The following is a 451,601-nucleotide window of genomic DNA, read 5'->3' as shown; positions in this document are numbered from 1 at the left end:
GGCTGACTCCAACTTTTGTCCTTCCCCAGAGTTCTGTAAGTCCCCACTATGTGGGGGCTTAATAGTTGAGAAAAATGGGCTCCCCGGGCAGGCCGCCGGGGAGAGGACGTGGCCTGGGCTTAACCCTCCTTGGTTCCAGCCGAGGGTCCGGGTGCTGGGGACAGGGGGTCCACCGGGGGCACGGGGAGGCTCTCCCAGGCCTGGCTAGGGTTCGGAAGCTGGGACCGGGCCTGGGGCTCGTGCTCCGTCCGGCAGGCCCCGGGGTGTGGGAGCCCTCCGTCCTGCAAGCCAGCCGAGGATCCGGGTGCTGGGGAAGGGTGTCCACAGGGGCCCGGGGAGGCTCCCCCCCCAGCCTGGCTAGGGTTCGGAAGCTGGGCCCGGACCCGGGCCTTGTGCTCCGTCACAGTGTCGCATGGTGCGGGAGCCCCCCGTCCTGCAAGCCAGCCGAGGGTCCGGGCGCTGGGGAAGGGTGTCCACCGTGGCCCGGTGAGGCTCTCCCCAGCCTGGCTAGGGTTCGGAAGCTGGGCCCGGACCCGGGGCTTGTGCTCCGTCCCAGTGTCCCAGGGTGCGGGAGCCCCCGTCATGTAAGCCAGCCGAGGGTCCGTGCGCTGGGGAAGGGTGTCCACCGTGGCCCGGGGAGGCTCTCCCTGGCCTGGCTAGGGTTCGGAAGCTGGGCCCAGACCCAGGGCTTGTGCTCCGTCCCAGTGTCCCAGGGTGCGGGAGCCCTCTGTCCTGTAAGCCAGCCGAGGGTCCAGGCGCTGGGGAATGGTGTCCACCGGGGCCCAGGGAGGCTCTCCCCAGCCTGGCTAGGGTTCGGAGGCTGGGCCCGGACCCGGGGCTTGTGCTCCGTCACAGTGTCCCATGGTGCGGGAGCCCCCCGTCCTGCAAGCCAGCCGAGGGTCCAGGCGCTGGGGAAGGGTGTCCACCGGGGCCCGGGGAGGCTCTCCCCGGCCTGGCTAGGGTTCTGAAGCTGGGACCGGGCCCGGGGCTCGTGCTCCGTCCGGCAGGCCCCGGGGTGCGGGAGCCCCCCGTCCTGCAAGCCAGCCGAGGGTCCGGGCGCTGGAGACAGGGGTCCACCGGGGCCCGGGGAGGCTCTCCCCGGCCTGGCTGCTTTCAGAAGCAGGGACCGGGCCGGTGAGCAGGGGTGGCTGGCTTTATCTGCTACGCTGGCAGAGCGGAATTTTCTGCCCACCCCTACTGGGAACACACCTGTCTTGCCCTGGTTTTCCTGAAGACCCGAGTAGAGGCCAAATTCTTCAAGAAGCTGCAACACCTGAGGGATCAATCAATCAATCAATCAATCAATCAGTTAATTTGTAAAGTGCACTACTTACCCGCAAGGATTTCAAGGCGCTGAGGGAGGGGGGGGGTGCTGCTGCTACTGGTCGAAAAGCCAGGTCTTGAGTCGTCTCCTGAAGGTCAGCAGGTCTTCGGTTTGTCGTAGGTTGAGGGGGAGGGTGTTCCAGGTCTTGGCGGCGCGGTGGGAGAAGGACCTGCCTCCGGATGTGGTTCTACGGATGCGCGGGACCGTGGCCAGGGCGTGGTTGGCGGAGCTGAGTTTCCTGCTGGGTACGTAGAAGGTTGAGTCGACTGTTGAGATAGGCTGAGCCGGTTTTGTGGAGTGCATTGTGTGCGTGGATCAGGAGCTTGAAGGAGATTCTTCTGTCAACGGGGAGCCAGTGCAGGTTCCTCATGTGGGGGGTGATGTGGTTGCGGCGCGGGATGTCGAGGATCAGGCGTGCAGAGGCGTTCTGGATTCTTTGCAGTCTGTTGATGAGCTTTTCCATAGTCGAGTCTGCTGCTGACTAGTTCCTGGGTGACTGTTTTCCTCGTGTCTGTCGGGATCCATCTGTAGATCTTGCGGAGCATGCGGAGGGTGTTGAAGCAGGTAGAGGAGACTGCGTTGACTTGTTTGGTCATGGTGAGTTTTGAGTCGAGGATGACTTCCAGGTTGCGTGCGTGGTTGGTAGGAGTGTCCCCAGTGATGCAGGCCACCGGGAGTCATCCAATGCTGAGGGGTTGGGCCCGAGGATGAGGATCTCCGTCTTGTCTGTGTTCAGCTTAAGTTGGCTTTCCTCCATCCAGTCGGCGACAGCCTTCATTCCCTGGTGGAGGTTGGATTTGGCGGTGAGGGGTCCTTGGTGAGGGAGAGGATCAGCTGTGTGTCGTCGGCGTAGGAGATTATGTTGAGGTCGTGCTGTCGGGCGATGCGTGCGAGTGGTGCCATGTAGATGTTGAACAGCGTCAGGCTGAGGGAGGATCCCTGCGGGACGCCGCAGATGATCTTGGAGGCTTCGGACTGGAACTGGGGAGGTGGATTCTCTGAGTTCTGCCAGAGAGGAAGGAGGTGGCCCAGTCCAGAGCCTTGTCTCAGATCCCTGCGTCATGGAGGCGTGTGCGTAGTGTGCAGTGGCAGACGGTGTCGCAGGCGGCAGAGAGGTCCAGGAAGATGAGGGCCGCCGTCTCGCCGTTGTCTAGCAGGATCCTGATGTCGTCTGTGGCGGCGATGAGGGCGGTCTCGGTGCTGTGGTTGCTGTGGAATCCTGATGGGAAGGGGTCCAGGATGCTGTTGTCTTCGAGGTGACGGGTGAGCTGGATGCTAACTATCTTCTCGATGACCTTTGCTGGGAACGGATGCAGGGAGATGGGCCGGAAGTTATTGAGGTCGCTCGGATCCGCCATGGGTTTCTTCAGTAGGGCGTTGATCTCGGCATGCTTCCAGCTCTCAGGGAAGGTAACGGTCTCGAAGGAGAGGTTGATGACATTGCGCAGGTGGGGTGCGATGAAGCTGCCGGCTTTGTTGAAGATGTGGTGTGGAAGAGGGTCAGACGGGGAGCCGGAGTGGATTGTGCTCATGGTCTTGATTGTGTCCTCGATGCTCACGTTGGCCCAGGTTGTCAGGGAGTCGTGGTCGATGGGGTGTGGTGGGTCCGGCATGTCGAGGCCTGTAGGGGTCATCCGGGGGTTGAAGCTGTCATGGATGTCGGTGATTTTGCGGTGAAAGCAGGTGGCGAGGGAGTCGCACAGGGCTTGCGATGACGGAATGTCGTTGGCGCTGGAGCTGGGGTTGGAGAGTTCCTTCACGATGTTGAAGAGCTCCTTGCTGTTGTGTGCGTTGTTGTTGAGGAGGTCCTTGAAGGAGGTCCTTTTAGTGGTCCTGATGAGGTGGTGGTGGTTGCGAATGGCGTCTTTGTGGGCAGCACGGCTGTCCGTTGTCTTCTTGCTGTGCCATTTGTTCTCCAATTTCCAGCAGGTGCGCTTTGATGCTAGGAGTTCCGGGGTGAACCAGCTGTCTCTCTTGCTGGTGTCTCTGTTGGTTGGCTTTTTCAGAGGGGCTAAGGTGTTGATGCAGTCGTCCATCCAGCGTCTGAGGATGCGTGCACCATCATTGGGGTTGGTGGGGTTGGTCGGTGGGTTGAGTGCGAGGTTTGTCTGTAGTTGTTCTTCAGTGACTTTGCCCCAGCAGCAGCGGGGGATCTGTAGGGTGTGGTGGTGTGTGAGGGGTTTTCGGAAGGTGAAGTGGATGCAGTGGTGGTCTGTCCAGGTGAGTTCGGAGGCATGGCTGAAGGCGACGTGGGGGCTTGAGGAGAAGATGGCATCGAGCGTGTGAACGGCGATGTGGGTCGGTGTCGTGACGAGCTGTTTTAGTCCGAGGTTGGCGAGGTTGTCGATCAGGGTGGAGGAGTTGCTGTCGTTGTTGCTCTCCAGATGATAGTTCAGGTCTCCGAGGAGGATGTAGTCAGTGGAGGTCAGCGCGTGCATGCTGATGAAGTCGGCGATGGAGTCGCAGAATTGTGGTCGGGGTCCGGGCGGTCTGTAGACGAGGGTGCCTCTTAGGGTGGTCTTGGGGTCCGTGTGGATCTGGAAGTGCATGTGTTCGGCGGTGCTGAGAGTGTCGTTGGTGTTTGTTGAGACCCTGATGGTGTTCTTGTGGATGATGGCGATTCCTCCTCCGGCTCCGATGGTGCGGTCTCTGCGGGTGATTTTGTATCCGTCGGGGATGGGTATGGCGATGTCTGGAGAGGAGGCTTCGTTCATCCAGGTCTCGGTCAGGAAGGCGACGTCCGGAGATGCGGTGTCGAGTAGGTCCCAGAGCTCGACGGCATGTTTGCGTGCGGAGCGGGTGCTGATCAGGATGCATCTGAGCTGGTTGGGTTCCGTCGTGGCAGGTGTCTCGGCGCCTTCGAGGTAGGAGAAGCTGCAGTTCTGGCAGGCGAAGGGACCGTGGGTGCGTTTCGGGGCGGCCTTGCAATAGGTGTGGGTCCTTCCTGAGTTGAGAGTGACGAGGGTGCTGGCGTCGTAACGGAGGCGGTCTTCATGGCTGGTGCGGGGGCCAGGGCATCTGGCACTGTGCGCGGTCCAGGCGCGGCGTGCCAGTGGTGCACCCGCTGCGCGCGGCCGTGCAGCGGCCGCCATATATGGGGAGGTGGGGTGGGAGGAGCAGCTGGGAGGCGGGTGGCAGAGGCAGCGAATGGGCTCAGAGGGGGCGGGGCCGCGGGGGATGCAGCGGCGGGGACAGGAGCAGGGAAGTGAAGCGGTCGCAAGGTAGGAAAACAAGGCAAAAAGGGGTACAGAAGCAGAAAAGGGGGCACAGCAGCAGCCATACAGATGGGCAGGGGGCACAGAGCAGAAAGGTCGCAGCAGGGGCGGAAGGCAGACGAGGGACAGAGGGAGAAAACCGGGCAGTGGGGGCACAGAAGTAAAAGAGGTCACAGCGGCGAGCGGGGGGCAGGGGGGTACAGAAGAGGAACGGGTGTACAGAAGGAGGGCAGAGGAGTACAGAAGAGAGACGGGCAGACAGAATACAGGCACAACAGAGAGCAGATACAAACCTAAGGCCACCACTGGCCACCAGGGATGAGGCGCAGGTGGTAGCCTGCAGGTGCTAGAGGGCCTCGACTTCAGCGGCGGCAGCAGGCGGCAGCAGGAACGCAGGTGGAGCTGCAGCGGGGGGGGGAAGCAAGCTACCAGGCAAGGTCAAGGCAAGGTCAAGGGTCGCAAGGAATGTTTTGTTTGCCTTATCTAAGATAAATAAGGAGGTCGCCAGCATATAGGGAGATGACATGAAATGTACGGTCCACTTCTGTGCCCCAATCCACACCCTGTATGGAACATTTCCACCAGGGGTTCAATGGTTATGGTGAACAAAAGGGGCACCAGGGGGCATCCATGCCTGGTACCCCTGAACACCTCATAAGCCTTAGACATAATTTGTCCCGTGCTTACCCTCACCATCGGGCAGATGTAGACTAATCATACACATCACGTCCATCTAGGGCCAATTCCCATTCGCAGTATGGTGGCATCCAAGAAGTATCATGATGATTGCAAGAGGGTTGGGGGACAGTGGCAGGTGTAGAGGATAGAGTAGAGTCTATGAATATTAAGGGAGGTATCACAGGTTGGTGTGAACTTGTTTTGATCAAAGTGAATCAGTGCGTGCATGTGGGGTAATAACTGAAAGGCCAGTACTTTGCTGAGTATTTTAAAGTCTGAATTAAGCATGGAGGGGTGTAGAAAGTCAGAGACCGTTGCTTCTTGGGAAGTGGATTTAGGCCAGGGAACCACCAACGATCCCAGTCTTGTTCGCCTCTGTATACATTGCTGCTAGCCTCAGTGCCAGTTCTCCTTCAAAATCTGCCAAGAATTCCAGAGGAGTCCATCAGCACCTGGTTTCTTTCCCGACACCATGGATTTAATGGCATCACTGATTTCCAGTTCCATAACCGGGGCACCCAACGGCCCCTGTCCCTTATTGTGGAGGCACCGAAGAGGAAACAGGCGGTCTGAAAAAGGGCCAAATGTCACCAGGGGATCCACCACCAGTGGGTGATAAAGGGAGACATAATAATCCCTGAACCTACCATTGATATTTTTCCGGGAAGAGAGGGGAGTCCTACCCAAAGTCATCAGGTGGGTGAAAAGGGCCTTCTTGCTCTCGAGGCAGACAAACTAGAACAGGAGTCTCCCGACTTCCCATCCTCCTCATGGGCTCAATTCATGCAGATCTTAGAATCATGGCATCTGAGGTGTACCAAGGATACATTGTATAATTCTTTCTGTCTCTAACAGTCATGGGAGAACCTCCAGTATAGAATTGTGTTCATTATTGCAAGCATGGAGGTCATCCTCTAGTTTCAGAAAGTCCTGTTCCAGGTCCTGACAGATACCCACTGACTGTCCCAAGCAGTGCCCCTTCACCACCACCTTAAAGGCCTCCCACTCCAAGCACAGACTTTATGCCACTCCAAGGTTTGAGGCAAAGTATCTGGTCACCTTGTCTGATAATGCATCCCTGAAGAGAGTATCCTCAAGGGCTGCCGAGTGCAGCTTCCATATGGGTATAAGTATGCGTTCATCAGTCGGTTGTAGGTCAGGAGGAGAGGACTCTGGGCTTACAGGGTATGGTCCAAGTACTCTGTGTGCATTATGCAGCCACTGAAGAACTTAGAGCAAACAAAGCAGTCAATCCTAGTATGTAACCAGTACAGCCCGAGTAAAAGGAGCAGTCCCTTTCTGTTGGGTATTTGGTGCACCAGGTGTCCTCCATGTCCCAGTGCGTTACCCATTTGGTCAAGTTGCCATCCACCCTATGGGCTACCCCTCCCAGCATTAATTGAACAGAGCAGTCTAGGGTTGTGCCAAGTGCGCAGTTGAAGTCACTCCCCAATAAGGAGTGGCCCCTCTCTAGGCAGCCCAGTCATGTCAATAGGACATGAAATAAGGGGTCTTAATCCTAGTTGGGTGCATACATGGTACCTCAGACCAATGTTTTTTTACAGATCTGCCCCTCCAGCAAGATTTAGAGGTCTCCCTTCTCCGTGTCAATTGTTATGGCTTCATAGCGGACTCCTGCCCTCACCCAAAGCAATGCCACCTTGCAAAGGCCGAATAGGTAGTGGCATGAATTTGGCCCTGTCACTGTCACTGGAGGTGATTGGCCTTCATAAGCGTATGGTGAGTCTCTTGAAGAAGAGCAATATGAACCCCCCCATTGTTTAGGATATATTAGGATTTTTGGTGCTTTGTTGCTGATCCAAACCCATATACATTGCAGGTCATCAGTTTGTAAGTACTATGTGAGGTGGTCATGATGGGGTCTGTGTGTCTGCCAAGTGTAAGACATTCCCTTGGCCCTCAGCCCCCCACTCATCACTTTCACTCCCAAGACAGCATTGAACAGCAATGAACAACAAAATTCCTGACTCCCCGACCCCTGAGCAGCCCAGCAATGGCTGGTCACCCAATCTTTGAAAAAGTGATAAACACACAGCACCACCATTCCCGAATCTCTGGAATGGCGATATGGGGGAAGGCAAGAACGAATCAGCTTTGCTGTTTCTGGTGGCTGTGCCAGCATAGGTACTGCAATCGTTGTCCACATTGGGAGGCAGGTATGCTAAGTAGAGAGGGGAAGCTTAAACAATGTCCTCTCTCCTCCTGGGAGTCACCTTAGACATTTTGTCATCTTCAAGGTACAGTGAATCTGAGCTGGAAGCACCCACTTGGGGTTCCGATTGGCATCTACGTGGGAGGCCCCGGTATCAGTGTCTGATTGAATCTGGGTGGATTTTTTCAGCACTCCCCATCGTGGCCCGCCCCAGTGACCTACGCTGATTCCGCTGGCATTAGCGCGCCTTGCCTGTGTTGGTCCACGGCCTGTCAGTTCCAGCTCGGTAAGCTTCCAGCCACGATCAGGCCTCATCGTTCAGAAGTGGGAGTTGTCAACTAACAGGATCTTCAGCTTGGCTGGAAAGAAAAGTGAGTACTGGATCAATTTGTCCCAGAGCATTCCTTACACCTCTAAGAAAGAGGTCAGCTTGGCCTGCACAGCAACTGTAAAGTCTGGGAACAGTCGGACCTTGCTATTTCCTACTCGGAATGGGCCTGCTTCCCTTGCGCGTTACAACAGTAAGTCCCTATCTCTGTAGTGTTATAGTCTGGCGACAATGGATCTGGGTGGGAGTCCCTGAGCTGGTGGTCGAGCGTGGACCCGGTATGGCCTCTCCAGGCCAAAGAAGGGTGTGAGCTGTGATAGGATCACCACAGAACGTAGCCAAGGTTCCAGGTAGGCCACCATGTCTGGCCTATCAGTCACCTACAGGAGACCCACTATGTGCACGTTGTCATGCCGATTGCATCTTTCAGCATCTTCTGCGCGACATTCTAATCAGTGTGCCTTGTCTGTTAAATGGGTAAGCTGGGTCTTCATGGCTTAGTTTGAAGGCTAACAAGTCGGTCAGGGAGATTTTAAGTGTCACTGACCCTGTCTCCCAATTTCTGGTGGTCAGAAAGCCTTAACAGAATGACCTGCAGCCCACCCAGAAGGAGAAGTGGATAAGGTGGATGGGTCAGAGTATGATGAGGCAGGATTGGAGCAAGACCAAGATGGAGGTTTTGTCTTGAAGCCTGCTGATGTGGGGGGTAGCATAATCCCAGGACTGGAAGTCCTCAGCAGAACAGGCAGCAATGTGTCATCAAGAAACCTGTTCCCAGAGGAGCTGGCAGACAGGAGGAAGGAAAGGCAACTAAAATAGGATCTTTCCACATTAGGCAAAGAGCAGGCCCTTGCTAAATTGGAGAAGGAGCAGGCTCTTGAAGAGAAAATGTTGGCCATGGAAGAAAGGAAAATGGCCCATGAGCTCAGCATGAGAGAGCTGGACATCCGAGGCCTGGGAGAGAGGTCCAGCAACAGCAATGGTGGGAGCATACCTACAGTGCCCCCTGGTGAGCCTAGAGTCAGGATCACAAAGGATTTGGTGCCTAGTTATGTGGTAAGGGATGATATGGACAAATGGCTTGCAGCTTTTGAAGTGGCTCTAAGAGTGCCCGAGGTCACAGAGGAGTTCTGGGGTAATAGTTTGTGGAAGTATTTGCAAACAGTGGGGAGGGACACTCTCCTTACACTAAACGTAGAGGACCAGACATGCTACACTGCAATAAATGCCATCAAAGTTTGGACTGACCCCTGAGAGGTATGGGCTCGGATTCAGGGGCAGCCACAAAATCTCATGCTCAGATTCAGAGGCAGCCACAAAATCTCATCACAAACATGGGTGGATTTCTTGGAATATGCTGGTAAGGCACTGAAGGGCTGGATGACGAGCAGCAAGGTTGATGATTCTACAGGGCTGCACAGCTTAATTTCAAAGGAGCACATGCTTGATATTTGTTAGTTGATAGCAATTTAACTGTCAACAGGAAACTTGCTTGGGAGGCAGACATCTGGATCAGCACTGGAGTGTGCAGGAAGGTATCTGGGGAACTCACAAAGGGGTGATCAGGGTTCCTTCCAGAAGAAGGAGGGGGAGCTAAAAAGACAGAGTTCTCTAAAGGCCCTCAAAACATTCCCAATCTGGCGACCAGATGGAGAACTACTCTGACAAAAGTCAGCATACCAAAATTCCCAACTGCTATGAGTGCGTTAAGTATGGACACTACAAAGGGGATCCCAAGTGTCCAAAAAGAGCACCACCTCACACTGGAGGAAAGAATCCAGGGGTGGCTATGTAGTGCTGAAGGAAGAGCTTGTTCCAATTAACCTCTTGCGTGCAGCGCAAATTCCCCCGCAGTGCGGGCGAATTAATGAGTGAGCGGGGTTCAGATGGCCCCCGGCCATCCTCCGCACACGCCCACCGTGACGTCGGATGGCCAGGGGCCGTCCGAAGCACGCAAGGGGTTATTGGGAGGGAGTTTGCAGGGGTTACTCTATTGCCCTGGGTGACAGTGAGATGGTTCCTCAGATCCATGTACTCTCAAATGCTGCTAAGTATAGGTAATGGGTCACCATCAGTTGGCAATGTGTTGATGCTCTGATGGATATAGGTGCCAGTATGTATGGTAAAAAAAATCAGCTGGTGTCCCCAGAGCAGGTAATTCCAAATGCATTCCACCAAGTTGTGGTGGCTGACAACAGAGAGGGTCTCTTTCCCATGGCCCTTGTTACCTTTTAGTGGGTATGGGGAGTTTACAGGTCTCCTGAAAGTTGCTCTGAGCCCTGCCATGCTTGTGGACTGTTTGTTGGGTAATGACATTGAGCCCACTATTTGGAAAGAAGAAGAGCTCAAGGCTCATGTTGAAATGTTTGTTTAACCTCATTGGATCTGAGCAATGTGAAGGTTCGTGGCTGCGCAGGATGGAGACAGAAAGGGCTGGAGCCTGGAACAATGGCCCAGCCAGCTGCTAAAAAGAGAAAAGGCATAGGGCATGGTAAACTAGCCCTCAAGTATCTTTCCAGTGAGGGCGGTGGGGCACCTGATGTAGCCACTTGGAGCCCACTGATGAGTGCACTGCTTATCTTGGTGACTTACCTACACTTGCTGGTTGTCATGTAGAAGGAGGACTCAACAAGGAGGAGTTCCGTAGGGCAAAGTGGGAGTGTCCAACCCTTAAGGGCAGGAGGAAACAGGCTGAAGCCTAAGCAGCAGGTGATGCGTCTGGGAGTTATCACATCTACTGGGAGGCAACCTCCTTCACAGTGACCCTACGGCTTCTGTACATGGGACAACAAGAGCCCTGGTGGCCCCCCAATGCTATAGGGCCTCCCTACTAGAACTGGCTCACGAGAGTCCCCTGGCAGGAAACCTGGGCCAAGGCAAGACCTTTGCTGGGCTTTTCCGACACGTCTTTTGGCCCAAGATCAGGAATACTCAGATGCATTTTGCAGGACCTGTGTAACTTACCTGGCTAGTGGGAAGACAGGGCAAAGGCTTAAAGCCCCCCTTAACCCACTATCAGCCATTGGCACAAACGTTGAGAGGGTGGGCATTGACATTGTAAGGCCTATGGATCCCTAGACTGCTTCAGGCAGCAGCTTCATCCTGGTTCTGGTGGATCATACCACACAGTACCCAGAGGCAATCCCTCTGAGGACCATGACTGCACCTGCATTAGCAAAGGACCTGCAGGTGAGTTTTACCTGAGTGGGTTTCCCCAAGGAAGTTGTGTCTGATAGGGGCAGAAACTTCATGTCTGCATTCATGCAGTCAATGTGGCATCCACAAACCAATGGGCTAGATGAGAGATTCAACTCATCTCTGAATGTTATTCTTATTAGAGGCCTACCGGAAGCCCTGAGGAATGATTGGGACATCTTCCTTCCATGCTTGTTGTTGGACTTGGCCCTTTTTTCAGGGTCATCCCTAAACTTTTGGCCTTTCTCCTAGCCTTTTCTCTGACATTGTGTTGTGGTTTTAGGACTCTGGGCACTTTAGCACTGCTGTCCAGTGTAAAGTGTGTGTGCTCTCTGTGTTACATATGGTAAGATTGGTCTACAATTGTTTGGCCTATTTAATTTACCTGTCAGTCCCTTGTAAAGTGGTATCTCATATACCCAGGGCTGGTAAATTAAATGCTACTGGTGGGCTTGCAGCGCTGATTGTGCCACCCACCAAAGTAGCCTTGCAAACCTGTCTCAGGCCTCTGCCATTGCAGGGCCTGTGCGCGCAGAGTTACTGCCGTTGTGACGTGGCACCTAAAGTGTGTACCATGTCTTTGACACACCTTTTTTTGCATGTAAGTCACTCCTACGATCAGCCCTAGCTAGCCCTATGGGCAGGGTGCATTATAGGTAAAAGATAGGACATGTACCTTAAGTGTGTGACATGTCCTGGTAGTGACAAACAACCATTTTGGTTTCTCACGACTATGGGCTCCCGTCCCATAGGAATGCATTGGGGATTCCCTGATAAGTGTTTCAGTGGTAATTACTGACATGAGCGTGGTCAAGTTTAGTATATTTAGAATGGTAATAATAAAGGCAGTGCAATGGTGTGCGCAGATTTATTATAACTATTTTAGAAATGCCACTTTTAGAAGTTGGAATTTCTGTGTGGTTTTTGTCTGCCTGCCTGATGTGATTGCATGTCTGGCTTTTGAGTGGCAGGGGATGGTGAGGTGTGTAGGAAGGTGGATATCTGACTATGGTTACCCCCAACTTTTTGCCTAGTGCCTAGCTGGTTTTTCGACTTAGTTGGCCTGAGATCCTGTCATTCAGGGTCTCAGGCTGTCTGCTCTCTCTTTAAAATGGACTCCATGTACCCTAGGTACATACCCAATTGGTAAGGATCACCTTATTGGACCCTGTACAGTGTACCCTAGGTACCCAGGGCTTAGGTGTACCCTAGGCCTCCCAGGGGCTGCAGCATGTATTATGCCACCCCTGGTCTGGCCTTCCAATCAGACACAACTGGCTGATCACTCAGCTGGGGAAAGGTCGTGTAATCACCCCTTGCTTAGATATAGTATACCTATATCTACCCTTAAAATAGACACATGTGTACCTGTGAGCCACTCCTATGGCAGGCCTTAACAATCCTAGAGGCAGAGTGCTTGGTAACATGTGAGATGGTGCTCTAGCATGAGCTGAGCCTGTCTGCAGCTTTCGGAACCATGTCCTTATAGCTGTTCTATGATATAGCCTACCATATACTCTTAAAGTACCTTATAATTTTAAACGGTTGTGGTAACTATGGTTTGGCTTTATAAAAACATGTCGTGTAAGGTGTCTAACACTTTGGAATAATACCCCCATATCATTTCTGGTGATGAGGATATTATTCCTCCCTTCTAGAGGGAGAGACATGTTAAAATCCTACTTTGCTGTTTAACTCTGACCAAAGCCTCAGCATCACAAAATGGATGCTGCTGCCACAGACACGAGTCTGACCTCCTGCAGCTGGGAGTCCTCCCAGCCAGGGAGGCCTGGACAATAGGTTTCCTGCTTGGGGAGGTGCTAGCACCTCCCCAGACAGACTTTAGTGTATTGGGGCAGGGAGGGCTGAAAGGAATGAGACATGCCTGGGGCACACAAGGTGCTCCATGCATAGTCCAGTTCAAACCGGCGCTGGGGCACTCCAGCCCCAGCTCTGGCGCGAAACTGGACAAAGGAAAGAGGGTGTAACCACTCCCCTTCCTGGTCCCACCCATAGGAGGGACCTTGCAGGTAGCCCAGCCCACTAGCCCAGTATATCAGTAGGTAGCTGAGCCCTACAAATTAGATTAACCTGAATCTGCAACTTGAACAGAAACTCTGGACCTTCGACATTCGACCTCAGGAAGAAGACTGAAGAAATCTCCCTTGTGGCAAAGGAGTGACCACCCTGGGCAACCAGGCACCATCCAGCGACTGCTGCTTGCTTTGCGACTGATCCTACAAGGGACGACTGCAGAGACTGACCAGTGCTGAGACTTCCAGACACCTCTGACCCCGATCCACATATGCAGCGAAGCTGACACCCGTGGAGGCGACGAGGGACGTGGGACCGGTGACTTGGGAAAAGTGGCTAGTAACTGACTAGTGCGACTTCTGATGCTTCCTCGAGGCTGTGCTTGGGGAATTGAGAAGCCCCCATCCCGAGCACCATCTGCAAAGAAGATCAGCTCCCCACACTTCACATGTTCTGCGTGGGGCCCTTCTGCACCTGAGTTGCTCGACGTGTTGTCCGGTTGCTGGCCCGTTGGCTAGTGACCTCTGCGACGACAAACCTTTGATTTCATCTTGCTGGTCCGGCTCCTCCAGACTGGCACTCGCTCCTCTGTGAAAGAGAAGCACCCCAGACCTTCCTGGTCTGCACCAGAAGCAAGTCCTCCATTCTGCGTGGGTTCCGCTTGCCAAGGCTTGTTGGGTCCTAACTCGACATCGACGACGCCGACAGCAAGAGCCTTCGTGGGACAGCTCGCCTCCTGGTCCTGGTCGTCCTCGACATCTCCTGGTACCCGTGGCTGCTGCGACAAGCTTCACCTCTTCACTTGCATCTGCACGACATCGCCTGGTTCCTTCCTGGTTCCTTCCCGGCTCCTGGCTGGTGACCTAGACTCTGTCCCTTCTGCTTGCAGGTATCCTTCCTTCTTGATTCCATCCTTGGGATCCACCGGACACTCTTCACTGACTGCCTGTCAGCAACTTTCCTTCAGGCATCCATAGGAGTCCACGACGAAACCCGACGCAAGTTCACACCTATGCACCCGCAGCCCGTGGGCTAGGTAACTTGAGTACTCCGGTGCTCACAAGGGTATTGACTATCCTAGGGTCTAGTTTCCAAGTCTCGACTTCCTAGCTATTCCAAAAGTGTCCTAAAACTGTTAAATTCTAATAACTACTGTTTCTATCGACTTTTACTCATTACGCGTGAGTGGTTCCACTCTGCACCTGAATCCCTTGGGCCTCCCACTTCCTAACCTTTGGTAGTATAGTGTAGCCCCAGTGATTCCCTAGGCCTAGGCCTATCCTGTGTTCGTGACAGTGGTTCTTATACCACTTACTTAGTATATGGTTTGCGTGGCCCCTAGGGCCTAACTGTATTACTAACCTGTGTGACTTAATGTATGCTTAAATAAGACTGTGTTGTACTTACCTCGAATCTCATAAAGAGTGCTGAGAGTTTGACTTGAATAAATACATTCTATTTTTATATATATCTGTTGTGGTGTCCTTTCATTTGGTATTCAAGGGATTACATATGGTATAACAGCTGGCTTCACATGCCATACAGAGTTTAGCCTAAGACTGCTCTTGTCCATGCTACCACTAGGATAGCTGGTCGATAAGGCTGATTTTACAACCAATCACCATAAGGGTTGTTTGGACTGATACAAGGTGTACACTAGAATTAGTGACATCATATATCAGGCCAACTTCTCACATTGGTGAGCAGCGGTTGGGATCTGAGCTTGCTGTTGTTAATACCATTGTAATCTTGAGATACTAAATTCAAAGATCACACAGATATTGTTAGGTACATATAACATAGATTATAAATACTTAAGTCCTACTGGACTTAGTTGTTGTAGGTTGAAGGGCCTAGCACACCCTGACTACAACTACTAGATAGGTTTAGTAGATACAACTAGTGTAGGTAGGTGCACACACCACACCCTCGCTAGATCATGTCTCTGAGAGGAGATCAAGTTGATTCTCTCTCAGGAGGGGTAGATCCTAGAAAGATCCCCTCTAGATATGATACCCTAACTTTTCAGGAGATGAGACAATTGTGTACCTCCAGAAAGTTAAAACAGGGTTCAAACCCTACCCTCATTCAACTAGTGGAGATCCTAGAGGAGTATGATGCTCACAGGGCCTCCCAGGTTAGTACCCTAGGTACAGGTGAGGGTCTACCCACTACAAATGAGTCAGATGGGACTTCAGAAGATGAGGTAGACAGCCAGGTCAAAGTTGGGAGACTTAGCCAGGCTAACTTAAGCCTACATGGGAGTCTAACTGGGGTCCCCCCATTCATACCCTCAAGTAGACTTAACCAGAGAAGCAGGAGAGGAAGATCCCCTTCAAGGGAATCTATCCACTCCCATGTCTCTAATAGCTCCAATGCCTCTTCTCACAGGGGAATGACTTCCCCAGAGAGAAAAGAGCATCAGGCCAGAATGAGGGAAGTCAATCTGAGGATTGAAAGGGAAGAACTTGCCCTTGCCAAAGAGAGACTTGCTCTGGCCAGAGAGCAAAAGCTAAGTGGGCTAAGACCCACTGGTGGCAGCAACATTCCTAAAGATAGGGATAGGTCTTATGACCATAGAAACCTAAGCAAGATAGTCCCCCATATCAGAATGGGGATGACATCCACAAGTGGATGACTGCTTTGGAAAGGGCCTGCAAAGTACAGCAGGTACCCCAGAGTCAGTGGGCAGCTATCTTGTGGCTCTCCTTTTCTGACAAAGGTAGAGACAAGCTCCTCACAGTTAGTGATGAGGATGCTGACAATTACAAAGTCCTGAAGAGTGCTCTGATAGATGGGTTTGGCTTAACCACTGAGCAATATAGGTTGTTGTTCAGAGACACCCAGAAGACACAGACACAGGACTGGTCTGATTTTGTGGATTGTGCCACTAAGGCTTTGGAAGGTTGGTTAACTGGCAGCAAGGTGCAGGACTATACAGGATTGTACAACTTGATTATGAGGGAGCAGATCCTTAGTAATTGTCAAAACCAGCTTCTCCATCAACACCTGGTAGACTCAGATTTGACCTCTCCCCAAGCATTGGGAAAGAGGGCAGATAAATGGGTCAGGACCAGGATTAGGCCTAAAAATGAGGGTGGTGACCAAAAGAAAGATACCACCAAGCCTCAAGAGAAGGGTGGGGATAAAACAAAAGAGAAATCTTCCTCAGGGCCCCAAAACTCCACACACGGTGGTGGGTCCCAAGCTCCCTCCTCTACCACAGTTAAAAAGCCTTACTGCCATGAATGTAAAGTTCCTGGGCATTGGAAAACTGAAAGCAGTTGCCCAAAGGCTAAAAACAAAATTGTTCCTCCAATTACTCCTGTAACACCACCTATTACTGTCAGCAGTAATCCCCCAGGTGGTGGGAGTGCCCCCAAATATTTGGTTGGGTTTTCTTGGGGAACACAGGTGGACCCTGGCTTAGCCAAGTCCCCTGCAGCAGCTACTCTTGTCTGTGATGGTGGCATGGGGTTTGCCAACTTCAATGCCTGTCCCAACACTTTGGGTAGGTACAGACAGGAACCCTACATCAATGGTAGAAAAGCTGAGGCCTACAGAGACACTGGAGCTAGCATCACTATGGTGACTCACAGACTAGTTCCCTCTGAGCAGCTTTTGCCTGGTTTCTCATACCAGGTAACTAACATTGATGGCAAACAGAACAGTCATCCCATGGCAGAGGTATGTCTCAGCTGGGGAGGTGTCACTGGCCCTAAGAGGGTGGCAGTGTCCCCAACCTTGCCTGTAGACTGCTTACTGGGGAATGACTTGGAACTCTCAGCTTGGTCTGGAGTTGAACAAGACACCCATTCTAAAATGGTAGGCCTTTCACAAAAGGGTAGTGGGGTTGTGCCAGCCACAACCCCTGTCCAAGTAGATTTCCTCCCCGAAAAGGTTGGAAGGGCAGTGGTAGCCACAGCCCAGGCAAAGACAGACTTCCCTGTAGAGATTGGCAGAGTTGTGACAGTCACAGCTCAAACCCAAACTGAGTGCCTCCCTGGAAAGGTTGGCAAGGCTGTAATGGTCTCAGCCCATACTCAGACTGACATAGGTGCAGTGAAGCCTGAAACTATGGATCACTCCACACAAACAGAGAGTAGTGGAGAGGAAGAAAAGTCTCCCTCTCTCCAGACATTAGGAAAAGGTCAGCCTCCTCAGGGATCTGACCTCACCCCTTGTGAAGGAACTGCCCCAGAGGTAGCCAGGCCTGGCCTGACAGAGCCTCTGAGGTCAGTGGACCCTTCCAAGTTGGGACCCAGTCTGGTGCAGGTAGCCTGCCTCTCTCTACCCTGCCTCAGTCAGCCCAGGGCTGCAGAGGTCAGGGAGGCCAGTGGACCCCAAGAGGGCCCCTGTCCACAAGAACCTCCCCATCAAAAGAATGAGGATTGCCTGGCTAGTAGCCCTAGCCAGGTGATGGTTAAAAACATTCCTGAGGGATCTCCTTTACAGGTAGTTAGGGACCTCCCCCAGAGGGATTCTGTTGGGCACAGGCAACCATGGGACCTTAGGGCCCCAAACCTGACCTGTCCCTCCAGTAAGCCCACCAAAGGGACCCAGCCTCCAGCTTTAGATAGCCAGCTAAGGCTGCTCGTGTGTAAGGGTAGTGTCAGACTGTATTTTTAACATTTCCTGTTTTTTATTGTCTTTAAAGCTAATTTGCGCCGCTTTTCCCTGTTTTTATTTACCCTCTCTCTTGCACTATAAATTGGTCCCCTCACCGCTGCTTAGCGGGTTATCCCCAGCGCGTTAGGCGCCCGGAATTGTGCTCTTTTAACAGGCGCCATCTTGGATAGGGAAGGCTGCTAGTTTTCTAGGCGTCCCAGCGCTCCTGTTTGCAGGTGGTTCCTGAGCACAGGCAATTACATAGGGAGCCTTTATAAAGGGCCCTCTAGGTTGGTCAAGCATCCTAAGGCTGCTCGTGTGTAAGGGTAGTGTCAGACTGTATTTTTAACATTTCCTGTTTTTTATTGTCTTTAAAGCTAATTTGCGCCGCTTTTCCCTGTTTTTATTTACCCTCTCTCTTGCACTATAAATTGGTCCCCTCACCGCTGCTTAGCGGGTTATCCCCAGCGCGTTAGGCGCCCGTAATTGTGCTCTTTTAACAGGCGCCATCTTGGATAGGGAAGGCTGCTAGTTTTCTAGGCGTCCCAGCGCTCCTGTTTGCAGGTGGTTCCTGAGCACAGGCAATTACATAGGGAGCCTTTATAAAGGGCCCTCTAGGTTGGTCAAGCATCCTAAGGCTGCTCGTGTGTAAGGGTAGTGTCAGACTGTATTTTTAACATTTCCTGTTTTTTATTGTCTTTAAAGCTAATTTGCGCCGCTTTTCCCTGTTTTTATTTACCCTCTCTCTTGCACTATAAATTGGTCCCCTCACCGCTGCTTAGCGGGTTATCCCCAGCGCGTTAGGCGCCCGGAATTGTGCTCTTTTAACAGGCGCCATCTTGGATAGGGAAGGCTGCTAGTTTTCTAGGCGTCCCAGCGCTCCTGTTTGCAGGTGGTTCCTGAGCACAGGCAATTACATAGGGAGCCTTTATAAAGGGCCCTCTAGGTTGGTCAAGCATCCTAAGGCTGCTCGTGTGTAAGGGTAGTGTCAGACTGTATTTTTAACATTTCCTGTTTTTTATTGTCTTTAAAGCTAATTTGCGCCGCTTTTCCCTGTTTTTATTTACCCTCTCTCTTGCACTATAAATTGGTCCCCTCACCGCTGCTTAGCGGGTTATCCCCAGCGCGTTAGGCGCCCGGAATTGTGCTCTTTTAACAGGCGCCATCTTGGATAGGGAAGGCTGCTAGTTTTCTAGGCGTCCCAGCGCTCCTGTTTGCAGGTGGTTCCTGAGCACAGCCCTATATATTCCCGCCATGCTGACGCGCAGCGTGATCGCGCAGCGTGTTCGCCGTAATCCCGCCGGAGTCACGCCAGAGTCCAGCCCGTCTGCGCCCGTCCGCGCTGAGGACGGGCTGGATGGCGGAGGAGTAGATGACTGCGTGCGGGGGAAATCTAGGTTAGTATATACGTGGCAAGATCTTGCATTATTAAAACCGTCCACACTCCCTTGCCATCATAGGTATGCTCCTGAGGGATTCTTGATATCCCCAACCTGTCCCTGTTTTGGTCCCCCTTTTCTGCGAGTATCCCCATTAGCTGAGGCCCAGAGGCCCAAATTCGACTCTAGGGCTAGGACTCATACGGGTTTCCTTTTGAATGCGAGGTCCTTGGTTAAAAATAATCTAGCTTTTAAGGATTTCATGTTGTCCAGAGTCCCGGACTGGGTTTTCATAACTGAGACCTGGGCAAAGGATTCCTCAGGTCCTGATCTCGTGGAGGCGGTTCCAGATGGCTATATTTTAGTCAGAATGGACAGAACGGGCCGGATGGGGGGAGGGATTGGCATCCTGCACAGGGACCATCTGACCTGTCACATCATTCCCCTAGATGATCATCAGGAGTCCTTTCAGGCTCTCCAATTTTCCATTAATGGGGATTATGGAGTGCCGTTTAAGGGCCTCCTGATCTACAGACCCCCAGGGAGCAAAGTAGACTTCTGTAGTCAAATGCTGGAGGTCCTAGAACCACACTTCGGTTGTGATCATCTCACCGTTCTGGGGGATGTAAATTTTCATCTAGAGAAGGTGGAGTTGCCCGAAACCCAGTCTCTTTTGGATACCTTCTCGGGGTGCGGTTTGACACAGTTAGTCAGAGGCCCCACACATTTGGCCGGCCATACGCTGGATGGGGTTTTCTCCAACGACATGCGGTTGGTCACTGAACTGCCTATCCCCCTTTCATGGTCAGACCATTATGCAATTCCTCTGGTCCTTACAACCTCTCTGTCCAGTAATAGGGGTAATATGCCTTCCAAGTTTGAACGAAGACGTAACTTAAAAAAGTTATCCAATAATCTACTCGTTCCCAAGATTGCAGGGCTTCTGATCGCCCCGGGGGAGGAGGTTACATCGGCGGTCGAAAGGCTGGAGAACGGGGTTACTTTAGCCCTGGACGAACTTGCACCGGCCATCTTGTGCTATTCGGCCAGAAGAACTCCATCTGCCCCTTGGTTCTCGGAACCACTCAGATTACTTAGGCAGGGATTACGGCGACAGGAGCGTCGTTGGCGGTCCAGTGGGTATGTGTGTGAGAGGGACAGACATAAAACTATGTTGAGGCTATATAAGAAGGAGGTAATAAAAACCAAACAAGAATATTTTACCTCTCTTACTGCCTCACTTTCCTCACCTAAAGATCTTTTTAAAATCGTGGACACGCTTACCTCACTAAAGATGCCAGACCCGGTGGTGAGCTCACAACAGCTGTGCAATGATATTGCACAATTCTTCAACACCAAGATTGTGGATATTTATTCAGCTCTGGAGCTACAAAGGGTGACTCTATCTATCCCCTTAGACTGTGTTCCGCCATCTTTATCTGAGGTGGTGCCCTCTGGAAGTTTGTCCAGTTTTCCCTCTCTTTCCCTACTGGATCTCGATGGCCTCTTGACCAAGGTTAGGTCGGGTTCCCCATTAGACCCCTGCCCCCTTAAACTCCTCAAACAGTGTAAAGACTGTCTTCTTCCACCATTACTGGGTGTGATGAATGGGGCAATTAAGGAAGGGACCTTCCCCCTTCAGTGGAAGAAAGCGGTGGTCAAGCCTCTTTTAAAAAAACCCTCTCTTGACCCGGGTGTGCTTAAGAACTTCCGCCCTATCTCGTTGCTTCCAGCTCCTGCCAAGATGCTGGAAATCCATCTAAATAAGCATCTTGTTGATTTTCTGGAAGACCATGATAAGCTGGACCACTCGCAGCACGGCTTCAGGAGAGAACACAGTACCGAGTCTGCCCTTACTATCGTGCTCGACACCATTCGCACTAGGGTTGATAAGGGACTGACTACTCTCCTCATCCTCTTGGATCTCTCGGCTGCTTTTGATACCCTGTCTCCCTCAGTATTAACATCAAGGCTGAGGGAGATCGGGGTCAAGGGCACAGCACTTAGTCTGCTGACATCCTTTCTTAATCAGAGGGAACAGAGGGTAAAGCTGGGGGATTTTCTGTCTCCATCCCTTCCTGTGCTTTGTGGGGTCCCTCAGGGGTCGGCTTTAAGTCCGACCCTTTTTAACATCTATTTTACCCCACTGGCCAGGCTTATTAGATCTTTTGGGATGGAGGTTATCTCCTATGCTGACGACACACAGATTCTGCTGTCTTTTACCCAACCCACTATCCTGGCTGCCTCCAATTTTAAAAACTGTTTGAAGGCAGTCGCTCAATGGATGGTGGGTAATTCATTGAAATTCAATGGGGATAAGACAGAGTTTCTGGTGTTCGGGGGAAAGGAGGATTTCTGGTCAGCTGATTGGTGGCCGCCCTCTATGGGGGTGTGCCCTACACCGTCGACCCTGGCCAAAAATCTGGGCGTTTTGATCGATCCCCTTTTGAGGATGGATCAACAGGTAAGCAGGACCATCTCCACCTGCTGGGGACTGATAAACATCTTACGGAGGATCAGGCACTATCTGTCTTTCCAGGCCAGGAAACAAACTGTCCTGGCATTGATTGGGTCCAGACTTGATTATTGCAATGCTCTTTATTTGGGCATCAATAAGGGCTTGGTGTCCCGTCTACAGATGGTGCAGAATGCTGCCGCTAGACTGGTTCTGGACCTGCCTAAACGGGCCAAGACTCATCAGGCAAGAAGGACCTTGCATTGGCTCCCTATTGAGTCCAGGATATCCTTTAAGTCCCTGACTTTGCTTTATAGAGCCTTGGCAACCAATCGGTCCGGGGGTATGAAGGATTTGCTGGTCCCCTACATTCCCCCCAGAACTCTCCGGTCTTCAAATAAACTTCTGCTTTCAGTGCCCAGGATACGTAAGGCTAGGTGGGGAGGTAGAGCTTTTTCAACTCTTGCTCCCAGGCAGTGGAATTCCCTGCCTTTGGAGATAAGATCTCTTCCATCGGCTCTGGCTTTTAGGAAGGCCCTTAAGACCTGGCTTTTTGCCAAGGCCTACGCTTAGATACGATCTGCCTCTTTTTCGAACTGTTTTGTTTAGGCGCCTTGATGCCTTCGGGCTAAGTAGCGCGATTACAAGTTTCCATTCATTCATTCATTCATTCAGAGGCTGACCCTGAGAGCACAGTGCAACTCAGTTAAAGAAAGAAAGGCATCCATGGTGGAGGATGATTGGAGGAAGCTGAGGCCTCACTTTGAGGACACTCACTTCAGTACTCCATTACAACACCAACCTTTTACTTTGCAAAGACACACCAAAGGTAGAGATTCCCTATGGTGGAGACCCTATGATACCTTTAGGATGAGGGATTGCTTAGTGGACAATGAGACAGGGGGTCACCAAGCCAGTGCTGGTTCTTCCTTATATGGCCACTTAGGCAATTTAGGCTTACCTGGTCAAGGACAACCTTATCTCCTTTTGTTTGGGGGGGTTGTGTAGGAAGGTGGATATCTGACTATGGTTACCCCCAACTTTTTGCCTAGTGTCTAGCTGGTTTTTCGACTTAGGTGGCCTGAGATTCTGCCATTCAGGGTCTCAGGCTGTCTGCTCTCTCTTTAAAATGGACTCCATGTACCCTAGGTACATACCCAATTGGTAAGGATCACCTTATTGGACCATGTACAGTGTACCCTAGGTACCCAGGGCATAGGTGTACCCTAGGCCTCCCAGGGGCTGCAGCATGTATTAGGCCACCCCTGGTCTGGCCTTCCAATCAGACACAACTGGCTGATCACTCAGCTGGGGCAAGGTCGTGTAATCACCCCTTGCTTAGATATAGTATACCTATATCTACCCTTAAAATAGACACATGTGTACCTGTGAGCCACTCCTATGGCAGGCCTTAACAATCCTGGAGGCAGAGTGCTTGGTAACATGTGAGATGGTGCTCTAGCATGAGCTGAGCCTGTCTGCAGCTTTCGGAACCATGTCCTTATAGCTGTTCTATGATATAGCCTACCATATACTCTTAAAGTACCTTATAATCTTAAACGGTTGTGGTAACTATGGTTTGGCTTTATCAAAACATGTCGTGTAAGGTGTCTAACACTTTGGAATAATACCCCCATACCATTTCTGGTGATGAGGATATTATTCCTCCCTTCTAGAGGGAGAGACATGTTAAAATCCTACTTTGCTGTTTAACTCTGACCAAAGCCTCAGCATCACAAAATGGATGCTGCTGCCACAGACACGAGTCTGACCTCCTGCAGCTGGGAGCCCTCCCAGCCAGGGAGGCCTGGACAATAGGTTTCCTACTTGGGGAGGTGCTAGCACCTCCCCAGACAGACTTTAGTGTATTGGGGCAGGGAGGGCTGAATGGAATGAGACATGCCTGGGGCACACAAGGTGCTCCATGCATAGTCCAGTTCAAACCGGCGCTGGGGCACTCCAGCCCCAGCTCTGGCGCGAAACTGGACAAAGGAAAGGGGGTGTAACCACTCCCCTTCCTGGTCCCACCCATAGGAGGGACCTTGCAGGTAGCCCAGCCCACTAGCCCAGTATATCAGTAGGTAGCTGAGCCCTACAAATTAGATTAACCTGAATCTGCAACTTGAACAGAAACTCTGGACCTTCGACATTCGACCTCAGGAAGAAGACTGAAGAAATCTCCCTTGTGGCCAAGGAGTGACCGCCCTGGGCAACCAGGCACCATCCAGTGACCGCTGCTTGCTTTGTGACTGATCCTACGAGGGACGACTGCAGAGACTGACCAGCGCCGAGACTTCCAGACACCTCTGACCCCGATCCATATCTGCAGCGAAGCTGAGACCCGTGGAGGTGACGAGGGACAAGGGACCGGCGACTTGGGAAAAGTGGCTAGTAACTGACTAGCGCGACTTCTGAGGCTTCCTCGAGGCTGTGCTTGGGGAATTGAGAAGCCCCCATCCCGAGCACCATCTGCAAAGAAGATCAGCTCCCCACACTTCACATGTTCTGCGTGGGGCCCTTCTACACCTGAGTTGCTCGACGTGTTGTCCGGTTGCTGGCCCGTTGGCCAGTGACCTCTGCGACGACGAACCTCTGATTTCATCTTGCTGGTCCGGCTCCTCCAGACTGGCACTCGCTCCTCTGTGAAAGAGAAGAACCCCAGACCTTCCTGGTCTGCACCAGAAGCAAGTCCTCCATTCTGCGTGGGTTCCGCTTGCCAAGGCTTGTTGGGTCCTAACTCGACATCGACGCCGCCGACAGCAAGAGCCTTCGTGGGACAGCTCGCCTCCTGGTCCTGGTCGTCCTCGACGTCTCCTGGTACCCGTGGCTGCTGCGACAAGCTTCACCTCTTCACCTGCATCTGCACGGCATCGCCTGGTTCCTTCCTGGTTCCTTCCCGGCTCCTGGCTGGTGACCTAGACTCTGTCCCTTCTGCTTGCAGGTATCCTTCCTTCTTGATTCCATCCTTGGGATCCACCGGACACTCTTCACTGACTGCCTGTCAGCAACTTTCCTTCAGGCATCCATAGGAGTCCACGACGAAACCCGACGCAAGTTCACACCTATGCACCCGCAGCCCGTGGGCTAGGTAACTTGACTACTCCGGTGCTCACAAGGGTATTGACTATCCTAGGGTCTAGTTTCCAAGTCTCGACTTCCTAGCTATTCCAGAAGTGTCCTAAAACTGTTAAATTCTAATAACTACTATTTCTATCGACTTTTACGCATTACGCGTGAGTGTTTCCACTCTGCACCTGAATCCTGTGGGCCTCCCACTTCCTAACCTTTGGTAGTATAGTGTAGCCCCAGCGATTCCCTAGGCCTAGGCCTATCCTGTGTTCATGACAGTGGTTCTTATACCACTTACTTAGTATATCGTTTGCGTGGCCCCTAGGGCCTAACTGTATTACTTACCTGTGTGACTTAATGTATGCTTAAATAAGACTGTGTTGTACTTACCTCGAATCTCATAAAGAGTGCTGAGGGTTTGACTAGAATAAATACATTCTATTTTTATATATATCTGTTGTGGTGTCCTTTCATTTGGTATTCAAGGGATTACATATGGTATAACAGCTGGCTTCACATGCCATACAGAGTTTAGCCTAAGACTGCTCTTGTCCATGCTACCACTAGGATAGCTGGTCTATAAGGTTGACTTTACAATCAATCACCATAAGGGTTGTTTGGACTGATACAAGGTGTACACTAGAATTAGTGACATCATATATCAGGCCAACTTCTCACAAGGTGTGTGTGGCTCCAGGAGGGGCAGGGTGAGTCAGCACTAGGCTGAATGGGACATCTGCATTGGGAGTAGTGGGAGGAGTAGTCCCCTGACCCTGAATAGGATTGTGCTCCCCTAGTGAATGCTGGCTCTGCCCCCCTGTGGTGTGTCTGATTAAGAGCCCCCATCTGACAAAGGGGAAGAGGAGCCTGGTAAACAAAGTCGTCCAATTCCCCCCTGAACCAGTTTTTGCTGGTTCCCCCAAGCCCTGTGCCATGGCAGACAAAGCCAAGCTGACATAAAAATATAGGGGCTGTGACCCCATTAATTTTGTGTTGTTCCTGAACTTGCTGGGTCTTGCTGCTGCTGGGGGCCTGGAAGGAACCGCCACGAGGGCTTGCCGCCCTGCTGGAGGGCCCTGTGTGCTGGCATCCCTGGGCCCAGCTATGCCCCCTTGGACCCTGAAGGACTCTTGCGCCATGGGAGCGCTTTACTTTTACTCCCAGGGAGAAGAGAAGCATTTTTAAGTTAACTTTGCAGCGCTATGCTGTGTGATGATCTAGTGGGAATCCCAGCGTAAGGATTCCCCCAAGCTTCTGGGAGAAGGCGGGAGCCCACCCCGCATTTGTGTGGATTCAAGGCGGGTGCCCACCCCGCTTATGTGCTGGTCTGGAGAGCGGATGCCCAACCCGCTGGAATGCCTATATTAACCGCGGACGCGTTTCTGCACCTCTAACAAGCGGGTGCCCACCCCGCATTGCAGCCGAAGATGAGAAGCCGACGAGTGACGAGTCCGGAGAAACCAGAAGTCAGGTACCTCTGCCTGATGGTGGGCGGGGCCGCGAGATGTGAGCCGAAGCCCGCCGGAAGGGAGGAGTAGTGCTGCAACTGGTTAGCGGGGCTCCTGTGGTGAAGAGAGAGCCCCGCGTGTTGCTGAGCTGACCGAGGGAATCCAGAGGAGACAAGCCCAGGTGAGAGGGGCTCAGTGTTGCACCCTTTTGGTGCATTTCGAGGCACATTGTCGGTGCCTGAGTGGTCCCGCAGCGTAGAGGGCCGTTCCAACGTTGGGGGCAATTTTATTGAGAGAGCCCCAGAGCGGGCCCCAGAGCGCCGCTGCCCATTTCCTTTAAGGCTGCACTACACCAGCGCAGGCAGCTGCAACATTTTGCCAAATTTGTTTAAAGCGTCCCAGTGGGGGACCCAGGGCATGTTAGTGCCAGGGCTGATTTATTTTCCTCAGTTGTGCTGCCGTAGCGGGCAACTGCAACGTGGGGCACATTTGTTTTCGTTAGTCCCAGTGGGGCTTGAGAGGCACAGTGGTGCCTGTGTTTTCACTGCTGATCCTAGCTGCCCTGTGAGAGTGCAGGCAGCTGCAAAGTTGGGGGGCACATTGTTGGCAGGGCCCGAGTGGGGGTCCAGCGGGCACAGAGGTGCCAGTGCCCCTTTTCAATTTGTGCCGATAATGATCTTCACAGCTGCACTGCAATTAGCGGCAGCTGCAACATTTAGGCCAGCGCAGTTGCGCACTTTGGATTCTGATGCAGTGGCAGCCAGCCCTGACATTTGGGACATAGGGCATTTGAGCCCTCTGAGAAGGCCAGTTGGCCAGGGGGACAGTGTTAAGTTGATAGGGTGCCAGGCCCTAATGTGAGTTATGTGGTGCCTAGGATAAATGTCATTTATGCACCCTGATTTATGTCTCTGATGTTTATGTTTAGGAGGTTATTCCCTAATCTGAGGTTTATGCTTATGAGGCTATTGCCTAATGTGATTTCTGCTTGTGAGGTTATTGCATAATGTATTTATGCTTATGAGGTTATTGCATAATGTGTTTATGCTTATGAGGTTGGCGCAGAATGTGTTTTACGCCTGATGTGATACTGATTGCATAATATGATTTATGGTGCAGGATATAATGCTGAGTACAGTGTTTTGACAGTAATTACTGGTTGTGTTTTAAATTTACTATTTGTGCTTTGTGATGGTTCTGACAGGGGCCCAATTGGCCCTGTCATGTGTATATAATCCCCTGTAACTATTACCTAGTGCCAGTTGGCACAGTGTATATTGTGTGATTACTATTCTAATGTGTTTTGGATAATACAAAGGCTATTTTGATATATAACCTTGTGTGGAGTTCCTATGGTGGTGTGCATAGTGTGTTGCTGCTGTGCTTTACACATTGCCTCTGGGATAAGCCTGACAGCTCATGCCAAGCTACCAAGGGGGTGAGCAGGGGTTATCTTCAGCGTGAAACTCCCTTGCCCTGACTAGAGTGGTGGTTTCTGCCTGGCTTTGGCGCAAGACTTAGCCAACCAGAAATCTAATTTCTAACACTTGTTTGCTTACAGGGTGTTACCACAGAAGGGAGCGGGATTCTGCCCCTTTGAGCTTCTGTATGGCCACCCTGTTACAGGACCTCTGAGTTTGGTAAAAGAAGGGTGGGAGAAAGCTCCCAGGAAAGTTCCCCAAGATGTTTCGAGCTACATGCTGGCTTTCAGGAGCCTAATGGGGTTAAGTTATGGAAGCTAGTTTCTGACAACTTAAACTCCAGTCAGGCTGTGATGAAAGAGTGTAATTATCAACATTATTCCACTGTGGAGTTGCAGCCTGGGCAGAAAGTGTGTGTTATGTAACATGTGAAACCCAGGGCTCTCCAGGACCATTAGGCTGGGCCGTTTGAGGTAACTGAGAAGAAGGGTAAAGATGCCTACCTGGTGGACATTAAGAACCCCAGGCAACCCTACCAGGTGATTCATATCAGTTACCTCAAACCCCACTTTGAGAGGTCAGAGATCACCATGCTGTTGGTGACAGGTGGAGAAGAGCAAGAGGAGAGTGAAGCTCTACATGATCTCTTAGACTCCAAGGATACATGTGGGTCTGTGAAAGAATAATCCTTTCCCCCATTCAAACTCATGAACAGCAGAGGGACTGTGAGCAAGTACTGGGACAATATTCCTCTCTTTTCTCCCTTATTCCTGGGACTACCTACTTGTGTATCCATGATGTGGAGCCACGGGACAACCTCGCTGTTAAGAATAAGCCTTACATGTTATCGAATAAAGTGATGGCCAGCATCAAGATTGAAGTCTCTAAGATGTTGACAATGGGGGTGATAAAACCCTCCAGTAGCCCCTGGTCCAGTCCTGTGGTCTGGTACCAAAAGCTGGCCAAGCGGGCACCACACACACCTAAACTGAGGTTCTGTGTGAATTATGGAGGGCTGACTTCCTTGACGAAGGCTGATGTGCATCCCATCCTCAGGGCGGATGATCTGATTGACCGGTTAGGGGCTACCCAGTACTTAAGTACCTTTGATGTTACAACAGGGTACTGACAGATCACTCTAACAGAAGGTGTCAAGGAGATATCAGCCTTCTATTCTCCAGAGGTCCACTACGAATTTAGAGTGAAATCCTTTGGACTCAAAAATGCCCCTGTCACCTTCCAGAGGACGGCAAATCAAGTCCTTGCTTGTATGGAGGCCTTCTCAGCTGCTTATCTGCTTGAAATAGCTGTCTTCAGTAGCAGTTGGAAGGACCACCTTTCTCACTTCCACAAAGTGCTTCGGACTTTGCAACAGGTAGGCCTGACTATCAAGGCAAGTAAGTGCCAGATAGGAGGGGTCTGTGGTGTACTTGGGACACTTGTTGGGCAGGGGTAAGGTGCAACCCCTCCAGGCCAAAATAGAGACTATCATGGCCTGGATTCCCCCAAAACTGAGACTTGGGCTTCACTGGGTGCTACAGGAGGTTTGTCAAGGGATATAACACGATTTTTGCCCCCTTGATAGAACTGACTTCTAAGAAGCAGCCCAGAAATACGATTTGGACAAAGACATGCCAAACTGCATTTGACTGCCTGAAGCGTGCTATGTGCACAACCTCTGTGCTCAAGGCCCCTGAATTCTCCAAGAATGCCTCCGAGCATTGTACAGGTGCACTGTTATCACAGCTAAATGAAGAGGCCCTGGACCAACCTGCAGGCTTCACCTCCTGGAGTTTACTCCTAAAAAACACTTAAAAAGTAGTAGTGAAATCATGTTTCATATCTTTGGAAAGGTAATGATAAATCCTCTTTAGTGGTAAGTTGGATTTGACGTAAATATTTTAGAAATGCCACTTTTAGAAAGTGTATAACAGGGAAGTATGCCAGGACCTGTATTGTTTTGGCGTCTTTGAATTAGCGCTAGACCAAACAATTTCCATTCATTAGATCTGGTACTTTATTTATACCTTTTTTTTAACGTTTAAAAAAAATCTTTGTTATGTATTCAAAACAGAAAGAGACTTTAAAGTCTATATACAGAAAATACTTGTGTACATATGATTAACAACACATTAAACAACAAAATTGTGTTTTGAATCCACAATGTGAATAAACATTAATGTGAAAAATTATTGGAAAAAGTCATAAACAAAACATCCTAATATCTTAGAAGTCTTATGTTGTCTTTAGCCTCTAAGTCAAAATCCTATTTCATATAGACATTATTTCATGAACATTCTACAAAAAATGAATTCATAATCCCTCCATGTTCATTTCACAAATCATAGTGATCTGACAGGGCTTGTGAGGGGGTTCATATAGGTGTTGAAGAGGGTGGGGCTGTGGAAAGATCCTTGAGGGGAGCCACAGATGATCTTCTTAGGCTCCGAGGAGAACGGTGGGTGCTGGATTCTCTGAGTTCTTCCGGTGAGGTATGAGACGGTCCATTTGAGGGCAACTCCGATGTGGTGGCGTCTGTTGAGTAGGATGTGTTGGGACATGGTGTCAAAGGTGGCAGATAGGTCCAGGAGAATGAGGACTGTTGTTTCATCATGTTCCAGGAGGGCCCTAATGTTGCTGGTGTGATTTGTCTCGATGCTGTGGTTGGTTCCAAAATCAGGTTGAAATTGGCCCAGGAGGTTTTTGTGTTCCAGGTGTATGGTGAGTTGCTGGTTGATCGCTTTCTCATGGACCTCTGTTGGAAAGGTGGGTGGTGAGATGGACCAGTAGCTCTTTGCTTCTGCTGGTTCAGCGGATGGTTTCTCCAGGAGGGGCCTCACTTCTGTGTGTTTCCAGTCATCAGGAAATGAGGCCGAGGTGATGGAGGTGTTCAGGGCTTTCCTGGGTTTGTCATCAATTGTCTTGTTTCTGAGGTAATAAGGCTAAGGGTCCGTGGGTCCTCCTGAGTGTATTGAGTTCATGGTGGAGATAGTAGCTTGAGGGGGGAGAAGATCCCAGTGGATGAGGTGGTGTTTGAGGTTTTTGTTTGTGGATGTGAGCAGTGTGATACTGTCGGCAGCAGGGGGTTTGGCTTCAAAGTTTTCGTAGATGCCTGAGGTATTGTCATGGAAGAAGTCTGCCAGGGTGTCACACAGGTCTTGTAAGGGTGTAATGTCATTCTCGATGGCTACAGGATTGGAGAGTTCCTTTACGATAGTGGAGACATCCTTGCTGTGGTTTCGGCTAGCTTCAATGCAGTCTGCAAGGGTGTTCTTCTTTGTTTCTTTCAGGAGGCAGTGATATACATCTGGGCTGGGTGACAGCTACACTTTGCATATTCCCTCTAGGGAGCCACAAACACAGCAGGGGTAGGTCTGACAGAGGACTCATCTGCATTCATATGCATTCTGATAGCATTCCTGGGCATGAAGGAGGAGTGGGAGCTGACACTTATATCTGAATAGGCTGTGTCCTGTCCCCACATAAAGGGCTGATTACCCCAACAGACAGCCTGGAAGACAGATGAGGCTTGTACACTTCAAAGAGCATTAGGGTATAACAACTGGGGTTCTGACCCTACCAAAACAATAAACTGCTGGAGCTATGAAGAACTCTGTCTGGAATAATGACTGCTGTGCTACAAGGATTGGCACTCTGCTTGACTGACTGTTCGAAGGAACTGTTTCATTGCTGTGCTGAGCTGTCCCTGCTGCCTGCCGATCTCTTTCCTGCTGAGGACAGGGACCGGACCCATTTCACTTGTACCCAGAATGACTACAAGGGCTTGCTGTCTTGCCTCCTGGTTTCTGAACGAAGGGTTATAAAAGACTTCTTGCAAATCTGCTGGTGCTGCTGGACTCTGCCATCTATGACTCCTACCCTTGACTGAGGTGACCCCTCCCATCCTGGGACTCAGAAGTGGGTTCTTGCAGCTCTTTAGACATAGACATTGATGCAGTCGTGGCTTAGCACCGATAGGAGCCGACACATCGCCTTCAATGGCCAAGCAGCGGCTGCTCGACAACAGCAGTTCTGCAGCCGACACAGCTTCACACAGATGGATAGAGCAGCTCAGCATCGACGCAGTGGACAACAAACAAGGGGTATGGGGTAATTATAAATGCACCTATCTCAATATCAAAGATGAATATTTTTGCAGCATCTATGGGTGCAAGGAATCAGAGGCTCAATACCCTTAAACCTCCTAGGAAATAAATCATATAAATATACAACCAAAACCGTGAGTTAAGACATTAGTGTAATTTGCAGACATAAGCAACGTAAACAGAGGCACATGACTTCAGCAGCTTCTTTTATCTTGGTTTTTTTATTGAAAATTCTTCTTTAAAAACGACCGTAGCCAACGCGTTTTGACCCAGAAGGTCAGAAGGCTACTGTCGTTTTTAAAGAAGAATTTTCAATAAAGAAAATAAGACCAAAGAAGTCATGTGCCTCTGTTAACGTTGCTTATGTCTGCAAATTACACTAATGTCTTAACTCATTGGAGCGTTGAATCACTGTTTTGGTTCAACATCGACGCAGTACCTGCATCGCAAAGGGTTCGACACCGAAGCTTCCATCAATGGCATGGATCAGTGGTGACATTCACCTCTATCCACAGATTGATGACGATACAGCGCCTCTTCGACTCCTTCCCTCGAGTCCTCGACGTCAACGATTTGCTCCATCCAACATACTTTGTCACCACGACCTGTCTGTGTCCTGCAGTTGTCCTGTAGTTGTCCTACCATTGATTGCGGTTGGCCTGAGCTTTAGGTTTACCCCAGTCTAACACAACCTCAAGTAACTTTTAGCGCTATTGACTTCTATGCTCTATTTTTGGTTTATTCTTTGAAAATTCAACCTCCGATTCCACTTATTGGATTTTTGTTGGTTTTGGTCTTAATTTTCTCATAAATATATTCTCTATTTATCTAAACCTTTTTGGAGTCTTTTTATGGTGTTTTCACTGAGGTACTGAGTGTGTTGCCCAAATACTTTACACAGTGCCTCACAAGTTAAGCCTGCCTGCTTTGTGCCAAGTCGTCAAAGGGTGAGCACAGATTAATTTAAAGGGTGTATCTAGCTTACCTTGACTAGGATTGCAGTCCCTACTTGGACAGGATGCATACCTGTGCCAACTATAGACTCAAGTTCTAATAGTGCCTATTTTGTAAAAGAGAAGTGTTACAACCTCTGGCAGACAGTTATGCTGTAAAGTTATCATAAATATGTTCATGTGATAGTAAAAACAGCAAACGATACTTGTACCAGTAATGTTAATGTTGCTGTCTACATAATAAGTATTAATGAAGATATACTTTCTCCACTTTTCAAAGGTGGACCTATGTAAATATTCTCAACGCAAACACTGAAGCAAGTATTGCCATTACTACTTTTTGTGTAGAACAAATAACAGACTTTACAGGTAAGGCAAACGGTCCGCCATCCCAACAGTGTGGCAGACAGCCTCGTTACCACCTAGCCCATCTACCCAATCTAGAGATCCCTTCTGGCTCTGAGCGGATTATTTTGGCAAAAGATCTGGTGGGGTGCTATAGTCAGAACTGTAAAACGGCATGGGCCACCATGTCACTGCAATTAGTTCGTTATTATTTTTGTTTTTGAGAGACAAACTCCCAAAATGGCGTTTGTTTATGGGAAACAAATACTAATGGCTATGGCAAGTAGGGAATTGTCTTCCTGAATGCTGGTAATCATGGTTGTGTATTTGCTTACAATATTGCATTTTGAGCTACTTCCTATGTGGAGTCATGGTGGGCACTAGGCATGGGCAGTGTGGGCAGTTGCCCAGGGCCCCGCGCCTGTTAACATGCAAGAGGGCCTCTCAGCAGTGCCTTTTAAGAGACTCTGTTATGATGGTGATGCAGTGCTGAGAGGCCTTTGTTCGAAAGGGCCTCAGTAATCTAATTCCTGCATCTGCATGAGATCAGTGATTAGATGGATATTTGAAGTGCCCTTAGGTGTGAAGTGAGTCCTGCATGTATGAGAAGCAGGGTTCACATTAAGACAGAAAAACATTGCATCACAATGAAAATTGCTGTACTTAGGGTTGCCAGGTTTGCAAGAGAAAATACCAGTCATTTGATGTTTTTTTTTTAAGTCTGCTAAGGTCCAGATGTTATACTAAGCAAGACATTAAAAAATAGTATTCATTCATGTATAACATGACTTTTCTGTCTTTCTTCACTATAACTATTAGTCAGGTATCGTTAATACATCCCTAGAAAACATTTAAAAGTAAAGTTTGTATTTATACCGGCTGTTTGACGTATGTACAGGTAAGGGTTATAAATACCGGCTTTAGTAAATTTTGCTTCTTTTTTCCGGCCATGACTACCGGTGGTGCCGGTGGAAAACCAGCCAGGTGGCAACCCTATTCACCTAGGGTGAAGGAAGAGGGTAAATGAAGCACAGAGAATGGAGGTGCAGTGCATATAAAGGGGGTATCACAAAGGAAATAACTAAGATAAGAGGTGCGGGAGTGATGACAGAGCAAAAGTACAGCAGAGAGGTGACAGGTGAATGTAATGGGAGCAGAAGAGCAACAAAGAGCAACAAAGAGCAACAGGCTTTAGGAAACAGAAAGGGGAAGAGGAGCAGTGTATGTGCTTGCAGAATCAGTCAGAGAAGGGTAGAGTCTGTGGGCAGCTGCCCAGGGACCTGCGCTCAGGTTGAAAACATGGTGCTCTGCTTCTGTGTGAAAAGCCTCACTATTATTCAGTCCATCTGCTCCTCCAGTACCCGTCCCCCCATCCAACACATCACAAATTATTTTTTCAAGGGAGATATCTTGACCTCCCTCGTCCAAAGATGTGGTGGCATTCCTGGGGGTTTTAGGGCGGGGAAAAACAGTGGGTTTGGAAGTGGGCAGCAGTAAAGCAAACAATTGTGTTGACTCACAACATCAGGAGAAGGGCAGCACCTCCCTTAAAAACCTGACCTGAAGCCTTGCATGCCTTTTCTGTTTTGTGTTGCCAGGCAATAAAATGGTCCCTTTGTTCCAACCACCAGCCAGATATTATTACGTAAGGAGAGTTGGGTTGGGGGAGGAGAGAGGAGCCAGAAAAGACTGGCATGGCAGGGTTTCACAAAGCTCATTCTCTTTGCCTTGAAGCACTGCATTAGGCTGCAAGGTCCAGATATGGGAACCCTGACCCGGGGCCTTGCCGCCATTATCCAGTACTCCATGGCCCAAGTACGGACACCCCCACTCCTTGGTCCCACTGCTGCGAAGCCCACAAGATGAAAGTCCCTCACCTGGGCCTAGAAGCACATGGAGTAGTTTAATGGAAGTGGGGAACCAGGCATAGGTCCTGGCATCGGATGTAAATCCTGGGGTTCTGGGCAAATCATTAAACCTCCCCATGCCTAAAAAACTCTGACCTTTTGTAATGGGGCTGGTACTTTTGTGAAGCCATCCTAAGACCTTGGGCTGCATTTGTGCACATCCTGGCACTATGCATGACTCGTGAACTTCCTGCTGAGTGGATGTGTGTCAGGGTGAGTGGATGTAAGAGTGAAAGGGATGATGGATGGAGTGAAAGGGTGGATGAAAGGATGAGTGAAAGGATCGATGAATGTGCGATAGGATAAATGGATGAGTGAAAGGATGGACATGAGAAAGAATGGATAGATGAGTGAAAGTGAGGGTGGAGGAATGGAAGAACAGATGGATAGTAGAATGAGAGTGTCAATGGATGATGATAATGATACAAGATTTTTATAGCGCACAGCTACTCAAAAGAGTGTCCCAGCACAGAAATCAAGGCTACATGCACAACACCAATCATCCTGTTAAGCTTGTTGAAAGAGCCATGTTTCTAATTTTTTCTTACAGATAGAAAGTTCAGTTGTGATGCTAGCTCCCGAGAGAGTTTAATCCAGGCGACTGGCATGAGGTAAGAAAAGGACCTGCTGCCAGTTCTGGCCAGACACATTTTAGGAACCCAAGTCAATTGCTTGGAGGAGGAATGTAGGTTTCTAGAAGGGACACAATCACAAATACTCTCTATCAAATAACCGGCTCCAGAAGCATGCAGGGCTTTATGAACAAGGACCAAGGATTTAAAAGTGATCCTTTTTTTAATTGGAAGCCAATGAAGTGCCTTCAACTGCGAAGACATATGTGTTCTCGGGGGAATGTTGAGATTAATTTGGCCTGCCGAATTTTGCACCAAATGAAGTCTGCCAAGAAGATACTCTGGGAGACCCAAGTATAATGCATTTCTATATTCCAATCTGGAAGTTATCAATGCTTGGATCATCATTCTCTTAGCTTCCTCAGACAGTAACACAGCCCAAATCACTGCATTGAACTACTCTGCACAAAGGCGGCATTTCCCTGGGTGTTCCCACGCAACATCCATGGTTTTGATGCATTTCCAGATTTACAAGAACAGGTAAAACTGGGACTGTGCCAAAAAGATACACCTCCCAGGAGAGGTGTATTGAGGAGAAATATCTTTATTATCTTTATTTTTCCTTCTTTGTCTTCTTTCATTGACATTTTGCAGCACACATAGAAAGAGCAAAAATCCTCTCATAATTGTTTTCATGCAGGAAGGTCACTTGCTGTGATGTCACTTCTTGTGAAGACACATGCAAATTAGAGGGGCCTCACATCTTCCCCTTCGCCCGGGCCCCCAAAATCCTTGGACCATCCCTGCTGGAGGTAATTACATGAAAGTACAGAGTCTGTTCCACGACTTAAATTTCAAGTTAGAATAGTGTTAGGTTAACTCCTGCTAAAAGTATGTTCACCAACCAAACTTTACTTTGACATTTTTTACATTTTTAGGATCACAAAGGTATCCTCAAGGCAAGGGACAGAGCAGTCCACCCTTATTAAACCACCAGAAACTTCTAACAGTATGCTTTCCCCTTTCAGCTTCAGCACTGTTCTTTCTCCCAATAAGCTGTTCCTCACAAAGAGGCCCACAGTGCTTTCCAATTAATCCCAGCTCACTCCTCCAGTTAGATCGCCCTATTGTGGCCTCGCGCCTCGTGTGTACTGCTTAGTCGGCCATTTTAGAGAATATTTTGCCTCACCCTGGTCCAGCAGGTAGAGAGATTTCTCGTGTAGGGGCTGGAAAATTCGTATCGAATTGAGAACAAAGTACATAATGTTGATTTACAATGCTATTGTGAAACACGGTTTGGCTCTTAACCTATCACAATAAAATTTTATCTCACAAAAAAGTTATGCAGGTGTGAGCACGGCACAAGACTTTCTACTGCTTTTCTTGGGCTACCTTTGGTCAGCCCTCTCCTGCATTAGTTAATATGTGTACTATTCACTCATTTGTAAGTCACCTTTGGCCATCGATAGTGTATCAGGTAATCTGCATGGTAACAAGTAGGGGTGGGGAGCCAAAAAAGTAACACGGAGAGCCGGAGCCGAGCGAAGGGTCTGTCTTTGCTCTAACAGCCCAGCACAAACCGAGCCCTTAAAAATGTCCACATGAATAATGCAACATACCTCACCTAAAATATGATAAAGTCTCTTCAAAATTCCAAAAAGTGTATTTCTTTAGTGAGCTCACAACGTGCCAATCGCTAACTCTACACTGCAGCCAGGATCTCCATGCAGTTCACCACTACCTCCCATTCCGTAATAAGAAAAAAAGGCAGACCCCCAGGTGTCTGTTCTTCCACAATATTACTATGTAGGGCCAGATTTAACCAGGTTTTCTGTTACTCTTGTGCCATGTAAGGGGGCGCAAGGGCAGCGCAAAACCTAGGTCAGATATATCAAGTCATGCAAAATCACCTTGCATGTCTCTTCATGGCTTGATACATTTTAGAGTAGTGCAAGACAATGAAATATTGCTGCTTGCTTTACTCTGCCCCAGAGAGGCATTCCACGGGAGGAGCGTGGGTGCTTCAATGCACCCACCAATGGATTTTGGTGCATTCCCAGATTTGAAAACTCACTCAACAGAGAAGTGCTAAAGTCAACAAGACTACTTGTTCAACAGAAAAAAGGCAAAGGAGTTGAGCTGTACAACGCCTTCAACAATACAGAGAAGGTAGAAGAAGATAGTGCAGAGAGGAAAAGATAATAATTGTCTTAATACTGCCCTCACACACTTTGCAGTGTCATGCTTCATCATAGGGCCGCATCTGACGTTCAGGTGCAGGCCAACACACTGGACGGAGCTCAGATTTTTCATATGTATGAAGATTAGTGGTGAGGGTACAGAAAATGTGGAGGAACAAACAATAGGCCACAAAACAGACAAAAAATATATGTGTAAACGAAAAAATATTCCCTTAAGAAGGGACCAAAGAGTGCAGACACACACAGTTAAAACTATCTAAGAGGAAACCATCATCTCTCTTTATTCATGTAACCCCTTGGTAGGAATAAAACTCAAAGGTTGGGATATTCAGGGGAGGTAAAGACCCCTATATCCCTGCTGCAGATACCAACATGTTTCTGCCAATGTTTTACGCCCAAAAGGGTCGCTCTGGCATTCGTCAGGGTGTTGCTCCCTCGTTATCTGGTCTTCACCCCTATTTGGAGTTTTTACCTTACTTCTTCAGGCCGGACAGTGCCACAATATCGTCTACTTTGGTAAGTTTCCGAGAGGGAACAATTTTCTGTAAAGAAAAGTCGAACATACAATTATCGTTTTGCTAACTCATCCCTAATTCCTCTCATAGTGCCTTTTTACTACATCCTCTAAATCACCGCACCAGTTAACATATCGTGTCTTCAAAAGCAGAGAGGCCAGCCTCTATATTGTAATTTTATTACCCTCACCCAGTGCTCACACATAAGACAGCACCACACATCTGTGAACTAAATTACATGACTCTCTTATGCTCCATATGAGACTGAACAAGCCAGAATTCAGAGCCCCAGTCACCTGCCCACTATTCGACTCCAATAGCTACCAGACACTCTCACCCAAATGTGTCTGCGAACTTACAAGGGTTTACTAGCAATTCTCTAAACCCGGGACCTTGGCGGAACCGTGGTCTTGTAGTCACACTCTGAAATTCACAAATAGGGAAGGAAGAACACATAAGTGTATATTAATTGGATTATATTAATTGAACCTGAAAAGAGACCCTTGGCTCAGCCATTCTCATTATATCAGAGAGGGATCAATAAGCTTCGCCAATGCTCCTTCCACGTCTCTGCCCACAAGCATTGTGGACATAACTACATTCATGTAGTATCACATACAACAAGGTCTTCCTCTCAACTGTCAATCTTCACCTGATCGATATCTAGGTAAAATGTACTCTCAATTGCTTAAGTCAGAGGGTATTGAATATCAGTCTGCCAGTTGGTGTTTAACTATGAGGTAAAATATTCACTCTTAGACCTTAGACAACATGCAGACTCCCCTCAGTGATGCATTTACTACTCCAAAGAACCACACATAACCAGTTCCTCACGCCGGTCCACCGTCGTTAGCATAGGGACGCCATTGCCTTGCTTTTTAAAGGAACAGGGATGTCGATTGGCGGTCGGATATAAGACACGCCCCTCATTTTTGACGCGCCTTCTTCATCACGCCATGGAATCTCAAGGCTCACCCAACAACATTGAGAGAGGACACACTTGTCACCTTTGATCACAGGCGGCAGCCATTTTAGAGATACAAATAACATCTATTAATTCCACCAAAACGTATGCACAAGTGAAAGGCTATCATAGTTTGCGCAAAACATAGGTTGTATTGCACATCCTCATGGCGTCTATCTTAACCTCAGTTTTCTAGTTGATCTGGTCCAGTCGGTGATGTCCACAAGAACGACCCCAACATCCAAGATTAATTATTTTATGTTCAAGTAAAAAGGTTTTCCTTTTTGTAATCCTACTGGTTGTACCTTCAAAAATGCCATAAAAAATGTCTTAGTTGGTATCGGTCATATACCTTTTCTATTTATTTATATTAGGCGCTCAACCCATATCGTCACCATTCAGAGTTTCTCTTTCTATATTACAATTGACAGTGCCTTCCAACACGCCTTGCAAATGTCTCTGATGATATCAGGCACATACTTTTTCTTGTTCATTTTCATTTGGTGCTCAACCCATATAGTTGGAGCCAGGGTATACAATCATTCGGACCCTGAGTGCTGCTTTTTAACCTTTCCACCCAGCGTTGTTCCCGAACCAAAAGAAAACTGAAAATATCCTCAGTATTAGGTGGAATAAAAGGTTTGTCTAATACTGTCCACCTCAGGTCTTTTTCACTATGTACACCTTAATGTACTCATATGTTCAAGAATGCGGGTTTTAACTCGATGGGTAGTCATCCCAATATACAACATGTTACACGGACACCTTATAAGATAGATGACATTCTCTGTATTGCATGTCTTGCGTTTCCTCTGCTCCCAGAGGTGACTAGTCCCAATATCCACATTTTTCCCATTTAATGAAAGAGAACATGCCCTACAATAACCACACGCATAGTGTCCTATCACAGGAGGTAGAAAATGCTCATGATTCTTTTCATTATGGTGGTTGATCATAATCCTGGGATGTGTGTTAACAATCATGTAATTGATACTCGCACTTTTTTTGAACAAGAAAAGAGGGATAGGTTTATCTAACCCATTGGAATTGAGAATTTGCCAATTCTTTTGTATTATCTTTTTAAGATGTTTCGATGCCGTGTTGAATGTAGTAACACAGATGCTGCTCTCAATTGTTTCTTTCTCATTTGTTTCCAATAAGGCCTCCCTATTACAGTTTCTTGCTCTTTTCTGGGCCTTTTTGATAACATGTTCTAGGTAGTCTCTGTTACTCAGTTTGTCACTCAGATTTTCCGCCTTTTTTTTGTAGTCCATAATTGAGGAACAGTTCCTACGAAGTCGTAGGAACTGTCCATAGGGAAGATTTTCCCTAAGAGAACGGGGATGGAAACTCTGAAAGGATAAAAGATTATTCCTATCAGTTGGTATATAATAGACGCTACTAACTAACACTCCGTTCTCTGCTCTTATTTTCAGATCCAGAAAAGGAAGTGAAACATTTGTCATCATGCTCATAAAAAACAAAAAAGGATTTTCTGGTTAAGCCAGCCAAGAAAGGTCTCTGCCGAGCTTCTGATTCCTCTCCAGATGATGAAAACAGCGCCAAACCCTAATCTGGTCGTGATAAGGGTTGGCAGGTGAGAACACAGTTTCCTCTTCAAATTTAGAGACATATAGGCAGGCCAGACTAGGGGCACAAGAACTCCTCATGGAAGTTCCATGGGTTTGAAGATAGAACTGATCTTTAAATATGAAGAAGTTCTTGGTCAGCGCTACCTCCAAGAGGCTAAGAATAAAAGCACAAGGTGTCTAGGGATCCCATTCTTCAGCAAAGAGCGTGTTTTCAATCACCCTCAAGCTTTCTTGTTGGGGAATATTTGTATAGAGTGACTCTATGCCGAGCCCGATCATCAGGTCACTGTTGGGATCAAAATCCAAATCTTTGATAAGGTTTAAAACCTCACGGGTATCTTTAAGATATGCTGGCATCTTCTGAACATGGGGGCGCAAGAAGACGTCACAAAATTTGGACAAGGGTTCTAGGGTAGAATTGGTCCCAGAAACTATAGGGCGCTCTGGTGGTGGTAGAGTTGGTTTATGCACTTTCAGCAAAGTGTAAAAATAGGGGACAGTGGGATGTTGTTTGCAAAGGAAGGATGCCTCCTTCTGACTGATCCAGTCATTTCCGACTGCCTCTTCAACATAGGTACCAATCAAAACTCTCAGTTCTTCTGTAGGATCGCCGATCAGGATTGTATAATTCCTTTCGTCATTTAATAGATGAAGGCATTCGATGCTATAGATGTTCTTGTTCTGAATCACGATTGCCCCGCCTTTGTCGGTGGGTTTTATAATTAATGTTGGATCATCCCTCAGTTCATTCAGGGCCTGCCTTTCAATTTTAGATAAGTTGAAAAACGGCTTTACTGGTAGACCTGGGAATGCGTCAAAATGCTACGCCTTCCTAGGGGAGGTGTATTGAGGAGAAATATATTTATTTCTTCCTCCTTTTTTCCTCTACATTCTACATAGAAAGAGGTAAATATCTCTGAGGATTGTGTTTGTGCAGGAAGGTGTCCATTTCTGCATAAAAACAACCCTGCCTGCAATGCAGGCTCCCTTGTACCATGGCACAAGGGTGCCTGCATTGATGCTAGGCAGCTCATTATGTGCCAGTGCAAGAAAGGACAGAAATGTGCCCTATGATGTTAAATACGGCACATTCCTGCCCTTTCCCTTTTATGCATCACATTATTTGGGGACTAATCACAAAAAAACTCAGCTGGATTCCATGAAGTTCCACCAATGGACGGAAATTTGAATGTCACTCAGCTTGTGCTGTGATTTAGCAACGGGATCTCATTCCGCACTGAAAAAACTGTGCTAATGTCACCTTGTGGTACGCCAGCAGGCGCTGCTAGCTAAGTTGATTTTCCTGCTGCTCAAGTAGGTTTTCTACTCAAGTGGCTGCCTTCTTACCATAAGCAGGGTATGCCCAGAGGTGGGTCCCTTGCTCACTTTGCCACTGGATTCAAGATAGCCTGGCTGATGAGGGTTATTAACCCGAAACCGGTCCCAGGATGCTTGTTTCCGGTCCAGGGAAGACATGGCTTGGCAGTTCGGGCTGGACTGTTCCAATGAGGCACAGGGTCAGACTGATTTGCATATGGCCATGTCTGAACTGGGATGGTGGAGTGAGCTAAAGAATGATGATGGATTAAACCCAGATCAGTTGATTGGGGATGAGTGTTTGATTTGCTCAAACGCTCCGTCCATCATCCCCTTTAGTATCGCTTTTTACCATAAACGGCAGCAACAGCCTGCGACCTACCATGTTTGAAAAATTTCAACGAATGTCCTCCTAGCGACTAGAAATCACACTAGGGGATACCAAGTCTTGTTCGCCATCCTACATTTCTGGAGCTATGCATAGGAAAAAAACTGCCTCACAGTGACCGGAGGAATTTTGATGGAACTCCATGTTAGAAGAGTAACAAGGAGTCGCAAAATCTCTGCCAATTCTGGAAGGTGGAGTGGAATATTCCCCACACCCCTACCGGGGGCTTTTATTTGCTCTCTTGAATTTAGAAAAAAAGGTATATGGAGGTAGGGTAGGGATAACTGACCCTGACCCCCGGGACTTGTGTCTGGGTCCCAGAGGGGACCAGTGGGGTCAAAATATTTTGTTTGTGCTGCAGTACTTGCAAGGGACCCTTCTTGACCATCCCATCTAGTATTGTTGTATTTCTCCCTCTGGCGACTTCCAGATTTTCCTGCTGCTCAAGTAGGTTTTCTACTCGAGTGGCTGCCTTCTTACCATAAATCGGGTATGCCCAGACGTGGGTCCTTTGCTCACTTTGCCACTGGATTCAAGATAGCCTTGCTGATGAGGGTTATGAACCCGAAACCGGTCCCAGGATGCTTGTTTTCGGTCCAGGGAAGACATGGCTTGGCAGTTCGGGCTGGACTGTTCCAATGAGGTACAGGGTCAGACTGATTTGCATATGGCCATGTCTGAACTGGGGTGGTGGAGTGAGCTAAAGAATGATGATGGATTAAACCCAGATCAGTTAACTGGGGGTGAGTGTTTGATTTGTTCAAACGCTCCGTCCATCATCCCCTGTGGTATCGCTTCTTACCATAAACGGCAGCAACAGCCCGCGACCTACCATGTTTGAAAAATTTCAACGAATGTCCTCCTAGCGACTAGAAATCACACTAGGGGATACCAAGTCTTGTTCACCATCCTACATTTCTAGAGCTATGCATAGGAAAAAAACTGCCTCACAGCGACCAGAGGAATTTTGATGGAACTCCATGTTAGAAGAGTAAAAAGGAGTCACAAAATCTCTGCCAATTCTGAAAGGTGGAGTGGAATATTCCCCACACCCCTACCGGGGGCCTTTCCTTGCTTTCTTGAGTTTAGAAAAAAAGGTATATGGAGGCAGGGTAGGGATAACTGACCCTGACCCCCAGGACTTGTGTCTGGGTCCCAGAGGGGGCCAGTGGGATCAAAATATTTTGTTTGTGCTGCAGTACTTGCAAGGTACCCTTCTTGACCATCCCATGTAGTATTGCTGTATTTCGCCCTCTGGCGACTTCCGGGTTTTCCTCGTTGGCTCCCCCTTAGAGCTGGTGATGCGGGTGTTGAGGGAAAGGAAGATGGCAGTGTGATGCCGCGAATGCGCTGACGCTCTCCCCGCTCTCTCCACCCCTCCGTTAGCGCCTCAGTGTTTCCCCTATCTGTGAACTCCTGCTGACAATATGCGACACTTCGTCAATGGCTAAAAAAAGCGGAGAAAATAGAGAAGACCGAGCTGGCCGCGATTTAACTACTTGGCGTGGCATCTAATGACAGGAGGCCTTCATCAAGGACCGCTCCAACATTGCTTAGTTTTTGCCCGTTTGTTTCTTACGTTGAAACTGCACGTGCCGTTTGAACTACGGGAACTACGGGAACCACTTTGGACACAAGCTGCAGGATGCCACACGCTTTCAGCCCCGCTGGCTCCGCTGGTGTTGGTCTGTCTTGCGGATGCTTTGCGGCTGATTCCCTGGCTCCTCTCATTGTTTTCCTTTGACTGTGGATTACTGGAGTATTGAAAGTCGCAGGATCCTCTCTCCGTGGTTTCCTCCTTCCCTACTACTGGCTGCCTGTTCTTTGCCTCGCCACCTAATTTTCTGATTTTCAAGGCAGCTTTGTGGATCTTCTGTTTATCGGAGCGACCTGACCTCGGTGGAAGTAGTAAGTGTGAGGCACTGTACAAATAAGGACTGCTTTGTTTTTTAATTAACTTTTTTCTTTTTTGATATCTGCCCACTGTTGAGACCTCGGGGGGCGCATTCAAGCAATAGGATTTTTTTTATATATTTCACTTTCGTTCTCTCTGCACGGCTGGGATTTAGTCGGGTCTCTTCCGCAATCTTCTAGTGTTTGACATTTCGTTTTTTTCTATACCACAAGATCAGCGGATGTGTCGCATTTCGACTCTTAACCAAAGGGTTCCCCAAAGCCACCGCGCTCGGTGGTTCTCTTCATCAGGTCTGCTCCAGTTCTCTCATATCTCTTAAACCACCTTAATTGCTTCTACAGTTCATCCTGCTTCCGCTTTCTTCTCAGGGAAAGCATCTGTGCAGGAAATGGTCCCACCACGTAATGTTAAAACAAGGCGCAATGAAATTCCTGCACAGGCTGAAACAATGAAGCACTTCGAGCGGGGGAGGAGAGACAAGGAGAAGGCTACTGGGACAAGCGTGCATATCGGGGCAAGCAATATCGCCCCCTCTGCAATCGGAGAGCCACAAACCATTGTAAACATTCTGCAAACAGCCACTGGAAGTAATGGCAGGCCTAAAGCAGAAGCTCAGTCCGGGCCTGGGCCTGGGTCACAAATAGGGAAGTCTATTTTGAATTTATTGCAGTCCGGTCAAGCTAATGAAATCCTTCGCTCATGTGGCTCTGAAAATTCCATCCCTGGTCTCGTAATGGCCGAGGTGCTAAACACTGCAGTGCAGGGAAGTAGGAGTCACGTCAGCCCCGTCTTTGACAGCAATAATAGCAATAACACCTTGAGCAGCAGTGTCTCCCCTGCAAATATCCTGCTCACTGATGCTACGCCCACCATAAGATCCCTTCCAACTGATCAGACTGATGGAATAAACAGCATAAATATAGGGAGAGTGGGCGGGTTAGAGAAAGATAAACGTACTAATCAGGCTGATACGGCTGGGCACGATATTGCTATAGAAACTGCTACAACTGCTACAGCTGTCAGTCATGGGAGTCATGGGAGCCTCATCAATCTGGAGTCGGAGGCTCTTACTCTACACACAGAGACTCATAGAGAATCTAACAGTTATATCTCGGACCAAAATTCAAATGCTCAGACTTTGATAGAGTCGGCGCCAGATTTAGAACAAAGTGACTTGGTCCAGGACTCGGCATCCACTACAAAGAACGGAGGCAATACCCCTAATGGGGTGAAGGCCCCGAAAAAAATTAATTCCAGTACGCCTAAAAAACTTAAAGGAGGCAAAGGTCGCGGATGAGGGGTGAAACAGCAGGTAGCTGAGACAATGGGGCGATTAAAGGATGTAACTATTAACGCTTCTAAAGCTGGGACTAGAGTCAGCCCTCTCCGCAAGTGGGTGTCGTCTAAGGGCGAGGTCAAAACTATCATCTCCAGGCTTTCAAACGTCAACCAATCTGTGGCCTCTCTGGCCGAAGCATCTGATGGAGATTGGGCAGACCTCTGGGGCAATGGAAGGAGCCAGAGTCAACTTTCATCGGTCCCTTTGGAGAAGCCAGACCCTTTACCCAGTAACACCTCACTGATATCTTCAACTTCTTCAGTCTTCTCCCCTGTCCTCCATCCTCCACTGTCACCTTCAAATCAGTCAGAATCAGGTGTTAAGAACTTTAACGGTACGGGAGTAGATGCTCCTCTCTCAAGCATTCTGTCATCATTGAATAATCAGAGAGCAAAAGCCCAGGAATATTATCAGCAGGCCAAAATCAATAGCTCTGAAATAAAGCAAGCATTGGCGGAGGTCACAGCCAAGGTCGCCCAACTCTCTTCTGAAGTCACTGATCTACAACAACGTGTGGTGGAGGTGGAAGAAGCCAATACATCTACAGTTAATCTTGTTAAAACGCAGAGCGTTCAATTGTCAGGAATACAGTCCAGGATTGAAGATCTGGAAAATCGTCATAGGCGACAGAATCTGCGAATTTTTGGAATTCCAGAGGGTAGTGAAGGTAGCGATCCGCGTGCTTTCATCGTCAGTCTCTTTCAGAAGGCCTTCCCTGATCTCGCAGACTGGGATATGGATACCCATGTCCAAAGAGTACATCGATTACCATTGTCAATCTCAGCTTCCCCGGGTAATCAATCTAAAGCCAATTTCGCTCTACCAATTTTGGTGTTCCTCGGTAATCTTCTCTTGTGCCAAGCAATATATTTTAAGGCCCATCCTGCTGCCCCAGTCAAGGTAGACACAATGACTATTTTTGTGCGATCTGATCTATGCAAGACGACTATGGACAAACGATGGAGGCTTCGTCAACTTATTGACCCTTTTAAGTCTGTCTCAACGCAGGTATTTTTGCAAGAGCCTGCACGCCTAAAAGTGGTTAAAGAGGGCAGACAATATTTTTTCTTCAATGAGCAAGAAGCCAAGCAAGCTCTGAGCAACTGGCAATCGGCTAGCAACTAGTATTTAAAGTCTTAAGCTTGTTGCAGTAACTTTAAGAGAGGATGTCCTTGTGAAAAGAGGCTTTTTCATTACAACGGATATTATAATAGCTTCTCCCAAGAGACTAAGAGACTTCCTCTCTCTCTCACTCTACCTTTTTTTCTCTGTTTTCCTTCTTTCTTATTGGCAAGCACAGATTGTGGTTTTTTTTTATTAATGGTACGGTTTACTTACAGGTTGGGGCAGGGGGGATCACTGGGTTTGGGGGGGGATTGGGACCGGGGGCGAGGGCGTCACCGCAATGCTGTCTTCATATGACAGCAGGGAAAGGGGTGATTCCTTCTTCTAGTAACTGGGAAGGGGGGCGGGAGGAAGGTCAGGCAGGGTCGGGTGCCTGGGGAAGGGGAGGGGGGTAAAAGCCACAGCTTTGAAAAGCTAAACACTGTTATTTACGCAGAGCAACAGATAGAGAAGCTTGTTATATTGAGCATTTATATTATGATTCGGATCTCGATAGTTTACAATGCCTGAACTTAAGTGTATGTGTTGGAATGTAGCAAGGTTGAATTTACCGGGGAAACGGCGTTTAGTAACGGAAGAGCTAAGTACTTTTAAACCTCATATAATAGGATTGGCAGAGACACATATTGCCTATAAAGATAAAGCACTTTTCAAACATTTGGGATACGATCTTATGGTGTGCACATCACAGTCAATATATATACGAGGGGTGGCTTTGTTAAAATCTAGATTTTGTCAGGCTATCGTCATTCGCTCACTTGCAGATAATAGGGGGAGGTGGGCAATCTCACAAATTTTGATCCATGGGCATACGCTAACAATATGTATGGTTTATGGCCCTAATACAGACTGCCCAGACGTCATATACCAAGTGAGCTCTGAGCTGCTGGAATGGCCTGGTGATAAGATAGTGATGGGCGATTTTAATTGTATAATGGATAGGAAGATTGATACCACTAATGTTTCTGCTCGTGCTAGAATGTGTAAGACTAGAAATACTATACATCAGCTTATATAGCTGCATCAGCTAGCAGATTTGTGGAGGAGGCTATTCCCCAATATCCCAGGCTATACTTTTTTTTCAGTTGCCTATAAGCACTACTGTAGAATTTATATGCTTTTTGCCAAATATTCTATCTTGGAAAACGCATTGGTGGTAGTTTGCCCTAAAATTATTTCCGACCACAATCCTGTTATGCTAACAGCACAGTTACAGTTGAATACGCAAACACCAATCCGGGATTTTACTTTCCCTAGACACCTTTTTAGTAATCAGGAATACATTGAAGCAGTACGCAAAGCACTTGGCGAGTATATCGACTCTAACATAGATTCGGCATCAATAGCAATTGTATGGGACTGCTTAAAGGCTTATGCTAGAGGAGTTACACTCCAGTTCATTATAAGGCAAAATAGCTCGGGCTTTAACAGTGGGACCCGGAGCAAAAACGGTGCATAGATTTGGAGCACCAGCATGCTGCGGCTATTATCACAAAGAGTGAGACTGAGCATTCATTGTATCAAAAGGTCGTAGAATCACGGGCCAAGCTCAAAAGAAGGTTAAAAGACAAAGTTGCTAATAACTATCATAAGCTTCGGATTAAACAATATGAGTATGGTGAAAGAGTCGGCCGGCTACTAGCCAATCAAATTGCAGACCGAAATGCTAAAACTCATGTAAAAACGATAAAAGGGGTGGACGGCCTAATAAACACTAGGTCTGCTCACATTGTCGAACAATTCGGATTATTTTATGCTAACTTATACAGTGGCTCAGGAAGCTCGAGAGAACAGATCATCTCGGAATACGCACAGGAAAGTCAGATGCTAACTCTGTGTCCGATGGCTTCCGAGCCATTGGATGCAGACATTGATACACTTGAAATTGAGGAAGCTATTAAGGCCTTACTGTTAGGGTTTACAGTACTCCTCAGGATCCGGGCGATGCAATACAGGTCCACCTCCTGATATCCCCGAACTCCAACCAAAGGTTATGGAGCCCAAAGGTGATCAGGCGAGGGAAAGAAGGGAGAAACGGGAAGGGACAGCTGGGACAAGGATCTGAAAGACAAAATAAGAATCATTCAACCACACTTCTCATCGCAAAGTCTACACTCTTGTAGGTCTCACTAGAAAATAGAATTACCATTTGCTCCTGTGTTATTCATCCATTCCACTAGTCCTATAGATTCCGCTCTCTGGTTAAACAAATGAAGACCAACTTACACAGGCACTCCCTGTGTTGCCAAGAAGAACTATCCCCTTGATGTTAGTAAGAAACAAATATAGGAGGAGCGACAGTCTTCCCTCAGACCGTAACTCCACTCTGTGATTAACCAGCCTCAAACGTAACCAAAACAACAAAGGATGGCTTCCACGGTGAGTACACCGCCGCCTAAGACCTAAAACGTCGTAGCGCTCCTTCACTCCTGTGAGTATCAACACGCTAAGGTACTAGAAAGAGTTTTCCACTTTAGGCAGTCTGTCTATGTCTTTTTCATCACAATTCCCAGGCCTGATGCTCATCCGAGCCTATACCCCTCCTAGAGTGCCTCACCTAGCATGGGAATCAAAATAGGCACCTTTGTTCGTGCCGGGTTCGGGTCACTGCCGTGCTTGATATGCGTTCTCCACCAAGCACTGGGTTCGAAGAGGCACCGTTGGGTGTGCCGGGTGCGGGTCACCGCTCCTCCGAGCAGTACATTTTTCGTGCTTCACCGAGCATGGGATCAAAAATAGGCACCTTGGTTAGTGCCGGTTCCGGGTCACCGCTCCTCCGAGCAGTGGGTGTTTCGTGCTCCGCTGTGCACGGGGTCAAAGATACGGCACCTATGAGGATGCCGGGTTCGGGTCACAGCTCCTCCGAGCCGTGTGAGGCTTTGTGCTCCGCCGACCACGGAAGGGAAATCCTCACCTTCTTCGTCTGGTGCTTTTTCTCTGAGTTGTCGCTCACAACTGCAAACCACCTTGCACGGCGTCTGGACACTCCGATCTTCCGCCTCCGTTCAAATGAAAGGAATAACGCACGCCTCCTGCCGTTTCGCGATGTCGTTAAGTAGACGCCTACTTCCTGGTTCCATGGCTGCTGGGAACTGTAGTTCTAAGCACTGGGTAGGCGCTTCGGGCCCCGATTCCTTACAGTAGACCCTCTCCCCAAGCGCCTCCTAGCGTCCGTTTTCCCTGGATGCTGTCTATAGAACCGACTCACCGCCGCAGGCGCGTGCACAGCCGCGGAGGGTTCCCAGGAATCGTCCTCTGCGGTGTACCCCTTCCAGGAGACCAGGAACCATAACTTGCCCCTGCGATATTGGGCGTCCAGGATTCTTTTCACCTCGTATTCCAATCCCCCCTCACAGTACACCGGTGGAGGGGCTCTGCTTCTGGCCACTCCCGCGGGTTTTAGCAAACTGCAATGGAAAACCGGGTGGATTCTGAGAGTGCCAGTTAACTTGAGTTTATACGCCACTGGATTAACCTGCCGCACCACCTCATATGGACCGATGTATTTGGGATGGAAGATACTGCGTAACTTGAACCGTATGTTTTTGGTGGATAACCAGACTCTATCCCCTATGGCATATGTAGGACCATCGATTCTTTTTTTGTCTTCCCATGTACGTCTGTTTGGCCGCCCTTAGGAAACGTCGTGTTCTCTTGTGAAGAGCTTGCAGAGTCTGTAAGCGAGCCAAGACAGACGGCTGATTGCCCACCTCCACCGGGATTGAGACCGGGAGTGTTTTTGCGTTGTACCCGAAATTGCCCATAAACGGGGACACCCCTATTGAACTATGCAGTGTGTCGTTTTATGATAGTTCCGCCATCCATAACATGGAAACCCAAGACACCTGAGACTTAGACACGTAACACCACAGATATTGTTTTAAAGACTGGTTGAGGCGTTCGGTCTGTCCATCGGGCTGAGGGTGAAAGCTGGTAGACGTCGCTGACTCAATCCGTAATGCCTTACACCAAGTCCTCCAGAAGCTAGCTATAAACTGGGGGCCCCTATCAGAAACTATTACTGCAGGTAAGCCATGGAGTCTCACCACATGGGTCAGCAACAGTTGCGCGGTCTGTCCAGCCGTAGGTAGGTTTCTACAAGGGATAAAATGGCCCATCTTGGTCAGGCTGTCCACTACGACAAGGATCGCCGAGCACCCCTGATCATCAGGCAGTTCTGTGATGAAATCCAGGCTTATGTTCTGCCACGGTTGTTGAGGAGTGGGAATAGGGAGCAGCTTCCCCTTTTGTTTGCAGCGTTCTCCTTTTGCTCTGGCGCACACCTCACATTGAGTTACCCAGAAACGGATGTCTCTGGCCATGGATTTCCACCCAAAATACCTGGTCACTGCCTCCAATGTTTTTCGGATCCCCGGATGACCTGCCAAAGGAGAGACATGACACCATTGAAACGCCTTTTTCTGCAGTAGCTTTGTAGGAAGGAACAGCCGGTTTCCATGAAAAGGAAGTCCTCTTTGATGGTACGTACCCGATCATCGCCAGACCACCTTTTCCAATCCTCTATGGAACGGCTGACCCGCACCTCGTCCAAAAACCTGTCGGCCCTTAACGCACTGACCACCTTGGCGGGATCGATGATAGCTACCGGAGCTGGTGATAGGGTGCCTTCCCCCATTGACTGTCTGGATAAGGCATCTGCCTTCCGATTGTCGGTGCCTGGCCTGAACGTGATACAAAAATCAAACTCTGCAAAAACAAGTGTCCATCTCATTTGTCTTTTTGTTAGATCAGTGGTTCCCAAACTCTTGACTCCTGAGGACCCCCACTGAATCACTACTGGAGTCCGGGGACCCCCAAGCAATTTTTACAATTTAAATTTCAAAAAATTAAAACAATAATTCGCAAAAAATACACAAACAAGTACACACCAAACAAATACTTGCATTACTAAAGCGTTTATTATTTTATCTTGAAAAATATGCAAAAATTAAAAAATTTTAATGGGAAGGATGGTGCTGCATCTCGGTTTTATTTCGGAAAGTTTAATCCTTAGGTCAGATTCTACATTTTGCAAGTGATTTCTGTTCTTATTTTTAAGGTACATAAGATTTGAGAAAGCCTTCTCACATAAATATGTGGTGGGGAAAGGAAGTAAAACCTTAAGTGCCTTGTTTGATAATTCAGGATAATCTGTTCGTACTTGCAGCCAAAAGTTTGTCAGACTCAGAGACTTTTCCTTGAATTGAAGTTTAAGTGCACTATCTGTAGAGATTTCCATCAAACCGTTTTCTTCAGATGCTGTCAGCCCCATTAAATTGTCAATATCTACATTAAAAGGATCTTTAATCCAGTTTTTGCTTTCATCCGGAAGTGGAAAGTACTGACGGAAACTACACCGCATATCTTGGAGATGCTGGATAAAAATTTCTAAGACTTTGTTCGATAATTCATCATCAACAGATTCCAAGAATGTCTTCAGGTTCTGAAAAGAATCATAATGTCTTTGTGTTAAGCGACGAGCCCATAAGTCTAACTTTTTTATCATTGCCTCAATCTTGTCTTCAACATTAAAAATTGTGATACCTACTCTTTAAATGTGTGAAGATGTCTGCCATATATACCAGCATAGCTAACCAAGTATGGTCATGTAAGCGCTCACCAAGTGGAAATGGAGATTCCAGTTCAGTGACAAACTCTGATTTCATCTCTTAATTCAAAAAGGCGAGACAAAACTCTACCACGAGACAGCCATCGGACTTCTGTATGCAGCAAAAGCTGATGAGGATCACTATCCATGGACTGACAAAGCTGTTCAAAAAGCCTTGAATTTAGTGACCTAGCTTTGATAAAATTTACAATTTTGACGGACTCATTCAAGACCTTTTTTAATTCCTCTGGTATCTTCTTAGTGGCTAATGCTTCTCGATGAATGCAACAATGATGCCATACAACTGAAGGGTTAATTTCCCTTATTCGTGCTACAAGTCCAGTTAGTCTCCCAGACATGGCACGTGCCCCATCTGTGCTGATTCCTATGCATTTGGACCACTGAATTCCATTTGATGTCAGAAAGTCATTAAAACTGCTGAAGACCTCTTCAGCAGTGGTATGTATCAAATAGCGGCAGAACAGTAAATCCTCACAAATGTTCCCCTCAAAATCGTATCTAACGTAACACAGGAGATGAGATTTATTTGCTATGTCCGTACTTTCATCTACTTGTAGGCTATAATGCAGACTTTTACAAATTCTTTCGATCAACTGTTCCTTCATGTTGTCTGAAATGTTGTCAATTCGCTTTTTCACAGTGTTGTTAGATAATGGCACCAAATTTAAATCTTTTGCTGCTTTTTCTCCAATCATTGCTGTCACCATGGCTTTAGCAGCAGGTACTATTAGTTCTTCAGCAATTGTATGCGGTTTTCCAGCTTTTGCTATGAGCATGGACACTTCATATGAAGCTTTCAGAGCATTTTCTTTAACGGAGCCCGTTGCAGTTTTCTTAATTATTTTTCTACTTTTTAGGAGCTCTTGCTCTTTATTCTTGAAGAATTCTATGGATTTCGTCGCATGCTGTTTATGCTTGGTTTCCAAGTGTCTTTGTAATTTTGAAGGTTTCAGGGCCTCATTTGACAAAATTTCATAGCATAGCACGCATTGTGGTTGCTGTTCATATTCTGAACCTGAACATGTGAAACCCAATGATAAATATTCACCATCGTACTTGCGAAACTTCCTTTTCTTTTCACTTAACTCCCTTTGTTTTGAGCATGATGGCCCATCATTGATGTCTTCAGTGGATTTTCGCTTAAGGTTAAGCCAGCGATCCATCGTCGTTATGTTTTTTAGGATACCCACAGCTGACCAGTCTATATTGAATCACATTCGGTTATGTAGAATAATTTTCTAGCAAAGCTATTTGGTAAAGCACATATTTAGACCTTCACTACTTTACCTACTACAGGCTGCCCTCTCCAGATGTTTCCAGACTACATATGCTTTGACGTTGAGAGATTAAGCAGCACCTGTAAGAAGATTTTAACACTCTATGAGCACTGCTTTCAAGGAAAAGACAGAGGACACTAGCAAATCATATGCATGGATATGGCAATTTTATGTATTGTGGTTTCAAGATAATTCAATTTGCTCAGTTTAATTAAACATAGGTCATTCACTGTGAAAGCAGTCCATTTTGATTGCACAGAGAGGTTCGCACAATAGTATGGGAAAACATGACCAGGGTTGGAGTTAAGCGAGAACACTTCAGAAAGTCATTTTGTCTGCTACACACTGGCCGTAAATGTGTTGAGGTTGTGATTAAATTCAAACCAGGATGTCACAGTTTCCTATGTGGCTTGCTGGCAGCCATGGCACATGGCATGAGCAGCTGATGTGACACCGAGAATAGTAATTAAATCATACAAATACATGCCAACATTTTAGAAGAGGAAAGTAGCTTATTTAAAAAATATATATACTTGGGAGAAAGCATTTCCTCCTTTTACATCCATTGAAGAAGAGGAAATGTCATGCGTGAGACAGTCTGAATCAGGTCTATTGGACTGTATGACTGCAGTGGTGCATTTAGCAGTACAAGGCTTCTGCTCTCAGCCATACCAAACACAAGGAGATGATGGACGGAGTGCTGAAACTTTTTGGACACTCCCATACCCCTCCCCCCACCCCCCCAGTCACAGATCTGGGTTGAATCCATCATCGTTCTTTAGCTCACTTCGTCACCCCAGTTTGGACCCATTTGCATATGACTGGGTCCAAACTGGAATGGCATGGTGAGCTAAAATACGATGGATTTAGGCCTAGATCTCTGTACTGGGGTGAATGTATGACATTGTTCTGCATTCTGTCCATCGATTGTTGTTTTGCGCTGTTCTCTTTCACTTCCATGAGGCTGATAACATATATAAAAAGGAAACACTTTTGAAATGTGTGCATACGCTTTTAACATATGCGTATTTCATCAAGGCAGGGCTGTGTCTCCTGCGGGGGAAAGTACTCAGTGTATGATGTGACATTGTGATGACAATCACGCTGCACCTGCTTCGGGTAAATACAGTTTTCAGAATGAGGATTATCAACATCATTACACGCATTGATTGCATAATGTGCCATGAAGAAACCATTTTAAAATAAACCATTTTAAAATCAATGCAATAATTTGAAGTGGACTACACTTGCAGCCACACTTTTCATGAAACCAACCCTGACGGCGGGAATAAACCATAATGTCACTGCTACTAGCACACAAGCTGATCACTCGTCACACACGAGAAGAATTATAGAAAGGCTGCTGCTAAATCATAGCTGCCAAGGTTTCAGATTGCGGTGTGTGATATTGTCATAAATACAGTGTAATTATGAGTGACATTTCAGTGACTGTGAGTGACACTTGCTCACAAGCAAAATAAAGCAATGAAGATAAGGGAAACATAAATACCAGAAAATACACCAATTTGAGCAACAAGACAGGCTAAGTTAACTGCTTCAAAGCATAAGAAACAATTCATTTATCAGACCACATTAATTGCCAAGTTTTTTCTGTCGCGTTTTACTTTTCCAGCCACAATAGCGTTTTAACCAAATGCATATTACATTTTCGTGCTAGCAGTTAGTCATTTCACTTGTAACACTAAAACACTGAGCTGCCGTGCGCCTGCAGATTTACTGTGTTTCAAATATTCAGATCATGATAATATCACTCTTTAACATTCTACAAAAGGAGTGCATGAATATGCCAACATTAAAGTAAACTGACTTTGAGAGCAGCAGCACAATAGCAGTCTGTACACATTGCACAGATACTGACTGAGGAGCAAGCAGACAAGTCATAAAGCGCAAATAGGTACAAGTTACAAGGCATACGCAAATGGTCACCAAACCCAGACTGAGTGATCATAAGCTAGAAACAGAACCCTCTCAAACAGATCTAATGAGAGAGGGCAGAATCCGCCAGCAGCTTGACCTGCAGGAACGTCTGAGAGGCCTTTTTTCCAAATCTGTCCTGAATAAAACCTTATTTGTTACTATCCTCAATCTGAGACGAAATTTAAATCAAGCAAGAAAAATGGCGCATGATAAATAGCATCTGTTTTGAGTTTTTGGAGACTAACATGCAGACTGTGGTACTTTGGTACTATAAATAGCACACTTTTCCCCTGTAAGTTTACGGCAGGTTTGACCGTCCTAAATTTTAAGAAGGGTGCAATATTTAACATACCTGGTAATTACATACGCAGTGAATACCACCCAATCACTGCGCAAACAGGGCTTACACAGAGGTGGGACAATTCCAACCAAATTGTAATGTATTTAATAAGTACCAGAGGCGCAACTAGAGCCAAATTTCGTGGGGGGCAGGGGGCTAAGAATTTTTTTTGCGGGGGGGCTGAATCTTAAGCAAAAGGCAGAGTGGAGCTGCAGGGTCTATTATAAGGGGTGAAACAACAGTAAGGCCTCATTAACGTGCAAATAGTCTTTTAAAGACCTGTGAAGTGCTCAGGTGATAAGGTAACCAAACCACGCTAGCGCCTAGGCATTCTGCACTTCAATTCCTTAGAACCTGTGCCTTATTTGAATTTTTAAAAGTACCCCGTTTTGCTGTATTTCATTTATTTTTCTTCGTTGGATTATTCCCTGTTTTTAATTCCGCATACTTGCACTATAAAATTTATTAGACACACCGCGGCTTCAGCGGATCCCCAGCGCGGTGAAACGGACACCCAGCGCCATCTTGGGGGTAGGAAGAGACGGATAGCGGGCGCCATATTGGCTAGCGGTCTAGCAGTCAGGCTGACACGCTAGATGTGTATTTAAGGCGGCGAAGCAGGCAGGTGAGCCATGATAAGGTAACCAAACCACGCTAGCGCCTAGGCATTCTGCGCTTCAATTCCTTAGAACTTGTGCCTTATTTGAATTTTTAAAAGTACCCCGTTTTGCTGTATTTCATTTATTTTTCATTGTTGGATTATTCCCTGTTTTTAATTCCACATACTTGCACTATAAAATTTATTAGACAAACCGCGGCTTCAGCGGGTCCCCAGCGCGGTGAAATGGACACCCAGCGCCATCTTGGGGATAGGAAGGGACGGATAGCGGGCACCATTTTGGCTAGCGGTCTAGCAGTCAGGCTGACACGCTAGATGTGTATTTAAAGCGGCGAAGCAGGCAGGTGAGCCTTGATAAGGTAACCAAACCACGCTAGCGCCTAGGCATTCTGCGCTTCAATTCCTTAGAAACTGTGCCTTTTTGGAATTTTTAAAAGTACCCCGTTTTGCTGTATTTAATTTATTTTTCTTCGTTGGATTATTCCCTGTTTTTAATTCCGCATACTTGCACTATAAAATTTATTAGACACACCGCGGCCAAACGGATGGCGCGGTGAAACAGACACCCAGCGCCATCTTGGGGGTAGGAAGGGACGGATAGCGGGCGCCATTTTGGCTAGCGGTCTAGCAGTCAGGCTGACATGCTAGACCTATATTTAAGGCAATTATGCAAGCACGCAGCGTGTGCACGCAGCGGGAGCGCCGACATAGCGCCGGAGTCGCGCCAGAGTCCAGCCCGTCTGCGCCCGTCCACGCTAAGGACGGGCTGGAGGACGGGCAAGGCGAGAAGGTAACTGGGCTTAGAGATGCCAGACATGTACGTTTAATGTACACATACCATGACTTAGTTGCCCTTAAACCCCTTCGTTTACAATGTCATTATTCTTGCCCTCCGGAGGCTTTTCTGGACTCTTTGGGCTGTGGCTGTTACTCTCGAAAATGCACGCTGCTGTCAGACTGTGCTTCTTATTTTAGTCCTCCCATTAAGTCGAGCGCCATCTCTAACATTATGACTGAGAGCGGTTTCCTTATTAATGCCAGATCGCTGGTTAAAAATAATATTGCCTCTGGCCCGGATTTAGTGGATGCCATTCCTGACGGCTATGCGCTAGTCAGAATGGATCGTGTTGGACGTAGAGGAGGAGGGCTGGGGATTCTTTACCAAACATCCCATTCTTGTCGTATTACTACCCTATCCGACCCCTTAGATTCCCTCCAGGCCCTACACTTTGTAATAACCTCCTCCCTCGCTGCTCCTTTTGTGGGCATTCTGATTTATATACCGCCAGGACCTAGAACTGAGTTCAGCCAGACCTTGCTTAATATTTTAGAACCTTATTTTGGCTGTGCCCAGCTGACGGTCCTGGGTGATCTAAATTTTCATCTTGATAACCTAGACTCCAGGGAAACTCTTTCCCTCTTGGATTCACTGTCTGCATGTGGCCTTCAGCAATTGGTTAAAAACCCTACTCATCAGGCAGGTCACATCCTGGATGGGGTATTTTCAAATGACTCTAGGTTATCAACAGACCTGCCTATTCCGTTGGTTTGGTCTGATCATCTAGCTGTCCCTCTGGAGCTTCAGGCCTCCCCTGCAAATACTAGGCCGAGTGCTCCTAGCAGAAAAGAACTTAAGCAAAACTATAAGATGATCTCCAATGATTGGCTCCCCTAATTTCTAACAGCAATATTGCCATAGTGAGGGATATTAGCACGGCGACTCTTGAACTGACTTCCTCCATTGCCAGGGCTGTTGATCTGTTGGCCCCCGTCTCCCTGTGCTACTCCGCCAGGAAAAGACCTTCGGCCCCCTGGTTTTCAGACTCTCTGAGACTCTTAAGACAGGGTTGTAGGAAGCAGGAGAGGCTGTGGAGGGTGAGCTGGGACAATCAAGAGAGGGAAAAGCACAAACTTCTTTTGAAAAGGTATAAAGCCGAGGTCATTAGAGAAAAGCAGGAGTACTTTTCCAAGTTAACCATCGCCCTTTCCTCCCCCAAAGATCTCTTCAGAATTGTTGACTCTCTGTGTACCTTGCAAATGCCCGACCCTATTGTCAGCTCTCAAGACTTCTGTGATAGGATCGCCCAGTTTTTCCATTCTAAAATAGCCGACATCTATTCTGCCCTTGAACTGCAAAGGGCTACTATGCCTCCCCTTCCCACTTCTGTCACATCCCCTCCAGGAAATGGAAATTTGACCTCTTCGGCGAGCTTGTCTAGCTTTCCCCCGCTTTCCTTACATCAACTGGATTTGCTGTTGAGTAAGACCAGGTTGGGGTCCCCTTTGGACCCATGTCCCCTTAAAGTTCTTAAGGATTGTAGGGAATCTTCATTGCCCCCGTTTTTGGATATCATGAACAGGGCGATGCAGGGGGGCATTTTCCCTACCCCGTGGAAGAGTGCTGTGGTTAAGCCTCTTTTTAAAAAGCCAACTTTGGACCCTGAAACTCTTAAGAACTTTTGACCTATTTTACTGCTCCCGTGGAAGAGTGCTGTGGTTAAGCCTCTTTTAAAAAAGCCAACTTTGGACCCTGAAACTCTTAAGAACTTTTGACCTATTTCACTGCTCCCGGCACCAGCAAAGATGCTGGAGACTCATCTAAATGACTACCTGGCGGCTTTCCTGGATACTTCGGGTCTCCTGGACCAGTCCCAGCACAGTTTTCGGAGGTTTCACAGTACGGAGTCGGCCCTCACGGTCGTGCTAAACAACATCCGCATTGAGGTTGACCAGGGCCATACTACTTTTCTGGTCCTGTTAGATCTGACAGCCGCCTTCGACACCCTATCTCCCTCGATCCTAACATCTCGCCTCAGGGAGATAGGGGTGGAAGGGTCGGCCTTGAGCCTTCTGGCCTCCTTTCTTGATCAGAGGGAACAGAGGGTCAAATTGCGCGAGTATCTATCTCCATCCCTGCCTGTACAATGTGGGGTCCCACAGGGGTCGGCTCTTAGTCCGACCCTCTTCAATATCTATGTGGCCCCACTTGCCAGGTTAATAAGATCTTATGGGATGGAGGTGGTTTCTTACGCTGATGACACCCAGATTATGGTGTTCCTCTCACACTTGGGCAATGCCTTTGCTCTTAGCTTTAGGAATTGCATGGAGGCAGTCTCTCAGTGGATGATCTATAACTCACTGAAGCTGAATGGGGAAAAAACCGAGGTTCTTGTCTTTGGTGGAAAGAGGGACATTTGGTCCTCTGAGTGGTGGCCTCCTGCCCTGGGAGTGTGTCCCATTCCTACGGACTCGGCTCGTAATCTGGGAGTCCTGATTGACCCCTCTCTCTCTATGGCTCAGCAGGTAAACAGGACGGTTGCCACCTGTTGGGGCATTATTAAAATCCTTAGGAAAATAAAACACTACCTAGCTCCACAGGCTCGCAAACAAATTGTGGTGGCACTGGTTGCCTCACGGCTTGACTACTGCAATGCCCTCTATTCTGGTATAGATAAAGGTCTTGTGCAACGTTTGCAAACTGCCCAGAATGCGGCAGCTAAATTTGTGCTGGATGCTCCGAGGCTTTTCTCGGCTACAGCTGCTAGGAAGAGTTTGCATTGGCTTTGGAGCTGGGGGGATTAGGGACCTGCTGGCACCATATGCCCCTTGTAGAAATCTCCGCTCCTCGAGAAAGAGCCTGTTATCAGTGCCCCGGTTCAGGTGAGTCAAATGGGGAGGAAGGGCTTTCTCCTCTTTAGCTCCTAAACTGTGGAACACCCTTCCTACTGAAATTAAAACTCAACAATCTGTCCCTCTTTTCAGGAAGGCATTAAAGACATGGGTTTTTGTCAAGGCATATCCGTGATTTTGGTTCTGGGTCTATTTGATTTTATTTGCTAGGCACCTTGATGCCTTTGGGCTTAGTTTGCGTGTTATAAATTCTCTTTCATTCATTCATTCATTCAGGTGCGGTCGCAACCCGGGCTGACACACACACAACATAGGCAGAGAGGAGCTGATTTGGGGGGTGGCTGAATCTAGTTTAAGCAAAAGGCAGAGTGGAGCTGCAGGGGCTCTTAGAAGGGGTGAAACAACAGTAAGGCCTCATTAACGTGCAAATGGTCTTTTAAAGACCTGTGAAGTGCTCGGGTGCGGTCTCATCCCGGGCTGAGGGCTGACACACACGACATAGGCAGAGTGGGGCTGATTTCGGGGGGGGGCGGTGGCTGAATCTAATTTAAGCAAACGGTAGAGTGGAGCTGCACAGGGCCGGCTTTAGTGCTGGTGGTGCCCTGAGCGACAATGTTTGTTGACGCCCCCCCCAATGACCACCTCCACCACGGATTCTCTCACTAGCACCTTTAACAGTGACCAAGTCTCCATAACCACACACTCTCAGATGCATTGAATTAATACCAGTGTAGGCCCGGGTGTCCGAGCACTTTGCATCACACACACATTACACAGAGACAATCAATCATACGTGTGTAAATCAGTGTATAGGAAATATTACATAAGCCAAAGGACTGAAAGTGTGGGAGTCACATGTCATCCATACTGGTAGGCAGTATAGTTTAAGAGTGCTTGGTGTGGAGAAGCACAAACTCAGAGTCGAAAAAGAAACAGCATAGTTGGGAGTTTTCTTTAATAATACGAATCGATTTCTAGCCAAATTAACCCTTTTTGCAACATTAATCAATGTTCTAATATTGTATGCTTTGCAGTGTGTATGCAGTGCAGGATGAAAGTTAATAGCTCACTATTCTATATTAGGAATTTAAGCTATACATTTCAAGTAACAAAAGGATGTCTCTTTTGAAAGCAGTAATATTTGATCTGTTTATCATACCCACTCTGTAATCTACTTGGCACACGTTCTTTGCAGCAGGCATATTAACCCTCTGCACTAACTTCACAGAAGTCAAAACCTCAACTATTCAAAATGCTGATCTCTCTCCAGGAAGATAATTAATCACAGGAGTTATCTTGACATTTATGTGAGGCCTGGTAATTGCGGGCGGAAAGAAACGGTGCAGCAGGTGCTTCAAAAGCATAATAAACTTTCAAACACGGACCCAGGAAGCCAGCGGCCGGTGCGGTGGCACCGGTCGCACCGCCCTAAAGCCGGCCCTGGAGCTGCGGGGCTCTTAGAAGGGGTGGAACAACAGTAAGGTCTCATTAACGTGCAAATGGGCTTTTAAATACCTGTGAAGTGCTCGGTGAAGTCTCATCCCGGGCTGAGGGCCGACACACACAACGTGAGTCCAATGGGTGTTACGCGATTGGTACACCCGGCCTAAATACACACGGCGTCCTAATTCCCCTGGCCTTGCCCAACAGCTGTAAATGTAACATTTTTGAAAAATAATTAAGAAATAAACACTCACGTGCTCTAGTAGTGGTCCGTGGTGCCGGAATGCTGGTATTTAGCGAGCCGAAAGCGGAGACAGGGCATTGGGCGGCAAAATGCTCCTGGGTTGGCTGCGTACACGAGGGAAGACGCCATGCGAGCGTGCGCGAGCGTGCATGGCTATAAAATAATAAGCCAATCACCCTTCAGCTTCCCCGGCCTAAGCTGAAATGGTGATTGGGCTGATTTTTTTTGGTCCCGCCGCCCCTGCGCTGTCATTCACAGTGCTTGTATGCTTAATATTTAAAAATAGTTGACTCGAAGGCACTCCAGTCTGCGGACCCCCTGGGAATGTGTCACGGACCCCTGGGGGTCAGCGGACCACAGTTTGGGAAACGCTGTGTTAGATGACGAGCGGTCTTCATGAATTGAAGATTTCGATGATCTGAGTATACTGTTACAGGGTGTTGGGCCCACCACAGGTAGTGGCACCATTCCTGGAATGCCTTTTTTATCGATAGGAGTTCTTTTTCGGCTATTGTATAATTCAGTTCCGCTTTATCCAGTTTCTTGGATAGATAAGCTACTGGGTGTAGCCGACCCGTGTCTTTGTCTCTCTGAGACAAAACGGCCCCTATGGCGTCATTGGACGCGTCTGCCTCGACAATAAAAGGGAAGTCCATCTGCGGGTGCCGGAGTACCGGAGCCATTGTAAACGCCTTCTTCAGATGCTCAAAAGCTGTAGTGGCCTCCGTCGTCCACAGGAAAGGCACTCCCTTACGAAGCAGCCGAGTAATGGGGACTGCTATCTGAGAGAAGTCCTGTATGAATCGGCTGTAATAGTTAGCGATCCCCAGAAAACACTGGACTTCCCGAACCGAATGCGGAGTAGGCCACTCTTGTTCCGCTTTTACCTTCCGTTCAGACATACTTAAACCCTCAGGACTCAGAAACACTCCCAGGAACTCAACTGTTGTCACCCCAAACTCGCACTTGCTTAGTTTGCAAAACAATTTGTTGGCACGTAATTTTTCTAGTCCCAGGATAACGTGGCGTGAGTGGTCCTCAACTGCCGCTGAGTATATAAGAATGTCATCAATGTAGACGACCTCAAAGATGTCCATATACTCCCTCAATACCTCATTTAAAAAAAACTGGAATGCCGCCGGGGCATTACACAGCCCAAACGGCATTACCAGATACTCATACAGTCCAAAACGGGTCTTAAACGCCGTTTTCCATTCATCCCCCTGTCTGATACGTACCAAATGATAGGCCCCATGTAGATCTAGCCTAGTATAGATAACCGCCTCCCGCACTTGATCCAACAGGACACTGATTAGTGGCAACGGATACCTGTTCCTGACCGTGTTTTTGTTTAACATCCTGTAATCGCAGCTTTGGCTATAAAAAACAGCGGCGCCGCCGCCAGGGAGCGGGATGGTCTAATGAACCCTATTGCCAAGTAGTGATCTAGGTATTCTCTCAGATGGCTTGTTTCAGGTTCTGATAACGCTTAGACCCTACAGGTGGGGATGACCGCCCCCTCCACCAGGTCTATCCGACAATCATATGTCCTATGTGGGGGGAGTCGTTCCGCCTGCGTCTTGTTAAAGACATCGGCATACCTGGTGTACTCTACAGGCAGTTCCACGTCCTTTTCCGCGGCGGTCGCGATACAAAAAGGATATGTCAGTGCGATTGCCTGCGACTGATGTTCCCTCAGACACCGTTCTTCACACCCTAGGGAAAGGAACCGAACGGTTCGTTCCTTCTAATCCACCGTTGGATTGTGGCAACAGAACCACGGCATCTCCAGTATGACTTCATATTGCGGGGCCTCTATGACGTTTAGTTCAATCTCCTCTAGATGTTGTCTAGTTCCGTCTCTTATTGACATCTTCAGGTTCTCGGTTTGGAGGGTGATCCTACCGGATTTCAAGGGTTTGCCGTCCACTGCCAGGACCTCCTCTGGGGACCTCCGAGGCACCACCCCTATGGATAACAAGCTCACCAACCCACTATCAATGAAGTTGCCTGTGGCGTCAGAGTCTAGCATCACTAGCACCTGGTGAACCTGTGTCCCTACTTCTAATCCTGCTTGTAGCACTATGTGTGCTTCCGTGTCCGTAGACCTGTTAGTAGCTAAAGACGGTATTTTCCACTCAGTGTCAGCGGTAGTCAAAGGTGAGGTAAGCTCTTGGATTCCTGCTTCTTTACCTACGGTTGACACTGCTGCCTTTTTTCCTCTATAAGAAAATACCTGGGATTTGGGCTTGGAGGGACATTCGCGTACAAAATGCCCTCGTTTCCCACAATACATGCATAACCCAGGGTGCGACGGCTTTCCCTTTCTGTATGAGACAAAGGCGCTCGGACAGCCCCTACCTCCATGGGTTCACTAGCGGTGGCCGCCGGGACAGGCTCCTTCCGAGAATACCTAGAAGTAAACCCACTACCTTTGTACCTGTCTCCCCCTCTTTCTGCCATGCGACTGTCCAGTCGCAAGACCAGATTCATCAAGGCAGCGCATGTGCTTGGCTGGGGGTCGATCTGTGCCACCACATCCTTTAACTCATCACATAAACCCTGATAGAATAGGGACATCCTTTTTTCTTCCGGCCACGATGTCTCCGCCACCAACCGGTTAAACGAGGTGAGGTAGGTAACCAGATCGTTCCTCCCTTGTCTCAGGGCTAGTAGCTCTCTGTCTGTGCTAAACGTGGTTGTTCTTCTATCAAACACCCCTTCGAAAGTGGCCCTGAACGCGTCCCAATCCGACAGGATGACGTCGTTGTTCCTGACCAACGGGACGGCCCAACACGCTGTGTCTCCCACCAGATACGAAATCGTGAACGCCACCCTGGAGTGGTTGGTAGGGAAGGAAGAGGGCTTGCAAGAAAAATGCAGCATAACCTGTGTAAGAAATATTTGTATTTTCTGTGGATTCCCCGCATACCTCTCTGGGCTAGCCAAGGGAATGGGAGGAGGCCCAGTTACGTGAATCTGTTGACCACTCGATACCGAGGCATCAAAGGGGTTCCTGGTCAGCCGATCCACCCTATCCCTCAACGCTGCCGTCTCTACTCGCGATGCCACTAGTTCCTGTTGTACCAAGGCCAATGCCTGTACCACATTCTATAAGGAGGCCATGCCGTACACCCCCGGACCGGGAGGAGCAACCTATCGTGGGTGCGTTATTCTGTTAGGGTTTACAGTACTCCTCAGGATCTGGGCGATGCAATACAGGTCCACCTCCTGATATCCCCGGACTCCAACCAAAGGTTACGGAGCCCAAAGGTGATCAGGCGAGGGAAAGAAGGGAGAAACGGGAAGGGACAGCTGGGACAAGGATCTGAAAGACAAAATAAGAATCATTCAACCACACTTCTCATCGCAAAGTCTACACTCTTGTAGGTCTCACTAGAAAATAGAATTACAATTTGCTCCTGTGTTATTCATCCATTCCACTTGTCCCATAGATTCCGCTCCCTGGTTAAACAAATGAAAACCAACGTACACAGGCACTCCCTGTGTTGCCAAGAAGAACTATCCCCTTGATGTTAGTAAGAAACAAATATAGGAGGAGCGACAGTCTTCCCTCAGACCGTAACTCCACTCCGTGATTAACCAGCCTCAAACGTAACCAAAACAACAAAGGATGGCTTCCACAGTGAGTACACCGCCGCCTAAGACGTAAAATGGCGTAGCGCTCCTTCACTCCTGTGAGTATCAACACGCTAAGGTACTAGAAAGAGTATTCCACTTTAGGCAGTCTGTCTATGTCTTTTCCAGCACAACTCCCAGGATCTCGAGCGTCTCCGTAAGCCCAGGCCTGATGCTCATCCGAGCCTATACCCCTCCTAGAGTGCTTCACCTGACATGGGAATCAAAATAGGCACCTTTGTTCGTGCCGGGTTCGGGTCACTGCCGTGCTTGATATGCGTGCTCCGCCAAGCACTGGGTTCGAAGAGGCACCGTTGGGTGTGCCGGGTTCGGGTCACTGCTCCTCCGAGGAGTGCATTTTTCGTGCTTCACCGAGCACGGGATCAAAAATAGGCACCTTGGTTAGTGCCGGTTTCGGGTCACCGCTCCTCCAAGCAGTGGGTGTTTCGTGCTCCGCTGCGCACGGGGTCAAAGATACGGCACCTATGAGGGTGCCGGGTTTGGGTCACAGCTCCTCCGAGCCGTGCGAGGTTTCGTGTTTCGCCGAGCACGGAAGGGAAATCCTCACCTTCTTCGTCTGGTGCTTTTTCTCTGAGTTGTCGCTCACAACTGCAAACCGCCTTTCACGGCATTTGGACACTCTGATCTACCGCCTCCGTTCAAATGAAAGGAATAACGCACGCCTCCTGCCGTGCGCGTCGTCGTTAAGTAGACGCCTAACTCCTGGTTCCATGGCTGCTGGGAACTGTAGTTCTAAGCGCTGGGTAGGCACTTCGGGCCCCGATTCCTTACACTTACCGGCAGGCAAGGCCATCGGCGAAGATAAGATTCCACTAGAGTTTTTCAAAACCTTTAAAGATATATTGGTCCCCGTCTTTCTTAAGGTATGTAACTCTATTCTTCAAGGAGGAGAGATTCCTCTCTCGTGGAACACATCTAACATCGTTGTTTTCCTAAAAAAGGGGAAGCCTATTGACGATATGAGTTCATATCGACCAATAGCGCTGATCAATGCTGACGCTAAGCTCTTTTCTAAAATTCTTGCTGCTCGCCTAGCCCCAGTAATCCATTTAATAGTCTCAGAGCATCATCACGGCTTCATCCCCGGAAGAGACACCTCTGCCCATATTAACACTGAAATAGCTGCCTTCGATGTCTCGGGTCAGCTAGGCCAGCAGATGGGCATGCTGATGTTAGACGCCGAGAAGGCCTTCGACCGGGTGACATGGGAAACACTATGGGTATTTATGTCTTGTATGGGCTTTGGTCAAAGGTTCATCTCGGCGATACAGAAAATATATAACCACCCAACAGCTACAATTAAACTTAACGGGCTTTCTTCTTTATCTGTTCCGGTTCAGAGGGGGACCTGGCAGGGCTGTCCTCTATCCCCCTTATTATCTGCTATCTACATCGAGCCTTTTATTCAACACTTACTGATTAATGGCAATATCGATCCAGTTGTCTTGAACGGGATAAGTCTAAAATTAACTGCTTACGCGGACGATATCACGATTTTTTCAGCCGACCCTGTTAAAGCTATGGCTGCAATCATCTATGAAGCACAACAGTTCGGCTCCTTCTCCGGCTACAGGTTAAATCTGCATAAAACACAAACGACCCTAAACTTTCAATTAGCCCCCCGACAATAAATCTTGGAGTTACAAAGACAGCTATCTATTTGGGGGTATGTCTTAGAACTAACTTAAGACAAAATCCTAAACTTACTACCATTTTGGTATTCACAGAAGGCACTTACTCATTTCGGTATTCACAGAAGTTAGGAGTCCGAACTTTAGGACTCCTAAATGCCTTCTGTGAATACCGAAAGTCTTAAAATTAGGATTTTTCTCAGTTTAGTAGTAGTATAGTTAGGACTCCTAACTTTAGGACTCCTAAATGCCTTCTGTGAATACCGAAAGTCTTAAAATTAGGATTTTTCTCAATTTAGTAGTTCTAAGTCTAAATTTAGGACTACTAAATTGAGAAAAATCCTAATTTTAAGACTTTCGGTATTCACAGAAGGCATTTAGGAGTCCTAAAGTTAGGAGTCCTAACTATACTACTATTAAACTGAGAAAAATCCTAATTTTAAGACTTTCGGTATTCACAGAAGGCAGTTAGGAGTCCTAAAGTTAGGAGTCCTAAACTTAGGACTACTAAATTGAAAAAAATCCTAATTTTAAGACTTTCGGTATTCACAGAAGGCATTTAGGAGTCCTAAAGTTAGGAGTCCTAACTATACTACTATTAAACTGAGAAAAATCCTAATTTTAAGACTTTCGGTATTCACAGAAGGCATTTAGGAGTCCTAAAGTTAGGAGTCCTAAACTTAGGACTACTAAATTGAGAAAAATCCTAATTTTAAGACTTTCAGTATTCACAGAAGGCATTTAGGAGTCCTAAAGTTAGGAGTCCTAACTATACTACTACTAAACTAATAAAAATCCTAATTTTAAGACTTTCGGTATTCACAGAAGGCATTTAGGAGTCCTAAAGTTAGGACTCCTAACTTCTGTGAATACCGAAATGAGTAAGTGCCTTCTGTGAATACCAAAATGAGTAAGTGCCTTCTGTGAATACCAAAATGGTAGTAAGTTTAGGATTTTGTCTTAAGTTAGTTCTGTGAATCGGGCCCCCTGATTTTAAGTTATGTTTTGTATAAGCTTTATTCGAGACAATTCTCATAAAAGCACATAAAATCAACACAGTTATACAATAATACATTATTACGGATTAAAAATTCATTAAACATAGAGTACAGCTCATACAACATTTGCATATAAAAACCATATTTACAAATAGTATTACATTAATCATTGTTGAGAGGAATACCTTGTTACCTGCTTCCCCCCAGGGACCGTCTTCTAATTGCCCATGCCCAACCCAGGTATTTAGCTACCCCTATGACTATCGAATCCTGAGTTGTAGTACGTAGGATTCTTAGAGCCACTGTGCTGTCTCGTGTCCCCAAGTTTTTGCATACCGGCGAGAGCCATTTTCTCCTCGGATTCACATAAGCGTGGCATACGAAAAGAAAATGGCCTATGCTCTCCTCGGCATTTTCGCATGCTGGACATAAGTTTTTGGTGGGTCTGTGCCAGCCAGATGTCAGTTTCTTGAGGGGGATAGATCCTGATCTTAGCTGAAATACAAGTTTCCTATCCATTGGTACCGTGATGTTGTCCCAGTAATTTTCCAGGGCAGGAAAAATTTTTATCTCCAGGAAGCGACCAGTCATAGAGTCGGCCCTGGTGTCATTCAGCATCTTACCGCCAACCCAATCCCAGTATTGTTCTTTAAGGGCTTCTTTGCTAGGGAAGATCTCTCCCTCAGGGTTATTCCAAAGATTTGAAAACCCTAAGTTTACTAACATGGACTTCAGATGTTTTAGCCATTTTATCTTATGGAAGGTATCTTCCTTGATAATCCATTGAAAACCCTCCGCATATTGTCTTATTTCTGGAGTCGTCCAGAGACGTCTCCAGTAAAGGACTGGGCGCAATCGGGCTCTATCTACAATGGTGCGTCTACCTAACTCCAAAAACAGTGGGGTTAAGGGGGTACTCTGTGGGAGTCTTGTAATCCCTCGCATAAACTTGTTCTCTGAAGTCTGAAGAGCCGCTAAACCATCCCAGGCCCATAGCTCCGCGCCATATAATGTGGCACCCAAAACCTTCGCGTCATACACTATTAATGCGGGTTTTATGGGTTTTGTTTTGGATTTGCGGTGTTCCCCCCTTAAAGCACCAGAAAGCTGCTGGTGCTTTAAGACCACTTTATCTACATGATGCGTCCAGCCAATGCCCTCTGCGATCTGTACACCCAGGTACGTAAATTCTTTGACAATGTCTAACCTACTGCTGTTTAAGGTTACCTTGGGGTAGTTCCTGCGTCCGGGGGAAAAAGCCATTAGTTTTGTTTTTCCCACATTTACCTCTAGCCCATGCTCAGTGCAAAAAGCATCAAAAATGTTTAATGCACGTTGCAGCCCCATGGGGGTCTTAGACAAGATAAGAGTGTCGTCAGCGAACATCAGGATCGGAACCCTGATGTCCGCTAACGATGGGGCATCAACACTAGCCTTCAGCATCCTCTCAACGATTCCGTTAATAAATAACGAGAAAAGTAAAGGGGCCATGGAACAGCCCTGTCGAACACCCCTTTCCACTGGGAAATCCTCTGTTGTCTCTCCACTTCCACCCCACTGGACTCTAGCGAAGTTGGATTCGTGCAGTCGCATAATTATTGTTAGCAGATCAGCAGGGATCCCCAACTTTTGCAAAACCAACCATAACTTAAACCGGGGGACTAGGTCGAACGCCGTCCGCAGGTCGACGAACGCGACGTACAGGCAGCCCCTTCCCAGTACAACGGTCTTCCACCTTAATATGGTAAAGCGGAAGACCTGATCGATGGTACTGGTTGCTCGCCTGAATCCCGCTTGGTATGGAGAAAGGGCGTTGTTGTCTTCAACCCAGTCCATAAGCTGGTTTGTTACCATTCTCCCGACTACTTTCTGTATGGTGGCTATTAAGCTTATGGGCCTATAGTTTGCAGGCAGTGAACGATCTCCCTTCTTGTGGATGGGGATAATGGTTGCGCCTTTCCAGAGGTCTGGGACCACTTCCCCCTTGGCTAGGGCATTCGCTACAAGGAGGGTATATCTCGCCCATCTGGTCATATCGTGTTTAAAAATATCGGGTGGAATGCCATCTGGACCTGGCGCCCTCCCACATTTCGCGGAACCAATGGCAATTTCCACTTCTCTAAGGGAGAACAAATCGTCGGTTGCATAAACCGGTGTTATACTATCAGCTGCCACAGGATGGTTAACTTCCGCGTACTGAGGTCTGAAGTAATCAACCCAAGCTTCCTCTGCTACATTGTTGTCTGGCTTCGCAGGACCGGCTCCACTACCCCACTTGATGATTTTCCAGAATGCCCTGGAGTCTTTACTATCAGAGGCCTCTTTTAGTTCGGCCCAGTGGCCTTCATCCCAATTCTTTTTTGCACGATAGATGGCCATCTTGTACAGTTCCCTATTCTTTGTCACAGTGGCGCGGTCCCTATTCCTTATGGCTTGTCCCAGGGCTAATCGTGCTGATCTACAATGACTATCAAACCACCTTCCCACTTCTTTAGATTTCTTCCCTTTCCTTTTTTTAATGAAGAAGCATGGTCTCAGGAGGGAGAATAACTTATTGTGGATTTCGGTGATTCCACTATCCCCTGGAACCACTGGGACCGCTGTTTCCATCGCGGAAATTGCACAATCAACAGCATTATTGATGTAAGTCATAGTGGCCTCGTTTGCCAGTACCTTGGGCCATTTTAACCTGCGTTCATCATTACTCATGACAGGGGTTTCATCGTATATCACTAGAGGGTTACCCGCACCAGTATTCCACCACCTATGAGTCACACAGAGGGGGTTGTGGTCACTTTCAACCCGGGGCCTAACTGTCATGTCAACAACCCCTTTCCACAGTTGGAGACTGCACAAAATGTAATCGATTCGGCTCCTGTTGATGCCATTGTCAAAAGTGTAGCTGCCCTCCTTGTCCCCAGGTGTCCTCCCGTTCAGTGCTCTTAAACCATGTTCCATACAAATTCCATTCAGTGATAAGATCTCTTTTGTCCATCTCCTTACAGGTTTTAGGCATAGAGGTGGTACTCCCCAGAGATTGTCCTCTTCGCTCTCCAAGAGGTCATTTGTACAGTCCAGAGGTTCAAAAGTCCTGTTGAGGTCCCCTACAATTATCGTTACACTTTCCTGGGTCTTGGTCTCAATGGCAGTAGACAACAGCTCAATGGTGGGTAAATTGGTTACGTTGCTACCTCTCACGTAGACATTGTACAAATCTATTAGTTGACCCTTTGCTACGGAGATTCTTAATAATTGCAAATCACAATTTCCCAGGTCCAACATTTTGATGTTGACCTGCAGGTCCTGTCTAACCCAAACAGTTAAGCCTCCCTTGGGCCGCCCTCTTCCCCCTTTTGACGCTGGTATATAATAGTTCAAATAACCAAGACAGAAAAGGGGATCACAAGCCCAGGTTTCTTGGAAGCAACAGATGTCATACCCACTTATAAAATCCACCCAGGATTGGGAATCCAATTTACTTGCCAGCCCAGCGACATTCCAAGATAAAAGCGTACCAATGCTAGCATCTAGCCCATCTCGGGTGTTTGTCAATGGAAATACTTGGGCTAACATAGGGCTTTCAGTAGAATTAGTCTGCCTTTCTTGGTCATCTGTCGGATCCACTGTCGTATTGGCTGGGTATGTTATCTTGGCATTTGTATTTAGGGTTCCCAGTCTAAAACCACCTTCTTCGACCAAACCCCCCGTCTTGATGTAATTGACCAATGAGTTTGTAACAGTTGTATTACCATGAACATCATATTGCCCTTCTGGCTCGTTAGTGTTCCCTCCTAAACTGTCAGTACTGGTTTGTCAATATCCCCATCCCGGCTCCTGCCATCCTACATGAGGGTTGTAATATGTGTAAGTGGTATGATTATGACCTACAGGAGGAGGTGGTAAGGGATTGACTAGCCATGATACAGTAGGGGGAATAAGGGGTTCATTGAGTAAACTAGTCGTTACACTAGTCGGTCGGGGGTAAAAAAAGGTAAGGTCTACAATTCCGATACCTCCCTTATTTGTTCCCCATCCCTGCCTTGTTATCCATCCCGCCACCCTTGGGTCTTGGAAATTGACCACTATGCAATCCCCACCCAAGGTTTTCGATGTATATCCCATCCAATCTATTCTCCTTACCCCTATGATTAGCCCGTCGATGTCACCAGGCAGAGGACGGTTTTCCTTTAGCCAGTGCATGATCTTATTTTTGAGCATCTGGAAAGTTTCTCTCTGTCCTGGGGGTAATGGTGGGACGTTTATAAGAACTGCTACATAGGGAAAGGAGTCTGGGGTGAGATTAATTGGTGGTTTTCTGTAGGGTTGTTTTGCCACGGGCGGTGGGATAGATTTGGGAACTTGGGGGACATATTGGGGGACAGGCTTCAGCGCCTGTTGTTTGTTATTTATTTGGGACGGTACTGAAGTTTTACCTACCAACAAACCTGTGTTAGCCCTATTCCCTCCCACCGGAATATTCTGAGCTTTCTGCGTGCTATTAGTTACGTTTGCGTTTGTTGGTACTATTCCCGCTTGGTGACGCACTGTAGCCTCAGCACTCGTTGCGAATGGTGGATTTTGTGTCGGGGGGATTGTGGGCTGTGTAGGGTGTATTATGGTCGACTGAGGTAAATCAGGGCCAACGTTTGCTCTCTCTGTTCTGTCTGAGGATTTTGTAATGGCTTTAACTGTAGGTTTGCTCAGTTTGGGAGGTAAAGGAGAGCTATTTCAGGGATTTCTTCCCTTATCCTGAATAACAGGGTTGTTTAGGGCCTGAGAGTTTGTGCTTACTTCCACCCTATTCGCTTTAATCAGTGATTTTGTGGAATAAAAATTGTCTAAGGTAGTCTGTTCAAAATGGTTTAGCCTATCTACAAGCTTTGCAATTCTATCCTCAATGGGGGTGAGTAGTGATCTAAACAATTTTTCCAGTTCAGGGAAAACAATTACAAGTGATTGCTCCTTATCTTTACATGGTACAGTGGAGTCGGTACAAGGATTGTCATCTCCGTCCTGGCTGTTCAAGGAGACAAGATTAGTAGGTGTAACACTTTCTGTGCTTTGAGTTTCGTTAGTAGCTACCTCTCCTGTGTTCACCAGTTTATGTAACTTCCTGGGTTTTTGAGGGGGTTTGACCACCCTTTTACATTTTCTTACAGATGCTGGTCGTTTCCGTTTGGACCCGATTTTGGGTTGGGCCAATGTAACCTGGGCGCCAGAATCAGTGAGCGGTGCTGGTAGGATTTTGCCGCCACGAGGATTATTTAGTTCTATCACAACATCCTTGTTTGGTTTTTGGGCCTGGACCTCAAAATGGTCGTTTACAACTGGCAGGTTCACTGATGACAGAGGAGTTACCAGGGTGGGGTAAGCTAGATTTGAAAACTTATCCGTTGAATTCTTAAGTATTTCGATTGACAGCCTACGCTCTGCGCGCTTCTCTGCCAAGGTCAACTCTTTGTCTATTACCAGTGAACGATTAAAGAAAAATTTATTTAAGGGGCCAATTGCCAGTGGACCAGACTCTACAGGAGGAGTTATTTGATGGCTATTTACAGAGTTTGTTGATGTAGACGTTGCCATGTTAAACACTAAACAAATCCAACAATTTCTAGGCCACTTACTGGAGGTGATACTATATGTCACTGGTAAGGGGGGTGGCCCAGCCCGGCCTCCTTCGGCCCCGGACGGCCACAGACGGTCCCGCCCTTGTCCCGGGCTTCTCCCGCGTGCTCTCCCGCGCTGCGGGAGTACTTGTGGCTTAATAAGGAGTATGAACACAATAGGTGGAAGGGGTAGGAGGGGTCGGGGAGAGCAGCCCAGGTGTAGCTGATCAGGGCAGGCGGGTGCTCCTGGGAAATGCAGTCCCAAGGAGCTCACGCACTCGCTCGCAGCCCCGTGCAAGTACTTCCCTCGGTGTCCCCTTCAAGGCACTGCGGTCAACACTCCTCACGCAGCGGGACCCGCGGAGCGGGTTCCGCAAGAAGTAGGCTGGCAGCAGGCGATTCCAAACAGACAGAAACAAAAGCAGCAAGGCGTCCCACTCGCCGTCTCAGCGAGAGCAGATGATAAGGGCTCGGTGGAAGGGTAGGAGGGGTCAGGGAGAGCGGCCCAGGTGTAGCTGATCAGGGCAGGCGGGTGCTCCTGGGAAATGCAGTCCCAAGGAGCTCACGCACTCGCTCGCAGCCCCGTGCAAGTACTTCCCTCGGTGTCCCCTTCAAGGCGCTGCGGTCAACACTCCTCACGCAGCGGGACCCGCGGAGCGGGTTCCGCAAGAAGTAGGCTGGCAGCAGGCGATTCCAAACAGACAGAAACAAAAGCAGCAAGGCGTCCCACTCGCCGTCTCAGCGAGAGCAGATGATAAGGGCTCGGTGGAAGGGTAGGAGGGGTCGGGGAGAGCGGCCCAGGTGTAGCTGATCAGGGCAGGCGAGTGCTCCTGGGAAATGCAGTCCCAAGGAGCTCACGCACTCGCTCGCAGCCCCGTGCAAGTACTTCCCTCGGTGTCCCCTTCAAGGCGCTGCGGTCAACACTCCTCACGCAGCGGGACCCGCGGAGCGGGTTCCGCAAGAAGTAGGCTGGCAGCAGGCGATTCCAAACAGACAGAAACAAAAGCAGCAAGGCGTCCCACTCGCCGTCTCAGCGAGAGCAGATGATAAGGGCTCGGTGGAAGGGTAGGAGGGGTCGGGGAGAGCGGCCCAGGTGTAGCTGATCAGGGCAGGCGGGTGCTCCTGGGAAATGCAGTCCCAAGGAGCTCACGCACTCGCTCGCAGCCCCGTGCAAGTACTTCCCTCGGTGTCCCCTTCAAGGCGCTGCGGTCAACACTCCTCACGCAGCGGGACCCGCGGAGCGGGTTCCGCAAGAAGTAGGCTGGCAGCAGGCGATTCCAAACAGACAGAAACAAAAGCAGCAAGGCGTCCCACTCGCCGTCTCAGCGAGAGCAGATGATAAGGGCTCGGTGGAAGGGTAGGAGGGGTCGGGGAGAGCGGCCCAGGTGTAGCTGATCAGGGCAGGCGGGTGCTCCTGGGAAATGCAGTCCCACGGAGCTCACGCACTCGCTCGCAGCCCCGTGCAAGTACTTCCCTCGGTGTCCCCTTCAAGGCGCTGCGGTCAACACTCCTCACGCAGCGGGACCCGCGGAGCGGGTTCCGCAAGAAGTAGGCTGGCAGCAGGCGATTCCAAACAGACAGAAACAAAAGCAGCAAGGCGTCCCACTCGCCGTCTCAGCGAGAGCAGATGATAAGGGCTCGGTGGAAGGGTAGGAGGGGTCGGGGAGAGCGGCCCAGGTGTAGCTGATCAGGGCAGGCGGGTGCTCCTGGGAAATGCAGTCCCAAGGAGCTCACGCACTCGCTCGCAGCCCCGTGCAAGTACTTCCCTCGGTGTCCCCTTCAAGGCGCTGCGGTCAACACTCCTCACGCAGCGGGACCCGCGGAGCGGGTTCCGCAAGAAGTAGGCTGGCAGCAGGCGATTCCAAACAGACAGAAACAAAAGCAGCAAGGCGTCCCTTTTGGGCTGCGTTTATGGGACGGATACAGAGCGTACTTAGAGTAATTGATACAAATCCCAATTGGTTTTTATATCAGCTGGCGTGTGGGCCTAATACAGTGTTTTTACTGTATCAAACATCCGAACCTAACTATTTCAAACGAGTCCGCTTTAAAGTTGTTAGAGACATTACTAAAATATGGCGTGAAATTTGCAAATCCTACGCAATATCCGACTTGCACCAATATACGTTGCTATGGGGGAACCCTCTGTTTCCTAATATATTTCACGATCATATCGGGAAAGAATGGCAAATCAAGTGTATAACGCGGTTGGGCCAGCTGTATGATGACCAGGGTTTTCAAACTTTCTCATCACTAAAAGAAGAATTTGATCTTACATATACCCACTTTTTCAAATATTTGCAAGTTAGGGACTATTTTACTCGCGGTCGGGGGCTATTAGAGTTGTCCAGCTCATGTAAGATCTTGTCTATACTTGTCCGTACTAAGGGACGAGGATCTATTGGTAACATTTATCAAAAACTCATTGGGGCAGTCGGTGATGATGGTTTACAGATTGCTGCTAAACTTAGCCAGGTTTTCAGCTCTGATATCTCTAGGGAGGAAATACAAGAGTCTCTTCAAACTATCGATTTGGCTATAACATCCGTCAATCTAAAACTTCAACAGCATAGAATTATTTTTATGCTATATTACACTCCGGAGAGAATTTCCAAATGGGCTAATAACTCAATTGCTGCTAAGACCAACTGCCCTAAATGTCAGGAATATGCTGCCGATTTAAACCATATGTTCTTTACCTACCCTCGGTTGAAGGATTTCTGGTCTAATATCACTTTGGTTCTGTCAACTTGGGTCGGCTATGATAGTCCACTCTCGGGGAAAGAGCTACTACTGAGATTATTTATGGAATCTGGGTCTCTCACAAAATCCTTAGCTTCTATCATCGCCTCTTGTGCCCGTATGTGTATAGCTCGTCTCCGGATACATGCCACACCTCCCAGTATTAACGAATTTTGGTCTATGATGAGGGAGGTCTTTGAAATGAAAACTGCATTGGCAAAAGCTAGAGGCCCCCGTTCCTTGCTAAAACTGTATAGCGTTTGGTCTTGTCTTCATTGAGACTAATGATCATATGTATCTCCTCTTTCCTTTTTTTTCTTTTTCTTTTTTCTTCTTCTCTTCCTTCTCTCTTTCAACCTGCTTTTTATTTTTTTCTTGTCTTTTTTTCTTCCTCTCTATAAATGCTGCTCTATACCCTGCACTAGTATATTGATGTATTGGTACTTGAAGATGTTGTTCTCATGCTCATTTTTCTTTTTGTCTTTGTGGCAATAAATTAAAAACAAGCATTTGCAATGCAATAGGTCTCGCATTTACGTGAGTTTAAGCTATTGGCATTGCAAATGACAATGCCTTTTATTTATGTTTTTAAAACCAAAACATTAATAAAATGCATTGTCATTTACAATGCCAATACTAGCTCAAACTCGCGTAAATGCGAGAGCTATTGCATTGCAAATGCTTGTTATCCTCGTACATAATAATTTGCTGTATGCAAAATAGTCACCAGATGGCGGTGCACACTGATTTTTGCATTTAAGCACATGTGACCAGTCAAGTACAATTGGAAAGGTTGTTTTATTTATACACCGCTTCACTTCATACTCTTCAGGAGAACGTTTGTGGAGGGATAGCATCAGGGCTTTATGTGGCCCGGATCCTCCCGGTCCTCAGCACCGGCACTTCTTAGAAGTAGGTGCTGAGATGGGTCCATATCGGGCTCTCTACGTTTGCCCCGGAGGGTAAAAAAAAAATCTTTACTCTGCAGCAGTAGCACTGCTCTAAGCCTTTGATGTCACTTCAGAGAGACTGGTTTTAGTTCTTTCAGTCTCATCAATTTAGAACTGAAGAATTTGTAATATTATCTACAACAAAGCCATAGTTGTTGCTTACTTATCTTATGCAACTAACAACCACTGACAAAGCCAATAGTCCTGGCTTGTTGAAGGTATAATGTTACTTGTATCATATATCTGGATGCAATTAAAGAACCTGCAAAATAGAAGTCGGGCGGCACACTATGATATGCACAGATTTTCAGTTTGTGTTTTTAAGCCACTCCCTTAGCTACATCAGCAACGTCCCTTTGAGAGGCCCTCCAGGTTTTTCACCCCCCTTAAAGCCCTGGATAGCATCCTACATCTTGGGGAGATTGCTTGAGTGGAACGTTCGCAGATTCCGTATGGCCCCAGGGCTACGCCAGCTACGACGTTTCCGTGTTCAAATGTGTGACATTTCCATGTCTCATGAGGACACTTTATCAAAAATGTACCAAATAAATTCTTCATTAGACCTTTGCAGTTGGATGTCACAATGTTCTTTCTGAGCCCAAACGACAGTGTCTGTTGCATCACAATACTTGGAGTCTTGCAAATATAATAGAAAAGCTAAAGTAAGTATAAATACGAGAACACACAGAAACGGCGCATTGCATCCTGGAACTTGTAGTTTCATTTTCTTGGAGCTCTGGGTTTAAATGTTCCTGTATGCACAAAGGGACGCTGGCTAAAACGCTGTGCCCAGGGATGGCTGAAGATGTCAAACAGGCAAGCTGTGATAAGCAATGCCACTCCCTTGGCATGTTAGAGGGAACAGCTGAGCTCCTCGCTGTGCCACGGCCACCCCTGGTCTCAGGTGTTGGCCGTGTGCCAGCTCAGCTCTGATGGCGCCCGGTTGGAGGTGATGAAGAGGCCCTCAGCAGTTCTCTGCCCCTTAGCGAGGAGCACAAGAGCAGCATTGGGAGCCGTGTTCGGGAGTCCTAAAACACTAAAGAGATGTTTCTCACATGTTTTCGATGGAAACACACCATGTCCCCTGCACGTTTTGATTTTTTCAGAGCTGAGCTGACGGGTTCAGACAGCCACAAGACATTACTGAGAGCACGGATTGGACATAATGTATCCCATCACCATGAGAACCGGAAGATAACAATTTATTGAAATTTTGAAATTACTTTATTGTTGATTTAGGGACATCTAATGCAATATCTGATGCTTTAGCCATAGCAAACAGATTTAAAACAACCCATTTCTAAAACAAAACAAAAATAAAACAGAAGCGCCTATGCAGACTCGGTTTGTAATAAGAAATAGAATCCGTCTTTCCCTGCTGCAAAGGCAAACTAATTATCAACAAAACATTATTCAAAACAGACTCCACACTTCCTCCGTCTCTGCGATGAGGCGGGGAGAGAAGGGAGGGGGGAAGTACAATCCGAGGAGCCTCAAGCAAGCTGACTAGAAGGTAGAGGGGTGTGCGAAAAGAGCGGGGAGAGAAGGGAGGGTGTAATACAAACAAAGGAGCCAAAGCTATAGAGAAGAGAGAAGGGAGGGGGGAGTGGGAGCCGAGGAGCCATTAGATGCCAGCTGTGCAGGAGCCTCAAGGAAGCCGAATAGAAGGGGAGGGGGGTGTGCGAAAAGAGTGGGGAGAGAAGGGAGGGTGTATTACAAACAAAGGAGCCAAAGCTATAGAGAAGGGAGGGGGGAGTGGGAGCCGAGGAGCCATTAGATGCCAGCTGTGCACGTGCATGTGATCGTGCACTCAAGCTTTAAGCCAGCCAAAAGACTGTGGGTAGCACTTTGAAATTCCCTCTTACAAAATATCTCGCAGCAGAGCAGCGCAAGCGCTAGCTCAGACGAGACCTAAAAAAGGGAGTATTGCTGTATTTCAATGGGAATCATAACACTGGACCAGGCAAGCTTCACAGGCTGAAGTTCGCATGGGTTGCAGTGTCATAGAGGAGATGCTTTTTTGCAGTGCTGCTGGAGTAACATGGAAAATGATTAAACAAATAAAAAGAGTGGCAAAGAAATGGATTTGGGGTCTAATGGCCGTGGTGGTGGGGGTTCGCCACCCACACAGGCAGGGTCTGGATGTAACCAATATAACAAGGGGAACCCCTGCAGAATAGATGTAGGTAGAGACTCAGGGGAAAATAGAATTAAAGAGAGAAAAAGGTACTCTACCTATATGTTTCAAAATGTACAGTGTATCATCTCATTGGTATATTGACACTTAAACTAAACCTACAAGCAAAAATTTCAAACACTTTCAGCACATAGCCAAAGAAGGATTCATTAATGTTTTATTTTTCACTTTAGTCAATTTCAGAGAAATAAATTCAATACATTGGCTTATTTATAGTTTGTAAAAATAACATCAAATAACAATACACAAACATAAATAAGCCCCAGTCACAATCAACCGCACACAAACTCACAAAATTATACCGGTATCATATCACACCATAAAAACAAACGTCATACATCTACACATAAAGATCTAAATGACCAACTAGAGGTCCAAACAGCCACAGTAATCAATATATGGATGAAAGCATATGAACATTCAATACTGTGCTAAATAGTACATGTTCGAATTTAAGGAATTAGGGCTTGGGTGGACCTCATGGAAGCGCCGTCTCGCGTTTCGGTGAACGCACCGAAATGTGGGTGCCACCTTCCTCAGGGCAAACAAGGAAAGAATTTAGGTTTTTTGCTGGGACCTAGCAAAAATGAGATAACAAATCAACATTCAATCCAAATGTAAATCAATAACATCATTTGTCTTAATGAAAACATGACGTGCAAAGGTCATTAGTCTTAAGTGTCGAAAACACGAATTTGAAGCAATGTATCAAAATAGAATTTTTTTTTAAAAAACGTAAACACTAGGGAGTCCTATACCGCCAGCATAATTAATCCAAACTAATAAAAATGTAAAGACTCAGAGGAAAATTTAGATTAGGAAGTATATACATAAGAGATACCAGATTTCTTACACCAAATAGGCACACAAGGGGGGGATGAAAAAGGGTGGAGTGTGGGGGGGGAAAGGGAGGGGGGGCAGGAAAAAGGAGAATACAGATCACCTCATGGGAACTCTGAAGCAGCGGAGTTCGCAAACGATAGAAACGCTCCCGCTCACCTGTGAAAGCTATAGACGTAGCAAGTAAGTCAAAATGAAGACACAGGCGGGATCGCTCTGGCCTCGAAAAAACGGGGGTCTGGATGTAGCCTAGGCCCTGTGACCAATCTTCTGGTAAGCACAGTCAAAGGTGGGGGTTGGCCACCCACTGGAGGGTTGGCAGAGGGCCTGCCAGTAAGCATGGTCACATGGGCAACCCCTCAACACTCATGGCCAAAGGGTATGCATGGCAGTGGTGTCCTCCAATCAGGGGTTTGGCACAGGGCCTAACCACAGCTAAGGCTCTGTGGCCAATCGCACGTCACGGTAGGGTGTTTGGCTGTCAGCAGTGGTTTGGGGCAGGGCCTGCCCGTGTGGACATCCTGCACATTGCACAGCCCAGAGCTGTGTTCTCCAGACTAGCTTCATGAATATGATCCAAAAACCGCATAATTTTACTGGAAAAATCAATGGTTAAAATGAGGTTGTTGCTTAGGTATGGTAATAATGCCTTACTTTAAGTAAAAAAAAAAATTGAACATCACTAGTGATAGCATACACTGCTTATGACAGCAGATATTACATCACTCGTGACATGTTTGATTGACATCTCTGATGACATCCCTGACAACTCAATAGTCATTTACACTATAGAAATACTGAGTGTGTATCTGTGGATCAATAGCATGGAGATGACAAAAGCTTTGAAGGCAATAGTAATTGTGCACATTGAATGTTTTAGGGTGCACTATGTAGAAATCACTAGTTTGGGGTGGAAGTAGTGCTCCAAGATAAACAATGCAAAGGCCGAGTGCACCTCATGTGGGTTGTAGAGTTATGAAAGTAGGTTGTGGTCTAAAGCCAAAGCCTGTTCCAAAAAACAGTAAGGCCAAAACCTTTGCTAACAATACTTTATCAATTAGTGGATATTTAGGAATGTGCCCATATTAAATAGCTGTGACTCAATGCTAAAGACAGTAGTGACTCTGTAGTTATAGTTAGGATTCCAAGAGATAGGATTCCCTCAGATTATTGATTGGTAATAGCTTTGCCACAGTTTCATGAATCTCCACTTATTTGACAGACCTATTAATTTTTTCGCATTGGCTGACTGAGCAAAGTTTTCTGGTGATTACTTAAGGGGGTGTGAAGAAACAACGAGGGTCCTAAAACATGTTTTCCACAATATATTTTCCATAGATTTTTTTAGACAGAAGTAGCAACAAAATGGCTGAACAGATTCACATGAAATTCAGCAAGAATATAGATTTTGGGATGGAAGGGTCATATTTGTTATTTGATGTGAATTGGTTTAGTAGTTTTTAAGTAATAAGGGACAAAACATATTGATATATTGCACAATATTATTGACTACAGACAGCCTTTACAGAATAAAAAGGCAACCATATTGTTTAGCACCACACTTTGGGGCCTATTGCAATGTCAGTTGTAAGGCCTCCGACCTCAGGCCTTATGACCGACATCGTCAGTTTCAATTACGACCAGCTGATTTTGGTTCAACCGGTCGGAATTGAAACCGGCCAGTCATTCTGGCCAGCTTCCAACATGCTCAAGGAACCCACCGGCCAGTCATACCCGTTCTGTAATCCAAATGGATGTCGATTTACGCCGTCCATATTACGATGCACAGTTTCCATGCTGGTGTTTCCGATGAAGAAGCCTTGTCAGAAAGCCTGTTTGGAGGCCCCTAGCAGGGCCCCCTGTCATTTGTGTCCCCCTGTTAATCCCTACACCCCGTGGCAGGAACCTTGAGGAGCCTTCCATGGGGTGCAGGGATTAACACCACCTCACATTACCTTATGTGAGCATGTACTACGGCCGGTTTACTGCCGCAACACATGCTCCTGTAGGGAAATGTCGGAATGTGATCGCACCATGCACAGTCTCATCATAATGAGGCAGTCGGGACCCGTGGGCGGTCAATCCTGTTTTTGAGACGGTGTCCGCCCGACATCGTATTAGGCCCCTTAGCGTTTGTTCTGGGATTCCACCAGAAATACTGTTTTTCGAAATGTATACAAATAAATGAGGCACTTTACAAAGTGTGCAGAGTTACAGAATGTTTCTATTGTTTTATTGGTTCTTACAAAAGTTTACAGTTTAACACAGTAATTCCTCTAAACTATCTAGCAAGTACTGTGGCACCTACTGAAATAAAAATAAAAAAGTACATATGACAAAAGACACTCCATGACACACCACTCCAGGCCATTGTATGACATGTCACTACATTCTACAACACCCCACTTCACTCAATGACATGTCACTCAACTCTACAACACCTCACTCCACACTCTTTCACTTGCACGCCACACCACTCTACAACATGTTACTACAGTCTACGACCCACCACTCTACGAAGCACCACTCCACTCTACGGCACACCACTCCAGGACACGCTGCTCCTCTCCATGGCACTCCATGCCACTCCTTTAAATGACACTCCATACCACATCACTCCACTCCACTCTGGTCACTTCACTCACACTATGACCAGCCACTGCACTATACAAAATGTCACCCTACTCCCCTCCACTCTTTGACATGCAACTCCACTCTACTCCACTCCACTCCACTGTATGTTACTCCATTTTAAAACACTCTACAATACACCAATCTATGACATACCACTCCACTGTACTCTGCAACACACCACTTCACCCTACAACACTCCACCCTACAACATTCTACTCCACTCTATGACTTTAAGACAGTCTATGACATACCACGCTTCTGTATGACATGCAACTCTACTGTATGACACTTTACTCCACTCTACTCTATGCCATGCCATACTACTCAATTCCGCACCACTTCATCCTACAACACTCTACTTCACTAAATGCCACTCTACTCCACAAATCTCTGCTCCAGTCTGTGCCGCTCTACAGCACTCCGCTCCACTCTACAGAACTCCCTCTATGCCACTCCATGCCAGTGTACTCCACTTTACTCTATAACACTCTACTGCACTATATTCCACTAAATCACTCTAAGAACTCAGCTCTACACCACTCAACTCTAACACACTATACCACATGACTCTGTATGGCATACCACTCGACTCCACTTCATGACATGCCACGCCATTCTACACCGCTCTACTCTACAACAATCCAATCCACACTATGCTCCTCCACTCTACTCTACGGCACTGTACAACATGCCACTCTATAACACAGCACGCCATAAAAAAACGCAATGCAACTCCATTCTGTGACATATGACTTTACTCTACAACATGCCACTCCACTCTATAACACTCCCATCTGCTCTTTGACAATCCACACCACTCAACTCTATGAAATGCCACTCCACTGTACTCCATGACATGCCACTCTACTCTCAGCCACTAAACCCTACTCTATGAAACTCCACTGCATGACACTCCACTCTAGGCCCCTCCACTCTAACACACTCCACTCTATGACACGCCACTCAACTCTACTCAACGACATGCCACTGCACTTTGTGCCACTCCACTCTACAACATTCTACTCCATTTTCTGACACTCTCTGACATGCCAGTCCACTCCCCTCTATGACAAGCACTTCACTCTATGAGACTTCACTCTACTCCATGCTTCACTACTCCGCTCTACTCTACTCCAAGCCACTTTAGTGCATTTCACATAACTTCACTCTAGGACACACCACTCCACTGTCCAATGTATGACACTTTACTCAACTATAGTTTACGCCACTCCATTATACTCCACTCCACTGCAGTCCACTGTACAAAACTTTACTGCAGTCTAAGTAAGCCTGGGCGGAGTTCGCAGAGTTTTTTTCCGCGGAACTCCACAAAGTGGCAGAAAAACTCAGCCGCGCTCCGTGGAGTTCAGCCAGCATTGGGGTCTATTAAGTTGCATTGCTCACACTGATTGTTAACGCCAGGAGTTTTCCCATGCTCTAAAATCAACGCGAACGGCACTACACATCACACCAAAAGGTGCTGATGTTTTCTGCTAGCAGCTTCCTCAACGCGAGTGGCAGACTTCTCAACGTGAGCGGTCGTGACCTTCCGCCACTGCCTGCGATAAGAAATATCGCTAAGAGGAGGTCTAGCGCGTCATTTTTTCTCGCAAGCAGTCGCTTACTTACTGTTGAGAACAACTCCACCCTGCGTCACTTCGCTGAGTTTTTTTAACTCTGCACTTCACACGGAGTGCAAAGTGGGCAATACTCCGTAAATTCGCCAGTGGAGCAGAATTCTGCACCCACCCTTAAGTCTAAGCCACTCTACGACACTCCATTCTATTTCACTCCACTCTACAACACTGTACTCCACTCTATGACATTCTACTCCACTCTATGCCACTTCATGACACGTTACTCCATTCTATGCCTCTCTACACAACTCCCTATGAACCACTCCAACCACTTTACTCCACTCTACTCTACTACTCTACTCTATGCCATTAGACTCTTCACCACTTCACTCTAAGACACTGTACAAAACACCACTCTATGGCATGCCACTCCACTGTTGTCCAAGACACACCACTTCTCTCTACACCTCTCTATGCCCCTCCACTCTATGCCTTTCTACTCCATTCTATGACAGTGTATGAGATGTCACTCTATGACATGCCACTGCACTCCGCTGTACAACATGCAGCTCCACTCTACTCCACTACACACCACTCCACTCTCTGCCACTCACCTATACAACACTCTACGCCACTCTTTGCCCCTCCACTCTATGCCTCTCTCCTCCATCCTACGACAGTGTACAACACGTCACTCTGTGACATGCCACTGGACTCTGATATACAACATGCCACTCCACTCTATGCCACTGCAATGTACAAAACCGTACTTCACTTTATGCACCTGTACTCCATGGCACACTTCCCAACTCTATGACACTATGTGACAAGCCCCTCCACTCTACGACACACCACTCCACTCTATGACATGCCATTCTACTCTGCAACACTCCATTCCACTCTATCACATGCCACACCCCTGCACACCACTCCACTCTACGCCCTCCACTCTAAAACACTGTACCACATGTCATCTGTAACACACCACTTCACTCTATGATGTTCCACTTCACTCTATGTCACTCTAACATGTTAATCCACTCTACTCTATACCACCCTATTCCACTTTACTACACGCCCCTCCACTCCACTTTTTGACATGCCACTGCACTCCACTGCACTCCACTTCAACTCTACAACACTCTACAGTACTCTCTATGCCACTCCATGCTTCTTTACTCCACTCTACTCTGTGACACAGGACTCCCCTCTCCTCTACTCCTTTACCCCACCATATGCCATTGCACTCCACTTTACGCCACACCACTCCACTCTACACCACAAAATTCTATGACACAATACTATGACATAACACTCAATGATGCTCCACTCTACATCACTCTACTCCACTCTGTAACACTGTACAACATGCCATTCACAACACACCACTCCCCTTTATGACAGGCCACTCCACTCTACTATATGCCACTCCACTCTATGACACTCCATGCCACTCCACTCTGACATGCAACTCCACTCTATACCCATCCCCTCTAACACACTCTATGATACGCCTCTCTATGACACACCACTCCACTCAAATTTAGGACATACCACTCCACTCTAAGCTATTTTACTCTAAGACATGCCAGTCTACTGTATGACATGAAACCATAACTCTACGAAATGCCATTTAAATCTATGACATGCCACTCTATTGTACACCACTTCACTCTATGCCCCTCCATTGTAAGACACTGTACAGCACGCCACTTTATGACATGCCATTCCATTCCACTCTACTCTAACACACGCTTTTACACTCTGCCACTTCACTCTACAACATTCTACTCTACTTTCTAACACTCTATGACCTGCCACTCACACTTCATTCTGTTACACCACTTCACTCAATGACACCTAACTCCACTTTACTCTGTGCTCCTCCACTCCACTCTACTCCACTCCATACCACTCTATTGTATGACACATCACTCCCCATTATGAAACACCACCCCACTGTATGACACTTTACACCACTCTACTCTACACTGCTCCATTTTGCTCTATTCGACTCCACTGTACAACACTCCACTCTATGCTGCTCCACTCTACAACCCTCTACAACACTCTACATCACTCCAAACAACTTTAATCTACACCACTCCACCATACAACACTCTACTCTATGCCCCTCCAATCTATGCCTTTCTACTCCACTATACTACACTGTGCGACATGTCCTTGCTTCTTAATCCACCTGAAAACTATTGACTTTTTGCATGATTCCTAAGAAAATGGGACTCATTGCTAGCTTATCATTTGCTTTTCCTATTCTCGCCTTGCTCAGTTAGACCAAAACCTGGAGCGGCGTCTAGTGGATGCATACACGCAGTGCCTAATTTGTATAAAGATATGCAGCGACGTTTTTCGGAGAGATCACCGCAGAAGAAGGCAGCAGTTTCTGTATACCATTACTGTCTCGACTGCTCGTCCTACTTCTGTTTCGTCATGTCTCTTTCTTCTACCACCCTATTCTTCCTATTTCGCTATTTCACTTCACCAAGATCTTTTTAGTCAATACACTCTCTCTTTGTTATTGTTGTCCAAGCTTTCTTTTCCTACCTCTTTCTCTCTTTTCAGCCTTTCTCTATTTTTTCTGGGTCAAAGTCTACTGACAAAAAATAAGTCCTGGTCCCTAAAATGAGTGTCTAGGTCCTGCACCCATGGCACACCACCTAAGGCACCAACAAGAATCAAACACAGTTTCAATTAGCCTTAGAATCTTTCTTACACATGCATCAACCATCTAGGTGGTAATTGTGGAACGGCCTTTACGGAGATGTTGATCTGAGCAGGCTAAGTGGAGAAAGGGCACCCCATTTTTTAAGCAGATTACACTAAAGAAAAAACAAACCATTTTTTGCCTAAGTCAGACTTTATTTTCAGTTTAAACCAATTTTTCACATTTTACCCGCATTTTTCCAACAAGGCCACATTATCTATATTTCTTGGATACATCAATCAAATTCAGGGGTGTAGATTGCGAATCAAACATCCAATTAAAACAATGTACTTTAATAATACGGACAGTGGTCTCCTTAGTTTTCATTAATGTCCCAGATAAATTTGATTGGCACATCTTTCATCTTTTCTTGAAATATTTTGTCAAACTTTTCATTTTGAGCCACAGTCATGACGTTTTTCCAGTCTCCAATGGTGCCTGTTGAGACAAGGAGAAGAGAGTGGTATTTTCAGGGCTTGTGAGAACCTGATAAGAGACATTGATGACTGCTCTGGAACAAGTAACATATCTTGAAGGTTACCACTGTGTCGCATTGTCATTCACTGCATTACAATCAACTGTGACCTTTACATACACCTTTTGATCCGTGGAACAATATGACGCAAAACATTGAGTTCATTGATTGATGAGTGATAAATCCAAAGTAACATTGTAGATGAGCCACTAGTGGTAGTAGTGATAAACTTTATTCAGTAGCCAAGTACCATCAGAATATACAAACACAAAACGTTGCAAGAAATACATCAAGGTGCATTTTAAAATATCTTTCAGCACAGTTCCTTTTCCTTTTTTTAAATGGACACTATTCAGAGTTCCTTCCCTTTTATTATTGCTAGCATGTAAACCAAAAGCTGTGAACAGGCAAGGCTATGTACAATTCAAGCAAACACTTAAAACATGTAAAATGTATCTTTCTACTTAATATATGAAATTGACATGATTAAAATCAGACAATGATTAAAAGAAGAATTGACCTAAGCACTAGTAATCAAATTCATAAGAATACTATGTTTGTGCCAGACTGCCTGTAGGAATTTTCTCACAGCAATGACAATAACAGGAGTAGTGTCACTTTTTAAAATGTTAAAAGCCACTAAATATTTAATCACCTTCAGGTTATCACATTAGGGGATAATCCATTTCCGGTGTGGGCCAAGATAGCTAGGACAGAAAAATAATATATGTACCTCATCCTCGTCTTCCAAGCCACACGCTTGGCAAATACTGGGGCTTGGGACCTTATACCATTTGTTGGTTAGAAATCTCATAGGTAAAGTACCAAATAGAAAGCGGATATAAAGGCTTTTAGCTAAGGAGTGGATACAAAATCTAAAAATTCTTCAAAAAGAGAAAACAGTTTAATGGCTAAATATCTGTTTGTCAATGTACCTACTTGCTGGTTATTAGAATAACTATCTTGGATGTAAACCCAGTAGCTTGATTTCATGATGTTAAGATCAATTTTGCTCATTTTTTCCGTGTTAGTCCATAATCTTGTTAGTCCACGTTTATTTAACCAATTGAAAACGTGTTTGACCCAGGATACCAACTTGGCACTTCTAGTAGAGAGCACATCAGCGAGACTATCTCTAAAGTCCCTTAGCTCAGGGGTGACCCATAGTCGAATCCAGTAGACAAGTGGTCTAAGAGCAGCTAGATCTGCAATTCTTTTAAGTCCTAAATCAAAGAACAGGGCAGTTAGCGGTGTGCTGTAGGGACAGAGACCAACCATCTTACAAATCTATTTTCTGCAGCAGTAAGTAAGGAGACATTAGCAAATCACCATATCTTAGCTCCGTATAGAGCAGTCCCTTGTGCCTTGCCGGGGTAAACTACTAAGGCCGAAAAGACAGTACAAGAGCTTGTTTGTCTATACAGCCTGCTGATAGCATTTGCTCTATACTCGAGTAGTAATGTGCTTATCCTAAGCTGGTCTTTCCACTTCACCTGCTTTTTTTCACATCATCCAGTTGTAGACCCTTTCATCAATTGTTTTTAAGTGCTTCCACATGGAACGTGTCCCATGTGAATCCTTCCGTGCAGTGCCCCTGGAGAATGGCTTGCCACAAATATCACACTGCATATATTTAGCTATAACCCTCTTTTCCATTAAAGGTATTTTTAAAATGCTTCCAGACATCACTTTGTTTTCTTGAAGGCGGGGTATCTTCCTCCCCATCATCAACAGGTTCTGGATGGTCATCATGGACAGAAGATAAAGCTTCAGCCCTTCTATGGAAGCAGAGCACCACTGCCTCTCAAACTTTACAGAGTTCAGTAGAGAACTAACCATTTTTGGGTGTGGTTTTACATGTACATGGGTGGTGCCCTAGTGTATCCAATCAAAAGGCAAGGTTTGGTTGTGTCATCAAGGGAATTCCTGAATAAGGTCTTTGGATTCACGGATTAGAGAAACTTGTAAAATGAGTAACTATCTTGGAAAACGGATAAAGGGGGCCATATATATACTTGTAAATATGGTCACACTGTTGTCATTTATGAAAATGGAGGGAGGTACTTTTGTGAAATAATCTTTAACATTTTCAATGGCTCCGTGGATCTGACTTCGCGGATCATTCTGATCATGTGATTGGAATTTAAAACCATAGAGTAGCTTTAGTCCTGTCTTTATTTACAGACCTACGGAGATACAGCGGAACCCCCTCAAACAAATCACAAAATATCTCTAACTTGTATAATTACATTTACAAACACATTACATATTATACATTAAGTATGTATGTCATGTTTACCTTTTCCTACATATATAAAGTATATTTATATAAAGAAGGATCTCTGCAGTCCAAAAAAATACTAAATTAAAAATCAAGATAAACTGTAATAGACTTAGTACTAACAAAACTCCCTAGAAATTAACTCAAAAAAGTAAACATTGCTGGGACATATTACTTCAGAAATAGAATTTGAAAAACCTTTAATATTTGCTGAAAAAAAATGTTACAGGGGCATCATAGTCAGGAAATAGAATTTAAAAAACCTTTGAAATTCACTGAAAAATCAAAAGTTACTGGGACATTATAGTAAGAAAATAGAATTAAAATAACCATAGAAACTTACTGAAAAAAACAAAGGGTACCGGAATGTTATAGTTAGGCTCAGATTTCACATGTACAAAACCATAGATATTCAGCAGATATAGTTACCTGAACTAACTATAACTTACTCCCCAATGCACTGCTTTTGACCTCACATAATACATCACTCATGACTAAGTCAGTGACATCACTGATGATATCACTGATTTCTCTATGGAGACAGTCTAGGCACCACAGTTCTATTGCATGATTCCCTTTCCTTCAAAAGAAAGAGTATTAAAGTTAAAATCTCATATTATAAGGATAGAAAACAATGTAAGGAGCAGGACGAAGAGAAGAACACTTACTACTAAATTTTCAAATCAATCTATGCAGCAATATACTGTCTAGAAAAACTTTGAGGAAGTGTTCAAGCTGCACATCATCCGTTTCAGGAAACCATACATGCAACGACGTATCAGAGAATGGTAAGAGAGACATAAGGTGGTGCATCACCATCAGCAGTTGGACCATCTGTGGGAGTCTTTCCACTTGACCAGGGGCCAGATGTATGACCTGCAAAATAGCTTCTATTATGTGATTAGTTTTAACTTCTAATGCAACGACCTAACCTCTGGCCCCCTACCCGCTTTTAGGTTGCCCCACCCTGTCCTGATGAAGATCCGCAAGGCCGAGGAATTAATCGCCCTCATGGCTACAAGTCAGATCGAAACGTCGACGCCCAGTTAATTCAGCCTGGACCCTGAGTTCTACCCCCACGTGCCACCCTAGAAAGGACTTCTAGTTGAAATTGATATTACAACATCCCTGTGAGTGATTTGTCGCCAGGCTACCTAAGGACGGTGATTTATAACCAGTCCACCTTTTGCTTTGACATATTAAACTTCTCTATGCATTTCTTTTGAAATACATTTCCTTATCACTTCACTCTTGAGCACCCTTCTCTTCTGCACGTTCCCTTCGGAGCAACCCTTCTTAATTGATATCGTATTGAATATTGTCTGATTTTCACCAATTGATCTAAATAAATATATATGGTGATCCAGATTATCGTCTGTTGCACTCTTTTATGTTGTAAATATAATTTATGTTGCAAATATATTTGCACTAAGTCATAATTATTGATTGATTTAAAACGAAGGTCTAGGACCACTGGCTTTTGTATCGAATCTTACCCAGGTCCTTGACTACTATTGGGTTACCCCATTTCTGTAATGGCCTGCAAAATAGCGCCTCGCAAATTGTGACTCATTTGCGAGGCGCTATTTGGCATGTACAACAGTGTGTTTAACACTGTTTGCGATTCCCAATGGGGTTGCAAATTGCGAGGCTCATGAATAATAATGAGTCTCTCGCAATTTGCGAGCCCACTGGGAATGACAGGCCCTCCCAGAGATGGTGGCCTGCTGGGCTCAGCAGACCACCATGTTTGGGACTACTTTTAAATAAAGCATTTCTTTTTTTTTAGATGCAGCCCATTTTCCTTAAAGGAAAACGGGATGTATTTTTTTTAAAAAATTAAATGTTTTCGTTTCATTTTTTAAGGGCAGATAGTGGGCCTTGGGACCACTGCCTGCCCTTAAAAGATATTTGTAGAGACAGTCACAAATTGCGTCCGCATTGCCACCCTCTTGAAGAAAGTAGTAATTTGTGGGTGTTCTGCAACTGCAATTGCGGTCGCAAAACATTCATACATGGGGCTGCGGTCGCTATTAGGAAGTGAACGCCCCTTCCTGATAGCAACTCGCAATTCCTAAACAGCGAGTCGCAAATAAACTGTGACTCGCTATTTAGGAATTGTACATTGCCCTTTCACATTTTGCATGCACAAACGGGTCGCAAACCCGTTTGCGCATGCAAAATTAGGGTCGTACATCTGGCCCATAATTCTTACCATTCACGCTATTTCACCAAAACTGCAAGACATGGTGACTCAGCGTGCAAAACTTTATATGCCAGTGGATCTAAATATATCTGCCGTTTCCCACTTTAGTAATGCTGTCAAGAAGCATAATTCTTTTTTTTTTTACCTCATCCTTCCTCCTTTCATTACTCTTTAAACACAAGGAGATATCTGAAAAGCAAGTATAGAATACATTTAACTTCAGATTACATACTATAAGATTACATGCTATAAGCAAGTGAATAGCTACATTAGTGGTTATATCAGTGTGTAACAGGCTGTGCAAATGTCTAAGTATAGTGTCTAAATGGTTATGTAAGCGGTTGTATCGATTGATGACTGACTATGATAGTGAGTGTTTGGGTGTGTATCTCTGTGTGTAAGTGGCCCATTAGTTGTGGATATACAAGTGCTGTGTGGGTGTGTGAATGTATGTGTAAGTGCCTCCGTTGCTGTCTGACTGGGTGTGTTAGTGGCTGTATGGTTTTGTAAACAGGCATGTGAGCGACTGTGTGAGTGGGAGACTCAGTGTATAACTAGATGTATGAGTGTGCAAGTGTGTACATAACTGACTGTATGAGTGCTATGTACATTAATGGCTGTATAGCTGTGTGAGTGGGTGCGACAGTGCCTTATGAGTGTGTGAATGACAATGTAATTGTGTGTATAGAAGAGTAAATGGTTATGTGACTAGTTTTATGGGTGTGTGACTGCGTGTGTCAGTCACTCTCTGTCTATATCAGTGGTGGGTACATAAGTACATATGTGCTTTCTTAGGAGTGTAAATAGGTGTGTATGTGTATGCCTGACTGTGTGAGTGGGTACAAATTACATACTAATAAACTACATACTATAAGCAAGCAGCCAAAACTAATAATCATTCATGCTGGCGTAATAAAATACCTATGTTTTTATTATGGCAATTGATTTGACTACTTTGCTGGACAATTTATTGTTAGTCAAAATTCTCATCTAAGCTCCCTTCTATTTTGCCTTTTACTATAGCATCTAGAAGCTACAGTTTCTTTCATCTAATCTACACCTCCACTTTTTTCAGATATACATTTTTAAACTACGACCTAATTAACATACCTGTAAAATCTCTTTGTTGTTGTCCAACTTTCACTGTAATATCTATTAACATCTGTTTCCACTGCAAATCTCAAATAAGAACTATGGCAATCTTCCTACACTATAGGGGCCCGATTAAAATGTGGTTTGGAAGGCCTCCTCATGGCATTTGCTCCATCCGAATCAGATTGGGAACGTGTCTTTCCGACCGAGGGGCCGATTCCAATCTTGTTTGGAATGGCTCAGAATAAGATTTGGAATTGCTTAAACAGGCCCGAAGCCCTTGTTCCTGACTGATTTGTTCCCAGTTCTGAACGACCAGGTAGGATGCCTGGAAGGCCCTAGAGCTGACCAAATTGGTTCTGAAAGGCATACGGAGAGATAGAGCCCTCCGGAACTGAATTACACAGCTCAATGGAGTAGGTTTTCCAAGCGAGCAAGTACGATGAACGATTTGGACAGCCTTTATAATTTGGTTTGCCCGGATCAAAAGGGCTGCTTGAATCAGTCTTTGGGGGCCTGTAGCAGGCCCCTTTCACCTAGGGCCATTGGAATCATGCGCGTGGGGGTACCCATGGGGCACCCCTTTCCAACCATGCACAGTGTGGCAGGCACCAAGGGGTGCCTGCCACAGGGTTCACGACTATCCCCAACCACCCCTTGTGTCATTGGGAACCTGTGTACGCGTTCAGTACTCCCCAGATAGCATTAGCGCCTTCCTGGAGTCAAGATCAATATTGATGAGTTTGGATTTCTTAGTAAAGAAGGCAGCCAGTTCATCGCATGAAGGTGGGCTGACTCCAGAGGCCGAGTGGTTTGGTGTTTCCACCGATTGTTTTTCACCAACTCAAAAAGTTTCTTGGGGCGATTAGCAGCTTGATTAAGTTGGGACCTGAAGTTAGGAGCCTGTGCATTTGGTCATAACATAGCTACCATTGAAGTCAATGGGAGTCTAACCAAATCGCATTTGGAAGCATCCAGATGCTTCATACTCGGTCGGTCAGACTCTCCCGATACCAGTTGGTCAGAAACCATTCCCAAGCTGATTCGGTGGGAATGCTTTCCTAACCGCATCGTAATCGGGCCCTAATTAGAAAAGGAGCTAAAATGGCTACCCAGTGGAAGCTGGTGAAGCTTCAAAGTGGTGGGCTGGAGGGCAGGGGTAGGGGTCCGCAGAGTCGTGGGCACAAACACATTACACAAATCAACACAACTGCACATAAACTCATGAAAGCACACTAACCACAGCCTCTCTAACCTCGGAGCACTGTTTCTCCAGCTCCTTGCTGTCTGCTCTGCTTAGCCCTGTCCATGCTACCATCATATGCCCCTTCTATTTAGTACTCGTCCACCTCATACTGCTCCTTGCAGTGCACAGCACCCCAGGCAATAACCCAAAGCCTGTAACAAAAGAAGGTACGTTGTTCCTAAACAGGGTCATAGAACAGATGGGGAACAGAGTGCTATGTACAAGGCCCACTATAAATACAGGTAATCCTGCTGATTTAATAATGCAGGAAAATTGTTTCATTTGGAACTAGGGCCCTCACACACCCAGCCAGCAGGTGTCATGCTTCATCATTGGGCCTGCTCCTCGTCGGGTCGGCGCTGCAATACCCGACGGGCACCTAATGAGGGGCTCTTTGGCGGAGATCTTTTGTTCCATGCCGTATGGTGTCGTGGGGGTGAGGGACCTATAACGTGTAGATGTGATGTGTTAGTGAGTGCAAAGGTTAAAACAGGTCAGGAAGTCCAGTGCGAACCAGTTTTTTGTATTAGGCTCCCTGCCTGATTAAAAATAGAGAGTGTGTGGCAGCTATGTGACCATAGTGGATCAAAAAATATATTAGCGCCCTACTCTTACTATCAAGGTCAACATGTTTCATGCCTAATTGTCAGGGGGATCAGTGGCAATTCTTCAGGACCATAGTGAATACTATCTACACATTGTGATCAGGTGGCATCACCTACCTATCACATGAAGAGACCTCGGGAAAAAACATTTACCCACAGGTATAGAGGACAATCTAGAAAAAAGGAAAAATCATACTCAAACTCTAGTAGGTTAATACTGTATAAACATAGTGGAAGTAAAAGGCTCTCTCAACACCATAAGTTGTAAACCTATGACCCATAGTGTGCGCAAATGTGCATAATAACATCACTCAACAGTAATAATGTCATCAACACGAAACTATAATCGTGACTTACTTAAGTAGAAAGGTTTAAGTGAGCACATAGTCAAATATGCTAAAAACAGGACTCACAAAAACACAGAATGGCGATGGGGAAGGTAAAAGGACTCACCTAGTCATTAAAGGGTTATGTCTCAACAGTTGCCGGCTGATCAAGGACACACATGGTGGAGTGTCCTAGAGAACAGAATAATGGCAGGAAGATCAGATGATCGAATTTATGCTACATCACCCAATTGCTCAGAACATACCAATGGTAGGTAACAGGGAGGGTAGTGGTCTAGTTTGGCACTTATCGCAACATATTGCGTTAAATGAGGAGCGATTTGCGTGAGCATCGTAACACTGGAAGACATATCTAGCCCCGAGGGCCCGCCAAGGAAAACCCAAAAGATTGTGAGTGAACCTAGCGGCCGGGGGAAAAAGGGGGGGTCCCCGCGTCCATAACCAGCTCAACATGTAAATAATGCCGTGGGGGCTAACGTGCCAACTATACAAGAAAAACCGACTCGTAGCCCAACCTGTTACCTCCAGTGTCGCTGACAGTGGGGGCAGGAACCACTTGTGCTCTCCTAAGTCTCACCTTGTTTGCAGTGGTGTCCGTGTAGTAAACCTACCCAAACATCGCCGAAAACGGTCAGTGGTTTCACCTACGAGGGGAAGTTAAATATCTCCCCGGTTCCTGTTTGAGGCGGGACTAGAAGACGATAGGTTACCAGTGGGTGAGTAATCGTCTATCTGATTTAAGGGACGCCTACCCAGGGGATTCTATGTCGGCCATCTTTGAACGGGCAAAAGGCCAAAGCATACTTTATGTATGGCTTAATTTGAAACCGCTCAAGTGGGAGACATTGATTGAATGTATACAAAATGCTGAACAAGGCTCATAAAAGAGAACAATGGGGGAAATAATAACGGTGTCTGTTGATAGTATGTAATAAGGGCTTATCCGTTGATCAGGTCCATGATCTAGTCGCAGTGTTGACCAATATATTTCGAAGCAATCCAGGTTTTATCAAAAACGGTATAAAGGCCCTGTAAGTGGGTGTACGGAATAACAGGCACTTGTTCCAAGTTGACAAAATTTAGATCAGTGTACAAGTACTACGGCAGTGAAGTACTACCGTCCCATAAGTCTGTCGATGTAAGTGTAAACATGGCAGAATATCATAAACCAGCATACCCAATATATAAAGGCTTAAACACACAAATCCATGGTGTTATCACAATAACCAACCACACTAGTTCGCTGATTTTTCTGCTATGTGTTGTGGTGTCCCAATTGTTAGGTTGAAAAAACAATTATTATTAAAAGTATGTATACATTTTATACATACAACTAAAATGGGCCAGTAGAAGCAATTTGGCCTCTCTGGTAACCTACTATTGTCCCACGGGGGTAACCCGTACATGTAATATATCAAAAAAAGGGGGGGGGGAGAGTTCACAGGGCTTGATAGGTCCAACGTACGTGCCCCAAATGGTCTGTAACAAAAGAAGGTACGTTGTTCCTAAACAGGGTCATAGAACAGATGTGGAACAGAGTGCTATGTACAAGGCCCACTATAAATACAGGTAATCCTGCTGATTTAATAATGCAGGAAAATTGTTTCCTTTGGAACTAGGGCCCTCACACACCCAGCCAGCAGGTGTCATGCTTCATCATTGGGCCTGCTCCTCGTCGGGTCGGCGCTGCAATACCCGACGGGCACCCAATGAGGGGCTCTTTGGCGGAGATCTTTTGTTCCATGCCGTATGGTGTCGTGGGGGTGAGGGACCTATAACGTGTAGATGTGATGTGTTAGTGAGTGCAAAGGTTAAAACAGGTCAGGAAGTCCAGTGCGAACCAGTTTTTTGTATTGGGCTCCCTGCCTGATTAAAAATAGAGAGTGTGTGGCAGCTATGTGACCATAGTGGATCAAAAAATATATTAGCGCCCTACTCTTACTATCAAGGTCAACATGTTTCATGCCTAATTGTCAGGGGGATCAGTGGCAATTCTTCAGGACCATAGTGAATACTATCTACACATTGTGATCAGGTGGCATCACCTACCTATCACATGAAGAGACCTCGGGAAAAAACATTTACCCACAGGTATAGAGGACAATCTAGAAAAAAGGAAAAATCATACTCAAACTCTAGTAGGTTAATACTGTATAAACATAGTGGAAGTAAAAGGCTCTCTCAACACCATAAGTTGTAAACCTATGACCCATAGTGTGCGCAAATGTGCATAATAACATCACTCAACAGTAATAATGTCATCAACACGAAACTATAATCGTGACTTACTTAAGTAGAAAGATTTAAGTGAGCACATAGTCAAATATGCTAAAAACAGGACTCACAAAAACACAGAATGGCGATGGGGAAGGTAAAAGGACTCACCTAGTCATTAAAGGGTTATGTCTCAACAGTTGCCGGCTGATCAAGGACACACATGGTGGAGTGTCCTAGAGAACAGAATAATGGCAGGAAGATCAGATGATCGAATTTATGCTACATCACCCAATTGCTCAGAACATACCAATGGTAGGTAACAGGGAGGGTAGTGGTCTAGTTTGGCACTTATCGCAACATATTGCGTTAAATGAGGAGCGATTTGCGTGAGCATCGTAACACTGGAAGACATATCTTGCCCCGAGGGCCCGCCAAGGAAAACCCAAAAGATTGTGAGTGAACCTAGCGGCCGGGGGAAAAAAAAAGGGGGGTCCCCGCGTCCATAACCAGCTCAACATGTAAATAATGCCGTGGGGGCTAACGTGCCAACTATACAAGAAAAACCGACTCGTAGCCCAACCTGTTACCTCCAGTGTCGCTGACAGTGGGGACAGGAACCACTTGTGCTCTCCTAAGTCTCACCTTGTTTGCAGTGGTGTCCGTGTAGTAAACCTACCCATACATCGCCGAAAACGGTCAGTGGTTTCACCTACGAGGGGAAGTTAAATATCTCCCCGGTTCCTGTTTGAGGCGGGACTAGAAGACGATAGGTTACCAGTGGGTGAGTAATCGTCTATCTGATTTAAGGGACGCCTACCCAGGGGATTCTATGTCGGCCATCTTTGAACGGGCAAAAGGCCACAGCATACTTTATGTATGGCTTAATTTGAAACCGCTCAAGTGGGAGACATTGATCGAATGTATACAAAATGCTGAACAAGGCTCATAAAAGAGAACAATGGGGGAAATAATAACGGTGTCTGTTGATAGTATGTAATAAGGGCTTATCCGTTGATCAGGTCCATGATCTAGTCGCAGTGTTGACCAATATATTTCGAAGCAATCCAGGTTTTATCAAAAACGGTATAAAGGCCCTGTAAGTGGGTGTACGGAATAACAGGCACTTGTTCCAAGTTGACAAAATTTAGATCAGTGTACAAGTACTACGGCAGTGAAGTACTACCGTCCCATAAGTCTGTCGATGTAAGTGTAAACATGGCAGAATATCATAAACCAGCATACCCAATATATAAAGGCTTAAACACACAAATCCATGGTGTTATCCCAATAACCAACCACACTAGTTCGCTGATTTTTCTGCTATGTGTTGTGGTGTCCCAATTGTTAGGTTGAAAAAACAATTATTATTAAAAGTATGTATACATTTTATACATACAACTAAAATGGGCCAGTAGAAGCAATTTGGCCTCTCTGGTAACCTACTATTGTCCCACGGGGGTAACCCGTACATGTAATATATCAAAAAAAGTGGGGGGGAGAGTTCACAGGGCTTGATAGGTCCAACGAACGTGCCCCAAATGGTCTGTAACAAAAGAAGGTACGTTGTTCCTAAACAGGGTCATAGAACAGATGGGGAACAGAGTGCTATGTACAAGGCCCACTATAAATACAGGTAATCCTGCTGATTTAATAATGCAGGAAAATTGTTTCCTTTGGAACTAGAGCCCTCACACACCCAGCCAGCAGGTGTCATGCTTCATCATTGGGCCTGCTCCTCGTCGGGTCGGCGCTGCAATACCCGACGGGCACCCAATGAGGGGCTCTTTGGCGGAGATCTTTTGTTCCATGCCGTATGGTGTCGTGGGGGTGAGGGACCTATAACGTGTAGATGTGATGTGTTAGTGAGTGCAAAGGTTAAAACAGGTCAGGAAGTCCAGTGCGAACCAGTTTTTTGTATTGGGCTCCCTGCCTGATTAAAAATAGAGAGTGTGTGGCAGCTATGTGACCATAGTGGATCAAAAAATATATTAGCGCCCTACTCTTACTATCAAGGTCAACATGTTTCATGCCTAATTGTCAGGGGGATCAGTGGCAATTCTTCAGGACCATAGTGAATATTATCTACACATTGTGATCAGGTGGCATCACCTACCTATCACATGAAGAGACCTCGACAAAAAAACATTTACCCACAGGTATAGAGGACAATCTAGAACAAGCATTTGCAATGCAATAGGTCTCGCATTACTGAAAGTTTGAGCTACTGGCGTTGCATAATTATTTGCAACGCCAATAGCTCAAAATGTTAGTAATGAAAGACCTATTGCATTGCAAATGCTTGTTTTTGGGGGGGGGTACATTAGATTTTGCTGACAGCACATCCCCGTTTTCAGGTGCAAGCTAAAAAGGAGCTCAGCCGTGCCCCTGGTTGCCATCTCATGTGACACTAGCTAATGTTGAGCCACTGCACTTCAACTCAGGCCGCTATATGTGCACTGTATTTACACAGAAGGGTATTTAATGGCCCCCGCGCAACCCCAGGTAAAATTAAGAGTGGAAGGAATGCTTGAATGAACTAGCAGGCCACGTTTTATGGATTGAGCAAGTTGGGCAGCAGTGATTAAAAGTCTAATTTAACAACAAGAAAGCTCCTGCGATGGATGTTTATTTTATTTGTAACTGATGATCAGGTCCCTGCAGTGCAGCCTCGGAGCAGGTCAGATTTCCCAGGGGATCTGCGGCATCTCTGCAACCAAACACGAATCCTGCAGGGAGAAAGATTTATTGGAATCCCTGGTCTGCAAAGCAGCCACTTCCATAAAGCACCGGGAGCTGAGTGAATTCTCCTGAACCCCATTTTGAGACCCTCGTGAAAGGCGTTTGATTGTTGAAGTCCTCGGGCTCAGCTGGCGGCATCGGGGCCCTTCACGAGGGCTGCGCCGGCGATGGCCACTCTGCACTGTCGCCTGCACCAGCAGACCGCCGTTTTAGCGGCAGTCTTCTGCCACTAAAGCGGCGATAATTTTATCGCCTGTCTTGATAATATGCCCCTAACTTATTCATTCTCGTCTCAAATTTGGGAGGATTTTGCTCTGTGCAGGTTCATTGCCGATTTGCAGTGCAATAGGTCTCCCATTTACGCGAGTTTAAGCTATTGATATTGTAAATTACAATGCCTTTTATTTATGTTTTAAACACGAAAACCAAAATAAAAGGCATTGTTATTTGCAATGTCAATAGCTCAAACTCGCATAAATACGAGACCTATTGCATTGCAAATGCTTGTTTTTTTTTTGCTTTGTCTCCGAGAAAGGTGATCAATCTTTTCCTTGAACGTTGATGCTGCTAATCAGAAGACAGCCTTCTCTGGTAGGAAATTATAAAAACTTTTTGAGCTTATTTTGTCTAAAACGGATGATCGGGTTGTATTTTGCAAAATTAAAAAAATTGTGTGAGTTTTTAGTCCATGGAATGGCAGTACTTCAAAATGTTTGCAATCTAAAAGGAGTAAACAACAACTCCCTGAATGGGCACACACAAAAGAGATAAGCTACGTGAATGTGTGGGTGTCAAGACACTTCCCACAAATAGCTTTAGAGGTTGTATACTTGTAGCTGGTAACACAGCTGACTGTGCTAAAAACATAGCTCATTTGGTTACTGCATGTATTGCAGAGATCTATGTGTAACCTGCAAGTTACATGCTAGAAGTGGAATGCCAGTGAACGTGATAAACGCAAGCAATACTCGGATTACAATAAACAAACACAGAATGTCTTTTTTGGCCGCAGCGGGATTGCAGCATTGAAAACTTAGGTTGTTCTATAACCAAAATGACTCACGTTGCCGCACAAGGCACGCTCTTACCAAAAGTTGACGGAACCCTTTGCGTTGCGTATCGCTGCATTTGGGTGTTAAACTGGCGCTAAAGATGCAGTACGTGCTCAGACAGGGTTAACATGCAAGAAATCAGCAACACAGCGAAGCGATGCTACCACAATCCGCCTGTTGACCAAATCGTTTAGTCAACTCTGCTGCACAATATGTTCCTCCTGTGCCGCATAATTCCAGTGGTCCGGTCAGTAGGTAAACGTGACGTTCTATACGACTTTGAACCATGCAGGAAGTGGAAAAACCCACTTCATGTAAGCACCCCTAGTGCACTATTCCTGCTTCAGAAAGTTCATTTACCCCATTTCTGAGGTGAATGACCAGGGAACATGCGGCCGGGTTTGGGGCATAATCGCTTTGGGGTCTCTGAGGTTGAAATCGTAAGCAAGGAAACAGCGTTTTCTTTAGGGGAAAAGCTATTCTAGAACGAGAATTTTTTTTTACATGTTTGCAATAGTGTCTCAATTGGTTTCCTCTATTCGCTGGTTCAAATTCAAATTGTGTTATGTAACATGGACTACAACAAAATTGTTTCCCCTCCCCAGAAGCACACTGCCCCCCTTTCCCATCACTACAAACTCTCACGCTACGCTTGCCCCTCCTCGTCTTCAGAGCCCTGTTACCCAGTTTTTATGGGGACCACCGATTCACACGTGTCGCCCCAGGCTGGAGAGCTACAATAATTTCCCGTCTACGTTTTGGAGCCCAGCCTTCCTCCCTGGTTGATACCGTGCAGGTCCGGCCCATAAATCCCACATGTGCGTCCATAACCCTACATACCAACTCATTAGTTTTAACGAGGATAAAGCGGCCAGTCTGCATGCAGCCGGTCGGACCATTGTGTGTTAGACAGCAAGGCAACTCAGTGGGTTAAAAACGGTCTTAAGGACGCAGGTGCAGAGTCTGCAGGGCTGGCAAGCCTTCCATCCTTCCAAGGTCAAGCAGACGTGTTTGATAAGAACAGTATATAATTCCGAAGCACAGCGGTGGCAAACAGGCACAGAGGCCACTGCAATGAGCACGTCATTGCTGTGTTTTAAGTGCTTTGCTCTGCATAGACAACCTCTTCCATTTAAATTTCAAAGGTCGATAGGGTCGGGGCAGAGCAGTCACGGTGCGTGGGGAGGTTGATAAGGCCAGAGTAGAGCGCATTACAGGCCAATGGTACCAAACAAAATAAACAACATTTTATCAAATTAAAAAGTAAAATAGAATGGAAGCCATGGAGACGCATATAGTTTCAAGTAGGAAATCTTCAAACACAAATGAGAGAATAAACCAGCCAAAACCACGCCATGATTGCGTTTCTGTATGTTTGGGGTGAGTGACAGGCGCTTTGTGAGTTGGTGCAAGTGATCTTTACTGGGGGAGAGTAAAGGGGGCTTTGAGTGGATTTTTGAGGGCTTGAAAGACGCCAGAGTACCTACAACGGAGCCTCAAACCCGCCCCTATGCAAACATTAATGCGCGGCCCTAGCTAACAAGCTGTACGGAGTCTGCAGCAGAACTCAAACACAAAGGGAAGCTGGGGGGGGCTCCAAGAAGAAGGCCTGTTACTGTACCGAAATACTATGGGCCCTGCACTCATGCAGTACACACAGGGCCCTACCGAACAGTTGACGCCCTCGCCTACCTTGACATCTGTAACAGACAAGCACCTCCAATTACGGCATTGTTGCTGTGCGCAGAATACAAGCGCTACAAGGCCTTACCATGGACAGAATAAGCGCTATATAAATCGCTGCAACATAAGAAACATGTACAGTATTTTACTCAATGGCCTGTGCGCAAATGGAGTGATCACTGCAAACCTGGACGGGATAAAGACCTGTGGGTTCTGCGGGCCCACCTGAGGCTTTTATCACTGACTACTTATCCACGCCCAAGCTGTACTTAAATCTCTCTTATCCACTAGAGCAATTTTTAATCAAAATTAATATTATTAACACTAAATATAAACATCGGAGTTTATAATCCAAGGCAAGGGTCCTATGGCCGCCGCACAGATGAAAGGCGGAGTTGGCCTCAGACACGTGAAACACAGATCACCGCGGCGGGGGTACAGCCTCCTTATGCACCTTCCCGTGTTTCCACCTTACAGTCTGCCATCACCAAAAAGAAGCCAGGCAGAAGGCTCTAATTTGTAAGCGTGAGCTAATGCCTGCTAGGCGAAACGAGTTTTTCATTGCGCATATTAGAATTTGAGTTGCGAGTAGGCGCTTTGATGGATTTATACTGTGGCTCAGGCTAAAGGTTAGGGCGGTTCATCGCAGCCGATACAGGCAGCCTCCCCCAAAGCAATCCGCCCCACAGCCAAACACAGGGCTGAAGCATTGGAGATCATAGCGTCAATCCTGCTTGTTCCCGTCTGCCTTATGCACGAAGGGGGTTACCCTAAGAGACGGCCTTCTGCCTTCAGAAGGGCTCCGGTTTGAAGCACCAGAGGAAGGAATTAAACACCAAAGCCGCATAAATCTCTTCCAGTTGAGAGATGTTTGATGGCTTCTTTGTTTTAGGCAGTGTTCATGTTCGGCAGCGCTGGGATCAGTCACCTCCCTGTCAGGCTCTCTCCTGACTGAACCTGTCAGCTGTTAACCTAGATACAGAAATTTGGATATAAAAAAAAAGGCAAAAAATCGTAAATAAATAAAAGGCTAACACTGTACCTCTGATTGCCCATCTTTGGAACCTTCTTCGGACATTCTTGTTGTTTTTTCGACCTAATTTGACATGGTTTTATTAGCGTTTGCTTCAATGCGTTTGCTTCAATAACAAAGCGAGGACGGAGAGGAGGGAGGCCACGCCCCCAACAACGACCGGCGCTTACATTTGTCGGCGGGGTCTGGCACGTCTGTCGGGGAGGGGTTAAAAACAGATGTCACACTGCAGCAATTAAGTGCGAGTGAAGCGGAGGAAAACTGTAGTTAGGCGCCGCTGCTTCGGGACTTCACGGAAGTTACCATAGGATCAACAGCCAACAGAAATCAAGAAAACAACAGCAATGCCAGACTTGAACCAATCACAAGGGGCAGGAGAAATTACACGGAGTTGAAGCCAATATAGAGATTACTTTAAGTCTCGCTGAGACAGTGCATGCAGTGCATGCACTGCTAACGCGAGACCTAAAAAAGGAAAAATCACACTCAAACTCTAGTAGGTTAATACTGTATAAACATAGTGGAAGTAAAAGGCTCTCTCAACACCATAAGTTGTAAACCTATGACCCATAGTGTGCACAAATGTGCATAATAACATCACTCAACAGTAATAATGTCATCAACACGAAACTATAATCGTGACTTACTTAAGTAGAAAGGTTTAAGTGAGCACATAGTCAAATATGCTAAAAACAGGACTCACAAAAACACAGAATGGCGATGGGGAAGGTAAAAGGACTCACCTAGTCATTAAAGGGTTATGTCTCAACAGTTGCCGGCTGATCAAGGACACACATGGTGGAGTGTCCTAGAGAACAGAATAATGGCAGGAAGATCAGATGATCGAATTTATGCTACATCACCCAATTGCTCAGAACATACCAATGGTAGGTAACAGGGAGGGTAGTGGTCTAGTTTGGCACTTATCGCAACATATTGCGTTAAATGAGGAGCGATTTGCGTGAGCATCGTAACACTGGAAGACATATCTAGCCCCGAGGGCCCGCCAAGGAAAACCCAAAAGATTGTGAGTGAACCTAGCGGCCGGGGGAAAAAGGGGGGGTCCCCGCGTCCATAACCAGCTCAACATGTAAATAATGCCGTGGGGGCTAACGTGCCAACTATACAAGAAAAACCGACTCGTAGCCCAACCTGTTACCTCCAGTGTCGCTGACAGTGGGGGCAGGAACCACTTGTGCTCTCCTAAGTCTCACCTTGTTTGCAGTGGTGTCCGTGTAGTAAACCTACCCATACATCGCCGAAAACGGTCAGTGGTTTCACCTACGAGGGGAAGTTAAATATCTCCCCGGTTCCTGTTTGAGGCGGGACTAGAAGACGATAGGTTACCAGTGGGTGAGTAATCGTCTATCTGATTTAAGGGACGCCTACCCAGGGGATTCTATGTCGGCCATCTTTGAACGGGCAAAAGGCCAAAGCATACTTTATGTATGGCTTAATTTGAAACCGCTCAAGTGGGAGACATTGATTGAATGTATACAAAATGCTGAACAAGGCTCATAAAAGAGAACAATGGGGGAAATAATAACGGTGTCTGTTGATAGTATGTAATAAGGGCTTATCCGTTGATCAGGTCCATGATCTAGTCGCAGTGTTGACCAATATATTTCGAAGCAATCCAGGTTTTATCAAAAACGGTATAAAGGCCCTGTAAGTGGGTGTACGGAATAAAAGGCACTTGTTCCAAGTTGACAAAATTTAGATCAGTGTACAAGTACTACGGCAGTGAAGTACTACCGTCCCATAAGTCTGTCGATGTAAGTGTAAACATGGCAGAATATCATAAACCAGCATACCCAATATATAAAGGCTTAAACACACAAATCCATGGTGTTATCCCAATAACCAACCACACTAGTTCGCTGATTTTTCTGCTATGTGTTGTGGTGTCCCAATTGTTAGGTTGAAAAAACAATTATTATTAAAAGTATGTATACATTTTATACATACAACTAAAATGGGCCAGTAGAAGCAATTTGGCCTCTCTGGTAACCTACTATTGTCCCACGGGGGTAACCCGTACATGTAATATATCAAAAAAAGGGGGGGGGGAGAGTTCACAGGGCTTGATAGGTCCAACGTACGTGCCCCAAATGGTCTGTAACAAAAGAAGGTACGTTGTTCCTAAACAGGGTCATAGAACAGATGGGGAACAGAGTGCTATGTACAAGGCCCACTATAAATACAGGTAATCCTGCTGATTTAATAATGCAGGAAAATTGTTTCCTTTGGAACTAGGGCCCTCACACACCCAGCCAGCAGGTGTCATGCTTCATCATTGGGCCTGCTCCTCGTTGGGTCGGCGCTGCAATACCCGACGGGCACCCAATGAGGGGCTCTTTGGCGGAGATCTTTTGTTCCATGCCGTATGGTGTCGTGGGGGTGAGGGACCTATAACGTGTAGATGTGATGTGTTAGTGAGTGCAAAGGTTAAAACAGGTCAGGAAGTCCAGTGCGAACCAGTTTTTTGTATTGGGCTCCCTGCCTGATTAAAAATAGAGAGTGTGTGGCAGCTATGTGACCATAGTGGATCAAAAAATATATTAGCGCCCTCCTCTTACTATCAAGGTCAACATGTTTCATGCCTAATTGTCAGGGGGATCAGTGGCAATTCTTCAGGACCATAGTGAATACTATCTACACATTGTGATCAGGTGGCATCACCTACCTATCACATGAAGAGACCTCGGGAAAAAACATTTACCCACAGGTATAGAGGACAATCTAGAAAAAAGGAAAAATCATACTCAAACTCTAGTAGGTTAATACTGTATAAACATAGTGGAAGTAAAAGGCTCTCTCAACACCATAAGTTGTAAACCTATGACCCATAGTGTGCGCAAATGTGCATAATAACATCACTCAACAGTAATAATGTCATCAACACGAAACTATAATCGTGACTTACTTAAGTAGAAAGGTTTAAGTGAGCACATAGTCAAATATGCTAAAAACAGGACTCACAAAAACACAGAATGGCGATGGGGAAGGTAAAAGGACTCACCTAGTCATTAAAGGGTTATGTCTCAACAGTTGCCGGCTGATCAAGGACACACATGGTGGAGTGTCCTAGAGAACAGAATAATGGCAGGAAGATCAGATGATCGAATTTATGCTACATCACCCAATTGCTCAGAACATACCAATGGTAGGTAACAGGGAGGGTAGTAGTCTAGTTTGGCACTTATCGCAACATATTGCGTTAAATGAGGAGCGATTTGCGTGAGCATCGTAACACTGGAAGACATATCTAGCCCCGAGGGCCCGCCAAGGAAAACCCAAAAGATTGTGAGTGAACCTAGCGGCCGGGGGAAAAAGGGGGGGTCCCCGCGTCCATAACCAGCTCAACATGTAAATAATGCCGTGGGGGCTAACGTGCCAACTATACAAGAAAAACCGACTCGTAGCCCAACCTGTTACCTCCAGTGTCGCTGACAGTGGGGGCAGGAACCACTTGTGCTCTCCTAAGTCTCACCTTGTTTGCAGTGGTGTCCGTGTAGTAAACCTACCCATACATCGCCGAAAACGGTCAGTGGTTTCACCTACGAGGGGAAGTTAAATATCTCCCCGGTTCCTGTTTGAGGCGGGACTAGAAGACGATAGGTTACCAGTGGGTGAGTAATCGTCTATCTGATTTAAGGGACGCCTACCCAGGGGATTCTATGTCGGCCATCTTTGAACGGGCAAAAGGCCACAGCATACTTTATGTATGGCTTAATTTGAAACCGCTCAAGTGGGAGACATTGATTGAATGTATACAAAATGCTGAACAAGGCTCATAAAAGAGAACAATGGGGGAAATAATAACGGTGTCTGTTGATAGTATGTAATAAGGGCTTATCCGTTGATCAGGTCCATGATCTAGTCGCAGTGTTGACCAATATATTTCGAAGCAATCCAGGTTTTATCAAAAACGGTATAAAGGCCCTGTAAGTGGGTGTACGGAATAACAGGCACTTGTTCCAAGTTGACAAAATTTAGATCAGTGTACAAGTACTACGGCAGTGAAGTACTACCGTCCCATAAGTCTGTCGATGTAAGTGTAAACATGGCAGAATATCATAAACCAGCATACCCAATATATAAAGGCTTAAACACACAAATCCATGGTGTTATCCCAATAACCAACCACACTAGTTCGCTGATTTTTCTGCTATGTGTTGTGGTGTCCCAATTGTTAGGTTGAAAAAACAATTATTATTAAAAGTATGTATACATTTTATACATACAACTAAAATGGGCCAGTAGAAGCAATTTGGCCTCTCTGGTAACCTACTATTGTCCCACGGGGGTAACCCGTACATGTAATATATCAAAAAAAGGGGGGGGGGAGAGTTCAAAGGGCTTGATAGGTCCAACGTACGTGCCCCAAATGGTCTGTAACAAAAGAAGGTACGTTGTTCCTAAACAGGGTCATAGAACAGATGGGGAACAGAGTGCTATGTACAAGGCCCACTATAAATACAGGTAATCCTGCTGATTTAATAATGCAGGAAAATTGTTTCCTTTGGAACTAGGGCCCTCACACACCCAGCCAGCAGGTGTCATGCTTCATCATTGGGCCTGCTCCTCGTTGGGTCGGCGCTGCAATACCCGACGGGCACCCAATGAGGGGCTCTTTGGCGGAGATCTTTTGTTCCATGCCGTATGGTGTCGTGGGGGTGAGGGACCTATAACGTGTAGATGTGATGTGTTAGTGAGTGCAAAGGTTAAAACAGGTCAGGAAGTCCAGTGCGAACCAGTTTTTTGTATTGGGCTCCCTGCCTGATTAAAAATAGAGAGTGTGTGGCAGCTATGTGACCATAGTGGATCAAAAAATATATTAGCGCCCTCCTCTTACTATCAAGGTCAACATGTTTCATGCCTAATTGTCAGGGGGATCAGTGGCAATTCTTCAGGACCATAGTGAATACTATCTACACATTGTGATCAGGTGGCATCACCTACCTATCACATGAAGAGACCTCGGGAAAAAACATTTACCCACAGGTATAGAGGACAATCTAGAAAAAAGGAAAAATCATACTCAAACTCTAGTAGGTTAATACTGTATAAACATAGTGGAAGTAAAAGGCTCTCTCAACACCATAAGTTGTAAACCTATGACCCATAGTGTGCGCAAATGTGCATAATAACATCACTCAACAGTAATAATGTCATCAACACGAAACTATAATCGTGACTTACTTAAGTAGAAAGGTTTAAGTGAGCACATAGTCAAATATGCTAAAAACAGGACTCACAAAAACACAGAATGGCGATGGGGAAGGTAAAAGGACTCACCTAGTCATTAAAGGGTTATGTCTCAACAGTTGCCGGCTGATCAAGGACACACATGGTGGAGTGTCCTAGAGAACAGAATAATGGCAGGAAGATCAGATGATCGAATTTATGCTACATCACCCAATTGCTCAGAACATACCAATGGTAGGTAACAGGGAGGGTAGTAGTCTAGTTTGGCACTTATCGCAACATATTGCGTTAAATGAGGAGCGATTTGCGTGAGCATCGTAACACTGGAAGACATATCTAGCCCCGAGGGCCCGCCAAGGAAAACCCAAAAGATTGTGAGTGAACCTAGCGGCCGGGGGAAAAAGGGGGGGTCCCCGCGTCCATAACCAGCTCAACATGTAAATAATGCCGTGGGGGCTAACGTGCCAACTATACAAGAAAAACCGACTCGTAGCCCAACCTGTTACCTCCAGTGTCGCTGACAGTGGGGGCAGGAACCACTTGTGCTCTCCTAAGTCTCACCTTGTTTGCAGTGGTGTCCGTGTAGTAAACCTACCCATACATCGCCGAAAACGGTCAGTGGTTTCACCTACGAGGGGAAGTTAAATATCTCCCCGGTTCCTGTTTGAGGCGGGACTAGAAGACGATAGGTTACCAGTGGGTGAGTAATCGTCTATCTGATTTAAGGGACGCCTACCCAGGGGATTCTATGTCGGCCATCTTTGAACGGGCAAAAGGCCACAGCATACTTTATGTATGGCTTAATTTGAAACCGCTCAAGTGGGAGACATTGATTGAATGTATACAAAATGCTGAACAAGGCTCATAAAAGAGAACAATGGGGGAAATAATAACGGTGTCTGTTGATAGTATGTAATAAGGGCTTATCCGTTGATCAGGTCCATGATCTAGTCGCAGTGTTGACCAATATATTTCGAAGCAATCCAGGTTTTATCAAAAACGGTATAAAGGCCCTGTAAGTGGGTGTACGGAATAACAGGCACTTGTTCCAAGTTGACAAAATTTAGATCAGTGTACAAGTACTACGGCAGTGAAGTACTACCGTCCCATAAGTCTGTCGATGTAAGTGTAAACATGGCAGAATATCATAAACCAGCATACCCAATATATAAAGGCTTAAACACACAAATCCATGGTGTTATCCCAATAACCAACCACACTAGTTCGCTGATTTTTCTGCTATGTGTTGTGGTGTCCCAATTGTTAGGTTGAAAAAACAATTATTATTAAAAGTATGTATACATTTTATACATACAACTAAAATGGGCCAGTAGAAGCAATTTGGCCTCTCTGGTAACCTACTATTGTCCCACGGGGGTAACCCGTACATGTAATATATCAAAAAAAGGGGGGGGGGAGAGTTCAAAGGGCTTGATAGGTCCAACGTACGTGCCCCAAATGGTCTGTAACAAAAGAAGGTACGTTGTTCCTAAACAGGGTCATAGAACAGATGGGGAACAGAGTGCTATGTACAAGGCCCACTATAAATACAGGTAATCCTGCTGATTTAATAATGCAGGAAAATTGTTTCCTTTGGAACTAGGGCCCTCACACACCCAGCCAGCAGGTGTCATGCTTCATCATTGGGCCTGCTCCTCGTCGGGTCGGCGCTGCAATACCCGACGGGCACCCAATGAGGGGCTCTTTGGCGGAGATCTTTTGTTCCATGCCGTATGGTGTCGTGGGGGTGAGGGACCTATAACGTGTAGATGTGATGTGTTAGTGAGTGCAAAGGTTAAAACAGGTCAGGAAGTCCAGTGCGAACCAGTTTTTTGTATTGGGCTCCCTGCCTGATTAAAAATAGAGAGTGTGTGGCAGCTATGTGACCATAGTGGATCAAAAAATATATTAGCGCCCTACTCTTACTATCAAGGTCAACATGTTTCATGCCTAATTGTCAGGGGGATCAGTGGCAATTCTTCAGGACCATAGTGAATACTATCTACACATTGTGATCAGGTGGCATCACCTACCTATCACATGAAGAGACCTCGGGAAAAAACATTTACCCACAGGTATAGAGGACAATCTAGAAAAAAGGAAAAATCATACTCAAACTCTAGTAGGTTAATACTGTATAAACATAGTGGAAGTAAAAGGCTCTCTCAACACCATAAGTTGTAAACCTATGACCCATAGTGTGCGCAAATGTGCATAATAACATCACTCAACAGTAATAATGTCATCAACACGAAACTATAATCGTGACTTACTTAAGTAGAAAGGTTTAAGTGAGCACATAGTCAAATATGCTAAAAACAGGACTCACAAAAACACAGAATGGCGATGGGGAAGGTAAAAGGACTCACCTAGTCATTAAAGGGTTATGTCTCAACAGTTGCCGGCTGATCAAGGACACACATGGTGGAGTGTCCTAGAGAACAGAATAATGGCAGGAAGATCAGATGATCAAATTTATGCTACATCACCCAATTGCTCAGAACATACCAATGGTAGGTAACAGGGAGGGTAGTGGTCTAGTTTGGCACTTATCCCAACATACCCTCCCTGTTACCTACCATTGGTATGTTCTTAGCAATTGGGTGATGTAGCATAAATTCGATCATCTGATCTTCCTGCCATTATTCTGTTCTCTAGGACACTCCACCATGTGTGTCCTTGATCAGCCGGCAACTGTTGAGACATAACCCTTTAATGACTAGGTGAGTCCTTTTACCTTCCCCATCGCCATTCTGTGTTTTTGTGAGTCCTGTTTTTAGCATATTTGACTATGTGCTCACTTAAACCTTTCTACTTAAGTAAGTCACGATTATAGTTTCGTGTTGATGACATTATTACTGTTGAGTGATGTTATTATGCACATTTGCGCACACTATGGGTCATAGGTTTACAACTTATGGTGTTGAGAGAGCCTTTTACTTCCACTATGTTTATACAGTATTAACCTACTAGAGTTTGAGTATGATTTTTCCTTTTTTCTAGATTGTCCTCTATACCTGTGGGTAAATGTTTTTTCCCGAGGTCTCTTCATGTGATAGGTAGGTGATGCCACCTGATCACAATGTGTAGATAGTATTCACTATGGTCCTGAAGAATTGCCACTGATCCCCCTGACAATTAGGCATGAAACATGTTGACCTTGATAGTAAGAGTAGGGCGCTAATATATTTTTTGATCCACTATGGTCACATAGCTGCCACACACTCTCTATTTTTAATCAGGCAGGGAGCCCAATACAAAAAACTGGTTCGCACTGGTCTTCCTGACCTGTTTTAACCTTTGCACTCACTAACACATCACATCTACACGTTATAGGTCCCTCACCCCCACGACACCATACGGCATGGAACAAAAGATCTCCGCCAAAGAGCCCCTCATTGGGTGCCCGTCGGGTATTGCAGCGCCGACCCGACGAGGAGCAGGCCCAATGATGAAGCATGACACCTGCTGGCTGGGTGTGTGAGGGCCCTAGTTCCAAAGGAAACAATTTTCCTGCATTATTAAATCAGCAGGATTACCTGTATTTATAGTGGGCCTTGTACATAGCACTCTGTTCCCCATCTGTTCTATGACCCTGTTTAGGAACAACGTACCTTCTTTTGTTACAGACCATTTGGGGCACGTACGTTGGACCTATCAAGCCCTGTGAACTCTCCCCCCCCTTTTTTTGATATATTACATGTACGGGTTACCCCCGTGGGACAATAGTAGGTTACCAGAGAGGCCAAATTGCTTCTACTGGCCCATTTTAGTTGTATGTATAAAATGTATACATACTTTTAATAATAATTGTTTTTTCAACCTAACAATTGGGACACCACAACACATAGCAGAAAAATCAGCGAACTAGTGTGGTTGGTTATTGGGATAACACCATGGATTTGTGTGTTTAAGCCTTTATATATTGGGTATGCTGGTTTATGATATTCTGCCATGTTTACACTTACATCGACAGACTTATGGGACGGTAGTACTTCACTGCCGTAGTACTTGTACACTGATCTAAATTTTGTCAACTTGGAACAAGTGCCTGTTATTCCGTACACCCACTTACAGGGCCTTTATACCGTTTTTGATAAAACCTGGATTGCTTCGAAATATATTGGTCAACACTGCGACTAGATCATGGACCTGATCAACGGATAAGCCCTTAATACATACTATCAACAGACACCGTTATTATTTCCCCCATTGTTCTCTTTTATGAGCCTTGTTCAGCATTTTGTATACATTCAATCAATGTCTCCCACTTGAGCGGTTTCAAATTAAGCCATACATAAAGTATGCTTTGGCCTTTTGCCCGTTCAAAGATGGCCGACATAGAATCCCCTGGGTAGGCGTCCCTTAAATCAGATAGACGATTACTCACCCACTGGTAACCTATCGTCTTCTAGTCCCGCCTCAAACAGGAACCGGGGAGATATTTAACTTCCCCTCGTAGGTGAAACCACTGACCGTTTTCGGCGATGTATGGGTAGGTTTACTACACGGACACCACTGCAAACAAGGTGAGACTTAGGAGAGCACAAGTGGTTCCTGCCCCCACTGTCAGCGACACTGGAGGTAACAGGTTGGGCTACGAGTCGGTTTTTCTTGTATAGTTGGCACGTTAGCCCCCACGGCATTATTTACATGTTGAGCTGGTTATGGACGCGGGGACCCCCCCTTTTTCCCCCGGCTGCTAGGTTCACTCACAATCTTTTGGGTTTTCCTTGGCGGGCCCTCGGGGCTAGATATGTCTTACAGTGTTACGATGCTCACGCAAATCGCTCCTCATTTAACGCAATATGTTGGGATAAGTGCCAAACTAGACCACTATCCTCCCTGTTACCTACCATTGGTATGTTCTGAGCAATTGGGTGATGTAGCATAAATTTGATCATCTGATCTTCCTGCCATAATTCTGTTCTCTAGGACACTCCACCATGTGTGTCCTTGATCAGCCGGCAACTGTTGAGACATAACCCTTCAATGACTAGGTGAGTCCTTTTACCTTCCCCATCGCCATTCTGTGTTTTTGTGAGTCCTGTTTTTAGCATATTTGACTATGTGCTCACTTAAACCTTTCTACTTAAGTAAGTCACGATTATAGTTTCGTGTTGATGACATTATTACTGTTGAGTGATGTTATTATGCACATTTGCGCACACTATGGGTCATAGGTTTACAACTTATGGTGTTGAGAGAGCCTTTTACTTCCACTATGTTTATACAGTATTAACCTACTAGAGTTTGAGTATGATTTTTCCTTTTTTCTAGATTGTCCTCTATACCTGTGGGTAAATGTTTTTTCCCGAGGTCTCTTCATGTGATAGGTAGGTGATGCCACCTGATCACAATGTGTAGATAGTATTCACTATGGTCCTGAAGAATTGCCACTGATCCCCCTGACAATTAGGCATGAAACATGTTGACCTTGATAGTAAGAGTAGGGCGCTAATATATTTTTTGATCCACTATGGTCACATAGCTGCCACACACTCTCTATTTTTAATCAGGCAGGGAGCCCAATACAAAAAACTGGTTCGCACTGGACTTCCTGACCTGTTTTAACCTTTGCACTCACTAACACATCACATCTACACGTTATAGGTCCCTCACCCCCACGACACCATACGGCATGGAACAAAAGATCTCCGCCAAAGAGCCCCTCATTGGGTGCCCGTCGGGTATTGCAGCGCCGACCCGACGAGGAGCAGGCCCAATGATGAAGCATGACACCTGCTGGCTGGGTGTGTGAGGGCCCTAGTTCCAAAGGAAACAATTTTCCTGCATTATTAAATCAGCAGGATTACCTGTATTTATAGTGGGCCTTGTACATAGCACTCTGTTCCCCATCTGTTCTATGACCCTGTTTAGGAACAACGTACCTTCTTTTGTTACAGACCATTTGGGGCACGTACGTTGGACCTATCAAGCCCTGTGAACTCTCCCCCCCCTTTTTTTGATATAATAACCCAAAGCCCTCATCCTTCTTGCTTCTCTCAATCATGCTCTCCTAATGGGCCTGGAAGGCAGCAGCAGGGTTTGGTGGGGCTGAGGTGCACTGCCACCTGTATTCAAACTATGCCTGTGAAGTGTATGGGCCGGCAGTTGGGAACTTCTCACTGCTGGGAACAGACTTGAGGAGGTCGATTTGAAGGTCACCAGGAAAAGATTGAATGAAGCACAGGAAGCAGACACCTTCAATCGAGTCTGTGCAGTGTGTCCGTCAAAAATCGAGATGATCCACCTGCAGCATCTACCCCACCCTTTGACAGCTTGTCACAGGGTTGGGCCAATTAGTGTGCATCACTGACCCCACCTCACCCAGTGACGAGCTGTCAATGTGTGAGGTGACAGTGGTCTCCACTCCCTGATTGATGTGAAGCCCCGGCCCTACAGGGATTGAGCCTGAAGTACCTGAGGCTAACTTTACCACTACATCATCAGGGGTTGGAGATTAGACATGAGGCTATGTCTTTACTGAGCGGATGACCTCACTGGTCTCAGGGTTTTCAGATAATCAGCCCAGCAAATAGAAATCTTAACAGGCAGATTTTGGGCTTGCGGAAGTCTGCAGTGTACACTGCAAGTACGATTGATGCGGACAGCAACCCACACAGGCCAGCCAGTGTGATTGAGTGAGTGTGAGTGTATTTTTTTGTAAAAGAAAGAGCACTCTCTAGCTGCTGCGTGTCTTCTACTAATGTGAATTTATTCTTACCACTGCCCCTGGAAAAATAAAGGGGAGCAGCCACTGAGCCCATGCCTAGAAGCTGCCCCTGTAGCTACCCTTCATCATTTGCTTCTATTCATAACCCTGTACATAGAAAATCACAGACTTCCTTACATTTTTTATTTTTGGTCTACCACCCCTAAATGTTCTCTTTTTTTTTTAACTCTTTCCATATTTTTTGTAAAGAAACCCAATTAGGTAGGTTTTTCAGGGATCCGGGATCCACCACGGTGCTCAGTGCGGCCCCCATGTAACTTCGCAGAGGATCCGTGGATCTACATGGAAGTCCTGAAAAGCATTCAATAATATGCTGTTAATGATTTTTATTTAGGTTGCGTTTTGTTAAATATTGTCAATTACAAGACATACACTCCCAACTGAGCAATTATATACAGTACTCTGCTTTTCAGTTTCTCACTGCAGTCTTTTTTCTTTCCTTCCTCTACACTTATTTAGCTCTATTTCCATAGGAACCATGCTTCCATTAGTCTCTACCTAACAGTAGGAGAAAAGTTCACAAGACTTTTACTGAATAGCATACTAGCTTCACATTAAGTGTGGCAGGTGTGTTTGACTGTTAGCAATTCTAATCATATCACAAACAACATAACTTTTTTTCCAAACCCAATCTAGAGATAGTTACCTATTTAGTTATACTCACTACCTAACTTTAGTCCCTGCACAACTCCACCATCCAATCAAATGTTTTATTTTATATTTTACTCGCTGTGCTCCATTTTAACTGCCTTTCATCTCAAAAACTGCCTCATTCTGCTGCGGCCTTTTCCCGTTTACTGCTTCTGCTTGTCTTAAAAATGGTCAGAGTCTGGATTGTGGGCTATAGTTTTGTTTTTTGTGTCAGAGAGAGTGATAGAAAGAGTGGCATTGACAGAGACCTAAGTTTACCTAATGTAGACATCACTTGGGTCTGCCAGAGAGCGTTAAAGTGGCATCAATTGCTGCCTTTGGTAGAAAGCATTGGAGATGGTCAACATCCAGACCGTAAGATTGTGCAGTGTGGTGGCAATGACCTAGACATAATTGTTGGGGTAGGATTAGAAGTCCTAATGAAGGATTCCTTTGGTAAATAAATGTTACTTTTCCCACATACTGCCTTGGTGTTGTCCAACATTTGCCAATGAGAAATGGCAGTGGTCACCCCAATTGTGTATGCAGTTAGAGAAATCCAGGAAACATGTCAATAAAACTGTTTCTGCATTTCTCCAAGACCATAACATGGGCTCTATATACCATAACAACTAACAATTTGACATAAATGGAATACACCCAAAAAACTGAGTCCGTTTCACAGGCAACTGGATGATCCTCAACAGCTTAAATGGTTGTGTGGCTGTGTGAGATAGTGTGTGGGTGTTTCAGTGGCTTTGTGGGTCTATGAGTGTGTGTCTGTATAGTTTTGTGTATCTGAGTTGATGTGTAAGTCTGTGAATGGGTGTGTGAGTGGCAACATGTGTGAGTGAGTGTGTGGTAATAGTGTGGGTGTCTGAGTTATTGTGTGGGTGAGTGAGAAAGTATATAAGCAGCTGTGTGGGTCTGTGAGTGACTGTGTATGGTTCTGTATGTCTGTGAATATGTGAGTGAGTGAGTGATTGTATAGGTGTGTGAGTGGGTGTGTGAGAGTTTGTGTGGGTATGTAAGTGGGTACATATATGAATGGGTGTGTAAGTGAGTGTGTGAGTGGGTGTGTAAACTTGTATGGATTTGTGTGAATATCTATGTGAATAGGTGTATCTGTGTGAATGGGGCTGAGTGGCTGTGTAAGTAGTTTTGTGGGTCTGTGAGTGTATATGCTAGTGGCTCGATCGGTATTTAATTGGATGTGTGAGTTGCAGTCGGTCTGTATGTGGTATGTCAGTGCCTGAACGGATGTGTGAGTAGATGTATGAGTAGCTGTGTGGGTCTGTAAGTGGGTGTGGGAGTGATTTTGAGGGACTATCAGTGGGTGTTTGAGTGATTGTGAATGGGTCTGATGACTAGTTAAGTGGTGCAATAAAAAGGGGGTCCCAAAACACAGTTTTCTATAGACATTTCAGACAGACATAGCTAAAAAAGGGCTGAACAGATTTACATGAAAGTTGGCAGGAATATAGGATATGGTATGCTATCATTCCTTCATGGCATACCGTTCTACATGCCAATGATGAAATACAATATTATTGGTTAATGAAGACCTTTGCGAAATAGGAAGGCAGCTATATTGTTTGGACCACACTTTGTCTTTGTTCTGAGTTTACATGTGAAATACAACTTATTACTCTTTTTGTAATGTATGTAAGAAATTAGGTAGTTTAACAAAGACTGTAGAGTTAGAGAAATGCTTTTTTATTGATTTTGCATATTTTTTATTAAGTTTGTGATGTAACAGGGTACTTTTGTGAAATTATCTAAAAAGTACTACAGTAGCTATTGAAATCTAAAAAATAATAATCTATGGAAAAATTCAATTTGAGATAATATAGACTGGCTCTTAAAAGAGCCTTAGTTTTGTATTATTTTTAAATAATCATATTTACAACTGTTCGGCAAGTCACATTTCAGGTCTGAAATAAAAACATTATTTTCATAGGGTCAACAATATTCAAAGAGGGTATGGCATACTTGCTCTATACCATGTTAAAAATATTACCGAACAGCAAATTACCGATTTTGATCAGATAAGAATGATTGTAGACAGTAGCTGTGTAACAGAATATAATTGTTTGAGAAACAGATATGCTCCTCATCTTGGTCAATATCCAATTTTGTTAAAATCTAAAATGACTTTCAAAAGAACACTAGAAAAAAACTACAATTACAAAGAAGAATTGGAAGTACCTAAAACAAACTGAAAACCAGACACACTGAAATGAGTGAACAGTAAAACACACAAGATGATGGACGCAATATTGCACATTGGCAAAACATTCAGCCCCAGTCACAGATCTGGGTTTAATCCATCGTTATTTTGCTCACCACGCCACCCCAGTTCAGACATCGCCATATGCAAATCAGTCTTGACCCTGTGCCTCATCGGAACAGTCCAGCCCGAACTGCCAAGCCATGTCTTCCCTGGACCGGCGTGGTGAGCAAAATAACGATGGATTAAACCCAGATCTGTGACTGGGGGTGAATGTTTTGCCAATGTGCAACATTCCGTCCATCATCTTGTGTGTGTTACACTGAAATGAGTCACAACAGAACATCAGTTTCAAAGTCAGAGTGGTATAAGTAACTACAGCCATTTATGGCCAGAAGTACGATGTGATTGTGCATGTGCAAACAGGTTTGCGACATGCTTGCGCATGCAAAATCACTGTGGACAATGTACAAACACTATTTTGCGAGTCACAAAAAATTGAGACTCGCAAAATAGTTTTTAGCGACTCGCAATTAGGAAGGGGCATTCCAAGGGCGTCCCTGTCTAATTGTGTCTCGCAGCCTTATGTGTGAATGTTTTGCGACCGCAATTACGGTGGCAAAACACTCGCAATTTACCGCCCTCTTAAAGAGGTTGGTAATGCAGTCTCAAATTGGAAGGGGTCCCCAGGGGCCCCTTCTCCTTTGCAAATGCAGGGGAAAATGTTTTTTAGGGGCAGGCAGTGATCCCAGGGAACACTACCTGCCCTTAAAAAATGAAATGAAAACATTTCATTTAAAAAAAAAAATGCATCTAATTTTCCGTTAAGGAAAACAGGCTACATTTAAAAAAAATACTGCTTTTTTTAATGGGGTCGTAAATTGCGAGTGCATCATTAATATTTATGAGTCTCGCATTTTGCGACCCCATTGGGAATCGCAATAAGTGCCTCTGACGCTGTTGTTCATTGTAAATTGCGAATCGCAATTTGCGATTTGCAATCGAGCGCAAATTGCGAGTCGCAATTTACACTGGTCATACATCTGGTCCATAATTGCTAATCTTCTTTTTTATCTACCTTCTATCAAAATGAATATCCACCAGCATGTAGATCAATGTTTCTGCAAAGCGTTGATAGGAATGCAGCTTTTTATGCAGTCTTCCAAAAAGAAGTATACTATGTAGAAAGTTCAGATGATCCTAATTGGCTGACAGGGTTTAAATTAATAATCCTACATGCTCTCTTTTGTGGCATTGTGGGCGAGCAGTTTAGGGTTATCAGAGGGTAGTGTTAAAGAATTTGTTAAACACACACACAGTCAATAAATGAGACACACACTCAAGAAGAAACTTGAGACCAATTTAGAAAAATAACGTTTATTTCTATATATATATTTTAAAGCCAAGAACTTCAATCTTCGGTAAGAACTTTTCTGAAAATAGTGATTTGACCAGAAATAGAAAATGCACTGTATCTGCAGAGTAACACAGTAATGTAATCCTATGGAGAAAAACATATACTGCATACAGGCTATTGTCAATGACTTACAGGACTGTTCTTGTGAACCTAAGGTAAGTAGGGGTATAAGTCGTAGACATACCCAACAGGTCACCTCAGTGGACTCTGGGGCGTCCGTCTGCAAAGGTGCTTTCGGGTGTTTGGAACACTGTTGAAGTCAATGAGTAAAAAATCTTGTAAAAAGAAACTGCAGGTGGGGCCTGGTAGAGCAGTCCCATCGAATCAAAAGGGAGGCTAGGTTCTTTAGGGTCTCTTGAGCTGGGATGCACAAAGATTGAACTGGGCTCAGGCTGTGGGCATTGCATGAAGTGGTCTTTGGTTTGGCGGGGTCACAGAGGTCAGAGGCCCTCAGTTTCAGAGGATTTGCAGAAAGAGGCTGCACGCAGGGCCTGTAGGACCAGTCCAGTGGAACTCACAGGCAAGCTCAGATCTTGGGGTCTCTGGGTGCTAGAGACACTGTTGGTCATGCTGGACTCAGGCAGTAGGGCTCGGGTTCAGTTGTCTTTTGTTTGACAGGTCATAACGGTCAGAGGTACTTGATTCAGGTGACGACCTGAAGATGGGGACGCAAATGGACAGCTGGGCCACTCTCAGGGCTGGCATATGTGGTGCTGATGTCCCCCATCAACTGGTCAGTCACTGCAGGGTCGGTGCACGTTTTGGACCACCAACAAGTCTTGGATGCTGCAAGGGGTCTGGTAACCCAGGTATTGGAGAGTCTGGCTCCCTATTACCCATTAGGGCAAGGGTGCTGACCTCTGGAAGCATGGAACAACTCCTCCTGGGTAGCTGCTGCTTAGACGAGTCTGGTGGTCAGCAGCTCGGTGAACCAGAGCTTGCTTTCGGTACCTGCATGATCCCAAGGGAGATACTGGCTTGGTTTATGAATTCCTTTCAGCTCTCTCAGGGTCTTAGAGGCTGCACAGCTTCAAGTCATTGTCTTGCAATTATTGGGACAGCATGCAGGCAGGCAGGCAGGGTTTGGCGCCAAGTCTGGTTCTAGTTCACAGTTCTTGCTTTTCCAGCTCTTTTTGGTCCTTCTTCTTTTGGAGTCAGTTAAATCTGAGTTCCTGGTGTCAGGGGGCAACCTAAATGCTGAATTTAGGGGTGTTAAGTGGAGTGAAGGTTAGTAGCCAGCGTTCCTAATTCCACCAAAATCAAGATGGTGGTATTCTTCTTTTATGGTGCACATCAGGCGGCCCACCTTAGGGGTGTGACTGATCTAGGTGTGCACCACACCTTCCTGTATATCTAATTTCCCATCTGTTCTTGTGCCAAATGGGCCCCAGGTCAGAGGGTGGCATCAACCAGGTCTGGGGGATGCTGGGGTCACATTTCGAAGAGGGCAGGGACTTTGAGATCCCTGGCCCGGATATGCTAAATCACTAGCTGTCCTGCTGGAGTAGGTGTGAACCCCTTCCTCCACTGCTGGCATAGTTTCTGGCCTGAGAAAGCGTGGTCTCAAACCTGTCTGTGGTGGCAGACCAGACTACCCTGGCACACTAAAGGCTGGTAGTTTTCTCTGGGTGCATGTCTTAATAAATCCTCTACCAGCATCAGTATGGATTTATTAAAACAAGGTGTTTGATACCAAATACCACAGGTTTTAGTTAAGTCTTCTAGTAGCTGGAAAACCATAATGACCAGTGCCCAGTACATATACTTAAGATGGCTTCCCTGTTCACTTGTAGTATCTAGCAATTGAACTAGGCAGAACAGGGGCATATCTGTTCATGCAGACATGTCCACATATGTAAGATAATGTACCCTGCCTCAGGGCTGTAAGGCCTGCTGTAGGGGTGGCTTACATATATTTCATGCAGTGTCCGCGCACATGGTACGAAGGGTGTGTGCCATGTCATGTTTTCACTTTTGTCTGCACCACTTCACACAGCTTTCATTGGCAGTCTGAATGAGTTTGATTGTGAATCCCTTAGGGTGGAGCAATACATGCTGCAACCCTTGGCTAACCCCTTTAGTACCAATGCCCTAGGTACCAGGGCTACCATTTAAAATTGGCTTGCAGGGGTGCTAAAGCTCTTGCCAATTGTAGAACAATTGCACAGTTACTTTGTTTTTAGGGACAAAACACTGGCACTGGGGACCTGGTTAGCAGAAACCCAGTGCACTTCAGTCAAAATTGCATCAGATACCAGGCATAAAGTGGGGTAGACAATGTCAAAAAAGGGCACTTTCCTACAATGCTGATAAATTCTCATGAACTGATTTGCTCAGACAGCCACATATGCCGGTCTACAAGTGCCTTAAGAGATGTGGCATATATGTGTAGAAGTGGTATACAAAGATGTTCAAGAATTCTGCATGGTTCTTCTAGGAATAGGAGCTATCAAAACTCACCTGAGTTGTGACCTGTTCAGTATAAGCTATTCTTAGGAACACAAATCCTTAAATTGGCTACATTCAACCACCACTGTTACAAACTGAAAGATTTGTATATCTACCAATACCTGATTGCAAATGTATTCCATTTACAATTTAATATCTAAGCACTACAAAACAACTTATGTCCAAACTGTAAATCAGAACTTGTCTCCACACTTAGTTTAACAATGGGAACCAAATATTTAATTTTTATGATTCAAAGATGTACTGTCAATAACAGAAAAATAAAGACTAATATATCTAACTTTACTGCTTCATAAACTTCTATTTCGGGATGTAGTTATACCACTAATGCTATAATTTTCCACCATTGAGAGACTGCTGCATTGTGAGACCACACAAGTTTATTTAAAGAACAACACACGTTTGACAGAATGTAATGATAATATTCTTACTTTTAAGCACAGGCTGAATAACATTTACAAGACAGTTAACTTCTTATTTTACATCAAAGTTAAAATTTATGAGGCTACAATTTTTATAACACAAAACTGGTACTTATGAGTTTTACTTAGATAATTCAGGTGCTATGTCATTATGTGGCTTGACATGGGTGATGACATTTGCAAACAATGCCTTCACATATATCAAATTACTTAGTTAGATATATTAACAGTTGGACATATAGAACATTAAAGTGTTTTTTCACAGTCCAATTGATTTGTTTTCCCTCAATGTTTCATAATAACCGCTACCATATGATCATCCGGAACTGTGAAAATTCTAAATAAAGACATATTAGTGTGACAAAACTGGTAGGTTAATCTGAAAACATATAAAAATGAAAATAATTATTGATTGACTTGTGTTATGTTTAAGAAATATTATCAAATTATCACTATAATAGCCTATTATTATCTTACCATCTTGTATGAAGGCACCATACGACAGATGTTTAACTTACCATACACTTATCATGTATATCTATATTAATTACAATTTAGAATTTGTAATACCTGAAATTATATGCTTCATATTTGTACAAACACTTTATCATTTGAGATATTTGATTAGTTCTGTTTCTTTTTCTTTTTGTTTTTTAAGATTCTTTCTGGAAGTCATTTTTTTTTTTGGGGTCAATATGACCAACCAACAAAAAAGACCTAATAGTAAATAGGAGGACAGCAAAGGAAAGAAACCTAAGACTGTTGGGGGAAGACATTAGTAAGCTATGACAAGCTCATGATGGATGGCCATATCGCACTCTCCGGCAACAATGACAGTATAGCAGAGGAGACAAAATGTTGCAGTAGTGCCATATTGCTCTATAATTTATATATTATGCCTCAATCGATGTACTGGCACTGTGGTACCAGAAACAGGTTCTGAGGAAGGGACATGTGCACTAGGTGGTGGTGGAGGTCCTAATGGAGCAGAATTAATCAAAAATCAGATCTTTTTTTTTAGAGCGCACGACTACTCAATAGCGTGTCCTGGCACTAACAGACAAGTGAGACAAGAGGATCTACAGGGGAGAGTTACAAAAAACTTAATTAAAAAGCCAAGTCTTCAACTGATGTCTAAAAGACTCAGGGGTCCTAATGGCTATGAGAGACAAAGGCAAAGTAGTCCAGCCTCTGGTAGCCATAGAAGAAAAAGAAGAATCACCTCTTCTTTGTTCTGGGCACTACTGCCATCAAAGCCTCCATAGAGCACAGTGTACTTGTAGGCTGGCAGTGTGGTAGCTTCTTGGACAAATAGTTAATTCCCTGTCCATAAGAAGCTTTGTGGGCTAAGGTCAGTCCCTTAAATTTCACTCTTGGCTTGACCGGCAAGCAATGCAAATATTTAAGACATCTACCATGTTTGCTGTGTTCGATGGTTGGGCTGCTTGATCCAGCGCCAGGGGAGAGGAGACGACTTCACCACCATCCTCCCCAGCTCCGCGGTTACTGCCGCTGCACCTGGAGGCACATAAATTACCAGTGCGGCTCCTGCAGGCGCGAAACATGCCATGTTTCCTGTGTTTTGTGGTTGGTCTACTCGATCCAGCACCAGTGGTAGAGGTGAAGACTTCACTAACCAGCCTTCCCAGCTCGGCTGTTACTGCCGCTGCGCCTGGAGGCACAAAAATCACCAGCCCGGCTCCCGTGGGCAGTAAACCTGCCATGTTTGCTGTGTTTTGTGGTTGGTCTGCTTGATACAGCACCAGGGGGAGAGGAGAAGACTTCACTACCCAGCCTTCCCAGCTCCGCTGTTACTGCCGCTGCGCCTGGAAGCTCATAAATTAGCAGCATGCCTCTCGTGGTGTGGGACGCGTACTGGCCACACCTGGGGAATTGGTCCGTCCGGCGCCAGTCAGCGACAGGAAGAAGCAGGGCAGGGCCACCCCCCCTAAGCTTGCTAGAAAGGACTCTGCATTTTCTGTAACCTGCACGTTTTCAGTCAACACCAGAGGTCTGTACTTATGTGTTTATTCCTTTGTTTGGAAACTGGTTCCAGTTATTGACTCTATAGAGCTTACTGACTTTGGATTTTGAAGCACCTATTTGGGGACTGGTTATGGGGAATTACCCTGACCCTTGATTTTATCCCTAAGTTGCAGCACCCATTGTATTTGTAAGGCCTAGGTATACATTTGTACAGTATCTGAATATTGAAAGTTTTTGAGATGGTAAAAAGGAAACAACTGGAGGGGGCTGCTAAATCACCGAATATATCACCTCCCTCCTCCTCTATATTGAATTACATTTCAGGCGCTATGGGGGCACTAGAAAAATAAATAATGAGTGTGGAGGAGTCTTTAACCTCTTCAGTGCCCATGACGAGATAGTCTCGTCATGGAGCACGGTTGCGCTGTGCCCATGACGAGACTATCTCGTCATGAACCCCGCCCGCTAATGTAAAGCCCGGCACTGCACTATTAGTAACTCTGGTTTGACTTCAAATGAAACAGGTTTAAGTCCCATTACCATTCAGGAAAACTTATCAGACAGAAGGCAGTCGGAAGGCAAGGAGCTGGATGGGAGTGTCCCTAAATCCTCTCTTTCTACTCAACCAGTCACTCAACCAAAGAGAAAACGTCCCAAAATACCCCCGCTACCGTGAAACAGATTCCCTCGGCACCTCAGGGAAGGGGAGGGCGGTGTCCTAAGAAAACTTCTCTACAGAAAACTCCTCCCCAGAATCAAACCCTAAATAAAGAGCCAAATAAAGAACTGGACAACCATTTTTCAGCTTCTTCTGCTTTCCAAGCGTCTCTAAAGGCTGTGGTACAGTCTCTCACAGACATGGTTCAGCTTGCTTTTAGAACTCTTTCAGAGCAATTAAAAGGTATTGATAGGAGTGTCTCAACTTATTTGGATACATTAGCGAATGGCCATGTCACATCTGCATGTTGTTCTCAAGTTAAGGAAAATAAATCTTCCACCCAATTATTGTCATTGCTCAGCAATTCCCAAACCATCCAACATGATCACCAACACGATCACCTCCAGCCATCCTTAGCCACAGATGGGGAAGGGGCTATAGCAGCTCATCCTCCGAGTATTATTCAACCAGGTCGTAGACCTAATTTTTTCTCCTTGCTGCAACAATCGCCACCTGTTCTTACGAATCCACCCTCCTCAACCCATAATGTTTTTCTAACTTAACTTTACCTAATTATGCTACTACTGACACATCATGTTTTTTCCCATTTCAAAATTGGAACATCTGGAGCTTCTGCCAGCTGCTACACCTTATGTGGTAATTCTAGCCGATGTACCCCCCATTTCCATCTCTGCTCACGAATCATGTGAATTAGTGAGGAATAAATCTCTAAATTGGTTGAATGCGAGGGTAGGGCTGGGGGGGCCCTTTTCACAGATCTGAAAATGATCACGAGAACTAAATGTGTGGGCTTGGGAAGCAAAACATTGGAGGGAGATTGTGTGGTGCTTTCTTTCACATCTCCCAATTTAGTCAAACTTATACTAGAGCGAGCTAGCTTCCCATCCTTTACTACAAAGCAGATCGCAGTTCTACCTCTTGGCTTTTTTTACCAGCCCCTTCCTTAACTTTCCATCAACCGGTACATCCTTATCGGGTGCAACTGCTGGTACCGCCATTTCCAACTGAAACTTATAATAGATGTGACTGCCTCTCCACATTAAGTGGTGTGGATTGACTGAAGGCTTTTACCAATCCAAATGAGGGTGCACAGTGTGGATTTCCCATTTCCTCGGAGTGTGAGTTGAATGCATGTTTAGCTACAGTGGAGGAATGTTTGCTCCCAAGCCTTGCATGGATGAGGCATCTATAGTTATGCTGTCACCCCTTGCTCGGGTCACTATTCCTGCCATAGTTAATAGAGTATTATCTTGGAATGTTGCTGGTCTGCATCAAAAATGCTTAATGAGTGAGTAGATTGACTTTGTGTCCAAGTTCCACATTCTTTGCTTGCAGGAAATCTGATCTGTGGACCCAATCCATCGCAATGGTTTTAAAACATATAATTTCCCAGCAATTCCATCTGTTTGTGGGAGACCCAAAGGGGGCCTGTGTATTTACATGTCAAACATGTTGGATCCCTTGAATATCTCAGTGGCCGCAATCAGGGTGTTTAACATATCATCACTCTTCGGGTTACTCAGCATTCTACTTTGGCCGTTGTAAACTTCTACAATAATGCTTGAGCATGGGATATTGTTACTGTTCTTCATCAATTAGACTCTGATTTAGAGTCAGCTTCCCCCATCGAATGTAGGGATCCAATTATTTTATGGGGCAGTGACTTCAACATAAGCCTACAGCCATCCATCAAGATTTATGGGATGGCTGCCTCTGATAATAGTGATATTACACATTTCTCCCGCTCAGCTATGGAGATCATCTAAATGATCTACTTTTTAAGTATAACCTGTGTTTCCGCAATGAATTTACCAGTACTCCAGTTGAATTTAGGAGTATTTATAATGGCAGGGGAGAGAATAGTGTCATTGATTTTTTATTGTTTCCCCAGAGTTATGCAGAGATGGTTTTAGAATGTTTTATCCATGATAATGTATTCGGTGATCACTTTCAACAAAGCGTTGCTCTGAACATTAATATCCTCACACAAAGGGGGGATAACAGTAGAGTTTCGGCTGTAGAGAACATAAATATCTCCCGCCGGAATGGGTACGCCTTGAGATGGTCTTTGGTGAATCCAGTCACCTTTTCAGAAAAACTAATTGCCAAACAGAGGGAGGCTTTTGATACATGCTTAGATGAGACCAAAGAGGCCCACGATTTCATAATGGCCTTTAATTTGATGTAAAAAAAAGCATTAGAGAAGGGCTTACTGCCGCTCGGATTAGAGTGGGGTCAGGGCACAGCGGTTGGTTTGATTCTGCCTGCACAAAAGCTCTTAGTAGCTTGAAATCAGCACTAGCTAAACAACCAAGGAATATTCAGGAGGTTTGAGAGTGTAGAAGCATTTCCAACTTTGCTATTAAACAATGGAAACAAAGTATAAAGGAAGGGCCTTGGAATCAATTACTTGAGACTAGCTTGACAAATGATAATATTACTTTTTGACGTATTGTAAATTCCCCTTTTTCTATTACTCCTGATAATCCCCGAATAGAGATTGCCATCACTGAGGCGGATTCGCTAATCCATTTTACTAATTTGTATACATTTCAGGAAGCCACTGTTTCCCCCCTTCCCGTTAAGGCTACACAATATAAATGAATAGCCTGTTCTGTAGTCCCCAGACCTGGCCTAAACATAAAGAATTAAAATACAGACTAAGAACAAACATAAGTAACAACCTGAGTCCCTGTCATGATTAATACCATATCTACAGCTGCTTCCTACAGTTAATCAAAGCCAATAAACCTGAGACAATACAGTTCATATATACAAATCCAGGAGCAATTGCAAATACATAAAAGCTAGTCGACATTGTACGAAACCTAGTTGTAATAACAAGGGTTTAATAAAGTATTTTCTCAGGCCAAAATAGTATTTACAGAAAAAAACATTATGCATGGTGCTCTGTGGAAATGTCGTCACATGGGCATTTCACAAGATAAGACGACCAGTTAATAATAGTGAAATAGCTGATTAGATGATGGAAAATACAAACATAGCCCCTTGAAAAACACAAGACAATTGGATGGTATTCCAAAACTTTACTGTGAGACCTAGCCCCCCAAGGACCCATTCTCTGTTTAAAGCCTCAAATTATATTGCCTCGTGACAAAAGCTGATCCCCAGATAACGGTCCCAAGTCACCTCCCAAGGAAGCCCAGGTGCTACAAATCCTGCACCTACCTCCATGCCAAAGTCCCCAACTGGAATTTTTTTTAATTTGGTATGGCTGAATTACAGCCCAGACACGTCGTCAAATTTGGACAGTGCAGCCAGTATTACAAGGGACTGAGTATGTCTGTCATTTGGCTCAGTTAGACCTGTAAGAAACACTGCCATTGTAACATACACATGTTTGCCTTCTCTTTCACAAAATAACTTTTAACACATGATTGCCTACGTAACAGTGCAAGGTTAGTTTCTACTAAACTATATTACTAACAAAACCACTTCACATGAACACTATCAAGACACCTTGAACATTTTGTACAAGGCCCTGACACACGTTATACAAATGTTGTTTGTTAATTCATCCATAAGGTTACTTTCCTATCAGTGAAACAGTAAACAATGTTTACTCAGTTGGGGAATCAAGACGGAGGCATGGATGCCATTGCTATAAATACACGTGCTCTTCTGAACTCGGGAAGAAGCACTTGGATGTCACATGCGAGGTCGTCTCTATTTTGACGTTTCAGCTTAGCTGTTTCCTGTTGATCCCTCTGTAAGGAGGGATGTCCAACCAGTGACCAAGATGGGGACCATAGATACCTTGCCTTCAGGTACAGGGAAGTTAGATGATCCTGTAACTGATTCTAGGCAGAGCACACACACACATTTTTCGACTCGGTTAGGGAACGCATAGGAGGAGTACACTATACTCAGTACTTACATGCCAGCATATGTATACTGCTTTAGCAAGATCGTGTAATTGTTCATTCTCTTCACCGTCCTTATACTTCTAATCACTTTTATCTGCTTCTGTCTATCAATCATTGCAGCTCAAATATTGTATACAAGAATCATGATGTTTCAATAAATATAGAAAGCACCCACTTGTCTCTTTCTTGTATATCTTGTGAGACTGTAGGGGTGGGCGGAATTTGCAAAATTGCCTTTCCCAAAATTTCGCGAAACGGCAAAAAATCTCAGCGAACAGGCGAAATTTCGTGTGCTCGCGGAGATTTTGGGCTGATTAGTGCTTCCTGTTGAGGTTTCATTTTCGTGACAGGAGCATCGTGCCAGAATGAATCCTTCCCTGCATGTTTATCCAAGAAGACGCCACCGTTTTATCCAATACCTTTACTCGAGTCATCTGGAGTACTTTCTACTGGCTAATCATCAGTAAGTGCTACCTTGTTGGGTAAATGCATAGTCCGTTTCCTACACTACAGCTGCGTAAAGGGACAGAAGAGGTGTCTTCAATGACCATGTGTGCCTGTAACTTTGAAACCGCGCCAGTGGGCGCCGGGGTCCCTTGAGTGAGCTGTCCATCTTAGTGGGGAAAGGGCGGGAAGACGTTGCACACCGCTAGTGTGTGTGGGGCCAAACGGGCGGGGCTTCTAGGCCAGTTCACATGCCACTTGTTTATAAAGGATCAGAGCAGGGTCTCTGAGGCAGACAAGGAGAAGGAACCGCCCTGTCACAGGAAGTACACGAGGATTGCGCTCGAGATAATCAAGGATGCAAAGACCACCGGCAAGGATTACAGCTAACATTTCAGGGTGGAAATGGGGAGAACTGACATCTGCTTAACCACGCTCACGAATTCTACACGAGGATTGCGCTTGAGAAAAAGAAGGATGCAAAACCCCACCGGCAAGGATTACAGCTAACATTTCAGGGTGGAAATGGGGAGAACTGACATCTGCTTAACCACGCTCACGAATTCTACACGAGGATTGCGCTCGAGAAAATGAAGGATGCAAACACCACCGGCAAGGATTACAGCTAACATTTCAGGGTGGAAATGGGGAGAACTGACATCTGCTTAACCACGCTCACAAATTCTACACGAGGATTGCGCTCGAGAAAATAAAGGATGCAAACACCACCGTCTAGGATCACAGCTAACATTTCAGAGTGGAAAAGGGGAGAACTGACATCTGCTTAGCCACCACCACGCTCACAAATTTTTTGGCAGATTAATGCATTCCAGAATTTGAGCTTCAACTCGGGCACCTGCTTTATTTATATCTTTATTAAGTGCTTCCTGTTGAGGTCTAGTGACAGGATCATCGTGCCAGAATGAATCCTGCCCTGTATATTTCCGTTCCACCGCGGATCGCGGAAGTTTTGACATTTTCACGTTCCACGTGGAACGCGAAAATGTCGAAACTTCGCAATTTCCGCGAGCGAAACGGAAATTGTCGCCCACCCTTGTGTGAGAGCACACAAGTGACTGAGTGGAAAGGTTCTAGATCTGTTACCAAGATTCCAGGGAGGGATCTGGGTTGTGATGTTCTGATGTTGCCCAAGCCATTCACCATCAATTTAGGTTAGGGGTCTTATGGTGGCACTGTGAGCTAGCTGGTCTCTTGGACAACATATCCTGAGGGGGTCCATGCAATCAGTCTGCCACAAATCCCATCATTTATGTTGCCCAACAAATGCACAGTTCCTACAGTTCCTACTGGAAAAGTGGAAACTGTGTGACATGTCAGCTGCCGTAGATATACTGAGGCATCATCAGCGTATACCCAGACCAATTGTGTGGTCTCCCTAATCATTACACCCCACCCCCTCAGTAGAGATTGTAACTGATGCACCAGGGAATCCATCGCCAGTGAAAAAATATGGGTGACAAAGGGAAGCCCTGTCTGATCCACCTATACAAAGATAAGTGCAGTGACACTGTCCCATCCACTCGCACCCGCACCAGTGGGGTGCTGTATAACAGCTGCACCCATTTTATGTACCTTTCCCCTATGGTCACTCAGCCAGATAAGTCCCGACAGTGAGTCAAAAGCTTGCTCAATATCGAGCAGCACCAGAACATAGTAGTCGTCTTCCAATAGAGGAGCATGCATGATAAGTGGCAGCATCCGCAAGTTACAGATAATGTTCCTACAGGGACTGAAGCCACACTGGTCACCATGCACCAACTGTGGCAAGTGATCCAGCAATCTAGACACCAAGATCTTACCGAGGACTTTAACATTCACATTAGCATTGATAGGAAGCTACCTCTTTAATGTCCTTAACGACTTTTGATAGCATAACAATGAGTGCCTTCCTCATGGATTAAGGCAGCATACCCTGCCCGTAAGTCTCATTGTAGACTTCTAACAGGCGTTCCACAAGGGCACCAGCTCCACGTTGGTACAAGCTGGCTGGCAGGCCACACCCACACAGGTCCTTAGCTGCCTTTAGTGCTCAAATTGGTACCACCATCTCCTCCTTGGATAATAGATGTGTCCAGCCTATCACAATCCGTATCCGGAAGGTAGACCATTGGCAATACGGTAAGGTAGCACTCTCCTGTGTTTAGCTGGGGGGCATCCAGCTTGGCATATAGCTTTTGGAGATGAGAAGCAAAGGCATCTGTTATATCCTGGTGAGTGAATACCTACTGCCCCAGCCCAATCCGAACTCCTACCATAGTAGGCAATATACCTCGCTGCGGAAAAGCATGGAAAGCATCCTGCCAGCCTCATCCCTTTCACATATAGGCACTGTTTATAGCTAGTATGAACTAACTTGTCAAAGAGATCCCACGTTTCCATCAAATCAGGTCTTCACTCCTTCCAATCTGAAAGCTGCAGTGGTTTCATAATCATATTCTACTCCAGGACCCCAAGTTTCTTTTCCAGATCATTTAGTGACCTAGAGAGCTGCTGCTTTACACCATAGGACACTTTCTTACACCTCCCCAAAGCACTAACATCATAGTGTCTCATTCTGTATCTATGGTGTTCGTACCACCCCAGTTCTCTTGAAAATAATGATCCAGTACCTCAGACCTCGGAAACGCATGCATAAAAACTGGGTCTGCCATTGCCTTGATCCTCATCCTCCGGAGAGGCACCCTAGTGGTTGTTCTACTCCTTTGGTATGAAATTAACAAGCGGGAGTGACTGGACTAGTAGCGTGACAGATAGGACATTTCTGCCACTGAATGAACCAAGGTGCCAGACAGTAGGCAGTAATCCAATGAGCCATGAGTGCCCATTGTGGGAATGTAGCAGGAATAAACTTTACTCTGATGGAAAGGAACACTCCACACTTCCTGCAACTCCAGACCATCAATGGTCTCCCTCAATGCGCTTGTCATTCAAGGTTTTGTATCAACCCTTGGGAGGAGGCCGTCCAAATTACCATCCAGCACAGAGTTCAGACCACCAGCCGGCACTACCATAGGGCCAATAAGCTCAGCACCCGCGCTCACAACAGGCATGAAGAAGCCAGCATCATCCACATTTGGAGCATAAGCATTCACCAAGCAGATCTCTCTAGCATCCAGCGCCCTTGAGCTATCACATACCGTCCCTCAGAATCAAGTATCACACTTTTGGCCACAAAGGGGATGCCAGGCACCACCAAAATAAGTGCCTATCTCGCATGGCTGTAGTGGGAAATAGTAAATATCTGACCCCGCCTTCTCCTCTTTTGCAGCTGTGGAGTACAATCCCCCCAAGCGTGAGTTTCCTGCAGAAACACCACAAAAATACCGTAATGCCGCAGATAGGAGTACACTCTGTGTTGTTTTGTGGTTTGCTCCCAATCCACGCACATTCCACTTGTAACGCAACTGGTGCTCATATCAAGCACTCTGACACCTTCAGGTCTAGTTCGCGCTATATAACCCCCCCCCCCAACGCACATTCCACTTGTAACGCAACTGGTGCTCATATCAAGCACTCTGACACCTTCAGGTCTAGTTCGCGCTATATAACCCCCCCCCCCCAAAAAAAAATATCCAGGTTATTAGCTGCCAGGCAGTGACCAAAACAGTATGGGAAACTGTGCGCTCACACAAAACACACTTGCACTCCACTCAAGCACTGTACCAATCACCCTGACCAATCATCGTAGAGCAAGCTCAATCCCACAACAGGTTCAACACCCCAAAACAAGAACTCCACCCACAGGCAGTGAGTCCAGACAGGGGGTCACAGCAGTAAGCAAAGAAAAAACTTTACAAACCACTAATCGGCACTCTACCCCTACCCCCACCAACCACAACAACATCGATACAGAAAGTTTGGGGTCTGTCCCTGGAATGTCTACTCTAATATACATCAAAGATCTGCAACGTAACAATATCTTTTAAGACACTGCAAAGAAGCAGAAACAAGAAGCAACACATCAAATCGATACACCATATATGCTAGCCCAGATCAGTACTGTCGTTCAGATACTCATGTACAATCCTATTGGTCCGGAACATTTGATCCATGTCCGGCACACAATTGGTGCCCTCCAATGTTCCATATGGGCAAGCCAGTATCCTTCCAGTTTGGCGGACACCAATGTGGGACTCCGAGTCTGTAGAATGTCTGCGGGTTTGTGTCGACCGTCAGATGGTACCACTACCATCTGGGTTGCGGTTCACAGATGGCTTCCACTTCACTTCACACAGTGTATCCAGCCAGTCATTGGCCACATTTGGGGTGAGAAAGATGAAGACACTGCCCTCAGATTGCACTCTCAAATTCGCAGAAAACATAAGGCTATAGTGGAATTCATGTTCCCTTAGGTGTTTTTTTTGTGGGTGTGAAGCCCCTGCGGAGTTCCTGCCCCTTAAGAATATAGTCTGGGTAGATCATAATTTTCCTACCTTCAAATTGTGGTGCCTCATGAGCTCAGAAATGTTGTCAGAGGGCATCACTGTCTCTAAAATTGAATATTCAGGCTATGATGGCACGTGGTGGTGCTCCAAGTCTGGGCACAGATGCCAATGCACGGTGGCCATGCTTTATAGTGAAGAACTTAGAAAGTGTTTGCGGTTTCAGCATAGCTGTGAATCATTTTTCCATTAAAAGCTGCACCAACCTTCCCTCGGCTTGTTTGGGGAAGCTCACGAAATGAAGGTTGTTCCTCATGGAACATCCTTCCCCATTTTTAAGTCTGTCCTCCATATGTGTGGAGAGTGAGCTGAGCATGGCTACAGTGTTTTTGATAGCCACCACCTCCTGCTGTAGCTTGGCAACATGCCCTTCAGCTTCAGATACCCTTTCTGAAATATTACAAAACTCTGTTTGGAGCAGGCCCACCTCCATGGCCACTGTATCTTTTTGACAAGCATGACCTCATGTGAGCCTTTCATTTATACTAGAAGGTAAGCCACAGTGGGGGCCCGCGGCTTCACGGAGGGAACCTGCTTGACTTGTTCTCCCACAGTGCCCTCTGGTGGCAACAGGGGGGCATAGTTATCTATTTTGTTGGTCTGTACTGCCTTGGCTGGTTTGTCTTTCATCATGGTGAGCCCGCAACACTGGTACACCAAAAGAGCCTCACGCAGGTCCAGTAACTCACCACTAATGGGGCGCCCCAACCCAAGTCCGTCTGAGTGCTATCTGGGGCCTCTGGGTACCTTACTTTTCAGGTCAGGCAAACAGCCTCAGACAGCATGCCGGCACTAGAGTTATCTCAGTACACCAGGGAGGCCCAGTTGTCAATGAAAAGTGACAGTACTTTAAAACACCTTTCAATCAGGATCAACTACAAACTCACCAAGTGATGTGCGTCCCCATCCAAGGCTCATCCAAATATAGGGTTCCCCCAGGGTCTCAGGCCTCAGCCAGCAGCAAGCAACAAAAGCCACTTTGCCCCAAAGAAGTTAGCAGAGCAACAGTTTCAGCATGGGCACCAACCCCAGCAATTGACAGAGGCTGTTTCAGGATCTGGTTTCCAGGAACGTTTTGGGGCATATTCTCAAGGACTTATCGCTGAGTTATCAGCACTTTAGAGCAGCAAAAGTGGCAAAAAAATGAATGCCCCTTTCTCAAGCTGGTGCAAACTGCCCATATCGCCAGTTTTCCAGCGATAGCTTCCGCAAAAAACATCGCCACGGATGAGAGTGACAACTAACGCTAATGATATGCGGTGCAAAAACACATGAAAACACCACTTCGCAATATTCTCAACGACCAGCAAGGTCTGCGATGCGATCCAAAAACAGGTGATAAGGAGCGTTAGCAGCAGGGATTTAACACCTGCCTTTTACTGGTGTTAAGCACGACGACTACCTGCAGTATGAAAGGGAGCTCAGCCCAGAGCCACATTTGAAGACCAACACATGGCATTGAGACACTGATCATGCAGCTCGGAGACTCAAGAGGTTCACAACACCACCACCCCCATGCCCCCCCCAGATCCCCCGAACTACCACCAAGGCAGCGCAGTACAGGACAGCGGACGTTCTGAAAACGGCATGGCCCCTCGCCCACATAATAGAAGAATGTGGGGAGAGGTGGGAACCATGTATGTGTGAAGGAGGCAAGTCACCCATGAATAAAAATACACACAATGCCAAGTGTGGCGGTGATGTGCTGGACAGACCTCAGTATGCAGAGCACAGACCTTTCCATTTGGACATATACTGCTGGTGTTTGTAGTGTAGTGGACAGTGGACGCAACCATGTTACATCAGGCAGTGGGGAAGACCTCAGTCATGTAGCTGTGTCCCCCCCCCTGTAAGCCTAAGCAGAGTGGGCTGGGCTGGCGTACGCCAGTCCAACGTCGGAGTGTGAATAAATAGGCCGGGACTCTGGGCGTGATTCACTTCCAGAATGGCCAACGCGCCTACCAGGGTGACGCCCCTCACCCTGCCATGAGGCCGCCGCCGTGACCACCGGCCTCCTCAGCCAATCTCTGGCATCCGTGACACAGGCCCCCAGCGAACCCAGCGGCACAGCACCGCGGAGTTTTGTCTGTGCTGACTACTACCTTCCACCTATACTGCGGTCAGCAGGGCTCACAATTCAGATCGAGTTGCGATTGCAGATGACGCCGTCCAGTAGGCAACAGTCATTGCTACCAGTGCGACCCTCCCGGACCATGTATCATTGCATGCTGTGTACCCCCTGAGCACTTCAGTTGCCACTAACTCTGTGCATCACAAGCCAACGCCACATGGCCATATTGAGGCAGAATTCAGTATCCAAAAGACATTGCTCCCAGAGCGGCCCACCCGGCTGACACATCATAGCTGCCTGGGCACCCCCTGAGCGCTTCAGGTGCCACTAACTCTGTGCACCACAAGCATACGCCACGTGGCTGTGGGCCCCTTCTGACCTCTGCCTCTGGCCTACACTGCGGTCAGCAGGGCTCACATACATCAATCCATTCCTGACCTTCACAGACGATGCATCATCGAAGGCTGCGCACCCACTGAGCGCCACAGGTGCCACTGACTCAGTGCATCGCAACTCATGGACCCTTTATGATTGAGTTCCGTGCTGTGGACTGCGGATGCAACAATGTCACCTCAGGCAGTGTGGGAGACCTGGGACGATAATGCTGAAGATGAGGCAGGTGTAACACACCCCACTGCAGCTGCAGCAGGAATATCCCGAAGGGTCACAGTCATTCACAATTTCTTCACATGAGCATGCTCAGCTCTGGTGCCCCCATCTCAGTGCACCACAAGTCATGGCCCCTTCTAATTGAATATTGGGTGACATCTGTACTTGCTCCGGCTACCTCCATGATGCTTCGCAGTTGTTTGTGTTATGTTGGTGTTTTCTGTTTCCGCTTTAATATTACTGTTCAAGTTGTTGCCAGCACCAACCGCTCCCTAAGGGCTGGCTCACACTCACTCCACACCCATCCAGCACAGGCATCACTGGAAAATGCCCCTCAAGCATAATATTAAACTGATATCAGGGGGAAGTAAAACAATGAACAAATATGCCTTGGGTTCTCCTCCATCCAAAACATGCTCTATGGCACAACGGTCCCCCTATCACTCCCCGACGTCGTGCGGGCTCCCTTCCTCGCGTGGCGCGCGGCACTGCGGCACACTAGATGGTCGGGGACGTCCACGCAACTCACTCCGCTTTGGCACGGGACATGGCTGCGGGAGGTGGTGGGATTGGCGGGCTTTCGGCAGTGGGATCTTCTTGGTATCTCCTGTCTGGGCGATTTATGGCGTGGGAGCCGCATGTGTTCCTTCCAGGAGCTTCAGACCCGCTTCTCGCTGCGGCCCTCCCAATTCTACCGCTACCTTCAACTGCGCCACGCGGTCCGGGCTCACGTCCCTCTAGACTCCAGACTGCCTTCCCATAGCCCACCTGAGGCTCAGGTGATGCTGGGGTATCTGGGAAAGGGGGGTATATCCCGCATTTACAAATCCCTGATTAACAATACCCCGGTGGACTGGAGCGGGCTCAAACAGCGATGGGAGGCCTGGGTGGGACCCCTGGATGAGGCGGACTGGAGGGACGCCCTTATGGGCCCCCGGTCGCTTACCACCTCCGCTAGGCTGCGGCTCATCCAAATCTACTACCTCCACACCGCCTATCTGACTCCGGACCGCCTGCATCGGGCGGGCCTCCGTGTGGACGCCTCCTGCACCCGTTGTGGAGTGGCTCCGGCAGATTTTTTCCACATGGTGTGGTCTTGTTCCCGTCTAGACAATTACTGGGCAGCGATCGAAACTGAGCTAGCGGAGGTCTTGGGTTGGGAGGTTCCCCATGAGCCTAGAATGGCCCTGCTGGGCATCATGGACGGGATGGACGGGTCCCGTAACGAAAAATACTTCCTCACCACTGCCCTTATGGTGGCTAAGAGAGATATAGCGGCAGTATGGTCACAACCGGACCCGCCCAGAGTGGCTACCTGGAGTAGAGGGGTGGACTGGTGTGCGGCCCAGGAGCGGTCGTTGTGTGCTGCACGGGGCTGCCCCAAAAAATTCCGCAAGATATGGGGGAAATGGCTGGGGGGCATGATTTGAAAGGTGGGGACGCAGGGGGTGGGGACGGAGGATGGGGGAGGGTGGGAGGGTCTTTGCAATGGTTTATTGATGCTTATCCGAATGCAGTTACTGATGCCTTGTTCAATGCACTGCTGTATATCATTCTTGATACTGTTCTTTATGCCGCAAAACACAATAAAAATTTGTTTATCAAAAAAAAAAAAACAATGAACAAATACAAAGAAGGCATAGCCCTCTCCTATCAATCTCCCTTTGAAAAAAGGGTGGCTGCACCAAATGGCCAATAGCCACATGGTCAAACAACAACAGCAAGCAAGGAGACACAGCCACATCAAAGAACACATGCAGGCATATGGCAAAGGTACACTGTTTGGCTTCACAAAATGGCCATCGGCCACATGGTCAGCCAACAATCCAAAGCAAGAAGACATGCCTATAACAAAGAACACATGAAGGCGTATGACAAAAACACACTGACTGGCTACACAAAAAGGCCACCGACCACATGGTCAGACAAAAACAGCAAGCAAGGAGGGATGGCCACAACAAAGAACACATTCAGGCCTCTGCCAAAAGCACACAGACTCGCTACACCAAATGACCCCCTGCCACAAGGTCAAACAACAACAGCAAGCAAGGAGGCATGGCCACAACAAAGGACACATTCAGGACTATGGCAAAAGCACACTGGCTGACTACACAAAATGGTCACTGGCCCCATGGTCAAACAACAAAGAACACATGCAGACCTATGGACACTGACTAAACAAAATGGCCAGAGGGCATGGAGTACAAAGAAAAATGGTGGTCAAAGGCAAACACACAGACACACTGGCCAGACAAATGAGGCATGGTCACACTAAAAAAAACACTACCATTAATTCAGCAATGCCAAAAATGAAAAGTAATTGAGCTATAACATTTTTAGAACAATACACATCCTCCCAAGGCATCAAATACTACCTCAACAAAATACACTTTTTCCCAAAATAAACCTGAAATACAAAAAAATCCTCATGTTTAATATAATTTGATGTTCAACCGTTGTTTCATGTACCCATAACTAGTATTGGAGCTACTGCCTTAAAGGACCTTGGGCAGACTAGGTCACACAATACAATAAATGAACAGTGCACATTTAACCAACATGGAGAAAATATACTTTACCATACAACCTTTTTCCCTCACAAAATATAAAAATTAAATGTAACAAAATAACTAGGACTCTGCTGAAACTGCAGGCCACCCACTACATAAAAATCAAATAAAAGTACAAATAAATATTGGTGCATGCACTCTATCAAACAAACAACACCCTTATACAAAGGTTTGTCAAATTACTTGTGATATTACAAAAAGAAAAGTCCTGAAATCCAATGGTCTATGTGCAGCAGACAAAGAAAGGGATCCTTCCAGCCCCAAATCCAAATGAATAGTGTCCTAGAGCTGGGCAAAGCTCTGGGAGCAGCCTGCTGGGCAGTAACAGGAAGTTGGAGTCTCTGGGGCACTTCCTACTTGTTGAAAAAAAATTAAAGTAAGAAAAGGCTTCTTGCATTAACAAATAACTTGAACTATCTGTTGGAGTAGAAAATTAACTCGAAAATATCTTTTCGAGTAGATTTAGCAGCTTCTCTACGAGAGACTCTGCTGAAGGTGCAGCTGTGGGCACTCATGTTTGCCAACATCATGGAAAGATGCCGTCGCAGCTGGAAGCAGAGCTAGCAGGTGCCAAAATCTTTCACGTGTTTGCCAGCAGCCGGCAATTCTCATAATAATCACCAGCATGTGCCAAACCAAGTCTTGTGCACACCAACAAAAAAACAGAATCTGCTCAGCGCAGTATGGTACAATTAAGCAGGAACTCTGTTTTACATGTGGAGCGTGAAGTTCCCAAATTCCATAAACTCCACGAGTGGAGTAAATTGCTCTACCCAGGCCTACAAATTAGTGAAAGTATGGTATATTTAAACTTCTTCTGGAACTGTCTCAGGCACAGAATCGACGAATTTCAGTGTTAATGACCATTTTATCTCAATATTCTATTCATGAAAAGTAAACAAAACCTAAACATTTTAATTCCATACAGTTCCCATTGTAAGCTGCAGCTTGAGACAACACCATCTACGTCCCTCCATTTTACATATAGAGTGTGATTTTTCCAGCCAAAATATGCTTAATAGGCAAGACAATGATCAAGATTCAGCTGCAATAGCAATATTGAAGGAAATAGCAACAAACACGCAAGATACAACTTTGAAATGGACATTGATGCCTAATAGGCAGAAATATCAGCATACAAGTTCAAGGCCCAAGGTAAACATTTGCAAAGGTAAAGAGGTGTAGTAATGGGTACTTTAAATATTAGCCCAGTGCTACTCATTGTGATTGAATTAGATTGATTACTTTCAAAATGTTACCATCCTGATGGACTTAGATACATAACTAAATCAGAGTGGCCAATTTCATTTCTGAATTTAAAATGTGTGTTGGGGTTTCTGCATATCGAATGAGAGTTGCCAGGCAAGAGAGACTGCTTCTGTAACAGTCATCTCAGAGCGCAAATGAAGAGGGTGGGCAAGTGGCCTGAAACACCAGGACTGGTGAATCACAGATTTCTGTTACAGAAGCCTCTGTGATGCAGATAGCATTCCTGGCATCAGCTGCCTAAAAGTAGGATTGTCCTAAGCTATTCACTGTATGTGTGTACTGCACTAAATATTTAGCATTTCTTATCTTAAACAAGCAAAGCTGAGTGCTACTTGGCATGTTTAAGGGAGACTTACCTAATAAACATAAGAAGATTTTCCTACATGTTGAAGCACTTTCCTTTACCATGTGCAACTGCAGGGTTTTAATCAGCAGAACCAATGTTCAACCTCATGCCATGTTTTTCAGTCACTGATGTGTGTGTTGTAAATCTACACCACAGTCCATATGTGACATTCAATATTTATACTACTATTGTACTTTCTGTGTCAGCTTATGTCACCTTAATAAAAGTTAAATTAGCCAATTGTGTGTAACGAATTTACTCTGTGCTTTTTGCTTTTATTGGCAGAGCACACATACTGTGAAATTGATTGACAGTCTCAGAGTGGAAAGAGTCAATTTTTCAGTAAGACAAGTAACCAAATAAAAAGGGAAAAGACCTGTAGAGACTTTGCTACACAAACAAAGTATGCATTAGAGGCTTTTTTTAAAAAACTTTATCAATATTTCAGAAAGCTACACATCCATCTTGCCACCTGCCTGTGACCTCCTGTTCCTCCCTGATCCATTGACACCACTGTTGCACAGGTTTTCCCACCCAAGTTTTCCTGCCCAGGTTTTCCTGCCTGGGTTTCCTGACTGGGTTTTCCCACCCTGTTTTACCCGCCTGGTTTTTCCCAATCAGGTTTTCCCACTCACAGTTCTTCATGCCATCAGAAGCCCTGCCCACCCAGTACCTACATAATGAGGCCACATCGGGTGGGCATGAGCAGCGGGCATGTCGTTGGGGTGCTGAAAGCGCACTAAAGTCAGGCCCATCTGTGCTCATCCACACCTAGACTGTGCACAGCTACATGACTCCTAGCCCTAGCTACCCTCCAGATACATCATCGCCAAGCTCTACACCCTCGACCATGGATGCCACAACAAACACTGCCACCACACCAACCCCCGCTGCATGGTAGGTCCTTTCACCTGCACCCACTGCAATTTCACCTGCCACAGCACACACAGCAGCTTACTGACCAGCCCCACCCCAGGCACATAACAGACACCACCTGAACAAAACCACCAGCTCACATGTGCTCTTTTCAACACACACTCACTATACAAACACATTAATGAGATTTTGGACCTTATCTCCACCCTCACGCTCAACGTCCTCCTCACTGAGACCTAGCTTAACCACACTTTCACACCTGACATCGCCAGCAAAATACCTGAAGGATGCAAGATCACCCACTGCGACTTCAACAACAAGCCTGGTGGAGGGTTCACCATAATACACAAGGAATCCATCCAATGCACCACCACAAATGACAACATCACCCGAGCCATGGAACACCTCATCTTTCGACTCCAAACAGACAGTAAAACCACCATTTGGAGCACCCTCCCTTCCTGTCCTCCAGGACCACGTCCAGCCTTCTGCAACTTCATCACTGACTTCATCACCTCAGTCGTCATTGACTCCAACAACATTTTCCTTGGCAACCTCAACTTCCATCTTGACGACCATAATGACATCAGCACTACCAACCTCCTTGACAGCATGAAGAACATCAGACACACCCAACTCATCTGCGACCCCGAGCGCATCGCAGGCCACAGGTTTGTCCCCATATTCACCTCCAGCGACCACATTAGGTATAGCCACACCACAGAACTCACCTGGACTGGCCACTCATTGTCCACTTCATCAGCACACCAGCTCATTGACCTCTGCCTCAGTGTGTCCAACACCTCCCACCACAGCTGGAGCAAATTCTCAAAGGACCACTCCATCTACTCTGACAACCTAGACCAGAATGTCAGAAACTTCAGCAACTGGATCACCAACTGCACCAACAGTGTAGCTCCCATAGGCAACAAAACCCACAGAAAGTCTACCAAGCAGACTAGCTTCTACACTGAAAATCTCAGAACCACTAAATGACACTGTAAACAACTGGAAAGGAGATGGCTCACCAGCAAGGACACGATCAACATTACCGCTTTACAAACAGCCCTCACTCAACTTCTTCCACAGACAGTTGAGAGAATCAAATAAAATGGCCTTAGCCTCACGCATCAGATCAAGCTCCAACAACTCTTCAGCATCATCAAAGAATTCTAAAACTGCTTAGCTGCAACAAACAACATTACTCCCTTCCAGGAACTCTGCAACAACTTTGTAAACTTCTTCTAGAGCAAAATCGCCAACATTTACAAATACTTCAAAACCCAGGCCAAGGCCACCGACTTCTTCAAGCAACACAACAACCCTGCTACCACCACAGACATCCAACTAACTGAATGGAGCGAGCTCGCCCCACAGGACAACACCTCCATCATGAACTTGATCCACTCAATGGCCCAAACCAACCTATGCCCTAACTACATCTTCAACCTAGAGACAGCCAAAATCAGCCATGTACTCACCACGTTGTTCGACACCTTAATTGCCAAGGCCACGTTGAGTGTGGACTGGAAACACACAGAAGTCAACACCCTACTAAAGAAACCATTGACAGACCCCAGCAAACTATCAACTGATCTCCTTGCTCCTGGGCAAAGTATTAGAGTAACCATCAACCAACAACTCTTCTCACATCAGGAACCTCCTACTTGACTCCCTCCACTTTGGATCCCGCAGCAACAACAGCACCAAGACAGCTCTCGTCACGGCTACCAACAACATCTGAGCCCGACTCGCCCATGGGGAGACTGCAGCTCTGATGCTCCTAGACCTCTCTGCAGCTTTCAATATGGTCTCCTACCACACACTCATCACAAGATTGCACAGCAAAGGCATCCACAGAGCCGCTTTCAGATGGATCACCTTCTCATCAGGAGAACAAAAAAAGTCCCACTTTGCCTTTCACCTCCGAACCCAAGGAAATATTCTGTTGAGTACCCCAAGGATCCTTGCACGGCCCCACCCACTTCAACAGTAAAGAGTCAGAATATCGAGTTGGAAATGCCTACTTGCACTAATATTGAGGGCTAAATATCGAGATACATAAATATCGACTGCAAGAATGTAGTGGTCAAGAATATCGAGTTTAAGGTAAGAAATATTGTTTTCTAAATATCGCCGTCATTAATATCGTTTGTAAAAACATAGTTGTAAAAAATATCATTTTTTTAGTTAGTGTTATGTATGTTAGTATGTATTTTAAATGCATGTGCTCTATTTTTTTGTCTAAGAATTGCATTTTGTTTTTTAATATATGTTTTTTAATATATGTGTTAAACCTTTGGAAGTTATTAATTTTATTTTAGTTAATTTTTGCGTTTTAGTTCTGTAGCGGGTTGTGGGTTTATAGGGAAATAGGGTGTGAAGTAATTTAGGGGCTCATTACGAAGGCGAGGTGGACATCAGTCCGCCTGACATCGCTGCAGTACTGGGACCGGCCACCACTAAGGCGGCAGTCCCGCTGAGTGCATTAGGATGTGCCCGCCACTATGGCGGGCGCATCCAGGGCTCTGATCATTGCGGACGGTGCTGCTGGCTGCAGCACCGTTTGCAATGCCAAAATGCCACGATGTGCATTTCCATGCGGTGCCTGCCACCTTGTGCATGGAAATGTAGGGGGGTGCCATGGGTTCCCCCCAGTGCACATACACCCTGCCCCCAAATGGAGGGGGCCCACAAGGGGCTCCCAAACCCAATCCCCGCCAGCCTGTCCATGGTGCCATGGAAAGGCTTCTTCCAGGACACATCCTAATACTGTGCCTGCTAGGCACCGCCACAATATTAGTGGCCCTTTTCTATCCACCAGGCAATTGGTGCGATTGTCTCTGACGGAAAAGCGGAGGACGGACTTTGTGTCCACCGTGATACCCACCGCCATCTGAATTTTGCAGTGGGTAAAATGCTCAGTGATGGTGGAAGGACCACCACCGCCTGTTTGGCGGTGGCGGTTCTTCTGCCATCGTAACAACCCACTTAATTATAATTAATGTATTAATATTTTGTATTAATTAATATTTATTTATTTAATATTTTATATTGCTAAATGTGGGAATTAATTGAGTATTAATTATTTATGAATTGGTTGTTAACTATTAATAATTAATTGGTAAGCATATCAATTGTGTCATTTCTTTTAGGAGTGGGTTGTTGGTTGATAGGGTGTAGGGTGGGAAGTAATTTGATTATAATTAATTAATTAATTTATTAATGATTAATATTTATTTATGTAATATTTTATATTGTTAATTGTGGGAATTAATTTATTATTAACTATTTATTAATTGGTTGTTAATTATTATTAATTAATTGGTAATTATGTTAATTGACTTTTGTTTTAGGAGCGGGTTGTGGCTGATAGGGGAGTAGGGTGCGAAGTAATTTAATTTTAATACATGTATTAATATTTCTAATATTTAATTATTTTTATTTTATAGTTTTACATGTGTGAATTATTTCATTAATTATTATTTATATTTTGCTTGCTAATTGTTATTCATTAATTAATTGATAATTAATTATGTTAATTGTGTCATGTTTTACGAAATTGGTGGTGGCATTTACAGGGGAATATGGTGGGAGGTAATGTATTTATAATTAATTAATTATTTGATAATTAATGCTAATTAATTAATTAAAATTTAAATGTGCCAATTGTGTAATAATTGTGATGTGTGAGTTGTGGGGTTTATAGTGGTAAATGGTGGAAAGTAATTTTTTAATTAATTAATGTTTTGTTGTTAATTGATATTAATTTATTAATTTAAAATTAGGTATGGAAATTGTGTAAATATTTTAGGTGTGTGTTTTGGTGCTTGTTGGGGTAGAAGGTGGAAAGTAGTTTAGTTTAAAATAATTAATCATTACTTGAAAATAAAATATTCATTTATTAATTAATAAATATTTTGGGTAATTTTTCATTTTTTATTTTATTTGGGGATTAAGGTTCTATAGCTGTAACGTTTGGTTAGTGCATTCATTTTTACCTTTTTAAATGTGTTTTTTTAATTATTAATATTTGTTTAATTGATAATTAATTGTGTTAATTATGGAGGTACGATTTTTTGTTTAATTTAGATGTGTGTTGTAAATTGTGTGGTGTTATAGGGTAGGAAAATAAATATTACATTTAAGTAATTTGTATTTTTTGATTAAAATTAATTCCTATTACAAAATATTTATTTGTTTGTGAATTTTTTGTTAAATTAAAAAAATTAATTTTACCCCTCCGCTATCCAACACTTTCCCTACTGTTGCATTCGCAGGAGTGGGAATAGTTATTTATACCCTTACGCTATCCAACACTTTCCCTATTGTTGCACTTGCTGGAGTGGGAATAGTAATTTTTACTCCTCTGCTATCCAACACTTTCCCTACTGTTGCACTCATTGGAGTGGGAATAGTAAATTAATACCCTCCGCTATCCAACACTCTCCCTATGGTTGCACTCATTGGGGTGGGAATAGTGATTTTATCCCCTCCGCTATCCAACACTTTCCCTACTGTTGCACTCATTGAAGTGGGAATAGTAAATTATTCCCCTCCTCTATCCAACACTTTCTCTACTGTTGCACTCCTTGGAGTGGGAATAGTAATTTTTATCACTCCGCTATCCAACACTTTTCCTACTGTTGCACTTGCTGGGGTGAGAAAAGTAAATTATTTCCTTCCGCTATCCAACACTTTCCCTACTGTTGCACTCGCTAGATTGGGAATAGTAATTTTTTACCATATGCTCTCCAACATTTTCCCTACTGTTGCACTAATTGAAGTGGGAAGAGTAAATTATTCTCCTCCGCTATTCAACACTTTCCCTACTGTTGCATTCACTGGAGTGGGAAGAGTAAATCATTCCCCACCGCTATCCAACACTTTCCCTACTGTTGCACTCCCTGTAGTGGGAATAGTAATATTTTACCCTCCGCTATCCAACACTTTCACTACTGTTGCACTAAATGTAGTGTCAAATTTAGGTTTAAAAAATATTACATATATTAATATTTTAATTCATATTATATTTTTATCTTTTTTATTTTTATGTTACAGGTGTATGTATATATATATTCACTTAAAAAACCATAGGTTTCACACATGTTATAGTTAGCTGGACATTTCCCTCATAAAAAACCAATGAAATTCCCCGTTATAGTTAGTGCAGGCAACTATAACTCACGCGACTGCAATCCTCTGCTGATGACGTCAGATATTACATCACTGTATTTAGACACCTATTTACCCATGTATTCTTCCATTAATCTTTAGCTATACATATATTACAAATATTTATTTTTCAGAAATACACATATGTAATCAGTGATGTAAAATGTGTGACCTCCCCATCTCTTTCAGGGTTCTGTTAGTTCCTGAAGACCTGGCTATTCGAATAATCAACTGGATCTTGCCAACACTTGGATACCCTCACGGGTGACCAATAGTGCTCTACAAATCCATTGTAGCTAAGAAGACTTATGTTTGATTCAACTTCTCGCCGGGGTCATCCCAAAAATAACTTGCCTTTCTTCTCCTGTTTTCTGAACTCATTTTTATTGGCTCTAGCACTCTATGAACTTTACTGCTAACCAGTGATAAAGTGATTGTGCTCACCCCCTCGAACATGGGAAAATTGGCTTACACCCAAGTGCCACATTTAATTTACTTTTAAGTACTAAGTAAAGTGATGCTATATATACCGAGGGTCTGTCAATTACATTTTACTAGTGGCCCTGTACCACTTGTTGTGCCATCCACTAAAGTAGAACTTTATTATGTCTCAGGCCTGCCATTGCAGCCTGTAGTGCAGTTTTAAAATGGGAGTTCAACATAGCAAAATAAAGCTATTGCCAGACCTAAACCGTCCTTTTAATGCATATAAGCCTCCCTACGCTAGTCTCTAAAAGCCCAGAGGGTAGGGTGTATTGTGCTTGGATGTTTGGACATCTGTTTTAAAGTTTTACATGGCCTGGTAATGAAAAAGTTCTAAAGTTGTTTTTCATTACTGTAAGGCCTATCTTTCCCATAGGATACATTTGGGTTACCTTATTACATTTAATAAGGGCTAATCTTTGATTGTGAACAGGAGGAATGTCATGTTTGGACAAAAAGAACATTGTAATTTTAAATCCTCTTTAATGGCAAAGTCATAATTCAAACTTCTCTTTAATATCAAGGTCAAATTTTAAGCCACCATTCAGAAAATACCACTTTAGAAAGTTAGCATTTTTTTAACTTTGTTTGCCATTTGGTGACTACTGCCAGTGTCCTTGGCCACATCACTGTGAAAGGCTTATGTATTGGACTTTGCGTGTTCATTCCAGACAGTGTGTTAATGGGTATTAGATGTTGGCAGGATAGGCCATATTGCCAGGATAGATGGGGGCTGAGCTTTTCCCTTCCATACATACACATCAAAGGGCTGCCTTCAGCATACACACAAAGGAATCAGTCACTAGCCTTTTGTCATCCTAGACTTCCTGGAGCCTTAGCAGGGAAAGAAGGAACTTTCCAGAACTAGATGTGGGGGTAGCCTAGAAACGTCTCCCACTTTAAAGGCTAGGAACAGATATAACTATTGGACTCTCAGAGCAACTCTCCAGTACCCTCTTGAACCTGTGGAAGCCTTAAGAAAAACTGCCAAGATCCCCAGAGGACTGCTCGGTTGCTTGAGGCCTACCTTACTGAGGGATCCAAGGACTACCAGAGTGACTCCAAGGGCTAGTGTCCATAAGAAGCTCCACAGAACTTGAACACTGCACCTGGCCTCTGTTATATTGAGTTCTGACTCTCCAAATGGTGCCAACCAAGTCCTGGACCCTTGGAAGTGGTGTTGAAGGTGCTGCTACTGCCTAACCCTAAAAGTCGTGACTTAGAACCTTTTACTCCAAAATTGGCCTGAGAACCTATAGAAGATCAGGACCTACCTACCTGCTGATCCTCCCAAGGTTCATTACTGGTTGCCATGACTCCTAGTTAGTTCCCACTATGCTCTCATCCACAGCCGCAAATCCTGTTCAGCAGGACCTATCAGCAAAGGTATCCAGCCTCTTGGATCCCTCCTCAGCTACAGCTTGCAGCTTTGTCCCACTGAAGAATTTGACTTCCAAAAAATTGACAAAGTCCAAAGGTAGAAATCTTCATCCGACTCCTTTCAGAGGTTCTCTGATGATGACACCTTCTCAAACACAGCTGGCTGCCTTGCCCCAATGAGCTTTACCTTCTCTGAACTTTATTTCAGAATGTCTTTCAAGTCCGAAGGTGAGCCAAGACGAGACCCATTCCACCTTGTGCATCTAACCTGCGTTCTATTGCATTCAGCCTTAAGTTTTGACTTTGCCCCAGTCTCTTGATACCAGATACCCATGGTTAGAGCTTTGATCTTTTGGGTGCTACATTCCACTAAAACACATTAAAATTCCTAGCTGTGTTTCTACTAATTGGATGTAATTCGTTTTGGTGTCATTTTATTTATGAACATTTATCCAATGTTTCTAATGGTTTGAGATTCTTTTTAATTGGTTTGAGATTTTTCTTTTGTTGTGCTTTATCACTGTGTATGTGCTGCACAAATACTGTAAATTAAGCCTGACTGCTTTTGTGCCGAACTACAAGAGGGTTAAGCACAGGTGAATGTAGCGACTTTCGTGTTCACCCTGACAAGGATTGTGATTGCTGCTTGAGAAGGGTTTCACTCCCCTCAAACAATAATCTAATTTCTTACAATCTCCAATTAAGAAATATAAATCACTTGCTGATGGAATTTACCACAGTAAATGATTTATCTCATGTTTGTATTGCATTCTGTTTTATAAGTGGACACATATTTATATGTTGTGTCATTTTTTGAAACAGGCAAACTGTAGGTAAAATTCATATTTTTTGCATATATCCCCAAAATAGGACGGGCAGTGTTGGAAATAATATTGAATGTATGTTTATATTTGAACCTTAATAGAGCCACCACAGCTAGAGAGCATCAGAGCACTATAGAAGCTCATAAGGAAAAAATAAGATTAGAATAGGGATTCAGTTCTCTTCACGTCTTGTTATCAGATATGTTCAGGCAATTCTTCTACCAAACTAGAATTACCACCAATTGCAAAATCCTTTGGGCTCATTTATGGCATTTTGTTTTAGGGTAGCACAGCAGGACACCTTGCTGAGCTGCCCTACGCCAAACTGAAAGGGCATGACTGCACCGTATTTAAGCAATTACAAAAACCGACTCTTTTTAGCATTACCTTTGCGAAGAAAATTTTTTTTCTCCATCGTTTTTGCAGTCTGCGGAACAATATTCTCATAATTTGCCAGAGGATCATTTTTCATGTTCTTAAAAGTCGCTCGTTCCACAATGGCATCCACTGTTTGGTCATCCAGGTCCTTTCCAACGAATCTGCATATCTTCAGAACGGCCCCTCTCAGATCCTATAATTAACACAATCTCGTTACTGTGGCTCGAGGGGTTTTAATCCGGTGAAAAAGAATTAACTGTACTTATGGAGTATTGCCCACCAGAAGCCCTCAAAGATTAAATACTTCCGTGTTGATGTCAGGTTATCTGACATCAAGCTATTTCACCAAAACAGAGAGAAGAAATTGTATTAATTTGACAGATCTTCGACTCATATGACAAGCAGGGAAACTGAAACCAGTCATATGCAGAAACGTAATAATACTTTTGAAACATGGTACATGTGTCTATTTGGCCAAACTACACGCTGCGACAGATGAACAAAATGGCAACATTCACTAGATATCACTGACTGATCAATTCTTCTTATCAGTTCTGAAATGGAATTTTCTGGTGTCTGCATTTTTTTTGCAGCTGTAGCTTTTGAATGTAGTGCCCCCCTCGTTCTTTGCATCAGAGAGACAATTTGCTCAGAATTTTTTCAACTTACTTTACAAAATTTGGGCATATCAGCAAGGGTCGGCGATAATTATGGCTAAGCGTATTTAGCACTAGGATAATTATCGCCGGTTGTCGCTGCTTTCTATCGTGGAGATAGCGTGCTATCAGCAACGTTTATCTCCAAAGCGATAGAAATGCAGGCGTTAGCTGGAAAATAGTGTGATTATCGCTGGAAATCCAGCGATAATCGCACTGTGACCGGCGATACCTTGCTGATAGGGCAGGGTGGTCTTAGCCATGTAATCCACCTCCCATTGGATTACATGGCTAAGTCAGAACTAAAGCAGGCGTAAGGAAAGTAGCGATAACCATGGTTAGCGCTACTTTTTTTATCCCTATGCTTGTTAGCGATTCCCTTGATAATTGGAGAAATGTCGGTTAGTGACATTTCTCCAGTTCTTTCGGGAAGGAACGCCCACTTTGCATCTCATTAGAGATGCAAAGCTGCGCGTTCAGTAAACAGGTGCTAAGGCATGGATTCACGTGTCAGCGTGTCCATGCTGATAGGGCGATAAAATTATCGCCGCTTTTCGTCTGAAAATGGACGCTAAAGCGGCGATAATTTTATCGCCTCGCCTTGCTGATATGCCCCTAAGTGTGTGTGTTGGGATGGTCTGACCCTGGCTGGTGGAGTGTTTTTTTTTGTTCGTATACAGTGAAGTCCGAGCGCGCAAGTACGATCCGTCCCGTCCGTCCGAATGCACAACCGTATGGAAAAAACACCGTATGGAGCAAACTTCCATAGCAACCATGGAGACGTCCAAACATGTGCCCGCAGACGCGCCAAACACCCCACCAGCCTACCCCCCCCAAGTACGCCCCGCACCCCCACCCCACCCCGTAGGTACTGAGCATACCCCCACCCCACCCCGTAGGTACGGAGCGTACCACCACCCCCGTAGGTACGGAGCGTACCCCCACCCCCGTAGGTACGGAGCGTACCCCCACCCCGTAGGTACGGAGCGTACCCCCACCCCACCCCGTAGGTGCGGAGCGTACCACCACCCCGTAGGTACGGTGCGGGGGGTCCACACCGTACCTACGGGGGTGGTGGTATGCTCCGTACCTACGGGGGTGGGGGTACGCTCCGTACCTACGGGGGTGGGGGTACGGGGCAGACATGGGGGGGGTGCTTGGGTACGGCACGGATATGGGGGGGGCTGGGGGTACGGTGCGGACGTGTAGGGATGGGGGTACGGTGAGTACTGGGCCCCCTTTTCGCTGTGCATCGTGGCGTACTTAGCTTTTCCGGCACTTTTTGGGTCCTGTAAAAATATTGCCATGCGAAGTGCTGTGGGTACGAATCGTACTTGCTGGTCCGTAAAACGCTGCCTGACTCCGTGCGAATGTCGCGTACGCGGTGTCCCGGATCGGAATTGTGGGTATATTTTAGCCGGTCGGTGTTTTTTACGATTCGTATGGAAATGGTGTTTCTGTACGAATCGTACTTGCGGGTTTGTAAGGTGTTTTTCCCGGGTACGAGTCGGACGGAGAAAATTCTCCGTCCGACGGTTCGTGCCCGGATTTTACCGGATCGGAATCGACACCCAGGTGTCTGAGTGTATTTCCATAATGATACCCAAAAGATGATGTGGGACACCCAGTTGACGGAGCTTTCTCCACAGCATTTGCCAGTCCAAATGATCAAACGTTGTGGAGAAATCAATAAATGCCATATAGATTGGCATGCCCGTAAGAAGACGTATTTCTCTACGATAGTCTGGAGGACCACAATGTTTTCAAGAGTAATATGCTTCTTTCTGAATCTGGCTTGTTCTGGAGGTATAATATTCTGGTCAAGGGCCCATTGTTGCAAATGACAGAGGCTGCTCTCAGCAAATAATTTGCCTGAGGCATCCAGCAGAGTAATCTGTCTGAAGCTGGATGGGGAGGTTTTGGGACCCTTCTTGTACAGCTGGACTACCACATACCCCTTCCAGAAAGGGGAATGTTCCCAGTTCTAAAGCAATGATTAAACAGCCGGGCAAGAAGGGCTCCCCAGGCAACAGCCTCCTTTTTAACTAACGCAATGGGAATTCTGTCAGATCCCTGTGCGCCAGATGTTCTAGAATTTTTTATAAACCCCACTAAATCCTCCCCAGAAGGAGAACCATATTCTGACAAAAGAGGACTCATCAACTTCAATCGTCACAGGAACGACTAATCTATTGTTCATATATATCAGGGAGATATAATCCCCCTAGTCCTTCTCTGCGATAGGGATAGGCAGTGTCTTCTGTCTTGAGTTGCAGTAGTACGCTATCAGGCGCCAGTACTTCCTGGAATCTATGGCCCTTGCAACTTCTCTCAAGCTGATCCACTTAGAATCACAATCCCTTCTTCTTTCACTAAGTTTGCGGTGACTTCTTACTCGTTTCAGGTGATTCATTTCCAGCTGTGACCCATGGGAAACTGCAAATGCTGTTTTTGAATTAATCGATTTATTTCTTTATTTAAAATTTTCCAAGAAAATGTTCCAACAGTGCTTGAGCTTCAATTACAAATCTCTCCCATTTGGTCCTCAAAACACTGAATGGTTTTGTCGAGAATACACCCTGACTCTCCTGCATAAACTCTTTTAATTGTCAAACGGACTGCTGCCATATTTATTGATGCCCAAACAAAACGATAATTTGCTTTATTAAAAGCAGGCCTTACCCAGGCCAAAGTCCCCCAGATAAAATGCTGGTAAATTAAAAGCTGCTGTCATGCTCACTATGCTATGGTCACTCATTGCCGACAGGAGAAGAAGGAAATTTTCACAAACCCGGAATATTTGGTAAAAGACATCCACATAGTCTAAAACACTCTTGGTAGAGGGGTAATGAAACATAAAGAGAGCTGCTTCACCTGAAGGCACTCTCCCATTTAAAATAATCAAATCCATACTTCTAAGGGTCTCAAGGAGGGAGAACTCTAGTTTATCCGGTCTTATATTTTCCAGTAATAACATCTCAGTGCTTCATTTGGAAAAGAATAAGTGCTGTTTCCCAAAGTTTTGTTTAGAAGCCTGCAACCTGAGTTTTCGAAAGTTGGGGTGTCGAATTCCAAGGCTGAATAGTCTTAATTATTCCTGTGCCATCTTCTTCAACTACCAGACACTCCCTGCCCCTTTATCTCACTGTTACTTGGTCCTGCTTTTTCCATTGTTACTTTTTTTCCCTTCTTTTTGTTCCTTCTTCTTTAGTCTTTGTCTGTTTTCCTTCAATTGATCTGGGTCAATGTCTGGTGAGGGAAAATAAGTATGGGTCCCCAAACAGGAGGGGAAAAGTTGGCCCGACCGGCAACCACCAGTTCAAAATAAGTAATGAAAATTTTACCAATAAACGAATCTTTTTTTCTGAGAATCAGGATTTGAAAATCAACTTTAAATACATCTAAGTTAAGCATTTGTTTGCAAAAGTGATTAACTCTGGGGATATTTGTGGTTATGTTGCTTCTCTTTTCTATCTAAGTGCTTTAATTACTGCTTTTGTAAAGCAGTAAATTGGGCAGTCAGTTTCTTGACACAGTTCTTGTGAGTCACATTTCTTGTGAGTAGCAAACGATGGAGACGAAGCAATTTTACATTTACATCATTGCGTTTTTTTATAAATGATATATTATGCAAACTTTGCCCACAATTGTAGAAGTTCCAATAAAAAAACGCACACCCAAGAAAACATTTAGTGGCCGATTACGATGTCGTCAGGAAAGCATTCCCACCGAATCGGGTTAGGAATTCTTTCCAAACGATTCATATTTGGAGAGTCCTTATGACGAATTACGATGTGTCCAGATGCTTACACACTCAGTTAGGTCAGACTCCCATTGACTTTAATGGGAGCCCGTGTCTGGATGAGAACACAGGCTCCCATTGAAAAAATGGGAGGTTGGGGAAATCCTTGCACCCTGTGGCGGGCACCCCATGGTGCCTGCCACACTGTGCATGGTTGGGAAGAGGTGTCCCTTGGGTACCCCACAGTCCCCATCCGGAGGCCAACGGGTGACGGGGGGCCTGCTATGGGCCTCCAAAGTCCAATTCCCACAGCTGTTTAGTCTCAGCCAGACCGATTCGGAACGGCTGTCTGAATCGGTCATCGTACTCGCTCGTTCTGAAAACATCTCCATTGGGCTGTATGAATCGGTTACGAATGTCTCAGGCTGCCTGAATCCCATTCAGAACCAAATCGGACAGCCCGGATGGCTTCCCTACATCGAAAGGTGACCGATCCGGTCGCGAACATAGGTCCCGAAATTGATTTGTAGAATCCGGATCACGTTCGAACCTTTCCTGACGACATCGTAATCAGCCCCTTAATAGTAATGAAATACAGCCTAAGGTGTATGCTTACAAAACATTTGTATTTGTTTCTGTGGAAATTACACAGGTGTCATTGAATTATAGACTCAGAAGACTTACCTAGCTTTCGACCATCACATACTCTCTTATGCCAGGTTCCCTGCGTTTCAAGGACGCACCGTCCACGAACCGCGTCCTCGTCAATCAAAACTGGATCCACCCCTTCCCCATAAGGGTCTGCCTGATTAACTGCAGAGCCCTCCCTAGACACTCTGATGATATCTGTCTCTCCTTGAAGGCACACTTGTGGGATTTAATGTTCCTCACCCAACCTGGCTCAGAGAAAGCTCCAACCCTGACCTCACTCTAGCCGTTCCGACTGTATATCAGATAATTGGGGTTAATAAGTCTAGTAACAAAACTGGGGGTGTGTTTGTGATTCTTAGAGAGGGCTGGGAAATCTCACACAATTAGATTGAAAACACAGGGCCCCTAGAAGCTATGTTCTTCTGCGTAAAGATCGCAGCAGGCCTCTCGATAGCTGGCATCTTAGTTTATAGACCCCCAAACTCCCCAGCTTGCCACCAGACAGAACTATACGATATAGCAGCTGACCCCTTGACCATGCACACCAGGTTTACGATTTTAGGTGATATTTACGTCCATATGGACAACAACAATTGCACAAAAGCTAGTCAAATGGCTGCAACGTTGGCTGAACTCAACCTGACACAGCTGGTCAATGGCTCTACAAATGCTGCTGGCCATACTCCAGACCTCATTTTTTCTAATGATCCTAACTTGAGAGTAGTGCCCCTCTTACCCCCCACTTGGTCAGACCACTTTTTAATACCTTTCAGAGTGGAGTTGAACTTCCTCATTTGCAGACCACATCAAGTCCTAGAGAAAAGGAGAATGTGGCGCAATGTCACCAGAAATAGTATGACACCTGCACTCTCAACAGCACCACTCCAATTGTCTGGTAACCCTGACGAAGACTCAGAAAACTTTAACAGCTGGATGTCTAAGGCCTTAGACATTGTTTCCCCCCTCAGATCAGTCACTTCCACTAGGAAGAGACCATCAGCCCCATGGTTCTCCCTGAACTCTGTGTTGGGAAAAGTCGCTGTAATAAATTGAAGCACTTCTGGAGACAATCCTATGACCCCGCTGCCAAGCTGGCTTAAAGAAAAGCCTTAAAAAATGTTCACAAATGTAAGTGCAACACTGTGAGGGACTACTTCTCCAATAAGATCAGATTAGCTGGAAATTCAGCGGAAACACTATTTAAAATTGTCCAAGATTTTACTAAACCTGTTGCCATTGCCAGCACAGTACTCCCCACCACCTCCCTTTGTACAGGACTGTCTGACTTTTTCCAAGATAAAATTCAAGCTGTCTATACCACCTTCACTTCCACCCAGACTACCTCAGAGCCAACTGTCTCGCTTGACAATAAAGATGTGCTGACCAAATTCCGCCCGCCTCTTGTGCTTCCTTGCAAAAACTATTAACTTGCAAATCTGGGTCGGCGGGAGATCCCTGCCCGTCCCAGTTTTTTTAACTCTTGGCACCATGTATTAACGCCCCACTAAATCAGATCTGGAATACCTTCTTGAGCTCAGGAATTTTCCCAGCAGTGTGGAAACAGGCTTACCTCACGCCGAGCCTCAAAAAAGCAGATGCCGACCCCGCAGAATACAAAAACTTCAGACCCATCTCCCTGCTTCCGGCACCGGTGAAAATTCTTGAACAAATAGTCCAAGAGCAACTTTCCGATCATTTAGAATCGAGGAATCAATTCCATAACTCCCAATCCGGCTTCAGACCTGGCTGTTGCATGGAGACCACCCTCCTTGAAGTATCCGAGAGTGCCTGCGAGACTATTGATCAGGACAAAGCAGCTATGCTTGTGCTACTCAAGCTGTCCATAGCCTTCGACACGGTTACCCACTCCCTTCCCCTGGAAAGATTAAGTTGCCTAGGCATTCAGGGCACGGCCTTGTCCTGGATCCAGTCCTTTCTGGAAAACCGGTCACAAGTCTTTCTCCACCCTTTCATCTCTTCCGAGAAACCCCTGCAGTGAGGGATCCTCATTGAGTCCTCTGCTCTTTAACGCCTACCTCTCACCACTGGCGGCGCTTGTGGAATCCTGTGGGGTGAGGGTGATCTCCTAAGTGAATAACACCCAACTGATGTTCTCTTTTAAAGATCAGTCAGAAGCAGCCTTTGCCAACTTCAGAAGGTGTCTGAGTAACATCTCAGCCTGGGTGACACTGAACTGTCTCAAGCTGAACTCAGATAAAACTGAGGTAATTTTCTTCAACCAGAAGTCCCCTCACCCCTATGCGCTCAAGTGGCCACAGGAGCTGAATCCTCCCCCTGAGCCTGTGGACACGGTGAGTAACCTGGGGTTCAGATTTGACAATGAACTCTCCTGTAAATCCCACATTAGGCAAGTCTCTTCCTCATGCTTTGGAAAGTTACGTACTATGCGGAAATTCCTCCACTTCTTGCCTTTGGAGTGTTGAAGAACAGTAGTCCATGCACTAATTACATCAAACTTGGACTACGCTAACAGTCTCTATCTGGGTCTCCCCTCTTATCTGACTCGGAGACTGCAAATAATCCAGAACGCCGCTCCCAGATTGATTTGCAAGATACCCTTCTGCCACTCTGTCACTCCCCACCTGAGAAACCTTCCTTGGCTACCATTGATTCGGTGCATAGAATTCAAGGCACTAACTTTGGCATTCAGAGCCACCAGGGGAGTGGGCCTGGCATACCTGAGATATAGACTCCAGCATTACCATTACGACCGGGCCCTGAGATCCAACCTACTGTGTCTTCTCGTCATTCCCCTCTTTCCTAAGGCGAGGACAGGTGGCAGAGCCTTCGCGGTTGGTTCTGCCAAACTCTGGAATGCCCGTCCACCGTCCATCCGCATATCGGAGACTAAATTGACTTTCCGTTGCGCCCTTAAAACCTAGTTCTTCACCAACACCTAGTTCCCGACGCACCTGTTATTCAGTCGACACCTAATCAAACGTGAAAGTAGCTCTAGCTTGAGGAGGTCAGTGATGGCCTTACAGATTTGATGAAGTGGCTTTGGCAGTACCTGGCGGTAGCCCCTTTAGTTGTTTTAAAAATGAGACCCCACTGTTGGTAAAGAGGGATATGTGTGTGTGTGTGTAGCCCCAACCTATATATCACTAATGCAGGCAACACCACTCACCTGCACATCATAGTAGCAAGTGGCTCGTGGTAGTAATGTTTTTTCTTATGTGCAAATTTGGGTAAAAACGTATTTGTTTGGATTGGTTATTTTAATGACACATATGGACATAACTGATGAATTAATAAAGGTGCACTTGAAATTATTTAATAAGGTGGGTTAGAAGTGTGATTAATAATGCAATATACGTCTAACCCATTTTCATGCAAAACTCAGATTTAATAGAATGGATGACATTTTTGTTGTTCTGCTCATCTCACTTGTGCTCATTACCCTTCCTAAACAGAGACCCGCTGCGAGTCTTCTATCCTTGCAGTTTTTGTGGATCAAGGGCGTAAATGCTGATTGTCTTAGAAAGCATGAATTGTGCCATTGTGTACCCGATGTTTCATTTTGAAGGATTTCTGCTAGAAGTTCTAATGAGGGTCTGCAACAGACCGTAATTCTATGAGCTTTTGTTTGCAAAAGGTTTCATATTAAATTGTACATGTCCAGAATGCAGTTGCTAAGGAAGCAAGCTGACGATTTTCTTTTACTTTGAGAAATGGGATAGTGCTAAGTGTTTTAATTATGGGGTTGCTTTTCATTTGCCAGTGTAATCTAACCATGATCATGTCATGCTGAATATGCAGTTTTGCTAATTATTTATACATATAAAGTGCATAAAAACCTCTAGTTTTAAAAGTTCGAGGGTCACTTCTCATTTTTCTCCTGAGACTCTGTTCGATTATTTTGAGACTTTTTCCTTCTCCCTTAGAATGCTGTCAGTACAGTGATGAGTTTAACACTTTGAATCTGGAAAGATTTAACTGCTTGAATAGGAACTTAGCTATGATTTTATGATTCTGTGTTCTGTACCTGAGCCTTCATGGCAAACCTGTCAATTTTTCTGTATTGTTCAAGTTAACAATTCTGTAATAAAACTTTTAAACCCATTTTTGATCCAGTACTCAGTCATTTAGTGGTCGCCATTCCTATTTTAATTTTTCTCTGCTGATTGGGGAGTTTAATGTTTGAGAGGGTGGTGTTTCCTGCCCTTAGATCAAGAAGAATCATGGAGGTAATCTATCCTAAGTAAAACTCGGTGTGTAAACCTATTGGGGTTCAGTAAATTATTGGGGTTTGGCTCCCACAGTGGCACCTGCATGCTGAATCCATAAGCTCTTTCTCTTCAGAATGTATTTTTTCCCAGCCAATATCAAATGTTCTAAGCCGGGCACCATCTTCAGGGGAGATCTACCCAGCACTAACTTAGTTTTAAATTGTTACGTGGCTTAAAGACCATTAATTGTGTCTTTGAGGTATTCACTGGAAGCTCTTTCTGCACAACTCTTCAAATTTATGTAACTCATTTCAATTCTGGTACGTGTCTTAGACAACAACAAGGTTTCATGTGCAAATAACAAAGTCACAATTTTGGTAACTCTATCCAAGGTGCATCATTCATATGATGGCTGAGAAATTCTACCACCTGGCTGATGTACAGGGAAAACCATAGCGACGTTAGTGAACAAACATGTTGGATGCTTTTATTAGCTGGGACAGATTTTGTTTTCTTCCCATTGAGCCCCATTTTTACAGGGGCAATGCTTTCTTCATGTAGGCTTATTGATATACACAGTGGATCCATTGAAATACCAATTTTAGCTAAGCCGCTTGAAGTACTTAACAAAAATCCCAAGGGCCACACTTACCGATGGCCCGCAATAGCCTTTCCAAATAACAGTCGGTTGGCAACGGAGAAGGTTCAAACGTTTTATTGGCCAAAACAAAACTCTACATAGAGGAGCCTCGTCGATCCTTACCCATCAGGTGCGCCGAGGAAGACTGCTGGCTCCTTGACAAAACCACACTTATATACATACCAGATTCAGCATACAAAGCCATACAAGTGGAAAAATACCAGTTAGTCCATGGGCTCCTGGATGAGCTCATACAGTGTTAAGTTTCAGCCTTATACAAAGGGTTGCTATCTATACAGAGGAGGTCGGCAGGGTGACTCCCTTTTCGACCCAGTGCCTGAAGGAATTTGCTTGATACTCCCTACAGCAGATGTGACCTTGGGCCTCGGCTGTAAATACAACTAACCTGTCTCGGGGCTGGTACAAACTAAATCATGAAGATGGTAGGCAAAGGAAACCATGTGATCTAAAACGTGGTCTATCACAGACCAAGATGGCTACAGTATGGTTTTCGGCCCTTTTTGTCGCGCAGTGAGAAACGAAAGAAATGGACTTCTTCTAGAACATATCAATAGGCGTTTATGCGATTGGAATACTGTCATAGATACATTGTGCTAAATTTACATGATGTGAATAAACAGAACAAATGATTTTTATCCTTCACGCTCTATAACATAAAAACTGACCTAATATTCACAAATATCACATACATGGACATGGACTACAGGCTACTAGTCTTGAAAGAATGACTGTGCATTGTTAGGCTGATAGGATAATAGTTTGCAGGGTAATTTTGCAGCCTTTTTTCAGACCTTAGCATTGTATGTGCATTGAGCCAACATTGAGGGATTGGCATTCCTTATAATATTGCATTGCCCAAAAGCAAAATGTGCCCGACCTGTAGAATAGGTCCAGTTTTATACAAAAAAACTGATATTTTATGAGATCCATGCACCTTCCATTTTTGGTGTACATCACAATAAAAAGCTCATTCTGACTAAATAAGCCAGTGTACTAAACTTAAATTAATGTCACACTTGTGGGATATGCATCTGCTACTGTAATACTACTGTATAGTGAAGAAAAATAGTCATACGAAAGGTCCTTATTTAAATACACCTTGATAAATAAATAGTTGCCACAACTGGCTACTTAGTACCATTAATTTCTTGTGTCATTAATCCCAGGTGTCTCCAGGAGTTAGGTCCACTAGATATTTTCCAAGTCACTCTTTTTTGTCTTTCGACAGGGTTTTGTAAATATTTCTACTGGACTGCACTTTCTCATTCTTCTTCTTTTTTTATGGTGCCAGGCAGAACTTTTTCAATGTCATGCCTTCCCTGTGACACTGGCGCTGTGGGTTCCTATACGTTGTGTGTGTTCTTGTGCCAAATTCAGTCATTACAATTGGAATTCTACCATATATAGCTTGATGGGTCTGTACCTTCTGGCAAGGTTCTTTCGATCCAATACACAAGCATTCTGAAATAAATCTAATTAGGATGTTAATGATGGGAAGCGTATTCCCCATTCATCTGATGGGCCATTTCAATCTTGTAAAAGCATTTGCTATAACCATGCATGATTTGACACACCTTTATATTGCACTTCAATTGTGGGCCATATCTATTCTTTCTCTTTAATGCCAGGCAGTCTTGTCCCTTTTTCCAGTGGCTTGACACTTAACTTCCCATCAGGAAGCCATCCATCTGCTTTTAATTGCATGACTCTCTCCATTGCCTATCCCACAATAGATGGTCTTCTCCTGATATCCTGCCATCCTTCCCTAGCCTACCACTCAACATTTCCAGGAAGGTATTGATAGTTCTGGTCATTCTAAACTACTAGTATGGCTGTACGGAGATTCTACAGTGGAGCACGCCCCACACTCATTCATGAATTGTGCTCTCTTATAGGCCACCCTACAACACTATTGCCAATTGTCCAATGTCTAGTGCTTCATCATACTCTAATGTGTAGCTTTCCTACTCTTCAAACAGTAATCTTCCTTTCATACACTGCTATTACATTGCTCTTTTTTGCTATTGTGATGACTAGCATGTTGTTGTGGGATGTAGTCTATCACCCTCTTAACTTTTCTCCTCGGGGCTCACCATTATTTTATACAACCTCAATACAATTGTGCACTTCTCTTTCTTTCCTTCATGTTTATTCCCATGGTTCCATAGCTCCTCCTTGACCTTCTTCTTACAGAACTCTAAATTAGCTTATTCAGTCCACGGTTACGGTTGTTGAATACGGCTGCCTTTTACATAATCTTGGCAAATGACTCTTGTTTTGTGTATGTCAGTGACTTTTTCTCCTTGTCTTCTCTTACATCTTCTTTTTGCCTGTTGCCTGTTTCTGTTTTGCGGATGTTTCTTGTCCTGTGGCTATATCCTCTGGATCGATGCCATGCACATGCGTCATAGTGTTCTTGGACTGGATACCCATGCTTGATGTGCTCTGGAAAGAATGCCAATTACGTGTTGCCGATTGCCATTTGCTATCTCAATTTGATGCTGGATTGTGTGACATGATGCGCTAATGTGACAATATTTTTGCATTTTCTTTTTTGCTGCTGAGAGTATAGTATTAAAGGGATCTGTTAATTATATCAACATCTTTGACTTCAATATGTGTAATTTTCCTCATCTGTAAAGCATGTAAATTATCTACTTTTAATGAAAACAGCCTTTATATCATTTTAATCCACTTTCTTTTTTCCAAGCTTATAGTGATAAGTAATAAACTTATTTTACTCTTTGTTATATCTTAATTATCTGATATTTTAACTGTATTGCATTTCAAATTGTTGATACATTGTAAACCTCTCTCAGCTTGAACAATGCTACTACGCTGTGAGAAGACTTAGGCTTACATCTGTGGAGACATTTCCCAAGGGTATTGTGGTGTTGAGATAGAGGGCCTCATTAACTATATTTTGAGGCATGGCAGAGCAGCAAGCCTTCCTCTAATGCTGCTGTGCGTCAAAATAAAAGGTCAGGAATGTGCCATATGTGCAAGGTACGGTGTATTTCTGTCCTTCTCCCTGCCTCAAAAAAAGCAGACGTGCAGCAACACAGACACCCTTGCACCATGGGGCAAGGGTGCCTGCATTGCAGTGATTATTGTTTATGTGTAGGAAGGAACAACTTCTTGCACAAAAGCAAAAATTAAAGGCACTTTGCTCCTTAAATGTGTGCTGCAGAATGTAGCACACATAGAGCAAAAACCAAGGAGAAATAAAAGTATTTCTCCTTGTTGCACCACTCCTACGCCTCCCCGGTAGGATTCTGATGCCTTCCCAGGTTTACGACACTTTGTAAATCTTGGAATGTGCCAGGTACCATGGATGTTGCGTGGGAACACCCACTGCAATACCCATAGAATGCCCCTTTCATTAGAGTAATGCGTGAAATTGAGCCATATTTATGCAGGGTGACTTTAAGTGACCTTCTAAATATGGGCAGACACACTGCGCCACCGGAGCGTCTAAAAAAGTGACGCACTGTTGGCGCAATGGGCTTGTACATGAGGCCCAGAGTGCACACATATCCTCTTCCCAGTCTCACAAGACTTCCAGCTGTGCAGATTCCTTCTCCTTTGTTTTATTGTGTAACGTGTTGTGTACTGTAACATCTGTAAGGCATAGGCTGAATTTGGCATTTGTGGTACTACTGGCTTACACCTAGAATTCAGATAATGAGACTGGGCTACCCACCAAATTCTTGGGATTCAAGAGTAATCCACAAGTACTTGAAGAGTAAACAATTTGTGTTCACAACCAAATTAATATCCTTTAGGGCCACACTATTAACCAAATCACACTAAATAGCATCACTCTGGACAATGAACTTTAACACAAATCACTTTTTGACACAACTGTATATTTTCAAGAATACATTTTTAAGAGATTCAGATAACTAACCTTCACCATATCTTCATATTGGAGAAAAAGTATATTATAGTCATCCTTGTGAGTATGCCAGCCTTTGACATGGTCAAACCAAGAGCCGCCGACCACTGTTGAAAAAAAAATGTGGTATTGGAAAAACAAAACAAAGTATTAGCACTGCATAGCATCAGACACACAATCAACAGAGGAGGTTTAGAAAGTAAACAGAGAATATATGTCTCTATTATCTAGTTATATCGAATTCCTGATCACGTATATATTACTTTTTCTTTTGAAAATATGCCTTATATTTCCCCACCTCATTATAAGAGAGCTTGACATTAGATACAATTTCTCTGCCATTTCTTCTATTTAAAACTAAAAATGCTGCCTCAGCTCAGCATGCCCAAATCACAGAAATAAAAAAATGAAGCTGAATAATGACCTGGCCAAACTTTATAGAAAATAGAGGGTTAGCATGAATATTAAAATGTCACTATTTTGATGCCTTTACATTATTTCATGTCCAACTTCTTGGCAGGGTGGACAGCATCCACCATGTGAAAATAATGGTTGGATGCCATTTACCTGCATGCACCCTCGACTTGTGCCATGTAAGCGTCTATTGTTGCAGTATAATGTCCTAAAGTTTCCAACAACTGAATTGGTATGTCAGGTTTATTCGACTTGGAATCCGAGAGATTTAGCTCTGTTTTCCAATGAAAAAAATTGTCTGGAAGCTTTTCCAAGCTTTATGAAGAGTACCTGGTTGCACTAGAACGAGTGGTAAAACATTTTGTCATAGCATTTTCTTTTTGATTGCTTTACTGCTTTCCGAGGTTAAAGAAAAAATTGGTGAGCCGATTATGCTTGTCACCCCTTGCCCTTTAACAAATCAAGGAGCCTACAGGCATTACCGCGCGTTTAGATTTTTTCTCAATTGCTCCGCCTTTGTGGTGCTCATGCTTTATTGTTTAGAGTGCCTAGTTGTAGTCCTGGGGCCACATTACTGTTGTGCCCCAAGGGCGCAACAGGCATTTGCATCTATTTTGGGTGCCCCCTGGACACTTTGGTTTTAAAGAAAAAGCCATAGATGCTTGTGCAGCCCCTTCTGTAATACAGCTAGCGCTGGCGCACATGCAGAACCAGCACTATTGGGAGAGGGCAGTCTCTCATTTGCATGGGGATGTGGTCCCATGCAAATGAGCGAATCAATTTGCCTCTGTGCTCGTTTTGTATTCCCCCTTAGGAGGTGCACTGGAACTGCATCACACAAATTTGGTGCACTGTCAGTCTGCCCCCTGAGGAAAGCCCTCTCAAGGGCTGAAAGAGGGTCCCAAGGACTCCTCGACATTTCCCTGCAGGCGGGTGCAGTCACTCATTGCACCCACATGCATGGGGATCTCTAATCCCTTTTGAAAGTGCAGGCGGGTGTCCACTGCACAGGGAAACACAGAGCAGCTTTTAAACTGCTGTTCCATATTTCTGTTGAATGTACTGCCCTGGGGGCAGCGCGAGTTGGGAGCTGCCCTGACGGCAGCGCATTCTTCCTAATAGGACTCACTTTCCCTGTTTGCACCCGGCACACCTGCTTTAAGGTGCACTGTGGCACAAACCGTAAAATTGAGCCCTCTCTGTAATAAGTTAAAGTAGTCACCACTTTTCAGCTGCTTATTGCCTCCATAAGGCCCTTGTCTAACTTAAGCTAAATTCTTTGCCACCGTATCTAGGGGCCGATTAGGATGGCGGGCGGACTCACGTCCGCCTGCCACCCTAGCGCTGCTCGGACTGGCCGCCAGTCCTCTATTCCCAGCATTGTGGCGGGCGGTGCTCACAGCACTGCCTGCCACAATGCTGTGGCTGCACTGTGTGCATTTGCATGCACAACATGGCAGGCACCGCGTGGTGCCAGCCACGTCGTCCTTGCAAATGCAGGGACCACCCCAACATCCAGGGGGCCCGCAACAGGCCCCCAATTCAGGAATCTGCATGCCTTTCCGTGGCATTGCCGCCACGGAAAGGCTGCTTCCCGCTGGCATCCTAATTTGGCTGGTGGTGTCTAGCAGACACCGCCACCATATGCAACCCTTTTCCGCCCGGTCAACCTGTCGACTGGGCGGAAAAGCGGCGGACGGTCTTTCCGTCCGCCGCGGTCCCCCCGCCGTCATAATATGGCGGAGGGGAAATGGGAGGCGAGCAGGGTATGATGTAGGGCTGATCACCACCGCCATGCGGGTGGTGGCGATCCACCCTACATCATGATAGACCCCTTAGTGTCTCTTTGTAACTCCTTGTCACCTTCACTTGTGCTGTTTCTGTTTTCTTTAATGTTATATCGTTCTTGCTTTTATGTTGTTTCTGTGATTGTGTTCTTATGATGTTAAGCTCCGAAGCACCTCATGCATACAACTTAGCTGCTGGGCAGTGGTGGCTGGTGACATTTGAAAGTGGTGGGTGTAAAAGTTAGTCATGACTTTTATGTAGCGAGGGAAGCAAGCTAGCTTAATGGGCCAACTTGGGTTTGGGGGGTTCTCCGGCATACAGCGGAACAGAGGTAAGTAAATAAATAAATAGATACAGCGCTCGCAATGTACATTCTTTTATTTATTTATTTATTTACTTAACTTCGTTCCGCCGTATGCCGGAGTTTACTATACCCACCCTGCCCCTCCCCCGTCCGCCTCACCGCACTGCAGCACTCCTTTGGCGAGCCGCCACTGATCAGTGCCAGAGCTCTCAATAAAAGCCAATCAGAAACACACATGGTGAGCTAGCTGACATTGTTGAGGAATGCAAAATTAGGTAAAACATGAAATAAAAGAGAAACTAAATTGCGGGTATGAACTACCTTAACATTTTTAACATTCATTGCTCGCAATTCAATCGATATTTTTGGCATTAATATTAAGGCCATGAAGATAGGGCCAGTTTTAATGCCATGCAGCATGTAACTATTTTATTTACTATAAGCACATATTTCTCCCTTTGCGCTTGACTCGGATATTTGGATTAACAGCAAGGGAATGAAAACCCGGCTAGTTTTTTGGATCAATTTTGTGTGGGAACAAATACATCAGCTTCACTTATATAGGGACCAGCGACTTACAACCAGAGTCTGGGGAGTCACAGTGGGGGATGCTACCATGACTAGGGGTCTCCGCACAATATACATAACACAAGATTGGTATTATAATACTTACTATTACAGAGTATAAGGCACCAAATCACATGTGCTTGCATCCAGTCCTACCATGTGATGAATGGGAAAGGTTGTGGGATCTATGCCTGTGAATGCTCGATGTCTGGCCTCACACCAGGGTGAAGACTAAGACGCCCAAAACCGTGATGTTGACAGCGTCTTTGGCTACAGTGGGTACCACCATAGACTACAATGGCGAAGAAGGGCTTTAGAAAGGTAAGCCCTTCGTTGTGCACCACATTGCAGAAAGTTGATTTACTGCCTGACTTCTGTGTCCTGCTTGAAAGCGAGGTGGGGCAGGCAGCCTAGTACATACAGCCCAGAATTAAATACATTGATTTGTTTAGAGATATGATTGTGTAGGAATTTCAGAGGAGTGCAGCCCCAGAGTTCTAATGGAGAAACCTTCCCTGCTGTTGGGTGCAAGCTGGTCTTTGCTGCTTTACCCCTTTGCCTATTTTCCCTTGTTCATGCCTCATTGATGTTTTGATTTCCCGAGTGAGGTGTGATACTCTGCTTTGTACCACGGCATGGGATTGCCAGCCATCTACCCCAATCTTAGGTGTGCTCTCGCATTGGCAAGCAACCCAGCTTGCTGCTTACCCAAACGCTTACAGCCTTCTCCATCCCCAGGACTCACCAGTAACTACCTCTGCTGAACAGGTCCTCAACAGACACTAGGATTCAGCGGTGACCTAGCAACATGGTAGATGAGGGGTAAAAGCTGTTGTCAGGACAGATACCAAGCAGGCCTCAGATGCAGCAGGATCACCCCAACTGCCTCTGCGGTGTTCTGCGGATTTGTAGCCATTGCTCTGCTCCTCTGGCACCAAATTGCTTGGTGAGGCGTGGACCATCGCTGATGGCACATAAGAGTATTGTGCATCGTGCATTGTGCATCAAGTACTGGGTAGGAAACAGTAAAATCATTTGTGAATTCAGCCTAATGTACTGTATGTATCTGTTATTAAACATCACCAGAATCTGTGAATTGCTGGTCCTAGCGGAACCTTGAAGATTGTTTCAGTGAGGTGTCCAAAGACTTGAAGCAGGACTCGGCTTCTTCTTGTTCTCCCCAAGGTTCCACTCTTCTTGTGACCACAGCCCATACACAGACGCCCCTCGTCCTGTTCCCAACATCAATGCTGTATTGCCGAATAGAGGAACAAACAATCAAGCTGCTAGAAATATGATAAAGCAGAATAGCACACTGATGAATAAGTCACTGAACGCAGCCTCAACAAAGTATCTCTACTCAAGAAGGATGGATGAGGTAAGAGTTTGTGCAGGAAGATGATTCCAGGATGAGTGACAGGGATTGCTGTGATCCAGTTTGATTTTATGAATGTATGCCTAAATGCATGCAGTTTCTGAAGCTTCCAGAGAAAGTTGGTCCTCACATTGCCTATAGAGAAACAAATGACTGTGGAAATGCCTTTGTGAGTTTGGCCACGCCAAGCCATAGCATGGGTGATTGACAAGAAGAAAGATCTCCATTTGAAGGGACACTGAAGAGGAGCATAGCCCCCTCGAAGACCCATTAGGTCACAATGCCTAGATGGTGTTTCATTGGACCTGGTCCAAGGCACCAGTGGTTCAAGTCCTCTGGGCCATCCTAAGTTTGTTCAAGGTACAGAAAATGAGTATGAGTTGGCTGAACCAGGGCCAACTGATTCCTGTGTAGGCAAAACCTGGATGATGAGCTACCAGTAAGCATTGCAGGGCTATCATGTTGGGTGCCCGCATACATTTCTCATTCTTACTTTCCATTGACCAAAATATGCAAAATGAGTTTTTCCATATAAAGTCCATGTAAAAATATGATTTTAGAACTTTCATAAATGGTTAAGGCTTCAGATATTCACTTGTCTGGTATGATTAAGAGTGGACTATGGCAATGGTATATATCATCGCAATAATACCTATATCACTGAAATATTGCAGTGCCTGAAAAGTGTCAGAAAGAGTAATCACAAGAATTCAACAGAAATACACATTATCACGTTCAGCTTGCATGACTTGTTAATGAGAAACATACTAATCTTAACTCCTTGTCCAGACTCCATCTAAGAGGCCGACTATGATCTTCTTAGGAAACTCTTCTGACCAAATGAGTTTCAGAATAATTTCCGAACGAATTGAATTCTGCGAGTCCAACCGACCGATGATGATGCTTCCCAACAGTCTGTGTTCCGAACGACAACACAGGCTCCCATTGACAAAAGGGGTTGTTAGGGAAAACCTTGCACCATGTGGTGGTCACCTCATCGTGCCTGCCACAATGTGCATGCATGGGAAGAGGGGACCAATGGGTACCCTCACGGGCCCGATTCGGAAGGCCTCGGGTGAAGGGGTGCCTGCTATGGGCCCCCAAAGTCAGATTCTGACAGGCGATCCGTCTCAGAACAACCGATTAGGAAAAGCTGTCCGAATCTGACATCCTAATCGCTTGCTGGAAACGCGCAGACTACTACGATTTGGCTCCGACCGACTCGGTTACTCCCAATACCTTTCAGAGCCGAGTCGGACAGTCCAAACGCTTTCCAGCCATCGTAATCGCTCTTTGGGAAAAGTGTTCGAGTCGGTCAGAAAGACGGGTTTCGAATCGGATTTGAATGAATCGAATGTCGTTCGGAGCCTTTCTGGACGGCATCAAAATCAACCCCAAAGTGTCCATAACATGAGGACTCACTTTGTTTTTAAAAAAATCTAAATTTACACACCCAACCTCATAGTCTAATCTGGCGTCACAAGACAGCATAAGATATCTATTGTAGGTAAATAAGGGGCTGGCATTTTTCCTACCTGACTGCACTCCTCTGGAAATATCTTTCCCAGGAACTGCAAGCCATTGGCAATTTCTTGCACTTTGTAAAAAAGTTGATCTTTATTTTCTAATATCAATAACAATAGAGCAGACTATACATGTATGTCTTCTTTGGTAACCACTAGCTCAGCAAGCTTGTGGCAACAGATCATTTTGGTGAGTCTTGCACTGTACATGCACTAACAGCATCCAAAAGACATCACCGAACAAAAGAGAGTAGGGCAAGGCATTCCTGGGTAGCAACATGAAGCAAGCATTCCCTATATCCAAGTGAAACACGTTGGCCCTGATTACAAGTTGTGCGGTTAAATCTATCATGTACGTAAATCTCTTTACGCACTGGTCAGAATTACGAGTTTGGTTTTATTTATTGCATCTAATAGTTATTGGATGTATTAAATAACCCATCATTATTTCATTTTGGTAGGTCAAAACTGTTGAAATTGAACAGAGGAAATGAGTATGGTATTTACTGTATCATGCAGATTTTTGCGTTAAACACCAAAATCTGCATATTATTTCCCAATAACTTGTGATAGGTGCTATTTATGCACCCGATAAATAGATTAACCCCACTGTATCATTGTTTACCAGGTGCGATAAATAGCACCTTTACTTGTAATCAGGCCAATACAATACAGTGGACTAGATGATGGATTATCCTTGTTAATTATTTTTCAGAAGACCCGAGCAAAGTCACTGGAAGTCATAATAACTTCAGCCACAACACAACTGATGACTGGCCGTCCCTTTCTATCAAAACCCCCAACTTCAAAAAACAATTCTGGTCATCAATGATTTCCTTTTGTCTTCAGTCCTTGTTGGTTTATTTTTATTGATCTATTTTATTTGCTACATCTGCGTGTGGTCCATATTTAGGTGATTGTATTTCCTTCTTTATTTGTACTTGTTTTCCAGCAATAGCGAAGCAAGTTGACACTGATTCACAGGTCTGGCACCACTACACCAGGTTGTACAATATTTAGGCATGGAAACACCTCTGGCATTGATCCAGAAGCCAGATTTGTGGTGGTGGAATGACTATTGGACAGGGAGATCCTGGCAATGCTGGGGATTATGCCCAATATATAAATCAGATCATGATACTGTTCACACTGTTGCTGGCTGTACTTCATGATAAGCAGGCCCCCCGTTTCTGCACGGAGTGATTTCACTGATCCATACCGTTCTAGCCTGCCCCTGCCCAATACTGCAGGAGATAAATTAACATAACATTTTCAGAAATTAGTAGAATGTAGGTGACTCAATGAGATGTGGAGACTTAAGCAACCCCAGTCCAGGGAACATGCATTCTATTCTCCAATGCACCAAAGATATTTTAGAATTCACTTGATACTATGCAATGAAGAAATGTAGCTGAAAGTAACTGTAGCAGCATATTTGGAGCGCACTCTATTCAACCACAAGCTGCTTAAAATTGGCATATCCTGGGTAAGGGTTAGAACTTGTGTGCAAACATGGAATTTGTGGACCGAGGTATTACTTGACACCCCATTCAAGGAAAAGGGTAGCATAGTGTAGGAAATTTCCCTTTTCTGCAAAGTCACCCCCTATTTTTGGCCTTTTACAGGACCTTGTATTGTTTCTGGTGTTAGAACTTTGCTCACTTTAACTCTGCTAACCGTTGGTGAAGTGCATGTGCTATCAATTTCAAAATGAAGAAATTTGTATACTCCTAATTGGTATATTTAACTTTCATATAAGTCCCTAATATATGGTACAAAATGCACCCAAGGACTGTAAGCAAAATGTCACTAGTGAACTGCAGCACCTATTGCACCATCCATTACAGTGAAAGTATAAGACACAGCTTCAGGCCTACCATTGTAACCAGACTGTGGCAGTTTAAACACTACAGTTGGCATGCCAAAAAAAACTTTTTGACAGGTCAACAACTTTCCCTTTAAATATCAATAAGTCACCTTTACGTAGGCCTTGTAGTCTCCAAGGCAGGGTGCATAGTATTTAAAAGTAGGACACTTAAAAATGTAATGCTAACATGTCCTTTTAATGACTTGACCCCAAATGCTATTTTTCAGTGTGGTAGGCCTAACTGTCCTATATAGAAAACCAGAGTAAATATTAAAAATCATAATACTGTGCATCAGGATTGGGACTAGTTAGAAAATTAATTAAACAAATATTTTTCATAGTTAGTAAAAATCCAATTCAATAGTCAAGTTGCATTTCTAATAAATGATATAGAAAAGTAACTTTTAGAAACATACCTTTTTCTTGCCTGAAGTTCCTGGTGGCCAATTTGCTTTTTATCTCAAATGTTTCCCAGCTAGGGATTAGCATTTGAAAAAGGTGTGATGATGCCACTACCTAATTTCTACTTTTCTGGCATTCAAGTTGCAGCATTTTACTTTCATGTGCTGGCACTCTTCACATGCTATACCTTCTTAATATTATTGATGGCTTTCACTAAAAATTGAATAAAATAAGACAGCTCACTTGCATTGCGTGAGTCCAGAATAGTGCAAAAGAAACAATTATTGGTCGGAATGCTGAACAATGCCAGAATAGTGACACATGTGTACTCCATAGAATCCACTAAATGTGTTTAGACCGTAATTTGTCTTTAAATGCAGGAGTAGCCAGTCAACCACCATTGTCCCCCCTATTTGCATTACTATCTCAAAGTATTCAATCATTTCTATTATGCAGCCTTTAACCTACATAGGTGACTACCAGGTCCATGGATAAGAGCAATAAATTGCCTTGTTGGTAGGAAAATGCTTTTATTGCATTGTACTGCTAAATTAGACATTGAAGCGTGTATAAGGTGGAGTTCTAAAATGTGGGTGCCTACTATATTAGGGAGTGAATCAGGAAGCCAGGATTTCTCTTAAGCAATCTCAACTGCTTCCAGGCTTCAAAAGATTCATCTAAAGGGTGTTGCCTGGGCCTTAGACTATTTGCAACCATTCCTTGCATCAGCTTTGGTGTGTTTGATGTAACACCTTAAGTGGCCAAGGGTATGACCAGATTTAGGCCTCTTGGTCATTGTGCCACATAATCCAGGTTTTTCCCCTCTGACGGGGTCTGCTAGGTTTGAAAACCCCGTTACAGTTCCCATTAGATGCAGGGTTAGTACTGACTTGCATACAGTGAGCTTCTCTCTTGACTGAGTTAATAACAACGGATTTAAATATTACCAAGATCAACTACCAGTGTTTTAGACTTTTTGCAAGCATTTGGCTAATTACCTATATTTGTCTCATCCTTTAATGCAAGCACTACCCTGCCTGCGTTGCTTTGTGGGAGCACTGCTTTGTGGCAGACTTTTAACAAACTTATTTTTATTATAAACCTGGGTGTTTATGACTGCAGGTGTTCTACCATACACCCTCTGCTAGGAAATCTGCAGTCAATGATGTGAATGTCCACTGTAGATAAGGAAGACTGCCCATATGATAACAATTGTTTTTGAGAGGAAATGCATACTTTTCATCCCCAACAAAGTGCAGGACATATATTCGCCCAATCTGTGTTACACTAGAAAGGAAATGGGGTTACATGTTGTGTAGATCTTTTTCTGGCCTTGGAAATGAATGCCCTTTGCCTATATTTGCCTACATTTTTATATTTTGTTGCACATTCACCACAACACACTATCAGATAATATTTTCCTATAATCTTGTTTTTATTATAAGGCATTTTCTTTTAGCAATAATTTTAGACCAGTAGCAATCAATTTTAAAGGTTGGAAAATGTTGACTAGAAACAGCATTGGTGAGTTTATATTTTTGGTTCATGGGAAAGGGTAAAATGTGCTATAGCTGCTGGGTGCATATAAAATGTATAACTTGTACAAGTGTGTTACCTTGTAAGCCGTCGAAAGGTATGACTACATAGTCTACATATTGAATCTGAAACATATGTAGGCTTATTATGGTCAGAAGAGTGACCACCAATGACATCAGCACAGATTTGTTATCAGCAACAATACTACACTTTTGCACCTTTGTCCTCTTTCCTCACTGGTATATGTGAAGATGGGATATATTAGAAGATGTCAGAAAAGATGTTCACGATATCTTTATAGGTATGCAGTACAGAAGGTCTTGGCAGCGATCAGGGTAGTGCATGTGATCAGTAGAAAATAATAATACACAAGGCAGCAGCATCTTAGAAGCAAAAATATCATTGTTGACAATCTACATGGTGACAGTTTACGAAGGGAGAAAATGCTGGGTATCAGTTGTTTCACCATGCTGTACATTGCCATGTAAGTACATTGATGCAGAATTATTAGAATAAAACATGAATATTGTCTTAATCAAACCTCAGGAGCTCTTATATTTTTCTAGGGCTGCCCATTGTTGAATGCCACCATGAGGTCTGAAAATGCTACACATAGCTGTTCTACCCTTAATTCATGGAGAAGAAATAATAATGCAAAATAAATGAAAACCATGCTCAACCACTCCTGACATTCAGTTATTTCATTTTTGGACAAAAACACTTGGAACCTGGAAGCCAAAATTAGTTCAAAGATTTTCTCAATCCCACCTAAAAGGAAGCTGGGTGGTAAGTCTCCTTTCCATTGAGCAAATGCCAATTCTCTCCCTGAATCCCTTACCAAATGCAAAACAGAATCCATAGTCAATCAAACAGGCATATATCCTCAACAGTACAAACAAATCTTGAGTAGGAAACTATCAAGTTCTAGTTGTAATATCTCCCCATTCAGGATCACATGCCATAAAACACATGGAAGGCCCTTAATTATGCTGGACTAAAGCAAGCATGTTCCATTTGCAAAAAGTAGGATGTTAGTGTGGTCTGTATACTTTTTGACACTAATTTTCTAAGTTTGGTGTGAGTTTGGTGCCATCTTGTGCCAGAGTCTGTGGAACTGGAGGGCTATCGCAGGAACTGTCTTCGACTTCCAGTTGATTACAAATAGCATTTTTACAGCACACAACATCTGCTTCAACAGTTCCCTTTGGCCTATAAACAGGTAATTCTGTTGAGGTGGTATAATCCTCAATAGCAAAAGGCCTAGTGATCAGATGCCCCACTGATAATGTGGGTATGCGCACATGTCTTTAAGATTAGTAGGAAAAAACCCACATACGTATCACGTCTCTCACACCTGCCCACGATTGATGCATTGGGGCATACTTACAAGAAAATGGAGAAGCATGGCGTTAAGCAAACATTGCTAATTTCACGCACCGCCATTCTGAAAACACAGGGACGCGCCGTATCCACAGAATGCAGAGCACCCCAGCTTTTCCCCTAGCACTGGCGCTAAATCTAGCTACCTAACGCCAATACAGGCAACCTTGCACCAAAGTGCAAGGGTGTTTGCATGGGGAGAATGATTGTTTATGATTGTTTATGTGCAGGAAGGCATCCCAGAATGGCGAATTGTAACTTCTATGTGTGCTGCATTGAGCATAGCTGTTGCAAATCGTCATTTTTAAAATGATTGTTTTAATCATTCATGGCAATTTGATGTTTCTATGTGTGCTGCATAATTCAGCTCACATAGAAACAGAAAAAACTATGAGAAATTCTTAATTTCTTCACCTTTCGCCATGTTAAGAACAGGTTATCCCTGGTCTTAATTTTGGCACTGCCTCCTATTTATGCCACCCTTGAAAATAGGGGGCAGCATCAAAATCAATTGGTGTTGCGGCGGAATGCCCACTGCAACACCCCTTGCATGCCCCTTTCATGCTAAGGGGCCCATAACGATGTCGGGTGGAAAGCTTCTGCCCAACAGTCAGAATCTTCCAGACTGTGTCGGAGCCCTTCTGACCGACTCGGTCGGTTTACAGTCCAATCACACAATTATGATGTTCGCGGTCGGAACGTGAACCAGCAGGTCATACCGACTCGGTTCCAACCGACTCGCGGAGTATTCTTGTTGGTTGGAACAGCACCGTAACCCCCTACAGACGGCGTTTCTGCCGTCTGGATTATGATGTTGCTTTCCAACAGCCTTTCCGCACCTGCCTTTCCGACATGGAAAGGCTGTCGGAACGCGGCCTACGGTTGATGGCTGAGGGTATACCTAAGAAACCCACCTGTAAAACCCTGCACTGTGTGGCAGGCACCATGGGGTGCCTGCGACAGGGTGCAGGGTTTTACACAAACACATCCCAATTCCCCATAGGAGCTTGTGTTATGATCGGTTCTCGGACGTAACATGAGCTCCAATAGGAAACAATGGGAATCCGACCGAACAGTGTTCGGTCGCATTGTAATCTGGTGGTTGGAACCACTGGACGCAAGTCGGTCGGTCCCGAATCCGAGACAGTGTCGGTCGGAGGCTTTCCGACCAACATCCTAATGAGCCCTTCAGTGTAGCATGAAAAGGGGCATTATGTACAAGGCGGTGTTAAGTCATGTTAAGTGGCTTAATGCCACCTTGTAAATAAGGCAACTGGTTTATCGCCACAGAAACATCATAAAAAGTGACGTTCCTGTGGCGATAGTTTTATAAGCGGCTTCCCGGTAAGGTAAGCTTCTAAATGTCTGTGGGATAGAGTCCCACTGTTTGGCCTATCCTTTCTCAACTAGCTAGTCAGCCAGTTCTGCCCACTTACCTTTTCTGGTAGACCCATGTATGTACTTGCTGACTACCCTGGAGAGTTCTAGATATATATTAGATATTAGACCCATAGAACCCTTATACTTCCCAATAAATGCTCAGACTGGGTTTTTTGCATTGAGTTTGCTTCTCCTTTAGGTGGGTGGAGTCCCCAAAGCTGCAATTGTAAGTACTGCAGCTTGTTGTGCTTTTAATCTCTAAAGACTGCCCTGCTGTGCTCAAAGTACTTGGGTCACCACTCTTGAGAAAAATCAGACAACAACCTGATTTCCTTCATCCTCCGATTTCTGAAGGTGTTGCTTATCAATGCTGGTAAGAACTCAGGATTATTGTGTACGACAGTATAAGGCAATGAGAAGGATGTAAAATGTCCCCTAACCGCTAAACTATCCCACACCTCCACCACCTTCTTCTCTGGAGTTGACAATTAAGCCTTACATAATATTAGACTCTAGCCAGCACATGCCAGGTCCCCGTGCGGTCTACCTACCACTGCCCTCTACACTAACAGCTACTTATTATCTGTCTCCTGAAAACATGCCACCTGATAGTACTGTCTTTAACCTGGCTGGGAAAACCTAGCCGCTTAATTCCCTAGGGGCCATTAGTATTCATTAGTTCATGTTCGCTTAACCACCTGTCCACACAATTTGATTAACTGTGCAGTGTTGCAAAGATTTGCACATTTTGCGAACTTCACAGTGCGTGCAAAGCTTTAAAAGGGACAATTGGTGGAAATAGCAACACAATTGCACTTTGTGTAAGAAAGTATTACAAAAATCAATTGTTTGCCTGATAATATTCCCAGAAGAATGTCTGGCAGGAACCTTCACCCACGTGCAAAGTTGTAGGATTTGACAAAATTCACAAATTTAACAAAGTGCCAAAGTGTATTACCCACTACCCAATAAATAGTAGAGAAACACCACTAATTATGTTATGTTATGTTAGCAAGGGCTTATAAAGCGCACAGCTACTCCGCAGAGTATCCCGGCGCTGAGACAAAAGAGATACAGAGGCCAAAAGGGAGAAAGGGGGGACATCAAACCCAGGGTGCGGGGTCATTATCCCGCTTGTTGGAACGACCAGGTTTTTAGTTGTTTCCTGAAAACCAGTATATTTGTGGCCTGCCTAAGTGGGAGTGGGAGCTTGTTCCAGAAACTAGCCACTAACACCTGAAATGAACGACCGCCGCAGCGCGCTTAACATCTAGGAATAATCATTAGGTGTTGGTGTGCCGACCTAAGGGATCTACCAGGTACATAGTATGAGTCTCTTCTATGGATGTAACACGCCCCTGTGCCATGCAGAGCTTTGAAAGCCAGGACCAGAGCTTTGAAGAGTATTCTGCATCGGACAGGCAGCCAGTGCAGATTCTTCAGATGATGGGTAATCCGGTCTCTAGGGCCGAGACTCAGTACAAGATTTTAGGTCGAAGCAACGAAACCCTAATTCCAACATGGGCATCTCTGCCTGTCACACCACGTGAAGATAAACAACATTATGTCCCTATGGTACAACTGAATAGTTAACAATCAAATAAGGAGCAAAAGACGGAAAGTAGCCAGGTTGCCCTCCACTCACGTACTTCACAAAATAACAAAACCTTGTTACAGAGAACACATTGTGATATTAGAAAAAGTTCTACCATACGGGTATTATCTATTACTTCTAGGTAAGGCTCTGCTTACTTATCTAGTCATGCCCATCTATAAGTGTTCCTCATTGTTAAAAAATCATAAACCACCCATAATCGGTCACACACCCATCAACCAATGATGTCAATGAAAAATTGTGAAATTAGTCAGATAGTGTCTCACATAAGCATCCTCCATGGAGCTATTGGTTGGTACTCACCAGTTTGCTCGTTCTGTCATCATCATCACCTTCTTGACAAAAACAAAAGTGTGACCTAACTCCTAGACTAATGTCAATAGGTGAAAAGTAAAGTGTGAACAATGGTGTTAATAATCAACCGTCTAAGCCCGTAATGTGAAAAGATATGATAGAATTTTTTCTAATATCGCAATGTGTTCTCTATAACCAGGTTTTGTTATTGTGTGAAGTACAACAGAACAGTTGGCAATATGTTTTGAATACATACATATGTGGCTTAGTGTGTGTAGAAAGGTGGGTTATTAGTAGGTGCAGGTAGGTACCTACAGCTCGTAATAATACCACAATCAATAATAAGGTCCAGTCCAGTCTGAAAAAATGTATTGTTCCTCAACCCCAGTAGCTTTTTTTTCAATTTAAAATGTCTTTTTATTAATTTAAGTAACATAGAGGGTACAGTTGTAGTAGCAATGCATTATGATTAATCATGTTCATATTCAGAGACATTAACCCCTGGTAGCTTGGCAACAAGCAGTCAATCTTAATTTAGGAGACAGGTATGTGTAAAACATTTAATGTCACCAAAACAGTAAATAAGTAAAATACACAAAACAATAAAATTCCAGTACCAATTTATAAGAATAGGGAACATGTTTATCCTTATAATGTCACCAAAATGACCAAAATCCAATGTAGGGAACAGGCGGTATTAATTTTAAAAATTTAAAAAAGGAAAATGTTGCTTTTTCTAGTGCCAAAAAAAACCCAAAAGGGCTATCCACGGCTATCTGGTTGTGCTCGACCGGGACAAAGTCAAAGTTTCAGGTCAAACGTGATGGAGCATGGGTCGGATATGATGAGCAGATGGGCCCTGTCAAGTTTTTACCTTCTGACTTTTTTGGATTTTTTTTCTCTCAATGTCGAGTGATAGGTCCTTCAGATCTGAATTTCGAATCAACGACAACAGCCTGCTGCAGTGTGATACCTCAGTGAGCCCTGGACATCTTTCTCTTTGTCGTCAATGGCGAGGAGCTCTGGATCTCTCAATGACACATACCTCTGCGGTCAGGCCGAGACACGTTTTGATGTTGCCAGCTGGACTCGTCATCGATGCCGATTTACCTCTGGAGCTTTTTCGCAAAACTTGGTAAAAAGACCCCAAACTTTCAGAAGTTATTCTCTGAGGGTTCCTTGCTGCAAGAAAGGGTTCCACAACACCAGCCAAGTGTTCAGTAGCGCTGGTTTGCCTCTTAGGGTCTGGGACTCTTACTTAGACAATTGACTTTATCAGTCCTGGAAAATCCAGATGAAGCTGGCAAGCTGAAGTTGTCCTTATAGTGGATGTTGCAGGTGGCTTCTTCCAGCACTTTTCTAACTGACTGCTCAGGGAGTCCACTCCTTATCATCAAAGGCAGGCAAATTCCTTCTTGTGTGGAGCTTTTAGAGTGCATTAGGTGCAGTCCTTCTGAGTGCAGTCCTTCGCTGTGCATTCTAAGGGTCCGGCAGTACAGTCCTTCTTCTCCAGATGTTTCAGGCAGGGATCGTAGGGGCTCCTGCAGATCTCCTATATTTATTTATAGTTCTGGGCTGGCAAGAGGCGAAGCACCCCAGTCAATGGGGTTCACTTTGTCACCCTCTGCCATGACAAATTCCTGAGAAGTGTGGCATATTTTTGTCCCGGAATGCACATTTTCCCCAAAAAACAAAATGAAGAAATTCTCTCCTTGAAGTCAAGGTCTGGCTAACTCAACCCACATTTCTCTACACTTCCCTTCTAGTCCCTCTCCTGATCTAATTAGGGGGGATGGTCTGGCTCCTGTGACATATGTTCTTCTTCCTTTGAAGACCAGTTTATCTCTCCCAACCCCTTTCTGAACCTGACTTCTCCAGGAAGCAAATCTCCTCCCAACAAATAGCTTTATTGTTTCATGGCAGGCCTTTTCATACCAATTGAGGGAGCAGCTTGACTCAGTCTGTCAAAGGCCAATCAAAAGAGGCTGCTACATGGTTGTTTCTGGTAACTTCAGGATAGTAAGTTCTAAAACTACTTTCCTACAGCAGTTATAAAAGATCTAACCTTGGCAAGCTGTTGGATTTATTGTAATACATATTTTGATACTTTGAATCATGTTGCTAGTTTACTCCAATCAAATGTTAGACTTCAGTAAAGTTTAATAAAGCCTTTTCATGGTCGCCTATGGAGCTAGAAGCACTACACTCGGGAAAAACATCTTGAGCTGTTTTTGACTACCAGGGCATATAAAACATATTTTATAATGTCCCTGCTTTTTATAACAATACACCCTAATCATCGGGGCACCTAGGGTAGAACTTATGGGTGCCTTATATGTAATAGAAAGCAGGCCAGGGTGTAGTTTGCAGAGTTTTGCTATCTGGAACGCAAAGAGACAAAAAACCTCTGTGGAGTTCTGCATGTGGCAGAGTGCAGTGCGAACTGCCGTTCGCGCTGGTCTTCCTGCCGCTCGGGTACAAATTCTACGCGAGTGGTAGCTTGTACTCCCGAACTTACCGTTCACGAGCGGGTAAAAAAACGCTGCGGCACTACGTGAAGCAGAGTGCAGAAAACTCCGCAAACTCCACGAATTTTTTAGTTCGTAGTTTTAGACTTTGGAAGAACTTTTTATTTCAAAGTAAAATTCGGACACAGTTTTGTTTTAAACCAGCCTGCAAGACACAGATGGCTTTAAAATGACACCAGAAACCACAGTGCATAACGGCCACTGGGGGCCACTAAACCTGCATGCCCTACCATAGGGTGTTACAAGAAAGTTGTCTTAGCCAAATATAATTACACTAATTACCTATTAGCTTTAAGGACAGAGCACTGACCATGGGTCTAGTTAGTGGAACCCAGGGCACCTTTAGTCCTTCAGCACAGCAGGTCTTCTTCCCGGTAGAGTTTTTACAGGTCCAGAACTGTACTGAATTGTTGGTTTCAGAGGTCCAATACTTATACCCAGTTGGGCCTTTGAAGTGGGGAAGACTTCACAGAAAGCTTTGAAGTGCACAGAGGTCCTCCCTTCCTGCCCTGGCCCAGACTCACTACAAGGTGGTATGCAGCCCTTTGGGTGTGGACAGGACACAGCCAATTCAGGTGTAAGTGGGAGGCTGTGTTCAGCTCCTGCCTCTCATCCTCCCAGGACGACCTAACAAGTCAAACCTAAATTCCCTTCATGTGTGGCTGCCTAGAGGGAATGCACAAAGTGAACTGTCACTCAGCCCAGCCAGTGATCAGAGAACGGTAGCAGACACCAAAGAGTTAAGAACAGGAAAATTTCCATCTTTCTATCAGTGGCATTTTCAGAAGGGTAACCACAAATCTACTTTCACAGTTAAAGAGAATTTGTGATTCCATTTCCAGTGATAATAGACATGACTTTTCTACTTTCTCTCAATTAGGAATTACAGCTAATTTAGTGTTAACCTATGAGGGGGTGGCATCTCAGAAGTGGAAAATGAGTTTGTCGTAAAAGTACATGCCCTTCCCTTTAGTGACAAAGCACCCTGCCCTTAGGACTACCTAGGGCCTGCCTTAGGGGTGACTTTTGTGTAATGAAAGAGGAGTTTGAGGCTTGGCAAGAGCTTTTTAAATGGCAAGTCGAAGTGGCAGTGTAAACTGCACACACAGGCAGTGGCAAGCAGGAGGCATGTTTAAAGTGCTACTTGTGTGGGTGTCACAATCTGTGCTGCAGACCCACTAGTAACATTTAATTTACAGGCCCTGGGCACATGTAGTGCACTGTACTAGGGAATTACATGTGAATTACATGTGCAAATTGTGGATACATCAATACCCCCATGTTTTAGGGGAGAAGCACATACACTTTAGCACTGATTGGCAGTGGTATAGTGCTACCAGTCCAAAGGCCAACAAAAAGAATCAGCAAAAAGAGGAGGAAAGCAGACGAAATGTCTGGGGTATTACCACCCTAAAAATACTAGGTCTAACATGTGTGTCCCCAGCTGAAAGTGGGGAGAGCTACCTAATTTCCTCGGAGTTCTCATCACTATGGCGGAAGAACCTGGAAAGACCATTAGCATTGGCGTGGTAAACCCCAGGTCTATGTCACACAGTAAGCCCATATCCTGTAGGGAGTTGGACCACCTCAACAATTTCGGATTCTCACACTCATTTGCATTAGCCACCTGAGGGTTTGTGGTCTGTCTGAACCAGAAGAGAGTCCCAAACAGGTATGGGCTCAACTTCCTCAAAGCACAGACCACAGCAAGGGCTTCCTTTTCAATATACACCTTTTTTCCCTGGGAAGTACCCTCCTGGAAATAAAGGCTACTGGTTGGTCTAGGACTTCCTCATTTAGCTGTCATAAAGTGCCCCTATGCCATGTTCTCAGGCATCTGTTTGAACAATGAATTCATTGAAGAAGTCAGGGGCCTTGATCTCGTGCTGTACACATGGCCAGCTTCAGGGAGTCAAATGATTTTTGGCATGCCACGGTCCAAATCACATTTCTGGGCTGCTTCTTTGAAGTCAGCTCTGTCAAGGGGGAAACAATGGTGCCATATCCCTTGACAAACCTCCTATAGTACCCAGTGAGGCCTAAGAAGGCTTTTACCTCAGTCTGGGTTAGGGGGTTTTACAGGCCATGACAGTCTCTATCGTTTGCCTGGAGGAGCTGCACCTTATCCCTTCCACCAGCCTTCACAAGTGCACCACAGACCCCTGCCTTATCTGTCACTTGCTGTCCTTGACAGTCAGGCCTGCTTGTTGCAAAGCCTGAAGCACCTCCTGAAGGTGAAAGAGGTGGTCCTTCTACCTGCTACTGAAGCCAGCTATGTCATTCAGATAAGCAGCACTGAAGGCCTTCATCCCAAATAAGACAGGCTTCACCAACATTTGGAAGGTGGAAGGGACATTATTCATCCTAGGCCAAGAAAGGTGGGGGACAAAACTTGCAAATGGCTTGTCTTGGCCTAGATGTCCTGCCAAGGGTATTTTGTGAGCCAACTCCAGTGTGAAGGCACTGTAGTACTGGGGCAAAACAAGGCCCTTGTTGCCCCATGCACAGCTGCCTTAGGCTCACTGTAAAGGAGGGTGCCTTCCAAGTAAATGTTGTAATTTACAATTTGGCATGTTTTTGCTCGTGCTCTAATTTAGCAATCTCCAGTTTTAAATTTCTCTCCTCCCTCCTGTCCTTCGGCTCTTCTGAGGACAGGTGCATGGATGATACATTGCTCCCTGCCCTGGGGAGAGCCACTGCTCTTGGCAGGATGTTGCCCCCCTTCTCCACAGATAGTCCCAGATTACGCTCGGAATCTAGGATCAGCTCCTTACCCTCACTTTCTTACCCATCCTCTTCTGAGGTCACAACCCCTGCATTGCAATCTTTTGCCCATGCTGTAGTGCATTTTGCAGCTCCACATTCCTGGTGAAGCCTTTAGTAGACAGGCCAACAAAAATAATCAGCAAAAAGAGGAGAAAAGCAGGCAAAAAGTCTGGGATAAGACCCTCCTAAGGATGCCTGGGATAACACTGATAAACTCTGGAGAAGATGGAATATTATTTTTCCATGACTGTTGTTTGCTTACAGGGAGGTTGCTCAGAATGGATAGGATTCTGTCCTTTTGAACTGCTTTTTGGACACCCTGTCTTTTAAGTTTGGTCAGAGAAGGTTGGGAGAGACCTCTCAAGTAACCCAAACAGGACATCATAGTTTATGTACTAGGCCTTTGCTCCAGAATGGCAGAGTACATGAAAAAGGTAAAAAAAACTTGGAGGCCAGCAAGCATCTTGTGAAGCACTGGTATAACCAAATGACTTGGTTTGGGTGTTGGAGCCTGTAGCACCCAGAGTACTCCAAGATAAATGGACTGGACCTTACCCTATCTTGGAAAGGAAGTGAGAAGTCACACACTTGGTAGACCTAGGTACTACAAGCCACCCCCACTGGCTGATCCATGTGAATAGGCTCAAGTTACATTATGACAGAGCTGACATAAGTATGCTCATGGTAACAGATGGTGGAGAATAGGAAGAAAGTGAACCTCTCCCAGACCTGATGTCAACCAATGTTAAAGATGGTTAAGTGGAGGGAGTAGTTGTCTCTACCACTCTGAGTAGATCAGCAACAGAGAGACAGTTTGCTGACTTGTTTTCCTTGACCCCAGGCCTGACAACATGGTCCACACATGATGTGGACACAAGTGACAGTTTACCTGTCAAAAGTAAAATTTACTAACTGTCAGGGCTTGTATTAATTCAGAGGTTGCAAAAATGCAAGAGTTAGGGGTAATTGAGCCCTCTAGTAGCCCTTGGGACAGCCCAGTAGTTCTGGTGCCCAGACCCAATCCAAAAGGAGGAACACCTGAGTTAAGATTCTGTGTGGACTACAGAAGCCTAAATACAGTCACAAAGACTGATGCTTAGCCCATCCCCAGAGCTGATGACCTAGTTGATAGGTTGGGGCTGCCAAATAACAGAGCACTTCTACCCTAACATCAGGTTATTGGCAGATATCCCTCACACCTGGAGCAAAGGAGAGGTCTGCCTTTTCAACCCCAGGAGGCCCCTTTCAGTTTGAAGTGATAGCCTTTGGATTGAAAAATGCACCTCCATCTTGCTGAATAAAGTACTTTCAGGCCTGGAAAACTTTAGTGCAGCGTACCTAGATGATATAGCTGTCTTTAATTTCACCTGGGAGAACCACCTGGTCCACCTCAAGAAAAGCTTCAAGCCCTTCAACCGACTTGGCTGGCTATCAAGGTAAGCAAGTGTCATGTAGCACAACCTCTTTAACCCACAATTCAGATAATTCTGGCCTGGGAAGCATCAAAGACTCAGACCCAAGTCAGAGCCTTTTAAGGCCTGACTTGGTACTATAGGAGATTTGTAAAAGGTTATGGTACCATAGTGGCACCTTTAACAGTGCTAACCTACAAGAAACAGCCAAGGTAAATCATATGGACTGACATGTCAAAAGGCCTTTGACACATATAAAGGAGCCTATGTGTTCAGCAACTGTCCTCCAAACACCTGCCTTTAGTATAGAGTTTGTTGTCCAAACGGATGCTTCACAACATGTGATTGAGGCAGTGCTGTCACAGCTGAATGACCAGGGTCAAGATTAACCAGGAGAGGAGTTGAATTTTCTCCAAGGAGGGGAGAGGAGTTGGCCTAACGGCTAGGGTGCTCGACCTCGGGCCTGGGGAACTGGGTTCGAGTCTCGGTAATGACACTGAACATCCTGTGATTCTGGGCAAATCACTTAATATCCCCGTGCCTAACAAAAAATGAATGTGTGTCCTCATGTAACGTAACTGGTGCTATGTAAAGCGCTCTAATACCCGATTGGATTCAGGTCAAGTTTGCGCTATATAAAACTCTGCAAAAAAAAACAGGTCCCTATGATAGCAGTAGACTCCTTCCCAGAGAGCAGCGTTGGAAAGCCATTGAGAGGGAAGCCTTTGCTTCTGTATGGTCCGCGAAGAAGTTCAGACTCTACTTGTTTGTAAGCCTGGGCAAAGCACTACGCTACGCTCGCGTAGTTTGCGAAGGTCGCGCTACTTCGCACTACGCGAACTGCACATAGCACAGTGCGAACACGCGTAGCGTAGTGTTGCGTAGTGCTGCGGTAATTTTTTGCTTGCTCGTGGTCCTCAACGTCAAGTTTGCGACCGCTAACAAGCAAAATGACATCCCGGCGAGACTTTTTCCTTGTTCGCGATCAGCAACATCAAGTTGCCGATCGCGAGCATGGAAAATAAACCTCCCGGCGAGATTCCCAACGTGAGGAGGTCAGGTTTCTCATTGCGAGTGGTCGCGTATGCTCGTGACCGCTCGCGATGAGAAACTACCAGTTCGCGTTGAGAAAGCTGCCGCTCGAGTAAAAATCTACTCGAGCAGCAGAAAACTACAGCTCGCACTGTGCAAGATGCCATTTTCAATGATTGTACAGTGCCGGTGGCTTGTCCGCACTGTGCAATCATTGAAAACGACATCTGGCACAGTGCGAACAAGGTACTACGCAGTTCGCGAAGTGCTACGCGTAGCTCGCGTAGTACGGACTGCACTTTGCGTAGCTTCGCGAAGTGCTACTTCGTGAACTACACCCAGGGTTACTTGTTTGGGACTCACTTGACAGTTCAAACTTATCACAGATCTCTCAGATGGTTGTTGCAGATGAAAGGAGAGAACCTAACATTGTTGAGGTGGTCCTATTTCCCTACATTGTAAGGACTTATAGTGCAAAACAGACCTGGGACTGGTGATGCCAATGCAGATGGCCTTTCCAGGTTTTTCCACTTAGATGATGAGAATCACAAGGATAACGGTTAAGTTGCTCATCACCTTTCATCTGGCGGGAGGTCTTGTAAGGAAATGCCTCTTTTTGCATGTTCACCCCCACATTTTTGGACTGATGCTGCTGGTGTTTTGACTGATTACACTGAGGCTTGCTAACCTGACCTCAGTGCCAGTGTTATAAACCAATATCAAGGTTATGTCAAATTGTATACACCCAATTGGCAAGTACTGACTTACTTATAAGTCCCTAGTATATGGTACCCCAGGTACCTAGGGCATGTAATGCAGAGTGGTCACCCAGGGATGCAGCACTGTTTGTGCCACCCTGCATGCGACTGAGACAAAATGGACTCAAGCCTGCCACTGCAGACTGGCAGGGTAATGTTTCACAATGCTGGTTCGACTTTGCCAATACATCTAATGGCAGTTCCACCACTTTCCTTAAGCATATATGTTAGACTTCCCTAAGGAAAGCCTATGGAGCCCTATGGCAGAGAGTTGTACACGCTTAAGTAAGACACAATGTTGTATATCTCTTAGCAGTAACACTTCTAAATTGTCATTTTGCTGTGGAAAGGATAGAAGCCCCATTGGCCAACGGAAGGTTAAATGGTTGGCAACCCAACTCTTCCAACTCCTGAATGGGACCACCTAACAGGGTCAAGTAAGGTAGCAAATTGATTGGGACATTAAATCCGACCTGATGCCCAGGTCAGATTTAAAGTCACTATTAAAGTTAAGTAACTTTTAGAAAGTTGCTTCCTTGCACTCCAGCTAGTACAGTGGCCTCACAAACGCCATGAAATTTAGAAAGATTTTTGACTACCTGGGGATACATGTGAATGACTCCCAGGACCGGGAACAAAGGCTGTTGCTACAGACCGAGGTGAAACCTCCTCTCCCAGGAGGTCCATTCAGAATGTTAGCCCACAAGGCAGGCTTCATAGGTGAAGCCGCCTTTGAAGAGCCACTGGTAACAATATTCCTGAGAACATGCCTTTTGTTCCTTCAGACAATTAGGAGACACAGACAAGGTAGGGAAACCTGTTCCCAAACCAGTTTTCCCGTGGGCATGTAGCCCTCTGTCAGCCACACCGCTAGGGTGGGCTACACTGCTCCTCACGACCAAGGAAGATTTTTGCTATCTTGGAAGGAGCAAGATGTGGTACTCTGGGATAGCTAGGTGTCACACATCACAGGAACTTTGTCACTTGAGAGGAGGGGACCCAGTAGCCTATTGGCTAGTGACCGCGTAGTTCCCTCTGGGCTCATTTCTGGGATAAATATGGCACCCCTGGCACCCTGCCCTTTAGTTCATGTTGGAGATGAAGTGAGGACTAAGAAGGACTGCCCTGCTGCTATTGAACTGTGCAAAAAGAGGCTGTATCATCGAGAGGTATGCACCTGCTGTACTTTTGGGCTAGTGAGATTGGACCTGTGCCTGCGGCTCCTCACCCCGGGAAAAGTTGATTTACCAGTTTCACCAAGACCAGTGACTCCAAGGATCAGTTGGCTGATCTCCTGGTGCCTGCTCCATGACCACAAGAGCCAAAAGAGCCATACCAACAGAGTGATAGCCCCGCAGTAATTTTGCCACTGCCAGTCACTGGGCACGAGTAAGGCAAAATCTGAGATAGCCAAAAGCAGCACCCGAGACTGGGGGACCCAGCAGTGCTGTCCAAAGTCTGACTCATCATACTCAAGCCCCCATGAAAGAGTGTGCATCCAACTGCGGAGCAGTTTGACCAGTATTGCAGCATTGGCTGTCCAACTACTGCAACGTAGAGGACTTCAAGTTACCCCCGATCTCTGTGGCCAAAGTTGCCCCACATCACCCATCGTCCGAGGAACCACTACAGAGACAACCCCATCACCACACCACAACCGGAGCATCCTTTTGAGCATCTTTGCCTGAATCCCGCAGGATCAAGACTACTCCATTGACTTCTATGGTGGTTGTTGTTTTGCCCTGGTGGCCAGGTAACTGTCCAAAGTATACTTTCTGGCCCCCTAGGCCTTTACCCTGTTGGATTTGGTCGCCAACATTTGGCTTGAGTACGCACACTAACTCTATCAAACTTTTCAAAAGTTTTCAAACTTTACTTTTGCCAATGCTTGCTTGTGGTTGTCTTTAAAAAGTGATAAAAAAACTTCTAAAATCTGTATCCCTGGAACCTTCTGGTGGATTTTAATAGTTACGGTCTCTAACAATTCATAAAAATATGGTCTACTTTTATAAATTGTTGTGTCTTCTTAATGGTGTATGATTTTCTTATTCTGTTGTTTGGTGCTTGTAAATGTTTTACACTAAGCTCCTTTGCCATGCCTTATTGCCTGCAGCCACAGCTACCCAGGGTTGAGCTAACATTAAGTAAATAATACTGATTGGACCCAGGATGTTATCTGTTAGTGTCCTCTACGATAACACCCCCACAGCCATATCATATAGGAGAACCAGATCCTTACACAGGCAAAACATTTGGGGAAGACCACCCTAAGACTGTCAGGTCTAACAAAACAGCTGTTGTTTTATAATCACATGCAGAACAGTACCTTTTCCTGAGCAATACTTCTCAAAGTGCTCTTCCAGCATAACAGTAGGTTCTTCGCTAGACTCTCGCATCATATTTCCAAAGTAATAAAAAGAAACCATATTGTCTTTGGGGTTTCTGGTTACATAAATAATCTGTGTGAAAAAAACACAAATTGAACACACATGTCAAAGAAGAATTAAATTGCAGTGTTATGCAGTAGAACAAACAGTGGTATCAGGTGCCATGCAAAAAAACAAGTTACTTTTGATATGTTGAAACATTCAGAAATTATCTCCAGCATTGAAAGAAGGGCCATAAAAAGCATATATTTTACAATGACATAAATTATTATTAACACCCTATTCAAAGAACTAAGATATTGACTCTTACCCCTGAACCCTGAAGGCAATGCAAGTAATGCAATGCTAGTAAGCCTTAACCAATCAATACAGGCTCCACCAAACATAGGCACTGTGACTGCAGGACACAGGGAAGAGTGCTCTCCCCAAAATATTTCAGAACAGTACAGTCCGCTAAATGAATACCCAGTTTTGGAATGGCTAACCACAATATTAGTATGGGAAAGGCTTGTGGCCGACTGATACCGTTGCCTGAAGTGATCACTTTTGCTGCCCTACAGTTATCTTTTGGAATGATGAGTGAGTGCTTTGGAGGTGGTAAATGCTATTGGTGGAGCAAAGCATTGGATATTACAATCAAGCTGCACCATTGGAGACCAACACAATTTTTATTGTCTGGCACTTGCTAGAGCGACTTCCAGTTGTTCTCACGTCTGAGCCAATATTTCATGGTCCCCTTCTCTGATCTGCTTGATGCCGGCATCTGTTGCGATTAGGTTCGCAAGGCTGAGTTTCCAGGAAGCATTCCCAATATGGTGAAGGCAGGGCGAGTTGTCTATTATGGAGTTGAAACCAGGTATCAATCAGCAGCCAAAAGCGGCATCTCATTTTGGAAAACCACTTAAAAAAGAAGGCTGCATCATTGGTGCTCGTCCTAATGCCTAGAAGTCATATTTTAACCTGACAGATCATGAAAGAGAATTTCAGATCTAGTCTTGGGGACTATTACATACAGAGAACATACCCAACAAGTACTGATAGAAAAAGTGCTGTAAATATGGATGACACAGGAATCCATAAGGGCTCATTGCAGTAATGTGTCAGGATAGTGCTGGAGTAAGCAGTAGGGTGATGGTGGTGGTGTTTTCTGGTATTTATCTCTTTCTATGCACTTCATTGCATGGATTTACTCACAAGAAAGAGTCACTCTAAGTGGCACACATCTGGCAGTTGAATGTCACTCATAAGTACACTTGAACCATGAAACATCAGACATAAGCAATCTGAAACCTTGGCCGATATGGCATTATGGAACATGAGGCTCATTTGCAGGTAGTGTGACCTCTCACGTCCTGTTTGGTGCAGTCAGGTTGTTGCAGGGATTCTGCTTATACACAGAACTATGCGTAGAACCCCAGGACCTCAGTGAGTTGTGGTGTACCAGAAACTCACCTCAGAACCCAGAACCCTGTATCCGGCTAGCATAAGTGTCCCATTCGTTATCCGAGATTTAGCTCGGCGGTCCCAATGAAAAGACAACCCAGAACACGCGACTCAGTACATACTCAGGAATGGTGGGAATCGGAAATACCTGTTCGTATATTATTCTCACATCAGTCCACAACAAGAATCAACAGAGACACGGTGAAAATAAAAAGAGTTTATTTTTATAGACCACGTGTCCTAATATGCAGTACTTTGGCTAATACAAGCAGACAAATGATTAAAATCAAAACCATCAACATAGTTACAATTCCATAGAATATAAAAGGGGTGATCATGTTATAATGACAGTGGATACTACCACTTTCCCTTTACTAAGAAGCTAATATTATTATTAGTCTAACAGAAGGTCTCTTAGGCTTGAATAGGGGACCCCATACCTCAAAGATCAGCTTAGTGAAATCACATCACAGGAGCATCAGGAGTCTTCTCGCAGGAAGGCTCGTCTTCGGTCTGAATAATAAACATGATGTCTGTGATATTAAAAGCACCAACTTTCAGGTATGTGCAGCTGCTCGTGTGTTATGACTAAATAGTGGGTCGATCAACCTAGAGTGGAAAACATGCATTGTCTAACAACTCAGACTGTTTGTCACATCGTGTGCAGACCAAGGTCGCTTCGCAGAGCTCGGGATGGTAACAACAGATTGCTCTCGTGTGAGGCAAAACTCGAGTCAGCAGTTCGTTTAAGCAATAACATGTGAACGCAGTGTCGTGTGCAAAAGCAGCAAGATGGCTTTCTAACTTCTGACGTGGTTATGCTAACTTAACAATGTATGTACGTATTAAGGGAGTCCTTACGACATGCCCCCTTGATCGAAGCACTACTTAGTATGCAAGAAAAGAGAGAACGCAGAGTTCAAGCACGACAGAGCAGAACAAGGCGTATCCAATTTAAAAAGGAACTGGTCAGTTCAGGCAAAGTTCGAACAGGAAAAAAAAAACAAAAAGCGATAGAAAAAACAAAAAACCTCAAACGTGCCTTGGGAGGTGAAAAATGAAAAAACGCCTCACCGGGCAGAAGTGCAGACGCACAGGGACAGTTCAAGACACGTGAGGAAAACACAGTGGACGAAAGTTCACTCAATCCATGAAGGTATATGCAGCATATGTGGCCACAGCTTCCAGCAGAAAATCATTGGCACGGCCACTGAAGGTTTCAGCCATCCAGTTAAGTAAAGAAAAGGAACATACGTGTTCTTCTATCAGCGGAGCCTCTAGCACCATCGGAGGGCAACCAGCGTGTACTTCCAAGTAACTCATATTCAAGAAGTCATATGCCGCTCTCACGATGTCCCAATTACCCAGGATACCATGCGCCGCACCGCAGGCCATAATCCGAACACCAGAACAGGCAGACTCGTGAGACACTAAGGGCCTCATCAGTCGATCAAAATCCGGGTCCGGAGACACCATGTTGGTTAAGCACAAATCCATAGGCCATTCAAAGGGACAATGTAGGCAGTGGAAGACAGGTTGCACGCAGGTGAAGTAGGAATACCGGAAGGATAATCCATATGCCAGGTTCAAAGTCGCCAACGGCAGGACACCATAGTAATCAAGCATCCTGTCACGAAGAAGCTGCAGACGGGACAGGCTGTCGTGTGGCACAGAAAGAGCAGCCATTCCGCAAGATGAAAAGTAAAAGTAGCACACCTGCCACTAGAGCCAGAATTAACGGGACACCTCCAAAGACGCTGGAGAAAATAGAATGAAAAAATGCCGGAATCACACCAAAAATAGTTTGGAAAGAGGTCACGAGGCCCGAGCCCACAAGTTTAAAAAAATGAGCCAGGCCAGTCGTGGACGAGGCATTGAAAATTGTTTGGATCAAAGCACCAAAATGCAGGGGGAGGTCAGTATTCAACAGCGCCTGTACCTCGGTGCGCGTATTTGCTACGTGAAGGACAAATGTTTCCCGGGAGGAAGTCAATGGCACCTCCTTTTGGGACAATAGCGCTCTTATTCTGCTCATTTTGTCGAACTCTGCTTTCAAGGTTGGAATTGAAGGCCAGATAGAAGCATCCAGCCTCCCATGCGGGGGTGGAAACAGGACGTTATTGCAGCAGACAACCCTCTGTGTTACAGTTACTATATACGGGATCCCTACTAACATCCCGCAGCAAGCTTCATTATTCAAAATTAAATAACTACCGTTTGCAAGCAGCGTGAAAGATGGCGTAATCACTGGTACCGGGATACCTTTGAGGACGCAGGCCAAGTTCGGAGCGTGTACATTACAAGCACCGTGTAATTGAATGTGCCTACACACAACAGAATGATCAGGTGACGTTGTACATTGTTCACCCTTCAGATAAACCTCAGTACCGTCCCTTGTACACCTATACGTAAAGGGGAGGGACCAGACTTCATGTATGAAAGCGGTACCCAGCTGTTCATATCTACCCAGAGCATAGTGTTTCATACAAGAGGTAAACTTAAAAAGCGCAAACGGTAGACTTATCAATCCGTGTAAGAGCCACACAGCGGAATCGACTTCCGCAACAGAAAAAGGTAACGGCTCCAATTTCTCAATATGGAGCAGGGAATATGTAGCATCCTTCATGGACATGAACTGCTGTTTGTCAGTAAGGTTAAAGGGAAGAAATAACGATGTTGTATTCATATAGTCCCAAGGGACCTTCCCTGCCTTCAATGTTTGTAATGTCCATGCAAACTGCATAACAGAACGCAACTGGTTTTGACCATGATACAACACAGACATATCATCATGCACAATATCAACAATTGAAGAAACAATATTATCTAATGTATAAATGCGAGAAGAAAGAGTGTTAATGCTGTTATCAATTACTGCTAATACTTTTTCCATATTAGCCTGATCAATAGCTCTCAATCTTGAAGCTGCCTCAATTTGCGACAGTTTCCATACTTCGTTGTAAATAGCATACGCCCATCTCTTGGATCTGCCACCCACAGGACCTTTAACAAAATCATTCAAATCTATTTTGTCATGTAACTTTGATAAATGAACTTTGACAGATGCCAAGGTGGAATGTCGCAGCCAGGACTGACATAATTTCCCCACAGAGTATGTAGTTACTGTATGTGACGACTCAAACCGGGGGTCCACTCGATCTTGAGTATACCCCGGTTTCAGTCCTAGAAAACGACGTTGACAGGTATCAGAACTGCTTTGCCAAATTAACCATCCCTCACTATTAAATTTCGAAATATTGAAAGACGAATTGGAAACCAATAACTGCAAAGCAGGAAGGGACAGATCTGTGTGATTATTCCAATTTGGGTAAGCACCCAGATCCGGCATAGAAGGCGAATTTAGTTTTTTAGAAGTGGCCAATCCGAAACAGGTGGTTTGGAAGATGGTTGCATTTAAAAACAACATATGATTTGGTACTAGACAGGCACGGTGTAAAGCTTCAGTTCCCTGAACCTGCCACGGTTTGGAACCCCAAACCGACTTAAGATCAATAGTAGCCTTCCATAGATCATAACCTTTGATTGACAACTCATCCATAAAGGACTTAGAATATAGCAATTTGGTGTGTGTCAGTCTAACCTTGGAGGCAGACTCAGGCTTAACTTTAAAATAAAAGGATGCCGGGGCTGAAACACTGAAATCAGTAAAATAAGTAAACTTATCAACTAATGTGTGTGAACTGCCAAACGAGGGGGTGGGACAATGTTCCCACTGGGTAAAATTTACAAAATTTCTAAACGAATTTGATTTATGCAAGAAGTGATTGCCATAATGTTGAAAACAATACTGTTCCGCATAATTAGCCGCATTTTCATACAAATCCTCTGCAGCAAAGGCGGCATAATATTTCAAATCTGAAAACAGTGCTTCAATGGCGTGTACATCCCAATCATCAGAACGTATGTTCTGTTTAACTACATCACCCATAGAAACACGAAATACATTAGGCACATTAATGACCTCTGTAGGCCCATGAATTTGAAATTTAACCGCATCCCATGCGATTCCATCCATGACGGGCCAGGCAGTAATATTCACAAAAGTCTGGTCCCTTTTCATGATGTGGGATGAGGAGTGGGGAGCCAAAGTTCCATTGATAAGTCTAATTGTCGATCTCTCGTGGAGATAATGGCCATCCACCAAACGGAAGAAAACTACAACAAATCCAATGGACATAAACAAAAAAATACCAAAAAGCATCAACCAGATGTATGTCCAAGGAGCTATCAAAAAATGTTTCTTAAACCAGCTCACAAAAACAGCAATGTTTGATGGGGGAGTTGAGGGCAAAGAGTTAGTGTCAAAGGAAAAACGGGACTGGCCAAGTGCTGTAGATTGTAAAACAGGCGAAGGTCCACGTGTAGGATAAGCATACTCAGTCTCATCGGACAAACCACCAGCCGGTGGTATCAGCAAGGGATCAGTAACTGAATGCATCTCGATTGCAACATCAGACAAGGTGGTAGAAGCAGGAACCATCATTGAATTTCTTTGCATTGTCTGGCATGAAACTGCCGGAGTCATACTAAGAAGTATTGGCCACTCGCTGAAGTTTGACATTGTCAATAGAGATGTACCTGTTTTCTTTGCGACCAGGAAGTGGAGGTAAAATGACTGTTCTTGTACCCTGCACTCCAAGCACTGGAACTGGTGCACGATAAGAGGGGCCGAACTCCTTCTTGTTCTCCACCTTCTCACGGACCAGATCACCAACTCGGGGTAGCCAGCCGACTACCGGAATCTGAACCTCAGCTTCAGACGTGGAGGGCAAATGTTCTTTCGAAAGAGAGTCTCTGGCTTCTTGTAGAGTCTGCAAAACAGCACAGTGATCATCTACGTCAAAGGGTGCGGTCGCCGCCGCAATGTCTAGACCATCAAGGTCTGGAACAAACATTCTGATTCCGAAGAGCATCATGTACGGGGTCCGCCCACCCATCTAGGGAGATTATTTAGTGCACGTTGGACGTTATACAAATGGGCTAGCCAGTTCCGGCCTGTGCCTAAAACACGTGCTGTCAATGATTGCTTTAAGTCACGGTTCATTCGCTCCACCACACTATTACCCTCAGGTCGGTAGGGAGACGAAAATTTGACAAGGACCCCTAAATTTTTCATAGCCTCCTTGTAAGCCTTAGAGGCGAACGCAGGGCCCTGATCAGAATGGAAGGTACCACACGCAAAAGTTCCCACAAAGACATGCAAATCCCTGATGACAGTCCGCGAGTCAGCACTCCTTTGTGGCCACACCCATAGAAAACGTGTGCACGAATCCACTGCAACCAAGATGTACTTGTACGCAGTATCAGAAGAAAAAGGACCGCAGTGATCTAAATAAACACAACCAAATGGCTTATTAGAGATGTACAGCTGTGTCTGTGGTGGGCGCGCAACAGTAGAAGGTTTAATCTGTTGGCAAATGTCACAATCAAGAACATAAGCGCGCGCTTGTTTATATAAACCAAACCACCAGTAACGTTGTTGTAGCAGAGATATTGTAGCTGACACACCGGCGTGGGCTGACGCCAACCCCTCGTGCGCAGCCAAGATCAGTGCTGGTCTGCAGTCCGCGTTGGGAATTATTCTATCACCAACGTCGTTAATCCTCACTAATGGGACGTTATCAGGACTTAAATGATAAATATACCGAGAGGGAAAACCCTTCGGGTAATCTCCTCCCTTCTCTGTAGCAGCAATAGCTGCCAAGATGTCATCATCAATCTTACTTTTGGATCTTGTAACTGCTGCCACTAAGTATGTAGCCACTGCTGTTTTCGCTGCCTCATCAGCTAAGCTGTTGCCGACAGCATGGACACCAAGCCGCTGGTGACCAAGAGTGTGAATAAAACTTACGAGAGGGAGACGTTCTTTAAAGTCCGCCACTCGAACCCAAAGCGTTTATGCTTAATTGTGCTACCTTTAGTGTCGCGGTAATCATTCTGAGACCAGAAGTGTAAATTGTCATTGTAGGACTGGACACAGTAGAAGGAGTCACTCACTATAAGAGTAGTGACTCGGGGATCAGCAAACTCCAGTGCAAGCACCAGAGCCCGGAGCTCCGCCAATTGCGCGGTACAATCACCCAATGACTGCGTATGCACTGCATCAGATTGGAATTCACCATTTACGAATGTACCCACGACAATTGCGCAAGCCGCTGAATAAGCGTGCTTCGATCCAATTGCGGGTTGCGCAGACCCGTCAGTGTATATGACACAATGGTATTCTTCGAGCGGGCGCAAAGACAGAGGTGCCGGATGAACGAATTCATACTGCAAGTACTCTTGAGTCTGTAATGAGGCATCAAAGATGTAAGTGACGTCTGGCGACGTCAGTGTTGTAGCCCATTGTATCCACCGTGGATGCAAAGCCTTAGAATTGGGTACACTTGCTTTAGTCACTGCCTCTAAAGCAGGATATGGAGTTACAACCAGAATCTGTTTCCCATGCGACAGTGCGCGTTCCTTGAGGATCGCCATCTGCACAGCAGTCAGAACTTTTTCGACCGTGGAAAAACGTAATTCAGCAGAGGTGTACAAGTGGGATTTGTACGCAATGGGGACTGTGTCGCCCTCATTAAACGTCAAATACGTGAACCCCACCGCGCCTGGTACTATTCTTATTACCAGGTTAGTGCGGTTATCACGTGTCAGCAAGTATTGTGAAGCAAGAAGGTCAGCCTGTAAAGACTGTAAAATAGCAGAGTGTTCTAGCTGCCAGCTAGATTTCGAAAAACGAAGGCTGTACCAAGGCGTAAAGCGGCTTGATACGCTGGGCATAATCAGGAATGTACGTACGGCCGAAATTCAGAAAACCCAGCAGAGATTGTAATTTCTTCAGTGTCGTAGGAGCACTTAAGCGTGCACACTTTTCCAGAAAGTGGGGGGCTAACCCCTTACCTTCATTGTTGAGCTCGTAGCCCAAAAACAACACCGTATATTCTGCGATGTGTGACTTCGCAAAATTGAATTTGTAGCCATAGTCTGCAAAACTCACGATAATATTGTCAACGCGAGACAGATGCGGCATCAGCTCATCATCCGTAAGATAGATATCGTCAACATATGAGTATGCTTCGGGGTCTATTCTTTCTAAAAGAGAAACCACGCGAGCAGAAAAGCCGCCAGGGCTATTTTTGTAACCCATGGCTAATCTTGTAAACTGTTTTTGTTTTCCGCCCGAAGTAAACGCTGTCCACTGGCTACTCAGTGTGGACAGGTTGTGGCTAAAAAAGCCATTGGAAATGTCAAGTGTCGTTTTAAATCTTTTACGCACGAGACTGTCGACCAAAGCCGAGCTATGTGTATTTTGTACCGCGCAGGTCCGGCAGTGGGAGTTTAGGTGCCGGTAATCCAAAACTAAACGGTACGAGCCGTCAGGCTTCGTTACAGTGAATAAAGGGTTATTCATAGGGGACACACAAGTTTCAATAACACCCTGATATTCCAATTGTTCAAGGATTGCCGCGACGTGGGGTCTCGCTTCACGACGCATAGGATATTGAGGTTGAGGCTGGGGCATAGACCGCAATGGAATCTCATGGCAGGGGGACAATCTGTCCCATCCCACCTGAGTACGATACACCGCCGGCGCAAGCGCAAGCGCCCACTCCTCAGCATACACTTCAGCTTGGTCCTTAGGCACCGTGTGCGCAAAGGACGGGAGGATTACTTCCTCCCCTCTAGGAGCCTCTAAAATGAAAGCTGGGGGCCAATCTGCCTCCGCTAGGAGGATATCATAGGTGGTGGTCAGATTATCCCAAAAAATCCCTTTTATTGTACGTTGTATGTCACCCTCAATTAATAAGACTATTTCATAAAGTCTATCAGGGGGAGCCACTCTGGTGTCAGCTGTTTCCACAGTAACCGATATATCAGTTGCTGTCACCGCCAGAAATGGACGCAGAGCTTGACGGACTATGGTAATTTCCGCTGCGCTGTCCAGGAGCGTCAGCGCCCATGTCCGGTTCCGAAGCTGTGTCCGCACTATCTGAGGCATACCTTGCCGTCAGAGCCGCCACTTTCTTCTTCTGAAACGGGGGTCTTTGTCGTGCAAATTCGTCCTGCTTGCCTTTACCCTCAGTCTGTCGGGGCTGGTCACGCTGTTGTGGAGCACCCCGACCTTTGCCACCGCCTCCGCCACCGGACTGTGTAGCCGATGTTTCCTGTGAAGAACGAGGAGAGCGCTGTTCAGAAACCTGAAATCTATCAGGAGACTTTATAGCAGCACGATCGCGCAGATCATAAGTGCGTTCACTACTTGACTGTACGGGAGAGGCAGGCCGAGAGCCCTGTTTCTGCTGCTGCTGCTTCCCCTGTTGTTTAACCTGCCATTTTTGTTTAGGAAAAAAGGGCCGGTCGTCCTTACCAGACGTTTCTGCCTTACCCTGCTGTTTTAGATCGGGATTCTTTATTACAGGCTTAACTCCTAAAGAGCTACGACCCAAATCCCGATATGCCTCTGCGATTATTTTCGCAAATTCCTGCGGTTTGTCCTCCTCAGGAATTCGTTTCAGTTCATTACGAACCTGGAAATGCAAAGCATCACCCTTCAGGTTACCAATTATCATGGTAGCCACCAGGTCAAATTGCCCGAGGAGCCGCATCCCTAACTCTATCGCAGACTCCGCACCATGGTTCTCTTGAACTCTTTTGATTACGGAGGGCAGCTGCAACATAGACGGAGTGCCATAGCACTGCGCGTACGTCGCCGCAAAGACCTTGCCCCAATTTGCACAATCATCAATGTGGGGGACCAAGTCCTTAGGCAAACTAATGGTGAGGATCCTGTGTTTCTCCACAGGAGTAGTATTCGGGTAAACCGCTTCTATTTGGTCAAATTTTTCAGCAAGCCAAAAGGGGAAATCATCCCTAGTTTGGGGGCGCTTGCCCATAACAGAATTGACCATAACAGGACTAATGACCACCGCGTGATGATCAGTAGGCTGTCCCGCAACAGCAGGTGCCCCCGCCTGCATATTGCGCGACACATACTGCACTAACGCCCTATATACCGTAATGAGGGCAGTGTGTAGTACACGCAGCTCAGCCACCGTCACCGTGAGGTAACGGGGATGAGGCGTAAATCCGGCTAGTACCGGCCAAGTGGCCCCTGCAATTGATAAAGGGCCCATTCTCGGCGGTATAACCACATGGGGAAGGGCGCCATTAAACCAAATAAGATGCTGCCAAGCAGATATTGGTATTTCCTGTGTCCTATACGGCGTATAGTTTGCCGGCACTGCAGCGGCAGTGTAAGAATGAAAGGAGTCATCATCCCCCACCGCTGGAATCGTCACCCAAGAGTAGAACAACTCATAGGGATGAGCCGCATCGGCTCCCACCACAAAGATGACGTTCATACCAGTGTCCGGTACCCCATACTGCGTCAAATGACGTTTTAGAGCCGCACGGCTATGCGCCGCAATATCCACCGACATTAGAACAACACACGTGAAACTATCAGTAGCACAAGGGTTCACTAACCTTTTTAATTATCAAGCTTGAAAGAACCTATATCAATAGACCTAGGTAGGTTTAAATCCGTCAGACTTGTTATCCGGAAACAAGAATGAGGGTGTTGTGGACAAACGCGAGCACTACTAAGGCGTTTCAACTCATAGACCAAACGTTAGGGGCGCCATGTTGCAGGGATTCTGCTTATACACAGAACTATGCGTAGAACCCCAGGACCTCAGTGAGTTGTGGTGTACCAGAAACTCACCTCAGAACCCAGAACCCTGTATCCGGCTAGCATAAGTGTCCCATTCGTTATCCGAGATTTAGCTCGGCGGTCCCAATGAAAAGACAACCCAGAACAAGCGACTCAGTACATACTCAGGAATGGTGGGAATCGGAAATACCTGTTCGTATATTATTCTCACATCAGTCCACAACAAGAATCAACAGAGACACGGTGAAAATAAAAAGAGTTTATTTTTATAGACCACGTGTCCTAATATGCAGTACTTTGGCTAATACAAGCAGACAAATGATTAAAATCAAAACCATCAACATAGTTACAATTCCATAGAATATAAAAGGGGTGATCATGTTATAATGACAGTGGATACTACCACTTTCCCTTTACTAAGAAGCTAATATTATTATTAGTCTAACAGAAGGTCTCTTAGGCTTGAATAGGGGACCCCATACCTCAAAGATCAGCTTAGTGAAATCACATCACAGGAGCATCAGGAGTCTTCTCGCAGGAAGGCTCGTCTTCGGTCTGAATAATAAACATGATGTCTGTGATATTAAAAGCACCAACTTTCAGGTATGTGCAGCTGCTCGTGTGTTATGACTAAATAGTGGGTCGATCAACCTAGAGTGGAAAACATGCATTGTCTAACAACTCAGACTGTTTGTCACATCGTGTGCAGACCAAGGTCGCTTCGCAGAGCTCGGGATGGTAACAACAGATTGCTCTCGTGTGAGGCAAAACTCGAGTCAGCAGTTCGTTTAAGCAATAACATGTGAACGCAGTGTCGTGTGCAAAAGCAGCAAGATGGCTTTCTAACTTCTGACGTGGTTATGCTAACTTAACAATGTATGTACGTATTAAGGGAGTCCTTACGACAAGGTCCCACAGAGCCCTTCTATTTCTGGTGCTTTGCAGCTGTTTTAAGATCTTAGGGGCATATTATCAAGGACGGCGTTAAAAATTATCGCCGGTTTAGCGGCAGTTTTCTGCCGCTAAGCCGGCGATAATGGGCTTGATAATATGCTCTATGGAATTCCCATAGAAGCCCATGTTCTGGTGTGAACATGGGCTTCTATGGGAATTCTCTGCGGCATATTATCAAGCCCATTATCGCCGGTTTAATGGCAGTTTTCTGCCGCTAAACCGGCGATAATGTTAACGCCGTCCTTGATAATATGCCCCTTAGAGTTTCTCGTTGCTCAAATGGAGGTAATTTTTTTAATGTATGTTTCTCTCATCTTCATTGCTTGATTTCGCTTGCGAGAAAGTGTCACTCATAGTCATTGAATGTCACTCATAATTGAATTATGAAACTATGAATTGCCAACAGAGCCAGGACGGGCTTGTTCTCAACACTCAAACTAAAATTAAACAGAATGCCCACCAGTTGTGAAAACATTAGGCACACTAGTGCAAACCAAGGAGGCTAGGAGCGGGTTGAATCAAATGTTACTCCCATATGAGAAATTAGTTACATTCCGACATTCCTTCCTTGATCTGGATGCATCTGGATTTTGTTTTCTTTGGACTGCAGGCCATATAAAAGGTTTTCAATAGATTTGTTTCTAGATCAAGTTTGTCCATACAGAGGACAAACTTATCAATTAAATGTTTTAACTCACGTAACGTCTGTGATAAAAGAATCACTTCACCTGAATACAATAATGCTGTTATGGGGTTGGCTGTACCTGGTGAATGTCCTGACCATGCATTTTCGAAAATCAATTAATGTTGATAGTAGAAACATCATAGATGCAAGAACATTCCTCTGTGGTACTCCCCAGTCTAGTGAAAAGGACTTACAACATTTCCCAACTTCATTGCATCATACAGAGGCTGGAACTTCTATGTGTAAGGTCTGAAGGAAAGCAACCAGGGCCTGGCATAGACCCATGCTGGTTACCAGACACCATAGCTTTGTTGGATTTACTCAGTCTAACGTGCTGCTGAGTTCCATGAAAGATAAATGCATGGGACTCCCCTTAGATATAGTATATTTACTCAAGAGTAAATGTAAATTGAGACACTGCTCCATCAGCCTGAGCCCATCACTTAATCCATACTTTACACAGAGACAATCTCAGATTTGAGGGACCAGGCAGCAATCCCGTTTAGAGCTGTCCATCCAACAATCTTGATTATGGACTGTAGTAAAGAGATGGATCTGTAGGATTTGGGGGCTTGGCGGTTACCTTTGGGAACACCAGAACAATAAGGTCAGAATACTATGTGGTAGGTAACCCACTACTACAAGCTGAATTTAGAGTGTTGGTGAGGACCAAGGCCCAGGAGTCAGCATTTGATTAGCACAGGTCCATTGGTACAGAATCACGGCTGGAGGCAATCCCTGATGGACAAAAACTACAAACTGGTAAACTGTTTATTATTAGGAAAAAAGTAGTCCCTAAGCAAAAGCGGAAGCAGACAAGTCCTGGGAAAATTCTCCAAAGCCCACACAGTGTACATACGACAGATCTTCCAGTCAGTGAAAGCGCTATCTAGGCTCGATCTAAAAAGAACAAGCATTGGAATAGCCACTAGGTCTTGCCTTTGGGGCCTTATAAGTGTTTAGCCATGCAGCACATTATCCATTAGATTACATTAGCCATTAAAGACATCAAAGTTTGTGGTAAATTATCCATGATATACTGGCCCTACTTCTACCAGGCATCAATTAAAGTCCCTTGACAGTGTTGGCATTCTGATTCCTAGGCACATTTGAGCAGGGATTGGGAATTATGAGATGTGTGGCAATGAACTCTCTCCTAAAATGTGGTTGTAATATATAGAGACTTTGGTCACCTATGTTCAAAGCGGAAGAAACAAGTCAAACTATATTTGTTAAAAATACAAACTGTCTGGGATATACTTTAGTTAAACTGGAAATTGCGAGGAGATGGGAGGTGGCGGATAGACCTTCACTCAGACTGTGAGTCAGAGAGTATGACAAATGCATGATAGCAGAAAAAGAGGTGTTTAAAGCAAGAGGATGCCTCAAGAAATGGGACAAGAAGTGGGGCAAATGTAATGCATACCGGGGGGACTTGTGTGTTTCCCCTACAGTAGAAATGGAAATGCAATGCAATAGAGAGCGACGCATGAGTGACCCATGATTGTGAATGTCATTTCTTCCCTGCTGGCTTTGCTGTACCGTGTAAATTGCCGTAATGTGGATTGGAATATGTATGTGACATCTATTACTGTGAAATTAATAAAAACATCAAACAAACAAAAAATACAAGCTCTGTGGCTGCCATTTAAGCAGTTATTTACAAGACATTTTAACCTCAGTCAAATGGTCTCATTTGAAAGCCAAAAAAACAAAGGAATGGCATAGTGGATGTACCCTGAAATATAGAGCTGTAGACTGCGGAACTGGTGTACATCCTGCGTATACAACTTTTGAGAAGGGAAACTGTGTGTAATTCTGGAGTACTCTCCCTGTACCAACCCAATTCAAAATGAATGGCAACGTCATTCTACATTTAAAGTTAATGTAATACATGTATTTAAGGACTGCAAGGCATGGGATTAAATCAGTTTATTGGCGGCAATTGTAATGGTGAGAAAGAAGCCGTTTTTGGATGCAAAAAATGTTAATTGTGAATGTGGATGTAATATAACATCCACATCTACTGACTTTGGATCTGTCGAACAACTTTCTAGTTTGGGCGTGCTCATTGCTGAAAAGTTAAAACTTACAAATTGTAAACAAAATGGTGGAAAAGAGAGTGTGTATGTGTAATCCCAGACTCTGTCCTCCTAAAGGGTAATCTGATGAACCCTATCTGCAGCTAGTTTATTGCTTGTTCTGGGCTGGGAGAATGCGGCCACCCTCAATGAAAACATCCCCATACACCAATTTAACTCTTTTATAATGACAAACCATCTGTTAACACAATCAAAGTCTTCCTGAAAATGAGCACACGTGTTGAATTTACAGCTAAGCATTTAAGTAATTTCCAAATGCTGTTAGCTGAACACATTTATTTTTAAATGCACAAAAGCACAACATTAACAAGCAATGCATATTACATTACATCTACTGCTGTCGACAGGAGAGTGGAATTCAAGATTCGGCAAGCTCTTCCCGTAAAAACAAGCATTTGCAATGCAAATAGGTCTCACATTTGTGAGTTAGAGCTATTGACATTGTAGATGGCAATGATTTTACCTACACATTTTATTTTTGGAATGAATGTATGTAGTGTGCAAAATCCCTTGGAAAGGTCCTGCACTTCGTAATATATATATTGAAAAAGACGCAAAGTGTGGATTGTTTCAACAATTGCTTGGCACGTACACACATGCACACCGTGGTGCTTTACTAATGCGAAACTCATTAATAAAAGTAGTGCTTACAGACTAACCAACGCGATCGATATCGGAGCATGTGAATCCGAATCCCGGCTTCTCTTTAATTTTCTAGACTATTTGACTCACTCTCCTGCGTCTTGGTTATCCCCCAAACACTGGGAGGCCATGAAATTTGCTAAGGGGGCGGGGGGCAGGGGGGCTTCGCGGGTACATGAAAATGTATTTATTGCCTAGTTGTCAAAGGTCGCCCGGTGCTATTAGTTAAAAGTGTGAAGATTTCATTAAAATATTAAGAGTACTTTACTCGCATCTATGAGAAAATCGACATTAACTAAACAAAATGCCAGAATGCATGTCAGTTTTCACAGTGTTTTAGACAGAACTGGTTGCTTAGTTTCATTGCATTAATTTTTGTATTTACTCTTTTACACATCATCCGAAGTAGGTTACCTAACCCCAAAGCTCTGAATTGTTAAATGACCCATAGAAGGGAGTGTTTTACAGTTGAGCAAATGTGTCCAAATGTAATTTTGGTAGTGCTGTGGAATGATCAGCCAATGAGGTACTCGATGAGCAGGTATTTAACTACATGTTCAAAACGTACATTATTGTGTCTGTTGTTTGTTTGTACAGAACCACCTCTCTGAATGTGCTTATTAACACAGAGCTTCATCTACCAGACAGTGTTCACAGAGGGGTGACTAAAGCACAGAACAAAATGTATTCATTTATCCTGAGTGTGAAGGCACCCTGAAGGCTTAGGTGCCCGCCCGGAGAGGCTAGGGATCCCATCACTTCTACAGATTCTGCTGTGCTCCTCTGCACCAGCAGGGCACAGCTCAGAATCTGCCGCTTCTGCTAAGAATAGGTGAGGGGAATGAGGTTGGGGCATGCAAGAGTTGCCGGCAGATTGCCAGGTTATTGAAAGTAATGATTCTGACGTGAGGCAATGGAGACTGACTTTGTCTGTTTGTCAGCACCAGTCTATTTCTCTACCATCCACTGGGCTCACTGTCATGTATCCATTCATCTCTCTTTGTTAGAGGTGTGTGAGCCAAAATATTAATTAACAGGTAGAGCCAGCTGGAGACGAGCGGGCGTATATGAGCCAGTGGGCGAGCCGTGAAAATGATCGGCATGTTAATCATACAGTAAACATGATGTAAATGTGCAATAATGTCTCTTCAGAATTCAAAAAGTGCATTTCTTTAGCGCGTCACCTCAGTACACACGATTATAGCACTGAATTGAGAGGAAGTTATTAAAAGTGCTTGTTTTAAGCATGAGCTAAAACACTGCCGCTTCTCCCGCCCGACAACAATGCCATTTGTGAACTAAGAGGAGTCAGTTGCCATGCATACCCCGAATGTTGCCTAAAGTCTCATTACATTTAGAGTAACATTAAAATCTAGTTCATTAAACACGAGAAGTTTTTGTACAGCACGCATCTTGAACTCGCATATTTCAAGGTGGCAATAATAAAGATGAAAACGGAAGTGCCGTCAGGCAAGAAAACACAAACGGGAGTGGGGGGGGGATGGGGGAGGGTGAGGAGTCACAGACTGATGGAGGGGCGGTGGGGTGGGTAGACAGGGAAGAAAATAGTGTTAGGAGTAAAGGGTCCAATAGCCATGGAAGGATACAAATGATGAATGAGGAGGGACTAACAAGACTCAAACCAATCGGAAGGCAGCATTTAAGACAAAAGCCAATGGGCAGAGAGTGGGCGGAGGTTCCACGAAGCTTCCACACTACAGTTTATACTGCATGCCTCGCACAGCGATTGCAGCGCATTCGAGCTGCAACGCTAGGGGAGACCTAAAAAACTAAATTGAAACTTTGAGACATGCCGTGACTGAGACAAGCCATTTACTCTACAACTTGAAAACAGTATCCAACAAGCATTTTCAATGCAATAGGTCTCACATTCTTCAGAGTTGGAGATGTGGACCTTGTAAATGACTGTCTTTTGCCCATGCAATTTTGTTTGTAGTGATATTATACGGCAGGATGTTTAGTGGATAAGTATTATGAGATTAACTGATACTGGGAGACACATATACTACGAGTGGCTAAACTAAAGAGAGAGAGCATAAAAGGAATTGGGATATAGATCTACCAAGTTTGGACACTTCAGAGGTTGAGAAAACACCTGGAATCGAGACCAGTCGGAAAATAAAGGGGTTACTAAACAAGTGGAGATAGTGACATTTTGAACATTTGTGAGGGAGAGAACATTGGTGCAGGGAGATGGATGATTTTGTGAGTGTTAGAGTGAAGAGAAAAATATAAAGATGAGAGTTCATTAAAAGTCACCATAAACACAAAAGGAAAAGGTTTGTAAAATGAGAATGGGAACAGCGCGTCACAGTGCGCTTAGAGGTCATGGCGTTTGAAATCATTCCGCTGAGCTAATAATAAAATAATTTATTATGTTAAGTTAGTTGCAAGTATGTTGCTTTAAAAATTAATGCAAACACAAAGCAAACATTTCTTCTTTTAACATAAAGCAAACTACATAAATTTAGGGAGAGATTTGCAGTTACTCTGTGGGACATGCCACAAACAAAAATGCCATAGATTTGTGGGAAGGAGAGAGAGTGCCACTCCCTTACCGAGTATTATATTCTATGTGTTGTGATGGTGCAGTGAGAGCCTATGGAGGGTGACAAGTGATCGCACGTACCCTAATAAACTTAGAAATTACCTTAAGGTTGTGGAAGGTTATTGCTGTTATGTCTGCAACTACACAAATAATTTGAAAGGGAGCACTCCGATAGTGCAAAGTAATTTTACCTACATTAAGAGTAAAAATCCATGATGGTGGAGAGAACTGTGAGTTTGCCCAGACGGCCGGTGAAGAAGCAGACGTGGCGACGTCTGCCAGTCCCTGTACCAGCAACCGTGCTCACGTGAGCATTAAAGTGTACAGGCACATAGTAAGCAGCGCAACGGAATTCAACCAAAGAAACGACAAACGAACAATAATTAAAGTACAGGCTCACTAATTAAAAAAAGCAAGAAACGAACAATAAATAAAGTACAGGCTCACTAATTGAAAAAAGCAAGAAAAGAATAAGGACAAACCCTAAAAGAGGATTAAAAGCTGAACTGGAGTATACAGGAACCTGCAAAACGGAACAAACTGGAGGCACTCAATTTCCATTATATACACAGTATTTCTTTGGGCATGGTCTCGCCAGCGGCAAGATGGCTGCACCTTGAGTGAGCTCTGCTGACCGGATGTAAAATATCTGTCAAGGTCATGCTTTGAGGTCCACCGAAGTGGCCTGAAACATTAGCCTCTGATGTGGGATACTGCTGCCTGCTCTGATCCACCTGTGAGATGCGGGGATGCCTGGTGAAATGACGGTGGGGCGAGGCCTGCTGCGAGGTGCCAGACCAGGTGAGCCACGAGGCTGTGGAGGCTGGAGTAGCGGTGTGTGGTGGCGACAACTGCGGTGCGGTTCTCACTGACCGACACCGAATTTAGCAGCGCTGCCTGAGCTGGGAGAGGAGTGCGCCCTGGGGGGACTAAGAAGACGGTGACGCAATCTGCTAGGCAGCCTCCGCCTACGATGACACTAAATGAAGATGGCGGGCCCCACCTGATTGAGTTGAGCGTGGCTATGGGCGGCTGGGTGAGCCCAGACTTGGCATCGCTGCGGCTGGCTGTGGAGCCCCCGCTGTAACCTACGGGCCCCTTCCCGCCTGCTGGAGGGGTGTGGGCCACCGGACTGAGTGACTCTCTCAGCCACCCTGCTCTGTGAATCCCTGCGGCCTACCCCGTGGCGTCTTTGCTGAGCGGCCTGTCGGCAGACTCCCTGACCCGGGGTGGAGGCGATTTGCACCCTGAGGGAACTTCATGTCATTTGCGCCAGGGACATCTGCTGTTGTTATGACACCACTCACCTGAAAACCAGGTTGTTCCTGTTGAGAGATGAGATACTATGTCCCGACACCCACAAGGATCTACTCCTGCATTGGCGGTAAGGGACACACACCAAACATGAGAAGACTCTTAGGGAAGGGGGGAATGGAGGGAGATATGAGAAAGAGAAACACACAGCTTTCTTTGGGTTGTAGCACTTTTTTCTGTTCTGGTATGTGGGACCATTAGCGGTGCTTAATACTGCAATTTAAAGCCCTGTTTTCGTGTTTCTACACCAAAGATTCTTTGTTTCTTCTTGAGTAGGGCTTCAGGTTTTACGTTTTTACAGATTTTTACATATAAATACAGACGGAAATCTATATTTCCTTTGTCTGTATTTATATTTAGAAACGGCAAAATACTAACAAATTTTGCACGCTGCCGTCGGGTATTTTGCTACCGACATTCAAAATAAGCAATTCTGCTGTCCCCTGTAAAAGGCAGCTCTTTACGTTTTGGTGTTTTAAGCCACTGAGCACAGGGTGGCTCTGTAGACACTGCCCACAGTCTGGTAAGAAGGGGTGAACAAAACAATAAAGCCTCGTTAACTAGTGAATGGTCTTTTTAAAGACCTGTGAAGTACTCGGGTGCAGCTGGAATCAATCACACTCTGAGATGTTTATCGGCATGTGGCTAAATGTTACCATATGGCTATACAAAATTCACATGCACTTTTGAAGACACAAGGATCAATGAATTACTATGAAACGGAGGCGGCACAAATTCCCATTGTTTGAATATCATGAGATGTGCAACCTAACGTTGGGGTGACACCCCTCATAAAAATCGGCAGCGAGTCCATTTATCACGTCCAATGCTTTTTCATTTTGGGGTGAAACGCTTGGTAGGTCGCTGCGGAAAGGAGGTGTATTTATCGCAGCAAATGCACCCGATTTCGGAGCAAAATCTATCAGTAAATGGCGCAAATCTTCTGTTTTCATGTGAAACACACATGGACTTTGAACAGAAGCTCCGGCGTTGGGTCCCAAAGTGTCTACTGTCACTGGAAATTCACCTGGATTTCAGAGTGAACCACAATCGAACGTCTGAAACCCCTCCCCCACCCAACACACCACTCACCCACCTCCCCAGGCTGGTAAGGGCTGCAGTGAGTTTGTTGTCACGTGAAATGCACCTTCATTTGGGGTGAACCCCCATCGCACACCAGTTGGGTAAGGGACGCAGCGAGCATGTTATCACGGGAAAAGCACCTTAATTTTGGGATACCCTCCCCCACCCCCAGTTAAGGGCAGCAATGGAGCCCCCCTTCTACCAAGGGGGAGTAGGGAGAATGGGCAGTAATTCTTCACACCACCCCAGAACTTGTGGGCGAGTGAGAGCTCCAGCGGAGCCCTCGGGACAGCGGCATCACCCAGTCTGGGCCGGGGGTGACTTGTTGCGGGCTGCCCCTGCTAAGGCTCCCATGCCTTTTTGGCTGAAAGTGCTCCTGAAGCTCTATTGTACATGACCAATTGAGGGCTGAACCATAGCAGAAATTACTAGATTTGTCGGCATACATTTATATAGAGAAAATCTTCATTCAGAGGTAATATTTTGCGATGGCCACAAACTTTCATACTTTCATATTCAATAGCTTGAACTTCACTGTATGGAATTTAAGTTATCGCCAACCATTTGAGTCCGTACTCAGGCATGTTTGTGTTTTGGGAGTATTACTTTAATCTGACCGGAAGATATGTATTTTGGAAGTGGGGTGTGTGGGGGGGACTTGCTGCATACCTGAGGCAGTGAGACTGCACATGCGACAGCTCTTCAGGAGAGTGAGTGCGGACAGACCAGTGCAGCACCACACCAAGTGGCCTCTTGGCACATGGCCATGCACTGATGTCTGCAGCTCCCACAGTGTGTAATCTCCTCAAAGGCTGCCCTGAGGCACTATTCATCTGCGTGCTACAAATTTCCCATAATTGACTGCAGATCAGGTTGAGGTTTCAGGAGGGCTGCCTGGCTGTTTCTTTCATCCTTCTGAGGACGGTTTAACTTAGCACCATTGTTGAGTTGGATTAGTAAGTGTGCCTGCTTGATTTTGCAACATGTAGTATGGTATTATGTTTGAAAGTTGTATTTAATATACTGGCCATGCTCAGTGCACAATGTGAGTACTGGCTATGCTCAGTACACGACTCCTAACACAGTTCCTAACAGTTGTCTGCCTGCCGTGGACGGCGCTGCTTCCTGCGGTGCGACCCTGAGTCGGGCTGCCCAGCCTGTTTGGTCAATGGTTCCCCCCGGGGGGCTGTGTGCTGAGCTGACGCCCCGGCTGCTGTGGAGGGGGACGCCTGAGGCCCGTATACAGAGAGGGGCTCTGCAACCTTTGCCTCCTTAATTTGGCACACAGTGGACTGCCCATTAACTCTCCGGCTCTTTTACACCTTGACCCTATAAGCTACCAGGGCCTGTCCTGATTGCCGCTGCAGCCCTGAAACATTTTCTTCCGGTCCTGCTCGTAGGCAGGGGACTTCCAAATATGCACTGGGGACATAGAAAGGAACCACAGAGACAAAACAAAAGCATAAACAAGCACAGCCAACCGCCACGTGGGCGGAGCCCATGGACTGCGTGGCATGCTGGAGCTCCCAACTGCATGAGAGCTTGCACACTGGGAGTACCCATGATCTGAAGTAAAGACAGGACCTGTAAAGAAGACTGCCCTTCAGCATACACAATAATTGACTGTTGTGAGAAGTTTGCCTGGCATATGCTGTCCACTAGTTATAGTGGGCACCTTGTACCAGTCCAAACAACCCTTATTGATGATAGGTTTACCGACAACCTTTATTGAAAGCTATCCTAGTGGTAGCTGTGGAGAGCAAACTTCAGGATAAGTCTTGAAGGAGTGTAAAGCAGCTTGGTTTACCAGATTATAACCTCTTGAATCACTAAATTAAAGGAGAACCACACAAGGTATATATAAAATATATGTATTTATTTCTAAACACTCACTACTAATCTATTTATGAGATTAGAGTCCAAGATACACAATAATACAGTTCTAAAACGACAGTAAATAGCACAATATACAATGGGCCCTAGGGGCGGACCAAACCATATATTGAGAAAGTGGTATAAGAAGCATGACTTGACTAGACACAGTGCCTAGAGCACGTAGAATCGCTGGGACCCCAAGGAACCACCCAAGTTAGTGACACAGAAGACCCACGGAGGACACGTGAAGTGTGAGAACACAGGTGCAAGCCCCGTACTATTCAACGGGAAAATCGCAGTTGGAATTTTAGAAGTTAGAGACACTTAGGAGAGGACTTTGAGCAAACCCCTTTAGACTTAGGGGGTTCTAGGGCCAGCACCCACCTGAGCACTGTAGTACTCGAGTTACCTCACCCAGGGAAGCCGGGTGCATAGGTGACAAATGGTGTCGGGAATCGTCGTTGATTTCAATGGCGATCTGCTGCAAAGTGCTGCTGCCGGAAAGGAGAAAAGTGTCCAGTGTGATCCAAGCCTGGATCGAAGATCAGAAGAACCTGAAAGCAGAGGGGACAGAGTTTGGGTCACTTACCAGTGACCAGGGGCACGATAGACGAGAGCCCACCGATGTCAGGTGATTCAGGTGCGAAGAGGTGAAGCTTGACTCTGCTGCCACGAGGACCAGGAGGCGTCGATGATAACCAGGAGCTAGAGTCGAGCTATCCCACAAAGGATGTTGAGTGCTGTGATGTCGGTGCCCGGATTGGACCCAAGAAGCCTTGGCAACAGCAACCCACGCAGAAAGAGAAAAAATGCTTTGGTGCAGATCAGCAAGGTCCTGGGGACTCCCCAAGCAATGGAGAGTCAGGGTACGTTTGGAGCAACCGGCTGAGCCCAATTAAAGTTAAAGTTGCCTTCACAGGGACCCACCAGTCGACGGACTAGGGATCGCAAAGGGACCTCAAGAGAAAACACAAAGGGCCAGCTCACGGAACACTCGTGGAGTGTAGGCGGGCAATCTTCAATCAATCAATCAATCAATCAATCAATGACATTTATAGAGCGCACTACATACCCGTAGGGTCTCAAGGCGCTGGGGGTGGGGGGGGGGGTGCCGCTACTGCTCGAACAGCCAGGTCTTCAGCTTCTTCCTGAAGGAGAGGTGGTCTTGGGTCAGGCGCAGGTCGGTCGGGAGGGAGTTCCAGGTCTTGGCGGCCAGGTAGGAGAAGGATCTTCCTCCTGTAGTCGCTCTTCGGATGCGGGGGACGGCGGCGAGGGTGTGGTTGGCTGATCGGAGGTGGCGTTTGGGAGCGTAGAAGTTGATTCGGCTGTTGAGGTAGCTCGGGCCTTGGTCGTGTAGGGCTTTGTGTGCGTGGGTGAGGAGGCGGAAGGTGATTCTTTTGTTGACGGGGAGCCAGTGAAGGTCTCTCAGATGTCCGGAGATGTGGCTGGTTCGTGGGATGTCGAGGATGAGTCTGGCTGAGGCGTTCTGGATCCGCTGGAGTCTCTTCTGGAGCTTGGTGGTGGTACCGGCGTAGAGGGCGTTGCCGTAGTCCAGTCGGCTAGTGACGAGGGCCTGGGTGACGGTCTTCCTGGTCTCGGTGGGGATCCACCAGAAGATCTTCCGTAGCATGCGTAGGATGTTGAAGCACGCCGAGGAGACGTTGTTGACTTGCCTGGTCATGGAGAGGGAGGAGTCCAAGATGAAGCCCAGGTTGCGTGCATGGTCTGTCGGTTTGGGTGCGGTGCCCAGGGCGGGAGGCCACCAGGAGTCGTCCCAGGCGGAGGGTGAAGAGCCCAGGATGAGGACCTCCGTCTTGTCCGAGTTCAGTTTCAGGCGGCTGGTCGTCATCCACTCGGCTACCTCTTTCATCCCTTCGTGCAGGTTAGCTCTGGCGGCGGCGGGGTCGTTGGTCAGGGAGAGGATCAGCTGGGTGTCGTCGGCGTAGGAGATTATATTGAGGTTGTGTTGGCGTGCGATGGCCGCGAGGGGGCTCATGTAGACGTTGAAGAGGGTGGGGCACAGTGAGGATCCTTGAGGGACGCCGCAGATGACTTCGGTGGCCTCTGACTTGTACGGTGGTAGGCGGACTCTCTGTGTTCTTCCGTCGAGGAAGGAGATGATCCATTCCAGCGCCTTGTCCAGGATTCCGACGTTGCTGAGGCGCTGTACTAGGGTGCGGTGGCAGACAGTGTCGAATGCCGCGGAGAGGTCTAGGAGGATGAGGGCCGCTGTTTCTCCGTTGTCCATCAGGGCTCGGATGTCATCGGTGGCGGTGATGAGGGCGGTCTCGGTGCTGTGATTGGCTCGGAAGCCGGACTGTGAGGGGTTGAGGGATCCATTCGTCTCGAGGAAGGCGGCCATCTGCTTGTTGACGGTCTTCTCGATGACTTTGGCAGGAAATGGGAGGAGCGAGATGGGGCGGTAATTCTTGAGTTCGGTAGGGTCCGCAGTGGGTTTCTTGAGTAGAGCGCTGAGTTCGGCGTGCTTCCAGCTCTCAGGGAAGGTGGCGGTGTCGAAGGATGTGTTGATGATGTCTCGCAGGTGGGGTGCGATGACAGCGTCGGCCTTGTTGAAGACGTGGTGAGGGCAGGGGTCGGTCGGTGATCCGGAGTGGATGGAGTTCATCGTGCGGACGGTGTCTTCGGTGCTGATCGGGGTCCAGGCGTGGAGGGTGGTGGTGGGGGGTGGTTGTTCGGTCTTGGTGTGCGTTGGTTGGTTGTTGAAGCTGTTGTGTATGTCCGCGATCTTGTTGTGGAAGTATGAAGCGAGGGAGTTGCAGAGGTCTTGCGATGGGGTGATGTCGTTGTTTCGTGCGCTCGGGTTGGATAGCTCTTTCACGATGTTGAAGAGTTCCTTGCAGTTGTGTGCGTTGTTGTCCAGCCGGTCCTTGAATGCAGTTTTCTTGGCGGCGCGGATCAGCTGGTGGTGCTTCCGGGTGGCCAGCTTGAAGGTGGTCCTGTTGTCCGGTGTAGGTTCCCTTCTCCAGACTTTCTCGAGGGCTCGGCAGTTCTTCTTGGAGCTCTTGAGTTAGTCGGTAAACCACGGGGCTTTCTTGCTGCCGGGTCTGCTGGGCGGGGTCCTCAGCGGGGCGAGTTCGTCCGCGCAGATGCTGATCCACTTCGTGAGGTTGTCGGCGGCCTGGCTGGGGTTTGCTGAGCTGGCAGGAGGGTGCTGGCTCAGGGAGGTGGCGAGCTGGTCTGCTGTGATCTTGTTCCAGCTTCTGCGGGCGGCCTGTTGCTGGTGGTGGTGGGTCGTCGTTCTCTTGAAGGTGAAGTGGACGCAGCTGTGGTCCGTCCATTGAAGCTCTGTGGCGTGGCTGAAGTCGATGTCTGTGCAGGAAGAGAAGACTGCGTCGAGTGTGTGTCCGGCGAGGTGGGTGGGGGTGGACACCAGCTGCTTGAGTCCAAGATTAGCGAGGTTGTCGAGCAGGGTGCTGGTGTTGCGGTCGTTGTTGTTCTCCAGGTGGAAGTTGAGGTCCCCCAGGAGGATGTAGTCAGCGGAGGGGAGGGCATGCGGGCTGACGAAGTCGGCGATGTCCTCGCTGAATTGGGTGCGTGGTCCCGGAGGTCGGTAGATCAGGGTGCCTCTGAGGGTGGTGTTCGGGTCGGTGTGGATCTGGGAATGCAGGTGTTCGGCGGTGGTCAGGGTGTTGTCGGTGCTGGTCGTGAGACGGATGGTGTTCCTGTGGATGATGGCGATGCCTCCTCCCATCTGGTTGGCGGTGCGGTCCCTCCGGACGATCTTGTAGCCCTCTGGGATAGCGATGGCGATGTCGGGAGCTGAAGAGGCGTTCATCCAGGTCTCTGTGAGGAAGGCAACGTCAGGGGCTGTGGCGTCTAGGAGGTTCCAGAGTTCGATGGCGTGTCTGTGGACGGAGCGGGTGTTGAGCAGGATGCACTTGAGGTGGGTGCTGCTGGTGTTCGACTTGGCGGGTGCTGGTGCGAGGCAGGTCCGGATGCAGGAGAATTTGCAGGCGTGGCAGCTGAAGGGTCCGTGGGTGCGTCGTGGTGTGGCTTGGTGGCATCCTGGGAGTCGGCCGGTGTTGAGTGCGATGAGGGTGGCGGCGGAGTACGTCAGGCGGGTTGGTCGGGGTCTTCGTGGGCCAGGGGTCCTGGCGCTGGTCGCGATCCGGTCGCGGACGGGCGCAGATGGGCTTACCTTTGGCGCGCCTTCGGCGCACAATCGGCGCACCCGCTGCGAGTGGCCGCTGCGCGTTCGCACGGTCGCCATATAAGGCGAAGTGCGCGGGTGGGCGGAGCAGCTGGGAGGCGGGAGCGGGGAGGGTACAGAAGAGAAAGGGGCGGGGTAAATGGCGGTGGCGGGAAGCGGGGAGGGAGAGCGGAGGGCGGCGAGGTAGGCGGGCAAACAGGAAGGAAACTGTTACCACGGCACAATAATTACAGAAAAACAAGCACAAATGGAGGGCAAAAACAAATGGCGAAAACAGGCAGAAAAAACGTTAACACGGCACAATGATTACAGAAAAACAAGCACAAATGGGGGGCAAAACAAATGGCGAAAACAAATGGGGAGAAACCAAGACGGCAGCGAGGCCGACGGCGAGGCAGTTAGGCAAGGCAAAGGGGCACACGCAGCAGCTGGTGGCCGTGTGGCGCGGGGGTGTCCCACAAGTGGGTCACACTCACCTGCATCGCACGGTCGCCATATAAGGCCAAGTGCGCGGGTGGGCGGAGCAGCTGGGAGGCGGGAGCGGGGAGGGTACAGAAGAGAAAGGGGCGGGGTAAATGGCGGTGGCGGGAAGCGGGGAGGGAGAGCGGAGGGCGGCGAGGTAGGCGGGCAAACAGGAAGGAAACTGTTACCACGGCACAATAATTACAGAAAAACAAGCACAAATGGAGGGCAAAAACAAATGGCGAAAACAGGCAGAAAAAACGTTAACACGGCACAATGATTACAGAAAAACAAGCACAAATGGGGGGCAAAACAAATGGCGAAAACAAATGGGGAGAAACCAAGACGGCAGCGAGGCCGGCGGCGAGGCAGTTAGGCAAGGCAAAGGGGCACACGCAGCAGCTGGTGGCCGTGCGGCGCGGGGGTGTCCCACAAGTGGGTCACACTCACCTGCGTCGCACGGTCGCCATATAAGGCCAAGTGCGCGGGTGGGCGGAGCAGCTGGGAGGCGGGAGCGGGGAGGGTACAGAAGAGAAAGGGGCGGGGTAAATGGCGGTGGCGGGAAGCGGGGAGGGAGAGCGGAGGGCGGCGAGGTAGGCGGGCAAACAGGAAGGAAACTGTTACCACGGCACAATAATTACAGAAAAACAAGCACAAATGGAGGGCAAAAACAAATGGCGAAAACAGGCAGAAAAAACGTTAACACGGCACAATGATTACAGAAAAACAAGCACAAATGGGGGGCAAAACAAATGGCGAAAACAAATGGGGAGAAACCAAGACGGCAGCGAGGCCGGCGGCGAGGCAGTTAGGCAAGGCAAAGGGGCACACGCAGCAGCTGGTGGCCGTGCGGCGCGGGGGTGTCCCACAAGTGGGTCTTCAGTGCAAATGCTGCTTGGAGTCAGGGGTACAAGTAACCCAAAGCTCAGCTGCAGGAGTCATTGGAGAGCTGATGCTTCTGCAAAGTGACGCAGTGTCCTGGGGTTGGGTTGCACAGTCGCCACGAGGGATACGGGCATTAGACATGCTGTGGGCACTGAGCGACCTCTAAGACCACGGAAACCCACCTCCTGTGTTGCAAACCGGTCAGATGCGTCTTTGGTGCCTGCCTTGCAGGGGAGTAAGTCCTTTACTCCAAGGGAGGTTCTTCAGTCATCTAGTTCAATGTAGATCATCGAAGTTCCAGTATTTTCAGTATCAGAGTTTCAACCAGGTGTAATCTAAAGTCCTGTAGCCATGGGTTCCTATCATATACCCAAGGAAGGGGTGGGACAAACTCTAGGGACCCACCTATGGGAGGGTCAAGAAAGAGGGGTGGCTACACCCATTTCCTTTGTCCAGTTTCACACCAGAGCAGGGGCTGGAAGCCCCTGCAACCGGTTTGAGCTGGACTATGCACAGGGACACCAAATGTGCCCCCAGTGCAGACTTCAGAGCACTCTTAGAGTGCACCCACCTTGCCCCAATACACTAAAGCCTGTCTGGGAGGTGGTCACACCTCCCTGTGACAGGAAACCTATTGTCCAGGCCTCCCCTGTCAGAGTTGCATCCAGCAGCAGGAGGGCAGACTCGTGTCTGTGGCTGTGAGCATCCATTTTGTGATGCCAGGGCTCTGTTAGCTGGTACCACGTATACCGGTGCTGTCATTTCTCTCCCTCTAGAAGGGTGGGATCATACTCCCACACTAGTTACTGGTGTGGGGGTATGATTCCAAGGTGTTTGACAACAAACACGACATGTTTCTGTGCAGCCATCCCAAAGTTAGCATTTACCGTTTGGTTATAATGCACTTCAGAGTATAATGGTTTGGCTGCATCACAAACAACCCTGGAATAAATGTTCCGAAGGCTGCAGAGGGGCTCTGCTCATGGATGGGCACCCTCTCACATAAAACCCAGCACCCTGCCTTCAGGATTAGTAAGGCCTGCCATAGGGGTGACTGATAGGTTTATATGTGCAGTGAACCTATATCTCAGTAAAGGGTGCATGCACCACCTTACACAGGCTGCAGTAGAAGTCCTGTGGTGTCATTTTGGAAGGCTTCCCAGGGATGGCATAATACATGCTGCAGCCCCTGGTAGGCCTCTGGTGTACCTATGCCCTGGGTACATAGTATACCATATACTAGGGACTTATAAGGGTACCCCAGTATCCAATCTGGAGTGTGCCTAAAGTACTGGTAATCAATTTAGAGAGGAAGCAGCTAGGCTGGGGTCCTGGTTAGCAGGGCCCCAGCCAGACTAAAGTCGAAAAACAGTGAAACATCAACAAAAAGTGGGGGTAACTATAAGAAGCAGATCCTACTCTCCTACAACTGTCCCTGCAGCCTTCATGCACAGTGCTGGGCCTGCTGGCAGACGTGCCTGGTGGTCCACTTGGACTACTCAGCTGCTTGCTTGGCCCGACATGCGGCGCTCTTTGCTTCTTCTTGGGCCCCCACTCGAATCTCGAGGTTGCGACCGCGATGAGGCACACTGCCTGAGCTGCCCCTGAAACAGGGCCTCTGCCTTTGCTCGAAATGGGGAAAACTGACTGTTGGACTTGGCCCTTCTGGCAGGTTTACCCCTGAACTTTTTTGCTTTTTATTGGTGACTTGGTGATAGTGGTTTTTGGTTCCTGCGCACTTTCCCTGGGTCCCAGGGTAAAGTGCGTACGCACGCTGAATGCATGTGGTGAGATAGGCCTGCCCTCCCATAGGAATGCATGGGGAATGTATGTGTCCCTAGTAGTTCCTGATGCGTGGGGTGTGCAGGCCCGAGTTTGGTATGTGCGGACTCGTGTGATTGAATGCTGCGCGATGATGTGTGCGGCGTGCATGTACCTAGTATGGAAGTGCCACTTCTAGAAGTGGGCACTTCGGTGTGCAGTGTAAAATGTGTGCCTTGTCGCATGATTGGCTGGTTGAGGTCATGTGACGGGCTAGGGATTCCCCAGAGTCAGGATGAGTCACCCAGTGGTGAATGGGGAGATCAGCAGCTAGATGGGTGGGAGGAGTACACCTGGGTCCTGAATAGGGCAGGGTTTTCCCCACACAATGCTGGCTCCGCCCCTGTGGTGCGACTGACGACCCTAGCCCTGCCAGGGAATAGAGTGAGGGGCCGAGCACATCAAGGGTGCTCCCCAACCAGCTGCGACTGGTTTTCCCCCTCACCCTGAACCCGGAACAAAGGGATTTGGTATATAAAAGGCCGCCGCTTCCTGGTTTCGACCGATTCGAATGTTTACTAAGATCTAATCAGAATCGCGCTCGCGCACGTCACTGTACGCGTACGGTAAGCGCACCGTAAGCGCACCGTAAGCTGGCTCAGATATATATATTGATTTAAAGGCTATTTTCTCAGAATCTACTGAACAGATTTACACCAAACCTACAAAAGGCACTTCCTTGACCTGGGGACTACCTCTCTGCCAAATTTCATTAAATTCTGTTCAGCCGTTCGGGCTGTAGCCCTGTCTAAAGGTCCTATGGAAAAATGCATGGGAAAAACGCGTTTTGGGACCCCCCTTTTATCTCAGCCCCCGCTTGACGAATCCCCCCGAGACTTTCAGGGTAGGAGCGGAGCGTAGCGTAGCGCCCCACCTATTTTGAAAAATTTGCGAGGATTCGTCGACCGGCGCCAAAGTTATTCAAAATAGAATGTTGCGGATTTCCTATGGAAACGTGGTCCTAACTATAACTACCTACTGGCGACCGCCAGTAGGTAATATATATATATATGTGAAAACAACCACCAAACTTCAACAGGAACTCCCATGAAGAAGGCACGGACATCAGGTAGTTGGTATACAGCTTCTTTTATTTTATCGGGTCACCCACGACCCCGAGACACAAGAGACACGTTTCGGCTTCTATGAAGCCTTTCTCAATCTGTTTGGCACCATTATTCCTTCATTATATGTAGCCACTCTCACTTCTAGCTAAACTAGAGTAGAAATATTTTTTCTTTTGCCAAAGAAACAGTATATTATAGAACTAGGATGAAAAAACATCGGCAAAATAAAGGGAAAAAGGTGCTGACTTTGAAGCTAGGGCTCAAAGTTCAAGTCCATACAACTGTACGTGGTTAAAAAACTTGCACACCGTCAAAAGTAAATTTTAGCCACAATACATTAACACCCAGTACACTGAAAAAATTAATTCCCAGCATATTTATTACACATCACAAACAAAAGCAATATTGTGGAAAATAAATAAAATAAAACACAGATAAATTTCACTTCTGCATTTTATAGAAGAGAAACAGCATTTTACATAACACGCTGGTTACAAAGCACAGTTTCAAAAACAGTGCACAAAATAAAGAAAATGTATGAAAACTACAACAGAAATACGCTTTAATTTAACAAACAAACAGCATGTTAGCAACAAAAATACATAATTGTGAATAAAATCCTAATTGAGATTTCCTAGAAAAGGAGTCTTTTGAAGAAAAAAAAATAGGAGGGAGGTTATGTATATTAAGTGTGGTTACATCATGTTGACTCCAAAGCAGGGAAAGCTTAGTGTGTACTTTCCATACCTACTTTCTACTCTTGTCTCAGTATTAATGTCAAAGTGCATTTGTGCCTCTAATTAGTGCCCCAGAATATTTCCAATGTGAAAGTAAGGCGTCAGCGCGTGACAGAAACCAGGCCTTGTTTGTGATGATTATCTAGCAGCACAGCCCTCCATCTCCTCCACCGGGCTCCTCTGTGAGGCAGGCCCCATGACTGACTGGAAGGGAGGCAGGAGAGAGAGCAGAGACATTGGCTAGAGGGGTGGGGGAGACAGGAGAGTAAAGCAAGCCAGCGAGGTGCTCTGAAAGGGCGCTGGGCTGATAAGAGCTCATAGAAAGAGCTCATGTCCTGCTGTTCTTCCCGGAGACCGTAGCCAGTCCACAGCTGGGGCAGCTGCGATAAACAGGGCAGGCACAGACAGCTCTGAGGCCTGGCTCTGCTGTGAGGCAGGCTGGAGGTTTGAGAGAGAGCACAGAAAGTGGAACAGAAGAGCTGGGAAATACACAACCATAAAAGTGAAACCAGCGCAGCACTGATAAAGAATGTGAACAATTATTAAAACATTCAGGGTGAGGGGCAGGAGTTGTTTAGTGCAGGGAACAGAGCAGGCGCCCTCCAAACGCACTGATGAGCAGGATACAAATGCTGTGTGTTAATTAGGAAGCAAAAAGTGTGCCTGCAACAGCAGGTAGGAAAATCTGGCTTAAGAAAATAGTGCAGACAGACCGTAAATGAAACTTACTGAGTAACAGCACATGTAAAAGAGTCAGTCCTCGTAGGAGATGACAATAGGAGACAGGGAGTTACTAAGGAGGGAATAATAGGCCTATTAAGAAATAAAAAGCAAAAATTTATAAAGGACAGGTACAAAAGCCAATACAAAATAGGGGGGGGGGGAGTGGATGCAGCTTTAAATGAATACCTCAATACAGTATGTCTCAAAGACCTAAAAAGGAACATGCCTTTCAGTATATTTTTTGTGTAGGAAGGTTGCTTCCTGCTCATAACAATCCTGCCTGTAACACAGCAACCCTTGAACCATGGGCAAGGGTGCTTGTGTTGGTGCTGGGTAGCACTTAGTGCGAGCACATGTGAGAGCAGAAATGTGTCATAGCTTACTAGATAAGCACATTCCTGCTCTCTACCTATCGTGCACCACAGCACAGAAAAACAAGTTGTCTTACTGCGTTCCTTTGCATGACTTTGTGGTAAATCTGTCCCTAAATATTTTACCCTGGATCATGGTGTTTGACAGGAATGTGTTTTAGCCTCCTATAATTTTAACCTCATTTAATTTTTTTTAAAAAGGATGATGCTGTTACTCGGCGGAGGCTTTAAACCTTATAAACAAGTGTGCCCAAGCACAAAAATGTCCTTTCAACAATTGTTTGCAGGCCAAGTTGTCCATGTTGGAAGGCCCAGTATCCTGTCCGCATTGTAAATATCAGCTCAGCATAGTTGAGGAACCCAATCTCAATTCTGACGTGATAAAGCTAGATAGTTCGGCCACCGGATCTCATAGAATTATTCTGTGTAACACGAGATCTCTAGCTAAACACCCATTTGAAATATGGGACATGCTGACCTCTCAGGATCCTATGGTGTGTTTTTTTACCGAGACCTGGCTAAACCCCTCAAACCATGCGATGATCACGCTCGCAATTCCAGAGAATTACAAGTTTATTCATTTGGACCGGGAAAAAAAAAGGGTGGCGGTATTGCCATTGCTTTTAAAAAAGATGTGGAGGCAAAATGGGTCTCCTCAATATGTAATGAACAATTAGAACTAGGCATTTTTAAAATTATTGTCTCTCCTACTGACACCTGGCATGGAGCTTTAGTGTATCGCCCACCAGGTCCCAAAGGAAGTTTCGCTGATGTGCTAGTAGAATATCTTGCACTTCATATACTTGCAGCAAACATCTTCCTTTTGCTGGGGGATTTCAATTTTTATGGAGAGAAAGTAGAGGACCCTGAAGTCATCAAATTACTGGCTTCTCTTAAACTCTTAGATCTTACTCAACGAATAGAGGGTCCTACCCACAATGCTGGGCATCTACTAGATCTACTCTTCTCCAACTCGGATCGGATCCATTGTGACCCTCCCTATCCCCTTCCATGGACCGATCATTATATGATTACGGTCCACATAACTTGCCTGGTAGAACTAAGTCCACTACAGCCCACTAAACAATCCCTAACGCTTCGTAGAAGATGGGATAATCTTTCCCCGGCGGCATTTAATGAGACCTTTTCCATGTATAAATCAGATAACACTAGAGATATTAGTGAACAATTGGAAAGCTTCAATACTGCACTGGAAGAAGCTTTGGACAAAACTGTCCCAAAGAAGTTAGTGAAATCTAGGCCCCAGAGAGATTCTACTCCCTGGTTCTCAGGTACATTGAAGCTAGAAAGGTCTAGCTGCCGGCACCTGGAAAGGAGATGGCGCTTGGACAAATCAGAGGAAAATAGAATACTATACAAGAGGGCTTTGTCCAAATACCACCTGAACTTAAAGGCTGCCAGACAGCACTATATTATTGATCAAATTGATAATGCGAGCAACTCCCAGAAAACCCTATTTAAGATTGTACGGGACTTTGTCTCGCCAAAAGCCTGTAGACAGCGGCCCCCAGAAACACAAGAGCTATGTGACTCCCTGGCCTCCTTCTTTCAGGAAAAAATGTTGAACATCTATGCCAATTTCCCCACCACTACTAACTCTCAGATGGCTTCCTTTCAATCGCCCCGGAAACAAAATAACACAAACGCATGTTCCCTCAACTGCTTTTCATTGGTTACAGCTGAACAGGTGATTAAAGCTCTCTTGAGAGCGAAATCGGGGTCACCATGGGATACCTGTCCTCCCAAAATCATGGCAGATCTGGCCTTAAGCTGTGCCCCCGCCATCCGAGATTTATTTATTAATTCCATCACTTCGGCCACAATTCCGACTGCTTGGAAAGAGGCGGTCGTCTGTCCCATACTGAAGAAATCATCGGCTGACCCCTTGATCTTGGCTAACTATCGCCCCATTTCCCTTCTACCTCTCCTAGGGAAAATCTTGGAAAGTCACATTAACAGCCAACTAAGCCTGTACTTAGAGGAAAACCATCTTTTAGATCCATCCCAGTCCGGTTTTCGTCCCGGATTCAGTACAGAGACGGCTGTGCTGGCTGTTACCGACTCTCTGAGGCTAACTGTTGATAAAGGAGGATCAGTTATTCTGATTCTCCTTGATCTCTCCGCAGCCTTCGATACGATCTCCCATTCGAAGCTGTTGGAGAGACTCCAGGATTGTGGCATTAAAGGTCAAGCCTGGAAATGGCTAGAACAGTACCTATTGGGTCGCACGCAAACTGTTATGCTGGGACCGTTTGTCTCTAAAAAAATGCTGCTGGACAGGGGAGTCCCTCAGGGCTCCTGCTTGAGCCCTACTCTCTTCAATTTATATATGGCTCCTCTGGCGAAGGTAGTCGAGCATCTGGGTTTCGAAATTGTGTCATATGCTGATGACACCCAGCTAATGTTCACAATTGGTGCGGACCCAGAACTCGACAAATCCCGCTTCGCCGCCGGTATGCTGGCCATCTTTGACTGGATGTCGAGAAACTGCCTCCAGCTTAACCCCGGTAAAACGGAGGTTATGCTTTTAGGTAAAGCGAATAACAGCTGGTCGGATGAGTGGTGGCCCAATCAACTTGGTCCCCCCCCCCACTCCCCAGAAGTTGGTCAAGACCCTTGGGATCTATTTGGACCAGACCCTATCTATGAAAGATCAGGTAGCGGCAACAACCAGCTCTTGCTATTATGGGCTAAGGTTGCTTAGGAAAATCTTCCCATTTCTCCCCATTTCTCAGCGCAGAACCTTAGTCCAGGCAATGGTTATCAGTCGCTTAGATTATGGAAATGCGATGCTGGCTGAAGTGAGCCAAATCCACCTGGCTAAACTTCAGGTTATCCAAAATACGGCAGCACGGCTTGTCCTGAATCGCCCTCCAGGCTCAGCCTCTATACCTTTGCTGAAAGAACTGCATTGGCTGAATGTTAGAAATCGATCTATCTTTAAGATCTGCAGTCTGACTTACAAGGCTCTAAAGGGAAGTGGGCCTCACTATCTTCGAAAGAAAGTGGTCAAATATTCCTCTCAGAGAAATCTTAGATCCAATTCTCTGGACCTCCTTCAAGTTCCCAGAATCCGCCTCACGCGGACGGGAGGCAGATCCTTCTCATTCTTAGCCCCTAACTATTGGAACAAACTTCCGTTAGCAGTCCGCAATACTCAGTCACTGACTGCTTTCAGGAAGAAATTAAAAACCTTCCTGTTCTAATCGGTTCCCGGTCATTGTGGTTACTTTTTCTCCCGCATTCTCCCAGTTAAGCACCTAGATGCCCCAGGGTGAGTTGTGTGCTCTATAAAAAACCCCTACCAATACCAATACCAATACCAATACTATTGAGTAGCGGATATCTCGGAGTACAGTAGGCACTCAAAAGAAGGGGAGGAATTTAATACACTCTCAATGAGACGATACTCCATTTTGCAAACTACAATGAGCCTGGAATCATATTTGGCATTGAAGATTAGTTCCTGGGAGAAAGCATTTCTACCTAGATTTAGATTGGGATCTATCAGCAATTATCTTTGTTTCCCTCTTGGCCAGTATGATACTCTTTCAATTCTGAGGTGCCTCTGTGATGAAATCTCCAATAATGTCCTTGATATATATATATTTTTTTTGTAAGTATTATCATCAGTTCACATGTCGTTTTCTTTTATTTTCGGTGTGAAAAAGTATGGATTTGTTAAATGTAGGTAGACTCGTCTGTTTTTGACAACTGTTATCTACCGGTGAAGGTTGCTTCTGTTGGGCAGTTTTTTAAAAGCTGCAGCTCGCCATTGCTATTCTATACTGTTTAAAATATATATTTACTTAAATCTTATAATCTCACTTCTGTGCCAATTTAATAGCAATGCATGTAATGTGCACTTTTATGCAGATTTTTATGTATCAAGAAATGTTTATTGACTTGCTGACTGACTGACTGACTTCAGTCTGGCATGTTTTAGTGGGTCCTGAGGGAGGTAAACATACAAGACTCTCAGTGATGCCGAAAAGAAAATTAGAACAGGGCGAGTGCCCTACATCAAAGGTGACCAACTGAACTGCCCAGGTAGGAGAGGACATGTCCAGAATGACAGCATTTTATTGGGAGTTGGCAATGTACATATGCCTGTCGATTACAACAAATTGCCATAAATACCCAATTCTGAAAAGATCCAGCATTTTTCGATAGGCGGGCAACATGTTTCATCTCAGGGGTGATGCTGACAAGTTGCCGAGGGGCATATCATCAAGGCAGCGCAATGAAATTACCGCCGCTTTTGCGGCCATTTTCGGACGAAAAGCGGCGATAATTTCATCGCCTTATCAGCAAAGAAACGCTATCGCGTGTTTTGCTGATGTAGCCCCGTTTCCAGCATGCCTAACTTTGCATCGCTAATGAGATGCACAGTAGGCATGGCTGTGAAACCAACCAGGGGAAATATTGCGAAGGCAGCTTCGTGATATTATCAAGGAAGGTGAGCGACTTTTAAAATCGCGTTATATATGCCTTAACACAGGAATTTAACGTCTGTTAAATTCCTGACTAAGGCATACTTAACATGGGGGATGGATTGTGTGGCTAAGACCACAGGCCCCTATCATCTAGGATATCGCCATTTTCCACCATGGAAAATGGCGATATCCCAACTATCTCTGGAATTTTTATCGCCTCAGCGATGCGCGTTGTTGATAACGTGCTAACCGGGCGATAAATTCCAGAGATAGCCGCCGATAACTATGCAAGCGCTAAGCGCACTTTGCAATATTTATCGCCGGACCTTGACAATATGCCCCCAATATGCCATCACTGTCATAGAGTAGGTAATGGGAAGAGCACTCATACACACTTCACATGGTCTCTCTCTCTTAGACACACACACAATGCATAAACGCGCACACACAAATCATCATTCACAGTTTTTTGAGTTCTTAACCCAATAGTGGGGATGCTTCCTGATCGACCCTCCCCCTGAATGGGGGCTGAGCAAGTGGCAATACCCTGATAAAGGGGATAAGCAGAAGTCCCTCAGCGATAGGGGCAGATGGGAATGGCTCGCACAGCTGGATAGAGAGGCCAAGCAGCAATGATTCAAGTGGCCTAGAGGAGGACGGACAGGAATACTTTTGGATGATTGTCTGGGACTTCCTTTAGACCACGGGACGCAGTGGGTAGGTTGGTGGGTGTGAGCTCCTTGGGGGCAGGTTGGTTAATTGGAGCCACTGGCGACAAGCTTCATTTTTCTCTCTTCGCAGTTGCAGTCCTGGGCTTTTTTTTTCTCCCACCCAATGCAGTTGGAATATTTTTTTTCTCTGCATAGCAATAGATATTTTGTTTCTGTGGGAACGCCACAGGCAGTCCATTTCTGGGAACTCAACATATTTTAAGTTAATGTGCCGCTATTTTGTGTTAATGTGCCGCTATTTTGTGTTAATGTGCCGCTATTTTGAGTTAATGCAATTCTTTTACAGTGAAACCAAAAAAGAAGCCCACTTTCAAAAGGAAACACAGTGCAGTAGATACTCAAGGAAGCATGATGATTTTATAAGGGTAAAGGTACTTAAGGCAATAACAAGGAACATGCAGTAATTAATGCAATATTTCATACCTTAGCTTTTTTGTTTTTGAGCCCTTTCGGAGTCAAATGATATGGCAGGTGCGTTGTCAAAAGGCGAGGCGACGGAATCTGCTCAATATCCACTTTTCTCATATTATATTCAATCCAAGGCATTCGATCAACTGTTTCGATGTTTTCGGTTTTGTTGAGATGCCCTTCATGATAAATCGAACTTAGAATTTGTTGTGTCCATGTGGTCCCTTCAATAGTAAAATAAAACAGTATGTCATTGTTATTTATTTATTTTTTGGGTATCACTTCTGGACATCTTTAGCTGTTCTATTGCCACTAACACATAAAAAATATCTACATATAGTGGGATTTGGATCAGTCCCTTGTTCTTGATTGGATGACTTTCTTGCTTAACTAATTTCTCTGCTCCTTATTTGATAGTTTTATTCCCTATTTGCTTTTGTCTTGACATTAGAGTATATCTTCCTACCTCTTTTCTGATTGGATGGTTTGTGCCTTTCTACTGCTTGCATTCAGTGAGTTACTTTTTAGGTTTTGCGCTCTGCTTGTGAAATCTAATATATTTAATGTTCATTTTAAAAGGGCTTACATCCTGTCCTTTCTTTTCATTTGTTGGTGTGCTTGCCACTTCATTTTCCTCCATTTTTATTTGCTGTAGCCTACTATTTCCTGTTATTTCTTGTGTGATTCTCTTATCAGTGTCCCATGGCTCAAGTAATGTTTCATACGCTCTTGAGAAATTCATTTTTTAGGTTTTGCCTGCACAGCGTTTGTGCTGTGCTTGTTTTTCAAGTGCTGGCATTTCAGTTAGGAAGCTTAATTGGTTAATCAAAAGTTTTTGTTTGCCGTCTGAATAGGTGTCTTTCATTTGTTTGACTTGTTCTCTTGTTTCAGTTTCGCTCAACGCCATAGGCCGCATGCATGTCTTTCTGCAACTTTCATTTCTTCCACGAGACTTGGAGCTCATCGTTTCCAAGCCTCTCTTTTAGCCCTGAGTCACACCCCCAGTTTTCACTACAAAAACGTGGGTGCAGTGCTCTACCCCATACAGACTTCTGTTACCTGTGTTTAGGAGTTTCCACTCAGTAGACTGTCTTGCAGCTCACAGTGAAATTTATTTTTACTGACCAAGAACTTCAGACCTAAGACTTACTGGCCTTAGGTGTGTCTTCTGGGTCAATTGCTGACTGATATTAGGTGTGTCTGTAACTTTCATTTCTTCCAGGAGGCTTGAAACACATCCTTCTCCAAGCCTCGCTTTCAGCCCTGAGTCCAACCCTTGGTTTTCATAACAAAAACATATGTGCAGAGCTCATCCTCATACAGACTTCTGCTACATGCATTAATGAGTTTCCACTCAGCAGACTGTTTTTCAGCTCACAGTGAAATGTATTTTTACTGACCAGGAACCATAGACCTAAGACTTACTGGCCTTAGGTGTGTCTTCTGGGATAATTGCTGACTTCACATGGGTCTATGGTGTCTACCCCTACCTAAAGGCACTATTATTCTTCACTTCTTCTTTAGATTGATGCTAGCTTTTAAATTAATGTGCATCCATTACCTTGCTGGTCACCCTTAGGAAGACCAGCCAAAGACTGACAGGTCTAAAAGGCAGCCATTGATGTAATCAGGCCTCTCCTTGGTAGTATGGTTCCAGGTTAAGGACAAACTTTCAGTAGCCTGTAGGGACCCTCAGATGATTTTCTAATTATGCTACAAACTTAAAGATCACTTTGTGGAGAAACTGCAGCACATTTCTTCTATTTGAAGGACAGAGAAGCAGGCATGAGTCCGGCCAGCAAGGGGCGGTAGGGATGATGAGCTCAGCTTGTCAGCCTTAAATGCTCTACCCTGCTTCAGGGCCCTGATGGGTTCATCGTCAAAGGTGTGAGGTGTGGCAGAGTTACTCCTTCAGCAGCACAGGTCCAGCAGAAGTGTATACCCGAGGCACACTGCATCTAATGACTTCACTGGGCCATGCCAGAGATCTGCAGTTAATGGTGCTGGCACGGTTTCAGGTTTCCTTGAGGATGAAGCATTATGGGTGTTGCTGGGGGCACTGGTGAGCACCCAAAGGTGGAAAGAGGTGTTGCATTGCTCCATGAGATTAGCCCCAGTGCCACCTTAACTGCATGGACAGGAGACACTTATTGAGAGACACTGGATAAAACATCTCACACTACTGTTGTGGTCTCCTGACTCGAATCTGCAGGGCAGGTACATTCAGACAAACATATAATATGCTTCCTATATTATACGAGCCTACAACTGTTTACTTGTTCTTTGCACTTCACCTAATCTCCCTCTGTTTGCATGCCTTCACTCTATATTAAGTAACAAGTTCACAGATGGTGTAGATATTTCATTAGGACTGCCTATGATTTGCATGCTTTTTGGCTGCCTTTTTGGGTTAGTCTGATGCTTTTAATTTAATCTCTTTTTTTTTTATTTAGCAGAGCATTAGGTTCGAAAATTACATGGAATACTAGAAAAAGCATTTTCAGTAAAACCAATTTCTACAGAGAATCGAAATGACAGCTGGAAAATACATAAAGAAAATGACAAATAACTAAAACTAAAGCAGCTGATTATATACTCATTCACAAAGCGAAATGCAAATTTATCCTAGAACACAGCAGCAGCAATAAGGAAAATTCCTAATACATCTAAATTGCAATGCCAATAAAGTGCTAGTGCCATCCTATTGCCTAAAGCCGACATAAATACAACAAGGATTTGTGGCTATAGCAGGTCCTCACATCATTGACAACAGTGCAAAATGCATTCTATAAAGTGCTAAAACTATTAAAGTGCTAGTGCTGCTAAAGTGCGATTAGAAAAAGTTCTGATGCATTTTAGTAACAAGCTGCTACACTAATTTACCAACCCTGGTGCTATGATCTCTCTTTAAATTGTTCCAGTTCATTGAAAAACTTCCAATTTTTTTCACATTTTTTAATAGCTCCTACCCTCCTAGCATAGGCTTCCTCCAATTTTCGGGTTCTTTTCATTTTGTTGAACCATTTCAGATGAGATGGTGCTTCCCTAAATTTCCAATTCTGCAAAATTAGAGAGCGAGCAACCATACACAAAAGAAATACAAAGGCTTTTTCGGGTTCGGATAGTATCTTTTCATCTCTACTGATACCAAACAAGGCAGCTTCGGCTTCGAGCAAAATACTCTTATCGATTGCTTGCCCAATATCCGAAAAAACTGCCTCCCAAAAAAGCCTAAGTCCTGAACATACAAAAAAGGTATGATGCCACCCGCCCTCCCCACCTATTTGGCAGCGAAAGCACCTATTTTCTGCACCTGGAAATCTTTTTTTTAAAGCGGCTGGAGTTAAATAAGAAAGCAATCTTGATAAAAAGGCCATCCTTTTAAAATTTGCGGCACATAAAGATTTACTTCCTAGAAGGCACAAAGACTCCCATTCCTTCCCATCCAGCCTACATCCGGTCTCCCGAGTTATTTTATCCAAGTGAGTCTCTATCACGGAAGCCTGTCCCTGCTTATGTAACAGCCTATACCAGTTTCCCACTCCTTTAACGTTGGCCCCATAGAGGGCTACAACAAATTGGTTAGGGGTGTCCAAAATACCACTGGTATTTTTTAGCAGATGAACAATGCGTAAATGTTCAAGAAAGGTCGGCTTCTGATGGCCTTCCGCCCGTGCCGCTATTTCTTGCCAGTAGATCGGCCTATTTTGAATTGTAAAACTCGGAGAGTCCACAGCCTTCCCAAATACTTATATGTCTAGATGGCAACTGGAGGCCAAGACTCGTCCATTCTTTTAAAGTCTTATAACGTGTCTTTTTTGGAAGTTTAGAAGTTTTTAAAAATACTGGGGTTAGTGATACAGCTTCTTGTGTCATTTTGTCCATAAAAAAGCTGTCGCTAGTAATATTGGATCCCATTAATCCAACACTAAATCTAAAAAGGCGGCCTCATAATAAGTTCTCAGGTGAGGCAGCGCTAAGCCCCCTTGTATTAGGGGTAATTGGACCACGTTCAATTTAACCCTCGGAGCTTTCCTACCCCAAATGAATTCCCTGAGTAAAGTATCAATTTCATTAAAGTATGACTGATTTATTTTAATCGGGACATTAGAAAATAAACAAATTAGCAGCGGGAGCATGGACATTTTAATTAATGAAACTCTACCCGCTATCGATAGGGGGAGTAATGTCCATTGTTCCAGCAGCTTCGTGATCTTTCCCTTCATTTTTAGATAATTCAACTCAAATAACTGATGATACTGATTAGATACATATATCCCAAGATATCTTATAGGATATATTTTTGTTGCTTGTATCTTTAGACAAGGTGGAAAAAAGTTCAAATCAGCATTAGGAGCGAGAACCTCGGTTTTATTGGCATTTATTTTGTACCCGCCTATTTGCTCAAACTCCGAAAATTACCTCAGAGCTGTTTCGCCGTTCTATCTATCGGGAGTCAGATATAAAGTAATGTCATCAGCAAAGAGTTTTAGTTTAGTCATACCAGGTATCAGGGGTTGGATAGCAGCATTAGTTTGTATTTTTAAAACCAGAGGTTCTATAAAAAAAGTAAAAAGTAATTGCAAAAGCGGGCAGCCCTGCCTGGTTCCGTGGTTTATATTTATGGTTCCTGCACAGTTTAAGTTAATTATGATCAGGGCAGTGGCCCCCTGGCAGATGTTGCGTAACATATTAACTACTTGTGCAGGAAACCCAAACCGATCCAAGGTGAAAAACAAGGTTTTCCAATTCACATGGTCAAAGGCTTTCTCCGCGTCAACCATTACTATACTGGCTGGGATGGAATTTGTATTGAAATAATCCAACGCATGTATTAAAAACTGGGTGTTGGTCGCCATTGATCTACCGGCAATGAAGCTGGTTTGATCTCTATGGATTATTTCTTGGGCGGAAAGTAAAAAAAGTTATGCTCATACCTTCATTAAGATTTTATAGTCAGAATTCAACAGACTGATAGGCCTAAATGAATACACATCTTCAGTCGGTTTATCTTTTTTAACAAAAGAAACAATTATTGCTTCTTTAAAAACATCTCGGACTTCGCCACCCTTTTTAACAAAATTAAATAAATTATTCAACGGGGTAGCAAGTTCTTTTAAAAATACTTTATAAAACTCGATAGGGAAGCTGTCCTGCCCACAAGCTTTTGCCCTGGCTGTTGATTTAATAGCAGCTAAGATTTCAGCAACCTCTACTTCCCTTCCTAGTTCTCCATTCCTGCTCTCTGATAGCTTGGGGACATTCATATTTATGAAGTATTCCTGGATTTGCTCCTCCTCCACTAAATTCTCAGTAGAGTACAGCTGATGAAAATGGTCCACGAAAGTCTGTGAAATATCGCTACTGTTAATTATTTTTTGACCAGTCCGAGGATCATAAATTCTGGTTATTGTGGCTGATTCTTGTTTTTTCCTAGTGGAATTTGCCAACAATTTACCGATTAACTGACTTTCTTCGTAGGCCCTCTGTGGGAATATTCGTGAGTTGCAAACCTCTTCTAAAGTGAAAAAGTCCCTCAGTGCTGTTCTTGCCTGCACATATAGATTTGGAAGAAGCTGAAGTTGGAGAGCATATTCCCGATCTACTTCACTTTGCAATTGAGTTATCTTAGTCCTCCGGGTATTGGACTGGCGGCCGTATAGGCTATTATCTGTCCACGGGCTGCTGCCTTAAACCCCTCCATACTGATAAGGGGGCAGCTGTACTCTCATTAATCTGGAAGTATTCCAAAATCCATTTTCTAAATCCCTGAACCCAATCCTCATTTTGCAGAAGGAGACGATCCTGCTGCCACCTGGGACATTCCCTAATTCTTCCCTCAAGCACCATTTCTATCCCAACATAAGCATGGTCTGAAAAAGGGTTACAGCCTATGCCGGCATCTTTAATCTGAAGGGATCTGGAGGTGAAAAAAAAATCTATTCGAGATGCCATCCGAAAACGGTGTGAATAGCAGGTGTAGAATTCCTTGTCTAAATTGACTGCCCGCCATGGGTCCACCAATTGATATTCTTGTATAATAGTTCCCATTATTTTTTTTGTACTTGGTTTTAGTTGTTTTTTGTTTTTATTCGAGGTATCTTTCCTTATATCCTGTATGTAATTAAAATCCACACCAAATACCACCTCTCCGGGGGATCCTATCAGTAGATCGTTAATTTGAGTTAAGGGTACAATGTCATCAGAGATTGGACCGTAATAATTTATAAAATGTAACGTTTTCCCCTGTAACTTAGCTACTACCCATAACCACCTCCCATGAATGTCCCTATGTACTTGTATGAATTCCCAGGGAAGTTTACTAGAAAAGTATAGTTCTACCCCTCTAACTGAAAAACCCGAAGATGCAAAAAAAAACTTTAGAAAAAGTCTTAGGTATAAAAAGTTTTGGAGAATTAGATTTCAAGTGTGTCTCCTGTAAAAACAAAACTTGGGGATTTAATGAGGATAACCATCTAATAAGAGCGCCATATTTCCTTTTATTTAGTATGCCATTAGTATTGACTGATAGGATCCTACATTTACTGGTTTCCATAATTGACCCTTTCTTGTGTCTTACCTATACCTTCAGAACCTTCTGCTCAGGCTTTTTTTCCTGCTGTGCCTCCTTTCCCACCCCTAAAAAAAATTACCCACCCCTTGAAATGTGGGAAAGGCCCGCCCACACACGCTGCCCACATTTCACCCCTCCCATCCAACTTCCAGGGTGTCATTACATAACACCCTGAGTGACCCTGCTAACCCCATGCCTCCCAACAATACAAAAAAAAAAAAATAATCTAAATTTGTACCGGAGTCTATACGCTAAGTATAGAGGACCCCTTTTTTCATTTACTGAAAGGTTAATCTAAATAAAAGCCAATGTCAAAAATATTCTTAATTACAATTGACAGTGACCTATCAGTAGATACATTTCCTAACCAACCCAGCAGTATTTTTAAAGAGGTCACCCTTAATATTGCCGTTACTACTGGTAGCTCTATATATATCCCACTGTTCAACCGCTAGACCCTGCTGAAATCTCTTTTAGCAAAGCCTGGGCCTCTTCAAGGTCAGAAAACATAAAGAACTTTCCTTTGACTAAAACTCACAGTTTTGACTGCTGGGCGATTGATGCTTGCGCGCCATGAGCTTTAAACAAATGCAACATTTTAACAAATTCTTTTCTCCTGCGACCAGCAGCAGCAGTCATAATTGAGAACATGCGAAACTTATTAGTCTCGTTCACAAAAAACTTTCTCTGCTGGATAGCTTTTGTCAAAATCCTCTCCTTTATACATATATAAATCTGTGAAGTTCTGCAAGATAGTTCTTGGTATCGTGGAGCTTGGAAAAGGTTGCGCTGGGACTCGGTGGGCTCTTGTAATGGTGAGGTCGCCTTCAAACTCAGGCAGTACATGCTGTTTGATAAATGAATTTACCCATGGGAGGGGTTGGGAACCTTCTATCCCTTCCGGAACCCTGACGATCCGGATGTTGGACCTCCGAGAGTGATTTTCAAGCTCCTCCAGTTTATTCTCGAGGTAGTTCTTCCTTTTGGCTGCCTCTTTTGCCTCTCTCATAGCCATATTCATTTGATCCTCCAATACAGATATTCTAGCTTCCGCTTCCTGCAATCTAATGGGAAATCGAGTCATTGCTTCTTCAATTTTTCCCAATCTCTGATGCAAAGCAGCGATTTCCATTTGCTGCGTTTTTTTCATTTCACAACCCCTTCCAGGATTAAATTAAGCATGTCCCTGATGTCTAACTGGAAAGCCCCCCTGGTCTCCATATTCTGACTGGAATTGCTTAGCATACCATCAGTTCCAATACTCGTACTTCCCACCTTTTGGTCTGCCTGAGCCGCCTGAGCCGGTGCAGCTTCTGGCAGTGCTTGTCCTTGAGCTCTCAATTGAGGTTGAAGCTGAGATTGTGGCTGAGGCTGGGATAACATCAGGCTCACCGAGGTATCCATCACAAACCTTCTGTCTTTATCTGCCACATCTTGAGTCAAGGAATTTAACCTGGGCATAGTTTATCCCACTACATTCATAGAGCTTAGAAGTATAGAGGGCGCTGTCGAAACTTGTGCTTGAATTGGATCTTGCTGTTGATGCTGAGCATCTAAAAAATCGCTTTCAAATTTTCATTGAGGTACAGCCTGATCCTTAGGAATCAGTTCTTCTAGAGATCCTAGTGGGACCAATCCTAACCCCGGTGGTGAAGCACTCGATGGTTTGGAAACTGAATTTGAGGTTGGTGAAGAGGACTGTGACAGTTGTAGAGTGGTTTTCTTTGTAAACAACGGAAAATCCTTTGTTCCCTTTCCACCTTTCCTTGAACCGACCTGTACTGGGCTGCCTTGTGAAAACATTGTTGATAGGACGGCGGCTTCGATTGATTCCGGTGTGGCATACGCCTGTGAAGCGGTTCATTCAGGCAACCCCTCACGTTGTGGAGAAACAATGATGGAGGGGGACTCTTCCTCAGAACTCTTGGGAGTGCTGTTGAGGCTGGGGGAGCTGGAATTGTTTCCCTTATCCTTTTCCTTTGTTTGCTCGAAGTGCGGTCTTTTTCGCCAGAGCCTGGCGTGTTTTAGCTTTAAGATGAGCCGCAGTTTCAGTTTTATTTGATTTATTGACAATACTTGTATCCTTCTGGGGTTTGCCCATTGTTGCTCTTGTTCTTTTTAAAAAAAAAAAATATTATCTTTATTGCCTTTGATCCTCCCGGATCCCACTCTCCCAAGGTCTAGGATATCCAGTTCTTACTTTCTTGCTCTCTTCTTCTATTATTTTCCCACTTTAAACTACTAATGCCTTTAATATTACAAGTCCTTAAATTCCTGCAATTTAGGTATTTCAAGATCTTGAGCGTCTCCTGACGTTAAATCTCAAAACATCCCCACGGCGGTCATCTGCGAAAGCGCTCCTCACGTTTACAGGTGTTGCTCGGCTTCCCCAATGGCTGCCGGAAAAGCGATGTCCCCTCCACACCTTTTCGAGCGCTACTAGCATCGCAGGCGCTGCTTGCGACCGCCAGATACTCGCAATCACGGGCGCCCAGCAGACAGAGCCTCGGAGGGCTCACTCCACACCCTGCTCGAGCCTGACGCCTGACACCTGGGACGCCTGAAGCCTGCTTCGCCATTCATAAGAAAATCGCGGCAGGGATCACTCGGGACGCCAGCTGACTGCAACGTCCCTGGTGCGAATTGCCATGTTGGGGGTGGGGCAGCGGTCACCTACGGCTATCCGGAGGCGTGGTTCTCCGGCATGCCGCTCCACGCTTTTAATGTAATCTCCTCGTGCAACCACGCATTTCAAGCATGCTTGTGAGATGTATGCTTATTTGTTTCTCCAAAGCCTTTAAACTAATCTTCTCATAGTTTCTACAATGCCTCTTTCCACCTCCTAAATCACAACCGTACTAAAACATGTTTCTCACATTAATATTTGGAGAGCATTGCGAACTGCTTTTCATTTTAGTCAAATCCTCTGCCCTTCACCTAATATCCCCGTTTATATTAATATAACCACCAGTTACTGCACAATATTTTGCCTTTCTTAATAAACAAGTCATAACACTTATACGAAGTTTCAGTAACTTATATTGCAGAACTGCTCACCAAGCTAAGACATACAACAAAAAATGACTTATTATTAATCAAATAGAAGACACTTATTGCATTTACCGATTTTTGCTTCTTTTTCTTTTAGCACCCCATGGCAATACAGATGTGTAGGAAGCATAGATGAAATAGAGAACCATCTGTAGCATTCGGTAGATCAAAATGTATACTCATTTAATCAGCAAATACCTATTTTACCATTACCTCAGCACTTCACCTCTCCAACACCCTTATGCATCAAGCCAAAATCCAGTCGGTAAAATACCGATTCCTTATTAGCTCCCGGTATTAAGTAAAAAATACCCAATCCCAATGCATCAACCCAAAAGCAGAAATCGGTATTTAAGGAATCCTTAAATAGCGATTCTTGAAATAGGGATTCCTTAAATACCGATTCCTTAAATAGCTCTTGCATTTAAGGAATCCCAAAGTGAGATTCCTTAAATGCAATGCATCAAAGTTAAAAAATTAGCGATTTCGCTAATAAGGGGAGCAAATTACCATGAAGATGAACTGCATGGTAATTTGCAAAAACTTTGAAAAATGCACTTTTGTGCATTTTTCAAAGTGTCATGTTGCGCACACACATGCCCTTAGAGCATGTGTGTGTGCAACATATGTGCACATATCATTTTCAGGGGTGCAACAGGGTGTCCTTTTGACACCCTGGCACCCTTGAAAGTGCTCCAGCTATTAGCGATTCGGTAATACCGAATCGCTAATACAGAATGGCTTTACATTCATTCCTATGGGCCTCCAAGCCCATAGGAATGAATGGGTAGGTATTCCTTATTACCGATTCGGTATTACCGATTCGGTAATAAGGATTGTTAAGGAATCGCTATTTGAATAGCGATTCCTACATGCATAGCCTTTTGCTATTCCTTATTAGCGATTCCTTATTTTTCGCTAATAAGGAATCGCAAATGCTAATGTTGATGCATATGCCCCCAAATGTTTTGAAAGATTCATAACTGTACATTCAAAGGTTGGTAAACACTGAGTGCACCACAAGAGTTACAGAACACCAATACATAACACATTCCACAATAACAAGATACTGCACACAGCCTCTCTAATACATTACCAAAACCTATCCCTGCTAGAGGGCTTAGTCTACCTAATATCTATTGGCTAATGAAAGTTAAAATACATATGGAAAAAAAAGGAATTCTCTAAGGTGTAATGCTTCCTTTCTTTCTCTTCCTCGTACTTTGATTCTCACATTTTATTCTCTTCCGAGAGGATATGACCGACCACTCTCTCTGTTCCTCCCTTGGAGCATGTCCAACCTGGACAGTCTAGTCTCACCTCTCATCACCACAACCATCTGCTCATATTCCACATCTTGGAAGTCACTATACTCATTGGACTGGAATAATAGAAACAACCTTCTTTGTGCATGGTGCTCTTGATCTTTACTGTATCACCAACCTTTACATGAGTACACCTGGTTGTTCACACAACTTTTCCTCTCTCTCACTTTGTTCTCTTCCATTTATCTTCCTATACAATATTCTGTATTTACGTCACCACTCCATTTATTTACCTATGCGGGTTTAATTGAGTGTTAGGCTTCGTTTGCCTGAAAATACCAATAGAACATTATCAGTGGTAGAGTGTGGAGTTAATCTATACATTTCCACTTTAAACTTTACTTCTTCTCTCCAATATTTCCCATTAGAATGGGAAACATTCTATGGTTTCAGCATCCTATTATTATACCTAGTACAGAGGCACTGTTAAGTAACTCAATCATCCTGTTGATTTCTGTATGGTGTAGAGAACACTTTTTTTATGTCTGATTGCTCTTTTATCTAAGAACTCCTCAATTTCCCTAGACATAAGTTGAACACCTATCAGTTAACATTGTGCCAGGAGTGCTTTCTCTGCTGAACTTCCTACATAGAAATCTAATCACGGGCTTTGTTTCCACGCTCATAGCGTAGTACCGGAAATCTGGTGCATATATCAACCAATCAAGTATATACTGTTAACTGTTTGTTGCATATAATCGTCCCACAACGTCTAATGCCACATCCTCCCACAGTTGACTTGGAAACCTCTTTGCCATCACTGATTGTTCCCTGGGCTTGTGATTTTATTGCTACTCGCACATTCTTGCACTCTCTGACAGCTCTTTGCATTTGCGCATCAATACCTGGCTACCAGTGGCTGCGCCTGTCTCTCTTTGGTTTTGGAGATAGTTTACTTCAAAACACTCTGTGGTATTAGCCTGGTCCCTCAAACAGTAGCCAATCAGCTTCATATAATTGATATTTGGCTCCCAAAGTTTCTCGCACTCAGTACTATTGCTGTCCATTTTTCACCATCCACACCTTATATTTCTCAACAATTCTTACACACATCGCCTTCGTAAAATTTATTTTTTATTATTTTTCTCAAATTGTTCCTTCCATTATCACACATACATTGTACGTCTCTTTTCCTCTTTCATCTTCATGAATGTTCTTCTCACCATGTGACGTGACCAGACTTGAGAGACACCCAGCCACACTATTCTTTGATCCAGAAAAGTACATGGCCTCAAAATGAAATTCCTAGAGATCGACAATCCATTTACAGATGCTAGGGGCTCATTGCGATAGCAGGGGGACCACAACCGCCGAGCCAGTGGTGGGGGTCCCTCTGCCGTCTGGCTCCCATTTCCCACCGCCACAATAGGATGGCAGGGGGAATCACTTAGTGACCGCGGCGGTAACAAAGACCGCCCTCCACGCTTCCGCCATGGCAATCGTCACAATTGGCTGGTGGAGCGGTCAGCATGTGTGAAATGGCGGCGGTGCCTAGCAGGCAGCGCCCGCCAGATAACAATGCTGGAGTCAGCCAGCCTTTCCATGGCGGTTGCACCGCCAAGGAAAGGCTGGTAGAGGTTGGGTTATGGGGCCCATTGTGGGCCACCTCTGTTTGAGGGGAGGATCTATGTGCACTGGGGGGTACACATGGTACCCCCCTACATTTCCATGCACAAGGTGGCAGGCACCGCGTGGCATTCGTGCATTGTGAACGGTGCTGCAGCCAGCAGCACCGGCCGCAATGATCAGGGGCCTCGATGCGCCCGCCATAGTAGCGGGCACATCCTAATACACTCAGTGGGATCACTGCCTTACCAGCGGGCTGATGTCTGCCTGCCATAGTGATGAATCCCCTAGTTCTTAAACAGTGAATTTCTTTCTTTTTGAACACCTCTTTTAGCATCTTGTGGTCTGTCTTCACTATAAATTTGTATTCCCCGAATGTTTTAAACTTTCTCTATGACAGAGTACCTTCAATATGATCCCTTTAACTAACCCTGGGCGTAGTTTGCGAAGTAGCGCTACGCGTAGCTACGCGAAGTGCACTTTGCACTACACGAGCTACGCGTAGCTTCGCAAACTGCGTAGTGCACTGTGCAAGATGCTGTTCGCACTGATTGCACAGTGCAGGATGCTTGTCTGCACTGTGCAATCAGTGCAAACTGCATCTTGCACAGTGCAAGTGGTCGTTTTCTGCCGCTCGAGTAGATTTTTACTCGAGCGGCACCTTTCCCAACGCGGACTGGTAGCTTCTCAACGTGAGCGGTCGCAAGCATACGCGACCACTCGCAATGATAAACCTGACCTCCCCGCGTTGAGAAGCTCGCTGGGAGGTTTATTTTCCATGCTCGCGATCGGCAACTTGATGTTGCTGATCGCGAACGAGGAAAAAGTCTCGCCGGGATGTCATTTTGCTTGCTCGCGGTCGCCAACTTGACGTTGAGGACCGCTAGCAAGCAAAACATGACTGCTGCACTACGCTACGCTATGCTACGTGTGTTTGCACTGTGCTACGTGCAATTCGCCTAGTGCGAAGTAGCGCAAACTTCGCAAACTACACGAGCGTAGCGAAGTGCTTTACCCAGGCTTACCTTTAACACAAAAAAAGCATAACAACGTTTTCATTTTCAACATAAATTGCACACAATCTTTTCACACTTGCATTGGTTATTATCATTGATAAGCCTTGGGGTCAGACCCATGAAGACTGGGAGCATGCAGCAAATTCTTTTTATGCCTGAAAAGTCTTTATAACCATATGACCATCACATCTTTCTTCAGATCTTTCTCATGTCTTTATTCCTATCAGCAAAGTTATGAATACATTTTTTTAAATAATCTGACTTGTTTTAAATAAAAAACACTAATTCTTCCCCTTGTTGAAATCTTCAGTTTCTGTGTGGTCCTCACTAATTGGGGATTCCGTTTTTTTCCTTGACTGGTGACATTTTGACCCAAGTAAGACATTTTGTCACAATGAAACATGTACATTTCCCACTTCAACAAGAGACTATTGTTATTCTGTTTAATACTATACTGCAGCAACATTTGCATGACATAAGCATAATGTTGGTAATTTTAGTTGTGATTTCCAAACTTACACTGGTATGCCACGTAATTACATGTCATTCATCATAAAAATGTATTGTTAGCACTCTTGTACAATTAATATTACCAAACGCAAGCAGTTGTTATTCGTTATGCTTGTATTTTTTCAGCTATATAGTTATGTGGAAGGTAACCCGGGCGGAGACCTCCGCTCTGCCCGCGGAGAATGCAGTGTAGGCAAATCTCTGCACACTCCGCGGCAGAGTGGAGTTGGCCAGCCATCGTCTCAACCCCCCCTATTAACAAATAAAAAGTAAAGAAAAACCACTTACCTTGGCTGCGGCGTCCCTGGGATGCCCTCCTCTTCATCGCCGTCTCTGGGAAAAATGCGCATGCGCGCACGCCCGCACATGTCATTTCTTGTGAGAAGAGATTTACCTACTTATGGCGAACATGCCTCCGCGCTCCTGGCCTAGGGGGGGTACGTATGGGTCCAAAACCTGATGCAGAGACATCTGTAGAGGGGGCCCCACTACTGCAGCTGCTGTTTGTGTCAATAGTAACACATAAAAACAGAGGGCCCGATTCACAGAACTAACTTAAGACAAAATCCTAAACTTACTACTTTTGGTATGCACAGAAGTTAGGATTTTGTCTTAAGTTTGTCTTAAGACAAACTTAAGACAGACTTAAGACAGTCTTAAGACAGACTTAAGACAGTCTTAAGACAGACTTAAGACAAACTTAAGACAGACTTAAGACAGACTTAAGATAAACTTAAGACAAAATCCTAACTTAAGTCTGTCTTAAGTCAGTCTTAAGTCAGTCTTAAGTCAGTCTTAAGTTTGTCTTAAGACTGTCTTAAGACTGTCTTAAGTCTGTCTTAAGACTGTCTTAAGTCTGTCTTAAGTTTGTCTTAAGACAAACTTTAGACAAAATCCTAACGTCTGTGAATACCAAAAGTAGTACGTTTAGGATTTTGTCTTAAGTTAGTTCTGTGAATCGGGCCCTCTGCAACTTGCAGCGCACATTCAGTCACCCATCTATCTTTCATTGCAAAACAGGGTTTGTTTGATGCTATACAAGAACCTACATGTTTGCTGAAAATGTTTAAATCTGACGTTCTAAATACATACGTAGTATACATGTGTCTATATATGCACATATATAAAGATATATACACATCCATTCAAAGTCAGATTTAAACATTCTATATATGTGCGCACACTCTTTACAACTAACTTTTGCAGGTGGCCTCACCCATTGTATCTGTGGTCTCGTGTGTGCCTCCGTCCCCCTAAAAATCACTTTGAAGATGCCAGTTGGTGGTGGGAATGCCAATAGAACTGCATGCTAGGAAAGACTTTTAAGGGAATGTTTGACGTGTTCTGTATCTGCTGCGCCCTGACGAAGGAACTGTTGGCAAAAGTTCCACTCCAAAACGCGCGTCATCGCTGTTTTTAGTCTTGAAACCATTCTTGTATTTTGTGTATTGTAACTGTTTTTTGTAATACAGTGTGTTGTGTACAATCTATATTTTTCTCATTTGGGTTATGTATGGTATGATTGATGTCTGTGTGGTTTGTGGTGTCATATTGTTGTATATTTATTGGATAGCTTTGTTTTGGGGTTGCTCTATTTGAATTCTGTACAGCAAAGTTTTTTATATAAATGAATTTACATATACATTTTTAAAAAACAAGACTTTTTGATACAATACAAATTTATAAACAGTTGTTTTGTGGGACAATGTTGCTGTCTCTTATTTAGGATGTATTACCTATGTATTAATTAATCGTTAGGGAGAGGTTTTCGTTATTGTTATTGGTTTGTTCCCTGCCCTCCTCTCCCTATATTAAATACCCCAGGGACCCTCTTTAGTTTTGTGAGTATTCTGTGCAGGAGGCAGGGTATTTGCTGTGGGTGTGAGGAGCCACGTTCCCACAGCAGGAGGTGTGTGAGGGCTTTGTGGCTGAGAGCGCCCACGTTAGCCAGTCCCTGTCAGAGGGCTCGTAATGGGGCTGCAGCTGCCGGTGAGCTATATGCCCCGTGCCACCGCCCCTTCTGCTGCCTCAGCACTTCTATAAAAACAGTAGATGCCCCACGAGCATTTCCTGCTTCGCCTTGGACAGTGTTCTGTCCCTGCACCCAGGTCCCGCCTACCCCAGGTCTCATCCTGATAGCACCCGCCAACATCTACCATCATACCCACACCTCCCATCTAGCACAATCACCGTGCACAACCAGGTCATACTGTCCAGACCAGCCACACCCCAAACCCCCCCTGGACCCACAGCTCGCTGCCTACACATGTATCCAGCCTTGTAGTACACCAGCACAGGACCACACCTCAGCATCACTGCATCATGGCTATGTCATAGCCGGCACCCCCACGACTGACCTTTGGACACGCCCCGCACACACCTACCACCTAATATCGCACCCTCAGCAGAGTTTATCACAGCCTCCATCACCCCTACACACCCCCCCGGCACTTACTCACCCACTCTCACAGATAGACACGCGCTGCACGACAAAACAAATTCCAGCACACCCTTTTCTCCCAGCACCTACATACCGCACCTTATCCCCTCATACACCCAACATCTCTACACAACAGCCTTATCACAGTCAATAACGATTTAGCGCTCACCACCATAACGCCGATCAGACATCAAAGGACTATTGTGCTAGATTTGTTGGGCACCTCAGGACATGTAGTTTTGCAGGACAACCTAACTTCTGACTACCTAAGACTAAGAGTTTGCGAAACAGCAGAAGTTATTTTTCAAAGCATAGTTGTCTCACAGGGATTGGCCCAAGTACCAAGTGATCACGAAGACTTCCCTCAGGCTAGCATAAGGCCAATCAAAGAGACAGTCAGTAGCAACCATTGTGTTTCAGGATTTAGCAATCTAAGTAAAAGATTTTCAGTGATGACTGAAACCATTAGAGCTAGCTTCTTTTTTCTCGGGAGAAATGCGCATTCATTGGTGCGGGCGCATGCGCTGTTTTCCAATGAAGAGGAGGAGGACAGACCGGGGACACAGCAGCCAAGGTAAGTGGTTTTTCTTTACTTTTATTCAAGTTTCAATTAATTGTTAATAGGGTGTGTGGGAGGCGGGTGGCGGAGCGGAGTTCCACGGAGTTTGTTCTCAACTCCGTAGCTTTCCGCATAGCCCCGCTACGCCCATTATGCCCGAGGTTAGTGGAAGGTCTCCTTGTGTTCACAATGAAGGCAAGGACACGTTTCACACAAAGATATTGTCTTAAATGCAGCTTTCCATTTGGCATAATTACGGGTAAGTTTGCATCATTCTTTCAAAACTTTTCTCAATTACAAAATTGCTAATTATGTGAATTTTGCACATTCCATTCAATAAATGTCAAAAATTATATGACATCCTTCATGTTGTATAATAGTGGCACAAAAACTAGGATGTCATCCTACTAACTCTTTACCCCACTTGATCCTCTTAGATTAGATAAGAAGTTTATAAAGTGCCTGGTTACTCCAACGGAATATCCCTGTGCTAAGAATTCTTCCTCATTGTTAGTAAGCAAAGACTCCATCAGTTGCATCACCGTTAAATGGCCTGGGATATCCTAAAAAAACAAGTTTTCAACTTCCTACGGAACATCACTTCTGAGGGCTGCATCCTGGGCGTCAGCGGCAGCTGGTTCCACATTTTTGCTGCAAGAAAACCAAACAATCTTCCTCCCAACTGCGCTCTTCGCACTTTGGGATAATCAACCTTGCAGTACCCAAAGACCTAAGATTCCTAATAGGCCTATTAGGTGTATTCAAGGGAAACAACTAGGTAAGACCTTTCTCATTTAAAATTCTATGACAGAAGCATAAAGCTTTAAAAGTCACTCTGTCCTGCACAGGGAACCTGTGTAATTCTACAAGAGCTGCCCCTAAAGTGGAGCGTCTTGGGTGTTAAGTAACATACGGGCTGCGGTATTCTGTACTCTCTACAACATTCTCATTCTACCATTTGTAACTCCAAGATATAGAACATTGCAGTAGTCCAAGTGGAAAACAATCACCGCCTGGATGATGGGTTTTTTTGCTGCCTGTGGTAGCAAATCTAGAATTTTACGCAGAGATTTCAGTATGCCAAAGCACGTGCCGGTAAGGGCTGAGATTTGTTCATCAAAAGACAGTGTAGTGTCAAACCAAACCCCTAGGTTTTTTATGTTAGATTTAGGGACGGGGTCAACCCTAATTCAGGTTCCCACCAAGCATGGGACCAGATAGAATGTTGGTTGCCTACTACCAAAATGTTAGTTTTACCTGCATTTATTTGCTAACAATTAGATTACATCCAGTTTGCCAGATTTACTAGACATGCTTAGAGCTTAGGAGCGGCCTCAGCTTCATTCTGTTCCAAAGTGAAAAACAGTTGAGTATCATCGGCATAAGATACTAGCTTACTACATCTGCTTGAGGGCGCATGTAGACTTTAAACAGGGTCGGACTTAATGCTGAGCCCTGTGGAATCCCCTGCAACAGGGATCGGGTCTCTGACTTGAAAGGCAGCTAGAAAACTTGAAAGGACCGGTCTTGAAGAATATGAGTAATCTAATCCAAGGTACTACCCCTAACTCCAATGTTCCACAGTCATTCCAGGAGAAGGCCCTGGGTTACTGTATCAAAGGCAGCACTCAGGTCCAACAGGATGAAGGCTGCCATCTTACCTTCATCTGTGGCAATTTTCATTGATTCTTAGGCTAAGAGCAAAGCAGATTCAGTGCTATACAAGGGTCCAAAACCAGATTGAGTCTCGTGTATCACAATATTTTCTTCAACAAATTTAGTCAATTGGAGATTGAGAAATATTTCCGCCATGTTCGTGGAAAAAGGAACCAAGGATACAAGTCTTAAATGTTGTGGGAGCGCGGGGTCCAGTGAAGGTTTCTTCACAAGAGGAAGCACCATGGCATGGTTCCAGTCCATTGGAACTAGCCGCGAACAGAAAGAAAGATTTGTAAGTTTCAAAAGCACAGGAGCAATGGCTTCCTTCCCTCGTATCAGCATGTTAGGGGGAAGAATATCTGTGCGTGAACCAGAGTTTACTGCTGAAAGAAGCTGAAGAGTGTCCCCTACAGTAGCCCCTTGTAAATTAATCAGCCCTTTGTGCGATAATTCATCCGTTGGGGGAAGACATTTAAAGTTTCTACTGGCTTCTGGAAAAGTGGCATAGATTTAATCAATTTTACAGGCAAAATAACGGGCACTTGGTCACAGTATTCTTTGGAAGAAGACATCGATACCGTAACACTGTCAAGGGAAAAGAGATTTTTAACAATAGGAAAATTCTCTTTAGCAGAGCCCCTAGAAGATTCAATTTTATGCGAGTAAAAATCCAGGTGTATTCTCCTAATCTGATTATAATAGTTTTTTAGAGCTTCTAGATAAACTATTTTGTCCTCGGTCTGATAATTTCTCCTCCAACGACGTTCAAGTCGTTTGCAGTCTTTTTTTAAAGCTAGCAATTCCTCCATAAACCAGTCTGCTGAAGGATTTGGAAAGTGCCATTACAAGATATCAAGGGCGCTAAGGTGTCCAACAATCCCGTAATCTAGAATGCTATTTGTTTATTGCTCATCTGTTGGCCGTCTTTAAATCTTCTCCATAGATCTATGGACTAGAGAGGCTCCAAGGATTAACTCAAATGGCATTCTTAAGTATCTGAAGATACCACATTAAGGGGACGATTCCGATTTCGTCCGGAAGGGCACCGAACGATGGACGGAGCCCTTCCGACCGATTCGGAACGTGTCGGACGGATTCCTTTCTGGCTGAGCCATTCCGATGGGCTCGGTCAGAGAGGAATCCGACTCGGATTTCCGGATGGCTGACGACAGGCTCGGAGAGCCCGTCCGCCATCCGGAAATCCGTCAGTACACCCCCGGCCGCCTCTTTACGACGAGGGAGTACGATGGCAGTTTTTCACTGCCTTTTCGTGCCGGAAAGGCAGTCGGAAACTGTCTTCGGGGGCCGCCATGGGTGCGAGGCTGCTGAATGGCGGCCTGGGGGCACCTATGATGCCCCTCTGTGGATCCCTGCACCCTGCGGCAGGCACCTTGGGGTGCCGGCTACAAGGTGCAGGGATGAAATGCATCGCTGCTTTTCACAATGCAAGCATGCATTCCACTCGGAATGCATGCTTGCATTGTGAAGTATACGAGTGCGACCGAACCCTGTCCGGACGCATCTCACTTGCAGGGCCGTAACCGACAACAGCAGGTCGGTCAGTTACGGCCCCTGACCGATGTCGGACGGACCTGAGTCCGTCCAACATCGGAATCGGCCCCGAGTGGAATGCATGCTTGCATTGTGAAAAGCAGGGTTGCAGTTCATCCCTGCACCCTGTGGCTGGCACCCCAAGGTGCCTGCCACCGGGAGCAGGGATCCACAGAGGTGCACCATAGGTGCCCCCAGGACACCATTCAGCAGCCTCGCACCCATGGGGGCCCTACTGGGGTTCCCCTAAGGGGCTGATTCTGATGTCGGATGGACTCAGGTCCGTCTGACATCGGTCAGGAGCCGTAACCGACCGACCTGCTGTCATTGGTTACTGCCCTGCAAGTACGATGCGTCCGAACAGGGTTTGGTCGCACTCGTATACTTCACAATTCAAGCATGCATTCCGAGCAGAATGCATGCTTGCATTGTGAAAAGCTGGGGCGCAGCTCATCCCTGCACCCTGTGGCTGGCACCCCCAGGTGCCTGCCACCGGGTGCAGGGATCCACAGAGGGGCACCATAGGTGCCTGCAGGCCACCATTCGGCAGCCTCGCACCCATGAGGGCCCTACAGGGGGTCCCCTAAGGAGCTGATTCCAATGTCAGATGGACTCAGGTCCACCGACATCGGTCAGGAGCCATAACTGACTGACCTGCTGTCGTCGATTACGGTCCTGCAAGTGCGATGCGTCCGAACAGGGTTCGGTCGCACTCATATACTTCACAATGCAAGCATGCATTCCGAGCGGAATGCATGCTTGCATTGTGAAAAGCAGGGGTGCAGTTCATCCCTGCACTCTGTGGCCTGCACCCCAAGGTGCCTGCCACTAGGTGCAGGGATCCACAGAGGGGCACCATAGGTGCCCCCAGGCTGCCATTCGGCAGTCTCGCACCCATGGGGGCCCTACTGGGGGTCCTCGAAGACAGTTTCCGACTGCTTTTTCATGCCGAAAGACCGGCACAAAAAGGCAGTGAAAAACTGCCATCGTACTCCCTCAGTCGTAAAGAAGCGGCCGGGGGAGTACTGAGGGATTTCCGGATGGCGGACGGGCTCTCCGAGCCTGTCGTCAGCCATCCGGAAATCCGAGCCGAATTCCTTTCTGACCGACCATCGGAATGGCTCGGTCGGAAAGGAATCCGGCCAACATGTTCCAAATCGGTCGGAAGGGCTCCGACCATCGTTATTATATCTAATCCCAAAAATGATAATCCAGCTGGAAAAGCAAAATACAAAATCACTCTTCTAATTCAAGTGCAGAGCATGTTAAATAAGGTGCAATGTAGTGCCTTTTAGGAATTCGACAATTATCATATTCATACCATCTAGGTTAAGTCAGCTACTTGACTTACTAGTTAGGGGCCGATCTGGGTCGGAAAGCTCTCCGACCGAGCCGGATCCGGAGTGTTTTCCAACCGAGCCGGAGTCCTGCAGTGTGAACGAGCGAGTACGCTGCAGCCGTATGCTGCCGGACTCGGTTCGGTCGGACTCCCATAGAAGTCAATGGGAGCCAGTCGTACGACATCTACATGGGCTCCCATTGACTGAATGGGTACGTCACGCACAAGGGTGCCCCTACAGTGGGTACTCGTCGGTGCCATCTGCACTATACATGCCTGTGTTGGGGAAACCCTTTGGTCTCCCCCTGTGTCCGAGTCATAGAAGGCAACTTCCCGGACGTTTTGCGAGCCGGACACTCTGGCTCGCACCAGCGTGTCCGACGCGTGCATTGTACTGGCTCAGTCGTAAATCGCATCCATTGCACGCCACGGTTAGCTTACAGCCAAGATATAGGGAGCGGTTCAGACCCGGAAACGACTCGGTCAGTGAATTTTACGTAGCTCGCATTGTACTTGCTCGCTCGTACAGCTGTACTAGTCGGGTGGAAAACACGCGTACGGCTCATAGTTTTTCCGGCCGGATTGCATTTGGTGCCCTTCCGACCCGAATCGGAATCGGCCCCTTTGTCCATAAACTTCGAGACAAATGAGAATCTTTTTATAGCACCAACACTTTTTGCACAATCTTCCTCCAAAGTTTTAGTACATAGCATTTTATTATGCCAATTTGGATAGTTTAGAACATTAGTTGTCCTCCAATTCTGTAGAATCAGGGACCGTGCCATAAGAGAGGATTTTGCTATAAATGCTTCCTCTCCGTTAGAAATTAGGGAGTTTTTCTTCTTTCTTACTATACAAAAAAGTTCTATTTCCGCCTCTGGTTGTAATTTTCTCTAAAGGCCATCGCTTAGGGCGGACAAATCTTTCTCCCAAAACTGCATTGATAGCATCTAAGCTCTATTCCTGGGTGCATTTTATGTAGCGCTCTAGGAGTATAGTAAGCCATCCAGCATGATAAAAATGACATTCCTTTAAAATGTGCTGCTCTTAATTCCTTGTTGCCATAATACAAAATCACCTGCCACTCAGACTCTGAGAAAGTGCACTGTTTCTTGAGTAATTGTATCTAAAAAACTTGTTACTATGGTGCACTCCCTTTGGCTCTGTAAAAGCCTATACCAATTTCCCACCTCACTTAACTTAGTTAAAAAAAGGGCAGCAAATATGGACACTGTGGAGAGACTAGATGGGGGGCAATACGTTTTTATCAGTTGGATAATTTGAAGATACCCTAAGAAGAAGAGCTTGCACCGCACTCCACACCTAGCCTGCATCTCCGGCCAATTTAGAAACCTCCCCCCTACTATGAAATTGCCAAGTTCCTTAAAGATGTTACTTTCCCAGAACTATATCTGACTAGTCTGAATATACAGGCCCAGACTTTTGCATTCTGAAAGCTTCAACTATTCATATCCAATGGTATAGGTCTGAGCCCATACTCCTGTAATGTCTTGTATCTAGTTTTCTTTGGGAGCTTGGCCATTTTAATAAAAAATGAAATCTGAGATCCTGCTTCCTGCACCATTTTATCCAAAAAGAAGCTATCCAAAGAACCCTTATAATCTATGAAATGAGCCAACATATCCCAAAAAGAAGCTTTATAGTAAGTATGAGGTTGAGGGAGTGCCAACCCCCCTTGGCTGACATCTAATTGAAGAACTGAAAGTTTCACCCTTGAAGCCTTCTTACTCCAAATAAATTGGCGAAAGATTGCCTCTAATTCTTTAAAATACGACATATTGATTTTATTCAGGACATTTGTAAAAAGAAAAATCAGTAGTGGTAAAATTGACATTTTTATGAGAGCAACTCAGCCAATTAATGTATAAAAAAAGTAAACGGCAAAGGAGATATGGGCCGCCCTGATGGGTGCCTCAATTTATATCAACCTTCCCTACTAGGCGAGAGTTTATAGAAACCTGAGCATGGGCCCCTTGAGACAGGTTCCATAACATGTCAATTAATAATATTGGGAACTCCATTCTTCTAAGAGCATAAAAAAGAGCATCCCAATTTCCAAGATCTAATGCTTTTTCAGCATCGACCATCATAATTAGTGCGGGTGTTTAGTTGATATTAAAAAAATCAAATGCTTGGACTAAAAACCCAGAGTTTGATGACATTGATCTGCCTTACACAAATCTTGTCTGATCCTTATGGATCACCTTCTGTGCTATTGGAGAGAACCGATTCGCCCAAATGTTCATCAATATTTTATAGTCAATATTAAACAGGCTAATTGGCCTGCATGCCTTGATATCTTTTAGATTATTACTCTTTTTTACAAAACTGACTATAATGGATTCTGTTAAAATAGATGGAACCTCACCTCCCGCTTTCACAAAGTTGAAGAATTCAACCATGAATGGAATCAGTTTGTCAGAGAATGCTTTATAAAACTCAGTGGGGAGGCCGTCGTTGCCAAAGGTCTTCCCACCGGACATTGAGGTGCGGACATGTTGGAATTCTGTCACTGTAATTACAGCTGTTATTTCCTCTGCCTCAATATTTTTTATTTGAGAAAGCTTGGTGCCGTATAAGTATTGGCCTGTCACCTCATATGATGCTGTATATTTTGTTGCATAAAAAAAGATATTGATCTCGAAAGATTTGTGCAATCAACCAAGGCCCTGGTTCCTACAATTCTGATATTACTGCACCCTCCTACTTAACTCTGCTTGACCAACCCAAAGTTACCCCACCGTCTGTCTTTCCTCGTATACGCACTGCTGGTACATCCATGAGCAATTTTTTCTTTGAGAATAAAAAATTCCCTTAACTACTGCTTAGCTTTGATTGAGTGCTGCTCGGCCCAAAAGTATTGTCCGAAACTGCTGTTTCTCTGTATTAAAGCTTAATCAACTGCCCGTTGCAGTTCTGTTATGCATGCCCTTCTAGTTTTAGATTGTGTGCCGTAAAAGCCAACATCTGCCCCCATATTAAGGCCTTAAAGGCCCCAGACAGAAAAATGTACTGCTGTATCCTTATACTCCTGCAAAAAATACTTGTATCCATTTGTTCGTATTCTCCACCCATTGGGGGCTCCAGAGGAGGAGTCGGTCCATCTGCCACCTGGACTTCTCTCTCCTCCTTGCCTCTTTCCTTCTAACTAATGAATGATCTGAGAATAAATTAGCCCCAATTTCTACATTTAGACAATTAATATAATGAGAAATAAGAAACAAATCAATACAGGAGGCTGACTGAAATTGACGAGAATAGAAGGTGAATTGTAAAGCTTCTGGGTGGTCCCTACGCCATGGATCGATTAATTGAAAATCCTGCTTTATAAAGTCCATAACTCTTTTAGTCTTGGTCTTCAATTCCTATTTTGTTTTGTTGAAAGTATCCGTTTCCAAATCCTATAACTCGCGCGACCGCCACTCTATCACAAGGATGATGTCATCAGTGATGTCATGAGTGATGCTACTGACCATGTCATGAGTGATGTAATATGTGACGTCATGAGCAGTGGATTGCGGGCGCGCGAGTTATAGTTATCTGAACTAACTATAACGGGGGAATTTCATTGGTTTTTTATGAGGGAAATGTCCACTTAAATATAACCTGTGTGAAACCTATGGTTTTTTAAGTGAATTTGCAAGGTTTTTTAAATGCTAATTCCTAACTATAACGTGTGTGAAACCTATGTTTTTTTAAGTGAATATATATATATATATATATACATACATATACCAATTACATAAAATCTATGTTAAAAACATTCTATTATTAATTAAAATTTCCCACTCCAGTCAATGCAATAGTGGGGAAAGTGTTGGATAGCAGAGGGGTAAAAATTACTATTCCCACTCCAGGTAGTGTAACAGTAGGAAAAGGGTTGCATAGCGCAGGTTAAAAATTACTATTCCCACTCCAGTGAGTGCAACAGTAGTGTTGGATTGCAGAGGGATGCAAATTACTATTCCTACTAAAGTCAATTAAAAATTAAAAACAAAATATCAACAACAACAAATATTTGAAAATAAATACATAAAAAAATATATATAAATATGTTAAAAATTTAAATACAAATATATTTAGGGGTCGATTCCGATCCTGTAAAAAGGCCCTACGAATAGTCGTACGGAGCGTTTTCTCCGTACGACTCGTACCAGGTAAACTCATTTCACAACCTAGGAAGTACGATTCGTACAGAAAGCCTTTTTCTGTACGAATCGTACAAAAGACCGTACAGCAAAAAAATACCCACGATTCCGATCCATAAATGCTTGTAAGCGACGTCCGTACGTATTTCACCAGCGTTTTCCGGCCCAGCAAGTACGATTCGTACCGATGTCAGTCCGTACGGCTCTTTGTTTACGGGAGCCAAACACAGCCGGAAAAGCAGAGTCTGACGCGAGCGGCAATGCCACGGAGCCCCGGTACACGACATACAGCCATGAACCCCATCGTACGTGTCATCCCGGTCCTCTTGGCCTACGACCTGGTGCACCGCACCCGACGCACACGCCGCAGAAGGTGAGAACAACATGTGTGGGTACGGTGCGTACCACATGTACCCCTATGGCGCCATGACAACAGTGGTACGGACCGTACCCATGCATGAATGTGTGGGTACGGTGCGTACCACACGTACCCCTATGGCGCCATGACAACAGTGGTACAGACCGTACACATGCATGAATGCGTGGGTATGGTGTGTACCACACGTACCCCTATGGCGCCATGACAACAGTGGCACAGACCGTACCCACGCATCAATACGTGGGTACGGTGCGTACCCCTACGGCCTCATGAGTACCCAGGTACGGACCGTACCCACGCATGAGTGCGTGGGTATGGTGCGTACCATACGTACCCCTACGGCACCATGCCAACAGTGGTATGGACCGTACCCACGCATGAATACGTGGGTACGGTGCGTACCCCTACGACCCCATGATTAATCAGGTACAGACCGTACCCACGGATACATGCGTGGGTACGGTCCGTACCACATGTACCCTGTTACGGCAGCAGGAAAATTTGGATACGAGGCATACACACGCCAGGAATGTGGGCATAGAGGACTGGCCCAGCATGTTACCTACAAATTGTTGTGTGTGTAGGTCCTGGCCAGCAGTGTACAGCTCCAAGGGGGTGTGTGGGTGGGTGCAGAGGCCTCCCAGCAGTGCCCAGACATTGAGGGGTAGGTGCAGGGATCTCCCAGCATTGCCCAGACATATGAGGGGTGGGTGCATATCACTACCAGCAGTGCCCAGCCATATAAGGGGTGGGTGCATATCACTACTAGAAGTGCCCAGACATATGAGGGGTGGGTGCAGAGGACTACCAGCAGTGCCCAGACATATGAGGGGTGGGTGCATATCACTACCAGCAATGCCCAGACATATGAGGGGTGGGTGCAGAGGACTACCAGCAGTGCCCCACTCCCAGGAGGATGGATGTCATTCACACACTGCATGACACACCACATGTGGGTGTGAGGACATACAACACATATATACCCACCCATGGTGGATGCCCCACAATACACACCTGGATTTAATGCCAACAGACTGTATAGTCATGGAAATGCATACTAAAATAAGTTAGCCAAGGGGAACACACACTGTCATGCACATCACAGGAGTGATAGGAATGTCCAGGTGCTGGTCCAGCCACCCAGATGATGTCTCTCATGTAAGGAATAGGGTTCACTGCGACTAGATACAATGCCCACAATACCCTGCATTACACGTGCCATTTGTGTGTTAGGCCGTGATTACACACATGCATAGTGCTGAAAAGGGCCAATTGGTCCCTGATGCCATTCCTACATACACAAAACACAAGTACAGTGACTGGCAAGGATGGCACAGACGATTCAGCAGGAGACATCAGTGAGCATGCATGGCCATTGTTGAAGGGATCCGTCACCAACAAAGGATATGTTGACATAGGTCAGCACAACAATTGTGCAACTGTTTGCAGGGAACATGTCAGGTGCCACAGTGGAAGGAACACTTCCTGGGACAATGTCTCACAATCCAAAGGAATACACACTACCAATTAATATTTTCACAGACATTGAGATGGCACACAGATACCATGGTCCACCTCATGAACATCATACTAAAACATTTCTCAGAACCCTAACACATTACCAGAACACCAACTGGAAACTAAATGAAAAGGCTTTATTCAGCACACAAAAAACAAAATTGTTATAAAACACTATTTACAAAGGCCAATGGCCAGTCCATAGTTCGAGTCCAAGGGTGGACGTATGTGACTGTGTCCACCCCTACCTTGCCTGCACAAAGTCACCTCAAGGGTTGTCGACCAGGGGGGGGGCATCATCAGTGGGAGTACCAGGCACCGCAGGGACAGGAGTGGGTTGGGTAGGTGTGGTGGGTGCAGGGCTGGATGTATCCACCACAGGGGGTGGTGCAGCGCCAAAGGTGGTGGTGAGCAGCTCGCTGCACACTGCACCCAGGGCGTCCAGAGGAACCCCTGCACCGGAACGAACACCAGGGCCAACGGGGGGGGGGGGTCCGAGGGATGGGGTGCAGCACTCTCGGGGGAGGTGGTGGACATGGGGGGACTCAACTCCCCTGGCCGGAGACTTCCTCAACTGCTTGCGGGGTGGTGTCACAGTGGGGCTGAGGGACTGACTAGCCCTGTCGGTCACTTTGGGTGATGTGTTGGCAGGGGAGCTAAGGGGAGTGGATTTGGAGGAAGTGGGTCGTGAGGACGGTGGACTCTGACTGTGGCTGCGTGTCTGCCATTTGCCCCCAGACCCTGTGAGTGTGACTACATCCCCCTGAGTGTGCGTGCAAGGAGGTGTGCGCTGTGCCTTAGTTGGGGGTGTGCTGGATGTGTCTGTTGTGGTGTGTGCCTGTGACTGTCTGTGTGTGCTTTGGACAGGCATGGGAGAGGGCAGTGTGGATGGGTCCAGGGTAGGGGGGGACAGAGCACCGCAGGAGAGACACTGCTTCCGTCAGTGAAGAGTCCATGGACCGCAGAAACCTGCGTTGCTCATTCATCGTTGATGACTTGCCCTCCACGAACGACACCAACTGTGTGAGCAGTCTAGTGTGTTCATGGAGGACATGCAGCATCGATGCCTGACAAACCTGCAACTGGTGCAGTGTGTCCACAGACTCTTCACTGAGGGCAGCAGGGGTGACAGGGGCAGAGGCTGCGGTGCCTGGTCTGAAGGAGACATGGTGGGACCGTGCACGGACAGAAGGGACGGGAGCAACTGGGAGGGCGGAGATGGCAATGGAGGAGGCGGGTACAGATGGTGGGATGCTGCCAGATGTTGTTGCATCCTCCGCCTCCTCAAGGATGTCAGCCTGCGACCCGTCGGTGTCGTACATGCTCTTGCCTTCGGACAGGTCCTGTGACTGACTACCCTCGCCCTCCGTGCCACTGTCTCCTGCTGACTCCACAGCACTGGTGGCACTGTCGCTGGGTCCCTCCTCAAGGTCCATGCCGGTGTCTCCCTCGCGTGTGGATGATGATGCTGTGGGCAAGGAGAAGAAACCAGAAAGCATCAGTCACCTGTATACATCTGACACATGAGCACAAGAACAATAGGTCACAGTGCATATCAGGCAATGCATCATGAGTAACAGCTGGATTACTGCGCACATATGTAAGCCCTGTACTGCCCAGTTGGTAGACCCACCATGCCACTTTGACACCAGGAAACTAAATACACAAAAGGCCACAACTTGAATGAGCAATACACTGAGAAGCTAGTGTCTGTAAACCGGTGAGCACAGCAATACAATGAAGTCATGACACCTCTTGTCTACCCTGAAAGAAACAGGAGTGGTGCACTCAAGGTTAACTAACACACCTCAATACTCAAGGTGTCACCACACTCAGAGACATGTAAGTCCCTTGGAACACAAAACGAACAAATGTTGGTACCTTGGGACTCACACAACTTCAACCAATCTACATGTTTGGGATGTGCCAATTGGACATTTTGCAAAAAGAACACTGATGTGCCTGCATGCAAGATGTTGCACAAGGCAGTGCACACAAAAGTACATTGACACTGTCATTGAAGAAGCTGGCACCTTTTCGGAGGAGCCACTGTTAGAAATAGATTGTGTTGCAGAAAGTACATATACATGGGCCCACGGAGGTCTGGACGTCTTGACACTTGTTAGTTTGTATCACCGACAACTAATGAGTCTCACAAAATCAAGACCACTGTGGGCACATGTATATGGAGAATCTGCGACAACATTTATTTAAAACAGTGGCTTCATTGAAAATGTGCCAGCTCATTCCATGATAGTGTCAATGTACTTTTGTGTGCACTGCCTTGTGCAACATATTGCATGCAGGCACATTAGTGTTCTTAACACAAATCAACAAATTTCCACATGTGAAACATGAACAACTGTTGACAAGTGCTGTGAGTGCCAAGGTACAAATCATGAAGAGTAACAACTGAATCATGTCATTTGTCACCAGGCCATCCGTCACCTGATTACACAGTTGGCTACACATATGACCTACTGCCTGTCATCTGGAGTGGCACCCATGTCCACACCCAGGACAATGCATAAGCTAATGGGCCTGCAATTGGGTGGTAAAAAAGGCCAGCTGTACTGTGGGGACACCCTCATGGCAAGCCTGAATGTACACACAGATGTCAGCACACACAGTCCAAACTGCATTGCATCTGAACCACACACATGACAACAATGTATGAGCAGGATTCTTGTTGGTAAAAAAATGACACAGGCTGCAAAGCACGTACATTGCGCACTGGCCAGTCACAGGGGCACTGCCCAGTGTATTTTAGTCCAGGCAATTCTCACACACAAGTCAGACCTGCCACTGAAAAATCAGAGTTGCACATGTATGCCTCTCCCGCACCCCCCTCCCCCAATATCTGAGTCTATGTGATTTATACAGATCATGAAGTGACACCTCTTATTCAGGGTTACAACAACTGTGCTTGCAAAATTGCTTCATTGACACCACATCACCTCGTGGGGCTGACAACACATATTTGTGACAAACAACCATCAACAGATTGTTGTGAATAGCCACACAGGCACTGGCCAGTGTGAGTATGCACAAGCAAAATGTTGTATCCCTGTCCAGTGGACACATGTAGCACACATTTACCAAATAAAAGTAGGGCAGGGAACAATGCCACAGAGGCAGACCTATGCAGCACACACAGAGAATGTGCACAGTGTTGGATGACACACATGATTAGGAGGCCAGGGTGTCTCAGGGGACTGTAGTGGGCACACTGCTCAATGGTCCTGGACTGAGCTGACTCTACCATGTACAACCGTCATGGCACTATGCATATCTCACACTCATGCACATCATGTCTGAGGCCGCAAAATTGCACATACATGCTGCAAGGGTGTCCAGTTGAAAGTTCACACTCCTATGTTGAGAATCAGCATCAGTAACAACAACTATGGACCCCCTACATAGTGAACAGGTCACGGCACAGGCAAGGTACCAACACAAGTCACAGACCACCCTCCCACATGATGCAGAAATCAATGTGCACTTAGATGTACTGGCACCCTAGATGACCATGTGCAAATGTGATTACACACACACCAGGGGACACATGTAAAGGAGAGGAAGGGATGAAAAAGATCCCCAGGTGACATTTTGAAAGAGAAAATGCACATATGAACTCTGAGAGTGTATTCATGCAAAATAGCACGTCTTAAAGCTGGTGATACATAACACAACAAAAAGCCATGTACCTACCCCCTCCTTGCTGCAGTCCCTCCTCTAACTGCCTATCGAGGTCAGGGAAGACCACCGCCAGGACACGTTTCATGTGGTGGGTCAGGTGTCGGCGCCCGCCGTGGCGGCGAGGTGGAGAGAGCTTGAGCTGGACCCGGGTGATCCGCCGGGTCCAGCACCGGATGTCCTGCCACCTCTTGCAGACCTGGGCCAGCTGCCAATCATGCCCTCCCGCAGTCCTCACGGCCCTGACGACGTTGACAAAGTGACACAACATCAATACACCTGCTCCCTGTCCCAGAAACACACATCAGAACATCTTTGAAATGTTGAACAGGGCATAGGATGCTGACAGGAATAGCCTCATTCACAACATGCAAGTGGCCTGTGTGCAAGCACCAATGCAGTACATGGCATTGAAAGTCTACAGGTGGCATGAGGGGTGCAAAACACTCAATGAACATGCCACACACTGTGCAGCACATGCAACATCAGGCTGATGGGCTGCACGTGCCATGCAGTCACATGTCCCACTCCACTGATGCACCCTCAGCAGACTAGACAGACACACCCAGCCATTGATCACTGGCCTGTCATTGACTACAGCAGATACAACCCTCACTCTGCACATGTGCCATTTGCCAGGGGGGAGTCACAGGTGTCGTGCCAACTCACTTGTCACATCAGATGGTTAGATCAGTAGCCTTCAACATGCAGCTGTGGTGCAACACTTCACATAGACACTCACCCACATGACAAGGAACATTCACACACGTCAATGTCCATGAAGTCGTACACGTCATTTGGACACTCTCACCACAGGTCCACCCAACTCATACACATCTGTGGGTACAGTCACCTGTCACACCGGGGGGGCCACTGAATCACCTCAGGACAACATGAATAAAATCCCCCAAGGATTAGCCAGGCTGAATGTCTCATGCACCATGCAGTGAAAGTCACTGTAAGCACCATGCAAGTGAGGAGTGCACACAGGAACTACATGATGCACTGCATGAGTGACATAAGCATGCCCCCCCTGAGACACACTCTGAACAACATTGCATGTCAGTCCCACCTGGACACAGTATTGACTGTCACACAACAGGTGCATAGGCAAAGGTAGTGGACTCAGAACTCACCTGCTCCCCTGGTCTCCCATACAGGCTGGTGTACTGTGGGAGGAGGACGTCCAGCAGGGCCTGATTCTTCTCCAGGGTGAATGGCTGGGCCCTCTCCACAGCACGAGACATGGTCCAGGGAAGCAGAGACAGCAGCAATGTTGTCGACAGGACAGTTGTGCAGGCAAGTGCCCTCTCATGGCTTCTGGCTGCCTTATATCTGTCTTGCTGAGGGGCATTCATTTTGAGGAGTACATAGTGATTTGTCTGAATCATTTGCATCTTACGTTTACTCCAATCCCTTTAAACATACACCAGTGACAGCATTTGCATCGTTCAAATGTAGAGCATCATGTCAAGTCAACAACCACTTTGCAACATTGTATTTTGTGGCCAACTGACTTTTCCAGGACACCTGCTGGAAAAATTTGAAGAGAAAACTCGGTATCCATGGCAACCTGCATGCATTTAGGGCCTAATACCTGTCCCTGTGTGTCCCCTATGTAAATTTGAAAGCCACACACAGGTACGGTGCATTTCACACATACCCCTACGGCACCAGTTGCACAGTGCGTTTGACACGTACGTGTAGGCACTGGTAGTACACGTACGTGTACTACCAGTGCCTACACGTACGTGTACTACCAGTGCCTACACGTACCTGTACACGTACCTGTACGCACCAGTTGTACACGTACGTGCACTACCAGTGCCTGCACGTACGTGTACCACCAGTGCCTACACATACCTGTACACGTCTGTGTACGCACCAGTTGTACACATACGTGTACTACCAGTGCCTACACGTACGTGTGCCACCAGTGCCTACACGTACCTGTACATGTACGTGTACGCACCAGTTGTACACGTACGTGTACTACCAGTGCCTACACGTACCTGCAGGTACGTGTAGGCACTGGTAGTACATGTATGTGTACAACTGGTGCGTACACGTACGTGTACAGGTACGTGTAGGCACTGGTAGTACACATACGTGTACTACTAGTGCCTACACGTACGTGTACAGGTACGTATAGGCACTGGTAGTACACATACACTAGTACACATACGTGTACTACCAGTGCCTACACGTACGTGTACTACCATTGCCTACATGTACCTGTACACGTACGTGTACGCACCAGTTGTATTCGTACATGTAGGCACTTGTAGTACACGTACGTGTAGGCACTGGTAGTACGCGTACGTGTTCAACTGGTGCGTACACATACGTGTACAGGTACGTGTAAGCACTAGTAGTACACGTACTTGTACTACCAGTGCCTACACGTACGTGTATAGGTACATGTAGGCACTGGTAGTAAACGTACGTGTACAGGTACGTGTAGGCACTGGTAGTACACGTATGTGTACTACCAGTGCCTACACATACCTGTACACGTACGTGTACGCACTAGTTGTACACGTATGTGTACTACCAGTGCGTACACGTACGTGTACTACCAGTGCCTACACGTACCTGTACACGTACGTGTATGCACCAGTTGTACACGTACGTGTACTACCAGTGCGTACACGTACATGTACTACCAGTGCCTACACGTACGGGTACGCATTTCACACACTTACAATGGTGATACAGCTGTACACATTCCAGGAATGGAGGGCTACGAGTCGCACATGGATGTCCATCAAGTACTTGTCATTGCATATTTTCATGTGCAGGCCCTAGGTGTGTTTGCCAGTGATCTTGCACAGGTCCTTCCATCTCGTTGCACAATTGATGTGTTCTGACCTGTGGACACATGTCATGTGTGATGGGGCACGATGTGGCACACATCACCTTGACACGTGCCACATGTGTGTCTGTAGTCCAACTGTGTCATGCATAGCAGCAGTGGGTGGCACAGTCATCAACACCCACACCTGTCTCCTGATGCCAGGGACAGGGACACTTTATGAACTGACCTGTCACGATCAGCGTGCCCCTTTGGGACTATGTCGGCTGTGAATCATGTGTTCACATGAGCTTCATGTCAGTGTCCCGTCAACGGCATCTGCTGTTGGTGCATCCAACAGGGGTCTGTGTGGAGATGGGCTAACACATCTACGCACACCATGCCACATGTGGGTTCCCAAGGCTGTAGGGTCTGTGTGCATGGGACATCATATATTTTCAGTCATACATGTGTTTGTTGTCTCAATGGCTGTGTCTTTGTGTTGTCACGTGTACCCCTTCATTGCACTGTGTTTGACATGTACATTTGATATTCCATGTGACCTGTGCGTGTGCCTTGCAGTCAGCTGTCTGGATGAGATGACATCCTTCAAATGCAGCTATGTGGTTGTGTGTCACTCCGGTGATATCTGTGGCTCTTCACTCAGACTGGCCCCCAAATCTTTTCAGGGCATGTCATGTTGACTTGACAATCAACAGGTGTATCATGCATTTTGTAGAAGTGCCAGCAAGCTGCCATCTGTGTCCTGGATGTATTGCACACACCCGACTCCATAGTTACCTGATGTGTATTAGCAGTGTAGCATGTGCTATGTTCATTGACATTGATGTTTGCCGACTCTCAATCTTCATTCCTCAAAAATATGTTTTGCAGGGCACCACCTGTCCCAAGACTAATGCCAGACTTGGGTGCCATGAGGGAACGTGCCTGGCATCCGCCGTTACAGATTCACTCAACAGTTGATTGACGACCTGACAAACAGGCTGGCACCACACCTCCAACCGCAACACAGGTATCCTACTGCGCTGACCCCCAAGATGAAGGTGATGGCAGCCTTACATTTTTTTGCAACAGGTACGTTTCAATTGACCATAGATGATGTGGGTGGGATGTCCCAGACTATATTCAGCCGTGTGCTGCGTGATGTTTTAGCAGCCATGTTGGAGCACCTTGATGAATTCATCAAATTTCCGACTCCAGAGGGGTTGAGGGATGTCAAGGGGGATTTCTATGCCCTGGGTGGGAAGCCCCATGTAATTGGGTCCATTGATGGTACACATGTGGCTTTTGTACCACCACAGGCACAGGAACAAGCCTATCGCAACCGCAAACATTACCACTCGATGAATGCCCTTGTGGTGTGTCTTGCTAACATGCTGATTTCCCATGTCTGTGCACGTTTTCCAGGATCAGCACACGATGCCTACATCATGGTAATGGTAATGGTAAAAGTATTTCTAAAGCGCTAACTTTCATCCCAAAAGGATATCATGGCGCTAAAATTAAACAATGTACAGAGAGCTGACACAGGTCGATGATAATTTTAATGAGTGTTAGGGAACAACGTGGTTTTGAGTTTTTTTCTAAAAGTAAGGTAGCCGTCGGTAAGTCTTAAATCTGTCGGTAAATTATTCCACAAGTTTGCAGCTAAATGTGAGAAGGCACGGCCACCCGTCCTAACCTTCTTTATTCGGGTGGTTACCGCTCTTGCGGTGAATTGTGATCTAAGATTTCTATTTGGTACATAGAAGTTGATTCTATTTTTTAGGATAGTCGGGCCAGTATCATGCAGTGCTCTGTGGGTGATGCACAGCATTTTGAAAGAGGCTCTTTCTCTCATTATTTATAACATACAAGAGCAACCCATATGTCCCTGTGAACTGGGTATTACTATTAAGTAAGAACAGTGTCCACAAGGAACTTATTCACAAAGATCAATTAACAATTTTGGAGTAAAATTTATTATACTCCCAGCTGATTTAATCCCCAAGCCAAAGAAAACGTACTTAGTTAGTTTGGAGTCCTTGTTTACTTCAACAGGAGCAAAAACAATTTATTGTACAATTCACAATTAGATCATAAATATTTTAGTTTTCAGGCACACAGAGAAATTAGAAATGGTGAAAAAGGTGAAAATAAAGCCCAGTGAGAATAATCATAGCCAACAAAGTGAAATAGGTGTATAAGAGGTCTTTTAAAAAACAATGAGGAGCATATAAGAGTGTAACGAGTCTTTTTTGCTCTCCCTTTGTTGGAGTCGACGACGTTTCAACCCTCTCTGGGTACGGGGTCTCTTCAGGACAATATCTGGGGACTACAAGCAAGGAAGAAGTAAGTGCCCGAAATATACTCGATTTGTGAGTCGACTGAAGACTCCAGTTATTTATTGGCTTACCTAGTTGTATTCAAAAAGGAATTGAAGATTGGAGGATGGTATATGTCTGACGAAATCTATAATTACAAAAAGTATATATAAGGAATTTAAAATTATATCCTTATAAGGTATGTCTATCTCTATACTGTTAAAAAAGCAAGAATTACTTATTAAACCCATACGTAATTAATCAGATTATGAGCGTGACATTGACTATAAGGATATCTTCCTAATAGGGCCGTCCATATCCAGTGAACCCTAAGTGGGTAATAGTCCACACTATATAGTGTCACTTACTTGGAGCAATTAATGTCTCCGCTTTCTCATCGGATAATGGCAATGCTTGACAAATATCAGGTCTACTTGGTCAGTCCATATAATGATCTACAAAAATATGTAATAAGGGACAATCGGTACCCGAGATTACAGTATAAATTTTTTTTACTTAATATCTATATGTAATCACTACTCACTGAACTGCTGTAAGGATATCCATGATCCAATTCCGACTGTATTTATATTTCCAGTAATGAATACCTGTTCTCTCATTGGCAGCCAGTGTAAGGCTCTCAAACAGCTTGTAGCGGAGTCATATTTTCTTTTGTTACATACGGCTTTTGCTGCCGCATTCTGAACAAGCAGTAACTTTGAAAATAGATAATCCGCCATGCCAACAAATAGGGAATTCCCGTAATCAAGTCTACTAATTAATAGTGACCGGACTAAGATCTTTCTACATTCCAAAGGAATCCAGGGAAACACTCTTCGTAGCATTTTCAGTAGCGCGAAGCCTTTACCACAAATAGTTGTTACGTGGTTTTTCATTGACAATGCATTGTCAATGTGGACTCCCAAATTCCTCGCCGTCTGAGTTGGTTTGGGGGGTGTACCAAGACTGTTGGGCCACCAAGTGTCATCCCAAAGCTGTTGGGAACCGCCGAACAATAGAATCTCCGATTTATCGGCATTTAATTTCAGGCAATGATTATGCATCCAACTAGATAATTCGGTGAGGCAGTTGAGCAGTCTGTTTTTGGAGTCTTCTTCACCATTTAAGGCAATCATTAGTTGCGTATCATCTGCGTATGAACAGATGTTGACGCCCCACTTCTTCCCAATAGTGGCTAACGATGATACATAAACATTAAATAGTGTTGGGCTTAATGATGCCCCCTGTGGTACACCATACTTGATCTTTCGAGGTGTGGAAGTATAGCTGCCTAGTCGGACAGATTGCGATCTGTCGGATAGAAAAGAGTTCAACCAAGTCAGGGCTTTTCCCTGTATTCCTTTTGCGGCTAACATTCGTGATAAAAGGTTATGGGATACGGTATCAAAAGCCGCTGTTAAATCTAACAATATCAGGGCCACCGTTTTACCCACATCAACCTGATTTCTGATGTCGTCCAGTACTGCCAGGAGAGTTGTCTCAGTACTGTTGTTAGACTTAAAGCCTGTCTGCGAAACATCAAGCAAGTTATTAGTTTCCCAAAAATTTGACAACTGTTTATTCACTAGTTTCTCCAACACTTTTGAAAAATATGGCAACTGCGAGATGGGCCGGTAATTGGCTGGATTGTTTATGTCTGCACCTGCTTTTTTTAATAAGGGAGTCACTAAGATAGCTGGGAATTCCGCTTGGTCTAGTGACTGGTTTAATACTTGCGTCACTAGTGGACCAATTAAAGGAATTAATTGTAAGAAAATGTGGTGTGGGCATGGGTCCAGTGGGGAGCCCGATTTAATTTCTGACATAACTTTGATTACTTCTTCCTCTGAAAAAGGGCCAAAGACAGGACAACTGGCCAATGAACAAGGCTCTGCATCAATATGATGCTCTGTCGTTTTCTGGTCATTGCTGGAGAAGGATGAATAAATTTTATCTATTTTGTCAAAGAAGAAATTGCTGATTTTATTGCATCCCTCCTGTGAAGGTGACAGGTTTGTTGTAAGGCTAGGGGGATTACAGAGTTCTCTAACAATTTTAAAAAGTTCTTTAGAGGAATGTTTATGCTCTAATATTTGCCGTGAAAAGTAGTCTTTTTTTGCTTTCCGTATGGCTGCATTATAAGCTTTCAATTCCTTTTTATAAATGGATCTGTCATTCATGGTTTTACTTAACCTCCATTTATGTTCCAGCGTAGTGCATTTTCTTTTAAGAGTCTTGAGATCTGGGCCATACCACTTTTCCGACACCGTTCGTCTGGATTTAGATTTAGCAGCGTTTATTGAGCAGTGTTCAAGTGCGTCCCCAATGCTTTTTTGTAGATGATAAATTTCTTGTTTAGTAGAGGAGCCCGAATTAGTATTAAAATGAAAGTGCTGTTGGAATTTCTCCAATGAGAATTTTTTCCAATTTCTAGCTGTAGCTGGGGTCTGTATCGTTGGTCTCGTATTTTTTATAGGTAGGCTGATGTTGAATTCTATCCTAAAATGATCAGTCCATGTAAGAGGCACAATGTTGTTAATAATTGTGGTCTCGATATTCGTAAATATCAGATCCAGCCTGTGTCCCGCTCTGTGTGTCCTGGTTGACTATTTGTGTTAATTGCAGGATTTCCATGTTGTCTGCAAGATGCTTAGTAAGTGAGTTAGTATGTGACTCAAAATGTACATTGAAGTCTCCTAATACTAAGATGTTTTTATGTTTTAGACAAGCAGGAAGAATCTGAGAGAGAAGCTGAGTACTAAATTCTACTGTGCTTCCTGGAGGGTTATAGATAATATCTCCTCCCATCAGTAGATAAGTGCCTAAAAAGACTGAGTAAATCATTACTTCATGTTTGCTATCCTGTGTAGGCACTTCTTGGGTGCAAGTGAACTTCTCTTTAAATAGCAAGGCTACCCCTCCACCCTTCTTTTTGGATCTATTGAGATTTAAGATTTTATACCCTATGGGGAGCGCCGTTGCAATGTCAGGAGTACTGTGGGTGTCAAGCCAGGTCTCCGTAAGGAACACTAAATCCGGTTGCATTTGATGTAAAGTGTCCCAAAGTTCAATAGAATGTTTAGGGAGAGATCTTGTGTTCAGATAAATACAGGATATTTCAAGGTTAGGAGAATTTCTTAGAGTTAGGTCGTCTTTAGGTTTATTGTCCCATCTGCATCCCCGACAGCCAAATGGGCCCATGATGTTAGCGGGCTCCACTTTGGCACATTGAGGGTGGCCCTGTAGGGGTTTGGTATTAAGTAACATAATATTGTCTTTAGAATAAGTCAGTCGCGGTGTATCTGACCTATCACTAGTCGGTGAGGCAGAGTTTGTAGCCCCTAGTCCAGTACAGGCACGGACGGGTGCAGACGGGCTTGTCTTTGGCGCGTCTTCGACGCGCCGTCGACACGCCCGCTGCTCTCGTCCGCTGCGCTTACTGTGAGGGGAGTTCATTTGTAGCCGTAGAGGTGGGAGGGGCCGAGCACTCTGCCGCTCGCCTACTCCTCACCAAAGATGGTGGCTTCCGTTCTAGTCCCCGGCAGCGCCTAGTCTGCTGCGATGGGGCAGGCAGGGTTCGTGGGGCGGGAACAGGAGGAGTGAAGTTTAATGCCCAGGTGAGCGTTCGCTAAGTTTTCAAACAAGTACACAATTACGCTTTTAAAAATTGGGTCTTTTAAAAGCAATTCACATGCAGTACACAGTAACACTTTTAAAAATTAAATCTTTTAAAAGCTATTCGAAATTAGTAAAATTCGTTGTCTCACTCAAGCAGCAGTCCCGGCTTCCGCCTCAGGACCTCAACAATCATGTGCACACTGTCAATCGGTGCACGCGCTCCAAGTCAGCGTTTTTAAAGGATTAGGGGTGGGAGGGGCCGAGCACTGTGCCGCTCGCCTACTCCTCACCAAAGATGGTGGCTTCCGTTCTAGTCCCCGGCAGCGCCTAGTCTGCTGCGATGGGGCGGGCAGGGTTCGTGGGGCGGGAACAGGAGGAGTGAAGTTTAATGCCCAGGTGAGCGTTCGCTAAGTTTTCAAACAAGTACACAATTACGCTTTTAAAAATTGGGTCTTTTAAAAGCAATTCACATGCAGTACACAGTAACACTTTTAAACATTAAATGTTTTAAAAGCTATACGAAATTAGTAAAATTCGTTGTCTCACTCAAGCAGCAGTCCCGGCTTCCGCCTCGGGACCTCAACAATCACGTGCACACTGTCAATCGGTGCACGCGCTCCAAGTCAACGACTTTTAAAGGATTAGGGGTGGGAGGGGCCGAGCACTGTGCCGCTCGCCTACTCCTCACCAAAGATGGTGGCTTCCGTTCTAGTCCCCGGCAGCACCTAGTCTGCTGCGATGGGGCGGGCAGGGTTCGTGGGGCGGGAACAGGAGGAGTGAAGTTTAATGCCCAGGTGAGCGTTCGCTAAGTTTTCAAACAAGTACACAATTGCGCTTTTAAAAATCATGAGGCGTAGCATGGTGCCACAAATGATGCTGCGGCTGCACAACGAACGAGCATGTCTTGTTGGTGGGTATAGTCTTTTTGTCCTATGTGTTGCGGTATCTTTGTCTCTTATGGCATATCGTGACCCACTTATTTACATGATGTTTCCATGTAGGGGACTCTGGCTATCCCAACATGCCATGGCTGCTGACACCTCTCCGCAACCCAAGAACAGCTGCAGATCACCGGTACAACGATGCACACGGCCAGACCAGGCAAGTGATTGAGAGGACGTTTGGACTCCTGAAGAGCCGATTCTGGTGCCTGGACAATACAGGCGGGTCCCTCCCTTATGCCCCAAGGAAGGTCTGCAAAATCTTCATTGTGTGCTGCATGCTGCACAACATGGCAGTTGAGAAGGCAGTGCCATCCTGGATCCAGATGAGCAGGAGCATCCACCCGTGGAGTATCAAGGGCTTGGTCACGAGGCTAGTGATGATGAGGAGGAGGGGGATGATATCCGGAGTCAGCTCATACGCAACTTCTTCTCATAATGGTGAGTCACTGGCTATGAGTGTGCAAGCTTGTAGCGTTGAGTGGCATGTGTTGCAATGTATGTGTCCAGCTGACTAAATGCAAAATGACTTGGATGTGTGTTCTGATGTGTCACTCGAGTGATGATGTCATGCAACACAGTTTTGCAGAGAGACTTGATTGGCAATTTACATGTGTCCAACATTGCTGCTGTTTTGTACACTTCCATGTGTGCGTTGAGAATCTTTTTTTGGTGACTTTTCGTGTGTCTGTCATTCCCAGGTATTTGGCACATGTTGTCTGGTCGTGTCATCGTTGTCCTCCTGCTATTCCTCGTGTGGATTGCAACGTGTGCTGAATCAGCGTTCCATGCACGGACATCTGGAAATGTCAGTTTGGGTAAGTATTGCAGCAAGGCTTTTTAGTGGTGATACAGGTTGTGAATGTGTGGTGACTGCTTCTGTGCATGTTGTGGTACCATGCAAACATGTCTTCTCACCATGGAGCAGATGACATGTAGCATCACTCCCATGACATGATAGTCAGCCTTCTTGACTGTCATCTGTAGTGGAATATGGCATCTGATGAAGGCTTCAATGTGTGTGTACCTTGGCTCTGAAACATTGCAGATGCTATGGGTGGACATAGTGGGGGACATCACAACAACATGCTCTATGGGAAATGTGCAGCAGGATGTGTTTTGCTCATATCCTTACCTTGTGTGCCAGTTCATTGGGATTGACATCATCCGTGTTGAAGGGGGGGTCCAGCGTATGTCCCACATGTTCTGTCAACTGACCTGTGAGTCTGTTAATATGGAGGCATATCCCTTTGTGTGTGTATGTGGAATAAAGGTGTTCAGCACAATCCAAAGTGCCTCAACTCGGTCACTGCAGATCTCTTACCAGTTTGCATGCGTCATCTATGGCAGAATTGACAAAGATTGAGCATATGAGCGTATGTGTACTTTGGCAAACATGCATGCATTGCTTCATGGCTAATGATCTCTATTGTGCATGACGTGCCTGTTTGTGTATGTATTTGGGCAGGTTGCTGACCACAACGGGACGTGAATGCCTGCTGATGGTGTGTCTCCTTTGCGCATCTCTGCATTTTGTTGCCTGACACAGTGGCTGTCATTTATGGTGATTGATCATACACTTTCTGGGAGTGACCCATGAGTGAGCTGACACTCCTTCCTTGACATACACCTGTTACACTGTGCCTTGCAGACCTCCTTGTCTTTGTGTGTTGATTTTTGCATGATTTCTAACCCCTTCCGCCTGCTGCTGCCTCACCTGCGGCCCCGCCACTCCGAGTGCCCTGATTCTGCAACCCCCACGCCTCAGAAATGCTCAGCCCTTCCCCCTCCACCCATTTGTAATGCAGCCAGCAGCTTTTCTGTGCCACTGTAGCCCCAGCGCCATGCAAAAGGCCGTACCGTCTGCGCCTGCAATATGCACAGTGCACGACCCTCTAGTCTTTGCATGACCCACATCACACAACAGGCTCATGCTGCAGCCACTCTCCAAGCAATGTCCTTGTGACAATCATCCTCCTGCCATCAGGCAACCCCTAAGCACACACACGACACCTTCGCATGCTGAGTGTGCTACTCCAACTGCCTACACAGCGCTGCCCAGCCTACTAGACCCTGTCATTCCAACCAGGTTATGTGCCTCCTACTCCACATCCGCTCCATCCACCAGCACGCCATTGTACTCTGTTACCTCCTCAACACTACAGCCCCACACATCACCTTCATGACAGTAAGCTGGACAAAAGCATCCTCAGCACATGACGTCTTCATTGCCATCTCAGACGGATCCAAGATCACCCGCAGGGACGCCAACACCACTCCCGGGGGCTGAATTAGTAATTATTGACAAGTACACCCTCAGAGTCACAAGTCCGGGTTCGCAGCAACTCCCTAGCAACCCTCGGAGTAACACTCATCTACAGATCTGCAGGCCTACATCCACAATTCCGCAAAGCCATCAACACGTACATCTGCATGCAGGCCCTCACCTCCACAGGCTACATGTGGCTGGGGGCCAGTAACTTCTTGCTGGAGGGGACACACACCACCATCCATCATTGGTCCATCAACATTTGAATCCACGTCTCCAACAAGCAACACAGTGCCACACACCCCGCTACCGATCCCTCAAAGATGCCTGATGTAAGTCGCCACAGACAAGCTGTGTGGAACACTCAAAACAACACCACCGCCACACCCTGCAAACTCACACACTGGATCAGCAACTGATCCATCAATCTTGCCACATTGACGGACTTTCCTGTGAAGCACAACAACAGTTAAGGCACCTGGGACAAGGCAGACCTACAGGACTCCCACAGACCTAGCCGGACTCTTGTGCAAACCTTGCAACACAAAGAGCCATCATTTCCCTTACAGCCCTGGAAAACACCACACACAGCCATCACCATATCATCAGCAAGGCCAAGTGAAGATCCTTCAGATAGTGCCGAGACACCCAAAGACACAACATCAAGGAGCTCATCAGCATTGTGAGTGAACTGACAGCAGATCTCCATCCAAGACACCCCACCCTTGCAAGGCAGATCCCATCCCTTGCTACTTTGTACCACTGCAAGCTCATGGCCATGGACAACAGCCTAGGCAGACAGCACTATTTTCCGCTGGACAAACCCCCCTCAGGTCATGGACTCCCGTCAGCAGCAAGTACACAACTGGGATCAGGTGCACCATCCACTCTGGCTCTCCATCAGGCCCCTTCCCACACAACATCTCAACCACATCATTCGCCATCCTTGAAGCCCACGTCCTGCGCGTCATGAATGTCTCCATGGCTGCAGGAGGCATGCAGATCCCCAGGCCCTTCTTAAACAAAGGACGGCAGTACCGCAGGATCTCCTGGTACATCGGCCTACTTCCCTACCCAGCAAATGTCACCAGGAAGACACTCAACTAGCAACTGACCAATTTCCTACATGCAACCAGCTCCAGCCAACTGGCACCAGACCGTTTTACACAGTAATCACACCACTGCAACTGTCATCATTGCCAACACCAACGACTACTTTGCCCTGCTCACCAATGGTGAGACCACCACCCTTGACCTCTCAACGCCATTCTACACCATGTGCTACCACACTGTCAGCTCACACATCTCCAACCCTGGTATCCAGAGGAGGTCCCAGGATTCACTCAGGAAGTAGCTCACCAGCAAGGCCCAGGGAGTCTGCCTCCATCCTGCAACATGTAGTACACTGGGGTCATCTGGCCCATGCTACAGGGCTCTTCTCTCAGCGTGACAATCTTCAATGTCTCCATGACCCCCCTCTCCACCATCACATGCACACACAACCTCATCATCATCTGGTATGCCATTGACACCCAGCTGCTCCTCAAACTCACCAAAGAGCCAGCCATTGCCAGATCCAAACTTCAAGAAGGCATGAGATCCATTGATGAATGGCTGAACATCAGCCATCTGAGGCAGGACTTGGACAGGACAGAGGTCATCATCTGAGGATTGTCCCCTTACGGCTGGGTCAACTCCTTGCGTCCCACTGGTCTGTGCACCGCACCAGCACCCAGTGGCCAAGCAGGCAAGCTGGTGTTCATCATGGACCCATCGCTCACAATTAACATGCAACTCACCAACATCTGTACCTCATGCTGCAACACCCTTCACATGCTGCTGATGGCCCCCAGATAGATCCACTACAAGCAAGACAGACCGTCCCCCTGGTCCAGGACACCAGCCGGCTCAAATACAGCACCGGCCTCTACAGAGGACAACAGCAAACATGCAGGAGAACTTATCCACATCCAGGGTGCATCCGCACACCTCATCTGCAACATCCCCCGCCCCAGCCACATCACCGTCCACCTGAGAGAGGTACAATGGCTCACTGTGTGCTGCAGGATCACCTTCAGACTCCTCAACCACACTCAGGAGGTAGTCCACAACCCCAGACCCAAACCGACCTTGGACGTGTGTCATCCAACACCCCATTGGCCCTACTCCATGCAGCCCACCTTGCCCTGGCCACCATTCATCACATCCACATAACCTCTGCATGCAGGAGATAGTTCTCCCACCTCGCAAAACAGACCTGGTACTCCCTCCCCGGGCACATCAACATGGCCCATGACCTCTACACCTTCATGTAACTCTACCAAATTGGTCTGTCAGAGCAATATAGCAAGCCCCCCTCAGCAGCTTGAGGCCATCACGGGTGAGTGTTGGGCTCCATGTCTGTATTTTGTGATACATTGTGAGCCATGTGTGTCCTCGACCGGACTCAGATCCAAGTGTATCGATGGCTGGAGTTAGTTCCACACTCAGGCATACTTTAACATATCCCCACATGTAGGTTGTAGACTCATGCTAAATGACTGCAACATGAAATTTGAATTATTAAATTTTTAATTTCGAGCTCTGGGGCGTGATTTGTGCACAGAAAAAGGGGCAATGCAGGGACCATAGAAACCAAAGTTCACAGGGGGAGATGGGATCCTTGGCATTTTAAGTCATCAGAGTCCAGCCCACAGTGTTTGGCATCATTGGTCAGACTGTGACCAGCAAGTCCATGTGGCAGATGATGTCAGTCAATGGGGTGATGCTGTCGCACATGAAGGCCAGGTGCCTGGCCAGGTGACCTGGGAGATGTGGATGGCCCGCTGCCTCTCACGGTCTTTTCCGTGGATGACCAACCTTCCTCCGGGGACCCTCAGATGCAGGCCTTGACGATGTTTGGGACGCTCCGTCGGACGAATCCTCCTCCTCCTCCCTCCCTGTGGCTGGTGCTGGTCTGCGCCTGGTGTCACAGGGAGGGATGCCCATGTTGTCGGCGATCCGACGGAGTGAATGGCTTATGTCCCTTTGCACCGCCAGGAGCTCAGCCAGTCTTGCCTCCATCCGTCCTTGGTGTTGTTGTTGACTGGCGTGTTGCTCGGCCTGCTGGTTTTTGATCTCTGTGAGGGTCCCCACTACCTGGCTGATCTCCCTGGTGTCTCACCGGTATGCCTCCATGATATTTCAGATGTGAGACAAACCGGTCCATTCAGCTGGCTGGTCAGGTTCTCGCCTCCGCCTGCCTCCACTTCCGCCACCCCTGCCCACACGAGCCGGGCCTGCCGTTGTGGGCACATCGGGTCGACGGGACCCCTGAGGGATGGGAGTGGCGGTGTGGTCTGCCTCCTCCTGGGTGCCCGCTGCACCTTGTCCCTCCTGGTCAGACTGGCTCTGTTCACTGCGGGCAGGGCTCCTGGGTGTCTCCTGTGATGTGGCAGGAATGGGGGTGGTGGTTGGCACAGATGTTCCTGGACCAGGTGCTGCAGGGGCTTGGACACCAGAGGGTCCAGGTCGGTCGGGGTTATCCGCGGAGTGTTGAGAGGCGTCGCTGCTGGTGGGATCCGGTTCCTCCCGAGCCTGTGACTGTGATTCTTCCCCCCATTGTTGGGGGGATGTTCATCACGTTGCCCTGTGTGTGAGAGAGAGACAATGTTAAAGCTGTTTAATGCAACATGCATGTTTCATACACATTCAAGTTGGCACAGTTCCTCCAGGTAGTTGTATGTGCCTAGCATTCTCCTCAATGTTCACTTGTGTATGGGTATGTTGCGGGGGACAGATTGATATGTTCGCCTGAGTCTTTGACATGTCCATTTGTGGCTTGGATGCTTCTTCGGCTATGTATTGGTGTTGTTGTGTTACATGTCCATTGTGGCAGTGGGTAAATCCATTGCCTGTCCTGGTGGTGTGTGCTTGTGTAAGGGGTGTGTGTGACAGGGCCTGCTGGTGGGTGTAGTGTGATTTGGCACTGGGGCTCCCAGGTGATGTAGCTGTCCCCCCATGGAGCATGCTGCCATGACAGTGAGTGTGAGTTCCTATCCTAGATATCTGACCTTGTTGTGTTGGTGTTTGTGTTTGCACTGGTCACAGGAGGGCCTTGTGCTGCCTACACCAGGGCCGAGTGTGAGCTATCTTGTCAGTACTTTCCCAATCCCTGTGCATTGCGCATGGTGCATGGGTATGTAGCTGGGCCATATGGGATGAGGGCAATTGTGTCTGATTTGGAATTCAAACATGCGTTTTGGTGCACCCACCCTCCCAGCATACCGGACATCCATTCTTGGGTTGGTGCTTCGTGTAGCATGGGACACGGCATGGCCTTGCTTTCTCAATGGGGCATACACATGTTATTGGCATTCGCATTGTTTGTGACTGTGGTTCTGGCAGGTGAGGGCTTGGGGGTAGTTGCGTGCATTAGGTGTAGTTGGGGTGTGGAGGCCATTACCCCCATGTTACGTAAGTGGTTTGTGTACTCACCAGGCTCTGGAGGTCCTTGGAGTCCATGTACTCCCACCGGCGGAAGCATGGCGATCACCTTCTCCTCCCAGGGATGGTAATGTACTGGTCTGCAGGGCGCGCCACCTCCAGTGATGTTGGTCTGGGCGTGCTCTTCATTCATTTTTCTCTTGACCGCCCTCCACAGATTGTACCACCTGGCTTGGCATTCATTCCTGGTCCTTCTGATGGGTGCGACATAATTCACCCTCTCGACGATCCTCTGCCACAGGCGTGAATTTTCAGCTATGCTGGTCTGTCTGACCAATGTTCCAAACAGCTGTGGCTCGACTCTGATGACTTCATTGACAAGGATGTCCAGCTCCTCACTTGTGAACTTTGGATTCTTGTCGGTGGGCATGGTGTGGGGTGAGGGTGTGGATGGTTGTGGGTGTGTGGGTCTGAATGTGACGGTGTGTGTGTGAATGTGGAGAGGGAGTATGTGTGAAGGGGTGTGTGTGTAGGTGTATATGTTTAGGTGGATGGGTGCAGTGGTTTGTGTGTGCTCTGTAGCAGTGGTGAGTCTGTTGCAAAGGCTGATGGTTTGTGTGTGTGGTCCCTTTTTATTGGTCCATTTGTGGGTGGGGCTCAGTTTGAATTTTTGGTGGGTGTGTTATAAGGGGTGGTTGTGAGGTTGCCCCTCTGTTTGCCTGTTTGGATGTGTCCAGGTCAGTCCTTTTCATTTTTTGTGCAGTGTAGACGTGTATTGTGGTGTTGTGCGAGTCGAATAGGCCCCCCTTGTGCTGTTTTACAGTGTCCGTGGTTCAGTACGGTACAGGGGTATGAGTCGTACAGCCACACACCCCCATGCATTGTGTATGTACGGCGCGTACACGGACACTGCTATGCACGGTGCGTACACCCCATTGCTTCTGTACGGTGCGGATGCGTAGACCGCCATCGCGTATGTACGGTGTGTACCCGCAACATCGCGTACCAGCATCATCCACCGTACATATGTGATGTTGGGGGTACGCACCGTACATTCGCAATGGGGGTACGGTGCGTACATATGCGCTGGGGGTACGGTGTGTACCTATGCACTGGGGGTACGCACTGTACATTTGCCGTGGGGGGGTACGGTGCTACCTATGCGCTGGGGGTACGGTGTGTACCTACGTGCTGGGGTATGCAGCGTACATTCTCACTAGGGGTACGGTGCGTACCTACGTGCTGGGGGTACGGTGCGTACCGACGCGCTGGGGGTACGCACCGTACATTCGCCGGGGGGGTACGGTGCGTACCTACGGGCTGGGGGTATGGTGCATACCTACAAGCTGGGGGTATGCACCGTACATTCGCACTGGGGGTGCGGTGCGTACCTACGTGGGGGGGTACGGTGCATACCTACACGCTGGGGGTACGTGTGTACCTACGCGCTGGGGGTACGCACTGTACATTCGCCCGGGGGGGTACGGTGCGTACCTACACGCTGGGGGTACGGTGCGTACCTACGACGCGCTGGGGGTACGCACCGTACATTCGCACTGGGGATACGGTGCATACCTACGTGCTGGGGGTACGATGCATACCTATGCGCTGGGGGTACGCACCGTACATTCGCTCTGGGGGTACGGTGCATACCTACGTGCTGGGGGTACGATGCGTACCTACGCGCTGGGAGTAGACACCGTACATTCGCACTGGGGGTACGGTGCGTACCTACACGCTGGGGGTACTGTGCATACCTACGGGGGGGTACGGTGCGTACCTATGCGCTGGGGGTACGCATCGTACATTCGCCGTGGGGGGTACGGAGCTACCTATGCACTGGGGTTACGGTGCATACCTACGCGCTGGGGGTACGCACCATACATTTGCGCAGGGGGTACTGTGCGTACAAACTAAGCTTCATAGCGGGCAAAGTCATTCCCCGTGTACGGGACGTTTTCTGTACGAATCATAAATTGTAACGCCGGTCCTGATCGCACTAGTACGGTCGGACTTCATTTTTACGATTTGTACGGAGAAGTGTCCGGGTCCGTCTCGTACTAATTTTCCCGCTACGATTCGTACGGATCGGGCCGATCCATATGTACTTTTTCCCGTACGGATCATACTTGACGGGTCGGACGTGACTTGTATGATTCGTACGAAAAAAAATACGGATACGAGTCGTACGGGAAAAAAAAATACAGGATCGGAATCGACCCATTAATGTTACTAATTAAAAATAAAAAACATATTATAATGTTAAATACATATCACACATACCTACAGATATTATATTAAATAAAATATAAAAATATTTTCCAAACAAACAAATATTTTTTGTCAGAAATTATTTATAAACAAAAACATTACTACAGGCATATATTTTATTTACACCCTACTCTATAACACTACACAATTCACAACCCACATCTAAATTAAAAAAAAATGTACTTCCATAATTAAAATAATTAATTATCAATTAAATCAATATCATTAATCAAAAAAACTAATTAAAGTACATAAAATTAACTAACTTCCCACCCTTCACCCAAAAGCCCCACAACCCACATCTAATATTAATTAAACAATTTCCATATGTAATTTTCACTTAATGAAATAATATTAAATAACAACGAATTGTTAATTAATTAAAAGCAAGTTACTTCCCACCCTTTGCCCCTATAAACCCTAAAATCTGCACCTACAATTATTTTTTACAATTTCCATATTTAATTTTCAGTTAATTAATTAATTAATTAAAATTCACAACTACTTATTAATTAATTACAAATAAATTACTTCCCACCCTTTACCTCTTTAAATCACTCAACCCGCAGCTAAAATTTATTATAAAATTTCCATATGTAATTTTCAATTAATTAATCAATATTAATTAACAACAAATTAGTAATTCATTAAAAATAAATTACTTCTCACAATTAACACTATACAATCTCAATGAAATATTAGTACATTAAAAAAATCATTAATTTATTATAATAAAATTTCTTCCCACCCTATTCCCCTATAAACCCACATCCGCAATGGACCTAATAAAGTTAACATTTAATTAAAAGAAAATTGATAACTACTAAAAACGTAACACATATATTATTAAACATAAACAATATTTATACAAAAAAAATACATCAAATGCTTTTAAAATATATACTAAAATACATAACACTAATTAAAAAATGGAGTTTTTGAACAACCATATTTTTCCAAACCATACTATTGACTTCTATATTTTTAAAAGTGATATTTCTTACCTTCAAATCGATATTCTTGACCACGATATTCTTGCTGTAGATATTTCTCACTAACGATATTTAGGACTCGATATTTCTGTAGTTCAAAATGTCCAACTCAATATTTCTTGTCTGCACACCCTCGATACAAAGTCTTACATCACCTCTGGATTTGAGCACTATAACAACATGAGTCAACCAATCTGTCTCTTCCACCTTCTCTATTATTTCCTCTGGTTTAAACATACTCAGATCTTTCTGCATTGCTTCATTTACCATGTTGGGCACTGTCCTAACTTTACAGACCAGTGGTTGGGTGTTTCCCCTAAAATAGGATTTGAAACACCTAGCCCTTTGACATCCAAGGTGTTTTGAAAATATCTCAGGAAATTCTCTTAACCCCTTCCATGCTGCGCAGATTCCGCCGCTGTGCTGACGGAATCTTGCGCGGGCGTGGTCATGACGGAACGGTTCCGTCATGAGCACAGCTCAACCGTGGCTCATGACGGAACCGTTCCGTCATGAGCACCGAAGGGGTTAATGGGGTTTCTACACATCCTCTGTTTCTTCTACAGTTCTACAATATCATTTCCTATTTTTTGAGAGATAAAGTATTGGGATCTAGAATTATTTCCTTCTCCCTTTAATGAATCCAACCAATTTTCCTTTTCCTTTTTGGGGATGCATACATTTTACAAGCAGTGACTCTTCCTCTGCATTCAATATTTCCGATAAAGTACCCTTCTAATATTAACATGTCCCCCATATGCAAAAGGTCTTTTAAATGACTGAAACAATATTGTGCTCTTTCTGACCTGTATTTTATAGCCCCAGTGTAACTTGCGTTTGAGTTAACCAACATACACATCCCCATGCCTTCCACTTTCAAAACAAGGAGGAGACTCTCCACCCTATTCACTAGGACAATTTTTCTTCTTCATTCAGATCACTTCCCTTTTCCTTTCATTACCCTACAGTTTTTTTGTCAAGTGTCCCTTGCAGCCACATGCTTTTCAAACCACCTTCGATGCTGGGCATGCCTTGTCATTGGCCATGGCCATAATTCTCACTTCTATATCATCGCTGTTTGTTTTCTGTGATATGTTCTTATCTAATATATTTTGTTTCACCATCAACATATTTCTTTCAGGTGTTTTTGAATTACTACTTTTATGATATCGTCACCCATTTTCCTGTCTAAACATCTCCACATATGCAATAGAATGTTCAATCTTTTTTTACTATCCCAATGACCTCATCTAAACCAGAGTCTTTTCTCTGCCCCGCTCATCTCTAACATTTTCCATGTTCCAGTCTAACAGCCTTTCTTCCAATGCAATTCCAAACCTACATGAAAATTACATTACTCAGTGATGTAGCACTCCCAAGACTCATTCTGCCTCCTCTTCCTAAAATGACGCTGCTCTAAAGTGTGCTCACCTTGAGAAGATAATGCAGACCCAGTTTCTTGATACAAATTTTGTATTAATTGAATTCTAATCCATCCTCGTGACTATGGGGCCTGTTAGGATGGCGGGCGGACCTGAGTCCGCCCACCATCCTGCCGGTGTTGGGACTGGCAGCCAGAAATGCGGTGGTCCTGCACCGCGAATTAGGAAGCGACAGCCACCCTGGCGGTTACATTCCGCAGTTTGACATTGCGGCCGGTGCTGCTTACAGCAGCACCCACTGCGATGTCAAACTCACATTCTTGCCATTTCCCTACACCACGTGGCAGCTTGGTGAAGAGAACTGCAGGGAGGCATCGTGGGTACCCCCCTGTGCACCTCCCCACACCTCCCACCCTCCTGGGGGCCCACAAAGCCAATCTCCGCCAGCCCTTCCATCGCGGCATTGCCGCCATGGAAGGGCCTGTTTCAAACCAACATCATAATATGGCTGGTGGTGCCTGCTAGGCACCGCCACCATATTTCTGGCCCAGCACCGACCGGCAGGCAATCAGAACAATTGCTGCCGGACGGAAAAGCAGCGGACAGACTTGGCGTCCCCCGCGATCATTATGCCATCGTAAAGAGCCCCTTAGTTCAGGTAAGTGATTGAACACTTTCTGACCTTCAGAGCCAAGATAATAAACAAGTCTTCTGCCACTTTATGTTTGGTTCCCCTGGTGGAATTAAGGAAAGTGATGGGGATGGTACATTTCGCATTTGACAATTGCATTGAGTACAATTAAACTCTATAAAGAAAGAAAAGATCACCTGTCCTCCTCTCTGCAGGACACACACATTTGTACCAAGACACCATGTTCTGGACTCAATATAATAACCTGTGAAAGTAAATTGCGAAACATCCCACAAGATGCCAGTAATGTGAGTTAATGTAGTAACTTCTCTTGGACTAAAATGTCTTTCAAAGAGAAGCCAGAGGCACCCAGAAGAGGCTGGTTGTTTGGGTATTTGGCACATTCCTTTTAGCCAACGTTCCTCACTATCTCAAAAGCCTCTAAATGTCTTAAATATTTCACTGCAACACAGACACAATTATCATTTTTTTTGGGCACTAGGCCTGTAGGAGCAATGGCTATCCCAAAGTTTTAGACACCCCAAAATGTACCACACTCAGGTCCTGATTCGGATGCGGTTAGGAAATCATTCTGACCGAATTGGTGTGGGATTGGTTTCCAACTAACTCGACCAACCAAGTACGATATCCGGATGCTTCCAGATACGATTTGGTGGGACTCCAGTTGACTTCAATGGGAGCCTATGTTCTGACCGAATGCATAGGCTCCCATTGAAGAAAGGGGTGGCTGGGGAAAATCAGGCACCCTCTGGCGGCCACCCCCCTGTGCATGGATGGTAAGGGAGGACCCATGAGTACCCCCACAGGCCTGATTGGGAAGGCTCCGGGTGCTGGAGGGCTAGCTTTAGGCCCCCAAATTCTAATTCCGACTGCTGATTAGAGTCGGAAGGTACGATTCGGAAAGGCTGTCTGAATCCAGCGTCGTACTTGGTCATTTGGAAACAAGGCCTGCAGAGCTGTATGATTCTACTCTGTACGGCTCGGTCATTCCAAAATGCCTTCGGGTTTGGATTGGGATGTATCTAACACTTAACTCGCATCGTACTCGAGCAGTCGGAATCATTTCAGATTTGGGGACCGAATCTGGTGTCGTTCGGAAGGCCTCCGAATCGGAATTGGCTTTCTCGGATCTGATTTCCGAGCAAATCGTACACTGGTATGAACAACCAAGTACGATGCCAAGATCGGGTATGCCTCAACCCAATTGTTTCCCAACCTGATCCTGTCTGTACAACTCGTTTGGAGCCGAATTGTGTCACGCACTGAAGTCAGATTCCGACCGAGCAAGTACGATGCACGATTTGGACAGCCACATCGACTTGGTCTCAGTGAGATGAAACAGCTGTTGGAATCGGTTCGGTTTACCCGGGGGCCTCCCAATCGGTCACAGGGGTTGCCCATGGGTTCACCCCAAACTAAGCATGCACAGTTTTGCGGGTACCATGGGGTGTATGGTTTTCCCCACCCACCCCTTTTTGCTATGGGAGCCTGTGTACGAGTATGGTATATAGGCTCCCATTGACTTCAATGGGAGTTCGAGCGAACCGAGTCCGTAAGCATACGAATGCATCGGAATCGGTTGCTCGGACTCCCGGAGCACGATTCGCTTGGAATGCCCTCCGGATCCAAGTCATAGGGAGGGCTTTCCTAGTGAGATCGTAATTGGCCCCTCATCGGAAAGATACATTCCCGATCCAATTTGGAAGGAGCAAAAGCCGTTAGGAGACCTTCCTAATCGCATCGGAATCGGGCCCCCAGAGTTAACACATTTTACTGTATCAGATACATTTGATGAGGTAATGTGACCCCATGGTAAGGCACCTCCAAAAGCATCAAAAACTAGAAAGTACTATTTTAAGTAAATCGGGCCCCTCAATAACTGAGTTCTACAGCAAAAAAAGTTACAGGATTTTATTACAGAATTAAAAAATAAAGCAGTACAGAGTCAACGTCATGAAGGCTTTCAATGCAAATTATGGAGAAAATGCAAACAATCTGAAATTATCCTTTGTCCCTACTGGGCAGAAAAATAAAGAGTGTAACAGATAGCATCCCAATAGTAGAACAGGAAAGTCTTCTCTGGCTCATCCCCAAAATCAAGGGGTTTTATACATAGGGTCCGATTCCGATCCGGGTCGGAGGGGCACCGAATGTGATCTGGCCGGAAAAACTATGAGCCGTACGCGTGTTTTCTGGCTGACTCGTACAGCTGTACGAGCGAGCAAGTACGATGCGAGCTACGTGAGATTCACCGACCGTGTCGTTTCTGGGTCTGAACCGCTCTGTACGTTTCGGTCGGAAGCTAACCATGGCATGCAATGGATGCGATTTACAACCGAGCTAGTACGATGCATGCGTCGGACAGCCTGTGCGAGCCGCAGTGTCCGGCTCGCAAAAGCTCCCGGAGTCGGACTTCGGGGGTCCGCGTCAGACCCCCTGACACCTGCAGCCCTATGACTCGGACACAGGGGGGGACCTATGGGTCTCCCCAACACAGGCATGTACGGTGTGGATGGCACCGACGCGTACCCACTGTAGGGTGCGCACTTGTTCGAGACGTACCCATTCAGTCAATGGGAGCACTTGTACGCGTCATCCAACTGGCTCCCATTGACTTCTATTGGAGTCCGACCGAACCAAGTCTGACAGCATACGTGCGCATCGTACTCGCTCGGTCGGACTTTAGGGGTCCGGCTCGGTCGGAAAACACTCTGGATCTGACTCGGTCGGAGTGCTTTCCGACCCGGATCGGAATCGGCCCCATAATGTTTACATATGAAATTACAAAATCTGCAATCCCACTGTTGTATGAGCAAGTGTAACGTTTCATCAACAAATCAGAGAATATAAATTAAAATTCACATTATCTTAGCACCTAAGCACTTTCCCACTAAATGAATAATCATTCAGCACCCTCTATGCCATTGTTGTCCAGAGATGCTAGAACAAAACTACATACATGAACAATAATATGTTATATGAATGATTAACCACAGTGAACCAGTGGAAGGACCCTGGAATCTTTTTTGAGTTGGGACTAAATGTTCATCAAAAGCAGAATAGCAATAAAAGTGGAAATAAATCATTGCATCTCAGTGGTACTGTGTGCTGCAGAGTTTGCAATGAGAGAAGTGGGTAGGTAGGTGAAAGAGACATGAGTTTCTCATTCAGTGACTTACATTTTGGAAAAGATGGTGCTTGTTTCTGACTTGTGGCCTATTTAACATATATCAGGAACAAAACTTCTACACATAGGAAAATTGTTTCAAAAGTAACAGTACTGTATCAGTGTATACAGGTGAAATCAAGTGGGAAAATCCACTTTACAGGTTGTTAATGATGCACAAAAATATAAACGCACAAATATCTTCTACAAATCCCCCTTTGATTTTTTATAATCACTAAAACACACAGTTGATAAGGGTTTTCCGTACAGAAATTATAAAACATTCCACGTCACTTTCTGCTTCTTTCTGGGTGACTACTCCATAAACTTTAATTGGTTGTAAAAAACAATCCTTGATATTTTCCATCTCAAACTCATCTTCTCTCCTTAACTGGAGTGACTTTCTTTTATCGTTTCACCCACAATTTAAAAAAGGACATTCACAAAATTTGAACAAGATAAATAGAACAATTGTAAAAATCATTATAATTGTTACAGGAGTTAAGATTCATTTTAACATCCCCCCTCACAAACTATCAAACCATTCATCAACTTTGCTAAAACCCTTCCCTATCTCATGAGCTTAGGAATCTACTGTTTCACACATTGCCATGTTCTCCTAAAGCTTGAACTTCATGAGAAATGTTGAAAATGTTTGTGCCTATGCAATAATAACCCTACAGCACTCCTTTACGTTCAGTAACCTTCAAACACTTCCTCCCTTCACAAGAAGGATATCTAGTTCTAAACGGTTTGACATTATCATTGCCCACATTACAATCAACTCAGAATTATTGTAAGTTAATGTTCAAGTTGTTTATAAGTAATCCGATCCCCAAGTGTAGATAAACGCATATATCTAATACTATTTGTCCACATCTACGCTTCACTCTCTTCAAGCCAACTGCATCATTCACTCCACTCATGCAATAAGCTCTAGGTAACACTAAGGGCCCTGTAACGGAAAACGGGACCGACCGCCAGAGGTGCGGCGGTCCCGCGGAGCCAATTAAGATGCGTCCGCCACCCTGGCAGTCGCATCTTGCATTTTTTACATTGCCGCGGGCGGTGCTGTAAGCAGCACCCGCCGCAATGTAAAAGTTGCATGTAGTGCATTGACATGCACAACGTGACAGGCACCGCGCGGTGCCTGCCACCTTGTGCATGCACCCCCCAACACCGCGGGGGCCCGCAACAGGCCCCTAAAGCCAAAGAACGCATGCCTTTCCATGCTGGAAAGGCCCAAATCTGCACACATCATAATATGGCGGGTGTTGCTTGCTAGGCACCGCCACCATATTATGGCCCAGGACCGCACAGCAGGAAATCGTAACAATTGCCTGTCTGCGGTAATACGGTGGACGGTCTTTCCGTCCGCCACTGTACCCCCGCCATTGTAATATGGTGGGGGTAAATGGAGGGCGGGGGGAAAGATGTCGGGCGGATCGCCAACGCCGGTTGGGCGGTGGCGATCCGCCCGACATCATAATAAAGCAAGACGGCATGATCCAATCAATTACCTCGCAGATTAATGGATTCCTCTCAGAAATGTCTCTTCACCAGTCAGTAAATCACGATTTATAACATAACTCCTTTCATACTCACTTTCTCCCACATTCTCAATTTTACCAACTCTTATAGGTTCAGGATGCACAATACAGATTTTGCCTTTTCTATCATGTTCCATTCGCAATCTTGGATGCAAGATGCGAGATGCAGAGCCGCTGAGGCTCTGGGGGACACAGGTGCCAGTATCACTATGGGAAGGATTCAGCTACTGTCCCTTGAGCAGATTTTATGCAATACATTCTACCAGGTTCTTATAGCAGACTACCCAGAGGCCCTTGTTCAATTTGAGTGGGTGGCGGTCTTAGGTCTTCTGCCTGTTGATTATTTGCCAGGGAATGGCCTAGAGCCCACTACCAGGAAGTAAGTGGAGCTTAGGTCACACCTGGAAAACTTGGGAATCTATGGGGCATATTTACAAGCCCCTTTCATGCCAGAACATCACTTGTTACATTGTTCCTGTGGCGATAGATGCTTCGCCTTATTTACAAGGCGGCATTAAGCCAGTTAGTGTGGCTTAACGCCGTTTTGTAAATAAGGCACCCTTTAATACTATACTTAGCGTGAAAGGGGTGGGCATTGGGTGTTGCGGTGGGTGTTCTGCCGAAACACCCACTGATTTTGACGCTGCCCAATATTTTCAAGGGTGGTGTAAATATGGGGCACCGCCAAAATTAAGACCAGGGAAAACCTGGTCTTAACATGGAGAAACAAGGAGAAATGCTTGATTTCTCCTTGTTTTTGCTGTTTAAACTCATTAGATACTTAAAAATACTCACATTAAGTATTTTTAATATTCTGCCTAATTGGTGTGATTGTACTCAAAAACGTACCATAGGTCAGACACTTATTAGAATTTTAATTAGACAAAAAATCAGTTTTGTTAAAAATATTACCAAACATATTACAGGGCAATCCGTAAGCTATTGGTAGTTTTAAGTAAGTATCACCTTCACCTGCAGAAGAAGAAAGAAAGGTAAACACAAAGCAATCTGTGACTCCCATGATTTCATCACACTCATTTAACATTTTAGTATAAATATTATAATAAAATCCACTACCTAAACTTTCTCTACATGTCAGTGTGTTATGTTTAACTTCACAATGTACTATACAAAGTGGCATAAATATACTGTAGTTAATTCAATCTTTGTGGAGTCAAATCTCATCTAAGAAAAGAGGCACAACAACAGGCCGTCTAACATCATTAATAACTTTAGTACGGTAGTGAGACTAATAATTTTGTAGCATTGGCTATATGCCATTTTCGATTGAGACTAAATATGTAACATGAAGCTCCAAAAGTTAACAACAATTTTCCTTAAAATAATAATTATCTTCTTTTCTTCCTATTTCTATGAAAACAATATTCAGAAATCAAAATAAAACTTCAAAAGAGATCCTTTTTTCTGTTCATTCACTTCATGCTCTCAACATTTTTTTTTCCTGTCTAGATTTTATTGAAAATCCTCACCATTTGGATTAGTGTTTGACAGTATTTTAAGAATTCTCAAAGAGATTCTCATTCTTCTGGTTTGCTATCAAAAGTGTATTGGCAACAGTTTATTAGACTGCATGCTTTGGCTCATCTTCTTCTTTAGATACCAATGCAAGAGATGTCCATTCATGTGAAGCATACTTTCGGTTTGCAGTTCTCTTTCTCATTGATCTTTTAGCAACCAGTGTTTCACTTTCACTACTCTCCAAGTCAACTTCAATTACTTCAGATTCCTCATTGATTGGCTTTAGTCTTTCATTCTGCCCGTACTTTATTTTGCAGGTTCTGTTAAGTGACTTGGTTGATTCAGCCCTTGTTTCTTCACTTGTGACCACTACAGAATCTTCTTCAGTGTCTGATGGACTTGAACTCTGATCAGCATACATAGCACGATTCAATGTAAAGTGCTTTCTTCCTCTGGGGTTTCATGTGACTTGACTTTTCACCTAGAGTCTTTCACTGTTTAGATCAGTGACTACTTCTTGTTGCTACTCAATGCCTTTGACTTTGACATTGAAACAGCTCTTCACTCTGACCCTCGCTTTAGAACTGGAGACCACTACTAGTACCTTCACCAGGATCTTCAATTTGATCAACAATAACTTGTATAACATTGTTGTGTTCATGGGTTTTACCAGTTTCAAATCTTTCACCTCCTCACACCACTGGGTCCGCACTGCAAACTTCAGGGACTTGACACTGAATCAGTGGTTGTTTCCACGTCTTCATCCACCATCTTACTCTTTTCGTGTGAATGGCGTAGATCTACTGCTGTATTTCAGCACACCTCACACTTCACAACAGTGTTCGTCACCAGTATAATTTGATAAGGATCACACCATCTTTCTTCAAGGCAGTTATTCTGAACATGTCTTGTTACAACCACCCAATGACCTGGGTCCTATATGTGACACAGAATTTCTTTTGCTGTTTTGTTGTCAAGTTCACCCGGTGAGAAACACATTTTCACCATATCAGCAAGACCTTTGCAGTACTCTAGACTATATCATCAGTAACAGAAAAATGTGTAGATAGAGAAGTAGAAGTTGATCTTATTGTTCTACTCATTAATACTTTTTGGGATGAGAGGCCAGTCTTTTTGATAGGAGAACTCCTAATTCTTATCAAAACAAGAGGAAGAGCATCTAGCCATTTTAAAGCAGTGAGAGTACATACTTTGGCTAGTTTGTTTTTTCATTGTTTCATTCCTTCCCTCAAATACTCCAGAAGACTGAAGACAATAACTACAATGGAACCTCTGTTCAATTTGGAGAGCTGTAAAAAACATTGTAAATTCTCATTTTTAAAATGTGAGCTATGATCTGTCACAATAGAGGTTAGCAGGTCAAATCTTAGTATTAATCCTCTCAACAAGAGTTTGCTAACTGTCAGGCTGTCTGATCTCTGGGTGAGATAGGCCTAGTTCCATTTAGACAACAGGCAGACAATCACAAGAATATATTTAAGGCCATTGTAAACTGCCATTTCAACACAATCTGCCTGAAGTAAATGGGCCCTCTGTTTTGTGAATAATGTTCATAGAGGCAATAGTTATTTTACCTTGCTTATTCTTTTGACATGTAAAACAACAATTTCACAAACCTTTTGCTGCATTTGTAAATTTTGTATTCATTCAAAAATTAGTAAACGTCCTCAACATGGACTCTCTCCCTTAATGTGATTGATTATGCATAAACCTGGCCATGGGATATACCACTGTGCTAGGAAATACATATTTATATTGAGGAGTGATGTATAAGTCCTGGTAATTTTTCATATAACCTAACATTTCTCATTTATTTTTCTCACCTTGTGGAACTTTGTCCAGGAGATCTCTAAATTTACTTAAAGAAGTCTGACTTGGGCGTAACAAGAACCAACATACATCCTCTGTGTTTACCATGGAATTTACACTTGTTTCATCTTGTTCTGTTCCTTGAATCACCATTTCAATTTCAAGTGCACAATATCTGGCCACCTGATCAGCATATTTATTTCCAAAAGTGACCATATCTTTTCTAGCTTATGGGAAGAACACTACACTACAGAAATGTCTGTTGGTTGTTGTATTGCTTTCAATAAATGTAAAAATAAATAAAAGTAAATAGAGACTATTCCTGATGGGAGCTCTAGAAGGCATCATAAATAACTTTTGTGACCACAGTTGCCCAAAATAATTGGTCCAGTCCAAAACCATACCGGCTTCCTGTATAAATTGTCATATTAAAATTTTCTGACAAGCAACAAACTCATCATTTAAATCAACTCAGCCACTAGTGCTGAAATTACATTCCACAGATGTGATGCTTCAAGAATTTAAGAAATGAAACATACTGCATAAGAAGCCTTTAGTGCTTCAAAATAATCTTTTAAAAAGGAACCATCAAGAAACAAAGTCCGATAAGCCATTTCAAGAGGAAATTCTTCAATATGGGTCTTGGTTTGGTTCATAATTCTCTAACACTGATGCAGTCATGCTCAGGTTCATCATCAACATCTATAACACATCAGAAGTATTGGGAAGTCCCAATGACTAAGGGGGTAAGAGAGGCAGGATTGTGTAGAGTATATCCTCCCATAGAAATTATATGCACAAAAAATACTCTAGCAGATCTATGGAGATCTAGTAAAATAAAGGAATAGGGGGAGAGAAATGAGAATTCATAACACGAGGTTGTGCCTAATACAACCGTGGTCGTGGGGAAACTAAGTGTTTCTTTAAGTTACCCTCACACACCCTAGTGGTGTCATGCTTCATCATCGGGTCACCCAGACCCCTAGAAGTCTGGGTGGGCTCGACCACAGTGTTGGGAGTGCTTTTAATAGGTTCTACGGCAGAGGGAGTTAACTAGATAAAATACCTCAGACAGATCCCCAGTATCCCTTTATTCTTGGGTCTGTCCGGGTAATTAAAATACTTAAAAAATGGGTGTTTTTGGAGTGTTATGGTCCTAGGACCCTAGTGCCGACATGTTTCAGTCCGAAAGAGGGGCCAAAAAATGGTCCAGGACTTTCTTCAGGGCAAAAAAGTAACTCCCCTATGTGAGTGCAATTACTCGTTATGGGGTGTCCCTATTCTGTCAGTATAGTGAGGGCAGAGTAGCTGTTCCACGTGGTTTAATTAACAGTGGATGTGTGTCAACTGCCAGGCTCCATCTGTAAAGGAAGAAGTAGAGACAAACAACATATAAAAATTACCAGCGGTCGGGTTGCCGCTTGTGTCATTTCTCTTAGAGCGGTACAGTGTTTACCGCCCGTGAACATGCGTGGATCCTTGTGCGCATGCTCACGTGAGGAGGAGTGTCCTCCTATCATGCCACTCATAATGACTGCAACATATCGTAGAAATTGTGACAGACATACTGTGAGCGTGGCGAGATGATTCGCATTCTAGCGATAACAGAGTGATGTCTGTTCTTTTGAAAATAGCGTGCACACAGTGTCTCCAGGTACTAGTGCACATTAAAAACCGTGTATGTTCCTGGTGATACCAAGAACTATGCTACGGGTGGGCAGATAAATAAGTGACTGAAACGTTACATACTACACATGCATACAACACATTCATACGTGATATATCTACAGTTATACTTTACCCAAATCGGGAAGGTAGACTGAATCTCTCAGGACCAGGGGGCCAGATAGGGCGGTCCTGGGGGAACCGTGAATGAACAGTGTGTCACGGGGCAGAATGGGAAAAATGACAGCAGGTCGTTCCGTATTGGTGGGGTCATGAAACGGAGGTTGACACACAGTGAGTGGGACATCGTGCTGGTAAAAGTACTTACTTCGTTAAGATCAAACGCCCTGCCCGCTACCTGTTTGGTTCTGGTCCTCGGCTTTCGCAAGGATGTAAAGCCTGGGACGAGTATAAATAACGGAGAAGGCGCGCCGGAATCTTAGGCTGATTGAAAAACACGCCCCTCAGATACAGGAAGTGACGTAAGATGTCACGGCGTGTGGGGTAGATGGGAGTTGTGGTTTGTTGTTGATTAGATGGCTGAAATGAAAGTAGTCGATCTACGCTGGGTTTTGTAAGGATGTGCCCCAGAGAGGGTCAAAAAGAATACGAGTGCCAGTCTGAGCGCTCAAATGATGGTAGTCGATCTACGCTGGGTGTATAACCAAGAGAGTGTTAAACAAGATACGAGTGCAAGTCTAGGCGCTCGTGTGTGGTGAGCAGCGGATGGGACATGAGATGAATAGAACATAATATTAAAAAACGCCGCTGATAAAACGTAAATAGCCAGTGATGCCCAGATGTGAAGACTAAAAAATGGTATTAGTCATTAGTTCATTGTCGATAGAAGTCTACAGATGGTTAGACATTGGTGTATAAATAGAAATAGAAAACAGAGGTTGAGAGGCGGGGGTTGAATAGTTGGTTCAATAATGATCATTAGTAACCTAGCGAAAGACATCTTGCTTGAGTACTATAGTGACTCTTTGATGGAATATGTTGTCGCACTGGTAACAATCAAAACCCGTCCAGCATCTAAGTGGATTAAAAGCGGGGATGTGCAATATCAGTAGTGTTAATTAGTAGTTCAGACAGGGTGTCTGTAGCTCAATGTCAACAGGTGGAGGATCCATGGGGTGATTATTTATTAAGTTGACTCCACGGTATAGAGTCATTTAATCCTGTTTCATGTGTTCCCAAACGATACACCCAACGTTGTTCTCTCTCTAGGAGTCTTTTCTGTAGGTTTCTGGTACCCTTGATCTTCTCAATGACTGTCCATCGTATATCAGTGTCTTTATGATGTTTCTCGACAAAGTGTGTGGTGAGTCTGGTAGCTGTGATCATGCGTCTGATGGTACTTCTATGCTCGCTTATCCGAATTTTTATTTTGCGGCTAGTCATGCCTATGTAGGTCAAGTCACATGGACATTTTATGAGGTAGATGACTCCTTCAGAATTGCAGTTGGTATGAGATCGTTGCTCCCAGGGGGTGTTGAGGCCGAGTTCAAGTGTTTTGCTAGCTCTAGTGAATTCACAAGCTACACAGGACCCGCAAGGGTAATGTCCAGTCACTGGGGGCGTATCCCATAATGTTGTCTGAACGTGACCCACATTTCCATAAGAGTCTGTATGGATCAGGGTATCTCTCAGACTACGGTTCTTTTTAAAGGAGAACATGGGTTTGTTAAATGAAAGTTTGTTGGAGGTGAGAATGGACCACCTTTTATTTATGATCTTTTTAACATCGTTAGAGGACGAGTTGAAAGTGGTAACACAGATCATATTTTGAGGTTGTTGTCTTTCTTGAGTCTCGAGCAGGGCCTCTCTGGGAGTATTCCGTGCTCTTTTATTAGCCTGTTCGATTATTTTAGTTGGATAGTTTCTTTGTTTCAGTTTGTTAGTGAGTGTCTTTGCCTCTTTTTTGTAGTCTCGAATTTCAGAACAATTTCTACGTATGCGTAGGAATTGTCCTACCGGGAGATTTTCCCTGAGAGATCGCGGATGGGCACTGTCGAATCTCAACAGGCTGTTCCTGTCAGTCGGTTTTGTGTATAGCGAGCTACTCAGTGTGCCATCTTTAGCAAGGATGTTGATGTCCAAAAACGGGATGGTTTCTCTGTCTTTGTTGATGGTGAATCGTAAATGAGGGTTAAGATCATTGATCCACAGAGTGAAGTTAGAAAGGCTCTGGGTATCGCCTCGCCATACCATAAGGATGTCATCGATGTAGCGATAGCACTTGCAGATGTTAATAGTGTATGGGTTAGCATTCCAAATATGTTGGTTTTCAAAATGGCTCATGTATAGGCATGCTATACTAGGAGCAAAGGTGCTCCCCATAGAAGTTCCATGGATTTGCCAGTACAACTGAGATTCGAACCTGAAGAAATTTTCCGTTAATGCTAGTCTCATTAATGTGATGATCCATTCTTTTGGTGCAGTCCATTGCCATTCCTCATTCTCCAAGAGTTGTTCAATGACTCCAATGCTTTCGGTCTGGGGTATACTTGTATAAAGTGCTTCCACATCTAGACTTACTAGGAAGCAATTTGTTGGGTCATACTCGATGTTGGTCAGAAGATTCAAGAGATGTTTTGTGTCCTGTACATATGACGTTATCTGTTTGACCAGAGGGCGTAGGAACCAGTCGGTATATTGGGATAGAGGTTCCAAAATCGAGCCAATTCCTGACACTATGGGTCTCCCTGGGGGAGGTACCTTACCCTTGTGGATCTTAGGGATGGTGTAAAATAGCGGAATTCTGGGTTCCTCTTGGTTCAAAAACGCGTGTTCTTTTTTAGTGATCCATCCCTTCCCAAGTGCATCTGATGTCAGAGCCGATATAGTTGTCTTTAGTCTGTTTGTGGGATCTCTGTTGATTTTTTTGTAGAATTTAGTGTCAGCCAGCAAGGTGAGTTGTATATAACAACAGGAGTATAACCCATATACCACGTTGAGAGGTGGGTAGGTATGTAAGAAAGAGCAACAATTCTCAACAGGTATTATTACGCTAGACAATTAAAATTGTATGTCCAAGACATTAGACCGAGGGGAAAAAAGGAAGACTCTTTGAAGAATTTTTGAAGAATGTATTTAAATCAAAACATCATTTGAGCGTCATTCGTGGGAACACGAGAAAGTAATTTTTACAGTTGTATCAGCACTGTAGAAATACATTTTTGAGAAAATAATAAATAGTAACAACCCAAATTGTACTTGGTGCCGGATGTGAAAGTGAAAGTGGCGACACAAGTGACAATTGTGAAAAACAGCGACGGCGGCGCAAGAGAAGTGACAAATAATGTACAGTGAGAACAATTTCATATAAAATATACTGTGGTCGAGGAAATAAATTGATTATTTATGGTAATTCAAGACAATCGTTTTGAAACGAGAAAACCATAAGAGAAATGTTGCGCGATTAATGGCGCTGAACGGTCGACGGCGTTTCGATCCTTCAGGTTAGGATCATCTTCAGGACCGGGTTGTTTGATTTACAAACGGTGCTGTACAGGGGGTAAGAACAGAAGGGCGTAAGGACAGAGAGGGGGAAGGTATGAGGAGAGGGAAAGGACCACAGTGGGCCCGAGTGCAAGGCGAGTTGTATTTGAAAAAGGCAAGGAAAAGGGGAGAAAAAGGGAGAAAGGACGTGGTGGAGTAAGGAAGAAATGAATTAACCTGAGGGTTCGTCGGACAGTCACGAAGGAGGGTCCGCGTCTGAAGGAGAGCGTTGTGTGCTGCAGTAAGGGGGGGGAACAGAGGACAAGGTTTAGGGTGAGAGAAGGACGAAGGGGGGACGAGGTTTCAGGCGAACCGGAGTGCGGGTTACCTGGTGATGTTCGTCAAATTAGTCTAGAGACGCGGGGCGCGTCTGAGGTAGAACGTCGCCGGGCGGTGAAAGGATCTTCGGGGCTTAGCCAGGTCCCGTCAGAGGTACTCCTAAAAACAAAGGCCAATGAGAAGCGATCCAGGGACATGAAGTGGTGAACTAAATGGGAGGCCATCCACAAGTAGTGAGGTACTTACCGGGAGTGCGGAATGAATCCGGAGCAGATCGGGGGTGCAGCTTGACTTCGTGTGGCAATTCGAGTGGGGAGGCCTTGGCGGGGAAGTGTTGAAGTCAAAGCCGATGGGATCACGTGAGCGCGACTAGGGGGCGGGGCTAGCTGGCTAATTGGGCCCGGGGAAAGACTAGAAAGCGGAAAAGGGAAGAGGTGCGCGCGGGAAGAAGGGTACAACTCAGAGAAGACAGACTAAGGTAGAAGGATAGGTCATGTGTGAAAAGCATTAGAAGATGATAATACATTTGGAGACAACGATTTATAACACAATGCACTACAATAATGAGAGTGATTATACATTGTGATTGGTACAGGGAGGGGACAAAGGAAAAAGGGAGGGAAGAGGGGAAGAAAAAGGGGAATAAGGGGGGGAGGGGGGAATAAAGGCGAAAACACAACAATGAACACATTATCTCAGTTATGGAAGTAAGTCACAAGGGTGCGAAGGGTCAGGACAAGGTTCAGAGTAGAATGGTGCTATTCCATTCATCAAGTGTGTTCAGGCCCGCATGGACTGAGTTACAAGTGGAAATCCATTTACATTCGCATTTATTGAGGAGTGCTTTGATGTCGCCCCCTCTCAGCGGTAGTGTAGGTTGCTCTATTACTTGCCAAATCATATCAGTCTCGCAGTGGTTTTTGAGAATGTAATGAGAAACCAGGGGCGCAGTAAGGACCTTGCAGTGGATTCTACTTTTGTGTTGGATAATCCTTTGCTTGACCATTTGGGTGGTTTGTCCGATATAAATGAGGTTGCAAGGGCAGCGGACAGCATAAATCACATTTTGAGATTTGCAGTTGGTGAATGTTTTGAGTTTGTAGGTAAGATTGTCGGTTTTAAATTCTTTAGTATTGACTGTAAGGTCGCAGACACTGCAAGACGAACATTTATAGTGTCCGATGGCAGGAGGTAGGCCCCACATGGACGTGATAGTGTTTATTTTGGGGTCTGTGGTGGGCCATGTAATGGCATGTACCAGATGGGTAGCCAAATTACTCCCTCGTTGGTATGAAAACAGTGGAGGTTGGTCGAAGGTTTCAAAGGGTTGAAGTAGCTTCCAGTTACGCTTGATGATTTTGTTGACTTCGTTGCTGCAGGGACTGAACTTAGAGACAAAAGGAATCCTTGTCATAGATTTTTTGGGTTGTGGCATGAGTAAATGTTCACGGTGGCAGTACCAGGCTCTCTTGCGGGCTCTGGTAACTAGGCGTTTAGGGTAGCCCCTATCAAGAAGTTTCTGGATGAGAATGTCTGATTCTCTGAAGTAATCTTTGCGCCACTTACAGTTCCGGCGGATCCGTAGAAATTGCCCATATGGGAGACCATCTCGGAGACTGCGTGGATGATAGCTGGAATATTGAAGTAAAGTATTTCTTTCAGTCGGTTTCCTGTATAAACTTGTGCCAATTTTGTCATCTTCCGCGTGTATTAGGACATCCAGGAAGGGCAGGTCATTGGATTTGGACTCATGGGTAAATGTGAGATGGGCCTGAGAATGATTCAGCCATTGAACAAAGTTCTCTAGAGTCTGTGTTGAACCTTTCCAGAGGAGGAGGACATCATCAATGTAGCGACGCCATAGGGTAATTTGGGTGATAAATGGGTTTTTATTGTGTTGAGAATGAGGGTCATTTCCAGATTGTGGACGAACAGGATGGCAAAATTGGGAGCAAAGCAAGCGCCCATAGAAACTCCCTTAATTTGGAGGTAGAATGTATCGCGATACAGAAAATAGTTGTTTTCTAACGCCACTTGAAGTAGATCCATGATGAATTCCGTGGGAATTAAGGTGCTGCTCCGGATTCATTCCGCACTCCCAGTAAGTACCTCACTACTTGTGGATGGCCTCCCATTTAGTTCACCACTTCATGTCCCTGGATCGCTTCTCATTGGCCTTTGTTTTTAGGAGTACCTCTGACGGGACCTGGCTAAGCCCCGAAGATCCTTTCACCGCCCGGCGACGTTCTACCTCAGACGCGCCCCGCGTCTCTAGACTAATTTGACGAACATCACCAGGTAACCCGCACTCCGGTTCGCCTGAAACCTCGTCCCCCCTTCGTCCTTCTCTCACCCTAAACCTTGTCCTCTGTTCCCCCCCCTTACTGCAGCACACAACGCTCTCCTTCAGACGCGGACCCTCCTTCGTGACTGTCCGACGAACCCTCAGGTTAATTCATTTCTTCCTTACTCCACCACGTCCTTTCTCCCTTTTTCTCCCCTTTTCCTTGCCTTTTTCAAATACAACTCGCCTTGCACTCGGGCCCACTGTGGTCCTTTCCCTCTCCTCATACCTTCCCCCTCTCTGTCCTTACGCCCTTCTGTTCTTACCCCCTGTACAGCACCGTTTGTAAATCAAACAACCCGGTCCTGAAGATGATCCTAACCTGAAGGATCGAAACGCCGTCGACCGTTCAGCGCCATTAATCGCGCAACATTTCTCTTATGGTTTTCTCGTTTCAAAACGATTGTCTTGAATTACCATAAATAATCAATTTATTTCCTCGACCACAGTATATTTTATATGAAATTGTTCTCACTGTACATTATTTGTCACTTCTCTTGCGCCGCCGTCGCTGTTTTTCACAATTGTCACTTGTGTCGCCACTTTCACTTTCACATCCGGCACCAAGTACAATTTGGGTTGTTACTATTTATTATTTTCTCAAAAATGTATTTCTACAGTGCTGATACAACTGTAAAAATTACTTTCTCGTGTTCCCACGAATGACGCTCAAATGATGTTTTGATTTAAATACATTCTTCAAAAATTCTTCAAAGAGTCTTCCTTTTTTCCCCTCGGTCTAATGTCTTGGACATACAATTTTAATTGTCTAGCGTAATAATACCTGTTGAGAATTGTTGCTCTTTCTTACATACCTACCCACCTCTCAACGTGGTATATGGGTTATACTCCTGTTGTTATATACAAGATTGTGAGCAGCTGCATAGCTGCGAGAGTTGATTCCTACTTGGATCTTACTTTCGGACAAATTCATTTTGTCTTTTCTCTTCTGCCAATTTTTTGGCATCTAGAATGTCAAGGGAGACTCTGACATACACAGAAGACTACATCGAGCGTCTACTTGGGGGCCCCTCTCTCCTCTCTGGCCCTCCAGTGAACACTACCTCAGCCACAACCACCCCTCCCAATTCCTCCCGTATCCTGCTAGACAAACTTGAAAAACTTAAGAAAAAACAAATCAGAACTGATCTTCACGCCCGTATGCTCACGGAATACCTTAAAACAGGTGTGATCCCAGTTGGTCTGCAAATCAGAAATATCCCAGCCATATTTGTAAATGACCCAAAATTCCGTACTGGCTTCAGCCATCTAGCTACCACCTGCTCATGCCACTGGATGGTGCTAGGCATCGATACCGCCATTGAACATAGCCGCAAAGAATTAGAAGAAATTGCAGAATTGGAACAATTAATACTAGCTGACTCATCTCTCACAGATGCAAAAAGTCTCCTAGAAAAAATCAACCTTACTATCGCGACTTTCAACACCTTTGAACTCAACAAAAAAGTTACTAAGATTGAGAAAGATATAAAATTCTACAACGTTGATAAAACATACCCATATCTACGCGACGAATTCTTCAACACTCCTTACATCCCTCCCAGGACTCGCAATTGGGGTCGATACCGTAATAACCAACAGATTACCTTTTCTAACTCCTCCAATAGTTCACTAGAAGAATCAGACCCGGGTGAGGGCACCAGTTCTTCAACAACTACCAACAGACCCCCACCACTTTTACCACAAGGTTTTTTAGGACGCGGCCGCAGTCAGGGTCGCCCTCCTTCCCGACCACGGGGCAACCGTCGATACCAACCTCCATTCTCAGGAGAAAGACAAACACGCAACAGATACTACCAATGGTGAACAACCAAGTTACTGTACAAACACCTACCCAGGCCTCCTTGGACCCCACATCCATACCCATCTTCAATCTCTCTAATCACATCCTGTCGCATGAAGAGACCACCCTTCTAAGTCGCGGCCTGAGTTTCGTGCCTACCGAACGCACCAATTTCTTGGATCTACAATCCAGTCTATTACTATTCTTCAGAAGAATCAGACTTAAACAATTTTTCTCTGATAAACCACAAACTCCTACTCCCACCGCACCCCGCTTTCACCCTCCTTCCTCCTTCAATCCCCCTTCCTCCTGCATGCCTCCAGAAATCCTGACATTTGAACGAGCTGTTCTACGTGAAATCATGACCCTCCAACGTAGCTTCGAATTTGTTCCCTACAACCTACCATTGGCAGAAAAACAAGCTCTTCTCAACTTAAAGAAACAAACCGACCTTATAATCAAACCAGCAGACAAAGGTGGAGGTATCGTTGTCATGAACACTGAAAAATATGACACTGAAATCAAAAGACAACTTTCAAATACCCTCCATTACCGACCCCTCACCAAGGACCCCTTACCGGACCTGCGCAACAAAATCAATGTCCTCACGGAACAAGCCAAATCACAGAACATTATCTCCCAGAAAGAGTACCTGTTTCTCAACAATCCCAACCCCAGGACGCCAGTCCTGTACATCCTTCCCAAGATCCACAAAGACAATATCAACCCACCAGGCCGTCCCATCGTCTCAGGGTGTGGCTCCATTCTCGAACCCTTGGGTAAATACATTGACGCCATTATAAAAGAATTTGTTCCATCCACTGAAACATACATTAAAGACACCATGGACCTCATTTGTACTATAGAGGACCGGCCTTTTGACACCAAAACTGATCTGATGGTGGGATTAGACATTGAATCTCTCTATACTAACATTCCCCACAAAGAGGGACTACAGGTCATCAAAACTTTACTCGAATCCAGACCGAGACCCACCTTAATTCCCACGGAATTCATCATGGATCTACTTCAAGTGGCGTTAGAAAACAACTATTTTCTGTATCGCGATACATTCTACCTCCAAATTAAGGGAGTTTCTATGGGCGCTTGCTTTGCTCCCAATTTTGCCATCCTGTTCGTCCACAATCTGGAAATGACCCTCATTCTCAACACAATAAAAACCCATTTATCACCCAAATTACCCTATGGCGTCGCTACATTGATGATGTCCTCCTCCTCTGGAAAGGTTCAACACAGACTCTAGAGAACTTTGTTCAATGGCTGAATCATTCTCAGGCCCATCTCACATTTACCCATGAGTCCAAATCCAATGACCTGCCCTTCCTGGATGTCCTAATACACGCGGAAGATGACAAAATTGGCACAAGTTTATACAGGAAACCGACTGAAAGAAATACTTTACTTCAATATTCCAGCTATCATCCACGCAGTCTCCGAGATGGTCTCCCATATGGGCAATTTCTACGGATCCGCCGGAACTGTAAGTGGCGCAAAGATTACTTCAGAGAATCAGACATTCTCATCCAGAAACTTCTTGATAGGGGCTACCCTAAACGCCTAGTTACCAGAGCCCGCAAGAGAGCCTGGTACTGCCACCGTGAACATTTACTCATGCCACAACCCAAAAAATCTATGACAAGGATTCCTTTTGTCTCTAAGTTCAGTCCCTGCAGCAACGAAGTCAACAAAATCATCAAGCGTAACTGGAAGCTACTTCAACCCTTTGAAACCTTCGACCAACCTCCACTGTTTTCATACCAACGAGGGAGTAATTTGGCTACCCATCTGGTACATGCCATTACATGGCCCACCACAGACCCCAAAATAAACACTATCACGTCCATGTGGGGCCTACCTCCTGCCATCGGACACTATAAATGTTCGTCTTGCAGTGTCTGCGACCTTACAGTCAATACTAAAGAATTTAAAACCGACAATCTTACCTACAAACTCAAAACATTCACCAACTGCAAATCTCAAAATGTGATTTATGCTGTCCGCTGCCCTTGCAACCTCATTTATATCGGACAAACCACCCAAATGGTCAAGCAAAGGATTATCCAACACAAAAGTAGAATCCACTGCAAGGTCCTTACTGCGCCCCTGGTTTCTCATTACATTCTCAAAAACCACTGCGAGACTGATATGATTTGGCAAGTAATAGAGCAACCTACACTACCGCTGAGAGGGGGCGACATCAAAGCACTCCTCAATAAATGCGAATGTAAATGGATTTCCACTTGTAACTCAGTCCATGCGGGCCTGAACACACTTGATGAATGGAATAGCACCATTCTACTCTGAACCTTGTCCTGACCCTTCGCACCCTTGTGACTTACTTCCATAACTGAGATAATGTGTTCATTGTTGTGTTTTCGCCTTTATTCCCCCCTCCCCCCCTTATTCCCCTTTTTCTTCCCCTCTTCCCTCCCTTTTTCCTTTGTCCCCTCCCTGTACCAATCACAATGTATAATCACTCTCATTATTGTAGTGCATTGTGTTATAAATCGTTGTCTCCAAATGTATTATCATCTTCTAATGCTTTTCACACATGACCTATCCTTCTACCTTAGTCTGTCTTCTCTGAGTTGTACCCTTCTTCCCGCGCGCACCTCTTCCCTTTTCCGCTTTCTAGTCTTTCCCCGGGCCCAATTAGCCAGCTAGCCCCGCCCCCTAGTCGCGCTCACGTGATCCCATCGGCTTTGACTTCAACACTTCCCCGCCAAGGCCTCCCCACTCGAATTGCCACACGAAGTCAAGCTGCACCCCCGATCTGCTCCGGATTCATTCCGCACTCCCGGTAAGTACCTCACTACTTGTGGATGGCCTCCCATTTAGTTCACCACTTCATGTCCCTGGATCGCTTCTCATTGGCCTTTGTTTTTAGGAGTACCTCTGACGGGACCTGGCTAAGCCCCGAAGATCCTTTCACCGCCCGGCGACGTTCTACCTCAGACGCGCCCCGCGTCTCTAGACTAATTTGACGAACATCACCAGGTAACCCGCACTCCGGTTCGCCTGAAACCTCGTCCCCCCTTCGTCCTTCTCTCACCCTAAACCTTGTCCTCTGTTCCCCCCCCTTACTGCAGCACACAACGCTCTCCTTCAGACGCGGACCCTCCTTCGTGACTGTCCGACGAACCCTCAGGTTAATTCATTTCTTCCTTACTCCACCACGTCCTTTCTCCCTTTTTCTCCCCTTTTCCTTGCCTTTTTCAAATACAACTCGCCTTGCACTCGGGCCCACTGTGGTCCTTTCCCTCTCCTCATACCTTCCCCCTCTCTGTCCTTACGCCCTTCTGTTCTTACCCCCTGTACAGCACCGTTTGTAAATCAAACAACCCGGTCCTGAAGATGATCCTAACCTGAAGGATCGAAACGCCGTCGACCGTTCAGCGCCATTAATCGCGCAACATTTCTCTTATGGTTTTCTCGTTTCAAAACGATTGTCTTGAATTACCATAAATAATCAATTTATTTCCTCGACCACAGTATATTTTATATGAAATTGTTCTCACTGTACATTATTTGTCACTTCTCTTGCGCCGCCGTCGCTGTTTTTCACAATTGTCACTTGTGTCGCCACTTTCACTTTCACATCCGGCACCAAGTACAATTTGGGTTGTTACTATTTATTATTTTCTCAAAAATGTATTTCTACAGTGCTGATACAACTGTAAAAATTACTTTCTCGTGTTCCCACGAATGACGCTCAAATGATGTTTTGATTTAAATACATTCTTCAAAAATTCTTCAAAGAGTCTTCCTTTTTTCCCCTCGGTCTAATGTCTTGGACATACAATTTTAATTGTCTAGCGTAATAATACCTGTTGAGAATTGTTGCTCTTTCTTAGCCAGCAAGGTGAGGCATGCGGTCTTGTATGCCATCGAACTTTGGATGACTGTGGCACCCCCTTTGTCTGCGGGTTTGATTATTATTTCTGTGCGATTTTTCAATTTAGTCAAAGCCAAACGTTCTTTGTTGCTCAGGTTATTGAAAGAATCAGCTCTGGGTTGTAGTTCCTCTACTTCTTTGGCAACTGCTTCTTCAAAGGCCAGTACTTCTGGTGGCATCATGTTTGAAGGTGGGTAAAAGGTTGATTTGGGTCTTAGATCAGTGTATTCCCCATCGCTAGTGACTTCTTCCTTGTCTTGGAAGAATACCTTGAGTCTAATTTTTCTAAACAATTCCCCAAGTTCACAGCGTAACTGGAATTTGTCTAGGTGGGTAGTTGGAACAAATCCGAGGCCTTTTTCCAAGACTGACATCTCATCTGCGGTGAGGGTTATGTCTGTTAAGTTAACTACTAATCCCTCATTGTGCTTGTCCCCGGTTGTGGTTGGTCTCTGGAGTTGCTCCTTGTGTTCGGTCCTGGCCTGTCCTCCTCCCACTGCACTCTTCTGTTGCCACGTCTTCCTCGTTTCCCCCTCCTTCCACCCTGTCCTAAAAAAGAAGATCAAGGGTACCAGAAACCTACAGAAAAGACTCCTAGAGAGAGAACAACGTTGGGTGTATCGTTTGGGAACACATGAAACAGGATTAAATGACTCTATACCGTGGAGTCAACTTAATAAATAATCACCCCATGGATCCTCCACCTGTTGACATTGAGCTACAGACACCCTGTCTGAACTACTAATTAACACTACTGATATTGCACATCCCCGCTTTTAATCCACTTAGATGCTGGACGGGTTTTGATTGTTACCAGTGCGACAACATATTCCATCAAAGAGTCACTATAGTACTCAAGCAAGATGTCTTTCGCTAGGTTACTAATGATCATTATTGAACCAACTATTCAACCCCCGCCTCTCAACCTCTGTTTTCTATTTCTATTTATACACCAATGTCTAACCATCTGTAGACTTCTATCGACAATGAACTAATGACTAATACCATTTTTTAGTCTTCACATCTGGGCATCACTGGCTATTTACGTTTTATCAGCGGCGTTTTTTAATATTATGTTCTATTCATCTCATGTCCCATCCGCTGCTCACCACACACGAGCGCCTAGACTTGCACTCGTATCTTGTTTAACACTCTCTTGGTTATACACCCAGCGTAGATCGACTACCATCATTTGAGCGCTCAGACTGGCACTCGTATTCTTTTTGACCCTCTCTGGGGCACATCCTTACAAAACCCAGCGTAGATCGACTACTTTCATTTCAGCCATCTAATCAACAACAAACCACAACTCCCATCTACCCCACACGCCGTGACGTCTTACGTCACTTCCTGTATCTGAGGGGCGTGTTTTTCAATCAGCCTAAGATTCCGGCGCGCCTTCTCCGTTATTTATACTCGTCCCAGGCTTTACATCCTTGCGAAAGCCGAGGACCAGAACCAAACAGGTAGCGGGCAGGGCGTTTGATCTTAACGAAGTAAGTACTTTTACCAGCACGATGTCCCACTCCCTGTGTGTCAACCTCCGTTTCATGACCCCACCAATACGGAACGACCTGCTGTCATTTTTCCCATTCTGCCCCGTGACACACTGTTCATTCACGGTTCCCCCAGGACCGCCCTATCTGGCCCCCTGGTCCTGAGAGATTCAGTCTACCTTCCCGATTTGGGTAAAGTATAACTGTAGATATATCACGTATGAATGTGTTGTATGCATGTGTAGTATGTAACGTTTCAGTCACTTATTTATCTGCCCACCCGTAGCATAGTTCTTGGTATCACCAGGAACATACACGGTTTTTAATGTGCACTAGTACCTGGAGACACTGTGTGCACGCTATTTTCAAAAGAACAGACATCACTCTGTTATCGCTAGAATGCGAATCATCTCGCCACGCTCACAGTATGTCTGTCACAATTTCTACGATATGTTGCAGTCATTATGAGTGGCATGATAGGAGGACACTCCTCCTCACGTGAGCATGCGCACAAGGATCCACGCATGTTCACGGGCGGTAAACACTGTACCGCTCTAAGAGAAATGACACAAGCGGCAACCCGACCGCTGGTAATTTTTATATGTTGTTTGTCTCTACTTCTTCTTTTACAGATGGAGCCTGGCAGTTGACACACATCCACTGTTAATTAAACCACGTGGAGCAGCTACTCTGCCCTCACTATACTGACAGAATAGGGACACCCCATAACGAGTAATTGCACTCACATAGGGGAGTTACTTTTTTGCCCTGAAGAAAGTCCTGGACCATTTTTTGGCCCCTCTTTCGGACTGAAACATGTCGGCACTAGGGTCCTAGGACCATAACACTCCTAAAAGACCCATTTTTTAAGTATTTTAATTACCCGGACAGACCCAAGAATAAAGGGATACTGGGGATCTGTCTGAGGTATTTTATCTAGTTAACTCCCTCTGCCGTAGAACCTATTAAAAGCACTCCCAACACTGTGGTCGAGCCCACCCAGACTTCTAGGGGTCTGGGTGACCCGATGATGAAGCATGACACCACTAGGGTGTGTGAGGGTAACTTAAAGAAACACTTAGTTTCCCCACGACCACGGTTGTATTAGGCACAACCTCGTGTTATGAATTCTCATTTCTCTCCCCCTATTCCTTTATTTTACTAGATCTCCATAGATCTGCTAGAGTATTTTTTGTGCATATAATTTCTATGGGAGGATATACTCTACACAATCCTGCCTCTCTTACCCCCTTAGTCATTGGGACTTCCCAATACTTCTGATGTGTTATAGATTATTGAGCAGCGCACAGCTGTGGGTTTAATATCCATTCTCCTGAGATCACAACCGGTTTTCTCAGTGATTTGAAAAAGGAAATAGCACAGCACCTCCGTCTCCTTCACTAGTTTTTATACCACCACTTTAATACTCACACTGTAAATCAACATACATACACCACACTCCTGCCATGGCTGAACAACTAGGGATTGGTTATACTGACGAGATGGCGTCTGCCATTCTAGCAGGACCATCATTACTTCCAGATACCAACATTGGTCAGAGTCTCTCCCAAGCACAGAATTGGGACGAATTAAAAGAACTAAAACGCTGTCAAATGAGGACCCTCCTGCACGGAGCGATCATGACAGAATATCTCCGTGGGAATATAGCGCCAACACGCTTGTTGGTCACGAATGCACCCAGGATCTTCCTGGATGACCCCCTTTTTCAAAAAGAGTGGTCACTCATTGCATGGCGCTGTTCGAGGGATTGGCTTATCCTGATAATTAACACTGCCAAGCGCCTATCGGATGCAATACTAATAAAGATCAAAACCAGCGAAGATCACCTCATTACAGAAATTAAACTATCACTGTACAAAAAGAAGCTTGAAGAAGTGAACAAAGAGATCATTGAACACAAGGAATATCTCATGCAAAAAAAGATTTCCAAATTACAAAAAGACCTTAAAAAATTTAGCCATGAGAAGGTATACCCTTACATAAAGGATGATTACAAAGGAGAGGACAATTCAGACTCAGGTTCCTCACGCAATGACCGGTCGGGATCTTCTGATTCCGAACAGGACAGTTGGTCTAATGATGGCTCGTACAAAAATTGGCAAAACAAACCAAGAAGACCGCGACGCGGGAACTTCAATCAAAGATTTGGACACCCACAAATGTACCCATGGTCTGGCCCATTTGGTCCAGTCCCATTTCAAGGACCGCCACAGTTTCCAATGGGTCCTTACTTCCAGCCTGAATTTAACCAGCATTTTTTAGGACAGGGTGGAAGGAGGGGGAAACGAGGAAGACGTGGCAACAGAAGAGTGCAGTGGGAGGAGGACAGGCCAGGACCGAACACAAGGAGCAACTCCAGAGACCAACCACAACCGGGGACAAGCACAATGAGGGATTAGTAGTTAACTTAACAGACATAACCCTCACCGCAGATGAGATGTCAGTCTTGGAAAAAGGCCTCGGATTTGTTCCAACTACCCACCTAGACAAATTCCAGTTACGCTGTGAACTTGGGGAATTTTTTAGAAAAATTAGACTCAAGGTTTTCTTCCAAGACAAGGAAGAAGTCACTAGCGATGGGGAATACACTGATCTAAGACCCAAATCAACCTTTTACCCACCTTCAAACATGATGCCACCAGAAGTACTGGCCTTTGAAGAAGCAGTTGCCAAAGAAGTAGAGGAACTACAACCCAGAGCTGATTCTTTCAATAACCTGAGCAACAAAGAACGTTTGGCTTTGACTAAATTGAAAAATCGCACAGAAATAATAATCAAACCCGCAGACAAAGGGGGTGCCACAGTCATCCAAAGTTCGATGGCATACAAGACCGCATGCCTCACCTTGCTGGCTGACACTAAATTCTACAAAAAAATCAACAGAGATCCCACAAACAGACTAAAGACAACTATATCGGCTCTGACATCAGATGCACTTGGGAAGGGATGGATCACTAAAAAAGAACACGCGTTTTTGAACCAAGAGGAACCCAGAATTCCGCTATTTTACACCATCCCTAAGATCCACAAGGGTAAGGTACCTCCCCCAGGGAGACCCATAGTGTCAGGAATTGGCTCGATTTTGGAACCTCTATCCCAATATACCGACTGGTTCCTACGCCCTCTGGTCAAACAGATAACGTCATATGTACAGGACACAAAACATCTCTTGAATCTTCTGACCAACATCGAGTATGACCCAACAAATTGCTTCCTAGTAAGTCTAGATGTGGAAGCACTTTATACAAGTATACCCCAGACCGAAAGCATTGGAGTCATTGAACAACTCTTGGAGAATGAGGAATGGCAATGGACTGCACCAAAAGAATGGATCATCACATTAATGAGACTAGCATTAACGGAAAATTTCTTCAGGTTCGAATCTCAGTTGTACTGGCAAATCCATGGAACTTCTATGGGGAGCACCTTTGCTCCTAGTATAGCATGCCTATACATGAGCCATTTTGAAAACCAACATATTTGGAATGCTAACCCATACACTATTAACATCTGCAAGTGGTATCGCTACATCGATGACATCCTTATGGTATGGCGAGGCGATACCCAGAGCCTTTCTAACTTCACTCTGTGGATCAATGATCTTAACCCTCATTTACGATTCACCATCAACAAAGACAGAGAAACCATCCCGTTTTTGGACATCAACATCCTTGCTAAAGATGGCACACTGAGTAGCTCGCTATACACGAAACCGACTGACAGGAACAGCCTGTTGAGATTCGACAGTGCCCATCCGCGATCTCTCAGGGAAAATCTCCCGGTAGGACAATTCCTACGCATACGTAGAAATTGTTCTGAAATTCGAGACTACAAAAAAGAGGCAAAGACACTCACTAACAAACTGAAACAAAGAAACTATCCAACTAAAATAATCGAACAGGCTAATAAAAGAGCACGGAATACTCCCAGAGAGGCCCTGCTCGAGACTCAAGAAAGACAACAACCTCAAAATATGATCTGTGTTACCACTTTCAACTCGTCCTCTAACGATGTTAAAAAGATCATAAATAAAAGGTGGTCCATTCTCACCTCCAACAAACTTTCATTTAACAAACCCATGTTCTCCTTTAAAAAGAACCGTAGTCTGAGAGATACCCTGATCCATACAGACTCTTATGGAAATGTGGGTCACGTTCAGACAACATTATGGGATACGCCCCCAGTGACTGGACATTACCCTTGCGGGTCCTGTGTAGCTTGTGAATTCACTAGAGCTAGCAAAACACTTGAACTCGGCCTCAACACCCCCTGGGAGCAACGATCTCATACCAACTGCAATTCTGAAGGAGTCATCTACCTCATAAAATGTCCATGTGACTTGACCTACATAGGCATGACTAGCCGCAAAATAAAAATTCGGATAAGCGAGCATAGAAGTACCATCAGACGCATGATCACATCTACCAGACTCACCACACACTTTGTCGAGAAACATCATAAAGACACTGATATATGATGGACAGTCATTGAGAAGATCAAGGGTACCAGAAACCTACAGAAAAGACTCCTAGAGAGAGAACAACGTTGGGTGTATCGTTTGGGAACACATGAAACAGGATTAAATGACTCTATACCGTGGAGTCAACTTAATAAATAATCACCCCATGGATCCTCCACCTGTTGACATTGAGCTACAGACACCCTGTCTGAACTACTAATTAACACTACTGATATTGCACATCCCCGCTTTTAATCCACTTAGATGCTGGACGGGTTTTGATTGTTACCAGTGCGACAACATATTCCATCAAAGAGTCACTATAGTACTCAAGCAAGATGTCTTTCGCTAGGTTACTAATGATCATTATTGAACCAACTATTCAACCCCCGCCTCTCAACCTCTGTTTTCTATTTCTATTTATACACCAATGTCTAACCATCTGTAGACTTCTATCGACAATGAACTAATGACTAATACCATTTTTTAGTCTTCACATCTGGGCATCACTGGCTATTTACGTTTTATCAGCGGCGTTTTTTAATATTATGTTCTATTCATCTCATGTCCCATCCGCTGCTCACCACACACGAGCGCCTAGATTTGCACTCGTATCTTGTTTAACACTCTCTTGGTTATACACCCAGCGTAGATCGACTACCATCATTTGAGCGCTCAGACTGGCACTCGTATTCTTTTTGACCCTCTCTGGGGCACATCCTTACAAAACCCAGCGTAGATCGACTACTTTCATTTCAGCCATCTAATCAACAACAAACCACAACTCCCATCTACCCCACACGCCGTGACGTCTTACGTCACTTCCTGTATCTGAGGGGCGTGTTTTTCAATCAGCCTAAGATTCCGGCGCGCCTTCTCCGTTATTTATACTCGTCCCAGGCTTTACATCCTTGCGAAAGCCGAGGACCAGAACCAAACAGGTAGCGGGCAGGGCGTTTGATCTTAACGAAGTAAGTACTTTTACCAGCACGATGTCCCACTCACTGTGTGTCAACCTCCGTTTCATGACCCCACCAATACGGAACGACCTGCTGTCATTTTTCCCATTCTGCCCCGTGACACACTGTTCATTCACGGTTCCCCCAGGACCGCCCTATCTGGCCCCCTGGTCCTGAGAGATTCAGTCTACCTTCCCGATTTGGGTAAAGTATAACTGTAGATATATCACGTATGAATGTGTTGTATGCATGTGTAGTATGTAACGTTTCAGTCACTTATTTATCTGCCCACCCGTAGCATAGTTCTTGGTATCACCAGGAACATACACGGTTTTTAATGTGCACTAGTACCTGGAGACACTGTGTGCACGCTATTTTCAAAAGAACAGACATCACTCTGTTATCGCTAGAATGCGAATCATCTCGCCACGCTCACAGTATGTCTGTCACAATTTCTACGATATGTTGCAGTCATTATGAGTGGCATGATAGGAGGACACTCCTCCTCACGTGAGCATGCGCACAAGGATCCACGCATGTTCACGGGCGGTAAACACTGTACCGCTCTAAGAGAAATGACACAAGCGGCAACCCGACCGCTGGTAATTTTTATATGTTGTTTGTCTCTACTTCTTCCTTTACAGATGGAGCCTGGCAGTTGACACACATCCACTGTTAATTAAACCACGTGGAGCAGCTACTCTGCCCTCACTATACTGACAGAATAGGGACACCCCATAACGAGTAATTGCACTCACATAGGGGAGTTACTTTTTTGCCCTGAAGAAAGTCCTGGACCATTTTTTGGCCCCTGTTTCGGACTGAAACATGTCGGCACTAGGGTCCTAGGACCATAACACTCCTAAAAGACCCATTTTTTAAGTATTTTAATTACCCGGACAGACCCAAGAATAAAGGGATACTGGGGATCTGTCTGAGGTATTTTATCTAGTTAACTCCCTCTGCCGTAGAACCTATTAAAAGCACTCCCAACACTGTGGTCGAGCCCACCCAGACTTCTAGGGGTCTGGGTGACCCGATGATGAAGCATGACACCACTAGGGTGTGTGAGGGTAACTTAAAGAAACACTTAGTTTCCCCACGACCACGGTTGTATTAGGCACAACCTCGTGTTATGAATTCTCATTTCTCTCCCCCTATTCCTTTATTTTACTAGATCTCCATAGATCTGCTAGAGTATTTTTTGTGCATATCATCATCAACATCATCATCATCTCTCCTGTTTTCGTCTTCACAGCTTTTGTTTGGAACAGAAAGCAACATTGCAGAGTTAAAAAAATTACATCTTGTGATTGAGATGTTGTCAGATGCCAGTATAACTTGTTCTGGACTATGAGGGTCATTAGGATGGCGGGCAGACTTTGTCCGCCTGCCATCCTGTCGTGGAATGGGACCGCCCGCATTCCTTGCATTGCGGCGGACGGTGCTCTCAGCACCGCCCGCTGATCGGCGGCTGTGTCGGGCCGTGGCAGTAAGGTGAGGGGTGTGCACGCAGCGGGGTCGGCAGGTTGCCGGTCCCTGGCCGCGTCCCTGGCTTCGCTGGTGCTGGCGGTCCTGCTGGGTCCCGACTGACGGGTGTGTTTTCCCTCTCGCCCAGTGGCCTCCTCATCTTGGTGGCTGGCCGGGATGTGTACGCACCGTCGGGCCCTCTGAGAGTGGGGCCTACCATCTACAGGTGTCCCTCCTGCCCATTGGGCGCTTCTGCATTTCTCCTTCCCCTCTGCACACATAGGAAAGGGGGTTCGGCGGTCTTATCGGGCCACGGGGGACTCCATTGGGGCCGCCGTAAGGTAGGCGTGTGTGGCCTGCGGGTGACAGGAGTGTTTGCCTACCTATCCCTCCTGCTGGGTGAGGTACAGACGCCCTCCGATTCATGAGGAGCTTGAATCAGCGGTCAGTCAGGCCGTGCGGGGCAGGCTGCACATCCATATATTCAGTGCCTGCTGAGTGAACCGCACTGAACGGCTGCAGTGTGGGGCAGTGGGGGAGAGGTACCGGGAGTGAGGACAGTGGGGTCGGTAACCCCAGTGAGTGCCGGTGTGTGTATGCCTTCCCCTTGGCCTGGCAGTACTCTTGCACCAGAGGCTAATTGGGCCGCACAAGCACCATCAGTGTCCTTGAAGGTCAGGGCCTGGCTCTTGGCAGCACCCATCCTTCTATTTGGGTGCCTCGGCTCCCCCTTCCTCCTGCAGGACACAAATTAAGGAATTTGGCAGCTTTGTCAGGCCGCGCGGGTGCCTTCTGGGGTGCTGTGAGGGGGGCACACGAGGCTCGGGACGGCTGGACGTGCCCCTCGCCGTATCCTGCTGCCCGGCACAAGACTGACCTAGCGCTAAATTCTCCCCTCCCACTACCCGGAGCGCCTCCATCGGCAGTCTATCGGGCTGCACTGACATCCTCGAGGGCTCCTGGTGGTGGAACTGAGCCGCTGCGCTCCCTGGGGTGCATATAGATCTTTGGTGCTTCTTGGTGGGAGGCCCTCAGCTCCCCTCTTGGATTGTGGTGCATTTTCCTGGTGCTGGTGACCGGTGGGACTCCTGGTGCCGTGCTCCCCCATTACTGTTGCTCCTGACTAGTTTAGACGGCCTCCCATACCCGAACAGTGATACGCTGATCGCAGGCAGGCCCTTGTCCGGGGTGGGAGGAGGTATGCGGTCCACCATGATGAGAGATAAACCGGGGGGGATCAGCCAAGCAGAGCACGATCGACAAATTAACAGACCTAGGGGCCTCTGCTTTGGCATCCGGGGGAGACACAGGCCTTGACTGGGTAGACCCTTGGCGCAGGCTACATGGCACAACACAGGATTACACTTATCTCTCAGCAGCACATGAATAATATTCCCGCCTTGACTATTTATTTGTCCCCCGGGCGGTTGATAGCAGGGTAGTGGCGGCTGACATTCTTCTGCGGGGGCTTTCGCATCATTCACCGGTGGCCATCACTATACGGGCAGGAGGGGCTCATGGGCATTTTAGGGGGTGCCTCTCGGCCTGGAACCTCCAGAAGAAGAACTATAGGGAAAGGATGGAGGATGCCATTGATCAATATTTGGCATTCAATGTTTTTTATTCTATATATTAACAATCTTCACAATTTCCTATCTGTACTTACCAAGGATGTCCCAAGAATTAATGGCCAGATACTTCCAGCCCTGCTAAACGCTGACGACACGGTCCTAATGGGCGGCACACCTAATGCTCTGCATCCCCTCCCATTACCCGGAGCGCCTCCATCGGCAGTCTATCGGGCTGCACTGACATCCTCGAGGATGGTAATTCCTGCAGTTGGGTCCCCACTATCGTAAAGTGGTGGAGGAGTCCAGGGAACAGGGTCGCCTGTCCAGCGATTGGAGACATGTGGAAGTTGTGGTGTTCCACAAACCTGGTAGACCTCCTGATTACCATGTATCATATCGCCCTATCTCCCTCCTGAACGTTGAGGCCAAGATTTTGGCCAAGGCATTAGCAAATCGTCTCCGACCAAATATTACCTCATTAGTCCATTCTGATCAGGCTGGGTTTATGCCCCAACGGGCCACTCGACACAATATTCGGCGGGCGCATGTTGCTGTTGTGACTGTTCAGGGATTGGGGGAACGGGCGGCGTTATTGCACGCGGATATGGACAGGGCATTTGATTCTTTAAGCTGGGTGTACCTATTCGCACTGCTATGCAGGTTGAACATAGGGCCTCGTTTCCTGTCATATCTAACCCTGCTGTATACAGATCTAACTGCATCTGTGCACGTGGCGGGCTCCGTCTTCTCTACGTTCCCTGTTGGGCGGGGCACCAGACAGTGGTGTCCGCTGTTCCCCTATTTGTTCGCGATAGCGATGGAGCCCCTTGCTGCCTGGGTGCGGATTCATGCTCAGGTGACCGGTCTTGAATGGGCACATGGACTGTCGGACCATATTGCCCTGTACACCGATGATGTGCTGTTCTTCCTCACTAATCTGGATAGGACGGGACCGCGGCTGCTACGCATAATGCAGATTTTTGGGGAATCCTCGGCCCTAAAAATGATTCCTCGGAAGTCCACCCTCTGGGTCTTTGGCTTTAGGGGCGAGCTCGGCTCCTGGGCATCTTCCGTGCAGGTGGTGTATGAGGGGATGAAGTACCTGGGAGTGTTCCTATCGGATTCTCCTACTACGTGCTGGAATAGGAATATGGCGCCTGTATGGGATCGTGTACGGGAGGACATTAAAAGCTGGTCTCACATGCCGCTGTCTATGTATGGCCGATCGGCCATATTCAAGATAGTTTCGCACCAGCGCCTGCTGTACCAACTGCAAAAACATCCGTATCCGATTCCCCCTAGGTGGCTTTGTCAGGTTAATGCGGCCCTGGGTCCGTTTTTCTGGGATGGTGGAGTGGCAAGGGTGGCCCTGTGGACTTGCTTTCAGTCTACGTACTGTGGGGGGTTGGCGACCTCCGATATCTTGTCATACTATATGGCCTTGCTCTTACTAGTCCTGAACAAATGGTGGTATGGGGATAGGATGGATCAGGCGTACGCTGTTGAACAACAGTGTATGGGGGAACACACTTGCATACAATTCTCGAATCTGCATAGAATCTGCCAGGTGGACTGTTTTCCAGATCTGGAGGCAGGCACTATGGAGGATAGGTTGGTGGAACAGGTTAACCCGGGAGACCCCTCTTTGGCACAATGGGCGCTTACCAAACTTGGTGGCTCTGTCTGGATTCAGTGACTGGGACAACATTGGGATCTCCACCCTGGGCGACGTTATGCGGGGACCTGTTTTGAAATCCTATCAGGATATACAAAAAGACTTCCAGATAACCCAATTCTTCAAATATTTACAGTTCCGACATGCCATTTCCCCTAGTTTGTAAGGGTTAGAGACGCTGGCTGAGTTCAAGTCCGGATCGAGGCCAAGGTGTTTATGGGAGACCTCCAAGATCACAAGATCTCTAAAATATACCAGTCTAGGAGACATGGGAGAGCGATGTCGGTCTGATGGAGGAGGAAGATTGGACAGAGGCTTTGGCCTCTCCACGAGGGGCGGCCATTGCAATGAGCCTACGGCTTATCCAGTTCAAATACCTCTATCAGGTATATTATACCAGGGTTAGGTTGTGCAGGGCGGGCTTGGTGACTTCCCCTGTGTATCTCCCATGTGAACATGAGGAGGGTACCCTGCTACATACTGTCTGGCACTGCTCCACATTGGCGCGAATCTGGAAGGGAGTGATGGCCTGTCTCTCTGAAGTATTGGGGTGGGACCTCCCCTGTTCTCCGAAGCTGGTTCTCCTGCATGTCATGGAGGGGATTGGGTCAACATCTACAAGCGCCATCTCATGCTTCTGGGATTTACCCTAGCTAAAAGGGATATTGCTAGGGCCTGGAAGGCGGCAGTGGCACCCTCCATCTCTGCCTGGAAAAATGGTCTGGACTTCTGTCTTGAGACCCCAATCTATCGTGACCTGGAGCTAGAACCGGCACTGGTGGACCGCCACCAAGACCCGGTATGATCTCCCTATGCAGATGTGCGGCAGAAAAGCTGCTCCATAGGTGATGACATGTTATAACTGTATAAATGTGGTTATTGATATGATTTGTTGCTCTTGAATGGACGACAGTGCGATGGGGGGTGGGTTACTGTTTTAGGGTTAATGTTTCATTTGTATTGCTTTTCATTTTCTCCGGAACACTCATGAAAATGGTCAAATTCAATTGGTGTATATTGATGCTGCAGAAGCTTCTGGGACACAGAGCTCTGCGTTATATGTGATGTTTTGACAAATAAAATTTGTTTAATAAAAAAAAATATGGACTGATGAGAATTCTATTCTACATCCTTCTCAACTTGGTTTTAGGAATAAGATTGGCACTATTGAACAATGCCTTAATCTCAACCTAATAATCGGAAAATATACAATTGCAAAGGGGTCACCCATATATTTAGCTTTTAGGGTCCTGACCTCTGCTTTTGATTATGTTAATCGGTCCCGTTTATGGTCCATTTTACTAGAATACAGGATGGATGAGGTTCTAGTGTATTTTTAGCATATTTGCACATGGACCTAAAAGGATCAGGATTAACATGGGTGGGGAGTTTTCTAATAATATTAGTGTCTGCAGAGGGGTTAGACAGGGCTGCTTTCTGCCCCATTACTTTTTATTTTATATATTAACAATCTTCACAATTTCCTATCTGTACTTACCAAGGATGTCCCAAGAATTAATGGCCAGATACTTCCAGCCCTGCTATACCCTGACGACGCGGTCCTAATGGGCGGCACACCTAATGCTCTGCATCTGTTAGTGTGGGGTTTTGTTGATTTTATGGCTAATTTAGAGTTATGTACTAATTTTAAAAATTCTTTTATAATGGCTTGTGACCCAAAAAAGCGTGCTTTAATTATTATTTCTGTGGACAATCAGAGCTTATATTGCACAAGCACTTTTCCATATTTGGGGCTGGTTTTTGCTACCAATGGATCGTGGACTGATCACCTGGATTATTGTAGGAACAAGTTTTCCAAAGCAATTAACTGGGTTATTAATCTCCCCCAACCCAGGAGGTCGGGGGCTGTTTCAGCTATCTTAAATTTTGTTCAATTCTAGTGTATACCTGTGGCAACTTACGGCGCTGAGATATGGGGCTTCTCAAAGATCAGTACCATTCAGAATGAGAATAGGTTTTGCCGTAAACTCTTGGGAGTTCCTATATCTACGTCCCAATATATATCCTACAGTGATTTAAACTTGCATTTTATTGAGGACTACAAGAAGGCCCGCCCGCGCTTTTTTGGCTTTCCATATAGAAAAACACAGCGGTTTCCCTCACAAGAGAATTCATAAGAGGTTGTCTCAAATGTGATAGGGGTATGGATATCCCACGGCTAGCCGAGGTATCTTCCAGCCTAAGCAGGATCAACTATGAACATATCTTTGACAGCCCCAATGAGATAGATGCTGTAAATAAAAAAGAGTTACAGATGGCCCTATATACATAATATAGAATTAATAGACTTTATATGGAGTATAGGAAGCCATTCGTAGCTACTTTTATGTCCATCGAGAATGTTTAACTTCAGTTGACTAGCTATCTCACTAAATCCCTGGGCTGCTGGGAAAAGGGATTGCTCTTTCGTCTAGGAGCTGGTACAGTGAAGTTTTTATTATGTTTCCCCCTTGGCTATCATACTAATCTTGACTCTCTGGCATGCCCGTGTAACGGACAGTCAGGGCATACTATTTGACATTTCTTATTTTTCTGTAAGTTTTATATACAATATGCCAAATTGTTTTTAATACGTTTTTTAGAAAAACATAATTCTGCTCATTACAAAGATGCATTCAGGATTATCGTTAATTTGGAAGATGATGAATTGGTATTTCGCGTGGGTGCCTTTCAGTCACTGCTGTCCGTTCATGCAAAACGATGCTCACTGTATAACTGGCATTTCTATTTGCACGGGTTTTATTATGTTTGTATGATCATTATGAACTTGTGCGTTTTATGTATTATTGTGTGACTTGCCCTTTTATGGACATGTTTTATTCAAATAAAGTAATTCAATTGAATTGAATGACAGAGTCATCGTTGGGGCTGCTATCACGGCTGGCTGCTCGTTTCACCCTGGTGGGTCTCTCGGTCCCAGGGTGCACTAAAGGCCTTAACCCAGTCTCAGCTGTTAGGGTGAGGTGTGGCCAACCTTCACTGCCTCAACCTCCACACCCTTCATGCCTGCCGGAGCCAGGAGGAGGCTGGGCGGGGCCATTTCCCTAACATCTGACTTTTGAGAAGTACCACAGTAAGACTTTGCCCTTATCTGCCTTCTTATTGTTAGAACTAATCTTAAATCAATTGACCAGGACACTGAGATTTAACCCCTTCAGTGCCACGCCCTTTCCCCCTCCTGTGACGGGCGTTGCACTAGTGGGTGGGGTTCATGACGAGATAGTCTTGCCATGGGCACAGCGCAACCGTGCTCCATGACGAGACTATCTCGTCATGGGCACTGAAGAGGTTAACCAGAGGAACCATTGCTTTTACATCCTTGGTAAAAGCAGAGATTTCCTTTAATTTTTAGTAATAGGGTTTTTAAGATTCGGGTACTTTTTTGGCTTATCTTAAACTTGCTTTTCCTACGATACTCCTAAACTATGGGAAAAAGGAAGGCAAGTGAGGGGTCCAATGGTATTTTAAAAACAAAAAAATCAAAAAGAACACTTAATTCTGCTGGAGGGAATTGTGTTATCGATCAAATTGATAATCTCCTAGTTGAATGTGAAGATTTGTTACAAACTGACGCACCTGTGTTGTGGGATGCCTGGCCTGTTCTAGATCCTTCTCTTCCAGGCACTACTATTTTGCATACACAGGCCTAGGTCTCAGAAGGTAAAATTACCATGAGCTGTGGTTCAAATCCTATCACTTTAGGTATATTGTACTCCCCGTATTTCTGAGTTTGAGGTAGTCACCGACAGCTAGCCACCTTCAATTTTTAATTAATAAGAGTTTTACTTCAGGCAATCCCCCTAATGAACCTTGCGGTGTAAGAACTCATGTAAAATACACCGGGTCTTTTTTCTGAAACAAATATGAAACAACTATGAAAAAAATGTGAGAAAAACGAGATGGCACCTCACGTGCGCAACACCAATTGAGTCTGCTGATTGGTACTCATCAGCTCTGCCCACTTTTATCATCATCGGTTGCCATCACGCTCCAAAAATAAACAAAGTGTCCACAGAAATAAACCCAAAAAAGTGTAGGTAAATGGTGAGAAAACCACATACCAAAGTGCGACTGGATAGTGAAGATAAAAAATGAAGAAGATGCACCCTCTATAGGTCTAAACTTTATTCTTCCTTAGATGTGCACCCAAATCAAAACTTAAAAAGGTTGCTTAATATGCATACCATTATGTTGTGCCAACATGTTTCATCGCCAAATGTATTTGTAGCGATTTCGTCAGGGCAACTACAGTCGCTTGGCACTAGTAGAGGACACTTCTTAAAATTTCATTCGGGGACTGCCAAAAGTAAAAAGCACACAACACTCAACTCTTTCAGTATCCCATTATACATAGATGGATATATATCTCTTATTTAAATCCATTAATTACCCTTATTGAGCCTTGGCCTCGTGTACCAGCTCGTTTTTACAGGTCCCACACGGGCTCCAAGTGTGAGTCCTCGTGATGGTTCCGCATTCGGCTGTAATGCGTATCTACAGGTAATGCAATTTCGAGATAGTCAAATTTCTCTTCCTTACATAATCTTTTCAGCAACATAAGATCTCACACGGCTACATCGAGCCCCTTGTTTCTATAAAGCCCTTTCCTTTTGTGGGTGTTTTTCTACATACTCATCCACACTGGGGTTCAAGAAACCCGGTATGCATTCATACATATCGATGTATTATCACTTGTATTCTACACCACCCCCACAGCTGGGAAAATAGAGACCCTACTTTTCACATCACCTGGTCAACCTGTGAATATCTCAGGGTTCCAAAATGTAAACGGAACGTCATAGACCGGTGGGTCTACCCATATCACCCATGGCTAACGGCCTCGATTCGGTGGTACTTCTGCCAAAGTTTCAAAGGGTTTTATGAAAGTTTTCACCCAGGGGAGACTATTTACACACGGGATCGTGGACATTCTCAAACAAAATGCCCTAGACAGGGGGGTCTACCCATATTACCCATGGCTAACGGCCTCGATTCGGTGGTACTTATGCCAAAGTTTCAAAGGGTTTGATGAATGTTTTCACCCAGGGGAGACTATTTACACACGGGGTCGTAAACATTCACAGATGGAGTAGTCAGCATCACACACAGCCCCCTCCTTCTCAATCACGCCTCCTTACCACCCAAAGCCTCACGGAGCTCCTTATCTCCGCCGGTCAAGTGTATTCTGTTCCCGTGTCCGTTTATATTCTTATGCGGGTAACACCCACATCCCAGCGTAAAAATTTTATTCGCGCCATTTTAGATTGGGGAGGTTGAATATGGGGGATCTAGAATTTACTGCTCCTCGTGACAGTCTCTAATTAGATTTTATTATATGCAGTTATCCCCTGGTATTCCTCAACGGAGAACTAGTTAGTGATTCTTAATGGGCTACTCCATGTGGATTATGCTCTGTATGTGGATTGACAAAGAAAACCCAGAGTGTCACTCTAAATTCAGGAAAGATCTGGTACTTGAACTGTTTCAGCAATTGCAACACCGCGAATGTGGTTTACAGACTGACCTGCCAATGTAACCTTCAATATATAGGGCTTACAACGAGGAAGGTTAAGGTCAGAGTGCAGGAACACCTCAGTACGATTAGAGCAGGCAAGCTTACGACCAAATTGGTACAACATTGTCATGATACCAAACATACCTTCACGTGGGTGGTCCTTGAGAGAATAACAGGTACACCCCAAAATGTCGAAGACCTACTGGCCTCTAAAGAAGCCAGATGGATTTTCCAGGAGAGGTCCGACCAACTTGGGTTAAATGACCAAATTGATTGGGGGAGGGCAAGATACTGAATGGTTAAAGAATGGCTAAAAAATGGTTAACAAAGAATCAACAAGAGAGGAAGGGATCTACACGGCTAGTCCCCTCAATGGTTTATTCAAAATCAACAAAGCCAGTGTAAATTAAATCCATAAAGGGGGCACTGTTAATCGAAGGAGCACTGGTCCACAGATTCCAGACAAACCGATATGTTGTTGAAAAGAGTGTAGACCTCAATGAAAAATACCCATTTGGTATTAAAAGCCCTCACTCGCCAACCTGGTTGGTGACATGCTTCATCATCGGGCTCCACTGGGATGACCGAATGTCATCCCAGTGTGCTGCAACGCCTGGTTACTGCGGAGCGGGGTTCTTGTGTGGGGATAGTGAATTTAAAATATCCAATTAAGTCAAAAAATAAAACTTTAATAATTTTGCTAATTGGAAAAGACTAAAGGGGAGTGAGGGTCAAAAAAATAGAAGACCTGGTTCACTCCGCGGCGGTCAACATGTTTCTGCCTCTGAGTGTTCGTCAGGCATTCTTCAGGACCAGAGTGGATGTGCGGAGCCCCGGTGGTATGAACGCGCTAAGGTTCACCCTACCGTGGACTGCTGTGTGAAAAATTATTATTTACAGTGAAAAATCCGCCAAAATATATTTATTTCTTATGGGGAGAGGAACGAGTTTATTCTGACATTGAAAAAGACAAACAAACAAAAAGACAAAACAAGAGAAGAATCATCAGTGTTTGTCGCAAACTCGTACTCTAAAAACTCAAGAGTTAAGAACAGTAGTGCTCAGAGGACAAATGAGTGCCACTAGATCTACCTCAGGTGCAAAAAGGTGAAGATATGTGCACCTAGGTGTATCCAAGTATCAGTGTTTGATAAAGCCAATGGCTCGATTTCATATCGGATGTGACTAATAGTCATATATCGGAACGCACGTGAAATGTATGCGGCGTGCCACTCAAAATACGGAGAAATGCGGAGGGCTAGGGAATGACTAAGCTGCCCCCGATGCTCAATATGCAAGAATTTGGGTAAAATCTTACAAAGAGGCCAATCCGTTTGATGCCTCAAGGATCCCGGGAGGGGGGTGGGAGCAAAATGGCACACCCTGCATCATGGAAAAGGGGAGACAAAGAAAAAAGAGAGGACGGGTCACTATCTCGAATGGAGAAAAGCGATCCCGCTTACCTTCTAGGGCGGGGAGCAGTATGAATAACTTACGCCCTTGCTGCTCAGCACCCGTGTTCCACCTAAACAGCCTCTTGCTGCCGGGTCCGGATGGTGGGGATCCGGGACCGGAGGTGCGTATAAGAAGGCAGTCGGAGAGTCCCCGGTTAGGCTGACAGAGAGAGCCTAGACGTGATTGGGTAGAATCACCCAACTCCGTTGCTGATTGGATGTAAGGATATCCAATGGAAATAAAGAAAATCCATTGGATATCCTTACATCCAATACACCTAGGTGCACATATCTTCACCTTTTTGCACCTGAGGTAGATCTAGTGGCACTCATTTGTCCTCTGAGCACTACTGTTCTTAACTCTTGAGTTTTTAGAGTACGAGTTTGCGACAAACACTGATGATTCTTCTCTTGTTTTGTCTTTTTGTTTGTTTTTCTTTTTCAATGTCAGAATAAACTCGTTCCTCTCCCCATAAGAAATAAATATATTTTGGCGGATTTTTCACTGTAAATAATAATTTTTCACACAGCAGTCCACGGTAGGGTGAACCTTAGCGCGTTCATACCACCGGGGCTCCGCACATCCACTCTGGTCCTGAAGAATGCCTGACGAACACTCATAGAGGCAGAAACATGTTGACCGCCGCGGAGTGAACCAGGTCTTCTATTTTTTTGACCCTCACTCCCCTTTAGTCTTTTCCAATTAGCAAAATTATTAAAGTTTTATTTTTTGACTTAATTGGATATTTTAAATTCACTATCCCCACACAAGAACCCCGCTCCGCAGTAACCTGGCGTTGCAGCACACTGGGATGACATTCGGTCATCCCAGTGGAGCCCGATGATGAAGCATGTCACCAACCAGGTTGGCGAGTGAGGGCTTTTAATACCAAATGGGTATTTTTCATTGAGGTCTACACTCTTTTCAACAACATATCGGTTTGTCTGGAATCTGTGGACCAGTGCTCCTTCGATTAAAAAATGGTTAAGACATAGAACTTAATTCACTATTGGACGATTTTTCTTCCTATTTGTCCCGGCCTGACCAACCCTTCCGGTCTATCTTTTGCCTAACCTACCAGGTCTGTGGGGGTGTAACTATGAGACAGAACTTATTATCTTTTGACCATATTTCACTACCTCTTCATAATAAGAAGAGCAGTTCAATAGATGAACAAGGCATCTATCCTGTAACGATGGGGTTCTTTTAGATCAGAACCATAGATCGATATGTATACAAAACATAAAGGATAAGATCAGATGACATAAGAAACATGTCAGAGTTGCTTCCAAAAGTGATTTAACATAGCACTATTAGACAGGATCCCTTTGAGAACGACAAAGGAGATGTGATAGGGACCCTAAACTGGTATCCTATTGGTTAGCAGTAAGTTATGTGACTCATTTTCCCAATTTAAGATGGCGCCCACAGTGGTAAAAGACAGGTAGGCATACCTGTAGGGAGGCGTACACGTAGTAGCCCATTAAGAATCACTAACTAGTTCTCCGTTGAGGAATACCAGGGGATAACTGCATATAATAAAATCTAATTAGAGACTGTCACGAGGAGCAGTAAATTCTAGATCCCCCAATTTAAGATGGCGCCCACAGTGGTAAAAGACAGGTAGGCATACCTGTAGGGAGGCGTACACGTAGTAGCCCATTAAGAATCACTATTTAGTTCTCCGTTGAGGAATACCAGGGGATAACTGCATATAATAAAATCTAATTAGAGACTGTCACGAGGAGCAGTAAATTCTAGATCCCCCATATTCAACCTCCCCAATCCAAAATGGTGCGTATAAAATTTTTACGCTGGGATGTGGGCGTTACCCGCATAAGAATATAAACGGACACGGGAACAGAATACACTTGACCGGCGGAGATAAGGAGCTCCGTGAGGCTTTGGGTGGTAAGGAGGCGTGATTGAGAAGGAGGGGGCTGTGTGTGATGCTGACTACTCCATCTGTGAATGTTTACGACCCCGTGTGTAAATAGTCTCTCCTGGGTGAAAACCTTCATCAAACCCTTTGAAACTTTGGCATAAGTACCACCGAATCGAGGCCGTTAGCCATGGGTGACATGGGTAGACCCCCCTGTCTAGGGCATTTTGTTTGAGAATGTCCACGATCCCGTGTGTAAATAGTCTCCCCTGGGTGAAAACTTTCATAAAACCCTTTGAAACTTTGGCAGAAGTACCACCGAATCGAGGCCGTTAGCCATGGGTGATATGGGTAGACCCACCGGTCTATGACGTTCCGTTTACATTTTGGAACCTTGAGATATTCACAGGTTGACCAGGTGATGTGAAAAGAAGGGTCTCTATTTTCCCAGCTGTGGGGGTGGTGTAGAATACAAGTGATAATACATCGATATGTATGAATGCATACCGGGTTTCTTGAACCCCAGTGTGGATGAGTATGTAGAAAAACACCCACAAAAGGAAAGGGCTTTATAGAAACAAGGGACTCGATGTAGCCGTGTGAGATCTTATGTTGCTGAAAAGATTATGTAAGAAAGAGAAATTTGACTTTCTCTAAATTGCATTACCTGTAGATACGCATTACAGCCGAATGCGGAACCATCACGAGGACTCACACTTGGAGCCCGTATGGGACCTGTAAAAACGAGCTGGTACACGAGGCCAAGGCTCAATAAGGGTAATTAATGGATTTAAATAAGAGATATATATCCATCTATGTATAATGGGATACTGAAAGAGTCGAGTGTTGTGTGCTTTTTACTTTTGGCAGTCCCCGAATGAAATTTTAAGAAGTGTCCTCTACTAGTGCCAAGCGACTGTAGTTGCCCTGACGAAATCGCTACAAATACATTTGGCGATGAAACATGTTGGCACAACATAATGGTATGCATATTAAGCAACCTTTTTAAGTTTTGATTTGGGTGCACATCTAAGGAAGAATAAAGTTTAGACCTATAGAGGGTGCATCTTCTTCATTTTTTATCTTCACTATCCAGTCGCACTTTGGTATGTGATTTTCTCACCATTTACCTACATTTTTTTGGGCTTATTTCTGTGGACACTTTGTTTATTTTTGGAGCGTGATGGCAACCGATGATGATAAAAGTGGGCAGAGCTGATGAGTACCAATCAGCAGGCTCAATTGGTGTTGCGCACGTGAGGTGCCATCTCGTTTTTCTCAAATTTTTTTCATAGTTGTTTCATATTTGTTTCAGAAAAAAGACCCGGTGTATTTTACATGAGTTCTTACACCGCGAGGTTCATTAGGGGGATTGCCTGAAGTAAAACTCTTATTAATTAAAAATTGAAGGTGGCTAGCTGTCGGTGACTACCTCAAACTCAGAAATACGGGGAGTACAATATACCTAAAGTGATAGGATTTGAACCACAGCTCATGGTAATTTTACCTTCTGAGACCTAGGCCTGTGTAGATAAATATCGATTGAGAGGAGGGCGACCTGGGTCTTTTTCCCTCTGTAGCTCCTTATTGTGTGCATGCACTACTATTTTGCAACCTCGAATACCCAGTATGTTTGGAAGAATGGTGAAACAACTTGCAACTGCACCTGCTGCTCACAGTGGGCTTTTTGTTCGGCTGCACCTGTTCCATCCTGTCCGTCTCCCCTAGTAGATATTATACATTGCAGTAATGAGTTTCTACCATTATCTGGACTAGCTGATGAATCCACTATCCCCATCATCTCCAACAAATCCGTCCCTGATGTCACCTCATTAGAGTCTCCTATTTATTTAAGTATGGACTGTGGGAGAGGAAAAATCCATCATTCTAAATTAGTTTCTACGATAAACAAGCTCAAATATGTTAGAGATACTGATATGCTCACTACCCAGACCACTCAGCAGTTATCCTCTGCCAAACCAGAAGTACAGCCACCTATACCTTTATCTATTATCTCTTGGTCTCAAGAGGTGATACATAATGGCTGCGGGCCTTTAAGACACCAGACTCACTCTCAGTATAACTCTGGAATTAACCCGAAGCCAAGATGGAGTAACAACTCGAATGACCACTGCTATGCACAGTTACTAAACTTTTCTGGAATTACCAACTCCCTTTATGGTAGAACTGTCAGAGGGTGACGTCAAAGGCCCACTTTCCATCCTGGTAGTGGGAATAACATGCTAAAAAAATAAAGTTGCAGTGGTAAAGGTATCAAAGCTGCAGCCTTATATAAAATCTGAATCCGAAGATTCTCTCATAAATTAAGTCACCCACTGGATCAGGCATGTTAGGGGCTGCCGCTCAATCATTCGAGAAGATATCCTTAGTGCCCGTATGAGGTCCGCAAAAAATGTAATCCATGATATGATTGAACTAACCCTAAAAGATGTGAGGTTGGTAGATGATTTTGTGGCCCTAGACATTAGGACAAACCCTTCAAATAATTCATCCATCCAGTTTAAGTACTGCCGACAAGGAACTCATTTACAGCTATACTCTAGGTGCAGAAAAGGGTCTCCTTCATCGATACCAAAGGTAGATTGACTTAGTATTCCTACTAATCTTCCCTCTTCTACTTTTTGCTCTGCCATATGCGAACTGCAGTAATATATGTATACTAGGATGGGATAAAGTCATCTCCATGCAGCCACATACTAGTCGTCCAGGGGATGAAATTCATTTGAATTGTAGTGTATGCAGCCAAAGGAAAAAATGGGTATTGTTCCAGCTTCACCACTAAGTTCTACAGCTATCAGTAGAAGTACTATTAATATTCCCTCAGGAAACATTCACAACTATGAGGCATCTATTCCCATAAGGCAAAAGTCAACCAACATTATTGCACCATCTAACTGCGGTTTTGCTGTACCCAATATTTCTCCTACAATGGCTAGTTCTGAATCAATAGCTCAAAATTGCTACTCTAGTGTTGGCAATATGTCCTCTTATGAGGTTGAAATCCCCATAGGTTCATCTACGCCGAACAATGGAGTACACAAAGGATTGTCCCTGATTTCATGGAATTTGACTGGGATTCACTCTAAACTTTTAGATCCAGGTTTGCATGCTTTTTCATAGAAAGTAATGATATCAGTATTTTTCAGGAGACATGGGCTGTGGACAGGGTGTTACATTTTACTGTATTTGGTTCACTCCGTTCCTCCCCTCTCCCTTTCCTTGGTTCCTTCCCTCCGGGAGTGGACATTAGAATGTTGGTGTTGCGATGATTCTATGACTGCTGTGGTGGAGTGCGGAGGCTGGAAGAAAGACTCCTGTACTTATATATATATGCCCTGTGGGGACTTTTTTCACAGGGTATATATAAATAGTTACACAACTTATAGAGCTGAAGCAATTGCTCCTAAAAAATCAGGTAGAGCTAGCAGAGGACAAGTACCTTTGGTGAAGAACACTTTAGCGTGTAAATACATAGAGTTACCAATTAACTCAGGCGATATATTGGGGATCCAGCACACCTTTCCAACAAGATTAATCCTGACTGTGCTTAAAGTTTATGCCAGGTCAGAATCCCATTGTAAAGAGTCCTTGGTGCTATCCCTGCTAGATGATCTAGTTGGAGTATACCAAACCAACACTAAAGTTTTAGTGGCTGGGAATTTCAATACTTCTTTTGAACCATCCCTTTCATTAAACACTCTGCTCGAGGAAGAGGATGAGATTTGAGGCGTACCAAACTTGGTATTGACCACTGGTAACCATCACTCCACAGCTGTATCCCTCCAGCTTGCATCTTTGGTTATGGGATGGAGACTGAGGACTTGCAACGGAAGGACCACCTCAGATACAAATAGGCAACCTACTTTCTAATGGGGCCCCGGCTCTAGTGCCATTGATTACATCTTAGTAGACATCAGTATTTGGTCACTAAATGAGGATATGGTGATCGTCCAGAGGTCTGATAGCGATCATAATCTCCTGCTTTTAAATATGGAGGGTGCCCCTCTTGAAAGGAAACCACCTAACCGTATTTTAATGGCAAAGGAACCTCTTATACCTAACAGCCGTAGAGAAGTAACCAGGCCTAGGGTTCTCGCCAATAGGGGTTTGCACTCAAAGATTTACCATCTATTTGTTTATTATCTGTCTGGCCTGGATAGTGTCCATTTTTTAGGGAAAACATCATTACTATCAAGTCATTGGGATTTTATGAGGCCCTGGAAGGGTTTTTTTCCAAACATGTGGCTCATAAGAAGCCTATTGGCGGAACGAATATTAAATGGTACAACTCAGAGTGTAATTCAGAAAAAGGGGCCCTAAATTTAGCAATTACTGTGTGCAACCAACATGGAATAGCTCTGGCATGACACAGACATAAGGCTGCGATTGCTAGTGTCAAGCAATATTTTGCCGATCAGCAGCAAGGTGCAATGATAACCGCACCTTGGCACATCATTACACATGAAGGCTTGGAAAGTATTACGACCATTAGCTACCACATCCAGCCGGAGAAACGGGTTGGCCACTTCGCTATACTATACGCCAGGGATGAGGATATTAGCATGCCTAGCGACCACTAGTGTTAAATTTAATACTCTAGACATTCCTTCTCCTCCGAACACCATTAGCACTGAGTTGGTCTTTAGCCTGGATGACACTGTATCAGCAATCAACAGACTAAAAGCAGGAAAAGCTCCTGGGCCTGACTGTATACCAGGCGATTTATATAAATCTGAACCTATGGTATGGGCTCCTTACATGAATCTTTTGTCAAATTGTATATTAACTGGAGGGGACAACAACCTGGAAAGGGGGTGAGATACTTACTATATATAAAAAGGAAGATGCCTCAGTCCCCTTCAACTATAGACCGATCAGCTTGATCGATAATTGCTAGATTTAGGTGCTCCGACTATTCTGGTAAACCTGATAGCAAGATTGCACGAAGATAATTATGCCTAGGAACGATGGGGGGAAAATGGCAAACTAACAAACAAGATTTCAATACAGCCTGGGGTGCGTCAGGGGTGCGTACTCTTCTCACTTTGTTTTCCCTGTTCATTAACGAACTGGCCAATAGGCTTATGGACTGCAGGAATGTTTCTCCCATCTTGAATTGTAGGAAAGGGCCAATCCTGCTCTTTGCAGATGATTTCCTACTCATCTCCACAACACCAATGGGCCTACAAAATTTAGTAGATGCATTTTTTGTTTTCTCGAAGGAAAGGGGTTTGGAACTCAATGTTGCGAAAGCAATATTTATGGTCTTTGGAAAGGGGAAGGGAAAAACACGAATGGTCAGGATCGTAGCCAAACCACTTGAGAGGGTAAGAAACTTTGACTGCCTGGGGATAAGGTTAACTGACTCATTTGGATGGGAGCAACATTTAGTCAAAAGTTACCTTACCCTATGTCATACGTCAAAGTCAATATTGAGGTTCTTCAGACAGTCACAAATTCAGTTACTGACCCCAGCATTAGAGGTCTACCGTGCAAAAGTCCAAACTGGCACATTGTATGGAGCTGAGGTATGGGGTTACAGGAACACCCATAAATTGATGGTATGTGAAAACATCTTTGTCAGGTCACTGGTTTAAGTACCTGTTACCACCCCTCTGACCCCATTATTCCTCAATTTAAGGATGAAAAGAATTGAGGATGTGGCATCGTTTAAACCCTTATTGTACTGGCTGCACTTGTAGACAACACCCCCATCTAATTAATTACTGCAATTTACTACGGGAGATCCTGATGATTAGTGGTTCAAAAAAACTTACTGTGGTTCAAACACATTGCAAATTGGTGTAGACTATTGGAAATGCCGAACTTGTGGGATCGTCCAGAGGGGGTGAGCAAAGATGAATTACCTAGAGTAAAGGTGAAGTACTGGCCATACGTAGCAGAGCAATATGCAGTGAGAACGACAAATTGTCACATAACATCACAGTTCTTAAGCTTTAAGCTCTGTTCTAGGTTTGACTCCTATTTGGATTTAATTTCTCCACCACTCGTCAAACCTTTATTTGTTAGGTTTTGGCTGGGTAGCTCATTTTTAAAGATTTTTAGCAACCAGGTTGTTGACCTAATATCAGAATTATGTCATGCATGTGGTCGAACACAAGAATCAGCGGAACAGATTTTGTTTTTCTGTACTAAACATCACCAGATCCGTAGGAGGTGGAAATGACCAATTTGCTTAAATCTAGGAGTTAGACAATATTGGGTTGCTTATAGAATTCTGAAGAGCGATACGTCTGATCCAATACTTTTTGCAGTAAGCTGATTTTTACTTTACTTCTAGATCAGGTGACAGAAGTTTGTAACCCAGGTCGTTTAGGCAGGCCATGTGCTTGATGTACTAAAACCTGCCATCATAATTATGGAATCAAAGGATACTGTGGAAGTTATGTCCAGGAAAAAAAAGTGAATTGTGTTTTGTATTTTAGGATCGCATTTCTTACTATTTTACCATGATGCAAACTTATTAATCGGACGTTTGGCTGTTTTATTATTTTAATTCTTTGATCTCAAGAATATTTTTTATGCTAATTACATGGATTTTATCTTTTTTTGTAAAAAATGTAAGACTGTACAAATGATGGATTGTGTATGCTTTGAGGGTTTGAAAAACAAAGTTTATTATTGATTGATTGATACTGGACCTCTGACCCTACCAACTCAGTACACTTCCCAACCTAAGGCAAAATCTCTCAAGAAGAGGTATTGCTGTGCTAAGGACTGCCACTCTTCTAGACTGCTGTTCTGGAAGACCTCTGTCCTGGAAGACTGCTGCCTTGCTACCTGCTGCTCTCTCTGACTGGACCTTCATAACCTAAACCCAGAGTGACTCAAGGACATAAACGTTTTTTACCCAACTCCTGTGCCTGGTCCATTGGAAATGAACTCAGGTGCTTGCTCCAGCAGAACCGACGCATCCTCTACTGAGAGAACAGAATCAACGCATCAGTGCTGTTGCGGGAATAGAACTGGTGCACCACACTTGAAACCAGCGCATCTCCATCAGAACTGCTGCATTGAAACCGTGACGGCAAAAGACGATTGAGGCATCCCCTCTACTGCATGGAGAAACCCAGCGCTTCGTCTTCGGAACCAGCGTATTGCTATTGTTGCATGAAGAAAATCAACATATCACCTCGACTGCACAATCATCACCAAAGCATGTCTCAGCTACACCCGCATCTCGTGTTTACGACCGGAATTGGGGTACTTTTGCTCAACGGGCCTGCTTGGGTCCTGTATCCAGCCTGCACTCCATTATGGTCGGCCTGAACTCCTGACTTTGTCTCAGTCCATCGCAGCCAGTTAACTCTTTAAGTGTTTACTGCTTCTAAAGAGCTATTATTGCATTTACTGTTTTAAAATTCATATCTTGCCTTCTACTTATTGGATTTCTCTGATTTTGGTCTTGTTTTCTTTGGTCTGGCTTCTTTATGAGTGGTGTTTTCACTATTTACTGTTTGATATGTTGCACAAATGCTTTACACATTGCCTCTTAAGTTAAGCCTGACTGTTCAGTGACAAGCTACCAGAGGGTGAGCACAGGATACTTTAGTGTGTATTGTGACCTGACTAGGATTGTGGTTCCTGCTTGGACAGGGTACATACCTCTGCCAAACAGAAAACCAATTTCTAACACTGTCTAACAAGTTTATAGGACTTGAATCTCACTGAATGAACTCATTATTATTTTCCATTAACCCCATTTTAACAGGGAGATTTGCCATGACTTGGTTAACAATCTATTTATTAGTCATTCTTACAACTTGGACTTTTCTTCCTGAGTGGGGTAGGTTTGAAACCTCCACAGACGCACTGTAGAGTAGATAGCTTCCTTATCTATCAACAGTGGACATTGACTTTACCATCAAAATATGAGCCAATCCAATCTACCTCAGAGTAAGCAATCCTCCTCTCTCAGGTACCGTCACTGGGAAAAATGTTCTGGTAAAAACTGAAGAAATCATTATTCATAATCAGTTAATTTTGTTGATACTCTGGATTGTATGGCATTTTGTTTTTCAGATTTTGCTACAACACTGGGGCAGTAGGCATATTCATACAAAACTGTCTCTGATCATGAATATTCTGTATAGAAACTCATTGGGCTGGGGCGATTGTTGTATGAATGTCTGATTTAAATTTCTTTGCATCTGAGTAACAAAAGTATACTGGATTCAATATGGATTTTATCAACTGTCAAGTTTCAAGTGTCCGATTTTGCAATAGAAATAACAAACAGTGCTCGTCTTCTGCAGGTCAACATTTGCATCAAGTCCAGAATTATTAACAATCCCTGTTCCATGACCCTGCATTTGCATCATACAATTTCCTATTATAACACCTTGCATTGATGACATCACATGGGCTGATGGCATATATCCAACTCAGAACCCATCAATTGAATCCTACCATTCCTCTCACACTGCATTGTTTGGGAAACCATCAGTTTCTCTTAGATTCTTTTCTGCATCACATCAAACCAATCATTGCTGCATGCATCAAATTTCAATATTTCATCTATATACATTGTCTGTCAGCACATCACACAATGCTGACTATGAGAACTAAGCTGAGGACACAAACCCACAACAAAGCCTAAATGAAACCACTGGCACCATCTTTTTCTGGAACTTCAACTCTACTGTGCCTCTAAAAAGTCGGCATAAGTCTCTTATATAGGCATGCACTGACTCTTTTTTTTTTCAAATGCTCTATCACCGCCTTGTATTTCTCAGCAACCACATCAGAAGGAGCATTATTAGGCACAATCCTTGTTGGTTCTTCAGTCGGTCAAGCAACTGCAACTTTATACTTGAATCGCAAATCATAAGGAACTACAATCTCAAACAGTACATTCAAATTTGTCTAGAGAATTTTTAAAATGGTAGTTAATTTATAAATCTCCTTCTACCACCTTTAAGGTTCCTCTTGCAATTTTGTAAATATTGTCATAAAAGCATAAAGATGATCTCTTGTTCAAGGCACAAGGGCTGCCTTAGGGCAGCAGTCGCGCTTTATAAATCCCCTTTCATTTCATTTCATTTCATTTCATTTCTTGTACTTCTCTTAGTAGAAATTCCGAAACTGTTCCTATTTTTTTTTTAACACAATTTTTTATAATTTCCACTGTATATTCTATGCCATACCCCTGCATATGCATAGTGAAGACAAAAAAATGTCGGGTGTACCAAGGATGTATACGGTATTAATTGCAAAATATGTATACATTTCAACAAAAACAATTTGGCACAGACTGATCCAAAACCCATGCAACTTAGGAAGTACAGCGGAGTGCGTGCGTGCATAAGCAGTGATGAGGTGCAATGTACATGATGTTATCTGGGGAGCGCGGACAGGATCTCCTATCAGGGGGTCTGAGAGGAAAGGGTGGTAAGTCTATTCCCCAGTATATTGCCCATCGGGACCAAATTTTCCTATGTTTTTGGTGGCAAACACGTGCCTGGAATACCGCAATCTCTGCTCCCATGCAACTATCTAGGTCTTTCCTCCATTTCCCTAATGTCGGGGAAAAGGCCCCATTCCATAACTGGGCTATATGACACTTGGCAATAGTGAGGGCCAGAAAGAGAAGGTGCTGTTTATACCGGTTCCCTCCTATCCCATCAGTGCTGTGTAGTAGAAATTTTTTGGGATCAACCAGGAGATCCCAGGATAATACCCTGCCCAAGCAGGCTGAGTCTTTGCTCCAGAAGGGCTGTAACGCGGTGCAGCTCCACTCTGTGTGTATGAATGACCCCTCTTCCCTACAGCAACGTAAGCACTGGGGAGATTGGATGACACCCATCTGTCAGAGACGAAGTTGTGTATAGTACAAACAATGTATGTATTTAAATTGGATGAGGCGGTATCGACAAGACACAGATGCTCCCCTGGGGCTAGCTAAAGCTTCAGCCCAATCGTCATCTGTCAAGTCTGGTATATCATCTTGCCACGCCTTTCTAGTCTTGTGTAACATGGTTCTGGTGTGTGTCATTAGGGTCCGATAGATCTGACGGATTTTATTGGCACCGAGGTCTCCCATGAGAAGGTGGCCCTCGAGGGGATGGAATACAGGCAGGGTGTCCAAAGAGAGGATCAAGGGGGTAGGAGCGTGACGTAATTGAAGATATTTATAGAATTGCTTCTTGTTCAGATGAAATTCAACCTGTAGCTGGTGGAAGAACTTTAGAGTAGTGCTCTGCATAACATCCCCCAATGTAGATATGCCCACTATGTTCCACTTACGGAATCCCGCTAGGGCTGTCACCTTTTGTAGGTAGGTACCATTCCAAAGGGAAGTCGCTTGGGTCAGACGGCCGCACCAGCCGATTCGCCCAACTGTGTTTCTCTAAAGCCGGACCACTGTTTTCCTGGCATGAGGTAAGAAGTCTAGGTTTTGTGTACTATATAATAGCTGAAGAAGGGGGACACCCTCCATTGCCGCATGCTCAAGCGCAAATGCCGGGTCCACTGGTGAGTTATACCACTATTCATTTATGATCAATACATGTGAGGCTGTTAAATAGGAATATACATCGGCTGCTAAACTGTTCCTCTTTTTAAATTACTCCTATTTTACTCTTTTGCTTTTTTTCCTGTTTCTGAAGCTTTTTTTTTATTGGTATATACACTCTTTCATCTCTCTGTATTTCTTTAAGTCACTCCATTCTCGTGTCTTTTCAACTAAATCCCTAATGTTAGCTTTTAAGGTTATTAAACCTAATTATTTTATTTAATCATCTGTCAGATTCATTTTGTAATTTCTCCTCACAGTCTTTATTTTACGGAGGTCTACCTCACACTCATCAGCCAACTCTTCAATTTTATCATGTGCCTCATTTCCACATTTTGTTGCCTCATTGATAACATATCTAATTTCATCAACATATGTCAAACAATCTGTTCAGGTCAATTGTTCTTTGTACAACTTCCCCATATTCTTTGTTTTTGTGTTTAAACATCTTTATTGATTTTGTGGTTAATGGCGTTTCATAGAAAGTGCAGCAAACTTTACTTAAGGTGACAAACATGCATCTGACAAAAACAAATAAAATGAAAGAGTAGGCCATCACCCACATCCCAACCACCCCAAACCATCACAGAAGGGCAATTGCACCACATCCTCACATATCAAAAAGATCAGTTATTATTACAATGGTGCCCTTGAACCTTTCACAATGTCAGTCAATGCCAGGGAGTCGCATCCGCCTACAAAAGAGGAATATCATAGTGCCTCAACCATCTACCCAACACCTTGTGGAACTTGCTTGGGCATTCCCATCTCAGGTGTTTGACCCTCTCGGCTGCCATGTACAGATCCATCTCTCTATTCCACTCTGTCAACAATGGCCTCAGGAACCCCCCAGTATCTTTCCTCATGGTGATTGGCTACCACAAATCCCAAATTGCAAAGCAAGAGCTAGGAATGTCAACAGCACCTGGTATTCCCAACAGGCCATGCCCTGTCATAATATACCCAATGTAGGATTTTCAATTATATTAGGCGTAGGTGACATTTTATTTCCACCTCCCTCGGGTGCATCAACGCCACCCCCCAATCTTCCAGGTCTCGCACCTCCAAACCCCCCCTTTCCCTCAACTAGAGCAACCTATCCAGCATGTGGTTATTGAGTGTTCTTTATGTAGGGGATATGGCTTTGGAAGACAACTCCTCCTGTAGAAGTCACCCCTTGAGTGGGGAGGACTCTGTAAGATCATGTGGCACTATGTTCTCTGCCCTCCAGGCATGGCGCAGCTGGGAGTATTTCAGAAATTGGTTAGTGTGCATGGAGTATCCCCATCAGAGTGATGCAAACAGTGCCAGCTCACCACTTTCAAGCAGGTTCCCCACTCTGGAGATCCCCAAGTTATCCCAAGCTCCAAACCTTCCAAGTTTTCCAATCTCTTTCAACCACACTCTCTACCAGATTGGCGTCTCTCTGGTCAACTTGCTTACCCACCCTATTCATCCAGTATCTTTCCACCAAGCCTCTATCCCCACTTGAGTTGCCGGCAGCATTCACTGCATTCCCTTTCCCATGTAGAGGTAGTAAAGACAAAACCAAGTAGTGAATTGGCTATTTTTCAGCTTATAAAAGGAGTGATCCTAGGGTGTGAACAGCCAATCATTCACCTCCACCAAATGAGTCGCCCAGTAGTCGGACCGGACGTCCAGAAGAGCAATACCCCTGTTGTATGGATTGCATTGAAATGTGGAGAGGGCTGTTCGCTTGGGCTTGCCACACCACAACAGGGAGCGGATGTCACTGTCCAACTCAGTGAACACTGCCTCGGGAGTGAATAATAGGTGTCTTGCATGGTGCACAGGAGTTTAGGGAGGGTGATCATCTTAAATATGGTTGCTATCACCATCAGTGTGAGGGGGATTGTGAACCACTGCTCCACCTCTTCCCGTAAAGTACTGATCACTCGTCCAAGGTTTTTAGTGAAACATGCCTCTCGGTGCGGTGTCATGTAGACCCCAAGGTATTGAATGCCATAAGGCACTGCCTGCAGTTCTCGAGGGAGATCAGTGGGATCCAAGGGGGTATAGGAGTGGCAATGAATAGATTTATTCCAATTTAAACAATAGCCAGAATGGTACCCCTAAGACTCAAAAGTGGAGAGGATTAGTGGTATGGTGGTCACCGGTTCGTTATCATAGAACAGGATATTGTCGGCATAGAGCAAAAGCTTCTCCTCTGTGCTATTCGTCTATGAAATTTTAAACCTGCGAATGCTCTGGTGGGAAAAAACCATTGCTGCCAGCAGTTCAATCGTGAGGGCGAACAACAGGGGCGACAAGGTGATACCCCTGTCGGATGCCAAGCTGTATAGGGAAAACCGAGGAGAAGATCCCATTCACTCTTGCTGCTGCCGTAGGGGCCTGATATAGCAAGGCGATCCACTGCTGAAAACTGGATCCAAAGCCAAACTTACTACGTGTCTGATGTAGAAAGGGCCAATGGATGGCATTAAATGCTTTTTCCACTTCTAGTCCCAGGAAAACATGGGGATCTGTTCTTGAGGCAACCACCAACATCCAATTCTGGAGGTGCCCTAAATTACGCTGCTTGGACCGAGCCGACATGAATCCGGACTGCTCTAAGTGTTAAAGCGGGATAATAACCAACAGGAGTCAGGTGGCAAGGATGGTGGCTAACACCTTCACTTTAATACTCAGTAGAGATATGGGGCGGTATGAGCCATAATCTGTTTCTGGCTTCCTCTGTTTCGGGATCACAACAATTGTTGTGCGCTGGAGGCCCTGCAGTAGCGCATCCTGATCTCGTGATTCTTTGAAAAGATCAAGCACAGGGGGGCTAATAGGTAAGTACCTCTTAAAGAACTCTATCAGGAGGCCATTGGGCCTGGCGTCAGACCCGATTTCAATTTCACATTTACTGCCACAACTTCTTCCAGGGTAATATCACTGTCAAGCTCTTCCCTATCTTTAAAAGTCAACACCGGCAGGTCTACTCTGGCCAAGTATTTTGATATCCGGGAAGCATCAGCCAGAGGACAGGCCTGGTAAAATGAGGCAGAGAAGCCAGCAAAATCTTCCGCCATGGCCATGTCTGACAAATTGAGAGCACCGGTCCCACCCACAATGCTGTGGATCCAGCGAGTTTCCGCCTCCCACCTACTAAGCCAGGCCAACAACTTGCCTACCTTATCTCCAGCATTGTAGAGGCAATGCTGCTTTTCCAGTCACTGACTGTGGTGTGGACTCTCCCGTGGTCAGGTCTCAATATATGTGCTGGAGCACCTCAAGGGACGCATGGTTTTGGGATCAGTGCGGGCCCCAGGGAGTTCTCAAGGGCCATGATTTGCTACTCCCGGACCTCAATCTCCGCCACCTCCCTCTTTTTCTTCCAGGCAAGGGTGTTCCTGTCTCTCAGTACTAGTTTGTATGTCTCCCATAAGACCACTGCCAAGTAAACTATCCCTGATCCTGCTGAATATACACCTTCAGATCTACTTTAATATTGTTTGCAGCTTCCATGTCATTCTGGTCCCACGTGTTCAGTCTCCAACCCACTCTTCGCGGATGGCCCTCACCTTCCAATGTTATCCAAAGTGGGGAGTGATCCGACAGGCCCCTGGCCAGGTAGTGTGCCCGCAGTACCTTGGCCGCCTCTCCCACAGGAACAAAGAGGTAATCAAGCCAGGAGAACACCATATGTACTCCAGATAATTAGGAGTAGTGCCTATGTGAGGGATGGTGGTGTCACCACAGGTCACTGAGGTCCATTGAGCACACAAACCTCTCCAGTGGGGTGGCCCTGTCAATGCCCCAGCCACTTTCGAGCAATCCAAAGTCAGGAGAATGACATCATTGAAATCACCACCACAACATGAGTGACCAAGGTGGTTTCTAAAAGGATCACTATCACTTGATTGTAAACCAACTGCTGAAGGTGAGGCGGTGCATAGCCACTGATTAATGTAATGGATGTCCTGCCCCAGACACCCTGGACTTACATGTATCTTCCTTGTTGATCGATCCAAGTTCTGAAGATTCCGAAAGGGGAATGTTTTTGGACAAGTACTGCCACTCCACTCGAGCCAAAGGTATACCCTGCATGTGCTAGGACCTTCAGATTCATCTCCTGAAGTAAAACGACATTGGGTCACTGGCACTGTAGATACTGCAGAGCCAGCTCCTGCTTCACCTTACTTCCCAGCCCACTAACATTCCATGACATGATATTGAGGAGCTGGGTGTCATGTGGCCTATTCTGCACCGTGTGGTATTGACCATGGGGCTGAAACTGTCCCTTTCAACTTCAGCTTGTCTGTTGTGGTGATGTATAATCCTCCCCGTAACTAAACTGGAACTAATGAACTCTCCCCAACTGAGACACCAGTCTGACATCCCTTCCAACCCCCTCCGTACCCTCCGCCACCCCTAACGAATATAAACAAACATCAACTGAACAATCATTTGTGGATAAGGCAAGAGAGGTCTGTCGCACTTCACAACCCCTTCACACCCAATCAGTATCTAGACCACTACAGGATGAAATTAATTAGTGGAAACAAACACCCACCCACACCAAAAGGAAAGGAAAAATATAAATAGAGAGAGCAGGATAGGTGAGAGCTCCTCCTTACACAGATGCAAGCGGACAGAAGTGAAAATGTGGGGGGTAGAAGAGAAGCACAGCCACCAAGCCCACAGTGCAGCTCTCTGACCCCGCATCTAAACCTGAAAGCCCCCAACACAATGTACAGAAAAACTGATATCCCCTCATACATTTAGACCCATTTACCAGAGCAGGCATCACAAACAGAGCAGGCAGCAGTCACCGGAGGTCGTCTCTCCTGCCCACTCGAAGACAGCCAAGCATGGTCATCTTGGGTGTCACCCAGTTGGAAAGGGTGAGTGGATCATAGTTGGTGCCGTGCTAGTCGGCACACTATAGGGTAAGCAAAGTGGGCACACTATAGGGTAAGCAGAGTGGGAAGATCAATACAATTTTTAGGTCCAGTGTGTCCTCTATCACTTCTGATCCACTATCTGCCAACGTAGATGAGGTGACTGCCTCCACAAGAGCTCTGGCCTCCTCACTTTCTTGCCTCTGGGGCCCAACATCCAGAGTTCCATCTTCTCACACCCCCATCTGGGCCTCCAAGGCTGATCTTCTCTGTCCTCTAGAGGGTGTCTGCCCTGCGACCCAGTCAGTTCCACACATCTACGGGAGTCGCAAACAAGTGGGTGCACTCATCATGAAGCACCTTCAGCTTTGCAAGGTAAAGCAACATGTACGTTAGGCTCATATTTTTCAGTTTTTGCTTAGCCCCAGCAAATGACTGCCACTGTCTCTAGACCAACTGGGTGTAATCAGGAAAAATATGAATACCATGATTTTTGTATCCTGGTTCTCTGTGCAGACTAACTTCGCAGAGGATGGCATCCCTGTTCCTATAGATAAGGAATTGCAAGGCGAAGCCATGGAGCAATTAGCCATTTCCACTACAAGCACTGAGGACAGGACAGTATCTGTGACTTTATCGCCAAGCCATTGTTCCAAGAATAGCTCGGTGTGGATCACTCTGCCCCTTGTGGAATCCAACAAATTGTAGATGGCACTTCCTGGAACGACCCTCAGCGTCCTCCACACGTGCCTCTAGTTTCTGCGTTCACGCCCTGAGGGTCTTCACTGTAGCTCTAAGGGAGGACAGTTCCTTTGGTATCTAGGCTACCTGTTGCTTCGTGGCATGGAATCTGTCACCTACCTTATGGAGATCTGCCCGCAGGAAATTCACATTTGGTGCAACAGAATCAATCTTGGCCTTGACGTTGGAACTGGATGTCTCAATGGCCACCAGTATTTGAGCTCCTCTTGGGCCCTGAGGTATATGAACATCTTCCCCCACTTCTTCAGGCTGCTTCCCAGTCTAGCCATTGGCTGTAAAATGGTCCATTTTAGTTTGCTGGGGTCCACACGTTGTTCTGTTCCATCCCATGTTGGTGCTTCCCTACAGGACAAGTGAGAAGGGGTGAAAAGACTTTGGCCCCTTCTGCAATTGCAAGGAGTCCCAGGCTAGGCACACTTCCAGGCACCATTTCCCAGCCCCAGAGAGTCCCCATTGAGGGGGCATTCTCTGCGGATGAAGGAGTTCTGGCTATGTCTTCTCGGTCCCCTCCCATATTACTGGTTCCAGGCCTCACTATCTGCTTAGGCTCCAGGTTCAATGCCATATAGGGTAGACCAATCTCTCGCCGGATAGCCGTTTCCACCCAGGAATAGGATATATGAGGGGGAGAGGCCACCACTGATCAGTAGACCTCCAAGCAGCGGAAGGCCCTCCAGCCCTCTGGCAAAGATCGGGCCAGTGAGTGGTCCCTGGCGAGCCTCAAGTAAGAAGTCAGCATATGCACCGAGAGAGGTACCGCATGCACCCACAGAGCGCTTCAGCCTAAGCGGCCACTGCCAATGAGATGTTCCACGCTCCGGCACTTCCACAGTCATCTCTTTTTTCCGCTCAAGAAAGGGCACAAACAGGGGCCTCTCTGAGGCACCCAGTCTCCAAAGCCACCGGGGTCCGCAGAGGCCGCAGCTGCCCAAGCCTCAAGGGAGCTACTGACACTGTTTTTATCAAGGCTTGCCACGACCATCAATGTAGCACAAAGGGAGAAGTCAGACGCAGGTGATTTTTGTCAAGTGAGCTATCTGACAATAATTGTGAAACAAAAGGCTGTAAAATGTCAGTTTTTTTTCTCGAACACAACATTTAAGCAGCTTGTAAAGAATAGTACAAGTATTTCAAAATATATCAGTAATTACAAACAAACTTTTTTTTAAATTCAGAAGTGTGATGCAAACATAGATTCAAATAGGAGCAAAACAAATCAGAACACATTACTTGGTGATGTGCAAATGACAAATATTTGCAGAAACTTTATATATTTTAAAGGTACCCTCTCTAAAGGAAACTGTAAGTTTTTGTCAGAAGCATCATATTCATTTTATTCAGAAATCCAGTACAGGTTTGAAACCCAATGTCCATCATCATCTCTTATGCAGACGTTCTCTCAACAGGTAATTTCCCACCCTCAGTAGAAGGTGCTTCAGGGCTCTTGGTTTTTTTCAACACAGCAGACATTATATTTGTTCAAAAGAATCCAAACATCACACAGAATAAACTCAGCAGATTACAACCAATCCCAGCGTGGCGCTGTCAAAGTTCAACCAATCATAGTGCAGCTCTGTCAGCAACCAAACAATCACAGTGCGATGTCTCACCAATCCCTATTATGACAGCTACAGTGGTTCAAGGAAATACTTAATATGAAACAACATACCACAACATTTATACATAAATAAAGCAATATAGAAACAGAGAGAAGGAAAGAAAATAATGAAAAGATACACATACCAGTTATTCAAAAAGCGATTGTTATTACAAATTTGTTTTAAAAAAAACATTAATGCAATACACAAATTGCGCCCACAAAGTTACACACAACAGATAACTAAAGAATACAATTTACAGTTCAGACAAGGAAACAATGGCTGTGGGAAGGGTTAAACAAAACAGGTCCCACAGATAACAGGAACAAAAATGCAATGTATGCTTCCTTGTTTCTTTTTGCCAAAGGAAATCATCGACAGCATTTCAACCTTATTAATTCATTAGGACATAATCAGGACAGGGGACACAAGTTGAGAGCAACCAGCAAAATGATTTTTTTAAATTTGAATAAACAGTATACCTGACGAGGGTTCCTCAGGGCCAGTGGTACAAAACACTGACCCCCAACAATCGAATTGTGACTACATGCAATATGTTGTGGTATCAGGAAGACCTATGCCAAATTACTTCAGGTATTTAACCTTCTGGATAATTCCAACAGAAGCTTAGGTCACTCTCCGAATGAGTCTAACGAATCCCAGCACGACTCCCTGGCTGACTAACCAATTATAGGACAACCTTTTCTTGATTGACGAAAACAATTGCAAAGCCTTTCTCAATAAAATCACACTAAATTTATTAAAATAAACCTTGTCTGCTCACCCTAAACAGGGGAAAAATAAGCAAGACGAATCTCAAAAACAACTACAAACTAGAAGAGTACTTTCATGGCACTGGTAAGCCCAATTCATACTAAGCAGACCCTCGTCCAGTCGTAGTGCATACTCAATTGATGTACCTACTCCTGTGCACTTAAAAGCAGGATACCCCAAATTATATTAGACACACAAACTCCTAGAAAGGGAATTTTTGTCAAAACATTGAGCATGCAGCGTCTAGCAAAAACACTACCTTATGCAGACAAGTAAAACCACATTTTCTCAAGATCTTGGATTTTGATGAATCGTATAACCAAGCCAACCAGTAATAACCAAAAACCCTTCCAACAAACATCACAAATAAGAATGATACATCACAAAAACAGTGATCAAACCACCAATTGACCCCGGAATCAACATTGCATATCCAAATGGTTCACATACATCGAAACAATACATCTTTCAGCACAAGACGGAACAATCCTACAGCACACTAAACACATTCATAAACACCACAATCATTCAGCCCCATTCATAATTACAATCCAATCATTCAGGAACAGCTACAAGACAGGTTCTCTGCAATTTCCTCCAATATATCCACACTGAAAAATCCACTATCACCAAAGACTGGGCAAAAAGAACAATTTAAATGCATTGAGGTGTTCTTTAACCTGCAACTATCCTCTGCTACCACAATTATGGGAGTAAGGGGTGCCCCAAAATATTAGAAACAACCAAAATTTACCACAGAGTTCACACATTTTACTGGATTGGAGACGGTGTTATGCTTCAATTTAATGGGGCAATGTGTCCCTGTATTAAGGCACCGCCCAGAGCATCAAAAGTCAGAAAATACAATTTTAAGTAAATTGAGCCCACTCATTAACTGAGTTTTTGAGCGACATAAAAGTTAAAGGATTAGATTACAGAATCAAAAAATAAAGCACTAAAGAGTCAGTGCCATGAAGGCTCTCGGTGAAAATTAAACAGAGAATGCAAAAAATCTGAAATTATTCCAAGTCCCAAGTAGGTAGCAAAATAGACAGAGTAACAGAGAAAAATAACAGAAGTCTTCTTTGGCTCACCCCCAAAATCAAGGGTTTTATGCACTATTTTTGCATACAATATTATAAAATCTGCAGACTCACTGTAGTATGAGCAAATGTTGCATTTCATCAGAAAACCAGAGCACATGTCGGGTAGTTAGGAGGAGGTTCTTTTAAATATTTTTAATTGTTTATTGAGTTTTTAGAATGTTTTATGGCCAATTTTCTAAATAAACTTGTTTCCTACCTACCAGAGCACATGAAAAAAAGCGCCATATCACCTTAACACCTAAGCACTATCCCACTACATGAATAATTATCAGCACCCCCTATACTAATGCCATCTGGAGATGCTATAATAAAACTAGATACTTGAACAATAATGTGTTATATGAATGAATAGTCACAGTGAACCAACAGGAAAATGATTTGAGTTGTGATTGAAAGTTCATCGAGAGCAGAATAACAATAACAGTGGAAATAAACCATTATATTTCAGAATGACTGTGTGCTGCAGGGTTTGCGAGGAGCGAAGTGTATCAGGGTAAAAGAAACATGAGTGACCGGGGTTATCTCATATTTCAGTACTTGACATACTACTTAAATCAAACTGTGAAAGTAAAATGCAAGGCATCCCACAAGGTGCTAGTAGTGTGAGTTAATGTGATAGCTTCCCCTGAGCTATAGTTCCTTTCAAAGAGAAGTCAGAGACACTTACAAGAGGCTGGTTGTTTGAATATGTGTCACATTCCTTTCAGGCAAAGTTCCTCTCTATCGCAAAAGCCTCTTGGGGGTATATTCACAAGAATGTGTGATAACTACCGCAAGAGTAGCGTAACGCAACTTTCAATATTGCAGCCCATCGCAGGAAAATAACCCTATGTCAACGTGGAATTCACAACACGGCGGTACCATGCGATAGTCTGCCGAAAACTCAGAGAATGTCCGCGATACAACCACACCGACGGAAAAAAAAACACAAACCACAACACTAGAAAACCTGCAATGAGCCCTTCCGCGATGAGGAAAGCAGGGATAAGCAGCACGGGGCAGCAAACTCACGTGCAATGCGGGAACAAGCACAAGAACAGCATGCAGAAAATGCCACTGAACAAAATACAGCAACAGCGTACCACGGATGCACCCTGGCCAACTGCAGAAGACAACATGCACACCACTACATCCAAGCACTGTGGAAGGACAGAACCAACAGGCACACCGCATGAAAGAGACCAGTGGCAGACAAATCCGAGCTGCAGGAGCGACACACCCACCATGCAGCATATGCACAGAAGCAGAAGTGCCCCTCGACATTGGCAACATCCCGGTACAAACAGAAACCCCTCCACAACTGGATCGGCTAATGTGCACAACCAGGCAAATCACATCTGTAACCTAAGGGATACGTAACATGACAATGCACAATTCCAACCTGTAACCTGCAAATATGTTTTATTCACACATGCAGTGCAATTGTTCATCTACTACTGTCCCATGTGTGCCACGGAAGGACACAATTTGACATGCTCATGAGAAGTAGGTGTCAATGATGTAGTTCCTACAGGCCATTCCTGCGGCAGGTGCAGTGGGATGTGGGCCACCAGCTCCATCACCATCATCATTGTCCCGTACCTTTGAGACTGGGATCCATGGGGCCCTGGTGCGTACACAGATGTTGTGCAACACACAACATGCAACGATCATCTTGCATGCGACGTCCGGGTTGTACAGGAGCTTCCCACCTGTGCAGTCCAGGCACCTTAAACGTGACTTCAACACGCCAAATGTGCATTCAACGATGCCCCTGGTGCATATGTGGGCCGCATTGTACTGCCTCTGGGTGGGTGTGTTCGGGTCCCGGAGGGGTGTCATCATCCAAGGGCAGAGTGCATATCATTGATCACCTGTGACAGTGCAGGGAGGAAAGAGTCACTACTTGGTTCGGCAGGATGTGATGGCAGGCCCACCAATTCAGTAACGCCTGTGCTGGCTATGTGTGAGGTGAGTGTAAGCCAGCCCTCAGGGAGTAACTGGTGCTGGCAATAACTCCAACAGTCATCAGGCACGCAGACATGCAATGCCATGACCACAAGGGGGGGTGACTCGAGTCGCACAGGGCCATTGGCCCCGGATGCACAGCGGGCGACATAAGCCTACTGCCACGGGACACTGACCTGCGGGAGAAGGGGCAGGGTCATGTGGGCAGAACAGTGCCTCACATGTGTCATGGTTGCATTCCGCATCTCCACACGTAAAGCCGTTGTGTGTGTAATGTCTGTATTGGGTGAGGGGTAGCCCAGGATGACCATGGAGAGGCGTAGTCATGTCTGGTAGGTGGCGGTGTAGTCTGACTTATCGAATGTGGCTTGGTCACGTATGCATCCCCACAGATGTGCTTTGTATGTTGGTTGCTGTGGGATGTGTGGTGTGTTGATTTGGTACTTACCAGCGAGCAGTCCCGTTCCATATGTGCCATCCTGGAAGCACTGGTTGATGATGGACTGTCGTAAGATGAAGGAATCGTGCACACTGCCTGGGTAGTTGGCGACGACATTGGTGAAGAGTCCCCGGTGGTCCACTATTGCCTGCACATTGATGGAATGCGTGGGCTTTCTGTTGCGATAGTGGTGTGCAGTATCTGCAGGGGGCACAAGTGGAACATGTGTGCAGTCAATTGCCCCCAACATGGCCAGGAATCCGGCTATGGCGTAAAAGCCTTGCTTTGTCTCCAGCTGTTCCTGAGCAGTGTTGGGGAAGTGAAGGTACTGAGGTATGAAGCTGAGGATGGCATCCAGGACAGGTGTGATGAACTTTGATAGGGCTGACTGTGAGACTCCTCCGACTCTGGCAATTGTTGGTTGGAATTTCCCAGAGGCCAACAGGTGCAGCACAGCCAGCAGCTTTGTCTGAGGTGGGATGTTGGGTCTCCGCTGTGTTGGGGTTGTCAGCCTGTGGGCGATGTGGGTCATGATGCGGAGAATGGTTTTCCGTTTGAGTCTGTTGTGGGCAATGACTTCCGCGGGCATTAAGTCTGTGAGAGTGGTGCGTTTTCGGTAGGTCCGCTGTCTTACTCTACGCTGCCTCTGTAGTGGTCTGGGGGGGCGGGTCCAGGTCCTGGGAGTGGTGGCAGTCCTGGGGTGGTGACAGTGGGTGTTGTGGCCTTGTTGGAGCTCAGAGCTGCTTGATTAGTAGCTCCATGGCGTTGTTTGTTCTTCGGGTATGGCTGTCTGTGGGTCTCCGTTGCTTACTGCAGGTAGGCGTCCGTCTTTACACCTGCTTGAGGCAGGTGTTAAATACCTGCAACCACCACGGCTTATCACCTGTTTTTGCTTCGCTTCACAGTTCTGTCAGTTCCTTGTGAAAGTGGTGTTGTTGTTTTTTCATGTGTTTTTGCACGGGAACGCCTACTCTGCATCTCATTAGAGTTAGTTGGTGGTGTCCGCCATGGTGTTAGATTTTGAGGCAGTTATCGCGGGAATGCTGGCGATGTCTGCAGTTTGCACCTGCTTGTGAATGGGGTGTTAAATCTATCTCCACTTTTGTTGCGTTAAGGTGGAGATAAATCGGAGATAAGTCCTTGTGAATATGCCCCTAAATGTCTTAAATATTTCACTGCAGCACAGAAACATTATGAAGTTTTATGTCATTGAGCAAAATAAAATTCCATAAAAGATATTGCTATTCTTTCAGGAATACAGTCGAATGCCCGCGCCAGTCTCCAAAACACCACAATTATGGCTAGTAGAGGTAAATGCAATGAGTAAAGTCATCACTCATTCACCATATTGGAACAGTAAATTAAGAACAAAATAAAATGACAGCTGTGTCATGCTGAATGCACTCTCATGCGTAGTGATACATTTACATGTAAATGTGCACTGTTTTATCATGACTCATGTTCATTTACACATCATTATATATTTATTTTTTTGCCGATGCTCTGAAGTCTCAGCAAAAGAAAAAGTGGGCTGGATAAATCCACACGCTGAACAAACCTCCCAGGGAGTGGAGTCGGAAAGGAGTCCTAAATATACTGCAGCTTGTCTTTGCCCCTACTGCTAATATATACTGGGGGAAATATCCAGTAAGTCCTGAGACAAGTGGATTTTGGTGATAATTATCACATTGATATAAACCAAACTCTGTGGTATATTATTTTTTCAGGTGCAATAATTATCTCCAACCCCTCTGGGACATTTGTAATAATGGCTAATAAAGGACTGATTTGCGTGCATGAAGGCTTGTAATCTTTGACATTGACTCGCTTAAACCTCAGCTCAGAGCCTATTGTGACTTAGCAATGTCAGTAGCATAGAGGCTGACTAAACATTTGTTTCAGGTATAACAGCTCAGCACGTCATGATTTTATTTCTTCCTCCTCTGACACTTACTGAGAGTGTTATTAATACAAAAGGGTACAAAGTTCCTCTAATAAAGGAAAAAAGGGAGGGGGAAAGGAGACAAAGAGATGTGTTGTCATGTATCTCAGAAAATGGAGCCTGGTCAAGAGTAGCACAGGTTGAGAAAGGAAGGGGGGAAATCCCTTATTAGAATTAGGGCTCTCACACACCCAGCAAGCTAGGTGTCATGCTTCATCATATGAGCCTGCCCCTCGTCAGGTCGGCGCTGCAATTCCTGACGGGCTCCCAATATTGGGGCTCTTTGGCGGGGATCTTTTGTTCCAGCCGAAGGGTGCCGTGGGGGTAAGAGGCCCTAGAATGTGTAGATGTGAGTGAATGTATAAAATAGGTACTGTTAGTCCACACGTGAATTTAATGAAGTGGTAAACAGCCTAATTAAAAACAATAGAAATTGAGGTGGGTATAGGCACTAGTGGTTTATGAGTCTAGTTATGCATGCCCTACTCTCAACAAGATCAACATGTTTCGTGCCTTGGTAGCCAAAAAATTGGTCACGGCACTTCCTCAGGATCAAATAATAAGAACTATCTACACCAAAAGGTAAGTGACTAGTCTACATACCCAAGAGGTTCAATAAGATAACCTACAAAGAAAGACAAAAAAGTTACAATAGACAACACATCAAAATGCACTCACATGATGAGATAAACTCGAGTTTACAGGAGGCAATAGTCTCATGATGGACACATGGAAACATCAAAGGTGCGTGGAAGTAACAATCACCCAGAAGAATGGTGTACAGTTGTATACAGCGAGGTGATAAAAACAATGCAGTAACCGGAACACTCACCTATACTGCTATCAAGGCAATCTTGCAGCAGAGACCGGCGGATAAAAAGGACTCCAAATTGGGTCCTAGAGATTAATGCCGGAAAGGTGAGAAAATTAAATAAAATCTCTGTCATTGCGGCAAAAATGGGGGTTATGGTAAATCCATGAAGCCCTATAGGGTGAGAGAGCCAAGGGAGGGTCAGGGCGTCCCAACACCCAGTTGTACACTCACACGGACGGTGTGGTGTGCAGCCATGGTAACCCAACAAACAGAAGGCGGACGGCGCGGGAGCCAGGTGCACGGAAGGAGAAGTCAAAACAACCCGTGCTGGCCTCCTGGTATGTATGACCCGCGCCGTCCCCCCAGAGTAAACGCGGGCCAAGTCATGGACGGTGACACCCATGGAGTCCTGAACATGGAGTAGGTGCCAAGCCGCTCCGCTATAAAAATTCTCACCTCAGTAGGGATCTGGAAGAGTGGGTGGAAGACGCGTGTAGTTCTCACCCGCGTCGTGGGACGCGCGGAATTCCTGAACCTACCCCTACCGCCGGACCTGGGATGGTTGGTGGTAGGACAGGGTACACGCCTATTATGCTGCGTGGGGATGACGTATAGTGCGTCATGTGACCAAGGACGCGTGTCACCAACGGTGGTGATGTTGCGTCTGTGGCGGCCATGATGGAACGGGAAGGGCGCCAAAATAAACAGCAATTGCTGAGGTCTATAACGCTGACGTGTATAACGTCACATGACTGAGAGTGACCAGTGCCTGATGTGACATGGTTAGGCAGGGTCCCAACCAGCTGGATGACTGTCCCCGGAGATCTATTTTTGCCTGCCCTATGAATTACCAACTAGTGTCTAAGTAATCAAAATGTCACAAATTAACATGTTGAAAATCCTGATGACATTTACATTTTTTGACTGTCAGCTCCACACTTTATCTGCAAAATCCACAAGCTTTGAACTATTTCACTTCGCCAAGTGCGTGAGTACTCTCCATAAATACTGTACTAACCGCGTAATATAAGGTACAGAATGATGTCAGTGGAGCGGGATAGAGACCAGAGGTAGTTGGTGAACTTGGGTGCAGGGACTGTGCCCCCTGTAACGAGGATGGAAATCTCAATTATCATCCATAAATATTAATTTAAGATAATTAAAGCATTGTTGCACAAAACCAGACAGTATTATGTATCAAAGGGAGAGAGAGGAAATAGTGTACTAGTTCCCTTCCCCTGTTAATATATGTAAAAGATCAATGGGAAATAGCTAAGAGGTAGAAGCTCTATGTTTATGTCTTCGGGAAAAAACATTTGTTTTTTAGGAAGACCCTCACCCACCAACCTAGTTGGTGGCATGCTTCATCATCGGGTCCCACCCAAGGCCCCGAGTGCGCCTTGGGTGTGCTTCAACGCCTGATTACAGCGGAGCGGGTTGTGTGCAGTGAGTGTGCAGTGACAGTGGAAAGTGTGTGGGATAAGAACTGTCCGAAGAGTCCCTGGTATGTGGAAATGAAATGGTTGGGCCCTTGGCAGTATTAAAACAAGGTGGATATTAGTGGAGATAGACTATGTCTCCTATATCCAGCTCTTCCCTCAGCCCCACGCTCTTCAATGCATATATGATCATGTTGGTCAACATTGCCAGATCCCGACACCCAACTCATACTCTCACTTACTGACGACCCCACCACCACCAGAACCAACTTACACAGATGCATGACAAATGTTGCAGACTGGATGAAGAAGAATTCCCTGCAGCTGAACATAGACAAGATGAAAGTTTCTGAACTTTGGCAACAGCAGCAAAACATGACTCATGGTGGCCATTAGACCTAGGTCCCGCACCGACTTCCTCCAACCATGCCAGAAACCTCAGAATCATCATTGACAACAAGCTCACCATGAAATCACAGATCAACACTGTCTCCTTCGCCTGCTTCCTCACTCTGCACATGCTGCGTATGCGTCACATGGCTACCCCTACACACGAAACGCACTGTGACAAAAGCCCTCATCACCAGCCGACTGGACTAAGGCATTGCCCTCTCTGTAGGAATCGCCACACACCTTCTTCAGAGACCTCAGACCATACAGAACACAGCATCCAAACGCATCCTCAGCCTTCCCCAACCAACCCACATCACACCCCACCTCAGGAAACTCCACTGGCTCCACATACAAAAGAGATGCCAATTCAAGCTGCTGACCCACGCACACAAGGCTCTACACAACCAAGGACCCTCCTACATTAACCACCGCCCAAACTTCCACCAACCATCGAGGAGGCTATACTCTGGCTCCCTTTCACTTGCCCATACTCCCAACATCCACCGAAGTAGAAGTGGATGATGCTCCTTCTCCCACATCACAGCAAACATCTGGAACAGCCTCCTCACACCTCCGGACCATCACTTCATTCCGGAATTCCAAGTGGCCCTCAAGAAATGGCTGTTTAAATAAGCTTCCGGGGCCTGCAAATGCGTGGATACCCTATTAGGTGATTAGTTGCCCTTTATAAATCTTGATTGTTTGATGTCTCTAGTTTGGGTGACATAATTCCACACCCTGTGTATGATAGCTGCAAGAGTCAATGCCTCTCCTTCACACATTCTGTACCCCTCTTTTATCACTGCTTCGCATACCCTGCATCCCTCTCTTCCCAGTTCTCAACTCACCTCAGGCTAAAACACCATGAACTCCTTTCTTCATTTTTGAACTCTACCTCACACACTGTCTCTTCTCTCAGTTCTGCTTTATAGACCCTGCAACCCTCTATCCTCAGCTATTATCTAACCTCAGGCTCAGACATTCTGCATCCCTCTCTTCATCTCTTAACCTCATGTTACGCAACCTAAGCTCTTTTCTTAACCTCTTAACTCTATCTCACACACTCTGCACCCCTCTATTAACTGCTTGTCTCTGCCTGGTGCACCATGAGCCTGTCTCCTCAGCTCTACATCACCTCAGGCTCACTCTGCCAGCACCTATCTCTGCCCACAAACCTTTCTTCTCTCAGCTATACGTGACACATGCTACACCTCACTCTTTATCTCCTAATACCCCTACCTCATGCCGCACCCTCTATTTATCTGATTATTCTACCTCATATATATGGCACCCGTCCCTGTTCGTCTCTTAACTGGACACCATCTACTTAGCATCTTTTACTTTTAACTTAACTTCTCCTCAATCAACCTGCACAGCTTGTTATCTTTTATCTCTACCTCACCCGATCTGTAATTTCACTCATCATCCCCTGATCCTACTTCCCAATCTTGAACCCCTCTCTTAACTACCTCAAACCCTATTCTCGCTCTCTCTTTATCTCTCAATATCCACCTGCTCACTCTGCACCTTCTCTTCTGCTCATTATACTACCTCACACAGAGCGCACCACCCACTCTTCAACTCCTAATGCTACATCACAACCTTGAATCCCTCTCTTAACTATACCTCACATACTCTGCACCTTCTCTATTCATCTCTTAAGTTTATATCACACACTATGCCCGCATAGGTGTGCCACCCATAAATAATCCAATGCCACCCTATCAAAAGCCTTTTCGGTATTCAACAATGTCATGGCCATGGGATACTTCAGTGTCCTTGATACATTGAGCAAAGCAATACCCGTAGAACATGGTCAGTGGTCTCGCTGCCTGGGATAAAGTCATGCTGCCAGGGACATACCAACTTGGCTTTAAACATGCTCTACCATGCCACACATATCTTAGCATAAATCTTTGCTTTACTATTAAACAGTTGAATAGGCCTGTATGAGCCTGGGTTTAAAAGGGGCTTCCTCTTCTTCTTAAATACCACAATGTTAGTTACTGTCCAAGATGCTGGAGCTTCAAGAAACATATGACCATATCACCCTCCAATAGTGATTAAAACAACTCTAGACATTTATAGCTGCATCCTATGTGGACCTTGGGCCTTGGCCAATGCTAGAGAACATAATGCAGTTTTAATCTCCTTCGAAGTGACAGAGGCATCCAGGGCATCCTTCTCCTGTGCCTCAATCTCCCCTCCTGCCTCTGAGTCTAGATATTGTTGAATATCCAACCCAGGAAAAGGCTCCTCTGCCTGGTTCAGATTTTCATAAACTTCTTAAACCCCCTAACTACCTGTCGTTGCTTGTCCATTAATACCTGGATGCTACTACTTACCTCTTTCTGTCATGTTTGCAGTGCCAGTGCCTCCCCACACTCTCACTATATTCATAGCTCCCCACCCTCCGGGCCTGATACTTTTCTGATGCACTTTTTAAGTGAAAGTTATTAATACTCGCCTTGATCACAGTGATCGTTTCGAGCATCCCCTATTCTCCTTGCCCTTCTGTAATAGCTGTGACAAGCCAAACTTCCAATGCACTTAATTCATCGTAAAGAACCCTAAATCTAAGAGCCAAAGCCCTCTCATTATATAGACTAAAGCCTTGGGTCTCCCCCCTGATTCCGGCTTTCGGTGAATCCCAAACAACACCTAAAGAGGTGCTCCCTCTATTGCACTCCATAAAATGTGCCAATCATCTCTTCATATGTTCTATGTAGTCTATATTAAATAGTAGCACAGTATCAAAAGACCACATTTGTGTCTGTCCTACAGCCGCCGCTACCTGGAGCCCTACGATCAAGGGATTATGATCGGAAAATATCATGCAATGCTTCTGACTAGCTCAGCCGACACTAAAAAGTAGCCCAGTCTAGTGAATTTCTTATGAGAGTGTGAAAAAAAAGTGTGGTCTCGATTAGGCACATTTAGGGTAGTCCACAAGTCCATGAGATTATGTTCCCTCATAAGTTGCTGAACTGCCCTGAAAACCCTAAGCTTTCTGACCGCATATATCCTGGACAACAATGGTCCCTGAGTACAGTCCATGTGGATATTTAAATCATACACAATATATGGGAGAGGCCACAAAGACAACTCCACATCTAAATGCCCAATTATTGCCGGCTCATCCTGGATGGGGCCATATATTGAACACATAGTAAAATATGATCCGGTCCACCTGACATTCCACCAATGCCCATCTCCCAAAATTGTCAGAGAGTATACATTTAATGAGACAAAAAACCCTTAATGCTAGGATTGTCACTCTCCCGTCATACTGGTTCCATGCATAGTGAGCATCAAGAGAACATAGCCCAAAGTTTTAAGTAAGGCCCTCCTTGAACCATTTATATGTGACTCTTACATACACACAATATCTGGCCCATGGTTCTCCATCCAGCTGCAGCCATGACCCTTTTAAATTATACTTTCAACCCACAAACATTAACTGTACATATGCACAATTTCCGGAGCCGTGCCATTCAGTTATCTGATGGCTTCCTGACCGCCTGCTTCATAACCATGATTACTTCATCATCCACAAATTTTATAATGTCTCCAAATGTCAGTAGTTGGAAAAAACTTTCGACCAATAATTTATCTCCAATAAAATAGACTCATATGCTCTATTTTTCTTAACTTTTCTGCACCCACTTCTGCTCTGCTCCTTATACTGCCCTCTGCTGTCCCCATCCTCCTCCCTCCCTTCCCGTCAACCCTTACCTCCCACGTGAAGCAGTCAGACCCATGTGGGCTTTGTGATGGGTTGTGTGTCCCCTTTCACACCAAGACCAGCCAGGCAGACCTGTAGTACAACACATGTATAACCTCATGAATGTAAATTTGACCCATTAAAGAGCCCGCACCCTTCCAACAACACATTTGTTTACCATGTCTCCTAGTTAGAGTCACCCACTTATTGACCCAGTTGACAACGTAACATCACAGACTCTCCAGATACTCTTTAGACTTAATCTCTGAAAGGAACATATGCTATTCAAAACTGCCTTACACCTTGCAGGATTCAATAGATAGACGCTCTCCCATTTGTCTTGAAAGAGCTTTATCAGCTACCTCAGCCTCCAATGCCTCTCCCCAATGTCAAATGGCAGAAGTCAGGACTAGTGAAGAAAGAATGCCCCCCTGCCATGCTTTTTCAAAGACTGATTGTCTTAGGAGGTAGTTGCCAAAAAAACAATATAGCTCAAGGCTTTGTGCTAGATAAGGCCAATCCCTGATCCATGTACCTTAACGTTAGAGGGAACCTGTGGGCACTCTTAACTTTGTGCTCCCAGTTCCATCATTCAAGATCAGGGAATACACTGCAAAATAACTTGTTGATAAATGCTCTGTGATCGCTGCTCTCTACACCTTCTTCGATTTCCCTAGATCCTTAGATTATTAGGGCAATGTGGGTTCTCAAAATCCTCTAGTTTCCACTTTGTGTCAAAAAGCTGTGCCTCATGCACTACAGATTGAGCCTTGACTTTAGTGAGATCTGATTCCAGAGCTGCCGCTTAATTCTCGTCAGTCGATATACTCTCAGTGATCTCTGAGCAAGTTTTTGAGATTCTTCCATCTGTGACCTGGAGTTTCCTAGCTGTGGCTCTCGCTCTCCTGTTGTCTGCTTGGGTATCTTCCCTGTGAAACAGAATACCCTGATATGAGACGTCCAAGGTAGGTAGCTCATTCTGCTTTAGCTGTGTTTGCACTGCATTATTTTGAGGGGCAATAGCACCCTCGAAGGCATGTTTTGTGTTGGCTCATTCCCATTTCAAACCCTCAGGCCCAAGTCTCCAACCTCCTTTGTCAGGGAGCTTTTGCCCAGTTGACCATACAAAACAACCTTCCACTCCTACCTGAGCAGTCTCACTAGCTTCTGTTGAAGAGCTATTCAGGGAGCGCTCCTCGGAAAAATCTGACTCGTTGCACAAGGCCTCTGACCCCTCAGACAATGAGAAAAAACACTCTGCAGCTTTAATGTTTTCTGCAGCTGACCCTGCCCCAGCAGTGGCTTCCACCTCTTTGTGACTAGCATTTATATTTTTGGTTCGATGGGCAAGTTGGTTACCAGAGACAGCCTGATCATTAAGGCCCAAATTACCTTGCTCTTTGTCTGTTAAAGTTTTGTGGGGTGTACTTATGCCACTCTGTACCCTGGCTTAATTACACTTGCTAACTGAGCATTTTGCCATGCCTACATCAGAGTTCAACACTGACTGTGTTGCATTAACTAAGCTCAGGGGCCGGGTCAGCATTGGAGTTTTGGCCATCTCGGATGCCACCAAACTGCCCTCATTATGGCTAGTGGCGTCCACCATTTGCCCCTTTAATAATTGCACTCCACTGCAGGTACCACACATGCCATGACTAAATTATTGCTGTAACTGACCTGGTCTCCCTTGTCTCTGAAATCCATTGAGGAGGATGGCTCTAGAGTTTCCATCGAGGGCTAAGCAGGCTCCTCAAACAGCTGCTCTCCTGGGCCTGCAACCAGAGAGGCCTTCACTAATACTAAACCAGCATCCAAATGTGTAGCTGGTGACTTTCATACCTCCTCAGAGGCTGCTGGTACTGTAAGTATATCCATGTCTGGCGGTTGTATTGCCGCCCGTCCTTTCTCCCCACAGGGCAGTTTTTAAAAAACAGATAGGCAGTGATTGATGTTCTCGCCCCTACTAAGCCGTCAGCTGTGCTGTTCAATCCTCCCGGCTTCTGCACTTTAGCCGTAGCTATCTTTGCCAGTGATGAGAGCACCTGTGTAATTCTTCCAGCTTTGAACCCCAGTAGCCACTCGACAGGCTCATACTTTCCAGGCTGACACTGCCACTTACTACGGTGCTACCTTGCACCCTCATTGTCCTGCTGCTCTTGGGATTCATTCTGCTTCTGGTTCTTGTCCATCTGGCACTTCCGACAACACAGTTGTCCCTGCGCCTTCCACTTCATGTCACTTCCTGTAAATGTAAAAATGCTGCAGCAGGTGGGCAGAACAAAAATAGCTTACTGGCTTCCTCTAGTAAGCCGAATAGCCTCCTAATGTTGCAACGGCACCCCTAGCCCATACCATACTGTGACATTTGTCTAGAGGTCTCTTTAGACTCCCTGTCTGCTGGGTTGGCTTGGAGAAAGAGAGAGGGCTTATGTTCTGCCGATCACACAGCCGCCATCTGGATCCCTGAGGCACTTATAAACTCATAATTGTCATTACAGAAATCAAATAGAATAGTGATATTATAGGAGAGCATGCGGTGCATGGAGATGTTAACTCTCATGAATATTGATTTACCCTTATTACTACAATGCTGCATGCACGATTCACCGTTAAAGTGCATGATACATTAGTTTACAGACAAGTGCATTCATTTCAAATAACCGCATACGTAAATAATTGTTTTGAATGCAAACAGATTGAGCCAGCTCATAAAATCGTAAAGCAAGTAGAAATTATGATAAATGACAGAGCAAAAATACAATTCAACACCATAGGACAGAAAGGGTACTATACAGTAGGGGTGGAAGGCAAACCCTGCTCCGTTGTTGGAGTTCTCAAAGTTTGACCCACTCTACTCTCCCTGAAATGCAGAGGTCTGGAAAAACCACCAACTGTTGCGTGGCAGCGTTTTTCTCACACACAACTTGCCAACGTTAACTTGGTGAACAAGAGCAAGTAAACCGAGTAACAGAAAGAAGTAGCGCCCTCTAGCACACCACATGGTGCCATTCGTGCTGACTTTACAGTGCAGGACAGGCTTCCGATGCTAAAAATCAGCAGGAGCAGTGCGACGTGCAGAAACTCAGCCGAGCTCGCGGAATCTAGTGGAGTCTGAATGGATGTCTGTTGAATATAATTTTGTGAAATTCCGCAAGTTCCACCCACCCCTACTATACATTTCTTCTCACACTAATCAGAAGACCTAGAAGACTGCATCTATAAATCATTCTTCTAACAGTAGAAAATGAAGCTTGTTCATAAATTCGTTAAGCAAAAAGAATTATAATAAAAGATGATTAATAACATTGGGCACAAACACATTTCACCAGCATAGGATAAAGAACAAACCATACAATTCATCTAACACTAATCAAGAAAATAAATGATAATATCTGTGAATCATAAAAAAAGTTGATAGAAGGGATTGTAACACAGAAATACTGAATGAACCTAGTTTACAATGTGGCTAGTGTCTGCCATTCTCCAGATATGTTCAGACCACAATAACACTGTTTGTTCTCCAAATCCATCTGTTTTCATATCTAGTTAACAGAGTTTCATTATTAGCGGTTTTGGCATTTGGTTTAATCACTTCAAGGGACCTGCCATGATATGTCCCCAGCTGAATGATTGAACTTGGTGAAATGCACAAGGGGATTGTTCAATTTGGCTTCTGATGCATGATTGATGCTGAGAAATTCTTTTACTTATAGGTTGTATGGTCTTATCAGTGTATGGAAGATCGCAAGGACACTTAGGGCATCATTAGGATGGCGGGCAGAGTTTGTCTGCCTGCCATCCCGACATGGAGGGACTGCCTGCCATAAGGGCGGGGGTCCCATGGGGGCAATTAGGATGCGCCCGCCACAGTGGCGGGCGCATCCCGCATATTTAACATGCTAAAAATGCATGTCGCACATTCCAATGCACAACGTGACAGGCACCGCACGGTGCCTGCCACGTCGTCTATTGAAATGCAGGGGGGTACCATAGGTACCCCCCATGTGCACCCCCACCCCCCAGAGTCCCTGGGGGCCTGCAACAGACCCCAGCAAGCAATTCCCGCATGCCTTTCCGTGGTGGCAATGCCGCCACGGCAAGGCATGTTTCTGCGCCCATAGTCATATGGCTGGTGGTGTCTCACAGACACGCCACCCTATTAAACTCTTTTTCGCCCGGTCGACTTGTTGACCGGGCGGAAAAGCAGTGGACGGTCTTTCCGTCCGCTGCGGTCCCCCCACCATAGTAATATGGCAGGGGGGAAATGGGTGGTGGGCGTGGACGGATCTCGGGCGGATCGCTACCACCATGCGGGCAGTGGCGATCCGCCCGAGATCCTTATGGGCCCCTAAATACAATAAATGACATTGAAAGTATTCCAGTTTGAAAAGTCTTTAACTGTAAAGTTCAATCCATTCACGTGCTGTCACGTGCTGTGCAACTTCCACATCTGACGTGTCTAACCATTGGAGGCAGATACAGACTTTAGTGGAGAGTGTTTTTCTAGAGTTTGATGTACACCTTATCTAATCTGTCCTTCAAATTGGAACTTATTTTGAACGCAAACATAGGTCTTTCATGAAAAATTGTTTCATTTACCAGGTTCCAATGGTATTGGACTATTTTCTTGATTTTATTTGAAAAAGTGCCAAAGGTGGAAATGCACACAGTCTCAAATCTTTGGGTCTTTTTTTAATCTGTAAGAGCATTTCTCTGCACGCTTCAATGATCTTCTTAATAGTCTAAATGGGTGACCTCTCACTCTTAGGGGCATATTTATAATGCCTTTGCGTCACTTTTACGCCACCGGTGTGTCACTTTTATGACGCTCCGGAGGTGCAGTGTGCTGGCCCATATTTACATGGCCATGCAAAGCCACCCTGCGTAGCTTTTCATGGCCTTGTAAATATGGAGCAAGACGATGCCTTACTCCATGTGGAAGGGACGTTCTGGGGTGTTGCTGTGGGTGTTTCAATGCAACACCCAGGGTAATTGACACTGCCCCAGATTTACAACATACCATAAATCTAGGGCAGCGCCAAAACTAATGCCTTCCAAAAGCAGGTGTAACAAGGAGAAATATTGATATTTCTCCTCTATTCACATGTGCTTCATTCTGCTGCACACATAAAACAAAGAAAATGCCTCCTTTGATTGTTTTTGTGCAGAAAGGTGTCGCTTCCTGCACAAAAACATTCATGACAACAACACAGCCACCCTTGCACCACGGTGCAAGGGTGGCTGTGTTGGCACTCAGCTGCAGTTTGTGTACCGCACTGGCAGAAAGAACAGGAATGCGCCGTATATTGTAGATATGGCTCATTCATGCCCTTTTCTTTTGTCATAGGGCAGCACAGCTAGAAGGGTTGCGCTGCTGCCATATGCCAAAATATTGTAAATATGCCCTTTAGTTTCTCAGAACGTTTTGTAGCTTCAAGAAGGTAGTCTTCTATCCTTGTACAATTCCGACGTAAATGTAGAAACGCCTGAAGGGGGGATTATCTTTAAGGACTTGTGGATGATGAGTCTTGTATCTTAACATTGTGTTTTTAGCTGTAGGTTTAGATATTAAGGTGCCGATTCCGATCCTGGAAAAACCGGGTACGAATCGTCGGACGGAGCGTTTTCTCCGTCCGACCCGTACCCGGGAAAAACACCTTACAAACCCGCAAGTACGATTCGTACAGAAACACCGTTTCCGTACGATTCGTACAAAACACCGACCGGCAAAAAAAAACATACAAATCGGATCCGGGACACCGCGGACGCGACGTCCGGACGGAGTCAGGCATCGTTTCACGAACCAGCAAGTAAGATCCGTGCCGATGTCACTCCGCACAGATAATATTTTACGGCAGCCAAAAACTGCCGGGAAATCAGGATGACGCGCAGAAGGAGCACCTGTACGCGTCGGACAGTCATGGACCCCAGCCTACGTGTCATCCTGGCCCTCATAGCAGTCCACCTGGTGTACAGGAACCGACGCAGATGCCGCAGAAGGTCAGAACAACACCCAGGGGCAAAGGGGGGGGGGGCAGGGGCAGGAAACATAACCCCCACCCAAGTCAAAATTCATACATGCCCTGTACATACCTGACCCCCAGGGCATGGTCACTTCGGGGGGCGGGGGCGTCTCCACCAAGGTCTGCGTCCGCCACAACGGAAGTCGACATGGACACGAACCGGCAACACAACAATTGTGGTACGCACCGTACCCACGCCTTAAAAGAGCGTGGGTACGGGTCGTACCACGCCCACCCCTACGTCACCCCAACAATGGCAGTACGGCCCGTACCCATGTCCCAAAGGCAAGGGTACGAGCCGTACCGCCATTGTTGGGGTGACGTAGGGGTGGGCGTGGTACGACCTGTACCCACGCTCTTAAGGCGTGGGTACGGGCCGTACCCCTACGGCACCCCAACAATGGCGGTACGGCTCATACCCATGCCTTTGGGACGTGGGTACGGGCCGTACCGCCATTCTTGGGGTGACGTAGGGGTGTGCGTGGTACGACCCGTACCCACGCACTAAAGGCATGGGTACGGGCCGTACCCCTACGTCACCCCAACAATGGCGGTATGGCCCGTACCCATGCCTTCGGGACGTGGGTACGGGCCGTACCGCCATTGTTGGGGTGATGTAGGGGTGGGCGTGGTACGACTCGTACCCATGCCTTTTGGACGTGGGTACGGGCCGTACCGCCATTGTTGGGGTGACGTAGGGGTGGGCGTGGTATGACCCGTACCCATGCCTTTGGGACATGGGTACGGGCCGTACCGCCATTGTTGGGGTGATGTAGGGGTGGGCGTGGTACGACCCGTACACACGCTCGTAAGGCGTGGGTACGGGCCGTACCCCTACGTCACCCCAACAATGGCGATACAGCCCGTACCCATGCCTTCGGGACATGGGTACGGGCCATACCGCCATTGTTGGGGTGACGTAGGGGTGGACGTGGTACGACCCGCACCCACGCTCTTAAGGCGTGGGTACGGGCCGTACCCCTAGCGCTCCCCAACAATGGTGGTACGGCCCGTACCCATGCCTGTGGGACGTGGGTACGGGCCGTACCGCCATTGTTGGGGTGCCGTAGGGGTACGGCCCGTACCCACGCCTCAAGACCGTGGGTACGGGTCGTACCACGCCAGTGGACAGACACATAGGGGTGTGTGGCCATCAGCCCCAGCAGTGCCCAGACACAGGAGGGGTGGGTGCAGAGTCCTCCCAGCAGTGCCCAGACACAGGAGGGGTGGGTTCAGAGTCCTCCCAGCAGTGCCCAGACACAGGAGGGGTGGGTGCAGAGTCCTCCCAGCAGTGCCCAGACATATGAGGGGTGGGTGCCTACCACTCCCAGCAGTGCCCAGACACTGGAGGGGTGGGTGCAGAGTCCTCCCAGCAGTGCCCAGACACAGGAGGGGTGGGTGCAGAGTCCTCCCAGCAGTGCTGGGTGCAGAGTCCTCCCAGCAGTGCCCAGACACAGGAGAGGTGGGTGCAGAGTCCTCCCAGCAGTGCCCAGACACAGGAGGGGTGGGTGCAGAGTCCTCCCAGCAGTGCCCAGACATATGAGGGGTGGGTGCCTATCACTCCCAGCAGTGCCCAGACACAGGAGGGGTGGGTGCAGAGTCCTCCCAGCAGTGCCCAGACACAGGAGGGGTGGGTGCAGAGTCCTCCCAGCAGTGCCCAGACATATGAGGGGTGGGTGCCTATCACTCCCAGCAGTGCCCAGACACAGGAGGGGTGGGTGCAGAGTCCTCCCAGCAGTGCCCAGACATATGAGGGGTGGGTGCCTATCACTCCCAGCAGTGCCCAGACACAGGAGGGGTGGGTGCAGAGTCCTCCCAGCAGTGCCCAGACATATGAGGGGTGAGTGCCTATCACTCCCAGCAGTGCCCAGACACAGGAGGGGTGGGTGCAGAGTCCTCCCAGCAGTGCCCAGACACAGGAGGGGTGGGTGCAGAGTCCTCCCAGCTCCCAGCAGTGCCCAGACACAGGAGGGGTGGGTGCAGAGTCCTCCCAGCAGTGCCCAGACATATGAGGGGTGGGTGCCTATCACTCCCAGCAGTGCCCAGACACAGGAGGGGTGGGTGCAGAGTCCTCCCAGCAGTGCCCAGACACAGGAGGGGTGGGTGCAGAGTCCTCCCAGCAGTGCCCAGACATAGGAGGGGTGGGTACAGAGTCCTCCCAGCAGTGCCCAGACACAGGACGGGTGGGTGCAGAGTCCTCCCAGCAGTGCCCAGACACAGGAGGGGTGGGTGCAGAGTCCTCCCAGCAGTGCCCAGACACAGGAGGGGTGGGTGCAGAGTCCTCCCAGCAGTGCCCAGACAAAGGAGAGGTGGGTGCAGAGTCCTCCCAGCAGTGCCCAGACATATGAGGGGTGGGTGCCTATCACTCCCAGCAGTGCCCAGACACAGGAGGGGTGGGTGCAGAGTCCTCCCAGCAGTGCCCAGACACAGGAGGGGTGGGTACAGAGTCCTCCCAGCAGTGCCCAGACACAGGACGGGTGGGTGCAGAGTCCTCCCAGCAGTGCCCAGACACAGGAGGGGTGGGTGCAGAGTCCTCCCAGCAGTGCCCAGACACAGGAGGGGTGGGCGCAGAGTCCTCCCAGCAGTGCCCAGACACAGGAGGGGTGGGTGCCGAGTCCTCCCAGCAGTGCCCAGACACAGGAGGGGTGGGTGCAGAGTCCTCCCAGCAGTGCCCAGACACAGGAGGGGTGGGTGCAGAGTCCTCCCAGCAGTGCCCAGACATATGAGGGGTGGGTGCCTATCACTCCCAGCAGTGCCCAGACACAGGAGGGGTGGGTGCAGAGTCCTCCCAGCAGTGCCCAGACACAGGAGGGGTGGGTGCAGAGTCCTCCCAGCAGTGCCCAGACACAGGAGGGGTGGGTGCAGAGTCCTCCCAGCAGTGGACAGAGACATGGTGGTGTGTACACCATCCTACAAGTAGTAAAACTCCATGGGTGCATGAAGGCATACACAAAGTGCGACTATATTGAGAGTGGCATGCCAACACATCACTGACAGCAGTGTCCTACTCCCATGAGGGTGGATGTCCATCTCCCACTGCATGACACACCACATGTGGGTGTGATGACATATGACACATGCTTACCCACCCCTGGCACTGGCAGCACAATACACACACTGAGAGCATGCAACAAGACCGTATATTCATGTGCCACCCTACTAAACTAAGAGACCCAAAGGGAACACACACTGTCGCGCACATTCCAGGACTGATAGGAATGTACAGGTGCTGGGGCAGCCAACAAGTTGGTGCCTCCCATGGAAGGAAAAGGGTGCAGTACCCACAGATACAATGCCCACAATTGTCAGACAGGTGCCCAATGACCCTGCAGAACACGTAACACATTTGTGCGAGGCTGGGAGTACACACATGCCTAGTGCGTAAAGGGAACATGTCCACATGAAGTCATGTCAATATACTCCATACACAAGTACAGTGACCACCAAGGATGCCACAAATGATGCAGGTGGAGACATTGCCGAGAGTGCATGTCCAAAGTTGAAGTGATCTGTCACACACCCAGGCAATGTAGACAGAGCTCAGCACAACAATTGGGAAACACCCTGCAGGGAAGATATCAGGGTCCACACAGGAAGGAACACACCTTGGGACAATGTCACCATACAGTAAGAGCTTACATGACCAAAGATTTTTTGCAGATACCTTGTGATGGCACACAGATACCAGGGTACACCCCATGAGCAGCACACTACAACATTTCCCAGACACCTAACACATTATCACCACCCCAAATCATGGAGCAGCACCACCAACAGCAAAACCAGTAAAGCATTCGTGTGCAAATGAAAAACAAAATGCTTTATTCAGCATGAAAAATCATAGCTAAAGAAATGTCAACTATATACAGGGCCCATAGGCCAGGCCATGTGCCAAGTCCTGGTCTGGGACACTTGGGGACGCGTCTCCCCTAGCTTGCCTGCACAGTTCACACTTCCATATCATCCACAGAAGTGGGGGCATCATGTGGGGGGGAAGGACCAGGCACCGCAGGGACAGGAGGGGCAAGGGTAGGTGTCGTGGGTGCAGGGACGGACGACTCCACCACAGGGGGTGGGGCAGAGCCAAAGGTGGTGGTTAGCAGGGCGCTGCTCATGGTTGCGAGCTCTTCCAGCGTCTCCCCTGCACCCGAATGAACCACAGGCCCCAAGGAGGGGGGGGCGGAGGGATGGGTTGCAGCGCTACTGGGGGAGGGTGTGGACAGGGGGGGGACTCAACTACCCTGGCCGGGCACTGCCTCCACTGCTTGCGGGGTGGTGCCACACTGGGGCTGAGGGACACACTGGCCACGAAGGACTCCTTATCTGACAGTTGGCCAGGAGAGCTAAGGGGAGTGGATTTGGAGGAAGTGGGCTGTGAGGACTGTGCACTCCCACTGTGGCTGTGTGGCTGCCGTTTGCCCCCCGACCCAGTGGCTGTGCTTACTTCCCCCTGTGTGTGCGTGACAGGAGGTGTGCGCTTGGCCTACCCTAGTGGTGTGCTGCCTGTGTTTGGTGGGGTGCGTGCATGGGGATGTCTGGGTGTGCGTGGGACAGGCATGGGAGTGGGAAGTGTGGATGGTGCAGGGGTAGGGGGGACGGAGCGCTGCTGGAGATCCACTGCTGCAGTCAGTGACGAGTCTATGGACCTCAGCAACATCCGTTGGTCCGACATCGCTGCTGAAACGCCCTCCTTGTACGACACCATCTGTGTCAGCAGTGTGGTGTGGCCATGGAGGACATTAAGCAGCGATGTCTGACCAACTTGCAACTGCCGCAGAATGTCCACAGACTCGGCATTGACGGCAGCAGGGGAGACAGGGGCAGGGGGTGCGGTGCCTGGGACGAAGGAGACATGTTGTCGCCTAGCACGGAGGGAAGGGACCTGAGCAAGTGGGAGGCCGGTGATGGGAATGGAGGGGGCGGCGAGAGATGGAGTGCTGCTTTCAGCTCTGGGAGCAGCCTCCGCCCCCTCTGGGAGCTCAGCCTCGGACCCGTCAGCGTCATAGTCGGTGGTGGGACTGGACAGGTCCTCCGCCTCACTCCCCTCGGCCTCCGTGCCACTCGCTGCACCAGACTCGCCAGCACTGGTGGCACAAGTGCTGGATCCCTCCTTAAGGTCCGTGCCAGTGTCTCCCTCAGTTTCCCCAGACGATGCTGTGGGCAAGGTGAAGAGACAGGAATAATCAGGCACCCATATACATATGACACATGATTCAAAACTACATAGGTCACAGTGCATAGCATGAAAAACAACATGAGTAACATCTACAATACTACGCACATATGTAGGCCCTGCACCACACAGTTGGTTGACCCACCATGCCACTGGGAAACAATGGAGAGCATGACACAACAGCAAATGACTTGATATCAAATTAGACAGAGGAGCCAGTCTCTGGGGACAGTCGAGCACAGCATCTGGACCACACACCGTTGCCAAAAAAGGGATGAGCAGGAACCATGTCTCCTAACTTTTGGCACATGCTGCTTAGCAAATACATGAAACCATGCCCAACATGACTGGGTCACTGCATGTTGAGTGTATGTTCAGACAATCATCACACACAGGCCAGACCTGGCAAGGAGACATAAGGTATGGACATGTAGGCCTTCCCTGCACAAACCCCACCCTATCTGAGACAATGTGATTGAGACAGAGGAAGTACTTACACCTCCTACTCGGGGATTACAAACATGCCCTTCAATAAATCCTGAGTGTACACAAAGTACCCCTTGTGCGCCTGTCCACACATATAATTGACAAACAACCATCATCAGATAGTTGTACCAAGACACACAGGCACTGGCCACTGTGAGTATGCACAAGCCAAATTGGGTCACCCTGTACAGTGGACACATGTAGCACACTTTACGTAAATACAAATTAGGCCAGGGTACAATGCCACAGAGCCCAACCTATGCTGAAGACACAGAGAAAGTCCACAGTGTTGGATGACACACATGATACCTAGGAAAAGGTGCCCCAGGGGACTGTAGTGGCCACACTCCTCCATGGTCCTGTAAGGATATGACTGCAACAGATGCGACCGTCCCTGCACAATGCATATCTCACACTCATGCACATCATGTCTGAGGGCACAACATTGGTCATGCATGCTGTAAGGCAGTACACTTTAAAGACACACTCCTATGTCGGGACTCAGCAGCAGTGCCAACTAACATGGACCCCACAATGACTGAACTGGCCAGGGCACAGGCAAGCTCACAACACATGAAACACACGACCCCCACACATGATGTAGCAAGCATTGGGCACTTGGATTAACTGCCAGCCTAGATAACCTTGTGCAAGAGTGACTACCCACTGCCCCGAGAGCACATGTCAAGGAGGGGAAGGGAGGAAGAACAGCACGGGTTGACTTTGTGGAACAGGATATGCACTGCACATTTAAACCCTGGCAGTGTATCCATGCGACTGCGCACTTCCAAAAGCTGGTGACACACAACAAACACACATGTACCTACCCCCTTCCTGCTGCTGCTTCTCCAGTAAGCGCCTATCCATCTCTGGGAAGACCACCACCAGGACACGCTTCATTAGGTGGGTCAATCGGCGACGCCCGCCGTGGGGGCATGGTGGTGAGTCCCCCAGCAGGACCCGGGCGATCCTCCTGGTCCAGCACCGAATATCCTGCCAGCGTTTCCTCACCTGGGCCAGGCGCCGCTTCCGACCCTCCACCGACCTCACGGCCCTGACGGCTGCCTTCCAGATCTCCCCCTTGGCATAGGTGCCTACCTGTGAGGATGACAAAGTGAGACAACATCAATACACCTGCTACATGTCACAGAGACACACATTTTAACAATTTGGCAGGTGTGAACAGGGCATAGTATGCAGCCAACTCATTGCACCTTTGTCATAGGGACATTATCCTCTGGGGAAGGCAAAATGCACTACGTGGCTTTTAAAGTACACAGGTGGCATGAGGGGTGCGAGAGAATCAATGATCATGGCTCACACTGTGCATCACAAGCTACACCAGGATTATGTGCAGCACCTCAAAGCAGTCACATGCCCCAGGCCACTGACGCAACCTAAGCAGAGTACACAGACACACACAGACACAGGACAATCACCTGCCATTGGCAACTGCGGGTACAAACCTCACTCTGCACATGTGCCACTTGACTGGGGGGTGTCACAGGTGTTGGGCTAGCCCAGCAGGTCAGACACACACAGCACTGCTCCCTGTGCACATCACATGGGTAGGGTATATGCATCCCTCATGCATCTGGGCGGTAACACTCCACATGGACACTCACCCACATGACAGGGGACTTACACACTGTTGGACCCGGCCTCGTAACATGGCTCTACTGGTCCCCACACCACCTAACCTGGTACCGGCAGCCCCAATCCCCCGGCCTAACCGATCCTTTCCACCAGAACACACGCACCCGACCCGGACCTCCTGTTTCATGGCCTCTCTCCCTTCGGCCACCCCGGGCCCGCGTGCCCACTTCATGCACCAAGATGGCCGCCCGGCCCCAGCGCGACCCGGGCCTAGAGGCGCCACTCCGGCTGGAGGACATCACGCTTCCAGGGGATGAGAGAGGGAGGAGCAGTTTCTATCGCACCTCCGAACCCCCCTGGGGCGATGGGTTTCGATCGGCCCTCCTGCCTCCCTGAGGGCTGGCTCCACGCCTGCTGGGTGTCTGGGACTCCTCCCGACCCGGTCCTGAAAAGATCACAAGACAATGGCAGGAAACCCCGACAAGCGACCCCCAGGTGACAAGACCCCTGCCTGCACAGACTCCGGACATCAAAGAGGGGTCGACCTATAACAAGGGGTGATCTGGGACTGTCCGCAGATTCAACGCTGGAACAACGAGAGCCTGCTGACGCGGTCGCGGCTCCTGGAACTTAGAACCACCTGAGCCCTGCTGAGTGACTCGCGGCTCCCTGAAGATCGTAACACCTCCGAACTGTACCTGAGCCCTGCTGAGTGACTCGCGGCTCCCTGAAGATCGTAAGACCTCCGAACTTGTACCTGAGCCCTGCTGAGTGACTCGCGGCTCCACGAAGATCGTAAGACCTCCGAACTGTATCTGTGCCCTGCTGAGTGACTCGCGGCTCCCTGAAGATCGTAAGACCTCCGAACTTGTACCTGAGCCTGCTGAGTGACTCGCGGCTCCCTGAAGATCGTAAGACCTCCGAACTTGTACCTGAGCCCGCTGAGTGACTCGCGGCTTCCACAGACTCCACCGGTCCCGCCGGACCCCACGACAACCAGCCTACCCCCCAGCTCGAGGATTGTGAGCTGTGCGCCGGGTACGCCCTTGCCTTGAACCTTTTACCAGAGACTGTCCCGCTACCCCCTATCCCTTCCGAGACTCATTGAGCCCGTGCTCTCCTTGTACATATTTGCAGTGCTAACCTGTTTGATAAAGATTGGTTCCTAAGAACGCACGGTGTGGTGTTTCTGTGTCGTGTGGTGCCAGAAGTACGATCCTCGATACGAGATTTCTCCTCCTGAGGAGTCTCCCGCCAGTGCCCGGCTACGATACTTTGAGGGTGGGTCTCAGGGTAGTCAGGACCCCCTTTCCGGGCTCCTTTGAGGTCGCCGTCTAACATTGGTGGCAAGCGACGGGATTCGGGCCCATCACCGAGAGATCGTACCGTGAACAACGGACGCACTACCGACAAAGATGGCAGAAGGAAACGCCATGATCCCCGCAGAAATCAACGCCAACAGGGTGTTCCAGGTGGAACAACTAGAAGAATACACACACAAAGAACTAAAGCAATTCTGCAAAGAACTTAGAATCGCTACCACCGGTCTCAACACCAAGGAAGATTTGCAGAAAGCACTGAAAGCCTGGGTGGATGCCGGGGCCTCCCGCCCGGAAGACACGGGGGAGCGCCCCGACGAGGCCGAACCCCCCCAAGGCGAAAGCAGCAGCAATCAGGTGCGAGGCATCGTACCAGACGGGGGTCTATCCCCGGAAGAACTCGCGGACAGAGAGAGAAGCCGCAATCACGAACTCGAGTTAGCTAAACTCAAAATTGAAGGCGAATTAAAGTTAGCGGAGAAAAAGCTAGCAGTAGAGCAAATGCGCGTGCAAGGCGAGCTAGAAGAGAAGAAGCTCCAACGGGAACACGAAGGAAGAAAGCTCCAACTAGAGCACGAACGCAGCTTGAAAGAAATCGAGCTCAAGGCCAGAAGTGAGGAAGGGAGGCCCCCGGGAAACCGAGAGGCGACCTCCCCAGCGGAGCAGAAGGTCCACATCCCCAAGGACGTGGTCAAGGAATATTATAAAAACGATGACATTCAACAATGGTTCAGGGCCTACGAGGTCGCCATGACCTCCCATCGGGTCCCGCAGAAGGACTGGGGGGCAGGGTTGTGGGGACGGTTTCTGAGCGAAGGAAGAGACACCCTGCTCGACCTACCCCTCTCTCTGCAGACCTCCTACAGCCACATGAAAGAGGCTCTACTCACAAGGTACGGTCTCACCCCCGAGATGTACCGTCAGCGATTCCGGGACTGCAGGAAAATCCCGGGCACCACCTGGGTGGAATATGTAAACTTTTTTAGTCGGGCCTTCGATGGGTGGGTCAAGGGCAGCAAAGTCACCACCCTTGAGGAACTCACCGACCTCCTGTTGTGGGAACACCTGGCTGCGAACTGCTTTGTGGAACTACGCCAGCATCTGCTTGACAGCAAACTCACCGATCCCAGGAAGCTGGCGGTGGAAGCAGACCGCTGGACCAACACCCGGGTCACCCGGGGCATGGTAGGAGAATACCCCCGAGCCAGTCAGGGACCACCCCGCCAGAGAGGAGGGGGGAACCAGGGAGGCCAGAGAGAGTCCCAGCCGAGTCCCCCAAAAACCCAACCTCCACCTTTCCCAGCGCCCCCCCCCACCAGTAACCGGACCCCCCGGGAGACGGGGACACAGGGTAACCGTCACTTGTTTCCGTTGCCAGAAGCCCGGCCACTACGCCAATGACCCAGAATGCCCCATGGCCACCCAAAACACCCCTGCAAGACAGATAGCCAACATAGCTCTGGGGGAGGAGGTTGAGGAAACCGGGGAGTGGGATCCCACAGCCATGGCCCTAGTATCCTTGGGAGATAGGGAGCTGGTCCCTGGTAGCCTCCTGCCCTCCAACACGAAGAAATACGGGCAGCTCGTCAAGATCAATGGCCACCAAATAGAGGCCCTGCGGGACACCGGGGCCAGCATCACCGGTGTCCTCAGGCACTTAGTCCCCGAGGAGCAGATCCTCCCCAACGTCTTTTGCCCAGTAATTTCCGCCGATAATAGAGAGAGCATGTGTCTGGTAGCTCTGGTGCCGTTTGAGTGGGGTGGGGTGATAGGTAAGCTGAGGGTTGCCGTAAGAACCTCCCAGCCGGTCGACTGCCTCTTAGGGAACGACCTGGAGAGCTCTCCCTGGAAGCACGTCGAGCGCAAGGCCCACCTAGAGATGATGGGGCTCCCCGAGTGGGTGTGCGCCACCACCCGATCCATGTCAGCTCGCCTTCCCCCCCTGGGAGAAGTCGAAGACGCCCCGACCGAAGAAGTCAGAGCAGTAACCCCCGAGGGTCCTCCCGTCCCCCCACAGGAAGGGCCCGTCGCCAGCGACGAGCCCTCCCTGTCCGACACCGTCCCGGTCCCCGAGTTAGGTGATCTACCCGAGTTGGCCCAATGGCGCCACGAGGGCGGGCCCACCCGGGGGGAGTTTTGCCGGGAGCAAGCCACTTGTCCTTCCCTGGTCGGACTACGGCGCCAGGCCGAGGGCCAAGCCGCAGGCGACCAAACTGGAACGCATCGAATTTATTGGGAAAATAGCATTTTGTACAGTGAGCAGAAGTCGGTGGAGCTGGGATCTGGACGGGTGCTGGTGGTACCCCTCCGCTTCGGAGACTTCCTCCTGGGCTTAGCCCACGACGTCCCCCTCGCCGGCCACCTGGGTCAAGACAAGACCTACAGCCGTCTCGTGACCCATTTTTACTGGCCTAGAATGAGAGCAGCTGTAGAAGCCCACTGCAAGTCCTGTCCCACGTGCCAAGCTAGTGGGAAGAGTGGGGGGAAGCGCAAGGCTCCCCTCCAACCCTTCCCGGTCGTCAGTACCCCCTTTGAACGAGTCGGGATCAACATCGTGGGGCCCCTGGACCCCCCCACCTCCCAAGGTCACCGTTTCATCCTGGTCCTGGTGGATCACGCCACCCGATACCCTGAGGCGATCCCCCTACGCACCGTCACGGCCCCCGTAGTGGGCCGGGCCCTGATGGGGATCTTTTCCTGGGTAGGTTTCCCCCGCGAGGTCGTGAGCGATCGCGGCACTAATTTTATCTCGAAGTACATGACGTCCCTGTGGCAACAATGTGGAGTGTCCTACAAATTCACCACCCCGTACCATCCCCAAGGGAACGGCCTAGTAGAGAGGTTTAACAGGGCTCTGAAAGGGATGATCACCGGCGTAGAAGAGCCCCTCCGGCGTAAGTGGGACGTCCTGCTCCCCTGCCTCTTATTCGCTTACCGAGAGGTCCCCCAGAAGTCCCTAGGGTTCAGCCCGTTTGAGTTGCTCTATGGACACCCCGTCCGAGGCCCCCTCAGCTTGGTTAAGGAAGGGTGGGAGGCGGCACCCCAGACCACCCCACGAGATGTGTTCCACTATGTTCTGACCCTCCGGAACCAGACCAGGAAGTTCCGAGCACTGGACGAGGCCAACCTAGAGACAAGCCAAGAAGAGATGAAGCGCTGGTACGACCAGAATGCCACTCTGGTCGAGTTCCAGCCGGGCCAACAAGTATGGGTCATGGCCCCCGTAAAGCCAGGCGCCCTCCAGGACAGGTGGACCGGGCCCTACAAAGTGATTGAGCGGAAGAGTCAAGTCACATACTTGGTGGACGTCCAGTCGCCTCGGGATCCCCTCCGGGTCCTTCACGTGAACCGCCTCAAGCCTCACTTCGTGCGGACAGAACTGAGCCTCCTGCTGGCCACCGATGACGGGGCCGAAGATGAGTCCGATCCCCTCCCGGACCTCCTGTGTGTCAAGGAGCAGGATGGCTCCGTGGAGGGAGTAAACCTCTCCCCAGCTCTCACTGCCCAGCAACAAGAGGACTGCCGCCAGCTACTAGGACAATTTGCCGACCTCTTCTCCCTGATCCCCCGAGTCACCGACTGGTGTGTCCATGACGTGGACACCGGGGACCGCCCGCCGGTGAGACACCGAGCATACCGGGTCCCAGACTGGGTCCGGTCCTGCATTCAAGCTGAAGTCTCAAAGATGTTGACCATGGGGGTGATCGAGCCATCTGACAGCCCCTGGGCCAGCCCAGTGGTCCTGGTCCCGAAGGCAGCGGCCCCCGGTGTCGCCCCCGAGCTCCGGTTCTGTGTGGACTACCGGGGGCTCAATGACGTCACCCGAGCCGATGCCCACCCCATTCCACGAGCCGACGAACTCATTGACCGACTCGGGGCAGCCCGGTTCCTCAGCACCTTCGACCTCACCTGCGGATACTGGCAGATTGCGCTCACCGAGGGGGCCAAGGAGCGGTCCGCCTTCTCCACCCCAGATGGGCATTACCGCTTCCGCGTAATGCCCTTCGGAATGAAAAATGCCCCGGCCACCTTCCAGCGACTGGTGAATAGAGTCCTGGCCGGGCTGGAACAGTTCAGCGCGGCCTATCTAGACGACATCGCCGTGTTCAGTTCCGAATGGAGTGAGCACCTCCAGCACCTCCGGAGGGTGCTAACCGCCCTGCGCCAGGCAGGCCTCACAGTAAAAGCCAGCAAGTGCCAAATTGGGCAAGGATCAGTAGTCTACCTGGGGCACCAGGTCGGGAGTGGCCAGGTCACCCCTCTACAGCCAAAGATCGACGCCATCGTGGCCTGGGAACCCCCCACCACCCAAACGGAGGTCCGAGCCTTTCTGGGCCTCACTGGCTACTACCGAAGATTCATCAAGGGGTATGGCAGCCTTGTCGGCCCCCTCACAGAACTCACCTCCAAAAACAGCCAAAGAAGGTGCACTGGACGACTGCCTGCCAGGAGGCGTTCGAGGCTCTAAAGAAGGCCATGTGTACTGCCCCCGTCCTCCAGGCTCCCGACTACTCCAAGGAGTTTGTAGTCCAAACCGATGCCTCCGAGCATGGCATTGGGGCCGTCCTGTCCCAGGTGAATGACCAAGGCCTAGACCAGCCCATCGCCTTCCTCAGCCGGCGGCTGTTGCCCAGAGAACAGAGATGGAGCACCATTGAGCGCGAAGCCTTTGCCGTGGTCTGGGCGCTCAAGAAACTACGCCCTTACCTGTTCGGCACCCATTTCAAATTCCAAACCGACCATCGGCCCTTGCGATGGCTTATGCAGATGCGAGGAGAAAACCCCAAGCTACTGCGGTGGTCAATCTCCCTCCAGGGGATGGATTTCACCGTAGAACATCGCCCTGGTACGGACCACGCCAACGCTGACGGCCTCTCCCGGTTCTTCCGCCTCAGCGAAGAGAAACCCCCAAGATGATGGGCAGTTCTCTCCGGCTTTCAGCTGGGGGGGACCCGTGTTGGACCCGGCCTCGTAACATGGCTCTACTGGTCCCCACACCACCTAACCTGGTACCGGCAGCCCCAATCCCCCGGCCTAACCGATCCTTTCCACCAGAACACACGCACCCGACCCGGACCTCCTCGTCCATGGCCTCTCTCCCTTCGGCCACCCCGGGCCCGCGTGCCCACTTCATGCACCAAGATGGCCGCCCGGCCCCAGCGCGACCCGGGCCTAGAGGCGCCACTCCGGCTGGAGGACCTCACGCTTCCAGGGGATGAGAGAGGGAGGAGCAGTTTCTATCGCACCTCTGAACCCCCCTGGGGCGATGGGTTTCAATCGGCCCTCCGGCCTCCCCGAGGGCTGGCTCCACGCCTGCTGGGTGTCTGGGACTCCTCCCGACCCGGTCCTGAAAAGATCACAAGACAATGGCAGGAAACCCCGACAAGCGACCCCCAGGTGACAAGACCCCTGCCTGCACAGACTCCGGACATCAAAGAGGGGTCGACCTATAACAAGGGGTGATCTGGGACTGTCCGCAGATTCGACGCTGGAACAACGAGAGCCTGCTGACGCGGTCGCGGCTCCTGGAACTTAGAACTACCTGAGCCCTGCTGAGTGACTCGCGGCTCCCTGAAGATCGTAACACCTCCGAACTGTACCTGAGCCCTGCTGAGTGACTCGCGGCTCCCTGAAGATCGTAAGACCTCCGAACTTGTACCTGAGCCCTGCTGAGTGACTCGCGGCTCCACGAAGATCGTAAGACCTCCGAACTGTATCTGAGCCCTGCTGAGTGACTCGCGGCTCCCTGAAGATCGTAAGACCTCCGAACTTGTACCTGAGCCTGCTGAGTGACTCGCGGCTCCCTGAAGATCGTAAGACCTCCGAACTTGTACCTGAGCCCGCTAAGTGACTCGCGGCTTCCACAGACTCCACCGGTCCCGCCGGACCCCACGACAACCAGCCTACCCCCCAGCTCGAGGATTGTGAGCTGTGCGCCGGGTACGCCCTTGCCTTGAACCTTTTAGCAGAGACTGTCCCGCTACCCCCTATCCCTTCCGAGACTCATTGAGCCCGTGCTCTCCTTGTACATATTTGCAGTGCTAACCTGTTTGATAAAGATTGGTTCCTAAGAACGCACGGTGTGGTGTTTCTGTGTCGTGTGGTGCCAGAAGTACGATCCTCGATACGAGATTTCTCCTCCTGAGGAGTCTCCCGCCAGTGCCCGGCTACGATACTTTGAGGGTGGGTCTCAGGGTAGTCAGGACCCCCTTTCCGGGCTCCTCTGAGGTCGCCGTCTAACACACACACACCAATGTCCAGGGGACGAACACATAATTTGGACACTCTAACCACAGGTACACTCAACTCACACACATCTGTGGGTACAGTCACCTGTCACACTGGGGGGAACACAGAATCACATCAGGGCTGTAGAAACAACATTCCCAAGTGGATTAGCCAGGCTGAATGTGGCATGCACCATGCAGTGATTGTCACAGTAAGCACTATGCAAGTGAGGAGTGCAGACATGCACTACAGCATGCTCTGCATGGGAGACATGAGGCATTCCCCCCCTGGGACCCACTCTAAACAACATTGCATGTCTGTCACACTTGGACACAATGCCAGAAGTGACGGTCACAAAAAAGGGGCACAGTCTAAGCTAGTGGAGTCAGCACTCACCTGCTCCCCTGGTCTCCCATACAGGCTGGGGTACTGTGGGAGGATCACATCCAGCAATGCCACATTCTCCTCCAGGGTGAATGGCTGGGCCCTCTCCACAGACCTGGACATGGTGCCAGAGGAATCACGAGCAGCAGCAGTGGTGTGGAATGAAAGGTTGTGCAGGCAAGTGCTCTCTCATGGGACCTGGCTGCCTTATATTTGCCTTGCTGGCCTGTTTCATTTACAGGAGTACAGAGTGATTGGTCAATCTCATTTGCATCCTATGTTTCCTCAAATCCTTTTAAACCTACCCCAGTGAGGGGCTTTGCATGGTTTAAGAATTGAGCATGATGTCAAGTCAACAACCACTTTGCAACATAGTATATTGTCTCCAACCGACTCTTGCTGGCCACCTGATGAAAAAATTTGAAATTGAAACTCGGTCTCCATGACAACCAGCGTGCATTTAGGCCCTTATACTTGTCCCTCATGTGTCCCCTATGTAATTTCACTATACACACACAGGTACGGTGCGTTCCACGCCCCTAGGGCACCAACACTCCAGTGATACGGTCCGTACACGCGTGTGTAGGGTCCGCATCACTATGGTTGTGCTGCCGTAGGCGTACGCCATAGGGATACGGTCCGTGCACGCATGATACAGACTCTACACACGCCTGTACGGACCGTATCCCTATGGCGTACGCCTACGGCAACACAACCATAGTGATGCGGACCCTACACACGCCTGTACAGACCGTATCCCTATGGCGTACGCCTACGGCAACACAACCATAGTGATGCGGACCCTACACACGCATGTACGGACCGTATCCCTATGGCGTACGCCTACGGCAGCACAACCATAGTGATGCGGACCCTACACACGCCTGTACGGACCGTATCACTATGGCGTACGCCTACGGCAACACAACCATAGTGATGCGGACCCTACACACGCGTGTACGGACCGTATCCCTATGGCGTACGCCTACGGCAACACAACCATAGTGATGCGGACCCTACACACGCCTGTACGGACTGTATCCCTATGGCGTACGCCTACGGCAACACAACCATAGTGATGCGGACCCTACACACGCCTGTACGGACCGTATCCCTATGGCTTACGCCTACGGCAACACAACCATAGTGATACGGACCCTACACACACCCTCAGAGCGTGTGTACGGTGCGTTTCACACCTTACACTGGTGACAGGCGGCACACAGAAAGGAATTGAGCTGTCATACTTGGCCAAGGCTGGACATCAAGTCATTGTCAGTTCAGTCCTACATGTCTCGGGCCTAGGTGTGTCAGGCTGTGATGTGGCATAAATATCCTCATGTTTGAACCCAATAGATGTGTGATGAGCTGTGTACACATGTCATGTGTCAAGGTGCACTATGTGCCACACATCTCTTTCACACCTTTGACATGTGTGCATGTAGTACAGACTTGTTGAGCACTGCGTCACTGGCATGGCACAGTCGCCAACACCCGCAACTGTCCCCTGATGCCAGGTACACGGATAATGACACCTGACATGTGACTACCGACGTTGCACGATGTGAGTATGTCATGTGTGTGTCATGTGTTCCCATAAGCTTGCTGTTGGTGTTCCGTCAAATGCATCTGCAGTTGCTGCATCCAACATGTGCATGTGTGTGGATGGGCATGGCACACTATTATGCACACCAGGACACATGTGGAATCAGACGTAATGTGTGTATGTATGCATCGAACATGGACTTGCGAGACAAGGACATATCTGCGTAGTATCAATGTATGTGTGATCAGTTTTGACATGTACCCCTTCATGGCAAGGTGTGTGGTCTGTCCTTTTTTCAGGGACATGTGACCTGTGCCTCTAGTGTTCCGCAACCTGTCTGTATGATAAACATCCTTCTTCTGCACACATGTGGATGTCTGTCACTCCTGTAATGCGTCTGCCTGTTCACTTACGCTGGCCCACAGCTAGTTTCATGCCATGTCATGTTGAGCTTGTGAATCCACGTTTGTAGCTGGCTCTTGGTAGGAGTGTCACCTGCCTGGCATACGTGTCCAGGATATATTGCACAGACCTGACTCTGCATGTAGCATATGTGTATTGGCTGTTCAACATGTGTTCAGTACATTGAGAGTGTTGTTGTACTGTACTCACTCTTCGTTGTCCCTTCCAAATTACTGCAGGGCTCCGCCTCTCCCCCAACCAATCCCAGACTTGGCTGCCCTGAGGGAACGTGACTGTATACGCCGCTACCGCTTCACCCAACGGTTGATTCTGAACTTGACAGCAAGGCTGGCACCACACCTCCAACCGCTACACAGGTATCCTACTCCACTGACACCCAAGATGAAGGTGATGGCAGCCCTACATTTCTTTGCCACGGGTACGTTTCAAGAGACCATAGCTCATGTTGGTGGCATATCCCAGACCATGTTCAGCCGTGTCCTGCATGATTTTTTAGAGGCCATTTTGGTTCACCTGGATGAGTTTATTCATTTCCCAACTCAGCAGTTGACAGGTGTCAAGGGTGACTTCTATGCCCTGGGAGGATGCCCCATGTCATTGGGTCTATTGATGGGACACATGTGGCTTTGGTACCACCACAGGCACAGGAGGTAGCCTATAGAAACAGGAAACATTACCACTCCATTAATGCCCTTGTGGTGTGTCTTGCTAACATGGTGTTTCCCCATGTCTGTGCTCGTTTTCCAGGATCAGCACACGATGCCTACATCATGAGGTGTAGCAGGGTGCCTGAAAGGATGCTGCAGCTGCGCAACGAACGAGCATGTCTTGTTGGTGGGTATACTCTGTTACTCCTGTATTTAGCGTCATCTTTCTGTCTTACTGCTTCTCCTGACCCACTTCTGTCCATGATGTTTCCATGTAGGGGACTCTGGCTATCCCAACATGCCATGGCTGATCACGCCTCTCCGCAACCCCAGAACGGCTGCCGATCACCGGTACAACAACGCCCATGGGCAGACCAGGCGAGTGATAGGGAGGACCTTTGGCCTCCTGAAGAGCCGATTCCGGTGCCTCCACAAGACCGGCGGCGCACTCCCATATGCACCGGTGAAGGTCTGCAAAATCTTCCTCGTGTGCTGCATGCTGCACAACATGGCAGTGGAGAAAGCTGTGCCACTCATCCTGGATCCGGATGAGCAGGAACATCCACCCGTGGAGGACGAGGGGCTTGGTGACGAGGCAAGTGATGTTGAGGAGGAGGAAGAGGACATCCGGAGTCAGCTCATACGCAACTTCTTTGCTTAGTGGTGAGTTGCAGTGTCTGAGTGTGCACGCATTGAGCCTTGTGTGGCATGTGTTGCAATGTGTGGGTCCATCTGCATGTATGGCAAGTGAGTCAGAGGTGTGTTTGGATGTGTCACTCGAGTGATGGTGTAATAAAAGAATGTCTTTCCTGAGACACTATTTTCACCTAGCATGTTGACAACCTTATACGTGTCGAGTACATGCCCATGCATGCGGATGTGCTTCTTTTGGCTCACTTCCTGTGTGTCTCTCATCCCCAGGTATTTGCGCATGGTGTCTGCTGGTGGCATTGTTGTGCTCCTGCTATTCCTCATGAATACAGCAACGTGTGCTGAATCAGCGTAACAGGCACGGACATGTCGAGAAATCTCCTTAGGGTAAGGGATGCAGCACGGCTTTTTGGGTGTGCTATTTCTTTGGAATGTGTGTGCACTGCTCCTGTTCATGTTTGGTTACTTTGCATACATGTAGAATCACCATGGGGCACATGACCTGGGGCAGAATTCACCTGAATTGATGATCAGACTAGGTGACAGTCATCTGTAATGGGATTGTGATGGAGCCATCAATGTGTGTAACACTGGCCTCGGAAACATACGGGTTGCACCGGGTTGACATGGTGTGTGAATTTCCCATTAGGGGCTCAATGGTGTGTAGCAGGCTCTCCGTGAGCAGCAGGGGGTGTTTAGCTGTCACCCGTCACTTGTGTGCCAGTGCTATGGATTTCCAGCATCTGTGGTGCTAAGGGGGGTGCCAGTGTTGGTCCCACGTGTTCATCCACATGACCTGTGTATGTGTTGACAGAGTTGCATTAGCATTCCGACACACATGAGTAATAAAGGTGTCCCTCTGCCTCCAAGGTGCCTCATCTCTGTCAATGGTGGTCTGTTGCCACTGTGCATGCGGCATGTCTGGCATTGTTCTCAGAGATGGTGCATATGAGTCTATGTGTAGAGTAGCAAGATGCAAGCTGTTTGTCAGGGATTAGATTCTGTATTGTGCATGATGTCCATGGCTGTGTAGGTTTTGTGGCCTGTCAGTCTCCACGACGGCCACTGTGCCGCATGTGAATCCATTGTGTGTGTGTGTGCCATGTTGAACCAGACATTCCTTCCTTGACATGCACCTTTTGCATGGTTCCTTCCTGAGATCCTTGTCTTTGTGTGCTACTTGTGGCATTGTTTCCTTGACATGGCGCATGCTGCTGCAGGCCCTGCTGCAAGGGCACCCAGTGTCCACGCAAACGAGCTGGTGTCCATCATGGATTGCTTGCTGACATGTGCTATGCTGATCAGCAGCATCTGTGCCTCATGCGGCAGCACACTCTGCATTATGCACAAGATCCCCAGTTCCATCCACCTCAAGGCAAGAGGGAGACCATCCCCCAGGTCAACTATGACATCCGTGTCTACTCCTACCCTGCACTCTACGGACATGTGCGTTAGAAATCCCATGATACTTGTCCACATCCAGGGTGCATCTGCACAGCTCTGCTACTACATCCGGCGACCAGGCCACATCAACGTCCAACAGAGATGGGAGGAGTGGATCACTGCCAGCTGCAGGATGACCTTCTCAATCCACGCACACCCTCAGGATGCAGCCCACACCCACAATACAACCTTGTGGCACTGTGATCCAACACCCAATTGTGCCATCTCCATGCATCCAACCTTGGCTGGCCCACCATTCTCCACATCCACCTGACTCAAGCATGCAGGACATGGTTCTGCCACATGTCTACACATATCTGGGACTCCCACCCCAGGACACTCCACATGATCCCTGACCTCTGCGCATGACTGTTGCTCTTCTAAATAGGTCTGTGGGCACAGTTGTGCGGGCACCCCCTCAGCTGGTTGGGCCCATCACGGGTGAGTATGGTGCTCCATATCTGTCTTGGATGGTACGTTGTGACCCATGTGTGTCCTGTGCCAGACTCAGACCCCAGGGTATGGTGGTTCGGAGTTAATTCAGAAATCAGGCATGGTTTGACTTTACAACAAACACATGTAGTGGAATAATGCAAAATGATGGCATCATCTTGTGATTGTGATGAATTTTATTAGTGCTGGGGTACGTGTTTGGGGGGGTGACAAGAGGTGCTTGGCGGGAGTGTAGAATCCAAAGTTCAGAGGGGGAGTTGGTGTCCTTGCCATTGACAGTCATCACAGTCTGTGCCACAGTCTTTGTCAACATTGGTCAGACAGTGACCAGCAAGGCCATGTGGCAGGGAATGTCCTTTGCTGCTGTGCTGCTGTTGGGCCATAGGGCCAGGTGCCAGGCCAGGTGACCTGGGAGATGGTGATGTTCCGCTGACTCTCACGGTCTTTTGCGTGGACGACCCACCTTCCTGCGGGGACCCTCAGACGCCTGGCTTGACGGTGCAAGGGACGCTCCGTCAGATGATTCCTCCTCCTCCTCCCTCCCTGGGGCTGGTGCTGCTGTACGCCTGGTGGCACAGGGAGGGTTTGCCACGCTTTGGGCAATCTGACGGAGGGATTGGCTCATGTCCCTGTGCACCGCCTAGTGCTCTGCATGTCTTGCCTCCATCCTGGCATGATGCTCAACCTGCAGGGCCTTCATCTCATTGAGGGTCCTGGGCGATGCCTCTGGAGTCACGCCGGTATGCGTCCAGGATGGTTCTGACGTGTGTCCTGAGCCAACTGGGCAGGTTCGGGCATCCGCCGTCCTCCACTCCCACCACCCCTGCCCACTTGCGCCTGGCCTGCCGTTGTGGGCACATTGAGTCTCCAGGACCCCTGAGGGATGGCATTTGCGGTGTCGCCTGCCTCCTCCTGGGTGCCCGGAGAACCTTGTCCCTCCTGGACAGACTGGCTGCGTTGTTGTGTGCGGGCAGGGCTCCTGGGTGTCTCCTGGGATGTGGCAGGAATGGAGGTGGTGGTTGGCACAGTTGTACCTGACGCAGGTGCTGCAGGTGGTTGGACACCAGAGGTGCCAGGTTGGTCTGGGTCATCCACGGAGTGGTGAGAGTCGTCGCTGGCGGTGGGGTCCTCTTCACGCAGAGCCTGGTCCTGTGAGTCTTCCCCCCCAGTGTTGGGGGGAGATCGATGACGTTGACCTGTGTGTGAGAGAGACAGTGTTAATTGTGTTACATGCGACATCCATGTTTCATTTTTTTTGATTTGGCACAGTTCCTCTGGGTGGTTGGATTTGGCTAGCATTGCTCACACAGTGCACTTGTGCATGGGTATGTCCCTTGGCCACAGCTTTCGACACTTTACCTATGTGTGACACAATCTTAGTTGATGCATGTTTTGGGAACGCAGTCAGCAGTGTAGTGAGCGGGCGTAGCAAGCCATGCAGAGCCGCCTTACGTGTTGCACTGTACGTGGCCAAATGGTGTTTTTTCCGTGCTAGTTGAGAATGCAGGTAGGTAACTTAACAATTTGTGACAGGGTTCTGATGAACACAGTGGGTAGGTATACTGGGTGTAAGGTTCTGTTTGTGCCTGCAGCACGGATGTACTCGTGCACAGATTGACACATGGCCTAGTGTTTATCAAAGTTTGAAGGGGGGGTTAAGGCACTGCCAAACCATGTCTACATGCACACAGTCCACCTGCTGACGAGCGGACATGGCCACACCACCCAAGGGTGATTTGGTCTCCCTCTGTCTCCCTTTCTCCCTCCCTCTGTCAGCCTCCTCCCTCTCTCCATCTCCCTTTCTCCCTCCCTCTGTCAGCCTCCTCCCTCTCTCCGTCTCCCTTTCTCCCTCCCTCTGTCAGCCTCCTCCCACTGTCCGTCTCCCTCTGTCTCCCTTTCTCCCTCCCTCTGTCAGCCTCCTCCCTCTGTCCGTCTCCCTTTCTCCCTCCCTCTGTCAGCCTCCTCCCACTGTCCGTCTCCCTCTGTCTCCCTTTCTCCCTCCCTCTGTCAGCCTCCTCCCTCTGTCCGTCTCCCTTTCTCCCTCCCTCTGTCAGCCTCCTCCCTCTGTCCGTCTCCCTTTCTCCCTCCCTCTGTCAGCCTCCTCCCACTGTCCGTCTCCCTCTGTCTCCCTTTCTCCCTCCCTCTGTCAGCCTCCTCCCTCTGTCCGTCTCCCTTTCTACCTCCCTCTGTCAGCCTCCTCCCTCTGTCCGTCTCCCTTTCTCCCTCCCTCTGTCAGCCTCCTCCCACTGTCCGTCTCCCTCTGTCTCCCTTTCTCCCTCCCTCTGTCAGCCTCCTCCCTCTGTCCGTCTCCCTTTCTCCCTCCCTCTGTCAGCCTCCTCCCTCTGTCCGTCTCCCTTTCTCCCTCCCTCTGTCAGCCTCCTCCCTCTGTCCATCTCCCTTTCTCCCTCCCTCTGTCAGCCTCCTCCCACTGTCCGTCTCCCTCTGTCTCCCTTTCTCCCTCCCTCTGTCAGCCTCCTCCCTCTGTCCGTCTCCCTTTCTCCCTCCCTCTGTCAGCCTCCTCCCTCTGTCCGTCTCCCTTTCTCCCTCCCTCTGTCAGCCTCCTCCCACTGTCCATCTCCCTCTGTCTCCCTTTCTCCCTCCCTCTGTTAGCCTCCTCCCTCTGTCCTTCTCCCTTTCTCCCTCCCTCTGTCAGCCTCCTCCCTCTGTCCGTCTCCCTTTCTCCCTCCCTCTGTCAGCCTCCTCCCACTGTCCGTCTCCCTCTGTCTCCCTTTCTCCCTCCCTCTGTCAGCCTCCTCCCTCTGTCCGTCTCCCTTTCTCCCTCCCTCTGTCAGCCTCCTCCCACTGTCCGTCTCCCTCTGTCGTCTTTTCTCCCTCCCTCTGTCAGCCTCCTCCCTCTGTCCGTCTCCCTTTCTCCCTCCCTCTGTCAGCCTCCTCCCTCTGTCCGTCTCCCTTTCTCCCTCCCTCTGTCAGCCTCCTCCCTTTGTCCGTCTCCCTTTCTCCCTCCCTCTGTCAGCCTCCTCCCACTGTCCGTCTCCCTCTGTCTCCCTTTCTCCCTCCCTCTGTCAGCCTCCTCCCTCTGTCCGTCTCCCTTTCTCCCTCCCTCTGTCAGCCTCCTCCCTCTGTCCGTCTCCCTTTCTCCCTCCCTCTGTCAGCCTCCTCCCACTGTCCGTCTCCCTCTGTCTCCCTTTCTCCCTCCCTCTGTCAGCCTCCTCCCTCTGTCCGTCTCCCTTTCTCCCTCCCTCTGTCAGCCTCCTCCCTCTGTCCGTCTCCCTTTCTCCCTCCCTCCGTCAGCCTCCTCCCTCTGGTCGTCTCCCTTTCTCCCTCCCTCTGTCAGCCTCCTCCCTCTGTCCGTCTCCCTTTCTCCCTCCCTCTGTCAGCCTCCTCCCTCCCTATGTCTGTCTCCCTGTGTCCACCTCTGTCTCTGTCCCTCTCTCTGCCCCTCTTCCTCCCTCTGTGTGTTACCCTCTGTCACCTCAGCCCAGCTTCCTGGGCACACACAGTTTGCAGGTCTTGCAAAGGCCATTGGCTTGTTCATGTGGGTTTGTTTCTTCTCTGCGGGCACCCATTGGGCGGAGTGTGTGAGTCTGCGCTGCTGCTGTGGTGGTGTGTGCTGACACTCTTTCAGTGTGCTGCGTCTTCATTGGCTGCGTGTTATGTGCAAATTGTGCCTTCATACCCATGTCTTCCTGTAACGCGGCCACCATTAGCAGGCAAAACAGTACTGTGTGGGGACACACTGTTGGTATGGCTGTGCCCTAAGCCGTATGGGCTGAGGGCATTGTTTTGTGCTTCAGACTTGCTCTATGTTAGTTTTGAGGCCCACCCTCCCGGCATCGGGGACATCCTGTCTTGTGTTGGTGTTTTGTGTGGCCTGTGACTTGGCATGGCCTTGCTTGGGGCATGGGGCATGGAGGCGCTAGTGGCATGTGTGTGTCTTTGGAGTGTGGTTGTGTCCGGTGCTGGCTTTGTGGGGGTTGCGTGCATGATTGGTATTTGGGTTGTATATGGCGTTCCCCCCATGTGAGGTGAGTTGTTTGTGTACTCACCAGGCTCTCGGAGTCCTTCTAGTCCGTCTACTGCCAACGGCTCCAGCGTGGTCATCACCTTCTCCTCCCAGGGATGGTAGTGTACCGGTCTGCGGGATGGCCCTCCTCCAGTGATGTTGGCCTGGTTGTGCTCGTCCGTCATTTTGCGGCGGACCGTCCTCCGCAGATCGTACCACCTGGCTTGGCACTCATGCCTGGTCCTTCTGGTGGCCCCAACAGCATTCACGGAATTGACTATCCTCTCCCACATGGCAGTTTTTTCTGATATGCCGGTCCGTCTGACCAATGTTCCAAAGAGCTGTGGCTCGACTCTGATGATTTCGTCGAAAAGGGACTCCAGCTCGACCTTTGTGAACTTTTGATTCTTGTTGGTGGGCATGGTGTGGGGTGTGGGTGTGGATGGTGGTTGTGGGGGTGTGGGTGTGGATGGTTGTGGGGGTGGGGGTGTGGATGGGTGTGGGTGTGGATGGTTGTGGGTGTGCAGGTGTGTGTGTGTGAATGTATTGAGGGTGTGTTTGTGATGGTGGTTGTGTGAAGGAGTGCAAGTGTAAGGTGTATTGATGGTTGAAGTATGGTGCAGTGCGTTGTCTCTGGGGTCTGGCAGCAGTGGATCTGTTGCAAAGGATCATGGTTTGTGTTTGTTGGGCCTTTTTATTGGTCCATTTGCTGGTGTGGCTGTGTTTGATCATTGGGTGGGTGTGTTATAAGGAGTGGTAGTGGTTTCGGCCTCTATTTATCTGTTTGTCAGTTGCAGGTCAGTGTATAGGATGTATTTGGCCTTGTTGGATATGTTTTGTGGTGTTGTGTGCCTCGGTTTGACTGTCCTTGTGTTTTTTTGGTTAGTTCTGGTTCAGTAGGAGTGTGTTTAGCCTCTGTACGGTGCGTACATGGGCCATGTTGTTGTACAGTGCTGTCCTTTGCTATGGCTTAGTACGACTCGTACATGCCCGATGTTGGGTGAGTGTGCTGGTGTGTGGGCCTGGGGTAGGGTGCGTACGAACATGGGAAGGGTGTTGGTCCGCACCGTCCATCGGTGGTGGTGTTTTGCACGGTACATACAAGGGGGGCTGGGTGTAGGGTCCGTACATACACGGGTGGGGGTACAGTCCGTACATACACTGGTGGGGTGGAGGTACGCTCCATTCATACACGGGTGGGGGTTCAGTCCGTACATACACTGGTGGGGTGGGGGTTCGGCCCGTACATACACTGGTGGGGTGGGGGTACGGTCCGTACATACACTGGTGGGGTGGGGGTACGGTCCGTACATACACGGGTGGGGTGGCGGTTCGGCCCGAACATACACGGGTGGGGTGGGGGTACGGTCCGTACATACACTGGTGGGGTGGGGGTAAGGTCCGTACATACACGGGTGGGGTGTTGGTACGCTCCATTCATACACGGGTGGGGGTACGGTCCGTACATACACGGTGGGGTGTTGGTACGCTCCATTCATACACGGGTGGGGGTACGGTCCGTACATACACTGGTGGGGTGGGGGTTCGGCCCATACATACATGGGTGGGGTGGGGGTACGGTCCGTACATACACTGGTGGGGTGGGGGTACGGTCCGTACATATACTGGTGGGGTGGGGGTACAGTCCGTACATACACTGGTGGGGTGGGGGTACGGTCCGTACATACACGGGTGGGGTGTTGGTACGCTCCATTCATACACGGGTGGGGGTTCGGTCCGTACATACACTGGTGGGGTGGGGGTACGGTCCATACATACACGGGTGGGGTGGGGGTACGGTGTGTACATACACGGGTGGGGGTGCGCTCCTTTCATACACGGGTGGGGGTTCGGTCCGTACATACACGGGTGGGGTGGGGGTACGGTCCGTAAATACACTGGTGGGGTGGGGGTTCGGCCCGTACATACACGGGTGGGGTGGGGGTACGGTCTGTACATACACTGGTGGGGTGGGGGTACGGTCCGTATATACACGGGTGGGGTGGGGGTACGGTCCGTACATACACTGGTGGGGTGGGGGTACGGTCCGTACATAAACGGGTGGGGTGTTGGTACGCTCCATTCATACATGGGTGGGGGTTCGGTCCGTACATACACTGGTGGGGTGGGGGTTCGGCCCGTACATACACGGGTGGGGTGGGGGTACGGTCCGTACATACACTGGTGGGGTGGGGGTATGGTCCGTACATACACGGGTGGGGTGTTGGTACGCTCCATTCATACACGGGTGGGGGTTCGGTCCGTACATACACTGGTGGGGTGGGGGTACGGTCCGTACATACACGGGTGGGGTGGGGGTACGGTCTGTACATACACGGGTGGGGGTACACTCCATTCATACATGGGTGGGGGTTCAGTCCGTACATACACGGGTGGGGTGGGGGTATGCTCCATTCATACACGGGTGGGGGTTCGGTCCGTACATACACTGGTGGGGTGGGGGTACGGTCCGTACATACACTGGTGGGGTGGGGGTATGGTCCGTACATACACGGGTGGGGTGTTGGTACACTCCATTCATACACGGGTGGGGGTTCGGTCCGTACATACACTGGTGGGGTGGGGGTTCGGCCCGTACATACACGGGTGGGGTGGGGGTACGGTCCGTACATACACTGGTGGGGTGGGGGTACGGTCCGTACATACACGGGTGGGGTGTTGGTACGCTCCATTCATACACGGGTGGGGGTTCGGTCCGTACATACACTGGTGGGGTGGGGGTATGGTCCGTACATACACTGGTGGGGTTGGGGGTACGGTCCGTACATACACGGGTGGTGGTACGGTCCGTACATACACGGGTGGGGGTACGCTCCATTCATACACGGGTGGGGGTTCGGTCCGTACATACACGGGTAGGGTGGGGGTACGCTCCATTCATACACGGGTGGGGGTTCGGTCCGTACATACACGGGTGGGGTGGGGGTATGGTCCGAACATACACGGGTGGGGTGGGGGTACGCTCCATTCATACACGGTGGGGGTTCGGTCCGTAGATACACGGGTGGGGTGGGGGTACGGTCTGTACATACACGGGTGGGGTGTTGGTACGCTCCATTCATACACAGGTGGGGGTACGGTCCGTACATACACTGGTGGGGTGGGGGTTAACCCATACATACACGGGTGGGGTGGGGGTACGGTCCGTACATACACTGGTGGGGTGGGGGTACGGTCCGTACATATACTGGTGGGGTGGGGGTACAGTCCGTACATACACTGGTGGTGTGGGGGTACGGTCCGTACATACACTGGTGGGGTGGGGGTACGGTCCATACATACACTGGTAGGGTGGGGGTACGGTCCGTACATACACGGGTAGGGTGTTGGTACGCTCCATTCATACACGGGTGGGGGTTCGGTCCGTACATACACTGATGGGGTGGGGGTACGGTCCGTACATACACGGGTTGGGTGGGGGTCCGGTCTGTACATACACGGGTGGGGGTGCGCTCCTTTCATACACGGGTGGGGGTTCGGTCCGTACATACACGGGTGGGGTGGGGGTACGGTCCGTACATACACTGGTGGGGTGGGGGTTCGGCCCGTACATACACGGGTGGGGTGGGGGTACGGTCTGTACATACACAGGTGGGTTGGGGGTTCGGTCCGTACATACACGGGTGGGGTGGGGGTACGGTCTGCACATACACTGGTGGGGTGGGGGTACGGTCCGTACATACACGGGTGGGGTGTTGGTACGCTCCATTCATACATGGGTGGGGGTTCGGTCCGTACATACACTGGTGGGGTGGGGGTTCGGCCCGTACATACACGGGTGGGGTGGGGGTACGGTCCGTACATACACTGGTGGGGTGGGGGTACGGTCCGTACATACATGGGTGGGGTGGGGGTACGGTCCGTACATACACGGGTGGGGTGTTGGTACGCTCCATTCATACACAGGTGGGGGCTCGGTCCGTACATATACTGGTGGGGTGGGGGTACGGTCCGTACATACACGGGTGGGGTGGGGGTACGGTCCGTACATACTCGGGTGGGGGTACACTCCATTCATACATGGGTCGGGGTTCAGTCCGTACATACACGGGTGGGGTGGGGGTATGCTCCATTCATACACGGGTGGGGGTTCGGTCCGTACATACACTGGTGGGGTGGGGGTACGGTCCATACATACACTGGTGGGGTGGGGGTACGGTCCGTACATACATAGGTGGGGTGTTGGTACGCTCCATTCATACACGGGTGGGGGTTCGGTCCGTACATACACTGGTGGGGTGGGGGTTCGGCCCGGACCTACACGGGTGGGGTGGGGGTACGGTCCGTACATACACTGGTGGGGTGGGGGTACGGTCCGTACTTACACGGGTGGGGTGGGGGTACGGTCCGTACATACACGGGTGGGGTGTTGGTATGCTCCATTCATACACGGGTGGGGGTTCGGTCCGTACATACACTGGTGGGGTGGGGGTATGGTCCGTACATACACTGGTGGGGTTGGGGGTACGGTCCGTACATACACGGGTGGGGGTACGGTCCGTACATACACGGGTGGGGGTATGCTCCATTCATACACGGGTGGGGGTTCGGTCCGTACATACACGGGTGGGGTGGGGGTACGCTCCATTCATACACGGGTGGGGGTTCGGTCCGTACATACACGGGTGGGGTGGGGTGGGGGTATGGTCCGAACATACACGGGTGGGGTGGGGGTACGCTCCATTCATACACGGTGGGGGTTCGGTCCGTAGATACACGGGTGGGGTGGGGGTACGGTCCGTACATACACGTGTGGGGTGTTCGTTAGCTCCATTCATACACGGGTGGGGGTACGGTCTGTAGATACACGGGTGGGGTGGGGGTACGGTCCGTACATACACGGGTGGGGGTTCGGCGCGTACATCCGCGGCCGGGGGGCATTTTGCGCGTACATGCGGGGTCTGTGGTGGGGTGTTCGGCGCGTATGTGGGCACGTATCTCAATGCTTGCTGTGGGAGTTCGGTCCGTACGGTGTTTTTTGCATACAGTTGTGAAATCGAAAGGACGGGAGTGATCGTACTAGCATGGTCGGACTTCATTTTTCCGTACATATACGGGTGGGGTGGGGGTACGGTCCGTACATACACGGGTGGGGGTACACTCCATTCATACACGGGTGGGGATTCGGTCCGTACATACACGGGTCGGGTGGGGGTTCGGCCCGTACATACACGGGTGGGGTGGGGGTACGGTCCATACATACACTGGTGGGGTGGGGGTATGGTCTGTACATACACGGGTGGGGTGGGGGTACGGTCCGTACATACACGGGTGGGGTGTTGGTATGCTCCATTCATACATGGGTGGGGGTTCGGTCCGTACATACACTGGTGGGGTGGGGGTACGGTCCGTACATACACTGGTGGGGTAGGGGCATGGTCCGTACATACACGGGTGGGGTGGGGGTACGGTCCGTACATACACAGGTGGGGGTACGCTCCATTCATACACGGGTGGGGGTTCGGTCCGTACATACACGGGTGGGGTGGGGGTACGCTCCATTCATACACAGATGGGGGTTCGGTCCGTACATACACGGGTGGGGTGGGGGTACGGTCCGAACATACACGAATGGGGTGGGGGTACGCTCCATTCATACACGGTGGGGGCTCGGTCCGTAGATACACGGGTGGGGTGGGGGTACGGTCCGTACATACACGGGTGGGGTGTTGGTTAGCTCCATTCATACACGGGTGGGGGTACGGTCCGTACATACACGGGTGGGGGTACGCTCCATTCATACACGGGTGGGGGTTGGGTCCGTACATACACGGGTGGGTGGGGGTACGCTCCATTCATACACGGGTGGGGGTTCGGTCCGTACATACACGGGTGGAATGGGGGTATGGTCCGAACATACACGGGTGGGGTGGGGTTACGCTCCATTCATACACGGTGGGGGTTCGGTCCGTAGATACATGGGTGGGGTGGGGGTACGGTCCGTACATACACGGGTGGGGTGTTAGTTAGCTCCATTCATACACGGGTGGGGGTACGGTCTCTAGATACACAAGTGGGGTGGGGGTATGGTCCGTACATACACGGGTGGGGGTTTGGCGCGTACATCCGCGGCCGGGGGGCATTTTGCGCGTACATGCGGGGTCTGTGGTGGGTTGTTCGGCGCGTATGTGGGCACGTGTCTCCATGCTTGCTGTGGGAGTTCGGTCCGTACGGTGTTTTTTGCATACAGTTGTGAAATCGAAAGGACGGGAGTGATCGTACTAGCGTGGTCGGACTTCATTTTTCTGTACATACACAGGTGGGGTGGGGGTACGGTCCGTACATACACGGGTGGGGTACACTCCATTCATACATGGGTGGGGGTTCGGTCCGTACATACACAGGTGGGGTGGGGGTACGCTCCATTCATACACGGGTGGGGGTTCGGTCCGTACATACACTGGTGGGGTGGGGGTTCGGCCCGTACATACACGGGTGGGGTGGGGGTACAGTCCGTACATACACTGGTGGGGTGGGGGTATGGTCCGTACATACACGGGTGGGGTGGGGGTACGGTCCGTACATACACGGGTGGGGTGTTGGTATGCTCCATTCATACATGGGTAGGGGTTCAGTCCGTACATACACTGGTGGGGTGGGGGTACGGTCCGTACATACACGGGTGGGATGGGGGTACGGTCCGTACATACACGGGTGGGGGTACGCTCCATTCATACACGGGTGGGGGTCGGTCCGTACATACACGGGTGGGATGGGGGTATGCTCCATTCATACACGGGTGGGGGTTCGGTCCGTACATACACAGGTGGGGTGGGGGTACGGTCCGAACATACATGGGTGGGGTGGGGGTACGCTCCATTCATACACGTTGGGGGTTCGGTCCGTAGATACACGGGTGGGGTGGGGGTACGGTCCGTACATACACGGGTGGGGTGTTGGTTAGCTCCATTCATACACGGGTGGGGGTACGGTCCGTAGATACACGGGTGGGGTGGGGGTACGGTCCGTACATACACAGGTGGGGGTTCGGCGCGTACATCCGCGGCCGGGGGGCATTTTGCGCGTACATGCGGGGTCTGTGGTGGGGTGTTTGGCGCGTATGCGGGCACGTGTCTCCATGCTTGCTGTGGGAGTTCGGTCCGTACGGTGTTTTTTGCATACAGTTGTGAAATCGAAAGGACGGGAGTGATCGTACTAGCGCGGTCGGACTTCATTTTTCCGATTCGTACGGTAAATCGTCCGGGGATGTGTCGGACACAATTTCCGACCCGAGGACGTGTGGGCAAATGTTCCGGATCTGATTCGTATGGAGTTTTTCCCATGCGAATCCTACTTGGCAGTTTGTACGCTACTTGAACAATTCGGACGGTAAAAACTCCAGATTCAATTCGGACGGGGGAAATTTTTCCAGGATCGGAATCGGCACCAAATATCCCATAAGTTCCTGAGGGAAAAATATGCAATAGTAGTCTCTGATTCCACATATAATGGACATCAAGAAATAGAGGTTTCTCTTTCTCGACTGTTCAGCAGCCAGTTAAGTGTTTTTTCCTTGATGTTGTTTTTGTGGAGTATAATGTGAGTTTTGATGTTTACTTTATTTTATTTCAATGACAATCTTGTTGCTGATTCTTCCGTCCCCCTCTCCAAAATAAACCACCACCTGCTTTGGTGTCAGGTTGCTGCAGAGAAGGGGCTTAGATCTATTATTGAATTTGCACAATCCGCACATAGACACCGGCATGTCACAACCTTTCATCAGTGCACAGAGCTCAACTTGCACTTAGTGTGTGGTGCACCAATCTGGCCCCCCAGAAAGGGCAACCTTCGATGCCGTCTCGCATCTCAGTCTGACCGATGACTCCTTTCTACGCTCTTGTCCAAGAGAAAATGTAGGCTTCAGGCAGGTATTTTAAATGCAGAGGCACAATTTGGCTAGTAATTTCCTAATTACAACTAGTGCATGTTCTAATTTTGGAACTTTCTCACTGTGTTGCATCTCTCTTAGCCCTCTTTATCTCAGGCTGATTTCTGTTTTGACTGCAGTCTGGGTGTCTTTTTTCACTAACTTTAACAAGAATGGTCACTAGTGTGCCTTAGTTCAATTGGTTGCCATCTCCCCTGTGCTTGTTGCCAGGTTAGCGTACAATTCAACCAGATTATGATGACAAGATCATAAGACTCCAGTTGCTTGGAAGATGTTTCAGGGGGGCAATATTTTCTTCCCATCGATGGTAGTTTGGTGGTGGCAATCAATCATTTGTTAAAAAAGGTGATGTCCTCTGCCCTGAAGCCTTTGAGAAGGCCAACTATTTTGCTTGCCTTTGTACAGAGTATTCTACCCCCGGTACGGGAAGACCCAAGGCCTTTTAGGGCCCTTGAAACCTAGAATGTCCTTAAAATTCCCAACAAGATATCCAAAAAGATCCTTTTTTTAGTCTCCTTCAGGTGCTTTTGAGCGCCGTAGGCAGGCATTCTGAAAATGCAAATTGATGACTAAAGGCCTTCCCTTCAGGATGATCAGTCTGCATGTGCTCTGCAGAGAGAGATTCCTTCTCTCCTTCCAGAGACATAGGAAACGCTGAAGATGTGGATGGTCTGGACCATGGAGAAGATTTAGAAGACAAACCAGATCTAAGCAGACCCTGGTGCCTGGAGGCTGGTACTAAATGGCTCAGACTGGATGACAAAAGCACCTGGGGTGACAAAACCCCGTCCAACATGCTGAATTCAGAAGATATTTACCATCCCCGCTATGCTCGCTAGACTCGGGCTGAGAAGGTAGCCCAATATGTTGGTAAAAGATTGTGGAAACCTTTTGACAAAGAGGGTCAGGGTCACCTCAAACTGTAGTGGCCCAGACCTTCTGTAGAGGTTAAGGTGCAAGTGACACCAGAGATCGACAGAAAGATGTCAATATTCATCACTAAGGGGTCGATTGCGATGGCGGACGGACAAAGTAAAGGGACCGCCCGCCATAGTCCTGCAGTTGGCATTGGGATGCACCCGCCACACTGGCGGGCGCATCCCAGATTCTTTATATTGCGGCAGGCGGTGCTGCAAGCAGCACCCGCAGCAAGGTAAAAAATGCATGTTGTGCATTTGAATGCACAACATGACAGGCACCACGCGGTGCCTGCCACCTTGTGCATGTAAATGCTGGGGGGTACCATAGGTACCCCCCATGTGCACCCCCTACCCCCTCAACACCGTGTGGGCCCGCTACAGGCCCCCAACAGCAAAGACCGCTCGCCTTTCAATGGCGGCCATGGAAAGGTGATTCACCGCCTGCTACATAATATGGACGGCGGTGTCTTGCAGACCCCACCTCCATGTTATGGGCTTTTTCCGCCCGGTCGAAGAGTCGACCGGCGAAAACTGGTGGACGGTCTCCGTCCACCGGGGTTCCCCCGCCATCGTAATGTGGGGGAAGGGCGGATGGGAGGCAGGCGGTGTATTCTGGTGGGCAGATCGCCACCGCCATGCGGGTGGTGGCGATCCGCCCACTAATTTAATCGACCCCTAAATTTGTTTATTATCCCAAGAAAGTGATTGAAAGATCTTGGAGATCTTGTCAAGACAAATTGTTGGATATCATGTGCCTTCTTCCACAAATCCTGAATATGGCTGAGGAGACTGCCAATTTAATTTCCCTGAAGTCCCTCTCAGTCTAGGCACAGAGGCAATTAGTTTCATCGGAAACACCAATTGCGACCTTTCTACACAAAGATGTTGATCTCTCCTACTTAAAATGGTCCCTACGCTCGGGAACTTGGCTATCCTGAATAGAAGCCTCTTTGGAGATCCTCCAAATAAGGAATTCTGTAAATGTGTAACGACCTTCTTCTCACTGGATAGCACCCAACAATCTATTAAGAAGATCTTTGGATAAAATAGTTTGGGATGGCCTGGTAGGGGGAGGAGTCACTGATCTGACAGTGTATATTTTCCAGCCTCCCGACAAGACAAACCTTCAGAAGAAACTTTGAGTAAAAGGGCCAGAACACATTTGGTGAATTCTTCCCCTTTCAGGACAGCAGAAACTGGGGAGGTTACAGCTATATCATTAAAGTTCTTGAAGGTGTAACAGGTAAAAGTTACCCTTTCTTCCCAAACAAATGTGGCAGGCAGGTTAACATTGTCTTTTCTAAAGTGTTGGGAGATCACAAAGTTCTTAGATGCTTGGATTCTGGAAACTGTCCAAGGTTTCCATATAGAGTTTCAGGATTCCCCAAATGAGATGAGGAAGCTCACTGCCCTGTCTTCGACTCAGACTGAGTTTGTTCATAGAGCAAGAGGTCCAATCCCAATTTTTAAGAGGGGTGATCATTCCATCCTTCCTTTACAATAGAGGTTTTTTAAGCAATTTCGTTCATGGGTCATATTATAGAAGTGCCCCGGGGTACCACGGGTGTTTGCACCCGCTTTGCGCCCCCCGGACCACTTTGGTATTACAGAAGGGGACGCAGATGCTTGTGCGTCTTCTTCTGTAATACCGATAGCGCGGGCACACATAAAGCACCGACTCTTTCTTCAGAGGATGTTCCCTCATTTACATGGTTGTATAACCCCATGCAAATAAGGGAATCCCTTTGCCTCTGCACCCGTGCTGTATTTCAGATTAGGCGCAGAGGCAAAGAAGCTGTCAGGAGGCACACTGACTGTGCGCCACCTAATAGGTGGTGTACTGTTTGTGTGCCCCTGATAGCAGCCCGCTGTAGGGCAGAAAGGGGGTCCCATGGGCCCCCCAGACATCTTCTTGCTGGCAGGTGCAGTCATTCACTGCACCCCCCTTCAAGGGGATCTCTAATCCCTTTAAAAGTACAGACAGGCTGTCGCCTGCACTGTGAAAACACAGAGCTGGTTCAAAGTACGAGTTTGTACCATAATGCGGCTCATTTTTTGGTTAGTGCTGGGCACACCTTTTGAAAGTTGCACCCAGCACTAACCCGGAAAATGCGCCGCATACATAATACAGCCCCTGGTAGCCAAGAAAGACAAGGGTCACTGCCCGGCTATAAACCTTCTCATTGAACTCAGTGGGTGGCTGATCAACCACCACTTGAAGATGGAGCGAATCCATCTTTTCAGAGATATCTTGTTATCCTATGACTGGATGAGGGTTGACCTAAAGGATGCATATTTTTCAATACCCATCTCCCTCCACACAGGAGATTTCTGCAATTGAGGTGGTTTTAATTCGATGTATGAGTTCACTGCACTCATGTTCCACCTGGTGCTTCACAAAGGTTTGGAGAACAGTCATTGGATGGTTAAGAGACAGAGAGGTTTGTCTAATAGCATATTTGGATGATATCCTTCTTATGAATCAGAGTGCGATTCAACTCCTAAAAGAGCAAAGGGTGGCAACTTCACTCCTGGATTGTTAGGGATTCATCATCAACGGAGAAAAACCAGAGACAGTGCTATCTCAGAAAATCTCATTTGTAGGCTTTGTTGTGGATACAGCTCAACAGATTCTGGAGCTTCCCCAGAAAAAAATGAAATCCATTAAGACGTAACTGAGGTTGGCACTGGAGAGTTGCACTGAAGAGGCACACACTCTCTCTGAGATTGCTAGCCAGACTGGTGGAACCTCTGGCATTATCGATCCAGGCAATTGGTTTACTGTGCCACATGGTCTGTGTGGCACTTCAACATGGTCAATGTTTGGGCTCACTTGCTCTCTTTTTTTCAGGGGTGACAGGGGCTTCAGTTCTTCTTGGCCCAGATACTTGTGGTGGCAATGGTGTCAATTTCGAATGTTTAGCAGTAGTCATTTACTTGATTAGTTCATGTTTGCTCTATTGTACACATGTGAGGTTGGGGGGCACTGCCAGCACAGGGTGGGTTTCTGCACACAGTATTTCAGGCAGGCTGTCGAGGGTCATCATGTGTGTGTTCTTCCTATATGTGTGCCCAGTGGTGTATGTGTGTGGTCATCTTGTAATGGCCAGTCATCCTGGTCCCATGGCTTACTTTCCATGTGTGCTCTTGGATGGCCAGGTATTGTGCAGTGTGAAGGGGGTGAGTTTGTGGGGAGTGTTGATGTGTGCATGCCTCTGCAATGTCAACTACACACGTGTGCCACCCAGGAGTTGTGTGCCTGTTGTTTTGATTGTTCATCCCTGTGGATGTGGTTGTATGCCCATGTGTGAGTTGTATGCTGTGCACTGTGCAGTGTGTTGGTGTGTCCTAGCAGTTCTGTCTGACTCCTACTTGTTGTTTTTGTCACTTGTGAGTATGCAGAGGGTGTTACTGACAATTCAGTGTTGCGTTTTGTTGCACATCCTTGTGGCTGGTGGCTGTTTGTGGGGTCTGTGCAGACCTGCTGCTCCACACTGCCATTGTGGTTGTGTTTTCTCATGCCTTGCTGTCCCATGGTGCCTTCTTGCTTCCAGTGTGGCATGTTGTGTGTGTTGCAATGCCATCCCCTATCTGTGCTTCAGCTGCCCAGTGTGGGTCTGCACTCCCTCTCTTTGTGTATGGTACACTCATGCCATTTCCCCTACTGACATGCAGTACACTTCACTTTGGTGTGAGCTGTCCCCTTGGTTTGTATGTGTGTGTGCCTCCCCATGACTTCATTTGTGCCACTGTGCTTTGTGGTGCAGTTCTTTGTCCAGGTTCAATGTGTCACTCAGTGCATTTCCCCAATGGGTCATGTGTGATGTACTGGTGCTCTTTGTCAGTCATGGTTGCTGCTATGCAGTTCAACTGTATGTGCTGCCCAGTCCTGTGGTCAAGTTGTTTCCACCTTTGTGTCCCAGACTTGTGCATCTATTGGGTGTTGTGTTGGATGTATGTGTGTTGCTTGTGTTATTGCTTCACTTCCTGGGTGTGCTGTTGTCTTTGTGCTGTGCTGTATGGTGTTGTGTGGGTTGCTGTTCTGTCACTGATGTCTGTGTGTATCTGGTATGCTTGGTGTGCACACACAGCTTGCTGTGCTTGCTGTGCTGTGTGTATGTTGCCTTGTGATTGCCTGTTGTGCATCCCCTGATGTCATGCTATGTTTGCTATGGGATTGTTCTGCCTGTGCATCTGTTGTTTGTTTGCTGTGGCTGTGTTGTTCTGTGATGGTGCACTTCTTGTGTGTGTTGTGGAATGTTGTCTGTGCATTGTTCCTGAGTGATGAGGTTGTGCACTCCTGTTGTGTCTGTGCTCCCATTGCCTTTCCCCAGTTTATCTGCACAGGGCATGGCTGTTGTTGTTGTTGTGGCTCTGTATGTGTTTCAGTTGGGTTATGTGTTTGTCTGTTGTATTTGTTTCCACATTTGTGGTGGCATCCCTGTGTGTGTGTGTGATGTTTGTGGCTGAGCCCAGGGTGTGTGGTTGTTTGTGTGTGTATTGCCTGTCAAGTATTGGCAGCCTTCAATGTGTTTGGCACTGGTGTTGTGTGCTGCTGTTGTGAGGGGGTATGTGTGTAGATTCTTACTGATATTTGTGAGTCCTGAGGTGTGTAGATGATCCCTGTGTGTAGTGCTGATGATGTACTCCTGTGAAGTAGTTATATGTATGTGTGGTTGGTCCCAGTTTGAGTTCAGGGCCTTCCTTTCATCCTTTCATCCTTGTGCCTATACATGGTTTGCCTTGCTGTCTCTCTGTGTGGCTGCACTGAGCTGTCTGTGGTTTGATTTCACTGACTGTGCCAGCATGTGTGCTTTGATGGTGTGAGGGTGTTGTGCTCTGTTCTTTGTGTTGATGTGATGTTCACATGCTTGTTGTGTGTCTCCATGGCCTTCCATTTGTGTGCAGCCCACTTTAGTTTCCCTATTTGTTGTGCTCCATTGCTGGTGGCATGTAGGGTGTGTATGTGTGTGTGTGTCAGTCTGTGATATGTATGTGTGACTGTGCAGGCTGTGTGTCCATTTGGATGTTGCTTCCTTGCATGTGTTCATTTGTTGCTTGTCCTCATTGCTTTTTCCCTGAGTGTGGTGTAGTGTGTGTTTCCCTGGCCCTGTGCTGCTGTGCTGTGTGTTGTGTGTTCCTGTGTAGCCACTCCTGCATTGTGGGTCTCCATGATTGTTGGTTGTGTGGTGCAGGGTATGTATTGCCCTGGCTTGTTGTTGTGCATGGGGTGTACAGGGGGGCACATAGCATGTGCCTTCATGGAGTGTGCTAGTGTGTGGGTGTGGCCCCGTGGTCTTTGTGCCCTGCCCATGCCTGGCACTGGTCCTGCCTTCTGCATTGCACAAGTATTTGTTTGTGTTCGCTGCTGCGGTGATGTGACCGGGACGTGGCTGCATGGTGGAGGTAGATGTGTGTCCAGGATGCAGCGGGTGAATTTGTGGCAGGTGGGTGATGTGTGGGTGCCCTTGGGGATGTGTCCCTATCCCCCCTAGAGTGTCTGATGCGGCTTTAGACCCTGTGTCAGGCCGTGGGTTGTGTGTTGTGTTATTGTGTTCCTGCGGTCCATGAGTTCCTGGTGATGTAGCAGGTACAGCACCGGAAAGACGTGTAGAGCTGGGTCCATTGCAGTCGTGTCCGGGTGGTGTGGACCGGGACTCTGGTTTCGCACTCCGCTGTCGAGTTTCCGCTGTCTCTGGTTGGGCGGTGTCTCCGCTGCGGTGCGTCTGCTTGCTTGAGCCATCCTAATTTGTGGAATGGGGCGGACGTCATTCCGCATGGCAGAGGGTCTCCATTGGCTCCCACTGTCGCGGTGACGGGCGCACTTTGATGGCAGTGCGCGTCACACCGTGGCGGTCGGGAATTGGCCTATTTTTGACCATACTAATATGGCGGACGTGATGTCCGCTGCTAGTGGGTGGAAAAGGGCATTTTTCCGCACTGCCAGCGCAGTGGTGGTCCCACCGCCCTACATCCTAATGGACCCCTTAATCTTCAAAGAAAAAATGAAATGAAGTAAATAAACAATTGGAGAAAAACCAAATAAAGGGTGAATATCAGACCTATGAAAATCAGCGTCCATGGAGCTTACGTTCCGCCGTATCGTGAGTCATGGAGAGTAAAGGCATCTGTTGTAAATATAAATATAAATATATATATAATATATATATTATATATATATATTAACAAAACCTCCTTTTACAGAGAATCAGCCGCACTCCACAATGATGATTGTATCCAGTTTATTTCAAATGCAGTTGGCATTCCTGACATGTTTCGTTCGCCTTGAACTTTCTTAAAGGTGCGCCGCTGACATCGTTTTGAGGACAGTGAAACCAACAAGTTTATCCACTCATTTATAAAGTCTTCACCCCCTAGTGGACGCCCATAGTGAGTACAGTGTATTGTGGTCCTTGCAGTTCAACCTTCCCATAATTTTTACCCTCCAGTGGGTGATGTCAGTAATTTTACTTCATTTACTTGCATTTAAGAGTTCATTGCATCTCAGAAACAGCCCATTTTAAAGGCTTCCGTGATCCATACCAAAGTTTGTCTTTGACGGCGCCTGTTTACCCTTGTCGCTTTCACGTTCACCAAAGACGGTTCTCTTTCATGCAAACTATGGCGCTCTTGCTGGTGGTGCGTCGCTGCGGCAGAACCAAGCTGTAACATACTAACAAAACCTCCTTTTACAGAGAATCAGCCGCACTCCACAATGATGATTTTATCCATTTTATTTCAAATGCAGTCGGCATTCCTGACATGTTTCGTTCGCCTTGAACTTTCTCAAAGGTGCGCCGCTGACATCGTTTGTATGTATGTATATACATATATTCAATGAAAAAAACACAGTTTTCAGGGACGTTATAGTTAGTTGGACATTCCACTCATACAAAACCAGAGAAATTAGGCTGTTATAGTTAGATCAACTAACTATAACTCGCGCCCCTGCAATGCATTGCTGATGATGTCACATATTACATCATTCATGACATGGTCAGTGACATCACTGATGACATCTCAAATGACATCACTGATGACATCATCCAGTGACTGTGTGTTTCGTTTAAATATGTTTTATATATATATATATAGGCCAAGGTGTATTGAAGAATGAGTGTCTGAATGGATGATTTAGTAGGTGCGTGATTGACTGTATAAGTGAGTGATTAAAAGTGTCTTACTGAATGCATGGGTAGTGACTGATGCAGACATTCATACAGTTTAGTTTGTCAGTTGGTGTGTAAGCGGTTTCATGGGTTGGTGAGTAGCTAATTGAGGGTCTATATGGGTTATTGATTGGTTGACTGAGTATCTGTATGGGTGCCTTAGTGTCTGTGTGGGTGGGTGGGGAGTGTGAGTCTGCATAGATGTGTGAGTGGGTAAATCACTGGGTGCATGAGTTCAAGAGTGCATCTGTGAAGGGCTGTATGGGTGAGTGAGTATGCGTGGGTATGTTGGTGCGTGAATGGATGCCTCAGTAGTACATATGTGAGTAAATGCATATGTGAAAAGCAGTATATGTGAGTGTTGGAGTATGTAAATAACTATATGTGAAAGTAAGTGAGTGATTGTGAGAGTGGCTGTATGGATGAGTGTGTGCTTGTATTAGTTATTGTATAAGAATGTAAGTATGTGTTAGTATATGTTTGAATAAGTGAGGTGGAGTGTGTATAACTGTATAGGTGAGTAAATGGGAGTGTGATTGATTATTTGCATGACTGACTAGGTGTGCGAGTAACTGTATGGATGAGTGGCGGTGTGTGAGTGTCTGTATAGATATGTGAGTGCATATTATAGTGCCGTATTGATGGTTGACTGCATGTATGACTGACTGTATGGGTGAATGAGTGGATGTGTGTGTAGACCTAGGAATTAGTGAGTGGGTATGTACTAACTGGTATTGGTGTGTCTATGGTTTCGAAAATGGTAGTCTGTATTTTAGAGTGGGTGTATCAATGTTTTATTAGGGTATGAGGAGGTGCATCAGATTATCAGGTGGATGATGTCATTGAATGATGTAATATGTGACGTCATCAGCAGTGCATTGCAGGGGTGCGAGTTATAGTTAGCTGAACTAACTATAACGGCCAAATTTCTCTGGTTTTTAAATATAACGTCACTGAATACTGTGTTTTTTTAGTGAACTGGAAAGGTTTTTTAAATGCTAATTTCTAACTATGCCTACAAAGGTAGGACATGTGCAGAAAGAGGAAGAAATGCGCAGAAAGAAGCAAGAGAAATGCAGAAAGAGGCAACATAAGTCCAGAAAGACCAAGAAAGGTGTAGAAAGAAGCAAGAGATGTGCATAAAGAACCACCAGAGGAGCAGAAAGAGACCTTGTTGCAAAGTCATCCTCTGCCCCCAACATTTTGCTGATGGGTACTGGTGGTAACTAACTCTGACTAAACAGGCCTGGAGCCAGTGCTATGCTGAAAGACACTTAGAATGCAGTGAAAACACCTACATACACTTAGGTACACTATGGGTTGCGGTACCCCTGTGATTGCAATGACCTTCCCTATATGGCCCTAGTACCTAATAGGGAAGGGGGATTAAAACTAAGAGGAGCAGAAGGAGGCAAGAGAAGTGCAGAAAGAAGCTACACAGGTGCCAAAAGAGGCAAGGGAGGTGCAGAAAAAAAGCAAGTGAAGTGCAGAAAGAGGCAAGGGAGGTGCAGAAAGAAGCAAGAGCAGTGCAGAAAGAACCAACAGAGGTGTAAACAGAGGCAAAAGGGGTGCAGAACGGGGTAGGAGAGATGCAGAAAGAGGCAAGAGAGGTACAGAAAGAGGCAGGAGGTGTGCAGAAAGAAGGAAGAGAAGTGCCGAAGGAGGCAAGAGAATTGTTGAAATAAGCAACAGAGGTGTAGAAAGAAGCAAGAGAAGTGCAGAAAGAGGCATGAGCAGTGCAGAAAGAACCAACAGAGATGCAGAAAGAGGGAAGAGGGGTGGTGAGAGAGGCAAGAGGGGTGTAGAAAAAGGTAGGATGGGTGCACAAAGAGGCAAGAGAAGTGCAGAAACAGCCAAGAAAAGTGCAGAAAGAGGCAAAAGAGGTACATAAAGAGACAACAGGGGTGCAGTAAGAAGCAAGACAGGTGCAGAAAGAAGCATGGAAAGTGCAGAATGAAGCAACAGGGGTGCAGAAAGAGGCAAGAGAAGTGTTTAAACAGGCAAGGGAAGTGCACAAAGAAGCAAGAGAATTATTGAAAGAAGCAACAGAGGTGTAGAAAGAAGCAAGAAAAGTGCAGAAAGAGGCAAGTGAGGAGCAAAAACAGGCAGGAAAAGTACAAAAAGAGGGAAGACGAGTGCAGAAAGAGACAACAGGGGTGCAGAAAGAAGCAAATGAGGTGCAGAAAGAGGCAACAGACATGCAGAAAGAGGGAAGAGAGGTGCAGAAAAAGCCAAGAAAAGTACAGAAATAGGCAAAAGCAAAAGAGGTACATAAAGAAACAATAGGGATGCAGGAAGAAGCAAGACAGGTGCAGAAAGATGCATGGACAGTGCAGAATGAAGCAACAGGGGTACAGAAAGAGGCAAGAGAAGTGCAGAAACAGGCAAGAGAAATGCACAAGGAGGCAAGAGAATTGCTGAAAGAAGCAACAGAGGTTTAGAAAGAAGCTAGAACAGTGCAAAAAGAGGCAAGTGAGGACTAAAAATAGGCAGGATATGTACAGAAAGAGGGGAGACAAGTGCAGAAAGAGACAACAGGGGTGCAGAAAGAAGCAAATGAGGTGCAGAAAGAGGCAACAGACGTGCAGAAAGAGGGAAGAGAGGTGCAGGTGAAAAAAGAGCATGACATTGGTTAAGTTTAGAAATGTGGGCGCAGAATTCACTGCAGTCCCAGAAAATAAGCACATATTGAAAGAGCTGAATATGCATAATGTGGCACTGGGCGAGGCTCGCAGCCGAGGTTTTGTATCTGTGCTCCGACTGAGAGAGAGAGGGAGGCCTGCTAAGCAGTTATTGTGAAAGTAGCCCATTGTGCACATATTTTACATTATTATTGGGCATGTACGAAAATTATACCGCGTGGATGTGGTTATTAAATATATAGCGAGTGCTCTTCTTTGGTTTACTTTGCTCTGTGTTACATGGCACCATGACGCTGCAATAGGACAGCTCCAGCACATGATTGCATGTCGTTGAGCTTGAAATATGCCCCGTATCGTGCTCTTGGTACAGCCTGAAGATGAGAAAATCACTCATACCACAATTTAAAATTGTGCATTTTTTTGTGATATAATTAGGGCCTAATTTGAGCCGTGGTAAATGTAATAGACAGAATGCAGTCGGCAATGTAACAATAAAGTACATGTCCTAGTACATGTCCTAGTGCGTGTACTGAATATGTGCTTTTTCACTGAGGCTGCAAATAATGATCACGTCATATGTGCATTTGGCTCTTGGCTTCGTGGTGTGGTTGGCACCTGCTCTGGTTGTAGTTTGTTGGTGTTGATCTTGTGTAAATCAGTGAGTTGGCTTGTGTTCATGATACTCAGTCAGGTCTCGCTCTGCATGGGCCGTGAAGCAGGCAAGCGCTTGGTTCCGGAGTGTCACTAGTGCATCAGGAGGGTGAAACGCAGGTGCGCGTGGGTGCAGGGGCTTTTTCCACACACCTCCACAGTAGCTCCGAAAAGTAGGAAAGGACGTGGAGCCTCCTACTTTCTTAGTTGCGCAAAAAGCTGCAGGCCTGGCTAAACGAGTAGTCTCACTAGGCCCTGGAGTTCCTAGACTCCCACCTACTCAGCACCAGGATTCCCTTGGCTGGTAGTGCGCTACAAGTTTGCATGACATATCGCTACAGAAAGTCCCTCTCGTGTCTCACAGGCTCTCTGACACAGGGCCACAGTCCCTCTTGGGCTTCCAGAGGCTTTCTCCAGACACAGGTCACAGTTCTTCTCGGTTCTTAGAGGCTCTCTCCTGACACAGGGCCACAGTCCCTCTGGGAGGGGGGAGGTGGGGGCAGAGTCTCTCTCCAGACAGAGGCACAGAGGCCCTTTTGGCTCTAGAGTCTCCCTCCAGACACAGGTCAAGTCACTCTGGGTCTCCCAGGGGCTCTTTTTAGACACGGTCACAGTCCCTCTTGTGTCTCACAGGCTCTGTCCTGACACAGGGCCACAGTCCCTCTTGAGCTCTCTGTGGCTCTCTCTAGACACAGGTAACAGTCCTTCTAGTTTCTCAGAGGCTCTCTCCTGACACAGGACCACGGGCCCTGATGGGGTCTCAGAGGCTCTTTCCAGACACAGGGCCACAATCCCTCTCAGGCTCACAGAGCCTCTTTTCAGACACAGGGCCACAGTCCCTTTTGGGCTTTCAGAGGCTCTCTTCTGACAGAGGGCCACAGTCCCTCCCCGGTTACCCATAGGCTCTCCTCAGTCCCTTTTGGGGTCTCCAGAGACCTCTCCTGACATAGGGCCATTGAGTGCTGCTACTTCCCAGCTGGGGAGAGGCAGGTGTGCGTTGGTGCAGCTGCCGGCAGAGTCCATGGGTCCCTGCCCGAGGCATAACACAGGCCCCCGCAGCCCCCGTGTTGTGGGGGGCCCTGAGCTTTATGGGGCCCCCTTGGCACACAGTACATTCGCTGACAGTAGGGTCCGTCTGGGATGTAGTTTTAAAGCTACGCTTGCTGCTTTGCCACATAAATTAAATGGTGCTTATGTGCTGCTTATAGGCAGAGTGGATATGCAGGGGCTTTAAGAAGGGGTGAAAACACAACAAAGCCTCATTAACAATTAAATGGTCTTTTAAAGACCTGTGAAGTACTTGGGTGCGGCTGTGTGTGTGCCCGGGAAGCTGGGTATCCGGAGGGTGGCAGTGTGTTTAGGAAGGAAGGAGGGATCGCCATCTGTCTAAGGAAAGAAGGGGCAGTGGCCATCGAATGTTTAAAGGACGCACAGGGCATAGTCTCCTTTTGAGATTCTAGCGGTTAGTTACTGTGCCTAGCGGTCAGTTACTGTGCAAAGGTAGCATGGGGTAGGGACCGCCTGTTGGCAACTGAGGAGTGCGGTTGAATAAAAGCCAGAGGTACTGACATTGCTGATCCCTGGGCCCTCTTTTAGGAGGTAACTTCGAGTCAGAGGAAAAGGATGTGAACTGTGGGCCTAGGAGAGAGAAGCATCAGTGAGGAATAAAGTGAGACAAAAGGCAGGAAGCCACAATATTTTGAATAAAGAAGGGTGGGTGAGGCAAGGGAAGACGAGGCAAGCTGAATGAAGAGGAAATGTCCTTAAGACTAGCCAAGCTGGAGCAGGCAGTAGCGCCTCGAAGGCAGGGCTAGCTGAGTATGTTAGAAACATAGAGGGCGGAGCTGAAAAAAGAGGGCAGGAAGGGGTGCTGACAGAACTACCAGAGCAAGGCTGGCAGTTGCAAAGATGTAGAGTCTGTCAGATGTCACTGGGCGGGAGGCCTGGAGGATTAAAGGCCTTGAAAGCTATCTTTTGATGAGACCGGTGGAAGTGCATGTGTCTTCCAGCCTTTGGGCAATAGCAGCAGCTTTGTGAGTGCTGTGCCACAGAACAGCTAGGGTGCTAGCACAGCTATGCCAACGTAGAGCCTTGGACAGGGAAGCAGGGCCTTCGAGGCTGTAGGATTATGATTTGTGAAGCCAAACCTGGCACTTGCTGTTTTAGCATATTTACCCCCTTTATTCTGGGAACTGTAGTTTTTGGGAACAAGAATAGAAAATGTGATCCTTATAGGCAGTTAGAAAAAGTAGATACAGAGATAGTTGAACGGCGACTTATGGTGAACTTTGTCTGCAGCAGGATTTAGAAACATGAAATGAACGTTTATAGTTATTTGTTAATCCTGGGGAAAATCAAATGAGGACTCCTTCCTTGTGTTGAAAATGTATTGTTTCACGGTTTATGCAAATTACTGTTTACCTCACATGCGCTGTTCTCAAAGCTGCAGTTATTTTACTGACACTGTTCTCAAAGCTGCTTCCCAGAGTTTTCAGTTGAGTCAAATGCAAAACACTTTGCATCTTGTTTTAAGGCCCCATATACTGAACCTTAAATGCTGTTTGAAGGAGACATGTGAAACATAAATATGAATTGTATAGAGTTACTTTGCTTCGTAGTCTTATATAGCGCGAATTTGACCCGAAGGTATCAGAGCACTTTACATGAGCATCTGTTGCACTATAGAAGGACACATTAATTTTTGTTAGGCACGGGGAGATTAAGTGATTTGCCTAGAATCACAGTATGTTAAGCATCATTGTTGAGACTTGAACTCGGTTCCCCAGATTTGAGATCGACCGCTTAGCCGTTAGGCTACATCATACATACATAAATACATATATACTATATATACACACATCTACATGTATTATATATACACACATATATATACACACACACATACATTATATATGCACATTCTTGAATATCAGGCCTGGCTAGACCGGAATAGATAGATATTTTGTACCGGCATGTTGCTGCACAGTGTGTAGATTAGTGAAAGGTATTCTTTTTGACCTTCAACTGTTTGAAACAATGTGTTCTATTGCAAGCACTTTTACCGCATGCTACAATATTACCTCTTCCACCTTTATACTGTTGACCTGATACATTTATATTCATATATTACAATACAATACATAGTTATATGTGGAGTCTGCAACTAGCCCACAAGAGCAGCCCCTGGGCTGTATGACAGGGCTACGTAAACAAATAAAATTAGAGACAGGATCGAGTTTAAGCAAAATAGAGAAGCAATAATCCGCAGCAACAAGTAGAGGAGGCAACGTTGAGCACAATTCCCTACAGTTCTCAGTGTGCGCTTCCTGGAACTAGGCCCAGCTCTTGCTGCAAAAGGTGCACCAACATACCAATCAGGACATAGACCAACAAATGCATATAATGTTCCACGACTCCAATCTCTACAGGATCAGCTAAATCCCCATGAAATCTAATGCAAGACCAATCAATTTGACATACACCCCAGAAAAGCGAAATTGGCAAATCTGGGGTAGAAATGGTCATTTATCCTGGGTCAAGGATTACTAAATTAGAATGAGTGACCTATTAATTGTGAAGTGCAAGCATCCTTCCGAACCGTCTCTAGAATAGAACCATCTGTAAAATGAAGGCCCATCTATCTATCTGGCACATATTTTTTTTTAATATACTGCCAATCAGTTTCAGAGACCATAGATGGAGCAAATGACTTGCACTTTTGTTGATTGCCCCACCTACCATTCATCCTGCAGTGAAGTCTAACAACAAGAGTATACCTTGTGCCTGCTTACGTATAGAATGGCTACAGATGAGGGTGACCCCAAGTGCTGTTTCCCCACCACTGTTTCATTTTAAAGAGGGGTAAAAAATCCTCATCTTGCCAGGCACAATGTTCCTACTGGCAAAGCAACATTGTGTTACTTGACCTAGAGGGGCACAGAGATGACACCTACGCCTGACTGAGATAGGTTTGCTGTAGAAGCGAAAGAACTCCTTCTGCAGAGAAACTATGAAACAGGATACCACACTACCAGTTCCTGGGTACACCCTTGACTGACTGTCCACAGGATCACAGGTAACTCCTGTAATGTTTGAAATTCAAGCGGCTTCCATCATTACCAACCCTGTAACTCTTGGAGATGTTCTAACTTGTTGACCACTGTGAAAGGTTCCCATGTGCAGGATCGTATCACACAAAATAACAGCAGGTGCAAAGCAGTATGCACCACAGAGAAAATTGAGTAAGCAAAAGTGTAGAGCATCTTGAGTCACACCCATAAGCCACATTTAAGGCTTAGCAAATCCAGACTGCCCACACACTTAACAACCCGGCTAATCCGGCTTGGAAATAGAAACAAAAACCAAAAAGGCCACGTTTATGTCCGACAAGCTACCTATTTTGAACAATTAAGTTGTCACTGTGACAAACAAAACTCTAAGCTGCTGCCCCATTGTCCCACAATAACTTCTGAAAACAACTCTCACACACTTGCGCTCTAACACTACATTTACGCAGCAGCGCTGGCCCTGCATCCTTATAGACCACTCACAATTAGGTTTCCATTAACAACAGAAAACCAACAGGCAATGAAAATGAGCACTGGCAAAGCCAACTGGTCCGGCTTTGCAAGCTGATGTGATTATTTTATTGCAAGCATATGCTACAAAAAAAAGAAAAGAAAACTGCATCCACTAAGGCAGGCAGGCCATTTGATTGTAATAATACAATTTCAAACAGTTTTAATAAAGTACAGGTGCTTCCTAGAATGCAGGTACACTTGGAACAGTTTGAAGAAAACCGTTTTAGTTTTAATGCACATTGGAGGATAATATGATTATTGGGGGCACAAAGAAAATACACTATTGTATTTCAGTTACTGTGACCTTAAGATATAGATTGACTGAGCAAATTATTGGCCCCAATAGCCCAGGCACTTAAGAGCAATTTTTTGGGTAAATTTCTATATGATTGGGCAAAATGCCATTGCTGTCAGAACAAGTGAGTCAAGGCCTTGAGAGTTGTTGCCCCTTTGCCCCATGCTGTGGTTTGTGGCGGCCAGAAGCAAAAGATGAACAGACCAATGCAGTGTTTAAAATAGAAACATAGAAGTGTGGGCACTGACTAACCCAGAGTACCTGTTTACTACTTAGCGGTGCCGGTACTCTTCTATTAAATGTTTTGAACGTCTGATAAGAAGTGCAGGTACTTTCCCTTTAAATTTAAAGAAGTACAGGTACTCAGTACCTGCCCATCTAAAGCATTGGCAATGAATGATGAGGCCTGGCCCAAAGCTCCTCCATGTATGTATTTATCATTTTCAAATGACAGGAGGAACGCAAGATTGCTAAAGCTGTCTAAGCCAGACCTAAAACAAACAAGGTCTTGATGCTCCAGCCAAACGCCTGACGCATCTGTCAAAGCGCCTGATGTCGAAAGTGTGACATTCGACCTGCGGGACGCTGCATGCCGGAACTTGTAGAAGGAAGAACACAAATGTCCTACAAGACTCCAAAGCGTTGTTAATGAAGAGCTGACAAACATCTCAAGTGGCCAGCCAGCAACTGTGCACTTCCAACTACTTGCCACTCCCTCTTCCAACTACTTGCCAAACCCTTCTCCCTTTCCTGCGGTGTCCCTCAGGGATCATCCATTAGCCCAACACTTTTTAATATCTATGTAAAACAACTGGCCCCTTTGTTAGAATCCTTTGGGTTCTACCTCACCTCCTAAGCGGACAATACCCAGATTGTAGTCTCTACTCCCTGGGGAACGTGAGAGTACAGCATCCGGGTTCAAGGATTGTATGACTGCGGTTGGTAACTGGATGGCTCAGAACTGCCTCAAATTAAATTCCAACAAAACGGAGGTGGTTCTTTTTGGAAATGACTTAAACTTCTGGACCCCAGAATTGTGGCCAGACTCACTGGGACCCCTCCCAACTCCTAGTAGAAAAGTAAAAAACCCTAGGAGTCAATATTGATAATAAGCTGTCCTTTAAAGATCAAGTTAACGCGGTAGTCTCTGCTACTTTGTATAAACTGAGGTCATGTAAAAAGATCCTGCCTCTACTACCCAAAGAGAGTCAAAGAATAGTTGTCTCAGCCCTTGCCTTATCGAGACTGGACTATTGTAATAACCTATACCTAAATATCCAGGAGGGGCTTTTAAAAAAACTCCAACTTTTGCAAAATGCAGCTGCTAGATTGATCTCTTGGATTGCAAAATACGCTGCAATCTCGGCTGAGATCAAAAGACTTCATTGGCTTCAAGTAAAAAAACGAATTCTGTTTAAGGCCATGTGTGTTATGCACAGGTCCCGTCATGGAAGTGGACCCACCCATTTGATAAGGCACATTCGATGGTATACTCCCAGAAGAATGTTGGGTCTTCAGAGGCAAAATTAGTTTCAGTCCCTATGGCAAAAAAAGCTAATTGGGGTGGACAAAGCTTTTTAGTGGGAGCAGCCAAAGCATGGAATACTCTCCCACGACACCTTAGAGACACCACTAATCACCTGAATTTTAGGAAGGCCCTGAAAACATGGTTATTCACGCTCTAAAGATCTTTATATCCATCCAGCTCGGTCCATGGATGGACATCCTAAAATAGCGCCAGGACACCTCCAGGTAACAGTCGCGCTCTACAAATTTCAATAACATAACACTCTGCAGGGTAGGTTCACAGACAGGATAAGGGCCACTCTAAAAGCAGAACCTACGTTAAGAAAACTTGGGGCCAGGCGCCGACCAGGGTGACGGGATGAGAGAAAATATTAACTCGGGCCCTACTGTGGCAAGCTGTTCTCAAACAGACCCGCCAAAACGTGAGAATGGATGGGAAAGGGGAGTCCAGCGCTATGAAATGTGACCAAAATATCACGAGTTGTTGTCATGGAAAAGGAGCCATCAGCGTACCAAAACGCATTCAAGGGCGCACGTGGTCACACAAGGTATGACACACCCGGACAGCATTAAACACTTGAAACAGAAGAGCGGACATTTGTGATGACAGTGCAATGAGAAAACTCGGTTTGTACTGATTCAAGACCCTAACATGGGAAGTGCAGTGACAAGTGTTCAAACCTAATAGAAGTTTGTCTCCACTTTTAAGCATTTTAAGGAGCGGCACTTTTCAAAGTAAGTGGGTGGTCTGCAAAGACAACATGGCTTTGAATCAGACTGAATACACTCCAATGAATGTTGCATTCAGTGTCAGCCCACAGTCAAGGAAAGGAAATCGGCTTCTCCCGGTGTCACGTCAACATTTCGAAAAGTGGTAAGGACATTCCTAAAAATGATGTTCATTTTCAGTTCTAACCTTAGACTTTGATTGCAGATTTCTAGGTAATCCTAATGGGAAAACGCACCAGGAAGCCGAAATAATCTAAGAAGTGGTGCAGATGGCAGAAGAGGAGCTCCTACTCCGAAGTAAAGCCTTGTGGAATATGACTGTACTCAAAGTTCAAGCTGCTTTTCTTAACCGGTTTCTTTCTGTTTACCTAACTCTCTCAGCCCAAGGACTACTCAAACCTGTATACAAAGGGCTTGGCTCAGCACGCACCGCCCACACATTGAAGTAAATGGTGGCATGTGCTACTACTGAAAGGGCCCAATGTAGCTAGGCTGACCACCAACTGACCGCCATACTGCCTTAGAGCATCATGAGTAATCACTATGTACTCCACTACTGCGCTGGGTATGTTTAGCGCATTCAACCTATTCCAGCCAGCGCTGCCAACCAGGCTAGGGGGCCCACGCTTATGAAAGCCGCTATTGGACACATAGGGGCCTATTAGGTTTGCGGGTGGACTTTAGTCCGCCCGCCACCCTAGCGGTGTAGGGACCGTCTGCCAGTGATGCGGCGGTCCCGCATCAGCAATTAGGATGCCACCGCGGCGGTGGCATCCTCCATTCCCAGCATTGTGGCGGGCGGTGCTCACAGCACCGCTCGTTACAATGCTGGGAATGTATGTTGTGCATTGTCATGCACAAGGTGACAGGCACCACACAGTACCTGCCACCCTGTCCATGACAATGTAGGGGGGTACCATAAGTACCCCCATGTGCAGCCCCCCCAATACCCTGGGAGCCCGCAACGGGCCCCCCTAAGTAAACTCCGGATGGCTTTCCATGGCGGGGTCTCCGCCATTGAAACCCCTGCACCGCTGCCCTTGCTAATATGGATGGCGGTGTCTAGGAGACACCGCCACCATATCCAGCCCCTTTTCTGCCCGGTCGACTGGTCGACCGGCGGAAAAACGACAGACAGTCTTTCTGTCTGGCGGGGTCCCCCCCGCCATACTAATATGGCGGGGGAAATGGGTGGTGGGCAGGGTGTGTTGTAGGGCGTATTGCCACTGCCATGCGGGCAGTGGCGATCCGCCCTATATCCTAATAGACCCCTTAATGTAGAGAAAAAAATGAGTCCTTGTTACGTATGAACACAAGTTCCCTACTCACTGCACCATCAGATGAAAAAACAGACCAAATGAAAGGCATAACTGCTCAGTGCACCCCCCCATGCCACGTGTGACATGTCATTAATTTGTAAACAATAGCTCTGTGCATTCTGGAAGTAGTAGCTTCGCTTTTGCCCCATTGTAAATATAGTCTTGGTTTCCTCGGGGGACTAACTGAAGCTATGATAGCTATGAATGGGATGGCAATGATGGCCAAACAATATAACTGCAAAGCGAAAAAGCCAACTTTAGTTATAGCCAAAACATGACATAGCCAAAGCCTTACTGCATCATTTTTCAAGCACAGCTCTAAACTACAGATTATATTCCAACACTAAGGGGTCGATTCCGATCCGGGTCGGACAGCTCTCCGAGAGCTGTTCGTAGCCTTACCTTGCGACCGACACATACCCGTAGCCGGTCCATCCTGTTGATGAAGTACGATGCGCATAACTGACAAAAACCCGACCGACACATAGGCTGTGATTCAAGCTCCATTCTTCGTCCGAGCCGTAACTCCTAACGCCGAACCGAGTCGCCCGGAAGCAGTATCCATAGCAGATTCCGCCCTGACAAGAACGATGCGTACTCCTACGCGCCGGACGGGTCACCACATACGGCACGTCACAGCATCCGGAAAAGAAGCATATCAGCTACGATTCGCGCCACAACTCAATCCACTGTTACGAGACGGACCAGCTTGCAATGGGTACGAGACAGAGCAACAAGCAGCGTGTATGAGATGAACACATCATGAATCCGATCGCGCAGGTCATACCAGTACTCTACATCTATGACCGGATCAGGAACAGACGTGGACTGTGCAGACGGTAAGACAGACACCTACCACACAAATGACACGTACCCACAAAATGGCACACACACACAGGGGATCCACATCCTGGTCACTAACAACAGGCCACCATAGGGGTTGTATGGCCAGCACCACTACCCCCACACCCATAGGGGACCTGTTGCTCATCACTACTGCCACCCCCACCCATAGGGCTTATGTTGCCCATCACCCCTGCCACCCCCACTCACAGGGGACCTGTTGCCCATCACTACTGCAACCCCCACTCATAGGGCTAATGTTGCTCAGCACTACTGCCACCCCCACCTATAGGGGACCTGTTACCCATCACCCCTGCCACCCCCACTCATAGGGAACTTGTTGCCTATCACTACTGTCACCCCCACTCACAGGGGACCTGTTGCCCATCACTACAGCCACCCCCACCCATAGGGGACCTGTTGCCCATCACTACTGCCATCCCCACCCATAGGAGACCTGTTGCCCATCACCCCTGCCACCCTGACTCATAGGGCTTATGATGCCCATCCCTACTGCCACCCCCACCCATAGGGGACTTGTTGCCTATCACTACTGTCACCCCCACTCACAGGGGACCTGTTGCTCATCACTACTGCCACCCCCACCCATAGGGGACCTGATGCCCATCACTACTGCCACCCCCACCCATAGGGTACCTGTTGCCTATCACCCCTGCCACCCCCACTCATAGGGCTTATGTTGCCCAGCACTGCTGCCACCCCACCCATAGGGGACATGTTGCCCATCACCCCTGCCACCCCCACTCATAGGGGACTTGTTGCCTATCACTACTGTCACCCCCACTCACTGGGAACCTGTTGCCCATCACTACTGCCACCCCCACCCATAGGGGACCTGTTGCCCATCGCCCCTGCCACCCCCACTCATAGGGCTTATGTTGCCCATCACCACTGCCACCCCCACTCATAGGGGACCTGTTGCCCATCACTACTGCCACCCCCACCCATAGGGGACCTGTTGCCCATCACCTCTGCCACCCCCACTCATAGGGCTTATGTTGCCCATCACCCCTGCCACCCCCACTCATAGGGCTTATGTTTCCCATCACCCTTGCCACCCCCACTCATAGGGGACCTGTTGCCCATCACCCCTGCGACCCCCTCTCATAGGGCTTATGTTGCCCATCACCCCTGCCACCCCCACTCATAGGGCTTATGTTGCCCAGCACTACTGCCACTCCCACCCATAGGGGACCTGTTGCCCATCACCCCTGCCACCCCCACTCACAGGGGACCTGTTGCCCATCACTACTGCCACCACACCCATAGGGGACCTGTTGCCCATCACTACTGCCACCCCCACCCATAGGGGAGCTGTTGCCCATCACCCCTGCCACCCCCACTCATAGGGCTTATGTTGCCCATCACCCCTGCCACCCCCACTCATAGGGGATCTGTTGCCCATCACTACTGCTACCCCCACCCATAGGGGACCTGTTGCTCATTACTACTGCCGCCCCCACCCATAGGGGACCTGTTGTTCATCACCCCTGCCACCCCCACTCATAGGGCTTATGTTGCCCATCACCCCTGCCACCCCCACTCATAGGGCTTATGTTGCCCATCACCCCTGCCACCCCCACTCATAGGGGACCTGTTGTCCATCACCCCTGCCACCCCCACTCATAGGGCTTATGTTGCCCATCACCCCTGCCACCCCCACTCATAGGGCTTATATTTCCTAGCACTACTGCCACCCCTACCCATAGGGGACCTGTTGCTCATCACCGTTGCCACCACCACCCATAGGATGGGTGATGTGCCACGCATCCATCATACTCCAACATTAGGTATTTCAGCAAAATACATCCTCCCTAACATCATGACAACAGTGTGTAGTCTGTGACAAATGCCAACAACAGTGATTATGACTTCGAACATACAATGTAACTACCAGCACATGTGTGACCAAAAAATTAGTGTGGCCTACACAAGGCAAGCATCACTATAGCACTGTGTCAATGTAAAAATAACACCCCTTCACTGTGTAGAACAAAAGTTAAGTGTGGGGTTCCAAACTGTAGCAAATGTCGAGCATTGTGGTGATGGGGTCTAAACCCCCCCTCATCACAGTGACCAAAAGGTAAGTGTCATCATGGTCAAAGCTGCAAATGCCAAACAGCATGTATGATTCCCGGTCCCAACACATTAAACACTTTTGGGGTAAACTAGTGGTTGTGTCCCATACCTACAGAGATGTGGTTAGGCTAACAGTGCTGTGAAAATAAAACATACTCTCGGCCATGTGCAGACAAGCACCACACATGGGGGCTGACAATGCATACAGTGTACAATGACACAAGAGCAGAAGTGACCATCACGAAGCATACACACATCTCAAAAATAGACACACTAATCAAAACAACCTGTGTAGACTGAAGGTGTCAGGTCACAAACTCCCATTCCATGCCAGCAATGGTACCTAACTACCAGGATGAATGTGCAGAATGATATGATATGACTCACAGAGACAGCAGGGAAAATCACAGAAACAGCATCCAGACAATGGCCCACAACAGCAATACCAATGCACTGATGCAGATGCACAAACAGGCAACCTCACACTGCACATCTGACACAACATGTGTGTGTGTGTGTGTGTGTGTCTCAGTATCCCCAAGCAACTACACAACACATGAGGGGGGCTGAACCACAGTGACACAGATGTGGACACAGTGCCATACAAAAGTAAACTTTCATTGGGACCCCCTTAGTGGGCAATCAGGCATTGTGAGATGAGAGGGAGCACAAAAGACACATGTGACACAAGCTGGAATGAACACAAATTAACACAGCAAGAGACTGAAACACAACAGCACTACCCCCAGGGACCAGACATTGGGGTGACACAAGCATGCATGACACCTCCACAGTGATGACAAAGGTAGATGTCTTACAAACTGTTCAAACCAGACATGTGTCTTGTGCCACAAATGTACATTACATCTACACAAACACAAATCACTCAGCATGGCCCATCATCCATGGACAAACGGGAGCTAAGGGCCCATCCATTCAAACATTTACATCAGTCCACCCTCAACACCACACACCCTGAACTGCAACAATGTTCATCTGTGAAGCCCACATGGACAGGTGACATTGCACATGCACCCATGACAAACACAGGAATGTTGGGAGGAACTAAGGTACGCAGACTCATCACACAAGGACAGTTTACAACCCTGGTGAATGACAGACATACTGCACAGTATGCGGTACCGGGCCATGATGTCAAAGATCACGTAACCTTCAGAATACCTCCCACAGTCCCAGGACAATGCAGAAGCCAAGGAAAACCATAAAGCACACATGCTGACACCTGCAAACATTGCAGCCCTGAACCGGACAAGTGGGAGCAGTTACACACACATACACATGTCTCAATCACTGAAAGGTATCCCCTAGGGACAACTACATGATATTGCGAACTAACATGTGCCTTGGGGACACCTGACTGTGTCCCATCTGCGTCTGACAACATCATCACAACTCAGAACTGACAAATCCCAATGATGAAACACCAATTAACAGTAGTATGTCAAGCACCCACACATCTGGTAGCCCATGGCAAAGTTGTGGGATGAACACAGTACCACTCAGCAAGCATAAACAACAGGAACATATCAAGAGAACACTGCCTGTGTATGAAAAGTAATGTGTACATACATACACATGCTCACACAACACACACCATTGGCCCAGGCTATGTCACGGAACAGCACACTTACTTGAGGGGACCCAACTCCTGTGGAAGCCCAGCTGTGCCAAACATATTCACAACACGTCTCACTCATGTCAGCAGAGCACTTGGTCAGTCAGCCATCAGTTACCACACAATGAAGGCTCTGGTAACAACAGCCTGGGTACGTGAGTCTCCCCTAAGTCATCTGCACATACTCAACACATGTACAGCAAGTTGCACAGAGGACACAGTTGCTCCTATACCAATGATGCCCACACCTATAGGTCCAGTGATGTTGCGCACAAAGTCATGGAAATACACAAATGGAAGCACATCATATGTGCATGGGTGCAAGCCACAGATGTGACCATGCAATGAAATGTTCACAGAGATGTCCACAAATTGTTGATCATGACACACCCAGTTAGCTGCAAAGGATGACATGGATACCGACCGACCTGGTTCTCTGGCTCTAGAGCAGCTCTGCTGACCTGGTTCTCTGGCTCTAAAGCAGCTCTGCTGACCTGGTTCTCTCCCTCTAAAGAACTCTGCTGACCTGGTTCTCGGCCTCTAGAGCAGCTCTGCTGACCTTGGTCTCTGGCTCTAGAGCAGCTTTGCTGACCTGGGTGTCTGGTTCTAGAGTAGCTCTGCTGACCTGCTTCTTAGGCTCTAGCTCTGCTGACATGGTTCTCTGGCTCTACAACGGCTCTGCTGACCTGGTTTCTCTGGCTCTACAGCAGCTCTGCTTCCTGGTTCTCTGGCTCTAGAGCAGCTCTGCTGACCTGGTTCTCTGGCTCTAAAGCAGCTCTGCTGACCTGGTTCTCTGGCTCTAAAGCAGCTCTGCTGACCCAGTTCTATGGCTCCAAAGCAGTTCTGCTGACCTGGTTCTATTGCTCTAGAGCAGCTCTGCTGACCTGGTTCTATGGCTCTAAAGCAGACCTGCTGACCTGGTTCTCTCCCTCTAAAGCAGCTCTGCTGACCTGGTTTGCTTGCTCTAAAGCAGCTATACTGACCTTGTTTCTCTGGCTCTACAGCAGCTCTGCTGACCTGGGCCTCTGGCTCTAAAGCAGCTCTGCTGACCTGGTTCTCGGCCTCTAGAGCAGCTCTGCTGACCTGGGTCTGTGGCTCTAAAGCAGATCTGCTGACCTGGTTCTCTGGCTGTAGAGCAGCTCTGCTGACCTGGTTCTCCGGCTCTAAATCAGATCTGCTGACCTGGTTCTCTCCCTCTAAATCAGCTCTGCTGACCTGGTTCTCAAGCTCTAGAGCAGCTCTGCTGACCTGGTTCTCTGCCTCTAGAGCAGCTCTGCTGACCTGGGTCTCTGGCTCTAGAGCAGCTCTGCTGACCTAGTTCTCTGGCTCTAAAGCGCTCTGCTGACCTGGTTCTATGGCTCTAAAGCAGCTCTGCTTCCTGGTTCTCTGGCTCTAGAGCAGCTCTGCTGATCTGGTTCTCTGGCTCTAAAGCAGCTCATATGACCTGGTTCTCTCCCTCTAAAGAGCTCTGCTGACCTGGTTCTCTGGCTCTAAAGCAGTTCTGCTGACCTGGTTCTCTGCCTCTAGAGCAGCTCTGCTGACCTGGTTATATGGCTCTAAAGCAGCTCTGCTGAGCTGGTTCTCTGGCTCTAGAGCAGCTCTGCTGACCTGGTTGTCTGGCTCTAAAGCAGCTCTGCTGACCTGGTTCTCACCCTCTAAAGAGCTCTGCTGACATGGTTCTCTGGCTCTAAACTAGTTCTGCTGATCTGGTTCTCTGCCTCTCGAGCAGCTCTGCTGACCTGGTTCTATGGCTCTAAAGCAGCTCTGCTGACCTGGTTTCTCTGGCTCTACAGCAGTTCTGCTGACCTGGTTCTCGGCCTCTAGAGCAGCTCTGCTGACCTGGGTCTCTGGCTCTAGAGCAGCTTTGCTGACCTGGGTCTCTGGTTCTAGAGAAGCTCTGCTGACCTGCTTCTTAGGCTCTAGAGCAGCTCTGCTGACCTGGTTCTCTGGCTCTACAACGGCTCTGCTGACCTGGTTTCTCTGGCTCTACAGCACCTCTGCTGACCTCGTTCTCTGCACTCACGGTGCACGCACCCGACTTCACGAAAATATATTTAAAAATAATATAAGTTTATTATAAGTACAAATATGTTATGTTTATGACTATCTTAGATAATCTCTTGCCCTAATATGTATATTACAGACACGTACATATCATTTTGGAAAATAAAAATTTTTTGCGGGAGTTGCGCACCCAGCGTGCCCTAGCACGTATATGAAATCATGCGGGACACGCCACCGTGCAAGCATCTCTTACCGTAATGCGCATGTGTTGCAAATGCACGGGGGCAGGAGTCACGGACTGGTCGCATACCAATCGCGCACATCACGTAATATTAAATGTATATGATGTAACTGAAAAACACACAGCCGTCGCACACCGTACACGGATCCTTCACGACTTTTCTAAAATAGCGGCTAGAATCCACACACGCACCGTGATGTGTATGCTTTGAGTGCGCGGCTCCGAAAAACATTTGGAAAAAACATTTTTTTTAAAGAAAATTATATAAATATATTAAAATAATTTTTTCATGGTTTTTTTTGCAATTTTCAGAAAAATATATAATGTTATTTAATGAATAAAATATTTATCCTTAGTTGGATATATAACTTAAAATATTTATAAATGAACAGTTAAAAACTAGAAAATCAGTACAAAAAATAGGTATAATTACTATCACACTTAAAAATTAGCATTTAAAAAACCTTTGAAATTCACGGAAAAAAACCATAGGTTTCAGAGACGTTATAGATAGAAATTAGCATTTTAAAAAGCTTTGAAATTCACTGAAAAACCATAGGTTTTAGAGACGTTATAGTTAGAAATTAGCATTTAAAAAACCTTAGAAATTCACAGAAAAAACAATAGGTTTCAGGGGTGTTATAGTTAGCTGGCCATTTCACTTGTACAAAACCATAGAAATTCCGCCGTTATAGTTAGTTCTGCTAACTATAACTCGCGTGCCCGCAATGCACTGCTGATGATGTCACATATTGCATCATACATGACATGGTCAGTGACATCACTGATGACATCACTGATGACAGCTCAAATGACATCACTGATGACATCACTGATGACATCATCTACATGACAATCTGATACACCTCATCGTACACTAGTATAACCTTTCATCACTCACTGTAAAATACAGAGTACCATATTTGAAACCATTGACACACCAATACCAGTTACTACATACCCACTCACTGATTCCTAAGTCTACACACAACTACCGATTCAACAACAGAATCATTTATACATGCAGTCACTAATTAAGAGAACACTATCAAATGCACTTATACACATATATAGACATTTACATATCAGCAGTCATCTTAGTCGGTTATGCAGTCATCCTACTCACTCATGAAAAAAAGTTATTCACACTTACATTTACTCACTTACACAATTATCCAACAACACCTCATTTATTCAATCACATAGTAACTCATAGTTAATATGTTAAAAAATCACCATTACAATTATACACTCATTCATATAGTTACTCTCACAATCACTGACTCTTACACATACTTATTTATATACACTGACTCTCACATACAATGGCTTTTATTTTTTTACTTTGTTAAAGATATATAACTAAAAAATATATTCACTCACCAACACACAAATAAATACACTCAGTCACCCAAACAACTGTTTTCACATGCACTCTTAAACCTATGCACATAGTCAATCAACCATTCACACATCTATGCATAGAGTTACACACACCCCATCCAACCACACACAAACTCAGTGTCCCATACAAATACTCACCCAACTAATCAATAACTAATATACGCACTCATGTAGTTAGTGACCAACTGATGCAGCATGTTATACAACAACAGAGACAGTGATGCACACATTCATATAGTTTAGTTACTAATCCATGTATTAAGTGAGACACTTTTAATTACTCACTTAAACAAACAGTCAGACAGCTACTAAATCCTCCATCTAGACAGTTATATATCCATTTAATCTTCAATACAGGTTGGTATGTATATATATGATACATATTTAAATTTCAAACTAAACTACACTCACTGGATGATGTCATCAGCGATGTCATCAGTGATGTCATTTGAGATGTCATCAGTGATGTCATTAGTGATGTCACTGACCATGCCATGAATGATGCAATATGTGACATCAGCAGCAGTGCATTGTGGGCGCTAGAGTTATAGTTAGCAGAACTAACTATAATGGAGGAATTTCTATGGTTTTGTACGAGTGAAATGGCCAGCTAACTATAACATCCCTGAAACCTATGTTTTTTTCTGTGAATATATATATATATATATCCTGGTATTTGTTTGGCTGCTGAGTCTGAAATAACAAAGAAAGTTAAGCAAACCCTTGCCTCCCTGTCATTTATGAAATTGAAACTTTCTTTGACAATAGCTAGGAAATGTTATGCATAATGTTTTGTCTAATAGCATTTTTTATTACATTATGGTATTGTGTACTGCATTGAATAAATATGAGTTTTAGGTTGTATAACAATTAACTTGTGCGCTTGTCTAGGATGGGTGTATAGCTCCCTAACAATGAAAGAAAGATAATTTATAGGTTTGGCAAAACTGTAAATGGTTGCAATAATCAACAACAATGGGAATTTGGTCTTACCAGATTTTGGATATGTGATTAGAAATACATCAGTGTCCCTGATTTGAAAGTGCTCTAGAGAATCTATTTCGTCTGGCGTAATCACCCCTTCCACAAAATAGGTTCCTCTGTGTAGAAATACTTTGTCCATAGATGGCCTAGCTGTGCCCTCATCCATAATTCAAGGAGCTGAAATAGAAACACAAAGTAAATTTAACTGAGTTTTAACATGCTGAAGACTTTGTTGTACAGATATTCAAAGCGTGCATCATGTAAATAGGATAATTTTAAATAGAGAGCTGGCATTATATCAGCTAAGTTGTGTGCAACGATAAGCACAAGCACTTCTGTTTACCATTTAAGCCTTTTAATGGCACACAAAATGCATTTAGTTTTAAACTAGGCAGTGGTATTAGTAATAGAGAATAGGCGCTTGTAGTGAGTACACCTAATATTAGTGATGCAATCAATTAGAGGCGGTGCTCAAGGGTAAGGGAGAACCACTAGCCTCCCAAAAATGATTGTGACCAGAGCCACAAAAGTCAACAAAAAAAGGGGGTACCTAAGCACACGCAGAAGTAATTTTTGCAAATATTAATGCGTTAATTAAAACATGTAATACAACAAGTGAGTCTCCGTTTCTTTCTTCAGTTTAATATTCAAGTTTTCATAGTGAGTTTGTAGTCTTCACAGTAGTTCCCAAGCCAACACGTGTTTCGTCGCCTCTAGTATTATTGTACATGCGACTTGTTCACGGCTAGGTACAAATTGATATAATAAGTTGACATTAGTTCAGCTGTTATCTCAAGATGTTTGCATACATTTGTTGATAATACAAACAAATGTGCTCCCAGGGTTGGTGATGAATTTACGATTTCTCTACGTGGGAGGTGCTATCACAGGCTATGGTGTATAGCATGCACCGTGAGTTCAGGTGAGAACCATTCTCTTTATATCAATAAGTGATCAACCAGAATCTTATAGCTCTAGCGTGAGGGCAAAATAATGTGAGATCTTCCATATGTGACTATTGTCCTTTCGTTATGTGCTGAAAAATTCAGAGAGTCATGCGGTATGCAGGATGCAGATCTGTAAAAAGTGGTGCGTGGGTGAGTGTCTAGTTCTAAAGTGATGTGAGAGTATCTAAGTATTGATGTTGATAATTCCGTGTGGAAAAAACTGACCTGAACACTGTATTTAAATAATCACTGTAGAGAGGGGGTACAGAGGAGAAAAATTGTACAAGTATTTGTTAGTGACCAAGAGGTGGAATATAAAAGTAACGCTGTAATTATGCTCATTGCGGGCAATATGCCGAAAAGGACATACTTTATGTATGACGAAAATTCCGGGTCATACAGTCACTCGACGGCGGGGGGGGGCCCAGTCCTAGTTAGGAAGGCGTATTCCAATCGTTGCGGTCCTCAATATTTATGAAGGTTGCCAATCTAAATATCAACAAGAAAAGGTGAAAGGTTCCGAATGAGGAACTCTTATTCTAAAAGGTAGTGAGCAAAAGCCCCACGAAGGGGACGGTGGATCGGAACAAATATATTTTCCCTCAGCATTCTAGGTATCTATCTTACCTCCGAGTAGAGGAGAAAGTGTCCGTAGTCTGCAAGTACCCCCAACCGCGTCTGGCTCCAATTCGAGTTGCCGGTACTGTTCGCGCGGTTTGTTTATAACTCGTGATTAAAGGTCACGTGACCATCTGTCATGTGTAGTCAATGCCTTAACTTGGCTAAAATGGGTGCCATCTTTGAGGCTGTTACTTAGCATAATACCCCCCATATATTATGGGGTGCCAGGTGATACAAAACCCTCCCCTCGCTAATTACAAATTAAAAGTTGCGTGTGTAAGCTCACAATGATCCCGGGAGATTACGCACGGCGTTCGGTCAGCTGTGTGTAAGTTTATCGTATTCTGGTTAATTATATATATCTTATAATAAGAGCTTAAAATAATGCACAGGTAATATCCAAAAAACAGGCGCCAGACAAATTAGTTATTTGTGAGGACCCTAACGTATTGGGGTCTCTCGATACTAAGAAGTGGCGGCCATTTTCGAACGGGTAGGGTTGAGTGAGCACCGAGAGCATACTCGGTGAGAATCGGTGAGGACAGTTACGTATAAAGTATTGATTATACGTCGTAGATGGTCAGAATAAAAAATTTTTGATAAGAGCTGACAGAAATAGTTTCGTTGTCGTATTGCAGGTTAAGTCAGTTAAAGTTAAGAAATGAACCTAAGCTTGCTGCTAATGATGAGAAAACAACGGTCTTGTGAGATTTTTTTCCTTCTATCTAGGAAGTTGAGAATTAATACGTATGTTTGGAGATCATGCATACCGCTTGTGAAAGGAGGGTGGTGATTTAAAAATTATATTCATCCGTAGTTGGGGTGCAAGGGTGAGTGACATCTTAAAACAGTGTAGAGTTGCATTTATACATATAAAACAGAGTACATACATGACTTGCATAATCGTCATATAAGCTGGACAATTGTATATACATGACAGGTAATGATGCGTCGCTCTGTTGACATATGCGATCATATTCTTGTTTTCATTATCATTTACCAAGGAAGTAATGCATTTCATCATCGACATTCATCCCTATATCAGTCGTACGCAATTTCAAAATCCAGGCTGCTTCATTCCTGCGGAGTGTCAGTTCTCTGTTACCCCCTCTGGGGTTCCTCATTGTTTGTTCTATACCATAGAATACGAAGTCTTTATGTGTGCCCTGAGACTGACAGTCAAGAATGTGCGTGGCTATGGGGTATCTGCGGTCTCCCTGCTTGACAGCCCTCATGTGTTCACCTATTCTGACACGTAAGGGACGTATCGTGCTCCCCACATATTTTCTGTTACATCTACATTCGATGATGTAAACAACAAAACTGGTGTTGCAGTTAATATTTGTGAGGGCTGTCAAGCAGGGAGACCGCAGATACCCCATAGCCACGCACATTCTTGACTGTCAGTCTCAGGGCACACATAAAGACTTCGTATTCTATGGTATAGAACAAACAATGAGGAACCCCAGAGGGGGTAACAGAGAACTGACACTCCGCAGGAATGAAGCAGCCTGGATTTTGAAATTGCGTACGACTGATATAGGGATGAATGTCGATGATGAAATGCATTACTTCCTTGGTAAATGATAATGAAAACAAGAATATGATCGCATATGTCAACAGAGCGACGCATCATTACCTGTCATGTATATACAATTGTCCAGCTTATATGACGATTATGCAAGTCATGTATGTACTCTGTTTTATATGTATAAATGCAACTCTACACTGTTTTAAGATGTCACTCACCCTTGCACCCCAACTACGGATGAATATAATTTTTAAATCACCACCCTCCTTTCACAAGCGGTATGCATGATCTCCAAACATACGTATTAATTCTCAACTTCCTAGATAGAAGGAAAAAAATCTCACAAGACCGTTGTTTTCTCATCATTAGCAGCAAGCTTAGGTTCATTTCTTAACTTTAACTGACTTAACCTGCAATACGACAACGAAACTATTTCTGTCAGCTCTTATCAAAAATTTTTTATTCTGACCATCTACGACGTATAATCAATACTTTATACGTAACTGTCCTCACCGATTCTCACCGAGTATGCTCTCGGTGCTCACTCAACCCTACCCGTTCGAAAATGGCCGCCACTTCTTAGTATCGAGAGACCCCAATACGTTAGGGTCCTCACAAATAACTAATTTGTCTGGCGCCTGTTTTTTGGATATTACCTGTGCATTATTTTAAGCTCTTATTATAAGATATATATAATTAACCAGAATACGATAAACTTACACACAGCTGACCGAACGCCGTGCGTAATCTCCCGGGATCATTGTGAGCTTACACACGCAACTTTTAATTTGTAATTAGCGAGGGGAGGGTTTTGTATCACCTGGCACCCCATAATATATGGGGGGTATTATGCTAAGTAACAGCCTCAAAGATGGCACCCATTTTAGCCAAGTTAAGGCATTGACTACACATGACAGATGGTCACGTGACCTTTAATCACGAGTTATAAACAAACCGCGCGAACAGTACCGGCAACTCGAATTGGAGCCAGACGCGGTTGGGGGTACTTGCAGACTACGGACACTTTCTCCTCTACTCGGAGGTAAGATAGATACCTAGAATGCTGAGGGAAAATATATTTGTTCCGATCCACCGTCCCCTTCGTGGGGCTTTTGCTCACTACCTTTTAGAATAAGAGTTCCTCATTCGGAACCTTTCACCTTTTCTTGTTGATATTTAGATTGGCAACCTTCATAAATATTGAGGACCGCAACGATTGGAATACGCCTTCCTAACTAGGACTGGGCCCCCCCCCGCCGTCGAGTGACTGTATGACCCGGAATTTTCGTCATACATAAAGTATGTCCTTTTCGGCATATTGCCCGCAATGAGCATAATTACAGCGTTACTTTTATATTCCACCTCTTGGTCACTAACAAATACTTGTACAATTTTTCTCCTCTGTACCCCCTCTCTACAGTGATTATTTAAATACAGTGTTCAGGTCAGTTTTTTCCACACGGAATTATCAACATCAATACTTAGATACTCTCACATCACTTTAGAACTAGACACTCACCCACGCACCACTTTTTACAGATCTGCATCCTGCATACCGCATGACTCTCTGAATTTTTCAGCACATAACGAAAGGACAATAGTCACATATGGAAGATCTCACATTATTTTGCCCTCACGCTAGAGCTATAAGATTCTGGTTGATCACTTATTGATATAAAGAGAATGGTTCTCACCTGAACTCACGGTGCATGCTATACACCATAGCCTGTGATAGCACCTCCCACGTAGAGAAATCGTAAATTCATCACCAACCCTGGGAGCACATTTGTTTGTATTATCAACAAATGTATGCAAACATCTTGAGATAACAGCTGAACTAATGTCAACTTATTATATCAATTTGTACCTAGCCGTGAACAAGTCGCATGTACAATAATACTAGAGGCGACGAAACACGTGTTGGCTTGGGAACTACTGTGAAGACTACAAACTCACTATGAAAACTTGAATATTAAACTGAAGAAAGAAACGGAGACTCACTTGTTGTATTACATGTTTTAATTAACGCATTAATATTTGCAAAAATTACTTCTGCGTGTGCTTAGGTACCCCCACAAAATGCATTTAGTTTTCCAGCATAAATATCAATTTTCTAAATTGGTTCGTCCTGAAAACAGCCATAGCCATAGGTGATCAGAACTCTGGTATATTTATAGGGGTGGGCAAAGAATTCCGCTCTGTGGCAGAGTTCGCAGAGTTTTGCCCACTCCGCACAGAGTTCCACAAAACTCTGTGAAGTGACGCGAAGCTGAGTTTTCTCTCTTGCACGGCTCACCAATGTTGAGTTGGCAAGCACGTGTGAGAAGAAATGCATGCTAGACCTCCTCCCAACGAGATTTCTCAACGCGGGTGCTCACGGCAGGTCGCGACCCCTCACACTGGGAAATCTGCTGCTCGCATTGAGGAAGCTGCTGCTTGAGTAGAATATCTACTTGAGCGGCAGAAAGACGCAGCGCCCTATGGTGTGACACATAGTACTGTTTGCAGTTATTTTACAGGGCAGGACAAACTTCCGGCGGTAAAAATAAATGCGAGCAGTGCTACTTACCACACTCTGTGGAGTTTTTTCATCATTTCGTGGAGTTTTGCAGAGCAGAACTCAGCAAACTCTGCCCAGGCCTATATATTTACTGTGTATGATGCCTTTTCCACTGCCCTTCTAGAAACTTTAAGGCCTTCATTAGGAGGTGCTAGCTATTGGATGTGATGACTGTCACGTTTGATTAAAACTGACACTATTTAAATGGTGCAAGCACTATTGCCTTTCACAAGTTTTGGGGGACTAATGTGGATGTTGATATTTACTGCAATAAAATCTACCTGTTCTGGCAAATACTGCCCATTTCCTCCCAATAAATATCAGCGGGTCTGACATGCTGATATTTATCTCAAACTCATAACTGCGACAGCAGGACTGTGTTGTAGCAAGACTTACTGCACAAATCCCATTTACCAGGGCGCTCGTAATGAGGGACTAGGAGGTCTGTTCACAATAATGCGCAATCATGTAGGCACAAATGGAATCAGCAAAATTGATATTCTGGGCAACAAGCAGAAAAATACCGCCTATTCAAGGTTGGACAGGCATTCTGTCTTTTCTAGCATTTTCCCACTGTGCCGGAAGCGGTAGTGGAGACGGGGTTCTATGTGCACACATTGCTATGCTAGCATAAGTGCGTTAGATGTAAAATGCCATCTTGCCAATTTGCTGCTTTTGCACACGACACTGCAGGTAGCTGTTATTACAAGAAAAACTGCTTGCTTTCTTTTTCTTCACATGAGAACGGTCTGTTGTTCACATCCCTAGATGTGCACTGCAACCTTAGTCTGAACACTGTGTGCAGAAGCTGTCAATGTCAAATAACAATGTATGCTTTTGAATTTAGGTTGATCGGCCCATGCTCTAGACATAACACGCACACAGCTGCAAATATCTGAAACTCGGGTGCCTTTAATATTGCATTTGCATGCATGATTCAGGCACTTGGAGAAAACCTTTCCAGACACAGAGAGCAGAGCTGATCTTGTGATGTGATTCACCTAAGCTGATATTTACGATATGGGGTTCCCCAATTAAGCCTAGAGACCTTCTATTAGTTTCATAAAACTAGTTTACTAGCGAAGGGAGGGTGGTTGTTTTCCACTATCATTTGTAATATGATTTCTTCTTCATTTTCTATGGTATTGTAACAATGTTGATGGTTTTGTTTTTAATCATTTATCTGCTTATGTTAGCCAAAGTATTGCACCTTAGAGCACGTAGTTAAAAATAAACATTTTAAACTTTATCGTGTCTCTGATTACTCTTGTTGTGGACTGATATGAGAATAATAACGAAAAGGTGTTTCTGATTCCCACCATTCCTGAGAGTACTCTAAGTTGCTTGTTCTGGGTTGTCTAATCATTGGTAGCTTCGAGATGATACGGAGAATGAATGAGACACTGATGCTAGTCGGATAGGGGTTCTGGGTACTGAGGTGAGTTTTTTATAATAAATAATAATATTAATCCACATTTGTAAAGCGTGAACAATCACCCGTAAGGGTCTCTGGGCGCTGGGGGCCGTCGGGAAGATTAAGCAAGCTATTGCCCAGAGTCACATGGTGCTGGGCTAATCTGCCGCCGGCGCTGGGGATCGAACCGTGATGCCCAGATTCCGGAGTCAGTCGCCCTGGCCGTGACGCCACATCTCTTCCACTTTTTGGTACACCGCAATTCACTGAGGTCTTGGTTTCCTGCGCATAGTTCTGTGCATGAGCAGAATCCCTGCAACATGGCGCACCTAACATTTTGGTCTTATGATTGAGACGCCTTAGTAGTGCTTATATTAGTCCACAATACCCTCACTGTTGTTTCCGGTTAATGGGAGTGACGGTTTAAACCTACCTAAATAGTTAATATATAGGTTCTCTCAAGCTTGACGATTAAAAAGGTTTCAATTTAGATTATACCCTTTTTGTGCTACTGTTTATATAGATTGTTTTTCTTTTCTGTGTCCTTATGGCTGAAGTCGCTATTGAAGCGCATAGTCGCACACCTCTCTGGCGTCATTTGGCGCAGTTCAGGGTGCCTGACGATGGAATGTCTATTATCTTTGTAGTGATTGTCGATGCATCGCATCCCTATGAGCTATTTTACTCTTTGGTTACTTTGCTGGAGGTGAATGCGGATGATAATACGTTTCACTCATACACTCCTACTGCAGTCTCGGCTAATTACATGCCATATAGGATGGCGGAAATTCCCATTTCTGCTTGGCAGCATCGTATTTGTTCAATGGCGCCCTCCTCCACATGGTTACATCGGTTTGTTTGGGTCCCTTGTCCATTCCAGGGGCCACTTGTCCAGTCTTGGCTGGGTTTACACCACATCCACGTTATTTGCAAGCCCCGGTGGATGACTTACATCAACTCCATACCGCCCTGATTATGGTATATAGGGCTTTAGTGCAATACGTCTCACGCAATGTCCAGGTGGGGGCACCTGGGGTTGCGGCGCAAACAGCTGGCCCAGCCGCGATTACTATTAGTCCCATCATGGTTAATTCAGTAATGGGCAAGCACCCCCAGAATAAGGACGATATGCCTTATTGGCTTGCTGAGAAATTTGACCAGCTGGAAGCAGTTTTTCCGAATTCTACTCCTGTGGAAAAACACAGGATCCTCACCATTAGTTTGCAGAAAGACTTCATCCCAGAGGTAGCTGATTGTGATAACTGGGGTAAAGTGTTTGCGGTAGTCTACTCAAAGAGCTTCGGCACCCGGTCTATGGCTGTACTGCCTTCCGTGATCAAGCATGTTCAGGATCAACACGGTCCAGAGGCGGCGGTCGAGTTAGGGATAGGCTTGGCGGCGTATTCGACGTAGTTGCCATGCTCATCCTTGCTAACGTCAAGGGAGATGCGGTTAACTTTCAAGTGTCGAATCAGCTGCGCCTCGTCTTAGACGTCGATAAACCCCGGCAGTTACCAAGGATTATTGCGGAGGCTTATAAGACCATTGGCCGCAATAGTTTGGGGGTTAAGCCTTTTGTTCAAACAACAACTATGCAACCGTAAACTAGGACAGGAACGTCTTCTAAAGACGACCGTCCAGCTCTTCCTAAACAAAATTGGAAAGCTAAAAAACAGGGGAAGCAGCAACAGAAACAGGGGTCTCGTCCAGCGTCGCCGGTTCAAGTGACTACTGAACGCACATATGATTTGCGCAATCGCACTAGGATTAGGTCTCCTGATAGATTTCAGGTTCCTGAACAATGTTCTCCTCGTTCTTCACAGGAAACATCGGTCTCATGGTGGAGAAGAGCGTGGCAAAGGTCGGGGTGCCCAACAAGGACGTGAGCAGGGAAACATCGTTTACAACGCGGGGATTACATCGCGATGCCATTACATCGCGGTTTTTACAACGCAAGTCGTTACAACGACTTGCGCTACATGGCGCTCTAGGACAAGGAATAGTATAATTTACTATCCAACACCTTCCCTAGACTGGAGTTGGAATAGTAAATTATACTACTCCTAAGTCCAGCGCCATCCAATGCAAGTCGTTGTAATGACTTGCGTTGTCAAAACCGCGATGTAATGTACCCCGATGTTAATGTATGCGTTGTAACGTCATACATCCACGTGAGCAGCGCCACCAGGCTGACGGTAAAAGCAAGCAGGACAAATTTGCACGGCAATAACCCCCGTTTCAAAATAAGAAAGTTGCTGCACTAACAGCGAGGTATGCCACAGATAGTGAGAACGCAGCTTCGGAACCTGACATGGGCACTAACGCTGCTAGACAGCGCAGCAGAGGTTACAGTAGTGCGGCAAGCACTGCGTCCATATCTGAAGGTGACAGCAACTGACACATTCATTACTGTAGAAAACTGCTGATACTAGAGTGGCTCCCCCTGACAGACTATAATAGAAGGTGACATACAACGTACCATAAAAGGGATTTTTTGGGAAACCTCTACATATGACATCCTGTTAGCAGAGGCGGACTGGCCCCCAGCTTTCGTTTTGGCCACTCCTAGAGGGGAGGAGGTAATCCTCTCTTCTTTTGCACACACTGTGCCAAAGGATCAGGCTGAGAATTTGCAGAAGAGTGGGCTCAGGTACTTGCACCAGCGTTGTACCGTACTCAGGTTTGGTGGGATAAGTTGTCGCCAAGCCATGAGATTCCATTACGGTGTATGCCCCAGCCACAAACCCCAATATCCCATGCACCGCGACGCTAGATCTCACGTCGCAGAAATCCTTGAACAATTGTAATATCAAGGTGTTATTGAAATATGTGTGTCACCCATGAATAATCCTTTATTCACTGTAACCAAACCTGATGGGTCGTACCGCCTAGTTTTGGATTACCGGCATTTGAACTCTCATTGTCGGACAAGTGCGGTACAGAATAGCCACAGTTCTGCACTCGTTGATAGTCTGGTGAGAAAAAGGTTTAAAACCACACTTGACATCTCCATTGGCTTCTATAGCCATAATCTGTCCTCTATTAGTAGTCAATGGACAGCCTTTACTTCTGGCGGCAAACAGAAACAGTTTAAAAGATTAGCCATGGGCTATAAAAACAGTCCAGGTGTCTTTGCCGCTCGTGTAGTCTCTCTGTTAAAGAGCATTGACCCTGATGCGTAGTCATATGTTGATGATATCTATCTCACCGACGACGAATTATGGCAGCATCTGTGTCGCGTTGACCGCATCATTGTCATGTTTGCGGACTTCGGTTACAAATTCAACTTTGCAAAGTCGCACATTGCAGAGTATACAGTGTTTTTTTTGGGCTATGAACTCAACAACGAAGGACGAGGTTTAGCACCTCACTTCCTGGAGAAGTGCGCATGTTTGTGTGCTCCGACAACACTGAAGAAATTAAAATCTTTGCTGGGTTTTTTTCATTTCGGACGTACCTACATTCCCGATTATGCCCAGCGTATCAAGCCGCTATATGCCTTGGTACAACCTACTTTTTCCAAATCGAGCTGGCTGCCAGAACATTCAGCTATCCTGCAATCTTTGCAGGCTGATCTTCTTGCTTCGAAATACTTAATGACGCGTGATAACCACACTAACCTGGTGATAAGAATTGTGCCTGGCACAGTGGGTTTCACATACTTAACGTTCAATGAGGGCGACACAGTCCCCATTGCTTACAAATCGCACTTGTACACTTTGGCTGAAATGCGCTTTTCCACTGTCGAAAAGGTTTTGACTGCAGTGCAGATGGAGATTCTGAAAGAGAGAGCGCTGTCGCAAGGGAAACGCATGTTGGTTGTTACACCATATCCTGCCCTAGAGGCAGTAACGAAAGCCAGCGTACCAAATTCTAAAGCTTTGCATCCACGTTGGATACAATGAGCCACTTCTTTGACATCACCGGATGTCACTTACATCTTTGATGCCTCATTGCAGACTCAGGAGTACTTGCAGTAAGAATTTGTTCATACGGCTCCTCTGTCCTTGCGCCGTCTTCAGGATTACCATTGTATCATTTATACTGACGGTTCGGCAATACCGGCGACGGATTCTAAGCATGCTTATTCAGCGGCCCGCGCAATAGTGGCTGGTACGTTCGTGAATGGTGAATTCAAATCTGATGTCATGCACACACAGACGTTTGGTGATTGTACCGCCCAGTTGGCAGAGCTTCGTGCTCTGGTGCTTGCACTGGAGTTTGCTGATCCTCGAGTTACTACTCTTATAGTGAGTGACTCTTTTTACTGTGTTCAGTCTTTCAATGACAATTTATTCTTTTGGTCTCAAAATGAGTATCGGGATTCCAAAGGTAGCACAATCAAACATAAAATGGTTTGGGTTCGAGTAGCAGACCTTAAACAACGTCTGCCACTCGTGAATGTAATTCATACTCTAGGACACCAGCGAGTAGGTGTCCACGCTGTTGGAAACAGCTTAGCTGACAAAGCAGCGAAAACAGCAGTGGCAACATATCTAGTAGCAGCAGCTACAAGATCCAAAAGTAAGATTGATGATGACATCTTAGCAGCTATTGCTGCAACAGAGAAGGGTAATAATTACCCTTGGGTTTCCCTTCTAAATACTCTTATCATTTAAGTCCTGATAAAGTTCCCTATGTGAGAATTAATGACGTTGGTGACAGATTGATTCCCAACGCGGACTGCAGACTTTCCTTGATAACAGCAGCGCACGAAGGTATGGCTTTTGCCCATGCCGGCGATTCGGCGACTGTTACTCTCTTACAACAACGTTACTGTTGGCGCGGATTGTATAAACAGACTTGTGCTTATGTTCTTAAATGTGATCTTTGTCAGCAGATAAAACCTTCGAATGTTGCTCGCCCACCTCAAACACAGTTGTACATATCTAATAAACCACTCGGTGCATTTATGTACATCACTGCGTTCCTTTCTCCTCTGATACTGCGTATAAGTAAATCTTAGTTGCAGTGGATTCGTGCACACGTTTTCTTTGGGTCTGGCCATAACGGAGTGCTGATGCTCGAACTGTCATCAGGGATTTGCGTGTCTTTGTGGGGATTTTTGCAAGTGGTACCCTTAATTCTGAACAAGGTCCTGCATTCGCCTCCAAGACATACAAAGATGCCATGAGATCTTTGGGGGTCCAAGTCAAATTTTTGTCTCTATACCGGCCTGAGGGCAATAGAGTTGTGGAGCGAATGAACCGTGACTTAAAGCAATCCCTGACAGCTAGGGTTTTAGGTACTGGCAGGAACTGGTTGGCCCATCTGTATAGCATTCAACGTGCACTTAATAATCTCCCTAGAAGGTCTCTGGGTGGGCGGACCCCATACAAAATGCTCTTTGGCATAAAGATGTTTGTCCCGGACCTTGATGGTCTAGACATGGCGGCGTCAGCCGCACCCTTTGACGTAGATTATCACTGTGCTGTATTACAGAGTCTACAAGAGACCAGAGACAGTCTTGCAAAGGAACACTTGCCCTCCACAACTGATGCTGTGCTTCAGATTCCGGTAGTTGGCTGGCTACCTTGAGTTGATGACCTGGTCCGTGAGAAGGTGTAGAACAAGAAGGAGTTTGGCCCCTCTTATCGTGTTCCAGTATCAAGGCTTGGCGTGCAGGGTACAAGAACAGTCATTTTACCTCCACTTCCTGGTCACAAGGATAACAGGTACATCTCCATTGACAATGTCAAACTACGAGTGGCCGATTCTTCTTAGTATGACTCCAGTGGTCTCTTGTCCAGCAATGCTGAAAAATTCTGTTTTGGCTCCAGCAACTACCAACGGGCCTGACATTTTGTCATCAAGATGCATACCGTTACTAATCCTTTATTGCCTCCACCGGCCGATTGAAGATACTGAGTATACTTATCCCACAGATGTGTCGTTGCCAGGTTTACATTCAAGTGCAGTTGACCAGCCACGTTTTTCATTTGACACTAACTCTGTGACTTCCAATACCCCAACGAAAATTTCTATTTTTGCTGTTTGGTTTAAAATACATTTTTTAATTGCCCCTTGGACTTACATTTGGCTGGTGCTCATAACTATTTTTTTGTTTATGTCCATTGGATTTGTGGTTGGGTTTTTTCGTCTAGTAAATGGACACTAGCTCACCGAAAGATCTACAATTAGTTTAATTGATGGAACTTTGGCACCCCACTCCTCATCACACATCATAAAGAGGGACCGGACTTTTGTAAATATTACTGCCTGGCCTGTGTTAGATGGAATTATATGGGATGCTGTTAAATTTCAAATTCATGGTCCCACAGAGGTGATTAATGTCCCCAATGTACTGCTGCCTTGTGGTGCTGTAATATCCTATTCAACACTAAGTTTGTACTTAATCTGTCTATATGCAACTTTCTTTGAGTATGTGTATGTGCCTATGTCCTTGGCTAACTCAATAAAATTTGTTTTAAAAAAAAAAATTAATGTCCCCAATGTACTTCGTGTTTCTATGGAGGATGTTGTGAAACAAAACATCCGCTCTGATGATTAGGATGTCCAAGCCGTAGAGGCTCTTTTTTCTGATTTGAAATATTATGCTGCTTTTGATGCTGAAGATTTAAATTTAGACAAAGCAAACTACAGAGAGTTGTTTTTCTACCAACACTATGGCAATAATTTCCTGCATAAAGCAAATACATTTAGAAATGTTGTCAATTATACACAATTGGAACATAGTCCAGCACCAGTTGAAGGCAGCTCCAAAACTCTACTGGACAAATTTACATATTTTACTGACTTCAGTGCATCTAACCCTGAAGCCTTTTATTAAAAATGGGTTCCTGAGTCAGCTTCCAAAGTTAGACCCACTCACACTAAATTATTGTATTCCAAATCCGTTATGGATGAATTAGCTATAGGGAGCTATGAGCTCTGGAAATATACCGTTGATCTTAAATCTGTTTGGGGTTCAAAAGCATGGCAGGTACAAGGTACAGAAGCACTGAATCATGCATGCCTTATACCTAACCACCTGTTGTTTTTGAATTCTACCATTTTTCAAACCACCTGCCTTGGATTGGCTACTTCAAAAAAGATGAATTCCCCTACTATTCCTGATCTGGGCGCTTATCCAAGATGGTATAATCAAACAGATCTGTCCCTTGATGCATTGCAGTCTTTTATTACTAATACATCCTTCAACATTTCCAACCTAGACCCTGAAGGGTGGTTAATATGGCAGAAAAACTCAGATTCCTGTCAACATCGTTTTCTGGGTCTGTACCCTGGCTATACACAGGTTAGGGTGGACCCCCGATTTGAATCTTCCCATTCTGTTACTACCTATTCTGTAGGAAAATTATGTCAGAACTGGCTGCAACATTCCACCTTGGCATCTGTTAAACTTCATTTATCAAAATTGAATGACAAAGTGGATTTGAATGATTTTGTTAAGGGTCCTGTGGGTGACAGGTCCAAAAGATGGGTGTATGCTGTTTACAACGAAGTTTGGAAATTATCTCAAATTGAAGCTGCTTCCAGATTACAGGCTATTGATCAAGCCAATTTAGAAAAAGTGCTAGCTGTCATAGATAATAGCATTAACACCCTTTCTTCCAGAATTTACACATTAGATAATATTGTTTAATCTGTTGTGGATAATGTACAGGATGATATGTCTGTTTTATACCATGGTCAAAATCAATTGCGTTCTATAATGCAGTTTGCATGGACTTTACAAAGATTGAAGGCAGTACCCTGGGACTAGATGAACACATCATCTTTATTTCCACCGATTAATCTGACTGATAAACAACAGTTCATGTCCATGAAGGATGCAACATACTCATTACTGCATATTGAAAAGTTGGAAACTTTACCTTTCTCTGTGGCCGAATCAAACTCAGCTGTGTGGCTTATCCACGGTTTAATCACCTTACCATTTCCATTGTTTAAGTTCAGTTCATGTATGAAACATTATGCCCTAGGCAGATACGAACCATTGAGTACTGCTTTCCTGCATGAAGTTTGGTCACTCACATTTACATACAGGTGCCTTAGAGAGGGTAAAGAAGTTTATTTAAAAGGAGAGGAATGCACTTCCACACCTGATCAATCAGTAGTCTGTAGGAACATCCAATTCCATGGCGCCTGCAACGTTCAGGCACCGAATTTGGCTTGCATTCTGAAGGGAAATCCTGTGCCAGCAATTACACCCACTTTTACATTATTAGCTAACGGTAGTTATTTGCTTTTAAATAATGAGGCATGCTGCGGGAAGCTAATGGGGATTCCGTACATTGTAACTGTCTCACAACACGTAGTCTGTTGGAAAAAGGTCCTTTTTCCGCCCCTGCATGGGAGACTGGTGTATCCATCTGGCCTTCAATCACAACCTTGAAAGCAGAGTTCGACAAGATGAGCAGAATAAGAGCTCTATTGTCTCAAAAAGAAGTCGCTCTGACTTCCTCCGGTGAAACATTCACCCTTCACGTGGCAAACACCCTCACCGAGGTGCATGCGCTGTTAAATACTGATCTCCCCCTTCATTTCGGTGCTCTGATTCATACTATATTCAATGCCTCGTCAACAACTGGCTTGGTGCATTTTTTCAAAGTTGTGGGCTCCGGCCTCGTGACCTCCTTCCAAACAATATTTGGTGTGATACCGGCATTTTTCCATTCTATTTTCTCCAGCGTCTTCGGCGGGCTACCGTTGATTCTTGCCCTGACTGCTGGTGTGCTCCTGTTGGTTTGTTTGCTCCGCAATGGCTGCACGATCTGTATTACACGCCAACCCGCCCCGGCTGCTTCAAATGCGCAACCGGATGCTTGAATACTATGGAACATTACCACTGGCCACTTTAAGTGTTGCCTATGGATTATCCTTCCGGTTCTCTTACTTTACTTGCGTGCAACCTGTTTTCCATTGCCTAGATTTTCCATTTGAATGGGCTCTGGATTTGTGTCTCTCGAACACGGTGTCTCCTGCCCCGGATTATGATCGACTAATGAGTCCCTTGGTGGCTCATGAGTTGGACTGTTCTGGCATCGGGATTATGGCCTGTGGAGCAGCACATGGAGTCCTAGGGAATTGGGATATATATGTGGCAGCATATGACTTCTTGGCGAGAAGTTATCTTGAAGAGCACGCGAGTTGTCCTCTGATTGTGCTAGAGGCTCCAGTTATTGAAGAACATGTGTGCTCATTTACTTTACTTGACTGGATGGCGGACTCTTTTACTGAACATTATAATGACTTCCTCTTGGAGGCAGTTGCTACTTATTGTGAATACACGTTGATGGATTAACTTGGAATTTGTCGATCTTCCGCACGTCCAAACACAGATTTTTACATGTTTTCTTTTTTACTCTGCATTAGGCTGTGTCACGCCCCTGCGAGATGTTTTAATTTTTTACTTTTTCCAACATGTTTTTCGAACTGTCACTACCAATTATATGGATTGGCAACACATGAACTTGGTTCTGTCTCAATCGAACTTGAACTCTGCGGGCCCGATTCACAGAACTAACTTAAGTCGAAATCCTAAACTTACTACCATTTTGATATTCACAGAAGGCACTTACTCATTTTGGTATTCACAGAAGACACTTACTCATTTCGGTATTCACAGAAGTTAGGACTCCTAACTTTAGGACTCATAAATGCCTTCTGTGAATACCGAAAGCCTTAAAATTAGGATTTTTCTTAGTTTAGTAGTAGTAAAGTTAGGACTCCTAACTTTAGGACTCCTAAATGCCTTCTGTGAATACCGAAAGCCTTAAAATTAGGATTTTTCTCAGTTTAGTAGTAAAGTTAGGAGTCCTAGCTTTAGGACTCCTAAACTGAGAAAAATCCTAATTTTAAGACTTTCGGTATTCACAGAAGGCATTTAGGAGTCCTAAAGTTAGGACTCCTAACTTCTGTGAATACCGAAGTGAGTAAGTGTCTTCTGTGAATACCAAAATGAGTAAGTGCCTTCTGTGAATACGAAAATGGTAGTAAGTTTAGGATTTTGTCTTAAGTTAGTTCTATGAATCGGGCCCTGCGTTCCTACATTGCTTCCCTATTTTGTTCGTGGTCCGATCAAGGGAGGGTGTCGTGGATACGGGGTTCTATGTGCACACATTGCTATTTGAGCATAAGCGCGTTAGATGTAAAAAGCCATCTTGCCACTTTGCTGCTTTTGCACACGACACTGCAGGTAGCTGTTATTACAAGAAAAACTGCTTGCTTGCTTTTTCTTCACATGAGAACGGTCTGTTGTTCACATCCCTAGACATGCACCGCGACCTTCGTCTGAACACTGTGTGCAGAAGCCGTCAAAGTCAAATAACAATGTATGCTTTTGAATTCAGGTTGATCGCCCACGCTCTAGGCATAACACGCACACAGCTGCAAATATCTTAAACTCGGGTGCCTTTAATATTGCATGTGCATGCATGATTCAGGCATTTGGAGAAAACCTTTCCAGACACAGAAAGCAGAGCTGATCCTGTGATGTGATTCACCTAAGATGATATTTACGGTATGGGGTTCCACATTCAAGCCTAGAGACCTTCTATTAGTTTCATAAAACTAGTTTACTAGCGAAGGGAGGGTGGTTGTTTTCCACTATCATTTGTAATATGATTTCTCCCTTCATTTTCTATGGTATTGTAACAATGTTGATGGTTTTGTTTTTAATCATTTGTCTGCTTATGTTAGCCAAAGTACTGCACCTTAGAGCACGTAGTTAAAAATAAACATTTTAAACTTTATCGTCTCTCTGATTACTCTTGTTGTGGACTGATATGAGAATAATAACGAAAAGGTGTTTCTGATTCCCACCATTCCTGAGAGTACTCTAAGTTGCTTGTTCTGGGTTGTCTAATCATTGGTAGCTTCGAGATGATACGGAGAATGAATGAGACACTGATGCTAGTCGGATAGGGGTTCTGGGTACTGAGGTGAGTTTTTATAATAAATAATAATATTAATCCACATTTGTAAAGCGTGAACAATCACCCGTAAGGGTCTCTAGGCGCTGGGGGCCGTCGGGAAGATTAAGCAAGCTATTGCCCAGAGTCACATGGTGCTGGGCTAATCTGCCGCCAGCGGTGGGGATCGAACCGTGATGCCCAGATTCCGGAGTCAGTCGCCCTGGCCGTGACGCCACATCTCTTCCGCTTTTTGGTACACCGCAATTCACTGAGGTCTTGGTTTCCTGCGCATAGTTCTGTGCATGAGCAGAATCCCTGCAACATGGCGCACCTAACGTTTTGGTCTTATGATTGAGATGCCTTAGTAGTGCTTATATTAGTCCACAATACCCTCACTGTTGTTTCCGGTTAATGGGAGTGACGGTTTAAACCTACCTAAATAGTTAATATATAGGTTCTCTCAAGCTTGACGATTAAAAAGGTTTCAATTTAGATTATACCCTTTTTGTGCTACTGTTTATATAGATTGTTTTTCTTTTCTGTGTCCTTATGGCTGAAGTCGCTATTGTAGCGCATAGTCGCACACCTCTCCGGCGTCATTTGACGCAGTTCAGGGTGCCTGACGATGGAATGTCTATTATCTTTGTAGTGATTGCCGATGCATCACATCCCTATGAGCTATTTTACTCTTGGGTTACTTTGCTGGAGGTGAATGCGGATGATAATACGTTTCACTCATACACTCCTACTGCAGTCTCGGCTAATTACATGCCATATAGGATGGCGGAAATTCCCATTTCTGCTTGGCAGCATCGTATTTGTTCAATGGCGCCCTCCTCCACATGGTTACATCGGTTTGTTTGGGTCCCTTGTCCATTCCAGGGGCCACTTGTCCAGTCTTGGCCGGGTTTACACCACATCCACGTTATTTGCAAGCCCCGGTGGATGACTTACATCAACTCCATACCGCCCTGATTATGGTATATAGGGCTTTAGTGCAATACGTCTCACGCAATGTCCAGGTGGGGGCACCTGGGGTTGCGGCGCAAACAGCTGGCCCAGCCGCGATTACTATTAGTCCCATCATGGTTAATTCGGTAATGGGCAAGCACCCCCAGAATAAGGACGATATGCCTTATTGGCTTGCTGAGAAATTTGACCAGCTGGAAGCAGTTTTTCCGAATTCTACTCCTGTGGAAAAACACAGGATCCTCACCATTAGTTTGCAGAAAGACTTCATCCCAGAGGTAGCTGATTGTGATAACTGGGGTAAAGTGTTTGCGGTAGTCTACTCAACGAGCTTTGGCACCCGGTCTATGGCTGTACTGCCTTCCGTGATCAAGCGTGTTCAGGATCAACACGGTCCAGAGGCGGCGGTCGAGTTAGGGATGAGGCTTGGCGGCGTATTCGACGTAGTTGCCATGCTCATCCTTGCTAACGTCAAGGGAGATGCGGTTAACTTTCAAGTGTCGAATGAGCTGCGCCTCGTCTTCGACGTCGATAAACCCCGGCAGTTACCAAGGATTATTGCGGAGGCTTATAAGACCATTGGCCGTAATAGTTTGGGGGTTAAGCCTTTTGTTCAAACAACAACTATGCAACCGGAAACTAGGACAGGAACGTCTTCTAAAGACGACCGTCCAGCTCTTCCTAAACAAAATTGGAAAGCTAAAAAACAGGGGAAGCAGCAACAGAAACAGGGGTCTCGTCCAGCGTCGCCGGTTCAAGTGACTACTGAACGCACATATGATTTGCTCAATCGCACTAGGATTAGGTCTCCTGATAGATTTCAGGTTCCTGAACAACGTTCTCCTCGTTCTTCACAGGAAACATCGGTCTCATGGTGGAGAAGAACGTGGAAAAGGTCGGGGTGCCCAACAAGGACGTGAGCAGGGAAACATCGTTTACAACGCGGGGATTACATCGCGATGCCATTACATCGCGGTTTTTACAACGCAAGTCGTTACAACGACTTGCGCTACATGGCGCTCTAGGACAAGGAATAGTATAATTTACTATCCAACACCTTCCCTACTGTACGTAGACTGGAGTTGGAATAGTAAATTATACTACTCCTAAGTCCAGCGCCATCCAACGCAAGTCGTTGTAATGACTTGCGTTGTCAAAACCGCGATGTAATGTACCGTGATGTTAATGTATGCGTTGTAACGTCATACATCCACGTGAGCAGCGCCACCAGGCTGACGGTAAAGGCAAGCAGGACAAATTTGCACGGCAATAACCCCCGTTTCAAAATAAGAAAGTTGCTGCACTAACAGCGAGGTATGCCACAGATAGTGAGAACGCAGCTTTGGAACCTGACATGGGCACTAACGCTGCTAGACAGCGCAGCGGAGGTTACAGTAGTGCGGCAAGCACTGCGTCCATATCTGAAGGTGACAGCAACTGACACATTCATTACTGTAGAAAACTGCTGATACTAGAGTGGCTCCCCCTGACAGACTATAATAGAAGGTGACATACAACGTACCATAAAAGGGATTTTTTGGGAAACCTCTACATATGACATCCTGTTAGCAGAGGCAGACTGGCCCCCAGCTTTCGTTTTGGCCGCTCCTAGAGGGGAGGAGGTAATCCTCTCATCTTTTGCACACACTGTGCCAAAGGATCAGGCTCAGAATTTGCAGAAGAGTGGGCTCAGGTACTTGCACCGGCGTTGTACCGTACTCAGGTTTGGTGGGATAAGTTGTCGCCAAGCCATGAGATTCCATTACGGTGTATGCCCCAGCCACAACCCCAATATCCCATGCACCGCGAAGCTAGATCTCACGTCGCAGAAATCCTTGAACAATTGTAATATCAAGGTGTTATTGAAACATGTGTTTCACCCATGAATAATCCTTTATTCACTGTAACCAAACCTGATGGGTCGTACCACCTAGTTTTGGATTACCGGCATTTGAACTCTCATTGTCGGACCTGTGCGGTACAGAATAGCCACAGTTCTGCACTCGTTCATAGTCTGGTGAGAAAAAGGTTTAAAACCACACTTGACATCTCGATCGGCTTTTATAGCCATAATCTGTCCTCTATTAGTAGTCAATGGGCAGCCTTTACTTCTGGCGGCAAACAGAAACAGTTTAAAAGATTAGCCATGGGCTATAAAAACAGTCCAGGTGTCTTTGCCGCTCGTGTAGTCTCTCTGTTAGAGAGCATTGACCCTGATGCGTAGTCATATGTTGATGATATCTATCTCACAGACGACGAATTATGGCAGCATCTGTGTCGCGTTGACCGCATCATTGTCATGTTTGCGGACTTCGGTTACAAATTCAACTTTGCAAAGTCGCACATTGCAGAGTATACAGTGTTTTTTTTGGGCTATGAACTCAACAACGAAGGACGAGGTTTAGCACCTCACTTCCTGGAGAAGTGCGCTTGTTTGTGTGCTCCAACAACACTGAAGAAATTAAAATCTTTGCTGGGTTTTTTTCATTTCGGACGTACCTACATTCCCGATTATGCCCAGCGTATCAAGCCGCTATATGCCTTGGTACAACCTACTTTTTCCAAATCGAGCTGGCTGCCAGAACATTTAGCTATCCTGCAATCTTTGCAGGCTGATCTTCTTGCTTCGAAATACTTACTGACGCGTGATAACCACACTAACCTGGTGATAAGAATTGTGCCTAGCACAGTGGGTTTCACATACTTAACGTTCAATGAGGGCGACACAGTCCCCATTGCTTACAAATCGCACTTGTACACTTTGGCTGAAATGCGCTTTTCCACTGTCGAAAAGGTTTTGACTGCAGTGCAGATGGAGATTCTGAAAGAGAGAGCGCTGTCGCAAGGGAAACGCATTTTGGTTGTTACACCATATCCTGCCCTAGAGGCAGTAACGAAAGCCAGCGTACCAAATTCTAAACCTTTGCATCCACGTTGGATACAATGAGCCACTTCTTTGACATCACCGGATGTCACTTACATCTTTGATGCCTCATTGCAGACTCAGGAGTACTTGCAGTAAGAATTTGTTCATCCGGCTCCTCTGTCCTTGCGCCGTCTTGAGGATTACCATTGTATCATTTATACTGACGGTTCGGCACAACCGGCCACGGATTCTAAGCATGCTTATTCAGCGGCCCGCGCAATAGTGGCTGGTACGTTTGTGAATGGTGAATTCAAATCTGATGTCATGCACACACAGACGTTTGGTGATTGTACCGCCCAGTTGGCAGAGCTTCGTGCTCTGGTGCTTGCACTGGAGTTTGCTGATCCTCGAGTTACTACTCTTATAGTGAGTGACTCTTTTTACTGTGTTCAGTCTTTCAACGACAATTTATTCTTTTGGTCTCAAAATGAGTATCGGGATTCCAAAGGTAGCACAATCATGCATAAAATGGTTTGGGTTCGAGTAGCAGACCTTAAACAACGTCTGCCGCTCGTGAATGTAATTCATACTCTAGGACACCAGCGAGTAGGTGTCCACGCTGTTGGAAACAGCTTAGCTGACAAAGCAGCGAAAACAGCAGTGGCAACATATCTAGTAGCAGCAGCTACAAGATCCAAAAGTAAGATTGATGATGACATCTTAGCAGCTATTGCTGCAACAGAGAAGGGTAATAATTACCCTTGGGTTTCCCTTCTAAATACTCTTATCATTTAAGTCCTGATAAAGTTCCCTATGTGAGAATTAATGACGTTGGTGACAGATTGATTCCCAACGCGGACTGCAGACTTTCCTTGATAACAGCAGCGCACGAAGGTATGGCTTTTGCCATGCCGGCGATTCGGCGACTGTTACTCTCTTACAACAACGTTACTGTTGGCGCGGATTGTATAAACAGACTCGTGCTTATGTTCTTAAATATGATATTTGTCAGCAGATAAAACTTTCGACTGTTGCTTGCCCACCTCAAACACAGTTGTACATATCTAATAAACCACTCGGGTGCATTTATGTAGATCACTGCGTTCCTTTCTCCTCTGATACTGCGTATAAGTAAATCTTAGTTGCAGTGGATTCGTGCACACGTTTTCTTTGGGTCTGGCCATAACGGAGTGCTGATGCTCGAACTGTCATCAGGGATTTGCGTGTCTTTGTGGGGATTTTTGCATGTGGTACCCTTAATTCTGACCAAGGTCCTGCATTCGCCTCCAAGACATACAAAGATGCCATGAGATCTTTGGGGGTCCAAGTCAAATTTTTGTCTCTATACCGGCCTGAGGGCAATAGAGTTGTGGAGCGAATGAACCGTGACTTAAAGCAATCCCTGACAGCTAGGGTTTTAGGTACTGGCAGGAACTGGTTGGCCCATCTGTATAGCATTCAACGTGCACTTAATAATCTCCCTAGAAGGTCTCTGGGTGGGCGGACCCCATACAAAATGCTCTTTGGCATAAAGATGTTTGTCCCGGACCTTGATGGTCTAGACATGGCGGCGTCAGCCGCACCCTTTGACGTAGTTTATCACTGTGCTGTATTACAGAGTCTACAAGAGACCAGAGACAGTCTTGCAAAGGAACACTTGCCCTCCACAACTGATGCTGTGCTTCAGATTCCGGTAGTTGGCTGGCTACCTTGAGTTGATGACCTGGTCCATGAGAAGGTGTAGAACAAGAAGGAGTTTGGCCCCTCTTATCATGTTCCAGTATCAGTGCTTGGCGTGCAGGGTACAAGAACAGTCATTTTACCTCCACTTCCTGGTCACAAGGATAACAGGTACATCTCCATTGACAATGTCAAACTACGAGTGGCCGATTCTTCTTAGTATGACTCCAGTGTTCTCTTGTCCAGCAATGCTGAGAAATTCTGTTTTGGCTCCAGCAACTACCAACAGGCCTGACATTTTGTCATCAAGATGCATACCGTTACTAATCCTTTATTGCCTCCACCGGCCGGTGGTCCAATTGAAGATACTGAGTATACTTATCCCACAGATGTGTCGTTGCCAGGTTTACATTCAAGTGCAGTTGACCAGCCACGTTTTTCATTTGACACTAACTCTGTGACTTCCAATACCCCATCGAAAATTTCTGTTTTTGCTGTTTGGTTTAAAAGACATTTTTTAATTGCCCCTTGGACTTACATTTGGCTGGTGCTCATAACTATTTTTTTGTTTATGTCCATTGGATTTGTGGTTGGGTTTTTTCGTCTAGTAAATGGACACTAGCTCACCGAAAGATCTACAATTAGTTTAATTGATGGAACTTTGGCACCCCACTCCTCATCACACATCATAAAGAGGGACCAGACTTTTGTAAATATTACTGCCTGGCCTGTGTTAGATGGAATTATATGGGATGCTGTTAAATTTCAAATTCATGGTCCCACAGAGGTGATTAATGTCCCCAATGTACTGCTGCCTTGTGGTGCTGTAATATCCTATTCAACACTAAGTTTGTACTTAATCTGTCTATATGCAACTTTCTTTGAGTATGTGTATGTGCCTATGTCCTTGGCTAACTCAATAAAATTTGTTTTAAAAAAAACAAATTTTTGTCCCCAATGTACTTCGTGTTTCTATGGAGGATGTTGTGAAACAAAACATCCGCTCTGATGATTGGGATGTCCAAGCCATAGAGGCTCTTTTTTCTGATTTGAAATATTATGCTGCTTTTGATGCTGAAGATTTAAATTTAGACGCAGCAAACTACGGAGAGTTGTTTTTCTACCAACACTATGGCAATAATTTCCTGCATAAAGCAAATACATTTAGAAATGTTGTCAATTATACACAATTGGAACATAGTCCAGCACCAGTTGAAGGCAGCTCCAAAACTCTACTGGACAAATTTACATATTTTACTGACTTCAGTGCATCTAAACCTGAAGCCTTTTATTAAAAATGGGTTCCTGAGTCAGCTTCCAAAGTTAGACCCACCCACTCTAAATTATTGTATTCCAAATCCGTTATGGATGAATTAGCTATAGGGAGCTATGAGCTGTGGAAAGATACCGTTGATCTTAAATCTGTTTGGGGTTCAAAAGCATGGCAGGTACAAGGTACAGAAGCACTGAATCATGCATGCCTTATACCTAACCACCTGTTGTTTTTGAATTCTACCATTTTTCAAACCACCTGCCTTGGATTGGCTACTTCAAAAAAGATGAATTCCCGTACTATTCCTGATCTGGGCGCTTATCCAAGATGGGATAATCAAACAGATCTGTCCCTTGATGCATTGCAGTCTTTTATTACTAATACATCCTTCAACATTTCCAACCTAGACCCTGAAGGGTGGGTAATATGGCAGAAAAACTCAGATTCCTGTCAACATCGTTTTCTGGGTCTGTACCCTGGCTATACACAGGTTAGGGTGGACCCCCGATTTGAATCTTCCCATTCAGTTACTACCTATTCTGTAGGAAAATTATGTCAGAACTGGCTGCAACATTCCACCTTGGCATCTGTTAAACTTCATTTATCAAAATTGAATGACAAAGTGGATTTGAATGATTTTGTTAAGGGTCCTGTGGGTGACAGGTCCAAAAGATGGGTGTATGCTGTTTACAACGAAGTTTGGAAATTATCTCAAATTGAAGCTGCTTCCAGATTACGGGCTATTGATCAAGCCAATTTAGATAAAGTGCTAGCTGTCATAGATAATAGCATTAACACCCTTTCTTCCAGAATTTACACATTAGATAATATTGTTTAATCTGTTGTGGATAATGTACAGGATGATATGTCTGTTTTATACCATGTTCAAAATCAATTGCGTTCTATAATGCAGTTTGCATGGACTTTACAAAGATTGAAGGCAGTTCCCTGGGACTAGATGAACACATCATCTTTATTCCCACCGATTAATCTGACTGATAAACAACAGTTCATGTCATAGCGAAGGGAGGGTGGTTGTTTTCCACTATCATTTGTAATATGATTTTTCCCTTCATTTTCTATGGTATTGTAACAATGTTGATGGTTTTGTTCTTAATCATTTGTCTGCTTATGTTAGCCAAAGTACTGCACCTTAGAGCACGTAGTTAAAAATAAACATTTTAAACTTTATCGTGTCTCTGATTACTCTTGTTGTGGACTGATATGAGAATAATAACGAAAAGGTGTTTCTGATTCCCACCATTCCTGAGAGTACTCTAAGTTGCTTGTTCTGGGTTGTCTAATCATTGGTAGCTTTGCGATGATACGGAGAACGAATGAGACACTGATGCTAGTCGGATAGGGGTTCTGGGTACTGAGGTGAGTTTTTGGTACACCGCAATTCACTGAGGTCCTGGTTTCCTGCGCATAGTTCTGTGCATGAGCAGAATCCCTACAACAAAGGTAGGTGGCTGCTTTCAGAATTGTTGACATGTCTCAACCAAGGGAGTCCCCAAAAGCTCTTTATAGTTGTAGCATCCTGGAGTGTGAGGATAGTTTAAACATATTTATATAAGGGCTGGTTTTTTAAACCCACCATCGTTTTAGAAACACATATTAACATCAATGAGTGCCATTAGAAGAACAGCACCATCTGAAACTGATGTTAACCACAACAGAAATTAACACCAGCTGTAGACTATTCTCAAAAGGCTTATCACATACCTGTCTTCTGCAACTTGTCACAATCATCAAGTTAACAGCCCAAAATACTCCACGATTACAAGTGAATGTTTCCCGATACAGGGCCTGGCTATGGTCATAAAACAGAATCTACAGAAATAAGGTGTAGAACAAGAAGGAGTTTGGCCCCTCTTATCGTGTTCCAGTATCAGTGCTTGGCGTGCAGGGTACAAGAACAGTCATTTTATCTCCACTTCCTGGTCACAAGGATAACAGGTACATCTCCATTGCCAATGTCAAACTACGAGTGGCCGATTCTTCTTAGTATGACTCCAGTGGTCTCTTGTCCAGCAATGCTGAGAAATTCTGTTTTGGCTGGGAGGAATTTATTTGCTATATGTAGATAGCAAAATGTACACCTTATCCTACATCATCTAGAAGTCGCCATAAAAATGATTGATCCCATAAAAGATGACAAAACACCAATTGTGCACAGCAGACAGACCATGACACCCTTAAGGAAAGCAGCTATATTTTGTATATTAACTCTTAGCTGCTTTCAAAATACAACAGGCTAATAAGCTGGCATCTCCCAATCACCTGTGAGCATGCTCTTGCAGCATTTGATGCAGACTAGTATGGTTTTGCTTGTCATACTACACGGACATGCTAGTTAAAACAAAGGTACCCATAGCACGAATACTAAACAAAGTATATAAAGTTGAAAAACTTTCTTTTTTTATGTGTAGTAAACATGTGTTTAACCAAAATATAACACAAAGGGTACAAGTGGACTTATGGTTAAGGGTTGGAGGTTACTTAGTCATAGTGTCAGGTGGCTATGGATAGTTCTAAGGTTTGAATTAGGCTTAGGGTCATATCTAGATTACTCAGTGGGGTCAGTGTTGGCCTTAGACCAATGTTTCCCAAACTGGTGGGTTGAGATCCGATTTTTGGTGAGGTGTAAACGTCCAAGCAAATAATAAAGATGCCTTTAAATTCTGTATTTATCTTGTCAAATACCAGGCTATGTCTTCTTACAAATTACTTCTTCTTTTTTTAACATGAGGGTTGGTGTTTGCAGACTCCTCTCACTTTGCAGTCAGAGAAAGAAAATTAAAGTGAATTCACAATTTCTGTCCAGATGATGACCTCAGAAAGTGAGTATTGATGTTGAAAGATCATCGCCATTGCAACTAACAGACCAGGACTATTCTGAGAATTATAAATCTCTAATCCATCTGACCTGCTAGACCTTTGTCGTTTGTTGATCTTCGCCCATACACCCTTGCAATATCATTGTTGTTATCTGTTTTATGTGTGATCACTGGGGACACGAAGCATCTTTGCTCTTTTATCCTGTTTTGGGTGATGATCATAAATTCTAGGAATTGTTCAATACAGTTCTAAAGTCATGGAGGATAGCTGATGATTTTTTAATCCATTAGCTGTTGCAGTAATTACATCGTTTTTGAAAATGTTGAATGCTCTGCATTGATTGCATGTAGTAATGCTACCTAATATATTTCGAGCATGACTTGGTGACCAATCGTTTCTTATAATCATATTTACCAACATTCCCTTTAGCATATTGGTGTCTCTTGTACTTGTTTACAGTTGTACTTCAAGTCTCAATTTAGTGCTCACATTGATAGTATGGAATGCATAAATCATGTGCCATAGAGCAAGCGCTAACAAACTGATTTTCTGTGATGGATTATGTAGTATCCACAAAGAAATGCGTCTCTTGTCACTTAATATATCCCCACAATGGCAGCAATTTTATGGAATAACAAAATGATGAGCCCATCACGTCAGAATTAGAACACATAATCTGATGGTCACTAAAATATCTGGAGCAGGTGTTCAACCCACTGAGTTATCCTTCTGCCACAGTATACAGTAATGTAAATTAGGTCTTTAGAGGTTATTTTACATGCCTCTTGGCCTCTCTGCTGACATCAATTTCTTGTCACTTAATATCTCTCCACAATGGCAGCAATTTTATGGATTAACAAAATAATGAGCCCATCATGTCAGAATTAGAACACATAATCTGACAATCACTAAAACATCTGGAGCAGGTGTTCAACCCACTGAGCTATCCGTCCGCCACAGTATATAGAAATGTAAATTAGGTCTTTAGAGGTTATTTTAAATGCCTCTTGGCCTCTCTGCTGAGACTCAATTAGCACCTTACTGTGTGGTTTAGTACACCCTCTGTCCTCAAGTATTCTTAGGACTTGTTCACTGGCCTCTCTTCTTTCCCCTTATGCATGCAGTCCCTCCCTTCAGTGTTAAAGCTTGTGGACAGTAAAGAGGCAAACTACTGTTGACTGGTCTGGGAACAGGTTAAAGGACATCCTTGGGTGCTTCTGGCATAGAAGGCCTAGTAGAAATCCCTACCTTTTCTTCAACAGCAACACCCCCATGGGACGTTGAAAGTCTGGGACATTCAGCTTGGAGTAAAACTTCTGTCATGATTAGTGCTCACAGACATCAGCACTATACATACAGACCTTCCTAAACTCTTGCACTGACACACCTAAGTAAAATACCTGAGTTCTATGATGAATAGTAGTGTTTGAGTTTGGTGATTGTAGATCCTGGTTAGATCGATGCCATCAAAGCTTCTCTACTAGACCAGAAGGGTGAGATCCTTGGCAAATTAAGGGATATGATTTTCGGTCATTGGTGCCAAAGGGCACCACAACTGCTATATGTCGTAACATATGTGGAGGTCCTCTGTCACCTCTAATGATCATGTTTTCATGATATTTATACTGCTGATGAGTTCTGTCCAGGTGCAGTCTATCTGCTATCGGACCCAGTGCTCTCTACATAATTGAGTAGCAGCACTTCTCTCTGAACCTATAGATTTGTCAAGCTCTGGTGTCTGCGACCTGTGCTTTTTATAACCTTTGATGGCCCATGTTAGCTTGCATCAACCTATTTGTAAACAGCTCTGATAGTTGTAGTTTTTTAGCCAACTCTTCGAGGAGAGTATGTTCAAAGAAAATCAACATTTATTTTTAAAAGTATACTTGAGAAGGGGTGGGCGGGTGAGTATCAGTACCCCTGTGGAAAGTAAAGTTTGTGTAACACACAACACAAGTACCGGAATATTTCATTGCATTAAAGTACAGAGTCTGTTTCCCGCCTTTAATTACGATATAACTATAATATAATCTTAACTTCTGTGAAAAGGCATTCCATTCTGTTCACCAACCGAACTTTACTTTGGACTTTTCGACATTGTTAGGATCACAAAGGCATCCTCAAGGCAGCTGACAGAGCAAACTACCCTTAATAAACTGTAATAAATCTATGAGAGTTATGTTTCATCCTTTCAGCTTGAGCACTGTTTTTTCTCTCCACGAGCTTTTCTCGACCCACAGTGCTTTCCAATAAGCCCCAGCTCACTCCCTCCAGTTAGATCACCCTATGACCTCGCGTCTCGTCTCGTGTGTACTGTTAAATCAGTCGTTTTAAAGATAATATTGCCTTACCGTGGTAAACTGGTCCAGCAGGTACAGATTCCCCGTGCAGGCGCTGGTGGCTTCGTACCGAACGGAGACCAAAGCACAGAATGTCGATTCACAGCGCTACTTGAGCAACACGGTTTGTATGCAAGCGAGCCGCTCTTCACTTATCACAGAAACTGACCTCAGAAAGGGTTAGCCAGATGTGCGCACTTGACTTTCTACTGCTATCTTTGGACTACCTTTGGCCAGGCCTCCCTTGCGATAGTCAGTATCTGCAATATTCCCTCATTTGTTGATAGTCACCTTTGGCCGCAGCGTAGTTGTCCATAGCGTAGGAGGCCATGTGCAATGGTAACAGGTAGAGGAACCAGAGCCGAGTGAAGTGTCTGTCTTGGCTCGAAGAGCCTCTGCACAACCGAGTTGTAAACATTTTCCATGCGGTATGAACACAATATCGAGTTGTAAATATCAAGAGAACGAAAGAACTGAAAATGAATATCGTGATGCAAAAATATCCTGGTGCACAAATATCGTTGTCAAGAATTTTATTTTTGTAAATATCGTTTTCAATAATATAATTGCTAAGCATATTGTTTTTACTTAATTTAATGAGTTTTAGTTTATTTATTATTTTATGTGTTAGTATTGTTTGTCTATAAAAATTGTTATTCATTTTTTTTTTAAATATAGTTTGTAATTTTACTTGGTTTTATTTTTTTTTATTTCGTTGTTAATAGTAATTTCTAGTGTTTTGGCAGCTTGCCGGGTTTGTAGGGGGATAGGGCAAAAAAATAATTTAGTAATAGCAAATTACTAATTAATAATTTTTAAATAAGTATGAGGTTGATAGTCATTATGTTTGCT

At 46.2% G+C, this 451,601-nt stretch overlaps 2 protein-coding genes across 2 annotated transcripts; both read right to left on the bottom strand.

Moving 5' to 3' along the window:
* Positions 1 to 52,209: 52,209 nt before the first annotated feature.
* LOC146817860 (zinc finger BED domain-containing protein 5-like) lies at positions 52,210 to 53,358 on the bottom strand. The gene has a single exon (XM_085609697.1). It carries the CDS (start codon positions 53,356 to 53,358, stop codon positions 52,210 to 52,212), a length of 1,149 nt encoding a protein of 382 aa, XP_085465823.1.
* A 34,022-nt stretch (positions 53,359 to 87,380) lies between these two features.
* LOC146817859 (amine sulfotransferase-like) lies at positions 87,381 to 451,154 on the bottom strand. The gene is made up of 7 exons (XM_085611341.1): positions 450,762 to 451,154; positions 420,838 to 421,005; positions 228,110 to 228,318; positions 189,843 to 189,975; positions 164,588 to 164,682; positions 150,787 to 150,970; positions 87,381 to 87,684 (listed from the first exon to the last, which is right to left on the bottom strand). Exons 2-7 carry the CDS (start codon positions 420,992 to 420,994, stop codon positions 87,563 to 87,565), a joined length of 900 nt encoding a protein of 299 aa, XP_085467467.1. The 5' UTR covers positions 420,995 to 421,005; positions 450,762 to 451,154; the 3' UTR covers positions 87,381 to 87,562.
* Between the last annotated feature and the right edge of the window lie 447 nt (positions 451,155 to 451,601).

The sequence above is a fragment of the Triturus cristatus genome, chromosome 6 (assembly GCF_964204655.1).
Source record: "Triturus cristatus chromosome 6, aTriCri1.1, whole genome shotgun sequence".
Classification (NCBI taxonomy): Eukaryota; Metazoa; Chordata; class Amphibia; order Caudata; family Salamandridae; genus Triturus; species Triturus cristatus.
The sequence above is the reverse complement of the archived record's forward strand: the minus strand, read 5'-3'. Positions and strand labels throughout refer to the sequence as shown.

Coding starts and splice junctions, on each gene's coding strand:
- LOC146817860 (XM_085609697.1), bottom strand. CDS start 53,358: ATGGATCGCTGGCTTAACCTTAAGCGAAAATCCACTGAAGACATCAAT.
- LOC146817859 (XM_085611341.1), bottom strand. CDS start 420,994: ATGGATGAGGGCACAGCTAGGCCATCTATGGACAAAGTATTTCTACAC. Junction 150,971..164,587: donor AATATGAAGATATGGTGAAG/GTTAGTTATCTG, acceptor TGTTAATTATAG/GATCTGAGAGGGGCCGTTCT. Junction 87,685..150,786: donor AAAAAATTTTCTTCGCAAAG/GTAATGCTAAAA, acceptor TTGTCTCAACAG/GCACCATTGGAGACTGGAAA.